The 561,382-nt window shown below is 39.8% G+C and overlaps 25 protein-coding genes and 2 long non-coding RNA genes across 59 annotated transcripts; 15 read left to right on the forward strand and 12 right to left on the reverse strand.

Moving 5' to 3' along the window:
- Positions 1–44,537: 44,537 nt before the first annotated feature.
- sema6a (sema domain, transmembrane domain (TM), and cytoplasmic domain, (semaphorin) 6A) lies at positions 44,538–145,832 on the reverse strand. 3 transcript variants are annotated; one of them, XM_058635650.1, is made up of 19 exons: positions 145,388–145,832; positions 102,283–102,457; positions 99,739–99,856; positions 88,361–88,421; positions 86,841–86,903; positions 86,204–86,305; positions 79,380–79,470; positions 78,028–78,147; positions 77,422–77,510; positions 75,056–75,273; positions 73,280–73,411; positions 71,359–71,514; positions 69,196–69,369; positions 67,469–67,609; positions 67,268–67,342; positions 63,050–63,108; positions 62,209–62,229; positions 58,820–58,999; positions 44,538–48,752 (listed from the first exon to the last, which is right to left on the reverse strand). In XM_058635650.1, exons 2-19 carry the CDS (start codon positions 102,380–102,382, stop codon positions 47,593–47,595), a joined length of 3,060 nt encoding a protein of 1,019 aa, XP_058491633.1. In that variant the 5' UTR covers positions 102,383–102,457; positions 145,388–145,832; the 3' UTR covers positions 44,538–47,592. The 3 variants fall into 3 exon arrangements, with proteins under 3 accessions (XP_058491633.1, XP_058491634.1, XP_058491635.1); XM_058635651.1 differs by lacking the exon at positions 58,820–58,999; XM_058635652.1 differs by lacking the exons at positions 58,820–58,999; positions 62,209–62,229.
- On the forward strand, positions 101,107–153,722 carry LOC131463729 (uncharacterized). The gene is made up of 3 exons (XR_009241109.1): positions 101,107–101,159; positions 112,120–112,254; positions 153,534–153,722. It is a non-coding gene; the product is annotated as an uncharacterized LOC131463729 (long non-coding RNA).
- A 5,534-nt stretch (positions 153,723–159,256) lies between these two features.
- LOC131463503 (dmX-like protein 1) lies at positions 159,257–204,896 on the forward strand. 3 transcript variants are annotated; one of them, XM_058635245.1, is made up of 51 exons: positions 159,257–159,632; positions 161,486–161,725; positions 163,023–163,148; positions 165,921–165,998; positions 166,440–166,518; positions 166,660–166,801; positions 167,178–167,244; positions 167,472–167,656; positions 168,210–168,414; positions 169,016–169,196; positions 169,759–169,935; positions 170,031–170,272; positions 170,850–171,555; positions 172,106–172,227; positions 172,556–172,645; positions 173,221–173,323; positions 173,436–173,555; positions 173,780–173,974; positions 174,100–175,340; positions 175,508–175,766; positions 176,351–176,484; positions 176,677–176,863; positions 176,969–177,079; positions 177,302–177,471; positions 177,667–177,764; positions 177,911–178,076; positions 179,981–180,109; positions 180,277–180,415; positions 181,207–182,003; positions 182,348–182,449; positions 182,965–183,132; positions 183,960–184,151; positions 184,526–184,602; positions 186,535–186,656; positions 187,208–187,465; positions 187,872–188,074; positions 188,372–188,520; positions 188,646–188,731; positions 188,850–189,051; positions 189,529–189,646; positions 190,031–190,093; positions 191,894–191,980; positions 193,164–193,282; positions 193,782–193,929; positions 197,856–197,916; positions 198,108–198,235; positions 198,740–198,817; positions 198,952–199,043; positions 199,193–199,245; positions 199,838–200,055; positions 203,299–204,896. In XM_058635245.1, exons 2-51 carry the CDS (start codon positions 161,639–161,641, stop codon positions 203,530–203,532), a joined length of 9,294 nt encoding a protein of 3,097 aa, XP_058491228.1. In that variant the 5' UTR covers positions 159,257–159,632; positions 161,486–161,638; the 3' UTR covers positions 203,533–204,896. The 3 variants fall into 3 exon arrangements, with proteins under 3 accessions (XP_058491228.1, XP_058491229.1, XP_058491230.1); XM_058635246.1 differs by having other exon boundaries at positions 161,497–161,725; XM_058635247.1 differs by lacking the exon at positions 190,031–190,093.
- Positions 204,897–207,874: 2,978 nt separating this feature from the next.
- Positions 207,875–245,293, reverse strand: hsd17b4 (hydroxysteroid (17-beta) dehydrogenase 4). 2 transcript variants are annotated; one of them, XM_058636799.1, is made up of 25 exons: positions 245,130–245,291; positions 243,909–243,962; positions 242,697–242,804; positions 242,132–242,191; positions 242,007–242,028; positions 241,800–241,846; positions 241,391–241,475; positions 239,433–239,620; positions 237,255–237,346; positions 236,398–236,422; positions 236,180–236,308; positions 234,970–235,076; positions 233,409–233,521; positions 232,390–232,507; positions 232,172–232,223; positions 231,197–231,268; positions 229,925–230,028; positions 229,757–229,822; positions 229,391–229,460; positions 229,187–229,293; positions 227,941–228,027; positions 227,753–227,839; positions 227,518–227,656; positions 210,320–210,447; positions 207,876–208,441 (listed from the first exon to the last, which is right to left on the reverse strand). In XM_058636799.1, exons 1-25 carry the CDS (start codon positions 245,179–245,181, stop codon positions 208,352–208,354), a joined length of 2,202 nt encoding a protein of 733 aa, XP_058492782.1. In that variant the 5' UTR covers positions 245,182–245,291; the 3' UTR covers positions 207,876–208,351. The 2 variants fall into 2 exon arrangements, with proteins under 2 accessions (XP_058492781.1, XP_058492782.1); XM_058636798.1 differs by having other exon boundaries at positions 207,875–208,441; positions 227,518–227,839; positions 245,130–245,293.
- Positions 245,294–246,895: 1,602 nt separating this feature from the next.
- On the forward strand, positions 246,896–262,369 carry prr16 (proline rich 16). Its single transcript, XM_058635485.1, has 3 exons — positions 246,896–247,594; positions 253,982–255,068; positions 259,867–262,369. The coding sequence occupies exons 1-2, from the start codon at positions 247,460–247,462 to the stop codon at positions 254,849–254,851; spliced, it is 1,005 nt and encodes a 334-aa protein (XP_058491468.1). The 5' UTR covers positions 246,896–247,459; the 3' UTR covers positions 254,852–255,068; positions 259,867–262,369.
- A 1,732-nt stretch (positions 262,370–264,101) lies between these two features.
- pheta1 (PH domain containing endocytic trafficking adaptor 1) lies at positions 264,102–269,402 on the forward strand. 2 transcript variants are annotated; one of them, XM_058635486.1, is made up of 3 exons: positions 264,102–264,234; positions 264,638–264,772; positions 265,998–269,402. In XM_058635486.1, exon 3 carries the CDS (start codon positions 266,039–266,041, stop codon positions 266,924–266,926), a length of 888 nt encoding a protein of 295 aa, XP_058491469.1. In that variant the 5' UTR covers positions 264,102–264,234; positions 264,638–264,772; positions 265,998–266,038; the 3' UTR covers positions 266,927–269,402. The 2 variants fall into 2 exon arrangements, with proteins under 2 accessions (XP_058491469.1, XP_058491470.1); XM_058635487.1 differs by having other exon boundaries at positions 264,115–264,772.
- Positions 269,403–271,553: 2,151 nt separating this feature from the next.
- On the forward strand, positions 271,554–322,472 carry sh2b3 (SH2B adaptor protein 3). The gene is made up of 8 exons (XM_058635484.1): positions 271,554–271,846; positions 286,276–287,502; positions 311,081–311,182; positions 311,335–311,423; positions 316,282–316,373; positions 316,904–317,118; positions 317,858–318,035; positions 318,264–322,472. The coding sequence occupies exons 2-8, from the start codon at positions 286,303–286,305 to the stop codon at positions 318,653–318,655; spliced, it is 2,268 nt and encodes a 755-aa protein (XP_058491467.1). The 5' UTR covers positions 271,554–271,846; positions 286,276–286,302; the 3' UTR covers positions 318,656–322,472.
- LOC131463647 (uncharacterized) lies at positions 317,012–317,921 on the reverse strand. The gene is made up of 3 exons (XR_009241077.1): positions 317,837–317,921; positions 317,305–317,378; positions 317,012–317,099 (listed from the first exon to the last, which is right to left on the reverse strand). It is a non-coding gene; the product is annotated as an uncharacterized LOC131463647 (long non-coding RNA).
- Positions 322,473–325,752: 3,280 nt separating the features above from the next.
- atxn2 (ataxin 2) lies at positions 325,753–346,966 on the reverse strand. 16 transcript variants are annotated; one of them, XM_058637295.1, is made up of 27 exons: positions 346,317–346,963; positions 344,829–344,859; positions 344,480–344,539; positions 344,001–344,072; positions 342,691–342,841; positions 342,068–342,082; positions 340,079–340,203; positions 339,593–339,708; positions 339,233–339,421; positions 338,654–338,826; positions 338,056–338,304; positions 336,403–336,588; positions 335,406–335,582; positions 335,117–335,224; positions 334,830–334,900; positions 334,332–334,699; positions 333,286–333,349; positions 333,044–333,190; positions 332,405–332,422; positions 331,718–331,781; positions 330,768–330,961; positions 329,823–329,949; positions 329,505–329,696; positions 329,268–329,312; positions 328,718–328,929; positions 327,538–327,715; positions 325,753–326,641 (listed from the first exon to the last, which is right to left on the reverse strand). In XM_058637295.1, exons 1-27 carry the CDS (start codon positions 346,424–346,426, stop codon positions 326,613–326,615), a joined length of 3,471 nt encoding a protein of 1,156 aa, XP_058493278.1. In that variant the 5' UTR covers positions 346,427–346,963; the 3' UTR covers positions 325,753–326,612. The 16 variants fall into 16 exon arrangements, with proteins under 16 accessions (XP_058493278.1, XP_058493277.1, XP_058493276.1 ...); XM_058637294.1 differs by having other exon boundaries at positions 328,718–328,926; positions 331,712–331,781; positions 346,317–346,961; XM_058637293.1 differs by having other exon boundaries at positions 331,712–331,781; positions 346,317–346,960.
- Positions 346,967–348,519: 1,553 nt separating this feature from the next.
- Positions 348,520–360,073, forward strand: mapkapk5 (MAPK activated protein kinase 5). Its single transcript, XM_058637310.1, has 14 exons — positions 348,520–349,620; positions 350,654–350,727; positions 353,193–353,268; positions 355,291–355,388; positions 355,478–355,586; positions 355,839–355,928; positions 356,235–356,330; positions 356,438–356,518; positions 356,609–356,796; positions 356,965–357,085; positions 357,832–357,962; positions 358,099–358,214; positions 358,755–358,859; positions 359,265–360,073. Exons 1-14 carry the CDS (start codon positions 349,585–349,587, stop codon positions 359,357–359,359), a joined length of 1,416 nt encoding a protein of 471 aa, XP_058493293.1. The 5' UTR covers positions 348,520–349,584; the 3' UTR covers positions 359,360–360,073.
- Positions 360,074–363,371: 3,298 nt separating this feature from the next.
- ostf1 (osteoclast stimulating factor 1) lies at positions 363,372–376,060 on the reverse strand. The gene is made up of 10 exons (XM_058636931.1): positions 375,905–376,060; positions 369,680–369,726; positions 368,979–369,029; positions 368,564–368,627; positions 368,337–368,390; positions 368,074–368,181; positions 367,738–367,787; positions 366,064–366,142; positions 365,783–365,881; positions 363,372–364,409 (listed from the first exon to the last, which is right to left on the reverse strand). The coding sequence occupies exons 1-10, from the start codon at positions 375,936–375,938 to the stop codon at positions 364,351–364,353; spliced, it is 645 nt and encodes a 214-aa protein (XP_058492914.1). The 5' UTR covers positions 375,939–376,060; the 3' UTR covers positions 363,372–364,350.
- Positions 376,061–376,765: 705 nt separating this feature from the next.
- On the forward strand, positions 376,766–383,826 carry nmrk1 (nicotinamide riboside kinase 1). Of its 3 annotated transcripts, XR_009241046.1 has the most exons (10): positions 376,766–376,806; positions 376,900–376,958; positions 379,329–379,419; positions 379,494–379,542; positions 380,015–380,180; positions 381,684–381,755; positions 381,841–381,947; positions 382,054–382,137; positions 383,216–383,316; positions 383,579–383,826. XR_009241046.1 is itself a non-coding variant. In XM_058635171.1 (9 exons), the coding sequence occupies exons 1-9, from the start codon at positions 376,774–376,776 to the stop codon at positions 383,224–383,226; spliced, it is 672 nt and encodes a 223-aa protein (XP_058491154.1). In that variant the 5' UTR covers positions 376,766–376,773; the 3' UTR covers positions 383,227–383,826. The 3 variants fall into 3 exon arrangements, 2 of the variants coding, with proteins under 2 accessions (XP_058491154.1, XP_058491155.1); XM_058635171.1 differs by having other exon boundaries at positions 383,216–383,826; XM_058635172.1 differs by lacking the exon at positions 376,766–376,806 and having other exon boundaries at positions 376,902–376,966; positions 383,216–383,826.
- A 1,398-nt stretch (positions 383,827–385,224) lies between these two features.
- Positions 385,225–389,141, forward strand: LOC131464106 (gamma-glutamyl hydrolase). Its single transcript, XM_058636404.1, has 9 exons — positions 385,225–385,480; positions 385,575–385,689; positions 386,506–386,556; positions 386,639–386,723; positions 387,049–387,187; positions 387,328–387,434; positions 388,089–388,182; positions 388,295–388,432; positions 388,749–389,141. The coding sequence occupies exons 1-9, from the start codon at positions 385,363–385,365 to the stop codon at positions 388,865–388,867; spliced, it is 966 nt and encodes a 321-aa protein (XP_058492387.1). The 5' UTR covers positions 385,225–385,362; the 3' UTR covers positions 388,868–389,141.
- An 813-nt stretch (positions 389,142–389,954) lies between these two features.
- Positions 389,955–407,003, forward strand: rnf122 (ring finger protein 122). Of its 2 annotated transcripts, none has more exons than XM_058637253.1 (6): positions 389,955–390,394; positions 395,200–395,356; positions 403,369–403,414; positions 403,507–403,548; positions 403,662–403,741; positions 405,246–407,003. In XM_058637253.1, the coding sequence occupies exons 1-6, from the start codon at positions 390,370–390,372 to the stop codon at positions 405,358–405,360; spliced, it is 465 nt and encodes a 154-aa protein (XP_058493236.1). In that variant the 5' UTR covers positions 389,955–390,369; the 3' UTR covers positions 405,361–407,003. The 2 variants fall into 2 exon arrangements, with proteins under 2 accessions (XP_058493236.1, XP_058493235.1); XM_058637252.1 differs by having other exon boundaries at positions 389,957–390,394; positions 403,659–403,741.
- Positions 407,004–408,568: 1,565 nt separating this feature from the next.
- LOC131464158 (chondroitin sulfate N-acetylgalactosaminyltransferase 1-like) lies at positions 408,569–416,589 on the forward strand. The gene is made up of 11 exons (XM_058636506.1): positions 408,569–408,790; positions 409,479–409,541; positions 410,560–411,132; positions 411,242–411,342; positions 412,615–412,793; positions 413,357–413,573; positions 413,768–413,869; positions 414,361–414,542; positions 415,704–415,798; positions 415,885–415,966; positions 416,075–416,589. Exons 3-11 carry the CDS (start codon positions 410,770–410,772, stop codon positions 416,347–416,349), a joined length of 1,596 nt encoding a protein of 531 aa, XP_058492489.1. The 5' UTR covers positions 408,569–408,790; positions 409,479–409,541; positions 410,560–410,769; the 3' UTR covers positions 416,350–416,589.
- Positions 416,590–419,727: 3,138 nt separating this feature from the next.
- LOC131464243 (lymphocyte antigen 6S-like) lies at positions 419,728–420,820 on the forward strand. Its single transcript, XM_058636631.1, has 3 exons — positions 419,728–419,887; positions 420,361–420,468; positions 420,574–420,820. Exons 1-3 carry the CDS (start codon positions 419,839–419,841, stop codon positions 420,726–420,728), a joined length of 312 nt encoding a protein of 103 aa, XP_058492614.1. The 5' UTR covers positions 419,728–419,838; the 3' UTR covers positions 420,729–420,820.
- Positions 420,821–424,508: 3,688 nt separating this feature from the next.
- LOC131464544 (phospholipid phosphatase 1-like) lies at positions 424,509–434,127 on the forward strand. Of its 2 annotated transcripts, none has more exons than XM_058637070.1 (6): positions 424,509–424,599; positions 430,635–430,786; positions 430,877–431,157; positions 431,798–431,855; positions 432,049–432,225; positions 433,216–434,127. In XM_058637070.1, exons 1-6 carry the CDS (start codon positions 424,512–424,514, stop codon positions 433,339–433,341), a joined length of 882 nt encoding a protein of 293 aa, XP_058493053.1. In that variant the 5' UTR covers positions 424,509–424,511; the 3' UTR covers positions 433,342–434,127. The 2 variants fall into 2 exon arrangements, with proteins under 2 accessions (XP_058493053.1, XP_058493054.1); XM_058637071.1 differs by lacking the exon at positions 424,509–424,599 and adding an exon at positions 426,445–428,240.
- A 2,459-nt stretch (positions 434,128–436,586) lies between these two features.
- LOC131464614 (ATP synthase subunit alpha, mitochondrial-like) lies at positions 436,587–441,185 on the reverse strand. Its single transcript, XM_058637193.1, has 11 exons — positions 441,027–441,185; positions 440,464–440,539; positions 439,434–439,603; positions 439,154–439,327; positions 438,682–438,848; positions 438,269–438,569; positions 437,931–438,155; positions 437,736–437,843; positions 437,505–437,649; positions 437,264–437,414; positions 436,587–437,176 (listed from the first exon to the last, which is right to left on the reverse strand). The coding sequence occupies exons 1-11, from the start codon at positions 441,084–441,086 to the stop codon at positions 437,098–437,100; spliced, it is 1,656 nt and encodes a 551-aa protein (XP_058493176.1). The 5' UTR covers positions 441,087–441,185; the 3' UTR covers positions 436,587–437,097.
- Positions 441,186–442,429: 1,244 nt separating this feature from the next.
- On the forward strand, positions 442,430–451,854 carry ark2cb (arkadia (RNF111) C-terminal like ring finger ubiquitin ligase 2Cb). 6 transcript variants are annotated; one of them, XM_058635561.1, is made up of 9 exons: positions 442,431–442,658; positions 443,572–446,889; positions 447,031–447,358; positions 447,481–447,612; positions 448,249–448,378; positions 448,557–448,661; positions 449,040–449,135; positions 449,586–449,689; positions 451,537–451,854. In XM_058635561.1, exons 3-9 carry the CDS (start codon positions 447,126–447,128, stop codon positions 451,652–451,654), a joined length of 918 nt encoding a protein of 305 aa, XP_058491544.1. In that variant the 5' UTR covers positions 442,431–442,658; positions 443,572–446,889; positions 447,031–447,125; the 3' UTR covers positions 451,655–451,854. The 6 variants fall into 6 exon arrangements, with proteins under 6 accessions (XP_058491541.1, XP_058491542.1, XP_058491543.1 ...); XM_058635562.1 differs by having other exon boundaries at positions 443,572–445,437; XM_058635558.1 differs by having other exon boundaries at positions 442,430–442,658; positions 443,572–447,358; positions 447,484–447,612.
- Positions 451,855–456,590: 4,736 nt separating this feature from the next.
- loxhd1b (lipoxygenase homology PLAT domains 1b) lies at positions 456,591–486,326 on the reverse strand. The gene is made up of 42 exons (XM_058637135.1): positions 483,874–486,326; positions 482,299–482,413; positions 481,871–481,951; positions 481,493–481,677; positions 481,238–481,336; positions 480,357–480,505; positions 477,112–477,235; positions 476,820–476,929; positions 475,841–475,981; positions 475,606–475,741; positions 475,144–475,304; positions 474,939–475,025; positions 474,544–474,679; positions 473,827–473,981; positions 473,297–473,457; positions 473,112–473,188; positions 472,580–472,776; positions 471,954–472,146; positions 471,548–471,708; positions 471,139–471,457; positions 469,642–469,793; positions 467,867–468,000; positions 467,641–467,783; positions 467,356–467,460; positions 466,492–466,620; positions 466,244–466,408; positions 465,283–465,464; positions 465,086–465,202; positions 464,751–464,913; positions 463,491–463,645; positions 463,198–463,407; positions 462,417–462,543; positions 461,379–461,593; positions 460,961–461,146; positions 460,580–460,707; positions 459,924–460,041; positions 459,265–459,442; positions 458,775–458,960; positions 458,178–458,348; positions 457,946–458,069; positions 457,544–457,699; positions 456,591–457,453 (listed from the first exon to the last, which is right to left on the reverse strand). Exons 1-42 carry the CDS (start codon positions 484,502–484,504, stop codon positions 456,973–456,975), a joined length of 7,143 nt encoding a protein of 2,380 aa, XP_058493118.1. The 5' UTR covers positions 484,505–486,326; the 3' UTR covers positions 456,591–456,972.
- Positions 486,327–501,814: 15,488 nt separating this feature from the next.
- On the reverse strand, positions 501,815–504,824 carry ptger4a (prostaglandin E receptor 4 (subtype EP4) a). Its single transcript, XM_058636318.1, has 2 exons — positions 503,741–504,824; positions 501,815–503,257 (listed from the first exon to the last, which is right to left on the reverse strand). The coding sequence occupies exons 1-2, from the start codon at positions 504,521–504,523 to the stop codon at positions 502,703–502,705; spliced, it is 1,338 nt and encodes a 445-aa protein (XP_058492301.1). The 5' UTR covers positions 504,524–504,824; the 3' UTR covers positions 501,815–502,702.
- Positions 504,825–516,955: 12,131 nt separating this feature from the next.
- Positions 516,956–526,735, reverse strand: mrps27 (mitochondrial ribosomal protein S27). The gene is made up of 11 exons (XM_058635085.1): positions 526,626–526,735; positions 526,379–526,456; positions 522,685–522,755; positions 522,546–522,604; positions 521,849–521,963; positions 521,214–521,292; positions 520,053–520,168; positions 519,773–519,875; positions 519,535–519,680; positions 518,135–518,299; positions 516,956–517,381 (listed from the first exon to the last, which is right to left on the reverse strand). Exons 1-11 carry the CDS (start codon positions 526,696–526,698, stop codon positions 517,133–517,135), a joined length of 1,254 nt encoding a protein of 417 aa, XP_058491068.1. The 5' UTR covers positions 526,699–526,735; the 3' UTR covers positions 516,956–517,132.
- Positions 526,736–530,660: 3,925 nt separating this feature from the next.
- Positions 530,661–538,857, reverse strand: znf366 (zinc finger protein 366). The gene is made up of 7 exons (XM_058635259.1): positions 538,673–538,857; positions 535,546–536,571; positions 535,285–535,452; positions 534,096–534,246; positions 533,354–533,545; positions 532,008–532,182; positions 530,661–531,927 (listed from the first exon to the last, which is right to left on the reverse strand). Exons 2-7 carry the CDS (start codon positions 536,562–536,564, stop codon positions 531,242–531,244), a joined length of 2,391 nt encoding a protein of 796 aa, XP_058491242.1. The 5' UTR covers positions 536,565–536,571; positions 538,673–538,857; the 3' UTR covers positions 530,661–531,241.
- A 1,476-nt stretch (positions 538,858–540,333) lies between these two features.
- Positions 540,334–542,612, forward strand: LOC131464099 (isotocin-neurophysin IT 1-like). The gene is made up of 4 exons (XM_058636393.1): positions 540,334–540,434; positions 540,515–540,647; positions 541,404–541,608; positions 542,257–542,612. Exons 2-4 carry the CDS (start codon positions 540,528–540,530, stop codon positions 542,382–542,384), a joined length of 453 nt encoding a protein of 150 aa, XP_058492376.1. The 5' UTR covers positions 540,334–540,434; positions 540,515–540,527; the 3' UTR covers positions 542,385–542,612.
- Positions 542,613–543,935: 1,323 nt separating this feature from the next.
- On the forward strand, positions 543,936–544,785 carry LOC131464224 (fatty acid-binding protein, liver-type-like). Its single transcript, XM_058636597.1, has 4 exons — positions 543,936–544,083; positions 544,211–544,383; positions 544,522–544,614; positions 544,698–544,785. The coding sequence occupies exons 1-4, from the start codon at positions 544,017–544,019 to the stop codon at positions 544,746–544,748; spliced, it is 384 nt and encodes a 127-aa protein (XP_058492580.1). The 5' UTR covers positions 543,936–544,016; the 3' UTR covers positions 544,749–544,785.
- Positions 544,786–546,876: 2,091 nt separating this feature from the next.
- On the reverse strand, positions 546,877–554,639 carry smyd1b (SET and MYND domain containing 1b). Of its 3 annotated transcripts, XM_058635078.1 has the most exons (11): positions 554,490–554,639; positions 554,291–554,457; positions 552,050–552,226; positions 551,345–551,558; positions 550,644–550,774; positions 550,495–550,533; positions 549,050–549,245; positions 547,908–548,000; positions 547,642–547,805; positions 547,341–547,509; positions 546,877–547,259 (listed from the first exon to the last, which is right to left on the reverse strand). In XM_058635078.1, the coding sequence occupies exons 1-11, from the start codon at positions 554,634–554,636 to the stop codon at positions 547,095–547,097; spliced, it is 1,662 nt and encodes a 553-aa protein (XP_058491061.1). In that variant the 5' UTR covers positions 554,637–554,639; the 3' UTR covers positions 546,877–547,094. The 3 variants fall into 3 exon arrangements, with proteins under 3 accessions (XP_058491061.1, XP_058491059.1, XP_058491060.1); XM_058635076.1 differs by having other exon boundaries at positions 554,291–554,497; XM_058635077.1 differs by lacking the exon at positions 550,495–550,533 and having other exon boundaries at positions 554,291–554,497.
- A 1,538-nt stretch (positions 554,640–556,177) lies between these two features.
- Positions 556,178–558,868, reverse strand: sprb (sepiapterin reductase b). Its single transcript, XM_058636521.1, has 4 exons — positions 558,693–558,868; positions 558,368–558,596; positions 556,754–557,041; positions 556,178–556,394 (listed from the first exon to the last, which is right to left on the reverse strand). Exons 1-4 carry the CDS (start codon positions 558,765–558,767, stop codon positions 556,240–556,242), a joined length of 747 nt encoding a protein of 248 aa, XP_058492504.1. The 5' UTR covers positions 558,768–558,868; the 3' UTR covers positions 556,178–556,239.
- Positions 558,869–561,382: the final 2,514 nt, after the last annotated feature.

Genomic DNA, 561,382 nt, shown 5'->3' on the forward strand with positions numbered 1-561,382 from the left:
AAAAGAGGAGAACTTCTAACCGACAAAGAAAAAGATTGTTTCGTTCCGTTTCCATGTGGATAGGTCCTGAGGCAACACAATGTAGCCAGGTTTTCATTAAAATGTATACCACGTTTTAAAGATTCTGTAAAAGAAAAAGAGCTATTTGTTTGCTTCCATCAATATTGGATGTTAGTTCACTGCAGTAGGTGGCACAAAAGTCAGTGATGCTACAGGTAAGGATAAGATGGCACAACTTGATGTAATTAAAGAGCGCCAACTACACTTTATTGTTGGAGTAATATTGGCTTCAGGAGGAATGTGGCGTTTCCTCATCGCGTCGACACACATACCTGTTTTTCTGGCACAGTGAAATGTTGACGAGACGACGAGACTCCTGCACCTGCTCTGAGCCTCTTTTACAGCCCCAGGGTTATCTGGCCTGTGGAGGGAGACTTTGACCAATCACACAGCAGTTTGCAGAAAGAGGGCACTTTTATTAGCTCATCTACTCAAAAGCCAGACGTCCACGTCCCTTCACTGGAAAGGTTATTACTCCAGTAATGCATAACAACTCAAAGAGGTTTGAACAATCATAGGTTTTGAAGGTTCCGCATATTGGAACAGTCCTTCGTTGGGGTCCGATGACGTAACCGCCTTTAAATTCCGCCATCTGTGCATCTTTCTTTGACTTTCCAAGGCATTCTCGGAGTGCTTGTCCTTGCTTAATTGATAGGAAGAGTTCTGGATGGAGAAATGCCATTCAAATATGTTGTTCTAGAAAAGTAAGATGGAGATGGAGATGAAATGAGTTAAGTTTTTGACGGAATTAAGGCTTTTTGCCTTCCCTGCACTGCCGGTGTACTGAATACACACAAAGTTCTGCAGTGCAATAGTTGTTCATTCAATGAAGTCAGCTCAGCTGACAGCTGTGTGGTTAAAGACTGATTTATACATGTTGTAAACGCCTCAAGATGGAATTGTTTTGGTGTTTCAGAGTAAACGGTGAACTCGTCAGGCAAACAAATATTTTAAACATAACCACCTCGGTGTGTGTCTGTTTTCAGTTACCAGTTATGTGTCCTCTGTTTTCTCTTTGTCTGAAACTGTGCTCGTCTCATTTCAGAGAAAACGTTTCAGACAGCGACACAATCGCGAGTATCTTTTTTAATAAAAGCCAAACAACAGATAAGAGTCGTAACAATAATATTAAAGCCGCACAGATAACATCAGTTTGCCTTTTATGAGCAACAACTCTTCACAAATGTCAAGCATGAAACAAGCAGCTAATAAAAAGTGAAAAAAGGCACTCAGGATTAATCTGTGTTGTGTCAAGAGCAATCTGTTTTGCACGCCATTGTCTGTCGGGCTATGTTGCTCGTAAAAATATTTAATACCGCTCTCTCCATGTTGGGGCGCTAAATGAATGCAAATGTGACCCGTGTCTCTTTCCTGGTGTTGTCAGATGCAGTGTTTTCCTATCCTGCATGTTTTAGATCACACTTCATTCAAATGAATGGATTCGTTATCAGGTTTCTACAGAGCTTGATCATGTTGGAGCAGGGACAATCTAAAACATGCAGGGCAGGTGTCCACGAGGACCAGGATTATTAGTATATTATTATATTATAATATATCATTATTATTATTATTATCATTATTATTGTTCTTGTTATTAATAATAATCACTTTTCATGAGTGCTTGAAGTTGGCCAGCACCGTCCAGTTGGCAGTACTGATACTTCTCAGTGTTACTATTTGGAGTACTGGCTTTTTCTCACAATATGCCAGTACTCCGTTTAGGATTTGTCCAATTAATTCATTATTATTGCCCAGAATCATCATTTCCCTAGTGCTTGTTACTGTCTCGTGTCTAGAGATTTTTATTTTTACCTCTATTTGTGTGCGGGTGGACAACATAATAACAGGACACCAAATATATGAACTGTGTGCTTGAAGTTTAAATCATTGTTACAGATAATGTAAATATACACTTTAGTCCAGTTTTTAGTTGTGTTAATATGGACTACATATTTAAATAAGTAGACGTGAACGTCACTGACATCTTCTGGTATCTTTTGTTTATTGAAAAATAATAATTTACTGTTTCATCGATTTAGTAATACTGACATACGCGCACCCCTCATATGGACAAGGGAGACTTGAAGGTTAAGACTTGTGACTTGAAGGTTAAAGCTTGAGACTTGAACTGTGGCTAGTTTGTCCATTTGGGCTACTGTAGAAACATGGCAGTGCCAGATGGTAAATGGTAAATGAAGGACTTTGCCTAAATGACATATACAGTAAAAGGCATATTCATATTTATTATTATTATTATTATTATTATTATTATTGTTGTTGTTGTTATTATTATTTAACCCCACGGAGTGTAGTATTGTGGCTCTGTTTTTCTGTTTGTTTGTTTGTGCTTCCACACTTGCACTTGCCAACATGACCAACAGAGGCCGCCAGAGGCTTGTTGCGTGAATGGGGGGGGGAAGTCTGCCATCTTTGATTGCCTTGTTTTTTTAAAGAAGTTATAAAGTTATACAAACATAGTCACAGCACTTGAACTTCTGACAGTGAGCGCTACTAAAAAAATATCCGGAACTTACCTTTGCAAACACACACACGTAATGATTCATGTCCAAACTTTAACTCCCTCTCTCTGAATGTTGCCACATTGGGATCAGACCCCCCCTTTGTTCCCATGAGCGGATGAGTGACTGTGTTACAGCTGATATGTGCTGTTCTTTCAGGCTTGTCGAGGCTTGACGTAGCAAAGTGCGAAAGTGTCCGTGAGAAACTTTATCTGCCGCTGACGTGTAACGGCACTTCTCTCTGATGCACATTAAGAGTGCACTCATTTCTCTAATCTCACTGAGCCTCAAACCAAACAGCCTCCTTTCAACATCCCGAGATACTCCCCCCATTCAGATTGCCAATCACTTTTTCCCCTTCTGTGACAAACGTCTTCAGCAGCGTGATGAAAACGAAGAGCATCCCAAATAGAACAGGAAGCAGCTCAGACATGATGAGAGGCAGATGTGTCTTTCCATTTGTCTCCCATTGTATTCAAGCACAGCCATCAGCATCAGTGCTTTGTCCCCGACAATAGGGCAAAATGTTCACTTAATGAATAAGAAAAGACGACGAATATGAGTTGTCTTGTGAGACTGTAATGAACAGACGACTCCTCTGCTGCTGCAGCTGCAAAAAAACCAAACTGTTTTTATTTTAAAGTGATTATAAACTTATACAAACATACTCATGGGTAATTTATTCAACTGCTGCCAGTAAACCCTGCTAAATTGTACACACTGGACCTTTTAAAGTATTGAAACACTGAGTGGCTTTGGATACAGCCTTAATTCTTTAAGGAACGCCAAGGCTCATTTAAAATGGCTTGACAATGCAGTGGCTGCTGTTGGAGATGGAGATGGAGATATCCTCTCTGAAATAATGCAGTAATAATGTTGTTATGGTGCATTTCATGGGTCAGACTGACTCATAGCTCAGTATGTTACTCTCTACGATGCAAACATGTAAACCAGTAGTTCAAAGAGGACGTATATAATATGCTTTTACTATAGTCACATTGTCACATTGTCACATATCCAGATTGAATGTGGCCTTTTATTTGTTTTTGTCTTGCAGTTCTTTTTTTATCATTTCCTCCCCGTCTATTTTGTGGACTTGACTTTCTGTTTTATTTTATATCCATCATTTTTTCATTTATATCCATTCTTTTTCATTTAAGTTACCTTGATTTTACCATCGTAAAAGTAGTGGCAGCACATGGAGTAGTGACCATTAATATTTTGGTGAAAATAGCTTGTAGCTTAACCGATAAGACCCTTGCATACAAGTTTGTACCACTGAGACCTTCGATGGGTTTCCATCTAACCCAGAGAATAAAGTTCACAGTGATGAGTCACAGCTTTACAAAGGGAGTCACGGTGTACAGAATCTAGCATATACAAGACATCTCCATAGGCCGGTACAGGCAGAAATGTGGCAGTGACAAGTCTGTTTCAGGCCTTAAAAGAGAAACATAACTTGTTTGTGTGATTTCATTTATCTGTACGGATTACGTACTCTCCTGTCACTCTCTGCCAGACTGTTCTCCTTGTCATTTTTTGGGTCTTTGGATCACGTGTTGTTGGATTATCTTGCCTGTGACTGCCCTTTGTTTCCTGAACCTGCCTTATACCGTTACATTTGCATTTGTACCTTCACTATCCAGTGAGTTGGTTCAATAACATTGCAAAAGTTGCTGCTTGTTTTAGGCCCCTGTTGTTCAGCCAAACAGACACAATTGGGCATTATAAAAGAGGTTTTTAAGAAGGACTGACCAAATCATGTATGCATCAGTCAGAGGCTCAGCTAAAAGTGAGACTAACTGTAATTTGCTTCTCCAGTGGAGTCCTGGAATAAAAATACAGCGTTGGAAGTTAAAAAACTTGCTGCCGTTTCAAATCAGACTTTGACTTTCATTCTCACCGTGCAGTTCTATCGGGGGCCAGGTATCTATCTTAGAGCTCATTAGATTAGACATTATTGATCCCACACTGGGGAAATTTACTTGCCACAACACTCGACAAGTAGACAAGTGTGAATAGAATGAGCAATGAAAAAGAATATAAATTAAGATGCTGGTATAAATTAAAAACAAGAAGATAGAATATAATAAGATATCACAATCACAATATTAGGATATTTACAGTAAGTACAACTGTTATGTCCCTACACTATGGAAGGAGGCATGAAAAAATACACGTGCACACATGTATTAAGAATAAAACCACTGTTATATAACATGTGTGGTGTTTTTGTGGCTGTAAATCTCCTTCACTGTCACTTCTAGCTTTCATCCTCCTACCCCAGTGTTCATTTCCAGCATAGCCACATCAAATATTTAGCACTCCTTTCTATTTGTTTTCCCAACAAAATGACTCTGCTACTTTTAGCCCCCAATAACCCTCCCGTGGTCAGTCCCCACACAAGCAAATGTTTTGGAAATGATCAGCGTTGCCCTGGTTTTTATAACTGTGTTCTGTACGTATCACTTCCATGTGTAAAACTCCTCGTAGAGTTAGAGTCTTGCTGCAGGGCACAGACAGAAAACAACTTCTAACCCCAGTGACCTTCCTGCCTGGTTATAAGGTTGTTGCTCACTTGAACTGAATTTCCTTTCATTTTTATGGAATTTGAACTGAGACCTCCAGCTTCTCCATAAACTTGTCTTGTGTTCTCACGGCGTATAATGCTGCTAACTCTCTCGCACAACTATACACGATTCACGATCCTCTCCACACAGCCACGAGCCCCACTTGACCCAGCAGCCTCTGGTTCCTGCTGCGATAGAAACAGTCGCAGCTCCCTAAATTCTCCTTTCTCTGCACTTTCAGGACTAAAGTGTTCATTTGGAGACGGGCTTTTATAACTCAGACTCTGTCCTCTCCGACCACACGGTCCCTTCTTTCTACTGACACTTAACACTGCAGTCACTGGAGCCAGAGCCGACTCAAAAAGATTCAAGACTCACAAATGTTGTCTCATTTGTTTGACTTTATCGAACCAAGAGTTTAATCTGTGTGGAATCTGCTGTTATTCCTACTCTACATTTGTCATTATCTCATTAGAGGCAGAAGCTTTTGTCCTGCGATGTGTCTAAAATGAGTTTTCTCTCCATGTGCAGATCAACAGCAGCCTCTGAGCTCCAGCATATGCAGGAGTGTGATGAATGAATGCTATAAAACTAGAGCTGATGAATTGATGGCACCGTGTTGTTTATGCAACATCATAGAGTTCATTAGCTGTGAGGTGATTTTATTTAGTTGTTTTAAGTTACTGCCCTCATCAACAAACGTGGGTTGGTTTAGTTTTTTGTTTTTTTTTATAGATACTGGAAACATAAGATAGAGCTTCGATAAGACAGCAGGCGCCGCTCCTTCATGGTGATGTTGTTTTCCTGCACATTCTGCCTTATTATATTTGTGAGGCTGTAAGTCCTGCACTGTTTTGTAATTCTTTCAAGAGGTGAAACTTGGGAGACAGAAATGAGCAGAAATGAACATCGTGGAAAAAAACAATACATGGATCTGAGAAGATGTTGTTTTAAAAAAGCTCAAAACTCAGTGCTTCTGTGAACAAGCAAATCTCGGCCGTGGTTAAATCAATCTTTTTCCAACTGAGGCTCATCGCCAAGGTGAAGGCCTGTCTCCCTCACAATGTCTTACAGACACTAATCCATGCGTTGATTATTGTAATTCTCTGTATGTTGGTTCAGACCAGTCATCTGTCCAGAACTCTGCCGCTCGCCTTTTAACAGGAAAAAAGAAGAGAGACCACATCACACCACTGGCTTCCTGTTTGTTTTAGGGATGGATTTTGATCGGGCCTTTTCTGTAGCTGCCCCTAGTTACCCATGGAAATGAAATCTGCCCCCACCATTGAACTTTTTAAATCGCTTTTAAAGACCCACTTCTTCTCCTTTAGTTTTTTACCATTTTACTATTCTATTATGTCACTATTTTACTGATTTACTTCTATTTTTAATTGATTCTGTGTGTTATACCTTTTATGCTATTCTGCCTTTAAATCTGTAAAGCACTTTGGTCAACCTTGATTGTTGTTTGTTTTTTTTAAATGTGCTCTAGAAATCAAGTTGACTTGACTTGACTAAAATGTATGACCATGCACTACTATACTGAAAATACACCTATCATGCCAGCAGCAGTTGGTTTCAATTTAGTCCCCCGTAGTCACCGGCAACCATAACTCACATCATATGTGTCATACATGGTCGTGTTATACATGTTTTGTGTCTGCGGGCACAAAATCTCATCGATAGAAATCTCTCCCTAATCCTAACCATGTGTTGCGATTCGCCTAAGCATAACTATATATATATATATATATATATATATAAAAACAGTTTAAGTGGATACAGAAAATAATAATCTGCGGACATTTGACTGTATTTCCAAATACTTTAGTAACAATATTCATTACCTTATAACTCATACAAAATAATTGGTGCTGACCTTTATAACATGTTGTAGATTAGTCATATATGTATATGTATATATATATATATATATATATATATATATATATATATATATACGATTTCTAGGAGACGGCGTTGACAATACTGTTTTCACAGTTTCACTCACAACTCAGGAGCTCGACTCCGGCAGTTCATAGCAGCGCACCTACCTTCCTTCCCCTGAGAATGTGCTTTGAAGTGTTCAACAGTAATGTACAGCATACAGAGTTGTGTGGTTAATGGGCTAAAGTTTGCAGAACTATTTGTGTAATACTTAAAATTGTGAAAGTTTTCCAACTAAGAGGCATAGTTCACGCCGCCGCCGCAGCAGCACCACATGCAGTCTTATTCATTCAAAGGTCATATCACAGCTTCTTTGTTGCCATCCCTATTGTTGAATAGAAAAATTCTTTCAAACCAAACTTTTCACTCTTCTCCATCCAGCCTTTCATTTTCTCGTCCATGCTCCTGCAAACCCTTTCCGCCCATGACCGTGATGTCTTCCTTAAACCCTGTGTCTCTGTCTGGCTGCACAGTTGCCAAAATGAATAGGCATATTTATTCAGCTAGTGTCTCTCTTTTGGTCTCCTGCCCTAGATAGCCGTGCCGGGCACTCAGCCTAGTCTGGTTTCCACTGCAGAGCCAATCGGGACCTGCCAGCCCTTACTCATGATTCACATTGTTTGCTTTCTCTGCATTCACTGGCATTATTTCTGTGAGTCATCTTCTCATCGTCATGCCGGCCAAGATGCTTTGCCAGATGGGCAGATTTTACAATTACCAAGTAGCAGTTATGATCGTGTGTTGTTGATATTATGGGGTTGACCTTGGCTCAGGCAAAATGTACATATCCAAAATGAGGGAAGTTTTCTACTATTGCATAAGGAATGTTTTCCCTCTTCTATTTTGTCTCTGATGTATTATAAACACTGTTGGGAGAGGTTAGTCTGACATACCCTACATCAGCCATTGATATAGGAACCTTGATATAATGACATAATGGAAATGTATATTTAGTTCCAGCTTCTGTGTAGACACAGATACTGTCCTGTTCTGTGTTGTCTTTATTTAAATTGTGAAAATACCTTTTTGCAGTGAGTCCTCAAAATACAATGTGATGTATAATATTTAATTATGATGATTCAGTGATGGTTCTCTTTAACCTTTAAGTTTAGTTGAAGTTAAAGCTGCAGTGTGTACCTTCTGTCCCCAGAACACTGCTAGCAGTGCTTGCTTTACCAAGTCTAGTTGACTATTAGGTGTGAAGATGACCTTAGATGTTTCCCTGCTCCCACATGCCTGATTCAAATATATCGGTCGTTACCAGGATTTTGCAGAGCTTGTTGATGAGATGACCAGGTGTTTGAATCAGGTGTGTTGGAGCAGGAAAACATCTGAAACATGCAGGGCAGTGAGTAATCTGCACTGTGGCATCCATCTTCTACCGCTGTATCCTCCACATGGGGGTCGCGGTGGGGGGCTGGTGCCGATCCCAGCTGACACTGGGGGCGAAAGGCGAGGTACACTCTGGACAGGAACGCCAGTCCATCGCAGGGCCAACATAGAGACAAACAACCAGTCACTCTCCAGTGTCCAATTGCATGTTTTTGGACTGAGACATCCCTGCACGTATTTTTGCTCCAGAATAAATATAATTCCATTTCAGAGTTTATCAGTGCTGCAAACCCTGAGTTAACGGTGGGCCTTGTTACGTTGGTCGGTATCAAGCTGTCGAGCCACAGCACCAGGAGATAAACATTCAAACACTGTCAGTGCTCTCACTACATCCCCACGCACAACACATGAACGAAATCCAAATCTTCACCGGCCTGTGCCTCATGGTTATGATTGCAACGATTGCTTCATATCAAGTTGGTTGAAGACAGTTGGTTTGCATCTGTAAAATGCTTTATCTCTCCGCACCATGCACCTCTCCGTGGTTGTTTGGTCAGTCATGTTCTGACCGGTCAGTGTCTGCTGCAGATATCTCCAGCGTCTAACTGGCACCACCGAGACACAATAGCACTGTCAACACAAACTAGCCTCTCTCTGTCTCCCCGCTGGTTCTTTAATGCCCCGTCTTTTATGCCACTTGTTCTGCCCCTTTGTCTCACGCCTTCCTCACAATCCTCCTCGCCTTCTCTCTGGATGACAACGCTTGTGTTGTCTGTTCTTTCTGTCTTGCTCTTTCTTTTCACTGGCTTGCGTCTCTCTGTGCTCGCTGTGTCGCTGCTAGATACTCTGGTGGCTGTTGTAGTCCTTTGTTTGCTGTTCAGATCAATTTGAATTTATGATGATTGGTGTTTGCGTGTGACTCTGGGCCTGATGACAGAGAACAGTTTATGGCTGTCATTGCTGTTTAGGGTCGTGTTGTGTTGCAGGGGGAACAAGTGGTGGCAGTAAAATGCTGCCATCATGTTTCTTTTTTCTTTTTTCTTTTTTTTTTTGTCCCCCGCTCACTTCTGTCCAATTGGATTTTTGGCTCAGTTGTTGTAATTATAACCAAGTTTTTCCATTATTCATTACTAGTTGTATGTATGCACACTCATCTGCGACTTTATTAGGTACAGAGGACACATAATGAAGTGATAGCCGGTGTGGTCTTCTGCTGCTGTGGTCCATCTGCTTCAAGGTTCTACATGTTGGGCATACAGAAATGTTGTTATGCACTGGTTATAACCAGTGGTTATTGAGTTATTGTTGCTTTTCTATCGTTTTAACCAGTCTGGCCTTCCTCCTCTGGGAATAAGAGGACATTTTCACCTGGCAAACTGCTCCTCACTGGATGTTTATTTTATTTTTTTGTACCCTTTGATTGCGTGTGAAAATCCCAATAGGTTAGCAGTTTGTGAAATACTCAGACAACAATGCCATGTTCAAAGTCCTTGAAGGTGACATAGACCGGAAGCTCCAATTAACGCTGCGTTTTTGTGTGTATCTGCGTCATTACCTCGTTTATGAAACCCTAAAGTTTCAGAACAAACAGTTCAGCCACTGCTGAGAAAATAGTATTGTATTGTTTTCCTGGGCTCTGCGAAGCGGATCGACACTTCCTTAATTTGATGTCGTCATCAGAAATCCTCACCACCGTAGCGCCTCCCGGTGCGGGCACTAGTCCGGGCACATCCGGTTGCGTACATTCAACCGCAGAAGAAGAAGAAGAACTAGTCTCGTTGTAGCTGCTGAGATGCAGAGCATCCACCGTGCCAGAGGGGGAGCTGTGTATCTGAGCGCTGGCCTATCTATTACGTCACTTCCAGGTACCTGGCCAATCACAGGACAGCTGTAAAGCTCTCGTTGGCTGGCCAATCACAGCAACTGTTTGGTCTGAAACAGCGCGGCTGACGAGAGCGTCAGCGAGGAGATATTTTGATCGGCTCGTTTGCAGCGATTAGGAGGTTTTTAATCATGAAAACAAGTTAATATATGTAAGTAGACCTCCATAACTAACATATATGTGTGATACATGTTGCCTTTAAATCACCTTTAACCAGCACCTTTTCTATCACATTGTAATGTCTTTTCATGCCAACCAAAAAAGGCCACAAACTTGTAGATTCATGGCAACAGTGTGATTGTTGGTTTGATGTGTCACAACTGAACAATGACAGTCTGCCTCATGTCTGTTGATATTCTGAAGTCACGTTAAAACATGACTTTCAGGTGAGCTCATTTGATGACATGAGTTCCAACTGTGAGGTCCTGCGTCAGGACTGGATCGTCTAGTCTGTGTTTTCTCAGGATTAAAACGTTGAAAAAGTTTGTTGTGTCTGTGGTCTCCCACATTTTTTAAAATCAGGTCAGACTTGAAACTCGTCTAGTGTTGGGCAGACTTCACCCACAGAAACATCAGCGTGTAGACGAGTGGAGACTAGCCGAGATGAACTGTTGAAAGACGACCACTGATAACCCTGTGTATGTATTCATGTAGGGATGTACTGTATGTATCCTGAGCCTGTGAACCTGTGTCAGACTTTGTTCTGCTGCTTTGTGGTCTGTTAATTGTTGTTTTCATTGTTGTCAGATGAGTGTGGCGCATGGCGGTTCCCTCTGACTTTGTTTTTGCTGTCGTCACATAACTACATAGCTGCCGTTGCTGTATGAAGTGAGACATGCCATCGCCCTGACCTGTGATGTCCTGGTCAAGGTGTCACTGGGCATGTGTGGACAGGACGTCCACAGCAGTGGAGTGTTGCTTGTCGTCTCAACACAGATGGTGCAGCAAACTCCGTGGCACGCTCACAGCCCAGGGAGCTCATCCTTCTCTTCTCTTCTATTCCTCCTTCACACTCTTTTTCATGTCTGTCAACGTCTGTCCCTCTCTCTGTTTCCCCCTGTCTTCCTCACCTGCTGGTATTGTCTCTGTTTGTCCACCTTGCTGTTTGTGTCTGTCTTTTGTAACCATATGTGCAAAACGTAATTAGAATTAGGAAAAGCAGCTGCAATGCTGCCTCTTTTATGCAAAAAATAAGTGCACACAAAACACTGCTATTGTAGTAAATATTCAACTTTTCAAAACTGAAACTCAATTATCCGCCCTAGTTATAAACATGTTCTTAAAACCTTGTACTTCATTTATTCATTTTAACTCTCTCTTAAATTTTGGATTTTATAATATTTTATCCGCTGACATCTGTTGTGTTTAAATAATTGTCTACCTTCTTTTTCGTTTCATTTCTGAAGGGAAGCAAACATAACAAATCAAATTTCCCCTCTTTAATTAATAAAGTGTTCTGACTCTTATTCGAGGGTCTGAGGACAGGATGTGTTACAATGCTTTAAACTGTTAACTGTGAATTTATGACATCAATCTATGAAAGTGCATTTAGACATGTCCAACATAATAAAAATGTAATATACTGTTTGATGCAACAATGACGGCCGCAGCCGCTGAGACTCATTCACCTTTCATTGGCCATAATGAAGTGAAGTATACAAACGTAAAGTTCAAAAAACAAAACTGTGTAAAAGTGAAACATTTCAGAAGAAAATAATTGAACTGAAACGCATGAATGAACAAAGTTGTGCAGAATATGTAGTTACCAGTTTTACACTTTGCAAAACAAGCACTGCCTTTGTTGGTTTTCTTGCTCTTTTTCTTCCTTTGGTTTGTTTGGCGACGGAAATAAGAAATTGGAACTGTGGGCTTCTTAGAATTTGTTTTCCTTTATATGCTTTTTAAGGGGGAGGGGGGTTCCTTTACATATGTCATTTCAAGTAATGTAATTCAAACACTGTGCGTATAACTTGGAGTGGAATGTTATGTGTAACTGAATAAATGTCTCTCCTATCCGGAATGAACTGACATTTTTCTAAAGCCAATGATCCAAGTCAGCCGGAATGACTTTCAATCTTCCATTAGATTTTCCCAGATACATCCAGAAAGTGGTGATTTTTATTTTTTGATCGATGGCACTTTAAAGCAATCAGACGAGTGCTGCTATATCCACGCTATGATGGAGGAGTGAAATGGAGGGATGCTGTAAGAGGGTAGCACGATATAAGGAGAGGAGGAGGAGGAGGAGGAGGAGGAGGAGGAGGAGGATGAAAAGCCAGAAAGTAGGACAGAGAGATCACGGACTGTTGCAGCCTTGCGGGTAGTTGTGGAGCTGCTCTCGCTTTGGACCTGACAGGGAAATTCTGCTCCTCAGATCACTGAACAAAGTGTGCTACAAAACCAATTCGGCCGATTCAGCACAGGTGACCTGGAGTTGTGGATGCAGGGAAATACATTTTCTCTCAAGAGATGACTTCTCTCTCTCTCAGCTCAACTTGCCAAGTTCTGCTGGAAGATGCTGTCAAGATGAGTCTTTCATGTTTGTGTTTGCTCTTCACTTACAAGACCATATGGATAGATGCGGAATTTGTCAGCTGAGAAAATAGCAAATCATACTTCCTCAACTTTCTCTCAAGTTTGTTTTTTGAACTGGTTTAGACTGTTGGTGATACAATATATATATATAAAGAGGTTAGATATTAGTGGCTGCTCTACCATTTTGCCCCCACAAAACCGAAACAAATATATGACAACAACAACAACTTTCAGAAACTGCTAATCTACCGGGATTTTTCACATGCAATCAAATGGTCCAAAATCGTATTAATCCCAGTGGAGGAAGGCCAGACTGGTTACAACGATAGAAAGGCAACAATAACTCACAGAGTAGTAACTCAATAACCACAAAAATGATCCTTCCCGGTGGTTTGATCTCCTCACGTCCTGCATGAGTAGCATCATTTAAATGATTAGTATTCAAAGGACTTAAGATTTGTTTGTGATTTATTTGACTGTGCTATTTTGATGTCCTTTACACAAACTCAGAAAAAATACAAAGCACCAAATAAATAATTAAAATAATTTTTGGTTTTCTCCCATCACCCACTTCTTTGAAAGCTTTCTCCTTAATTTTCTCCTCAATTAACTGAACAATATTTAAATATATACTAAATATTTACATGCGAGAGAGTTTCTTTACCATCTTCTTAGTGATCTTGTTAACTTATTGCAGAGAGGGCGTCCATATTTTGTCATAGACTGTATAAAGTTTCCTATTGATGTCTTTAACAAAACATAATAATGTATATCCGATGTAATTAATGTGCACAATTTTCTTGGTCATGGTCATCTTTGACAAAGATTTTCTCTCTTTTTTGGTCCATATGTTTTTTTATGTTTCTTTTGTTCTTTAAAACTTTCATGTCTACCCACTGAGTGGATAATGTTATTGCATATGCACAACATAGGCTCAGTGGTAAAGTGAGTCGTCTTTCAATGTGTGGGTTTGATTCCTGGGTAGTCGCCATGCCAACGCGTCCTAGGGCGGGATACTTAACCCCTCATGGCTCCTGACGGCTGTGACGGCAGCGTGTGAAAGGGTTTCGAAAGATGAGGGATAGGAAATGCGCTGCACGTAGATGCGCTGTGTGTGAAGTGCGAGTGAATGGGTGAATGGCAAAACTGTAGGGTAAAGCATCTTTGAGTGGTCATCAAGACTAGGAAAGCACTATAGAAGTACCAAACTATTTACCATAACAATACGCTGAATGTTCTTTGATAGCAGTCGGCATGGCGAGTTGGCACAGAAAAACCTGTTAGTGTGTGAGGGATAAAGACTCGAATCGTGTGTGTGTGTGTGTGTGTGTGTGTGTGTGAGGCAGGTGGGACACAGGACGTAGTGTCAGAAAATGAAGACGACAGGAAGTAGCGGGAATATCTCAACAAACGATGGCGATGAAACTGCCGCTCTTGTAGACAAGGTCACTCTTGTGAGAGGTTGATGCATTAAGTCTTCAGTTGGTTTGACAAATCATGTAGTCTGGGATCCCTCGTCATTAAAGGTGACATCGAATGCTTGTATCGCACATATATGTTAGTTATGGAGGTCTACTTACATATATTAACTTGTTTTCATGGTTAAAAACCTCCCAGTCGCTGCAAACGAGCCGATCAAAATATCTCCTCACTGACGCTCTCGTCAGCCGCGCTGTTTCAGACCAAAACCACACCCCCAGAACGTGGACTGTGTTGTGATTGGCCAGCCAACGAGAGCAGTTATTTTTCTTCTGCGGTTGAATGTACGCAACCGGATGTGCCCGGACTAGTGCCCGCACCGGGAGGCGCTACGGTGGTGAGAGGAGTGGTGAGGATTTCTGATGACGACATCAACAAGGTCCATGAAATTAAAGTAGAATTTTCATGCATGATGAAAAGAACAGCTGCCTTGTGCATCAGTCATTTGACAACACTATATTTCTCGGCTGCTCTAAGGTTGTGCCGAGACTCATGAAGGCAACATACCGTAGCAATGAGATGACAGATGATCAGAGGTCAGGACTGTCAGGAACAACAAGGGAATTATTCACTTGCTCACCTCTCACTGCAGACCACCAGGACGGTGGTGAATCCCTGCAGTAATTCAGGTCCTAATTTCCACTGTCTTCTTCCAGCAGTGATGTTAAAGAAGCACTAATGAGAACAGAGGTAGAGTGGATCTGGGGACAAAACATTGTTTGTCCCTATTAATTGAGTTTTGTTAAACGTATGCTTGCATTTGTTGGTGTACAGGTTTACGGAGATGAAAAACCTCTAATTATCAGGTTAGACTAAAGGTTGGTGCGTTCTTTGGTGTATTAGACATTTACAATAACTCTTCCTTAAGACGATGCACTGTGGAAGTGATTTGGCATTTAGATTAAAAATATGGAAATATATAATGTAACCTGTCAACGAGTTTAACTCATACGACACGTGTGTATGCAACGCTCAAGCATGTCTTGAAATAAACCTGGCTCAATAGAAGTATTTCACGATATGAAATCGTACGACACAAACAGGTTTTTACTGTAACAGTGACATTAATTACGCTTCCACTCCAGCTTTAAGAGAGTCGGGGTCACGCTGTTGTTCAAGTGTAAGAGTAGATCACACTAAATACTTCACACTTTAACCTGTAAAAGCTTTTTCTTCTCTGAAATAATGTGTTATCCTGAAACTGTGTACATGTTTCTCGTATTTTCTGGAGGTGACGGGTCGTTGTTTAGTCAAGTGATGTATTCAGAATGTCCAGTGTTGTTCAAGTGTCTCTGCAGTAAAAGTGCATCTTATCAGTAAAGGATTCAATCATGTCTCTAATTGAGTAGAAGTGCTCTTCAAATCAAAGAGGCGCAGCATGATGACAATGTATTTGTGGACTTTTTGGATTGATGGGTAAATTTAGGTGCATCATCTCCGCTCTCAGTTGCGGCCGTGGCTGTAGCTCTGTTGAGCTTCTAGTCCGCTTACTATTCTATCTTTTTATAATCGCATCCTTGTCTTCGATGAGCTTCTTTAGTGCAGTCACCTCTCCCACCACGTCAAGTAGCTTCGCTTGTTGCGTGGCCAGTTTGCTGATCTTCCCCCGACATTAAGTTGAGGGATTTCCTAATTTTCCTCCAATTCCTCTTCCAGAGCGTTGCTTAGTTTCTTAGGTGGCGTTCTTGGTTTTGCTTTATTGCTTCTTACTCAATCATTGTGGGTATTTTTCCATATGTTTTCACATATTTAGTTATGATATGTTAAGTTAAGGCATGTGTGTGGGGGTTCCTCTGTGCTAATGGGTTCTTTCGTGGCATTCTGACTTCCTCCTACATTCCAGAGACATGCACATTTGGGTTAGGAGAACTTTACATTGGTGTGAATGTGAGATGAATGTTTGTTTCTCTCACTATTGGCTCTGGTTTTCTGTCTCTATTGGCCCCTGTGATGGACTGGCAGCTAATTCTCAATCCCTAACAGTATAAGCAAATAAATTGATCAAAGAACAATCAATGCAAAATAACTCAAGGACAGATGTTGTCATATTCACTGATTCCAACATTTCCTGAATGTGTCTCATTAGTACATGAATAAAAGCTACAGTTGTTCATACTTGGCTGAAAATGTGACTTCCAAAAACAAATATATAGTGACATAAGAACAAGGGCATACTTTATGTGAGAACTGGCTCTCAGTCCATTCTCACAGACAGACTCGCATTGGGAAAACCCCTTCATATCTACAGTCAATACTCAATATTCATAACACAACTTCATTAATCTCCTCATCCCCAAGGCCTGTGCCTCCTTTAGTCGCTCTTCTTTTCAGTGACTAGAATCATCTGCAACAGACCCTAAAGCTCAGCTCATTCATTCCATTCTCCGCTTGTGAAAATCCATTACAAACAATAGTCCGAGAGCGTTCACTTTTTAATATATAGTATGTCTCTGTATTTATTGTACACACTGATTTTCTTGGCGTGTGATACGGTGTAAAATTGTTTTTCTTTGCTGTCGTTCTTGTTCTTGTATCCGCCTCTTATGCTGCCTCTTGGCTCCGGTCATTGCAAATGAGAGTTATTTCTCGATTGACTCATGGTTAAAGAAGTAAAAATAAAAATTGCAGTAAACCCTCACCCCAGTGAGGTCATTGTGAACACCTGCAAAACCAACCACCATTTTTTCATCTTTCATTCAGCCCTAAAATGAGGAAGAATCCAAAACTTCAAACTTGAAGAGAACAAGAGGAGAATAACATGTTACACTTGGGACCTTCCTAATCCCATGGCCTGTTCTCTCTCATCACCCCCCCTCCCGTCCACACACAAAAACACACACGGACACCACACCACATGGGCAGCCTCTCCTGAGCATCACATCCACAGCAGCAGCTAATCCTGTCTCCCAAATCCCAGTGCCTTGGACTCCACTGAGAAAATCTTATTGGTGCTGCACAGTTCTTTCTATTCTTCAGCACATAGAAATCCACTGTCCTCCAGACTGCTTTTGTCTCCTCCCAGCCTGCTTCATCTTGTAATCCCTGCACCCAATCCACACACAAAAAAATGTCTCCTGTTGGTAAACTTCGTGTATCGTTGTTGAGAATATCTCAGACAGACACAAGAACACAGACAAAGGAATAAAACACCGCCATCTTTCCTTGTCCACCTTCTCACCTCCCAGTCTGTTGTTGTGCACTAACTAACCCAGTGGTTTATTTATTGCTCCGTTTGTTTATTGATGGCCTTTAAGTTAAAAATTCATGCGGCTGTATTCTTTGCTCAGACACCCGAGCGTTTGTGACGAAGAGAAATGAGAGGATTCAATCTGTACGCTTTACTTCATAATTAATTGTGCTCATGACACGAGTGTCTGTTGTGACCGTACGTGGATGGACGACAGCCTTTCCTCAGCAGCCACATGATGTCTTCTACTCTGTGTGTAAGAGGCCAGCTGCTCCCAGACGCTGCCAACGCCACGGATTAAGCTGAGAGTGTGCAAGCGCGAGGGTGTGTGATGGATGCTCGCCGTGCTTATCTGAATACCTGTAAGTGCTTTCGTAGCACTGAGGGATTTCAGGGAGGTTGCTTGTTTTGTAAGTGCAGTGCTTACAATTAACCATCTGTGTATCTCTGCTTGCTATTGTCGAGGTACTCAGAGATTCTATAAGCCAGACGCACACGCGCGCATGTACACGTGAACATCAGGCTTACCTCGCTGCGTCACATAGTTTGTATTGTTTGTGGTTTCCGTGCATGTGTTGGCTTGTGTTTTTTTTTTTACTTCTTTAGGACCTTTTCTGGCATAAGTACTGACCTTTTCAAGACCAGTAGTCCTCATGGAGACCAAAATCTGGCACAATCTAATTTCTGAGGAACTGACTGAGTTTAGGGCTGAGATATGAATTGTGTTTTAGGTTAAGGTTTGGTTTAGGGATCAACTGGTTGCTTTGCTTAGGCCAGGGGTGAAAACTCAAATGACCTCAACAAGGAGGCCGGTCTATAGAGGAAAAGTGGGGAAAAAACAACTACTAAGTAGCAAATGGGCAATATGATCTTAAAATTCTAACGGAATGTTCCATCATAATATCGCAATAAAGATATTCATGATGATATTTCACAGAATTTCAAAGTAAAAGTGTTTTGATATGGAATGACGGAAGTAAAGTAAATCTATTAAGATCAAAAACAGACAGAAATAAATTTAAAAAGAACTGAAATTAAAGCACTAAATATATACTGTATATGATGTAATGTAATACATTTAATAATGTGATCACTTCAGCCGTATGTCTTATCACTACTTTTATGTCTGTGTTTTATGTCTGTATACTATCACCTCTCTAGTAGCTGTGCCTCGGACACCATGCCATGTTTAAATATAGATAGAGTTTTATGTAACTCGGGCCGCAAGTTTGACACCTCTGGTTTCGGTTGTGGACATGAATGGAAGTGTCCTAAAAAATAGCTGCACAAACTTCTGTGTGTGTGTGTGTGTGTGTGTGTCTGTTCACCTTATCATGTGCACCAGCTGCTTTGTCCAGTAACAGGTGAATGCTCAGTCGTCATTATTATATTATTAAGTCATCATTTCATAATTACATGAGTTATTATCGATGAACTATTATATCAGCGCACCGTAATCATTTCAATATTATGTGCTCTGTCGTTAATACTGCTTTATTTCTAAGTTCTTTGTCGTCATTATAGTGTGTGAAAACGTGTGCCGTGACCGCAGTAATAAATGTCATTTGAAGTCAATCGATTTGTATTTATATGAGCACTTTTAAACATGGACCAATGAAAATCGAACTACATAAAAACACAAACGAAAGTGATATGAAAGCAAACAGCCAAGATGACAACAGTTATAGAATAAACAATTAGAAAGTAACAGTAAATGTCTCAACTCGTTTTATGAGTTAAAGAGAAGAAGCAGATGTTGATGTTAAAGTGGTCCTGTTGTGGAGGGGCAGGCTGTTCCACTATTCAGGGGCAACAACTGTAAACGTCACATCTCCTCTTCACATGAGCAGTCATGGACAACCAGATTTACAACAAGTCACATAGGAATAAACAATAAATACAAATATTATAGACTATAAACTATAACATAAAGCACAGGGCCATGCGGTTTATCAGTTAATTAAAGCAACTGCAGCGCAGAGATATGACTTTATTTATGCTATGTTTATAAAAATCCATTTAAAAGGAGACGGGGAGGGGGTGAGTTCAAGTTTGGGTCAAGAGTGATCAAGGGTCAAGATGACACCCATTTTAACTGTTTCCTTCAGACAGACAGACAGACAGACAGACAGACAGTTGTAAGGATTAGTGTTATAAACAACAGCATCACTGATAAAATAAATTGAAGATCAATGACCAGATATGTCTTTGCATTTGGTTGTTACCGAGTTATCACATATAAAAAAAGATGGTCCATTGGTTAGAATTGTGTGTGTTTTGGTGTGTGTGTGTGTGTGTGTCTGTGTGTGTATGTGTGTTAATCAAATCATGAAAAATGAATCAAGAAAACTCTCGCCCCGTCCGTCTCTCAGCGCTACTGTGCTGTTCACTTAACAGACTTGTCACAATATTGAAATGATCATGGGCGACGTCAGAGGTGATCAAAGCTGCTTCGCGCTGGTTGTGAATGAACTTGTCTCTGTGAAGTAAACAGAACTGAGTCGCACTCTAATTTGTGAGTGAGTGAGTGAATGTGTGTATGAAAAGTGTTTTTCTAATGGAGCCATTTGTTCTCTCAGGCTTAGCAGATGTGTGTGTGGTGTGCAAGCAACACCGGGTTCATGATGCTGAAAACACTTCGTACGTACATGCGTGATTAGCGTCCATTCACCCATGTGCGAGTGACTGGAATTGTGTGATTGACGACTAATGCACAGCATGTGCAGGAGCTGTGTGTGTGAGACGTGTAGGTAAACTTCTGCAAACCCTCTCAGCTGGTTATCACACAGAGGAGCTTCTCGCTCTGATCACTGTGTTCACACACACACACACACACTATATCCAGCAGCATGTGTTTTATCATTAATTATTGAAAACATTTACAAATGTATTCTCTTTTATTCACAGCATCGTTTCTACACTGGCAGCTACGCTGTCTGGGGTCCAAACAAGATCGTGTGGACATTTGACAACTCAAAACTTCAAATGTCCCTATTTCTCACTTTAGATATCTTCTCCACTCTGTTGGTCCAAGATTCTGTGATTTGTGTTCACAATAAACAAAAAAAAAAAACAGTAAATCATGGCCAGAAGTGCTGGTTTTGTTTTGGTATCACAGACTGTCTATCTTGATAAAGACAAAAGTAAACAATATTTTATATTTTTTTTCTTGTTTTCACAGCAGAGACCACATGGTTTCTGTGTTCAACATAAAGATGCACTGCGGGGTTGATTCCAGCTCACATTTCTATTTGCCCAGCTTTACCTATCACTCTCCTCCATCCTGTGATATCAAAGTAGAGACGTCTCAAACTAGTCTGTCCAATGAAATCCATCCGGTTCATCTGCTGCATGCAAATAATCACATTTCTCTTTTATGTGTAGACTCTGGTGCTGGAGAGGGGAAGGAAAATGTCAACATGTATGGGGTCAAATAGGAATCACAGCCCTATGTTTAATTCATTGTTGTTGTGCTGTGTGTTTTTACTTAAATTGCTGTTGTTTTTCCGAGAACAGTGGAGAAACTAGTCACTGCCAATCAGACCCCAGCTCTTTCACCATCTGCCGGTTTGGTGATTGGAGTATAGTCACATGGTCCCCCGGGAGCAGGGGCCCTCTCAGAGCTGCAGGCTCTACCCTAAGCAGACAGAAGCATCAGACAGCCTCCTCAGGCTACTGCATGACCTGTTAACACACACCATAGACCACTCAGGCCTCATCACTGATAATAATCATTTTACACACACACACACACACAGTCTTGAAATGTTTCTAAAAGTGGTGTTCACATTGACTTTTTTTCCAGTTATGGCATGAGCTTAAGTTTTGTATGAAGTATAATTGAGTATGTTTTGTTTCAGAAGTCAAAACTTTAATGCCTAATGTCCATATAGATAACAAAAAAGCACTTTTTATTATTACTACTTACATCACATCTTTTTAAGAAGACCAGTTGCAATCTTCGGTTTTCTCCCACAGCCCAAAAAACATGCAGATTTGGGGATTAGGGAAATAGGACACTCTAAATTGAGAGTGAGAGTGAATGGTTGTTTGTCTCTATGTGTCCCTGTGATGCACTGGAGACATGTCCAGGGTGTAACCCCACCTTTCGCCCTATGTCAGCTGGGATTGGCACCAGCAACCCCCACGACCCTCATGTGGAGGATAAAGTGGTTGAAGATGAATGGATGGATGGATTCTTATTGTGGAAACATTTGAATCCAATATCATTATAAAAAGAGGAACTCATGAGAAATGAGGCCGTGGACATATTTGTGATGAGATGTGGCAGTAACTGTTTTTCCCATCTTTTGGGAGTTTAAGGATGATTAGTGAAATAATTGTGATAAAGATATTTCTTATGGGCCTTTATGATTTGCGTTGCTCTCTGAACTCCGTTAAAGGGGACAAAGAAGGGGACAATAATAAGTAAAAAAAAAATAACACAAAAGTTAAACTGAAAATTGTCCCATCTTTGATGCAAATTTGTTCTCAGCTTTTTATTTGCATTTGTCTGTGAGTAGCAAAACTCAAAAAGTAAAGGACACATTTGATTGAAGTACTATCCAGGGACAGTTTTTGTCCGATAATAAATAATTCATTTTGGCGGTGATTCAGGTTCAGGATAAAAAAAATCCTTTGTTAGCCCTGTGAAATACTGGAGTGCATTGACACTGGGAGGAACAGAGCAGCCTTGGTGGAGGTTTGCACTCTCTGAGTGTCTTCTCTAGTTGTGCCGTGTAAACCTCTTTATTGTGACCATATTAATTTCTTCTATTGATGTATAATAAAATAGATGATTGTTGGATTTGCCCTTTTACTGCAAAGAAAACTGTGAGAGTCCTTCATTGTCATGGTTACCAAATGGACATGCAGTGTGTACCCATAGACCTTCATCTGCATGGTGATATTTATAGACACACACACAGCTACACATGTGTAAGGGTGCTTTCAAACAGGAAACAAAAGGCAGCTTCACTTGTGTTTGATCCGTTTTATCCACATCAATGTCACTCAACACCTGACTTCCTCTTTTGCTTCCATCATAATTAGAAAAGCTGCTAAAATCACCCACCAGTAACTCATAACTATGGGTTATAATAAGCTGCAGGAACTGTCATTTAAAATGTGTTTTTTAAAAATAGAAAACAGCTGTAATAAGTGGGCCACGCGATCTGCTGAGGGAACAGACGTCAACATAAGACCTCTGTGTAGTAATTATGAGATGCAAACATTATTATGATGAGTGACATATTATGTTATGAGGGATATTTTGGCATCCCATAACTTCAAAGTGCATGATTCATTTTTAGCCAGCTGCAGTGAAGCAGGAGCCGCAGAGGAGAAGTGTTCAGTGAAGGAGAAAATACTTTGTTAGTGTGAATGTTATTTATGCAATCTGACGTAGAACTCTAATTCAACTACTTACTTTGATTGTTTTGCAAGACATTAAGGCAACAATACTCAGAGAGAATCGACTTAAAAAAATGAACCTGGCTCTACAGAAGTGCAAGGGCACCAAAGTAAGATTTCACATTAGACCTTTGCTCTCGTCTCCTATAAATTGATCAATTTTAATTAACTTCAGCTCGATTTAGTTTGACTTTTTGAACTAGGTGAGTCTGTTCCTCTTCTCCTTAACCCAGGTTCCATATTACATTAACAAGTGGATTTTTGCTAAGGATTTTTAAAAGGGACTAAGTGTGAAAGACCTTCTTTCTCATAGGACACTTGGAGCAGTTTTATGACGTGTGTATTTTATTTTTTATTTCTAATTTAAGTAATAAAACATGTTCCATTTCCGTTAACCCAATAATAAATCCAGTAAAGATGAATTTAATGCCACACATAAAGTCACATTGTGCCATGATTACCCACAAAGAGTGCATGAGTGTCATATTTGATCAATTGAGACACTTTATGTAAATTCATTAAGTGAGGTGAGATATACGGCCTGTGCTGTTATATTAGAGTATGTGATTACTGCTGGGTGACCAGTGAGGTCTAGGATGATGTGATGTGTCTGTGTTAATGTGTGTGTGTCGTTTCCATTATGGCGCCCTCATGGTCTCATGGTAAATCAGCTTTTCTCTTCCATATCTATCTTGTTTCTTCTTCTTAATATCTCCATCAGCCAGGGAGAGACAGAACACCTGGAGAGAGACCCAGGAGTGCTGTGATAAAAGCCTCCGAGGGGAGTGACCTGGAGATGGAGGCAGAGCATTTTTTTTTATTTGTCTTCTTTTATTTTACTCTGTGTTTCTAGTCTTAATTCTTTTTTTTTTGTTTTCATTGGAAATACTTTTGTGCTTGAGCTGGAAAAGTGCTACATACACTATATATAAAACACCTATTTTTATCATAAGGTTTAAACCTTGTATGTGTGTGCAGGAGCAAGCCACTTACAAAGTGAAAGGCATTGTGTGTGTTCATACGTGTGTGGGGGAGGGCGAATTTTTTTGGACCACGACACAGAGATATAGAGATACACAGGAGGAGGGTAAATGAAAGGGAGGTGAAAAAGGAAAAAAAAAATAAAAAGATACGCATCTTGCTATGAGTGGTTTGCTGCAAGTGAACTGGTAACCCCCATCGTCATCAGCACATTAAATGGACGAGGGCCAGCAGCCATGGAAAGGGGTGGGCAAGATGAAAGGCACTGGATAGGAGGGTGAAATGATAGAAGGAGAAGGAGAGAGGAGAAGGAGAGGAGAACAGGAGACAGCCAAGAACAGCTGGAGAAAATAGGAGGGATGAAGAGAGAGGAGGTGACCCCCGGGGAGCCTCATCTCCCACATCAATTATGGAAGAAGTGTGTGTGTGTGTGCGCGTGCATGTGCGTGCCTGTTGGAGGGAGAGGGCAAGAAAACACGCTTAATACTGGAGAACAGCTCCGTTGGCATGAATAGAGGTAGTTTGCATCTACTTCTATTCATGCCAACGGACACTGATCTACCTAAAAAAAAGTAAGATATTTGCTATTGTGGGAGATGATTCATTCAGATTATTTACATGAAGTTCCAGTGTGAAAGAATTAGTGGTGAAAGGATTTTGTGTCAACAAGCGCATTTATTTTTGCATCATGTGTGATGAGGTTTCCATGGTTTTAGCCAGGTCCGTCAGTTGAGAACCAATTCTCATGTACAGTGACGACCTGGGCAAGAGGCAGCACAACAAGGGGGCACATAAACGGCACAAAAAAAAACAGGGCACACAAACAACAAGAAGACAAATGTCAACAACAAACAGTATTAAACAATTCACAACAGTCACGTGTTGAATAAAAATGGTTAAAAGCAGGTGCAACAGTGCCCTCACTAAATTTTTAAAAGAAGAAAGTGGAATGAGCAAACTGATTGTAGTGTCCGTTGCAGATAAGTCCAGTCATATGCAGCAGAAAAAACGCTTTAAAGTTTTAAAGTATTTTGTTTATAAAATTGAGTCATGAAAGATAGGAACTTTGATTATGTGTGTGGTGCAGTTTTTCCTTTGTTTGCCTAGGAAGATTGTGCTTCTAAATTTAAAATACATGTTCTCTCACAACATTAACCTAGCACTCTTTATATTATTGTGATTATACACTTCCTGTACACACTCACTTATGCATAGTATATATAGCTGAAACTAAAAAGTACTGAAATTTGGTTTATTTAATCTAATTAACCAAAGACACAAATATGTGTAGAATATATAATGAGCAAATGACGTCAATCTTGTATTCTAATCTAATATTGTCTAATTTCTATTCAATGGCATAGATGTTGTATGATAAGAACAATATTTGGCACCTACTCACATTCTTTCATGCAAATATTTTAATGTTTCGCAAAATATTACACACATGTATGGATTAACATTGTTTCTTCTAACAACATTTGTACGGGGTTGAGGCTGATTTAAATTTAAGCAGGGTAAAGTGTTGCACTGAATCACTCTGGAATAAATATTATTTACCAAGAAATGCTTGCCATGTCTTCAAGAAAATAGAGACTTGTCATAAAAGAGTCAAGAATGAATGCACATTTCCGGAGTGCAGGCCAATTTCACAGACTGAAATCAATTACATGGCATGTTGCCAAGTGATGGTTTTCATTTGCGTCGCCGGCTTTTAGCATAAATATCAAGCAGTGATGTCATCACTCATGTGGCTCCAATTAATTCGCCCTGACCTGTCAGTGGGAACAGAGCTGCACAGCAGTGAACAAGCCTTAATGGTGGTTGCCATTCATGTCTTAAGCCTGCAATCAGTGCCTGAACTAAAAAGCTTTAAAGTGTGTGTGTGTGTGTGTGTGTTTTAAACATGACTCTTTATTTGTGTGTCTGTGTTTCCATTGGTTACACCTTGGCTGATGGAGTGTCAGCAGCTCCCTCATCCTCACAGCCGCGGCAGCGCGCACTCTCTGCAGAGGTCAATGCGAAATGCCAAGTGTGACGGATGCTCCCTTCACACAATGTGTGACCCTTGACCACAAATGTAACAAGGCCAAGTCGAGATGGAAAGCAAATAACATTAAAAGTCCATCCAGTGAGGCTGTAAATGCTTCTCATTACAGAACAATTGGTTTCTTGGTCCAATAATCACAAATGGAGATCAGAACATGGGTTCGCTCAATTCATCAAGTCCTCTGCTCTCATGCATACGAAGGCAGGAGCTGATGGAGGCTACAGCTCCATTCATATTCATGTGCGCTAAGATTGAGGAGTACTGAGCGGCTGGTCATTTGAATTTCAATTACACGTCAGACATTTTAAATTTGAGAATTCAAATTCTAGATGAACTCTCCCTTTAACCTCGTTTGACAGTTCATTCAGGTCCAGGAGAATACATTTCCGCCCCCGTCCACTGAGACCATCAGTGACCTGTCACATACGCGGCGAGATCCCTCACCTTTTAACCGGCAACTTTGGAATCATCCATCAGTTTGAGGATGATTTAGTGTGTGTGTGTGTGTGTGTGTGTGTGTGTGTGTGTGTGAGACAGATAGAGAGGGGAAGGGACAGAGACGGTGCAATCTGGTGTACAGTATGAATTCCCATCTGGAGTGACAGGAAATCAATATGGAAGTGCAGCAGTTTGTGCTCCAAACCTGGATGCAGCTGAAGTATAATCACCTCACCACTGACCTTCGGGGCTTTGAAGAATTCACACAAACACACAAACACACAAACACACAAACACACACACACAACATGTACAGGCTCACAAACGTGCACAGCTGGTACATGTGCTGTAGCAACACATATGTTGGCCTGACACAAAGGTGAAGGTAAACAGACTAACTCCCTCTCTTCGCTCCACACACACAAGTTCATACATTACACTCCACCGGGCCACTGCATTGACATGATAGTGGAGGAAGTGGCTTGAACTAGGGGTTCATACTATATGTGTGCATATACTTTATTAATATGTAAATGTCCTTGTCTCGTATTCTTTCTCGTATGCCTATTATTTATTCATCACTTTCTGTCTCTTTATCCATATCTCGTTATCATGACCCACGTACACTCTTCTCACTTTCACCAATATCCTGAATCTCACAATGTCACACATTTATGTGATATTTGTTGTGCAAATTTTTTTAAATCTACTCTAAATTGACCATAGTTGTGAGTGTGAGTGGGCTTTTGTGTCTCTATATGTGGCCCTGTGATGGACCTGCCGGGTGTACCCCACCTTTGGGGTACACCCCATGTCAGCTGAGATTGGCACAGTGCCCCCCGCGACCATGTGGAGGAAAAAGCGGTAGAAGATGAATGGATGGATGGATGGATGAAGTGTGTCTCTAACCCTTATTGTTATGAATACAATGAAGAGCCAGGCTGGTGAGAACAGTGGCTCATTTACCAGGAATATTAGACTTGTGGTCCAAGGTGGCCAGAAAACTTTGTCTGCTTGTGTTGCAGTGAGAAAAGTGTTCACTAACAATTCAACTTGATTAAAAATGTATTTTTGAGTCAAGTGAATGAAAAATAATGATTGTGTAATGATAATGTAGGAGCAGCAGCTCAGTAAATCTCCAGTCCTCAGTCCAGATTAGCGGTGGTTGTGATGGTAGTTGATAATTTGGAGGATTGAAAGGGGTTGGATCTGTTTATTCAAACAGCAACTGAGAGTGTGTGTGTGTGTGTGTGTGCATGCATGAAAGAGAGGAGAAAAAAGACGTGTGGGTGGAACATCTGTATTTCAGCCTGACTGAAATTATGCATACAGCTCTTATTCGAAGGTCTAATGATACTTAGGAATTAATCGATGATGAAAATATCTACTCCAGGCTCTTCCAGTAGTTGCACTTTAAAAACCGTAGTTTTGCTCAGCTTTAATCCATGTTTTAATTATAATACACACACAAAACTGTGAATTTCTCAGTCATGTCAGTGAAGTAAAATGTTCTTACATGTAGCAGAGAAAGCAGAGCATGATAAATGCACTGTTACCTGCCTCAGACTCTTCTCTGAGGCAGACAGGCGAAATATTATATCTGATGAGGGACGAATTATTATCATGGATTGTTTTTGAAGTCATTATTTTTTGTTAAAGACTCGGCTTGGCGTTGTCCCTGCTGCTGTTTTAGTTCACACTGAATGCAGCTGCGGTGGAAACAAATGAGGAACACCAGTTTTGTCCATGATTAGACACGCTGCCCCCAATCAACTGGTATAAATTTAAAATCCATCCCCAAATGCTCAGGAACACACGATAGAAAAAACAGCCTCTCAATCCTCTGGAGGACTGACTGATCTCTGCAGCCCTCAGAGAGAAGATGGCCAGAACAGCAGCTGAGACCCCACTGATTATAGTCGAGAGGCAGCAGGGGACAAATGTGTGTGTGTGCGTGTGTGCGTGTGTGTGTGTGTGTGCATGTGTGTGTGTGTGTGTGTGCGTGCGCTTGCACTTATGTATATGTATGCATAGGTTCCTGATATCTTCAAGCTGTGTCCCACAGTTGTGGTTTAAGTGACAGGCCAGTGGCTGAGCGGATACGCAGGAGGAAGAAGGAGGAGGAGAGCGATGGATGGACTTAAAAAGCAGGGTGGAAGAAGGGCGTGGAGAGAAGAAGGGATGTGGGATGATGCAACACTGGTGGGGGGAAGGTGAGGTAGAAACAATGAATACAGATACAGTGAGAGGGTGAAGGGCAGGAAAAAAAGGTTGTGAATGTGTTTTCTCGCTCCATGAATGTTCATGGTGCTGCATATATATGTGTAATAACTATTTGTGTGAACATATGTATATATGTATATGTATATATATATGTATGTATGTATATATATGTATATATATATATATATATAAAAATTTCAATATCTGGCAGTTATTTACAGTTAGAGTGTATTAACAAATTAAAATGAAGAAAAACTGAAAGTTTTATTTAAAAAAAAAACCACCAGATTGTTAAATTTGTGTTCAATTTTAAATTTGAACAATATAAAACAACAAAATTTGAGTCTTTGTCTCAATGTCCAAAAACATGCCAAAAAATTTAAACTACGTAGAGGCGTTTTTACAACTCTTTTCCTCTCTGGTGACAAATACGCTGATTCGCCGGCTTCGCATGAAAGTACCATAATATCCACATATTAGTTTTCATATAGTTTTTAGTCGTGCAACTTCTCAGCTTTCAGAAAACGTTGGAATTTTTCCGATAGCACAAACCGTTGTGGAATTGCATTCAAGCAAAATGTGTTTGCTCAAATGTGTCGTCTGCGATCCGCTCGGTGTTAAAGGGTTAAATACAGAATGTGTGCTGAATCAGCCCCGCCCAGTCAGACCATATGGCCTCTACCTTCCCCTCATCACACGTCAAGTGAACATGGCTGTCACTAATCCGTGCATTTGTTATCAACAGTTGTGTGCTTCAAATTAAATATAGAAGCATAGTGTCACGGCAGCAACAGCAGGTCTGGTGTGTGTGTGTGCGTGTGTGTGTGTGTGTGTGTGTGTGTGTGTGTGTGTGGAACTTCCACACAGGCTGTGACAGAGCTGAACCATGTGGTGGAAAACAGTGCTTTGTTATATTTTTGGAGTATGCATTATTATGCGTTAAACTCTCACAACGGAGATTCTAGCAAAACAACGGGTGTTCACAGAGGAAAATAAGTGACAAAGGTGAGCACGACGTCTTTGCAAGAAACCTGTGAAAGTATTATCAAACCAAATGACATAAAGTTTAAGTAGTGAATCAGTCATGTGGGCCGATTAGGTGGTTGTTTCATCTATTTCTCTTTTATCCCCTTGTATAGATAATATATATAAAAAAATAAAGATCAAAATATGGGCCGTGATATGAATGTTAATACAAAATGATAACAACAGTACACATCTTTAAATTGGCTACACTTGAAAATATGATGCTGGAGTCTCTGATACTCTCGCTCCAAACTACCCTGGAACATATTGGGGTTTATTTTCGATAATTGTTTGTGGACCTTTGGTGTCCCACTAGAAGAAAGTCTCTCTCCAGATGGCTGCTCCTCCTCTGGTTTTGGCTTTTACCTTTGCTCTGTCTGCTCTGCAGCAGACTGTGATTGATCTGACAGAGGCTGCAGCAATCAGCCAACCTCTTCACAAAGCCTCAGCTGCAAAGAAGTCAATTAATTGGACAGATATAATGACAAGGAATCAATTTGTTCAGCTCAGGGGCATCTTCAAACTGTTTCATGCCACTAAGGGAATAAGAATGAGTCTATATCTCCAACTTTTTATACCAAATGCCACCTGAGGAAGCTTGCACACCACAGTTTGAGAACCATGGGTCTATGCAATTGAGACTGCTTGATCTTCAGTTGTGCATCCTCAACATTTACTTAGATAAAAGTTTAAAAAGTGTCTTTATATTTGGTGAGATGATGAATACCATTTTTATGAAATGGTTTATAAATGGCTTTATAACACCGGTTTTATCAATACCATTAATTAGGGTTTCACTTCAGGTTTCAGAGAGTTGCGGCCACACTAAATACTTGACATTTTAGCGTGTACATGTACACATTTTCTGTATTTTCTGGTTGTAGTCAAACAAAGACATTGAGAAATAATTATATATGCATACTATCGCATGTTAAAACAACAAATCTATCTGAAATGTGCCCCAGACTCACTCATTCTTGTTAATGTCAAATCTTCAGTATTCAGTGTCCTCTGAAACAGTGTCAGTGGAAGTATAAGTTAGCGTAAAATGGTAATATTAATACTTTACACCACTGTCAGAACCGATCAAAAAGTGTGCAGCGTGCTTGTTTCAACTTTTCCACAGCTATTTTTACACCGTGTTCAAAAACGTGGAGGAGAACGACAGCAAGTTTGGGGGGAAGAAGTGGCACATTAACTACATTTAAACCCCATGATCTCATAATATTATGGAGCATATCTCAGCATGCCAGCAGGACAGCTCAGTGGTGTGTCCCTTCAAGCCAAATTTGAATAATTTAATTTCTTAATTGAATGAAGGGAAGGAGCTGCGAGATGTGGGGTTATCTTTGCCACATCAGAAATCCCTCATAAGCAGTTATAACACATATTGTATATGCAGTATGTGTGTGTGCGTGCGTGCGTGCGTGCGTGCGTGCGTGTGCGTGTGTGTGTGTGTGTGTGAGAGAGAGAGAGAGACACGACCTTGACCGGCCAACAGGCAGTAAGTCACAGCTGTGAGCTGAGTGATTGAACAGCTATTCCACCCAGCTGATACGAGAACAGACACCGAGGAGACAGCAGCTCAGACACTGTGGCAAACACACACAATCGCACACACGCACACACGCACACACGTAATAAATATGACACAGTATAACATATGAAATGTTCTACACACACATTGTACTGTGAACAAGTAACATTTCTCTTAATCCACTCAAAGACACAGAGTCCATTTCACAGTGGGAAAGCAATCTTCAGACTCCTCTTATGTAAAAGTACAATTTCATCCACAGTATAGCTGTAGCTAAAGTATGAAAACGCCTAAAATCTATTAACAAAACATTAAAAAACCCAGATGGCCTTAAAGCTTTAAATTAACTTTTTTTTTAATACAGGGAAATACTCCTGGTGTTCATTAGCTCTTTAAGGGTAATTCTAAATTGTTAAAGGTATAAATTAATATACATTATTTGGCTCAAATAGGTAACTTTGGTTATTTGAGTCATGAGTTCATTCTTTGATGTGAAGCAGGCAGAAACAAAAGCTGCTTGTGTTCATCGTAAATATTTAGATTTAATTTCTAAGTATGAGGGAGTAGTAAAACACATACATACATACATATGTATATACATATATATATATTTATATTCTTCTCTTTCCTCTCTTTGTAAATACGATGTCTTGTCTGCTGAACTTTTTTCTGTACATGTGACACCTACTGCACGTCTGAGTTTTTCCTCACTCGATGTGAGGGTCTAAGGACAGAGACGGTCACTTCCTGCTGAACAGACTGTTGAGTCCTTCGAGGCAAATTGTGTTTGTAGTGTTGGGCTGTATAAATAAAATTGAATTGAATTGAAAGTATATCATATATAATCCTTTGTGTATCAACCGTCTTTGTCATCATATTCATGCAGGTTCACTCAATTTTTTGCTTCTGCTAACCTCGAGTTTCTTGGAGCAAAATAAAAGCCAAACACCTTCTCCTTACAATAAAGTGAGTGTGATCTTGTGGACATGTTTCAGAAAAGCCTTGGTCTGAGGCTGACTCTAGCCGACTGTGTCAGAACTAATAAAAGTTGCACAAGCATCTTTTCTTCCCAAGTTCTGTAAGGTTTATTTTCACTCATACTGCTGTTTTAACCAGCTGGGAAACTGATCCTTCTGACAACCGTGGATGTCTTCCGATTTTAGGCTGATTTGAACAGATTATCTGGCCAAATGATCCTGTACTGTGAGGGATTAACAGACAGCTATTTTAAAATCATCGTAGGCATCGGAGTCTCAAATCTTAAGTATTGAACATGTTGGATGTTTACGACTGACAGAATGAGAGCGAGTTGACCAGGAAAAGGATGGTGTCTACTTTTGTAGAGAACCGTGACTTGTTGATTCCGTCTGCTCAGTTTTTTTTGCGTTTCTCAGCACAAAACATCGCACACACGACAGCGATGAACGCCGTCTGTCCGCCTCCGTGTCCGTCTACATTCTGTGAATTAGCGTTAAATCACGTGACTTTATGTGAGATCCCAAATGCCCAAAACGTGTGTGATTAAAGTGCGCGGCCCTGCGTCTGGACTGGATTTCCCAACCCTGATCCTCGTGGGAACACTGCCCTGCATGTTTTAGACTCCATGATGATATTTCACAGAATTTCAAAGTAAAATGTTTGTTTTAAATATGGAATGACGCATACTTCACACTAACCATATATTTATGACGCTAAATGAACATCAAAAACAGATAATTCATCTAAAATGAAGTAAATCATAATGTGGACAACTGTAATTATAACACCTAACATGCTTAGAAATATGCAATTTAATGTTGAATGTAATACATTTAATAATGCAGTAAAAATATTACTAGCAAATGTATTTAGTATTATATTCTGTCTATATTCTATAAAACTTTCACAATTGGTTACAAAGTGCATTAGTGTCTGTGTCATGTGGGCGTGTCTCCTCAATCCTGCCCCCTGGTGGATCTCCACACCTGCACTCAATCACTTCATCACTGAACTGCATAAGATGTTGGTCTCTCCTGCCACCGGTTGCCAGATAGTTCTGTTTCAGTGTGTTGTAACAAGCTCGGATGGCCACTAATCTCTTTCTATTAGATTCCGTTGTGTGTTTTCCTGGTGAAAGTTTTCCCTCTGCATTATCTCCACCAGCCACACCATCTGCCTGCTGTCAAAACCCTCTTTATAACAACATCTCAATAATCTTTGACCACAAACCATCTTCTGCCTTCAGTGTTCCGCAGTGAATCTGGCACCAAACAAAGCTGCTGTTGGTTGTTGTGAAATCTATCTATGACTGAGGACACTTTTGTATTTTTTACACAAAACCGATGCTCATTGAAAGATAGTGTTAATAAAAGATGCTTGGCCTTGTTTTTCATTAGGCTTGGCAAACAAACAATAACATGCTCACGATCCATGTCTGTGTCAAGGCCGACATTTTCAAGCTGCAACTCGAACAGACAAGTGAAAGGCTTGTTGAGATTATTGAGACCGAAATCTTTCACTTTTACATTTGATCCCAACTAATGTGGCAAAGCAGACTCTTTCTCTCTCTTTTTAATCTTGTAAACATTTGATATGATCTGATCTAGCTGCATTCATTTATTTTCCCTGGTCAAACGTGTTCTCAGGCAATGGCTGCTGAAATAGAGACACAGTTACATTTAACCCATTACATTTGTGTTTGATAAGCCCAAGCAATCTCTGAGCTGCTATCAGACATCATTTATTTACAGTTAGGTTAAATATGTTGTTGTTTTTTTATGATAACCACTGGAATTTATGCATTGCTTTAGTTAATAGCAGCAAAATGATCAGCATTCTCACCACAGCCTTAGCCGTGATTGTTGTGCTATGAGCTAATTAGTAAATCCTTGAATGCAAATAAAAATCAAATGCAGTTGTAGCTCCATGGTTTCCTTTACCGATACTCAAAATAACCCGGGAAATGGAAAAGAAAACCAATTTATCAGTCCAACTTTAACTTTCAGCTCCAGTGTGGAACCTCTGAGTAATTACCACAAAACTGCGGGTCTGATTTAACCTAGTTTTCCTCCCTCATCCTTCCTCAGTCCCACACTCACACAAAATGAGAGTGTCAGAAACAGAGCTGTCTCAAATTTCAACTTTCTACCGCACTATTACTTCAGCACGTTATGTATTGTTTATCTGTCTTTTACTGCAGCTGCAGACGCGGGCAGATTAACACATGGAGGCACGTAGACGCTGAACATGCAGGTCTATTTTTAACAGTAGAATCCACCTCTGATACTTTTTGTTTGGTGTTTTCAGCCATAGTCTAACAGTATGAAGCCACCTCACGGTCTGCCTCCTCCGTCTTGCCCTTGCTCAGTCATGACGTTAAATGTGTCACTCGGTGCAGTACAGACATCTGTTTATATTAAACGTTTCAACTATAGCAGACCTGGGCATTTTACGGCTGCGTCTGTCTGCATAGTGACAGGTGACGCTAGCCAGTTACCCCTGGCCCCCTAAAAATGTCGACTCACGTTAAAAAAAGAAAAGTTAATTCCGAATGGTGCATTTTCCGAACGGTGCATTTTCAACAAGACACTGACTGCTAAATATTTCTTTACTGGCGTCAAAGGTAACGCCGTGTACTTAGTTTGTGGTACACAAGTTGCTGTGTTTAAGGATTACTATCTGAATCACTACTACGTGACCAAACACGAAGAGAAATATAAGAACTTATCTGATGACGAGCGTGCAAAGGAGTCAGAGGCAGCCTATAGAGAAGACGACGTTAAGAACGAGGTCCGTGGTACTTTTCTTCTACAAGTGTCTCGGTTTAAGTTCAGGAGTTATCATGATCTCCCTCCCTGTTCATTATCTAACCAGCGAAGCACCGTCACTCGTATGTAAACTCATCCGGTGTGATTGCAGCATTAGTGTGTGTAAGCGTGCAGGTGCTCTGTGTGTGTGTTTAATTAATTTAATTAAAATGTTGAATTCATTTTAATGTAATTAAAATGAATTCAAATTTGGCTCAGCCCTCAACGATATTTTTTGTTTCTCATGTGGCCCCTTGTGGAAAACAATTGCCCACCCCTGAACTATAGGGATGGGAAGCTGTATCAGTCAGAATCACTGGATTGGACATAAAAATTTGAAATCTGATACAATCCAAAATCCTATATATCACATGCCTCACTATGCACAGACTGTAAAAATGGAAATACAAATCAGCAAAAGCGTTTTAGCTGAGTCATGTTTGGGCTGTTTATTTCTTCTTTTTGGGAGAAGAATGTTTGTTACACAGTTGGAGAATTATGTCTCAGCACAAATGTGTTGTGAACAGCTTCATAGTTCATAAAAGGCTGTATCGGACTAATATCGGTATCGGAAGATACTCAAGTTTGTGATATCGGACACAAAAAAGTGGTATCCTTCCATCCCCGGTTAAAAGCGACAGCTTTAAATTTTGTAACTCATTGGTTTTTTACTCTTCCGTCTTCTGAATGACTGAAATTTGCTAAACGCTCAAAAGAATACACTCGCGAATCTCTTTGAATCTGCATTGTTCATTGATTTGCCACGCTAATAGCATCTGCCGATCCAAAGATTATTTTGTGACCTTTGACCCACCCAGGGAAGAAAAGAGCAGGACAAAGGCTTGCCATGAAAAACAACACAATGAAATGTGAAATGGAGTGTAACATGAAACGACGGAGCTGAAATAAACCACCGAGCAGGGACCACCGAGCTTTGTTGTGGACTAATCTGTCACAGAAAACAAAACAATATGACAAAGTCGATTCCTTCATTTATCATTCATAGACGAACCCCCGGCAGCAAATTAACAAGTATGTGGAAGCTTTCACACAAGCATGTTTTCACTCCTGTCCTTGTCACACTGGCCTAAGAGGGCGAGAGGGAGGTGAGACTTTCAACAGGATTTATTTTATTTTTTTTTTAACCTCCTTTTCTCACACGTAGGATGAGTACAGGAACACTAGAGACTGCACTGACACATAACCTGAAAACTCCAATAATAAAGACACACAAAGAGTTCAGATATCAGTGAACGTCCTCCATCAATGCATCACGAGGCACCCACATAACATTTGAAATAAGATGATAAGAAATAATTTTAGGAAAATACAATCAAGTAAAAACTGTCTCTAGAAAAAGAATCAATTAAAATCAAAGCTGCTCATTTTAAATCGTAAATATTATTTTATTACCATTTTATTTAAGAGTATGAGCTCAGGGAGCGATTCATTCTGATTAAATCTGCCACTGAGCTCAAAAGAACCATATGTGTACACAAAAGAATTAGTAGACGTTTTAATGGCCCACTTTTGAAAGTACAACCGGGTAAAATTGATCATTTTGGACCAAATTTAGACCAATAAAGGCATCTATAGTATATTGGCTTAAAAAGTCCTTACTTTCTTACCTGTGCACACACAGGAAGTGGGTGTGAATGTGGGATTGTAGGTTTCAGCAAACATGCAAAAATTGTTGAACGCAGCCGCAGGTGTGGTGAGAGCATGTTTCAGACACTGGACACCTGTCCCACAAGCACTTCAGGGAAAAGACACTGTATGTACACCTTCAGACAGGTTTAACGTATGAATTAACAGGAAATTAATCTGGCCAGAATCTTCATGTGGCTACTCACACTGGAGATGTTGGTTCTCTTGCTTCATGCATGATTGAATCCAGCAAAACATTCCTTTTCAGACGCAACTCACCACTTACTGTTTTTCATATCATATGGACGACTTTCTGATTGGGCTAATCGTATAGGTCTGAACTTGTGGGAGAATAGCAGACATGTTTAAAGAGAACGTTACCCTGGAAGAAAAAGATAATTGGGTGAAACTGTGTCGTTTTTTATATCCATAGATCCGCCCATCAAAGACACTGAAAGCGTTAAGAAACCAAGTCACACATGAATATGGTAGAAGTTTGATTGACATCTTCTCACAGCGTTTGAAGGAGTGTTTTCCCCTGGCTGATGAAAGTTTACATTCTCCACACAAACACAGTTTCACAGGATTATCCCCGGACTCCTGGCAATATCAGCCAGTTAGAGCTAATGGTGTGTGCGTGTGTTTGTGTGTGTACCTCTTTAGGACATGCTCTGGCGTAAACACTGACTTTGTCAGGACCGGTAGTCTTCATGGACACCAAAACCTTTGTCCTAATGAGGGAGACCCATATTATTGAGGAGCTGGTTAAGTTTAGGGCTAAGCTTTGTGTAGGCTGTGCAAATGAAAGGAAGCCAGTGCACTGTTCTGTGAAGATAATTTTAGACTCGCTGAATGTGTGTGTGTGTGTGTGTGTGTGAGAGCATATGACTGGTGGATGAAGAGCAGACTTTCATCCCAAGCCCCTGATCTCCCCTCCAACGTCACCCATGGACTTCATTTTGATCCTCTCTCATGGATACATGCACAATGCCCCCTTGAGCCTTTGTGCTCCAAATGTGCACCACATTGCCCTTATTCCCACTGCCAATTTCTTCCTCACTTGTTTGCCGGCGTATGTTAGTGCAGTGCTGCGCCTGTAACAGCAGAGAAAGGCTTGGCTCTTCTTCCCTGCTCACTTTTCCATCAGACGTCTCAGAAGTATACTCCTCTTGGTGTTTCTTCGCAGCCCAAGGCCTTTTTCTTTTTTTTTTTGTTCTTAGAGTGAGAGACAGTAACACTTGCTCAGGTTGTGAATCCTCCCTGAGAATCTTCGGCTGGATTCCTCTGGGATTCTGAGAGGTTTGAGCTGAATGGTGCATGCTTCACTACTTTATGCTGGAAATCATGCAAGAATAGGCTGCTATCAGCACGATACTGTTTGACGTGCTACCGATCCCACTTTCTCAGTGAGTCATCATATCATGTGATCCTTTCAAGGAACCGTAAGTGGATTCCTGGTTAAAGTTCATGGAGAAATGCACGTTTGTTGCTAATGGGAAACTAGAAATGACAAACGTTGAATACTGTGGATATTGTTTTTTGACTTGTGAAGGTACATTAACATAATCTGAGGGTTGTGCACTATTTTGTTTAAAGGGGGCGTAGTAATAACTACATTTTGAAAAATGTCATAGTTAAAATCTTGTGCTATTATAATCTCTTTTGGTTTCACATATGTCTTTGCTGGCGGCCAGGCATCATGACTCTAAGGTACATTTAGTGCAGCAGAAGTGCTGGAGATGTGCTAATGTGTTTCCTACAAGGCTAAAAAGTCTCTGGTGTGCTTTTATGTATTCGACAAGGCGGTAATGTCTGCTCTGCTCTAATTTTGGCCTACGTCCAGATTAGTGCCTAATGCCTAATCAGCTTAATATGAAGTAGAGCAGATATTGTTCAGTGCACAAGATGGAAGGTACAGCATGAAAGATTGTTGCTGGCCAGTAAACCACAGAGATCTGCAGTGCTGTCATGCTTAATGTCAGCTGAAATTCTATTCAGTATTAAGCATCAAGAACACAACAAAGTTTTGATATTGTATACCATTATAATATTTAACAAAAGCGCAGATATGGGAACTCTAGTAAAAACTAATCCACAGTTTTTGTTATGTTCTAATTTACTGTGAAAAGCAGACTGCTGGGACTGGTTTACAATAGAGAAGCAATAAGCCCCGCATCTCCTTTAGAAGATTGTTTTTCCTCAGAGTTCAGGATTAGAGACATTTATAGAGAAAACTGCTGCATATGCACACACACACACACACACACACACACACACACACTGAGAGGAAAAACCTCACAGGTATTCAGACAAAGAGATAAACACACTGAAAAAAAGCCAAGACTTCAAAACATTTAGACACAGAGGTCATAAGTCCATGTTCCCCATAGGCTCTTTACCTCAGAACGTACTCCCAGGCTTCTACCCTGTGGTTACTATATTGCATCTGTTACTTTAGTATCTCTTTAAATCAAGCATTTAAATGATCCAATTAATGAAAAAAGAAAACTGTAAAACTATCCAATGTTTTAAAAAAGTAAGGATCACTGCAAACACAAAATATTAAAGGCTATGCTTTTGAAAATGGATGAAAAATAAGGTCGATGAAGAAGAAATGAGCGTGTTTAACTCGGTCTTACTTTCCCACTTCACTTGTCTGACCAGCCAGGTGTGCCTTTGGCTTTTTCCATCACTCAGCTTGTCTGAGTTGTGGCATGTGGAACCCTTCACCCTTCAAATCTATCATCCACTGCAACTAGGACCACCTCCAGCCGTCTTGACTATGTCTTATCACTGGTGACATACGGGGCTGGTCGAGAGAGTGAGGTCGATGTGCAAATCTCCCTCATTTGATCTAGGTGTGAATGCTTATTTAACGCATTCCGACTGGTGAAAAACCTATTTAAACCTGGGAATAGAAATAATTATACTGAATTATCACTATATCTTCTGTAGTTAGTTGTAGGCAACTGGACTTTTCTTCTCTCACCCAACACGCTTAAGTGCTGTAATGTGTAATGTCAGTTGACTTAAAAACTCAAGAACACAACAATGGTTTGCTATTGTATTTCTCAATCCTGGTCAATCAGGTGTGTTGGGGCAGGGCAACATCTAAAGGCCCTGGTATACTTCCGCGCAGTACATTGCCGACCCTGGTATACCTGCGCGTCAGGGTCCTGTAGTGTTCCGCTTCACCATCGGGTGCGCATGCGCTGTCCACGTGCACACGTGTGCAGCCTGTGCATTGCGCGTTGATGACGCAATTGACGTCATGTACACCAGGGCCTTAAAACATGCAGGGCAGCTGTCCCCGGGGCCCAGGATTGGAAAACACTGTTGTATATAATGATAATATTTAACAAAAGTTCTTCAGGTGAAGATGACTATGACCTGGATGAACCTTCACAGACAATGGTCATTATAGCTTTGCTAAATCAACAAACCTAATGGTGACCAAAGACTTTTACACAATACCCTAGGAAACAACTGTTTCCAGTGTTGGGGTCGCGACCTTTCCACCACAGAGACCTGATTGCAGTTGTAAGAAAACAGTCGAATGAATCTGTCTGTGATCTTTGTAAAGATAACCATCGCTGGACAGATTGTGCAAATGAGAGCCTAGAAGAGGTGCAAAAGTTTAGTTATCTCGCTTAGATAACTTGATTATTATGCTGAACAGTTAGTATGGAATTATTGGCTATAAATGACAAAAAAAAAAATCCTACGTACTAAACCTTTAACACTTGAAAGAAGAGCAGAGCTCCAGTCTGGGACTCTTAAAGGATCCACAGTGTTAATAAACAAGGGTTTATCGAAATACATTCATAATGTTCACATGAATTAGTCAGTGTTGTGCTTCATGGCCTTATGTTCGGTGTTCAGTGGAGTTGTAACTCGCTAGAGTTGTAAGTTTTACCCGTGTATTTTTTGTTTTGTTTGTTAGGGCTTTAAAAAGCCGCCACCCTCCAAACTCATTAAAGGAATGCTGGAGAGAAAGAAACCTCCTGTGCTCCAGTTACTGAGTGATGATTGGACAGTGAGGATCATGCAGCCTACAGCAGGAAATCCATGTTTGCACTCAGTACAGTACGTAAACACATATTTTCCATCAATGTAAGATCAAAGATTACATTATTTGAAGGCCTGTCTTCAAACTCCTAAACAAACTGGCAATGAAATTTGAATCGACTAAAACACTGGAATGATCTCACAAAGGATCTACTAAGTTTAAATGTTTAATGGTTGTTTGCAAAGTCTCCCCGGGTTTCTCAGACCACAGCGTTCGTACAAATATTACAGAGGAAATAGTCTCAGTGTCCTCAGTCGTTTCTGATGCAGCACAACGCACTAACTTAACAACACAGACACACAGACTCCACTATGATCACATGTAGTTGTTTAATGATAATAACGATAAACCAGCCAACATGGAGAATGGTCAATAAGGGGCCTATTGACCCCCATTAGTGACTCATAAAAAAAAACCCAATAATTCACAGGGGACACATTATTTTAGTGTGTGTGTGTGTGTGTGCGTGCACTTGTATTTGTTACCTCTTTAGGACCTTTTCTAGCATAAACACTAACCTTGTCAGGACCAGTAGTCCTCATGGAAACTGGTCCTAATGAGGCAGAACCTAATTTCTGAGGAACTGGTTAAGTTTAGGGCTAAGATTTGAATGGGTGGTTAAGTTAAGTTAAGGTTAGGTTAGGCATTAATTGGTCACGATTAAGATGAGATTAGGGATAACACTTTGTTTAGGCTGTTCAAATTTGTGGAAAACAATGTAGTGTCCTGAATAGATGCACACATCTGTGTGTGTGTGTCTGAACATTTATTGCTGTCTGTCGTGCTGTCTACTCTATCTTTATTTAAATATATGCAGGCGTTGCTTTTCATTTGGCAGATATTTATCCCTTCTATTTGCCTCTTTCCTCCAGCCTTTGTGTCACTTTCCTCTTTGTGTATGTGTGTCATTTAAAAATACAGAAAAAGCCAGGATGTGTGCCATTAAGAGCAACAGTGAGGGAGGGGGGGGATAGTGATAGCTGGACGGGAAGGAGCGGAGGATTAACACAAGGCTAAGCTTGTTGTGACCACAGAATGCGAGGGTCTTGAAATGAGCACTGCCAGGCTGTGGCCGTGCAGGGTGGATTAGAGCTGTGGACAGGGCAGGTGGGGCTCAGAGGCTGGATGGCAGCATGAACGTGGTGATGGTTTCGATGGCTGGTTTATTGTTGAGGTTGCTGACAGCCTGGCAGTCTGCCTGATGAACCTGTCGCTGGCAGGGAAAAGAGCCACTGAGCTCTTGGATCGACGACTCGTAATGTCAGCTTCTGAGACGATTTACGCTGGAAAGATTTGCAGCACTCTGTATTTCCTCCGGGACTGACTGCTAATCAAAGAGCAATTCATATTTACTTGTAGATTACAAGATGCATTACGGTATTAGTGTGTGAAACCACAAATCCATTGCAATGCCACAGCTGACTCTCTTGATTTCTTTCCTGGAATTTGCAGTGACTGTGGCAAGGACTGCTTACATCATTCCCACACTATAAGTTATGTGCAATTAGTCTCTATTTTAATTAAATGTAAATATTTAAGGTGCTGGCAAATTTTATCTGCAGGATGTGTTTTGTGATGTTTTTTTTGTTGAAATACTTTAAAAATAATTTAATTAAGCTCTATATTACCATCCCAGAGACCATTTTGACATGAGATCTGTGCACTGGCTGAATAAAAGAATTCAATTACATTAGTTGTAGTTTGACATTATATTACACTGGGATTGCCACAGATTTAGTGGATTATTTGCACATGTTAAACATAGTCTAGTATTTGCCCTGTCCTTAGTGTGACTTCATATTGCTGTCAGCGTATTGTAAATGTGCATGAGTGTTCATACAAAGGCACAGTCTTCACCTACTTAAATACCAACCTTTGAGGTCATCAAGCCACACTCTGACTAACAGCGCACTAATACCATTCACACTAACAAACACTGGATATGACTGTGCTCCTGTCATGCTGGAAAAGATTTCGTGGTGAATATCTGAATCTTGATCTGTGAGCAGTACAACAACACACGGGTGCCTGAATGGAGACTGCACAATGCGGCATTGTGGAGGCAGCGACAGGCCTCATTAGCCGCACCGCATCCTGGTTATCTGATCTCCACGTTTGGTCTGACTTGTACCAACGCCTGTAACGTATGACTCACCTCGAGATCAAAGGCTGGAGTGTCAAACTACCTGCCAAAGCCACATTTCTTGACAAATAATACCAAGGATGTTCTCACATGAAACCGGAGACTGGGATTTGGTTTCAGGGCTGCTCGGGTCAGAGTTAGTCAACAGTGATTCACTGGAAGTGAGAAGATTTGGTTTCATGACCTCCTGTAAAACTAAGGATACAAATTTAATAAAGTAATACTATAGGTCATACAGCGGTTAAGAAGGTATTAAGGCAATTTATCGAATAAATATTAGTATATGTCCTTTGTATTTTGATAGTTTCCCCATGTCCTCAGTTTACATACAACCTTCAGGTCTGTTCCATGGCTTAATTCACTGTTATTGGAATTGAAGAGCACAGATAAAAACTATAACAATGCATGTAATACACCTCTATAACTATTCTGTTAAGTGACACTGTTAGTTTTGTGTGTTTTGTGTGAATTTGTGCCCCTGGGGGCAACCGTAGACCATATATAAGAACACTTGATGTGCGGTTTTCTCCTGAAGCCAACCAGGAGACCATAGTATAATGAATAAACACTAGGGTGCTTTTTATCCTGAGGAGTTAATGGTCTCATTTGCTTGTTTCAGGTCTTTGAACAATAGAACATGAAGTCATATTTTGTGAATTATATTCCCGTTTAGAGGAAAATAACATGGCACTTATGGGTGGACAACACTGTGACTGACAATAGGTGCCTGGTGGCAGGCAATGCCATTTTCAAAACTTCAAAAAATGTCAATTTTGTGGCTTCAGAACAGGTTCACAAGTCAACTATGTGAATAATATATAAATCACATGTAGATCTCTGTCTGAATACACACTGCATTTTCAAAATGAAAAAGAGGCATTTACAGGAGTCAATAATCTACTAAATGAAGTCCATTAGTGACTTGACCTTTAGTTTGGTCTCCACTAACTCCTGAGATATGAAGTAAATAAATTCTATTATGATTGCTGTGTTGTAACCAGTTTTATAAGTTATTCAGTCAAATTTCTTTCTTTTTGTTAGTATTCCTGAATATCACCCTTTCTCTATGACCTTGAGGAAGATATTCATGCGAGTTGTTACAAAGCATTTCATTTTCTGCAGTCTTTTTCCAAATGCAGCTGCGATGCTTTTAAAATGAAATAACTGCCTTGAGAATATATTTTAAGAGTGTATTGATTTCCTATATGAGACTAAATGGATTATCCCAAACCTGCACTACACTTATAAACTCTCAAATGCTCTCTGGACAATTATGTATCATAAAGGTTGAGTGCAGTATAGGCTCATCTGCCAAAAACGAAACCTACCATCTTCATTTCCCCTTTTGCTGATAAACTTCACTTTATTGTATTTATCACATATGAAGTTAAGGGGAATCAACTCAGATTAAAGTGCAGTTTCATCCACTCCGATTCACGTTGTATCCCATGGGATTGGTGGTGGATTAACAAGGAAAAAGAAGACTAGTTTACTTGAGGACACAGGAGTACAGTACTTTTCTTTTATAAAGCAGATTTTCTCTTAAAATGAACCTTCAAATCCTGTGCACAACCCAGGCTTGGTTTTCCTCAAACAGTGGTGCACAAATGGACTAATCTGAATACAAATACAAAGTAAAAAAAAGGAAACCACCGTAGGCTGACGGACATTTAAAAAAAAAGAAAAGAAGAAGAAGTCAAGGACATATTGCAGTCTTCATGACAAGAATTTTATTTTCCTTTTTTTTTTAAATTGCATTTTGCATTAAATTAAAGGTTTTTGTTTTTTTTTTCTTTACAACGTACATTAAGCTGTGAATCAGATGTTAAGGAAGTGGAGAGAGTAGGGCAAAAAACTTTGTGACATCACAATATCTTACAAGCTTACAAAGGTCAAAAGGTTGACAAGTTGAGAGGAGAGTCGATTTGCATCTAACAGCAGTGTATTATAACAAGGGTGAAAGACAAAAAAAAGGCACACACCAAAGAACCTCACTGTCCACAGCAGCCTTCACAGTCAAACCTCATCCACACTTTACTCCCATGCCCTGAAATGCACCCTTAGCGGCATTTTTTTTCACCCTTGATCTTGTTGTTCACATTTTGTGTAGAGGACTTATCTACAAGGTGAGAAGAACAAAACAACTCAGTATTTTTAGACGGTAAGTATCAGCATTATTTCAGGCCAAGTTGCCAGTTCATGCACACTTTAATACACTGCAGGGTGTAAATAGGGTCTCGACGTGTCCAGTTACCAGTTTATAATGCAGTGGCAACTATCTCAGGTCATTTGCACTCATATTATTACAGCTTTATGCTATTATGACAAGAATCATTGTTACGTTTGTGACTCTACTTGTGTCTAATCATGTTAGTTAGGTCACATGTCCAATCTGTCCTTCTCATGTTAGCTGTGGATTGAGATGGAGTTGGCTTTTCTCCATTGAGAAACGGAACATTTGTTTAATATCAAGAAAACGCTTAACCTATCTACGCATACGACACTAAAAGAGTGCTCTGTTGATTAAAGTGTTGGGGATGACCAATAAAAATATTGAAGTCAATGAAGTGAACGAAATAGAAAGACCAGATTAGTCCAGACTCTCCGCCGTTTTAGGGTCTTTTCATGGGAAGTTAGTGAAGCAAAAAGAAAACATCTAAACGGTGTTTTCTTTGAAAGACTGGGATTTTTTTTTAAAAAAAGGTACAATTTCAATAGTTATTGTTTTAAAATGTCAACTTTCTTCGCAGGAGCCAGCCTGCGTATGCAACTGCCTAACAAACAAAGTGTTCCAAAGTACACAAAAGGTCCAAATCTGTGTTAGTACACTGGGTGTCTGTGTATACCTGTCATTGCATTATTGCCGCAGTGCACCAGAAAGATGTACACATGATGTACGCCTTCCCAACTAACACGTGTTATTGTTCAGTTAATCCGTCAGTTAACCATCAGTCCAAACAAAGAGACAGCAGGAAAGAAAAAGAAAAACAAATACGAGGACTTCTTAAACTGTATAAAATAGAAAATCAAAAAACACTCACAACGTCTTCATCAACACTGCCAGTACAACATAAAGGTTTTTTTTTTTTTAAGCGCATTAATGGCACAATTCAGAAATGAACCACAAAAATGAGTGTGTGTTTGCGTGTGTATTTGCATGTGCATGTGTCTGTGTGTGTCAGGGAGAGAGAGTGAAGAAGACGACGCTTCTTCCTCTGTTCCCTCTGAACTGTAAGTGTGTAATGTCTAAGGACCAGAATTACAACAATAACACCTACATTCTTTAATTGCAATTTTTATCAAACCAGGGAAATATGACGTAAGAAAAAAAAAGAAATACTACAAGGAGACAAGTTACCAGCTATGAAAGAAAACATTGTCACTACTTTAGGGTGTAAGGCACAAATTTACATGTGGAAAAAGAGGCAGGCAATACAGATGTTTTTATACTTTTCCTCGTCGCCCGCTCAAATGTGTAACACCTGCAGAAAAGACGATAACGTTCAAAGATGGAGGCATCACTCCCTCCACTTGCAGCATCACTTACGACTTCTTTGTGTGTATTGTGTGAACGCAGATTCCCATATTGTTGCTGCAGCCGATTTTCTTACATTTGCAACATGCAACAGTGAGCTTTGATGGCAAAAAATCACTGAGTACAAATGTAACCGAGTCACACGAAACCACAGTGCTGATTTTTTTTTTTTTTTTTTTCTCGGGGTAGGTGGAGGAGTGAAATGGTGAGAATCTGATTTTTTTTTTTTTTTTTTTTCTTTAATGATTGATCTGAAACAATGGAAATTGAAAAATGGAGTTAAATGTCCCTGTCTGGCACAGTTAAAATAAATATCTCCTCCTCTTCACATAATGTCTCCAGCTTCAGGTCCCACTGTTACTCAGTAAGACCTAGTGGACCTTTAGTCGTCAAGAAAGTTCTACTGGCTCCAGTTTAATGACTTTAAATAACTTTCTCACATGTGATTAATTATTATTAAAAGATCTCTTCTCTGTCCTCTTTCTCTCTCTCTCTCTCTTTCTGTCCAAGCCTAAAAAGTCAGTCTTGTTTTTTCAAAAGCACTTAATAAAAATAAATACAACAAGCTATTAGTATTAACAGTCATGTGTTATTCAGTAACCAGTACAGTAGAGGATCCTCCTGGCCCAGGCTTTCACTCAAACCCAGGCAGGACTTGATTGCTGTAACACTGAGAGGCGTTTCACAGTTTCCAACAGAACTCAGAACTATGTCCTTCCAGTCTGAGCTCAGTCTCTCTGAGTGCCCACGAACTCCACTTCCCCCAGTATTCAAGGTACTGTACAACGATTATTCTCCAGACCCCCGTGCTGTCTTCCGATCTGCTTTTACCAGCATGATGAAGTATTGAGTCCAGTCCTGATGGCCAAAGACACCACAAACAAGAGAACCACAGTCTCGGATGCTACAGGGTGCCATTGGATGAAATATTCAGGACTTGTGTCATCTTCTGTTTCAATAGCACATGTCCCCGTGTGTGCTCACAGAGGAGATGGGAGCCAGCTAGAGCATGAAGACGGCAACAAACGTCGAGAGCCATTTGTTTAATATTTACATATTTATATAAAAAGAAAGTCTTTCTTAAAAAAACTGTGTTGCATGTTCCACTGTACACCCAAAAAACAAACAAAAACACAAAAAGGAGATGCAAGTTGTACAGTATTCCCTGTTTTTCTCTCTCTGTCTCTGAAAAATCTACTGTCTGTTCACATTAGACTAACCGGCTAACAAGCTGACTATGTGCAGGAGTCACTGGACTTGACTTTTGTTGAGAGAGACACTACAGAGGGTTTGGGCGGGACATCAGGCTTGAGATGTTTGATGCCCGTTCGAGGCAGTGAACCGTAGGAGCTCATTCCAGGTTGCCGTGACAGAGACAAGCCCTGTGCTGTCATTTGTATGGAGTCCACCCTCTGAGGTGCAGGTGGTGGAGTCTCCATGTGGTTGAAGCTGTGATGTCTTGCCAAATGGGAGGAGTTAGATGAGTTGGTGTTGTGCTTCTTGAGGGCGGAGGATCCAGAGGCGGCGGATGCCGATCCTTTCCGGAGTCCGTAGACTGAGGAGTGGACCTCTAGACGTTTGCCCATCTGTGGGACGGCAGGAGGGATGGTGAGAGAAGCCTCTCGTTGGGGCACACGAGGTGGCAGCACCCCATCTGGATCCACCATGTTAAGGTTGTGACATGGGTTCTTTACCGTCTTGTACTCGAGCGTGGCCCCCTGGTCATCCATGACGCCGTGGCCCATGCTCAGGTCGCTATGGTGAGGCTGCTCCACATATTCATGCTGGTAGCTAAGTTGGTGTGGCTGCAGATGAGGCTGGAGCTGGTGCTGATGCTGTGGCAGAGGCAGGACCACCACGCTGGGTATGTGACCTGGTGAGGCCCTCAGAGGAAGGTCGGATATAACTGGGGAGCCCATAGGTGGCATGTCCTTGGTGCATGCATTGATCAGGTTCTGGTTTCTCTCCCATTCACGGCTTCCCCGGCTGGGCTTGCGACGTGGCTGCATTGGTGTGGATTCAGGCGTCGGCAGAGCAGTGAGGTCCAGGTGGTGCTGGTCTGCTTTTATCAGCATCTTCGTGTTTGGTGTCATTCTCCCATTGTGCATCAAAGGGGTGAGGATTGCCTCAGGACGACCGTCTTTGGACTGCGTCTCAAACAAACCCGTCAGCTTCGTCACACTGTTCATTGATCCTCGGCGGGAGTGGAGGTGATGGCTTTCCTTTTCCTTGTGGCCTGTCAGGTCTATGTCTCGCCGCCGGTGGTCGCAGACACAGTAGACAATGATGCCAGAGAAGATGGCGCCCATTGCAAATGCGAGGATGACAGCGATGGCCAATAAGGTCACGGGAACCAGCTGATCGCGACCCTTCTGGTAGCTCTCTCGGATCACACCTGCAGAGAAACGGTGAGATGATATTCAGACTAGCGGACTGAAAAAAGGACGGATGGCACTGCCGCTGCTGCTGGTGTGCGCTAAGAGACACCTGACTCTTTGACAACCAGGCCTGTTAAGAAAGATGCGTATAAGCAGAGAAACAAAAAATGTAATCACAAGAATTAAAGCACTTCCAGGACAAAAAGATTAGAGATTGAAATACTTCCATGAAAATCATGCAAATGAAGATCCCAACATCACAAAATACCTATTTAGAACTGGCACACATGCAAGCTTGAGGGAGCAACATTCAGTATTACCCATAATACAACGTAAGACTGAAAATATGTTTAGGATGAGTAATTATGATTCACATTTTAAATCCCAGATGAAATGAAAAAAGGATATGAGCGTAGATAAAGGAGCCTGAAATATCCAAACCCTTTCTCCTCATTGATGCAAATGGGAGACTTTTCATAAAGCGCGGATCCAATCTCGCTCACAGAGAATACATTAAAAAGCCTCTGATTAGGTGCTGAATTCAATGAGCTCTGTCACAGAGCCACTTCTAAAGAGTGGCAAAGACATGCTACGACGGCCAAATAAAAGGTAATTCAATAAAAGCAGCTATGAGGCATTCTAGCAGTGGTGGAGCGGGAGCAGTGGGTTTGGTGTAATAAAATGGGGTCAACAATAATCTGCACGCACGTCTAGATGGACACACGCCTCCCACACACACACACACACACACTCCAGCCTGGTGATGAATTCTAGACATCTAATCCAACACTTTGTTCCTTGGGTTAAACACACCGGTCCACAGCAGCGTGATTTATATTGCGTTCACACATGACCTATGGCCACCACAGATCCGTTAACACTGAGGATGAGACAGGTGGGTTCTGTCACATAAAAAGCTGGCTCAGTGCGGGGATGGTCTTAATAAGGGGACACACACACAAAAACCTGCAAACAAACTGTATATCACAAAAGTCTTCTAATCCATTACACCAGTGTGTGTCCGTTGTAGAGAGGTGTGTTATGTAGAGAAGCACAGAGCGGGTGAAATGATTAAAAAACAGGAATCAGGAATTTCAGTAGGACTTGTAATAATTGCTTAAGGGGCTATGAGGGCCTTGTGTTGACTTGTCTTCATTTTCACTGACATCATTTTAAAGCCTGTCGTTCTTGTCGTTTTGTAAAGTTTTCACAAAAATATGGGACAGTCAGGAAAGTTCAATTTGGCACTATATTAAATGTTAAACATAGAAAGAGAAAAAAAACAACCCTGATGCAAGTTTTCTGTTTCCACTCATCACTTCACTATTCATGTCATTTTCCAAGAGGATAATGCTACAAGGTGACGTGTTCGCTGCAATACCTCTGTCGGGTCGGGCAATCGTGCTAAGGTTTTCAGCTTAGCTGTACAACCAATTATATACCTGGAGAATATCTTCCATCTCCTCCTTAGTGAGACATGACACAGTCAAAGGAACAGCATGGTAATCACTTCTCATTTAACCAAACTCTAGACTCTCTTCAATTAATATCCATAATCCTCAAGGGCTGCAGTCATACTTCATTTGTCCAAAAACACGACTTAACGACTTTAAAGTTTGAGCTTCACCAGGATTAAAAATACAAGGCATTAGTTACTTCTGGCTCTGATCATTGCTCATCTGTAGTATAAACAAAACGCCACTTAATAGAGTGCTGAAAACATGCAACTCGGCCATATCTCATTTAAAGTTAAACAAAAGGCTTAAAAAACGTCTCTGGCCAAGATCACTTCCTATCAAGGACGTGTCCGGGCTGTGCAGATGGTGCTCGCTGAGTGTATCTGCAGTAAGCATTAATATCTGACAAGTGTTAAGCTGTGGACTCCGGTGACCGAGTGGCTCACCTGTCTGACGGAAACATCTGCTTCACATCTCATACAGTAACAACGGAGAATGAAAGAGACACTACACTCTCGTTGCCATCTCACTTTGTTGCTCTTTCGCCTGTCCTCACTCCGATCTTTTTCCACACGCTTCTACTTCTCCTCTTAGCACAAACAATGAATCACTTTTACTGACGTCTCATCTAGTCGTGTTCTGGCTTTCCATATGCTACGTGTTGTTGACAGTGGGAACTGTTGTAATTATAACCTCCATGCACTCTGGGAGTCATCCTCCTGTAGCGGGAATGACAACGGTGACAGGTGTTGCTTGAGACGTGTTGGGTGAAACACTTTTTTAGATTCTGGAGACCTGAAAATCTGCAAAAAAAAAGAGCTGTTATGGATTTTCATTTATTGTTGTTAAAGGTTAGCTTTATTTGGCCCAGGTATTCAGTGGGTTTCACACATGTAAAACAAAGCTGCAGGGCAGCGCAGCAAAATGGGTTATCCATTCTGGTGAAGGAGCTGGATCTTTGTCCTCTATTCCCGCCGATGGAGTCGAGGTTAAAGCCTATTTAACCTGCTCTGCTTGGCTCTTCCTGTCTGTGTGCTTTTTCTTTTAATGCTTTCATTTCTTTTTCTCCCCCACTTCCTCTACCCTTACATCCATCACTCATGTCTCTTGCACTCGCAAACTTCACAGGGTACTTAGCCCGAGGCCTTGGTTAAAACACAAAAAGAAAAAGAGGGGAACTTTGAAGACTTCCATCTTTCATGTGAAGATTGTTTCTCATCCTAACATCAAAGGAATCAAAGTAGCCAGAGAGGACACCGATGCTCGCAGGACGTCAGGGTTTTTGAATCAAGGTGGCTGTACACGGCTTATTCCCGGTTCACCCGGTTTGTGATCCTCGCTGAACTTTTCCAAAAGTATCGAAGCGTTGCACAAACTCTAAGATTTTCTGCTAATAGTTTCATGTTGGTGGAGTTCTGACGATACAGTGACTTATAATCTTCTGGTCTCAACCTCTTACCTCGCCCCCAGAATGCATCACAAGGCATTCTGTATTTCGACACTTCTCTCAGTGCTTGAATTGATTTGAATTTCACACCGCCCCGGGCCTCAACATTTAGATATTAAACACATATCTCACATACTCAGATATCGCTCGCTGTCAAAACAGGCCTGGGTCGGCAACACTTACTTGTAAATCAGACACATCGTAATCTGCTGTGACTGACTCACGAATGCGCCCTGCGCTCGCTATCTCTCTCTCTTCTGTCTCTGTCTCGTACATAGACACTCACACACTTGTTTAATCTCTTCAGAACCACAAGATGACTTAAGCCCACAGAGCTTGTCTTTGTGTTGGTAAGACTTCAAAGGCTGTTAAACATCACAGAGAGGTTAGGGAGAGGGCCCTAACCTCTGACTACAGCCGCACACAAAAGGCGTTGTCTGCAAAAAGTAATCTTTCTGCGAACTGCACTCACTCACTCACTTGGCACTTGTTGAAAGATACAGGAGTCCTTGACAAGAGAAGAAGTCATGGATAAGGAGAAAAGATGTTGGAGCAGAAACGGCGAACGTGCTTGATGTCATCTTTTATGAAGGACGTGGTTGTTGTTGTTGTTGTTTGGATGATTGCAGTAATTCGATAGCTAATTTTTAATCCATAGTTAGAATATTATCCCGTTTAGTCTTGTGTATGTTTGTATTCGGAGGCGTTAATGTTAGTGTTGTTCAATATTAAAGCATCAAACAAGCGTTAGTTAAGGCACCGCATGCTGATGAGGTTTAAGATATAATTAAACCCACGTAATTATATCATTCAGCCCGTCAGGTATTAATACCAGTGTCATACCTGAGCCGCGTCCCTGCATACACACTGTAGTATTTAACACTCGGAGGGAATCAACCTAAATTAAATGTCCATGGGAACATTTATCATCAGCTATCTAAAGCCTTAAATTAACACAAAAACGCTTTGCGTAATGGGCGATGACACCGTCTGGTATGAACGACTCAGCTAAGTCAATTTATCTAATTACTTCAGAGTGTTGCTGCTATTACATGTTGGCTTATTGAAGACACAATGTTTCCTGACACAGCAAGTTCAGCATTGGTATCATAAATCACAGGGGGTTTTTTTTTTGGGGGGGGGGGGGTTGTAAGGATAATTTTTCCTGACGAAAACCTGTAGTTTGAACTACAACATTGATCTGTTTATTAAAATGAAATATTGATGAGTTTTACAGCTGAAAACGTATGGTAATCGCATCCCTCTGACTTGTAGGGATGACTACTTTGGTTTACTAATAAGAGTTGTAACTGTGTAATGTTATAAATGCAGGCATTGATAATCACAAGGCAGCGTGGTTGCATATACAGGCCTTTTGTAGTGCCACCAGGGACAAAGACTTTGCTTGTATCTACGTGATGAGTGGCTCACTTTTGGATGCTGTGAGTGCTGTGAGTGTGATTGGCTAAGTTCAGTTGAAAGTAGTATAATGACGGCTGCAAATGGCTGAGACGAACTTCAAAAAGCACAGAAAGGCAAAGGGCGGCTGTGATGATGTGAGATTGCGTCTCGAACGGCCACGCGAGGCAAAGCAAAGCTTGTAAGAACCAGCGGCAGCAGAGACGTCGCACTGAAAAGGCATGACCAAAACAAACCGAGAGCAACAAATCGAAAAAGTAAATGTGCGTGTAAAAAAAAAAAAAAGAGGTCTGAGAGAACAATAAGCTAATCAGTGGAGGAAATTATGGCTTATGGCTTGACGTCAGTGAGGGAAGTGCGTAATGCCCGGGAAATCATCCAGTCCATTGTTTATATAAAGATTCACAATGAGCTGCAAATAATGTATCTGCCTCACAAAGGCCAATCAAAATCAATCTGAACCAGAAAAAAAACTTAAACCTTGAAGTTAATGTGATGATAAGTGAAGGTGTTGAGATGATTCAAATCATCATTTGATTACTTACTGTGCAGTCTTTCAACTTCCAACCTATAAAACCCAGTTTAGAACAGTTGACCTATTATGAGTCTATTGCAAGGACATATAAAAACTACTAGTACCATTAAAGATAATGCATTTTCCTATACTGACTGCACTAGCAGAGATGTTATTACCTCACGTCTTGTCAGCTCTCCTTTGGGACATTTCTGGAACATTTTTGGGGACTATACACATTTCTGTAAAATGACAGAAATAGTATGTAGAAATGCTCCCTTGCTCTATTTGGTAGGAGTTGTTTGTCTTGTCTTGGTTCCGTATGCAATGCTAATGTGGTTAAACACTCCCTCCCAAACTACACAAGTTCGACTTGTGTTTTTAAACAGTACAAGCACAACTGTGTTTGCAAATTACAAAGCCACAGTTGTGTCCTTTAATCAAGGGGCATGCAGCTGGATGGACCCAAGGTGATGGATGCTAAATTCAATAAAAAAAAAAAAAAAGTTGAAACTGGAACTCACTGTAAACAAGAAAGCACACATCTTCTGCTTGTATTGGATTTGTTTGACTGTATTTCCCCCCATAATTACATGTAACACTCAAGACTGACAGGACATGCCCAGTAATGATGGTGAAATATTTCCAGAGAGTCAAATAAAGTGCTCAGCCTATCAAGAATTTTGACAGTTAAAAAAAAGAGAGCGAAATAAAGAAATGTGTGGGTTGGGTCTTATTCTTCCTCATCTCACCTTGGCACACAGGTGTCAGCGAGCTGCCTCCTGCTGAAAATAACCTGTAGCTATCAGACAGTTTGGTTTTATACTGTAGAATCCTGACATGGAGGGAAATGGTATCTATCACTATACGACAGCTGCTCATGTGGAATAGATACGAAAATGCCTAGTTTTTCTGGGCTGAAGTCTCCATCCACAAATTCCATTTGTAATTCCAAAATCAAATTGAAAACATTGCATCTTCTTCCGTTCATTTTCTAATGTGACATAAACACATACAACAGTGGTCAGCAATTGGTGGCCCGTGGGCCAACACGGGTCCGCCAGCATCAGTATCTGGCCTGGCAGACGATTTAACAAACCTGATCTTAAAGGATTTGCTTATCTTCAAATCGAGTTCAGAGCTTTTATTCTGAAAGAATATGAACTGAATATGTTTTGGCCCAATATTCATTCTATTGCTTACAAAATGTTTTACTTCCTGCTATACAACATGTCTATGCATTGTAATCCTCCATCATATCGGATTCATTTATTCTGTGTGTTACTAGATGGCGCACTAATGTTGCATGATAAGTCCTTGGTAAAATAAAATCTGATTAACTGATTGCCTGATTGAATAACCTGCTGCTGGCGACTTATTCAGTATTTTAACCATCTCTTGATGCAAATGTAATTACTACAACACAGGATTTCACCAAATGCACTTGTACATTTTTGTTATTCAGCCCAAAACCATTTCAGCCAGGATTAGTTTAGTTGGCAGAGTAAACATAAAATACAGTCAGCCGTTGAGTTTAGAAACTGGTGCCCAGTGTGAACAGGAATGACTGAGGGGGATAAAGAGAAACACTGTCGTCGACTCTGTTCAGCTGCAACCTTTTCTTTTTTTCTTCTTTTTTTTCAAATCCTCTCTGTCTCTCTGTCTTTCATTTGTTCAGCTCCATCTTTCAGCCAGTCTGTCTACCTCCTCGCTTTCAGCTTGCCGCCTTATAACCTTCCCCACTATATTATGGTCTTGTTCTGTTTAATAAATGTCTTTGTTTTCCTTTCTCAGTCGCCATTCTCCACCTCCTCATTTCCCATGTCTCTTCCCCTGCTGTCTCTCTTATCCCTCTTTCATTCCACCTCTCCCCTTTCCTCCTCCTCTGGATAGCTGCTGTAACGAACCCATAAATTGGAGCAAGACAGCGGTGGCTACAGGTTGGGGGGTTGGGGGAGGGACAGGGAGAGAAGGACGAGAGAGAGGGATAAGGAGAGAGAGAGAGGGGTGGAGAGAGTGAAAAGCAGGAGCAGGGTAAGGATTAAATCCTGCAGACATGGGATGAGATATGACTGTTGTTGGAGAGGAGACAGACTGCAGGGAGAGAGATGGAGGAGGGGGTGGAAGAGACAGAGAGATACAGGGGAGGGGCATGGGGGGCGGAGGGGGGGGGACGAGGCTCCATAAAGTGGTACAGGAATTAATTTGGACTACGTAAGGTATAGCCTTGGAACATGGCACCCCAGTCAGATGAGAGGTCCTGTGGAAGGGAGACTGATCACAATGGCAGCAGATGATGGAGAGACGTAGGGTCGGTGGTTGCAGGCGGGCAGGGTGAGCAGTGGGTGGCAGAGGGAGAGGTGTTTGGTAGAGTGACAGGAGCAGTAGGAAATATGACACGGATGGATGAGGCCGAGGCAGAAAGACAGACAGACGGAAAAACACCATTCTCAAGTGTACTGTGAAACTGAAGCAGCCACCTGGCAACTGCGATGGCCCCACTGGAACGCCTGATAATGATGCTGCTGGGTGCTAAATATCGTCAGTGTGTGAATGCGCATCTCTTTGCAGCATTTCTAATTACTCTGGGGACATTGGACTAATACATATTGGCAGCACTACAATATTAATTAGCAAACAAGATTCCACAATGTCTCAACTGCAAATTGAAAAAGTTTTAATTGCCATTTATTTTAAATCGAACACGCTGGCAAATAACTTTGGGTAGGAGCTAATGCAGTGTCACTCATGCATTTTTGCTCACTTTGGGCGCTTTTCCATGGTACAGTACTAGTATCACTCAGCTCTACTCGACTCTAGTCGCTGTAAAGCTCATGGTGGTTTTTAAAAATGGTGAGTTTGATTCTTGAGTCAGACATTTTCAGCATTTAACATTGACTCAGCTTGCTTGGAACCTTCAGTAAAGCAATGGTTCCATCAAATGTTTATTCCCTTTTTCATATTTCTCCAGAATGGTGTTTGTACTTAATCTCTGACGCTTTGATCATTTCTCATACGCCGATTCCCTTTCATGGATGGAGTTTGCAAAGTTTTCACAGTACAGTTGACACCTGAAGCCAATAACACTGTGGGCGACAGGAAGGAAGAGGAAGCAGGATGGGTGGAGCAGGAAATGAATCCTGTTGACTGCAGAGCTCAATTTGCCATGCTGAAAAAGCATAAAGCGGCATGGAGGCAAATCTGTGCGCAATAGCATCAAAGCAAACAAGGCAGGAAACGGCAAATATATATAAACAACAACAACAACAAAAAAATGAATAGTCAGACCAAGCCATGCAAAATATCAACAACTGCTCACAAGAAAATCTTAGGAATCTCATGACTTTCAGAGGAAAGGAAAAACAAAAAAGACGATAGACCTGAAATTGAAACAGGACAGATAAATACTGAAAGAAGCTCCAATGGTGCGTAAATAATAACAACAGTAATAATAATAATAATCATAATAAACAGAAAAAAACAGCAGGAAGCATTGTTTTGAAATGTGAAGCCTTGTTGCAGTTACCTGAGCATGAGCATGCACAATTCTCTCCAGATGAAAAAAAAATTGACATTTAAAATTGCAAGGAGAAGAAGAAGAAGGAGAGCTTTTAGCTTTTGTACTGTGCAAATATAACACATTGTAGAAAGCTTAACACATTCTATAAGGAGTATCACACTCCCCACCTGAGAAATGTCAAGCCTGCTCAGGTAAAGGCAACAAGGGGAGTGACAGCATGTTGAGATGCTGGCTGTAGGCATGCTGTCTGAAGTCTCTGCCACCATTGTGTTTGGATCTACCCACCGGTGCCTTAGTGATTCCAGCTGACATGATGCAGTCACTGCTGTGCCGCTCTTCATCCCGTAAACACTAGCAGACACAACTAGCGTTAACTCCTTATTTTAGTGTTAGTAGAGAGTGGTTTATTTCCGATAGCTGCAGTTTGTGCCTTTTATGTATTAACAACAACATTGGAGCAACATCCTCTCGCCCCTGGGCCTTGACCCCTGGGTTTCTCCTGCTGCTTTGATTTATTTGGTTTTGTTGTGGTGTTTGTTGAACTTCCGTCCTTTTCCATTCTGCTGTTTTCATTAACTTTAGATTTGAGTACTTTATCTTTGCTTATTTCATGTTTTCTGTTTTCCTTGAGTCTTGTTTTCATTGTTTTGTTTTGTTTTCCGCTATTTTTGTTCCTGCCTTAACCTTCCCATCCTGTCTTTGGTTTGTTTTAGTCACTTTTTTTGTTATTTTTATTTTTTATTAAAAACTCTGTTTGTTTATAACCAGCATTGGGTTTTGCCTGAACCTTGACATCCCCAGGTATTTGGATAGTATAAAAGCTTACTAACACTAATCCTTTTTCTTGCAGCTCTCTAGTCAGTTCACCATCTTGGTTTAGATGAATAAAATACTGAATATGGCTAAAGAACCTAGCTCATGTTGCATTACCATTATTAATAATCAATATCTCAAGGCTGCTGTAATACTGCCTTCAATAACATGAGCTTGGTAATGTGGCTGGGACATGTTGCATGTTGTTTTAATGGGATGTGCAATAGGTCTGTCTCTTTCATTAAAGGACAAAACATGGATGAGCAGCACTACGGTGACCTTTTTTCTCCTCCCCCTCTTCCATGTGTGCCGTCCCTCTCGTCTCCCTCCCGTCCCTTCTTTAGTCTCTGTCTCATTTATCCGGCGAGCTGTCCTTGAGGTGGTACAGTATTAGGCAGGTTGTTAACACGAGAGGGGAGGGCGTTCAATGTCATGTCACTGTGTCGCAAACGCTTGACAGCCCCGGCGCCTGGGCCGTCTTCTCAAGGAAATAAATACATCGCCATCTTGCTTTTTCAGAGTGTAATGGTCTGAAAATGACATCTCCTGTGGGACATTATAGTCCACGGACAATGAATCCATCCTAGTGTGCGGATGTGAGTGTTAGCGTGTGTGTGTGTGTGGGTATCCAAATGTGCACAGAATGTGTATGTACACGTGTTTGCATATGTATCCTGATGATTGCATGCATGTCTGTTAGGGGCGTGGGCACATGCGACGTGTGAAACAATTTGCCCTCTAGAGGGAAAGTGATCCAGTATCTCTACACCTTGTCAGCTGGAAGCAGCCAGGCAGCCGTAAATCTCAATTAAGCAAACCCCCTCCCTTCCCCTGTCCCCCACCACTCCCTCCCTCCCTTACCACAGGTGACAATGGACCAAATTGACTGCTCACTGTTGCGTTCCAAGGCTTACCATTAGCTTCGGGCTGAGTCTGAGAGGGTACGGCCACATATGGGTCCTCCCCTTTGTCTGAGCTCATTGGGGGTTCCTTTCGCTCCACCATGCGGCCCCGCCCCAGTGGGCCCTCGGCCGCCTCGGGTAGGGCCGTGGTGGGGAGTGAGAGGGTGTGGTGATGGTGGTGGTGATGGTGGCCTGCCGGACACAACACAGGTTAATATTGCTCGTGGCAGACAGGGAGAGGCTTCATGTGCAGGGGCGCACACTCACTCACACTCATCTAATTCTCCACACACACAAAGACAGCTGGCTGTGTGAGCCAGAAAATTGTTTCTCCCACGGTGACCCTGAGCAACTCATTAGCAAAAGTATGTGTGTGTGTGTGTGTGTGTGTGTGTATGTGTGTTTCTCAGGATAGACATGTCCCCCCCCCCCCCATCATTCTGCTTCCTTTGTCTCACTGTCTCTCGCTCACTCTTTCCTCCTGTTCTGACTGACAAATCAAAGCTATGCTGGGCCTGTCAGAGCAGAGCAGAGCACGATCACATTTCTCTACAGTCACCATGGCGTGTCTTACTTTCAGACTGGAGACAAAGTTTCTTTCCGTTGTTTCACTTAAGTGTGTGCCTGTAACGTTTTGTGTGTTGTGGTCTGTTCATGCTCCGTCACGGCAACTCTCCTCCAGCTTTCTTTTACTTTAAAATCAGCATTTGAATAAATGAATCACGGCGCTCCATTCATTTTAATGTGCGGAACTGACTTTGTTTGTAAAGCTAAATCAAATGAATTATCTGAACTGCCGACTTTATATAACTTTATATCAGCGGCACATATTCACTTCTCCTCTTTCCTCTCCAACTGTTTCCCTCCTTTCTTTATTTTTAAAGTGATGGTCAGAGAAATATTTAGTGTTTCGCTCAGCTGGCAATCTTTATTCAGGAAGGCCCACGGCAACATGGCAAAGTCAATGATCAAAAATATGCCATTAAGATTTAATGGATTTTCTATGTTCCAACTTCCCCTGTAATTAAGTCCCTAACGGCGAAATGAACTACTGGCCAACAATTAAAAAGTGATGCCATAACACAGCTAGGAAGTCGCACTGACGAGACTGTGAAAGAAGCACCCACGTTGTAAATGAATGCGCCGTAAATGCTCTTACACCTGAAGGTCTGACACTATCTTACAAATACTGGGAAGCACACAGGTATCTGTGGATTAAATCTCTCCGTCTATCGCTGCATGTCTTTCACACGATCTCGGTAATTTCCTGCTCTCACCTACCTCAATTTTCTCATTAGGAACGTGTGCATGACTTTTGTCTGATTATTTTTAACCGTGCTTACCACATTACAGTCTCAAATGCCGACAGTAAAGCCACCCAACAGAATTTGGCACAAGATCAATATTGTAGTTTGTGTATTGTGTACGTAAGCAACACGTTAAAGAAATAGTACACTTTTTTTCAATTCCCTCTATGGAGCTGGGTGTGTGTTCATGCTTGTGTTTGATGAAGAGACATACATTGACTAATATTGATGCTGCAACTACTACGCACACACCCACACACAACACCACCACCCAGAGCCTTCTCTTCCTCCTCCGTCTCCTCTTCCTCTGTGTGGCGTGGCAATCATTAAAATGATTTATTTAACTATTGGCCCAGGGCTGAGAGATTAGTGTGACAGGCCTATTTTATAATTCATTCCACCACTGCCAGGGGAAGTGCAATTCAGGCAGATGACACACATAGAGAAAGAGAGAGCTTTGAGCCTCATAGCTTCTCCACAGATCAAAAACAAAAAAACAAACAAAAAAAAAACTAAACCCTAAACTGGAGATGGATGCACAACCCTCTCTTTCTGCAGATTAAAAGGGGGGTAAGGTTGTCTAGTCTGGAGTAGAGAAGCGGAGAATGGAGAAGGGGAATTAATTTATCTTCAAATCCATATCAACCATGGACAGATAGATGGAGAGGCTCTGGGCCAGTAGCCGAGACTTTGGGGGGTTGTAAAGTGGGTGTTATCTCTGTGTGTTTGTAGTTTTATAGTGTGTGTTGCTTGTATTTGTAGCTTTGTGAGGACCAACAATCACATACACGGGAAAGTGAGGACATCTTTAAAGGGTTTTTTTGTGGGTTAGGACCTGGTTTTAGGTTAGGATTAGGCGTTATGTCTCTTATGTCCTCACTTTGAATGCTGTGCAAACCTGTGTGTGTGTGAGAGAACACAGAGTGTGGAAGTACATACAGTACATATACAACACTAGGGTGCACACCAGCACAGATGCTGTTTCTGTGACCCTGGATCTCTAAAAGAGGGAGAATCACAGTGGGGGCACAGCCACAGGGGAGAGAGAAAGGGAAAGAATGAGCTGGGCTCTCTGGAACAACTTCAAAATATCTATTCTTGTCTTTCTGTGTGGATCTGACTGTTTTGATCTGGCAGCTGCAAGGTGTGTTTGTGTTAGTGTGTGTGTGTGTGTATGTGTGAATGTGCATGTGTGTGAGAGAAAGAAGGAGAGTAATAATAAGATGGACGTCAGCGTAGGTGTGGGCGCTGTGCGTAACAGAGACTTTGCCGCAGGCCAGTCACATCTGTTTATCACTCCTAAAAAGACACGAGTGAGGAGGACAATGGTATTAATCAGCCATCAGTGAAGTGTGATTATATTATTATGCTGTGTGATTAAGAGGCCAGCAGTAAAAATGTGTGTGCATGTACTGTACTTCTGTGTTTGTTTATATTCGCTTTTTTTTATTATTATTATTTAGCATCTTTGACTGTGCAAAGAAATCTCTGCCAACTGCATATACTTGGTGGAAGATACTTCACGGCAGTTGGCAGGAATGTGTCTGATCTATGCGGATTCCAAGCAGGCCAGTTTAGTCTCTGTTGACTCGTCCCATTTAATGTGCTTTTCTTTAACATCAAGGCATTAAACTACCAACCAGCCAGATCCATCCAATTAGCAAAGCAAAGGTCAGCGCTAATCAATGCAACTGCACAGGATATGATGAGGAGGGGGGGGGGGGAAGGAGAGACGGCCTAATCAGCAGGTTTCTAATTCTCCTTTTTTCTCAAAATCAAAGAGGCTTTATGACAAAGTACTACAAGGAGGGAAATTTACCAACTCCACTTAAATGTTTCATTACCTTCATAACTGGAAGGAAAGTCTATCAAAGGAAAAAAAGGGAATGAAATTAATTCAGTTAAAACCCCTCAGCCATTAATAACCCCACTTTATACAGGTGGGAGGAGTTTTCATTCACTTTAGAGGAAAAGATTCATTGAATAGATGAAGAGGTGTGTCTCAAGTTAAAGAGTCTGGGTAGATGAAATGCAGCTGCTGCCATTTTTTATCCCTTAATCGTCACTACACTCTACTGTATGTGGGATACTTACCATTTAGCGCCACAAAGGTATCTGGAAGAAGAAGCAAAGAAATGAGGAGTGATGTGTTATTGCATGTCGTAAAAGTTAGGTTACGCTTTAACATAATCAGACGCCATGACTTTTAAAGTAATTCTCAATCGACCGGCCGTTCAATACTCCCCTAACTTTTAATCAGCGGTGATCTATAAAGGTCGAAACACCATAGGTTTCTTTCACTCATCATACTAAATCACTGCCTTCATTTACTCTGTGTAAATATTTGACATTGAGATGAAATGAACGCAAATGTCAAACTGTTTTGAAGATTATCTTACAAACAGAGCAGCACATCAGAATATTTGATAAATCCAAACAGGTATTTTAGACTATAGTAGATTTAATATCCATCCACCTTATGTGCATCCACTGTGTAACAGATAAAAAGAAACCTTTCAAAGCTTTTGAGAATGAGTCGAGAGCCCTGTCTTGTTTTGTGCTTCTAAACGATCTCAGTGATGACTCACAAGTAAAATCCTGTGTGATGGTGAATGTTTGGGTTTTGATAGCGATGTACAAGAAGGAACTCAGTCTATGCTTAGTGGGACACAACACTCTATTGACCAGGGGACCAGAGAAACAGCGGGAGGAGGACAGAGGAGGCTGAGAGCCGAAAGGCACAGATGGAGGGAAGAGGCTGAAAGGGAGGATTGTGAGGGCGGAACAGACGGGGGGAGAAAGAGGTGACAACAGTGCAGAAAGACACGAAGGGCCGAGTGATGAGTGAGACTAAGTTAACAGAGAACAGAGGAATGGTAGGGGGTGGGAGTATGGAAGAGAGGAGGAAAGATAAGAGTGAAGAGGGCCTGCTTACTTTGGCAGTCTCCCAGGCCATCTGTGTTACCATGTTCCACGTCCTGCTCAAAGGCTGATCTGCGGGGAACAGAGACATCATGGTCAACAGTGGAAAACACGCCAGGCTGTGCAGGCTCACCACACCTAATACAGCACCAGCGCTTTAGAGAAGCTACTCCATAACCAGCTTCACTCACAGTATACCCTGTGCTCTCAAAATATGTCTGGTGCAGAGATGCAGCCCGAGACTGGAACAAAATCAAAGCACACCTATCAGTCGCCTTGGAGGCTTAAAATCAGTGGTTATGAAAAACATTGAAAGGCTTGGAAAGTTCAGCTCACTGCCAATAGTGTGGATGCAAATAGATGTGTCTACTATTCACTCTGCTGTGGTTTGACTTTCTTGGCATTTATTTGCTTTATTGCCGAGGTTTAGATTGAAATAAGTCCTTATACGAAGAGAGTGAAGAGGAATCAGTTGAAAAGTAACACCTACCAGCACCTCTTAAGCAATTTGAAAGCTCCAGGGCTGCATTTTAGTCTGATGAGGCAGAAACTGAGGTGTTTGAAAACGGCGACCCGTATTTACTTCCACGATTGGTTGTCTCAACTATTAGCTCTGAGCGACAAGCCGCTAACGCTTGCTCACACTTTGGCTTTCACCGTGCCACTGATCTTGTTCTTAATTCTTCTCATAAGAAGTGCTTTCTGGCACTAAGCAAACAACTCCAGAGGAGACAATCAGCTTCCTGAGTGGCCATGTAAGATATGTTTTCAGCTGTTATTTGGACGCAGATTACATCTTCTTCTTCTTCTTCTTCTTCCATGTCTGAAAGCAGAACACTTTCATGTGAAAATGTTGTTTTCAAAGTATAGATGCAGCCTAAGCTTTAAGTCGTGGCAACAGTGTTATGTAACTCTTGGAAAAGAAGCATAGCATTTCCCAGAAGTATTCCTTTAGAGGGGGGGGAAAAAAATATACAAAAACATTATGATTTTCTTCTTTATCAGAGCATCACTTCTTCTTTACCAGCTGACATGATCTAAGTTTAGCAGAGATATGAGGCTGTAGACAGAGCAGTGAGGGGTAACCATGCTTGAGGGCCATCATATGACACAGAGGGAGGCAATTTCAGAGACACTACTCTCTCGTGCAACCTGCATCGCGACCTGTTTTCTTCCCGAAAGACCACCATGCAGACAGTAAGGAGATCTGTGAAACAGAGCGGACTAACTGTCAACCAGGATCAGAGTCACGCATGACAGCTTTTCACAGTCCTCCTCGGCTCCTCTCTCACTGCCACTCCTCCTCCTCCTGTCTGTCCACCCGCCTCTCATCTTCCTCACCCTTCACTGGTCACAATTATACCATGAAAAAAGAGTAACTTTCCAAAAACAGCATCAACCCCCCCCCCCCCTCAGCCTTTATCCCCTGTTCGGAGTTGAAAGTGTGAACCTGACAGTAAGGACAAGTACAGGAGACTTTAGGAAGAAGAAAACAGTCTGCACTGTTTCATGTTCGTTTACTGATCATCTTTGCCTTTAGAACCTTAATTGGAACAACGATTGTATATTTTACCCTCTTGATAACCATTTCCCTTCAAAAGCAACAACAATAACAACCGCACAAAACTCCAGTGACATGATCCCCCTATCCTTTCTGTGGGTACATTCAATCTGCTTATCAGATTTGCTTATCATACATAGACACCATCACAAAGCATAATTAGACCAGTGGAAGCACAAACACTGTCCCCACCTCGTCCCGCCCTGTCATTAGCACACATTGGCAACCTTGAGGTCGTGGCGTACGAACTGTGTTGTGACACGTTTTGATCTCATTGGTCCCAATGACCAGACACACTACAGACTGCAGTGTCTGGCCTTTACGTGGCACATGTGGAAGTGAACGTTCTCTCACTTCCTGTGCCGTAGCGGCTGCATGTGTTTTAATGTACTACTACAGACAGTATTTCTGCACAGGGGCAAGAGACCACCGCAAGCACATGATGCATATTTAACTCGGATTCAAACTGTACATAACTGGAGACATCCTGTGCAAAACATTTTATATAATCTTGTATCAAGTGTGATTATTATGTGGCACGCGCGGTTGCACAGAGAGTACTCGATTGCTGAGATACAGGGCAGGCCTAATACACTTAATTATTCATATCTGAAGTGAATGGGCAACCTGGGACTTAATACACTGTGCATACTGTGTAACTTAAAGTGGGCTTGCTTAACATTTCCTCAAAGTCATTTTGATTCATGCCTTTGATTTACAAAGGTATACCTGCAGTAAACTTTAATAAACAGAGGCTGACTGGGTCATAAATCTGTAGATTTTTTTAAGACCTGGCTGTAACATTGGATTACTAAATACAAAATAAAAAATACTGTGAATGTGATCGGCTGTCGTCACTGAAACGCAGCCATGTACCAACAACAGAATAATCCACAATCATTTTCATGAACAGGGGGCGAATGGAGATCATATTGCAGGAGAGCAGAGTGCAAGCTGTTTATAGACAGTAGGTATAAGAGGCATAACTCCACATGGGAAAGCTGGCACGCTAACACTGGGGCCAGATGGAAGAAGAAAGGAAGGGGTGGCATGGCATGAAAGAGCGAGATAATATGTTTGAGGAAAGAAAGAAAAAAAAAGAAACACGGACAAAAATAGACAGACAGGGACTATATGCAACGAAGAAGATAGACAGGGAGCTGCTTAGACAGACATATAAACAAGGACAGACAAGGAATCCTTGCTTCATTAAGTAAAAAAACCTTTTCCAGGGCTACTTCTGGAGCACTGGAAAATTGTTTTGACTGACAGACAAGGGCTCCTTAAAGAAGGCTTTGTCTTAATATGCAAGAGAAAATAATGGGGGGGGGGGGGTGTATTGAAAGAGACATTTTTCCTGTGCGGGGACGTGTTTTTCCTGCATGAACCACTTTTTTTTATGTAACACCCAATTGGCTCTGAGTCTCCCCTCCCTCGTTTCATCCCTCCGTCTGTTCAGCCTGGCAAATGCCTTGAATCACTCACCACAGACCGATAGATTCAACAAGGCCTAATCCCCACCCCCACCCCTCACTTAATATAAAAAAAATATTGCACAGTGAAGTTATCTGTCCCCTTTAATAGCTCAGTCCCAAATTGGACAGTCCACTGCTTCAGATTTGCGGAGTAATAACGGGTTGGACCACATGTTTGTTTTTATTATGCATGCTGCATATGGGTATATCTGTTCCTTGTTATGCCAAACCAACCATTTTGCAGCAAAGGGGATCAAATGTATTCATCATCAAACAGCCACTGCGGCACTCGTCCTTTTGTCATGACTTCATCGGTCAAATGTTTTTTTCCCCACCACAGAACTCCATATGCTGTTTGTTCAGAAAGCATAATCTGGCTCTGTGTCGTAACTACAGCCACAAATTATAGTTACCGAGACCACTGAGCTTTACCCAGCTCTGTTTCCCTAACCCCGAGCATGGGGCTAACAACACTTTCCTTCCATTCATCCTTCCAATAGCCCTTTTCAGCTGAGGGAAATTGCACTTACTCACCATAAAATTAGAAACATCACAGACACGATAATTTGAGAAAGGACTGCCACCAGGCAAGGAAAAAAGGTGAGATACCGTTCTATAGAGCTTGCACTCTTGCAAACCACATGTGTCACAGGGTTTTGATATTGCACTATTATAATGACTATTCACATCTAACCTGCACAATGTTTCACATTGTTGTGCTGTAGCTGTAATGGAAGTGCCTTCATTATTAATGCAGATCTCACATTAAATGCAACTCAATGCAAAGATACAGTTAAAAAGACTATTAACTTCATGGCTGCCATTGCATTGGTGAAACCAGAGCTGTAGAAATGTCCCCAAAACTTTTTTTTTTTTCATTTGGAAACCTAAATGTTTTTAGAATTCATCCAAAAATGAATCCATGGTCCAGAAGTGATCTTACCTGCTGAATGCTTTCTGCTTTCAATGAAGCATAACCTTTAGCTTTCCACTGCACTGAACAGCAATTTAAGCATTTTTACATCAAACTGCTCCTTCGTATTTCTTTTATCAAAAAATATTACCCTCCAAGCCCATCCAGGCACTGAAAACTCATGTTCACTTAATCTTGTCTATGCATAAAATGAGCAGAACATTTTTTTTCACCTTTCATTTCAAGGTTACGACAGAATGTTTCCTCTTTGGGTGTACTTACTTTGTGCCGACCACCTGACTGCAGGCTCCTTGTGACACCCAACCACAGTATGGGTCTCTGGAGGCTATGCAGGACCTGGAAAGAGGAGCACACACCCTCAGCCATCATCATAGTACTAGTCCCCCTCTCTCAGAGGGGATCAGACTTGTTTGCCAGTCTCAGTGGAAATATTTTTCTTTGTAACACAGGCATCAAACATACTTCTTGCATCTTCCGTGTCTTTCGCAGCGAGACAGAGGCACTTTAACCACACAGGAGGTGAAAGCAACCCACAGAGCGTGACTTTTGCTGTCGATCTGCATGCCAAGGATGCGTTTGTCCTCCACACCATCTATACTGCATCTAAGGGAGCAAGAGAGGAAGGCAGAGAAGAGATTTATCCATCGTTCTTTTAACAGTTGTGTTGTCCACAGACTGTGTCTACTGAGTAGTCACAAAATGAGGGGGAAAGAAAAGGCAGAGAATAACATTAAGATGGGGCAGTTAGATACTGTAGGGTCAAAGAAAACAGAGATAATACAGGACTTGAGGACATAGGGTCAGGAAGAGTGGGGGGGAAAAGAAGAGATAAAGGAAGGGGTGATATCGTCACAACAGATAAACAGACATATGGGCACTGTGAGCAGTCAGCAATAACACTGCGCTTAACTGTAAAACCCACGAACACAAACTCATCCCCCACCATTCTTCCATTCCTCCATCCCTGCTAGTTGTCTCTGTCTCCTCGCCCCACAGGAGTGCACGCTAATCCCTTTGGGCGTGTCAAGCATCTCTCTATCCCTTCTCTCCATCCAGTCATCTCTCCATTCCACCATTCTGCTCCTGGGACTTAAGCTGCCCTTTGCAGTGCTCTGGTCCCGCATTAATGCTCTCAATTAGGGCTTAGAGTCCATCTATACTGGTAAATGCACGGCACTCGGGCCTGTGCTGATCCTGCCAGCCGGGGCAGAAAGGCAGGCAAAATCACTTACTGTACAGGACACAACTAAAGCCAGATGGCCAGTAGCCGACGAATGCTCAGCCTCAGCCATGCACAGAGAAGGAGCAAGAGAGACAGGGAATGAGCAGGGCCTGCCCTTTAACCCCTTCATATGTCTCATCACATGGCTGCAGCATGTTGGATAACAAACAGTAACCTCCTGTCAAGTCCTCGCTCTCCTTCCCTTCTTCTTGGTTGTCCGCCACAATAATATATTCTCCTTGCTGCCTCTTTCCATCTCTCCTCTCTGGTCATGTCCTCTCGTCTGTTTGTACTGCTACTTGTTCCTCCTCGTCCATTACCGCTCAACTAAATATTTGCTTGAACAGGGCCACAATGTGGCAGATTTTCCCCGATCCTCTACTTTTCCGAATACATGGCAATTCTCTACCGACTCTCTTCAGCCCCCGCCATGTCCGGCTCGCACACATGCCCGTGTATCAACGCACGCTCCGTACATGCGCCGACAGCCATGCTGTGCATTAGGGAAAGATCACAGGCTGGCTCTGCGACAATCACAGACCTCTGTGTGTGAGTCTGTGTGTGTTTTTCCTTTAATCATCCAATGATTCTGGAGGAGCTGGTCTCCACTGTGGTCGGGAACCACAGCACTGCTCTATCCAGAGCTTTAAGGTCTGTGTCTTTAATTTAGTGGCTGTGGTTGGACAAAGTGTAACCTGATAAAACGCTTTTAAATGATAGAGTAGCCATCTGGTTGGCTGGCTTCACTATATAGCTTGGGTCAGGGGAACTGACTGGTATTGATGGGGCTGGTGGGTTGGTGGGTCGGTGGGTTGGCCGAGTTGGGGAGATGGTTGGAAACATGCAAAAATCACTCACTCACATATGCGCACATGCAACGACTGAGTTTGTAGCAACTGTAACCATGTGTTTTTCTCTTTCCCTCCATCTCTTTCACACATGCACATGTACACCCACAGCTACATACTTGTCAGGGTTGTAGACGTTGAGCTCCTCCAGGAACAGGCTGTCATTGAGGAAGCCGTTGTTAATCGTGGCCAAGAACTTGAGGATGATGCCTTTCTCAGATCCAAGGAAGACCACTGTGTAATTCTTGTGGGGCCCTGCCTCGTTGTCCACTACGATTCGTGTCAGACGATATCTGCATGCAACAAAAACAGACTCAAGTAAAATGAAGCCACCAATCAATCATACAAGTCAGCAGAGGAAAAATGTTACCAGAGCAGAGAACACCAGCAAGGTTTGCTGTAAACTGTTTTGATCCCAGTTGACAACTCTTTCTACTAAACCATATCTGCATTTCCAAAGAAGTTTGAGACTTAGACTCCTACCAGTCAGTGAGCTTTATACCTATAAGTCAGGTGTTGGAAGGAAAATCCAGATCTATCAATAAACAAGGACACATTTTTAAGAAATTCCCTTTAAGGTTTACAAGGTTTACTTCAACCAAGTGATTTCATTGCATCACATCTATTCCTCAATCAGATCCAGGGCCTAAAAGCTACAGTAATCAAAATGTTACGGGCTCATTGATGTGTACTGCAACAATTTTATTCAATATTTTTTTATGATTCTTTATTTTAGATGGTGTTATTTAAAATTTAAGGCTGAGAGTCCACTTTCAGATTTGTTTTCGGTGTATAAATGAGGACAATAGTGAATATTACTCTCGGTGAAGGTGATTCAAAAACCCACAAGGTCACACACTCTTACCATATCTGCCTTCTGTTTTCTTTAAATATATTTCACCAAAGCTCTCATGGCTTTATCCAATCAACAGTGACAGTCTGAAGGTCAAATGTGGTTTTGATCCATTCGAGCATAACACAAGCTCTAAGCACTGTGTCAAAGTAATTTGATCTGAGAGAAATAACACAATGTGAAGGACCAAGACATCCACTGTCTTTCATATTCAGTTTAATTTAAAAAAAAAAAAAAAATAAAAAATCTCAAGAGGAGGATTCTTCACAGAATCTCTCTCTTTCATTTCACTCACTGTGCACAGCCAGCTGAGGACCTTGCCACAGCACAGCAAATCGCAGGACAGGATAACTGTTTCAATTTTGCTGGAAAGGCTCTTTTTGGATATTGGCGAGTCCTCTGCAGGGAGTTATGAGCTTTAAATCCTATTACTGCCTTTGTTTTCCACATGATTTTACCTCAGGAATAGCATTTTGCATCAAGATTCACCCGGCGTTTTTTGAGCTTATGTAATGCTTTTAAAGACTCCTTCTGAATAAAATAAAACAAAATAGGTGATTATGGAAAGACAAGAACCATTTATAATATGATAAATGATATAGAGCACTAATGAAGAGAGAGAGAGAGAGTGGAGGAGCAGAAATAACCTTGATGGAAGTTGTTCATATTCTGACTAAGCCTGTGCAGTATCTAGGTCAAACCTCAGCAAAGTGGAAGGAAGATATGATACGACGCAAATAATTTGTAAGGCTTTGGAAGAATTCTCTATGTTTCTTATCTTTAAAGGGGTATTACCACCACTGGGGCTTGCAAACAGTATGGCCAGGGCCCCTAAACTTAAATCATAAGCAACTCAAATGTACATACTTTTCACAAAATGCTCTGTCAGCTAGTTTTGCCCCGCCCATGGGATTGTGCTGTCGCATTCCCTGAGAGCCTCGCTCTCAGTGTCTGAGCGTAGTGCAGCTAAAGGCCAGGCAGACCTTTATGATCAAACGATATCAACCACAGTGCGGTGGCTTTTGGGGAATTGGTTCACCTCCAGATAATCAAAAGAAAAGGCAACCGCAGAACAAAAAAAAACATTTTACTCCAATTTTCTGTCATTAAAATATCATCAGGGGCATTTAAACAAGCAATTACCAGCCAAGAAACCATCATTGTCATAATAAAAGCTTAAAAGACGGCATTTCAAATAGTTAACAATACTATATATACTGTATATATATATATATATATATGTGTGTATATATATGGTTACTATAGTATAGTATGGTAGTGTATATCAATGATTCTTCTACTACAATAAAAATAGGTCATCGGCTTGCTTGTGGTGGAGAACTCTTGTGTTTTAATGAGCAGCATTTCATGGTGGTGCTGAAGAGCCTCATAGACCCTAATGATGACCTTTGGAATGTGTAATATTTACCGAACCATGGTCTTGAGGAACCAAGGCCTGTTAGCGATGGAGGGCACGGCCTCGTCCATCAGAGGATGCATCTTGATAAAGTTGAGCGTGTCGTCTGGGAACTCATTGGATACCTTGAACCTCTCCATGGATGGAGAACCAGCACAGTTGCCAGGTCTGCAAATATGGAGGAGGAGCAAGAAGGTGATGAGGAGGGATGATGGAAGAGAGGGGGAGAGAGAGAGAGAGAAAAGACTATGATTAGAAGCAGAAAAGAAGCCCAACAGAAAAACTGCTGCATTGACTGCGGTGTGGTAATGAGCAATTTGTCACAACAAGAGCTGCAATAAAATACAGAAAGTTTTACTTCCCTAAAATCAATGAGACTGTAGCTTTAAATTACTAAACTCTCATGACAAGGGGCTTTGGTTCAGAGCCGAGAACATAAGATGCCTTCTTTTCTCAGGACCTGGGGTAAAGCACTGAGACGTTCTCTCTATCTGATCCTTTTACAGGGAGTTGTTGAGCGGCTTGTAAAAAAAAGAAGCCGCTTTTGATAGCATATCCTCTTTGCAGGCATGTCACCTCTGAGAGCTTGTAAAACCCCTTTACCTCGCAGTGATACATCGTCACACCACATAATCCACGGCAGGTCCTAGAAATATTAGCTAGCTGGCAGTAAGAAAATCTGAAATAAATGTATTTGACCTCTCCACCTTATCTGAAATAAAAATTTGGAGAGTTTAACTCGGCTTCTGCGATCTATAAAAACACAAAAGAGGAAAGACAGAAACTGTCGGTGGTAAAAAAAATATACTTTCTATTAGCTGTCGCTGCATTTGTGTCTGTGGCCATATGGGGAGCAGAGCGGAAACAGACATCTCTTCAACATGAAAATCTGTATATGACGCCGCATGAGCGTGTAACACATGGAGGAACAGTCTGCTGCAGGGCTAGACCTGGGTGGCTTTGTTACAACTCTCCGTCTGTTTGCCTGCAGATAAAAGGTCTGAACACACCAGAGGACGCAAATGAAATCAGTCGCATCAATCACTGCAGAAACACTGCCACGTTCAACTGTTACATTCAACGGCTGAACTTGTTGAACATAAACAAGTAATTACATGGTAATTGAGGGAAGCATCCACTGTCACACATGCGGTACAGGCTCGTTTCACACAGTGCATGAAGAGGAGTCTCTGGTGGCGAGACCCCACTTCCTCAGCCTTATGGTTACGCACACACACACACACACACACAGACACACACACATAGACAAGGACAAGAGAGAAGCACTCGGTGCACTAATTATCAAATGATAGATGGGAGATTGATCAGGCTGGTGCATTTGTGGAATTAGCCAGCCATCTGTAAAATGATGTCATGCTTCATTTGTTGCTATTGAGCCCTTGACACGGGCGCGTGTGGAGGAGAGGTGAGGTAAAAGGTTGGTGTTATGACTGTGAAGAAAAGAAGGTGGTATATGCGTGATGTGTGTCAAACAGTATGTGGGTGACACAGTCGTTTACTTGAAAAAAGGGAAAATGTTGCAAATTCACCAAGTCTTAATGAGGGCTGTGGTTCCCAAACTGGGGGGGGGGGGGGGGCCTGACAGATGACATATGCAAATGACGCATGGACACATTTTGTGAAAGAGGTGGCAGGTGAGGCAATTTTTGTCTTTGTTACCCTGCCTCCTCAAAAAGGAAACTGAATAATTGACCTGACAAGTGCAATTAAGAGCTCGCACAAATAGGCTCTTAAATTCAATTCATTCAGTCCGTCCGTTCTGACTCGTCTCACTCTCTAACACACACACACACACACACTCAACATAAACAAGATAGTGCTGTCTCTGTGAACGGAAAAGGTTTACTTTGGTGTGTGTCTGTCTGCCTGTCTATGTGGGTGTTGTGTGTGTGTGTGTGTGTGTTTGTTGTACCTTGGCTTGGGAACCTTGTCATCAGGAAAAGGTGTCCAGGTGGAGTCTGAGGATTTCTGCTCTTTGAAACGTCCTGTGAACGTGTTGGCCACCTCAGCCATGTCGTAGGCACACACAGCTGAACCTGGAATACTGTCACACAAAAAAAAAAGCCTTACATGAACAATCCCCTCGATGGAACATATTAAAGAAACACCTTGCCGGTTCTGGACTATCACCAAAATACACCAAACACCTACTGGATGATACCAGCTTTCAATCACACTGGTGCCCACTCATATGTGCCATGCTCTGTTTATTGTCTTATGGGAACATAATTAACATTGTCCTATTGAAGAAGACCTGAAACCATTACCACTTCAGGAAAATGTTTACTGACATTATAAATCCCACTGACTTCTATTCAAACTGAATTCTTTTTTGCAACTGACAGATTTTCCCACCCGGAGGCTGACTGCTACTTCCATTACACTTCATGATGTTCACTTTTCAAATCAGAATACTACATCCACTTCTAGATACAGCCTATGGGTTAAATCGTTCAACAATGGCTTGTTTTAGCTTTTCCACTCAGGCTTGCCGTATAATATCAAGTATTGTAATTCCTGTAATGGCTACTGTACTTGAGCCTGTCAAACCTCATGAGGACACACATCTCTCTGACGCTCCATGGGTTTCCCCAAATGCTTCAAGGCATCAAAGTTCACTGTTAGGCAAGAAATATGGAAAACAGATTTTTTTATTAGTGCTATTCGGGGGGGAAAACACCCCGTTGCGATAGCAGTGGCTTCTTTCTGTCAATGCATAGCACATTACTGAGTCACTTTTCTATTTCTTTCTGCATGGGATCTCAGAAATGAAAACTCTGAATTGTTTATTCTCTTACAGACTTTCTTTGAAAGAGAAATGTGTGTTTCCCTCTCTCAGCTGTCTGGATTTTCGGACTGTTGCATCATGGGTTAAACTCATCATGTAGACAATGTGGAGGCCGCTTACACAAGGGCAGTATTATAAAGTACAAGGTCAGGGAGTTGTTAATTCTTGGCTTAGCCACTAAATTACATGACGTTGGACAATCATATGTCTGTTTATAGCGGGCCGCTAACAAGGCAGATACATGCTGATGGTGAGTGAGTGGCCTAGTTAACAGAAGACTGTGCCAGGCAGGAGCCTAGAGGAACAAGTGAACGACACAAACCCTGAGTGCTGCCTACAGCCTGAATGTGCTCCCGCTAATTTCACCCCCTGCCTATGAAATGGAAAATGAAGACCAAGATCAAAACCAGCGCTTATAGAAATTTTCAGTGGCACTGCTTCATTGGGCTTAAATGTCCATTAACCATGCTCAATTGCACTGTCACAAGCAATTGTCTTATCTGCTAAAAAGCAGCCATAAAAATGGAAAGTTACAATATGTGTGCGCTATCAGCCAGGCTCTATGACTTTGTGGTAATTTTCAATTTAGATAAAAACTCCCATAGCGTATGCATATGAAAGCAGTCCTGGAGTATGAATTGAAATAAAATGCAACACCTGCATGCCAAGGGGCCAAAAACAAGCTGTTAAGACAGAATATGTAAATACTGACCCAGTAGTCTCAGGAATTACATCAGTGGCATGTGCTACTATCAACGTTTAGATATCATCATCATCCTCATCATATTAAGTCATCATTTTGATGAAATAATAATAAGGGAATGAGCAAAAATTGTTGAGATAAATGCACTCATATGTACTCGAGATGCCCACATTTAGTTCTCTCTACTGTCGGTGTACCTGTTGTAAGGTGTGGAGAAAGTTGCCATGACAACATCCCTTCCATGGATGTGGATGACATCTGTCACAGCCTGCAGGATGTTGAAGTAGAAGTGGGAGTCACCGGGGATGGAGCAATTGAGACGAGACTTGATGAACGAGGTCCACTGCTTCTCCAAGACGCGGGGCGAGCCGCCTCGGTCGTTCTTACAAACTCTGGCAACCCGAGGAAACACCACCTGAGCGAGAGACACACACTTACAATGACTTTTAACATCCACAGTGACTTGCATTACACATCCCATCTGCCGTCTCACAGGCAGATGTACATGCATTTGTAAACTTGTGTGACTTCGGATGAGTTAAGCTTGTGACTTATGGCATAATTAGTGCACAACACTGCCTTCTAACCATAGTGTGTGGGCAGTAGAAGACGTTTATCCGCCCTTTACCCAAATTACAGAAAGTCCTTGTTCTCTCAGCACGTTACCTTTTCTCTCCACAAGTTTCCCATATGCAATCAAACATGCATTTTTCGACTCCATTCGTTGTTACCAAATATACAGCAGTCCATCATAAGGTGACATTTGATCAAAACTCTAAATAATAAGTTCAAAACTGATGCTGCAGAACCGCAGATAGAATATGTTTGATGCAATTAACTTTCTTGTTAAAAATCTGAGCATCTTGAACACCCATGACAAATTCAATCTCATTCCCTGAGGTTCTCACTTACAAAAATCCACCACAGAGTCCTAATCCAATGTTTTATCACTAGATAGAAAATTAAAGACACAGAGAAGTAAATTGATGTGCCTGATATGTCGTTAAAGAGTCAGCACCTGGCAACAAAAAATATAGGGCCTCCAGCTTCAAAAAGGAGCCGGTGCCGTAATTACAACTGTGCTGTAAGCTCATGTCGGCAGTGTTGTAATTAGTTGTTGTCACACTATACTTAACAGCAATAAATCTAACCCTGACCTGAAATTGCAACCCAGAGTAAACAGTGTGAATGGGAGCTAACATGCATTTAAACCAGCTTTCCATACACACGCCCACAGACAGCCACACACACACACCCTCACCCATGCATACACTATGAACCTCCACCTTCCTGGTCGCACACACGCGTTTGCGCAGCTATTCTTGTTAGGACACTACGTTAACTTCGCCGGTTAATTGCTTACCCTAACCTTAACTAACAATTCAAATCTTACCTCTAAAATTAAGGACCAGGTTTTGGTCTCCATTATGGCTTCTGGTCCTAACAAGGTCAGTGTTTATACCAGAAAAGATCCATCTAAGACATTCTGGCTTGAGCCTGTTCAACTGAGAGATTGTGAAGCAGTGCGAGTCTTGTAAAGGTATTATACTGAGTGGGTGAGACTGTCACATTGACTGTGGAATTATGTTAGCTCTACATATTACAGCTCAGTGTATCATTTCCTGCTGGCTGCAGATAACTGCGAGGTTTATCTAAATAAATGGGGCAAATGCACACACGCATTCGTCACTAAAAATGACTCACAATGAAATATGTAATGTTTGTAAAGGCATTTGTGTGATTAAATCTAGCAATTTGCATTTTAAAAAACATAACCAATGTAGCAAAACCACCATCCAACCTAAAGCAAGCACATCCAGCATAGATAACTATTTACAGAGTAGTGGAAGGCCATTTGAGGGTATTATAATAATAGAGACATCATTCTCTAAATGTTAAATTGCTCTCTGTTCTCTGCTCCCTCCGTTCTACCACTACGTGTATAATTATACTGACATTGCTTTCAAAATATTCTGACTGAGAGGCCGATCTGCATTCATGCTCTGTGTAACACGTGTGTCACTTCGGGTAGCAAACCCATTATTTCCCTGTCTTATTATTACCTCCTCTCTATTCTCATCTTTTTTTTTTGTCCTTTCTTTTTTTATATTGAGATATTCTTTTCGACCGTTAATGTCCTTCTACCTGGCTAAATGAAGGGATTAATAGAAAAAGAAAATATGTCTCGGTCTCATTCATTTCTCAGAGACACTCAGGAATTCCTCTTGGGAAACATTGAGACGACTGCTCAAAGAGGAGCGTTGCCAAATGGATGCGGACGTGCTATTCAATTTATATATTTAGACATAAAAAAATGAGATCTCCAGACACCCACAGGTTTTTTCGCTTTTCAAATCTATTTTAGGATCTGCATCCTGTCCAATGTTTATCTGTTACTGAAAAATGGTTTGGCTACTTTACAGCCCCTGAAAGTCTCCATCCAGTTATGTGATACACCCACATCCTGTTAGTTTCCCCAGGCACTTCCTGATTTTCTTTGTAAATAGGAAGTCACCTCTGATTAGAGTTCAAACAATAGCAGGAGAATTGAGCCGACGCTTACCTTTCCCATTGTGTTGTACTCCATAGCAATTTCCCGAAAGAAGAAGTAGATAAAGTCACCATAATCAACTGCCTGGACAAAGTAAGGCTCTGCACGGGAGGAGAAATGGAATAAAATGTGAGTCAAAACGACGCTTTGTCTTGACAAAACAGTTTTGACGCCATATTTCACTCTAAACAGCCACAATATCTGTCATATTATGCAGGAACGCACTGCCTGTGAGCCTCGAGTGTCTCTATACATCATCCATCTTATGTGCAAAACAATTTGAATGCAAGAAAAGAGGGATCTCTCTATTGAGTTTTGACAGGCTGGACTTGTTGTGCTTGTTTTTCCCTGGGGCAGAGCAATTTCCTGGCTACATCAACTGTATCAGGACAGGTTGGCAAAATGACTGTGTCAAACAGAGCGTGTAGCATTAGCATAAGTGCTCTGGCTCCTCATACCTAGATTCATACACCGAGGTGTGAGAACACATAGCGCATAAATTAAGAACAACACACATATATGGTCAGACGTGCACATTTCAAAACCTGGCTTGTTTTCCAACTCGACAGTCAGCTTTGCGGTTTCCAACAACAGGGACTTTGTGTGTCCCACGCTCACCTTTCAGCCATTTGGAGTCGTGTTTGACAGTGCGCAGAGTCGGGCTGTCGCCTAGGCTACGATAGATGACCGAATCGATCGCTAGGAAGTCTGTTACAGTGGCCGAGTACAGCTTGCCATCTGGAAATGGGAACACAGAGATGGAAAGAGCAATAAAGGGGGGCACAGTGGCGATGAAGAGGAGAGGAGAAGAATGAAGACAGAGCCATAAATGAAGAGAGAAAAATGAAGAGAGTGGAGTTAAGTCACGGGAGAAACACATAAAGCCACTCAGAGCTTCTTGCAATCTGTGGCTACATAAACTAAACGTGTTTTAAATTGCTTGTACCTGGAGAATGAGAGAAGAGCTTCTCTGATGGACAACAAACAGGCTGTACACACTCAAACACGTCACACGTGTGTAATTGCTCACTCTCAAAAAACCCTCCTCACCGTGGCTCTGCACTCACGCTGTGTCTTAGAGAACCACAGAAACCCACGGTCACACACGTAATGTGTACGTACACGCACACATGCTTCACGAACACAATCCACCACCAGCGTGACCTCAGCCTGCCTCGGCTAAAAACCACAGTGGAAACTCAAACTACATAATTGAAAGGACAGCAGTCAGAGGAACCCTCTTGATTACTCAGTGCCTCCAGCTCCGTCCAGGCAGCTCTGCTACACATTTACTGGTCAAGCTCTGTGTTTCCGTTCAGGGACAGCTCATCAATACCGCCATGAATCGCTTCACAGCGGTACGAAATGGAAGTGAAACGTCTTTAGCAGCCTGTGGCGGCCTCGCACGGGAGGAGTCTCACCCCGCCATTGCACCGCTGACTCATTACGGTCCCATCCGTTTGTGACTTGTGTTTGATCTCGCGAAAATGAACGAGAGATAAAGCGAATGACAGAAAACTACATAAAAAGCAAGAAAGAGACGATGGCTGGGTTTTTTTTTTTTTCTGTTACCGCAAGTGCTTTCATAAGCAGTAAATTCTTAAACCCAGAGCAAACACGGCTCAGATTTTTATAATCTGCTCCGTTGCATGTAACACAGACTGTCTTTGTTTCTGACATGTTGTCGGAGCACCGCCATTAAAATAAACCACAGGGTATTAAGGACAATATTAAATGCAACTCAAAAAGACAAATTCAAACTTGTTCCAACATTTAATAAGTGCACATCAGAGACAATTAGGATTAATGTTTTGGTCTCGTGGCAGTCAGTGAGTAAGAGTATCGCACATTAAATATTTTAAAGAGGGGCTTTACTATAACTAAGACAGGAAGTAGTAAAGTATCATGATGACAAATGTAATCATAAAAATAATTGCCAGTTTGACATGCATCAGTGTGTTAAGTCTTACCAGCAAAGAGGGCAACATTGGCATGCTTAGCATCATATGGACAGCGCGCCATTCCGCTGATCTCCTCTCCGAGAGCCTCCAAGGTGTCCATCTAGGGTCACAAAGGAGGGGAGCAGGTCAACAGACAGTCAAGATAAAATCATGTGCTTGGAAAGAAATGTTCCCGGTTGGAGGTAAAGATCTCGGAGAGGTTAATGAGAAATGTTCTCATATGTCAAAACAGTGCATTCGGAGGCCACTGCTAAAAGAGGGGTAATACATGGTGTGAGTCAAAATCAATAGCCACAGCAAGTTGTGACACGCTGCTAAGTAGCGTGTCCGTCTAACGCTGACCTAAACATTTTCCACAGCAACATGTATCACAGTATGAGTGGATGTGGTTTTGCGTTTCCCTTGCCATCCTTTATCCTCTAACTGCGCTGGTGTTAAAGAAGATTTTTTAACAACCCTCAGGACAGCTCTTTAACCCATTTAGTGTGGAGCTTTCCTGTGCCCTGATTTTTGAAGTCTGTACTTTGGCTGTGAAAGGGAAATAAATGGGCGGAGGAGGGAAAAAAAAGGGGTGAGTGCATGGCCCTAAGCAGGGAACGTAAGAAGTTTTTACTCAAGCATTGAAGCTTTTAAATGGTGGATCATACATTAGTCATTATTTTATACTTTGCAGCCTCAACTTTGGAGCTGTTCCTTGAGAGAGACTTGTTCTTTGATTTTATTTAGTTCTGGAAAGATCCTACATTTCACCAAAGTTTATTTTATTTAAACTTTGACATTGAGTGGATTACTGGACCCATTTCCATGAGCTATTTTAAGGCTTTATCCACTGTTTATGACCTCTTTAAATTCAGTTTTGCTTGTTTCAATGATCACTATGGCCATGAGTAGCCTTGTTTTCCCCAGGATGCTACAGGATGTTGTCTTACAGTGTCTGCACACAAAATCAAGAGAAGTACAAGTCTGCACTGGCCAGAGACTGAGGTCAGGAAAGATTACTGAACACACTGTTGGCCTGTGGAGTTCACAATACATAGTAATTTTTCTTGTTTATCTCTGTTTCTATCTTCCACCAAATCTCCTTCCTCACTTTCTCCTTCTCTCTTGACAAAGATGGGCACAGCTTGCCAAGGCTGCAAACTGCTTATGCCGCCCTTTCTGGTCTCTAAACAGGTCATTTTGTTTTCTATTCCTGTCTCGGCGGAAACGGTTATCATCTGCCCACTAAAAAGGTCACACACACTGCGGCGCAATGCTGGAAAAGCCTGCCAGAGAAATTGTTGAGGCTGATTTGGCAGAGAAAATTACATGTGACCTTTCACAACAAACACGGAACCACCGACAGCAGCACATTTCTTGATTTCACATTCCCTCTGTTTCTGTTGCTTCAAAAATGATAGCTGGATAATGTACAGAGGTAAGCAGGTTGGCAAATATATATTGTTATCAGACAGGGGAGACTGTAATTATAGATTAGGCTAAGTTAATAATAGAGGATGTGAGGAGCTGAAGGTCAGGTGCATCCACTGAATCACGGCGTTTGGGTGCACAGAGCAACGGGGGCGAATCAGTTAAGCTTGAGACGTCAGCAATAGCAGCTTCTAAAGTACGTCAGCTCCCCAGCACAAACACTCCCTCCTCTGACAAATCAAAAAACACTCTCATATCTCTCGCCACAGCAGTTACATTCACTCCTTCATTTGATTTCACTCAGGCAGTGGCCTCTGTCGACTGGGCCGGGCTGACTGTTAGTGATCTATTCCTGCCGTTTGAACAGAGGAAGACACTCCCAGTCCCACGGCAGATATACAGTCCAATTATCATGTGTCGAGAAACACCAGCGCTCGATTGCTTGTTGTTATCCTTGTCTATAGCAATATTCAGTTCACTTTAGAAGGCGGCAAAAGCAATTCATAAAACTGCCTAAATGAATCACTTTTCTTTTTTTTTGTTAATTACCACGAAGAAATTTGATGTTTAAACAGCCAGATGGATTTGTTTACCTTGTTACCAGGCAAACCACATCACGCTGTCACCTCCACTAGCTGCACAAAAACAAAGACATGCTTCAGCTCTGGAGAAACGCAATTTAGGGAAATGAGGAAGGACCAGTGGTGCTGACGGCACTGTTCACTGTGGATCCACTATAGTAAATGTACAGTAACCTTGGCTCAGGGTGCAGTGTATCGAGATGAATTAATTACTTCAGCACCTCGCCTCTGTTTTCCACGGGCTATATGCTAATTAATTAGACAAACACAATGTAGATCCACAACGTGCCCACCAGGATGTTATAATTGGTTAACTGTGAGCTTCACTGCCGAGGGTGAGGGACACATTCTACCTGTGTGTCTTCTTATGAGGACACATTTATGGGCTTTACTCATCATTTCTGACGGAGTTATGAAAATGACTGAGGACAAACTGAATAAACTGAGCCAGCAACCAGACTCAATAATCTAAACAATCTGTCAGAACACGGCGCTAAAGATCATGAAGATCACAGAGGAGGGGGAAAAAAATGCACCTTTCTTTTAATCATCGTTGGATTCTAAGCTATAGATATTTAGCAGACGAGTTAAGTCTCTTCAAAGTTCTTTCTATTTCCACCTGCAGGACCAGTTTCATCTATAAAGGTCAAGAGCACAAGTTCACACCTGGGCAAGAGATGGTTGTGTAAACCAAACAAACCAAACAAGGACAGATCTCTGTGGGAGATTAATAGCCACGGCCCATTTCTCTGCAACCTGTTTCGGAGCCCTCGGAGGATGAACTCTCTCCCCGACCACCTTTTAGACACTAGAAACAAGACTCTTTGCAGCTGTTGACAGAAACCGAGGAGGGGTGCAAGGATCTCATTCATCTGAACCTTCAGTTCCCGAAATGACTGATCTTTTGTCTTGAACATTGTGAGCAAACTTTTCGCCGTGAACTGAATCAAACATGTATATATATATAAAAAAAAGAAGACATAAACATTGATGAAAGTAAATCCACATTCATGTTTGAAATTCATACACTTGGCACGTATAACATTTCCCAGAACACCTTTGTCCATCCAAATCGAGGGCACATCACCTGGGACCGACTCCCCACTGACTCCCCCCACATCGCCCCGGCAACAGGCGATGAAACTGACTCCAGTCATATATCAGCCTGGCTGGATGGGGTGTTTATTATTACAGCACAGCAAGGGACTGACAAAGGGAGAAAGCAACAGAGGGAAAGATGGCTGTGCAATGGAGGGGAGAGGAATGGAGGCTGGCAGGAGAGGAGGAGAGAAGGAGAGCGGATAAAGAGAAGAGTTGAGTGCTGTGACATGGCTGCCAAGGTGCCTCTCCTCTTTGCATGCACGCGTATGCATGTATCTGTGTGCATGGGTACATGTATACCAAGTATGGACACAAGTAACAAATGTGAAGGAAGGACAACGAGGAGCTAACGACGACAGGGGGGTGTCAGGGAAGAAAAGTGGGGTTCTGCTGGCTTGAGCAGGTGCCCTCCCTGCCTCCCCGCTCTCTCTCTACTCCCCCCCCTCCCCCTGTGCACCCACCAACTTGCCCTCACAGCGCTGTTGATTAATGTGGGATGAGGCTGGCCCCAAAACAGAGGCTCTTTTCTCTGCTGTCGCACTGGGGAGATGGAGAGACAAACTGTGGCCAAGGTGGATTTAACTACAAACACATACGCAAACACACACACACACACACACACACACACAGATACACTTTTGACCAAGCAGAGTGGAAGAGCCCAGCACACCATCAAAGGCCTGGTTTCAGCCCAGAGAGTCTGCCAGCCTGCTGGCAACACAGTGTGTCTGTGTCTGTGTGTGTGTTTGTGTGTGTGTGTAATGACTTTGTAAAATGTGTGTGTTGCATGTCAGTATGTTTGCACAGTTGTCAGTGTTTGTATGGGTTCATGCACACTTCTGTTCCCTACATGTGTCAGGGCATTTAATGTGAATTTGCATATTAATGTCCAAGTGATTAGTGATACTTTATTTTGAAGGGGGGAAAAAAACAACACATTTACAAAGGTTTCAATGTGTTCCTCTTTGGTCAGGCTTTCTAATCAGAATATATTAATGGTAAATTGATTTGATAATTCCCATTTTAAAAGTCTGTTTTAGGTGACACTGTTGTTTTTAACTAGACAGGGCAAATTTTATCCACCAAAAAATATTTTAGTAAAAACATATAGTTTTGCTCTTAACGATTTTTTCCCCCATGTTTCTGTGTACATGTAGCCAAGCGACTCTGTGTTTTTACAAGGCTTCCCTTTACTTGCCCTTAACTCTACCAATATCGGCGCAGGAACCTTGAAACCATAACCGGAGCAGCTATAAAAGCTACCCACGCCTGATAAATGCGGAGACATAAATTCCACTTTCCCTGCAGGAAGAGTGTGTGAATTGAAAGACATCCACTCTGCAAGCTTAGCATGCTGAATGACAAGGGCAACAGAGCGTGGATGTCTTGTTTTTCCTGGTAAACAGGTCCAGTGAACCACAGCAGAAGGGGGTTTCCCTGCAGGCCCCGAGATAACATCTGTGTGTGCTGTGACCATCACATCACAGCCCAGCAACCCAAACAACAACCTCCTTCAGGACAGCTGAACCTCTTTCAAGTCCTTCTCTTTATTCTCCTGCCTTTCTATGCAGACTGTCTGTTGTTGTTTTTTTTTTTTATATCTGATTTCTCTAAAAGAGAGCTCCATCATGATCGCAAACGCGATTATGTGTTTTTTTTCTTTCTCTCTCTGTCTCTTTTTGGGGGAGTGGCTACACCTGGGGACTGGTCTGCTGAAGAACACACCTGGAAGCAATCACTCAATCACCTTTCCTGCATTTAAGCCTGGGAGTTTTTCCAATCCAGTGTCAGAGTTGTTTGCATTCACTACGGTGTTATGCGAGACCGTTTTATTCTCGGTGAGTGTTGCTTGGCTTCTCACTCCTTTCACGAGACTCTTCCTCTCCATCAGTTAAGCCAGCTATTATCATCTTGCCAACAACTAATTTCTCACTGGTTGCAATTAACCTTTTGAACTTGATGTCTGGTCCACGTCTGCATTTGGGTCCCATACTATGTTAAAGTTCATTCTTATGCAACAATATCTCTACAACTCCTGACTCTTGGAACGAAAAGCTTCCAAATGCGCCCGTCAGTGTGCCCATGGGTGTGTTGGTCTAAAAATGAGGTGTGGCCAGGCACACTGCTATCTTGAGGCAGCAGAAAGCCACAGTGACCAACGAAATCCTGGTCTTATGTCAATGACACAGTATTTTCATGGTTATTTAAACGGCGCATTAGACGTTCCCACATAGGTGAGTTCACAGTGCATGCACACTCCGCTTGTTACACACACACACAGATGCACTCCTCCGCCGCCTCCTCTTCCTCATCAGTTAAATGTAGGTTGAATGTCAGTACAATTCCTTATCCTGTGCAGTCTAATGGAGTTGGATCAGTGAGGATCAGTTGACGGTGGAGGCAGAGGGTTTACGAAGAAAGAGTGGGGACATTCTGAGCAGCACTTTTTTATATTTGTTCATCTGCTTCCGTTTCTGTTTTTCCTGAAGGAATCTCATCGCCGTTACGGACTTTCCCCCGCATGCATACTGCCGTACAGGCAGGCATCAATTTACAGGGGAATTTCAGGACAGAGCCTTTACTTGCATTTCAGTGAATGAGTGAGTATGAATGACGGCAGATAGTTAGGTTCCTCTGCCTCCAAATCAAGCGTGTCAAAGTACACCTGGAGATTAAGACATCGGAGGAGGGCCTGCTGAGTTGTGAAAGTCATCCATGTATGTCCATCACTACATAGCTCACCTCCCTACACTCCCACATAACTGTTGTGGATAAATACCACTGTGCCTACGAGAGTGTATGTTTGAGTGACATTAGAAAAAAAAAGTAATTATTGTATTAGTCTGAGTAAAATTAGACTTTTAAAATATATTAATAACATTTAAAATATATATAAACTGTATATTACTAACAAGATAAAAGAGGGCATATCGCCAAGTAGCGTAGTAACGGTGGACACACTTTATTCAATAATTCAATTACCCACAAGTGCTTGTATACTGGGACAAAGGCAGCAAAAGGTCCTGCCAACATCAATCTACAAGGAGTAGGGGTTGAAATCTTTAATTTACAATGGGACACTACCTGCATCATATTCTAGAAAGCAAGGCCGCTCAGTCTCCCACAGTTTCAATTCACCCCCCTGTTTTGCAAGACTAACCCTCTTTAAAAAAAACAACAACAAAATCCTTAATGTAATTTAACAATTTCTTCCATGGGCCATAAACTACCCCCGCTTAAAATCTGCCCTTTACCTTTTCAATTATGCTGTTTACAAACAAACAGACAAATGCAGCAAAAAAATAATAACCTCCTACACGAAGCGGAGGCAAAAATCAAATAAGGGCATTATCTGAGATTACATTTGAAGTGCAAAGGACAAAACACGGGAGTCAGGCCAACTGGATGAGGATCACAGAGGCGGGATTGAGTTTCAACTGTTTGTATGTGCATCATACGTTTGCTGAATGGTCAATCACCAAGCTCACAGGAGCACAGAACCATTAGTATAGGTACGTGTGTAGAACACTGTACGTTTACATCATAGGACATTGAAACATAGGATAAAAAAGAATGAATACACATTATAGAAGGCAGTGTGCAGGTGGTTATAGGTTGTAAACTTCTTTAAACACATGAGTTTTGAGTTGTGGAGGTCCGGTGGCACTGAGTTCCAGAGCCGGGGAGCCGAGCAGCTGAAAGCCCTGCTCCCCATGGTGGCGTATGTGTATGTGTCCTTACCTTGTAGGTTCGGCAAGACGGGTTGAAAGCATTCGTTCCACAAACAAACAAGGTGTCATCATTTTGCTGCAGGAGGACTTTGATGAAATTGTGGCACTCGTCCTTCAGGGAACACAAGCCAGAGGAGGAAGACAGGAGAAAAAGACAACAGTGAGTTCATGCTGACATTTTTGTTGTTTATAATTGATGGTGGGTTTTTTTACACTAAAAACCACATTCTTTCTTTTATAGCACAGCATTAATTGCTGTGAGACATATGCATAAAAACATCATGTACAATGTATAATTTCTTGATGTTCATAACAGATTCAGGGTCTTCATAGAACTGTAATATTCTCTCTTAGAATTGCTCAATAAATCCAGAGAAAATGTAATTCCAGTATATTGTCATTGATAGCAGAGGGAGTGTGTTATTGCACCTACAGAGTCTCCCGTCGATAAATGTGTTTATGCATGAGCGTGTGCAAGAGACAGAGGCATCGTGTAAAATTACATTTGTTACAGCTTGACTGTAATGTATAATGTGTGATTTGCTAAAGTGGTGTTTTGCGAAGAGTAAGGTGATATTTGTTCACTACAAGTGAATTTAAGGCGTGAGCGCAGAAGATGCTGTGTCTACTGTTTGTGTTTCATCTACCTTATGTTTCCCTTTCATTCTGCAAGTGTCCACGTCTCCTTGTCTGGACTTCCATGTCAGTTTCTGGGTGGGACGAAAAAGTAGATGGACGTTGGAGAAGAGAATGAGAGCAAGAGAAGAGGACACACCGGAGCGCAAATAAGGTAAACATAGACTCAACGAAACAAAACACAGGAGACACAAGAATCAATGCTGGGATCAATAATCGTCACCTGAAATGCTCCATCACTGATTCCCCATAATGAGGCACCTGCTCTGAGGTGAACTGTATTCCAGGAGTTGATCAGAGATCAGTTTACCTCCTTGAACTTTTAAAACTGTCCCAATGAGGAGGAAATACAACACTGACCACAGATCAGAACAAAGTCTCTCCAAGGACAGATCCAGCCCAGAGCTCAAAGACATGTTTTGGCATTTTTTTTCTTACGGTAATAGGGGATAGGAGACTATTTAAAACATGAAAAAAAAAGAAACCAATTGCCGATTAATCAGCACGGTTGTATACATTCTCACACACTGCCTTGGCCTATGAGTCAATGCTACCAGTAACTCTCAATCAACTATACACACACAAAAGTACTTATCATCATTCACTGTTAAGTTATACCTAGTATCCATTCAGACACACACACACACACACACACACACCTAAACATACTCAAACACACCCGTCACTCTGCCCTGTGTGGCCTGAGGGTCAGTGCTGAGCCGCTGGTTCAGACCGCCATGGTCCTCGCCATTGTTGTACAACATGTTTGGAGCTAAGCCACTGATTAAAGACCCTCAGGTCAGATCAATCAATCTGCAGGTCTTCCACCGGCCTTTCATCTGCAGCCCGCTCTCATTAAGACCCACTCGTCGGGCGATGACATTGAAGTGGATGAGGTGGAGGGATGGCGGGTCGCTCTATACGCGAGTAGGGCGCTGTTTGAATTCTGTTTGCATGCATTATGTTGAGGGCAAGTGATGCCAGTGATGAGTGGCTGGAATGAAATGGAAAGTGGGAAATAACAGCTGAGGGCCTATGTAAATTTGAAATCCTTTTTGGATATTCTCGAAATGTACAATGGTGTCTTTTTTTTCTCCCGCTGCTGATTGTCTTCTATCCATGAATCCTCCTCCTCATCCGCCTACTTCCTAAACTCACTTCCTCTGTTGTCCTCATAGCTTGTGTTGCGCACCAGTCACACTCTTACACTGATGAGCGTGGATGACGCAGGCGTTTCACTAGCTGATTGATTGAATAATCTTCTTAACAGGGTCACCATGGCGAGCACACCAAGCTCACATTGTTGAGCAGCTGAGTAAGAGCGCTGTTAGGTCATTTATACATACATATATTCATATATATATATATATATATATATATATATATATATATATATATATATATATATATACATGCATATGTTTATAAATAAATATATGCATGTGCACAGATAAGCACACAGCAGAACTCGGAGGCCGGTTACCGTATACCGAGAACAACACGTCCTCAAAGGGACAGACGTCTCACTCACCTTACTGAAAAAGACCTCGTCACTGTTGGCAGTGTCCGTGTCCACTGTGTATATATGATCCCTGCATGCATTCAAGAGAGGGTGAGAGAGAGAGAGAGACGGGTAGGGAGAGATTGAAGGGGAGAGAGACAAGAAAATAAGAGGTCAGACAGCAGCAGACAGTCAAAAATCCAACAAACAATAAAGCCATTTCTTTTCTTAACTCTGGCTGTCGTTGTGTTCCCCCCCCCCCCCCCACCCCTGCAGGCAACAAACAACGTCAAAAAATGGATCTTTGTGTAAACTTTGTTCAAACTTCAAGGAATGACAATAAACAAAAGGAAGCCAGAGCTATTTGCTCTGTCAGACAGAAACAGTCAACAAAGGTTTAGAGAGCTGTGGCACAGGCCCGAGGACAAAAGCCTCTTTGTCCCAGAGAAAGGTCTTGGGGGAGGTGAGGGAGGAGGAGAAGGTTGAGACGGGAGGTGCCAAGTCACTCAGAGCTGTTCAGGTCAATTAAGCCTAGTGTTTGAGCCACAGGAAATCTATACTAACACTCATTAATGCTCCGACAAGAAGACTTATGTGTGCTGGCCTGGAAACATACAGGCTTCTCTTTTATTACAAAGTCCTGCCATATAGGACTCAGCAGGGCATATGGAAGACATAAAAGCCACACGGGTTAACTACATCTTAGAAAGACAGACTGGCTGGTTGACCAGTCGTGTCGCTACACCTACTTACCGTGGAAAATCAGGGTGCAGACAGGGACAGGAAGGGTGCAGCGGGGGTAGACGAGGTGGTTGTGTAAACAGAAGCGACAGAAATAAAAGAGGGATTTACCTCATTCAGTGCTAGAACCAAAGGTGACCATGCCAAACACTGTAACTACTTTAATTTGTTGGAGATTAGACACTGAACGTGTTTTTAATCAAAGTGTGTAACAGTGGCATCATCAGACTCACGGCTTAATTACGTTCCAGCTCCCCAACCTGCGCTCAGCCAGCCAGCCAGCACGCCTTGCTCTCTCATTAACTAAATCTAATAAAGTCTTTAGAGGAACAGACTCCTTGAAATGAATCTACATCGTTTTCCTGGGGACCAGCACCGGCTCCTTCAGGATAAAAGCCAGTCTACTGTACCTTATCAGCCACTGCATTTAAATTAAATAATTAATCTTGGAGAGCAGTTGAAAGGAACACAACCGTGGTGCTTTCTTGGGAGAAGAGAACACAACTCCAGTGAGGCCGTATGTGCAGAATCTGTCAGTGGATTTGTTTTCTTTCCATGTCTGCACTGAAAGTAAGGTCTGTCAAAAGTACAACACACTCTGTCCAAACACCATTATTCTGAAAAATATGAAAAAAAAAGGATGTTTGCAGGATGAAAAACATTGTCAGATAATTCAAGATTAAGATTTGATAAAACAGAAAACTATGAACACTTGACAAACATTCATTGACAAACATTTAATAGCAATTACGTGTTGTGTCTCAATGTGTGTTTGCACAGCGCGTAAACATGATATCAGTATACTGAGCCTTTGCTCTATTGATATTGAAGAAAACTATATTGCTGCAAATTATATATGAATTGAAGTATTGCCCGGCCCTTACAGATCACGATACGTGTTAGCACGAATATCATTTCTTAAACTTCAACATCCTTTTGAAATCAACTGAGATTAAAATGATTTTTTTGTGCGTAAGGAGGAAAGAAAATGAAGTCAGTATTACGTCACCGAGAAGCTTCCGATGCCCTTTCAAGACTCGAGTTCACGTGCATTAGCAAATGCCAGATGCTGCCTGTCACTGTGCAGTCTGCCATGACTAAAAATTCAGTATTTCCAGCCAAAACCACAAACTCCACTGTAAAATGTTTTTCATTACGGCTCTCTGGTACCCTTGCAGTTCTCTAGCTAATTGATCTGGATCAAATTTCCAGGACTCCTCAATGACTCTTCTTTCCCTCCGTGCTTCTTTCACCTTGGTTCCACTGGAACATAACATGGGGCTGATGTAAACTTGATTATTAAAAATGGTCACTGTCAAACCATAAGAAAAAAAGGGAAGCCTGAGAAGAAAAGGAAAGTAATACTCTATGTATGATAACAGTGAGGGATGATATAGTATTAATTTTCCACTGTCATCAAAGGTTCAGCAAATTCTTAATTTATATCTTTATATTAAACTCCAGACTTTGTATTAAAAAGACAACGCTAAATCAAAAGCAATTAAATCAAAGGATTACTTGATGGATTTTAGTGTAATCCCATGGGTTATTTTACTGCCTGCACATTTTGAAAGAGTGTATGAGTAATGTGTAATTCACTGCTCTATTATTTTCCAATAGTAACCTTCATGGCTATAGTCCCTGTCTCTCTTGTCCTGGTGCCTACAGCGTCCTCAAGGGCCGAGGCTTTCCAGCCACTGGGTTTTCAGTTCCAGCAGAGATTAGAGGGATCCAAGCCATGAGGCGTCCCCCAAACATCCTGACTGGAGATGGAATGAGACAATGGAGAGGCTGTGTCTGTGTCAACACCAGCTCTCCAAACACACACATGTGCAAAGACACCGCAACCCCCCCTCCTCTACTGCAACATGCTCACAAAAAAACACAGGCCTATGCACCCTTTGCCCTCTTGGGCCCTGCACCTGAACACATATTTCAACATAACTTCCCTCTGCTGCCTAAGTCACATCTAACTTCTCTGCGAACGCGACGGAATGGAAAGCAGAGGCAGCAGCTACACTGGTGGTATTGTATGTTGTAGACCATTAATTACAATTCTAATGTTACGGCCGACCCATTTTCCAAAGCAAAGTTGTTGTTTTTTTAATAACCTATGAAAATCAACTACAGGTGAGTTCAAATACATGATCCATCACAGGCCAAACTTTTATTGCTTTTCCTGCAAAAATCACAGTATTGTCACATGACACAATCAGATCTTAAAAAGTCTTTACCATAAAGCTTTGCATTCACACACTGTTGTCATTACGGTTGACCGCTCAGTATATTTTATTATAATTTTCTTCAATAAAGTAGTCCATATTTCTTGCTATGAGTCTTTAAAACCTAAAAAGATATTCCTATCCGAAGGTCTGATGTCCAGACGAGTCTTGTTCGCTGTGGCTGAGAGTATCGCACAGCATTTTATTCAACATTCCTTTCAAATTTGCATTGAGCAGTTGACAGTGAATCTACTGTCTATTGCTCCATACATTTGAATCTATTTACATTAACATACTGTAGAACACTTTCACATTTTACTTATGGCTGGGGAAAATGTGTTACTAGGTGAACTACTCCAGGCATTTTCAAATCCCTGCAATATTGGAATAACTAAGAAATATTATTATTATAATAATAATAATAATAATAATAAAAAATTGATTATATATATATCATAATATATATAATACATTAATGTATGTAGAACACAATATATTATAATACAGCTATGATACTTATTATTATTTCTTATTATCTAAAAGTCATTCCAGCCAGTCAGTTTAATGAGTTTCACTGGCCCTATAGCTGGATTAATGGATTATGGATTCTTGGGAAATGGATTTTTATTTTTAGTTCAGTTCAATATTTTATAATCTGCTCAAACTAGTTCCCACGTTTGCTCCAACTTCAACTCTTGTTTTTGGTGACTTTATCAATGTACCAAAGCAGCTGTTAGAAGTTCCTATTTGTAATGTAGCAATGGATGTACAGAGAAATGTTAGGTCACGCCCACACTACAAGTAGGAGCAGTGAGTCAGTGTGACTCGGAGAAGTTGACATTTTGAGAAACTGCAGCAGTTTAGCACTAAGTGTTTCAAAGAGCCTGCATTTCCTCCATGATTGTGAAATCAGTAGGTGTGAGATATAACACAATGTCCCGTCATAGCGACTGGATTCTGATTGATTTGGCTCTCTGACTGCTACACTTTCAAATGGCATAATGGTGGTAGAACAATGCTCCCCCATTCCATGTTCCTTCTTTTTTCATACAGAGTAAAGGCACAATATTCCCAGCCTGTGAAAAAGGAGCGTCTGTCACGTCTCACCCTACACACTGTCTTACTTCTCCGACACTCTTCAGGGGAGCCACAGCTCAAAGATCAAAGACTTATGCAAACCACATGGGCCCAAATGAGATCAAATCCAGTCCAGAATCGAACATGGAAGTGGGCTCTGACAGACCATTTACTAAAAATCGATTTCCAATTATTTTCTATCTCTCACCTGTAGGCTACGATTCAAGCCTCACATGGACTTGGGACAGTCATGTTACACAAAACATAATGGTCTACAGGAGCTGTGGTGTTGATAAAACATTGTAATGGCGTGTTTCCACTAGCACGACTCGGCATGGTTCTTCTTTTTTTTCCCATTAACGATAGTACCTGGTGCCTGGTACTTGACTGTGTCAGGCGGAGTCTGTGCTCCGGTCATGCAGGAAGTACTGAACGAATCTTTTTAATGCACTGATTCTAATGATTCAGTACATCAACAACCACTGTCGAGCCGAGGTGGTACTACTGTATATAGTGGAAAAACGCCATAAGAGGCCATTGATAACTGGGTGCACAACATTTGCTGTCAATGTGAATCACTTGGTGTGAGCTTCTTATTTCCCGAAATTCCGTGACAAAAATGCGTGAGTACGATGGAAGGTATGCAAATATCCTCTTAGACACAAATATGGAGGCACTGTTAAAGGACGGGTACAGACAGTGACAAAGAGTTGAAAGATCAAGGCCAGACAGTAGACCAACTGAGCTGAGGCAAGAGTGTGAGACTGAGTGCAACAGAGTGACATAGAGGGTCTCCGTCGGACATGTAACCATGCATGGCCGCGAGAACACAGCGGCTTTGTGTGGAAGAATGTCGTTTTCATAACAGCGCATTTCTTTTGGGGTGACCGCGAGCCTGCTTGGCCCATCTGCTTGGTCTTTGTCAAACTATCTTACATTCCAGTAGCAGAAAAGAGGGGAATGTGATTAGCATGCACCCCGCACCTTTTGCCACCGCCCCTCTCGCTACAAACTAAATGCCTCTGCGTCCAGCCTTCCCTCCACCTCCCACCCTTTCTCTCTCGTCACCCTCTTCACCCATATTCCTCTCTCTTGATAACTGGATCATGGGTGGCGGAGGAGGGCCCATTGTAGGTTGTTTTGGCTTTCACTGCTTCAAATCCTCTTCACAGAGTGTGAGAGAGAGGCAACTGGGGAAGCCAGCAGGCACCTTGGGGCTGTGGAGGGAGTGTTGAAGCTGTGAATGGGCTGGAGCATTAAGAGGTCCTCGGTGATGTGGTGGCATGAAATACAACAAGTCAGAGTTCAGTCACCCCCAAGCTCAGGCAGGTTGTTCTTTTTGAAGGTTGAAGTTCTCATTAGGGTTTCCCTACATTCACTCCACATTTCCCTTTGTGCGATTGTATGTGAGTGTAAGTGTGTTTTTGTCTGTGGCCGGGTCAGTGGGGTAAGGGACATAGTTTGAGCTCTCATACTTGAAACATTTAAGCAGTGATGCATTAAAAAGATGTCATTTTCTTGATATCAGTGGATTCAGATTCATTAAAATATCTAAAAATGACAACACTTATTCCATATCTATATATTTAGTAGAGTATGTATAGTAGCCAAAGTTAATCCATAGGAATCCGTATTTATTTTCAAGGTAATGGACCGTTTCACTTGTCAGCTTTTAATGACGTCATCAGCTTTACGAAGCTGCTGCTATGTTTTTGGTAAATAAATGATAATAATTGTGCTTAAGATGCTCTAAATCCTACTCTTTATTCATACGGGAATATATCTTACAATAAAGTCTTGTTGGGGAAAAAAAAAATTGAACCATAGTGCTTTTACTTTGAAATGAGTACTGGTCGTGTTGTGTTTGTGAAAGATAGAGGAGATAAAGACATTGACAGCTGCTCAGCCACACTGAGATTCAGCAGCGGTGAGGCGTCTAATCATGCTTGTCAGTAGTGAGCGGAGAGAGAGAGAGAGAGGGAGCCTGTTTAAAAAAAGTTATGTAGTGTATGCCACTTTAAAAATGTAAAGAGCATACAGCGACTTCAGAAAACAGATTGAGAGGATGAATCACTGATAATATATGAATACCAGCGTCACATGACTTCACACACCATGCTTTAACTTTGTATTTTTGACTGTATCCATGTGACAATGTGCGTCTGAAAGCAGCACAACTGTACAGTAATGCAGAGACAACATGCACGTACAAATGTTCATCTACTACGAAGGGAAAATGTCAGACAGTGAGTTCCGCATATAGGTACCCCATTATCACAACGCTCTTCAATGTGTCATGTTGAATAAAAATCCTATTCCTAAAAATGCTATAAACCTGAGAATGTCAGAAACTATTTTCCTATTTTTAACTGTAAACTTGTTTGAAACGTAGAACTATTGGAGCTGCATGCTTTGTTTCAGTGTGTGGACGTGGCTGGATGTTGCATGGCGCTGTGAGGGGAGCAAGAGTAGGCAACCGTGTAATCCCCATCATTAGTGGGTTTTAACAGGATTTGGCGCAACTATAATAATGGAGACTCCAGTGGCCTCCACTGCGAGGCCCAAAAAGACGCGACAGGGAAGAACAGCAGCCACAATGGCACGACTGTTCCACAGGTCTCAACTTATGGAAGGTAATCTGGATTTTGACTGTGTTCGTGCATGTTTTTCTTTGTGAGAGCTAATGACAACCATCAATTTTGGTCTGTGCACCTTTACACTTGATGGCTCACTATGTGACTTTCTCTCACTCTGTCCCCACACACACACACATTCTATCTCTGGTTCCCATGCTTCCCAGATTCAAAGAGTGGTGTAAACAGAGTGCAGTTGGTGTTACCATGGTAAAGGGCGACTGAGGACTAGGAATGGCGACTATGCCCTGCATGTGGAGAGATCCAGGGCATGCACACTAGCACGGTATGGAGTTGCACACTCACACACACACATGCATGCGAGCGCACACGCACACACATACACGTGCACAATTATGTATGGACAGTCTGTCTAGTTCTCCTCTAGGGTGTCTAGGGTGATTTTGCAACATTTTAGCCACCATTTAATTAATAATATGTGTTTTTGGTATGGTATGTGTTTTTCCTGATATCATTGAAACATTGCAAAAAAAATAAAATACACTCTCTCTTGTCTAACATGAGAGGAAAACAAAAGAAAAAGGTAGGATCGATACCAAAACTGTTCATTTCAAATAGAGGTTGACCGATTGATTGGTTGGGCAAATGAATCAATAATTTCAAACATTTACATTCTGACTTACGGCCCAACTTTACACTTATAGCTCAACTTTACTCATACACATTTTCTCAAAATAAAGCAGTTTTGATTGTAGAAAAACTGTTTTCTTCTTTGACTGTTTCATTCTTGTCTTGTCAAAAAATGTTGCATTGGCAGAGTGTGGGTACAAATTGATTACAAAAAGAAATCTTTTTTTCTCTTTCTTTTTCACAAAAATCACAGTATTCACAAACATTCTGTGTTGGCAGCAATGAGCAATATGCCCAAGACAAAACAAAGTCTGACTTTTGGAATTGTTCGGATAGAACTTTCTGATGATAAGTGGCACAATGCTGTAATCTTATCAGTGGATTAAACAAACATAAACACTTAAGATAAGCCACTCATGCATGGCCGGGCCGTTCTCATTCCAAGAGCGCCATATACTGCTGCTCTGTCACGTCCCTCGGCGTCGCCTTACAGACACACAAGGTACCCCTCGGTGTCTGAAAGAGACGCAGCGGGCGGCACATTTCGATGTTCAGAGCAGCTGCCCTGAGTGCCCATCCACACTTTAACATTGCTGTGAGCATCAAGCCAGTACTAAGCAGTCACTGACAGGGAAAAGATATCCTCTATTATTTATAATTATTGGTCATGGAAATGCAGATGGTATTAATAAAATAAAAGTCTGTCTGAATGGGAGCCAACAGTGAATATCCACTAAGCCTAGCCGGGATATTTATCCTAACCCTGACCTCAGCCCTTTTCTTGGCCTGAACCTTAACCTCAGTTCTATCCTGGTAAGAAAGCAGTCAGGTGACGTAGTATAGAAGTCTGCACACTTACCATTTCAAACCAACAGTCAGTGATGTTACCTTTACTGGACATTTAACAAATTAAATTATTAAAGTTCTTCTAACCTTTAGAGCATTTAACCTAAACCAAAAGCTTAACACAATAACTACATGTGGTTGTTTTTGTGCCCAGACTTAACCAAAAGAAAACTGTTCTATTAGCTCTTGTTATTATTGTGACCAACGGTGATGATTGTCCTGTTTAGCTGCTTTTGAAGGGCCGCTATTTAAGAACTTGTTCCCAGACCTGGACTTATTCTGAGGGACAAACGACCGATATGGTTGTTCAGGTTCCAGCTGCACATGCACAGATAGCCTAAACATGCACATTGACTTTATTTATTTATTTTTTTGTACAGAGAATGATAAATCTCCCACTGCTCTATAATGAATTCCCTCTGAAAGAAGTGCATAGTGGATAGTGTTCCCTGACACATGAAATATGGGTCACTATAGAATCCTGCTTCATCCGTCTCTAAATGTATCAAGAACTCTTTTATTGCTTTTACTGATCACAACTCTGCTGCTGAACACCTAAAACATACATGACAGCCGACATACATAAACCACAGAGCTTGTACATGGAGTATTTTAATGAAGTGCATGTTCTACACGCTGTTTCAGCACACCTATCATGGATAAAACAAAAACACTGACATTGCTATGATTCATGAACATTGTTTCATCCATAGAGGGATTCAAAACAAACAGTGGAATAAAGATATAGACATCACTTCTAAATAAATAAATAGACAAACACAGACTGCTAAGTTATCATTATAAGACCTGATGAAAACTGAGTCAGGAAATATGATTCCGAATATTAAGAAACTAAAGTTGTCATGTACTGAATACATAATCAACATTCAGAGTAAGTCTGGGCAGTCCAACGATTTTGAAGCATATTGAAAAGCCATGACCTCATCAACAGAGGCCATTTTGTTCAATCTTCCCCACATATAATGGCTAAAACAGAGCTGAGGAGGAGCAGCTGATTCCACCGAAATCAATACAGTACATTTCATTCACAGCTCAGAACTTCGGATGAATTATCAATCACTGCATCTGTTGCTGAGTTCTTCCATTGCCAATGATTCAATGCTTCCCCCTCTATATGGATTAAGCCACTTTTGTCTATTTACAATTTCATCAGTTACTATGTCTGTATGCATCTCACAGTTTAAAAAAAAACCTTGTCATTTTACTGCCAGTGCCAAAACGGCAGCCAAAGGGATTTAATACACTGAAGAGCCATTCAAAAACAGCCTGAAACTGTGTTGGGCTTTTTGGACCACTTTCACAATGACCATCTGCAAGCTGCTGCACAACAAGAACTGGGGCTCATTGGTCTGCAAGCACGATGGCAACGCTGCATGATGCTGGCCCCAGAATAAACAAGTTATTTGACTGGACAACCCTCATAAAAGCCACTTAGTTTCTCCTCTACAGTGTTGTTCGTTGTTTCTTAACAAAATTCTTCCTGCGCTGGCTCACTTTCACATTGATTTGAGAATCGGTGATTGTCCCCACTGTTTGCCTCAAACTGCTTGTTGATCAACTGTAACATGTCATTATCGATATGCTGTTAGGGAAAATGGATCTCACTGCACAGGGCATCATTTAGTTTCCATGATATTGACTCCGACGTTCTTCTCTGTGTCAGGATCAATGCTAGACTTCCAGCTCGGTCTAATCTGAGGCGGCCATCCCAGATATGCAGGGGTCACGTGCCCTGGCCATGTGTCAGAATTCCTGCAAGTCTGGAACTTACACACCAGGTGTAAATGCTCTCACACACACATACACACACACACACACACACATACACATACACAAACAAATGTATAACTCAGTGCAGACACGATCCTGGGCTGTAGCAACCACGCCCATAGGCGCACCAACACATGTTCGCTACCGCATATGTACATCAATGCACACACGCATACCACACTCAAGTAATTACTTTTAAATCCCTGTGACAACTGGTCTGCATATTAAACTGAGCAACACACACACACACACATGTGTTTTCTATTCCACTTTGTTTCCTTCCTCCCCACACACCTTGTCTCAATGACCTCAGATAAGTTACAAAGCGGTGCCGCTTAAAGCAGCAGCCTCCTTCAGCCATTAAATTTGACATGCTTGGGTGGAAAACAAAGAAAGGGCCCTATTGTGGCTTTCAACGCTATCCAATCAAGCCCACTACTCAATTAGCCAGACAGCAAATGGCAACGCAAGGATCTTTTTTTTAACTAAGCCTTTTTCAGTGCTGCCTTGACTTTGAACTGCACAATCAAGGCTCCACGGAAGTTAAATCTGCTCAGCCTGTTCATGCCTTGGTCAGGAACCTCCCTGTTCTCACGCTGCTGTGAGGTGGACATTTCTAACACACTGATGATAAGAGAGAATACAAAATCTGTGTGTGTTTTCTCTACAGCCTCCGGTGTAATTGAACTATACCGTCTAAGAAAGAGTCACAGGTGAAAAACAGACTGACAGTTAGACAGAAAGCAATAAAGGCAAGTGACAGAGGAGGGGGGGAAAGCAGACAAAGAAACAAAGAGATATAAAGATCAATTTGTGAGAGCAACTACTAGGCTACCAGCAAATCAAGTATCAACACTTCTCTATTCCTTTATTCCTGTGATTTATGTGCACTGAGGTCTTCAGAATAGTACATTAAGACCATAAGTAGAAACACATTTCTTATTATTATAGTGTTTCATTCATGTGTGTGGGTTCCTGTATTTGCTTGATATTTGTACTGTATGCCCACCTGGATGTTGAAAAAGCAGGGCATAAGGCTTCAGGGACATTGTTGGCAGATGGTAAGATAAAAATAGAATCCAACAATGAGGCAATGAAAGAAAAGTCAATGAGAAAAACAAATCCAGTCGTAAGATTTTGCTGTGAATTAGTCCCTCCTGAATCCCAAAACTTGAAATGCAGCAGCACAGGGCTACAGAGGTCAGCTGGATAGACTGACTGCTGTGATTCTCACAGCCCAGAAAAAAAAAATTGCACATGTTAACAATCCCCAACTGGCAACAGTTGATGAGAATCATCAGCCAGCCTCTGTAACATGAGAAGGGCTGATGAAGCATTCAATAATCCTGGTAGAAACATGGCTCAGTTTAATCACATTTTTACTCCACAAAGCAACTTGACGTAATTTAAAATGACTTCATGAATTTGTCTGACACAGCAACAGCATTTCAGGATTTCCTTGATGGAAAGACAGCACATGATTAAAAAAAAAACTATTATCACCCACCTGGCAGCAATATATAATGTCCTGTTCATAATCATGATGAGCTGGATGTCCAGTCTGTGCCGCTGTGTGTTGTTCCTGCCAGGTTTGTGGCCTACAAATGCTGGATACTGCTTTGTGTCTGCAAGGAGAGGACAAAAGAGATTCATTCCTCCTATAACGGCTGGACAACATGGCCAAAAAGGTTACTTTGACAATATCATTTTTAACCGTTAAAAATGGCTAATCATCACAATAAATGTCAAATGATTAAACACTGATTTTTCCTCTTGAGTGAAAGTGTAAGGGCCAGTCCACACAGAAACAGATGTCGGAGAACACAAACACTTTTCACGTTTTTGTCTAGACAGCAAATACACTACACTGATGTCATTAGTCCCACCACTGTCTTGTGCTGGCATTCACTGTCTATATCACTGTCAATGAAAAGTAACTAAAGTCAGCCCTAATGTCACGTCTTTAGCGATTTCACACACAGGGTTGAGGGAAAAAAAGTGTTGAAGATTAACAGTGAAATGAAATCATAAAATAAAGGGGGAGAAAACAAAACGGATTTTCACAGACACTATTTTGCCTTGAATGAACACATGGGTGATTGTTCCACACACGGTCAGCTGTACTGCACATCGTTCTTGTCTGTGACTCTGTGTTGTCTGTGTGGTCACAGTGTTTCTCTGTCTCTGTGTCTACAGTCAGACCAACTCGCTGCACGCAGTAAATACAGCTAGATGAATCTCAGTTGTGTGGCAGAATGATTTCCTTCTGATAAAGTAGTTAGGATTATGTCAGAAAGTCAAATAAATATAGTGATCATTTCACTAAATTGTCAACACTGTTGTTTGGTCTGTTCACGTTATAATAATTTTTATTTTCTTTATTTATTTCGTATTCGTCCCCCTGGCTCAGTTCATTCTATCTGTGTTTCTGTTTATTATATCTATAATGTGCATAACGTCTTCTTCTCTGCTTTTGGTGTAGCGTTATAGCGCCTCTTACAGGCCTGGCATATATACTACGGTGTTTTGAGTCATTTTTTAGGGGGTTCCGTGTTGATGAAGAAGAAGATGAAGACATTTCCTGAAACGATGGCGATGTTGCGTATCGTTTTCCCTGTGTTTGTGTCCTAAGAAACAAGTTCATTCTTATGGACAAAACAAAAACAAAAAAACTTGATAAGTGTGTACCCTTGTGAAACAACCACCAAATTGTATTTATTAGCTTAACAGTCTTTAGGGACCCAACACTTAATAACATAGGTGAGTGTAAGATTATTTTATTTTTAATGTATAATTAAAAGAAAATGATAAAAGCACGCAAGTGGAACTGTTGGCACGGGAACAGTTGCGCCCAGGGTTGTATAAGGGGTACACTTCCGCCCGCACCCCAGGATGACGAACTCTGCCGCTGAACGCTGTATTTTACAGGTTAGTAGTTTGTAAGAATGATCAACATCGCTTCCTAAAGCCTCACGTAAGTTTGGCGATTATTATTATGACTTCTGGATGTTGTTTTGAGCATTTCTGTCGAACTTTACCGCTACTCTCTAATCGGCAGGTACTGCCGCAGCAGCGGTGTGTGTGTCTGTGTGTGTCCATGTGTTATTGTTGCCCTGCGCGTAGTCTTGCAGGTCGGTCGCTAACACCGGCGTATCGCTGTGTTTATTTTGCCCTGCCTTTAGTCTCGCAGGCAGGTGCTAGTATTTTAAGTGTATTTATTTTGGGGCTCCTACACAGTAGCCTAAGTTAGTTAGAATATGTTGCTGTGCATTTAGAATAATTGATCTTTTATGCACTTTACTTTAGAGCTGCAACTAACGATTATTTTCATAATTGATTAATCTGTCAATTATTTTTTCGATAAATCGTTGGTCCATAAAATATCAGAAAACCTTAAAAAATGTCAAACCTGGAAATGATGATGTTTCCAATGATGATCGATGAACTGTTTCAGCTCTACTTTAGTTCAAATATGGACTGAACCAGGAACTGACACTTGGGAGGAAACGTTTTGTGTCGAGAATTTGACATTGTAAATTAAAGAACGCGCTGTGTCTTCATCGCTATCTCTATGTTACAGATTTATCTTTTGTTGCTGTGGTACCAACCCTGGAAGTTGTAACACTTGCATAAACATTATATTGATATATTTTGTTTATGCCCTGCCACTCCCAGTAAGGGGTTGTGTTACAATGATAACACAATCAAACACTTTACAATTCCAATAGAAGAAAAGCTGATTTTCCTTTGAAGGGGGGTGAGCACTGTTTCAAATGATGCTTCAAGTCCTTCATTTTAGTGTGTAAAGGGCCTAAGCTTGGACACCAAATTACACTCAGTGTCTTCAAAATGCATTCAGTGCAAGAAGAGGCTAGCAGAGGAACCAAGGGTCCAGAATGAACAAGAGGAGTAGATGGAACAAGTGACAAAGATACCAAGGGAGATTTGTGAAGTGGCCAAATAAAGATGAGAGTGAAAGGAGTCCAGGAAAAGAGCGAAGAATTACTTATTCCAAGAGAGGGGGGAAAGAAAAAAAGAAAAGTTTACTTACAGTTGCCGTGTGAGATGCTAATTGGTTCGCTGTCCTCGGGGAAGCCTGCCCCGGCTATTTGCACTAGCGTGAAGTAGAGTAACAAGGCCTCTGACCTCATGGTCGCACCAACGCTGCTGCTGCTGCTGCTGCTGCTGCTGCTGCTGTTGGTCCTCTGCTACAGATTTTCCTCAGCCTGTACAAAAGAGACAGAAGCCATTTAGACAAGGAGGAGATGGAGGATAGGACAAAGATAAAAATAATGGGGAAGACAAAAAAAGGAAGAAGCAGTTTGTCAAATAAATCAGCTTTCACGTGACTGCCTCCTCTGTAATCGTCCCACCTCAGTTTCTACATAGCTTATGTAAAACAAAGAAATGCCGAAGTGAAGTGAGGGGGAAAGAAAAAGGAAGGAGGCTGGCAAAACAAATTCAAGTTCACCCGAATGGCTGTTTGTGCATTTTGTGGATTGCACAGCCCATTGGAATCTGGCAGCAATATATTTACATGCATTTTTGATGACTCAAGTAAGCTGTGTTGCAAGCAAAATTAGAATTAATTGGATTAGGTTGGTATTATGTATCATAGATCGAAGTCAGACAGAGATGTCCCTCTCTGTTTGTCCTGCTCCCTCTCTCTCCAACTGACATGGTCTTAGTGAAATGGAATGATTCTTGTTCAGATGAACCTACTGTGAATTAGAATCAAAACCTGCATGGATATGGCAAGTAACTTGGCCTATGTGTTTGGTTGATTATCTTTTTTTTTTGCTCCATGTGATGAAATATTACAGTATATTTATGACAAACGATGCACAAATGTGCTGAACTTTGCTGACCATGAAGACCTGACATCATCTCTCCAATCTGCATTTTAATAATAAAACAATTGTGAAATCTACCTTTGGAAGAAAAATAAAGTTTGAGTGCAATTATCATGTTCCTGGGGGAAAAAAAAAAAAAAAAGCACAAACTTACATAAAATAAGTAATACTCAGGAGATTAGTTCATTAATAATCATTTAAAAAGCACATTTTCAGTATTAAGATACAATAATGGCATCTTTTCCCAACGTTGCCATTATGTCCCACTAGAACTGTGCTGGACTCGGACTGCAAGAGTGAGCGCAACCTTGCAATAGGTTTTAATACACAAATTAACCAACCAAAGCATCTCAGGCAGGTTTTGACACTGACAGGAATACCAATCCAAGGATGACACAAGATTAATTCATTTTTCCTTACTCTGACAGCAAGCTAAATTGAGTTCTTTTTTTTTTCCATTTTGCACCTTGTGCCATAGACTTAACATGCAATACTGTGCTTAGAAAATGAAAAGAAGATTATGAGTGGCCAACTAAGCATTTATTATGGACCTCTACTAGTGCAGGTGGCAGTGCATATCTTAACTTTCAAAATACTGTTGTGTAATATATATGTGTGTATATATATATATATATATATATATATATATGTATATATGTATGTATGTGTATATGTATATACAGTATATATATATGTATGTGTATATGTATATACAGTATATATATATATATATATATATATATATATATATATATTGTAATATAACATTTTGTTCTCTACCAGTAGCCTAAGTGGGATGTTTGACCCTGGATTGTTTACTTTTAATCGGGGGGGAACAATGTCTTCAATGAAAGTAATTTTCTAAATGTAAAGTTTTCTCACCGAAGTGTATTTTACAGCAGATACACTAAAATGTGTTGATGTAATGTTTTCATTGGACAAACCATGGCAACTGAGCTTTTCCTACTGCAGTTTGGAGCAACAAATTACTCCCATAAATCATGCATGACAATTATTGCGTCTGTAATCTAATCAAGAATGAAGCATTTAATTTACATAAAACACCTTCTTTTTTTTCCCATTTAGCTGAAAGCTTTCGTGGTGTAATGTTGCCGGGCAGATAGAGAAGGGAATAGTTGAATAAAATAGTCTATTTCATTTTCTCCAGTCCAATAAAAGTTGTTTATCCCACGCTGTATTTTCATTCACTATTGTATGTCCGGGGTGGAACAAGCAGGGGGGAGGAATGGACGGAGAAAGAGAGAGAGAAAGGGGATTATTTTCTCTTTTCTTTGTCATGTCTCTCTCTCACTCCCTCTCCCTCTCTCCATGCTCCCGTGAATCTCATTCAGTAGAGGAATGAAAACACTATTCACTAGGAGAATCACTTTAACACTGAGGAGAATACCAATACTAAAGCCTGGATACGACCTTGATCTCACAAGCCGCTCCATTTCCCTGTCTCCTTCCCCGACTCTTTGGCCGATTCCTCTATGACGTTTGAAAAGAAAACTACTAAAATGGGTTTTCCTCCACCCTCACCTTTGTCATACAGTAAAGGTTGATTGAGTTGCACTTGCACTGTGCATTCCAACGGGGTCCAAATTGTAAATACAATTTCATTTCTGCTCTTCATACAGTACAGCACACCACTGTGCACGGCTGAAATGAATTTTTCTGCTGAACTTTGACCCGGAAGTTCTCCTGTGACTGACTGACTGATGAGCAGGAAAGTGGCGTGCAGTAGAGGTTAGGCTCAAGGGAACTACATGTCAGATTGAGGTTGTACTTAAAGTAAAGCAAGATATGATTTCCTTCATTCTAGAGTCGAAACATGTAAATAAGTCTGAAAATGACAGATTCAGGCCAGATTAAAGGGTGTTAAAATCAAATGATAAACTGCAGTAGCTCAGTACTCTGTGTGCATGTAGAGTTAGTGTTTGATGAAAGTAATCTCAGGAGATTCTTAATCACATTCTAAACATTTATCTTGCATGAGTAGCCATGGGAGATGACATATCAGTGAGTTTATGCTCAAAACTGTTACACGAGCCATCACCTCACTACCTCTTGTGATGCACAAAATAAATTGAGCACAAAATAAATTAAGTGAAACCCTTAAACCTTCTAGTGGCCCTTTCATTAGAAGCTGCCACACATGAGTAACAGGAGGGAGAGAGACAGTCTGTCTTAAACAAATTACTCTTTTTTTGGAAGAGCAAATTGCTTCCTTGTGTAGTGTGTGTTTGTCTGTGTGTGTGTGTGTGTGTGTCAGCATATGTGTGTGTTATAGACATCTGTTGCACACACTCAAACTCAGAACATGAGAATACAGGTAGCAAGGCTTTAATGTGTGGTAAAACTCCAGCAATAAATTACCTACTACTAAAAACCACACTTAAACAGGAGGAAGCATGTGGATTTCCACTCTCATAATAGCCCCACTTGAAAAACAACCAAAGAGAAGACATAAAGAGTAACAGTCGAGCCCTGTGCCTCCTCCACAGCCTTTTAATAGATAATAACTTTTTGAGAACCTTTGCTGCTATTTCCCCAACACACTTTTAGTGATAAAGTAGGTGGTTTTACACACGTGTGTATACCGTGCATGTGTGTGTGTGTGTGTGTGTGTATTAAGCATAGAGGGGGTGTGTATTGAGCACAAAGGGGAAGGAGTGGAGAGTTAATCAAGCTAGATGCTGGCAGGGGGCCACCAGCAGGTAATAAAAACACACAAACCCCCCAGAATCTCTCTACATATCCTGCCATCTTATGAAGGACTAACACACAAACATGTTCAGTCTCACTCAGTCACTCTCAGCTTGAAGCACCAAAACATAAGCTCAAACTATACAATAAACGACTGTTTGGGCCACCATTAGATTGGTTTGTTTGCACAATACAATTATGATCAAATGGTGTAATTATATTTCAATCACTTTATTGGAAAACACCCAGAAAATACAGGAAACATGTATGCAGTTTTAAAATAGCCCATTGTTTTCAGAACTACCCTTACACATGAACAATAACACGACCGTGGCTCTGGAAACCTACTTAATGCTACTGGTGAAAGTGGTGTAAGATCTACTGTTATACTGATGTGAAAGAGGTATATTACACCATGGGTATTCAAGACATGTCAATGAGTTAAGGTCATAGACAGTTTGCTAATATATAAGGCCAACTTGCAGGGTAACAAATCATTCCAAGATATAAAAATAACAAAGCTGGTGGTGCCCTGAGACATTTGCACAGTACTGTATACAACTCAAATCAGACAAACAATCACTTACACAAACACACAATTCTACTTTCCTAACAAGACTTCGTAGCCCTGAGGGGGCAGCTAACCCAAACTGCATTAGCTTTAAATAATAAACATATTATCAGGCCTAATGATGTTATTTCTTAGCTGTGGGTGCTCGCAACTCAAATACACACACATTTATGAGAGCAACAAGGTCAGCCACATGGCCTTTAGCTGGGGGAAAAAGGGAAGGGAAGTGTTAGTTGTACGTTTGGCCTGTACGCACAAACAAACCCCAGTTTGCACACATGATGCTTATTGGCTGATTTGGCTGACAGATTTTGCACAGATGCACACACGTACACACACACACACTTTAAAACTCTTAAACGCTCCCACTGTGCCAGCCACCATGCTGTGCACTAAAGTGCAAGACTTTAATTAAATAAGAACAAACCTGTTGATGTTAAAAAAAAAAACTTAACAGAATTAGTTTTTCAGTAAATGCCAAAAAAAACTAAAGTCAGACTTTTTTATGTGAGACATCTGTTCATTTTACCTTTCCTATTCCTACCCACAGATAATTGTGATGCTTGTTATGTATGTAACCACAGAGACAATGGCCCTTACTTTGATACTAATATTAACCCAAACTGACATTTTCCTTAACCTGTTCCTGTTTTTAAACATAAACCAAAATGAGCCTCAACGATAGCACTGTAAATTCAGGTTTACATCAGTCTTTATTTCAGGCATATTTCTTAAACCTGTTGTTTTGTAGGCTATATAAGTAGCCCTGATGGTTAAGGTCACAAATTTGGTCTTATAGTCTGTTTTCTGAAATTGCTCTGCTGCCTCATCAGACATTGCAGCAGTGAATATGATGTATTCAAACATGTCATCGGGAGAAACTGCGTAGACGTGGGTGTTTTGATCATTGATTAGTCAGGAGGATGTGGCAGCGATTGCAGATGCTGTCTAACAGCTCTGATAAAAGTGCAGCTTCCCTGTGTTTACATGTGGCAGTCTGGGTAATGTCCACAGATTGGTGCTGAAGGTTTAACAGATGGCAGGAATTCCAAAGAGTAAGGAGTAGCATGCTGAGAAATGTGCACTTACATCTCTATGTGATAGCCACCACATTTGGAGGAGGTGCTTTCTTCTTTGTGTAATAAATTGTAAATATAATGGAGGATGCTGATTTACTACATGTATGATGAAACATATTTTTATAAATGACAGCCACCACCAACCTCTATATACCCAAGGACAATTTCTTCAAATAGTCAGTCCAAAAACTGTTCACCATATTCTGTGGAACTTTCCAAAAGTAGTTTTTGTAAATTTGTCATCAAACTGAGTCACCTGCATTGTGTTCGGTGCAATTCAAATTCATCCAATCAAAAATAATGCCTCACTGTTTGCAGAGATAAACGGAGCCTTTTTATATGAATAAAAGTAGTTGAAATGTCGGAGCGAGAAAAAATATTTTTTGCTTTTCATTTGCATTTCATGTTTTTACTAGAAGTAAATAGAAGCCACAGTGATTTTTACAAGGATGTGACGGCAGGGTAGTTCCAGCAACTTCAGAAGTTTCTGTTGTACGACAACCTCACAGCATCACCGAGCAGAAACAGACCTTACACACGAGTGTGAACACAGCATCCCCACCACCGGGCTGTAATAAAACAAACGAAAATCCTTTTATAGCAACACATAAATGCCATATTGCTGAACCTAACAGAGCTGCAGACCACACCTGTTCACCTAATGCCAGAGGAAATGATTTTTGGGCTGAGGTGTGAAAGTAGAAGAGAAGACAAACCAAACCCAGAAGGTTGGACAGACAGGCAGGTGAGAATAATTCATTGAGGCACCATATGGGAATAAAAAAAATGGAACACGTCCAACCACCTAGGGCTCCCAAATGGGGAGGTTACCTTGGCAGGTGTTTACACTTGTCATCTCTGGCCTGATAAATCAGCAAGAAGAGACAGCAGGAACTCTCTGACTGAACCCAGGAGGCAATGATAAGAGTAGAGAATGGAGAGGGAGTGAGAGGGAGGAGCCTGTCTGTCCTTCTGAGAACAAGAGCCAAACTAGCATCCAATTTAAGTACACACACTCATGCACACTTAGTACCGCGAAAAGCCCCTGCACCATAAAAAGCATGCTGGTGCGATCCCTTTCCTCCCCTGTTTTTCATCCTTTATGCTGTTTTCAAATGAATATCTGTGTGGAGGCAATCCATCATGGTTTGATTATTAAAAAACAATAAAGTGGACATGAATGAGGCACCCTGTCGCTGTAGGCCCTTTATTGAAACAGAAGCCCAAATGTAAGAATGTCTTCCTATAAAGAAGTGACGGATTGACTCTGGGAGCCGGCCAAAGACAACTCAAAGATGACAAGAGGGAAAAAGACACAGAGGAACAGCCGGGAAACGGGAGCAAGGCGCCAACTTGGAATAACGGCAACATAACAAAGACATTCGGTGACTGGAGATAAGCTGCTATCTTTATAACTTTGCTGCTGTGATCTAAAAGCCATTCTGCCTGGATAAGCCTTTGTGCTTCATGATCATTACAAACAATTATCTGTTGTAAAGCAATGGATGTCCCCTTTCTGAATGCTTTGAGGTCACTCTTTGTAGAAAATTAGAGGAATAAAAGGTATAACAAGAAGAAGAGGAGCGGAAAAGTGAAGATAACAAAACAATGAGTGGAAGAGGGAGGCATTTTAATGAGTGTCTGAGGATGATCCAACGAAAAGTAACGTCATGCAAGCCACCAGCTGAAGTTAACAAAGGAGGAAGATGAGAGGAAATAACTACAGTTCACTGCAGTGTTTTCAGAAGTAGGTCAAGAACTTGTTTTGCAGCTGGAGATGATATTTGGTCTGGGGAAAAAAGGTTTAGCAAAATTTGTTAGATGGACTTAACCTTCGGATGTCAATAAAAGAAAGTGTGGGTATTTAAGACATACATAGAAAAAAAACAAAGAACCTACAACTTGTTCTGCTTCATGCTGAAGGTATCTCACCCTCTGCTTTTATTCAGGCTAGGGCTTTGGACTATTAGCAACTGGCAATCCTTCCTAACTACAGGATGGATTGCCATGGAATTTAGGACAGATATCCGTGGTGCCTGAAGGACGACTCCTATGGACTTTGATGATCCGCCATCCGCCATGAACCAGCCGACTGCTGAATGCATTACCATAAAATTTGATTCAGACATTTGTGTTACCCGTGGGATGAATTATAATTTTGGCAAACCCCGAACTTTCCTTTAGGACCATAAACAAGAAAACATTCCACTTTGTACAAAACTTTATTTTTGTTTTTAATGGCCAAATACCTGCACAACTGCACTAACCTTTGCAGGTTTGTGCACTCATGAAGAAATCAGGATTGCTGACACCGTGCATGTGTGCGAGAACCTCATTTTGCTAAAAAACAGGACAGGATGGAGAATAAAATGCAGAATTTAAAAAAAAATTCTGAGATGGAAAAGCTGTGTTTAAAACAGAAAAGTTTAAAGAACTTTTGACATTTCCAAACCCAATTAAGTAGGCTTGCTTCTTACAGGTATTCATAGCCTGGTTTGAGCTAAGGTCCACTACCAGTCCCTGGCCAAATGTGAGGGAACTGTCAGCTCCTTTGCTTTATGTGGAAAGCAATTTTTGAATCAGACCAAACCCTCAACAATGTGACACATATTTAACATAAAGCCTGATATCAGAACCTTTTGAAGGCCTGTCAATCATCGCTGCCAATGATTCAAGCAGGGGAGCGTAATCACTTTGGCCACTGATACAGAGATGTGTGGAGAAGGCAGATAAAACTGCTTCTAATAAGCAAGTGTTCGGTAGCACATTGTCTTCTCTTTTGAGATCCAATTATCTTTTCTTTTCTTTTTTTTTTTACTCTTGATTGTAACAAACCACCATACCTTTGTTCATGCGTTCAGCAGGTTTGAGTAAAGAACACTCATCTCTATTGTTGAGTTTGACCCCAGTCAAAATAGCAAAGGCAGATCAGAGAAATGAGCTGTGACTGTGTTTCTCCTGAGGTGCAGCAAGGAAGAAAATGCAGGAAAAAAAAAAAACCTATGCATGTCATTGAGCTAAATGCCACATTAACTCCATAGAGGGAGAGATGCTGGGATATCTGAAGCTCAGTGCCCCGTGGAGCAGCAGTAGGGGTGTTCAAACTGTCACACAGCATAATGCGCATTTTTCTTGGAAACCCACTTTTTGAAAGCCGACTGTGGGATGCCTTCGGGTACTGCTGTACCATGCTATGCTCAGCCGCGATAGAGACCTGACTACCTGCCTGTTTGGTTGGTGAGTCAAGTGATGCTTTAAACTAGGCTGCCTGGGGTTGAGATCATGTAAGAATATGTTCAGAAATGCATGTCCAGTGCAGGAGGAACTAAATGCAGGAGCAAATACGACTTCGACGAAGGGGTTAAGCACATACTCGCAGGCTCTCGTCCTCTATAAACACAAGTTAGGCCATCAGCTGAACAAAAGCAAAGCAGATGAATCATTTTCTCTGGGTCTTTGGTTAAATATTCCCGAATCCAAAATGCATGAGCCGAAAATGATTTAGATGCAATTTCTTGGAAAGAAAAAATGTTTTCCCCAGCAGGAGAAAGGGAGAGCTTGATAGACTTGCAGCGATTCATACTCTCTTTGAGTCACAGCAGAAATTATATTTGGGTATTTAGAGAAGTATGGAAGAAGCTAAGGGCCTCTGTGTTCCTGGGAAACACAAATAAAAGAGGTTGAGCAATCAATAAAACAATAGGCTCAGTAGCAAGATAGTGATGAAGCTTTTTCCTCAAAAGGCCTGGGCCATAAATAAGAAAAGTCTCAAAGTCAATATTCAACTGCAGCTCACTAAGTGGTTTTACTATGGATATAATCTCCTCAGGGAGATTTGGGGAGGGAAAGAAATTAGACTTTTTATAATCAGTTCTATATGTATTATATGGAAATCTATGCATAAATATCTGCAACCAATTTAACCGCTGTTCTTCAACAGAGTCCGAGACCTTGAATTTGAACAAAAATAGTGCACAACACCATTGCATATAAAGACACAGTGTGTGTGTGTGTGTGTGTGTGTACATATATTTTCCCTTCTAAGTGAAGCACATGCTTTAACACACTAATGCGACTGCCTTTTGTCGGGTTCTTTTCCTCTCCTTGTAACTGAACTGGAAAAGCAGACACAGGATATAAGCGAATGGCCCGCAGGGATGGAATAGGAGGTGTGATGGTTTTCTGTTGTTCTATCCATCTGGTGCAGTTTTCACATCTCACTGTCGCCTGCCTCTCCACAATAGGTGTGCTTCGGAGTTTTACAAGGTGTGATCCCACCACTGTTTGTACCTCATCCTGTACTTAATGCACTCTCCTCTCTGCTGCCGTCTACCCAAGCTCTGCAGCACGTTTAGCTCCGCTACTTTTGACAATCCATCAATTGTGCATTTTTAGTAACATCGTCACACGCGCTGCTGAAAATAGTGAGAAGCACACTGGAGACATTACATCACCAGTTGAGTGTCCTTGTAACCAATGAAACAATTAAAAACCCATAAAAAAAAAAAAATGTGACATTGTAAATAATTGTTTTTGGTAACACAAGAGAACATTTGCATCCGTTTCAGCCATAAAGTCTGCAAATATAGCATGGTTTCCTTTGTTGTTGTCGTTGTTTTATTATCACAGAAAATAATTCCCTCCCTGTTAATAGTATTTTCTTCTTGATCTCCCAGCTCAATTGATGCCGGTTCCATTATGCTAAGTGATTGAGGCGACGTCCACGCTTCTCATTGGTCAGCTGACCTTCCGTTCCACAGAAACAAGACAACATCAGATCTGACCCAAGTATGATGCTAATCTCCATTAAGGTAATGTGCTCGCTATGGATCGGGGAGGGCAGAGCACTTTCTTCTCTATCTTGTCTTATTCACTCAGTAGAAAAACTACCTTGTATGGTGAGTCTGTACATTACACTTCCTAATCCTCTTTGTCTTCCTGTTCTTTACGTTCACTTTCTGGGTTCCTTGTCGGCCCTGCAACTGAACACCGCATACATCTTCAGAATACAATAATGCCTCGTACCACAGACTCTGTTTCTCTCCATTTGCCTCTATGACAGGAAACATACTGTATATATTTATGGTGGTGGATGGCCTAAACTAAACGTAATTACATTCTGTGTTAGCCCGTGATATTGTGATAGCGATAACAGAGTATCTTGTTTTCCGTTAGTGCATCATATCCAATGGCATTATGAATCATCTCTGATAATCCAGGACATTCAATCCAACCGCTGCATAAGGGCCACAGTCAGTGACTGACAACACAACATACCACAGTAGTCTTTGCCAACGGACAAAATGAATCTGTCTGAATGTCGTTATCTCGTCAGACCATATTGAAGCCGAGATGCAGCTCACATCCAGCTCTAAACTAATGAAAAAGATGACAATGCTCAGGCAGGCCGATCATGGAAATGCCCTGCCGGTGTGCAAAATAAAAAGTATGAAAGAAAATGTGTCACACAGTGTGGAAAACCACGTTGCCAATAAATGTTTGTCTGCAGCAGAGATTGTCATTACCGTTACTCTTCTGACACAAGATGCAGTGACACGACTTTTAAAGAATATTTATTGATTGCGATGTTGGCCAACACTAAACTATAGTGCAGGAGCATTAAATATATTAAAGGTATGAAAAAAGAAGATAATAAAACAGAATTGATATGACTATGTAGTCCTACAGGAAACCAGTGTCTCTGTCTCTAAATCAGATTAGAGCCAAGCCAATCAGTGCAATTAGAGCACGCTATAAGCTACAATGGGAATAAGACGAGCGACTATGAAGGCAAGCTCCCGTTCAGTAACCTGCTAATGGCCAAAAGTCTATCCCTAAACCGAAAATCTGTCCATCTTTAACATGGCCCTGACCCCGTGTTATGATCAAAAAATGTGTAAACAAAACTTGAAAATGAATATCCATGAAATCCTGATGCAACATGCTGTATCCACTGTCTACAAAGGCTACTTCTAGTTTAGCCCAGTTATCCTTTAACATTTAGCAAACAAACATAACCCCTTTAGGTTTATACGGGCGTGGGGATGAGTAACTCAATATACGTTTATGGCTGCTTTAGAGCTCAGCTGACGAGAACGAGCAAGCAACAGGTTGAAATTAGGACGTGTCACTTTTTTTAAGTTGTAAAAACTGAAACTTGCATGACAATCACAGAGGTCTAAGTTCATAAAGACCGAATGCCTGAGCGGTATGAATACTTGTGCCCCAAGAGAGGAGCATTCTTTATAATGAGACCACAAAATCAATAGTGAGAAGCTGCTCCGCTGCGCCACAAGTTCATTTATGCAGCAGTGTAAGAGACAGCCCCGGGACAAAAGTCGGCAAGTTAAAAATGAAACAAGATCAGTATGGGGAAAGGAAACACGACTCTCCCAAATCCATCTTGTTGTAGCCTACTCTGAGAGATGTATTGGTAATGCAAGTGCCCACAGCAGTTTAAACACTTGGCTGGCTGGGCCGTAAATTCTAATTGTGAATGTAACAGCATGTGACAACTTAAAAACATGCGGGTTTCATAAGGGAAGCCACTTTTAAATGGACATATTCATATGTTGCAGCGTCATTTTGGGTCTCAGACGGACAGATGACACGTGTTCTAAGAAAGAGAATCTGAACCGCAGTATTGTATAGTGCATGGTTTATGAATTCCCATAAACAAATTAGAACGTTTGAAAATGCAGAACCAATGTGACATTTGTGATGAATTCAAGAATCCATTGAGCGTCTACCTTCCTCTGCTCTGCTCTACCAGAACAATGGACATGTTGGTGTCTCGGTTTCTGCCTCCCACCACACATTTTGGCGAAGCACACCGATGACGTTTCAGCAATTAGTCATTTTCCACGCTGTGTCACAGCGTCTTTGTGATCGCTAACTTCTTATATCAGCTGTGTCATGCAATCTATCTAATGGAAATGTTGCATCCATTCAGTGGCTAAGGTTATACATCATGGCTTTAATTTTCCCCTGTGGGGAGTTCTTCTCATTGACATGTCATAGCTGGTTTGGACCTAAATTGAGAGCATGTTGGGCAAATTCTCTTTTATATTTGTATAAAAAAAAAAAAAAAAAGATTCTTATTTAATTTGAATTTTGAATTTTTATGCCCATCAAAAATCTCTATTCATTTAGTCACCATTTAGTAACGTCATCTGCTTTACCCATCTCTGCAGACCCTGAATTAAACACTAGAGTAAAGTAGGAAATATTCAGTACCACTGAATAGCCAGTGTGCTGTCTTTTGTTTGTTTTATAGTTTCAAATCAGTGGTAATGAAAACACAGTTTGAGCTGCTTTGTTTCTTTTTTGTGATTAAATGAAAGCATTTCATCCAACAACAATGAAAAATGTGTGCGGTCAAGACAGTGCTTGCATGCTAACCCTGTTCAAAATAGTCAAACAATAAAAAACAGCAGTATGTTTTCCAGGATTAAAGAGAGAGTAGTGTAGTGGAATAAAAACATGTTTACAGTTGAGGATAACACTGCCAAATTAGTGAAAACTTTCAGTCTGTAAAAAAGGAACATTATTCTGTCTTATCTTCTTTTTTTTTCACACCATAACTTACCAAGTGCCGTTCCTCTCAAGTGATAAAAGCTTTAACAGCAACCCATTTCACACTTACAAATTTCATTTTTAACTGCTCTTAATTCAGCCCGTTTCAACGAATATCACAATACACCACATGTAAAGCTTTTAGGGAAAGAAAAGACTTCACTGCTTACTCCGGCTTTCATCTCGAACCTTCTAACCTCCTCTACTGTGATCGGGCAACATCTTAAGATCTGCATTTATGACTTCCTGTCAGCTTAAGGACAGAGGAAAAAGAGAATAAAAGCAAATGGTGCCAGGCTGAAGGTGGTGAGAGCCTCAAATGAGAGACTGTAGTGACGTGGCTGTTGATTCATCGTGTGGCTTCGCTCTTGCCGGTGTTGTGTTACAGTCAGTCGGTCAGGTAGGGGGGCATGTGCCCACCTGCACGTCGTACACTGCGGAGACACGGGGGAAACCTGAGCCCGTCAAGCCCCACTCATCGTGATGTTAAACTAATGCCAAGATTAGCGCTTCCTTTCAATCCAAACCAAAAAAAACCAGTCCCTGTCTTCTTGTCTTTGTCTGTCTCCTGCTCTGTCTGCCTCGTGGAATGCCAGACAACAAACCTACAGTGCATCAGGTATAAAATGATTGAAACCGGCTTCCCATAATTATAGGCTCTCACTGTCCATGGGAAGATCTGAGGAGAAAGTTTAAAGGGAAGGTGAGCAATGATTGCTGAAGTGTGCTACATATAGAGAAAAGGATGCTCAATATGTTGTAATCGCCTTTTATGGTTATGCATACACATCTATTATAGCTGCTCATTCAACGGATGACAAGTTATCATGTCAGCCACTTCTCAGCAGAGTTTGATGAATTGTGTAGAGGAAGACCCCCTTTTTGTGTCAAACACTTTGATATTTAATGGAGACAAAGGCACTGCAAGTCTTTATCAAGCCAAAACGATTGAGGGCGTGAAGACACTGATTCATCACCACAGCTGTGTATTTCTTAATGCTTTACTTTCTTTTACACATGACTGATGAGTCGGATTTCTCACAAAAAAAAAACATGTCCACGTGGAAACTAGCGGCTCTGCTCGTCTGCAGGAACAGCAGCTGTAGCTGTTAACACCTGCACGCTCTAATGCTCACACGCAGTGACAATGCAAACATGATGGTGTGATATTTGCCATGCTCTTCTTAGTTTAGTTAGTTAGCACAGAGCATTTGCTAGGTAACACAAAGCACAGTTGAGGCCATATGTAACGGCATTTAGTTCCGTTTTCAATCAAAGGCCCTTGTATTAACACTCCGAAAACAAACAGTCAGTGCGCTTACATGCATGTTAAAAGTCCGATTTTAGTCGGACTAAGACAATCATTCAGTTTTAAAACTCGTGCTCTACACTGGCTCCCCGTTACAGTTTAGAATTCAATTTAAAATCCTCCTCCTCGCGTACAAAGCACTTAATGGTCAGGCCCCTTCATACCTGAAAGACCTAGACTTACCTTATCACCCTAACAGACCACTTAGGTTGTGCTATAATTAAAAGTCGATATTAGTATAATTTTTATCAACACTCTCTGTTGCTGCTTTATAAATTGCAGTGTATTGCTATAAACATGTAATCATTGACTGTATAAACTTGTAACTGGATACAGTTGTTTACAGTGTGTCTGCTCCTGGTCTCTCTCTCTCTTCTGTCTATACCTCATCTCCCTCTTGTCCTTTCTCTCCCCCCCTTTCTGTCCCCCACCTCTCCGCTGTCCCCCATTTACCTTTCACCCCAACCGGTCGAGGCAGATGACCGCACATCTCTGAGCCTGGTTCTGTCAGAGATTTCTTTCCTGTTAAGAGGGAGTTTTCTCTCTCCACTGAACCCCAACAGTTCACAGTTGTGTGAACTGTTGGGGTTCTCTGCTCTCCTTGATGTTATCCATGTACAGGGCCTTGAAAATAATATATGTTATGATTTGGCGCCATACAACTTGAATTGAATTGATTCAGTATCTTATAGAGAGCTACAGCGCCACCTACGGAGGTTGAACGAGACATACAACACGTAATAAATAGGCTTTCTCCTCCGCATGTACACTCGGCAGATTGCCTGTCTTAGTCAGACTACGGCCTTAGCTCGATTAGTGTCCTGACATACACACGCCTACTTGTAAAATGAGCAGCACCATTTCATGCATTTAATCCCTCACTGTGGCGATATACTGTATGTATTCTTGGACAAACAGCCAAAACGGCGTGTATTTTCTTGGTGATTTGTTGCATGACTGTTTATCTGGGTAAGCATGTGTGCATTCATGTGTTTCTGCCTCTGAGTGAAGGTGCTTGTGTGCTCTAACACACCATCTCATTTCCCCATAGGGGACCTTAGTCTGGCTGCGACTGCATCCACTGACACACTCGCATTAACATTTCATCCTGATTGTCTCTGTCAAAGTAATCCATCATCATTGACTGAACGACTGTGGCTGGAGCCTCCCCTGACTCCACATCTCGCTCTTTCTCTGTCTCTCGTTCTCTCTATTTCCATTTCTGTCCTCTCTCTTTACCTCTCACGTCGTTTCTCTGTGTTTCTCGTTCTCTCTCGCCTCCATCTGGCTCCTGAGATAAACACAAGTCTGGCTTTCCTCATGCAGAGGAAATATCTATAAAGGTGAACATAATCACGGTGAACTGCACTCGTGGCTGTGTTGTCCTATAGCCAACCTCCAGCTGAACATAATCCATCTGTCCACCTAATTTTTCTTTACCCTCACTCTGCCCCCTTTTTTTTTTTCCTCTGTCCTCCCCTCACACCCGCCAGGGTTCAGATTGACAAGCAGATTATATCCCAGGGAAAATGTGATTAATGAGTTTGTCTGAATAATGTAAATCAAACTAATGGTACTGAAGACACAAAATGAAGCCGAGCGAAGCAGGAGGAAAGCAGAGATAGAGGAGGGGAGGGTTGCTCAGGGTTCAAATATCCACTCAGCTAAAAGGCAGCAACAGTAAGCAGACCTCAGCTGCTGTCACAGTGGCCTTGGAGAGATAAAAAGCGGACTGGCAACGTTCTCCCTTTTTTTTTTCTTTCTTTCTTCTTCTTCTTCCCCCTCATCCTGTCCTGTTTTGATGAGTCCCTGGGGTAACCTGCCCTTCTCCTCCATCCATCCCTCAATCCAATCCTTTCATCCACCCAGTTGTTATCCAGCCCAAACCGCTACCACCAGCACAGCCACCATCGCTAATCCAAGGACAGAGGCTGTAGCGTCACAAAAAAAAGCACAGGCACCTTCACATGCACGCAGTCACAGAGAAAGCCTACAAGACAGCACTTTACAGTCTGCTTACTGCAACAATGAAATCCGTGCTTTACTGACAGAGTTAGGGCGCCTAAAGACATAAGAGGATCAAGTTGCTCATCCGGTAACTTAAACCATTTAACTATATGTGCATTCAATTCCAATGACGTGCAATTTTAAAACAGAAAACAATGGTTGTTTTTTTGTCCGACAATGGTGAGGCTTAATACCCTGATCACGCTTGCTTAATAAAAATGGTCCTGCAGAATTTAGGAGACTATTTATGTGCAAGGGAGTTTAACCAACTTAGTCATCATAAAGCTGCAGGGTTTTTCTGTTTTTTGTTTTTTTCAAAATGTGTTTTTTCTGGGGGGTTTTTAAAGGACTTTTAAAGCTGCTTATTTTCACCAACACCAAAAACCTTGAGTTATGTAGTTGCCTTTCAAGTTTAGAGGCAGCAGCACAAATTGGAATCAAGTCAAGATACCTATACCGTAAAACTCAATGGTCATCAGATAATTAGCGAGCAGCCCATGGTCTTTTTAGACATGATTTTACAAACCACAGCTTTTGTTTCTGTGGATATTATGTATTATTTATCCTTTTTAACAGACGAGCTCACTGACATCTTATCCAACAAGTCTGCATGTGCAATCCTGCAAAATGTGTGTGGTGACGTCTGTACCACCCAAACAGACCTAGTGTTTTTGGGGTTTTTTTTTTATTGTTAAAGAAACAAATGTCATTTTAACCACAATCATAAAACTGTAGTATGCAAGTCATCACACAACACTGGGAACACGACTGTGGTGGCTGCAGCACGGGTATATGACACAGCCAGGTTCAACACATCTACCCACCAACTCTGTTTTTACAAGCTGCCTGAAATACACCTGCACTGTCCCAGCAGATGAGAACCTCAACTACAATAGACGATTCGTTAACAAATGTAGAACACTCAAAGTACTAATCATTGTCTTCGACTTTTTCTCAGCTTTGTTTTCTTTAATGGGCGACAGTTCACTTCTACAGTTTGTAAAGGAGCCAATTCAATGCAGCAATACAGAGGACTTAATTGTTCATTATCATTTTGCAAAGATAAGCCATCTGTGAAGTGATTCACTCTCTTGAGGCATATTTATGCAGTGAATTAAAATCATGCAATGACAGGTTGGGAGACAATTACTTGGTGATTTAGTGAAGGTATTTGTGTAGATTTAGTAGAGAGGTCAGGCTGCATGCCTGCAAGTCGAAACATCTTTAATCAGCAAGGAATACAAGTAAGACGTAGAGCTGTGCAGTGATCAGGCATGAGTCCTGTTCAAAGGAGATCCTCTCCTTGGAGTAGAAAGACAATCATGTATAAAGGCACAGGCAGCATATTTGATGTCAGTTGTGTTTAAGGCCACACAGGTATGTTTTTATCATTTCCAGAAACATGCAGACCTCTTCCTCGCCCTTTGACACAATTTCTACATCTGTAGAAAGACCGTAACTGACAGATAAAGAGATGTCAACACTACCTACCTGGGTGGAGTGGCTCAGTGGTTAAGACCCTACCCTGTGTGCGAAAGACATCATGGTCACAAGTTCGATCCCACCCCTGGCTGATTGTAATCAATTCCATTGTAAGTCGCTTTGGATAAAAGCGTCTGCTAAATGACATGTAATGTAATGTAATGTACCTAAAGTAAATAAAAAAAATATCCCTTCAGATTTATTCAACTACAACTCCACTGCGCCTTCCTTGGTGTCAGGTGATAGGGCTGATGAGACGGGTTAATGGGCAAGACAAAGCCAACAGGCAAACAGCAGCAGATTATCCCCTTGTGTCATCAGAGCAGAGCACATGCCACACGAAAACACGGCTGAATCACTGTGGAGTAGGTTCAGATGAGATGAGAGAGGTCAAAGACAGGTTTCACAGACAAAGGCTGTCACTGTGGATGAGCATCACATTCATTTAAGATGGAAAAACATTTGACCTCTTCCATCACTACAAAGAAATCAAATATGCATCCACAGAAACATTTTATTCGCACTGAACTAGACATTTAAGTAGTGTGTCTTCCTTACTACTAGGGCGGGGCAATATGGCAGAAAACATTATCACGATTAAGTTCAAATCAGTTGACAATTACCACTTAAATGCTCTATCGTTGAGAATTGAGTTTCGCTCCTGGGTGAAAGTCGTTTTAAACTTCTTTATAAACAGCAAACAAACCATTGTTAGACAGAGAAACATTTCACACAATCTGAGGCAAAACATCCATAAAATGTATGCGCTCTGTCTCGAAATATGCTGGCACAGTGCATAACATTATACTGCTATATGCTGAACCTTTATTATATTGGTATTATATGAAATTATATCGAGACCTATACTGTTAATGATTTATTGCCCAGCCCTATTCACAACTAAAATGGCAATGTCCCTGTAAGGAAACACAATTCTGGCAGCAATTACCCATCACAAATGAAAAAAGAAAACAAATTAGTAGTAAACTGACATCATTTTAAGTGGCAAGGTTTGTTGAGGGCCATTTGAAGACAACATTTAGTTGCTCTATTTGTACTTGCCAATATTATAGAGGCTCCATTCAGACCTGGTTTTAACATCCATCCTGAGACATCTGACCACAAGTGGACAGAGCAAAATACAACTTGCACAACTGGCTTTAAAATGTATAGTTCTGGATTTGTCTCTTGACTCCCGAGAGGGTGAGTGAAACAAAGTACTGCTTTGATTTTCCTGCCAACAGGAAATAGGATTTGAACCATAAAAAAAAAAAAAATTCAATCAAGTCATGTGTTGATACTGTGCTGTGGCCACCAATAAAACAGCATATGGGCCCTTATTAGTGTTGTAAATACAGTGGGGCAGAGGATGTCACCTGACAAGATGGACTTTAATGTGTGCTGGGGGTGCATTGCTTTACATACTTTTGAGAAATCCTCAAACCACCCCTGAATGTACAGTATGTGTTTTTGTCTTTTTTTATTTATCATATCTAAAGACACATTCAGGACGGTGTTGTCCATTTACATCAGGATTTATGTTAGTATCAGGTCTGAATAGGGTCTAAATCGTATTGTGTAAATGGGCAGAATTCCCAGGGCACTAAGGGTTATGTTGATTATGTCCTATTTTCCACTGCTATTATCTCGAATGATAATTGAGCACAATACAATATATTGTATGGCGCTGCAAAATCATATGACTCAAAATTCAAGCAACAGTATCATTCATACATTTGACAATAAAATAAAATGTAAAATGACTCTCCATAATGGGGCTGAAATACAGTCCGTGGGAAATGACATAAAAATTGCAGCTAGAGAAAATCTCTGAAAGAGCACCAAATCATTTTTTGTAATAGACTGACAGCCTTGATTGCTTTTTTATGAACATACACATATAATGAACTCGCAACAAAGAATTACATCCACGTAACCTCCGAATTCTGTTGTTTTTCAACAGCAATATTGTGTTGCTTTTTCCTCAAGCAAATAACAAAGAGCAAGTAAAAGCAATACATGTTTGCACAACACCAAACATACAAACCCTCCGATTACAAAATGACCACCACTCCTCCCTCCTCTACAGATAAACTGCTGCATTTGCATCTAGAGCTGGTATAGAGCCGAACCAATGCAACACCAACACAAGCTAATCCAAGAAATGTGCCTCAGAGGGTTTTACCTCAGGGGGAGGGACTTGGAAGAGAGAGAGGGACTTATAGTAGTGCATGTCCTCAAGGAGCAGATTAACTATTTTGAAAGCAAAGGTGACATCCATTGCTGGCTTGGCATACAGGCCAGCCAGAGCTCTCTAACTCTGCGTGAGATGCCGTTTCTCTTTCTGTCTGTCTCTCTCATTCTACAGTTCAAATATATCTCTCCGACTCATTTGTTCTTTGCTTCTAATCAAGTAAAAGAACAGCAGAGGCTCAGTGAGAGTGACTCCGGCAACAATCGGAGTCGCCTGAGTACGGAGTGGAGCCAAGGCCATAATGAAACACTGGCAGCACAGGGAGGACTGTCGGTTAAAAGTTATTATGCTGCCGCACTGGCAGTGCCAATGACTGAATGGGAGATGTGGGACCTTGGGGGCTCTATCCACGGGGAGCGCCACAAATGTGTGTCGAAAACGAGAAAAGACATAATCATGGGATACCGAGGAACGAGGGTGATGACATTATACTCAAAAACAGAGAGGTGAGGGAAGAGCATGAGGGAACGACAAGTGGGATGTAATTATGAGGGCTTCTCGTGGCTGTGTGGGAGCAAGGGAGGAGTGGTGAGAGCGAGGCACCACAAATAATCTACCCGAGGGACTAATGAGATAAGTGGCAGCGAGGGAGGAGGAGTTAGGGATAGTGAAGGTAGGGGTAGGAGAGTGCACTATACACTGGAAACACTCATGTTTACTTAAAGGACAACAAAGACGAAGTGGCACAGAACAACATTGCATGGTAATGCAAATACATCCCCCCCATTGCCACCAAAGTGTTTTGATTAACTCTTAGAAGCAGCATGAAAGATTGAGGGAGGCAGGGGAGAAGGGAAAAAAAACAAAAAAACAACCCCAATCCAATCATCACATTTCGTTTGCCTTTTCTGTCTGACTAAGTAAGAATGTGTAAACAACAATATGGCGGGTGACTGCTATAATAACTCACCATGGAGTCATACTCTCCTCACACAGCAAACTTGTTTTCTTGTGTGACCTGCATTATGCATGAATTCTCTCTATAGACTGTCAAGGGAAAACTTGGACAAAGCACTCGCAATAGAAAGCACGAAAAACTTTATGTATATGGTATATACACATATGTATATATGCATAATGTGTATCCCTAATGAATTGTTACATAAGCCCCTCAGTGCTTTCCTAGAAACTGTGTGAGTCCTCTTCCCTCGCAGTATGAAGACATCCTACCTTAAGTGTTCACTGGGAAGAAACATCCTGTTGAGATACTAGCACACTCTCCGGCACATAGGAATACCCTGGGAGTGAGGCCGCACACACACACACACACACGCACACACACGCACGTGCACACACTGAATGAACATGCCACACATGAATGCACATGAAGGTCTTTATTTTATTGTATCTATTAGTGTCTCTCTCTCTTGAATTGTCTCTCTCCTTCTCTTACTCAAACACACACACACACACACACACACACACATCCATACCAACACAATTCAGCGCCGTCATAATGAGGCCATCATGATGGGTGCAACACAGAGTTAACAGACAGTCGTTTGTACCACGCAGCCAAGGAGTCTCCTCATGTCTCTATCTGGCACTAGACCCCTTGTGTGTGTGTGTGTGTGGCTGCCAGGCAGGGTGGGCCCCAGTGGAGAGGACTACATGGCATGACCCCAACGAGAGACTTCCCTCCTGCAGGCACTAGCACTCTGCTCCTGGCAGCACCAGTCAAACCATGAAGCTGTTCCTATACACGTTGTTCACACTGTCTGTCGGCATTTCTTGGTGGGCCAAAAGAAGCGTATAATACTGTACAATAGAACCTCATTGTCCAGTTGCAATGATTCTAGCCTCCAGGGCATCGGTGGGAAATTGTGTTTTATGCAGCAGAAGAGAGCTGTAAAATGATTCAACAGCAGGAAAACATGCTATGCCAGTTTAAATAATTGTTCAACATCAGTCCTATCTTATAGTAGCACAGTAGCAAGAGCACTGGGCTTTTGGAGATGCCAGTGTTGTTGTCAGTGAAGTAGACATGGTCAATTGAGAATTGAGATCTTCTGTGGGCCAAGTCATATTTGCCACATCTGTGGGATGAATATTTTGTCATCAGTTAAGTTCCCGTTTGATTCTGTATACTAACTGAAGGTGCTCCCCCTAGGATATCACTTGGTAGTCCAGTTGGTGGCATGCTCTTGTTTTGGTGAGGGTAGCAATATCTAATATCTGCACCCAAGATTTGCTTCTGAACCATGCTGCTGTAAAATTAATGTTACTATAGATCTAGATCTGAGCAACCTGTATACGTGAAAATAAATAAAATATTTGGTTAATGCCAGTATAAAACTTTTTAGGGGAGACAAACAGGTCTTATTTTGTATATATCCTGGTTTTGTGTTTCTTGGAAGAGCCACACTCGGACAGGAGAACATCCTATCCTAAGTACAAGACCAGACTTCAGGTCCAAAACTCGATACACTCAATATCAAGTAAAATTTCTGGTTTGAATCAAAGTTGAATGAGATGACTGCATGCTCAGTGATGGCAAAATGCACAGAATATTCAGATGAGAAAAGCATGTGCTGAGATAAATTGTTGGGTTGTCTCACTATCGAAAAGAATGAATTATGGATAGTCTGCATCACTCCACCCAACTCTGTACCACTCCCTCTCTTTCGCTCTTTGTCTGTCAAAATGTGATGAGCTAAGAAACTCAAGATGCAGCTTTGGGTGTGAAACTATATCCTCTCTGGGGGTTTCAGCCATTTTGTTGAATTTGCATCTTAACAACCTTTCTGAGTAATTGAAAAAGTGGTATGAGAGCCCAGAGTCTTGATCTCTGATATGGTAATTACCTTCCATTTATGCCACAGACTTTCAGGGAGTCTGAAGATCCAGAGGCAGCAGCTGTCTTTGAGGAAAAGGCATAATGACCTGCATATGTCTCCTTCTTCTTGGGAACTACCAAGAAGCATTTGGCTGCACATTTTCATCTGTGGTTGACATCTCTGATTATAAGATCTTGTGAAGTTGTCTAATCTTCTAATGGCAGCAGAGGGAAAGCAGCAAGAATTTTAAAAAGATGGAGTAATGGGGTATGGGCGGAAGGATAGGGGCAGACCTTTCATGTGGCTTTACCCTACTTTAAAATGGGTTCCAGAAGAGAGTGTGCTGCCTTCACAGAGCGCTTAAGTCAAAGCTTTTGATGACATGCTACTGGTTCAACATAGTGTGTGTGCAGAACACACACACACACACAGCGTCACAACCATGAAATCCTTTGTTTAAAAAAAAAAAGTCAAGTTGGGAGGTAAGCTGTGTAAAAGTAGGAAAAAGAGCTGAGAATAAAATGAAGACTGTAATGGAACAACATAAAAGTGCTCACCACTGACTGAAGCACACAAAGGCATGCAAATTGTTTCTTATATTAACATACATTATTTCATGTAGCAAGCAGTTAACTGCAACAAAGCCGTGAAAATGGCACACCGTTTACAGATGCCATCTAACATTATTTACTGTCTGTATGCGAGCAGGTTTTTGATCTTCCTTTTTTTTTTTTTTATCAATATCATTGGACACCAATGCTGCAAAGATGCATGGATTTGTCTGTCTTGGATAATATACACATCCTCATTCGGTGTTGGCAAGTGTGCATGTATATATGGCGAGAACCTTACGTAGACAAGCGCGGAGGTAAAGCGGTGTAATATCAGGTGAGCAAACGTGCAAAAACAGCAACACCTGTGTATGTGCATACGTAACACTTTCTCTCACTTATCAACACCACAGTCCCTTAATTAGGTGAGGTCATTTGTCAATTGAACTCCTCTCTTTTAAGAGTCAGGCCAACCACTAATCACTGTCAAGGGAAGAGGAAGACATAGTGCAAGTCAAGGATGATCCATGACACATGTCATAGCCCCCATTCAAGGATTTATCCTTTTTATGACTTTTCAATAAAGTATTAATAGTACCTTCATGGCTCACTTTTCATCAAATACAATACCTGAATACTAGAAAAGGGCAAAAAAAAAAAATATGAAGCTCATAGAAAAAGGCTGGGGAAAGAAATTAAGCGTTTCCTTATCTAAAAGAAAAATGTGATCTTACAGTGACTGATGGCTTCCTGCAGACATGATGTCCTGTACAATGTCACTGTTTGAGCTTTCCGTGTAATGGTGCTAATTACATACAGGACATTATCCCTTGGTATACATGTAAGTCCTCCTCTAAGTCCCAATCAATACAGAGTTTGTTAAAGAGCCACTAATGTCCATGGCTCCATGCTTCGCAGACACTAACGACCACGCTCTGGATCCAGCTACGACAGCTGAAGACACCCAGTACACACTGCGATCAATACTTTCTCATACTGGCTGAGCTAAGCCCTGACTGCTCACTGTCCGTCTCACCATCTGTCTCATTGCCTGTCTCTTCCTATCTCTCATTCCTATCTGACACTCTAACTTCACCTCTGTCATCCCAGTTCCTTATCGCCGCTGTGCTGCTGAAGATGCACTATCGCTTACTACAAACAGTTTCTATCTCTCCATCTATACCTCCCATCCATTCTCTCCCCCACTCACTTATTCACTGTCCATCACAATATTTCTCTCTCTCTGTCTGTCTGTCTGTCTGTCTCTCTCCCTCTCTCTCTCTCTCTCTCTCTCTCTCTCTCTCTCTCCGTCTATCCAACAGCTCCATTGTCCTTGGGTCAGGGTGAACAATGTTCACCCACATGGGGCCCCAGTGCAGTCTCAGCCGAGAAGGCAGGGTGCTCAGGAGAACACCCATAACTCAGTGTTTCAACTGGACTGTGGGATAAAGGGAAGCCTCACACATGGCTGACTATGTGGGTCAGCCTTGGATCATTTGTAGAAGAGGCCAGCAACTGGCACCAGAATCCCCTACTGCGGGTGTGAGAGAGAGGGAGAGACAGTGAATGAGTGTGTCGTGTCCCCTTGCAACCCAGTGGCATGGGCCCCCTCCTGTTCATCCCAGCCAACTATTCTATGGGAAACCTGCTCTATCTCTCCATCCCTGCTGCTGCCTTCCTTCACCCCCATCCTATGTGCAAACGCACCCTGATGCCTTTGTGAGCAAAAGGGGACAAAACAGGGTTTTTTTGGGGGCCACCAATTAGTCCTCCCCCATGGGGTGACATGGCCGATGAATAGAGGGACCCCCAAACCGTCCACGCATATAATCCAGCCTTCTTTTTGGAGGCTACACTGTCATAGCCACACAGATTCATCCTTGTTTACAGAAAGGTCCTTTTCTTGATTTAAAGGCATGGCCTGCTAGAACACCCCCCCCCCCCCAAAAAAAAAGCGAGCATCCGGATGCCAGAGAGTCACTTTGTCTGGAGAATAGGATGGAGCTTGTTCTTCTCGCTGTGTGTTCATCGTGGAGGGACGGTTTTTCATGGGGCAAAAGACGGGTCGGTTAAGAGAAGGTGAATTTTTCCCATCAATCACCATGTGACATAAGCAACAATAGCAACTTGGAATCCATTACCAAAACAAACAAAGACATAGCAGGAGAGTCTGCAGCAGGGACCTCAGGCCAAAGAACATGCTATGTAAACGAATGTGGTGATTGAGTAGGCACAGGAGGGGATTATGAATGGCCAATCTCTGGTAGTCAAAAGCACAGTGACGAGATGTCTCAATAGTTGCATTATCATCGAAGCAAGCTCCTCCCCCACAACGTGTTGATGCTGGGTTAGATGAAGAGAAAAGAAAGGGCGTTTGAAAGTCGTCTGATAATATTCATTTTCATAGCAAAATTTGCAGAAGAATAAAATGTTAGTCTTAGCCTGTAGTTGATTGCTTCTATGAGTCATTATGTCTGGACTCTGCCTTAAGAGAATTTTAATATTAATTACTTAGTCTACACACTTCAAGTACTCATTCACACATGTTTAAATTCTCCTTGTCTCTTTGAAGAACATTTAGATTCTCGTTTTCTCACAAAGCACACTGACACTCGCCTAGCTATCCTTTTCACTGACTTCCATTCATTTGGACAGCCAAACCAAGGCCTTATCCCTAACTTTAACACTAACCAGTTAAGGCCTGTCCCTAAACTTAACCTAACCGCCATTCCACTCTAAGCCCTAAACTTAACGAATTCCTCAGAAATGAGGTTCTGCCTAATTAGGACCGGTTTTTGGTCTCTATGAGGACTACTGGTCCCGACAAGGTCAGTATTCATGCCAGAAAATGTGCTATAGAGGGAACAAATACAACACACACATACCCAAGGATTAAATGTGCTATTTTCTCCTCTTACCCTTCTTCACTGGCCATCAGCAGAGAGCTTAGAGAATGTAATGCAGGAGAAGACAAACAGAAACAGAGAGTGACTGGGGTCAAATGGAAAGACAAGATGAATGTGGGATATTTGTGGACACAAGTTTTCTCCTGCAGCCCCCTCTTTTACTGTGTAGTCAAATGTCACTGAGTCCTGACAAGTTGGAGCAGGAGAAGTTTGTGCAGTGACCTTATTCTTCACAGATCCAGCAAATAACCCAGGCAAGCCAGGCAATATTGTGACATTTAAAAAAAAAAACATTTTAAATTCAGAATTATTCATTACTGTAGATGTAGTAGCTGATTAAAATAACATGTTAACTTATCCACTTAAAATAGTAATTACATTAAAAAAAAAGAAAAGGCAAAACCTCCTCTCTGAGTAGCAACAAACCAGCAAAACAGAAACAAAAACATCTACTCACACATTTAAGAGGCAAATGGACTTTGTGTCACGCTCAGCTAAGCTATTTGATTCTCTGCCAGAGAGTCAGGCAGCATTTTGTCTTTGTTTCTCTTCCCATACCTGAGGAATACTTTTCCATTCCCAAACGCTGCACAGAGCAAAGGTCTTAACTCAAGGTTTATAATGTATGAACTGTAATTCATAGCCTGTGTGGACCAAAAAAACTAAGCAGGAACTGTTTTGAAAAGGTTCAGGTTGCGATGTGAGGTGTCACTGAGAGCATATTCAGGTGGTTTGCTTTCACACTGATATTTTATTTACACACAGCATCACTGGTATGCCATCTGAAGGTGAAAGCTGCAGGGAAGCTCTGCTTTATGGCTTTTCACTGAGTGGAGGGAGGGCGGGGGGGTGCAGGAGGGCTGCTAGGCAATAGATCAATGACTCGGTGTTCCCACTGAGAGATATAGGAAGTACAGGGCAAGCAGCAGCCAGCTACTTAAAATAGCTCCGCTGATTGCAGCTCAGCTTTAACCCAAATAATGGGGAGTGTGACCAAGGTCTGCAGAGGTCTGTACAATTTTGATTAGCTCGTGGCCTCTGGGTTGAGAGGAAACAGAGGAGGGATTTCATTCTGAGGAGATAAAAAAAAAGACTTGAGTGACTATCTGACAGGTTCTTTCAGTGGTTTTTTCTTTTCTTTTTCTTTTTAAATTGAGTAAATATAAGGCGGCAAGGTAGTAATGAAGTTCACTCGCAGGTGTGTGTGTGTGTGTGTGTGTGTGTGTGTGTGTGTGTACATGCATGTGTGTGTGTGTGGGGGGGGAGATAGGGTCTTTAGAGCTCTGTGTCATCATCCATCACGTTTGCCAGATTAGACCTACCTGCAGGTAATGGCTTCAGGGGAATGTCAGACAGGCAAACACACACACCCACACCCACTCACACCCACAAAATAGTATATCCACTGTGCACTTTGTGGAAAGAAACAACCTGACATTGAATACCAAGACTTGGATAAACACGGTACTATCGAGGCCTCCTCTTCTGAAGGGACACATCCTGACGCTGCAGAGCCTGAGTACACATTAAGATAAGATTAAAGTACTTTTATGGTCTCAGTAGTTACATTATTAAGACAAAAAAAAAAAATGGAATGACTCAAAAATCACAAAAGCTGTCAGATGGGATTGGCTCCAGCCCCATGTGACCCCCCTAAGCTTTATAGCTAACGGTTATCACTGAGGTTTTGACCATAAATTGTTGTTTAGGGCGAGGAAGATAATATGAGGAGACCATTTGTGGCCAAAGTGTTGTCAACCGTGGGATGTCTTTTTGTCCTTTTGTCCATCACAATATTTCCTGGTACTGGCTACTTCAGGCTGCTTTCTCTGAATGGTGACAACGACAGCACTGTTGGGTACTTGTTTATCTTTTGGCACAGTATTTATTTGCACTTATTATTAAAGGCCTCTCTGCTGCTATGTACAAACATGCATGGTTCCACGTAGAGGAAGAAAACCTTATTTTGCATTTCTTTGACGATGGTGTTAATGCAGTTCGATGAGGAAAAAAAAAACGAGATTCAGCGGCTTCTCCCTGACCCAGAATATAAAAGATAAGATTAGCAGGCAAAAATAAAAAAGAATAATGAAACCATAAATAAAAAAGAAATGTATAATTATAATGATGATGATTCTGGACAAGTTGCCTCATTAGTGGTTGAGACTTCAGAGGAATCCACTCATTGTGCAGTTCTCTCACCAAGAAGACTTTTCCTGTTGACTAAACAGATTGCAGTGGAGAGCCACTTCTGCCATAATGAACCATCCTCTCTTTTCTTTCTAGCCCTCTGTCCCTATACTATCTATTTCTCCATTTTTGCACCGCACTGCTGTGTCCAAGTCTCTCACCCTCCCTCGGTCTCCTTCTCTAACTCCCTCTGCAGTAACCCTCCACCTCCTCTTCCTCCTCCTCCCTCCAGCTTTGCTCGGCTTTCTCAGGGTCAATTAAGCTACAGTAACTAAACAGCAGTTCACCCTGTCACATTCCATCCAGTCCTCCTCATTGAGTGACTACAACTTTCACTAAAACAAACGGGCTTTGAAGGGACCCGCTCCAGCAGCTATTACCATATGAACAAGTCACTTCCTACCACACAATGAACTACCTTGACAGACCTTCTGTGGCCCGAGGCTGCCCTTCGTGGAACTCTGTTATTAATGGGGTATAAAGAAGGGTCTGTGTGCAGGTTGTCTGCCCTTTTTTTGCCTCTGCTGCTCTGGACTGCTTGGCCTGGCTCTGCTTTCCCAGTGCTCCAATATTTACTCCATAGGGGGTCGACAGAGCAGCAAAGACGGTCACTCGCGCACACCTAAGTACACACAAGCTCGCCGCGGGGAGGGAATAAAGTAAAGGGAAAATACATGAAACAAAAACTTTGATGTACACACACTCGCACACTTGTTCACACAAAAATATGCCTGCACTTCAAGGGCACCACACTGTGCACTTGAGAGGCCCGACTCCAACAAAAGACAACGCTCACCTCCTCCTCACAGATGTACTCACGATCTGCAGTAATATTCCAGTATATTAACCCTTGAAATCTTTAAGAAGGAATAATACAGGGGCTTCTATTCTAGAATTTTACCAAAATGCTCGTACAACTCCGATCCAGCTTCGCCCTGTTTGTTACAAGATCCAGATCAACGTGTTTGTGCAGAGAAAATAGCAATAGCACTGAGTCAGTGGCAGAAATAGAGGGAAAGTGGGTGCAATGTTCCATTCAAACAGCAGAGCATTGACTACTCCGGTCAAAACATCTGAACGTGCATTTAGATTTCCTTTGAGACAAACTGGAATTCACTCTGCCTTGTGACACAAGGCTTTTTCACTGCATTGATTATGTGCATTAAAGGTCGAAAGAAGGGGGACATATCATATGGTTAGGTCAGTCACCCAACACAAGACTGTTTGCGTTATCTATACATTTGATCTGTTTGGGGAAGGAAGTCAGGAGAAAGGCTCTTTGTGATCGACAACTATAGCTTACATCCTCATCCTGCAGGGTGGGTGGGCAGAAACACAATCAGATCACTTCAATTGAATAGTCAGTGATGCTCAGTTGAACCTTGTTCGTCCACGTTTGAACATGAAACATCAGATCCATATAGTGCGTTTGACACGTGAAACAGAATATATCCGCGCGAGTATCAGATCTACCAGCACTAATTATGTATGTTGTGTATGTGTAGTAATTATGGCAGTGATCATAACAGTGGTCACACTCTTGGATTCAAATGCAGCAACAAAGTCTAACTACAAGAACAAGCAGATGGAGAAGCTTTATATGATGTAGCAAAATTGTAATGCACCTTGTTATCATATTCCCAGTTGAGATGTAGGAAACAATGGTTTCCAAAGTCATCAAGCTCGAGAAATCTGCAGTTTGTGCTTAACGTTTGATGTTATGCATCGCTCTGTGAGGGGAATTATTAGAATGATGCAGTTTTAGACACCACTGTTGCACCTTTGGAGTCTCTAAATGTATTCAGGAAAAGGCTTTATTAATCTAAATGAGGAGAGTAAAAGAGCTCACTTAGTTCATGCATTTTCTAATGCATATCCTTCCGGGTTTTGTCCATACTAGGGCTGAAAGTAATGAGTTCATTAGCAATATATCCGCAGATAGTTTTTCAATACGAAAACATTTTGTCTATGGACTAATAGAGTGATTGAAATTGTCCACTACATTTTTTGATGTTTAACCCTCTTATGACCATCATAGTATTCAGGTCGCCTGGATTCATTTTGATTTTAGGGCTGTAGAATTGTCAAATTTTTTTTTACATTTTTCCAAGATAACTTTTGATATCTGGCAGTTTAGAAATGACTGTACTGAGAAGCTGACGTCACCAACCCGTGTGACTTGCCGGAGAATCTTGTCTGTGATTGGATGGTCGTAACGTGGAAGTCCTGAGGGCTACCGTAATGACAAGTATATGGGTGCAACGCTCTATTTCTCTGCTTTCTGGAATCCATCCATCCATTCATCTTCTACCGCTTTATCCTCCACATGAGGGTCGCGCGGGTTGCTGTGCCAATCTCAGCTGGCATAGGGTGAAAGGCGGGGTCGCACCCTGGACAGATGTTTGAATTTTCTAGATATCACAAACGGTCTAGGAGTTATGGTAATGTGGAGTACGCATGCCATTAAACTTTTAATGCATTACGTAAAGGTTGTTTTAACGGCGCAATAAATATTTGGTTCATCATAAATGACCAGGAGAAGTAAAGTGTTTGGTGACTGCCTAATTGATTAATCCATCAGCTGTGTCATTTCTCATCCTCACTGACCACTTTAATTGAAACAGCATGCATCTGACGCCAGCGCAACAAAGAAAACCTGACTCAAAGAATCAAGCTTCTCACGGATCAGATCGTCATCTGACCACAGCGTCACTTGACTCCCCGCACATGTCCAGCCTGCGGACACTTGATACACAGAACCCTGCCCAAAACAACGATAGCAGATACCAGAGCGGGACACATACGTAGCTCGGGCTCACAGCATAGCATTTCGTCACCCTGAGGCAAAGGGCGTCGCTGAATAGGTGTATATGTTTGTATGTCACAGAGAAGCTATACTCGGGATACTCTATAAGTTTTTTTTGTGTGCACATGATTGTGTGTGTACTTTTGCGTCATCTAGAATTTCCGTCTGTCTGTCACACTGTCATAAAAGCTTGTCGACGGCTTATCTCAAATTTGTTCATCAAACTCCCACATATAAGTCCGTCCTCAGAGGTGGATAATGTTCCACCATCCATCAGGTAATTAAATACACTATTTGTCCTTTTATACAAATAGCTGTGATGCAGGTGCGCTCCTCTCTGTCCATTTGAGAGATAGCTATCAGTAAAATGAGTAACTAAAGCCTCTACATTTGTTGGGCCCCCCCCATTCTCTGCATGTGGCTCCTCATTATTGCATCTCACTGTGAATAATATCTCCTTTTAGCTTTGCTTACTTAAGGCATATGGCAGGCCTAGCAGTTTGCAAGCTGTTTCTATGTCGAACCTTATGGTTTCATTACTGCACTTTTATGACCATGGCATTTGCACCCATTTAACTCATAATTGATGTATTTATTTTTAATTTTCCCTTATTTTTCCAGAAAATGAATAACCTTTTAACAAGGGAGATGTGCCCAAGATAGCAGCCATCAAACTCATGATATGAGTGGTTTTGTCATAGAAGCGGTTTGTGAGGAAAAGAAAGGCAAGCAGGGCAAAAACAGCCTTTGTGCCTCTATCGATTACAATCTTACCATCCCCTCCTACACCCTCCCGCGATGTAATACAATGCATCCCAGGGAAAGACTAACCATCGGTAATGGCTATAAAAAGCTCATGAGAATCGGCCAACGTTCTAGCCACGAAAATCGATATCTCCCACAACCACAATCTTTATTTAATCTCAATACATTGGCACAAGGAATTAAGGATGGAAATGGATGAGAAATTGCTCAGAACAGTACTGGTCGTATTGGATTAAGCCACTGTCACTACATTCTTCTACTCCAGTTCTGACTGCTTCATCCAGACTAAAAGCCCACGCAGGTGCTATCTGGTCACATGCTTTGGATAAAAATAGTGCCACTCTTCCTGTGTTATGTCAGACGTAGTCCTATCGTTTGCAAAAGGAAGTCCAAATAGCAATCCATTAATTAAATGCATCTCCCCTGTGCTCACCCCTTCCATTCAGTTGATGCTATAGTCACAACTGAGGCAGTATTTACTATAGTAATTAGCCTAGTGTTACAAGCATGGAAATCACCGTGATTAAGGGGTAACTATCAGCCTCCAGGGTCGGACAGGCAATGAGTTCACTCAAATAGAAAGTCACGCCTTATTATGCAAGTGGTGAAGGTAGGAAATACAGCCTCCCCAGGTAATTAGGGCCATGTGGGCTCTTTCTGTGGCAGACAAGAATGAGACGCTATTGAAACGTGGAAATGAAAATAGCTGAAACCCTGCAGTGGTCTTTGTACCTGCTCATCTCATGTCCACAGTAATATATGAATAAGTGTCTAAGTGGGTGCACTATAGGTGAATGCTGTGGCTCAGTGAAATTTCAACATGGTACTGTATAGCAGGGCTGGGACAAAATGCTTTTGTCACTGTTTAATTGCGTCATGATACTTGGGTGCCAATATAATTTGTAAAGAGATTTTCTTTTCCTCCTTCAACTAAAACTGAATTGAACATTTCTTAACAATGAGCCAAAGTCATATTTCCAAGCTCAATGGACGTCGGTCAGTCAATCTGACTTTTTTTTCTAAATTGTCGCAGGGGTGCTGGTGCCAATCCCAACTGCTATAGGGCGAAAGGCGGGGTACACCCTGGACAGGTCACTAGTCCATCACAGGGCGGTACATAACATGTACAACATAATGTTTTTTTAAGTAAACTTCTACATGTAATTGTCCCTGCTAATAATAACATAAACATAATCAGGCCAAGTCAAAAATAAAGTGTTTTTTTTCTTAGATTTTCCTATTCAGTGTTTACTGAGCTTGTGCTGTAAGAAAATAGAATGCTGGGCCAAAATAAATAGGGCTTCTCAAATATGAGAAATGTCTTTTCAAAAACCCTGATATAACACACATCACAATATATCACAATTTCTTTTTTTCCACCACCTCTATGTAATAGCAGTGTTTCTTTTCCTCTTTTTTACAACTGAGGGTCTATGGACAGAGAATGTCACTATGTGTACAGACTGTAAATTTGGGCTTTACAGATAAAACTGATTTGATTTGATATTCTCTCTTGAGTTCCGCGCAACTTCCCCACATTGCACAAATCTACGGTCAGTATTTACCACGAGAAGCACTAAAGATCATGGTAGCCACAAACGGCAAACTCCCAGTAACGTACTAACCTAGCTTTATTATTTTCTACAATATCACGTCTCGCAAACCTGACCTATTTCAACCCTGTCAATTTTTAATTGCTCAGCTGTGACAGATTTATTGGTCTGCTTTATTGAGTTCACATGTTTATGTCTGTGCTGGAGTGTGTGTGTGCATGTGAGGGCATGCGTTTGTGTTCTTGTGTAGCTATTTGCGTTTCACACAAAAACAATATAATTATTGGTAACCACATCCTCATATTTAACAGGGTTGTAATGGCATCAAACATCTCGGTTTGAGTAATCTCTGTGACTCATTCACTGGAGTCTGGGTCAGGCTGTTTGACAAACACAAAAAGCACACACGTAGAGAGAGATGGGTGGTGGTGGGGGGAGGGGGGGGGCAAACACACTAAGTCCTTCACCTGTTAATGTGTGAAACAAATGACTGCAGCAGTGGCGCCAGTGTGAACACACCACCATGCACCCATCTTATCAGATGGGTGCATGAAAACCTGTTTGTACTAGATAGAGTCTACAACAATCCACCAGTCAGCCAGGGGGAAATTCAGCTGGCCCTGGATGGCTGCACATCACAGGGTAGAACAGGGACTCAAACCCACCACAGCACAGGGGGAGGATGAAGATCAAAGTCAGGTACCGGCTGAACGACAACAATAGGTCTACACCCCAGGATCAGCTCTGCACTCCATACTCCCCAAACTAATCTAGGTCAGAGCTGCAACTCCTCTTGGAGACTCTTCTGATTTCTTTGTTGTAATGTGTGGTGATGTAACGCAGTGTAACTTCACAGTGTGAGGTCAAGATAGCAACCAGGTAACGAGAGCACTGTTTCAAACATTAGGACAGCAACTCACTGAGTATAATACTAAGAAAGCTTCTTGTTTTACAACGCTATATGTGATTAACACTGACCAACACATTTCAAAACAGGACGGTATGGTTGGGAATCATAAAAATGACTATTACCATTACATATTATTTTATTTAAATTTTATTGCAACATTATGGACCCCGATTGTGGTTAGACACCAAAGACAATGAATTTAAAGTAAAATAGAAGACTACAATTGGTTGTTTCACAATGTAAAAAGAGCCAGCGACTCTGTGTAAATGATTAACAGATAGTGGGTCTAGATAGTCTTACCTGCCATCCTGTGTTCCTATCTAGTTACCAGGCTAGTATTACTAGATTAGCTAGCATTACTAGATGTACTGAGTCTTAACTCGCATTCATTCTAACACAAATGAGGAAAAAGAAAGAGGAAATGAGAGACTTTGCTCTCTTTAAGCACTTGCTTTAAGTCTTTAGGCAAATAGGACTTGATACTGAGAAAGTAAATATTCTAATAATATCTTTTCCCAAAAGTGCGTTGCTATGTCACTCCAAACTTGGTTCAATAATCATGGGTTCAATTGCTGTATATTATTGTCATCAATCAGGAGACAATTTGTTTGGTTATTTGTATGGAATTAACCCTATTATTAAAGCAAATACAGAGATTTTATCAGCGGAACAGACAAGTCAGTCCCAGAGAGGCTAAAGACGGGAGAAGATAAAAAAAAACTGTTTCAGTATGCAGCTTCTGCACTGGCCAATCAAACCACACGACCCAAGAGACTAAAATAGGTCTCTTTGCAGAATTCTCAGTCTCAATGCATACCGATCTATGCAGAAGAGCATATACATCGACCCTACAGCTCCAACTCATGCACACAACCTCGCACGTCTTCACAAACCTAGCAGCAATCATCTTATGAATAATCCAGTCAACACACACAAATCAAGCCTTAACAGGTTTAGAAAAGCAAAGAGGCTTTTTAACAAATAACGTAAAAAGGCCCTCAGTTGACTGATGAATGAATCAAGCCAAGCATGCTGTGAACATTATCAGAGCAGGGAGTGAATGAATACATTATCATGCAAGGCACATCTTTTCTTTTCCTGCCTCACAGCTTGTCTTCCAGCATATCAACCTGCTTGCTTGATTACCTGCCCACATACAGAGCATCCTTTGTCCAGATTAAAGGGGCATGAATGGGGGCATGGCGAAATGTTATTTCTTTTCATGTGAATTCATTTGAAAAAGAGGTCCTGAGGGTTGGTTTTTTTTCACCATATGCCTTGATACACATTGCCTGCCACCTTTTCTAACTGTCCAGCCCTCTTTCTATCTCCTCTTATTCTGCACGTCCACTTGAATATCCCAGTTACTGCTGCGAAAGGAATTCAAATCCCTTGATCCTTGTGAAGAGTATATGCTTACCTTGGACGTCTACCCCGCACCTTTCTTTGTTGGTCATTTGCTATGCCCGTCTCTCTCGTGCTTCAAATTAATTTCCAACTTATTTCCCTAGCATATCTTTAAAAAAAAAACATATATAACAGCAAATTGGAAACAAGGGACACAGCTGGTAACCAAATGGCTTGGTTGCGTAGCTGAGCGAGCAGTGCTTAGTTCCTCACGTAACTCTTAAAGTACTTGGTCATGGCTAAAAGCATAGCAAACCACAAATTCGCATCAGCAATATATGATCTACTGAACGCTGCTTTATCTCAAAAGTCCTGTTCTTTGTCCAAAAGTCACCTTCAACAGTTTCCCGTAGTATCTGTGCAGAAAGAAGGACGCTGTCGCACGTGATTGTCAGTGAATGTAATTCAGACAACAATTACATTTCTTCGGTGAGGCATCTGGCAAAGCAAATAAAATGTACTTATTCGTTTCATTAGCGATAGGGTTGCCTGCCTATCCTATTACCTTCTTCATCTCAGTGTCAGCTCAGGCTGACACTCGGAGACCATACATCCAATCAATCCAGCATCCAATATGTGTGTGTGTGTGTGTGTGCGATGTGAGTGGGCCTTTGTGAGGCCTCCACTCAGCAGAGTGATGATAAGTACTCCCAGCCCAGCGCTCCGCATGAGCTGATAGGCAGACAGGCCAAGAACACTGGGAGCCTTGTGGTTGGATGTGTGTGCGTACGTATGTGTGTGTTGTGGTGAAGTTGGGGGGGGGGGGGTAAGACGGTGGCTGTGTGCTTGGTGTTTGAGCCCGTGTGTGTCTTTCTTTCTTTCTTTTTTTCACCAGCCATGCCACCAGGCCGTGCCACATGGCTGCAATTTGTTCATTAGGATTATAAAAAATGTACGCACATACAGAGGTAATATTGTTCTGGGTCCTGCTGATTGGATTGTGAAACATAGGACCCCCGGGGGAATCACTTGAAGACTGCCAGCCACTGTGACTGGAAGAGGACTGGTTTCTCAACACTGTCTGAAGGAAGCACATGGAACTTGTATTTATCTATTTCCCATAAGAATGATTGAATCAAAAAAGGGCTGTTAGTAGGTGGATGGTATCGTAGATGTTTTTTTATTCCTTTCATATGGCTGAATGTAAAAACTGTGTTAAAGTGTTACAATAACTAAAGGTCATTTTATAGATTTACCAGTCACCTGGAAATGATTAATATTCACCCAGGGCCAGGTGCAGCAATCTATCATCGCCATCAGTGTGTCAGATGAGCCAGCGATGGTTGTTACAAATGACCTGCTGTCTAGGATATCAGGCCATGCTTGTTGGAGCTGAACTAATCTCAGTGAGGTTTAGGGGGCCAGCTAATAATTGTTTGCGTCACAAGATGAGAAAGTAATAGTAAATGATGTGAAACTATATCAGTGCGGAGGGATGATTTGCAGAGGAGCGTGGCAAATCCAGAAACATTTACAATCAACTCAATGTCTCCGGCCTCATTTGGCGCACACTAGTGAAAAGCAGCAGTGGGGCACTGGAAGAGGAAGAAGATGCTTGGTCCACATTCAGTGAAGCTTAGAGCCTCTGGGAGTATGACGGCTGCTCTGCCATGAGCATACAGATCACCTTACACAGTGGCTTTCCTCTGCTTTGATGACTGATGCACACACACACAAAGCCATGCATGCCGTTTTTTTCGGACACTCACAAGCACTGACACACCGGATCTGCACACCCACACACACACACACACCTTTACCCCATCCCCCACCTGGTTAAATTCACCTGCTGCACCTGAGAATGCCATCGCCCCAGTGTCACCTGCTATCTCATCACTTCAAACACAAAGAGCAAACGCACGGTTTCACTTCCTTAAAGGGCCACTTCACCCAGAAAGTATATAAATTTTTTTTTTACTAATTTTCGGAGACAAATGTTTCATGTGATCATCAGACTGGATCTGAGATACATGTCTCATTCCCAAAACAACAGAGAAAGTTGGGATTGAAAAAAAGTACATAAAATTGACCAAAAAAAAACCATGTCAAATGTCAAAGTCACTCCCTTCAAAGAAAAAAAAACCATTACACTTAAGAAATTGTAAAAAAAAAAAGAAAATGGTCAAATTTAATCCAACTCTGTAATAGAATGTGAATTAAACAAACACAGCAGCATCATAAGCATTTAACTTTATTCTTCACTTGATCAAGTGGAAAAAAATGGTCACTCGCTTCTGGAAAGTCCGTGCATGGGGAAGGAAAGAAAATCATTACAGTGTACTCTACAATCAGGTATTCTTGGGTTAATGCCCAGCGGCACTCATTGTGTGCACCACTGAAACAATGTCAAGCCTTCTTTAATCCTCTTCCCTTTTACAAAACAACTGCCCTTGTGTGTGAAAATGTGTGTACTGAGATGGTTTTTTTTGTGTTTAATTGTGTGCACGCATTTGAGTGAAAGGTGGTTGTGTGTTCCGAAACAAAACTCCTATGATAACAGTGTTGCCGGGTTGCTACTGTAGCTTACTCTCCAAAGGCTCCCAATGGAAATGCTCACAAGCAGGGTATGATGTGATGAGACAAGGCGATAATACAACCACCACATTAGTGCATGGTTAGCCATTAAAAGGCCCAAATGAGATTATGAGGTCATAAGGGAGACACAAAGCCTACAGCCAAAACGCAAACTGCTTCTCTGAATGTAACAGTGCATGTTCAGTGCTCCTTCTACACACACGGAGAAGAAAATCGAAATGTAGTGGACGGTTAGCAGAGAGAAAACAGGCCCAGGAAACAAGGAAAAGGACACAAAGAGATTGATAACAACAAAGAGACAGTGAAACAGAGTCAGGGCTTGATAGCGTGTGGTATTTTCTGTCTTGGAAATTACCATACTGTTCCATTTCTTCAGTAATCCATCTTTGAATAACACATGAATTCAGCACGATTTACCATCAAAACACGCAGCTGAGCATGAAACAGGAGGCCCTGGCCCATCTTCTACCTCAGCTCGCTGGTAGGATTTTCCATTGTACAGCAATGTGAAATAACAGCTGTTCAACGTACTGTAATATACTGGAGATGCACCAGCCCCATGACCGCACTATTCACAAGATAATGCCTACTGTGAAAATATTCTTCTGCTCCCTTTCTGAGGAAGGAGCGAGAGAGCAAAGGGACAGACCTATGTGGATGAGAGAGACTGAAAGATGTGTGCACAGACAGGGTTCACAGCTGAAATAAAAATGGAATCCATTTTGGCTCTTGAAGAAGACCCATACACCACGGTGTGAGAACCTGCGTGCTGTGTTGCCCTGCCATTGCTCTTTCAATCACTTCCGCTCTTTCTTCCTCTGCTCTATTACAATTGTTCCACCTTCCCTGCAGTGTTAAAATAATTTCCTCCAGAATCACACCTCTTTCCTTTCCTTTCCTTTCCTTTCCTTTCCTTTCCTATGCTCTATTTGCTCTAGGCAGCCAGACACCCCAACAGTGTCTCAGGTCCTGATACTATGGCAACCGAATGAGAGAGAAAGCGCTCTCTATGATTAATAGATGAGAGATGCAGCGCCAATCGCTGCGGCCTGGGGAGGAGGGACAGATACACTGCACGCAAGCAACATACACGCATACTTACAGGGAATACATATACTGAGTGAGTACACACTAGGGCCCACTCTGGGTTTTTTTGTTGTTGTTGTTGGGGTTTTTTTTGTACGCACCTCGCAGAGACTCACAAACACTGTTAGAATAGATGGCAGGGTTTTCCAGATGAAATAACCACAGGAACAGACACGATCCTAATGAAATTTAACAGACTGAGGCAGTGACCATGACTCACAGCAGGCTGCTTTCACCTGTAAAAGCACAACAGCAGGACGGGATCTGGGACAGCACATTTCTGTGCTGTGGACGATAATTCACGTCATCTGATCTGTAGTGCAAGACTTTTCCAGGCCAGTCATTCGTCCATCTCCCAGGCGATCACGCTAAGTCCCGCTGCTTTTTAGATTATCCCCGCAAATGCCTTTCCTCTCCATTCCATTTGAGTAATAACAGACAAACAAAGTCCACTGCGACAAAGGCATTACCACTAGTTAATGTCGCTCATACATAAGCATTTAGAATGCAATCTTTCCGCGTACAGAAGGCTGATGTTTGTAAGCTGATTTGAATGTTTCTGCACTTTCGTTTGGCACACAAATGACTAAGTTTGGCACTTCAACATTCTTCTCCTTGATGGACTTGCTATCACTTTCTAATTCACTTAATTTCTAACAACAAAGCTTTGCCAAGGATCAACAGCCAAAATACCAACAGATCCTCGGCAGCCAATTCTGTCGCTGACTTGCGGCGTCCAGCCCAAAATAAGTCTTTTTGATTGGTCCTTCATGCCTCCGGGTTTCTTGGCACATGAAAAACACTCAATCAATTATGCTAATGTAATGAGTATGAAGGCTGCTTAACACATGGACGGGTAATTCAGCGAATGCACTGTAGAGTTTTTTTTTATACTGCAGGGAACTGGAAGGGTTAAGGCTGAGTGGGAGAAAGCAATAAGCTATAACAACAACATAGAAACTTGGAAACGGGAAGATCATTCATCCTTGCACGTGTGTGTGTGTGTGTGTGTGTGTGTGTGTGTCAGACACAGGGAGAACATAGACCAACATGCTCAAGCAAGTGATTAGCGAAAGATTAAAATTTTCAATGAGCCATGCTGTGAATAGAGCACACTCGCCCATACTGCATGGTGAGATATAATAGGTCTCTATAGTATGGAGAATATCATTTATTATCACATATAAATAGAGGGCGATATGTTGTAACTTAACTACAGAATATGGGGGAAGTAAAAAAGATTAAATACTGTTATCATGGGGTTTTTTTCTCTGATTAAATAAAAGACATTGGTCAAATAATGAATTAAACTTTAGTGGCTATTAGAAATCCTAATACATAAAAGGATAGAACATCGGAGAAAAAAAAAATGAGAAGAAAACTGTTTATTCAAATGAGGAGTTGTGTAATTTGTTATCGCAGGTTCCTGTTTTCCCAGCCAACTTGTGTAAATTTAGCCAACGCGCCACGCAACATCTGCGATACACAGTTCCATCACTTCACAAGTGTCTTTGATTATACGCTGGACTGTGTTCCTAAAACAAAATGAACCAAAACGGATACTCAAGCTCATGATTATGTGTTTCTAATGTTTCCACCACTAGAGCAGATTTAGCGTTAAGGCAGTGTAATTGAGGCAACGGCAATTTAGAGAGATGTGAAAACTGGAAAATGGGTTAAGCATCAATAAATCACATGTGTGATGAGTGGGGGGGGGGGATATGGTGCTTTTTTTTTTAACACTCTAATTAAAAAATACAGCCCACACACTAAGGACGTGCATCAATAAAACAGGGATTTTATAAAATATGCATCACACATGAAGACACATATACTGAATGCTGGGTATTGACACTGTCTGGATGTGAATGTGTGGCCAACAGCAGCTGATATTCCTCTGTTTATAATAGAGGGGGCAATTCTTTTAAACAGGAACAAAGCCATTTATCAATTATTCACACTAACTACATTCAGGCTGCAACTGCATAAGTAGTAGCAAAGGTAAATACTAACTCTCTCTCTTCCACTCTCTCCCTGTCTCTCTCTCTCTCTCTCTCTCTCTCGCACACACACTTACAGTGTGACAAATTCACATCAGTCACACACAATGGCATCACCATCACTATTGTTGGGGGATCGGCAGATCAAATACAACTAACAACTCTGACTGCTCTGCTCTGCTTCCACCTCAGAACCAGCGGGCGTCTGTCAAGAAAAAGGTAACTCGTGCAGTAATGCATGTCTCAGCATCACAGTATGTGTCAGAAGTGTACAATGTCTTAAAAATCGGGATTAACTGTGATTGGTGTAGGTGTTGTAGCCTTTATGAAACAGTGGGGTGGGAATTTTCAGCCCGTGCAAAATTTCAAATATGCCTCCAGGACATTTGAACGCCCCAAGGCCAATGTTGGTAGGAGGAGGAGCTGTGGTAACATGTTAAAACATTCTGCTATTTCAAGTTCAACATCAGCAAAGAAACACAAAGTGGTAAAGCAAAACATACAACACAGGAGGAAAACACATCTTTACACTCAGAGCTGGTGTGATATTGATTCTTTTTTTTCTTTTTTTGGTATACAATTCATGTTTCCAAAACAGTAGCTGAATCCTGTTATCATGCCATTTTTATCACCATCATTACATATGCTTGCTACACTTTAACCTACATGAAGAGCTGTGGAATCGTTTTTCTATAGCTCTTAAGTGTCTAAGTCGGGGTGTATTCCATAATGGGAGAGGAGAGGAGAGGAGAGAGGAGAGGAGAGGGTGCTGGGTGTTGGCAGTGAGGCTGCTGGACGCAGTTTGTGAGGCCTCTATCTCTTCTCCCCCTCATTAAAAAAGCAGCACTCGATTTAATGGCAAATTCATTTGCGAGACTGATGCAATTTAGTCTCCTGTTCGGATTTAAAAAAATAAATAAATAAATTGAGAGATCCACTGGATCACAGATTGACCACATTGTCTCCTGGCCGCTTGAAACCCCTGAACACACCCTTGAACCAGTGTGAGTGTGTGTGTGAGAGAGAGAGAGAGACAATGAAATACCCACTAGTGACATTGTTGATCCATTGATTTCAAATTGCTTTAAATCTGACTTGAGTTGTATAACGTAAGAAGGATTGTAAACACAAACTGGATCATTAGTCACTCTGTGTGTGTTGCTGCTCTGATTGTGAATTTCCAGCAGTGACAATAAATGGAAATCTCCCCATGGTCTGTAGGAGAGCACTTACAGCATGTGTTTCATTACAAATGATCCACAAATGTGCTCACACTATGCTCACACGTGTTATATGGTCATAAGGCTCAGAACACCTGCACTTTTATATATATACATCTTACATTTAGTAAGTGCCACTTTTGTTGCTGTGAAGATTTACAACATACTCCAGGTTGGAGAAAAAAAACAGCACATTTAGAGGGAGAACAAGTTCCCTCAACAAGAACATTTCTTATTTTCTTGTTAATAAACCTGCTTCCCGTTATGATTCTGATATTGTCTCTGGCTTAGTGTGGTCTACAAAATACGAGCCTGACACTTCTTTAACCCATGTGGATAAACAGCGCAAGAGGGATTACGCACGGAACTGTGTGCTCTGTTTATACCGCTACTATGTGCTTGTTTTCTATAAAAAGCGTCGTATTTCTAATTCGAACTGACAATTTTTTTTAGTAACTTTCAAAATGCTTAATAAAACCGCCCTCAGTTGGTTGATGAAGTAATGGTGCGAAGCGTGTGCACTTGTCGTACAGCAAACAAGCCTCCGGGGCTGCACAGAGAGACGGGCGATGAACGCACCTAAAGTTTGAGATAAACAAAGAAAATCCTACCTTCAGCTCATGAATGGAAATGCCTCTGAGTGGTCACACAGCTCTGCCTTTTAGTAATCCATGAGATGTGGCTCCCAAAGCAGTTCAAACGGTGCCCGTTCTCAGAATAACGAGCGCTACTTTTCTCTCATGCGTCTCTTTTTGTTACATGCCGCGCTCAAATCACACCTCTTCAAATCGGAATATCCATCGGAAATCCACACTTGAGAGGAGAGGGGGAAAAAAAACCACAAAAACACGACGTGTGGGCTTTTGAGCTGCCCTCCAGGTGAGCTGGACGCGTGGAATCACACGACTGTCCCAGAACTGTAGCGACGGAGCTGAGCGCAGTACCTTCCACAAAAGCCCACGGTCATCCTATTTGGAGATGAAGCCTCTTACCAGACTGGAGCGGAGCGCAGCGACTGAGCCCAGCTGTCACCCACCCGCTACACACACACTCACAAACACAGGGAGGAGCTACGTCTGTGGAACTGGAGCTATTGTGTCAATGGGTTCCAGTTATGGACAACTGTATTTCTATTTTTACGCAGCGGCATTTGCTGTGGCAAAGGAGAAAGCCTGCGCGCTATTAATAATGTCTGTGAGGGGGGGGAAGGAAACATGTAAAGAGGTTTGTTAAAGGTTCAAATAAGATTTGTGTGTATGCAGCCACACAGTATGGACTGTTTGGCTGTGTAATGCAAACTGTCAGTGGCAATTTCTGAAGACACAATAAAGGCGCAGCAGGTGCCACCCGCATAAACCTCACTTTGTTTTTCTTTTTTTACCGTCTCCCATTTTTCCCCCCCTTTTTTCTTTTGTGGGTGAGTTCAGGTTTAAAGCCTCTCCTGTCTCCTGTCTCTTGTCTCGGGACCGCCCTTCCTTCCCTGCATGGTGGTCTCCCTGGTCACAGGCTGGCACACGCGTATAATGTGCGCACACAAAAACACATGCTTTACAGTCCAAATGGGCCGTCACTTTATTTTGGCCCAGATATCATCAGACCAGACCTGCCGTAAGGTATGGTCCGAAAAACAAAAGGAAAGTTGTTCAAAATTGATGGTACATTTAGGCTGCAATCAGATTCCAGGCGCGGGGTCCACATGCTCCCTCTTAAACCAGTTCAAACTCATCAGCATCTATTTGGCAGATTACAAACTGCAAGCCTGCCACAAAACACAAACTATTTGCACATGCGCTTACATACCAACACACATTACAGTTTATTACAGTGCACAAACACCAGTGTGTAGACATATAGATATACAGTAGAGTATAAGTTCTACAGGAGCATGCCTGTGGCTTTGGACACGTATCTGTGTGTGTGGTGCCCCTGAGTAAAAAGGCCTGTCAGGGTCTATTGCCCTCTTGTTACTGTCACAGCTCACTACAGTGCTGCCTCTACTGCAGGCCCGATGCCAAATACCATACACTGTTATTTAATGTGAAGTAATGCACTCCTACGTGCCAACTCTTTTCTCATTTGTCATCATTTGATTGGCTTTAAGAACAAAACTCATTTCCCATAATGCAACTAAGCTGTGTACAGAGAGAAAACATAATAACTCAGCAAAATAATATGTGTTTTTTCTTCATTCTGTGGAGCAAATGTTTGTTTAAGAATACTTTTTAAGGAACTGAGTGGAGTTAAAAGTTGCGTATAATGCGTTCATTACAATTCTGTGTGCGTGTGTTAGGCTGTAAGTTTAGTGTGTTGACATCAGCAATCATTATTTTACACATTTACATTATACGTAATATGTGTGTCTCTCACACAAAGTGGGTGTGTGAGCTCAGTGGCGTTAAATACACAGCAGTTCGTTTGAACTGAGGAAATGTGCCTGTGTTGGGAGTTTATCTCACTTATCGTGCTAACCAAGCTCCCTACACCTGCCTGGCTCCGCGCCAATCCTTGAAACTTAAACTGTTATTTTTCTTCTGCTGGTTTTGTGAATTTTTAATGTCCTCCAGCTTCTTTGTTACTCCACAAACTGTGCCCACCTTCCTCAACAAAGAGTGACATCATTGCAACATGCAACACTTTCCTGTAACACTTAATCTTCATCACACTTATGGAAAACCTGTCATGCTGCACAAATGGTGGGAAAGTGGTTCCGAGCCCTTGTGAAAGCACTGATATGTTAATGTAAGAATACTCCATTACAAGTAAATATACCTGGATTTAAAATCACACTTAAAAGTAAAAGTCGATTACCAACAAATGTTCCTCATGTACCAAAAGTGAAAATGTCATATATCATATAAACTATCTTATTGATACATTGACAATATTGACAATCAATGAGTACGTTGAAAAACTGCTTCTTTAAATACAGAGAGTGGACATCCAGTGATCCTGTGTGTCCTGCTACAAGGGGTCGCATACTAAATGTCTGCAGACATTGCACAGCTGCAGCTGCGTAATTGACATTACTAAATGACTGAGTATTGAAAGTTTTAGTTGCATATTTGTTTTACTTTTCTCTCGTGTTTGCCTTCTCTGTTCAACATTGATTTTGCTGAAACTAATATTGAGCAGCTGATACTGCGACCACGTCTGTAACAGAACTGCTATTATAGGCACTGCTTGGTTTCCAAAAAGTAAAAGAAAAACATAGACTCTGCAAACCAATGGTTTAATCTTTAATAATGCATTGGGTTTTTATATATATATATAAAACCATACTATCTAAGGCAAAACTAAGTAGTCAAATTAATGAAGAATATGATTAGATTGGAATTTAGCTACACAAGTATTGTGCAAGTACTCTGAATGATGGGTAAATGTACTTAAATGTTACTTTTTACAACTGCAGCACAATCAAATGTTTTGAATACTGTGAAGCTTCACAAAAAAACAAGCTGTATCACATATAGTGACATCTTGAGGTTTTTGCAACCGGAAGTATCAGTGGTGTCGCCTGCTGGAAGATACCAGCTGACAATAACACTGGTGTCCACATTATGTGCAATGCTTTATCGTCCAATTTCCTCTAAACAGAAACATCCATTCGTCCATCTTATACTGCTTTATTGTCCACATGAGGGTCACAGCGGGTTCTGGTCCCAATCCCAGCTGAAAGGCAGGGTTCACCCAGGACAGGTCGCTCGTCCATCACAGGGCCTAAATGGAGACATAGTTACAAAAATAACATCATGTGCTATTGAAGAAGACCTAATACTATTGATTGAGACCATGAACTCCTTAGGAAAATGTTCACTGACATTGTAAATCAAGTGAGAATGATGCTCCTTTTCCCATAGACTTCCATTCAAACTGGCTACTTTTTACAACCAGCAAAGTCGCCCCCTGGAGGCTATTCTACATATTCTTACTTCTCTGTAGGCCTCAACTAGAAAACCAGAACACTACATAGATTCATGTATACAGTCTACGTTTCAAACCGCTGGAAATGTTCTCATACCATTCTGTGTAAAACCTCAGAGATGGTTCTGCTCTGTGTCTGATACTGGGTTTGAACTTAAACCTGAATACCTTAATGTATTGAGATGCTGCCATGTGATTATCTGGTTAGATATTTGTCTACAAGCAGTTGTAGGTGTACAGATGTACCTAATAAAGTGAGTGTATATCTGACTTGTGGGACTTGTTTGGCCTCTGCAGCAGCTGCTGGAATCCTAATGGATGCAGCTCACCTGTGGACCATAGCAACACTTGCCCATTTACAGTAGTAACTGCCATTGTACTGTTGCAGGCCAATCAATGAATCTGTCTCTGACCTCCCCTCTGGGCACTGTTGCCTGTGCATTATCCCCAAAAGGAGTAAAGTGGAATAACATATTATTTACTGCTAAGCCCTTGCATGTGTGACTTCTGGGAGTGCAACAGCTGTACATGCATTCGTAACACAGACCACCTTCTGCTGTTTCTCTCATCTCTTAATTGACATTCATTAACGTATCAGGCAGAAAACAGACAGAAAAGTAACCATAACAAGGATGTAGTTTGTAAAACAGCTATAGGCTTGAAAGCAATAGTGTGTTTTTTTTCCTTTTTTTGTTATAAAAACATTGCTCAGACTCTGTAATATGAGTTTGCAGCTTGTCCAGCAGCAGGAGAGCGACCAAAACACTGTCACAGCAAAGTTTGTGTTCCTTTGCTTGATGTTTAATTTCAAACGGATACAGCAATATAAAAAAAAATATCAACCACTAAATGTTTGGAGTAACTTGTTCAAAATGTCCTCAGATTAATTTGACTGAAAGAAGGAGACAGCGAAATGGTTTTATTATCAACTGGATGAATTTCAAACAGTTAGACTAAGGATGGGAGTTGCAGTGTAACTCATGATACCATACAACATGATATGTGATGAATTTGCCACAATAACCAATTTTACATAAATAATGGTGCAAAGTGTACACATATAAATATGGTTAGCCCTCTTGCCTTTGCAGCAAGAAGACCATGGGCTCAAGACCCAGTCGGAACAAGAGGCTTTCTGCATGGAGTTTGCATGTTCTCCCTGTGTGTGCATTTCACAGTCCAAAAACATGCAGATTTGGGGATTAGGTGTAGGTGTGAGTGTGAGAGTGGATGGTTGTTTGTCTCTATGTGTCCCTGTGATGGACTGGAGACATGTCCAGGATGTACTCTGCCTATCGTCCTATGTCAACTTTGATTGGCACAGCACCCCCTACAACCCTCATGTGGAGGATAAAGTGGCAGAAAATGGATGGACGGTCAGACTCAGCCTTATTTCAAACATTAGGTTTGATAAAGGTTAATTATTTAGCTGGTGTCACTGTATTTTTTTTATATTTTTCACTCCTAAACCCATCAATGCATCAAATAATATCGAATCAAATATATACACTGATGTTCAGAAATATTAAAATATGAATGTTTCAACAGCAAAAGAAAAAGTAATCGTATTTCAAATGCAAGTGCATTTTCAGCACTTCAGGGTTACAATTATAACCACACAATTATAACAACATATCACTTGAGCCAAAGCTAAATCTAAATTGATAGACATTGGTGAATGTGTCTGAAAATAGGAGACACAAAGTGTCACAGTCTGAGCATTGACAATTTTAACACTATCCAGCAGCCAAGTCACACTTGTTTTTAATTGGTCTATGAAAGAAAAAAAAAAGAAAAACAATCAACAGCACTACCTGTTAACGCAACACTGTTGTGATGTGAAGGGGTTTGGAGTCAATGGGTTTGTATTCATATATCTTCAGTTTCTTTTTTTTCGTCAGTCATTTTTCTCACCGATATAAATTGACAACAAAAGGCATGAATAATATTTTGAGGTGTGTGTGTGGATGTCTAAATGTTCATTTAATATTATTATTATAATTTTTTTTTTTAATTATTGTACCTGTTACATTGTTGCTAATTTATTTAGTCAGATTTATTTTGCTTGCCATTTCTAAACAGAGCTCCGCTTGTCTGTAATCTGTGCTCCACGTCAAGATCCTCATGTTCTGTTACCATTTAAAAGTGTTTTTTTAGGGTTAAGACCTGGTTTTAGGTTAGGGTTAGACATTTAGTTGCAATGGTTAAGGTTAAGGTAAGAGACTAGGGAATACATTATGTCTATGAGTGTCCTCGTTACGAATGCTGCACAAACGTGTGTGTGTGTGCCAGTGATGGCAAAATGATGTAGAGCATTGCTAAGTAAAGCACAGTGAGCAAAATAACTATAGTGAAGACCATGCACACACACACACACACACACACACACACGCACACGCACACTAGCCTGTTGGATCTCGACCCAGCCAGCTCCAGTTTCCTCTGTGCATTCAGGTTTGCATGAAAGCTATGAATAAGTCATAATTTCTGCATGATAGGTCTGTAACTAGGAGTGACAGTTAGAGAGCACAGTCTTTACAATCTCAGAAGGGAGTCAGACTGTGTGTGTGTGTGTGTGTGTGCTGCTGATGAGGTCTGAAAGAGGGAAAGAAAGGTTGATGACGTCATTTGGAAATGGAGCAGTTATTTGGAGCTGAACTGAGGGTCCAGGAGAACAAAATGCATCCTCACACAACAGAAAAATAATATTACTGCCCGTTTTATTTCCGTTATGAATAAGATGCTCTGTGTTATCCATAGAACACAATGAAGTTCACTTGTTAAATTTCATTCAGAAACATATGACATCACATCACTTAATGTCTCATCACATCACTTAATTGGCCTCTTCTTTGTGTATTGTGACCTACCTGGTGTGATTTTCTGCCGCTGTCGCCCACCTGCTTCTAGGTTCTACATGAATGGAGTTAAAGCGAGTGTCAAGAGTGGAACCATTCTCCTCTGGCATCAACAAAGCATTTTCACCCAGAGAACTACCACTTGCTGGATATGTTCTCTTTTTAATGGCCTTTCTCTATGAACCTGTTTCTGAAATTCTCAGACTGGCCCGTCTGCCACCAGCAACCATGCCACATTTAAATCACCTCTATTCCCCACTCTGATGCTTGATTTGAACTTCAGCAGGTTGTCCTTGTCCGTGTCTAAATGCACTGAGTTGCTGCCATGCAACTGGCTAAATAAATATTTTCATTAATTTGTCGTCAAACGGGTGTTTAGAAATGACAGACTCTTAAAGATATTTGTGGCCCAAGTATATCTTCCCACATCTGCTCTCTGCCCACATGCAAGTTCTTATCCCTTTATCACTGAACTATTTGTCAGTAGACGTGCAACTTAAGGTGACAACGGTTCCACTTGTACCAGTTTTACTACACAACAATGGCTTCATAAAAAAAAAATCCTGTTGTCGTTGGAAGAATGACTTTTGGCCTCTGTCTACATGAGCAACAGAGGTATTTGCTTACAGACCGAGCACCGAGGTCTTGCACCGATGAAGGCACATCAGGTGTTGAGCCAAATTGATTTGCTGATTAAATTATGCCGTAGAGCAGAGTGTTGAGCAGAGGAACTCCAACGACACACAAAGTGGAAGCAGATGTTCTCCTTACATTGCCTAGTTAGTAATCCCCATCATCAACACAGCCTCATTGATCCACACACAAATCCAGATCTAGATTGGTCTCCAGTGTCTCATATCTTTCCGTGGGCCACAGCTTTGTCCTCACCTGTGCGGCTGGATGTGCATATAGCAGACGATTTAATGACATGTACATGGTCCCTATTGAATAAGTCATCCAGGCTCGGCTTAAACACCCATAGTGCTCATGTATTTTTCAGCGAAGAACCATTTCTCTGTCTTTCCGTCTAAGCCCCACTCTGTCTGCCTGTCTGTTTGCCTCTGTCTTTGTGTGTAAATATTACTTATTTTATTTAAACTCATATCATCACCGTTAGTGTCATTCTTGTGCTGCTGCTGTTTCTCACAAGTTGGTGGGGTCCATGTTATAACCGCAGTGCTGGTTGAATTCCCTCACTGACCATGAAAAGCAGGATGATTCCACTGAAAATGAACGTGAAAACGTACACTTCTTGTATATTGTCTCTTCATGTGTTGTCATTTGTATTCCGCTTTATCCACAGTGTCACAGTGAAAGCACATTCATATTAACTGGCACGTTTTGAACCCAGCCATTGGAGAATTAATGCCATTTTGATCAAGCCCTTTTGCATTCCTCCACTGGCTTTGAACTGCTAAATGATTGATGGGTGAGATGAAAATGAATGTAGGTCACTGCGGGTGGGGGTTTGACAGAAGCAGCATAAATCAGATAACGTATTGAGGATAATGACCCAGCTAGAGCATTACAGGTGTATTCAGTAGCTTAACCGCTCTGCCTTATCCACCAAATTCTGAATTGCACATTTTACTACCCAACTGCAATGTGATGTTATCAAAAACATCACATCACATAACATACAACAGTCACCTGTAGGTCATTAAGACGAGGAGGACGTAAACTGCATGGCTCTGTCATTAACTAGTGACTAGTTCAGGGAAGATGTATAAATAGGTGGATGGACAGTCATGGATTGACAGATGGATACAAACTAAAGTTCATGACCATAATTATTTTCATATGCTCTGAATGTGGGCGTCATTTTGAGTGGAGTCTCTTGGGAGAGGAAAATACTCTTGTGGTAAGTGTCTCTGTGCTCTATTGGATTTGTTGTCAAATGTGTGAGGTTTGAGAAATGTGTTCCGGACGTCGTTCTCTGTTTAAATCATGCAAAAATATTCTTGTCTCCTCATTAAAGAAGTTCACTCCACATTCTCTCGGACGGGATGATGCAGCCAGACATAGCATGAGACCATCTACAGTTACAGACCTGAGCTCAAAGACGGTCGGAAAGGAATCCAGAAAAATAATATGCATGGACGACTGAGCATCTGGGTAACTAAAACAGTATTAAATCTACAGTCCACAGACTACATGTGCACATCTTAGTCAAACTGATATGCAGGATATAAATAGTTTAGGGTTTTGATACTTAAAGATTAAAATGTTGGACCATGATAAAATGTTAAAATGTGATTTGAAGAAGTAATTAAATTAAGTTTGGGAGTACAGCTGAATTATTTCACTTTGACTTTGCACAAGGAATATAAAGATTGAGTCAGATTATCGCTTTAATACCCAAACCCAGCCATTATTCCAGTGGAGTACATTGTTGTGTTTAGTAAAATATTTATCATGATATAACATCTATATTGCATTACCACTTGCCCCAGATTTCAGCTGTATTTTTTGACACACACAGTAGACTGTGCTCTCAGTCTGTCAGAACAAAGCTCGTCCTTCTCTCTCTTGCTGAAAACTCACCAGAGATGCTCTTCTAAAAGAGTTTGGTTCAAGCTCCCATCTGTCTGTGAGAGCTGTATCTGTGTTGCAATCTAGAGATGAGCTGCAGACGCAACAAAAGGTCTAAAAAAGGAGGGACCCCTGAGTTCTCTGTATCTGGGTGAGAAAATGACAGAGGGAAATTGAAAGTGATGCAGGGCTATCAAAGGAGGAAAAAAAGAGATGAATAAAAGGCTTAGAAAGGGACTGGGGAACAGATGGAGAGGGGAAAAAAAGGTGAAAATCATAAAGGCAGTGTCAGAAAAGTAGAAAAAGAAAAGGGGTGAGGGCCATAAGGAGTTAAAGCTGGTGTCAAGAGTGGAGAGAAAAGAAAGTTCTGTTGTCAGCACTGAGAAGGCAGCAGGTGATGGACGGATAATGACGGAGGGAGGCGCCTCTTTGACCTGTCCTGACCTCTTGCTAGATGTGGCTGCTGGGAAGAGACGCAGGAAGTGGGCGCAGCAGCAGCAGCAGCAGCAGCAGCAGTCCTAATGTGATGGGATATCCTGCCGCCTGCCTGCTAACCCGTCTTCCTCTGTTGGTAAATGTCTGTTCCCATCCTTTCGCAATCACCTCTGCAGGATGAAGTTGTGCTGCTTAATAGTGAGAAAAACACAGTCAGAGACACATCATGTTATGATGCATTGCATGCTCACGTACACGCGCACAGATGGATATATGCCCTGTTGTACGTGGGCCTTACCACATGACACATGACAACCGCACACACACACTTACACACACACACACACACACACCTCCAGTTGACTCAACAACATTCACAGCCAAGGACGCTGTCACTCGGGTCACCAAATTACGCACGGATGAAGGTCAGTGTTGAAAATGTTGCACAGAAAGGAAGAGCTGGTGGATGGAACACACAGAAAGTCTGCCAGAGATGGCACTAACAAAAACAATATTATCATGCAGTGCAATGCAGCTGGTTTGATTTACTGAGTGCAAACACGGACTATTATCCATCTCGGTGCAGTTTTACATATAAACACCGAAATGAAAGCCGTGTTTAAAGGGCTCCACATAATTACCCTGCAATTACACTATTTATCATTCTGTGATCACTAAAGCCAAATGCTAAATGGCTCGTCTCTACAAAAGAACAGTTGTTTTATTTGACATTATACTTCATTATGGTTAGGTACTCATGTCACTGTCAGTCAGACAAAGTTCAGCGACTTGTGTGTATTTTCTCCAATGGAAAAGCCGCCTTTCCTCGCATCCCCCCACCCACTTATGGAACATCAAAGCACGGCCACACTGCAAATTTCAAGCCCATGTTGGCATTGCCCTCCTACCTCCAGATCCAGTAATTACAGCTCATACAAGACATCAACATTATTACTCGTCAAACCATGGTATAATAATACCACAAAGCACTTCAAAGGGACAACTCACATTTCAAGGGAAAAATACAAACTCATGGATTATGCATCAGGAAAGACTGATTCAACCTTTCGACGCAGCTGGGGCTCAGTTCATGTGATATAGAGTAAGAACTAAACATGATTATCAAATGTTATGTAGGTGTAATTTGAAAGCATGTTATATGTGATTGTTCAAACCACTCCTGCTTGTGGTGCCAACTGTTTTGACCAGTGTGTACGTTACATTTGCAGCGTCTCTCTCACACAGGATTACAGCGGCCGAGAGCGAGTTTAGAGGGAAAAGTTAAATTGCAGCGCTTGGATGTTAAGATGAGCTGCCATGCTACCAAAGATTTTTTTTATGCCTCAATACTGCCCTCTTGTGCCTCATGTGTTAACATGTTTTGTGTTTTGTTTTTTTAAATGTTCCTTCCATATATATTTTCTTCTCAAAGTCAGATGAAGAAAAACAAGTTTATATTCTTCCTTTTTAAAGACATCAAAGAAGATCAACTTCATCCACATTCTTTTTTGCAATATTTTATTGTTCATTTTCCATTTTAAGACACAACACAGAGAATATACACAAACACCAACCCACCTGCATACGAACTAAGAGAGACCAAAGTCATAAGAAGCAGGTAATACTGAAGAAAAAAATGAAATGAATAAATAATAATAAAAAAGAAATCATCAATTCATCCACCTCATTCTTCATCTAAACTTCATTTATTACAGATATATATATATACATATTTTTATATATATATATGTATACATATATATATATATCTATCTATATATATATATGTATACATATATATATATATATATATATATATATATATATATATATATATATATATATATAAAAAAAATTAGATCTAAAAATTTAAATAAGAGCTTAAACGAGGGGTCTCAAACGCAAATGACCCGGGGGCCTCGTATAGTTTGGTCAGTAGGGGGCCGGCCAAGTGGGCAAAAAAAATCTAACTTTTTGAGAAAAAGACGTTGAAATAGTAATATTTATGATGATATTTCACCTAATTTCAAAATAAAAGTGTTTGTTTTGTTATAGTTCACAATATAAACATATTTATGATGCAAAAGGAATATATTAATAAAACAGAAACATACAGGAATAACTCATTATAACTTAATATTAATTGACAGGCCACATGGAATTGATAGCATATCATGAGTTTTGGGACCTCTGGCTTGATTTTCACTGTCACTGAAATGTCTTCAAACAAGACAACGATGTTATTCAGTTATTCCACATCTGCCTTTATGACACAGGATGTTTATTACACATAACTAACTAAACATTATCATGACTATTTTCAGTTTCATAAAAGATCATGTGAATAGCTAAGGGTGTGTTTCTCTTTCTTGTTAGGTGCCTGCACTGAAAGCATAAACACTGCTGGATGAGCTTAGAATTCACTCTTACTTTGAACAGTAATATCTATACCCCCAATTACTGAATTTTGTCAATGAAAAGTCTTTGATTTCAATTATGAATGTGGTTCACGTCAAACCAACATGGCAAAACTTGAAATGCAAGAATATTATTTAATTGTTGTTACATCTAGTCAACGTACAGCACATTTAACCAGTAGTAATCTGGTAAGGTTGTGCCTTTGTTGTATGTCAACACTGACAAGCAATGTATTATTTATCGCAGTTAAATTATGAAGTAACATCTTAACGATGCTGTGACCTACTTTCTGACTGGAAAGTCAACACTTTCATCATCACCACCTTCCAACTGCCATGACAATACATGTCACTGACCTTCCCTGATGTCACTAATATGTCAGATATTTTTTATTATTCACTTAGAGGTGCATGTTCCATTTATTTCAACATGCTTTGCTTGAGTATGAAGCCTCCAAATCCCCGTCCTCATTCAGGAACCTCCTTCAGCAGTGTTTTGTTTTTTTAACCTTGTGGAGCTGGGAGGATGTGTGGAAATGGAGTAAAGGAAATAAAGAAATCAGGTGACCTCTGAAAATATTCCACCAGTCTCAGAACACCTGCTGCTTTCCAGCTGCTGTTCAAATTTACATAATTCAATGTGTTATAATTTAATTGGAGGCCTGGAGGATAGATAGAATATTCCATTTAAACACATTTTAGTCTAAATGATGATTTGCAAACTCAACCTGTGCAAATTCACCATGACACTGTTGCCGAAATGTTCAACATTCATTATCTTGCTGCAAAATGAACCCCCTGGCCAACAAGTGTGTCTTGCTTTGTTACTTGTCTTTTTCTCACATTTTTGACAACAGTAAAAGGGAACTCCTCCTGCAGTTCAGCATTCATTGTCCTCATTAGTGTTTTACTGCCATTTTATAAAGACTTGGGCATTTGAAAATAAATAAAAGTACCACCAGTTCTGCAGGAAAATTGTAAGATAACAAAACTGTTCTGTTTCAGGTTGGATTAAAGCTGCAACATGTTCAGGAATACGCAGTAGTATAACCCAGGTTGTTGGGATACAGTGCCACCCTGTGGTTATTTAGACTCCCTCCCACCTCACATATGGCCATAATCCAAGATTTTGATTACATTTAAATTAAACAAAATGACACAAAAAAGACAGGGCAAATTCAAACGAAACAGAACATTTCTGTATTTACTGTATTCTGATCATTTGAACATTTGATAATGGATGGTCAGTTGAAAGACGTCCTCGCTTACTGGGGAAGTGTTCACTGCAAGCAGAGGTCTCAAATGCACGGCCCGCAGGCCTCATGCGCCCCACCACTTAATATCGAGTTATAATGAGTTATTTCTATATGTTTTTGTTTTATTAATAATAAAAAAATTGTGAGCTATTTATCGTTCCATATCAAAACAAACACTTTTATTTTGAAATTACGTGAAATATCATCATAATAATTATTATTACGATATCTTTTTTCTCAAAAAGTTTGACTTTTTTTTCACTTTTTCACAGGCCTCCTACTGAACCAAACCAGACACTGAGTGGCCCCCCAGGTCATTTGAGTTTGAGATCCCTGATGGAAAGAGAAAATGGCACTGAAAAACCAATAAAAAAATGATGTGAAAGTAATGACATTCTTCATTACTTCCCATGACAGTAAAGAGTAATTTACCCATTTTCTGTCTAGTCCACTTTCTTATGAGAAAAGTTTATCTCATGCATAGTTAATTTGTAAGTTGTGTCTAAATCATAAAAGAGATGTCACTTCAGTTTGATAGATTATTGCTTCACTAATCAATTAATGTCCATGTTTGTTTGTTTTTTTTCTCGATTTTGTGTGTTTTACTTTTGGTTCTTCTTTTGCAAGGCAAAAGGACTTCAAGTACATCCGAAACATCAACTCTCTCGCTCTGTTCAAATCATATGCATACTATGCTATGCTATGGTACACCCTGGACAGTTCTGCAGTCAATCAAAGGGCCACATATAGAGACCAACAACCATCCACTCTCACACCTATGGTCAATTCAGATTCAGGTCACTATGTAACCACTATTTACAACATTGTTAGGCAGAGGACCTTTGCAAAACACATAGAACCTTGAAGCAGATGCATCTGCATGTGGACTAATGAGAGTATAATCTGGATCAAATGGTAACATCTGTTTTATACGCATTATGCATTGTGTTGCTTGTGTGTGTGTGTGTTTTAAAAAAATATTATTATTATTATTTTGTGCGATGTACTCAGCTTGTCAAACGCAACTACAAAGACCATCATGCATTGCAACGAAACAGCAATTCTCATGACACATCTCTCTACCACAAGTAAAAGCTTCCTCTTTTGGAAGCATCCACTGTGCTCACCTTTGGTTAGTGGTTGGCTCCCTTGCCTTAAGGTTGTCATTTTGACACGTAAACCAATAATCGTATCGACAGGTAGAGGCCGCCGGGCACTAAATATGTGCCGTCAGTGAGCCGCTGGTGCAGCTAGCGCTCTAGCTCAGAAGCTTGCTAAAACAGCCACAGAAGCTAGTGTGCGCTAATGGCAGCTAACTGAGGTGACCGCACTCGTCAACTCTAATGTTTGGGAGCTACGTTCACCACGAAGGAGCAGCTGACAGAAGAAAACGTTGACACTGTTTCTGCGGGATACTTGACGTGGAAGCAGAACTCGGTGAGTAGCGCAATCGTTTATGTGACACTGCGTCTTCTGTAGACTGTACAGCTGACTAGCTAAACTTGACGGCTAAGTTAGCGTCATGACACGAAAACAGGTCAGTCATGTATATGAGGTGTCTCTATTAATGTGGAGACACATATTTATGCAAACCAATGACACAACTGTGATGTTTTACTTTGTTGTCACCCTTTAATACGTTGTCGTATGAACATTTTGTCACGTGAGTTGCCACAGTTCAGAGATGATGAGGCTTATTTTTCTCCCCGTTTATGAAGTAAGATCGTGATTTTATCACTGCCCTATTTATGGGTCATGTTTCTAAACTACCTTTGAAAGTACAGGGCCTGTTTTCACTCAAAACACAACCATTGTGACTTCATTGACCGTACAAAAACAACTTCATTGTTTATCACCTTATATGTCTATGCAACTGTTTTTATATAGCACGCCTAAGGATATACTTTCAGAGAATATAAATATGCGATCAGACCGCAGAATGAAGACAGTCACACTGCTTGACAGAAGTGGAATATTACAGGAATGAGCAATTCTTGAGAATACAATTGTCTTTAATTTGTAAAGACCAGGACTGAATTATTTGGGGAAAGTATCTAATTGCAATGAAAGTTTCTCTTTCATTGCATTCACATTGTAGTAGATTTAAAACGGATGCCATCTAAATATTAACTACTCTTTCATCCATCCATCTATCCATTATCTACCTCTTTATTCTAACATAATTCCCATTACTGTAACTTTAACAGTTAAGTATAAAAACACAAGTGGATATTCATGCATAACATGTTAATTGCTGCCTTGCTATTTATTTTGTTCATTGTGGAAATTAAATTAGGAGATTGATGAAAATAGTGAACTGATATACCAGTATTTTATAATCTTGATTTTTTTGTTTGTTTACTTTTTACTTGGACATGGCTCCTATAATATTATCATCACTTATATTCACTGATTTATTTATATTCAACAAGACAAAGCACATCACAATGTGAATTAACTGGTTACAGGTGATAATCCAGACACACCCACTCTGCACCCCTTTTAACAATGGCATGTCATCTATTGACATTATACATTTGATTGATCTGACGTTACCCCCCATGAAAGCTCAACCTGCTTCTATTACTTTTGGACCTCTCGGACCTCTCGAGTTTCTGCCCACAGTCCCTTGTTCCAGTTCCTAATCTATACTAACAGTGTTGTCATTGATCTTGCTGATTTTTAAGTGAAAAAGCCCATAGTGTTAATCTTTAAAATGTTGATATTTGAAATGGTGGGAATTTTAATAGTGTCCCATTGTGGGATTAATTTCATGCAGTTTTGGACTGCTGTAAAAGTTAAGGAACACTTTGACATCAGCTGCAAAATTCTACAAAAAGAGTGCCTTCCCCTGTCTTCTGACTCGCTGCAGTTTCAGTTGGATGTAGGATTTTTATACAATATAAATCGTGCTTTGATTCACTCAGCCCTTCTTTTGGTCTCTCTTTCTCTCAAACTGTCACTCATAGAGACTCAAACACAACCACACAAGTGCAAAACCCCTGACAAGAAATGCATCAGTATAGGCAGGCTGGGGAAACAATATAATTTGGTCTTTTGGAACAGAAATACCATGTAAACATAACATAGTGTGAGGGGAGTGAGATCTGATTATATGTGATCTCAGAGAATGCACCCATGAAACATTTTAATGCCAGGTGTGCACCAGTTACTAGGTCTAAACCAGGGAGGGCTAATGTGCAGGGGTCAGTAGTTGTGCTTGCCTTAGCAAAATAAGTTTCTGCTTACCTGTCTCTGTTTTTGTCTCTTCTTTCCTCTCTTCCAAACAGCATGTCTGTAGAGTCCCTAATGTGAATTTACAGGCTTCAGACCAAGATGAACTCAAATTTCCCATGGTTCCCCATGAACCTCACCTGGAGTGGGTGGGTGTTTTGAGAAAGGACAGAGGAGGAACGCACACATCGGGTCTATAATCAAAAGTCATGAATCTCCATCAGGTCCTCACAGGGGCTGTCAACCCGGGAGACAATTGTTTCTCTGTAGGGAGCATCAACAATGTGCCATTTACGGTAAGATATGTCAAGCTCTGGAAATATTTTCCTCCCTGACATGTAGGAGCTCTGTATCTTGAGGTGTGGGTAAACCGATTGGTCACTAAGACAATACACCCATTTTAGACCCTGCACTTGGTATTGCTGAATAAAAAGGATACCAGTCATATAAAATGATGCCAATGCTGTTGCAACCTGTGTTGTCTGGTGACACTCAAAATAGAAGTTTATAAGGACAGTAGCCTTCCTTATGTTCCTTTGTCACACCAGACATTATGATGTGTCATTGTAGGAAGTACCAAATGAATCACATCAATGAATTTTGGTCATCATGCATTTTTATTTATACATGTTCTCTTTTTCTGTCCCATTTCAGATAGTATTCAGTAAAAGATGTCATACAAGTGGTACCGCACAATACAGGACAATTTCTTTAAAAATACCTAGTTGCACAAGAGTTTGAGCAGTTGTTCTGTCTATGTAACAAGGAGCAGCTTTTCTGTTTGAAGGACTTTTTTCAGCAATAACAAACAAACTCCTCATTAGCTGTGTTTACCCTGGTTTAAACAAAAATAATTTACAGGGCTGAATTATTAATCTTCTTTTCTGTGTAGCTCATCTCTCTAGACCAAAATCATGTTTTTTTTGTCTGTATTATAATGCAAAAGTATTGTGTTTGTGTTGGTCAAAGGTTCCTTTACCTGCTTCGTCACAACACCCACACTGTTTTTCTCTCAAAGACAGTCATTGAGAGAAATAACAACTTCGGCCAGGTTTAAACAAAAATACTTGTAATTTTTTAAATTGACCAGTTTAAAAAAACAACTGACTGGCTAGATAGCAATGATACAATGAGGTTGCTCAAGCATTGCCTAATGGAATTAAGAATGAATGATTGTTTTGTCATATTAACTGTATAAATGAAGTGATTAACAACAGCATGAAAGCACTCTTTGTTTAAGATTAAGACTTTATTTCATGTCTTGAATTCAGAAAGGCAGTACCTCTGATAGCATTTGTCACAAGGACCTGAGCTATTCAGTGACTGGATCAATAGCAGAACTATGTCCTTCTGTCTGTCCTCTTGTAAAAGAGTCACAGTCACAGTGCATCATAGCTCATGTGAAGAGCTCCATCTGAGCGCTATGGAAATAGAGTGTATAATTTAAATCTTGCTGCTTTCTCTTCAGAGGTGTCACATGGTGGCAGAGCAAAAATGCAATTCAAGTGTGACCCTTCATGCAATTCTCTCTGGATGGAGCAGAGTGTCATCTTAATCTATTCTCTCTACTCTTTTCTTTGTCCTCTGACATAGGCCTATGCGTCAGGTTGCGACGTGGTTATTTTGGGAAGTGACTTTGAGCGACTGCAGATCATCCCAGGGGCCAAGCATGGCAATATCCAGGTTGGCTGTGTCGACTGCTCACTGCAGGGTGGACAGGTAAGAGCCCATAAGGTCAATCTGGTATGTTGCTGAAATGTCACGGTTTTATTGAATACAGACACCATTGTATTACAGTTTAAATAAATATTTATTTCATGTTAAACAAATTAGATTATTGGTGCATTGAATTTACTTTGGAAGTTGGAATTGGGAGTGATGTCACCCCTGAGTTGACTGTGTTCCAGTTGAGCAATCAGAAAAAAAACATGGATACTCGCAGGACTATAGACAACTTATAAACAAATATATACACTCCACCTGGAGCACACTTAAGAGTATTATGCATACAACTGACTTAATGGGAAACAAATAAGACAAAAGTACAATAAAGAGTAACAGTGTTTGCTTACTGTTGGGTTTTCTAAGTTTGCTGTGACTTACCGACTTGGAAATCTTACCTGAGGGGAGTTTTCATTTCAAACCTCTGACACACCATTATTCATTATGTATAAGTAATCACATGTAATGTAAACTGAATCACAATTATTATTCTATGAGTCAATAGAAGATAAAGCTCTTGATGCAAGACAGTCTTGTGCTATGTAATTGTATTTCAGAATTTAAGCAATATAATGCAACATTATTACACTGTACAGTCATCATGAAAAACAAACCAGTATGACCCAAATTACAAAAAAAGTGCGGGGCATAAAAGTTTGTTTTTGTACCGTGAAGCACAATTACATGTTTACATGGCTACATGTGTGGCAGAAGAACTTTATTCAGGGGTTTGCCGATATCATGCTCATCTTTAGAATCCTATACACGTTTTCTTTCTTTGTTTTTTTTAACACTTTTAAGTTAACTGTGACTGGTGTGCAAAGTACAAGCTCTGCATTGCTCTTATTAAATGTTGGCAGCTTAATGTTTTCAGAAAAGCATTTGTTGGCAACGTCAAAGGCACTGTAAAAAACTTGAGCTTCCAGTCATCAACTCTAAGTGAAGGAAACATTAACAAGTAAAGCATGTAGTGATACACAAGAAGATAACTCTTTTATGAGCTCTGGTTTTGAGTATTGGCACAAATACCAGATCTGGTGTGATATGTTTTAATGTGCATTTGAAGCAGATTTCTAGGAGAAAATGGATTTGTGAAATGATTTAGTTATTTATAATTTCCCATTCCATCTGTGTGACAGAGATAATGACAAGTTGCCCTCTTTGTACGGCTTCCGTTTCATGTTTAATTTCTTTTATTATTTATGTTTTGGCAGGACAGCAAATTGCTGTTTAAAATTGAAGCTTTGAAATATTTTGGATGGTATTTGGTATGGAAAGGTTGATAATTGCCATTCATAACTTTTTCAATTCAATTCAATCTTATCTGTGGCAAGGATCACAAGGAAAAATCATTCAGAAATTAGAAGAATTATGTATAAATAAAGACCCTAAATCCCAACTGCACTACAGTTAATGTTAAGTCTCCAAACCGGGGAGTCTGGTAGTCTGCAGTTTGTTTTTACCTTTTTATTTTTTTTTTCTCACTGGAAGCTAAAGCAATCCATGGTATTAATGAGTCCGCTCCGCTCAGCTACTCATCTTCTGCATTTGATTTTACAATTGTTATAGAGTTGCTGCTACATTTACATACACTTGAAAGTCCTTCATAAAGATATTACCATGAGAAGTCATTATTTCCAGATCCAGAAAAAAACAGACAGGGCTGATTTCATTCAGAGAGGGGTGTTTATATTCACCCAATCCCTTGCCACTCCCCTCATGTGATATTTAATCCAATTGAGCTGGGCCACAACTAATCTCACATGACTCTAGCATGGTTTAGCATCTCTTAAAATGTGCTCAGCTGGTATTCTTGCCCTTCTCCACACTGTGAACTTTACAGTGCTATTAGTTTACAAGGTATTGTTGAGCTCATAATGTAAGTGCTGTACAACTTTGGCTGCACTGTGTATATACTGTGTAATAACCACCTACTGTCCTTTATTTTGAAATTTCACCTACAGACAAAAAGTTTCAATGAAATAAGTTTTTTGTAATATTTATTTATTACTTATTTATGCAAATGGCAGATTTGTAGAAGCATAGCAACATGCAGCAGCAGGCTTTTATGTCTTCCATCTGGTTGGACACGACTGTTATTTGCCTTGCTTAATGCCATGAACAGAAGTTTATTTTTTAGAGCACAGTAAAAATAATGGCATATTTAGATTACCTCAGAATTTGTGATTATCAGTTGCTGTAGTAAGCAAATCAAAACAAACCTATGTAGTGCAGCATTGCACCTTTTACACATGAGTATGTGGCTCACTTATTCAAAGAATTCACTCGCGGACACTCGGCATATTCTTTACCTCACAAAAGACACAGCTGCTCTTATCCAAGACCTAGACCTAGGGTTGTTATTTGTCTAAATTGCCATCGTAATCCATCCATTCCCACACTAACATTGTGACTGTGGCTGCCATAGAGAGCATTCAAGCATCTTATCAGTAGTCAGTGCATAGAGATGTACATACAGTCGACAAGGCAACAACACTGGGTTGATACAGGCTATATATTTTTGATTTGTTGTTTATTGAGGGACTATGCTCATTAATTGTTGAGCGATGCCATGGTTGTATTCACCAGTGTGGCTTCCATTTATTAAATTCAATAACTGCAATGTTTTATATCTGTGTGTGTTATTTAAAGCAGTGAATTTTAAATCTTTTTCCATTTCAAGAAATATATGTGTAATGATGCATGGTTTCACAGTGAATCAGAAAGTATTTCTTGATGTGTAATCTGATGCCTTTTCTCTGTTGACAGATTGCAGCTTCCTATGGAAGCACTGTGTGCATCTTTGAGCCTGTTCAGCACCCAGGTCAAAAGGATGCATCATCGACTGTAAGTAACCTATGTTCTATTTTAATTACAGTCTGTTCACGAAGTTATTCAAACAAGACATTTCTCTTTCAGGCAATGCACTCGTAGTTAGTTAAAAGAGATCGGAATATTTTCCCTCTAATCCTATTAGTTTTACCAGGGAAGAACAAATGTTTGAAATACACACACATATTCTAACTGGATTTTTCTATCTAGTCATGAAGTCAGTATTTTTTTAGCTCTCTGTCAGAGAATAGGATACAGTGAAATTAAATTATTTTTACACAATGAACAATGCTCAGTACCTCTTTCATAGTAGAAGTCTCCTGCCATCACACTTGCAGTCCATGTGGCCTGATCACAAGTTGCTCACATGGGAGCAGCTTCACTGGCAGCTCACTCTTGTAAATAATGGTGGTATTGAGTAAAGTAAATGATGTTTTGCTTTTTCTTTCTTGACAGAAGTTTCACTGCCAGTGGCAGAAGACTGGTCAGTTTGTATTGCATTCAATAGTACGCAACCTGGCATGGCACCCCACAGGTACTTTGATATATAATTAGTTTCTTAATGTCACATATCTTACCAAAAGTAACTCAAAAGCATTAATAGTAAGTTATTATTATTTTTTTAATTTTATGACTCACAATAATACTGTAAGAGTGAATGTGTTTGTGTGTCTAGGCAGCACTCTCTTAACAGGCTCTAGTAGCCTTCAGTTGTGGGCTAATGCTGATGGACTTACAGAGGAAACTGAAGGAGGAAAGCAGCCCGAAATGACCATGATAGATTCTAATTGTGCCTGGAGGTGCATCTGGCAGAGCAAGTAAGAACTGATGAAGACTTTAACATGGAGATTTGAAAAAGGAAGGAACTTTATTTATTCAAAACGTCTACTGTACCTGACTTACCTGACGTTATCAAAAGTTTTTTTGTTTTTTACTAAATAGAACATTTATAAACCAGCTAGTTCCATTGGTGATACATTTAACTTAACTTTTAAGCCTTCTTATTTACTTTTCTGAGATGAACAATTATGTTTTAGCAAGCATTGGTAACATGCAGATAAACAGTCCATGTGGAGAGCAGGAAATGTGGAAAAATGAAACAATGACAGAAATTCATCAGCTATCAGCTTTTTAATTGATCTGAAGTCATATTTTTGTAAAGGCTACTGTATTTTTTTCCTTTTTTATCTTAAGGACAGCCTCTCCAGTCAGTTTGATGAAGTTTTCACCTGATGGGGATTTCTTTGCTACTGCTGGACAGGTAAGCATCTTTTACCTGGGGTGGCTAAACCTGTTCAGATTTGGATACAAACTACCCTGTAGACTACCCTGTTTTCTTTGTTTATTTACAATGACAGAGCATGTGGCAATGACATAATTATAACTGTCAAGTAACTAAACAATACTGTCTTGCCCTTTTCTCCAACCTAATGGCTATAACTCTACACTATGCCATCAATTATATGCCTATTTGTGTCTCTTGTACAGGATGACTGCTTAGTAAAGGTCTGGTACTGCACCAGCAAGTGGAAGTCGGGTGTTTCGAGACTTTTTATTCCTCCAGATCCCAGTGTCAGTGTCCAGGGAAAGCTGGCCTTCTCCTTTGTCTACCTGGCCCACCCTCGTTCTGTTACCGGCTTCTCTTGGAGGAAAACCAGCACATATATGCCACGGTATATAAACTGTCAGAGCAAAATTTCACAGTCCCACTTTTGCAGCCACAATACATTTGTTTTCTTAAGTAGCTCAGTTCAGCCTAAGCTAGCACAGCTGATGGCCACAATAAGAAAACCTCAAGTTGAGTTGCTCGCTGTGATTTTACTTTAGTCTTAAGAGGGATATACAACAGCAATTGTCAAATTTTCCCAAAGTGAAGTATGATTGGTCCTTCTAAATTGCAAACACTCAGATAGGAACCATATCAATACATATGCCATTACTTTTTAGATGATCAGGGATATTGATAGGTGTGTGTCCTCTGTCTGACACATTCAAATCTATGGCTGATGGGGGGTTTGGGGGGCAGAATACTCACTACAGAATACAACACTACCCTTACAAATGGTTCCTGGGACTCACTACATTGAAAATCTATCAACATCACTGGATGATAAATGGTCAATATTAGATAATTAACAAAATTATGGTTTTTTTCAGCCCCTCGGTGGACTTCATACTAAATCATTTGCCATTATTTTTCCTCTTCCCTTTTATTCTTCCAAAAAGAGGTGCGGTGTGTAATGTTCTGCTCACCTGCTGTAAGGACAGTGTGTGTCGGCTCTGGGCAGAGACGCTGTTGCCGGGTGACGGCCTCATGTCTGGGCTCCTCAACAACAATGCATCTGGCCAGCACAATGACGCACCTAGATGTGCTGCTCCTACTAGAAAACACACCTGCAACGGGAAGGTGCAAGGAAATACAACACATGAAGTAAGGAACTTTAAGGAACTTTATTGTACGTTTTATAGTTGCCAGTTTATCTTTTCTAATATTTGTTCTGATATTATTAAAGCTTTGTGGAAGGCTTTAGATGATATCAGTAAATAAGTCTCCTTATTGTTTGGCCACTGTGGGCCACTTTTCTACTGTATATGCATTTAAAAGTCAATGTATAAATAGGCCTCACTGTCAAATAACAGAGCCCAGGGCTCAAGAGTAGATAGGTAAATAGATTTGTAAATGTCTCTTATCTGCCTTAAGAAAAGCCTGTAAAAGGTAGATGTGTGGAATTATTAAGTATCACAGATGAGAAGTGCCTTTGCTGCCAGTGGATCATCCTGGCAGTCTAATAAGTCACTTCACCTAAAGAGAAACGCTTATTTGTCAGTAGATACAAGTTGATTAATTTACAGTTTTTCCACAGTTTAAAAATGATTAATGGTGAACAATGTGTTTTCTCTATTATGTGTACAAAGAACAAGAAAGCATGTTGATTGACCCAAGCCAACATTCTTACAGAATTAGAGGGAAACAATTATATAATTGTCTGATTTCAATAATGTACGTTTTCATTGTGTTTTATTTTTGACAGTTTAATTTTCAAGAACCATGGCACTTCTCTATAAATCAGGATGTGCCCAAGCTTTCCCAGACTGAGTGCCTGCCTCAGCATCAGAGCCGCCACTACCATCACAAAAAATGTAGCAGCAACACACCTCTTGCCAACGCCCTCTGCCACTTCCACATAGCTGCCAGCATCAACCCAGCTACAGGTTAGACTTAAAAACATAACTTTCTTAATCTAGTTGTTGATCGTTGAAACAGATTTGATTACATTTAGTGATCTATTTAAGCTGCACTTCTTAAAGAAAAAGATATTAGTTATTCCTAGTCCATAGAGGCTGCATAGAGAGAGTGGCATATAATCAGTTGTTGGTCATCAGTTGGTCACAGGGCTTGAACTTTTTTATTTTTTTTCAGCAAACATTCTGCAGATTTTATACGTCACCCTTGGTTCGTTCAAGTCCCAGTGACCTTTTTACCTCACTAAAAGTTGTTCTCAGTAAATTTTCATTTTGTTTATCTGTTTTTTTGTGGGGTAGCTTCAGCTTAAGTTTGACCTGAACCAGGACAGAAAGTCCTACAGCTACTACTGAAGGGTCATATTTGTACGCTTCAATTAAATTTTAGCATATTTCAACCCACACTGCTCCAGCAGTTTTCTGGTTATCCAGCATGCCCCTAGTCTAATGTTATGTACATTTCTGTTATTCTCAACCATCTTTGTTAAATGTTGTAATGCCTTATCACTTATTTATATTGTGTGTTCCTCAGACATTCCTCTGCTGCCCTCAATCTCCTCTCTGACTGCATCAGATGATGAGGAACCTGGAGGTCCTTTTACTGTCCACTGGCTCAACAACAAAGAGCTTCATTTCACTTTGGCTATGGAAGTCTTTCTGCAGCAGCTCCGAGGCAGCTTGGAGCAACACAGTGAATGCTCCAATGGAGGTATAGGAAAACATTTGGATCAGATTTTTATTTAAAAGGGTGTGTATGTGAAAAACAAGAATTCACATCAAGGCACTTTATGAATTCTCTTTCAGAGCCTGAGGATGAGGAGTACTCTGATGAAGAGGATCATGGTAGCAGGCCAAGTGATCCCCAAGGACCAGAGGGTGTGGAGCTTCCAGTTGCAGCAGTGGAGCATGAGGTGGATGTGCTGCTAGAGGAGTGGAATAAAGGGGCAGACATGTTGTTCAGCATCCATCCCATGGACGGCTCTCTGTTGGTCTGGAATGTTGACTGGTTGGATGAATACCAGCCGGGAATGTTCAGACAAGCTCAGGTACATTCATATTTATGTAAAACAATGTATTAATGGCTACTTAATTTATGATTAAGTTAAATTAACAAGCATAACCCCTTATAGTAATGTATTTTTCATTCATTTTTATGGATTGTCATATGCCATAACACTTCTGCGTCTCTGCATTTCTTGGTCAAACAATTGTCAGTTATATTTTCATTTTATTATTTAATTATCAGTGTAAACTAAATAGACTTTTCGGTTCACTCTTTTGAATGACTTGCAGCCACATATTTTAGTATATTTTAAGTATTTTGGGGGGGATCTTTGTCAGTGTCAAAACGTCACTTGCTGCTCAGCTTCAGAATGTAAAGGAACAGAATTTCAGCCCTTTATTTTGAGTCAAACTTAAAAAAAAAAAAAATAAATAAATAATAAAATGGGTTCATGATTGTCATTGCCATCTATGTTTTTGGTACAATATCACTGGCAATTGTGCAGTTTCATAATGATTTAATTAACCCTTTTATTTGAGTCCCACTAATCTAGAGCTCTAGTTTTATTTATTATTTGTTTGTTTTACATTTTACTACTCTAATGTCTCTCTTCCTCTCAGGTGTCTTTTGTGTCCCGTATACCTGTGGCATTTCCTGCAGGCGATGCAATCTCCTTGAGCCACAGTGTTGTTTTGTATGCCTGCAACAAGAATGTGGATCTAGCTATCCAACATGGCAGACAACGACCACCTGGGACCACATTGCCTCAAACTAAATCTGCTTTAATAAGCTACAGAGACCAAGGAAAAGCTACACCCAGCAGTAGTCTTCGACTAAGCATTTTCACCCCAAACGTGCTTATGATCTCCAAACACGCCGATGGTTCTCTGAACCAGTGGGCAGTCAGTTTTGCAGAGGACTCTGCTTTCTCCACTGTCCTCAGCGTCTCTCATAAGTCACGGTACTGTGGCCACCGCTTCCACCTCAATGACCTGGCCTGTCACTCATTACTTCCTCTCCTCCTCACCACGTCACACCACAATGCTTTAAGGACACCAGAGGTAGACAACATTCTTGCTCCCCCAGAGGCCTGCTCTTCTGGTTTCTCTCTGCCCCGGAGTTCACGAGCCAGCCGGGCATCCCTAGGTGTGGTTTCCCAAGATCCTAATGCAATCTACAGTGAGCTGATTCTATGGAGAGTGGACCCTGTTGGCCCTCTGTCTTTGTCAGGCGGGGTCTCGGAGCTAGCCAGGATCAATTCTCTCCACGCGTCAGCATTTGCTAATGTAGCCTGGTTGCCCACACTCATTCCCAGCAGCTGTTTAGGTGAGAAAAAAATAATTATATTTTGTATGGGAGGTTTCTCATTACCTCCCTGTGTGTGCATGGGTTTTCTCCGGGTTCTCCGGCTTCCTCCCACAGTCCAAAAACACGGGAATTGGACACTCTAAATTGACTGTAGGTGTGAGTGAGAGATTAGATGGTTGTCTATATGTGTGGCCCTGCAATGGACTGGCGACCTGTCCAGGGTGAACCCCACCTATCGCCCTATGTCAGCTGAGATCGGCACAGTTCCTCCCCCGTGACCTTTGTGGGGGATAAAGTAGTAGAAAATGGATGGAAGGATGGATTTCTCATTACTTCATTATCGCTCTTTATTTTCACATTTACTTTTCTTTATCAAACTGTTATTCTGCTTTAGTATTATAGAGGAAATTCATTTTTTTCTGAATAACCAACTATGACCAAATTAATCAGCTATACAAGTAAACAGTCTGAAATATTCTAGTACTAATCCTTGCTGGACTTTAAATAGTCTGCACTGCATATCTTTTATAATTACATGATCCCTTTTTTTTTTCCTTGCCATCTTTAGGTGCATACTGTTACTCCCCAAGCGCCTGCTTCGTGGCAAGTGATGGCCACTCACTCAGGCTCTATCAGGCTGTTATAGAAGCTAAGAAACTATTGAGTGAACTCTCCAACCCCGAGATATCGGTAAGTTCTCAAATGGGATTCTCATACAGGATACAGTCACCATTGCAGTGATTGATTCCCTATATGCACTTACAGAATTGAACAAGGAATATTTAGATGATTGGAATGGCAGTGACCTCTCTAACCCAGAGTTGAATCCAGCAAGAAATTACCAATATTAGGTTTTAACTCACAATTTGTCTTTTCTTTTTTTTTTTTTCATTAAAAAGTTCTTCGTCTCATTGAAAGTGCTTTTAAGTTTTTAGACAATGTCAAATGTATTGGCATCAGAATACATTTGACACTCTGTTTAAGCTGATACTAACATGAAATGTCTTTTTCTCCTTAGAAATATGTTGGGGAGGTATTCAACATGATCAGTCAGCAATCCACTGCAAAACCAGGGTGTATTATTGAGCTGGATGCCATAACTGACTTTGTAAGTGGAGCTTAATGAGCATATCCCTAATAATTATAATTTAAACTTGCTGTCTCTCTAAGAACAAGGCTTTTATTTTCTCTATTTTTCTTTTTTATTAAAACGAAAGAAATATATGTATAAAAATCGATCTATAGACCTTGTTTTTAATGCCTAAGTAACTATTTTTGTGCGGCACATTTGGTAATTGTTTCTGTAATGGACAACATGAGGATTACTTTAAGGATTATTTAAGGTTAAGGTTAACAGGCATAAGTGTTTCCTTGTTTCTCAGAGGAGGAAACATCCACATTCTGTGGCCAATATGTGTTTGTTTTTCTAGAAGCCATGATATATTTATAAGCTGTTGCTTCAAAAAAAAGTTTTGCACAAAAAGACCTTATTTTTCTGCCGAAAATAAGGTCTATATATGAAATATTATGACTGTGAAAGGTAAAAACTAGTTCACAGCAAAACATCTCTCTTCCCCTCAGACACCATCTATGTTTGTTTGTCTAACATTGTCACAACTTGTGTCTGTGCCAGTGTGTTTGCATCTGATGTAGTTTGATTGTAGCTTCCGTTGTTCTCTACAGCAGGGGAAGGAGACCCAGCTCCTACATGTCTTTGAGGAAGATCTGATCCTTGGCAGTCAGAGAACAGAGAGCACACAGGACCCTCCTGATCTTCATCATGATTGTATACATTTGTTTTTCAAATATTCTCTTTTAAAGTTTGATTTGCATCTCATTCAAACTCTCATTTCATTAATATCTAATCTCTGTGTATCTCTGTTTTTGTTTCTTTGTAGCCTCAAGTGAGGCAACCTTCTCGGCTCGATTTTTCCTGGTAGTGGTGGAAGTAACATCGAAAGGGCGCTCACTCCTCCACATGTGGCATCTCCATCTTGCTGCTCAACCCATTATTATGGGTAAGCCCTTTAAGCAAAAGTATTTTCACAGGAATTTGTTTATCATGACTTGAGCACAAGTTCATTTTTATCCATTGTCTTGTTTCATACCTAAGCAAAATGATGAATGGCAGACAATTTTACTCAAATTATGTCTGTCACAGTGTAATGTGTATATATAAATAATAATATTTGATCTTCGCATACTCTAAACAATATTTCCCTCTTCCTGTTTATGTCCTCAGAGGAGACCAAGACAGAAACTCCTATGAACAGCTCTCACTTTGACACATTCAGTTCTCCAGTCACTCAGAGGAGTAAAACCTGCACTTCCAATTTGCAGAGTGCTTGTCGCCTCAACCTCACTACACACACACTATACAGCCAAGAGATGGTCCTGCCAGAAGGGGTAGAAATTATCAGTGTTACACCCTCAGCAGGTAAGAGAAAATGAGAGCATACAGTTAAATAGAAAATCTACAGGTTTAAGTTTACGTTCACTAAGCTTAGTACATGTGGGATGGAAGATTCTGTGCTTAATTGTGTATTGCCATTCCACTCCTAGGTCACCTGAGTGCATCATGTTCTCTGCCAGCTGGCCGTGTGCCTTATCTCCTTGCTACTTCCTGTTCCGATGGAAAGGTGCGCTTCTGGAGGTGTAATGTTGTGGCGACAGAGCCTTTCAGTATAGATAGTTTGTCATACCAGTGGGAGGAGTGGCCACTCCTGGTCGAGGAAAGGCTTCCCAGCAGCAGTGAAATAAGTGTGCCAGGTCGCCCCATTGAGGTCAGCTGCTGTCACACTGGAAGGTTTGCTGTTGCCTATAGGCAGACACCAAATGCACATCTGAAATCCACACCTCATTTGAACTATCGGGGAGTGTTGATTTCTTCTCCTGCACAAGCATCCTCGCCCTATAACACTCACCTGGCCCCAAGCTTGACTCTACCACAGAGCCTAAATTCCACTCTAAGCCCCAACCAAGCAAACAGTAGAGAGCCCATGGTTTACATTGGCATTTTCCAGTGCGAGTCCACAGGTGGTTCACAGTGGATTTTAGAGCAGACTATAGTCCTCGACAGTACAGATTCCACGGCTAGTTATGGCGTTAGCAGCAGCACAAGTGGAAGTGCCAGTAGTCCAAGTAACATGGACTTTTCTTTACCTAATGAGAACTGCTCAGGTTCCACCAGTAGGAGCCTGGTTCATTTGGACTGGGTGTCTCAAGAGGATGGGTCACATGTTCTGACTGTCAGTATTGGGACAAAGATTTATATGTATGGGCGCCTTGCTGGAAAGCCTCCAGACCTGTGTCTGTCATCTGATGCAAGTAGAGAACAGAGCTTGTCTCACCTAGTTTTGCTTCGTTCGGTCGATCTGGTCTCTTCTGTTGAAGGTTCATTACCCATCCCAGTCTCTCTTTCCTGGGTACGAGATGGCATCCTGGTCGTCGGGATGGACTGTGAGATGCACGTTTACTCCCAGTGGCAACCTCCAACACCACCTAAACCCAGTGCTGCCATCGCCCAAGACACAGACATTGGCAGCAGTGTCTCCTCCATAGTCTCAGCTGTCAGACAGAGTCAGGAGGATGGGCTCAATCCTGGGGCTTCACTAGCTCCTCCCAAAAAGGCATTTTCAAGGTCGATGATGAGTCTGGCTCAGAAACTCCGCGGGAAGAGAACAGCTTATGACCCGCCTGTAGAGATGGAAGATTCTGGACTTTTTGAAGCAGCACACAAACTCTTTCCCACTCTTCCCCAGTATCATCCTGTACAGTTACTGGAGCTCATGGATTTAGGGAAGGTATGTTAAAGAAATGCTCAACTACTGTATTTACATACTGTGTATTTTATGTTTATGTTTTGATTTTATATTATGATTAGATCCTTGTCCAGATAAAATAATAACTTTGCCAGAAAACTGACATTTGTTGTGGTTGCTGATGTGTAACATAAATTGTCTTTACTAAGGTTCACCGTGCCAAAGCCATTCTCTCTCACCTCGTGAAATGCATTGCTGGGGAAATAGTACCACTTAAAGACAGTAACACCAATCCAGAAAGGCGCGTGCGCTCTCGAACCATTGGTGCTGGAGGCAGCACAGCCAGGGATCCGAAAATGTTCAGCATTGCTGAGAGCTCCACCCCTGGCTACACTGAGATAAGTTCCATCCCTCCCCTGCCTCTTTATGCTCTTCTGGCAGCTGATGAAGATACATCAACAAAACACGGTCGGTATAAAAATGAATAAAACAATAGAACACTATTTCAGTTGTAACTAGCATGGGCAAGAACTGAAAATGTATAAAAGATCTCTGGTTTTGATAAAGTTTAAAAACACTTTTTTATGCAAGATAATTTGAATATGTTTGCTTAAGACACATAAATACAAAAAGTACAAACTTGAAATGAATATACCCTTCACTATTTAACAATTTGAATGTAGGTGTCTCGGTATCTCAGAAATTAGTGGAGCTATTAGTTCTAGTAGCCATGTTTTGAGATTGTGAATCACTATACTAACCTTTACAGAGATTAAACATGTGGATGAGATAAATATAATAAGGAGAGCGTTGAGCTGAAAGGGGTGAAAACCGAAGAGTGTACGTCATTTTGGCTTTCGTCGAACATGTGCTTTTTATTGGGTACACGAAGAAAAACAGAATTAGTACTCAGCAGAAAAGCAACCATTAGTCAGCACAATCTTTCCTCAAGGTGTGAGAGACTTAGAACATGCTAATATTTGTTCCTAATTATTTAATTTTATGAAATGCATGTCTTGTGTAATTTAGTTCTACCATGTGTTTCCTTACAGATAAAGTGGGCAGTGTAAGTGGGGACAGTGGACATGGTTCCAGCCAAGCAGATGCTTATGACGAGCTCTTTCATACACCCAGCATAGCGGATCTGGATCCTCTCAACAATAATCAGGAGGAAACGGGCAACAAAGTAGGTTTCTGTGTGTTTTTGCTTGGTTTAATACATGAGACTTCAAAGCAACATTTTCAACATGTATAACACATATATTAAGCCTTCTTTTAGATTTTATTTTTGTTTTTAAATAATTCACAATTCAGAACTCATGATGTCCCTAGCTATACCGTACATTTACTATTATTCTGTCTTGTTCCTTGTCTGTAGGTTATTGACTTGTCTCAGTACAGTCCCACATACTTTGGTCCAGAACATGCACAGGTTCTGTCCAGCCACCTCCTTCACTCGAGTTTGCCAGGACTAACTCGTCTGGAGCAGATGTCTCTCATGGCGTTGGCTGACACCATTGCTACAACAAGCACAGACCTCAATGACAGCCAGGACAAGAGCAAAGGTCCTTTGGGGGAAAAGAATGCATAAGCTCTTCAAATTGATAGAAAACATTAGGCAGTTACATAATGTAAAATTTAAAAAACGTTGTATATCATTCATTTCCCAGGTGGCGAGACACTGGATGAGTGTGGTCTGAAGTTCTTACTGGCCGTCAGACTGCATACCTTCCTCTCTACCTCCCTGCCACCAGCACACCGAGCACAGCTGCTCCGGCAAGGTAGTATGCTCAGGTTTTCAAATTGTTTTCATTGGGGTCATTTAGTAGCTGTCACAAAGACTGTAATTCACAGATATCCCTTAAAAATTTTGTTTTCTTAAAATGCTTTAGCACTTTAGCTTAAAATGCTTAAAATGCTTTAGCACTTTAGCTTTAGCAAGACTTAATCTGTGCTGACTGTGACATGTTCTCTTTTCCTCATGTCCTTCTTTTTGTCTATAGGCCTGTCGACATGTCACTATGCCTGGGCCTTTCACTCTGAGGCTGAGGAGGAGCTGTTGAATATGCTCCCTGCCCTACAGAAGGGAGAGCCCACCTGGCCTGAGCTGCGCTCCATGGGTGTGGGCTGGTGGCTGCGCAGCAACAACAAGCTACGCAGGTGTATTGAGAAGGTGAGGTGGTCAGTCATTAGGGTTTTTTTTAAGCTTAATCTGTGCCTTATGTATGTGGTATTTCTATTTCATGGAAAAAGTTATTAATGAGTAAAGATAATTCATTCTAAAAACTTTGATGGGAAGATTTACTGCTTTTTATATACTGAGTATATACTGAGTTGATGCATGTATATTTTTCGCCTCTATTGTTAGGTTGCCAAGGCTTCTTTTCAAAGAAGCAATGATCCTCTGGATGCAGCTATATTCTACCTTGCGCTGAAAAAGAAAGCAGTGATCTGGGGATTGTACAGGTAGGCATCAGAACTGTCATGACTTTGCATATGAAATACAACTTCACATCGTCATCACAAAATTTACCCCTGCCTAAAAAGAAGCGTATAAAATAATGTGTCAAATCATCAAAGGCCTCTGACAACAGTTCTGTTATTCTCTCCAGGTCCCAGAAGAATGCCAAAATGACTGACTTCTTCCACAACAACTTCAGTGAGGACAGGTGGAGGAAAGCAGCATTGAAAAATGCTTTTTCACTTTTGGGAAAGCAGCGGTTCTTACATTCTGCAGCCTTCTTTCTTCTTGCCGGGTCCTTAAAGGATGCTGTTGAGGCAAGTAAAAAAATTACACAATGTTTCCAAGAAACCCGTGTACCTTCAGCTGCAATTGGCACTCGGCAGAACTCTATATAGAGATCTTGCTGTCAGTACAAGTTGTACTCATTTTCATGTAGTATGAAACCCACAATCACTAATTGGTGTGTGTGCAAAAATAAAGGGATGTGTTTGATATAGTAAGGTAAGTTAGTTACATTAACACAACAACCTACGCTCACCAAAGTGTTGTACAAACAATACAGATACAAATATAAACCACAATTAAATTTGGAATAAAATATCTGTTAAGATAAACAACTAAAATTTCCAATGAAGTAAATTTAAAAAAGCTAAAAAGCCCAAGTATCATTCTCAACCAGAGTTGGAAGCCAGCAATAAGAAATAAGTCTTCTAGGCTGGGGGGAGTTTGCAGTAAACTTACTAGAGAGAGCTCCCCAGTATGCAAGCATAAAAAACATATTCAAAAGAACATATCTTATGACCAGTTAAAATCATTGTGTAGCGTCCTTTGTATTATTAAAATACCTTAACATAAAACAAAGCTGTTGCCCTCAGAATTGTGCACAATCATGTAGATTATGACCCAAGGATGACGTTCTTTCTTTTGTGGTAATTCCAACAAACAAAAAAAATAGGTCATGCATAACTTGTGTTATGGGCAGAGTGTTAACACTAGGGGAAAACTGAGCATTTTGCACTATTTTCTATTTGCTTGCCCGGTGCAACCGATGTACGATTGATGCCCTTGTTACACGATGGCTGCACTGAGACGACAATGAGTGTACAGATGTGCTCTTCCCAGAGCCTCATTTACACCCTCAGATGTCACAATGAGCATCTCAGAGATTTGCACACTCCTGGATGCAGGAAGTGTGTTTGTCAGGAGGCTTTAGCACAATTCACTGAAGGATGAATTGTAAATCCTCTGTTCTTATAAAATTCTTCTTAATTACTTCCATTCATAAATCAGCACTCTCTGTTTTTTTTTTGTTTTTTTAAGGAATCACAAGTCAAAACACTTAACTTAACAACCTTTATATCATAAAAATGTATTTTGTTAAACATCGTGTGTTACAAATATATACAGCTCTCTCTCTACTCACTTATCAAATGGACAGCTTCTGGGTGTCTTCTTTACTTAACCACTTTGTCAAGGTTATTTTGGTTGAGAAAAATCCCTGAAGCAGTGGGTCACATTATTTCATCAGCATGAGTAACTGGAGCTTCTCGCTGCATTTTATGGAAATGAGCATCACCCAGGCAAGGGGCTATCATTGACTTTGTTTAGTCTCTGTGACTGTGAGGCAGTCTCATTTAAATTCTTCTCACAACTTACTTTACTCCAACTATATTCAGTAAAGCACAGGCTTTTATTTTTAAATGTTTTTAAACAAATTTACAAATAAGAAACTACTAACTTGATAAGATTGTTATGTTATATCTAGGACTTAAGAATTTATTGTTTTCAAATCAAAAATGCTATTTGAAACATTGCAGTTATAATAAATTCCTTTAATTTTGCAAGATAGAACATAGTGGCATGTGGTAATCACATTTTAAATCTATACACAGTGAATATTGAACTGAACGTCAACTCAAAAAAGTGATATAGCAAATAAAATGGCTTTTGCAATATGTGTCTGAAAATTGCAATTTTACCCAATATCATTCTGGCCGAGTTCTGTCTCATTATATTGTATTCAGAATGTTTGGGGTTCTCATGTCTATTAATTAGAGAGGGACCGCGCACAATAGAACATTACCCTTTTTCGAGATGCGTTGTACCAGATTTGAGCAAAATTGCTATTTCTGCTGTTTGTCTCACCTCATTCTGCCCTGTGAAGAGCTCAGAGACTTCTTTTTCAAACAATAACTGACTTAATTCCCTTCTCCCTCAGGTGTGTTTAGAGAAACTGCATGACCTGCAGCTGGCTCTGGTCATCTCCAGATTATACGAGTCTGAATTTGAGACGGGATCCACCTACAAAAAGATCCTTCAGAGACACATTCTGGGTCAAGACAAACAGGTACATAAGATATTGTGCAGTATATGTCACAGCATCCATGAACTACTGTTTTTATTTTGTTAGATACACTATTTCTCCAAGTTGCTAACTGCTGTGGACTCAGGGATTTGATGAATAATGAACTGCAGAAACCAGAATGATTAATTAAAATTCTCTGTATATTTTAGATTCAAGCCCACCAGGACTCGTTCTTGCGCAGCATGGCTTACTGGGTCCTGGAGGACTACAGTAAAGCATTGGACACTCTTCTTGAGCATGGCACCAACAAAAACAGCTCTGGGACCACTGAGAGCAAATGTGAAGCTGGTAAATCTGCAGTGATACTTTTATTTATCTACCAATGTGCAAAATGAAAATAGGACTCCTTGTGTACAGTACTTTATTTGGTTTACTGTCTCACAATTTTAGTCAAGGCCGCACACCCTATTGTTACACATTCAAATTGGCATAATATGAAGCCAGTAATCAAAAACAAGTGATCATTTTAGTCAAAATTCACTATTTTGTAACTGCTACTGTTTAAAATGTATTTAAATAAGTCAAGTATTGATCATATCTACATACTCTGACTTCTTGTTTTTATTGATATTTCATCTTTTTAGGAAATGTTTTAATTTATAACCTTTTGTGTTCCTTGAGTTTCCTCAGACTGTAATTTGTTGTTGCAAAGGTTTAATCCTCTGCTCTTACAAAAATGGCTCAGCTGTGCAACTATTTTTGGTCTTTTAAGTATATGAAATTGCACAAGGTATTGCATATTTTCCTAAATTAGCTGGTCTTCTGTGTCCAGTAAGACTTGCCTTAAGAGTAACTAAAGATTAACTGAACATAAAACAAACTTTATTAAATGAAGAGCAGTAGCAGTCCCAGGTCGACATGCCTGTGCTGTGTGTGTTTCGTAAATTATGCTTTCAAAAGCAAGTATATTATATCAACAGAAAAAGTAAATGCTGACTCAAGTGTTTCTATGATAGATTATGTGCTGGTGTTATTAGTAATTTGACATTGTTTATACCTGGATTCTTTGGGCATATAACACAACCTATTACCTTTTTGTCCATCAGCTCTTATTTATGTTTTTTTTTTCTCATGGACAGGTTCCTCTTTTGTGTCTACAAGTAACCCAGAAGTTTTCAACTTTTACATCTACCTCCGTACCCACCCACTTCTCCTTCGCCGCCATTTTTGCTCTTCCGACAACGCTAAAGTTAGTTTGACTGCTGAGGGTCGAAGGGCTGACTCCATTAGCCTGGAGGAGAGGAGACTGTTTTTCACAGCTGCATATGCCCACCTACAAGCTGGCTGCCCCATGCTAGCACTTGAAATCCTCTCCAAAATGCCCAAAGTTCATAGGCATTCACAACTCCAGAATCAGGAGGATACAGGAATCTCTGCTGAACTCAGTGTTGGGAGTAAGGAAGGACAAACCTCAGACCCAGACTGGTCTCAGCCATCTCTGAACGGCTACGAGTCCGATGGGAACAGCTTGTCAATCAGTAAATCCGATTCGTTGTTAAGTTTCGACTGGAGCCAGCCTTCACTGACAATTCCGGATGAGACCCTAGAGCTGAAGTGGGACAGTGACAAAGACGAAGACGAGGAGGAGAGCGAAGAAGAAATTAAAAATGAGACTAAGACTGGTATAATTGCAGACAGCAGCAGCGTGTTCCAAGACACACAGGATGCCATGTCACCACTAATGGAGACAGTGATGGAAGATGACAGCGAGAACAGCAACGACTTCATTGCACCGTCTGATGACGTCTTGGTGGCCCAGCTGAAGTTTACTGCCTGCTTGAAGATTATGACCAATGAGCTGCGGACACTGTCAACAGGGTACGAAGTCGATGGGGGGAAGCTGCGTTACCAGCTCTACCAGTGGTTAGAAAGAGAGGTAATTTAAATACACAATTATAGACTTGCAGAACGAAAGGGCAAATTCATAACAAAAGTTTTATTTTTTAATAGCATGTTATCACTTATGTTGTGAAGCAATATTCAGGCTGCACCCTAAGGTTTACTCAGTAAAACTTTCATAGCTTGCATCACTCCCACACATCACCATCTCTGTGTGTCTGTATGTCAGCAAATATAAACCTCATAATGTTGATACCTCCAGTGACTTTTTCTTTTCAAGTAGTTTGCTTTGTCTTGTGGAAACAGTTTGACATTTTTCGGCACGGATGATAAATTCCTTCTTGAAAAATTGATTTTAAGTTAAAGTTGTGTTTTCTCTAGGTGGTCGCTCTCCAGCGTTGCTGCAGCTACAAGCCCTGCCTGTCAGATCTGTCTGTCCTGGGTGATGCCTCTGTTTTTGGGTTGGTGGAGGAGGAGGAACAGGTAGTTGCAGATAGCTGATTGCATCTCAAACTGTCAGATGTTCATGAGGGAAAATCAATGCAACACTTGCTACAATAAAAATTTAAAAACAATAGCACAGTGTGGAATGACATAGTTTGAAAAAAATGTTTTATTGAAGAGTTTGTTGCACCAGTCTTACTTGGATCTTTGATGGACAGACCTGTTTTTGTTGCTGGGGGTTCAAAAACCCTCCCAACTCATGCTGCTGTGAATTATACTTTCTCTTTCTTTACTATTGATTCATTTTCAGAAGCAGACCTAATTATATGGGCCTATCCTGTTACAGTGTATGTAATGTGTTTTCACAAATTACAGACACATTTTAAAGCTGCACTTATTTATTGTTGACAGAATAGATTAGTGTGCGGTTGTTTTCTCAGCACACCATTGTGGAGCTTTTATTTGAACACTAGCCAGCTGAAGAACATTGGCTCATTTACAGGGAATTTTATTGACTTGTCAATAAAACTAATAAACTAAAAATGGTTTTGCAGCTGGGTAGCCCTCGTAGTGACAGCCAAAGGAGCAGGAGACACTGGCTGCAGAGTAACCAGCCTTTGCTCAGGATGTTCCTCAGCTACTGCAGCTTGCATGGCTCCCACGGTGGAGGACTGGCTTCTGTTCGCATGGAGCTCATACTATTGATTCAGGAATCTCACCAGGTAATTAAAACATGCACTGACAAACACTAAAGGTCACTGATAAATTACAGTTTAACTTACTCTAGTTCAGTTTGTTGTCTCAAAAGGTTATTAAATTATATTTGATGGATAAGTAAAATGATTTGTTTGTGCTGCTGTTTGTTTTATTATATCTCTGTTCATTTCTAGTGAATTAAATGACCTGCAGTTTGTAAATTGGACAGATTTGATATTTGGTTATATTACGCATTGCAGTATTTTACAAATTATAACATTACACACATTTGCTGATTAGTCTATAGGTGCTTTGTTTAATGTCCTTTTTTTATTTTTGTCTGTCTTTAATGTTTTGCTCTGCTAGAAATATTTCAGCTGGTTTTAAAAAAGTTCATTACAAAAAAGTGATTAAAACTTATTTTGTATGTAACATTAAAAACCAGTTACTGGTTTTATTTGTGTTTTATCGGTGTATTGTTGTTTTTTTAGGGAGAGGATCAGTTCTTGCCAAACTAAGCAAGCATTATTCAAATATTATATGGTGTGGTGTTGGTACATGTTTTGGAATCAAGCAGATATACATAAAACCAGTCATTCATCGACTACTAACACACTCCCCTGTTCTGTCTTATATATAAGATCATAAATTACACTATTAAGTTTAATATGGTGTGATATTATAGTAAACAATATTTTCCAGTGTGCAGGTGTCACAGTTTTATTGTACACTATTTACACTTTCTTTATGCATCAGCACATGTATTCATTGTGGCAACTGTTTTTTTTTAATGTACCTACAGACATGTACTCCAATGATTTGACTTGTTTTTCCCTCTAATGTTTGTCCACAGGATGACTCTATCCAATCTGTGGTGACATCCAGTTCCCAGCCTAACGCTATCCCTCTTCTCATGGCGTGCACAGCCAATGTAAAGACCGTGGTGGCCAATCCCATGGTGTACCTGACCAACCTGACTCATGACATTTTGCAGACCATCATTGCACTCGATTCTCCTCCACACCCTGATGTTGTTAACAATGAGGTGAGGCAGTTTCTGCTCACATTTATCTGTCTATACGACAAAAACAAAATCAATAATATAGTCAATAAACTCAATTCACAAGAGAGAGCCAAATTTGTGAGATGGTTGGCGGTGAAATGAGACACTGAAAGAGAGTGAAGGACAATGAAAGATGGAGTTTGTCACCACAAGGGACATATTTTATGTATTTCTTTTCAGAAACAAACCACCATTCCCTCTCACACTCATGCCTACTGTCAATTTAAAGTGTCAAATTAACCTAATCTGCATGGTTTTGGACTGTGTGTTGTAAACTTGAATTAAAGGAATTGCACCAATGCTAAATAATTAACTAATTAATTTGTGTTTTTTCTTTGTTTATCCTGTATTTCCAGATTTATGTGATGCACACCTTGGCTGCTTCCCTATCTGCCTGTATATATCAGTGTCTGTGTGACAGACACACCTACAGGTAAGTGACTAAACACTTTTTTTTGTTTTTGAAATAAGCTTTTATGCAGTCTGACTCATAAAGGTTTGAGTTCACAAAGGATCTTAAGAGAAGCATCTCTCTGAGCTAGAATTCTGAATTCTTTATACGTATTAAAGCTATGCTTTGCTTTGATACCACTTTGTTATGTTCCCTCAAATTTCCTTTGACACGACTCCATTAACTGCACTAGCTGCCACTGGATTATTTATCTGTCAAGAGTGATACTCCCCTCCCCCCCACCCCCAATCTTAGCACCAGCATTTTTAACGGAAACAAAGCTGAAAAATAACATTAATTTGCTTTGTCTGCTTACATTTGTGTGTGTATGTTAGAAGATTTTAGGCTTATTGGAGCAGAATAACAAGAAATAAGGAGATGGGACATGGCTGCTGGTAACCAAGCATATTTTATAATGAGAGAGTAGTGTGCATACACACACGGATCAAGTTAAACACCACATGACATGTATATCAAAGTGGATAAAATAAGGTTTTGTTCTTGAAATTCATCTGAGGACATATTTTAGACTGGTTCATTTACAGTGATGTGATTTAAGGCATGGAAAAATAAAAACATGTTGGACGTTTGCTAATTAAACATGTGATAATCTATGAAAGCTGCACTGCTGTAGTTTATGATTTTCATCGTGAATACTTGATATGGTTTTGGTCTTTGGTTTTGAAAGATAGAAGGAACATTTTTATTTTATTTTTTTAAATAAACCATCTGGCGTCATGTAGCTGTAATGAGTTCCTAACACAGTTCTGCCAAATCACTTGATGTTATATGTAATTATTTTAATTAACGCCTGACCAGATTGGTACTTTTAAGCCACAGTATTGTGGCACTAGAGAGAGCAAGAGTGCACAGTATGTGCCAGTTAAAGTAAGTGTCAAAAAGGAGAATTCATTCATTTTCAGAGCAAACTCTGATCATACTGTAGTATTTCAAACCTCACACGACTACACACAACCTCGCTCATGCTACTGTTAGGATGAATTAGCAAAGTAGTTTCTTCTCTACGGTAATTCTTTTATAATTCTCCTGGTGTGTGGCTGCAGATGTTTGATGAAATTGTGCGTTTGTTTTTTGTGACAAGTGTGACAATGAGAGAGCAATTCATTTCATGCTGTAGGATTTGGAAGTTGCCAAATCTGCCAATTTGAGAATATTTTGATGTATTTTGTTTTTTTTCCCCTTCTCTGTTCAAAGTTGATTAAAATTTGGTTTACTTGACTTTTGATTGAATAAGTAGGTGGTTTAGTTATATGAAGTAGGGATGCACAATATCGGTATCAGCAGATATTGGCTTTAAAATGTATTAGCGTAGTATAGTATATTATAATATATTTAACGGATATCAGCAAACACACTAAGATCTGCCGATATAACTAATGACAACAACAGTAGGATAAATAGGCTGTTACCTCCTAGACTTCTATGCTGGCGACCTCTACAACAATTATTTTTCTTTTACGTTTATTTATTTTGCTCAATGAAGTAAATTTATGTCTACATCTGCTATGTTAGTAGGCAAAATATTATGATAATTTCCCTACAGAAAAGACTAAATGACCTCTGCAGTTGGGTGCAGGGAAAAACTGTCGTCATCATCATAATACACATCTTCTTACCCAACAGCATACATTTGGATCCCAGTCGCATCTCATTAGCATTTTATCTTAAATTCCACACTTAAGTTACTTGGGTAAATGTGTTATTTGCCCAGAATTCAGATCAAAATGGAACATTTAGAATAAAACATTTGGGCATTCATTATTTATACCATCTTACCTAATTTTTCAACTTCATTTTCTCAGGACAGCTTTTCAAGTTGAACATAACTGTCTGTCCTGTGACTTCATACTGACTCTAAGAGGTCTGTTTCTTTTGTCTTGTCATCTCCCACAGCCATGTGAACCATTTCACGGGCATTGTTTATCAGAGTGTTTTGCTGACTCAGAAGCAGCCAGTCAGAGCTGTCAGCGTGGATGAGTCTGTTCTGCCAAACACTTCTCCTGCACAGTGGCCAGGTATATTAACCTATAAGTCTTTTTTTTCCTTTGTAGTTTACAGAGCCTTTGTATTGTTATCTGTTACTTTGTTATTTTATGCTCTGTTACTTAATCAGGTTTTAACAAAACAGACATGAATATGAGTTAACGTATTTGCTGCGGACTGTTTTTCAACTCTAGTAAATATACACACTTTAGGCTGTAGGATGATTGCGTTGAGATAAAATTACAGTGCTAATGTTCATAATGAACATGGGTACTATGGTTCCTAGATGTGTTTTAACTAGTTTTCTGAAGACAAGTCTATAACATGTGACCATTATAGAATGTCATGTTATAAAAATGTTCTAGCATAGAAAATAGAATCAGCTCATTGTAGTTTGGGTTTCTTTTTGGGTGTGTTGCTAAGATTTCTTTATATTATTTCACAATATGGTGATGTATAGTGGACTTAATTTCCATAGTGGTTTTTGTTCCTCAAACACTTGCAGTGCTTTTACAGATGCTGCCATTTTTCTCTCTCCTGTCTTTTTTTCCCCATGCTTTTCTCAACCCATCCCTCTCTCTAGGGATCGCTTCTCTGGTTCGCCTGTTGAGCTCAGCAGGCGAGGAGAGTCAGCCAGGCTTGACTGTGCTGCTCTGTGAGATCCTAACGGCTGTTTTCCTCAGCTTGTTTGTTCACGGCATGGCCACTCACTCCAGCCAAGAGCTGTTTCGCGTCATGGCCCACCCTCTCAACAGCAAGCTATGGGTGACAGTGTTTGGAGGAGGAGCACGGACTCCCGTCATAGAGAAACTCAACAGCCCAACAAGGACACCCCCACCAGGTGATTGTATCTTTGCCCTTCTTTCTGAAGGTCCACCTTAGTGGCACTCAGTCTGTGTGGGGTTTTTCCTTTCATTGGTGACCCACTCCTGAAATCAAATTAGTCCTACTAAATTAATTAGCCTCCCGTCTGTAGGTCATAGTGAAATCCATCAACCTATTACTGAGGGAGCTGTTTCCATCACACACTCTCTGCAGCTCTCTCTAATGGTTGGCGGATTAAATCTAATGTAATGTAAAGTGTGACTCATATTTCTGAAACATTTTTGTGTTTTTTTGTTTGTTTTCTGGATGATATTTCAAAGTATATCTAGATAGGCCTGTGTATTTTATAAGATGTGAACATGCATATAAAAAGTATATATATGTAATAATACTGTGACAAACAATTTCTTGTAACATCACAGCCTCTCCTAGTGCCTCTGACAAAAAGTCCAGACGATTCAGGCTTCTGTCGTCGCGCAGTGGATCCAAAGAGGAGTCTGGGATAGAGCGGGAGGGACCATCCAGTCCTAAACATGTCCCTGTAGTGGAACAAGAAGCTCCCTCCATCTTTAAGGAACGATTTGTTCCTCCAGAGCTCAGCATTTGGGATTACTTTATTGCCAAGGTATAAAAAAGTGTTACATTTATGGCCATTTTAGTTCTTTTGCATTTATCTTGAGAAACTTAAATTGGCTTAGGATTTATTAATTATTGATATATTCGTGTTAAATAGCACATTTAAATTTGGTCATAGGACTGTAATTTTTTTTTGGAATTACACTTGTAATTTGTAGTAATTCTGGTGAGATCATCTGCTACAGTGATCAGCATGTACAGTACTTGAATAAAATAAAAGCAAAGATGGTGTATTTTTTTTTACCAAACATAGTTTACGTGTCCTCTTCATTGTTGTGTCCTTTAGCCTTTGCTGCCACCATCGGAAAACAGAATTAGGTACGACTCTGAGGAGAGCCAGGGCAGCCAAGATGAAGACGACGATGATGATGACTATGAAGATGTGTTTGACTCCAACTCTCCAAAACGAGAGCATTCAAACCACAATTCATACAGGTAATAACAACTGAGACGTTATTACAGCGAAGAGAGTCTAGTGTTTGCAGTCAGCTTTTGAACAATCGACAGTGTTTGTTTTTAAAGCCGTGATCTGATCTGTCATGGCTTTTTCTCCCACCTAGCTGGTGTTTAATGCGTTTGGCAATGGTGCAGCTGGTGTTGGTCAACCTGAAGTCCTTTTACCCAATGGCAGGATATGATCTATTGGGTAAATACACCACACACTCTTATGACATACTAACATCCAGCACTTTGATAAGTGTTGCCCAATTTCCTACTTCCTTCCTAAGCTAATTGTTTTGATTTTTTTGCTTTTGTTAAAACAGACCTGCCAGTGGGCTCTCCTCTGTGTCATGCTGTCCTGAGGACTCTTCAAAGATGGGAACAGGTGTTGCAGAAAAGGCTGGAGATCTTTGGGGGGCCACCTTCCAGATACATCCCCACACATCTCCAGGATGAAACAGCCACACCTGGCCCTGCCTTGCTGAGACACAAAGCCCTGTTTGAGCCATCCAACACACCGTTCAGGTACCACAATAAATATCTAAATACTCTTGCAGAGTTAACCATGTTTAACTCTTACAGAGTTAAACATGGTTAAAACAGATAAGCATGTTTTAAAAAAAAAAAAAAAAAAGAGTGTATCAAATTAATTAATCAGTGGACGTGCATAAAATTCAGAGGGCAGCTTAAGGCAAGGATTTCACTGAGTTCATTAACCTCACAGCCTCAGGGAAGAAACTACACCTCAGCTTTGTCTGAGTTCTGAGGATGAAGGGAGGGAGTGAACAGTGGCTGGGGTCCATCATGATGTTTAATGGTCTGCTTCTGCACCTGGTGATGTAAATATCCTCCAAGGAAGGGAGGATGCTGCAAGTTATTTTTGTAGCAGATTTAACTACGCTGCAAAGAAAAATTACCAGCATAGTTGTGCCTCAGTGAACAGATGAGAGAGATTTAATCAGTGTTATTGTTAATATACGGGAGCTTTTCTATTCTTTCCAGGACATCCCACCATTCAGCGCTGCCAGTGAATCGCTTATGGCAGTTTCTGGTAAAGCAGGAAGAAGTGCAGGAGACCTTCATCAGAAATATCTTTACCAGGAAACAGAACCCAAATGAGGTACATCATATTAATGCCATGACAACCTGTTACACCATTTGTGTTGCACAGCTAGCACCTTGTATTATTAACAGTGAATAACGCATACACTCGCATTGTGATTAAAATCAATAGCACATCCCTCCCAAGGCAAACTACATCCCTATTTCTTTGACAAATCTGTTAGCTCATTTGTGTGTTTTCTTTTGATCTGCATGCCAACCACCTGTGTTATTAGTCCCTCCAGCATGTTGATGCTTTTAATTGTATTCAAGTAATTACACACTGTTTGATTAACATAACAATAATTAATTTTCTTTGTATGTTTGCATGGTTCATCACCTTTTGTTGTGTGTTGTGTGTGTGAATGTGTCTGCTCAATGCTGTTTCCCCAAAACATTAAAGTTGGTTGTGGACCAGAGTGACAATATGAAATATTCAGGGATGGACGTGACAGGAAACAATCAGGTATTGTGTCTTAAATGAATTATTAATTATGGTATTGGAGTGGGCTTATCTTGATATAAACCTCAGTACCTTTTGCATTACTTCTCATTTGAAACTGACTAACTGACTTGTTTTTTTTGTCTGTTTTTTTTCAATAACGTTGACTTATACTATGAACGTATAATGGCTAAATTCAGCAAACATTTTATAGTAATTTGAATTACATATTTACATTGCACAGATGAGAATAAAAGTATTGCATTGGCACTGATGTACTTAGTCCCATTGGGTGAAGCAAACATTTTCATGGTAAATAAAGGTATTATAATAATAATAATAACCCTAGCAATTAAATATATGACAAGTAAAACCATGCCATATGCATCTTATCACAAAAAATATATACATATATATATACACACCTTTCATCTTAAATGTAAGGTAACATAAAAACCCTTCCATGAATTTGGTACAGTTGAAATCACTGGTTTCAAAACTAGATCTTTAGCCACACACTGTGATGCACCAGAACATCAGCTACACAAGAATATCATGCTAAGTCTAAGTGGTAAAGATGAAAGAATTTGTATCATAGAGTATATTCACCACCCTATTCTACAATATGGCATTGTTTTATCTGAGAGTGTTTGTTGCATGTGAAAAAAATATATACAGTACTTCTGACTTGACAAGACCATTGGGTATACACTGCATTGGATGTTAAATGTTAAACTTCACATATTAAAGTGTGGGTGGTACAAAGTGTGCAGATGAATAGAAATGGAAACATTGTCATCATCATCATCATCATGTACCTTTTTATTTAGAGGAATAGAAAACATGACCTGTCACATATAATCATAGAAATATTAAATGTATGATCTTGACAGAAATACACTATGAGTGTTTTAAAGGCCATGAACTTTGAATGTTCATGTCAGGATTTGATATTAATGTTGCTTTTAGCAATTCTAAATATTTATGTGAACGTGAATCGTAAATTGAACCGTACACAGATGCTTCATAGATGTTTTCTAATATACCTCATGCTGTGCAAGCTGCCATTTTATAGTTATTCCCGTATGGTTCTATGTTAATTAATCCACTCTCTCAGTGGACAAGCTATGATGCTGAATAGCTTCTGATTAATGGGCCCAGCAATGTCACAGTGAATCTTAGTCCCAGTAGGATTATGTTCTCTGTGAAAATGGCAAACCACCATATTTTGATTTTTGTTCGTCAAGTTTTACTTAATAACATCTGACAGAAAAAAACATGGACTTTTCCCCTTGAATTAATCCAGTAAAGACTTAATTCAGTCCCATGTTTAAAAGGATGTCTATATCTCTTTTGACTCTGCCTTCATAGTGAATCATCAGCCCAGAGCTATTGCACAGTACAGTATACTTTGCTACCATATCCCTTAGGACCTATATGGTACAGTGTGTGCTTGTGCACATTGCTTAGGGGTTGTGCTCATACTGTTAAATGGCACAACACAGTTACTCTTCGCTGGCTGCTGCTCGGGTTAACTGTGTGGCCTAATATGTCCTATCTTATAAAGGCAAGACAAATAAGTAAGCAAAACAAAGTAGGCCCAGCTAGAGTCTTTGTTCTTTCTTCTCGTCAGCTCTGTTATCTTCCACACTTACTTTTATCAGCCCTTCTCATGGATCTTGTCAGGTCAGTGGTTCTGTAGCATGAAGTGAAATGTATCTGAAAACATTTGTCTGCAGGGAAAATCTTACTAATGTTCCAGCTGCAATAATTTAATCTGCATGGTTGTGATTTATTGTTGTGTGTGTTTGCTTCTCTGCACAGACTGAGTCAGATCTGGACAGCCCTGGAGGAAAGGCACGCATCATACACAAGGAATCGGACATCATCACAGCCTTTGCCATCAACAAGGTATTGCTCTTTTACACCAATGCTGCTGAACAACACTATGTACAGCGGAAAAACACAGGGTTCATTATTTAAAAAAAAACAACTATCTGACCTCAAGTATTCTCTCTAGCTCAGAAGATGTTAATTACGCAAACATATATGGACTATTCTTTTTTTCTTTTTCTTTTTTAAATTGTCAATGGGAGTCTTACGTTTTCTAATTTTCTCATTAAATCAGAAGGTTGCCCATAAAGTCAGACCATACTGACGGGTTATTTTGTAACCATTCACAATGCAAAAACATAATTTAACACACCTAATTAAACCGTAATGTATTGCTTGGTGGAAACAGGCTAAAGCATATTATTTAGCAGCTAAAGAGCCAGATATTTCCCACAGGATTTGGTGGAGACCAATAAATCAATTACTACTGCTCTATGTGGTTTTGACGCAGCTGAGTGTAGAAGCAGTCATTTTTTGTTTGGTAAACGTCTTAAACCACTTACATAATAATTTGTATTCAGAATCTGGTTTTAACCGATAGTGGATTCTCACAGAATTTATAACACATTGGAACTCCTGGCACAACTCCTTCACCATATACTAGCCCTTTTTTTGTCTGGCACATCAAGAGTTTTTTGTTGAATACAGCCATTTATTTAAGGGGGAAATGGTTGACTTCTCAACACCTCACTGACAGCTGCACTTTTGCCGCACATGCTGTGTTCACAAGAAAGATGAGGTCGCAGGACCATGTTTTCATAACTTGATATCAAGTGGCAGGACTCATGTGGCCTGCGGTCTATGAGTTTGAGAGTTTGAGACCTCTGGTCTAGCATGTTTGATTGTGATTTTTGTCTTCTATGATGTGTTCTGTCACATCAGTAACATTGACCAATACTTGAAATAATAAAATGTACTGTATATACAAACATAATGGTGAAGTAAAAGAGGAGCAAACAAGTGACCTTAAGTTCTCTTTGAAGGATTAACAGTCCATAATTACCTCTTGTTATGACTCACTTGCGTCACTGCACACATTTATGGCTCTGTTGTTGTCTGACCTGGTGCTGTGACCATCGTAACAGACAAAAAGATTGTGTAATTTGACCTTGGCATCACCCTCAACTTGTTCTCCCTACCTCTGTCCTCTTCATCAGCCATCTATTTCTTTTAGCACATCATGTCTCTGTTTGTTTCCTAGGCAAATCGTAATTGTTTAGTCATGGCCTCCACCCATGACATTCAGGAGCTGGACGTGTCTTCCATTTTGGCCACACAGATCTTGACATGGATAGATGACGATGACGCTGAAGCCAAAGGGTAATAGAAGAATTTGTGTGTGTGTGTCTGTACATGTGCATACTGTACTTGATGAAGTCACCAGCTGTGAGTTCAACCAAGGAAACATCAACTCACCTTTTGACCTTCATACCAGCAGAATGTGGGCATGGCACAATGTGTAGGTGGTGTGCATGCATCAGTATTGTTTGTCTGTATGACTGCAGCATAATCTTTCTGTATTTATGAGGCTGCTTCTTTGTTGATGGATAGATATAGACTGAATCTCATAAAATCTCAGAATAAGGGCACTTTCGGTGTCTGTTCTTGTTGCTGTTCCTGTCTCAATAGCTTACTCAATGCACAAGAAAATATTGTTGTAGATACTATTTAATAATGGCTGAATATAGCTTCTTTTTTTTTTACACTTTGAAATCGTCATCAAACACATCTTTTTCTACAACAGCTTTAAATCTGTCTGTGATATGAACTGTACTCATGTCATTATAAAACATATTTCTAAATATAATTCTATCCGTAGTGTTGGAAGCGATGACTTCCTGGTGATCCATACACGTGATGACTTTGCTGCCCTTCATGGCACCACACCGTACACCCACAGTAGCCCTGGTACACCCATCAACATGCCATGGCTGGGAGGTCTGCAGACAGGAAGGGGTGCAGCCATGGTGAGCTCTAAACCTGTTTTTTTTTTTGTTTGTTTTTTACCGGAATCAGTATGAGCTGTTCAGTGAATGTATACTGATGACTGAAAACAGGTCAATGACGTACAGTAGATTTGATAGAAGCTGAACAATGTTTTGAGTGCACTCGGTGCTTAGTGTGCAGCTGCCTCCTTCAGTTTGTGTTAATACTCACCCCACCCCCCCTTTTCCTTGCTGCATTCTGTTATTTTCTATGTTTTCAGATATTAACTTCAAACTGTTTCTACACTTCACACTACTGTAGGAGAGCTAAGGCGTCATTGGATATAGCTGGTAATACAGAATATTGGCATAGGCAGTAGGTTGTGGATAATGAGGGACATTTTGGTACATTGTCCTTTTATTTATTTATTTATTTATTTATTTATTTATTTATTTATTTATTTATTTAACAAAAAATAATTCTGCAGTTAAATGGTCTGTCAATCTTTTTTTTTTGGTGGAAAAATGCCAAACGTTACCCTCTTCCATCTTCGTTGACGTGTTACTTTCCTTTTTCTTTTACTTGGAGACAGTACTTTAAATTTAACATCTTTGTGATTTGCACTGTGTGACAAAATCAAATCAAATACATTTCTTACTATTTTTGTATTAATTATCAAAATGAATTTGCCACATTGCTGTGCTATCCGTGCGAAAATTCTGATGTAGGAGATTTAAATTGAAAGAATGAAAAAACAAACAAAAATAACTCAAGCTGATAATTTGTCTTTGTTTTGGCTGAAAGCATCATAACAAGTTTCATGAGCTTCCCTCATTGATTTACAAAGTCATTAAATGTCCAATGCTGCAGCTTGTGAACACAGTTCTCTTTTTATCTTCTTTTTTACATTTTGATGGCAGTCGGCATCCATTATGTTGCATTATAGGCCTCCTTCTTCTTCCTTATTTCTTCCTTGTCACCATATTGAAGTGATTTGGTGTCAAAAAAACAGAATGTTGTTTTATGGAATCATCTCTAAAAGCTGTTTTTTAAAGCAGAGAAACTTGGCAGGAGCAGTGGGGAGGGAGATCGATTTTGGTTCTGGTGGTTGCAGTGTTTTTAAGTGGAGCAGTAGTGAGTCATGTTTGTTGATTTGTACCAGTTTGTTCACTGCTCTTGTTATGCAGTCTGGACACTAAGAGCGACTTTGCATTTATTTATTTTACAGGCTGTTTGCTCAGGGTTGGAGCAGAATACAATTTACCTCACTACAATTTTACTTGTTTTACACAAATCATCCATGATTTCAAGGTACTTTCCAGACTAAAGTTAAACAAACTTTACGATTAAAAAGACCCAACGGTTCTTACAGTACACAAAGACAAGGGGACACTTTAAAAAGAATAATTTCTTATTACGGGAAGAAATCTCTCAATGTGAGCAACCATTGTCTTTGATTTAGAAAAATTGGAGATAAAAAGAGAAGAGAAGAGAAGAGAGGAGAAAGGAATGCGAGACTGGAGCATAGAAAGGGACATTTCAGGGCCAGGAACAGTTGTGTAATTGTTGTTTTTAAAGTCAAACTGGGTGTCATGAGTACAATAATAATGTAAATACTTGAGATAATACAAAATAGTAGTATTAGTGGCAGATTTGGATTCTGTCGCTCTGTAATGAGAGATTCAGTACTTGTAGAACAACGATAGAGACAAATCAAGATGTTAAGGATACGCTATCGTATAGAGAGAGAGTGGATTGTTGGCAAATATTGCTGTGAATGTCTGCTTCTCTTGGCCACCACTCATAATACAAGGCAGATAATAGTGACTGAACTACTGATGTCCTCTAATGGAGATGCATAGAAGGCGAGATGTCTCACTCTGATGAAAAAAAGAATGTAGTTCAGGTCCATAGTGTAAAAAAAAAGTGACGTGATGATTTAACCGACAATTATCGATAATTAAATTAGTCTGCGACTGATTTTACTAATGATTTTTGTCTACAATGTTGACTAATTGTTGCAGCCCTACTTGTTAATGCAATCCAACAGCAGTTTTACCAGATCAGACCTAGTAACATTTGAGGTTCTTACAGGCTCCTACCTGAATTTACTGCAGTTGCATCAATGTGAAGGCTGTAGCACAGGATTAACTTGGCCCAGAGTGACAGGTGCAGGAGCAGGTGCTCAGAGAGGGCGCACCTCCACCAAGGTTAAGACCCTGTCTCAACATTTTAAAGAAAGTAAATCTGAACCACTCCAAAATCGAATAGGTTCTTCCTTGCATCATGCACCACCTTTCAAAAAACTCATGAAGAAGGGCTCAGTAGTTTTTGAGTAATCCCGCTGACTGACTGACAGACAGATGAAGATCAATAAAATCTTGTTGGCCTTGAGAGCAAGGTAATAAATCTTTTTTACAAAGAATGTAAAATCAGTAAAATGTCCACTAACCCTAGAACATTAAGTAGGGACGGATCTTACCGCTTTTTATCGGATACAAATGTCACCACCATGATCTACCGATACTGATATCAGTCTGATGCAGTGGTCTTTAAACCAACATATTTACAAACTAGCCATAACCGGCCATTTCAAACACACAGTTTTCCAACTTTATAACAAATATTCTGCTCCTTTTGGGGAGAAATCAGATGCCCACATTTTCAGTAGGTGCTTAGTGAAGCATTTATGTGAAATCTATTGGATTTTACAATTTTCCAAGCAGGTGATTTTGACTTTTGTCTGCTTGATACTAATGTTGACTATTGTATCAGCTCATCCCTAAACACAAGACAGTCGAGCCCTCCTTTAAGACATTAACAGGCAGCAAGAGGTTGCTGTAGTGCGGAGGTTAAAACACCTCACTGGATTAGCCTCAATGCCACACTTCTGTCAATCAGTTTAAACCGTTTGATTAGCATCTCAAGGGTAATATACACAGACTGCAAATTAAAGGCCGTGTCTGTAGGACAATGAAATATTACCATATCAGAATCAGAATCGGAATACTTTTATTATCCCGAAGGAAATTGTTTTGTTACAGTTGCTCCATATCAGACTCAGTAAGTACCAGTTGAATACACACAGCCTACAGTATACATATACAGCACAAAGGATAAAAACTATGTCATATTTATAAAATATCAATCAACATGGAGCTTACTATCCATTGTAGTTTATTCATAAATAAAATACCTTCAAAGTCCTCAATTAGACCCATAACACACTCAAACTGATTAATGGTTGGCAATCAAGTTAGTAGTCGATTTATTACAAACCAACCACGAAATAATCACACAGTAATGTGTCGAAGAAGCATTTATCTCTGCAACACTTAATCATAACTACACCCCACACAAACAGTTGTACAGGAAACTGGATTAGATAGTACACATCAGTTTACTGTGACAAGTGTGTGTGGACAACAAAAACACTTTACATAAAACATGGAAGAAAAATAGGAATTAGAATCTAATCTGATTGTCTTGTCTCCAAATGTCATCTTGTGCGTTGACACAGACAGAACCATTCAATAAATAATGTCGCTGATGGTAAAATAAATTAATGATGTGCTGTGATCAAGACTTAAGCAACAAATTAAACTTTAAAGTCCATCTCAAATGCAGCCTGCAAGAGAAGCCTTCATATTGTTTCCGTCTTACTGTCTGCTCCCTTTTAACTCATTACAAAAAAAGGAAAGTGAAATATCAAGTCAAATATTGTGTTTGCATTGAGTCTCTTTCCACAGTGACCCTGAATAAACCCACAAATGACAAAATGCCAAATGCCAGATAAATAAGTCAGCAACATTGACTGTTTCCTTGTGTGTTACAGGCTGAAGAGCTGCAGTTTATATAACTCTGTATTATTATACAGCAGTAATACTTACAGCATCCATATTTACCATGTTGAATTTGTGCTAATGTTGGCTAAGCATCTTCTTCTCCTCCTCTTCACTTTTCCCAGATGATTAAGAGAAACATCAATAATGTGAGAAGAATGACCTCGCATCCCACACTACCTTACTGTGAGTAGATTCTTAATGTCTGTTAGTTCATTAGAAGATAGCTCCCTAAAATGTGTTAGACATCATTTATTAAAGGCCAAAAGAAGAGCTTTTTTTTCATGATCTTGAGAAAATTTAACAAATGCCAAAACATCATGTTGGAACCAGAACACATTTTGTTTTTTTTTGTTTTTATTTCTTCTGTTTCATAGACCTGACAGGAGCTCAGGATGGTAGCGTCAGGATGTTCGAGTGGGGTCACTCCCAGCAGATTATCTGCTTCAGAAGTCCAGGAAACTCCAGAGTCACCAGGATACGATTCAACCACCAAGGAAACAAGGTTATAAACCTTAGCATGGCCAGGAATAGTCCGGCACCACCCCTGATGTCACAAGTATTTTTAGCCTTGTAGTCTGCATTGTGATGTGTGCCTGTCAGATTCAGCAACACTTTCACACTTCCTCTTACAACTTCACCATCCAGACACAAACCACAGTGGGGAGTTTGGCTTTAGCACACATTGTTCTGCAGCTGAGTGATTCAGCCGCTCTGAACTCGGGCCCTCGCCTCTAGCTAATAATATTCTCAGATGGTGTCTCAGTACTATCTGCTCTGACCAGGAGTTAAATATGCTTAAAAACTGGAAAGACAGAAATTGTAAGTCTCTTGACTTCAGTTATGTAAGAGGTGCACGGACACAACACACTGTTAAAACGTTATCGCACAATGCAATTCACCAAAAAGGAATGATGGATCTCAGGGCGGCTTTCTGATGTAAATGAAAGGACAATTTCGCCTGCGTCACAGCAAAGTCTCATATCTGCTCTGTGAATGTTTTGTGCAGTTTGGTATCGTCGATGCTGACGGTGGTTTGAGTCTGTGGCAGACTAACACCAGTGGGAATGCCCCCAAACCGTTCTTGGTAAGAAACATCTAAAGCCAAAGGATTTCCAAACCTTTCTTTTATTTTCAGATTTTTTTTATGAGCAACAATCCTGCTTCTCTAGACTATGACTGTCATTAATACTAACCATCTCATTTGTTTCTCTCTGCCAGACGTTGCAGTGTCACAACAAGACAGCTCATGACTTTGTCTTTGTGGGCTCCTCCTCCCTCATTGCCACTGCAGGTCTTTCCACAGACAACAGGTATTGAATTTTCTGCCTTGAAATTCTTATTAGATGCTGAATCTTTTGTCAAATTAAATTTCTCCGTGCTGTGCCCGACAAGGACGAAGGTGTCCTTTGGTTGAACTGTGAAGACCGGATAATGATTTGGGTTATTTTTGTCTCCACAGGAACGTGTGTTTGTGGGACACTCTGGTGACTCCTGCTAACAGCCTCGTACATGGTAAGACTGGGCACAGAAAAACAGTGAAGCCTCTTTCAGGAATCAGGAATCAATGGTGTCCTCTCATACATGTCTTGCTTAAATATTTATTTTCCTCTAAATGGGAACATAATTTACAAATTTGACCACATATTCTATCAAATAAGACCTAAATCTAACGATTGAGACCGTTAATTCCTCAAGAAAATATGTACTGACGTTACAAGTAGGGTAAAGTTATTTTTGCAACCAGCCAGAAGGCTACGTCTATTTCTTATATCGTCTATGGTTAACAGTAAATTAACCTGCCACACTTTTAATTATTGATTGTTGATGTTAGAGTTTAGCTTAATGAACTATGTTTACTTCCTCTCAAATGTAAAGACATGCTGGTTTTCTTATTCTTCCACAATATTAAACAGAAAATAACAAGATTTTCAGCAGATAAACCATATTTCAGCACCCTGCTTGGTCTATGATTTGCATTTTTGTGTTCCCTCATTTAATTTATCCACCACACATTTTTAATTTGCTTTTCCTGTCGATGCATCCCTGTTTCTCCGTAAGTGTTTTTGCCCTCCATCTCATTCTCCGTGTTTCTGTGTCTCCGTAGCTTTCTGCTGCCATGAGTCGGGTGCTACTGTCTTGGCGACGGCCCCCAGGCAGCAGCTGCTTATCACAGGTGGGAGGAAAGGTTGGATCAGTGTCCTGGAGCTTCCCCACAGGCACCAGCGGCAGAGCTTCCAGGCCCATGACTCACCGGTCAAAGCACTGGCTGTCGATGTAATTGAGGACTTCTTTATCAGCGGATCAGCAGAGGGCAACATCAAGGTAAATCTGACTTAACTCTCTTTTCTGATTAATTCATTTCAAAACACAACAAGCTAGAAATGTTGCATAAAGGTTTTTTTTTGGTGGCTCTCAATGAGTGCGTTTACATGCATGTTAGAAGTCCAATTTTAAGTATTTTCATGTATACTTGGACTAGACAAGTTGTCCGATTGCCTGTCTTAGTCGGACTTCGGCCTAAGCTCGATTAAACTGTGCACGTAAACGTACTGACTGTCTGTTAGAAATAAAAATCCGAGAATCCCTGTGGCTCCATGTGACACATTTGAACACGACAAGCTGAGCCGAGCCGACCCCCTCCTGTCACATCAGTAAAAGTTCATCACTTTACCTGTAGCTAAATTAAACTACGTTTCATGCATCGTTCCCCCGTGTCACCTTTCACATGTGTTTGTGACGTGACTTCTGGTGAAAGATGACTCTGAAAATCATTTTGTGTGATCTTTACTTTAGAGAAAACTTTGGTTAAGTTCTGTGACTTTTTCAAGAGAAAATTATGAATTTTGTAAGAGAGCTCCAGTGGGAAAAATGGTTCAAAAAACCAACATTTGCATCACAAAGAGTCTTTGTAGCAGCCAGGTGTGAATCTGTCATCTGCCCTGCATGATGACAGATTCCATAGTGACAGAGAACCCAATCAAAGTGTCACTTTAGATCATAATTATCTTACTTAATCACAAGTATGATGGACTTCCTACTCATAACAATAGTATAAGTCCAATCCATTCAAATGGCGGCCCGTGGGCCACATGCAGCCCATAATCAACCACATAGTGGCCCAGCCTGTGATTTCACCAGAAATAAGTAGAGAAACATTTTTCTAAAGATTCCCACATCAAATCCTCCAGTCGTCTGACAGATTTGATAGCAGTGTTAGTTCTTTTTTTATTCTTTTGAAGGCACTTTGTGATGTCTGTGGGTCGTATATGACCATCTTTTTTGCTTATTTCAAAGAGAAACAAATGCTAATATTGTGCACCTTTTGGATTTCATGCACCTGAAATGACAAACTAAAAATTTAAAATAGTTACAGCTAATACTGTGTACTTTATTTGTGCACTTTGAGGTGCGGGAAGGACCGGTAAGACAAAAATAATTGTATTGTAATTATTATTATTTTTTTTTAAATTGACTTTTTTATGTATGTTTTAAAATTGTCATCACCTGCAGCAGAACATGTTTGGCCCGGCTAAATTTCTCGGTTTGAAAATGTGGCCCAACTGAGTTTGTAATTGGATATTTCCGGTATAAGTGATGGTTACCGGAGTCTGTGGTGTGAAAAAGTGTGTGAATGAGTGAGTCTTTAGTTAATCAACTTCAACTGCGAGTAAATAGCGAAAATAGCATGTGTTGTCACAGATCACACAGCCCTCACTCAAAGGATGAAGCTGCTGCATCACCACGATGTACGAGCACTGACGCAGTGCACGTCTGCTCGAAATTCAAATGACTTTTATTCTGGATGATTGCTCACACACACACACACACACACACACACACACACACACACACACACACACACACACACACACACACACACACACACACACACAAACCCCTCTGCAAAGCTCTGTGCGATGTTACTCATCTGAGGTTGTTAATTGTATAACAGCCAAATTAAAAATGCAATATGGCTTTGCTGCAAAAGTATAAGCTTTCAAAGAGTGTGGTGAGAGTCCACGGCCCTGAAAGATTAACCAAGTATACAGATTAAGTCTAGAAATACCTTATCAAATAATAAAGCTCCCAGGCTGGGAATATGAACCCAAACTATGCAAGTTACTCAGAGAAAATCATGGCTCTCGCTGGAAGCTCTTCATGTGTACACAGTTTCTGCTCTGACAGTTTAAAGAGAGAATTAACTTAAAACATTGCAGAGCTCATTTTCTTTTTTTCTGACTGTCAACAAATCTTGTGAGAATGAGACCAACGGTGGTAATATAGTCTGTCTCTCTGTCAGGCCAGAAAATCTGTTTCTGTTGAAGATTCCAAAAAAATCAAAACGGACCATAAAGTTGTTTATTTTTCTATGAATTTATTTGTAACTGTTTGACACGAAAGTCATGATGTTACTGTTATTTATAGCTATAATCTGTAATTGGTTTCTAAAACATTCTTTTATCGTATTTGTTCGGGATGTCCTGATCCTGATCTGTAGATTTAACTCGCGGTAAGTCAAGTTCAATGGCACTCAACAGTGTTTGCGCTCTCTGTTCTTTCTTTCTTAACTCTAAGTATGAAATATTTATTTTGCTAAGCTTAACCTTTCTTTTTTTTTTGAATGGTGTGCTTTGGTAACAGAAAATACTCAAAAGTAACAAGATTGGCCAAACAAATTGACAAAGATCCTGATCATTATTATTATTTGTTGAAATGTTTTTCACGTCTGCAAAACCTATGAATAAATTGTCTGGGGAAAAAAACACGGTGTAGGGAGAGTCTAGAAAAGCTTACAATAACGGGTTTTAAGGGCAGACAAGTGCTTCTTGAAGCCAAGGTGAGGAGAGAGCACTGTGAGGACAGCTTCATAGACACTGAATGCACCATGTCTCAATCACCTAAAACACCAAATATAATCCAATTATAAAGAGTAAACCATCATAGAACCCGGGATGCAAACCAGCAACCTTCTTCCCGTGAGGCAAGGGTGCTGATATAGAAAGTGTTTTCTATACCAGATGCAGACTGCAGTTTTACTCTGTGATCTGATCACGTGCAGACAGCACTAAGAAAGACTGTTCACACCTGACACTAAACTGTGTCCTGTGACCACATGGGAATGGAATGGACTGAGAGCATCCAGACCTGGGCTCTGCCTGTGATCAGATCACTGAAGATGGATGTTAATACCAGGTCTTAACGGGGTCGTGGTGACACTAGAGGAACAATAAGAGGAGAGCTGAATGATTATAATTCATCCTGAAGGAGACGTGCACGTCTGCTCAAATTTAAGTGGCAATCCATCCAGTAGTTGATGAGATATTTCCGAAGGTATGTTTTTACTGCATTTGCACAAGTGGGAATTTATTGCAGCAAGATAATCTATGTGTCATCATCTTAAAATTAACTGCAGTGCCCATTTTGTAATCTCTGAGGGATGAGCTGCATCAGAGGGAGCAGCAGCAGGATCACTTTGGGATTGAATCTCTTTCATATGCCGCGTCTTCACTTCATGAAAAAGCTTCTAACGAGTGAAGTTGTTTTTTCTCTGTCTCTTCCCTCCAGGTTTGGAGTCTGGCCACACAGTGTGTCCTCTTCTCCTTCCCAAACGAACACGCTCGCCAGTCCCTGTTCAGGAACCTCGGCACCGGTGTGATGCAGATAGAGGTGGGACCGGCCAATCACATTTTCTCCTGCGGCGCGGACGGAACGATGAAGATGAGGGTCCTGCCGAACCGCTTCAGCGTTGTCAACAACAACCACGGCAACCTCAAGAACGATGTAAAATTCTTCATATAGACATAAAAAGTGTGGACTGTTGAGTTGAATAATGTGTAGTGCAGAGGGTTTCTTTTTTGGCACTGTTGTGGGAAAAGTACCTTCATACAGTTGGTTCCTCTTAGGGTAACATCACCATGACAACGCAATGTCATGTCACGTGTTGCCAAACGTTTCCAATGAAGAAATATTGACAGGATTTACAGACTTTCACAGAGTGGGAGCGCGTCGTCTAGACGTGACAGTGACCATGCAGCGAAGTGACCACACCTGACCAAACACACACATACACAAACACAAGCCTCTATGAGAGTTTGGAACCATTGTGGACGTTTAAACACAGTGGACACAGGGTAAAGACTGAGGGCACATGTTGTTGTATCCGAGGCCCAGAAAGAGATTCTCCAAAAGCAAACCTCCATCTCAGCGTCTGCTGAAGAGCACACGGAGGAGGAGGAGGAGGAAAGCTGCTGTTTTTGCACAGGAAGCCCTAGAAGGAGCAGGACCGGTGAGGAGGACGAGTCTTAAAGCAGCGGAGCTCTTCTACTTTTTTAGTTCACGTTCGCGAAAGCAGTCATGAAAGCGGAAGCTCTGCTCAGGCGTTCAGGGGATAAAACGTGACCGTGTGACATCACTGCCGAATCAGAACCTCCGCACAACCGCAGTCACAGGGGTGGACGACAAAATCCACCACAAGCACATTTAATCTAATCACCCTTGTTCATTTTTTAAACACAAAAATAACGCCCTCGCAGTGTGACGAGCAGAAGCAGCAGGTGTCGAGAATGAACCACTATAGGGAAAAATACAGGATTTCAGTTTCATGTCACACTCACTTTTTTTTTATGTTTTTGTTTTTTTTGCAGCCTGATTTGAAATGAACAGACTTTAAACAAACAAAAAAAACAAACGCATCATATCTCCACATTTTAGAGAATGTGGTTGTTCTCTGTCTGTAGATGAGAGGGTGAATGTCACACATGTATGTTGTTTACTGCAGATTAGCATAAAGACTAGAAACAGGAGGAAGCAGCTAAACTTGCTCCGTCCTGTCGTAATAAAATCATACATTTTGTTTAATTAATCAAACCTTTGCTGCTTTACGTCTGAATATACATATATATATATACACACACACACACGATGAATATTTTATAGCTTTGCGGTTGTCATTCCACTTTTTTGTCTTTTTTTCTTTTTTTTTCCAAGGTGACGCTGCTTTCAATGTGACTATCAGTTACAGGAACATTGTGTTCTGTAAACATTTAGTATAAAGTTGCAATGGTGTTAAGCAATTTTTTTTTTCTTTCTTTTTTGTTTTGTTTTTTACATTTTTAAAAATTAAACGTACGCCAGGTTTGCTAGCAGGCGTTCCTGTTTGCTTACTGATGACTATATTTCACTTCCTTTTAATAATTAAGATACTTTAAAAACGTGATAATTCTCAGGCAAGTTTTTTATGTCATCGTTTAGGTTTAACCATTATAATACAGCAATTAAAAGAACAATGTACAAGAGCATCATTCAAATTTTGGAGCTAATTTTCCAAAAACAAGTAATTTAATCCAGTTTGTTCAGAGTTTTGACTTTAATCTACAAGTTTGCTGCCGCCCAGTGTTCTTCTTCCTTTTCCATTTGCACATAAAAGCGTTAAGCTAAATTATATGTATTCCAACCTTTAGTCATACAGTAATATACAGATAATATGATAACATGAAATGATGTGTTGATCCTTTAATTAAAGTGTCCTTAATCTTTGAGAACTACTTCCACCATGCTGGCACAGAACTCCAACTCTGGAGCCTGATTATATTGATAACTGATACTAAGTTGCACAAATAAGCTTTGTTTTGGCGCTTTATTGGTGTGGGACGTCACAAAAAAAGAAATCTGTGGCTGCTTTTTTTGTTGGTTTTTTACACACTATTAAGCTGAAAGAACATGAAACGTTACTCTTGATGGGAAGACAAACATTGTAATGGAAATATCATGTTGTATTTTGCTCTTCCCTCTCCTCACATACACACTTTAAATGTCCACCATGGACCACAATTGAAAGTTGCCTTGAAACAACATCGTCCAGTTCCATCATAACAATTGCAGTGGTTACCTCATCATTCTTTGTTTTTTTTTAATCATCCAGATGCAGCTCACTGCCTCCAGCAAACAAACAATAATCTAACTGCGAATTGAAGTGTGTGGGATTAAATAATCCATGAAGCTAAACTGACCCACACAGATTGTGGCTGTGCTGCTGTAAAGGAAAACATATGTACAGTGAAGACAAACATTTAAGATGATGTAGATATATTGCAGTCATGTGTTGTGGTGTACATATATATATATATATATATATATATATATATATATATATATATACATACATATATATTTATTTATATATATATATATATATAAATACATAAAGTAGGCTTCTCGTAAAAACTGCATAGTCGTAGAGATTAGTCGTAGATAAACGGCAGGTAACAGCAAAAGCCACTTTATAAAGAGTAGAAGTCTATATGGTTAAAGGTCTATTTATGAAATGTGTGCATATTTAGGATCATAGACTCGATCATAAAGCAGATATAATCTTATTCTGTGCTCTTTGTTTGTTTTTAATTTTGGGAGCTTGAACAACCATGTGAGAAACAATGACATAAACTCCAGCAGCAACTGGAGAATAGAATACATTTTACTATAATCTTTTCTTTCTTTTTTTTGTCTGCTTATTTTCACCCATTCAACTAAATTAATAAGAACCAAATCAACTCGACTTCTTCTTTCTCTCCCTCTTCAATCTTGCAAATGTGAATTTGATCAGATAATTCTAATTTTATAATAAAGACTGTGTAAGATAATGTAATATTTACAGAAAATGTATTAATGTAATAATAAACAAAAACGTGGTAACACAGAAATTAGTTTTCTCTTTGAAGTCACACTCCACACACTCTTTATATGTTCACCAGTACATTTTCTATGAGAAATCTTCTTCTTTTACAGTAAATGATGGAAAACAAGGTCACGTTTATTGAATTGTTTCAATTTTAAAGAGAATCGAAATTTCCCTTTAAGAGCAGATGCTGTCTGCGTTAGGTTTTTTCCTCTCCATAAGTGCTCATTATGGAGGAAAAAAACGTAAACGTAGCTTTATGTATGAGTCTGTCTCTAACAAACAAAGATCCACAGATACATACCATAATATTGGGGTTTCCATTTGATGTTATCGAGGTGAAAGTGGACGTGCCTGGAGATGTCCATGTCACGTGATTTGGTGATTATCGATCGCTGTTTTGCTACATGAAGCTAGGTGTTAGCTAAGCTAAGTGTTTAGAACGTCCCTAATAAGGTATAATTGGTTAAAGTTGGCTAGATTTTCACTTCTAAGTAACGACATTTGTAGATATAAAGTGTGTTTATTGTCAGGTACGTTTTATTGACACCTTTTTTCAACGGCATGGAACAAGAAGGGGAGAGAAGTAAAAGAAAATGTCCGACTTTTTTTTTTTTCACCAGAGCAGGACGTGAAGGTGAAGGAACAAAATGAGGGAATATTCTGGAGTTCGATTAAGTGAAAACCCGCTTGGCTTTAGTTTGGAAGAAACACAAGAAGCAGATAAGTACATTTTTCTCGAAATGTTCATTTTTAATTGTGTTTTGGTTTGTTGAATTTGATATAATGATTTTTTTTTTAGTTTGTTGGTTGGTCTATAATTCAATTGTTGTTTGAATAGATAAGCCAAAATTAACTGCCTTCATTTTGTCCTGTTCTTGTAGGCTAATGAGTCACCAATTTATAAATTATGAATATGTGAATTTGTAAAAATAGATCTAAATCTGGCGCTCAACATTACAACAGTACTTCAGAGGCTTCTACTCTTTAACACAGAAAACCACCCTAACAACATGACCTCAGTCTTTACCTTAGTCATTACAATGCAAACTGTTTATTGACATTCATGTCTTCATTTCTGCAAAACACTCAAGCAGTTGTTTTTACAGAATATAGTGGCATATGAATGTGACTGTCGTCAGCATAAAGAGAAAACAAACAAAGTTCTTCAAAAAAATTCAGTTCAGCCGATGGTCAATGTTTGATGTTTTTGGCCGATAAGTTAGGTTCAAATACATGAATCAGGTCATCAAGTAAACTTTGGGATGAAAAATAAAGAGTTAAAAAGACGTGTAAAAGCATTTACCAAGTCTTTGGTAAATTACTTTTCGTTTTATTTATTTGTTATTTTAGGGTTCAGAAATAAGTTCTGATGTACAACAAACGTAAATCAACACCTTAAAAGAGAGTAATTATCACTCCAATGAAACAAAGAGGAAAAAAATTGGTTCTGAATTTGTTTATTTTCATAGAAGAGCAAATAGCAATTCATTCATTTTCATGACTTTCGTTACAGATTATATGAACATGATTTTATCAACAGGTTTTAGTTTTATTATCACTTCACCCACTACATTTACTTAATATATGTAAGTGATGTTTAGTACTGACACACCAGAACATCATGTTTTGACTGATGTTGATTACAGTGAATTATGAAAACAGACAGAGATATATATTAATTTAAAGGCACGAGGGATTCAAGTCCAATGGAATGACAATGAGTTCTTCATTCTTGTGATTTGAGAAAAAAAAAATTCTCAGAACAAACAACCATATGATACAGTTTATTATTATTTGACACATTGCTTCATGATTATTATTTCAGAGCTCCAACTCTGTTTAATTAGTGTGTTTCTCTTCAGAAACGCCTCGTGTGAGTGGACAGACGGAGGCTGCGAGGCTCGTTCGGTTTAAAGTCATGTGGCTGCTCTGCCGAGGAGCTCACAGCTTGGCGTAGTCCTTCAGGATGACATCCAGTTTCTGACTCAGCATGATGTTCCCTTTAACCTTCAGTTTGCCAGAGAAGAATGCCTGGAAATAACAAACAACACAAAAAAAAACACTTCATTAAGCAGTTTTCAAGTACAGGGAGGGGGTCAGGCGGGGGTCATCCGGGTGCATCAACCTGCACTTGAGCACAATTTCACGTTTCCTTTGGGGGCAGAACAGTAAATATATATGTATATTTATATAGAAAAAGTCGCTTAATTGATGAGCTGAACTATCGAGGATGTGCCGTGCGTTCCTCGGCTAGAAAATCAATCAGGGGAGTGGTTATGACGACAACCCTCGCTGTGTCCCTTTCAACTCCACCAAGTGATCTTTTCTCCTGCTGCTTTCATCGGCAGAGCAGCTGCAGAAAGACCCTGCACGAGGGACCTTCAGCAGCAGCACCACACACACACACACACACACACACACACACACACACACACACACACACACACAGATCAATATCACTGCTCCAGGAAGCATATAAATTGTGTTGTGCGATGGCCACTCAGTGACGGATGAGATAGTACTGACATAATAAGTAACGTCTATTGATTAGCCATTCAGAGTGCTTTCTGAACTTGGTCTGATGGGTCGCTGCCTTCCATTGTTTAATCTAAGTGATGAGATCAAGGGAGAAGTCTTCACAGATCAAAAGACACTTTAATCAAAATAAACGTTTTAAAAATACAATATGAAACATTTGTGTTTTCAGACATCTAAAAACAATGAGGCTAATGTTGTATATTTTGTTGAACAAAAATCGATGGGGACAAAACCGGGACAAAATCTGGACTTGTAGTTAGCCAGTGTGTTCTGTGTCTCTTGTTTTTTCCATTTTCATGCACATTTGCTGCATCGTTCTGTTTCTCATTCTCATTGTGCTTTCTCCCTAAAGAGCAAACGCACAGAGGAATCAAACGAGACAAGGCCCATTGATCCCACGCCGTTTTCTTGATGTCGCCAAACTAGGTATGTTGTTATTGTTTTGACTGAGAAATCCTAAAATCTTGTGTGTGTGATGATGAGAAGTGGTTAAGTTTTAGTTCCTGTACCCGGTATTTATACCAACGTATTATTGTGAAATATTTGCAGGACTGACTGATATGCAGTCCTGACATTTAATTGAGTATGGAGGAGTAATTACTCGATTATTAATCGTCAACTATTTTGATAATCGATTAATTGGTTTGAAGCTTTTTTCATGACTAAAACAAGATTTCTGATAGTTTCAGCTTCTTAAATGTGAATATTTTCTTTGTCTTTGCTCCAGATAACATAGAAATAAAAGTGAATCATTTTGGTTTGTGGGCAAAACAAGACATTTGATAAACTCATTAGTTCTAGGTTTGACAAACTGATCAACATTCTTTTAAGGTTTTCTGACATTTTATGAACGAAACGATTACTCGATTCGAGTAAATAATCATTAATAGTCATGAGCAAGACATCCGACACAAGTATCAGACTGAACAATGCCGAACTGTAGATCAGTTAAAAAGACTTTAAAATCCTGAAAACATGGGTTAATCTCCATATTTAACATGGAAATATCTAAAATCTCAATATTTATCTGATGAGTCTGCTGTATTTAGTGACAGACGGAGTCTTTGCTACGGTCATGGAGGGAGTACTGAACAAACTAACTTTTTAATTAACTGATTCTAATGATTCAGTACATCGAAAACAACTGCTTTACAAGTCACTAGTTAGTGTGTGTCGCATATAAAACGAAGTCACGGCAGTTTCCCGCCCACGATGTGGAAGTACTATTGTAATGGAAAACCAACCAAACCGTGTAGAGCCCAGCCAAGGTGAGGCGTGCCAGGACCATGTAGTGGAAAAGCGGCATTTGTTAATGCAGGTCACATCAAACTAGAGCCACAGTAACTGAGTGAAGTCTCCTGGATACTTTACCTTCTGAGGGTTGAGTTTCCCCTGCACCACGTCCATGAAGTCTTCATCAGACACCGTCAAGGTCACATCTGCTTTCCCACCGTCAGGACCTTTATGCAGCGAGCCACTGCCGTTCTTCAGATCGATGGCTACAGAAAGACGGTGAGAGGGAGAGTGACATTTATGAAATGTATCTCAAATTTTGCACGACATACTACACTACGAAATTTTTGGCACATTTTAGACGACATACTATACTATGACTTTTTTGTCTCATTTTGGACGACATACTATACTACGACTTTTTTGAGTGATTTTGGATGACATAGTATGACTATTTTGTCTCATTTTGGACGACATACTATAGTATGACTTTTTAGAGTGATTTTGGACGACATACTATTTTATCACTTTTTAGAGTGATCTTGGACAAGATACTATACTATCACTTTTTTGTCTCATTTTGGACGACATACTATACTATGACTTTTTTGAGTGATTTTGGACGACATACTATAGTATGAAGGGCCACACGGTGGTGTAGTGGTTAGCACTCTCGCCTTGCAGGCCCTTGTTCCCGGTTGGAACAAGAGCCTTTCTGCATGGAGTTTGCATGTTCTCCCCGTGTGTGCGTGGGTTCTCTCCGGGTTCTCCGGCTTCCTCCCACAGTCCAAAAACATGCAATGTGGGGATAGGTAAATTGAACTCTCTAAATTGACCAAAGGAGTGAGTGTGAGAGTGAATGGTTGTTTGTCTCTATCTAAGTGTGGCCCTGCGATGGACTGGGGAACTGTCCAGGGTGTACCCCGCCTATCGCCCGATGTAGCTGAGATTGGCACAGCACCCCCCGTGACCCTCTGGTTGAGGATAAAGCGGTAGATGATGACTTTGACTATGACTTTTTTGAGTGATTTTGGACGACATACTATAGTACGACTTTTTTGACTGATTTTGAACGACATACTATATAGTATGACTTTTTTGACTGATTTTGGAGGACATACTGTAGTAAGACTTTTTTGAGTGATTTTGGATGACGTACTGTACTACGACTTTTTAGAGTGATTTTGGACGACATACTATAGTATGACTTTTTTGTCTGATTTTGGACGACATACTATGACTTTTTAGAGTGATTTTGGACGACATACTATAGTATGACTTTTTTGTCTGATTTTGGACGACATACTATAGTATGACTTTTTTGTCTGATTTTGGACGACATACTATAGTATGACTTTTTAGAGTGATTTTGGACGACATACTATACTATGACTTTTTTGAGTGATTTTGGACGACATACTATAGTATGACTTTTTTGTGTGATTTTGGACGACATACTATTGTATGCCTTTTTATAGTGATTTTGGACGACATACTATAGTATGACTTTTTGAGTGATTTTGGACGACATACTATACTATGACTTTTTTGTCTGATTTTGGACGACATACAAAAGAATGACTTTTTTGTCTCATTTTGGACGACATACTATACTATGACTTTTAAGAGTGATTTTGGACGACATACTATACTATGACTTTTTTGGCTCATTTTGGACGACATACTATAGTATGACTTTTTTGTCTCATTTTGGACGACATACTATACTATGACATTTAAGAGTGATTTTGGACGACATACTATACTATGACTTTTTTGTCTGATTTTGGACGACATACTGTAGTATGACTTTTTTGTCTGATTTTGGACGACATACTATACTATGACTTTTTTTGAGTGATTTTGGACGACATACTATAGTATGACTTTTTTGTCTCATTTTGGACGACATACTATAGCATGCCTTTTTATAGTGATTTTGGACGACATACTATACTATGACTTTTTTGTCTGATTTTGGACGACATACTATAGTATGACTTTTTTGAGTGATTTTGGACGACATACTATACTATGACTTGTTTGTCTGATTTTGGACGACATACTATGACTTTTTAGAGTGATTTTGGACGACATACTATAGTATGACTTTTTTGTCTGATTTTGAACGACATACTATAGTATGACTTTTTTGTCTGATTTTGGACGACATACTATAGTATGACTTTTTAGAGTGATTTTGGACGACATACTATACTATGACTTTTTTGAGTGATTTTGGACGACATACTATAGTATGACTTTTTTGTGTGATTTTGGACGACATACTATTGTATGCCTTTTTATAGTGATTTTGGACGACATACTATAGTATGGCTTTTTGAGTGATTTTGGACGACATACTATACTATGACTTTTTTGTCTGATTTTGGACGACATACAAAAGTATGACTTTTTTGTCTCATTTTGGACGACATACTATACTATGACTTTTAAGAGTGATTTTGGACGACATACTATACTATGACTTTTTTGTCTCATTTTGGACGACATACTATAGTTTGACTTTTTAAAGTGATTTTGGACGACAAACTATAGTATGACTTTTTTGTGTGATTTTGGACAACATAGTATAGTATGACTTTTTTGAGTGATTTTGGACGACATACTATAGAATGACTTTTTTGTCTGATTTTGGACGACATACTATAGTATGACTTTTTTGTCTGATTTTAAACGACTTAATATACTATGACATTTTTGAGTGATTTTGGACAATGTAGTATAGTATGTCGTCCAAAATGAGACAAAAAAGTGATAGTATAGTATCTTGTCCAAAATCACTCTAAAAAGTCATAAAATAGTATGTCATCCAAAATTACTCAAAAAAGTCGTACTATAGTACGTCATCCAAAATCACTCAAAAAAGTCTTACTATAGTATGTCGTCCAAAATGAGACAAAAAATTCATAGTATAATATATCGTCCAAAATGAGACAAAAAAGTCATACTATATAGTATGTCGTCCAAAATGAGCCAAAAAAGTCATACTATAATATGTCCTCCAAAATCAGACAAAAAAGTCATAGTATAGTATGTCGTCCAAAATCACTCTAAAAAGTCATGCTATAGTATGTCGTCCAAAATCACTCTAAAAAGTCATAGTATAGTATGTCGTCCAAAATCACTCTAAAAAGTCATGCTATAGTATGTCGTCCAAAATCACTCTAAAAAGTCATAGTATAGTATGTCGTCCAAAATGAGCCAAAAAAGTCATAGTATAGTATGTCGTCCAAAATGAGACAAAAAAGTCATACAATACTATGTTGTCCAAAATCAGACAAAAAAGTCATACAATACTATGTTGTCCAAAATCACTCAAAAAAGTCATACTATAGTATGTCGTCCAAAATGAGAGAAAAAAGTCATACTTTAGTATGTCGTCCAAAATGAGACAAAAAAGTCATACAATACTATGTTGTCCAAAATCACTCAAAAAAGTCATACTATAGTATGTTGTCCAAAATCACTCAAAAAAGTCATACTATAGTATGTCGTCCAAAATCAGACAAAAAAGTCATACTATAGTATGTCGTCCAAAATGAGACAAAAAGTCATACAATACTATGTTGTCCAAAATCACACAAAAAAGTCATACAATACTATGTCCAAAATCACTCAAAAAAGTCATACAATACTATGTCCAAAATCACTCAAAAAAGTCATACTATAGTATGTCGTCCAAAATCAGACAAAAAAGTCATAGTATAGTATGTCGTCCAAAATCACTCAAAAAAAGTCATAGTATAGTATGTCGTCCAAAATGAGACAAAAAAGTCATACTATAGTATGTCGTCCATAATCACACAAAAAAGTCATACTATACTATGTCGTCCGAAATCATTCAAAAAAGTCGTACTACAGTTTGTCGTCCAAAATCACTTTAAAAAGTCATACTATTGTATGTCGTCCAAAATGAGACAAAAAAGTCATACAATAGTATGTCGTCAAAAATCACTCAAAAAAAGTCATACTATAGTATGTCGTCCAAAATGAGCCAAAAAAGTCATTCTATAGTATGTCGTCCAAAATCTGACAAAAAGTCATACTATAGTATGTCGTTCAAAATCACTCAAAAAAGTCATACTATAGTATGTCGTCCAAAATCTGACAAAAAGTCATACTATAGTATGTCGTCCAAAAAGTCATACAATACTATGTTGTCCAAAATCACACAAAAAAGTCATACAATACTATGTTGTCCAAAATCACTCAAAAAAGTCATACTATAGTATGTCGTCCAAAATTAGCCAAAAAAGTCATACTATAGTATGTCGTCCAAAATCAGACAAAAAAGTCATAGTATAGTATGTCGTCCAAAATCACTCAAAAAAAGTCATAGTATAGTATGTCGTCCAAAATCACTCAAAAAAGTCATAGTATAGTATGTCGTCCAAAATCACTCAAAAAAGTCATACTATAGTATGTCGTCCAAAATCAGACAAAAAAGTCATACTATAGTATGTCGTCCAAAATGAGACAAAAAGTCATACAATACTATGTTGTCCAAAATCACACAAAAAAGTCATACAATACTATGTTGTCCAAAATCACTCAAAAAAGTAATAGTATAGTATGTCGTCCAAAATCACTCTAAAAAGTCATAGTATAGTATGTCGTCCAAAATCAGACAAAAAGTCATACTATAGTATGTCGTCCAAAATCAGACAAAAAAGTCATAGTATAGTATGTCGTCCAAAATCACTCAAAAAAGTCATACTATAGTATGTCGTCCAAATCAGACAAAAAAGTCATACTATAGTATGTCGTCCAAATCAGACAAAAAAGTCATACTATAGTATGTCGTCCAAAAAGTCATACAATACTATGTTGTCCAAAATCACACAATAAAGTCATACAATACTATGTTGTCCAAAATCACTCAAAAAAGTCATACTATAGTATGTCGTCCAAAATTAGCCAAAAAAGTCATACTATAGTATGTCGTCCAAAATCACTCAAAAAAAGTCATAGTATAGTATGTCGTCCAAAATCACTCAAAAAAAGTCATAGTATAGTATGTCGTCCAAAATCACTCAAAAAAGTCATACTATAGTATGTCGTCCAAAATGAGACAAAAAGTCATACTATAGTATGTCGTCCAAAATCAGACAAAAAAGTCATAGTATAGTATGTCGTCCAAAATCACTCAAAAAAGTCATACTATAGTATGTCGTCCAAAATCAGACAAAAAAGTCATACTATAGTATGTCGTCCAAAATGAGACAAAAAGTCATACAATACTATGTTGTCCAAAATCACACAAAAAAGTCATACAATACTATGTTGTCCAAAATCACTCAAAAAAGTAATAGTATAGTATGTCGTCCAAAATCACTCTAAAAAGTCATAGTATAGTATGTCGTCCAAAATCAGACAAAAAAGTCATAGTATAGTATGTCGTCCAAAATCACTCTAAAAAGTCATGCTATAGTATGTTGTCCAAAATCACTCTAAAAAGTCATAGTATAGTATGTCGTCCAAAATGAGCCAAAAAAGTCATAGTATAGTATGTCGTCCAAAATCAGACAAAAAAGTCATACTATAGTATGTTGTCCAAAATGAGACAAAAAGTCATACAATACTATGTTGTCCAAAATCACACAAAAAAGTCATACAATACTATGTTGTCCAAAATCACTCAAAAAAGTAATAGTATAGTATGTCGTCCAAAATCACTCTAAAAAGTCATAGTATAGTATGTAGTCCAAAATCAGACAAAAAGTCATACTATAGTATGTCGTCCAAAATCAGACAAAAAAGTCATAGTATAGTATGTCATCCAAAATCACTCAAAAAAGTCATACTATAGTATGTCGTCCAAATCAGACAAAAAAGTCATACTATAGTCAGTCAGTCAGTCATCATCTACCGCTTTATCCTCCACCAGAGGGTCGCGGGGGGTGCTGTGCCAATCTCAGCTACATCGGGCGATAGGCGGGGTACACCCTGGACAGTTCGCCAGTCCATCGCAGGGCCACACACAGATAGAGACAAACAACCATTCACTCTCACACTCACTCCTATGGTCAATTCAGAGTGTCCAATTCACCTATCCCCACATTGCATGTTTTTGGACTGTGGGAGGAAGCCGGAGAACCCGGAGAGAACCCACGCACACACGGGGAGAACATGCAAACTCCATGCAGAAAGGCCCTTGTTCCAACCGGGGCTCGAACCCGGGTCTTCTCGCTGCAAGGCGAGAGTGCTAACCACTACACCACCGTGTGGCCCTCATAGTTTAGTATGTTGTCCAAAATTTGACAAAAATGTCATCGTTTAGTATGTCGTCCAAAAGTGACCAAAATTTCATAGTTTGGTACATTGTCCAGAATTTGTCCAGAAAGTCATACTATAGTATGTCGTCCAAAATCACTATAAAAACGCATACTATAGTATGTCGTACAAAATCAGACAAAAAAGTCATAGTATAGTATGTCGTCCAAAATCACTCAAAAAGTCATACTATAGTATGTCGTCCAAAATGAGACAAAAAAGTCATACTATAGTATGTCGTCCAAAATCACACAAAAAAGTCATACTATAGTATGTCGTCCAAAATCACTCAAAAAAGTCATACTATAGTATGTCGTCCAAAAATACTCAAAAGTCATACTATAGTATGTCGTCCAAAATCAGACAAAAAAGTCATACTATAGTATGTCGTCCAAAATCAGACAAAAAAGTCATACTATAGTATGTCGTCCAAAATCACTATAAAAAGGCATACTATAGTATGTCGTCCGAAATGAGACAAAAAAGTCATAGTATAGTATGTCTTTCAAAATGAGACAAAAAAGTCATACTATAGTATGTCGTCCAAAATCACTCAAAAGTCATACAATACTATGTTGTCCAAAATCACACAATAAAGTCATACAATACTATGTTGTCCAAAATCACACAAAAAAGTCATACAATACTATGTTGTCCAAAATCACTCTAAAAAGTCATGCTATAGTATGTTGTCCAAAATCACTCAAAAAAAGTCATACTATAGTATGTCGTCCAAAATGAGCCAAAAAAGTCATAGTATAGTATGTCGTCCAAAATCAGACAAAAAAGTCATAGTATATAGTTTGTCGTCCAAAATCACTCAAAAAAGTCATACTATAGTATGTCGTCCAAAATGAGACGAAAAAGTCATACAATACTATGTTGTCCAAAATCACACAAAAAAGTCATACAATACTATGTTGTCCAAAATCACTCAAAAAAGTCATAGTATAGTATGTCGTCCAAAATCACTTTAAAAAGTCATACAATAGTATGTCGTCCAAAATCACTCAAAAAAAGTCATACTATAGCATGTCGTCCAAAATGAGCCAAAAAAGTCATAGTATAGTATGTCGTCCAAAATCAGACAAAAAAGTCATACTATAGTATGTCGTCCAAAATCACTATAAAAAGGCATACTATAGTATGTCGTCCAAAATGAGAGAAAAAAGTCATACTTTAGTATGTCGTCCAAAATGAGACAAAAAAGTCACACAATACTATGTTGTCCAAAATCACTCAAAAAAGTCATACTATAGTATGTTGTCCAAAATCACTATAAAAAGGCATACTATAGTATGTCGTCCAAAATGAGACAAAAAAGTCATAGTATAGTATGTCGTCCAAAATCACTTTAAAAAGTCATACTATAGTATGTCGTCCAAAATGAGACAAAAAAGTCATTCTATAGTATGTCGTCCAAAATCTGACAAAAAAGTCATACTATAGTATGTCATCCAAAATCACTATAAAAAGGCATATAATAGTATGTCTTCCAAAATCACACAAAAAAGTCATACTATAGTATGTCGTCCAAAATCACTCAAAGAGTCATACTATTGTATGTCGTCCAAAATGAGACAAAAAAGTCATACAATAGTATGTCGTCCAAAATCACTCAAAAAAAGTCATACTATAGTATGTCGTCCAAAATGAGCCAAAAAAGTCATAGTATAGTATGTCGTCCAAAATCACTATAAAAAGGCATACTATAGTATGTCGTCCAAAATGAGACAAAAAAGTCATAGTATAGTATGTCGTCCAAAATCCCTCAAAAAAAGTCATGCTATAGTATGTCGTCCAAAATGAGAGAAAAAAGTCATACTTTAGTATGTCGTCCAAAATGAGACAAAAAAGTCATACAATACTATGTTGTCCAAAATCACTCAAAAAAGTCATACTATAGTATGTTGTCCAAAATCACTATAAAAAGGCATACTATAGTATGTCGTCCAAAATGAGACAAAAAAGTCATAGTATAGTATGTCGTCCAAAATCACTTTAAAAAGTCATACTATAGTATGTCGTCCAAAATGAGACAAAAAAGTCATTCTATAGTATGTCGTCCAAAATCTGACAAAAAAGTCATACTATAGTATGTCGTCCAAAATCACTATAAAAAGGCATACAATAGTATGTCTTCCAAAATCACACAAAAAAGTCATACTATAGTATGTCGTCCAAAATCACTCAAAAAAGTCATAGTATAGTATGTCGTCCAAAATCACTCTAAAAAGTTATAGTATAGTATGTCATCCAAAATGAGACAAAAAAGTCATACTATAGTATGTCGTCCAAAATCTGACAAAAAAGTCATAGTATAGTATGTCGTCCAAAATCACTCTAAAGTCATACTATAGTATGTCCTCCAAAATGAGACAAAAAAGTCATACTATAGTATGTCGTCCAAAATCACTATAAAAACGCATACTATAGTATGTCGTACAAAATCAGACAAAAAAGTCATAGTATAGTATGTCGTCCAAAATCACTCAAAAAGTCATACTATAGTATGTCGTCCAAAATGAGACAAAAAAGTCATACTAAAGTATGTCGTCCAAAATCTGACAAAAAAGTCATACTATAGTATGTCGTCCAAAATCACTATAAAAAGGCATACAATAGTATGTCTTCCAAAATCACACAAAAAAGTCATACTATAGTATGTCGTCCAAAATCACTCAAAAAAGTCATACTATAGTATGTCGTCCAAAAATACTCAAAAGTCATACTATAGTATGTCGTCCAAAATCACACAAAAAAGTCATACTATACTATGTCGTCCAAAATCACTCAAAAAAGTCATACTATAGTTTGTCGTCCAAAATCACTCAAAAAAGTCATACTATAGTTTGTCGTCCAAAATCACTTTAAAAAGTCATACTATAGTATGTCGTCCAAAATGAGACAAAAAAGTCATACAATAGTATGTCGTCCAAAATCACTCAAAAAGTCATACTATAGTATGTCGTCCAAAATCAGACAAAAAAGTCATAGTATAGTATGTTGTCCAAAATCACTCAAAAAAAGTCATAGTATAGTATGTCGTCCAAAATCACTATAAAAAGGCATGCAATAGTATGTCGTCCAAAATGAGACAAAAAAGTCATACTATAGTATGTCGTCCAAAATGAGACAAAAAAGTCATACAATACTATGTCGTCCAAAATCACTCAAAAGTCATACTATAGTATGTCGTCCAAAATCACTCAAAAAAAGTCATAGTATAGTATGTCGTCCAAAATCATTAAAAAAGTCATACTATAGTATGTCGTCCAAAATCACTATAAAAAGGCATGCTATATTATGTTGTCCAAAATGAGACAAAAAAGTCATACTAAAGTATGTCGTCCAAAATCACTCAAAAAAAGTCATAGTATAGTATGTCGTCCAAAATCATTAAAAAAGTCATACTATAGTATGTCATAGTAAATCACTCAAAAAAAGTCATAGTATAGAATATCGTCCAAAATGAGACAAAAAAGTCATACTATAGTATGTCGTCCAAAATCACTCAAAAAGTCATACTATAGTATGTCGTCCAAAATCACTCAAAAAAAGTCATACTATAAATGTCGTCCAAAATCACTCTTAAAAGTCATAGTATAGTATGTCGTCCAAAATGAGACAAAAAAGTCATACTACTTTTTATGACTATGTCGTCCAAAATGAGACAAAAAAGTCATACAATACTATGTTGTCCAAAATCACACAAAAAAGTCATACAATACTATGTTGTCCAAAATCACTCCAAAAAGTCATACTATAGTATGTCGTCCAAAATTAGCCAAAAAAGTCATACTATAGTATGTCGTCCAAAATCAGACAAAAAAGTCATAGTATAGTATGTCGTCCAAAATCACTCAAAAAAAGTCATGCTATAGTATGTCGTCCAAAATGAGACAAAAAAGTCATAGTATAGTATGTCTTTCAAAATGAGACAAAAAAGTCACACTATAGTATGTCGTCCAAAATCACTCAAAAGTCATACTATAGTATGTCGTCCAAAATCACACAAAAAAGTCATACTATACTATGTCGTCCAAAATCACTCAAAAAAGTCATACTATAGTTTGTCGTCCAAAATCACTTTAAAAAGTCATACTATAGTATGTTGTCCAAAATCACTCTTAAAAGTCATAGTATAGTATGTCGTCCAAAATGAGACAAAAAAGTCATACTACTTTTTATGACTATGTCGTCCAAAATGAGACAAAAAAGTCATACAATACTATGTTGTCCAAAATCACACAAAAAAGTCATACAATACTATGTTGTCCAAAATCACTCCAAAAAGTCATACTATAGTATGTCGTCCAAAATGAGCCAAAAAAGTCATACTATAGTATGTCGTCCAAAATCAGACAAAAAAGTCATAGTATAGTATGTCGTCCAAAATCACTCAAAAAAAGTCATGCTATAGTATGTCGTCCAAAATGAGACAAATAAGTCATACTATAGTATGTCGTCCAAAATGAGACAAAAAAGTCATACAATACTATGTTGTCCAAAATCACTCAAAAAAGTCATACTATAGTATGTTGTCCAAAATCACTCTAAAAAGTCATACTATAGTATGTCGTCCAAAATCAGACAAAAAAGTCATACTATAGTATGTTGTCCAAAATCACTCTAAAAAGTCATACTATAGTATGTCGTCCAAAATCACTCAAAAAAAGTCATGCTATAGTATGTCGTCCAAAATGACACAAATAAGTCATACTATAGTATGTCGTCCAAAATGAGACAAAAAAGTCATACAATACTATGTTGTCCAAAATCACACAAAAAAGTCATACTATACTATGTCGTCCAAAATCACTCAAAAAAGTCATACTATAGTTTGTCGTCCAAAATCACTTTAAAAAGTCATACTATAGTATGTCGTCCAAAATGAGACAAAAAAGTCATACTATAGTATGTTGTCCAAAATCACTCTAAAAAGTCATACTATAGTATGGCGTCCAAAATCAGACAAAAAAGTCATACTATAATTTGTCGTCCAAAATCACTATAAAAAGGCATACTATAGTATGTCGTCCAAAATGAGACAAAAAAGTCATAGTATAGTATGTCTTTCAAAATGAGACAAAAAAGTCATACTATAGTATGTCGTCCAAAATCACTCAAAAGTCATACTATAGTATGTCGTCCAAAATGAGCCAAAAAAGTCATAGTATAGTATGTCGTCCAAAATCACTTTAAAAAGTCATACTATTGTATGTCGTCCAAAATGAGACAAAAAAGTCATACAATAGTATGTCGTCCAAAATCACTCAAAAAAAGTCATACTATAGTATGTCGTCCAAAATGAGCCAAAAAAGTCATAGTATAGTATGTCGTCCAAAATCACTATAAAAAGGCATGCTATAGTATGTCGTCCAAAATGAGACAAAAAAGTCATACAATACTATGTCGTCCAAAATCACTCCAAAAAGTCATAGTATAGTATGTCGTCCAAAATCATTAAAAAAGTCATACTATAGTATGTCATAGTAAATCACTCAAAAAAAGTCATAGTATAGAATATCGTCCAAAATGAGACAAAAAAGTCATACTATAGTATGTCGTCCAAAATCACTCAAAAAGTCATGCTATAGTATGTCGTCCAAAATCACTCAAAAAAGTCATACTATAGTTTGTCGTCCAAAATCACTTTAAAAAAGTCATACTATAGTTTGTCGTCCAAAATCACTTTAAAAAGTCATACTAGGGTATGTCGTCCAAAATGAGACAAAAAAGTCATACAATAGTATGTCGTCCAAAATCACTCAAAAAAGTCATACTATAGTATGTTGTCCAAAATCACTCTTAAAAGTCATAGTATAGTATGTCGTCCAAAATGAGACAAAAAAGTCATACTACTTTTTATGACTATGTCGTCCAAAATGAGACAAAAAAGTCATACAATACTATGTTGTCCAAAATCACACAAAAAAGTCATACAATACTATGTTGTCCAAAATCACTCCAAAAAGTCATACTATAGTATGTCGTCCAAAATTAGCCAAAAAAGTCATACTATAGTATGTCGTCCAAAATCAGACAAAAAAGTCATAGTATAGTATGTCGTCCAAAATCACTCAAAAAAAGTCATGCTATAGTATGTCGTCCAAAATGAGACAAATAAGTCATACTATAGTATGTCGTCCAAAATGAGACAAAAAAGTCATACTATAGTATGTTGTCCAAAATCACTCTAAAAAGTCATACTATAGTATGTCGTCCAAAATCAGACAAAAAAGTCATACTATAGTTTGTCGTCCAAAATCACTTTAAAAAGTCATACTATAGTATGTCGTCCAAAATGAGACAAAAAAGTCATACTATAGTATGTTGTCCAAAATCACTCTAAAAAGTCATACTATAGTATGGCGTCCAAAATCAGACAAAAAAGTCATACTATAATTTGTCGTCCAAAATCACTATAAAAAGGCATACTATAGTATGTCGTCCAAAATGAGACAAAAAAGTCATAGTATAGTATGTCTTTCAAAATGAGACAAAAAAGTCATACTATAGTATGTCGTCCAAAATCACTCAAAAGTCATACTATAGTATGTCGTCCAAAATCACACAAAAAAGTCATACTATCCTATGTCGTCCAAAATCACTCAAAAAAGTCATACTATAGTTTGTCGTCCAAAATCACTTTAAAAAGTCATACTATAGTATGTCGTCCAAAATGAGACAAAAAAGTCATACAATAGTATGTCGTCCAAAATCACTCAAAAAAAGTCATACTATAGTATGTCGTCCAAAATGAGCCAAAAAAGTCATAGTATAGTATGTCGTCCAAAATCACTTTAAAAAGTCATACTATTGTATGTCGTCCAAAATGAGACAAAAAAGTCATACAATAGTATGTCGTCCAAAATCACTTAAAAAAAGTCATACTATAGTATGTCGTCCAAAATGAGCCAAAAAAGTCATAGTATAGTATGTCGTCCAAAATCACTATAAAAAGGCATGCTATAGTATGTCGTCCAAAATGAGACAAAAAAGTCATACAATACTATGTTGTCCAAAATCACTCCAAAAAGTCATACTATAGTATGTCGTCCAAAATTAGCCAAAAAAGTCATACTATAGTATGTCGTCCAAAATCAGACAAAAAAGTCATAGTATAGTATGTCGTCCAAAATCACTCAAAAAAAGTCACGCTATAGTATGTCGTCCAAAATGAGACAAAAAAGTCATACTATAGTATGTCGTCCAAATTGAGACAAAAAAGTCATACAATACTATGTTGTCCAAAATCACTCAAAAAAGTCATACTATAGTATGTTGTCCAAAATCACTCTAAAAAGTCATACTATAGTATGTCGTCCAAAATCAGACAAAAAAGTCATACTATAGTATGTCGTCCAAAATCACTATAAAAAGGCATACTATAGTATGTCGTCCGAAATGAGACAAAAAAGTCATAGTATAGTATGTCTTTCAAAATGAGACAAAAAAGTCATACTATAGTATGTCGTCCAAAATCACTCAAAAGTCATACTATAGTATGTCGTCCAAAATCACACAAAAAAGTCATACTATACTATGTCGTCCAAAATCACTCAAAAAAGTCATACTATAGTTTGTCGTCCAAAATCACTCAAAAAAGTCATACTATAGTATGTCGTCCAAAATGAGACAAAAAAGTCATACGATAGTATGTCGTCCAAAATCAGACAAAAAAGTCATAGTATAGTATGTCGTCCAAAATCACTCAAAAAAAGTCATGCTATAGTATGTCGTCCAAAATGAGACAAAAAAGTCATACTATAGTATGTCGTCCAAAATGAGACAAAAAAGTCATACAATACTATGTTGTCCAAAATCACTCAAAAAAGTCATACTATAGTATGTTGTCCAAAATCACTCTAAAAAGTCATACTATAGTATGTCGTCCAAAATCAGACAAAAAAGTCATACTATAGTATGTCGTCCAAAATCACTATAAAAAGGCATACTATAGTATGTCGTCCAAAATGAGACAAAAAAGTCATAGTATAGTATGTCTTTCAAAATGAGACAAAAAAGTCATACTAAAGTATGTCGTCCAAAATCACTATAAAAAGGCATACTATAGTTTGTCGTCCAAAATCACACAAAAAAGTCATACTATAGTATGTCGTCCAAAATGAGCAAAAAAGTCATAGTATAGTATGTTGTCCAAAATCACTCTAAAAAGTCATGCTATAGTATGTCCTCCAAAATGAGACAAAAAGTCATACTATAGTATGTCGTCCAAAATCACTCAAAAATGTCATAGTATAGTATGTTGTCCAAAATCACTCAAAAATGTCATAGTATAGTAAGTCGTTCAAAATCACTCAAAGAAGTCATACTATAGTATGTCGTCCAAAATGAGACAAAAAAGTCATACTATAGTATGTCGTCCAAAATCACTCAAAAGTCATACTATAGTATGTCGTCCAAAATCACACAAAAAAGTCATACTATACTATGTCGTCCAAAATCACTCAAAAAAGTCATACTATAGTTTGTCGTCCAAAATCACTCAAAAAAGTCATACTATAGTATGTCGTCAAAAAAGTCATACTATACTAAGCTATGACTTCTTTGTCACATTTTGGACGACATACTACACCATGATTTTTTTGTCACATTTTTGACCACATACTATACTATGACTTTTTTGTCAAAATTTGGACGACATTCTATACTATGACTTTTTTGTCAAAATTTCGACGACATACTATACTAGGACTTTTTTGTCAAAATTAGGACGACATTCTATACTATGACTTTTTTGTCAAAATTTGGACGACATTCTATACTATGACTTTTTTGTCAAAATTTGGACGACATAATTTGGCCCTCATACTAAACTATGAGGGCCACACGGTGGTGTAGTGGTTAGCACTCTCGCCTTGCAGCGAGAAGACCCGGGTTCGAGCCCCGGTTGGAACAAGGGCCTTTCTGCATGGAGTTTGCATGTTCTCCCCGTGTGTGCGTGGGTTCTCTCCGGGTTCTCCGGCTTCCTCCCACAGTCCAAAAACATGCAATGTGGGGATTAGGTAAATTGGACACACCAAATTGACCATAGGAGTGAGTGTGAGAGTGAATGGTTGTTTGTCTCTATCTGTGTGTGGCCCTGCGATGGACTGGCGAACTAGACAAAGTGGTATTTTGGTGGAATCCACCATTAGAACTTGGAGTTTTCTAACACCAGTTTCTAATACCTGTATTAAAAATCAGCAAATGTCCAAAAAAGTATAACACTTAAACTGTGATTGTTCAAAAACCTTAATATGTTTCAAAAATTTCAGTTAGGTGAGAAAAGTCCGACGTCTTGTGATCCGTTTCAAGTTCAAACCATGTCTCTACGTTAAAGTATGACGACATTGTGAGGCTCCAAACTGGGCTGGATTGTGATAATTTCTTGGGCCATTTACCATTCATGTGTATGTGGAAATTATTTGTAGTTTTTTGTGTTTTTTGTCGCCATGGTTGATCGAAATACTTAGAGAAGTAATAGCACACCATTCCCATTCCTGATGAAACGGCACGTTCTCATATAGGATGTGTTGGGGTTTTTAAAAAATGTGGGACTAGATACGTGCCAAAATATGGGAGGAAGAGGAAAAAGCAGTAACGGAATAAACAGTGCAATGCATTCTAGTGGGAACTCGCTAGAGTTCTCACTAATATGCCTTGCAGCAGCAGGCACTAATAAACACGGAAGAATAACAAGAGATGCTTGCGCTGCAATGCATTCTTGCAGCAGAAGGCACTAATTAAATCAAACACATCACTGTACACCACCTCCACAGCTCAATTGTTCTTGGAGTTATGGATTGGTCACGATCGGCTCATCTTTTGTCCTGGTTTACGTGGTTTATTCACCAGGTTGTTGGCAGGTTTTCAATGTGCGTCAAAGACTCTGTGGACCAGTGTCAGAGCAAATCGTGTTTTCTGAATGATGAGGAGGGAAACTAATGTCTGCCTGTTTGATTTATTTAGGCCTGGTTGTGGACTGGATTTTAGCAGCTGCTACAAATCCAGATTATGTAATTCTCCATGTATTTTATCTGTCCTAATATACAATACACAACCTAAAAACAAATGTGTAAAGTGGTATAGTGGAGGTATTCTTAACTGGCAACTGGTCACCCAGAGCAATGTGAACTCCTACTTTTAAGCCAAGAGATTCACGATTTGGTCAGTGCCATGTTGAATGTATTTCTTTGTAGGAACAAACTGATACAATAGTCCGTATCGATCTGATAATGGTTTAAAATCAATGGATCTGATAAAAACGTAAAATCCGATATATTGCATGCTTCACTATACACAGAGTGTAAAAAATTTTAAATAAAAATCAGCAACAGCATTTTAGCTCAGTCATGTTGTGGGCTTTTTATTTCCCCTTTTTTGATGGGAGGAGAATATTTGTTGCACAGCTGAAGAATTATGTTTGAAATGACTGTATGAGTATCAGCACATACTCTAGTTTGTGATATCGGTATTGCACATGAAAAAGTGGTATCGTGCCATCCCTACTTCTTTGCCCATTTTCCTCTAAACTGGAACATAACAGCACAAAATTGACATCATATTTTATTGGAGAAGACCTGAAACTAACAATTGAAACACTCTTTTTTCCTCAGAAAAATGTTTTAAATCGAGTGAGAGGCAGACTCGTTTTTCCATAGTCTTCAAGTCAAAACAGACTTCACTTTTCAAACCATTGGAGTCGCCCCCTGGTGGCTACTCAGTAAATTTTTATTCTTAAAAACTATGTCTATTTTATGGGCTTTGATTGTAGACAAATGCTGACAAATGGAAGTTTGTTTACATTGTTGCTTCTGTCCTCATTTCACATTGCGTTTTCCTTCCCATTTTAAGTGTTTTATATGCATTATAAGTCTGGTTATTGCCAGATGTAGCAGAGGTAAGTGGTCAGGTTTAAGCTCCAGTCTAACAGGAAACACATGCCAATTGTGGGGACATTAATGACCTAAAATGATATAAATTGAATTCCTGTTGTGTTTCATGTACTGTACAGTAGTCCGTGCACTTACTCCACTGTGCCGTGATCTTGCCATCTTTGGTAATCTCCCAGCCAAACACGGCGTTCACCTTCTTAACCAACTCTGAGCCCGAGTCCTTTATACGACGGCCGATCTCTGCAAACACCAGCTCGCTCTGAAGACCTCCAACCTGCACAATGGTAGGCACCAAGAAACAAGAAGCTTCTGAGCTACTGTGCATGGAAGAATGTGAATTTGAATGCTGAGTATTCTCAGCTGAACATACTTGAGTGAGACTTTCGGGAGAAGCATCTGGGGCATCGTGTAAATCCATGTAGGCCCCTGACAGTAAAATTACATCAGTATCATTCACCTGAAGGGAAGAGATGAGTGATGATCAGGTAAAGGACACGTTAGACTCCTCAATCCCCCCCCACATATGTTTTAATGACTGTAATTCACACTGAAACCCACTTTGCACTGGAAGTGAATCCTGTTGCCTTCTTTCCACATCTCAGTCTTCAGTGACTGACCAGGCACCAACGTCTTAGCAAAGCGAACCTGAGAAAGAGAGACATGATTTTTCTTTTTTTTTTTTGAAAATTCACTCTAGTCTGTAGTTCATAAAGCATTTTAACATCAGCCTTTGGGTTTAAAAACGATTAATCTTGTCTTAACGACACAGTTTTGAACCTGATGAGTGCCTCGACAGATGGACGGGATTCGCCTGCATTATGTGCCGGGCATAATGAAAAATTATGAAAATAAACTGGAAATGAGAACATGACGTAAATAAGAAGCACATACACAATATACCAGGCGTGTCTGTTTGCTTTGGACATAAACATCCTTTTATGACAAACTGGTCGATGTAATTATGATTATATTCTAAATGTATATACACTATAGGTTGCTTTCCTGAATAATAATATTTCACACAATGAGTGCAAACACTGTGTGGGAGATTTGTACAGTGATGATGCAACAAAGGACGTTAACTGAGACTTGCACAAAAACCCGGAGGCAGCTGGTGCCAAAAATAGATCATGAAATCCATATAATTTTTTTTTTTTTTTTTTAAAAACCCTCAACTTTGCAAGTCTGTATAATTGTAAAAAAAAAAAAAAAAGGAGTGTAAGGATTAATGCAGATTCCAAAAAAGGAGGACGACCTCTCCCTTTCCCCAAGCGTGTCAGGGATCTATGGTGGTCTTCCCATACCAGAAAGTATGTAAACACTCTGTCTTATTGTTTTATGCATTAGTTTATGTGGTTGGATCTGTTCTCCTTTGTTTGTGCAGCAGAGAACGACAGTGGCCTGAGCAGACCCAAGAGAGAATGTCATTCTTCTTCATTTGTGCAATAAGCTTCTGCTTCAAAATATATGTACCCGGATGCTGCCCAAACACGATCACGGAAGATGGCAGTCTCTGTTAAACAAGTGCAGTACGTATTAAAGTCTTATTCTAATGCTACAAAAAACTAAACAATGTTATCCAGTAGTACATTTAATTTCTGCCAATAAACTAAATGTATCACACAGGAGCCTTAACACAAAACAAATTCAGACAAGAATTGTTCTCCCTTCAGAGAAAGAAAGATTATCTGTACATGAATGTACTTGTGTGTGTCAAAATATCTCAAATCACTCAAAAGTGGTTCTTGCCTGAGACCTAAAACCTCATCATTAGAGGCTTTGCCTCAACCAGTGCTTTACTCACCTTGATAGCCTTGAATCTGGAGGGGTCGTTGTTGGCAAACTGCTTGAGGACATTTCTCGCAGCAAAGCCAAATGAGCACAGGCCATGCAGGATGGGAGCCTTGAATCCTGACCAAAGAGCACGCAAGATCAAAACACAACATTTGGCCAAGACAAACTTTTACAGATTTAATGAAAAAGACTAAATAGATGTCCAGGCTCTCACCTCCCATGGCAGCAAAGCTGGGGTCTATATGAAGAGGATTCCAGTCTCCACTCAAACGATACAAGGCTGCCTGAGGCCGCAGAGGAAACAGACAGTAATCTAGATCTAACTCATAAACAACTGAACCTTTCAAACGCAAATGTGGGATGAAATTAAAACATAATGACAGCAACAGAAGAGACACCTAAAATAAGAAGCACTTTGAAGTGATACAGTTGCAGTCCTTTAAAAAGCTCAAGGGGTTTAGTTTTATACATTTTTTTTTTAAATATTTTCTGCTGCAAACACAGTCAGCGATATTTTTTTTGCCGTGTCTTTAACATTTTGTCTCAAACTTTTTTGTAAGTTACAATTATCGACACTCACTTGGTCTCTTGTGGTAAAATCAGTCACCACAGCATCTGGTGGTCGTTGAGGTGGTGGCACAGTAGCCTGAAGAAAATAACACAGTAGTAAAAACAAATAGGTGAGGCAACATTTACTTTTTTTGTGCCTTATTTTGTCCTAATTTTGGGTGAATTAATAGTCATCTACTTTCGCTTTATTGGAGTTTCTCTTCCCTCCAAAGCCTCCAGCTCCGGTCACAAACAAAGAAAACTGGTTGAAGCAGAGCAGCTCGTCGCCACAGTAGGTGTTCACTGCAAAACGGCACAAATCTGAAGTTTAAACTACAAAAATATTAGTACTAGTTAATACCAGTCTATTACACATATTTAACAATCCGCAAGAAGAAAAAAAGACTAATATTAACAATGGTATCCAGTATTATTATTTATCATACTTTTTTACTGCAGCATAAATGTGTGAGCAGCAGAATATCGGCATCACGACAAGCTGAGGGGAATCTTCTTTGGGGCAATTATTTTACTAAATTAATCTTTTACATGCCAAACCTCCACGTTACAATATTTTTTAGCTGCACGCCCCTGATTCAATTTTGTCAAAGATCAGTGAGGGTAAGGAAGAAAAAGAAGAAGAATGGTACAAAATGAAAATACCCAGCTCATGCCTAAATACTGTATGTTAAGGTATCTGTACTTGCAGTAGATCAAATTGTAGTGTAACTTTTTTTTCTTTAGTGTAACGTTTTCAGTATGCTGCATACTGAAAACACTGCCTCAGTCAGGTCTGACAGTAGAATAATGACATCATCAACACAGACACTTATAGTTATGTACTACAGCTCGAAATTAGGACCCACCACTGACTATTTTACTTGCATTAGTTAAAACATTAGCTGCTTTTTCCTCTCTTAAGATCTTTTTCAGCATTCAGTACACAACAGCTTGTGCCACATATTGTAATATCAATATGTACATGTACATCTACAACAACACCCGCCGCCTCTCCTGCATTTCTTAACTACAGCACAATTTCAGTGAAATAAGAGAGCAGGAGGAAAGCAATACAGACAAACAGGGCTGCTTCTGTGTGACGTCCCAGAGATGACTTTACTCCAGGAAGCCGACAGCAGGATAGTTTGTATTAAGAAAATTACAAAACTTTTACTTTAGTGAATCCTTAGGGGGAAAATCAGGTCTACGTCATTTGTTTTAAGATGGATTCATTGCATAGCAAAGTGGTTCTAATAACATCCATCTCTTTGGTAACATCACACAGAAATATGAGCCATTCCTAGTCCATTATTTCAATCCCTGCAGACACAGACTGTAAATTAATTTTCATTCATTCAGCCTTAGAGGCGACTTTCAGGGAGAGACATATTAAAGTGATGAAAACAAATGAATCTGAAATACACACGCAGCACGATACAAGTTGTGCAACATGAGAGGCGAAGAAACTCACCGTCCAAGATGATGACGGCTCCAGAGCCTTTGTCCAAAACATCTGCTATGGTGGACTGAGAAGTTAGTGGACCTGAAAATGTGTTGAAAACATTTACTCTCTGGAATAGGGTTATGTAATGTAAACACTAGTTCATTTAAATTTTGTACTGGAATTATTTTCATAATGATGTTTTCTGTGGTAAACACATTTGTTATTTGGATTAGGAAACAGAAGTTGTCAGCAGTAATTGCCTTTTCAGTTATAGAAGTATCTAAATATATGTATTGTAAAAACATAAAAAAAAATAATATTAATATCGTTCCCATGAATTATCTTGAGAGCTGCTTAAGCAAAAAGGGGAGCAAGAGGGCTGAAGCTGCATGATGGACAGAGATGGTGTGATTTGAGTTTTATTTTAGGTTGGGAATGAGTTACAAAAAAAGCCTGGCATAACGGAGAATCATTATTATGGAATCATTATTACCAGATTAATATTTCATGAGCACATTTTACCTATTTCATGGGCACAAATTAGTATTTAGTTTTTCCCCCTGTGTCATCCCTGGGGCTCCATATAATGGAAATAATGAGAGATTTGTCTTTCTTTGGTTAGTGTCTGCACCAGCCAATCACTGTCTGGGTTTTTACTTTTTGTGTATTTATCGCAAATATTTTCCAGATATTGCCTGAGTTCCAAGAGTGACCTTCAAGAATTCGTCTTATAATTGTAATAGTGTATATGAGAGGCAAATAAAAATTGAACTAGTCTGGCATGTGCTTCCCCTACAGTGAATCATAGCTTCAAAAATAAATGTCCAAATCAGAATTCATAATATTGAAGGCATCTGGCATCATAAATGCTAGATTCTAAGTCTAATTAAACTGGTTACATAATATGTAATAATAGGTGATATGAATCCAGCTAAAATACTAAATATGAAGTACTTAAACACAATCAAGAGTGTGAGCTTCAACAAGCAAGGGAGAGAATACCTGAAGTTGGTAGAGGCTTGTAAAGCTCCAGATACTGCTCTCCGTGCAAAAGCTGACAAAAAAAAACCACCAGAACAGCTGTGATATATAATCAGTAGCATGAGATACGTGCATCTACTGTATTATGATTTTTTTTTCCTGTGTGAAATATAACATGGTTAAAAACTATGCATCTTTTTGCTTTAGAAAGTGTCTAATAAGCATGCGTGTTCTCTAACCTTTGTCAAATCAAAGTTGATTCCAGGGACAGAGGTGAGTTCCATCATTGCCGCCTGAGCAGGAATGACTCCGAAGGTGGGGAGGCAGCCAAAATCTTGATGGCCTTCGTACAGGAACCTATATGAAATCGTTAGGTTATAAAAACACTGCAGGCAAATCTGCTTTTATTGCAATACAATTTTCTTATACTGATATAACAAAGGTAAAAGACACAACACATTAAATGTTTATGTTCAGATTTGTGAAATGTGTCTCTGTTAGACAAAAGTTTAGCATTTTCTTCCCAGTTTTACCCTCATAAAGATGTTTATAAATGTGTTTAACTGGTTTCTTCAACTTTCATTCAGGAGCTAAAAATGAGCCTTTAACCATCTGATATTTTAACACTAATTATCAATAGAAAATTATTTGAAACTTTGTTATTGTAATAAGGTTTTTGGCCATACAGCTCAGCTCAGCTCTAATCACACCTCTTCAGGCAGAATATACACACTGGTATTAGCAAATGATCTAATCAGAATTCAGAGAGTCCAAAAATTATCAACCAATCTGCATGAGTTGCTTTGGTGACGACGTAACCACCTTTGCAAAGCTGCTTTCAAACACAGACGCAGGAAAAAACGCAGGTGTATTTTTCAACCAATGTAGTCACAGTGCAGAACTCCACTGCCCAATAGAAAACTCTGCAGTGAGGTATACATCAGTGGTTGGACTGCAGTCCAACCACTGATGTTGGGCTGCAGAGTTGGGCTGCAGTCTAAACAAAGGCCAAACAGTCTCCAAATCAGAATTCAATTTGGATATGCAGAAAAAATCTAAATCTTTTCTGGCAGTTTGAAAAAGGTCCCACAGCTACTGAACTGTAAGAAAATCATACTTTCATAGGAATAATTTATGAAGCTACCAAGTGTTTCTTTCTCCCGACAGATCGGTGTAAATGTAAATTGATCAGTACATGACCTGTCAGACCTCTTAAAGCAGTTACAGCCATTAGCCTCCAGCATATTCTGATACACACCTAAGATGGTCAGGTTCTTTGGTGGACATGCCGACCCCCAATGCATAGAGGATACACTGTGCGTGATTGTAGTTAAATGTGTTTGGTGGTAGTTTATGTCCCACTGCCTCCGCCTAAGAAGAGAGGAGAGGAGAAGATTTAAGAGAGGACATAGAAAAATTAAACATGAACTTGGACAAAAAACAAATGACTGCTTCAAAGCTCAACCCAAGCATTATAACCACAGTCAGAAGGGAACTAGCCAGGGAAAATCCCACAGGGGTGGACCATAAAATAAAAAAGAAATATTTTCTTTTTGTAGAGCAACAACATCTGATTTCAGCTCGAGGTAATAAGTTAATTACTGCCTGATACTTGTATAATGAGTACACGCTGCATCACTTTCCACGCTGCACTAAATGAAGCATTCGTTCTGATTAAGCCATCATTGTTTAGACTGTAATGACTGAGGCGGCTGTTCAGAGTAACATTCCCTAATATTACAGAACTGGTAGAAGAACATATAGTGCACAGGAATCCCACTAAATATTTGGGGTATTAAACACAATGGAGAAAGGGGGGAGTGGTATTACAAACACAGATGAGTCCCTGCATAAAACAATGGCGGGCTGTGGATAACTGTGCCTGTTTGTTTGGATAATTATCTGCTGTTATATAATTATAGTCGTGTGAGCTGTAATGAGTTCACTTTCTGCGATTCAGAAACAATGAACACAATGAACCCAGGGAGCTGTTGTTGCTGTAATGTGTAGCACTTTAAAAGCTAATCGGAGTTGGCACTTGTCTGGTACCTCACTATTTCATATTTACAGGAAAAATCAAGTACTTATGAATGTTGTGGAGGGGGGGAGGAGGGTTGTCGGGGACGTAATTGTCTCTGGCAGCGTGGTGGTATTAAAGAGTCATGAGCTGCCATGTTTGTAACAGTCAGAGGTTACAGCTTCATACAAGACATTACCAACCAACCATTGCAAACACTCGCACAGCTTTTGTGGTGGAAACGATGACAGAAGCGAGAGGAGATGGTAAAGGTACAACACTGAGGCACCAGTTGGGAAAATAAGATGAATAGAGAACAAAATGATTAAGAAAAGATAACAGGGACAGAGGGATTATTCACTTTAAGGTTTCTGCACTGTCAGCCAAGGCAAAATTAAGGCTAAAAGGCATTTAAAGTATCTTTTACAATCAGACGCCTTATTAAATACTGCAAATTATATTATATTTACGTGACTGAAACCATGCACAGGCAAACTGCCTCATAATTAGAAGTACTAGTGATGATTTTGTGATGGTGGTGCAGGTGTGTAGGAGACTGTGTTATTGTTGCGGCAAAACAAATTAAGTATCATCGATGATATATCGTATAATATTATAGCTACTGAGGCTAGCAGCAAAATTGGTGTTTCACGCTGTGCTGACCCAAAACTTGAAAACATAAACTAATATGATATATGACAGTATGTAAGTCTATTACTAAGGTCAATGAATAATGTTCCTTATGTATTTTAAGGCTCTTTGACAAATGATTTTTTAAGACCAGCAATGGCCATGTACTTACAGGACTCATCCCTGAACTGGAGACTGAAGCAGCAGCTGTTGGATTTGCACCAACCTCTCCCTCTGACTCCACTTGAGACAGCGTGCTCACAATTAACTGGAGAGACTCTACACAAAAAGTAAGAGGTAACAAATGAGTGAAATCACATGAGAACAGGATGTGATGATGAGGGGACGGATAAAGGACTGCTCTGAATTTGAATCTCTACTGCCAGAGAGAATGAAGACATAACGCAGACTTACTGATGAACCATCCAACAGCTCACCGTGGCTAGATTTATACTGCTAAAATGATCAAGTGTCATTCCTCAGAAACAAGTGGGAGAGTTTTTGTCATCCAAGACAACTGCGCACTTTCATTTCAAAATAAAGGTGAGTGATGATTTAAAACCATAATTAGCTCTTTTAGATATTTTTGGGCAGCACTCATCTTCGCTCTGAGTCACCAAACACTCAGAACATTTGTCATTATTATTAATCCATTTATTGCAACAAATGGAAATATGGTTAGATTTGGCTAAATATTTGACTTAGCGGCATGCTAAGCACAAGTAATAGACTACAGTGGGCTGATTTCAGCTGGGGCGTATGACTATCGTGTCCTGCATGAATTAACACAAAGCTTCATAAAACAAACAGATGACAGTACAGCTGTCTGTATAAAGACTCATTTGTGTCAAATTTAATTTATTGCTTGTAGTTTCATAAGTTTCTCACTCTTTGTAAAGGCTCAGTAAATGTGAGACTACATGACAATAAACTGACCTTCTTCCCTACATTTTTAATCAATTTATTTAGAAAAGATCAAGTTTGAGATGTCTGGAGATGAGCCTTTGCTCTCTCTCTCAGCAATAGTACATCTCATTGCTTTTCAAAAAGTAATTATTCATGAAGTGTGTCACTTTAATGTACCACTACACAGAAGCAGACGTTCTAAGAACCATGGTTACTTTGGCATTTGAACATGATGATACACAGTGAACTTCAACATGAATCATTCTGACACAACACAGAGTGAGTCAAACACACAAAGTTATGAGGAGGAAAGAGGAACAATTCAAAATAAAACATTTTGTTGTTTTCATAAGATGCGTGTTAAAGTGTGAATACAAATGCAAGCGTACATTTGCATGTAGAGTAAGTACATGATCAACACATGATTGTCAGTTAGTGAATAGATGTGAGAGCACCATCTCCTTAGTATGACTGACCTTGTATATTAGACGGTGTGCTGGAGTCTGTAAAATCACAGATTTTGTCCCACTGGTCCCTGACAGCCTCAGCTGTTATGGGTTGGTTCTTGCTCCTCGCAATGTGTCCCTGAGCACGCTCCCAGCGCACTGTGCATGCAAAGTACAAGGTTGTTCACACAGATACCTACTGATGAAGCAGGGACTAATGAATGGAGAAAAATACACGCAGTACTCACATTTACCAATCCAGCCTGCCCCAGTCTGAAACACGAAATGAAACATGAGCAAATGACACTCAAAAACAAAACAAATATTGGTTCTTCGTTTACATGTACAACTACAGGCGGTGCAGCCTATAGGCAGTACCTGGATTTAAAATGTATGCTGTGCTACAAAGTTTGTGTTCCACCCTTCTATAAAAAGCCATGGGTGAACGGAGTGAGAGATTGAATGGCACTGGTCAAAGAAACTCCATGAGTCCTCTCAGTTACATGTTGGGGCCTGTGTGGTGTATGAACAGTGGAAACTCCACGGCACCATTGATGTGCAGCTGGAGAAGAATGTGTCAAATCTGTGCTCTTTTGGAGACAAATGCTGGAGTGCATTTGTGAGTCAATGAGACACTAACACTGGCTACTTGCAACCTATCCTTTTGGGGACACAGGGAAACATTGGGACTCTAAACAGTGGATCATTTCTTGCAGTTATCGAGCTGCTGGCAAGCTGTGACCCTGTGCTGCAAAAGCTGATCAAGTGGCGCGAGGAGTCTGTTAAATACCTCAGCCCCGCCATCCAAAACAGGCTGATACACATTTTGTCACAGTGTGTTTAGCACGGCTGATATTACCCAAACCACTGCTTTCAGTGATTATGGATTATATTGGTGGGCTGCTGTGCCTCATGTGACATGTTATACTTTTCAAGTCACTGCCGAGTGCATAACTTGTTGTCTTATGTTGTTCAAACAAGTTGGTTGTGTGCGTGTGACCTATGTATGGCAAAACATGGTTACAACATAAGACATTGGTCATGGGCGTAAGACATTGGTCGTCCTACTGAAGTTAAACAAAAGAATATGCATCTTTTCATATACCTCAAATAGTCCTCCATTTTCTTGACACTGATCATGACAGAGCCAGAGGACCAGGGGAGCCACATACTCAGGCTTCAGAGTTGCCAAAAGATCTGATTAAAAACAAAATAAAATGTATAAATATCCAATTCAGTGGTGTTTCCTTTTATTGCATATCCGTCTTACAGCAACAGGTCCTACAGGAGTGTGGCTGGTTTCTTTGCTTGGTACTGTATTATTAAAATATCCAATTTTAGCTTGTTCAATTTTCAAACTTAACATACTTTGGCTACAGAATTGAGAGTAGGGTTATTAGTCACTATATATTTCAAACCGTGTTCCAAAGAAGAAATAAAAATAGAATGAAGAAAACATTCATAATTTTATTTTTGTACCGATCAGGTCAAATATTAATATGTGTACTGCTTTGTAAAGCAGAAAAAATAAGATTTAAAAAAAAACAACAACAGACTGCTACAGATTACTGAAATAAATATGAATTACCATAATTTAAAAATAGGGTCCTAAGCAATAACTTTTAATCCCACACATCATTTAGTATGTGAGGTGTAGAGCTGAAACGATTAATCGATGAATTGATTATTAATCGATTACTAAATTAATTGACAACTATTTTGATAAGCGATTAATCGGTTTGAAGCTTTTTCATGATTAAAACAAGATTTCTGATTGTTTAAGCTTCTTAAATATGAATATTTTCTTAATTTCTTTGCTCTGGATAACAAATTAATCATTAAAAGTCAATCATTTTGGTTTGTGGACAAAACAAGACATTTGAGAACATCATCATTTCCAGGTTTGACGAACACCGATCAACATTTTTTATGGTTTTCTGATATTTTATGGACCAAACGATTCATCGATTAATCGAGAAAATAATCGACAGATTAATCGATTATGAAAATAATCGTTAGTTGCAGCTCTAGTGAGGTGTTTAAAAATAATTTAAAAAGGTCTGAGTCAGTGAAATATGGAGCCAAGTCATTTCCAAAGGTGAGGCCACACTGTGACAGTTGGTACAGCACAGTGTGACAGATGCTCGTCTGCCAGCACTGCAGGGCAGCAAAACCACTCCTTCAATTTGTCACCTAATCTCCTGTCAGCAGAGCTACATCACAGGGCATGCACACTGTGCCCGGGATGTATAGATACACTCTTTATAGACAATGGGGTTTAGTGCATCTTAAATGAATGCAATCATTTTCAGAACACAGCAGACAAATCTGAAAATCACCTCCTTCTAATGTGCTTTTTTTTGCTTGATTAAAATGCTTAACATACAGCTTACACAGTTCACAAATAAGCAACCCAATGCCACATTAAGTTTGGTCCTTGCAAAATATAACATTTATGAAATATATAAATGTTTCATTATTATACTATACTATACTAGCACAGCTAGATAGTAAAATAAGGAGGCCAGATCTGCCTGTTTAAATCAGGAAGTCTTCTTCTTCTTCTTTCTGCTCTTCCCTTTAGGGGTCGCCACAGCGAATCATCTGTCTCCATCTTGTTCTATCCCTTGTGCCCTCTTCTGTTACACCAACTGTCCTCATGTCATCCTTAACAACATCCATGAACCTTCTCTGTGGTCTTCCTCTTCTCCTCCTGCCCGGCAACTCCATCTCCATCATCCTTTGTCTAATACAACCACTATCCCTCATCTGCACGAGACAAAACCATCTCAACCTTGACTCTTATAGTTCCAAACCGCTCAACTTGTTGAGATGTCCCTCAGAATATGCTCACATCTAATGTTGTCCATCCTGGTCACTCCCGCTGAAAATCTCAGCTTCTTTATCCTTTTCTAGCTCCTGTCTTTTAGACTACGGTTGAATCAGAGAGTGATGCAGCAAAACTTTTAAAGCACTTGTAGGAGCATGATTTCATCATGACTGTTGAAATAGGTGGAAAAAAAGAAACCACAGCTCTTGAATATTAGATGACAAATTTGCATGTCAAAGAGGAATGCTGTTGCCTGAAGTTTTGTAAACCAACATTACATTATGCAGCTGCTCAAAAAAAAAACCTGTGGCTAAACCCATTTGCCTATTTTCTGTCCAAGAATATATGTGAATTTAAGAGCTTGACTGCAGCCAAATACCAGGCTGCTCACCACAGTTTGCACAATATAACACAGACCAACTTGCATATATGTTCTTTAATCACTTTGCTCACCAGGGGGCATGACGGTCTCTGTGAGGCGAGAGCCTGCAACCGGAGCAATAGTGTTGCAGTGGATGTTGTATTTGCGTCCCTCAATGGCCAAGGTGTTAGACAGACCCAGCAGACCCAGCTTGGCAGCGCTGTAGTTGGCCTGACCAAAGTTACCATAGATGCCTGCAGCTGAAGCCGTCATGATGATTCTGGCAAAAGACAAGTCACCAAAATATATGGTCATAACTTCTTGGTCTGTGTGAGTGTGATCGTAAGTACAACACTAAACACACGGCTTCAATTCCAACTCCAAAACAAATTTTATTTTACAAAACCTTGACATTAATTTTAGCTGGCCCACTTGTCTTGTTGCAGAGATATTGGCCAGAGCAAATATGTGTTTTCATTTTTAAATCGGTTCATTTTAGGTCTCGACATCCCTCAATTCATTAATTTGAGATTAAATGTCACAAAGGAAGTTCGATACCCACTCGATATCATAAAAGTAGTAAAGTATGAAACCCTGCATTTTGCATTAACCCTTACATATATGTATAGACTGATTAATTAATCACTCATTTACTATTGGCTATTTATCCATTCCAAATCCACATGCAGCTCAAAATTCAGTACAGATGCTCAATAACTGGGTCACATATTGTCACATTTGAAGCAACTGTAACAGTTTGTAAGGGTTGACAGCTGCAAGCAGAGGTTCCATATCCATAACTAAATGCATGTATACACAGTAGACAGATCTATTTCAGATACTCTCAGAGTCACACTTGATTTGTGATGTTACACACTTGGTTTGGCACAAATCCTGCAGTAACAATAATAACAGGTGAAATCCTGTGTCACAGTGGCCACACTCTTATACTTTATAATACAATAACACCAGCAGAAGATTGGCCATGGTAGATTACTTCATGTGTCGTCTATGAGTCAGTTACTCTGGGGGCCTCTAAGAGCGTTCCAAAAAAAAAAAAAAAAACTTCCAATTTCTACGCATAATGTTACATTAGGGACCTGATGCGTATATTATCCTCCATGCTACAGAGTTATATTTATTTTTTCCAAAGCTGTCCCAAAATGAACCATAAAATTACCCGTTAAGAAACACAAGATCTTAGACTTGCCTCTGAGCATTGTGAATGGTTATTCATACAAAAAAATGATTATTTAGTTTGTGTGCCTACATAAAAAAAAAAAACTTGCATTATTTTCAACCGTTTCCAACACACTCATACGCCAATCTAGAGCTCATTTATTTTTTTACAAAACATCTCAACAGCTGTTACTTGGACTAAAACGGGGACCAAAACTGGTCTGGTGACCTTTTCAAGCTAATTAAAATTCAACACATGCAAAACCTCAACAATTCTTTTTCACGGCTCAAATTTTTTACTTGTGACATAAGAAAACTCATAGGTGTAAAAATTAAAATTAACCGATTTTTTTCATTTTGTGTTATAAGATGCCTTCAAATTTAATTAGTCTTATAATAATCCTGTCATTTCTCATTCTTTTGTGGAGTCATCAGTTTAATTAGTGGTGACATTTTTCAGAGATAAACCAACAGTGCTGCCTAACATTAACAGATTTCTGGTTCTTTCTTTCCTGATTTCCATATTCAAATTACATTTGCTGTCCTGGTTTTTACTAGTATGCACATTTTTTTTCATTTTATGTGATGAAATCAATAGAGCCAGATAGATTAAAAAGGTATCCAGTGGGGAAAGTCAGAGTCCAAACGTGTGTGTAATACTCATTAACTCATATGCACACTCTGAAGGACCTACTTAAAATGCAGTACATAAAAATGGTTCATACCTTAGCTGATATTTGAATCAAACTTGACCACACAGAACTACACCATACTGTGTTGTATTGATTACAATCCAGCAATGAGTGGTGTGCAGAGAAAAGATACCACACAATATGAAGATGACAAAGCGTTTATCCATGCCAATAGTTACCTTCCATATTTCTGTTTTTTCATGTGGCTCCAGGCCGCTCGAGTCACCTGGAAGGAGCCCCTCAAGTGAATTCTTTGAATCAGATCTGGCAAAAGGAGAGTACGGGGATCAACTCGGTAAACACAGTATCATATGCATCTAGTATTTCTCATTAGAATCCCGTGGATCAGATCCAGCTGACAGTAGGTTTTTAAACTCCCACACAGACAATCTGTGTTTGAAGAGAATGCACTTGGAGTTTAAATAAATCAAAAAAACAGAAAACAAATGCAGTCTTCTACTTACAACACACTGTTTGACTAAAAGGTGAGCCAAATGAAATGCAATAACATGATGATGATGTGAGAGAATCCCACAGACAGCACAGTAAATGACAGTGAATGGAATGTATCAGAAATAATTTAATTACCCCAGTCCAGATCACTGGTCGAGGCAAACGATCGGTCACGAAGTATCCTTGGCAAAGAAAGGCAGGAAAGTGTTTTCAGTCTCTGCGCCAAACGAATGGTTTCTTTTAAATCATGACGTGGCCAATGTGTCCATTAATATGGCAACTGCTATTAAATGGCCATTCTAAACGCAGATTATGTGTGATAACTACTATAAAAGATCTTACCCAGCATTGTTTACAACAACATCTGAAAGAAAACACACATTACAATATCTGGTTAATTATAAAGTAACAATGCAGCTGAGCATCAACTCAGGTGGACATTTTTGCCTGGGAATATTAATACACACCGATTCTTCCAAATGCATCTAGTGCTGCCTGGATCAGTTTTTCTCCATCTTCTACAGAATCTGTTTGGGCACAACAGGAAAATAAAATTGATGAGTGAATAATTATTGACTCATCGCTGAAGTTTGTGACAAAGATGTTTTATATGGGAGAGAAATTCCAGCAGCCTCTTCTGCTTACTTTGATAAGTAATGATGTGTAAAAAAACATTTTTGATACCTATCATTATTAATATGACTGCTGTTATTGATTTATTGAGAATTAATGATTGCAGGATGTCACCATTTGTTATTCACTGGATAGAAATATGTCTGGATAGTATGTCATTTTCTCAGGTAACAATAATAGCCACACATTTATCAGAGTCTTGTTCTTGATCATTAAAAACAGTTTATGTGAGCGACCAAATAAGAAAATAAATCTGTCTAAACAGCTTCATCAGGGAGTTGAAAAATCAATGGTGTTTTAGTGCGTCTTGCATAACCTACTGTAAATACAACACAATACACAATAAAGAAAAAGCAGATAGAGAAAAGGATGCATCAGGGAAGACTAATCCAAACTCACCATAGTTTGCGACGGCCTTGCCTCCCTTTGCTCTTATCTCTTCCACCACCTTATCAGCAGCTGCAGAACTCTTTCCAACCCCTTTAGTGTCAACCCCAAGGTCATTCACTTTATTGCAGCAAGAAAAAAAAAGAGATTAGCAATAATGGTGTGAGTTCTGCAATTCTCTACAAGTGATTAGGTTAGGAAAAGTACAGCTAAGCTGATTCCTCGTCAGAGTTCAAGGGCAAGTTGGGTCCAGGGAAATTAATTACTTTAGAAAAGGCAAATGTTTTTCTCATCATCACCATCTGGTTATTGTATCCTCAAGGTGTACATACAGGAGACTGGACTTGCAAGCAAGACCAGTTCCCTATATCTAAACCATTCAGGATATGTCAACATCTGCAAATATATCATTTGGATAGACAAATCAGCTGTGTGGGGCAGGGAGATGAACAAAAGGAACAATATGATATGTCAGTGTTGATGTTGCCACATATTGACCATGTGGGAAACTCTGGAAATGTTAAGCGAATGTCATAGTCTAGAACTCAGTTATTAACATTTATTTTCTAATTTCTAATTAACCTCACATGGGCCAGTCAGGGCCGCATCATGCCCAGGTCTAGTCTAGGATAATATCTCCAAAAAAACAAAACAATAAAACAATTCCCTTCCAAAACCAATTTTTGACATTTCAGCTGGGGAATATCTGCACATAAAATGAGCACCAATTTGTCTCAGAAGCTCCTGTCACTGGAGGAAGAAACTGTTTATTTCATGACATGGTATTTACTTTAGAACTCATCCACATTAATTATCACTGCTGATATCACATCGTAATAAGACCGGAACATGTTTACATACTAATCCAGTCAAAGGCATCTTTTAACCCAGGAAAGCTCAAAAGCCAAGAACACACACACTGCTCCGTCTGCGGTGTTGGCAACAACAGTAGCCTTGCCTTTGGTTTTAAGGCCAATTCAGCACATTGAATCAGTAACTTTTGGTGAGAAAGATCAATGTGATTGGCAGTTTAGCTCCAGCCAATCAAAAGATGAGAATGTAGACAAAAATGACAAAGTAAGCAAACGATTTGCATGCAAGAAGGCACACACCACGAGCTTGTGTGAACAGTTTTCTATAACTTCTTTATTTACTTAAATTGAACAAAATAAATAGCATTAACCCAAGTAAAGTCACCAAACTACTTAAAACCATTATATTTACCTATAACTGAGGCGCCTCTTTCAGCAAAAGCCAGGGCATATTCTCTGCCAAGTCCTGTAAAGGGAAAGCGATGATGAGTCTACCACATAATATAATAATAATAATAATATATACACGTTTTTGCTGTTTATTACACAGGGCTAATGCAAAAACGTCTGGGTCCTTGTGTTACTGTGAATATGTTCACATTTCTATGATCCTCTATGACAGTTGATTATCAAACAAAACAAAATATTTGTACGTCACTATCTAGGTCAGGGGTCTGCAACCTGCGTCTCTAGTGTGTGTGGCTCCTTGTAGCTTTGATTTTTTTTCCAACACCTCTTTTTAAGAGATAAAGGGGATAAATACAAATGTTTTAATATGTTGTGTGTCACATCCAATATTAAAAAGCCTTGACAAAAGATGTGCGTGGAATATGGGAAGCCATTCCCAAAACTTAAATGAGGTAATGTGTACTTGTACACATTTGGAGTCCTGTCCATCTTTGGACCCACATACTTATACCAGGCAGGTTTTCTCAAGCATGAACTACATACAATCCAAATATTTATTTATTTAAAATGGATTACTTTTAATTTCATTGATTTGCAACAAACAAGACTAAAAGGCTGGGTATAAACAGCAATGGAATGTCATGTGAAATGTTTTCTTTTGGTAGTTCTTAAATATACTATCGTTCTTTTATACATATAGCATAGCTGTATAAAAACCTTTATACATGTTATTACCTTCATTTTATGGGTCAAACAGGTTTTGAAGCTACAATTACTTTTATTTGGGTGAGAGGGGGCAAAATGACCCCTGATCCAGGTTTTTAGAAAACACAGATAGACATTTTAAACATCTGTAGTATGTAATAACTCAATCAAATAACCAATTAACCGTAATGATCATTGACTGATTGATCAAATGATTAAACAATCATAAGTTGAAGCTGTAAAGGCCAGTGCTGTTGTGAATGTGCCCTTTCACATACTTGCAGTGTCAAACAGCGTCAATGCACTTTGCTCTACAAAATGCGACTCCAGATAGCGAGATTAACCGCTGGGCAACTAATGCAAGGAATAAAAGGGGGGAAACATTGTGTCCAAACTGTTATCATTTGTCCTACATGGTTATAAAATATCTGCAACTCGCAGCTTAGCATTAGGAGCTAACGTTGCAAACCCTATTTCGCCTGGAAGCTGACGCTTGGTTGTGTTAGCATGGCGAGTTTACCTCCTCCGGCTCCAGTGACAAGCACGACTCTTCCCTCGAAAGATAAGGACATTATTCCTGTGAGTGAGTTGTCTCTAATATTCCTATGTCGTCCTCTCTAAGCTCCTCAGTTCCACTGCTGTCCTGCTATTGAAACGGCAGGTTGAAGTTCTACAAATTCCACTTCCGCTATTAAGAGGGGCGGTCCCAGTACTAACCAATCAGAAGCCAGGGCTGTGTTTACCATCGTTTCATTCAAGCTAGAATTAAAAAATAATAATTTAGGGGGAGGGATTATTGTTAATTTAAACTAATTGTTCATCTATTTTCAAATATCTAATTTGCAACAGTCTTATGTGCCCTAATGCTCCTTAGCAATGTTATAAATTATAAATTAAAAAAAATACACAGATCCCTCCCCTGTTTCAAAAGGAGGTTGTTTCTGTCTCACGTGTAACTTTGTATTGGAATAACTTTGTTAATGACCTCAACTGGAAGAAAATCTGGATGATCCCTCACAAATACATAATTGTCGATAAGGTAAAGGTAGTGTCCTTCAGTCCTGCCAATCAATATGTGGTCAAATTAAAAAAAGACATTAACGTAAACTGTTCATTTTGTGACAACCATCCAAAACAATCCTGGCAAGACTTCAGCAGATTCATGGTTGTCCATATGTTCGTGTATTGAAATACTTTGCACTCCTGTAGGAAAAATGTGGTGTTCTATTTTTTTTAGAAATCAGAGAAAAAAAGAAATGCTTCTTTATTATAACTATTGATTTATTGGCAAAACATTTTATGCAGACATTGAACACTGCATACAAACCATATACAAATCAAAAGGCTTTGAAGATAGTTGATATCTTTTCTTATTTTCTTATTTTAATATAACCCATGCATTTCTGTTCTTTTTCCTTTTTGTTATATTTATATACTATATATGTTCAGCTGCCTCTGATTGTCTACCTTTTTAAATAAAAAAACTTCTCAAAATCCCAATCACTAATAAATCCACCTGATTAACACTCACTGGCCACTTTATTAGGTACACATTAGGTTTGACATGTAGTACTTTGAAAGATGGTCTTCTGTCCGGTGTAACAAGTGGTTATTTGAGTTACTGTTTTATATTGGTGTTTCCTCTCTATCATTTCGAGTTGCTGTCTACTATGGCTCACTAGATATTTTCTCTTTTTCAACTATGTCTATGAGTTACAGACATGGTTGTACATGAAAATCCCAACAGATCAGCAGTTTCTGAAATATTCAGTCTGGCAGCAACAACCCCTGCCTCATTCAAAGTAAATAAAATCACTTTTCTTTGGTTTTTTGATGCTTGTTGATTGAGTTAAACTTACTGAGAGTTTCCTAATATATAAAAATTTGTATTGGGCTTCACATTATGAATGGCAGCCAGTAGGGCACTTCCTCAAGTTTTACTGCTCTGGAGGACACTTTACCCGTCCCCCACCGCCCCTGTGCAGACCACTGTGAGTTGGCCCCTCATTCGATTCATCCTGATGCCAGGCCTGGAGACCTCTTCAAATGCGCCCCATGTTATGAAATGGGAACAGACTGAAGGAGAGGGAGGGAGGGAGAGAGAGTGTGTGAGAGAGAGAAAGAGAGAGAGAGAGAGAGAGCATCCTCTGCTCCTGGACGTTGGAAGCGCTCACTCTCTGAGGCGGCAGGGAGGATGGAGGCAGCAGCAGCAGCAGGATGAAAGTGACGGGGTATTTTCGGAGGAGACTGCCTCCTGGCTGTGAGTATCTAGCAGCCTCTGGAGGTCCAGCATCTGTAATCCGGAGAGAGGGTGTCACAGTTTTGTCGAGACCTGAGGATTATTATTATTATTATGGACCAGTGCAGTAACGGCTCGAAGAATAGACCTGGACTCTTCGTTCGTGCTCTTATTATCTTTATTTACTACAGCTAACACACACTATGTCACTGTTGGACGTCTTACTATGAAATGTTGAATGCAGCGCTCTTTGGACGCAAAGGATACAATTCGTGGCGCGTCGTTTTGTTGCTGTTGTACACAAACGTGTGAGGCGAACAGCCCTGCGTGTGTGGGTAGTTTCTCAGACAGTTTGATGATGAGACAATATTTGACCATCACCGTTATTTGTCGCGCTATACGCTCCATTGCGCATGCCTGGTGGCGGATACGCAAAGCTGGCCGACGCCACTTTAGCTGTGTCCTGGCAGTGATGATGTAGGAGCAAAGAAAAGTACACGGGAGCGGAGGACTGAGCAGAGACATGCGTCGGCAAAGTGACAGCGCGCCGAGCCAAGGATTCGATCCCCCGAGATCCTTCATGAAATAAAGACTGTGCCATCGAATGAAGGATGTCAGGGACAGCTAATGCAGAGGCTGAAGGAGTAGTCTCCAAAGTGCAAGTGAAAAGGGAGATCAAGACAATCGTGGAGAACCTGGAGACCATCCTGGGAGACCTCAAAGATGTAGCCAAAGAGCTCAAAGAGGTAAAGAGAAAAAAAATGGACAGGGGACACCATAAAGACACCAGGCATATACATTCACCAAAATCAGCACCTGAGTTTAGACTGTGTCTGTAGGCTTGCATGGTTGGTGGACGATCCTTCTAAACATTTCTGTCTGAGAGGACATGATAGGGGCTGATGTCTTCACACACACACACACACACACACACACACATTTGTGGTGCTGTTCTTAGAAATCTGCATTGACTTCCATGGGAACAAACCTCTCACCACAACCTGGGCCTGGGAAATTAGGTTCTGTCCATCCACTGTAAACATGGACACAGTCTTCCAGTTTGAAAAGTAGAACCCAGGAAGTTTGACAGAAGTTGCAGTTAGCCACCAGGGGGCGACTCCACTGGTTGCAAAAAAAAGAACTTGGTTTGAAAGGAATTCTATGGAGGTATTAGACAAATTGGACACTGTAATTGATCGTAGGTGTGAGTGTGAGAGTGGACGATTGTTTGTCTCTATGTGGACCTTTCACCAGTACCCCCCGCGACCCTCGTGTGTAGGATAAAGCGGTAGAGGATGAATGAATGATTTATAACATCAGTAAACATTTTCTGAAAGGAGTTAATAGTCTAATTGCTCATATCAATTTTGTAAATGATGTTCCCATTCAGAGGAAGATAGGCTTGGCTCATGTAAGTGGACACAAGTCAGTATGTTTCCATGCAGAGTCCAGCTACAGTAGTAGCTAAAATACACTGTTACATTTAAACTACTGTCCTTGTCCCAAGCACTAGCAGGGAATCAATTGAGCGTGTCCACCCACACCACACCAGGTGGCAATACGCCCGCTTTCACCATGTTAGTTTTAGGCGGTTTCTGTTTTAGCTGGCCCTCAAGCCAGCATGTCTTTTATGTATATATATGTATTTATGTATATATATACATACATGTATATACATATATATATGTATATATATACATATATATATATACATATATATATATATAATATATAATTCACTTTCCAATCGCATGATCTGAGTGTATTAGCCCAACTTTTAGAAATTGGATTTATTATCACGGACTTGCTAAAATGTCCTCACAACGTCAAAATGTCCTTACAATAATGGGTTTGAACCAAAGATTTGTCCTCACATTCTAATAATGACATGTATATACACACACACACACACACACACACACTCCCTCCAGGAGCCACTAATGCATGTGATCATTATCTCTAATATGAAAGGCATGTGGCACAGGAGGCACTTTGGGTGCGAAATGACAGGACGGTGTCTTCGCTCTGACTCACATGGCTCTGATGAAAGTGAGAAAAAAACATGTAACCACAGTTAATATTTAATGGACAAGTTGGTTCAAAAAGGAAGACAGTTTTGCGTTGCATTTCATCATCTTAATGCTGAGTGTTGTTTGCTGTGAATACATCCTGCCAAATAATGGAGCAGTTGTCTTCTCTTTTCAATTCTCTTCTCTGGTGGTGGTTTCTTCGCTTGGCTTTCTTTGTCATTTGTTATCTTTCGCCACGTCTGTGTTTATCGCAGCCTCTCATCTTCATCCTCTGTTTATCTCTTGTTGTCTGCTTTCTTTCCCCTTCCTCTCCCTGCAGAGTCCTTGTTAGAAAATCAAAACTCTCAGCCGTCCATTCGTCTATCCACATCTCAATGATGCAGGGAATGTGATGCTGAATGGCAGTTTGGGGGGGGGCGGGTTCTCTAAAGGATTCACGGGACATTACGCAAGGATATTTAACAAGTTGTTCCCAGAGTCAAAAATACCTGCACAGCGACACACGTAGAGCTTTCCTCAATAAGTGTTTGCACTAATATCCATCACTGAATCCTTTCCTGCTGCCTCAGCTTTAATAACCTGCTCTCTTACCTGATTTTATGTTTACATTACTCTGCCTCCCACATCTCACCCTATACTACTAGAGTGGAACAATTAATAATTGTAATTTGAAGCAATGGAATCAGCAAAGGCTTTTTACTGTTCATAGTCTAAGGGTTTGATCTGTGAGGTCACTCAGGATGTAAGAATACAGTATACTGAATAGCCAGAGCCTACTTTTTACTTGATTTATAACATCAGTAAACATGTTTCCTGAGGAATTCATGATCTTAAATGCTAGTTTCAGCTCTTCTTCAACAGCACACGATGTCAATTGTGTAAATTATGCTCCCATTTAGAGGAAATTAGACACACATAGGCACATATGAGTGGACACCAGTGTAACTGACAGCTGGTTGTTGTCCAATAAGAGTCTGGTTGCAGGTGACAACATGGGCCATGACTCTCGAGGCTTCAAAGCAGGAGTTCAGCTATTTATGGGTTTAAAATCAAATGCAAAATGCAACTCATACATTTAGGGAACAGTTCATATCTTAAAGTTTATGTATTGATAGTGACATGTGGTAATGCCCCATCACATGTAAAATTTCACAGGGAATAGTTCACTAAACTTCAACTGAAAAAAAAATGATTGCTAATTAAAATTGCCAGAGAAATCGCAATTATATATTTTTCCAAAATTGTCCTCCCTACCATGACAGGTTGTCATTATAATAAAACATTATTGCACACAGCGTCTCATCCCTACACTACATAATGGATGGGTAGTCGACACAGCATCTGTCTCCTTCTGCCTCTCGGCTCCCCTCACTCTCGGCTTTTCTAACTGTAGCTGTATTTGACCTCCTTGTTTGTTTGGTTTTTTTTCCAGTGGCTTACAGTGTCTCACAGCAGGCATCAGAGATAAATGAGGAGAAGAAAGCATGGTAATCTATTCTGATCTATCTGTGATGTGGCCTCTTTCTTTCTTTTTTTCCCTTTTTCTTTTTTGCCGACAGGAAATCATGTGGCGGATCATTGTGACACCAGCAAACACACTAATGACATGTCTAGGGGCTGCCTCTACCAAATCCTGTATTTCTGGTTATAATCCATTTGAAATACAGTTATTTGTTATAAGTCCCAGAGCAGGAGCTGAGTCTGGCACTGATGAGGTTCTCTGTCCAGATGCTTGGCACAACCACTGAAGTTGTGTGGCCTACAGCAGGACCTGCACACTGGGATACTGGTTTTACCTCCTGTATGTGTCCCAGCAACTTATCCATTTGAAGGCTGCATGGAGAATTTAGCTCCATTGCCTTCTCTGCCATAGCTTTCTGTCCTTCTATTCATCCCTCGCTCTTAGTCGGTCCTGCTCTCTGTTTCTCTCCTCTTCACTCACTCTTCATTTCTCTCTCAGCCTCCTCTTAAGCCACTGTTTGGACATGCATTTCAAACCCCTAGATGATAGCAATGGTGTTTCACAGTGGGCTAATGCACTGGGTACTCTGAGATAAGCATTACTAATCCAGAAAATTAACATAAGCATATTGTTACAGCCTTGTTCTTTATGAACACAGCATAGTATGCCGAGTGTGCTGTTTTCCTGACAGGTTATTTAACAACTTTTAACTGACTGATGGATCGTCATTCATCACCCAGCCATGAATTACAGGGTCCAAGATCCATCCATCCATCCATTTTCTACTGCTTTATCCTCCACATGTGGGTGGTGGGGGGTGCTGTGCCAATCTCAGCTGACATAGGGTGAAAGACGGGGTTCACCCTGGACAGTTCGCTAGTCCGTCACAGGGCCACATAGAGACAAACAACCATCCACACTCACACTCACGGTTCATTTAGAGTGTCCAATTTACCTAATTCCCATATTGCATGTTTTTAGACTGTGGAGGAAACTGGAAAACCCGGAGAAAACCCACGCACACATGCACCGGAGAAATACCGGGAAATACCAATATCTTGAACGTCAGGCTTCGTGCTGCTAAGGCAAGAGTGACCCAGGTCCAAGATCACACTCAATCTTTTGACATTGACCGTTGCTGATGCCCCCAATAAGAATCTGAACTCCAGTTTTGAAATTTCCAGAATCAGTGCCATTTTGAAGTTCACTTGATACCAAACTCTTATTGGAGGATACCCGCTGTCATTCAAACTGGTGTCCACTCACATGTCCTGTACTGTGAATGGGACCAAAAGTCACACAATTGACATCATGTTCTACTGAAGAAAACGTGAAGCGATTGAGACCAAAACCTCATCATGCAAATGTTGACTGACATTTACTGTATATATCAACTGAGAAGTAGACTCCCATTCACATGGACTTCCATGGAGCAGACGAGTCGCCCCCTGGTGGCTATTCAGTGTATTTGTTTTAGTGAGGAATTTAGAGGACCACATCCATTTTTTATGGATCATCTATGACAGCGGTTAACAAACCTTTCACAGACCCGTACCACTTCAGACATTTCACCTCCATCTTTTTAAAATGTAGCAGCACACTCAGGTCATACCACTATGACATTGTCAAAATTAGGGCTAATACTTTTAGCTTCTTCAATGTGAATTTTCGGGTTCCTCTGCTTCTCCTTGACATCTGTCATCACCACTTTCTGAACCAAACATTTCATCAACAGAGAAAATAATTGACAAATGAATCAATCGTGAAAACAGAAGAACTAACTAAAGATTCTTCTCTGACGGCAATATTTGTCTTGACTTGCACATATTGTTGAACATTTGTTGTTCATTCACAGCAAAGTTTCACAATATGTGTTTTATGTTAATCTCTTGTGAAATTGTTTCCATGGAGAACATCCGTCCCCTCCAGCTTTCAGTTATTGTCTCAGTGAGGAATACATATTCTATTGGAGTGTAATTTGGATAAGATCACAGTGCAAGTGTTTGCTATATGTGTGTGTGTAAAATGCCACTTAGTAGCCTGTGCCTATGATTTTGCATTTTAGTTATGTAACTGCAAGGGCTGAATGACTTGGATAAAATATAAAATTGCTCTTTTTCAAACATGTATTGTGATTTTAAGATTTTAAAACAAGGTGGTGCCTTACCACATAAAATACCATAAACACAATTTAAACCACTATACACCAATACAAGAATGAGGACTTAAAAAGATATGAATTGTTTCTTAAAATATGTTTTTCTTTTTTTTTTTCTTTTTAAAGGGCAGCTTTCAATATTTGTGTATTGTTTCAAATTGTAGTTTTGATTCGAAAATGATTAATAATTAATTGTCCAGTCCTGGTAATTAGGCCTTTGTCTTTTAGAGTTATGACAATTAAATTAAGTTCAGTGACGTACCTCAGTAGCATGTCTTAGACAATTACATGACTTGCAATTGAAACCTGTGCTGCTGCCTCCTCACAGTGTTTTCCAGCCCTTCAGTGTTTCAGGGCCAGCAAACCAAATTCCTGCTGCAGCATTTGTTTAATATTTGTTTGAGAAAACATCAAATATTTCGCTGTGAAAACACATTTCCTCTAAGGAAGTATCTTCACATCCAGGTATCTCATTTTTATCTATCTATCCATGCTGGGTCATGAAGAAAACTAAAACATATATATGAAACTCTGCTGCACTGAGCAAAGTTTTTTTTTTCCCCATTATTACAACTCTGTAACTCTTGTTTCTCCACTAACAAATATACATTGTATGTCATATTTCCTTTTCTTCACACTGTTGCACACCTGTAAGTGACAGAGCTCTTCCTGTCTGTTTCTCTTTCGCACCCAGGTTCCATGCTTGGAATTAATTCATGCTTCTGTGGTGTGTGAGTTTTTACTGTGCTGTTGCTGAGAAATGTGATACAATTGTGAGAAGAATCGGATCTTCCTCCTCCTCATAGCATGTATTTATTTAATCTCACCTTGGCTGAGTTGTGATTGTTTTTTACCCACAGGGTTGTAGAAGTTCTTATCATCCTGCCTATTTTATCACTGTCACATACCAATTACAAGCAGTTGTGCTAATGTTTGTCTGTTGATATTTCCGATCTGTACACATTTCTGTTATATCCTTGTGTTTGTCCTCTGTGCTCCTTTGTTGTATGCGGACAATGTCTTTTTCAGAACACTACTTTGTATTCTACATGTGAGTCTGTGTTTCTGTTTTGGTTTACAGGACATGGTCGGCATTGTTACTTCTCTGTGCTGATGGCACACGGGACTGTTGTCATGTATCATTTGAGCCAGTGTCTGGCAGGTTCATGGCTGTTCCCATAAATTTTCTTTTCTCTCAAGTGTTGTTGTCATAGTGATATTTTAATCTGTTTTCACCTCATAAATCTAAATGTGTAAATGTAGTATAATATTATGTGCATGTTTTCTAAATTAATTAATTAGGATTTGAGAAGAACATTATTTTTTTACTTGCCCGTAAAGTTCCTGTTTAGCTTCTAATTATTTTCCCAGGAAACAGCGACATTTTTAATTGATTGTTGTGAGTGATACGTCCTCCTCTCATGCCACATTGTTTATTATTCCTGACTTCAGCTGTCGGAATGACATTTCTTCTTGTCACCAGGTTGTCCATGAGATTGACAACCTGACTGGTGACCTGCAACTGGAGGAGGATGGACTGACAGACAGCTCCAAGACGGACACACTCAACTCCAGCTCGAGCGCCACCTCCACCACGACCACCGCGTCCAGCCTGGAGAAGATGAAGCTCTTCCCGGATGACTGCATCTTTAAAACACCTACGTCCATCATCCCGCTCCCTGTCAACCCTTCTGCAGTACTGACTGTCCTCAAGAAATCCCACCCGCCCTTACCACCACCAAGACTTCCCCCGCCAAGAGCCGAGGAGCACAACATTAAGAATCTGCCTCATCCAACATTAGTGTTATCAGGGAACATATCCAAGGCTAACGGGTCTCTGTTGAGGAATGGCGGGGTTTTCCCATTGAAAGTAAACAGGGATTTATTCTCCACGATGCCGTGTTTCATTTCTGGTGACAGTGGGGTCTCCGAGTCTGGGTTGGTTCCCACATTGCCCAGGCCCATGCCCCTACTCCGTCATGAAAAGAACAAATGTCCTAAGGCTCCTGGTCGGGAGCCTCGAGAGAGGGAGCGTGTCCGTTTCAGCGAGAAGGTCCAGTTTCACGGCTACTGCCCAGACTGTGACCTCCAGTATGATGTCGACGACACAGAGCTACACCTGCAGGCCGAACTGAATGACTTGAGGCTCAGCCCAGTACATTGCTGCTCTTCCTCCTCCCCTCCTCCACCACATACTCTTCCTCATGATCTCATGTTGGAAAATGGCAGCCTCTCACTCAGCCATAGTTTCCCCCCGACAGCAAACACTCCTCCGCCTTGTGTGCCTCCTCACCCGCCTTCCCTCAAGCCCCAGAAAACAATCCTACGCAAATCAACCACGACCACAGTTTGACACTGAGTCCCTTCTTCTGTCTCCCTTAAACATTCTTGAATCATTCATAGTGTTTTCTACTTAAAGAGTGCTTTCTACTCCAGTTGAACTTTGGATTATCCAAACAGAAGGAAAGGTCGGTAAATAGGGAAATAAATGGATGGATAAAGCGAGTGGAATAGAGGAAAAGGCGCTGTCACGGGCGCTGAGACGTACACAGAGAGATTGGGAAGAAGAGGTGAGTGTTTGCTTGTGTATTATTGTTTTTGTCACGTAGAGAAAAAGAGTTAAGTTAAAAAAAGACAACAAAACAACATGAATTCATGAATCTATACATGTGAGCGGGGGCCTGTGAGGCAAATGTGTGTCGAGTGTGAATTTTGTAGGCAGCAAACACTGACTGAGAAATGGAAAAAAAATCACCAAAGAGTGCTGACATCACCAAAGTTAAATTGTATTTGTGTCTCATGCAAGGAACACGTCTCAGGAAGTTCTTCCAAAGAGCGCCTCTGATTAATTCATGTCCTTCTGGATGAAACAAGAAAACCCGCTTCCCTCAGATTTTTATCAGAAGCCCTCGAGCTCCTCTCATACACCCAAATATCCCTTAACCGCCCAGAGACACAGTAAAGCAGAGCGCACAAATATGCGCAGTATGTGTCACTACAGACTGGTAGCATCATCTATCACCCTCGCACACGTCGATCAGATGAACAGGCCGTTCATTCTTCCTCTCCCCTCAAGGCCTCATATTCTGCTGATGTTTCAGACTTGTACAGTATAGGTGTGAGAAAAAGGGGGAGGAAATGAAAATAGATTGACATGACTGGGGAAAAAGCAGAGAGGCATAAAATGACAAAACTGCCTTTTAATGGCTTGATGGTAAATCCTAATTAAAACATCATGTATTTCATGTTAATCGGCTTAAATTGAATTTGTGCAGACCCCAATTATCGCCGCCTGTGGTTCCTATTTGAGATTTATGAACAATCAATTCCGCTCCTTAGGGGAGATCAGTCAGGCAGAAGCATACAAGACTTTATTTCCTTAAGGGAATATAAATCAGTGGGAATTATATGATGCCATCTCAGTCTATTGGTAGGTATTACCTTGTGTCAAGAAGCCTATTTAATAACGCATGTGCTCTGTGTGTGTGCACATGTGTGCATGTCGTTGAATTTTAAATTGATCTGACTTTACTCTCAAATGAAGCGTCAAAGAATCTTCTCACTGCAGCGTGCATGCGTGTGTGTGTGTGTGTGTGTGTGTGTGTGTGCACATGCTCGTACTTGTAAAAGCACAGGTCAGTGTGGCAGACAAAGGAGAAAGGAGGCTTTACCCTGGAGTTGAATGTGAATAGTAACACCAGTTCCTCTCAGCAATGCCCTTAATTAGCTGGATGAGACTACAGCAGATGAAGCCGTGCAACAGACAAGCCTGTGCACCAACATTAGCCTTGACAAAACTGCTGCACCACATATCATTACGTGATAAACGGAGTGAGCAAGCTAACTAAGCACGGAAGGGCACGGGGAAGGACAGGAAGGTAAATGAAATGTGTGTGGGGTGTCAGGTTTTGGGCAGGAGGATATTATATAAAACTATACACACACGCACACACACACACACACACGTCTGTTTAGTGTTGTGGGGGTGGAAGTGTGGAGGGTAAAGCTGAGAAAATTGAGGTATAAAATAGCACTCACTGATGCCTAAATCCAGTGCAATGGCTTCTCTGGCCCTTACAATCTGGATTAGGGGGGTCAGTGGATGTCCAGCCATGAGAAAAACAGGAGGAGAGGGGGGGGGGGAAGAAAGTGTGTGACACAGAGAAAGAGGGAGAGATGAGAGGAGGATGTGTGATAGAATGAGGATGATGAAAGAGAGAAACACTAATGAAATCCAGGATGATGCTCTCTTTGGCTTTTACTGTGTGGAAGCATATGTGTCCTCGCGATTATTGCTCTCAATGTATAACATATTCTCTATATTTACCTTGAATAAATGAACCGTAATGAGTCTGGCACATGCAGCGCGCTCTCACACACACACACACACACACACACACACACATACACGCGTGCTAGTGTGCTACCAAATGGAATACTGCCAGTCTCATCAGTCGGTCCAAGTCACAAGAGTTGTTGCTGCTGTAGCACTGCCTCACTGCACAATTTAATGAACCAAGCACTTGATATTGTGTGATTACAGTTTTGGTTTTTTTTCAGTCGCTAACATAGGTGATCAGAACTGAAGTCACACTTTCACTCAACTCTTCACGCGTTCGCTCGGTACAACAGAAGAACACAACTGTGATTTGTTTTTAATTGATTTCACATTAAATGGTTTAATGACTACATTTTTTTCCCCCTCATTCATACTCCCCCACCTGCAAAACACTGTACAAGGATGAATTCTTTCTTTTTTCCTATGTCTCCATGTATGTATACAGTATGTATACAGTCGTTTAGTAATTTACTTGATTGAAACAGCGATAATAATTCTCAGTAAAATAAATATATAAAACAAGTTAAGTACATGACCTGTAACTGTATAGTTCATTCATCGCTGCAGGATGTTCTGTCCCAAAATTAGAACTGTTGATACAACTGATGAACCGTGCAGACTTTGGTTGCACCCTCATCAACCTGCCATCTGTGATCCATGCTTCCAGACAAACCTTTTTTCTTTTTTTTTTGAGAACTGGATTTTAGTGTATGTAAAAAACACCGAAGCAAATGGCTGCATTTCTGACTCACACTGATGCATAACGACAGTAAACAGGCTACAACTCAGAGAGGAAATGTGGATATTTGCTCTTTGACAGCGTCTCTCTCTCTGTCTCTCTCTCTCTTTTCCAACTCTTTTCACAAGGACTGGATATTATTTCTCCTTGTACCAATACAGTATTAAATCAGTGCTGGATGCTTGGTACCATGGAGTCACTGGTGTAGACGGGCACTGAGGTGTGATACAGTCTGACTGCACATATATTAAAGATATCAAGTCATACACCCGATGACTAAGCATTGAAAAAAAATACATTCTAAATTATGATTTGAGGTCATTGTATTACACAAATCAGTTAATTTAGTCATGTTTGTGGATGAGATGGATTGATGGAAGTGGCAAACACAGCAGGGAGTGGGAGGAACTGTCTTGACACTTACTGACTGGGTTACCAGTCCTGCTTAGAAAGAATGGGCCCCTGGTGTTTGATTCAGTGACTTATCTATTATCTGATTGTTCCTTTAACACAGGAAGCACTGCTCCTCTGACGAAGGGTGTAGGTGTTTTTGAAATGGCTATCTGAGCTTCAGTGCTCCTGGCCTGAGGATGAAGTTGTAACAGGCAAAGAGGAGGTGGATCTTCTCCGCCTCCATTGTGAGTCAGGACTGACTCACTGACCCACTCCCTCCAGCTCTCAGCACACAGGTCTAGCTCATAACCCACCTCTCCCCCTCTCTCTCTCTGCCTCCCCTTCTTCTCCTCCACTTGTATCTCTCCCTGGCGTATTCTCTTTTACTTTTTTCCCATTTCTTTCTTCTTTTTCTTCTCTTGGATGATGCTTCTCTCCTCCTCCTCCTCCTCCATTAGCAGCTGCATGCATAACAATACCCCCTCTGTGTACATGTACTGTATCTCGATATACTGTACATGTGGGTGAGCTTTGTAACTATTATTAAATCATATCTGACAGTTAGAACAGAAAACACTGACAGCCTTTCCAGTTGTGTGCGTGTTGTGTATATGTTTAATCAAGTAGTTCAGACGTTTTTCTTTTCTGAGCTGCAGCAGCTTCTGCATCTCAGACTCCCTTCTTTTGGAGTTCACATGGCCTTCTAAGGTTTAAATGCTCCATGAAACAGTTGTGTGCTTTTGATTTCTGCTGACATCACTGGTGTGACACCTCAGTGAATCAAGTAGCCGAGTCAATGTGTGCTGCTCCCATAATTAATTTAAAATCTCATTGAGCTAATAGGTTAGATTACAACTCCAAATGTAAAGCTGTTTTGTCTGATTTAGTTATGTGAGCTTTTAGTGAATTTAATAACTGCACTGTCCTAATCCCATTTTCCTACCTGGCAAGTGCACAGTGAGCAATAAACCTGATAAATGTGTCAGAGTGAGGCACATTTTGCCAGTGAATATTAAATAGCTGTTGTTCCTCTGTCTGATTGTTGCAGGTGATCGTCTGCCAAGAGACACAGTTGTCCGCTTGCTCGTCCCGCATCATTTATTCTCATCCTCATGATCGTTAGAAAAATAAAATGTCATGTGAAAAGCTATGAACAAAATGAAAGCTAAATAGTTTTGTCGTAATGAAGAAAAGGCATGACCTACATTTCCAAGAAGGCGGGGATACGTTATCTGCGGCTCAGACAATGTTATCATGAACGTGAGTGGGTTTGTGTGTTTGTCCTTGTCAAAAAAAACAACGACCGACTGACACGATTACATGTCCGAGGCACGCATGTTTTTTAAATGTGTATGAGAGAGAAAAAAAGCAGAAAAAAGGGACGCATGAGTGCGTGCAGACGTGTGTGTGTGTGAGAAAAGAATGGAAGGGCATGAGATGGCTCTGCGCAGCTCCGAAAGCTTAGGTGGTGAAGCAAACTTAATCGGAGGATTTCACACTCCCATGGAGATTGGTATAAGTTTGAAGCGTCAGCTGCATCTTCCTCTGAGAAGGTAAACAACGGGATCAGATTTGTGAGTTGCCACAATGACCCAGATGGGATCGTCTGCTCACTGAGCCACTCCAGACATGACAAAGAGAAACCCAAAAAGAAGGGCAGCAATTTAAAGAGAGACATGAGGTCTTTCTCCTTTCTCCGAAAGGAAGACTTTTGAATCCATACACAAAAATTGTGACAGCAGATTCTGTCTGAGTGGTTGAGTGTACGCTGTTATCGTATCTTGGTTATATTTTCATTTTGCCCTGTGACAAGTGGCTATTGGTGCTGTGACCACTCAAGAAGCTCTCATCTGTAGATTTTCACACTAATGCGTTTCCTCCCCTTTTCCACCTACAGGGCCCATTAAAGGAGTGGAAGGAATGCATGTTTTATACACTGATCAACCACGGTGGATCAGGGAGGAAGGAGCCGCAGCTGAGGCCAAGCGTCAACCTTCGGTTACAGAAACAGCTCACAGGATCAACAGGGGACAAGATCTACTGGACAAATTCCTACTTTTTGAGCACTCAACATCCTACAGGCTCATGTGCCTGTGATGGCAGACTCACACGTACGTGTCACTTTAATGCTTGACGTTGGGGCGGCCAAGGTTAGCAGAGCAGTGTCTGTCACGGCCAACTACGTATCGCGAGAGTGTGGCGATGTGATGTCTGCCATGTCGGCCTTTGTTGGGCGCAATTTGTCTGACAAAAAAACCCGTCAGCAACGGGGGGAGAACAACCTTGTCCAAGAGCTCCTTTGAGCCGTGAAATGTTTGAGCTAAACGCGTTTAAGTGATTTGATTATCTAATGCCAGTGCTTGTATATTTCCGCAGCGTGTTCAGATTGGGTGATGCTTGCACTGAGACTTGGAAAGTCAAGACTATTCACCTGCAACCTGTAGCACTCACGATGCGCCCCTTGTGACAGATAGGGTTAGGGGAAGGATTAACGGGTTTGTGTGCCGTGAGTGCTACAGGCTGCAGCCTGACCCTTCTCCGGAAAGATACATTAATAATAAGTAAATTAGTCCTTTATCAGTCCCACAGGGGAAATTCCTTCTCTGCATTTAACCCACATTCCTAGAATTAGGAGAAGCGGGCAGCCACTGAGCAGCACCCGGGGAGCAATGGGGGTTGGGTACCTTGCTCAGGGGTACTCCAGCCCTTTTTTTGACCTGGTGGGGACTCGAACCGATAACAAACCAAGTTCCCTTTCCACTTGGCCATGGGCTGCCCAAAAGATGAACATTTCTCTTCTGCCACACGCAATGCAAGCTAAGTGAAGCAATGGACCCGCAAAGCAGTTCAGCAGCACCTGATGCTGCTCCATTCAATGTGAATGACAAGCATTTCAGGTGACACCTCCACTGCGTACGTGTGAGTCATCCTTTAAAGTGAAGAAACAGAGGGGGCATTCACTCTATGTAGATGTATACGGACAGGTATACAGGTATTTTTTATCACGTAACACGTGAATTAGAGATTAGGATGCTGCCGAAGCCCCCCCCCCCCCCCCCGTCATCAAAAGTAAGGATTTGAGTTCCGATGAAGAGATACAAGATGGGGGTGAAATGATGTCAGCCAGTATGTGATTGATGTCTTCACAGACTTTTTCCTCTGCGCGTACTCGGATGGTAATCAATAGCTCCAGTCAAGCGATGGAATTTGCCTATTAAAACTAGTAATTATTTGTGTCTGTAGAGCTTGACGGGTCCGTCTGTGAATACAACACTGCTCTGCAGGACTGCAGATGAGGAGAAAATAATCATTTGTCAGTATGTGCCATACGCTCGATCACTGTGGATATGGGGAAGACTTATGGTGTAAAATGAATGATTACGTGGTCACCGATCTGTGTCCGGACATTATGTTCATTACATCCAAAATCTTAAGTGCTATGTTGGTGCCGTCCACGCTATGTTTTTAACATACTAACATGCAGAAATACAGTGCGGTGTGGCAAAGGTACAGCTTTAAAGGTTCCTTAAATAAGTAATAATTTGCATCAAATTTTCTTTGTATACAAATATACATGGACATGTTTGATATCTATATATTTCAGGCACTTTTCTACAGAGACTTTAACGTTTAAAGAGATGATATTTTTGATATTGTGTTGACTTTGACTGAGAGGAACTTTGACAGAAAGCTTACGAATTCCTCAAGGGCACAGCGAGATGAGTAATTTATGCAGTATATGACAATGGGATAGTGCTCGTATGGATGACAAACACATGTTTCAGTATGATTACTTCAAGAAACTTAGCGGAATGGCTGCATTTGGAGACAGCAAATGTACGCTGGGGAAGAAAAATGACATAAACCAAATACCTAGTTGTGCTTTTTCAGACAGGAGGCATGAAACATGAATGAATGCATGACTGACTCTTCACTTTGTACTGCCATCACTGTGTTTTTCTATGCATTCCTGTGAAGAGGCTGTCTGTTGGTGGCTCCATCATGCAGGGGGGCTTTGCTCTCCATAGCAAAGAGTTAAGCTCCCCCAGTCTCCTTATATGATGTTCATCAGGTTACTTCTGTCGTGAAACCTGATTCTTATGTATTTTCCATGCTGCTTAGGCCAATGAAGAATTTACAATCAAATAATTAACACCACACTTGTTCCACGTCTTTGTTCTCACTGGACACAGAGACTGAAATCATGACCAAATTTCTTATCAATTTGAGTGTCTGTTATTAAAAACAATTAGAAAATAAGAAATGATTGAGATGTCCCAGAAAGCTGATATTTTGTTGTATGTCCACAAACTGTTGGGAAAAATAAACACGAGAAGTTAACAGTTTGCACTTAACGTCAAAGTGTCTGTGTATGTTTTATGGACAAGTACAGAGCGCGTCACGTGTTTCCTATCATAAACTGAGCTCTTGCAAATGAATCTTTCACGAAGTCAAACCTTGGGAGTGAATTAGCAGAAATGAATCGGACTGCACATTTTATCAAAGTTTCCAAAAAGCATTGCGAGCAAACCTTTCAGACAGAGAAATGCAGTGAATGTATCGGGCGCCACAAGAATTCACTGAAGATTAGTGAGATGAGATGGCAGATTGGTGGTGTTAAGGCTGCACCTGTCTCTACAATATATTCTAATGAATTTGTAGAAGCTTGTCAGGGCCACACATGCTCAGGCATATGCCCTAACCAGCAGTTCAGATGAAGGATGTGGTTACAGGAACATTTACACAGGAATACAGAGACATTCTTGAGAGTAGAACATTTCTTTCCATGAACTGACAAAATCAGCTAGATGTTGTACAATATATAGCAGGCACTTTGATCTGAAGCACACAATTCTGTAATCTCTTGAGTCCAATTCACTTGGTGTCAGTAAAATATTCTAAATCACGTTTTGCAAATACAAAAATTGCAAAACTCACAATCATGTGTCAGACTATGAGGCATCGTGTGACTTAAATATTTATTCTGTTACCTTTTGTACCTCTGTGCTCTGATTTTCTTATTGTACTTACATAATTGACGTTTCGCTGCACATTTTATACATTTGTGTTGCATTTACATGTAAATTAGGGCTCAACAAATTCGGGGGAAATGTCTAATTGTGAGTTTTCTCACATATATAATAACATTGATATAACAGATGCTATTTTATTTGTGGTATAATTTTCAAACTCCTGTAAAATGGGAAAAAGCATTCACTATTAAAATATGAGCTGTCTGTCTGATGATAGACAGTGACGTGTATGTGATAGTTATGTGTCTTGTTTGGGTAGAAAGAATCATGTTTGAGCAGAGAACGTGGTTTGAGGGTTGTGTTTCATTGTGCAAGAGATTTGTGGAATTCTGACAAAGTTATACCTCTTTCAGTTTGTGTCATTTGGGGTTTCTTTTTAGACTCCTGACATGTGACTGCAGTGTTCTTAATAAGATGTTGCGTAAGATGAGTGAGACTCATTTGTATTCAGAATGTTGCCTCTTGAAGGAACTAAATGTTAAACAAATTTATTTTCAACAAAAAAGGTCATTAAGAATATGAAGGTAAAGTGCCTAAAAGGCCTTTAAGCGCTTCAAAATTGGCATTTTCCTAGTTCAGTTTCACCATGTATTTGAAAAGTAGACAAATTAAACACACAAACAGAAAAGACACAAGTCAATTCGGTCACAAGGCACAGTCTCACTAAAACAACCTGTATTACAATAGAAAATCACTTATTGTTCTGTTAAAATAAAAGAGCTCTTTAAAACTGAGAAGATATATTAAAAATAAAATGTATTCATAGGTTCAAGGTTTTTATTTGCCATTTGTGCTTAAACAGACAGTCCAGGCACATTGGAAATCTGTCAAATCTTGTCATAGATTTATAAACTGTGATTTAGGGTAACATTTTATTGTTTATCAGTCAGTGTTTTATCTTTTCAGAATTGTGAACATACAAATATCTATAACCCTGGCATCTTGGTGCATCCATGCAGGCGTAGCCGTGGTCGGGGTGCGCTTGTTTTATGTCACCGCTCACCCGGTCAACATTTCAGCATGAGCGCTGTGATCAAGGCACACATGGCCCCGCCCATTTGAGCTTGCCGCGTGCAACACAACGTGCGCGCACTTTCCCTGCTCGTCCTGTGACGTGGAAGGAAGAAAAAAGAAAGAGGAAAAGGAGGAAGGAGGAGAAGTAAATGGTGAAAACAAAGGAATAAATAATAACGGGGACGCTGTCAGACCATAGCAGGCGTCCTCATCGGCAGGTAATTATTTGTAGCACATGTAACGGCCGGGTTTGTAACACTAAGTGTAGTAAACACTGGTGTTTTTAACTCACCGTCAGTGCACAGCTGTCTGTGTTCATTTAAAACGTTTTCACATTAGTATTCAACAAAGTGGCTAAACGCGGCCATTTAGCTCACACAGCTGACACAGCACCCACCGAGCGTCTGTCGCTTTTATTTGTGTCCGTGTTAACCGGAACTGTCGTTCATTATGACAGGACTTTTATAGCCCGACATCCAGTACATTCACACACAAAGTGCTGATGTGTCAAAAGCGTGTGACTACAGCCCCGACGCTGAGTCAGTAACACGATCAGCTCGCAGAACTGGAAAAAATACAAACACCTCATCTGTGACTTGTCTTATCATCGTTTCCTCTCAGAAGGACCACAGCCTTGATGCTCAGCGTCAGTGTGTAAAAACTTTGAGCGGAGAGGACAAAGACACAAAGAATATGGAGACAGAATGAGTTTGGATGTCCAGGTGTGATGGAGAGGACAGCACACATCATGGACACGTAAGTACAACATATACCCTTCTATATAAAAGCCAAACAAGTTGTGTTAAACGAGGTGATTGTTATTTTTACTTTGTCTTCAATGTTCTTACCAGATTAAAGCTGGATTAGCTGTTGTTTGCACAGAGAGGCCTGAGACCTAGTTTTATAGCTAAGCATGTGACTATAGCACAGAGAATATATAACCCAACAATTTATTCCCTTTGAATGACTCAGTCTATACTGTTCTATACTGTGCTGCTGAAGTATTACTTTGGCAATGCTAAGTATGATAAAAAATAAAATGTAAGCAAAATAAAATGAAAGTAAGAGCAGGGCACGTGTTGCTCTCACTTTCATTTTACCTGGCCTTTCATTTTACCTGGTCTCTCATTTTCCCTGGGGGAGACCATGTATGTTGAATATACTAAATTAAAGGTATACTCTCAATAAACTGAAATTATACTTGTCCATTAATTAAAAGTTTGCATCATGCCAATAAACCAAAGCATATCAGTAGATTAAAGGTATACAGTATATAATCTCAACTCAATGCCCATCACTTAATATCAAGTTATTTCTGTATGTTTTTGTATTAATAGAATCATTTTGCCTCATAAATACATTCATATTGTGAACTATTTATCATTCCATATCAAAACAAACCCTTTTTATTTTGCAATTATGTGAAATGTCATCATAAATATTTGACCGGCCTCCTACTGTCAAACTAGACACTCAGTGGCCCCCAGGTCATATGAGTTAGAGATCCCTGTTATACATCATGTCCATTAATTAAAGGTTTGCAGGTCAATAAACTAAAGTATATATAATGTCATTAATCCAAAATATACATGATTAAAGGTATATATAATCTCAATAAACCTAAAATTACAAGTTTGCCTTATGTCAATAAACTAAAATATAATGTTAGTAAAGTAAACATCACGTCAGGAGATTAAAAGTATACATAATCTAAAACTAAAATGACACATCATGTCAGAATATTAATGTATATTCAAATGAAACATCATGTCAATAAACTACAAGTAATCACGGCAGTAAATTAAAGTAATTATGATGAAGCGCTGAGAATGAGTCTGTTTTCTTTCAGCAGTCACTGATTAGTGCCACTAAAAATAGAGAGAACTCAGCATTATCAGAACTTGGTGTTACTGGAAATGAAAGGAGCAGACTAATATTGCTGACACCAGAGGATGACCTTTTTCTTCTTCATTTCCTTCAGGTAAATAAAGAATCATCTTGGGTTAAAGAGAAGGTGAGAAGATGAAGCTGAATGAACGCAGCGTGGCACACTATGCCACCTGTGACTCGCCGCCAGACAAGACGGGCTTCCTTTTTAAGAAGGGTGAGCGCAACACAGCTTATCACCGCCGCTGGTTCATTCTGAAGGGAAACATGCTCTTCTACTTTGAGGAGCGCGACAGCCGAGAGCCCATTGGTGTCATTGTCCTCGAAGGGTGCACTGTGGAACTGTGCGAGTCGGCTGAGGAGTTCGCCTTTGCCATCAAGTTTGACTGCCCCAAAGCACGGGTGTATAAGATGGCTGCTGACAGCCAAGCAGCCATGGAGTCGTGGGTGAAAGCGTTGTCTCGGGCCAGCTTCGACTACATGAGGCTGGTGGTGAAGGAGCTGGAGAGGCAGCTGGAAGAGATCCAGGAGGCAGGAGGAGGTAGCTGTGGTGGGGCTGGAGTTGGAAGTTTGCAGGGTAGGCCTAAGGTGTCCAGACGAAACCATGTTGCACGGTCCAGGTCCGGAGCATCCTCTTCGTCTTCATCTTCATCCTCTTTATCATCGTCGTCGTCATCAGGTGCCCTTGCTATGTCGGGATCTGCTCAAAAGGGCGTCCAGGATGAGGTACAGCTTCCCTCTGGGTGCTCCAAAGAGAATGGGGTTACATGGAGTAAACAACCAGCGGCCTTGACTAACGGTGTAGTTGAGGGAGGGGCTTCCTCTGTGGCCTGGGATGGCTGTGCAGACCCTGCGACTGGTTATGGAGGTGATGGGGCCAGGGCTCCACCAGTGCCACCAAGGCGAACAGGAGCATCTCTGGAAAGCCCCGTCTGCCCTGGCACCGGCTGCTTCTCCAAACTCCATGACTGGTACGGAAAAGAGGTGGAGGACTTGCGAACGGAGTGGCTGCAGAGCCAGTAAATGAATGGAAATGAATAATTCCCATATTTTATTAACATCATTCCTTAAAATGCAACACTCAAATCACTAATCAAAAAAAAGGAAGAGATTGTTTCCAGATCTTGTCTGGCACAAGGGAAATAATCAACACTATCTATTTTCAATCCAAGAAACATTAAAATACAAAATGTGCTCCTTTTTTTTTTTTCAACGCCGTTGCTCACGGTCATTTGCTGAGGTTAGTTAAAGCTGTAGGGTATAACTTTGGTGATTTGTGTCTTATTATTCCTGTCTCTGTTAGGTCTTCATGAACAGAAATGATGTAGCATTGTTTGTACGCCGTGTCCTTCATCTGAAAATAGCTCTGTAAAACAGTACTATCAGACCTGACTTTGGGAGTGTTTGTGTATACAGCGGCAGCACAGTGGTGGGCAGGGACAAGAAGTGTTTATCCCTTCAAACTGTTTGAATGGCAGTCTGTTTGGTGCACACTTCTTTGTCTTTTCAGTCATACTTCAATCTATTTGCCGGCTTTATTGCTTTACCAGCACAACATTGTTGTTGCTTCTGTCGTCTCGACATAAAACAAAACATTTCCTGGGTGCGGTGGGTGAATGCTGAGAAACACAGAGAGAATAGGATAGAGCTAAAAAGCTTAATCACCATTGTATGAACTCATTTCCTGATGGTTTGAATGTAATGGACGTTTGTTTAACTTTAAATGTTCATACTGCAGTTCTAAGTGTACAGTTATGAAAAACACCACTTTCCCCATACAGTAGATAAAACTAAATTGTAATTCTGTTATGATCAAGATTTCTTCTGCCGATCAAGTTTCCACATGTACTTGTGAGATTGTCTCAGAGTCGGTTTTCTTCAAGGCTGTTGAAACGCAATCTAAAATAAAGTTTTAGTAAGTTACACCTACAAGCAATTACACTGAAAACTATATGAAAAATCCCACAGCAAAAAGCTGCTAAGATCACAGCTCTTCTTCTTGATATAAGAGAAAATTAAGTCCCTGGTGACACCCAGGTTTAAACTGGTGAAGATGAAATGGTTCGATTGCTTTGAGGAACGCGCTTAAATCAGTACGTATGATAAAGTTAAAAGAAACCGCAGGAAAACGTTTGAACAGTCGGTGATATTTTTACACTCCAATGGCTTGGGCTGTGTTAGCATCTATATTCTTGATTTTCAGCTTCCTGTAACTTTTACACACACTTCAAAGTGGATCTTTTTAACATGTCAATTTGTAGAGAAAGGAGGATTCTCTTGGGATTATTGTTTTTGGGGGAAACAGTGGCCCAGTTTCCCCTCCTTACTCCCACAGGGGCATATCTCACCTCAGAGACCTTGTGGTTTTTAATGTCAGAGCATCCTCTCCACAGTCACTGGGGACTGTAGTGGGGGCTGGATGCCTCGCTCAGAGCAACTCATCCCGGTATTTTTAGCCCTTGTTTGCCAGCAGCAAGATGAGGCTGTGTCATAAGAGTGCTTGTCACTTAATTCTCTTTTGACACTTGTATTTCTTAAAACTCTGATTGTTACTCCTTGAATGTGTGCGACTTAGCACTTGTCTTTATAAGTGTCTGTTACTTTCATGATATACATGCAGATCATTGGGGGTTTTTTTTCTTGTGATAATGTTTTAATCTGTATGGTACTGAATGAGTGTAAAAAAAAATAATGGAGACATACTGTATTCTCTATCTATGCGACCATCTAACCTTGTGGTTTGTTTATATTCCATGTTGGAAATTAACAGTAATATGCAAAAATGAACCTTTTTAAAATGTTGCTCATATGACATTCTATATTTAATCACATAGCCATTTCACTTTTTTGTTTTATACATGCCTTCTGTTGTCTTTATACTCCTGTAATTGCACTTTTAACCGTTATCATAGGACTGCAGCGATAGGGGGCTCGACTTTTCCCTCTTTTTGATGCTGCTTCCATTATTCATCCTTTCTTGCCAAAGGCTCATCACAGTGCAATCACATTTTGACAATGGCTCAGTTCCTTCAGTCTGCATCAATGCACACCACTGTCGTTTGCTTGTACAGAGATGACAGTGTGGGAAAAGAAGGTACTGTTGTTTGTAATTTTATTTAAACTGGCATGAGGATCCTTTCAGACAAAAATCATGCTTGAGTTACTGCCAATTTTTATGCTCTTCAGAAATGGTATCACTGTAGTTACAGTCAGCATCAGTCTGCTCCCACCATAATACTGAAAGTAATTTGTGAATGTGTCAAATCGATCTCTTGAATGAATCCTGAATATTTTCAATCGTTTCGTTTTGTGCCAAGTTTGTTGGTTCCACTAACTTTTATGATTCCTGTCACATTTGTCAGCATTAAAGTGAACACTATGAATAATAATATATGGGATAATCAATAATAATCTGTTGTCTCTTACATGTTATCCTGAAAATATTTTTGTTAATGAAACATTTGCTGTAAAACAGTCAATAAACTTTATTATCATATTATTGATATGTGGCGGCCATTTCATTCACTGAGATTGCTACGTATTGAATCTATTTTTTTCTTTCTTTATAATAATGCAACCTATAGTATATCGTTTTATTCTGCATGCAGCATGTGTGCCTGGACTGGCATTAAAGAAAAAATTAACCTCACATTCACCTTTGCTGTTGAGTCTGTTTTTCACTAGGTGTCACTGTGCAACAATTTTAAGTCATCTTTAGCCCCTTGACTTCAGGGTCATCAGTATCTGGTTTACATCTGATACATTTAATTTAATCCTCATTTAGTTAGGTTAGTCGCATTGAGCAATTATAAAACAAACAACAGAAAATACAAAGACATAATACATGGAATAGATAAGAAGATTCTCTGTCATTTAGGTCATTGTATCTTCAGGTGTTAAGCTATAGGCAACTACCTAAAGCAAGTTATTAGGAAGAAAAAACAGTAACAAACCATTTATATGCCATTTAAATGTACTGGAAACCGATTCAGTGAACCTAAGTACACACACGGGGGATGTCCAAGGTTAAGTAATTACTTCATCATTCATTCATTCATTCATACATTCTCTATACTGCTTTATCCTCCACATGAGGGTTGCAAGGAGCTGGAGACAATCCCAGCTGACACAGGGTGAAAGGCAGGCACACAATCTACAGAAACCAGATTTGAATGATATTATTGTTCTGAGAGTTTGGTCATTTCAGATTTATGGCTTTACAAGTGAATAGCATGAGATGTATATTCCCTCTCAACTCTCAACCCAACCTTGTGATATAGAGAACACTCTGTTATGTTATGTACTTTAGAGATGATCTAATACCTTTCAAGCCCTAATTTTTCTTGTCCTTATACTATATATGCCATGTTATCGCTCCATACGGATTATAATCATTACATTAATATATCAAATTGTACACTATAATTTTTTCATGCTATGATAGAATATTAGACTTTATCTCACATTAATCTTGCATTATAGTAATATACAGACAGCAGTTAGGTAATGTTCTTTGCTCTTGTTCTGTAGCTACTTCTGTGTGTATACTTAAGATTTTAAAATATATATATATCTACTGTGTATCGGGTCATCTTGTGCTGAACATGAATGTTTCTGAGGACTTTATCTTAAATGTAGTAAGCATACAATCTAAGGTAAGATCTGAAATAGACAACAAAGGTCAGCGTTGTGCACAGTCACACTGAAAGCAACATCTGAATTTGAAGTTCATAGAATTCCTCTTTTTAAATCGCATACACACTGTTGTATTTCAGTCAGCTTTAAGGAGTTATTGCAACATTATTTAAGGTTATGTGACTAATGCAGGATGTGAAACTCTGCAAGAAACTGTTAATGCACCAACAGATACAGTATTTCTGAACATATCTGAATACAGAATATGGCTATGGACATTTTTGCAAATGTATTCAATTCCCCTGTCAAATATTTCCCTTGGAAATATTTGACAGTAAATTATTGGATTGGTTATACTGTGAATAATTTTAACCTAACCTTCTCTTCCAGAAAATCAACCACATCCACACTCAACTGAACCAGGACTTTGTACAAAATGTATATCAGTTATTCTCTTGGTTGTTCTGGACACTGTAGTAGTATCTGTAGTTCTGGGCTCTGTAGTAGTGTAGTTAATACAAGGGGTTTTTTTTTAAGTAGAATGCCAAAACACAATTTATCCAATGTTATTATAGTTGCATAACACGTGTATTTCAGGACAGTTGTGTTGAATCTATTTAGACTGTGCAGTTTTATCTAATAAAGTGGCCATTATAGATTGAGGACAGGTTTCATAGACACAGTTAATATGTCAAGAAAATGAGACCTAATCGTTTTATGGTTATTTGTGTACAATACAAAGCCTTTTGTGTAATTGGGTTTACACAACAGTGACATATTACCCATGGTAATATATTAGATTAGACACACAAATATCTATGAAATCAAACGAAAACTAGGGTAAATAAATTGGCCATGAAATCAAAATGAGTCATAGAGGAGTAATAAAAAAAAAAAACAAGCCCGCGTAGTTTTGATACAGGTGTCTTATTTTGAAAATCAGAACAGGAAAAGCAATATTGCATCCTCTCTTGCTTGACGCGGCGGGACCGCGGCACTTTTTTTTGACAGCGGAAATGAGGAGTCGCCACTTTTTTTCCGCGTCAAGTTCGTGGCTGAAAGTTTTCTTTCCTCCTCTTTTTTCTCGTCTGTGTGCGGACGAACCGTCGCACGCACCGACAATGAGAGAGAAAGCCGTGGGTTCCGTCTGCGCGCTGCCCCTCCGCTGATGCCCAGCGTCCGTTGCTCCTCGACGGCGTCGTGTTCGCGTTACTTTAGATGCTTCTCGACACATTTCCGTTATGCGAAGTCCAACTTGTTGGTTAGTTGTCGTGCTGCGGAGGGTGCCCATCCGAGATAACGGAGAACGTGAGTACACTGTGAGCTCCTGTCAGCTCTCATCAGACTCTGCTCCTGCTGCTGCTGCTTCTGCTGCTGTTTCCAAGTGCTTTTAACATCACTCACCACGTTTAATGGGGATTATCCCAAAATGATTCATCTTAAATCATCCGTCAAACTATACTTTGTTTTCCTTTTCCTCTGCTTTAAAACATAACGTGCTTATGTGAAATTTAAAGGGCTTCTCTCTTAGCTCCTCCTGCACTTTCTGAAAAATAAAACCTTTCTTTGTATTACTTTATATACAATTTAATGAATCCAGAATTATTTAGAAATGTACACCATACAAACAGAATGTAACAATATAGGACCTATGTTGCATTGTCATTAGGCTGAGTTATTGACACTTTAACAATCAGAAGTGGTCGATTATTGTTTATTAATTGTCTGATTATTACTTACTTGTGTTGCTTTACACTTTTTCGTTATCATGTAATTGATAAAAATGTAATTTGTTTAATCCAAAAGTTAAGTTGACCAAGTTGTTGTTGTTATTACCACGGCTTTTAGTAGATGCCCTTTTCTTCGTCCACATCAGGTACAAACAACAAAACATGTGACTGATTTTAATGTTGTGGCTGTGTGTTTTGTGACTTAGTAAATAAGTTTTAAATGACAAAGGGATCTTTTTAAAAACAGACATATTCTGCTCTGCTGTACTGGTACCAGTTTCATTATTGTTGTGGTGTGCGAGTGCACTGCTGTGCAACCTGACACAAAATGCAGATTAATGGAGATCATAAGTAAGGTCCTAAACTGTTTACATTTTAAAAAATTACTCAACCGAAATCTTATCAGTGGTCACCATGGCGATGGACATGAAATAATAAACAGTTGTGAGTTATTCATCGTATGTCAATATGCCTCACTTTTACATCAATAACCAGAAATAATGGAGAAGAGTAACTGGTGGGGAACAGACACTCATTTTCATGACCCAATGATGTTTGGCAGTAAATCAAAACAGTAATTTTGTTGTGTGTGTGCGTGTGTGTGTGACACACAGATTGTCTTATCATTGTGTTGTCATTTTACCACCTTTTTAAAAAAAAATGTGTCATCGAAGACACATGTGAGTGTACGTACAGGCTGATAACGGTGTCCTTAGTTGTTTGTTTTTTAGATGAGGCAGTCATCATCATCATCATCACCATCACACCCGGACTTATTTAAGTGACAGAAAAACAGAAACATGCCGCCAGCGTGGGGAAGTAACACCAGCTAAACTGTATATAAGGGTTTATAGTGCAAGACAAATAGTGCAGAATGGACAATTAATCAAAATCGCAATAAAGCCTAGAAATAGCAGGAGGCGCAATATTTGTCAAAACCAAAATCTGTAAACTGTAATTACTGTCCTGATCTATACACATCTTATTCTACAGACTGAAGGGAACATCTTTGTTTCTCACAGATCTGCACAAATATCATACAGTAATCATTTTTAAATATGTTCTTTGAATTAAAACATATTTGATGAAATTACCATTCTCTCCGATATCGCGAATCATTTTGCAATTCCTGTCAAAACAATCGCAATTAGATATTTATTAAAAAATCGTTCAGCCCTAGAATGTAGTTTCTAATTTAAAGTTTAGGTTCAGTTCCTTGTGCTTAATTGGTTGGTATATACCCGCCAGTGTTTCGCATGAAATTCAGAAGTGCTTTTACTTCCCCATAGACTTTCTTGGGTTCTGACATTTGAATATTTCAGAGCTGTCTTCACTTCTGTTTTGCACTGTGTGGTATAGACAACAGGACTTCAGTTCTGCCTACATGTATACATGCAACCCGAACATGAATACAGTAAAAAGCTAAAAATAGATAAATAAATGAATATTCTACTGCGGCCATGTGAATCTTGTGGCCCCTAGTAGTATTTCTACATCACATATTCAATACTAGAAACTGCGCTCTGCCCAGAAAATGAGCTGACACTTGATAAGGATAATTATAATGCAATTTTCCCCCCAACATAACTTGATTACTTATTTGGGGATTTTATCTGCCACAACACAGGACTGGTTGTCTAAGACATTTTTCATTGTAAGAAAGGACTTCTGCTTCTTGGAATTCAGAAAACTACAGAGCAAATCTTTCCAAAAAAATGCACATTGCACATTATGTATGTGTTTTTACAGAAATAAAAGACTTAAGAGCGGAAAAAAGGCAGAGGATTCTGCAGCCTCAGATATCAGCAATGCATCAGATAATGTCATGGTTCCATGTTTTTAACTGAGATGTTATCGGACGCCAGCTCTTCCGCTTCCCTCAGGGGTTCTAAGAAATCCACTGATGAGACCACGAGAGAGGTCTGACCCACAACCGCCCTCTGGGGGGAGGGAAGAAAAAAAGGCAAGAGTAGGAGAGGAAAAAAAGGGAGGAAGAGAGGAGCCATCAGATATGACTTGGCAGGCAGAAAGGAGTAGGGATCTAAAAAGAAGGACAGAAGAGGACAAAAAAACATGGGGGGATGGGGGGGAGAAAAGCTTGGTTCTGGTGACAATGAGGGACCCTCTACAGTGTAACACACATTATCGAGCAGTTATATGTGATGTATGTGCGTGACATGCATGGCACTTGGCCACCCAAACAGCCAAGCCGAAAAACCTTCAGACCATCAACACAATGTGGGAACTGTTGTAAGCCCTGTGTGAGCAGGCGTTTGAGGGGCACACATGCGTGCCTCTGTGTTATTTTCCAAAGCAGCAAAAATTTTAGAGAGTGTGTGCATATTTGCATGTGTTTGCCCCCAAAATGTGCCTCTTGCTCTTGTTGGTGGAAGAATGTTGATTATAGTTAACATGGCGATGTTGCTTCAGACGTGTGTGCTTGCAGGTTCTGTACTGAGTTACAGTGCATTCGACAGATCTGTGCCTGTGTGGTTATGGTGTAGAGGACCGTCTCTTTGCAGAGTTTTGGCTCCTGATTGGATAAAGTATTGTGGGAATGCATTTTTTTTTATTTCCAGTCAGATTCCAGAAACAGAAGCTGTTTTCAGACATGAACACCAGGTAAAGTCTGGAGATTTGGGACAGATGTTCCTTCAGAGTCTGCTGTTGACACATGATGAACATAGTGGCACTTTGTCCAGTTGTGCTGCATTTACAATAGCAGGAGAATCTGTGGAAGAGCCATGTGAGAGGGTGGAGCTTGGCTTGTCCACCTAAGAGTGATGACACTCTTACTTTTGATCTTCTGCAGTTTCTCCTGCTGGATTCACCCAGACAGTAATCAGAGATTAGAATCTATGGGGAGAATTTACACTCTAAAGACTTGAGATCTGTGACAGGTGTTACAATACAGTGCTATTTAACATGTATTTAAACAAGCCTAAATTTATTGTCTGGATTGTGAGGATCCTTTTTTTTAGTCAAGTAATTAGTCTGTTGGATAAATTGTGAATGCCAAACAGTTGGAGAAATATCGGCAGATGAATTATTAATGAAAATATTTGTTAGTGAGGGGCCACACCGTTTGTGTAGTGCTTAGCACTCTTGCCTTTGCAGCAAGAAGACCCTGGTCAGAACAAGGGCTTTTCTGTAGGTTCTCCAGTTTCCTCTCACAGTCCAAAAACATGCAGAACTATGGATTAGGCAAATTGGACACTCTAAATTGACTGTAGTTGTGCGAGTGGATGGCTGTTTGTGGTGCATCTGTCCAGGGTGTACCCCTGCCTGTTGCCCTATGTCAGCTTGGATTGGCACCAGCACCCTCCCCACCCTCATGTGGAGGATAAAGTGGTAGAAGATGGATGGATGGATTTGTTAGTGAGACACGCACACACAGGTTTGTTCAGCTATTATTTTAAGGACGGCCTGAACAGAAGGTTATCTTTCACCTGAATCAGTTAATGACCTTAACCAGTTCTTCAGAAATGAGGGTCTGTCTTTTCATGACCAGGTTTTGGTCACCCTGGAAAACTACTGGTTCTGACAAGAACAGTGTTCTTGCCAGAAGAGTTCCAAAAGATGTAACAAGTAGAAGTATAGTTTGGATGTGTTTGTTCCTCAAATCGTGTTAAGCTGAAACACGAGTCACGTCAGAGGTGAAGTGAAAGCAGGAACACATTGTCACGCAAAACACTAAATTTTCCTGCTGAAACAGATAGTTTCCCACACAATCTAGAGCAGGCTTGGGTGATGCTGGAGGGTCAGAAAGTGTTGTTGTGTAAGTGCTAACACTGAAACTCTCTTGGCTCCTGATGAGTCCCAATGTGGAAAATGTTATAACTCCTGAATTAGCCTTCCAGGAAGTCAGATGCCTGCAGATGATTCACAGCCAATCACAGTTACTGAAGGATTCAATTATCTTTCCCTGTCCTCCCACCACCACCCCCAACCCCCAACCCTACCCAGACGACCTTACAAATGATTACACACACACACACACACACTCATAATATACAATATCACACATCTTAAATACTACCATGCGTCCTACAATTCACAATAAACCTGAAACACATCATGAGTGAGCATGACTCATTCTTGAAGTGCTTGCATAGCTCAGACACAGATGTCTGCTAAATTCTCCCAGACTGTTACTTTTCGGTGTTGAATGTGTGAATTAATGGAGTCACTGTTTATTTTGCCTTAATATATGTGTGTGTTTGTGTACAGGAAAAAGTTTGTGTGCAAGTGTTGACAAGTGCACAGACACACAGTGTACACAGTGTGTTGAGCCATGAAAGTAGTGCAGCTGTGCAATAGATAGATAAAACTGATAGATTCACAGATAAGAAATCTATTTTTTTTTTTTTTTAAATGGCATATGCCTTTGAATATTAATGAAGATAATAAGGATCTTTCTCTTGTTGGATATTTTTTCTTTCAACATTTTATAAACCAAAGAATATTCCAGGCAACAATTCTCATGTCATCTTTTTTTTTCATAATTAGAGATCTTTAAACATGATTTTCTTTCTACTACTTCTACTATTCACTCCTGACTTATTCCCTCTTAGTTTCTACTGCTCACACATCACATCCATGCAGCCACAGACAAAACTTCTCCTTCATTTCTTTGTGTCTGTCATTATGTGCTAGACCTGTGTTTTAGGATTTCGTGACATGCTAGGATTTGTCTTTGCAGGATAATGACAGACAGCAGACTGTGTAGAAGAGGTTCTGTGTAAGTTGTTGGCAGGATGCTCGACAGCTGGAAGGATACTTGTTAGTAGGAATTTTACCAGGTTATCAGGACTTGCAAGATGAACAGGATGGTTTCCGCAGGATTTTGTGTCTTATTATAGCCTATAATCCAATAATCCCTGCTATATCATCAGCCTTTTAGGTTTTCGGCTTTCCCAACCTGCCCACCTCTCTGTTCCCAGACAACAGGAAATGACCAGAAAGCGGCAGGGCTTTACTTGTGTCTTAATAATAGCAGCATTGTGTTGTGCTGGAGCCTGCATTGTTGTTGGGAATGAAGGGCTAAGCTGGAGATTACTCCAACTGAAACAAATACCCTACATTATGCACTCTATAGTATGTTGTTTAGCAAAAAAGCCCACATGTAATGTCACAGATAAAAAGTTGAACTTGGAGCAGTTTACTGATTCATCTTTTCTTTTCTTTTCTTGTAATTAGTTGCGACTTCAAGATGCAAAACATTTTCTAAATAAGAGCAGCAGTTGTGCTAAATGTCAAACATGGAGGAGTAAAGGTTGTTTTTTTTGTTTGTGTTGGTATATGTGTGTGTGGGTATATGTGTGTATATAGACAGTATATATATATATATATATATATTTACACACACACACATATATATATATTCTTTTTACATAAAATACTAAGTACTTCTTGCTAATTCTCCCGATTAAGCAAAAATATGAAGCTTTCTGAACAAGAATAAATCAAGAACAAACATTTAATTCTTCACCGATGGTGGATGTTTGTGTACCCGACTGGATCAGCTGATGCTTTCTTCAGTCTGTGGGAAGTTAAAGCTGAGTTTATCTCATATTTCAGCCCCACTTCCTCCTTTACAATATGTTCTTGAATTATGTAAGCCATGTGCGCCTTGCTTTCTGCTCTGTTTATCATCAAAGCTCCTTCACATCTCACTTCACAAAAACAGGAACACCGAGGCTCGGGTCAAACATAACCCTGCTACTGCAGATGTTTTTATTGCATCTGATCAGTAAGGCAGCAATTTTATTTTATTTTTTTACACTTGTAGCCTTATGCAGCTGTTGTCAGGTAATGCCAGTTTTTCATGATTTGAAGCAGCCTGTTGCACTTGAACATGAAGGGAAAGAGATCGAAAAAAGGTGACACTGTGTCGGGTCGTGTTCACTGGGGTTGTGGGTTAGCAGTGGAGTCACACACTGTATTTGTATGGCACATTTCATCCACTCAATGTGCATTACTATAACAAACAAACCAGAAAAAATTGGATATATTAAAACACACAATTTTAGTACAGAAAAGTACAGAAAAAAGAGCTTATAAATGTGATGATGCAGCAAAAAACAATAATTTACTTTAAAATGATTCAATATGTCTACAGTGCAGGTGAAATATTAAAATTGAAGGATATAAATGTTTTTATCATGGATTTGAAAATATTCACATGGTGCTGATTTAAGTTTTATTGGTCGCTTGGTCCAGTTGCATGAAGCTTAACGCCGCTTCAACTCTGGGCTCGACTATCTGACCTGAGTCAATAGATACTAAAGGCCCGACTTGGTTTATATTGTTTTAATATGTCATTAATGTATTCTGGCTCAAAACCATTTAGTGATTCATAGACCAGCAGCAGAACTTTAAAGTTTATTTTATAGTTGACTGAGAGCTAGTTTGAAGACGTTAGAACTGGAGTAATGTGCTCTGATCTTTTTTTTTGGGGGGGGGGCAAAACTCAAGCTGCAGCTGTTTGATGCTGTTTTTGGGAGTTGGGTTAGAAGATCGTTAGTCAAGTCTACTGGAGATGACACCATGGATGAGCTTCTCATGGTTTGTTTGGGACATAAAACCCTTTCACTTGGGATGTATTTCTAACCAGATAGAAGGTTGTTTTGGTTATTGATTATTTGATAGTTTGGCATACTTGAAGCACTTACTTCTAGTTCTTGTTTGTACCCAAATGTTATAATGCACTTATTGTAAGTCCCTTTAGATAAAAGTGTCTGCTAAATGACATATAATGTAATGTAATGTAATATTAATACTTGTTCGAGACAGTGACAAAGGATCTATTGGACTAGTCATCTGGGGTCAAAGTGATCTTTAGTAGGTCGTAGGAGAAGAACTGGGCTTGCTTGAGTTAAGTATAAGACATTTCATGTATCATCCCAGAGACTTCTTAACTTCTCACTAACTGGTGGAAAAAACCCAGGTCTGAGTGGAGTGGGCCTGATCCATACAGAAACAGAAATTTCCCTATACAGCACTGCCACAGAATATACCAAAAATGGCACTGAGCATGTGCATAAAACTTGAGCTGTGTAAAAACTGTTTTTTCAAATAATGCTTTACTTGAACACAAGTACACAATACTCTGTATACAGTCACATAAACAGAGACAAAATGAACAATGCCAGGGGGACTAAGGGTAAAAAGGGTCAAAGTTAACATAAATGAAATGGAACTAACAAACTCACAACACAAGAGGAAGATAATGACAATAACTAAGTTACTGTGACAGTGAATGCAAGAGCAAGAGAGAGGTTGGGCTATGAGTTGCGTATTGGTTGTATACATGAAAGAGCAAGGGTGGTGTTTTGAGATTTTTTTTTCACTCTGGGAACCACTTTTCAAAACTAGCATTTGAGGGCTCCCAAAATGGCAGTTCCGTGTGGTTTTCAAACCCTGAAATGATACAAAATATTTGCGGAGATTCTCCTAAACTCTTTCTCATGTGTTGGTTCCCTGGTGCAGGTCATTCACCCCTCTGACCCAGTTTCAGGTTGTTGTGTCTCTCAGGGTCACAAATTGTGTGAGTGCTGGAGTTCACTTTGTTGTTCTGTGTGTGAGTGTTGATGCTTTCTGGAGGGAGAGCTTAGGACAACATTGTAGGTGACTGGGAGTTGGTGATTTAGACCACCTCCTCTGTTGAGGACATAGCTTCTTTCACTCCTTCAGATGTACTGTAAGTGGACAGCCGAGTCCCGTGGTGTGCCATGCGTTTATGCAGTTAGTGGTTGTTTGGTTTCCCCCGGCGTAAAGTTCGGGAAAATCCTCATCACATTGCAGTGTATAAACCACATTGCTCTGTTTTTGCAATGTGGTTTCTGTCTTCAAATATTGCAGGGTTTGAAGTGTACAGGGCTGTGGTGTTGAAAAATCTACTAAGTTTCTCAGAGACTCCAGTAATATATGGAGTGAAATTCTGTTATTCTCTTCACCACCAAGACGAGAGAGTCTTCATGGAAACAGTGTTAACAGTGTTAATACCAAAACAATAATAACAATATCTACAACCTGGTATCAGCTCTTTTTCACACTTGAGTGCTTATTATGACACAAAATATCAGCTCTAAAAGCCTCTTTAAGGCACGTTTTTATCTCCCAACTTAACTTGCTCAAGTATTGTGTACAGCTGTAACTTAGTTAATCAATTAGTTAGTCAATCAGTCGGAAATTCATTTGCAACTAATTAGCCAAGGATGTGAAACATTAAGCTTTTCCAGCTTTTCACACATTAGATTTAATGGTTTTCTTCGTCATACACGGAAGTAAATTGGAAATCTTTGACTTGACACAAAACGGTGTACGACATTTTTAGTTGTTTTTTTTAAATGATAAATTGAACTAAAACCTAAGTCACAACTCAAAAGTAAGTACAATAAAGTGTTTTTGTTTTCCAACATGTAAAACTACTTGTTTGAACCTTGATTATGTGATAGCCAGAAAGAGGATGAGGAACATGGACAGGACTTCCTGTCTTGCTTTCCCTGTATTTCCTGGCTTTTATAAGTGTCCCTGTCCAACGAAGACATCATATTACTAAAAAACTAATATTTAGTTTACAATATAGTCCTAGAAAGTAGAAAGTCCTGTTTATGTGAAGTTGTAACTTGAACACAGTCATGTTACGGGCTTCTGAAAAATCTTAATCAAGATTAATCATCTTAATTAATATTTATTATTTTCATCAATTTAGTCATGTGAATATCCCATTTTAAAGCTGTATTGAGCACTTTTAAGCAAATTTCCATTGCATTTAAATCATTGTTACATGATTGAGCCTCTCAGTTCCACAGGACTCTGCCTGTCTTTGTTACTCAAGTACAGCGGTGTTTGGAGCGTGTGTCGCCTGGTGACAAGAAGTGATCAGTTTCATGTTACAGACAGATGGGGACAACGGCAACGTCACACTAGTAAAGTGAGACAGCTGCAAACATGTTGGACTATCAGTAAAAGTAAATAAAGAAGTGCCCAAGAATAGTTTCAGAAGTGAATTCTAGCACTCAGAAAACCCGGCTGTGCGGCTCTTTGCCTCCACCCACTACTGCACTGCTGATGTATACACAAAAATGCTCCCTAAGCCCGTTTTCAGATGAAGGATGCAGCATATAAAACCAGAAGCTTTCAGCTCAAACGCACTCATGGCGTACATTATTTTAAGCTATAGCTCTTGTACTTGAGCTAAATATTGTCTTTCCTCTTTTGATGTAATATATATATATATATATGTTAATATATATTTCATTGTTTGCTCTCTGTTCTTCTGCCACCTGGACTTTCACCCACGATCCCGGGACACCCTCCCTCATCTCTTGCCTTTCTCTCTCTTTTTCCTTTGTTCCCTGCCTGCCCTCCCATTATCCCCCCTCATCTATCTTTTCTTCTGTCCTCCTCCTCCTCCTGTTCCTTTTTTTTTTGATTTTTGATTTCTCACTCTTCCCTGCCTCTTTCTCTGTGCCACCCCCACCTCCCTGTAACTCTCTCCCTGGTTTGTAAATGTATCTCGCACTCTGTGATTCAGTCTAATTCAGGGAATTAAAAAAGAAAAAATCAAAGCTGGTAACAAAATCTGTTTTTCATCCCAGACCATGGGATGCATATGTTTCCACATTTTTTTTATTTAATTCATTTACTTTTTCCACTCCAGATTTTATGGGAAATACTGGAATGTTTGATGTCTCCAACTGCCTTGATGCCATGTAGACTAATTGAGTCGTAACTAAGCAGTAGATTGGATCCGGCTGATCTCAGTAATAAGGCCAGGGCTATATAAAGGTCAGAAGGATGTGGCTTGCTCTAAATTACATTTTATACTGTATTATGCGTATGTTGATTAGGAGAACATCCTGTTTCTATAGTAATGACCAACACGGAGGAGTACATGTGCAAATGTTTCCTGACAAGTTGCTCACACACATCTGTCCTTTGTGATGGAACAAAAACTGAAGCCAACTTTTCGCTGTCACTGTGAAGTGAAGTTAGTTTAGGTCTGTGGCAGTGTGTCGACAGATTATAATCATTAGTTGCAGCCCTACTGAACACACTAAAAGCCTTTGGAGTCCTGGCTATGTGTGTTTGCTAATTTAAATATTTTTCCTCTCGTATTGTCAACAACATGTATTCTGATATGTTAGGCCTGTAAAACATAAAAGCAGCAACAGTTGTTAGTTAGTTAGTACAGGTGTGAAAAGGTTTTAACTTATATTTTTCTATAATTTCTTTTTTTCTCTTCACACAGTGGCCAAAGTTTTCATGTGTTATGAATACATGACCTGAAAGCTCAGGCTATTCTCACTCTGTGTGTGTGCGTGTGTGTGCATATGTTGCATAGAACCCAAGCTTTTTTCAAATGGGGACAACACGTAATGGTGTGTGAGAGCTGATACCAGGCTGTTCAGATATAAATAGGACCTCCCTGCAACAAGGCTTCCAGCGGCAACACTGATAATTCTCTGCTGTTTGTCACCGCTTCCTATAGTGTCTGCTCCAAGGCCCACTGGTGGTCCTTGGAGGTATTGCAGCCTTGCCAGTGACTGTCCAGTAAACTTTTGCCCATTTACTAAAATTTGTTGCAAACATTATTGTTTGTGCTGGAAGAAAAATCTATATTAACCATAACACTGCATTTTTCAGTTGACATTTTATTGATACTGTATAAAGTAGTTTGTAAACACAACATACAATGTTCAAATGTGTAAAACAACTTTTTGGATTAATATTGTGATCATAATAATCTTTTTTATCATTATTCAGTTCAGTAATAGAAACACCTTTATGTAGTGAATTTGACCCGTAACCCGTTTGTTTCTATACAGTATGTTTACCCTGCAATGGACTGGTGACCTATCCAGTGTGTATCCTAACTTTCGCCCTATGTCAGCTGGGTTTGGCTCCAGTGGTGCCTTTTTTTTCCAGCACCTGCCTGACAGGAGTGTTGCAGTGATGTGGCTGACTCAATGACTGCTGTTTTAAACAGTGGTCGAGCTGCAGCAGTAGTCACGTTACATTCATAGGTGAGACAAACCAGCTGCATTTGTTTGGTCTAACTTGTGTGAGTGCCTTTTTGTATGCGTGTCCGTGTGTCGGGGGGGGGTTTGTGTGTGTCAGTGGAGAATGAAGGCTTTGTAAAAGAACGAGGAGGAGGCGGGAGTGATGAGCAAGTGAGGAAGAAAGAAGCGATTGCAGGAACTTTGACTCTATTGTACAGGACTGGTTTCCATTCCCCGCTGATGAATGATGATGTGCAACAAAACAATAGCACAAAAACACAGCGTTAAGTTGAGAGAAAGAAGAGACACCAAACTGTGTTTGCCTGTCAACCTCAGTCAGTCTTGTGTTAGGTCTTCAGTTATGCTAAAAGTAAAGTAAGCGTGTTACCAAACACATCTGGAGATCCTTGTATTAGGTCAGAGAGGATGAAAAGAGGGACAAAACCATGGGAACAGAGATGACCAAGCCCCTAGAGGGATACATCAAGAGGAAGTGTGTGTGTGTATGTCTGTGTGTGTGTGTGTGTGTGTTCTGTAGTCAGTCATTGCTGAGTCATCCCTGGGCTGGCCAGGGAGATAGAAACAGACTTCTGGGGGGGCCAGCTGCGGGGGCGCAAGGGGGCACGCACTGAGCATGCTCTGCAAAGTACAGGAAGGGAATGAGTTGTTGTGACAGGACACATCCAGGAACTTTAGTGACGCAACATTTCGCGATGCCAAGTTTTGGCTCCTTCATTGACGTATGTGTCCCCTGGTATGTTTTATGATACTAATGAAACACCTCGATGCGTGACACAAGTATTTACACCTTTTCTTCTCTGTAAACGTGTTGGTTTAGGACACAGAAAGGAAGGGAGATCTGAACTGACCGATAACGTGGCATGTTGCTCCATGTTTGGCTCAACCACAGCAAGCCCCCTCCCTCATTTCTTGTGGTTTTCTGTGATCTGTTGTACCACAGACTGACTCCCCCCACACCAACCCACACACCCCTGTATGCGCACACATGTATACACAGACACACACACACACACTTTCTTACTTCCTGTATTTAGAACAGACCCTTCTCTTCTGCACTGGAGGTAAATGGTATGTATTGCAGCCACATGTTGTAGTTTGTGAATGATATACCCGTATTTATACGACTGTAGCTGAAGTGTTTTATGGGAAGCATGTGGACAGCAGCATGTAGTTGTTGTATTATGCCTGTGCGTATGTTTAAAAACATCTCTGTATTTTGTAGACCTCAATGGTTTCTCCTCAGAGTAGTCAACCTTTGTTGTCATGTGCAACAAATGTACTTTTTAGTCATATAATTCTACAGTATATAATTAACCAATATTAATGTGTATCCTTAAATCTCTGGAGAGGCATGTGTTAAAGTAATTGTTTGTGTAGCAAAACACAATACATTACACACAATGTAATGTAAATGAAGTGTGACGATCTAACCACTCTGCTGCTCATTATACAACACTGTATCATCCATGGGCTGTGTGCATAACCCCATTGTTGCATCAGCTAAGGCCTGTTGCGGTTCTTTCAATTATGTGTCCTTCCTTCTACTAATCTGCTGTAATTTCGGGTTGACTGTGCTGGTGGGTCGGCAGTGTAAATATGGAGAAAAACAAAAGGTTGCAGAGAAGATGAAGAACTGAGTTGGGCTCATATTGAAAATCTATGAATGTATCATGTTTCCTCTTTTATGTTGACCTATGTGGTTAGCTCTGAAACCACTCATTCATTTCTATTTAATTACAAAAGTAGCATCATGGAGAAGTGCTACACTACTGATGATGATGCATCTCTGTGGCCAGTGAGAACATTCTTACAAAGAAAGAAAAGCTCACTCAGATAAAACTAACCAGAATGCATTGCTTAAGTAATTGTTGCATTACTTATTGCATTAGTAAGTGTTCCACGATGGATCACTTACCACCAGCTCATTGTATGCAGGGTGAACTAATCTTAAGTAGTATGACCTTACTGCCAGTTACCACACTGACAAATGCTCAACAAAGGCCTCCACTGTGATGGGCACAATTTTGCAAATAATTCTGAGGTGAATATTACACATTAAGCACAATGGGATTAAGCAAATAAATGTTAAGGACCAAAAGAAACAACACAAATTCTAAATGGGTAGATGTGTGAACATGTGAACATGTAAACACAAAAATGTACCTTAGTCTTAGTAAAAAAAATTAAGCCGCAATATAAATTCTATCGCTGATGTGAAAGCATTGACTGGATCCGTTTCCTAAATTGCATTAAAATTTGGTATTAACTTTTAAAAACACATAATCAGTTAAAGAAGGTAAAGAAGCCTGTATTATCATACTGGAGGAGACAAGTTGGTGGATTGAGCAGGGGAGAGGGCCCTTGTAATAACATAATGAAGTCTTCACCTTTTTTGTTTTTTATTTTAATTTTTTAAAGCAGAAGGAACATTGAAACAAGTCACATGTAAACACACCATCACACAGATGGCTCAGCAGGAAGTGTGGTTGACTGAGAAATTTCCAATTGTACTTCCTCATTGAGGATCTCATTCAGTGTCTGCCTGAATGATTGACTGTTGTTTTCATTAATTTCAGATTTGTTGTCTTTACTAACTCTACCTTTCCTACTTGCTTTGCTGTTTTTATTTCTTTCTTTAACTGAGGCTTCCTTATCTGTTAAGATATTCTCTGACTGGTTGATTGTCAGATTCTTTGCAGGCCCATGTAATCTGATTTGTGGCTTTTCTTTCTGAATGATTGAACCCTTTCAAACTTTCAAATTTAAATGCTGTCTGTTTTCCCTGTTCCATCTTTAGTGTTCTAGTTCTTCCAACTCTATTATTTATTATTTATCTCTCCTCTCCTCCTTCAATCATCCTACTTTTCTCCATCCTTCCCACCTCTCTTGTCTTCAAATTGACTTACTCTTTTACCCCAAACTTCTCTCTAACCTTCTTTTTCTTTTCTTGTCTCTTCAATCTTCAATCTCACTGCAGTGATTCTCAGCCGGTCTGGTTACTGCAATGAATGGTAACACTATCCATCCAGCCAACACCACCACAACAGCAGGAGGAGGCCCCGGCATTCCAGCGCCCCCGAGAGGCTGGAGGGAGTTCTGCGAACTGCATGCCATCGCCACAGCCCGACAGCTGGCCGGACACTACCGGAGCTTTGCCAGAGAGTGGCCACAACATGACGTGCTCCCACCAGAGACTTTTTCCAAGCAGTTCACCGACCTCTTCCAGAAGCACTTCTGCTGTGAGGTTGACAAAGATGGCATGCCGCTCAGCCCTAGCCGAAGCTCTACCTCTACAGGTAGTGCTTCCTCCACATCTTCAGTGGCCCGTCCCCTTCCGTCACAGCCTGTGACTGGTTGTTCACGGATTACATCTTTGTCTGAGGTGCAAGACTATCGGGAAGCGGGCCGTCAAAGCGGAGGAGCTGCTCTATTCACTTTTGTGCCCCCAAAAGTGGAGCCAGTGGTGGTAAGCCAGGAACAGGAGCAGCCACTGCAATGTGCTGCGGGGACCTCTTTGTTGGGGAACCCTGTGGTGCTTAGAGGGTCAACTCGTAGTGTTGGCAGTGGGTCACTGCTAATGCATGGCAATGGCAATGAGGAGATCTCTGGCACCAGTCATCATCAGGTCTCTGAACGGTACTCGTCTGACTCTTTAATCTCCAACCCTGGACATGCTGACGTCACGCACTTCTCTGTCAGTCAGATTCAACAGACCGTAAGAAGACTTTTCAAGAAACGGCCCCTTCCCAGTCCCCCATCAACCCAGGACCTGTCCTCTAGCAATCCAAACCCCAGCAACAACAATAATCCACCAAATAATATTGAGAGAATGGGTGGGATCCACTCCCCAAATGAGAATGTGTCATCATCCTCCTCTTCTTCCCACTCTTCGTCTTGTTTGAACTCTGAAGTCCCTCCACCTGGCACTTCACATTGGTCCATGGCTGGAGTAGCCTCTCACTTCCTTGATCGTTTACGTTGGTTACACAACAGGAGCATGAGGCAGCGGAGGTCAGAGGTGAGCGGCTGCTGTAAAGAGGGCCAGCTGAGGTACTTACTTGTGGATGACACTATCTCAGACTCTCAACCCCGATGGCAACGCTGCCGTCTGCTGGTCAGGAGGATCAGGGATGCTCAAGGAGGAGGTGGCGGCGGAAGAGGCGGAGGGGAGCGGTACCAGTTGGAGCTTTATGATCCTCCAAAGGTAAGACACACATGCTCATATACACAGCCACATGATCTTTTAAACTCTGATAATAATTTTTTGGGTATTTATTTATTTATTTAAATTAAAAGGTGTGTGTTTTACAGTGTGTTTCATGGTTTTGAGTCTTTGGAGCACAGTGCTGCATGACTTCTCCATGAGTGGCTGCAGGATTTTACCAAATTATTCAATGTTGAAATCAGGTAAAAGGGTTGACGCTAGTTCCATTTACATTTGAGGTTCTGATGTACCTTTATATTTTATGATTTTTATCTTGCAAGGCAACAGCAGTGCTGCACTTGTGCTGCGTAGTCAGAATGTGGCCAGATTTTCTGTTACTGTTTTTCTCAGTAGCGCACATGACTTCTTTTACATGATAGTGTTTCAGTAGTATGTGTGTGCAGTTCTTGCAAATGTGTGTTGTGCTTCTTCTGGGAACTGCACAGCACTGAGGCATGTAACAGCTGGTAGGTTCCTCAGTTTGTGATTTGTGTCTGTGCAAGATTCAGTAGATCTCTTTGTTCATCAGTGAAACCTGATGACCCAGACACCTTTTAAGGGGTTGGAAGTTTGCCAGGCTGCATTATTGCTCAAAAATGTTAATGTATCACTGAAATGTTAAATAATTAGTAATGTATTATTTGCATTACATACAGCCTTCACCAAAGATGTAGAACAATGAAGCTAATTGACAATAAAGAAAAATTAAACTGCAATTCATTAGTAAGGCAATAACCTCCATTTAAAAAAAAAAAAAAATATTACGTACATGTGACTTTTAGAGTCTTTTTTGCCATTTTGCAGTTTCAGGCTTTCAAATTTCAGGCTTTTTGCTGCTGAGGTTTTGTTGCTCCATGGGTTTTCTAACTGATTTAAGTCAGAGCACATAGTATGTGGCCTGGTCATAGTTTTATTTAATTTTTTTCCTACACAGACTGCCTGACATGTGGTTTTTGCTGTGTATTTGGCATCATTGTCATGTTGGACATTTCTTCTCCAGCCAAACGCCTTGAGACTAATGCTGGGATCATACTACACGATATTATTCTCTTTCACGATGCTCACCATGTGAGATTATCAATCACAGTGGCATGGATTATTGCCTTTTCTTCAGGGGACTGGGAACACTGCAAGTATGACCCTGACCAATCATTGTTCATGACACTGCCCAAGTTCATAGGTCAAGGCGGGGCAAGGAGTTGTTAAAGTGCCTCCGTCATTTCTTGCAAACATTTTTGTTTTTTTAACTTTGTCATGGTAGTCCCTTGAGGAGACGTCAAAGATGAAAAATGAAAGTCAAAAAATCATCAAAGATGAAGTCACAGGTCTACTGTTGCCAAAAGTTTTTTGTGGTTAGTATTCCACCTAAGAGCAGTAGCAGCATCCCTCTTCGCCACGTTTATGTCTGTATGTTACACTGCGTCAGAGCACTCTATTATCCCATCAACATCCACGTCATAGGAGATGTTGGACTAGGCAGGAAAATAGAACAAATTCTAACATGCTAGACTTCTCGTCGGAGTGTCGCAGAGCATCCCAGACACCAAATCTCTGTTCTTCAGTTATGTTCCACTACACGTCCAATTGTGCCACACAATTATTCCTGTCATATTTCTTTGTAATATGGTAATTTTCATGCATCAGCATTTATCCAGTGTGACATTTCTGTGTTGAATTAGCTCAAAGAATCTGCAACTTTATGTGTTCTTTTACTTTTGGGTGAGTAGCTGTGCCTCATGCACCATTTCCTGTTTGTTTGGGGTTTGCTTCAGCTAGTCATAACTTTTAATCATGCTACTTCTTAATAAAAACATCACTTTAAAAGTCACAAAAAATGAAATGGTCACAGTTAAAAGTAATTCTTATTTTTTGGAGATCCACTCACTGTCCCCCGACTTTGCATGACAGCTTCTCACAGCACTGCAGGATCTCTTTTTGTCCCCCCTCTCTCTAATGTGTATGCTTGGCTCCTCACACGAGATCTCATGACATAAAACCATGCAATGTTTCCAGATGGGGGCAGCTGCACATGTGCGTGCACACCCAGTCCCCTAAGATCCCCCAAAACCACTAATCAGAGCGGCTCAGTTGACTGCTGTCTTACTGGCCAGCCATCATCATCTATAAGGTCACTGAAAGCAGAGTTCAGTCTCTTTAGGGTGTGTGCAAGTGTGTATTCTGGCACAAATAGAGGTCAATGAGAAAAGTGTGTGTGGCTGTGAGTCTGCATGTGTGCTCGCAGTGTTTTAAATTTAGCAGCCCACAACTCTTCAGCCAGCTGCAGCCCTAACTATGTGCGTGAAGCAATTCAGTTGATGACAGAGCCAGAACTGTGCGTGTGTTTGTGTGAGTACACATGTGCATGCGTTTTTGTTCAGAATGGGAATGCATTGGCAGGATCCTCTTGGCTGATTGCAGTGTTGCTTAAGTTAGCCAATTGCATTGCTGCTTGAAGTTTTCTCCCTCTCTTTCTGTTTGTATGTGCGTGAATTTGTTAACTTTTCTGACATAAACACTGACCTTGGCAGAACCAGTATTCCTCATTGAGCTCTGGTCCTAATGAGGTAGAACCTAATTTCTGAGGAACTGCTGAAGTTTAGGACTGCATTTTGAATTGTGGTTAAGTTAAGTTAAGTTAAGTTAAGGTTAGGGTTAGGCTGTAACTGGTTATGGTTCAGGTTTGTGATAATGCTTTAGGCTGTCCAAATGAACTGAACTTAAAACAGTTTCCTAGGAAAAATAGCTGTGCAAACCTGTGTGTGTGTGTGTGTGAGTGTGTGTAATCTTGGCAGGCCCTGAGAATGACCTTAAAAGGAAAAAGAGCTGTGGACTAGCATGTACATATTTTAATATAGACAAGAACGAGTAAGTGCGTTCAGAGGAAGTCATTAAAACAAACAAGGTGGAAATATGCTTAGGTTGATGACTTGCTTTCTAATAGATCTGTGTTTTTTTTAGAGTATATATTTTATGGGTTTCCCAACATCTCTGGGGGCTTTGTACGCAAGTTTGTGTATGTGTGAGTGTGCATGCCTTTATGCTGCACCCAATGAATCAGCTGTAACATCAGTGATGTAATTTAGCACAGGAGATGAAGCTGCATGGAAGCTGATAATGTAAAGCTCTGGTCAAGTCGCCATTTCATGAAATAAACCTTTAAGATTTTATACAACATATCACATTGTCATTGAGATTTTAAATACTTAAAAAGAGAAGTAACCAGGGTTTTATCTGTGAGAGATGCCTCCCTCAAGCCCAAATCCCTACAAATGTGTGCTTTGTTCTGTAATTGGAGTACCCGTAAAAGGGTAGTTTCACTTCTTTACAATCTTAAGTGTTTGGCAACATTCACACTGAAAATAGAACGTTTTTAAAACCCCAGAGGGTGTTTAAATGCTATCGGTAGGGTGTGAAGATGAAATAAGTCTCAGGAAGTTCAGTTTTTTAGTGAGTGATCCTTTGTTTTATCAGATGCCAGCAGAAATGTAGAACTCTCTTGTTTCAAGGTAAGGTTGAAAGAAAGAAATTACGATAAAAGTGATAAAAGTGATCAGCATAAAATAGTCACGTAGAAATGCGCATAGAAATATTCAGTATGTTGATGTGCTGAGGAAATAACAATACAGGGATATGTAACTTGTTGTATTGCAGAAGTGAATCTTGCAGTGTCAGCTGAAACAGAAGTCTCCACAATGTCCGCAGTGTTGTCCAAGACTTTGACCTTAAGTTCTTTATCTGGTCTCTGTGTCTAACTTTGGCCTTGAGCATCGCCATGAGGCCAGACTGACATGGTGATCATTGGATTTGATACTTACAGTGATAGTTGTTTTTCTAATTGTATTTGTACAGTTTTCTTCAAGTCACGACATAACCTTACTCCGTTATGACTTTGTCTCTCCTGAGTTAGTGGTCTTGAAAGCAGCAAGCTCTGCTTTTCCTTTCATGTGACGTTCAGTAGTCAAGGTTACAGACGAGGTTTGCATCTTGCCAGGAAAATTGTGGTATTCAGTCGTTCCCACAGACTGCTGCAGTCTGATGGCGGACATGTTTCCTCAGACCTCCTGTAGACATCATCTTAATCATACCCCTCTCAACTCATCTCATCTATGTGTGTGTGTGTTTGTTCCTCCAGCCTTAATCTTTCCCACATGGTCTCATTTCATGCTGGTGTCTGCATTTGCCTACACTATGTATCATGTTGCTCATGAAGTTCTGTTTTCCCCTCAGTGTTTGTACGTGTTTGTGCACTCTGTGCATTCTCTCACGTAGTTTTATATACGTTGGCAGATATGGTGAAAGCTTTGTCTTCCTCTTTCCATCCTCTCATGTGAGGACCGATTTCAAGCCTTGGTTTGAAAAAAAACATTTATTTTACAGTTATACAGTTATAAGCCTTCTTAGGAATATTCATTTGTAACCTTACAGTATTGGTTTGCATTTGAAGTCAAAATGCATTTAAATGTGTCTTTCTGTCATTGCACAGTCTGTTTTTTCTTACTGACACTAAATGAGAAGTTTGCAACATCAGTGGAAAATACTTTTCCAGCAACCATTCTCTTGTGTCCATCTGTTCTCGGTTACTTGTTTTGCTTCAGTTTCTCATATGGCAACATGCAGCGTTAATTTGGCTCCTGTCACATACCACTACTAAACCTCTGAACACATGTGCGCCAGTGAGCTGAACCAGAAACCTAGTGAAGCCAATCAAGAGAGACACTGCAACGCTACAGCACGAGTCATTAGAAAGGCGCATTCAAAGTGAGGAAGATGTGTCATCAAAGACGAGGACAGACAGCGTGAGATCAGTCTGTCCTGTTTCAACTTGAGGTCGACTAAAACATCTTGAGAGTCAATTTTCTTTAAATGTTTCCAAGTCACACTGTTTTAGCTTTTTCAGGTTGAAATTTTAGACTTCAAATCAAACGTGTCACAATATGTGTTATTCATGTGAAACCATTGACAAATAGCATTTAAAACTACAGCCCAGATCTTAAGGAAACTATACAGAGGACGTCAACGTGCAGTTCTCTCAAGAACTGAAAACCAAGTTAGGATGAAGCAGTAATCAATGAAAGGATGAAAACCAAGTTGTAGTTCATAATGTTATACATAATGTTATATGTTGGTTAGAATACAAAAAACTACCTAACTATTAATCTTTAGTCCTTGTCACTTCTGTCCAGAAAATGCTGCGCACACACTAATGTTTTCTTTTTCTTCTTGGACTGAATACCAGACATTTAAAAAAAAAGCAATGTTGTTTCTTTGTTCATGTGGGAAATTGATTTGTCCCTGACACTTTATAAACCAATTAGCTATGATAAAAAATCTTTAGTCAAATCTAATATCTTGGTCTTTACTGATGCTTTTGTGGATGCAGGTGAGATGGACAGCCCATGCTTAGTCTGGAAGTTTAGCTACCAGTTGTTGAATCCTGCAGACCTTTCAGCGCAGCGTGTCAGCCTTTGTTTGCACCCGTGTTTCAAGCCGAGATGAGATTTTGTTTCAGTTTATGTCACATACGTCTTTCTATCTCACCCACAATATCAAAGTGTTTCATCTTTTCAGGGATTTAGTTTCAGGAAACCTAGAAATTATTTCTTGAAGTGACTGACTGAGTCATGTAATGAATACAGATGTGTGTGTATGTGTGTGTGTGTGTGGGGGGGTTGTGTACTTGTAAAATGAATAAATGTATGCTCACCATATGTGTATATAGTGTGAAAATCATTTAACCAGTCCATGTGTTTTAAGCAGACACATGGTAAAGTTTTAATAAATGGCAAAATGTGAGAGTAGATGTTGTTTGTCTGTGGTTTATTAGACAGGATTACTGCTGATTTCTGTTTTTTGTTTCTTTTTGCTGAGTTAGGGTTAGTTTCAAAATGTAAATATCAGGGTTTTGTTTCTGTGCATAAATAGTGGGGTCGTTATGTGCTGAGGCAGATTATGGGATGTAACCATTTAAGAAAATGTTCAAAATCTTCATTTCATTGTCCACCCGAGATTTGATGAACAGTATCACTCACTTTTATTGCAGCTATTTTCATAATTTGCAAGTTGGTACATTGTTAGGTTTCCGTCTGCAGACCGCATAGTTGATGGACACAAGCAAATTTATTTTTATCCCATGAAAATTATCCTGGCAAAACAATCTTGCCTTGGATAGTTGCAAACTTGCAACAGTTTTACTATTAAAAATGTTGCTTTTGGTGCCTTTATAGCCCCAAAGACAATAGAAGCAGCCAAATACAATTACGTTGTATTATGATGTATGTTGTATGTTATATGTAAATAAAGCATGAAATACATTCGAACAATATGTGTTTTTAAGCAATCTGTTGGATACACTGGTCGCTGTCCAAAGGGAATCCAGCTGTATTCAGTCTTTTGCATAGAATACAGAATTTTGCACATTTTACTAATGTTACTATTTAGTGTAGTTAACAAATGACTCGGCTTCACGACCTAGTTTGAACAAAGGCCTTTCTGCATAGAGTTTGCATGGGTGAGAGTGAATGGTTGTTTGTCTCTATATGTTTGCTCTGCAATTGACTGCCGACCTGTCCAAGGTGTACCACACCTTTTGGGGATAAAGTGGTAGACAATGAGCGAGTGAGTTATGTCTTGACCAGAGAGTGACCAAGCTCCTGTGTTGGTAGCTGTTGCATTTGAACACCTGTCTGAACTGCCAGAGCCTGTATTTACATTTGATGTGGCTTTGGTCTGACGTGCTGATACTCATTTTAAAACTTTGCACCTTTAAGTCCCTGTACACCACACTTACATAAAACTGGGTTTGAGGGATTCAGAAGAAAACTGTCTTAAATCATCGTCAGCAGTACTGAGCAGTACAGTGAGTCATAGAGAGATTCTACAATGTTAGAAACCCACACATTTAAAAAGAAAAACACTTGAAAAGGCTGCGAAGAACCACAACCTCTCACATGTTGTCTACAATCACTAGATAAAATGTGCTTTTTCTCAAAAGCACAATAGGTAGACGATGCAAAGATATTCCTCACCCTTTTTTCTTTAATGCCTCTGGTTTCTGGTTTTGCTTGTTGGTGTTGTGGCCAGTCATAAAATGCATGACATATGATATGATTCATGTACAGATTTGTTTTTGAAAAGCTCATGCATGCTGGGGGCAAAATCCACAAATTTATAGCCCAGATCCATCCTGGTGATGAATATGTTTACATAAACCACACCGCCTGAACTGCTGTTAGCTGTTACATGACCACATGTTTTTCTTTCCTTTTCTTTGTTTTTGTAGTACAATCTGCTGTCTAACCCAAATCGTATGTATTCCCAATTTGCTGGAATTAATTGATACAATTTTCATTAATGCACCAATACTTTTAGGAACAGTCTTTGTTTTGCGCTCTTGTAAAATGCACCTTATTTGTTTCTGGGACTTTTAACAGAGGCAACGTGGTGGTTAAGTGGTTAGTAGTTTTACCTCAATCTGACAAACTTTCTAGTGTACACCCTGCCTTTGCTAAGACACATCATATGGGTCTACAATAGGGCTGAACAATTTTCTATAAATATCTCATCGCGATTATTTTTTTTACTGAAATTGCAATTGCAGTATGAGAGGGAATGGTAATCATAGGAAGCCCCAGCGTAGTCTAAATCAAGAGGAGCAAAGGTAAGATTGTTTGTGTAGTGGGTCAGTGGCTCTGCTGTTTTGTCTAGTGAGGATGCTTGAAGGTTCATGTGTATCTGATTTGCTTTAAACTAGAAAGAGCTTGTGGACCTTGTGGTTGGTTTCCCTCCTTGTGTCATCAAGTGTGCTGTGTCTGTGCTCTCTTCTACAAGTCACTCAACTTCTCTATGTTTCTGCTTTGTCTGAGCAGTGGAGGATATAGAATTTGGTGAATGATGTTGGGTTTTTTTCCAGCTTAAATGGATTGTGAAAGGATGTGGAGATAAGAGACAGTGCTATCAAGTCTGAGCCCATGATAATGAATTCTGCCAGAGTGGCCTCCTTTTAAAAAATCAAGTTCATGTTGCTGCTGCCCCAAGTGAGCCTGTTTAAATGTCTTGGGTCTTGTTTGTGAGTAAGGAGTAGGAAACTGACAAGCACACACATGCAGCTGCAGGTTTAAATTGCAGAAATGAGCTTCCTTTGCAGGGTGATGTTGCTGGGAAGAAAGTGTCAGGGCTAACAAGCACAATAACATATACATACTATATGGATTAAATACGTGGCAAAATACTTGCCAGTATAAAGAAGAAATGTACTATTACTTTTACATTGTTTGTTGCTTCAATTTTAGTTGGTTTGGTCTCAAGAAAACTTTGTTCTGTCTGAGAGTGGAAAATGTTGTGTTGCAAATGAGGTGTGTGTGTGTGTGTATGAGTGTAAGTGATAAAAAAAAAATCAAGAGAAACATCTAAAGGAAGTGGAGTGGTTAGAGTCATGTGGTCAAGATGTTTGTCAGATCTCTTGTTCTACCTCTACCTCTAGCTTTGTGCCTTTTCTGCAGGAGTTGTCATGCTGTGTGTGTGTGCGTGTGTGTCTGCCTATATGCTGTGGGTGTAGATCAATAATCTGGAATGTGTGTTTTCACCATCATAACCTCTTTGTTGAATCTGTCTCTCTCTACACATATACATATATATATATATATATATATGTATATATATATATATATATATATATACACGTGTGTGTTTGTGTATACCTGGTGTTGTAGTGTAGATGTTGTAGAGACCTAACTCTGTTTACACAGCATTATGGGGACTCTTCTTCCTTATGGGTAAAAAAAATCAAGTCCACATAGCGTAAATTACTACATTTTAAGGTAAAGCTTTAAAGTCTTTAAAGTTAGGCTAAGGTTAGTGTTAGGTTAAAGGCAGGGTGGGAGATCCTGGCTAAATTTTGGATTCAAACCCCCAAGCCCCTGAAATTTAGTCAATGCAATGTCCTCTGAAATCATGGAAACCGGTGTGTGTGTGTGTGCATGTATGTGTGGATGACCTATGACCACAGTGCCAGTGCACATGACCTTGCTAGGTTGAATGTGGAAAGCCCCCAAAGCAAAGCTGTGCAACAGCGTCACCCACACTTGGCCTGTGTGTTTTATTATTCATTAGTGGCCTGTGCACACCGAGACAAACACACACACCTGCAAACACTGTTACATCACCTATCACTGGTATGTGATAGAGTGAGCGGGCATAGGGATGGACTAGTATCACAGTATTTCAGAGGTATTTGCAATAACAATATTCATGGAATCATTTTAAAAAGGTATTAATGCAAAAAATTAGCTGCATTTTTCCACCTGTGCTTTTCCAATGATTCGATGACTACCTTACTATTAGTGGCACTCTTACCACAAGGGGGCAGCAGCAGCATTTGTGGGCTTGTGTTCAGTCGTTTAGTTAGTGGAGTGTGTTTTTGCGGACGTGATAACATTTACAGGATTGGTTTAAAGATCCCACAGCCCGGAAGTGCCAATTAACCCTGCACTTTTGTGTGTATCTGCATCATTACCTCGTTTATGAAGCCCTAAAAGTCCATAACAATCAGTTCAGCCACTGCTGAGAGCGCAGTGTTTGATTGTTTTCCTGAGCTCTACGAAGCGGAACGACACTTCCGTTGACTAGTTACGTCACTGGCAAATTTCACCACTCCTCTAAACAGCAGCGCCTCCTAGTCCGGGCACATCCGGTGACGTACCTTCAACCGTAGAAGAAGAAGAACTACTCTTGTTGTAGCTGCTGAGCTCCGTACAACCGATATGCTCAGCAGCTACAACAAGAGTAGTTCGTGATGAGACATTCACATTGGCTCGTTTGTAAGGACTAGGACGTTTTTTACCATAAAAACAACTTCATGTTTGTAAGTACACCTCCATATCTCACATATAAGTGAGATAGGACCATGCTATGGCCGCATTAATGCATCTCGTAGGTGTCCCTTAAACCTTTCCCATACAAAATGTATTTGTTACCCTGCTAAACAAAGCTGTTATTTCCTTTTCCTTCAGGGTCAGACAATTCAGTGTCGGCACTACAGTATGTTTGTCAATGGCCAATTTATTTCATCATAAGACAGCCTTTTCTTACAGCAAACTGAGGTTTATGTCAGTCACTCAAACCCAAAACCAGAGTCCTTAGAGAAACCAGTGACTTTAACTTGAGGTTACATGGGAGTTGTGGTTCCACTGCTGCCTCGATTTGCAAGTTATTTTGTGACTTTGGCTTTTGAAATGCTTCATTTCAGATTTCTGAACTGCGTTTGCTGTTAAGGTTTGACTCTCTTGCTTAAGTTTATTTTAAGTGCTCTGACCAATCAGACATTTATTGCTGCAAGCTAAACCTTGAAGGATCATGTACTGTCCCAAATTACTACATTACACGACCCAGTACTTCCATTTAGTTTCTGCTTCCTGTGGGGGAAACACACATAGCTTCTGGTAAAGTTCCGGGTAGTAGTTCCAGTGGAAACACAACTCCACTGTTCCCCATTAATTACCAAGACTGTGGTGGTGGGCTAATTTGTCCTGCCGTTCATATTTAAACGTTGGTGGTGATTTCTCACCAGGCATATTTTCTATGTTCTTGTATTGTTTTGAGCAATTGGTTGTACATGTGTTGGTACTGGTGGACTTATTTGCGTAATCTCGGTTTCCATGGTTACCCTTTTCTTTATTGTCTCTTTTGACCAAATTCAGAGATTGTGACCAACTGGATTGTGAAGTGTTGTGATACAGAAAGCATGCACTGTCAGTGTATGTGTTGAACATTATGTCAAAAACAGGTGGACAAACTAAATACAAGGAGATATAACTACTTGTATAGGTATTTTTATTTCAGTATGAACATGTACACCAGTGTGAACGGGACATTGTTTTACCCAGTGGAAAACAAATAAGTGGCAGAATCAACTGATAATGTAAATAATTGATAGTTACAGCCCTCATTGGTGTTTTTGTCCTTACTGGTTTTCCTATTACTGTACTATAACTGTGGAAAAGGTATTACATATACAGCATGTGTTATTATAATGTGTGTACATGTGTTTATCCTCTTACTTTTCACTCCTCTCAATTCTATTCAGCTGTATTTGAGGCACATCTCCAACCCTGCTGAACCCCAACTCCCTCGATTCTCTCTATGCAAGTCGTAAGCCTGGTTTCCATTACGCGGCCAAACGGCTAGAATTTACTCATTATCTCAGCCTCTCAGTTTCCCTTTTAAAAAAAGGAATGACCAAAATGATTTGTCGGATGAATTTTAGCTTCTCACTGAGCCTTTTGATCCTGTTTTCTAAACATTTACAGTTTGCTCTGGCCCTGGTGAGTCCCACTTGGCTTTGAGACTTGTGTGGAAAATGTTATCTTGATAAGATCTGACAAGATGGCCTTCCCTGTGTAAACCTGGTTCTGGCTCAATGGTACCAGGAACTGTAGTCATGAGGGGCAAAACTGCACAATCAGGGTTATTTGGACACAATGGTGTGGCGCAGGAAAAGGAAGGGCAAGAGAAAGTTTTTCTTTCCCATTTTATGGGCTTGTCTCTGTTTCAGAAATGGGTTATTACGGTCACAGCAGCCCAGAGCTGCAGCTAATGATTCTTTTCATTATTTGTTTCTGTGACTCTATATTTTACACACACATACAGACACACACAGGAGTGACATCTCCAGAAGAATTTTTGTTATACTTTTTGATACCCTCGATTATTGCATTTTGTAGTTTTTTTCATTGACTTAAACATCTTCTGTTCAAAATGTCATTTTAACATAAATTGTGAGGAATGAGAAAGACGAATCACAATAAAGGCAAAAGAGCTCTGACTCGGCGGTTTTTCATGCAGAAGAAAAACAAAATGACTGGTCTTTTCCACATGTGCAGTTACTGGACACACAGCGGACCCTTAACTCACCATCGCACATACACACACACCCATAACTGACACATGCCAGCAGAGTTGCACATGTGTGTCAACATCCTCTGCATACTTAAACACACACACACATGCAAGCGATTTTTCCTCCCATTTTATGTTCATTTTGTGCAAAAAATTAAAGATTAAAGCCAAATATCTTATTTAATATGTGTACTTTTCAAATGATTTATTTCAATAATTGCATTTCCAAAATGATGCAGCACTGATTTCTTGACAGACAAAAACTATTCAAAACATTTGTAACAAGATTATGATACACTTCAAAAAAAAAGAGGGGGAAAAAAAGAAAAGAAAGAAGCTTAAAATACTTGGAAACTTAACTGTAAGTATGCGTACACATGCATGTTGTTGACACCACTACGCAATGTCACACGATCAGTTTTCTGTTTCTCAGAATTAACTGATCTGTTTCCTCAGTTGTTTTCTATGATATTGCACCTCCACCTTGATGAGCCTCGTTTAGGTAGCATGAAATGTTTACACACATCCAAGGTTTGTCTTACCTGGGATATTTTATCTTTAATAGATATGTTATGCAGAATAACAATACACATAGATTAATAAATGCTTTTCAAGAGTCACACTCGAACTGTAGTCAGAATTAGGAATATTATTTTGTGGCAGGATCCTCTATTATGACCGACATGCCCTGGAAATTGTGTCAAACATGGATAAAGTCATCTTCACTCTGATACAGTGGAGGGAACACATTGTTGTACGCGGTGCTTAAAACGTGCATTTTATTTCCAAATGTCTTAAAAAGTTACTACATGTAATTTACGGAGCGTGTCAGTTTTCATTGGAACATTTTTTTTTCAGTCCCCATAATCACATATTCAGTAGAAAATAGATCCTGTGACAGCTGTTCACCATCAGGTCCGTGGACTTTCTCAAATAATCTTTTTTTTAACTGAAAAGAATGTTCCAGACTTATTATTTTATACATGACTCATATTTTTATGTCTGTGATGTTTCACTGACGTTTCTGTCGTTAATACCTTGGATTAAGGGCCATAATATTACAATATTATTATAATATTGCACAGTGTATAATATTTTGCATAAAATGAAAAGAGATATCTTCTTGAGCAGGATCAGCATACTGACATACATAAAGCCTTTTTACACAACTATGCATCCTTTACAGTGTCTAAATGTGTAAATAATATCTCTATGTAATAATTACTAGTAGAACTATATATTTATGTATATAACTTCCTTTTGTTTTTTCTGCTCCGCTATATGAGTTTTTTTTCGGCATTTCAATTTATTTTTACAGCTTGTCGTTTCCCACTTCAAATGGGTTATCAGTATTGTTCTGTGTTAATAATGCAGTAATAAATGATAAATATGACTTTTATTCTATGTAATTCTACCGTCACATTGGTTGTTATCATCACCGGCTTAATGTTTTTTCAAACTGAAAGATGTTAGGACTTTCTCCCTCTGTCAGTTTTGCTAATTGGTCTTGTCTTAAGGTGTAAAGCCGCAGCTAATTCATCTACGAGGAAGTGCACTGGGTTCTGTGAATCTTGAGTGGGCTGTGTCAACTTCTTCACATACAGTATATCAGTATTTCTGAGAAGTATGCAAGGACAGCAGTGCAGTGAACTGACACATTTATTCATTACTGACAGCTACGTCTCTGACAGCTTGTGACAGGTTTCCAAGAACACACTCATCTCTATCTGTGTTGGTAACCCTACAACTAGTGCTCTGCATGTGGGTTTGTGTGGTGCACGTACGCGCATACGTGTGTGTGTGTGTTGTCCACATCCTCCGTGATGCCACAGATAGAGCTGATTGTGAATGTGATCACTTCTAGTGATCTCTGCTTTTGCACTTTTACCAGAGATGAGTGTGAACAGAGGTGACTGTAAGGTTTTCTCAACGGAGGCAAGATTTCAAAATGTTTATGAAAAAAAAAAAAAAAATAATCACTTTGCAACCAGAAACATAAACATGAGGTGCTGACTCCTAGTTTATTTGATAGCTAGTGCTAATCACGTACAGTACTTTGCAAAGATCTCAGGGCAACAGCAGTTTGTTGTTGTCAAATGTTGTGTGTAATTTGGATTGGAATGATGTGACTGAAACAACCACAGGTTTTACCAGTAACACTGATCAGGGATCCACTCCAGGTTTAATCCTTTAACACCATTTGTGCAAGTTTTTTTTTTCCTTGCATTACTTACATGACAGTTTGTGCCATCAGAAAAATTCCAACTGTTCTGAAAGCTGAGAAGTTGCACATTAAAACCACCATGTGGTTATTAAGGTAATGTCACCTGCGCTGTTGCAGGAAGCCGCAGAATCAACGTCTTTGTCACCAGAGAGGAGAGATTTGGGAAAAACGCCTGTGCATAGTTTGCATTTTTTGGCCTGTTTTTGAGACAAAGAGTCAAAAGAAATTACTGTATGTTTTATACTGTTCAAAATAGTAATATAACATTACTATTTTAACATGTTTTTCGTATACAATTGCAGTATTTTTTCTAAATATAACCGTTTTTCTTCATTTTAAATTGTTAATACACTATTCTAACATGCAGTTAACTATACATAACTGCCACATATTGGAACTTATTCTGGAAAAATGGGCAGAAGCACTCATTTACAGGACATTTTTCTGCCAGTTTTATGGTTAAACTAAGCAAAACCCAGGGTTGTGCTGGATTGTTTAAGTGTAAGGGTAGGTCACACTAAAAACTTTAAAATTGCATACATTTTTCCCGCATTTTCCAGATGAGGTAAATAAAATAAAACAATAAAAGTAAAAAGAAAGAGTTGGGGGACCATAAGAAGTTATTGCACGGGATTGTAAAGTCTTAGATGATATTGCGCGATTGTGTTGCATGATGCTCATGGCCACGTTTGCACAAGCAGCTATGTGTAGATATTATTGCACTGAATTAGCACACAGGTGTATTATGTTCATGTTATTGCACTAAGTTAACACACATAAATGTACTTATATATGCTCAGTTATAAAAATTACAAGTGATGCCCTAACAATAAGCCCCCATAGACAGACATACAAATTTAAACAAGGTTGTGATGACAGTACAACCAGGTAAGTCACTTTAGATCTAATTCTCATTTACAATGACAACCTGTCCAAGAGGCAGCATAAAAACAGGGCTCACAAAAAGCAACAAGGGATACATCAACAACAAGCAATATTAAATCATTCGTAACAGTTGCTTGTATGAAGTAAAAAAGGCTAAAAGCAAGTGCAACAGTTGCCCTCACCAAGTTTTTAAGAGAAGAAAGTGGAATGTGAGAGTCTGTAGTTCACTTATTGGGCCTGGTATTAAATTCCAGGATTGAGATGCATGAAAGGAGAACGCAGCTTGACCAAAAGTACTTTTTTCTAAGGGGTACAAAACAGTCACCTCTGCTCTAGTCGATCTATTTGAGGTTTTCTTAACACATTATTGTAGTGGAGGTGGAGCTTGACCATGGAAGATATCCAGACAAGTATAGAAGCAGTATATCTTATTTTGAAATAAAAGGAATTCAAGGCAATTTAATAACTGATTATTTGTAAGTAAAGGTAGCAACTTAAACAAAGTAATTTGGAAACTATATGTTAAGGGTTTTCAGTCTGCAAAGTTGCAGATTTTGACTCAGATTTTAGAAGATGTTTACAAGTAATGATCACCACTAACTTGACTGTAGGACTTACTAACTGCTGCAAACAGGAAGAGAAGTTTAGTTACCCTGTTATAGAGGAAACTGGGGGTGTGCTGGGATCAGAGAATCTATTTCTGAAGACCTCAGGAGTGTTCATCTGTGTTAGACAAGCAACAGGTGGTGGAGTCTGGCACAAGTGTAGAGGGGTGAAAACAATGCCAGCTGCTCCAGATCACCATAGTGTTGGCTGCAGCTGGAGCTATTGTATAAACACATCACAAAAGAAACCCTTTTTTTTCTTCTTCTTTCTTCAACACATATGGGGAATGTGGGCACGGCACAACAGCCCCCCAATCCAGGCATGTCATAAAAACCCTCCTGCTGCAACACAAGCTGGTGTGTAAAAGTTAAATTTGACCAGATTGCATAGATTTTGTCAATTATTATGATGCAAAGATCATAAACACAGCAGTGTGTCAGTTCCAGCCAGCTCGTTTGTTTGTCCCCACTGAAGACGTGAATCTCCACAAATGGGTCACAGTTATATTTACTTTGACATATAACAGCTAGACACTGTTGTTTTTAGCAAGAATTAGGGAAACTGGAGTAAATGTGAGAGTATATATAGCAGCAGTTCTGCAGTCTCTTTCCATGTGTTTTATGCGCAATTACTTTTTTGATAAAATAACCCTGGTAGTATTTGAAAGATAAATTTTACTCAGAACTTACCAAACTTACAACTAAATAGAATGTAATTTGAATAGGGGCGATGTTGCGATGAAGTTTAATGTAGTTCAAGCACAAAGAGTTTATAGATACTATGCACATCAATATAAATGATCAACATACTAAAACTACAATACACAATACAGTACCATAAAATACATATAGATACTCAGCACAATAAGGTTTAAAACATGCTAAAGCTACATTCAGTGTCCACGAGGATGCCACGATGGTGCAGCCCATTTTCTTTTAGATTTATTTTTTTCTTTTGTATCTTATTGTGCAGCTTATGATACTTATGAGTGGCACATGATATTAATGATCATGTAAAATGTAGGTAGTAGCGGTGGTGCTCCGCTGCTGAATGAATGGAAACAGATATCGGCCCCAAGTTTTATGTTTCTGACGGCAATAAACATGAGGCCTGTTAGTGCTGGTGAAGCAGTTTTAAATAATTTGTAATTTGGTAAACGGAAAGGCATATTGTTTATGTTAATCTTTTATTTATATTATTTTTCTTTTTGCCCATTACACAAAGGCTGTGTGTGTTTGTGTGTAGGATAAATGTGCATAAACACTTTCCAGAGTGTCCACAGAGAGTGGTTTGGTGACCCTGCTGAGTCTGAGGTCAGTCCAGCAGCTCTCTCTCTCTCTCTCTCTCTCTCTCTCTCTCTCTCACACACATATACATACACACACACACAGGTTTGTGCTGCTATCCTTTTAAGGACCCTGCCTTGACTTCCATTCATTTGGACAGCCTAAACAAAGCGTTATCCCTTACCTTAATTGTAACCAGGTTATCCCTAACACTAACCTTAACCTAACCACCATTCAATTATTAGCCCTAAACATAATCACTTCCTCAGAAATGAGGCTCTGCCTCATTCGGACCAGGTTTTGGTCTCCATGAGGTTTACTGGGCCTGACGAGGTCAGTGTTTATGCCAGAAAAGGTCCGAAAGAGATAACAAATATAAGTACACTCACACACACACACACACACACACACCCTGGACAGCACTGGCCGCGGTGACCCTCTGAGGGACAGAGGAATGTTGAGTGTCAAGTCAGTTGCTGTAGTTACGGCCTTGAGACAGGGATCCTGGGAAGATAGTTTTGGACTCCAAACATCCTGTGTGTCACCCCCGTGTGTGTGTGTGGGTGAGAGTTTGCATGGTTGCATCTGTCGTAGCGTCCCTTTTTTTGTTTGTGAGCTATTTTCATCAACTGTTCAAAGTCGGGTATGTGAGTGTGTGTGGAGTCACTACAGGCAGTGTGTGGCAGGTGGTTTGTCGTGTTTATGAAAGTTTTAGTTTGTTGCAGTTTTCACAAAAAAAAACAACATATTTCCTTAAAACTTGTTGATAGAGTTTGATATTGCCAAGAAATAACTTAGGTGTATGGTGTATGGTAAGGTGTATGCCACAGCTGCCCTAAATGAAAAGCACTGGTAATTATCAAAATGTTTTATGTTTCTGTAATGGCGAATACACCAGTTTGTAGAAGCTCTTTAATCAGAATAATATTTTTTATGCTAAAATATAATTAATTTTCAAATGTACTGTTTTATAAAAAAAAAATAGTAATGGACATTATTATTTCTTGATTAAGATGTCAAATTATAGTTATTTACAACATTTGGGTATAAAAAAGGTGGATTAGGTTTGTTATTTTACCAAATAAATAACAATAACACTTTTCGTTTTAAACAAGTTTGTAAAAGATCACATGCTCCCGTTACGATCAGACGTTTCGATATGTGTATCATTTGCGTTTTAAAATGACAGTAGCCTACTGAGCTAGCTCATAACAATGTAGCCACGTTCTGAAAACGTTCTGAAACGCACAGTGGATTATTTAAAAAACGTTTTTTAATCCCTGTATGTGACTTCAAATGCACACTAACGTAATGTAGATTAACGACGTTAATGAAAACTCACCCCACACGAGCCTTCATTGCCTCCGATCAGATACGAGGTTCGGGGGCGCTTTCTTTTCATCACGGGCTTCTTGGTGGATGTCGTCATCTCAGAAGTAACCACTTATTCTCATGTGCTGCCAATGTCTTTCTCCTTTGGCCAATCCACCGGTTTGTTGTTCATAAACTCCGGAGAAAGTTTGCAATGATTAAGTCCACTAGCTTAAATGCTAACGAGTTAGCGAAATACGTCCGCTAGCTTAAATGCTAACATATTAGCTATAAAGTCGGCACAAGCATATGTCTTGGTTAATAAGTACAGCCATGATTTTGTTCTTCTGCAATGTGTTTTTACTTGTCCATCTTCATTCAACGGTGAAAACACACGCAGCTTCTCCAAGCAGCAGTAACAGCAAGGAGCCTCCGCAGCAGCAGCTGCATATTAAGTAGCCATGTGTTTCCTCTGTGACGGCAGAAAAACAACAAAAGCACTGGAATGTGAAATCACCACACCCTAACTAGGAATCGATTCACAGCGATCAAACAACCCTAAGTTTATTGTTTCAAGTCCCACAATACTGTGACTTGAAGCATTGAGTGGCTTCTTGAAAAAATGAAAATCCCTGTGCTAGTGCCTAGCACAAACAAAATGAGGGATTTTCATTTTTCATTTTTTTGTTTGTGCTAGTGCCTAGCACAAACAAAATGAGGATTTTCATTTTTTGTGTTAAGCACTATATTTTTATCTGATCAGTATAATTATTATTTATCAAAAAGAACAAAGGTTAGTGTATCTGAAATACATTATTGAGGAAAGTTCATTTGGCAAGTATTCATAAATATCTAATATAGAAATTTGCTTTACAATTGTATCATATACTAATATAACTTTTAACACAATGAGTTATGTTGAAATTAAATATCCTAGAATCCACAGATCTTCGTCTTACGTGATGTGAAACAGAGAAATGCTACACATCCTCACTGTTGCAATACTGTGCAGCCAAATATCACTAAAACTTGCACATTTATATTGAGTAATAGTGGATTAAAAATTGTCATTAAGAAATTGGGAAAGATATAGTGTAGTCAAGTGTAGTTCACATCCACAAATGAGTCTTTCCACTGTATAGGTCAGTGAAGGTCAGTGCTAAATAATAAGTAACGGAAAAAAAACACACAACAACGGACAAAAATATTGGAGGATTAGATTGAGGACCCATTTTCAATAGATAATGGTTCATGTAATTTGAAAAGAGAAAAGAGAAACATAGACCAAAGTGTGACTGTTTCTGTATCATATTCCTGATATCAGTGTCTCTGTGTGTGTGTGTGTGTGTGTGATGTTGATAGAGAGTAGTGAACGATGACTCAATCTGAAATGAACAAGTGAAAACTGAAAAGTTGGTTCTGGGTCATAATGATATTACTGTGACGCGTCGTCATCAGATTGATCATTTAAATCCAGTTGTTGAGTTATTTTGTTTTTGTTTTTGCCATCTTTACAGTGACGTGAATGCAGTTTAAAAATATCTATTATAAGACTTATGTGCATTATGAATTGTTTGTTGTTTACTTTTTGAATAAGTAATCATATAAAATGTCGACACAGTGTCACTCATGGAACAAACAAGAACATGGAGTTGCTGTGTGAGATAAAACCATAAATCCTATCTGTACACAGGCCAACAGAGCAGCCTGTATTTGTATCTGAACTGCTTTGTACTTTTACATTGCAATTATTAGTTGTAATCTGATTATTTGTTTGTACTCTTTGGTCTCTTTGACTTGTCCTCGAGTGTGTGAGCCTCAGACATAAACTCCACTGAACAAACTGAGAAACATGAAGATGCTTCCAAGTCAATCTAACAAGGTTTTAGATGATTTCTATGGAGCCCGGGATTGACACAGTGTTAAATATTATTAGAGCGACCTTTTGCTTACCCTTTGCAATCGTTTTCGGGAGTGTAGGAAAAATATTGCAAGGGAATGCAAAAAGTATTGCGCGCAACACAAAAGTTCTAGATTTGATACATAGAATGGTAAAAACTGTCCAAAGATATTTCTTACTTACTAAGACTAAAATATGTAACTTCTGCCTAAACAGCTTATATCTGTGTCCTGAGTGTTTCTGATATTCAAAGAGGCAAGCTCAAGTCTTTAATCCTCTGTCATGTTGTGGGTAACTGAGTGTAGATTGGTTGGGAAAATGTCATTTTCTTCTCCTTAAACTTGGGCTCTGAATACTATAAAAAGCCACTGTGCCACCTAATGACATTTACCTGATTTCCTTTTGCTTTTTTTAAGCATGAACACACACAGTTTTCCTACATTGCTGATTGGTGGTGTTGTTTAAGGACATCATCTTGATGAGATCTTACAAAATACAGGAAGAAAAGGGGCAAAGGCAAATGTGTGTGTGTGTGTGTGTGTCTGTACTTGTATTTATATCTTTGTGAGGTCCAAAAAACACTAAAAAAACACATGGGGACACTTTGAGCTTGTGGGGACGTTTTGTCTGAGTCCTACAACATTAAAGGGCCTTTTTAGGCTTAAGACCTGGTTTTAGGGTTAGGGATTGGCACTAAGTTATGATGGTTAAGGTTAGGGTTAGAATTGGCTTAAGGTTAGGGTTAAGGTAAGGGTTAGGCATTTAGTTGTAATGGTTAAGCTTAGATTAAGAGGCTAGGAGATGCATTATGTCTATGAGGGTTCTCATCATGAATGAAGCAACAAACGTGTGTGTGTGTGTGTGTGTCGCAGTAATCGAAAATATGCTGTGAGCTTGAACTTGCTCCCCTGTTGAAGCTGATTCACAGAAATCAGGCCTGTTAAGTTGTTGCTCAACCAGTCAGACATCTGCTGTATGGTTTTCTTTTTTTCCTGCACAGACACATATGGTTCCTCAAAGATCCTCTGAGTCAGAAACTCATTCACATTCTCACAATACATTCCTCTCAATGAGTCACACTGGGCCCGCATGCTCACAGACACACGACCACAAACACACACAAACACACACATGCACAAAGTGCCACATCTTATAGCATCAGCAAGTAACAACAGACAAACTGTGGTGAACATACTACACCATAAACAGCTGAAGAGACAGATTTTCCAACCAGGTGTTTGGAGATCCACCCCAATTTTTTGTATCTTGATTAATACCAAGCAGTTTTTTCCCTCACACCTGTATGTGTCTACATTTTTCCTCACAGATTCAGCAGATTTACACAGGTCACTTACAAGAAAACAAATTTTGCTCAAACATCCGGGACAAAAATTCAGCTGTGACAGCAATTTGGCACAAGTTCACTTTTAGTCACTTCCTCATTTACTGACTCAGATTGCACACATTGAGTCATATCCCTTTCAACTGTGTGTCACAGAGTATTTTTATTGATAATACGAGACACTGTGAAACCGTGAGTGTTTGGAGTTATGGAGTTCATTCACGACACTGTCAAGCTGAGGAAATTGGGCAGTGGGGGTGGTTGATCTATTCTTTTGATGTCGGTGTGCTCCTGTCCTGTTTTTATGTGTGTGTAGGATTAACATAGACATTCCTCAGGCTCACTCACTGTCACATAGACTCAAACTCATCCGGTGCACAAAGCTCTGGATTCTGTCCTGCTCTCTCATCCCTCTCCCCTCTCCTACCCAGAAAACCTCACACTGAGTCTGTCGCTGTCTCTTCATCTTCTTTTTCTTGTGTGTTGCTTCTGCTACCTTCTGTCCTTGTTGTGCTTGGTCGCATTATGTTCGTCCCATTACGATAATCCATCTGTTGCTGTTGTTTGTTGTTTGTTTGGAAGCAATTCACATTTTAATTGGTGGCAGTTCAGGGCACTGCCTAATAGGCCAGGTAATACAAGTCCAAAATGGAGGGAGAGCCCACAAACTACTCTCTTGCCACAAAAAAAACTTAATTAGAGGATACAGCATTTCACTCCACATCATGTGGATGGAAACATTCTTATGGCTGACGTCCCAACCTGGTGCCACTTGGTCCTGATTTTGGCGACATCTTCAGTCTTTGTACACTATAGCACATACTGTGTGTATGATTTTATTTTTTTACCTCGCTTTCAAAGTAGCTGACTCTCTTCCCTGCTTTTGTTTTTCACAGACTTAATTTTGGCCCAGCATACCACAGTTCTGTCCACACGGCTGACCATGTGTGTTTGGGGCTTTGTGGGGACAAAAAATTGTTTAAAACATACAGAGTGAGGACATTTTGGCTGATCCTCACATCTGTAAAGGGCTTTTTGTGGGTTAAGACCTGGTTTAAGGGTTAGGGTTAGGCACATAGTTGTGATGGTTAAGGTAAGGGTAAGGGAAAATGCATTATGTCTATGATGTGTCCTCATTATGAATAAACCACAAATGTGTGTGTGTGTGTTTTTATCCAGTGACATTGTTGGTGCTTGTTTTCATCTTGGGGTTTAGAGACATATGATTATTTGGAGTCCATCATTGTGCATTCATACACTATTGTTCCTCTGTCCAGCTGGATTTCGGAGTTTAAAAAGACAACCTTACTCCTAAAACTAATCCCGTATTGTATTCTCAATGTGTGTGTGTGTGTGTGTGTGTGTGTGTGTGTGTGTTATTAGTGTATATTATAAGTCAAAAGTCAGTGGTTTTGTTGGTGGTTTAGAGTACAAACTGAAAAGGTCACAGTACTGGGAGTTCACGCTGAGTGCCTTTGGTCAAAGAGACACCAGGAAGTCCATCCCTTTTCTTTAATTTAATACAGTTTGTCCTGGTGGTGTCTACCTTGGAGCTCTGCCATTGCAGCTCCCATCATGCACTTCTTCCTACATTTCTCTACATTTCTGTCACTCGGGATGTTTCAAACTCAGGCATTCATACACATATGGACAGTTTTAAAGCTGAAAGGAGTGCATAGACTTTTGACAGAGAAGGAAATATCTTTGACTAATTTGAACCATTGATTTAGTTATAATGTCAGCAAAAATCCCCAGTTTACAAACTCATTGAGTAATAATAAATACATGTCAGTCCCAGGCCTAGAGACATGTTATTTACACACCTGAACGCAGCATTACTCACAAGTTACAAGCTTAAATTAGGCTGTTTACTATGAAATACTTGTAGATTTGAATTGTAGCATCATGAGAATCACATGTTTAGTGATAACTGTATGTTGCAAAATGCTTTACTTTCTGAGATTATGCACTATTTCTCAATGCGACATCCTCTTTCACTCCAGATTAACAGAAATTCTCGTTTATATTCAGTTTAAATATTTGAGTCTTAATGTCTTATTAAACATTACCTAAAACGATGTCATTATATTTTCTTTTGTGTGGCACTGATTATGTTTTACTGTGTTTTTCAGGCTTCCAGTCCTAAGCTGACGACTCAGTGCTCCGATATCCAAGAGGTTCGTCGTTGCAACCGATTGGAGATGCCCGACAACATTAACACTTTTGTTTTAAAGGTATAAATATTAAATTGAATGTGTGTGTCAACAGCACTGAGAACACTGCCATTTTGTTTTGAACAGTTTTAGAAATGGGTTTCAGTTTCGTACGTGTACATTCGTTCAGTGTTTTGTCCACGGTGTATTTGAATGCTTCCGTGTCTCTGCAGGTTAACCGAGGTAGCCTGTTATTTGAGACAGACAACGACCAGCAGGTCAGCTCCTGGACCACAGAGCTTAAAGAATGTATCAGCAACAGGTGAGAATCCTTGCAAATGCCATGACTACATTAGTGTTTGAGTTTACTCTGTTTTAAACACTGTGTATTCGTTTGCCTGGTATTGTTTTCCTCCTGTGAGTTGCAAAGTCAAAAATAGGGACGGGACAATTTGTGAGTCCATGCAGTGAATTTCCATTATCAGGAGGATCATTAAATTAGGAATAACTATTAATATTTCTACGGCTTTATCCTCCACATGAGGGTCACAGGGGGTCACTGGTGCCAATCCCAGCTAACATAGGGTGAAAGGCGGGGAACACCCTGGACAGGTCGCCAGTCCATCACAGGGTCCACATAGAGACAAACAACCATGGACTCTCAAGCTACGGTCAATTTAGAGTGTCCAATTTACATAATCCCCAAACCTGCATTTTTTTGTACTGTGGGAGGAAACCGGAGAACCGGGGAAAACCCCCCCTGCACACGGGGAGAACATGTAAACTCCATGCACAAAGGCCCTTGTTCCCACTGGGGTCACGAACCTGGGTGTGCACACCTAACCTGCACACCTAGTGATTTATTGTAAAGTGTTAAGTTATTACAATAATATTGTGATTTGCCATTACTTGCGTCAGGATGATTGTGACATAACATATATAAAAAGGGGGGACAATATATCTCTGTACTATTTCTTTGAAGTGCAATATTGTTATGTAAAGGTGCGCCGGTCATTCTCATATGAGCGTCTTCTTTATTCACGCATGCATACATACTACACCAGGATATTGGTGTTCCATGTATTCTTTGAATGTTGCGTTGTACATGAGCTGAACTAAGTTGGCGGACTTCCTCACATAACCTCAAACAAGTTTCCATGGTTGCCGTCTTCTTTGTTGTCTCTGTGGACCAAAACAAGAGTGCCTCCAACTGGACTGGAAAGTGTGCTACAGGGCACATGAGCAGTCTGTGCAGACTCACACTGGAGGAGAGCGCAGCGCAGATATTGGCAGATGACATGAGATGCATTGGTTTTAATATTCTCTTTATCATAATAATAATAATAATAATAATAATAATACTGTAAAACATGCACTTTTACTTTGGTTACCAGAAGTGTGGCAGATGCACAAGTCAGGATTGTGAGTAGAAATATTTACCACTTGGACTTTGGCTGTTCTGAGTGTCTGTGGGTGTGCTGGATGTTTACTCGTGCTGGGGAATGTATTTGCGAATGCAAGTATAATTTGAAGTGTGTGAACAAACATTTGTCTGTAGAATGTTGCTTTACAGTATTTCCGCTTCTTACGCCTATTTGTCGTAGGGCTGAAACAAATAGAGCAGGTCTGAGATGTGCTGTGTTTTGGAAAGTAACTGGGGGGGAAATGATCTAACAAACTCACCAGTCAGGCTGAAATGATCACTCACTTTGTGAGGAATAATCACATTTCTGACGTAAACTTGAAGGATTTGGGTATATAACTTAAACATATTTTAATACAAAAAAAATGCACATTATTAAGTCAATATTTAACTACGGAGATCTTAATAAGGCTAATGTCCCTATGATAGTATTAATTAAACATTACCATACTTAAATCACAACTTGACTGGTTGCAGAACTTAGTGGCATGTCATTTCCTGTCAGTGTTGAATTGTTGTGTGTTGGGTTGTTGTTGTTTTTTTCAATCTTTTCATGACAAACAGAGTCCATGTGAGCATTTGTGCTGTTTGTGAGCACTTGTGTGTGTTGCTCTGGGAAAGGAAGTATGTGGGAGGTCTCAGACTCAGGAGAATCTCAGGACCTCTCTCTCATGTTCTGCAGATGTCTGGAATGCACACACACACACACCACAGCAGTACAGCAAACAGTCAACAAGGTCCATTCATACAACAATATGATATATTATGTGTAGGCATCAAAATAAAAGTGTGTGTGAGCTCAACGAATAAACCTGATGTCAAAATTAAAAATCTGTATGATTATAAAGATATAATATGTAACATTTCTGCATAAAAATATCTAAAACAAAAAACACTGAGACTAATGAAAAATATTTTGTTGAGTAGTGTAATTAAATTAGCCAAAACATGAGTTAACATTAAGTAGCCAACGGCCTTTTACATCTATTCAGAATTAAATAATATAATATGATAATAATTCAGTCATTATATTGCTTTACCTGTCACTGATGCAAAATGAGACGACAAGACAACGATTCCCATGATCCCACGCTGCTTCCCAATGTCATTAAACCTGTTCTTTTCTTATTGTTTTGATTATAAAAGAGACCCCGAGTGACCCCTACACAGAAATGACATACTGTGATTAAGACATCAGGTACAAACAGTCATAATAACTATACTAACTAACTATAACTATACATATATATATATATATTTTTTTATATAAAAGAAATGATAAAACTGTTAACTTAAAAAAAAAGAGCTTTTTGGACTTAGCATGTCCCCTCTAATGCTGCTCCCCAACAACAATCAGACATTTATGACATCGTAATACTTTTTAAGGCAAGTTCTTTTTTTTAAATCCATAGAACATAGAACAGAAAACATTGTAATGTGTCATGTCAGGAATGGCACATGTGTACATAAAAAATGATCCGTAAAATGATGGATGGCCGTGTGTTCAGGATCAGGGTGGTGGGGTTTGTTGTGTGTGCTGGCTCACTGTGACACTGTCATGGCTTACTTGGATATTTGAATGGAACAGAGCCATCGCTGGTGTTATTGGTTACACCTATGCTTTTCCTGCTCTGACATGTCAAAATATCTGCCGGGTAAAAAAAAAAAAAAAAAAAAGAGCTATTGTCTGAAAGTGTTTTGCGACTACCCACGTTGGTCTGTGTGATTCCTCCTGCTGAGACTCCATAAATCTGTCAGAGAGATCGGGGAGGCAGAGAGAGTGGAGGAAGCTGTGCTGGCAGCCGTTTAAACGTGCTGCCCTTTAGATGTGGTGGAATGAGGTAGCTGTCTTTTGTTTCACCAAAACACTGCCCCTTTATCTCTAATCCTTGAATTTGAAACAATGCTGACTGGTAAGAAATGTCAGTGATTGTCACAAAAATAGAAGAAGAGAAGCACACACTTTCACACAGAGAGAGAGGAGTCTTCCTGTTATTCAGACCGCTGCAAACTCAAGTCACTGTCGCAGGATTTTCTCTGGCTTCCCTTTATTTTCTGCACATGCACACACACACACACGTAGTCTGTAGATCTGGGTTTTTGTGTGCACAGGCATTTGTTAGTGCGTGCAGGTGTTTTTGTGTGTGTGGGCAGTGAAACAGAAACACTTTGGTTCACATCTGAACTGATGATTTGAACTCACTTCCTGTCTGTGCTTGGTGTCTTTGTGTTGCTTTAAACTGCTGTTTCCTCCACTTTCACCAGACTTGCATACACATACACACAAACTGGTCGCACATTATTTGTGTGGACTCTCAATGACATACCCTAACCCTAACCCAATGCATTCCCCCTTACCCTAACCGTAATCATCACAACTAAATGCCTAACCTTTAACCTAAACCTAATTCTAACCTAAGTTGTGTGGACCAGCTAAAATGTCCTCTCAAGGTCAAAATGTCCTCACAAAGATAGATTTGTTTGACAGTTCAGTCCACACAGCTTATTTAAGAAATGTACACACACACAGACACACAGAGGTTGGCACTGCTAGTCTTCTTAGGACACTGCATTGACTTCCATTCATTTGCACAGCCTTAAACAAAGCATTGTTCCTAACCATAGCCACAGCCATTTAATGCCTAACCTTACACAGACCTCGTCAAATCTTAGTCCTAAACCTATCCTGTTCCTCAGAAATGACGTTCACTTTTTATGCCAGAAAAACAATTATTCATGCAAAACTGCAAAACAGTTATTGGTGCCGACCTCACAGTGGTGCATTTTTGATGATTTTATTAATTGTTAATATTTTTTTTAAATCCAGTGTATACGGATTAGACATCTAATGGCGAGACGGGAGGTTGTAAGAGACTTCTCTGCTCTGCAGGGAACTACGGTGGCCTTCACACACCAGAAAGGATGGTGCTTGTGCAAGATGGCAGTCTCCCTTGCATACATAAATACACATAAAAGGCAACGAAAATCAAACAGTTTTGTTTACCCATGCATTTGGGTAGTAGATCCATTGTCTGCCAGTAAACGCACTTGACCTTGAACAACGATTATTCGATTATTAATAATTTATTAAATGAATTAAATAATCTATTTTGATCATCAGTTAATTGTTGGAGTGTTTTGTCATGCTGCCGTCATAAGCGCAGGGAATTCAACATTGTGTGTTTTATCGCCTATACTTACACTAAGGGGGACCACGAAAAAATGACTGAGTATTCTTTTTCCACACTTTGGCGACTGGAAGGGCCTCCAGAGTCCCAAATATAAGTATTGAAATGGTTAAAAAGTTGATTTTGCATAATATGTCCCCTTTAAATGAAATCAATAAACCTGATTCAGTTTGGTTTGTGAATAAAACATGACATTTAAAGTTTGGAAAAAACACTGATTAACATTTTCTGACATTTTACAGACCAAACAAGTACTCAATTAACCAATAAAATGAAAATAATCTGTATATTATTTATATATAGTTATATAAATGTGTGTGATCACTGACCTGGGCCTCCTCAAATCTTACCTTTTAATACGCAGTAGTGTGGTGACACTTTTTATATTACTTTGTATTTTTTATGCTCTGGTCTATGTTTATGAAATATTTTTTTTTTTTAACACTGTGTGTCTTGAAGGCTGCTATAATGTTGATATTTTGTAAAGCACTTTGGTCACCTGTGGGCTATAAAATATAAAGTAGATTACGTGACGTTTTCTTTCTCTGTGCGTGTGTCTTGTCGTTCAGGTCAGGCAGCGTTGATCTGGAGCCGCTCCCTTCCCCAGCTGACAACTCTGCTCCAGCCAATCGCAGAGGAAGCTCAGCATCAGCGAGTCACAGTGAGTGCAGAGACCAGAGACGAGGGGGACTAATCAGACACGACCTCTGACAGTCAGGGCGTAGTTGTTGCACTCTGTCTCTTCTGGGAAAACAATCAGAAGATCAGACATGTTCTTCAACAACCAAGCTCATTCCTCGATCATTTAAGTGAAGACATACAGTAAATGACACTTACATTCAGCACAGTTTTACAAACCAACCTCTTTAAAACCTTCTTGTACTTCATTTTGCACAGTTTGAAAGTTGTTTACAGCTGAATAATAATACCGTTCCCAGATGAACAACTGTTCGTAATAACACTGTCAATGATGAGAGTAAGGCTCTTGTTATGTGCTTCAATTAAAGCGTACAATGCTTTATTCTCATCTTGGCCACATGGGGGCAGCAGAATATAAAGACAGCGCCACCTTTTGCCAGGCAATAATACAATGAGTGTGTTTGCAGATTTAAACATCACCTTTCACATTGCACTTTAGCTTTATGATTTAGAAGAATTAAAGCATTTTGTTTGTCTTTTTTTTCCTTCAAGGCCCCCTCACCTTCGCCTTACCGGAGCAGATCATCCAGAAGACAGACCACTTCCTCTTCTCCTACCCATGGTTCCATGGGCCCATCTCTCGCCTCAAGGCAGCCCACCTGGTTCAGAGCTCTGGACCAGAGGGACATGGAGTGTTTCTGGTCCGACAGAGCGAGACACGCAGGGGAGACTACGTCCTCACGTTTAACTACCAGGGAAAAGCAAAGGTTTGTCTCATTATGTCTGACACTGAGGTCACACCGACTTAAATATGTCATCCACATAATGTTTAGTGCAATAAATGCTGACCACGAGAAGGACATGGTCGAGCTCTTGCTTTGACTCATACTAAGTGAAACGCTTCTGTGTGCAAAGGTCATTGATTCAGTAGCTACTGGACGTGTATATTTCACCTGGACACAGACGTCCTCCTGTAGTGAAGGATGGGGGTGTGTACATCTGTATCCTGAAAAGAGTGTCTTTTCTCCTGTAGATGTAGATAGACTCACTGGAGTTAGAGAAAGCACTGCTCACATTTTACAGAGGTTCAGTTTCTGGGTTTTACCACAAACTTTCAGATGTGAAGAAGCCTCTTGGATGAGAGGCAAAACAAAACGTCATCAAGAAATCAAGAAATCAAGTTTAACTGCTACTGATTTAATGACTTTTGTATAATTATGATGACGTGAAGGGCAAGTTAAGCCCTAAAATTGTATTTGCATGTGAACAACCAATACGAGGCTTTTGGAAAACGACGGTTTTCCAAAAACCCCACTAGACATCTTTTTTTTTATTCTCTTGTGTTTGAGTTTGTACACAGGAAAGTTTTATGGTCATGCTCCACATCTTCTTCGTTTGGTTTATTTCTGTGGCTTAAGACTCAACACAACCTCGCTAAGACTCGCTAAATCTCGTCCTCATGTCTCTCTCGTCTTTCGACTCAACTCTTCGCCTTGTCTCTTGCAGCATCTGCGACTCTCTCTGACAGAATGGGGTCAGTGCAGGGTGCAGCACCTACGCTTCCCCTCGGTCATGGACATGCTCAGTCACTTCCGCCTCTTCCCCATCCCGCTGGAGTGTGGAGCCGCAGGTGCCGTCACGCTGTCCAGCTTCGTCGTGGCGGGAGTCAGCCCTCCGTCGCAGGGTGAGACGCTACCACCTACTTCTCATTCAAAGCATTTTGTGTTATAGTAAATGTTATAGTAAAAGAAAGAAAAACACTGTTGAGTGAGAAACAGGTTGACAATAATGGATTATGCAAAGGAATTTGATATTGGATCTTGTTTTTGTTGTTTTCACCATGAAAAATCCTTTTGCACATTATATGCATTAATAACATGTACAACTCTCATCTCTTTCTCCCTTTTACCAGGTCAGCTCTCCGGCGCTCTCCTGGTCCCTTTCTCCCTCCACCGTTGGAGCTCAGAGCCCAGCCTGGCTCACTGTAGTTTGGCCCGCAGCTCCAGTCAGCCCCCATCCTCCTCCTCCTGCTTCACCACAGGCAACACTTCCAATCCCAGCTCCGCGTCCCAGCCGGGGAACCGCCCGCCCGGTCGCACCAACCCCGTCCCCGTCCCTCCTGCTCCTGCTCCTCCTCCAGCAGCCCCTGCCCTCCTGCGTCGCAGCGAGTCAGTAGGGAGGAGGCCACTGCTTCGCCACCACGCCACCCACACTCCCATCGTCCCCCAGCGGGACTCGGACTACGAGCTGGAGCCTGAGCGAGGCCGCAAGCGGGCAATAGACAACCAGTACATGTTGCTATGACCTCGGAAACACAGGAGTCACCAGTGAAGCCAGCACACACGCACACACACACACACACACATCCTCCTCCTTTATTAAGGGTGTGAGACATGATTTCAGCAGACTCAAGAATTTGGGACAACAAGTCTTGGTCTGATGAATGCAGAGCTTTGTGAACACACACACACACACACACACACACACACACACACACCCTCCCCCTCCCTCTGAGTGTCCACAGTGAATGTATTTTTGGGAGTTTTATTACAGTGTTAATAATGATGATTATTCTTGTTTAATTGATGTTGAGGGTCTTTGTGCGTGTGTGTGTGTGTGTATAAGCGAGACAGAGGGAGAGTGTGAGAGCGCCATCTTGAGCTGTCCTCCAGACCAGACAAAAAAAAAATATATACATATAGATATTTTTAAATATTTCTATCCTGGTCGATTCTACGAGCTGCGCATTATTTAACTTCTTACGGCACTTAACCTGAGCTGCCTGCAGACCAGGACAAATCAAGTGCTCTGCCTTTAAAGTATTTAAGGAACATTTACTCTTCACACAAAGTTCCCAGTGTGGAGCAAACTCCCACCTTCTTTTTTTTTTTTTTTTTTTTTAAATAAACACCAACATAAAGCACTCTATTTTTGTAGGAGTGTCCTTACACTCTCGTAGATAGGTCTCCTCCTTATGCATTATTACTTATTTAAGTGCACTTCACTTTCAGTGCACTGTGGAAACAATGTGTATTTTTTTCTATACACAGATTTTTGTTTTTGTAAAAAAAAAATGTAATAATATCAATAATAATGAAAAAAAAAATAAAAAAGTAAAAAATAAAAAAAGAAGAGGAAATTTGGTTAAAATCAGTTGAACATATTGAGGCGCCGTTTCCACTCGTTCAAAAACCTTGGCTGAAGTCATGACAGAGAAACCACAGGAAGTGTGTGTGGTGGCGTTTGTCATGTTTTTGTTGATCTCAGTGTGGTACAGTATTTACCTAAGTACGCGTGTGAATTTGTGTCACAGTAGTCGCTGCTGGACGTTTTCTGAAAATCAGCATCGGGGTCATTTCTGACACAAGATGAGAGAAAATAATGGAATGACAAAGCACTTGTGGTTCAGTATGAGTCGATTCTTTGTGTATGTATTTATAAGTCACGAAATGCGTTTTGTGGCTCTAAATTACAGGGGGAACACGATATTTTATTACATATTTTATTAAAGGTTCTGTGTTAGTGACATCTAATGGTGAGACTGCAGATTGTAACAAAGTCCTCCCCTCATTCCTCCCCTTTTTCTGTGCACAAGGAACTACAGTGGCCTTCACATAGCAGATAGGATGTTGTTCTTCCTTGTTTTGCGTAGAAAACTTACACTTCAAAATGCCAAAGGCACTTTGTGGTTGTGGTGGCCTCCTGGAAGCCTAAAGTACAAAATAAAAGGCTTATTCTAAGGCTATGAAAACCAAAATGATTATTGTTATTATTATTATTTTAAAGCAATTATACAAACATAGCAATGGTTAGCATTTCCAGTATCTGCCAATAAACCCTCTTACATGTTACACACTGGACCTTTAAATAAATAAATTCTGTTAAATATACATATGTATTGATTAAAACAAAGTCATCTAGTAGCACAAAATGCACAGTAACTGCCCAATTTGATTGAGTTGGAACATTTAGTTTAGGAGTATGAGGTTGGTGTAGTCAGTGGTTAGCACTCTTGCCGGAAGACCCGGGGGTCACGACCTGGTTGGAACAAAGACGAGTTTGCATGTTCTCCCCGTGTGTGCATGGGTTTTCTCTGGGTTCTCCGGTTTCCTCCCACAGACATTGGACACTCTAAATTGAACGTAAGAGTGGATGGTTTTTTTGTCTCGTATGTGTCCCTGTGATGGACGGGTGACCTGTCCAGGGTCGTCCCCCTGCCTTTCACCCAACGTCAGCTGGGATCGGCACCGGCGCGACCCTCATGTGGAGGATAAAGCCGTAAGAAGATGAATGAAGCGTCACCAAATTAAGTTTTTAACACAAAGGAAAGAAATTGGAGGTCCAACAACTAACCTGACAAAACCTGACGAAAAGGCACTTGATGTTCAGACCGAAAAGATCAAATGCAGGTCACAAATGTTTTATTTCATTGTCAGTGAAGCTCAAATCACTGGAAACTTCTTCAAATGTCTCTCAGATCACTTGTTTTTGAAAAGTGGCTGGTGATGGAAAAACAGAGTGAAATTAAAAAGCACACGTGTGTCTCTGTGGATCCTAATTTGCTAGTCGCATCGTTAGCGTCTCCAACTCTACTCTTTTTTTTTTTTTACACCCGTAGCATTAATTATTAATATTCTGTACAGTTTTCACCAACAATGAACGTCATGTTTTGACTGCGGCACGTTCACATCATCAGAAGAGTTTTACTGAGGAAGCTTCAGTGGATAAATCTCCGCTGATGATGAGGAGAGTCTCCTCTGCACTTAACTCAGATCTGACGACCGGTCAATCATTACAGGTGCCTTTTCGGGCATGTCGTCGTTTTAAAGCTGCACTGACTATAATCACTCAACTCAGGTGGGATTTTTTTTTTTTTTTTTTTACAACATATACAGAAAAAAAAAAGAGAAAAGAAAATCAGCTTTTTTTGTAGTTTAATCCATCTTTGTGCAAATGCAGAGCATCCCCTGAATATTCACCACTAAAACCAAATGTTCTGTCATTTTGTTCTGTTTTAATATCTGAAGCCTTTGGGAAATGTGTTTGTGTTTAGCTAAGATTCTGTCTTCTAACCTCGCTTTAACACTAACTTCCTTCCTTCGATTAAAACTCGTGCCTAACACACTCTCGTCTCTCCCTCTGCTCTCGTCGTCGTTGTTGTAGAAATCGGAGGTAAACTATAAATGCAATTGAATTTCCTCATGACCATGATGTGATTAGTCCTCTTGTTAAGTTAGTTACCAAATGAACTTTTTCTTTTTTCTTTTTTTTTTTTAACAATGGTTGTGTCCTCTTTAACGTATCGTCACAATTGAGACTGACATGTTTGAAATAGTTTATAAAGGGGAACAAAAACAAGGATGTTTTTGGCAAAAGTACGGTTAATCTTCCTGCATTTATGTGCCCGAGTCTAAGCAAAAAACTCTCACTCCCGTCTTCTTTCTCTAAAAGGAGAATTACTGTGCCTTTGCCAGAAAGCTGCTGTTGCTTTTCCCCTTCCCCCCCCCCCCCCCCCCGAAAACTTGGGGTGTGACATGGTGCAGAACTTGTGTAGTGCAATAACTTGAGAGTTGCCCCAGTGCTTCACACCTGTGTGTTTGTGTGTGTGCGCGGAGTGAGCAAAGGCTTTTAGTTGGATTCATTCATTGTGTGTGTGTGTGTGAGAGAGAGAGAGAGAGATATTTGCAACTGCTCAGAGACTGAAGAAATGTCAAAGTTCCCAGAAAACATGCTGCCACGTTTTCCTGCTGCTTCCCCCCCACTTCTCATCGTTTTTATGATTCAGAGTCGAGTTATTGCCAGAGAAGAGTCCCCGTGTACCTCAGGTGTATTTCATCCTCAACATCCACCCCAGCGAAACACCTTTAACTCCAGCCGTACCCCTCCATTTGATGATTGTGTTCTCAATACTGTTCATTGTGTTTGTTAACGTTAGCACTGTAAACATTCCAGTTTGATCCGACTACCCCCTTGACAGCCAGTGAAAAAACCACATCAGCTTTGAAATCGGTCATTGTGTTTGAAACCCTTTCAGTTATAAGCATCTAAATTATATTATATTATATTATATATATATCAACTGTATATTTGACTTTTTGTAAAATAAACCTAACCAAAAATGTGTTTGTGTGTGCGTTGTGTTTAATGTTCAATGTATTGCTGCACAAAATACTAATACTCTTCTCACTAAGTGTGGGTCAAAATGCAGTACGATCATCGATACGCCAGTGTAAATATCGATATTTAAACAACTGGAAGAAGAAGAGGGAGTTTACAGCGGGATAATGGTGGACAAAGTTACATTAAAAGAAGCCCTGTCCACGTTCAATACATAGACTTTAAGCACTTTGTTCTCTATGTAGTGAATAAATAGAGAAATCCTGCACTTTTAACATGAACGTTTTTTTTTTTGACAGACAGATATCGCGATGTACCATTATATGATTGTCGCGCAATATATTGATCATCATGACACGATTCTTGATCATCACAGAATCGTATCATGACATTATCGGTACCATGGACCATGTATCGCATATCGTATCGTGGACCAAGTATTATATCGTGAGGACTAATACAAGGAAACATTTATTTGTAATTAAAATGTACAGTAGGCAGGATTTTTGTATTATCGATCAATACAAAAATCCTTGGAGACAATTCTACACCTGCTCTGTGCTTACTTTACAGCCCAGGTTAAAGGGCTTAGGTGAATATGTAAAAATACTATTTTATATCAGCTTTTTATCAATTTGGAACTGGAGTTTTGGGAGCCCCAAAAACCTATTTTTAGAAAATTGGTCTAAAAATAAAAACTTAAAACGCCTCTCTTGCTATTTCGCATATACAACCAACATGCAACTTTGGGTGAACGATAATGTCATAGCCCCATCTAACCTAACCTAACCTAACCGTGTGTATTAAGACATGGTTTATGCAGACATAATCAGCCATTAACTTTATATTTCATTCTTTCCGTGTATGGCAAACCCTTTAAAAGAAGAAAAGTTCAAACAAAGTGGATAGGCAAACCCTTTCAAAAAGAAAAAGTGTATAGGGAAAGTTCTGTTTCCATGTGGATAAGACCTAAATCTGTCATGTGACTGGAGGAGTTGCATCAGAAGGAGAGTTTCTGTTTGCTGCTCCACTTTACTCACTCTGCATTCAGGTCCTTCCTGTTGCTGCAGCACCAACAACCTTCTACACTGCAGAGAGTCAAAAAAAAAAGAAAAAGAAAAAAGAGAAAGAGTTGGACAATAAATGATAAACAACAGAAGAGCGTTTCAGAGACGGAGAGATTGTCTGGAGATGTTTGTCATGTATGAAACTAGTGTGTCTGGGGGCAACAGATAGCTCAGAGGGTAACATGCCTGTCGTGACCCAGGTCCAATTCTACCCACAGTCCTTTGCTGCCGTTTAACACTTCACTGTCCTGTCATTACAGGCAAAAAAAAACAAGAGGAGCTTATGACAATACATTATTATCTTAATAACTGGCAGATGTACAGTAAGTGGTTTGTATTTATATAGTTCTTTTCTCGTCTTGATGACCAGTCAAAGCTGCTGAGTGTAAGTGTCTTTACCAAGGACACATCGGCATTTATAGACTAGTATAGCCAGGAATTTAACCCACAACCTGTGAGGTGAAAGACGACTCGCTCTACCGCTGAGCTACCGTCACCAACGATCAACCATCTCTCCAGTGATTTTGCCGACTGCAGTTACTATGGTTACATCAAGCAAAGGTGAGAAGAGTTGTGTTGCCACACTGCTGAAAATCCTCCAACATTACTGTTTTGAAATTAAAAGTTCAAGGCTGTAGCAAAATGGTTGCCGTTAAGGTTATCCAATTATCTGGTTATTATCTCAGTTATGTGTTGAGTTAAAAACGTCCACCTGTTTCCCACTGTGTGAAGTCTTCAGAGTCCATAACCAACAGATTTTTCAGTGTTGTTAATAATCCAGTGACACAATCTAAACCAGAGATTATTCAATCGACGCTTAACTCAAAATACTTAAATCAGAGAGGAGAAGAAAACCATGACACCATGATAATCTCCTAATTGTTTTCTGACTCCCCTGCTTATGTGACTAATTCCCTCTGAAGAAGCAGCTGTAAAAGAGAGTCATGATTTTGTATTCAACTAATATGTGATGATGATGATGAAGAGCGGACGTGCTGGAAATGACCTCAAATGAAACGCGAGGAAGACGCCACCAAAGGTGAAACATGCTACAGAGGAAGGAATCAAGGAAATCACTGATATCACAAATAAAAACTTTCAAAAGAAATCAAAGATTTGGAGAGGATTGAAGAGTTGGAACAAACACCAGTCTTCATCATGTGCTGTGTCAGACGCAGACAAAGGAGAGGATGTCTCTGTGCAGGAGTTACAAACTCTAGAGAAACAGCTCATTCATAGCAGAATTATCAGCAGCAGCATCTCAGCCCGTCACAAACGCCCAGCATCATGACAACAGGTGGAACAGTTTCTCATCTCTATCCCGCTTTGTTGTTTTTACGTCTGTCAAATCTTGTATTTGTACTGTACGCGTGTATTTAATGCTCAAGCATGTCTTGAATAAACCGGATATTTGTCTACATGTAATAGGACAAACACAGATTTTTACATGAATAAAGCTTCCACTCCAATTTAAAGAGAGTCAGGGTCGTGCTATTGTTCAAGTGTGAGTAGATCACACGGAGTACTTGACACTTTAACCTTTTTTCTCCCCTAAAAATAAATGTATTTTAAGACAGCAAACATGTGTCCTGCATGTATTTTCTGGATGTGTTCCAATAAAGTGATAATCTTGTTAACAAAACTAAAATTGAAAAAAATAAACAAACCAATAACTGAAACTGAATTGTGTGTTTAAGTTGTAGTGAAAATGTGCTTCGTTTTCATCTTTGTAAATTTATTTAATACATAATCTTTTGGGTTCATATAAAGTGTGTTTATTTTCTCTCTGCCGGCTTTTTTGTTTGTTTTTGTTTATGTTATGTTCATCCGTGGCTATTTGATTTTTACCTGACAGTAACTTAAAATTAGTTTTAATTATACTCACTATGACTCCATATTATGAAAAAATAAAAACTAGCAAACCTGCTTCAAAAACTAATCAAGACTTATTTTAAAAACAAAAGGTCAAAACTAAATACAAACTACTATAACCTTGCAGTATGGTGATTATAGCACTGCTAAAACAACACATCTAAAGACCTTTTTGTACGGTATAATTAAGGTATTTCATTTGTGAAAGAAAAACAATTAAGTTTAAGGACTTATTTTCCAGATGTGGATAAATACATGTATAATATACGTGTGTGTGTGTGTGAGAGATAGAATGAAGATGTATCCAGGCGAAGCGGACAGACGGGTGAATAACTCAATAAGCCGTTTCAGTTTTTAAAACTTTTTTATTGTTTTTAAATTTTTTTGCTCATTTTTTAAATTATTTATATTATCTACAAAGTAAAAGTTTTAACTTAAAAGTTACATAAGGGTCAGGTGAGAAGTGGGATCTGATCACTTCAGTTATTATAATTTCATAAATAACGCTTCTCCCGTCCTGTTGGCTGCCAAAACGTGTCGCACGTTTCACAGGAAGCTTCTCGTCCTGTTTCGTTGTTGTTGTTGTTTTTTTTTTTAGTTTGGTTAGAAACCGGTCATGTTACTCTGGAGACAAACGCAGCACAAAGCAGCAGCAATAAACAGTAAGATTAATACTGTCTAAAAGTTGGAAGATTTTTTTTTTTTTCCCCATAACAAGGTGCAGACAAAATAAAAGTTCCAGTTGAATTTTCTTCATCACTCTCACTGATTAGTTACTCTCTTACTCTTTTTACTTACTTGGCAAGCTGACTCAAGTTGCAATTTGGGACCCCGGAAACTGTGTGTGTTTATGTTTGTGTGTGTGTTTGTTTGTTTGTGTGTGTGTGTCTGCGTGTGAACAGGGGGCTGAATATGGAGGAGTCTTGTCTGTTAAAACTCTAGCTTGTTAAAACATGTCACTGCATCAACCTGTTAACATTCTCTTATTGCCTAGTCTGGAGGGAGGGAGGAAGAGACAAGCTGATGTGAAGCATGTTTGGTAGTGGTGGTGGGGGGGGGGGGGGGGGGGGGCGAGGGCAGAGACGAGAGGAAGGGCTCTCGTACTCTTCCTCGCCCTGGTTATGAAGGCTCTGGTGGAGAAGTGTGACGACGCAGAGCGGTGGTGGGGGGGGGTCGGGGTCCCTCAGCTCACTGGCGCCCTCTGTCTACAGCTGCTGCTGATGATGAGGCTGCACTGCAGAGGTGAGAAACGGGCAGATGTAGGATTAATAGTCAAAATCATAGGTTCATTTCAAACAACACATCAGCTACTGTACATCATCTCACTCCCTCCTTCACTCCTTTCAATTCCTGTCATCAGGCAGATGCTAGAAGATCCCACTGGGCCGTAAAAACACTTACAAAAATCCTCCTACATAGTTTCACATTTACCAAATACAGTCTAGTTATCCCCAAATCGTTGTTCTTTTAACCGTGTCTCACTGGCACTGACCTCAACTCAAAAGTCTGCCCCACACCAGTGGATTCTCAAATCTGACACAACAAACTTTGTAACCGATTTTCAATGTTGTAATCCTGAGAAAGCGCAGACTAGGGCGATCCAGACGTTTAATCAAACCATTTTACGGAGGAGATTCCAGAAATTTGGGATCTTACAGGTCACTCGTGTGATCGAACGTGACTTCAGAACGTAAACAGACGTGGAGGCAGACTGTCTGCATCTTCAGTTAATAGCTGTTGTTTTGTGAGGATGAAGTCATGGCTGAGAAGACGACAGATGATGTAAAAATCACGTCTGTTAATCCCTCACACTGTAGGATGATTTGGCCAAATAATCACCCATGATTGTCACACGGTCCAGATTGGGACCTTAATCTGGACAATTATCCCCACACCCACCAGTGCACCTGAATGTGTTATGAATGTGATATACATTTTCAGGTGCACTAAAAAATTTTAGTATCGACAATTGTCGGTTACGTCATCACATTATCTGAAAATGCCATTTTCAAATGAAACGACTTCCATAGATGCACCCGAAACAAACGCATGACTATAAACAGTTATCTCCATTCAACATATTACTGAATCCAGCCCACAGACGTGAGATAGTTCATAAAACAGAAATACCTTGTGGATGTGCCAGGTAGGAGAAATGTGTGGTAGAGGAAACAGGGATGGGGTTGAGGGCGGTCTGAGGCATCTGTTGCTGCGGACCACCAGGAGGAGCCTGAGTCGCCATCAGCATCATCTGAGGGTGGGTGGCTCCTGGGTGGTGAGACGGTACCATACCAGACTGCATATGGGCCTAAGTGTGAGGCAAAGAGGGTGTGAGAGAGACAAAAGTGTGTGACAAAGAGAAGAACAAGGGACAAGATAATTAAAAATGAACTGAACAGACATTTGAGCCACAACATCCTCAGCTACTGTCAGTTACACACGGACAGGTACAACATGAATAAAAAAAACAAGTGTCTGTACTGCTGACAAGCACAAATGATTAATCATCTCTCTTTAAACCAACTGCAGCTCAAACAATGACCTCTTCTTCACGCCTGTAAACAACCTAAAAGCAACTTTCCAATCATTCTACTCATTTCATCCACAGGGGAATATAAATATAAATTCTTCAGGAGTGATTTCTGCTAAAAGGCTAAAAGAACAGAACAATAAAAGAAAGATTTCCTATATTTTGTGTTGCATCTTTGGCTAGAGGCACTGGTCAGTTTCCCACTGTTTCAACACACCCCCTGAATCTGGACCCATATCAAAACCAAAATTGAATCATTTTGGATCTACATCGGCAGAATTTATTCATTCATTCATTCATTAATCTTCTTCCACTTTATCCTCCACATGAGGGTTGCGGGGGGTGCTGGTGCCAACCCGGAGAAAACCACGCACACACGGGGAGAACAAGCAAATATTTCAATTCATCATTTTGTTTTTGGTGTATACTGCTCAAAATGAGACAAATGCAACCTCCTTGGCCAGAGGTAATAACTATTTATGACTGACTATTCCTATAAAGACAGAGCTTCAATTTTGCTATATGGAAATATGATGGTTGACGGTTTGTTTTCCCTCTGTATCCTTTACCCACGCATTTGGGAAAGTGAGATAAACATTATGATGTAAACTTGCTCACAGTGCCAAACAAATCTCCACAGTGCCCATTCATGAACACCTGCTGGAAACTCTCCCAGATTTCTCCTCTCACACATTTAAAATCCCGTAAAGGAAAGTCGGTGCCAATCTGATTTACTTTACTGGATGTTGTCCAGGCGGCCGAGAGCTGGGTGGGACGTACCTGCTGCACGTGGGCCATGTGGTTGGGGTTGTAGCCATGCTGCACCTGCTGAGGGTGTATATAGACAGTCTGCTGGGCAGTAGGGAAAGATGCCTGTGGAGACTGAGGATTGGGCCCCGGGGTCATGGAGGGGGGCGTGGGGGCCAAGGCTGAGTACATCTGCTGCTGTTGAGGCTGGTTAGCCAGGTGGAGGGCCTGGGCTGCTGCTGCTGCTACAACACACAAACAAACAAACAAACACAAACACAGTATCTGACTTGAGTGTTTCTTTTGTAAATAACACACCTTACAAATAGAAAACAGGTTGCGTTTTCAGACGTGAACTCCGGGGTTACGGGTCCACACATTCTGGATTCGGGATTTTGGCGTGCACATAAGACAAAGTCATTGTCTGGGTAACGCCAGGTCGACGCTGTGTGCGTGTGCAAGTGTGTGACGCAGCTCTGCTCGTCACACGCGGAGCTTCTGCTATGTTTTACATGAGGTTGCTTTTTTTTTTATTTTTTGAAAAATCAGAAAGAATATACTCCAAATACTTCTCTGTACTCACCTACATGCAAAAACATTTTAGTATGAAGCCGAACATCTGTAAGTCCTGCAAATAATTCACAATAGAAGCCTTGTTGAAAAAAAATATGAATTCAGGGAACTGAAAAGCTACAGTGCTTTTACTGTGAAATGGGAATGGGACATGTGACATATGCAACAGATATGCAGTAGACGTTGCTACTTTACTGTCTACATAACTTGTGGAGTTTTGATGCATGTGTGAAGCAGCTGTACTCACCTGCTGCTGCCTGCGGGTGCTGCGGGTGCTGGACTGGGCTCGCAGCTGGATGGTTCGGAGGACCTCCGTGCTGTTGGGGACCACCCTGCTGGCCTTGGCCTGTAGGCGTGGCAGAGGGCTGTGGGTGCTGTGGGTGATGGTGCAAGGTGGCGGTGGGGTGGGGGTACTGCTGAGGCATTGGCCCTGGAGACACTGCGAGACAGGAAATCGGTTTGAATAAAACATACATGTTTTTAAAGCGGGGCCTGTAACACAGCACAGTCTCACCTGTTGCACATTCCTATAAACATACAGAGGTACAGCACTGGTCAGACATACCATACATGGTGTGTGTCTGCTCTGGGTACTGTGTAGTCGAGGAAGAGACGAGGCCGGGTTGGCCATGTGTGGGAGGCGCCATCATTCGAGCACTTCCCTGCATGACTGGACTGAACACATGCTGCGCCTGCAGGTCACAGAAGAACAGACATGAGACGAATGGCATCTACAATACAGGCTTTTTGTATTTGGTAATAACAATGCAGCATTAACCATTATATTTCAAACAAAGCTGGAAAAAAAAGAACACCCTTTCTCTGTATATCCAATGAGAAATGTGCCATCAGTGTTAAGATACAGGAGCATGCAGTGAGCAGAGCAGAGGTAATGAAACACTGGTTTACATGCTGCCTCCACATAAAATTGCTGGACCACAGATGGAGGAAAGAATCAAGTCTGCCACATCATGCTTACAGAATAGCTGTAGTTGTACATATGAACCTCAAATTCCTTTTCAAAAATCCCACTAACACCTGGTTTTACTCTGCAATGGAAATGAAAACAATCAGTATTTACTACGGTTTCAAACAACTGCAAGACGCAGGTTGTGGTCGGATACGCCTCTGATCCTCATTAATGCTAACGTGAAGCTGTTTATTTTGATATGATTCACAATGTCAGAGGGAATGGGTCATTTTTACATAATTATTCTCATTAGAAAAACATATTTACAATGATTCCTGTGTGATATTTGTGCAAACAAAGATGTTTTCTTCAGTCTGTAAAATAAGATTTGTATACATCAAGACGATACTAAATCTAAAAGGATATTTTGACACACATTTGGGCTTTAAGAAATATTGTGCCTCCTGTGATTTGAAAATTGCAGTAGGCTGTATTGCAATTTCGATAAAAGCCCTATTTATGACATGCAATCGTCTCAATGTTTTTTTTTGGTAGTCCAGTTAAAGTTTGAGTGGAGGAAGGTTGGAGAATAAATCTCACCTGTGACTGGTAATGAGTCATCTGCTGGACCAGCGGCTGACTGGTGAACTGCTGTGGACTGCACGTGAAGTACTGGGCAGAGTAGGCGGGGCTTTGTGCTACAATAGGTGGTCCTGCTGCTGTTGCCGGGTGCATCATAGTGGGTGTTCCTGGTGGGTGGTGCTGGTCTGACCTCTGCTGGGGCATGTTGGGAACTAGAGATTCACATTTTTAAGAAAGTAAATCAGCTAAAATCTAAACTAAAACATGATCATGAGGAATGAGAAAAAGTCAAAGTAGTTCTAAATCAGGGGTCTAAAGCCCAAACGTCCTTGGGGCCACCAAGCATCTAGTCTGGTCAGGAGGGGGCCAGTCAAGAAAAAAACAAGTTAGACTCTTTGTTTGGTAGGGTTGGGCATGTGAGATTAAAACTCTCTCACAGTATTCCATCATGATATCACAATAAAAAAAATTGTGATATCGATTGATATCTCACAGAATTTCAAAATAAAAGTATCTGTGATGCAATGGAATGATACATAGTTCACAATAAAAACAAATTCATGATCCAAACTTAATCTACAGGATTCCCACATGCGGCCAGTATGTTTGAGACCTCTGTTCTAAATATTTTTTTTCCCCCTAGTATAGGACTGAATTATAAACTAGCTCTCTTTTACTGCAATATTCAATGTCAACGTATTTCCAAAGTCTGTTATCTGCCGAGACTATGAAACATTATCCAGCAGTACATTCAAATGACTCGTATATGGACAGAGAGCTGTGTGAAAATTAGGCATAACTCCTGACTGCTCCGAGTAAAGACATCAGAGGACGATTTCTTGAACTTCATTGTCATGGTGACAAATCTTTAGTCTTTATAAAAAAAAGGGGGGGGGGGGGGGGGGGAAAGGGGGAAAAAAGTGCCCCGCGTGGAAGGAAGAGAGAGCAGCGGTTATTCTCACCTTTACCTGGTCTGTAAGGTTTAGACTGGCTGACCATATGAGGCATCTGGACCTGGTACATGGCTGGAGACTGGAGGGAGGGACAGCAGGTGAAGAAAACAAGTCAATACTCAAACCTCTCAGGCAAATTTTAGCATAATGTGTGCAATAATGAAAAGCAGCCCTCAACTACAAACAGGTGAATTTGTTTATGTTTAACTCTCACAACTTGTCTGTGTGGTGGAACATCAGCTATTTCACTATACATGTTTGCTGCTTTAGTAGCCAGCACATAAAACATTGTATTTTTAAAACAAAAGTGCATGTGAGGTTATGAAAATTATCTTATTACCTGGAGACACATGCATTTTCTAAAGCTGTCTAATATGATTGGGTGCTTAACACTTAGCGACCCAAATATTGTTCTTCATCCTCTAATCATCAGCTAATGTCATTAGCAGCTAATGATATGCATTTATTTTTCAATAGTACTGCAGCAAAAAAACAAGGGGACTTGACCTCCAATTAGCTTAAAGCTACTCATTTAGTCATGAAGCTAGTAAGATGAAGCCATCTGTGATGACCGTGTAAAACGAAGTGCAATAAATAGTTGGAAAACCAACATCTGATGACATTATTTCAACAAGCAAGCAAAACATCTCAGTACTGATTGGGCTTTAAAATAAAGATTAAAAAGTAGAAATCTTCACAAACCTTCCATATTATGCTTTTCTAATGGAGCGGGAGAGAGAGGATGAGGGGGAGAAAAGGAAAAAAAAGAACCACTCTTTAGTTGTTCACCAAGGTATGTTAACTTTTACAGGTGTCTGATGTTGGATCACCAAGTTTTTCTTAAAGCAACACAGGTAAAAAAAAACAGAGTTATGACAAAAAACGTTCATCACAAATTTGCCAAAAATCTTAAATCTTATTTTGACAACATTACATTTTATATACTTCCTCCTATCTTTAAACATTGGTAAGCTTTTTTCTTTTCTTTTTTTTTTTTAAATTCAGACAAATATGAGAGACGGGAAGATGATAAAGAAGGAAGAAGGATGCACATGCTCTGCATGTTGGTGTACAAAAAAAAAAAAATGCCAGATGTGTCCTGATGAAAACATGAAAAAGGGGAAGAAAATGACAACTACATGCTTTAGAGATGGACCAAAAACGGGGAAATAAAAAACAAATGATAACCAACAGAAGCAGACATGTTAGTAGATCTTAAGTTGAAGGTTATTGGTTAGAGATTCAGTGATGCCAGTCAGCATCAATGTGTTGTTCCACAGCGAACCGAAGCAAATACATTGGTTCATATTGCACATTTTGATATGCAGCCGTGTGACTCACCTGCACTCCGGGGCTGACTGGTGTGAGCGGATACATTTGGGGGAAGCAGACAGTCTGGCCATAGACCGCCTGGGGCTGCTGGACAACAATGGAGGGGCTGGGCTGGCCCTGAGGCCGTGGGGGTGTTGGGGTGTTGGCTGGTTTGGGCTGACGACATAAATGAGACGGAGATATTGAAAAATTGACAATCTCGCTTTGTGGAATGTGAATTGCGTGGCTTTGTAGCAGCACAACATACTGACCTGTGTGTTGAACCTGGGTTTGAACTCATTGGCATTTGGGTTCAGGGTTGACTTTCTTACTTGACTGCAGGAGAAGAATCAACAGTGCACAAGTTTAAGGACTCAAATATACAAATGTTACTTGATTTAAACAGAAGTAAATGGTGCATTTGTTGGAGACCAACTTCAATGTGGAATAATGGGCCTTATTCACAGGAGCCATTTTGAAATGTCACAGGAGGAAAAGCACAAAAGGAAATGGCCGAGTTCCATTTAGCTTCCTCAGGGCTATATTTGTGAGCTGAATGATGGCTAATATACAAGTAGTTGCAATAACAAAATATATGTTATTAATTATAGTATAGCATAGTATAGTAATTATGTCGATTTTTTAAGAGGAGTTGGTTGATCGATCAACGGCACAGGATGAACACGTCATCTATTGCAAAGGTGTAGTTTCTCCAACTACGATGGAGCTGTGGTGCCATGGAAGAATCCTAGCATCAACAGACCCTAAGGTCCAATGTGTCACATTTACTAGGGTTTACTGGCTGAATAAGCATACACTGCCTATCAGTATGTTTGTATAAATATATAATTGCTTTAAAATAATTGAAGGTTTTCATAGCCTTAGAACAAGCCTTGTATGTATATAGTGCTTTGTTGCAGGTGTTGCTTTACAAAGGCCGCCAGCTGGCACCAACATTTTTCTACACAAGCTCAAACAGTCATGCGTTTCTCGTCTTGAAACAGAAGCTTAATGTAAAATCGAGGAAATGTGGCTCTGCCCACATTTGTCTGTAAAAAAAAAAAAAAAAATCGCATTATGTTTGACAGGCTTCAAACTTGGCAGGTGACTTACTAAGAGCACCACTGTGTGCAGTGCCAACATTGACCTTGTTTGGATAAGAAATGCAAGGGAACTGGTAATGCACTAGAAAACCTGATGCATAAACCAATCAAGGAGGAAACAGCAGAGAGAGTGGGAGTTTGGACGACTGTGAACACATACAACCTTTTACAATTACTACAGCTCCTCTCTTAACTATACTGTCTCTTCCACTCACTCTTGTACGGCCTCCTTTTTCTCCTCCTTCTCTTCATGCTTGGGTCCACTGAATGTGGACGTGGCTGTTGTCTGAACTCCCTGCGATGTCACATCCAGCCCTGCCCTCTTTTGGTCCGGGGCTGAGGGAGATGGGGACAGTGCAGCAGGGCTGCCAGGTTTACTGGTGTTTGTGATGGTGGTGTTGGATGGAACAGGGGCGCCACCAGGGGCGCCAGCAGCAATCACGACAACAGCCTCCTCAGTGCTATCCCGCCCGACTGTGGACACTTTGTCCAGAGGAAGGTCTTTAGGCTTCTCTGCTGGATCTCTGGGTGGCTTGGTCATCATCTGGTCAAAGGTAGGATCTGGATTTGAACTAGACTGCAACTGATGGAGCAAAAACAATGAACATGAAGAGTAAGAGAATGTGTAGACATGCTCTACTGCAGTCGAATTAACAAAGGTTTCAAAGAATTTTAGCATTTTTATACCACATACCAATGAAAATGATACTCACCCTAAAATCAACACTAAATTTCTTTAAATTATCTATTTGTTTTCTGTGATCTGGTGCCATAGAAGGTGGTCCTACAGGGTGAGAAGAGAGACAAAGATAGGATTACGGGGGCTCAGCTCTAACAAAACTGATTCAGGCACCACAAAAAGGAAAATTGAATTTCAATGACAGCTAAATAAACAAAAACAGGTGTCTCATTAGATGATCTCAATATCAAAATATTGGCGATAAAGATGTACTGTACACAGATGACTTAAACAAAGGTGGCTGTGTAATGTGTACTGTACCTTTACAGACTGGTCTGGTGATACTAGGTGAGCTGTCTAAGGGCTTAATGTTCTCCTTGTTTGCTGTGGGGGATGTTTGTCTTCCCTCCTGAACCCGACACTCTTTTGCTATACAGAAGAGAAAAACGGTTTATCCTGACCCAATATAAAAGTAAAGTAAATGTTTATGAACAGTGCTTCTGATTGAAGCAACACTTAAATGTCTAATGCAAAGAAAATTCCAAGTATTTAATGTCACCCTTGGCTATCCTTTTCCCCTCAAAAATTGGTCAGTTAACTTTAAGCTTACCATCCCCTGATGAAGACGCGACCATATTGGGAGCAGAGCTAGCAGCAGTAGAAGAAGCTGATATTGGTGTAGCAACAGTTTCCATGGGAGCGGTTCCCGTCTGAGGAGAAGGAAGAGAGGAGGAGCCAGTGGAGGCTCCACCCATGTTGTTCTGTCGAGGGGAGCGAGGTCTGTGAGCTGAGGATGTGAAACAAGACATTTAGTGATCACAGAAAGCAACCTCATTTTTTACACATTATCCTTCTTCATTTACAGGCCAACAGAAATATATATATATATAATATGTAATATTTCTGCATTAAAATATCTTAAAACAATGGGACAAATGTTATATATTTTGTATTGTACATGTTCTTGTATTAGTCACATTTCTGACACTCTATTAATCCATATTAATTTCCATTCACAGTAATAAACCTTTTCATTTTGGTCACCTTTTAATTACGTCATTGTTTTTATAGTGAATATTCGGTAGTACTAGTTAGTCATTATGTCCCTAATAAATCACAACTAAACACTGCAGGTTGCTACACATTCTGCTGCTGAAGATCTCCTTGTAAAGAGCAAACAAATGCACAGAGGAATCAAAGGAGACAACATTTCCCATGATCCCATGCTCCTTCCAAATTAGGTCTTTTGTGATGGTTTTGACTGAGAGGGTTAGGGTTAGGAACCCCTTGGCAGCAGTAATGGCATTTGTGTGTTTTTGGTATTACTCGTATTGGCTCGTATTTTAATAAAATATTGATGTGGAAAATGAAGACAAATTAAGTGAAATGTTTTTTCACATGGATCTACAAGACAGGTCAATTTATGATTCCCACCTTCCTATAAACATTATGAATAGCAATCAATAGTAATAATAACAATAATGAATATGACTGTAAGGTGTATCTGTGTTATCCTTGTGTTTAAGTGTTATCACAACAAAAACCACACACAGTATTCATCACAAAATAAGTTACGAATAAATAAAAAAAGGAAATAACTGTTTTACCTCCGCTCACAACTGAAGACCATGTCCCTCCAGAAGAGTTGCTCCTAGTTGGTGCAGTCACTGGAATCTCTCCAGGAGCATTGTGGGAAATTAAGTCCACTCCTGGAGGAATACCAGTGGTCCGGGAAGGTGGCACTCTGTGAGTACGAGGTGTCCGCTGGGATTTTGGAGACATCCTCGGTGGACCTGTGGATAAAGACAGGACAAAATTCCATCACTAGACAGACAAACCGTCTGTGTTTCAACTATCCACATGTGGTTTCTCTCTGAACTCATCCTCAGATGTTAGCTGTAGGCAACTGGACTCACTGACTCAAGCGAGTCCAGTTGCCTACAGCTTACTTCGGAGGATGACTATGACCTGGACAGCTGAGAACCTTCACAGACACGTTTCTGTTTGAAGCTCATCTGTGACTCAGAGGTTTTTACATACCCAAAGATGTGCACTGATTATATCTTCACCTCGTGTTTACATGTCATGTCATATGGTGATGTTATTAAAAGGACATGCACGTTAGTGCAGAAACAGCTGAAAAATCTATTGAGTGATCAAGCGACACATCAAACTTCAAACCACAACCAAGGGAAGTATGAGATTAGGAACAAGGAAACAGATGAGAAGTAGTGAGTTGAAATCCCATAATTCAAGAATTTACTGCTCAGCAGAGTTTGTGCAGTTACACAAACAGTGACTGTCTTCCAGGAAACTACCCAGAGCAAAGTATTTTGCTATACACTATGTGAATATCTACCTCTGCCAGGGTTAGGTTTTAACTGCGTCTGTCTTTAAGCAGCATTAATCAAATATAAAAGGGCAGCTTTTCACTAAACTATCTTGGTATTTAGGTTATAGGCCCAGAAAGAACTCTGGATACAGATTTTTAAACAATTATTAAACTTATGAGATGTGGAGTGTATTGACACGAGGGGAAACTGAGCAACCTTGGTCATTTTAATGTATAAACATTAGAAAAAGGTAGCTATAATTTCTGCTCAGGACACCACTGAATTTAACATAAACATAATGCAAATACAAAGGTAAACTCCTGTCCCCAAATTTAAGCTCAAACTTTGTGTTGTAATCTTTAACAATGTTCATTAATATGTTTCAATTCGAATATGCTTGACAAAGAGATTGCTTTAGCATATTTTACTATGCTTCATTCCAATCTTTGCATAGGTTTAGGGTTATTCAATTCATATTTTTGTTGAGAAAATAAGCTTTCAATTCCTTTCCTGTGCTCTGTTCGTGGATTTTCTTTTATTAACTGCTCTGTTGGAAAGTAAAATAAAAAAAATGAAATCTTCTTCTTGCCAGTTTAACTATTAGTAGAAAGTAAGCACAGCACACACCGTGAAGCACCCACATGCCAAGGTGAAAATGCCAGACACATTGACAGAGGATCAGTTTTGTGACTTGACATGATAACAATATCAATAACAAATCTGATCCCAAATCAATCTGTCGATGCAACATCACCTATTCCTGATGTTCCACACTAGACCTGGGCAAATTTATTTTTGAAAGTTTAACTTGAAAGACATTTTCAAAAAGCTTTCAAATTTAATGGGAGATCAGCTTCATATTAAGCTCAATCTGTCCACCTTCACCTCATGCCTTTGCCCAGGTCTACTCCACACTGATGTGGGTACCTTCTGAAGACATGCGTTTGGGCAGAGTGGAGGCTGGCGAGGTGGGCCCATGGTGGGGAAAGGAGGATGAGGAGGAGGGATAGGAGGGGTGGGATGAATGAGAGGGAGGCCTGGAAGGACGAGAAGGGGGTCTGGAGGGTGGCCGGGTGGGCGTGGTTGCCCGAGGAGGCAGGGAGGAGGGGCCAGACTGGTAACGAGAGGGGGGGCGGGAGGAAGGAGATGGACAGGGTGAGGGCCAATGGGATGAACCTAAAAGAGGGAAGGTAAAATGATCAAGGATGCACATGATAAACAGCTAAAGTGAGGAAACAAAAGGTCGAGCAGAAACAGAAGGAAGAGGATCATTAAATATGAGAAAGCATGTCATGGTAGGATTATAATGATTTAACTGATATAAGTTCAATACCAAAAAAGGACAACAACAATAGATATGAATGTCCATGAGACTATTGAACAAAGTCACTGCTTTGCATAAAATAACATTTCAGTCACAGCTGGTTCACCACGTGGAAAAACACACTCATCAACCAATACTTTTCTGTACGTACAAAAAAAACAAAACACTGTAGCTTTGTATTTGTGATGTACTAAAACATACCTCCATTAACAACCCTCTGGTCAGCCCCGGAGTTGGGACTGTAGTCATGAGGCCCGGGTCGAGGAGCCGAGGGCCCAGCGGAGCTCTGAGACAGGCGAGGTGAATTCTGACGGCCAGGTCCCCATGACATTGCTTCCCTGTTCCTTTGACCTGGAGGAATGTACTTGTTCTCTCTACACACATATACAAGAACAGAGAGAACCAGACAGGTGATTTAGTCAAATATTTACAAAACAATAGTCAAGACAACAGATGAGGAATTCAAAGATATGTTCATCAGTCAAATTGAGCATGTCATGAACAAACAGATTTTTTTTCCATTAACATTAGACCTTATTGATAATAATGTACGTCATAATTATTCCCTGAGGCCTGTTTAGTACCAGGATTTGGTACTCATTTCTACCTACAGGCGAGGGAGTTTGCAAAAGTTTAAAATAACAACTAATAATTTTAATTTGCTAAATTTAAAAAGAACTCGTATTGTAGCACAAATCAAGTGCCAATTACCAACAGGGTAAAACTGAGAATATCGAAGAAGCATGTTGTACTACAAGTATGTACTGATCCTGGACGAACCTGCTATTGAGTGTGTGAGTCTCCCGTTCCCGCACCACAGCAGTGTATTTCTCCTCCTCGGACCGTTCATCATTCTCTAGGGCAACACGTGCCTTATACGCAGCACTGGCCTCAATCTCATCTGCCAGCTGGGCAGCACGCGCCTCCCTCTTGAGGAACTCCTCGGAGTTGTCCCGCTCCAGTGGGACCCTGGGGATAAAAGCTCAGGTTAGGCGAGGCAGCATCAGGGTAATAACTGGACTGAGTGACTAGAGAAGAACAGATTTCTAGTTTGTGAAATACAGCGATACACGATGTAGGTTAATGACCAGAAATATTCAAAACAAACAGGGAGAGAATCACATTAACAGAGGAACTTACGTATATGTGGACAAGCTGCTGTCATATGTAGACAACACTCCATACTTCTCCTCATTGTACTTGAACATGTCATTTGGGTCCCAACCATTTGACTGATGGAAACAGAGAGGGAGCATCTGTGAACAAATTGTCAATGCAGTGGACCAGATTCGTCAAATTTACTAGTTATTAGGAACACACAACTTTTTGCCAATATCCGATTTGTCAATTTATCAGGAGTGCTTGGGCCGATAACCAATACCAATATATATACACGTTTTTCCCTGCGCTCAACCGCAGAGGTCATTAGTCATATTGGCAGATCTTGGTGTGCTGACATCAGATAATACATTTAAGCCAATATCTGCCGATACCGATATCATGCAGATAATATCGTGCATCCATACTAGTCATCATAGTGTATGGGGTCTGTGTGGTTCTTATTCCAATACTCACATGTGCAGCATCAAGTGTGAGTGTGTATGCACGCATGAGTTTTTTTCTTACCACATCCGTGTCCAGAGACTCAAGGCTGTCTGAGTTGTGGGTCTCTCCTCCATCCCACGGCTCCAGATCTTTTTCTTTATGCTCGCCATTGATCTTACCACTCACTGCTGTGTCGGTAAAATTGTCTGTGATGCACACAAAGAATACATATTTATATTTATTAACACACACAAAAAGAAGAGCTGAAGATGTTATGCCATCACATAGCTGCACTAGCTGCAGGAAGCGCTCATGCCTCAAAAACGTCTGCCACAAGCTTTTACAGCAAAAGGTTTTTATTACAGGAGGCTTTGGAGATTCACCAGGCGCACCCACTCACAACCAAACATGTGTCCTGCTGGATTGCGGAACAATCCTTTCGAAAGCATTTGAGCTATTGCTCTATCTGGCCTTGGTAAAGCTAAGAAAGATGAATGGTTCTGGCAGTGTATAAACACGGCCTCGTCAAGATTATCACTGTCTTGGTACTTTTCCCCCCATCTCCATCTTGGACCAGTCTTGTAATATTAAATCTTGGGTTATAAAAAAATAAAAATAAATTAAGCACGGTGCATCTTCTCTTTTTCATTTGTTATGCATCACTATGGCACCCACCTAAAAGACAACATTCACATCCACTTTGGGCTAATAATGGTCCATACAGTGAGGAGCAGTCATAATATTTGACTTAACTGGCAGAATAATTTGGTTGGATCAAGTTAAAGCAGGGACAGACATGCTAATAGAAAGAATAGAAAGCTCTCAATTATATTTGAAGGGAAGTCTAATCTCATGTCAGCCCAAGTTTGCTCTTACACTCAGAGCTGGCACAATGGACAATGTACAAAAAGCATATCAGCCACCTGGAGCTGCATAACTCAGCCATCCAAATCATCTCATAAAACAAAGAGGATTAGTATTTTGAGCATTGCATGGGTTCATAAATGCTAGATTGGCATCATACACACAGTTGGGCTAACAGGGCTGAATTACACTAGTAGAGGTGGTTGGTATGCTCACTGTCCATCATGGGAATAGTAGAGTAAAAGAAGGAAGAGTTACAAATCAAATGTGTGCATAGTGAGGGATAAGCCAACATGCATCAAGACTGCAGTCATTTGTTCATTCTTAGAGCAAGACCAAACCAAAACAAACATCACAATAAAGCTAGATTTTCTATACAATATGTAGAAAGCAAATTGAGTTACATGATATTTCAAGCTGCTGCTTTCATTGTAATCACAGTCAGTGTTTATTACTTCCCCAATGCCTTCTAGTGCTGATCTGACTAAAGTCCTGATCTCTTAGGGTTTAAGTGCTGTAGCAGAATCACATGCTTAATAAAAAGTATAAAATAATCTGGAAAAAAGTAAAGAAATAAAATAATATCTTTCCTCTCTGTTTTTCTGGCTGGCTATGCTATGTACAGGCTTCAACTGTGCTCTGATATAAACCATGAAATAATTAAAATATCAATACATTTAAATAGCAGCCCAAAGCAAAAACTCCTACATGTATATGAAACACAGCCTGGATTAAAGCATTAGTGCTCACAATATTAAATATTTACCACATACAATATCATATTTCTTATAGATCCATAGATTCATCATAGGTAAGCATGAGGCCATTAAACACATATGATGTGCAGGTCCAAAGAAGGCTTCTACATTGAGCCTGACCTAACCTCTAATTAAAAGCTTAGTCAGGGCACATGGAAAGTTTACCACTCACTGAAAGCAACATCCTGTCTAAAGGTTAAAGAAAAAAAGATTTGGCGAAAGATGGAGCAAGGCTGACATAGATCAGATAATGAAATCTTATTGTGACTTTACATAAAAGCAGTGATCTTTAAATTCAATCACTGAAATTGGATTTGAAAAGGCAGTAAGTGATCAGGCCCAAGCCTAAAAGATTCACAATTTAGAGTGCAACTTAAGATCAACAGTGAGCTTATTCCATCTGAGTGCATATAGAAATGTGTTAAAGGAGAAAACAGTCATATATTACCTGTATCAGTGGAGACTAGACCATTGGAGAGGAGAGACAGACAAATGACAAAGTCAGAAGATGGAATGACTGACAAAATGACTGGAGACCACACCAGCAGTTCACCTCTATTCTACAACTTCTGGATGTAAATCAACCAGGGTCAATAAGAACAATTAAAATTGGGTTTTACAGTTTTGGTTTAAGTGTAGCATGTTCATTTGGTTAAAAAGGACAATTACATGCACCTTCTAAAAATATGACTACTGATGTGCGACTATAGCAGAAATAATATATTTTAAAAGCACTTAGATTAAATGCCTTGTTCATGTAGTAATGTAATTGCAAAATTTACCATGGCAAATTTTGATTTAGACAATTTAGCAGGAGAACTGTATGGGTCAAGGACAGGACAACCTTCAAACCAATCTACAGATCATATTAGCCTCCATTGAATGAGCAAACAGCAAGACACTCACAGCATATTTTAACTCTGTGACAAGGTGGAGAACACAAAATGAAAAAGATAAATGTTTTGTGTGTATGCACTGATGGCTATTCATACTGGCATGCGTTCATAATTGTTTGTATGCAATGGATACAAAAGGGACAAACTCATTTAAGTACAATGTTTTATGAGTTACCTTTCTTGGCGAAACTCAGGTCCACATCTTTGAAGGTCACAACTACCACGTCTGAGGCCTTGAATATGATGCTCTCCACAATATCCTCTTTCCTGGGGCCTATGCCCAGCTCTGGGCTTTTTCTGTGGGCTGCATCCAACACCAGGTCACACTGAAGGAGAACGTTTTGGCACTTTAAATATAACCAAAAATATAATGCATCTACAAATGACAAAGCATGGAGAACCAAGAGGCCATGTAATGTTTTATTCCAACCCTGCAACAAAGTAACAAGGTAAACATAAAATATACCAACATTATTCATCAATCTATAAAGTGAAAATGTGTACCAGTCTACTGAGTAAATTCATGAAGTTCAATTCAAGTCATGACATTCAATACATTAAAGTAAAAAGCAATGTATCAAAATTTTGATTAAGAACAATTAAATGAACACAAATAAGCCAAAAACAGCCTACGGTAATCTATTTATCCAGCGTTTTTTTTAGGCAATGAAAACATGCAATCTGGGCAAGAAATAATTTGCGATCTTTGGTTTAAAGTATATGAAATAGTCCTCTTTCTTCTTTTCTTCCTTAAATTATGCTTGTCATTACACACCATACATGCCAGATAGGAGATTATGTTGCTGTAACAGAAAATATGAGCCCAAATTTCCTCAAAACAAGTTGCAATCGTACAACCATTATATTATATTATTGCATAAAATTGAAAACACAAGTGCTGCAACCAAATACATTTCTTTAACCAAGAAACAGTGTACAAGGGAGCGTGATTACAGCTATGTGAATATTTCAGCATATTTGACTGCGCAGCTTGCGCACACTGTGATAATAGAAGCCAAATGTGATGCTTAGTTTTGGTCTCAACACAGAGGAATGTTTGCCTGCGCAAGCACATCAAATTCAATTTCTTCTGGAATATCAGGCCAACCATATAATCCTATAACAGGCAGGGGATAACAAAATTAAGTAATACCACTCCTATTTTATATAAAAACATGGAAAGTCATAGCATCAAAAACTGAAGTTAAAGCAACTAAACTCAACAGAAACATCTATCCTCCCTCAGGTTAAGCTTTTCACTGGAAGCAATGCCAAATTTTTATCCGATGTGTAAGACTGAGGAATACTTCAGAAGATGAAGGGCCATGTTTTTCTTTGTTTGACCGACCTCAGTAATGAAGTTGCAATAACTGCAAGCAGGACACCAGCACAGTTAACCTTAATCATTAGCACCGCTATTGAGGTACTTACAAATCTACCTACATATTAGCCCCTATTACGACTAAAACACTGTGTGATCCTTACCTCTGGACCGTATGTTTTGAATACTCCTTCAAAGACTGCACCATTTTTCACTTTCAGCTCACACTTGGTCCCCTAAAAATAAATAGGCATTTGTCACTATAGACTGTAAGCCATTCAACAAAGTAACAATACCAGTTTAGACATTCTGAAAACAAGTTCAAAAATCCATCTGCTGTAAAATGGACAAGAAACTGATCAATCTCTGCTTTGTTTATTCAAACAGATGTCTCTACAAACTGCACAGACTTTGTTTATTGCAGCGCAGACATTTTGAAGAAACAGCACATGGTGAAAGACAGACTGCAGCACAACTGCTGTTACTAACTAATTTACATTAAACATGATTCACATAGCTGTTCCAGAAAAGGTCTATTGGAACCATGTTTATTATTGTTCTTCATCGTTAGTAAAAAGTCTGGACATATTAGTTATATCTGGAACATCGTCTCAAAAACAAGACAGAAATGCAGCAAACATACCACCACTGAAGTCAAAACATGGACCATCCTCATATTTGCATATACACCGTTGAAAATTACCTATAGAAAAAAATAAGTTAGTTTTTCATATTCCTCATTTGCAAAGAAACCTGTTAAGTATGTCCCCACTGCTCTGTGAAACCGATTGGATGTTTGTTTCATTCATAATAATGCATCACACTGTACAAGTCACTCTGCACCAAATTAACAAAAATAACCATCATTAACCTGCATGGATTTTCAAAAAGCAACTTCCTTTCATTCATTATCCAAATACACCAATGATGGTACAAACTTATGAGCGAGAATGGTGTTTGCTTCTAAATAATTAGTAGGCTACAGTACTTACTGCTGTGGGACCTTTACCACTGTGTCTTCCCCTGAAAGGAAGAAAAAACACCACTGTCAGACTAAGCGTGATCATTAACACTGATTTCTGTGCTTGCACATTGTCTCATGAGATTGATTTGAAGCTCTTTGGTTCAAGGAAATTATTAAAGACACGACACAACTGTTTCTGCATATGTTTAAGAGAAAGCCCAAGCATTAACTAAAAAAACTATTATACAGCTTAATCTACACTAAAATATATTATAAGTGTATATAAGTATATAATCAGTGCAATGCAAACACACCCCACATATGAGATTTTGTTGTGCACGGAGCTGCCAGACAAATGCTCTGAAGCCTACATTTTCTTTCCCCCCAAAACATGTCCTAAAATGCATCTTGTTCAGCAGCTGGCACACGGCCAAGCATTCACACTGAAGTCACTGTTGCAACGACTACTTTCCCCACATTGTCACCGTTGTACATGAAGAAAAAAGCCCAACTTGAACACAACCAGGTCCTCGGTGTTGCAAAGAAAACAAGCGCTTCAGTAGGAAATTGATTGATTAGGATGCATGAGACCAAATGGTCCATTCTTACTTACACAATATCTTCGCACGATTCTAATACATAAAATCTACGCAATGAATGGACACGCTGTCCTAGTGACCGGTGAGGAGAATCCTGGCCAAATGTAAAATCACACGACTCGCAATATGCATCTCATGCACTGACATTATGTGTTAGCTACATCTCGGGACGACATGTAGAGAAATGTCATGTTTCAAGGACATAATTCCACACGAACACACACGACAACGTAGGTCTACAATCCCCCTTCTCCTCCTCCTCCTCCTCAGCCCCGTCTCTCCATCCGCCCCTTCCACACGCTTGTATGCCAATATCTTGGCAAACCCATTGCAGCAATGTTGCGGTAACGCACCCAACTACACACCAAATGTTAAATTAAATCGCACACGATTCTTTCATTGGGCTGGAAAAGAGGCCAAGCTATGTCATGTTGTGAGGCAAGTGCACTGCATAACAAGCATGGGCTGTCAAACGGCTAATTAATGTTAGCCACACTTGACTCTCGGCTCGTATTGAACTTGTATCAGCAACCTGACAAGCAGCTTCAGAGCTGCACACATGGACGAAAAAAATATTCGTCCAACCCAAACGGCTCTGAATATCAGAGACTATATGGTGCATTATAGTTGACGTGCAAGAGAAGGTGGACACGGTGCGACGAAGTTGCAACATTATTGGAGAAGGCAAAGGCCTCGCTAGCCAAAACTGCATAACGTTACAGTGGGTGACCATCACGTCGCAAGGCCCACTTCACATCCATAAACGCGTACTGGTTTTTGGAACGTTCAATGGGGGTGTCATCTCTCAAATCCGTCACGAATGGAAGCGACTGTATTTTAGCACTAAAAAGTCACCCCACAACCCACCGGCTGCTGCGTGTTTATTCCGCTACGTGAACGTTTTGTAATTGACAGACCTGCCCAGATTCGGTCTTCCCCCGCCGCTTCCTCCGGCACCAGAGGCAGGGGCACCAGCGGCGCTGCCACCGCCGGGCTTACTGCGATTTCCACCGGCCTTCATTGACATGGTGATCCCATAAAAGACGACGTCTTAAAATGATCAGCTTCACGCCGGAATTTCTTGACGATAAGACGGTGTGGGATTGTGTGACAGCTCGCTAACGTTGGCGATCCTAAGATCTGTCTGGTTAGTTGGCAGGCTAATGTCAACGTGCCTCCTAAAGGAGGATGCTATGCTAGATGCTAAGAAGCTAGCTGCTGTTAGCTAAATTAGCAATATGTACAATTGCTATTAAAACAAAATAATAATAATATTTTAAAAAGACAACGCGTGCCAATCACTCTTCTTAAACAAACATAGGTGCTAGACCACGTGTCAGTATGTTATGTAGTTCTAACAAAAAACTAGATTATCTCAAAATAGGGTTTACTGCTATCTCGGGTTCTTTCCGTTGCTAACAGCAAATAGACCAAAACAGTCTGAAAGGGGACAAAAAAATAGCGGAGGGATATATGAAAGGCGTAGCGGCTCATACTCTCGCTTCACCAAACCCAATTTCCACACGGCGTTAACTGACAACCCTAACTGACACCATAAAATAGAAATTGGGTTCTTTTTTAATTTAAATCGCCAGAAGTGGCATCCGGATACTCGTGTGTTTAAAGAAGTCCACATAAAACATGGAACTATTTTCAGGAAGTCCGTGAAACCTCAATGGATGTTTTGTGGCACCCACGTGAGCCGGTGAACACACACCACACGCACGCACATACTCAGACACGGTATTTACATACTGATTGTAAATGCATGTTGATAAAAACTAAATTAACACATAGTAGCATGGCTGCTAACACGGTGATAGTGTTGATACCCATCTTAGAATATCTCCATCTTGCAAATTGCAGACCTCGATAATCTATTACGAGGAGGATTAGGGCCACCTATATGATTTTTTTTTGGAAACAAAATCTAAAAAATGAAAAAGCCAGAATTGAAAAAAGTCAGAAAATATATATATGTTTTCCAAAATATCTGGGCCTAATCCTGGGCCTAATCCTCTTCCATAATAAATGGACAAGAAACTCAAGAGAGAAAAAAGTATATGGAAAATTACAAGCAAATGGAAAATCATCAAAAAGAAAAGCACAAAAGCGACACTTTACCCCACTTTTTTAAGATAGAAAGACAAACTGAGTCTTTTCCACTCTTATTTTATTGGGAATAAATCTGTCCCCTGTGAAAAGTCTGTAGCTGACTTTGTTTGTCCTATTTACACCACTTTATTTTAACAGTGGTAATAATGTGTTACATTGAGAGCTCCATATTTTCCCAGGTGGCACTTAAAATAAAAATAAATATAATAAATATCTTGCCAGATATACTCATATTCAAAAAAGGATTTACTTTTGTTTTTTTTGGATGCAGATTTTTTTGTGACGCTCCTATACAATCCATCCATACATCCGACCATCTTCTACAACGTTATCCTCCACATGAGGGTCACGGGGCAATATAATGTTATATCATTTATATAAAATAACCATTTAGATTTGATTATCATTTCATAATTTTTGCCACTTTGATGCACATTTAAAATACTTGCCATAATGGCCTCAGTTTTTTGCCAATTGGTCAAATGAAGAAAGCTGTTAACACTTTAAAAAAAACTATTTTCCACCGAAAAATATGCTTCATTCAATTTGGTTATTTTATTTATACTGTTTTGGGGTTATAGGCTGATACACAATTGAATCTGTAAAATTTTGTAGATTCACATAAGATTTATAGTTAGGCCATGGAATAAATAAGTAGATAATGTAAGAGCTTACTGCAAGTATTTGCACAATTACAGTTGACAAAATATAATTAGATACATTTCACTACTGTTAATTTCAGTGACTCATAAAATCCACAAAGAAATGTGACTGGTTTTTATTTATACATTTAGGATATCCCTGAGTGTTTCATTTATGTGTTCTTCATTCGTGGATGTATGTTAACCATTTAATCCATGGATGTATTATAAAATTACATGTTAATAAATGTGTTATCATACAACCATGCTCAAAATCTAAAATTACGGGAAAAAGGGGGGGCTTTAATGGACCCATCAGAGTCTGTCCTTTCTAAACTCATGTCATCAAAAGCATGTACTGATCAGATTATAAATGCACAGACCGATTTTTTTGTACTAATTGGGTGTGATAAATTTGGTATTAAATAAATTATTTGGTAGGGAAAAATAACAGACATCAAGTGTCCTGTATTTAATAAGAGCGTGAATGTTATTTATCAGGCGTTATGCACAGGCAGCTATTGCGTAATGCCGACTTGTGTATTGGTGTATCTCCACTGACAAGAAGCTGTGGGATTAATAAAATAGTCCACGGTGCGTGTTTTCTCGTGGCTATTTCGAAACATTCTTTACTCATCGTTTCTGTCGCGGACGTGTTTGTTTGCGACGATTTAAACTTTATTATGACAGAATGTTAACATTCGCAGCTTTGAGCAGAGCTCGGAAACTAACTTGCCAGCTGAGCTAGCTCGGTTGCGCATTACCAGGCTCGGGTAGACTACATGATACGTTGCTGTTTCGGGAAGACGTTGCCACTCATTGTGTTATCGATGTAGCTTTCGATGGGCTATTATCAGATGCTACCGCTGCCCCAGCTCATCGTCCCTCGAGATTGCCTCTGTTGTGTAACCAGTCTGCCCCGGTCGGGCCAACAGCTCAGTCGCTAGCAACTTAGCCGGTCCCGTGTGTGTGTTGGCAGAGCACTGCTCTCATCGCGCTGGCTAAAAATACACTTCTTGTTCCACGCTCAATGCCCGTCCAAAAGTGGTGGGCTTGTCCACGTCGGACTTGTCCTCCTTTTTTCTAGTGTCATCGCTCGGAGTTATGCGCTCTACATGGTCACTTCAGTGAATCTAAGACGGCTGGAAGAGCGAACCGGACCCCGAGGCTGTGAGCCGAGCTGGCCTGATCTGACGTTACAACAAACCGGCTGGCGGACAGACCTGTGGCCGATCGGCGGCCAGACATAATTTCGCCTTAATGGCCTTGTCCTGTCATCCGTAGTAATATAATAAGCTTAGGTCCAGCTTTGTGTTGCTAGACAAAAACTCTGTAAAGGTCAGGAAGAAAAAAAAAATCCTTGCTTTGTTTTCACTGTGAATTGTCTGAGATCGGCGAGGCAGACTTCATCTGTCCAGAGCAGGACAACATGTCGGAGGATAACAACGCAGACAAGTTCATTAAGGTATGTTTGAACAAAATGAATGTGATTCTTCATGTATATACGCATTTTAGTTGTTTTTGCTGACCACCGGGAAACCTTTATCATAAGTTTGAACTAAATAATTGAAAATACATTGTCTGTATATGCATTTTATTACCTACTATCGACTACACTTACTACTAAAATACTCCTGCACACCTCTAAGTTAACCTCTTTACCATTGCAACTTGTGTATTTAGTTTTGTAGCAGCAGCAACTGGATAAAGTTTCTTGCATATGCGCATACATATCTTTCAGTTGGGACTGTGATAAGAGATACTTGCAAAGTCAGATGTGTCCGAGATGTGATATTTTGATTGAAGTTATTTCTTTCATCTGTACCTAATGCTCTAACAACCCCTGGCCTTTTTGTATTGCATACAAAAGGTAGAAATGTGAATCATTAAGCTTGCGTCATGACAAACACTTCTGTGGTTCATGTTCATTATCTGGCAACATTTCTATTTACCCTGGTTCTTGGATTTGTTCCTGGCCTTGTTTCTGCCTCTGGCTCTGCCAGGGCAACTCTCAGTCTGTAGTAATATGTGATTTCAGGTGGCCCCGACTTTCACAGGTGGGGGTAAACGGCTGCTTAGAAACTGCTGGAACTACTGGAACTGTGTCTATTATCATGATCAGTGGTGCAGCTAGTTAACTATGAACTTAACCTAGTCTCTGGTGGCAAGACCTTTCCACAGTATTATAGTATAGTAGATTACTATGTAATAGTAATATACAGTACACAACTAGGGCTGGGCAATAAATCAGTAATGAATGAATTTAAGAAGTTTGTTTTTTCCTGTCTTTTAAGAATTTTAAAACCACAATTAATTTCTTTCATCAACATTCACTCTGAGCAAAAGACTCAGACATATTTTTTTTTTGTCATGATAATTTTTTTTGCCATATCGCCCAACCCTGTGCAAGGTTAAACCTAGTTAAATGTTGCTTTTGCACAAATGTTTGCCTCTCTTCTTTTTCTTTGAAACATATCATTTATTTTTGTCCCCAAAAGGAATCATCGATTCTGGATGAGTACCACATAAACTGGACACAGAAGTTGGGAGCTGGGATCAGTGGACCTGTCAGGTGAGTTTCTACATTTAATTGTGTTTGTGTTGAATCAGAGTGGCATGAAACTGTTGCCACCATATTGCATAGACAGAACTTGAGATAAAATGTTCATTAAACTAGAACCAGAACAAGCAGCATTGCATCATCCTCATCATCTTGGGATCTGCTTTGTGATTTCGAAATCAACTTTAAACAGAACAATCCTATATGAGCTGTACATTGTAGACTGTTATTGTTTAGGATAGCAGATTGAGAGTTTGGTTGTGAGAGATGAACCAGGGTCACCCAAATTGTTGTTTTCTTTTAAGATGTGTAAAACTCTGCATCATGACCTAGCATATTTTGAAATCCCATATCTGGACTAAAGAGACCTGTACTATACTGAATGCTGTATATTGCCCAGTCCTTGTAGTGCATGATTAAAGCACTGTTGTGAAGGTTTCGGCCACACTTTTGTCACACCAACTGCAGAATGTGCATCTGGTTTCAAATCAGATTTGGATAATTTGTCTACTGGGCTGGCAAATAAACAAACTGTGTATGGCCAAAAAACTACTACTTGTTTCTGATGTTTGTTGTTTATTACTCCTCCTGACTGGTTTTATTGTAGTGTTGTTGACTGTGGCGCTAATTCCCCAGTTTGACCTTACACTTGAGTAACTGACACACATTAAGATGGTTAATTGACTGGGATATAAAGAACTGATCCAACTACTGTGGGTGGCTGAGTCGGCGGGTCCACAATTCTTTTAAAATATAAAAGCAGCTTATTATATAGGTTATATAACAACCATTTTTTTGAGAAGCTGCACTCAGATTAAATAGCAGCTGCCTGTGAATATACGTGAGGTTTGTTGCCCCCGATAAATCTCAGACCTTTTCTTTCTCTGCATTCTCCTCTGTAATCATTTCCACTCAAAGACGCTGTGAGTAATACACCACAGGAAGGCACAAATTACGAAGAACTAACAATAGACAATGATTTGAGCCTTTTTACATAAACTTTTATGTACTCAATGAAGTCATCTGTTGAATCTGGTCATCCTCAAACTGGAAAACTGCATTGTTATGAATCACAACCTGCTAACGTGGAAATAATGTCACTCAAATGATCTCTTCATCTAAAGAACTTTTACATGTCCTGAGTTTTATGCAGGAATTGCACAATGTTATGTGAGTCACAGTGTTTGCTTTAACTGCTTTCTGAGTCAACCCGTGTGTCTGACTGCCCTGCTGATTCCAGCTGTAATGTATCAGAGTCTGCACTTTAAAGCTATTCAGTAGAGAACAACCTGTTATTTCTTCACGTGTCAAGTGTTTGCCTCAAGTGACTGAGAATCTGACTCATCAGCTCTTCATTTGAAATTACTCAGATAATCTGTCATTTTTTTTCCAGTAACTCCTGCTCACTCTGTCTCATTATTTTAGTGACTATGCATCTGCATTTCACTTCATTTCATTACGACCTTTGTCTAAGTCTATGAATGACTCTCTTATTCAACCTCATGCTCACGTCTTCCTGTCTCATAACACATTCATGTCTTTCACTGTACCAGCCCCCCTGCACCTCTGTCTAACTGTGATTCATTAGGTAGATATTGCTTTCCAGTGAAGTGAACTTTGGCTGAACCAGAATGTTTCCCGCAGTGAGGCTTTAATAGTGTAATCTGAGTTTAAGGGCTAAAGGTTGCTGCTTAAACGTGGATGTTTCAGCCATTGCTGCTCAGATGAAGGGAGAAAGGAGATAAAGAGCTTTTCAAAAAGTAGAAATTGATGATCAGATATACTTATATTTATAGATCACTACCTCAATAGTTCTGTTCAGTCAGTGTGTATTGTACTCACAATTCTAAAGTGTTAGAAACCATCATACAGAGACAAACATCCATTCACCCTCACATCCACACCTATGGACAGTTCAGGGTCTAACCAGAATCTGCAATTCCTCATAAGCATGGGAAAGAAGAAGCCAGAGCAGCTGGAAAAAACCCCCAGACACACACAGGGAGAACTCCTCCCATAAAGGCTCCGGTCAAACCAGGATTTAAACTGACAGTCTTCTTGCTGCGAGGCACCAACCATGCTGCCACCCCTTATTTTATTACAAAACACCCATAGAGGATTCCCTTCGGTTCTACTCTTGTTACAAAGATGCAGGCACAATTTATATACCCAATAACAAACTCTGATGCTTAAAAATACCCTTTTCAACATCACACTATCAGCCGCCTTCTCTGTGCTCATTCAGTGTTGACTAAATTTACAAAACATGTATCCCATAGGGTGTTTGCCAGCCCTGTGTTACAAAGACAAGCTTATTTGACTTGATGTCAATCAATCTTCTTTATCGTACAGATAAAAATGCCAGCGAAATGTCTCTGGCTGTGTATTTTATAAACGGACTGCAGAAAACCTTTCAGGTTATCATAGGTCATCATTCTTGGTGTGTTTGCTTGACTCTTGCTTTCTCTCCTGTGTAGAGTTTGTGTGAAGAAGTCAACTCAGGAACGCCTGGCCCTGAAGATCCTCATTGATCGTCCCAAGGCCAGAAATGAGGTTAGAGGAAACCCCTGTGATGCGGTTATGATTGTTTGTTGTCTGGTGTCCTAAAGCATTTTAAATATGCTTTGCTCCGTCTGCCTGCCTGTTATCTGTCTTTATTCATTCCCGTTTTTCTTTCCTTGTCAATCTGTCTCCTGTGCTTCTTCTGTGTTTGTTTGGGCTTCTCTCTCTCTCTCTCGCTGTCTGTCTGTCTGTCTCTCTCTCTTTGACACTGTAGCGAACAGTTTGTCTCACAGCCTCTCCACGTCATTAGCAGCCTTCTGTTTTGATCAAGCATCTTAAATAACAGATAAACAGAGAGACATGCAGTCAAAACAAGCAACACAGGCTTGTGCTACTGAACTGCTAAAGCTGTCACTGACAAGCACACAGAATCACTGATTCTCTTGACACATGTTTAGAAGCACGCATTGGCTTAAGTTTCTGCGTTTGTGATGAAGAACCAAAAATAAAATATAGCCAAAAACATAGCCAGTGGCGATTTTGGTCTGGAAATTCTGGTGGGGCCATGCAGGAAAATCTTATAATGCAATCCAGAAATACCACATATTACTCTCATACCCTCACAACAAAACCACAGTAGCATCATTGTAGCTGAATAATGCCATCACACAAGCAATGGCAATCTGATGACATATATTATCATATCAATAGCACCACCAAATGGCAGTGTTCAAAACCTCACAATATCAAATACTCAAGATCGAAACAACAACGTGACAACAATAACAACCATGCACGACTCATGGCATGAACGGCACACACCCCATATGCAAAGCCACCACACACGTATCGCCAGTTACGCATTACAGAAATTCCACTGTAATTCAAACAATATGTAAACTACATTATCAAGTACAAGTTAGAATAAAAATAAATTAGTCTGAGCGCTCACTTCTTGAAGAGGAATGACGCTCTGCGGTCCTTCATGTGCACAAACCAGTGCCGCCCTTGCTTCAAATCAACTAATGAGAAGCACTCTAGGTCCCTGAACTTCTGGCCCCACTGCTGAAACTGAAGCGTGCACTGTACACAACACTGTACACAACACTGTACACAACACTGCAGGTGCTGGGAGGATATCTCAGAGGAAACAGAGGACGCGCATCATCCGGCACAACCAACTATTCACATACAACTACACGATGTGTCTACAGTGGAAATTGCGTTCATCAAATGAAAACTGCGGACATTTCATTGGGGACAATGTTGAATTTATTATTAACTTGTGCTCCACGACACTTTTGACACAGGAAAACATAAAAGCTTATAATCCTCCCCTGCACAGCAGTGTCCTCTGGTGGGGCATGGCCCCACGGCCCTTAACGCAATGATGCCCCTGAACATAGCCAACATTTGTGGTTTAAAAAAGCGAGTAAATTGTGTCTAAAATACATGAGGCTTAGGAAGACATGTCTTCCTCACTGCAGTGTCTCTCTCTCTCTGCAGAAGCTGTCTTTAGAATAGAATAGAATGACTTTATTGTCATTGCACTGAGAACAATACGACGGAATTTAAAGTGTAGAAAGAAACCAGGGAATTTTTTTCCATTATTTACACTGTGTATCCTGTGAGGGATGCATGGGGAGCTGAAGCCAACCCAACCTGCCATTGAATGGGAGGCAGGGAACATCTTCACAGATCTCCAGCCTATGACAGGACCAACATCTATTCACCCTCACATCCACACCTATGGACTGTTCAGGGTCTAATGAGAAAAAAACCTTGGAAATTCAGTCTGCATTCATTTTTTGTTTTTTTACATCTGCACCTGTCCTGTTGTGACATGTCAAAATATCTTAAAGTTTTAAAAGACCCATAAAGCTCACACCCAATTTCTTTCTTCTGATGGAATTGGTTGATGAAAACTAAGAGACAGCTCCACAACACTTAATTCTTTGTTATCTTTTTGTCTTTTTAATAGCTCAATTATGACTTTTATGACTTTCGCATGCATGAATTTAATCTAGAGACAAAACATAAAGTAAATGACTTTATATATATATGTCCATGCAGGTGCGTCTCCATATGATGTGTGCCAACCACCCAAACATAGTGCAAATCCTGGAGGTTTACGCTAATAGTGTCCAGTTCCCTCATGAGTCTAGTCCAAGGTAAAGTGGTTTTAGTACTTGTTTAAAAATCCATCTCTCTTCTACTGTTTCCTCTGAGCATCTTTAACTCCTTGCTTGTTCATTCACAGAGCGAGGCTTTTGATAGTTATGGAGATGATGGAGGGCGGTGAGCTTTTCCACAGAATCAGTCAGCACAGGCACTTTACTGAAAAAATGGCCAGCCAAGTCACTAAACAGGTAGGTGGAGACACGCATATATACACAAGAGTCCAGATTGCTTTTCTTTTTAATTGTTATACTGTAACATTGTCTAGCAAGTCTTTAATTCTGCCCAGTCAGTCTTTTTCCATGGGTGGGTTGCACTAAATTTTTTGTGTCCAATATTCTTCCTGTGGGTATCGACGTGTTTCCTGTCTGAGACCAAGCAGTCCGTGCATCAGTGGTCAAAGGAAACAACGCACATTGGCTAAAAACCCTCTTCTCCTATAGATCAGTCAAGCCTTGGAACACTGTCACTCCCTAAATCTTGCACATCGTGACCTGAAGCCAGAGAACCTGCTCTTCAAGGATAACTCATTGGTTAGTAGCTGGAAACTAATGGCACAAAGAAAAATGCTGCAATTTCAAAGATGCATCATCGGTTTCGGTCGAAATCAAAAACTTTGCTGAACTTTAAATTTACAGCCCGTGCTTAACTTTTCAGTCGGTGCAGGAAGGAAATTTGTCTTGGCCAAATATGGCAAATTAAATAATGTTACATATTTGGTATTGTGTTTTGGCAGTATCATGTACTACATATACAAAACTCTTAAGTGCTGATTACTAAGATATAATCAGACACGTGTCTCTGTGCTTGTACTGACTCTGTGATTCTCTGTTTCACAGGATGCACCTGTCAAGTTATGCGACTTTGGCTTTGCCAAAATTGATCAAGGAGACCTGATGACTCCTCAGTTCACTCCTTACTATGTAGCACCTCAGGTGAAAAAAACAAACACACAGCACATCAGTCATGCTTGTGTCTCGATGGCTTCCATAAACAGTTAATTACTTAAATCAAATCAAATCGTCTTGTTGTTCCTCTTCAGGTACTTGAGGCTCAAAGAAGACACCAGAAGGAAAAGTCTGGAATAATACCTACCTCACCCACTCCCTATACATATAACAAGGTGAAACCCATATGTGGAACTAAATACTAATCCTTACGCTCTCACTGGTCATGAGGTTTTTAACTGTGCAGGGTTTTTTTTGTTCCGCAGAGCTGTGACTTGTGGTCTCTTGGCGTAATTATCTACGTAATGTTGTGTGGCTACCCTCCGTTCTACTCCAAGCACCACAGCCGCACCATCCCAAAGGACATGAGGAAGAAGATTATGACGGGAAGCTTTGACTTCCCTGAAGATGAGTGGAGCCAGATCTCAGAAATGGCCAAGGACATTGTACGCAAGTGAGTCTTTCTCCTTTTCACCTGGCTGTTGAAACGGGTGAATCAAGCATGGTACTGTTATTTGAACAGTACCCTCCTTCTCTCCTGCTTCCTTATTTTCATTCATCCCACCCCTCTTTACCTCATTTGTCATTACTCTTTTCAATAATTTACCCTCCCTTCCTCCAGGCTGCTGAAGGTAAAGCCAGAGGAGAGGTTGACTATTGAGGGAGTCCTGGCTCACCCTTGGCTCAACTGCACTGAGGCCCTCGACAATGTGCTGCCGTCCGCACAGATGATGATGGACAAGGTAAGTGGGAACTTAGTGGTGCAGAAAACTTGCATGGCACCAAACATGAAATCTGGAAAATGTCCAGGAAATTGCAGTTTCACCGTCACATATGAGAATTGGAGCAGATTTTCTGTGCCACACACGTTCACAGCAGCAGGGAAAGTACAGAGTATTGAGGTGAGGAGTGGCGCCGTGTTGAGCATGCAGAAGGCAAGACACTCGCTTACAGAATTTTCCAGTTCTTTCTCAGAAAGGTTACTAAGGAGCTGGCATGAACAATTTACAGTAGGGCTGGGCAGTGTATGGAGTTTTAAAATGATATCAAACAGTATAGGATTACACAAGAAAGCATCTCGTTGTAGGGGAGAGCAGAGTCTCCTCTATCGGGGCATGTGAGCGTGTGGAGTGAACATTTTGACCGGATTGTGGCACCTTATCTCTCGCTCTGTCTCACACCAGCATCTGACACATGGGTGAGGAAGTGGAGGATGAGGGCGCATCTGGGCTCGCAGAGCTCCAAGTAGAAGTGGCGTCCTAAACAGCACCCATTCTCTAATTTATTTTTGACACTGCTACATCATTAAAACTGTTAAAAAGTGTTTTAATACCGCGATATACAAGTACAGTATACGACCATTCAGCCAAAATATACCGCAATCCCAGCGACATCTGTGCTTCAGTACTTGTCTGTAAACAGATTAGATTGTTTTACTACTTACTATCTTCTTACGTCGTTATTTGACTCTTCTGATTGTGTGTCACAGGCTGTCGTCGCAGGTATCCAGCAGGCCCACGCAGAGCAGCTGGCCAACATGAGAATTCAGGATCTGAACATCAGCCTGAAGCCCTTAAACTCCGTCAACAACCCAATCCTCAGGAAGCGCAAACTACTTGGGTATAATTACTTAATTTGTTTGATTTGCCTAATATGGTGCAAATGAGATAATTGTGCCCTTCTGGAGTAAAGACAATTGGATAAATGAAAGGCCAGAGACCGAGTCTGAAATGTGCTGCGGTGTCTTGTGTTGCAGCCCAAAGCCCAGCGATGGTTTCTTCATCCATGACCCAGAGAACGGAGGAGAAGACACCAATGTAGCACTGGAAAAATTACGAGATGTCATTGCACAGTGTATACTACCACAAGCTGGTGAGTAAAACAATAACTACAAACACACCGACAGTGACGCACATACTTTTTCTATTAACGTCATGTTACATAGAGTAAAGTGACACTGATTTGTTTTTCAGCTATTTCTACATATTACTTATTATGTTCCCAGTTGTAGATACAAAGCAAACATGAGAAACTGCCCGTGTGCCCAGGAGACGGATAAGCAAACTATTACTACTGTTTGTAGGATATTGATCAATAACAGTTTAGCATGTCTGCTGCTGTAATGAATTGATGAATGAATGATTAAAGAAGCACAAGGAATCAAATGAAATCATAAATGTCCTGCAATCCGACATTTAAAATGTCTGTTTGCAACTCTGGCCTGGTCAGAAATGGACGACCTAATCTGCTGCAGTACTCCTGGGACATTTGCTGTGTGTTTCTCATCTATCATGAGTCATGACTGCTTAAGGAGCTGCTTAATGTGCCTCATGACATATGTATAGAAAAACAACTCAAACAGCATCTGAGGTAATTATGTTCTATATATATATATATATTTGTTTTGTCCAGGAGAGAATGAGGATGAGAAGCTGAACGAGGTGATGTATGACGCCTGGAGGTTCAACAGAGACTGTAAACTGCTGAGAGAAGGTCTCCAGGGGCTCAGCTGGGACGGTCAGTACCACCTCACTCTGTGACTTCTGCACTCTTATACCCCACAGAGCAGCCATGTTATCTTTTGAAAACAAAATCAATCACTTATGAAAATGACTTGCAAAATTCCACTTACTTTCCACATACCAGCGCCTTAAGGAGAAGAAACTAGGTCACTGAGGACCACAGTGTTTCTGTAATTCCTCAGAGGTCCACACGGGGGCGATAGAAGGTCCAGACTGGAGCTTTAAACCTTAATAGATAACAGAACAAATGAAAGATAACGTCTAATTAACAGCCTTACATTCATTTGCAACTAAAGGCCCCAACCATGACTTAGTCTTGAACACACCTATGACAACATCTCACTCCGCTGCTTATTTATCGTCACAGGTCATGAACCAGCTGCTTTTGTGTGTGTTGCAGGACGAGCCTTCTCCGATAAAGTTGACCGCTTGAAGTTGGCTGAAATAGTGAAACAGGCCATCGAAGAAAAGACAACCCTCCAAGAGTCTCATTAGTGGAAGCTGTTTTTGTATCTTCTTTTTTATATCGTTTAATATGAGCCTTTTTAACCCATATCTGTAAAGACGCCTTTTATGTAAGATAATTCGCTAAAATTTTGTTTTTCATGAACACACTTGCCTATTGTACAGCTGTTAATATATTTCAAAAAAAGGACTCATTGGTACTATAGTGCTTTTTTTAAATGGACATTTGCAGAGAACACAGTAAAAATAACCCCTATATTTTCACTTTTTGCAAAAAAAAAAAAGATGAGAAAAAAACAAAGAAAGAAAAAAAAAATGAAATTATTTTCTGGGAGGGATTTTTTTATCAGCGGATTCTCCGAGAAGTTTTGTTTTATCCCATTTGTTTCATTTTATTCCATTTTTTTATTTTTTTCCTTTTAACCATTCTAATAATTGCATTTATTTAAACAGAATTTCATACTTGTAGCCTGGCAGTGGACACTGAAGCTGTCGACCGTGTGACTCTGTTCTTCCGCACACTTTCTAAGTCTCAGACTGTGTTTATATAAAGAGAAAATGTGTTTTTGACAAGCAAATCTTAACTTAAGGTCCACCTTCACCATGGTCCACTTTGTTTTTGTGGACGTTTCGTCCTTGTTTTCAATCTGGAGACTGCTTTCTCACACTCAAATGGATTCAAATGCATGAATTCACGACATGAAGTTTGTGTCTGGCAAGTGAAGTAAATAATATGACATATTACTTATGACTTTCTCTCTCTCTCTTTACATATATATATATATATATATATATATATATATATATATATATATATATATAGTTAGAATGTGATATTGAAAGGTCCTTAATCCAGTGTTGTTAAATTGATGGTATTGGGCATAATAATCTGAGCCGCGTTTGATGCAGAGTTGTATCTAAAGGAATTCAGACCAGACTCACTTCAAATTTAAGGGTTCCTTATTTTTTGTAATGCTAGACAAGATGAGCATTCTTGAAAACTAAGTTGGGATGTGAGTGTCATGAAACTTGCTGTGCTGCTGAATGTGCAATAGAGCAGTGAGATGTCTTCATATTTTTGTAGTTAAATGTGTGTGTGTGTGTGTGTGTCAGGTATAATACATCAGTGTTGCTGTCTAATATAGTTCCACTCTACTTAATTTAAATGGTCTTAATACCAGCAAATGTTCCATCCGTTCCCTCATTCTCACTCTTTTTTTTTAGTTGTAATTAATATCATATCATTGATTAGCCAGAGTGAAATCTTCACTGCACTGCTTTCCTCTCAAACTCTGGTTTTATCTGATATTATTTATTCATGCTGAGGTCTTTTTCCTGTTGAATGAGCAGCAGATTGTTGGCTGAAAATGTGCATTCTCTGTTATTTACTACTATTATTAATATTACACCAAGTCCTATTTTTTTTTTTTTTTTTTTTTTAAATGAAGTTGCCCATTGATTTATCATTTCTGCAAACATACTTTCCACTTTATAATCTTTTTTTTTATTACTCATTCTAATGAAAATGTGTGTTTATTTTTGAGCAATTAGCCGACAGTGGGTGAACATTTTGTTACTTTCCAGGGAAAATATGCATCTCCAATTATGGATGAAGTGTTCCTTTCCAGATTTAGAAGAATTCCTGAAACATGTTGGTCAGTTTGCGTTTGAAAAGGCTTTTTTTTTTCTTTTTTTTTTTAAAGCTTGTGAAACATTTGTAACTGACATGAAGACAAAGTGCAAACCCTCCTTTTATATATCTGGTTTTCTTTCAGTACTAACATGATTCTGAAAGTTTATTTTGATTCCGTCGTGTCTCAGATAGACTACTTAATGGAAAAGCACAGCTTTACAGTAACAAGGCTAAATGTGTTATCCTTAACGTCCTCTTAGAAAGAAAACCCCTGCAGGATGAAGGGAAAACGCATTAAAACGTCTGTTTTTCATGTGAAGGTCTTTCACACAGGGAACTGAGGGGAAAAAAGCTACTTGAGAAAGACGAATGGTTCAATTTGTGATAAAAAATAATCCTTCATTTTACAACCAAGATGTTACATGAGTAAAAATGCATTTATTTGTGTCATGCTGACCTGTGAGTTGGAGAACCACAATTCACCGCTGTGGTTATGCGTTCTGCTGGTTGCCTTGGCAACAGTCAGGGGCTCAAAAGTAGTCCCTTACATGGCCCCTGCGGAGGAAAAAAAAGGTGAATTATCTCTCAAAAAACAACATGAAATGTGTTATTTAGTGAACAAATAGTAAATATTCTTATTTCCTCAACAAAGCTGAATCCTTTGACTGTCCAACAGATATCTGGAGACTTTAATAACCGTGCATTATGAGAAAACTGGGACGAAACAGTTCTTGCGATTCTATCGACAAATCCATTTACTGGAAGAAAAAGTTCACTATACAGAACTTTGATAATTTATATTTCAGGAGGCCACAAGTAACGCATCATAGCTTTACAGTAAAACAAAATGTCTATGGCAACACATGGTCCTGCTTGGACATCATTTGTTCTTGCTGCTCAGTCTGGCTCAGTGTCTCACTCTGACATTCAGGGGAAAAATAATGTTGACTGAGTCTAAAAAACATTTTTATATGCATTTAAAGAGTCTCTGCTCTCTATAAATACCAAGCGCTGCATTCATAAAGTTCACGTTGTCCTCTTCTGGCATGAAATGGGCGTAGAGGAGGAAGACGTGTGCGTTGCCATTCCTACTTCTGTTGAAAAGTCTGTTTTCTTTTCTCTTGTCTGGCAGTGATGTAGCATGTACCCCAAATCCCTCATGAAGGACTTGCTGTATTTTCTGTCATCACATCTATTTTTTTCTTCTTTTTTTTTTAAACCTTTCTGCCTTTGGAATGTCATCAACATGCTGACTTTGTAATAAAGGAGTTCTTTGACTTTCAAACTAATGTTTTGGTTTTGCTGTTATTTGAGGATGATGTGTATTGATTTAGCACTTTTCTAGTCTTGATGAACACTCAAAAGCTGCTTGTACACTTGGTGAGATGGCTTTGGTTTGTGTGAAGTTCAGAATAATTTAATGTATGCTCTTTATCCACACAATAGAATATAATAGAATTTAAAAAGGGACAATACAGTTAACATAGTTTCTATACAAATAATGCAACTGATTTGCTGTATGTAGAGTTTATAGCCATTGCGAGTTGGGCTCTTACATGATCAAACACATTAAAACTACTCTAAAACACTAGAACGACATGCTAAAATGACATAACACATTAAAATGTCAATGCATACACATCACAACTACATTATACACAATAACGATTGTCAAATGATGAATATAAAACATAATCAGTACAATAAAGTATGAAAAAATCTTGACAAAACTACACTTGATAGTAAACTTAAACACACTTACAAGTCAATCCATCCATCGTGTACTTTATCCTCCACATCAGGGTCGCGGGGGGTGCTGTGCCAATCTCAGACGACATAGGGCGATAGGCGGCGTCACACCCTGGACACTTCGCCAGTCCATCGCAGGACCACATAGAGACAAACAACCATTCACTCTCACACCTACGGTCAATTTAGACTGTCTAATTTACCTAATATCCATATTGCATGTTTTGGACAGTGGGATGAAGCCTTTAACCTTTGTTGTAAACAGTTGTATTTCTGATATTAATTTGATTTCGGTTTGGCAATGAGCTCCAGAGTTGACAGCCCTTAATGGAGAATGCGGATTGTCAAATGTGGTCTTACGATATGGTATTTTACAGTTAGGATTCACCTCAATCACTGGTTTACTATGGTACTTTTGTGATTTCGGATGGACTTGGAAAGAGGCTCTGCAGCGAGACTCTATAAAGTTCTACTTTTTCAGTAATGGGCAGCGCTGCGTCAATACTATTTATCTTTTCAGAGAAATTGGGAGCTGGAATAAACTGAAAATAAACCCATGCACACACACACAGTAACAGGACACAGAATGGTCGAACCAGGAATCAAAAAGACACAAATAGTATACAGGTGCACAACCCTGTACTCTGTTTGATGTGGCAGTTAAGTTAAAAATGGTTTATTGCAGATTGAAGACAAAGCAGATAGAAATCTAGAACAAAATCATCTTCAGAAATTCAAAATACATGTTCACATTCATACTTAGTTGAAGACACACTGTGTTACAGTTATTTAAGGCACTTTTTTATTTTTATTTTAATAAAATACGGAAAGCAGCAACAAAAACCAGAAAAAATGCTCCCAGAAGGGAAATTAAACCCCTAAAAAAAACACCTAACTGTGTAAAAACTGAACTAACAGACGTTATAACGCTGACCAAAACACATGCAGCACAAACAGGTGACGGGTGAGTTTTTCCTCACAAAAGTAAGGAAGTGGGAAGATACTTTTTTTCCCCTGCTAGGACCTTGCTTTTGCATAAGTGACATCCTAAAACTTGACCAAGCAAATAACTCAGGAAACTGTCTCAGAGTGTTATGCTGAGAGGAAACTATCAGTTATGCCTCAAACTGTAAAAGCCTGTGTCAACAGTTCCTTGTTGATGATTCTCTAGGTCGGCAATTTAAGTAGAGCGTGAAAACTTGAATAAACACAGACGTGATCCATCTTTTAATCTGCACTGGCACTTTAATTCCCAGTTGAAATGCCTTTAATTATAATCTCTATGCTTGGAATGTGCTTGTTAAAGCTTGGGTCCCTGTTCCACTGCTATGTACTGTGTATTCTTCCCGTCAGCCCACAGCATGCAATGGAAGTCTTTAGAAAATGCACTTGGCAAAAGCGGGCGAACTGGAAGACACGTAAATTCAATGCTTTTAAATTCACACAGATACTGTATGATGCATAGGGCCGAGGATCGAGGTGTTTGTATACATTAATAGAACTAAAATGGGATTACGTTTGAAAACAGAGCAGCAAATCCATTTTAGTCTGTAATAAAACTCTCCCAAGCTCCATGAACCTCCCCCCTTCAAAAAGAAAATCCCAAACCCAGTGGAAGACAGTGGCAACAATCAACAGCTTAGTCTGAGTCCTCGTCGTCCAAATACTCTTCAGCGTTGCTGTGTGTGCGCGTGATGCCTGATTGAGGAGAAATGAGCAGTTAACTTACTGCAGTGCACTCGTCATTAACACTTACAGTACATTAACGTACTGTAAGTGTCAGTGTGTGACAAATACACATGATACAATGAAAACATCAACACACTGACTAGAAATACTGAATATTTCCTGACTTTTCAGGAGGTTGCTTCATTCATTTCGATACTCCACTCATGTTTCAGCGAAATGGGGGTCCATTTTTTCACGTAAAGTTCTCTTTAGTATCTAACCATGGGACAGAGTTTGGGACACATACGATGGCGACACACCTCACTCATGTTTCAGAGAATCTGGGATTATTTCTTAACCAAAGGTATAGCAAAGGCAAGTGGATGATGTCATTACCTTGAACGCAAAATTTCTATGGATTTAAAGGGCAGTGGAAATGTTTTGGCAAGTACAGTACTTATATACAATATATAACATTAGTCTCATAATTCTTTAGGTATTTTAATGCAGAATTATTACATATTATATCTCTGATGTATTTTGCAAAATAGGATCCTAAGCATGTGCGGTTTACATAATAAACCCTGAATGAACAAGAGATAAGCAGCTGTGTGTAACAGTACATCAATGCCCTTTACTTGCACCTGCTTGCAAACGGAGACCTGACCCCCAAAAATATGTTAAAAAAAAGAGACTTATTTACACACAAAATTAACCATTTCATGCCATTTACACAATACCTAGGAACAAGAGTGTGTCAGCTGCTGCCACAATAAACCAAAGCTGTGATAGTTTCATGAGCTCTAGCTTTTGACTTGGATGATTATAATGTTAATCCAGAAATAATGATCACATTTTTCAGAGCAGAGACTTTCTCTTTACTGGACAACCGTCTCCCACTGACAAGTAAGAGCTCAGGGTGTTATGAGTGTGTGGCCCCACTACAGACTGTAGTTTCCACTCTACAGTTGTAGCACGGCTACTCGTACTTTTTTCGTACCTGCGACATCCGACACAGGAATCAAACTGAACAAAGCCGAATTGTAGATCAGTTAAAAAGACTTAAAAATCCAGAAAACTTGCATTAATCGCCAACATTTAACAAGGAAATGTCCAAAATCTCAACATTTAACAGAGGGGTCTGGTGTATTTAGAGACAGCACTGCCAAGAGCCTGCCAACGTGAACTCAAACCCTGCTCAGCTGTACTTTTTGCTAGTCACTAGTTTGTGTCGCATATAAAACAACCTCACAGCAGTATCTTGCAGCCGTGCTTATGACAGCTCCGCCCACATTGAGGAGGAAAACGAAATGCCAAGTAGAGTAGAGACTGTATAGTGGTAAAGCGCCAATAGTGTGTGTATGTGTGCTGTGAGGCTGCCCTCTATTGGCAGCTGTACTTACTGCTTCCCGTCTTCCTCTTGAGAAGTGAAGCACACTGGGCATTGGTGGACATCTCCAGAGCCAGCTTGTTTTCATTGTTCCTGACGTCTGTCCTCGCATCTGAAACAAAGAAATTGTCACTTAAATAAACAGAAAACAACCCTCAAAATGTGGTGATATGTTTCCACAATCTGGAATCACATGGTTGCAGAAGGTCTTTCTGTAACCCTCTCTGTGTTAATGTTCTTTATTTGGCTAAATATGAGGACCAAAATGACAACAGGCCAAAGTTTGACACTCACCCTTGTTCAACAACATTTCCACAATGTCAGAGTAACCCTTCCAGGCTGCAGCATGCAGAGCGGTGTCTCCAAGTTTATTCTGAAACACAAAACCTCATCTTCACTGACAAGCTTCGACTTTGCCAACATGCAACTAAGATGTGTGATCACGACCCAAGAAGCAAATCAAGTCTCTGCAAGTTCAAAACAACAGAATAGAACATAGACCCGTCCACAGCTTACACTAAAGAGTCTAGACTGCAGTCATGCCCTTGGCACATTTTTGTAAGCCAAGCATTTGTAGCATCACAAACTGTTTAATCACAAAATAATATGCATTCAAAAGGTTCTTTTGATTTTATTTGTTTATTATTTTAACTCATCACATGTCAGATGGTGTGTGGGTTGATACTACCTGTATGTTACTGGTATTATTAAAAATGTATTGAACAAAGTAAACATTATACATTATTTATAATCCAGAATTCAACACTAAAAATAACAGCAGGTGAGGTTTAGTTTTAGATCCTCCAAGTCTTGATGTTTTGACTGAGGTAGAGACAAAGAAGACCAAAGCATCATTTTCAGTCATCCCTATTCATTCAATTATACATTCAGTTTTGTCTTTAACACCCATCATGTGTGTCAAGCTCAGGAAACACCCTTTAGTGTAAGGTGGAATTCTGCTTGTTTAATGATGTTTCTTGGCTTCACCTGTTCAGTACAAGTAAATAAATAAAATAAAACATTTAATGCACTTCTCTCCATCAGTCAAGGGTGCTTTTCTGCTGAAGAGCACTCCTTAAATTTTAGTTGGACTAAGATAATAATTCTCTTTTCTTAATGACATGTAATGGCCTTTTCCACTATGGTCCTGCCTTGCCTCGCGTCAGCACGGTTTAGGTTGCATTTCCAGTACAAAATAAAAGTGGCTACTCAACGTAGGCGGAGTCATCACTGCACGGCTGCATGAAACTGCTGTGACTTTGTTCAGTTCTTCCTCCATGACCAGAGGACAGACTCTGTCCTCGGCACTGGAAATGCAACTTAACTGTGTTGAGCTGGTGGAAACACGCCATTAGTCCAACTAAAATCGAGCTAGTCTTAGTCTGACTAACATACCTGGATAATGCGATTCATAGTACGATTAGTCCTGCATATATACACTTAGTCGGACCGGAATCGGACTTAGACGTCCTGCGTATGCACCAAAATGTTCTCCATGGTCTTTGACCCGGAAATAGAAGGAGAAAAGAAAAGAAGAACAAACAAGGAAAAGAAAGGAAAGGAACAAACAATACGATGACGTCGGCAAGAGGAAAAGCTATGGCCAAGAGCCACTTTTGGACTGACGGAGACAAGATTAATGCTTTAGAACCACAGCACGGCCATCTCACTGTTTCAATATGCACTAGCTTATAGAGAGGAACAGCAACAGCTACTGAGGTGGAGTCAGAAATACATTTTCACAGACTCAGCAAGTTTTCCGCTTGGCTGTCTTAGTCAGACTGCGTCTATATCTTGCTTAAACTGTGCACGTACATTTACTTGAGTACTACCTGTAAGTGTTAAGGACTGATTCAGTAAAATGTTGTTGTTTCTTTCTTTTTTTTTTTTTTTTAATCAGGAGTGATCAGGGCCTTGAACTTCACCAGGGTTTTCACCTTTTCTTATTTTTTGTTAAATGCGTCTCACCTGCTGGTTGAGCTCCACATTGGACTGGCCTAGCAACAGCTCCACCACATCTGATACAGACAAAAAAAATAAATCATTGTTTCATTGTCAGACTAAAGACCTGAAGACTCTTTTCTCATAACAAACACACAGGAACAATGAAGGGGCACAGACACACTAGAACACCAGTTCCTGTTTTTTCGGAACTTCCGCTGTAACAACATATCTGCCTTCATGTCACAGTTTGGGATTTAAGTTGTTGCCACATCAGCATGCTTACAAATCACTGCCAACACTCTTGTGTTGATAGAAGAAGCTGTAAAAAAGTAGTGGGTATTTTCATACATCAATTATTACCTTTGTGTCCTCCATGACATCCCCAGTAGAGGGCAGTGTTTCCTGCTTTATCCAGCCCATTTATTCCAACCTTGTTTTCTACACATTCCCTCAGCCAGATCAAGTTTCCTGTTTGAGTAGAGAAATATGTGTGTATGAAAAAACAAAGAACAGAGTTTGATTGGAGGTGGTTACTTATATTACAGAGAGTGTAACGGCTCCTCAACAGAGAGAGAAACGACGAGGTCGAGGGAATTGAATAAATGCGAGGGAAGGTGACGCACCTCGTTTGGCTGCTTCGTGCATTGGATTGTCAATAGACTCTGCATGTTCACCAACTTAAAAAAAAACAAAAAAAATGAACATTATTGTCTAAAATCCACTGATAAAAATGAATTACAAGAGATAGGTCGGCCTAAAAAAAATACACATAATGTATATTGATTTGGCAAATACAAAAATACACATCACTGGAATGAAATGTAAATATGGTCTTGTGTTTTCTCCTCACCATAGTTGCTTGGAATTAGCCCCGTCCGTCCTCTGCATGTCCCCTTCCACCAGTTACTGTCACTCTGGGGATAACAGCAATTCAGAAATCTCTTCATGTATTTATATTTGTGATAAAAAAAAAAAAACAAGATAACATAGTCCTTTTTACAGTTACAAATGTAAAGTGTCACAGCAGCAAAGACAGTAAGGATAAAGGAAATAAATAATATACAAGTATTTTCCACATGCAGATTAGTCAACATAAAGAGGACAAAGTAGAACAGTCAAAAATGAAAATGAAGTCCAGGGGAAATGTGCAAATGGGGGAGAGAATGGAGAGAGATAAAATGCAAAGAGTGCAAAAGAAAGAGGAAGAAGTTTTCAAATCCACATCATAATAAAACAGGGCACAGGGACAAATCAGTTTTACACACTGTGTCAGAGATGTACAAGACGTCTCCTTCTTCAAAGTACAGCTCGTCTGGCTGAAAAAAAAATAAAGAAAAAAAGGCAAAGTCACTGCAGCTCAGGAAGTTTAGTGGTCTGACGCCATCACTGACCTTGGTGTTACATTTCACTCATATTCTCACCCACACATCATCCTCCTTTTCTCTCCAACAACTGAGACTAATGATTGTCTCACGTTCATGTGTAACTCTTAGTTTGTTGGGTGAGCAAACAAAACAACAGAAAACAAGTTACCGTCTCTCCCCATTATTGATTTTATTATTTTCCAGTCAAAAAAAGGCCTAATTCATTGGCTGTAACATCTCCAATGTCATGATTTATCCAGATTTTCCCACGGCACACAATATCACACTGAATATCACATTATTATCACCATCCCTTATACTATAACTGCTTCAAAGCTGGAGATGTATATTTTGTTGTGTTGTTTAATAATGCACATAATCTGACAGATTCCTTCATTCTGTTTTTAATACAGTGGCCCATGCCTCATCCCATTCAACAGTGGTTCTACAAGGCAATATATATATATATATATTTAATATAATTAAATCAACAATACACAAACATTAAAATACAATCAAAATAATCAAAACTTTATTCAATAGGTAAATATATTATATATAAGGAATCCCATTTTGTTCATCACTCAATAAAAAGCACTTACCGTTCTGGGTTCAAAGGAGAACAATGCTCGGAACACCTTGATTTGGCCTAGTAAAAAGAAAACAACAACAACAAATATTTAGTGAAAACAAAGCATATGACAAATGACAGTACTGAGCCCATGTCTTAGACATGCACATGGGAAGATGCTTCACATGCAAAAAGTATAGTACTGTGCAAAAGTTTTAGGGTTAGGCATCATTTGATTTGTTGTTTTACCAATGGCTTAATGAACATATTTACAGTATTTCTCTGTCACTTTTTAGGAACACATGCAGAAAATGTATTTTTAAAACCACATACATGTTTCTCATATTATAAAAAACCCAGCTTCTACAAGTTAAAGTGTCAAGTATTTAGTGCGAGTATCTTACACTTTAAACTGGAGTGGAACCTGGATTGGTAAAAGGTCATTACACTAGGTTTAGTCAAGACATGCGTCACAACATGTGACGCTCAAGCATGTTTATTGGTCCACAAAACCAAAAATACCACGATTTTGTGATAATAAATATATCATACAGCAATACACCACGATATCTGTCTGAGTTGACAAAACAAAACGTCCGTGCTAAGTTCTATTTATTCACAACACAGAAAACAAAGTGCATAAAGTCTATGTATTAAACGTGGATGGGGCATCACTTAACGTAGCTTTGGTCACTATTATCCCCCTGTAAACTCCCTCTTCTTTGGCCAGGTAACTTCTGCCCAAGTTTACCTCATTCATTTGAGCAGCGTTGCAGTGAGGAGACATGAAGTGACACCTGGCGAGTGAAGCAGGGACTGTTTACTTAAGAGCGCCTTAATTTGCTAATTCAAATATCCATATCTGGCCTGGCATATCGATTGTTGTAGTGCACGATGGAAGGACAACGATACATCACCAACTCAATATTTTGACCCACCCCTAATATATTGCACTAAAGTTTGCACTTGAGAATAGGCAGAGTTACGTGAAACCACACATGCCGTCACTTCACTGCCTGCAGGGGAATTCAAAACACAGCTTCATTTTGGTAAATATATATATATATATATATACACAATAAATCAGTGTAACACATCACTCATAAATTCATGCAAATGACAACTGCATCTAACATAGGACAAATCATTTTTGCATGCAGTGTAGTCATACTGGGGCAATAAAAAACCTCACTAGTTGTGTGTGTGTGTGAGCAGCTGCTCTCTCTCAGGCCTCTGATGATCACAGTGAAGCCTGGAATTGACTCTGCTGCTGGAATGTTACCAGAGTGGTTGTGGCCTAAGCTGAAGGCCGAACTAGTTCACAGAGAAATACTAAAATGACAAAATACTACTGCATAACTACAGTAGTCTGCAGGATGACGATATCTACATAACTGTGTCAGGTACAGATTGCTGCACTGTATGTTAATGACTCTCAATGTCTGCATCAATTCTCATCAAGCCTCTTTGATGAGAGGTGAAAACTTCTTCAAGAACTCTACAAGTCAAGTTGGTACTGGTTCACTGAGCTTTGGACAGATGGCACAAAGCTTTAGCTTGAAGTTAAAATGGTGGTGAATAACTTTTAAACATTCACAATTGTCTGTTCCATTCAAACCATTATCAAATGAGTTCACGTAATGTTGATTAAGCCTATTAGCTCCACACGACTCTCTGTGTTTAGCTCTGGTGTTGCCCAGCAACATTCCCATCCTGTACACAGGAAGTGATTGTTTTCTGTCAAGACAGACGGAGGCAACAGTGAGACGGCTGCAAACAGTTTTGAGTATCACTGAAAACACAAAAACACACCCACTAGGTTTCAGAAGTGAATTCTACGGCTCAAAAAACGCATTCAATTATTGTTATAAATGCACATATTGCATTTGTCAATAATGTCCTTTAAATCATATGGACATGTTACAAACAATTACAAACAGTTGTGTAGCGATGTGTTTTTATATCAAAAATATCAGTAGGCCGTTTCACCTGCAAATATCTAACCAGCCTGGCAAATGATAGCAACTCAATGCCTTCAGACATGTAGACGGGGTCAAGATGATCTGCTGAAGTTGATTTAAGTCACACATATGGTCTGAAAAATTGAAAATATCTAGTGTGTAGCAGTTCTCCAGTGTCAGAGGAGAATGACCAGACTGGTTTGAAAGGATTAAAAGGAAACAGTAACTCACAACACCCACATTTTAAGGGCTAAAAATATCAGAATAAATGTGATGATGTTGTAGAAACATGTAAAATGGGGAAATAGCTGGACTGTTAGTTAGTAATTTTCAAAAATGTGATGCATTCCATAACCTATTTATTACATCACTTGGCTCTGATTCCTTGTCTTCTGAGCTGAGCTCATTGTTATCAATCGAGTCAGAGCAGGCTCTGAATTCTTTTATATTACCCCAAGCATCTTTTTCTGCATGTGTTATTAAACAAAAAAGCATAAGGGAAAACATTTACCGGCCTCTGTGATAAACCAATATATCAATCTGGCTTCACTAAACACAAATATTATTTTGAAGCAATGATTTCTATCTTTGTTTTATTGGTGCTTATATTATTTTTAGTTATTAAAGGTGGTTAATAATCGCCACACTTAAACTGCATGATGTTTCACTGTATTGTGCAGCACCTTCGCAGAGCCCAGGAAAACAATACAACACTATTTTCTCAGCAGTGGCTGAACTGTTGTTCTGAAACTTTAGGGTTTCATAAACGAGGTAATGACGCAGATACACACACACAAACGCAGCGTTAATTGGAGCTTCCGGTCTATGTGGCCTTTAATGGATTGGTAAAATGATCAACAACTATTTTTTATTCGCCAACATTTTAAGTTCTCCAATTTCTCAGCTTCTTAAATGTATGTATTTTCTGGTTTTCTGATATTTAAACTGAATAGTTTTGGTTTGTGGACAAAACAAGACATTTGAGAACATCATTTTGAGGTTCATCAACATGTTCTAACATTTTATGGACCAAACGATTAATAAATGAATCGAGAAAATAATCATCGGATTACTCAGTTACCTACTGGTGATTCAAGAATCTTTTCTACCTCTGATTCATTTACAGTTAAATGTGTTTCAAATGTAAACGCTATAACTCCCCTCTGCCGTTACTCAAAGTTCCCATTTAGCTGAAACACATCCCCGTCTCAGTGACTCACACTGAAAGAGCCTGAGCTGCTGCACAGACACAGCTCTGTTTAACACAGAGAGCATGTCTCCTCTGCAGGCCCGGTCATGTCGCCGAAAACACACAAAAGCCTGTGCAGACTAGTCCAGGTTCTCTGTGTATTTATTTTAAAGCCCACCACTCTTTGGAAAAGGGTTTAGTCAGTCTAACATCATGAAACGAAGAAAAGTTCCAGTTTGAAAGTAAAACTTCATTAGAGCATTTTATTTGCTTGTGTATTTTTGACGATGAGTCCCATCTGTGTTATTTTATTGAACGAGTGATGCCAACAGCTCTAGTCTTGAAAAAACATGCCTGATCTGGGTGACTACTCAACTAAAAATTCTGACATTCAGGTACCCGACACCTTAATTCTGGGATGTTCTGTACTCTGGAGAGGTGTGTTTTTACATTCTACATGTCTGAATCCTGCATGTAAATTATTATTATACAGATAAAGCTGTATCAGCCGTATTGTTTAATACATCCGGCAGCCATCTGTCAGGACAAATGATCTCACCGCCTCACACTCCAGGAGACATCGTTGAGTCAACTCATGAATAAACATGCACTGAATGACATCACACAACACCAACAGCTTTTAGATAATGATAAAGGGTGATTCAGATTTCCCTTTTTTCACCAGTGACAGCCCCTAACACTTGTATGTGTCCTTAGAATTTCATTTGCCAGTTTAATAGGTACACCTCACAAAAACATATGTATAATACAACAAATGATACAACACCCTTGTCTTTATCCATTAAGGTTATAATGAGCTGTTCAGAAATATATTTAATTTGAACTTACTGGTCATTTGGAGACGTTGTCCATAGTTTGTGCATCCTATGAATTAGGATGCACAAACTATGGACGACGTTTTAACATTTTACATTAAACTGCATTTGTCTTGAAAGTTTTACATAATAAAATGCAGTCTCTGCCACCTGAGGGTTTACAACCCAACACACTTCCCTATTTTTTCATGAAAAAGTGTGACATTTTTAGACCACACTGACGTATTCTGTATTTTCCCTGAAGTAATGACTTTTTTAACTAATAGCGCTGAAACACTTGGTAGCTGCGTTCATATGACTATAGACTTTCACATTTAAGGATCTGTGACTTTTCTTTTTTTCATAAGTGATTATAAAGTGAAGATTATATTGAATTGGCTTTTTGGACAGATTTTAGTTACATTTTCTGGGGGATGTATGTTATGGCCACCAGGTTTTAATGGTGATCTAGACCTGGATTCAGGATTTTTTGTTTTAAATATGTGTTAATGTTGAGAGATAAGAGAGTATTGACACTGTGGGAGACTCTAGTTACTATGCATGTTTCGACCATGTTTGTTTGAGAGTAGCATAATTCCACAGTAAATTTGATTTGGATTAAATTCTCTGGGTGTATAGATTAAAACCCAGGAAAGATATTCATGTGTAGAATGTGTGGACACTGTTGGTTTGCAAGCTCAGGTCCATCTATTAATATTGACATTTTAATTAACAAATTAAGGCGCTCTAAAGTAAACAGTCCCTGCCAGTTTCACTCGCCAGGCGTCACTACTTGATGTCTCCTTGCGGTGGCGCTGTTGAAACGAATGAGGGAAAGTTGGGTGGAAGTAACCTGGCTGAAGAAGAGGGTTTACGGCAGGATAATGATGGAGAAAGCTGCGTTAAGAGAGGCTCCATCCTCGTTCAATACTTAGACTTAATGTACTTTGTTCTCAATGTTGTGAATAAATGGAGAAATCCTGCACTTTTCACGGACACGTTGTTTTCTTCAGTTAGACAGATATCGTGATGTATCGCTATATGTGTATATATATATATATATATATATATCATATCATACTGTGAGGTACTCCCTAGTGGGCAGAGTGGTCTTCTGATCATCTGCTTTGAGATTTGACGATAGGTTTTGCTTTTTAAGAGATGGTCTTCTGAATAGGATTAGGGTTAGGTAACCCTAACCTTTGGTTGTAAGGAAAGTGTATTTGGAGTGACAGTGGCCTGTCCACTCTGGCCATTTTCTTTTACCTCTTACATTAACTTGAGCTGGAGAGATTTTTTGCCCGATTTTACACACGATTCACAGTTGGGCAGAGTCTGCACCAGTCAGCACTAGTTGGGGGCAGTCAGCATGGCAGGTTGTGTGTGAGGATAGCAGAACTCGGTCTCATTCATTCAAACACGTATTTGAATTTTTTGAGCCGACTCTGGGCGCAGTCGGGTAGAGTGTGCCGATTACTAACCCAATTGCAATTTCTCGGAGCAAACAACCGTTTGTCGTCCATGTTTGTTTACTCTTCGCACAGTCACTCTCTTCCGAGAGTTTGCTGCTTTCAGTTGTTTTGACAAATCATGTAGTCAGTGATCCCTCATCAGCTGCAGTCGTTAAATGTGTGATCCTCAGTCTGCTGAAACAAGTCGGTTAGAGTGAACCCCCAGTCAGTAAAGACTGTGAAAGTTGTGTAGTGTGTCCCCAGCTATAGTCGCCAATCTCCTTTTTGATCCATTCTCTGTAAACCTTACAGATCAGTTTTTTGCATGAACATCCCAGTAGATAAATCGATTCTGAAATACACCTACAACCATGGTATGTTCAAAGTTTCAATTTAGTAATCAATTAATTGCGGCAGCACAGACTGAGAATGCAGGAAGTTAAAGGCCAGCCTCAGGGACCACACAGTCCTTCGACCTGAAGCCACTGAATGACAACCCTCTCCAGTGCACGAGTGAGTGAAATGAGGGAAGTGACCCTGCACAATCAGGCCTGTAGAGGAGAGGAGATCTGGATTTAGCCTGTCACTCAACACACACACACACACACACACACGCGCGCACGCGCTCCACTCCACAAGTTATAATGAACAATAACGACAATATTAATGAAAATTTCTTTCTACTGCGTGTTGAAAGTTTCACAGGCAAACGACAGAATTGTGCACAGACTGAGGCGCTCATCGCCGCACGCCCACGACGCTTCACAAGGTGTGTTGTCCTCGAACAAACGCCCACAGCACAATATTTAATCACGTTTCTTGATAACGTGGAAGTCTTACCTGGTTTGGCCGGCTTAGGAGGAGGTTTCGACATTTGTGAGGCTCGAAAATACAACAAAACCAAGCGCCCTGCGTGTTTCTGTGCGATATCTGGGGCACAAACGACTATCACTACCAATGAGGAAGTTGAGTGAGGCGGCGGAAAAGTTAGTCTGCGCATGCGCAAAGCACTCCAGGTAAAGACAGTTCTGTGGAGCATAAATCAATGTACAGTCATATGTATGTATATATAGATAGATAAATATATGTAGAGATAGGTAGTTTAACTCTTATTATTCATCAGTTACACACTCATGACTATTTTACATTTGTTTTTTCAAATCACTACATTCATTCAGAAAGTTATATAAAATACAGAAGTTATAAAAGCTAAAAATAAATAAATAAATAAAAATAAAAAAAATATTCACAATATTCCATCTTAATACTGCGATAACAACTTTTATCAAAATCGCAATATGGCCTATAGCAATTTTCAAATTGCAAGAGGCGCAATATTACTAAATGTGCCAGAATGTGTGTCAAATTACCTGTCCTGAACTGTTTGCATCATATTCTACAGACTGAAGATATATCACCATGTGATCATTTAAAAATTTAAACATTTAAACATGAAAACATGAAATTGCAAGTTTGACACCTCTGATATAACATATAATAAAGTATAGTAGTAAAAATAAATTAATAAATACAATGTATTTGTTATTTATTCTTATTTATTGATTCGCTCATTTAATTCATTGACTTTGTTTTTATGTGAACATTCATTCATATTCTCGTGTTAATCTTTTTGTCTTCAATGGGCGGGTCCTTGATGACGTAGCAGCTCAATGAGCCAATGAGGAGCGTTCAACAGCGGAAACGAGAGGATGAGAGAGTTGGAGAGGCGCACACACGAAACGATAGAGGATATCGCTGCATGCCAACTTGCAAAGGCTTTTCCCCTGAAGTAATCTGTTAAGTAATTGTGGTTTAATCACTTTAATGTGTCACATATTCTGCAGGGAGCGACACAACGAGGTGACATGAAGACACTGTTGGTGGGAGTGGGCGGGTAAGTCGGTACGACTGAACTTTAGTGGGTCACTTTGAATGTCTACGTCATAACCTAAAGTGACCATTTAGACTTTATTTTGTGCTTCTTGGTCGTTTAAGTGCGAAATGCAGGGAGACAAAAGAGGCACCAGAAAAGTACACTACAACTGTGTTGCATATTGGCAGTCTTGTATAAAGTACCTATAAAGGGATAGTATACTGTAAAGGGATACCTGAGTAAAGCAAAAAATGACTTTGGTAAAAGTTGAATTCAATGTTTTTTGTAATATTAGTTAAGTAAAATATATGACATTTACTGTATTTAAGTATCAAACGTTACTTCTGGTATAAAATATATTATAAAAAGTATTAAAATGGTAATTCAGTGGTAGGTCGAGTTGTCTTTCAACTGGAAGGTTGTGGGTTTAATTACTGGCTCTGTTAGTCTATATGTGACCTAGAACAAGACACAACCTAATGTTGTAGCGTGTGAATGGGTAAGAAAGATGGGTGAATGTCAAAACTGTAGCGTAAAGCAGTTCATCAAGACTAGAAAAGCTTTATATAAGTACCGACCATTACCAACTCTTCTTCTGATTTTATTTGGTAGTAACGAGTAATAAAGACAGTTACTGGAAATGTAGTGGAGTAAAAGTACATCATTTATTTAGGGAATGTAGTCAAAGTTGCTAGAACTATAAATAACAAAGTAAAGTACAGATACATTCATTTTGTACTTTTTTGTAAAGTATTTGTACGTTGTTACATTACAACACTGCCTATTGGCCAAAATGACATGCAGCAGGAACATTATCAGGTCACATGACAACCATGAGGCAACAGAACAGAGACTGATAAGAGTTGGTTTATCTAGAGAAAAAAGGTCACACAGAGTCCTCAGGGTCAAAATTATCTTACTGTAGATTCTTCGTCTTCTTTTAAAAAATCTTCCACATATGCCATATCCACAAAATGACTGATCATGTACTACAGACAAACATCAAAACATGGAGCCATTAATACAACTGCAACATTTAGTGTCAGTGTTCATTTATGTGTACCGCCCCCCTTTTTTTCCAAAATAAAATAAATAAAGGTTTGGGCACAAAGGTCTGGACCTTTTATCTTGATTTAGACCAAAATACATGTTCTACTACTATTGCTATTGCACAGTTGTTACTGTACAAGATATGTAATGTACTTTACTTTGTTATTTGTATTTCTAGAAACTTTTACTTTTACTCTGCTACATTTCCTAAATAAACTGTGTACTTCTACTCCACTACATTTGCACAAATTGTCTTTGCTACTCGTTCCTGCCAAATAAGTAGTGTTTTTCTAGTCTTGATGAGCTGCTTTACACTAAAACCATTCACACATCTTTAATAGTCATTCACATGCTGCAACATGGGGTTAAGTGTCTTGCTCAAGGACACATACTGTATAGAGCCAGGAATTGAACCCAACACCTTCCAGTTGAACAAATATTTGCCCTGCCACTGAGCTACCATGGCTCAACCCTAATATTTTTACTTTTACCTCTAAAACTAAAGTACATTTTATATCAGAAAATATTATACTTTAAGACTTTTAATATAATATGTAATATTATAAAAAGTGACTTCAACTTCTACCAAAGTCATGTTCAAGATACTTGTACTAGTATCCCTTTTATACAAGACTGGTTATTACTGAAAATGTCAAAAAAAACAAAACATAAAATCATATAACCATAACCTTGTTTTTGGATATAATAATAACTAACCAGTCTTTTATTAGATATATCATGACATGTGAGTATTTTGAAGTGTGTTGCTCTGTGGACCACACCCACCACCACTGGTGGTTCAGAGCAGTTGGGTGTTAGTTTCACCTCTGACCACATGTGTGATGTCACAATAAAAAAAGTAAACTGCAGCCGCAGTCCCAACTGATGCTTGATGAGGGGTGTGATGTATAACAGTCAGATTATAAAGACTTTATCAAAACTGGAAGCAATACTGGTTTATATTCTTTATGTTATGTTATTTTTTTACCTTTACTTAATTTTTTCAATGAAGAAAATTAATATCTGCATCTGCTGCAAGTATAAAAAATATACAGAAGAGACAAAATGACCGTGTATATATCAGTATCGGTCACTCCTTATATAGCAGATATCGGCACAAAGTCCAACATCATGCATCCCTAAAAAAAATAAGATATATTCAGACACATTAAGTTACTTCACATACAGTAAATGCAATAACTGAAGTACCTTAATCTGCATAAGGCCATGTCTAGTGCAGAATAAATCTTGATGGAGATATTTCAAAGTGTAACTATATTTCACCCGTTTTTTTTAAATGTATAAATGCAACAGAAGACATAAAGTGTTTTTCTTTTTCAGGATGACCAACGGTGGGAAGTCGACTCTTTCCAAGAGTCTCCACCAGCAGATACCCAACAGCTGCATCATTGCGCAGGATTCATATTTTAAGGTATGACACTATTGTTCAGATTGTATTATACTGCACATGCTGGAAATTATTTCTGTTTTGTCTTTTTTCTTCAGGATGATTCTGTCGTTCCAGAGGACGACAATGGGTTTAAACAATATGACAGTAAGAACACATCATCATCATTTTGTTTCCCTAGAGTTAAATTTAAAGTCACAAAAGCTTAAACAGGATTTGTAGACTGTCTACGATTCTGTGTAAAAGCCGCCTCGACCTTTCAGGAAGCAAATCCTCTCTAAACACACTGATCTTCTTTTCAAAGAAAATGCACACAGACAAGATCATATCGTGCCACGTTTACTGTAAGCAATTTGGTTCATCTCTTCACCTGTAAATGATGGACCGTTAGATGGATGATTAAATGGTGAATAATAATAATACTAATAAATGTATTCATTCATCAAAAGGTGGTGAACACCCTGCACAGGTAGTCAGTCCAGGGCCAACATAAAAAAAACAAATCGTTCACTCTCATTCACTAATTAACTCTCTTATAAATTGTTATTACTCACAAGTTATCCTTGATGCCCTAAGATTTTACAGTACAGTACAGTAGTGTCACTGTGTTGTGTGTCAGTGCTCGGTGCTCTCGACATGGATACGATGATGAGCGACATCGACTCGTGGCAAAAAGATCCTGAGAGGTTTATGAGGCAGCGAGACTTAAACCCAGAACTCACAACAGCGACAGATACAGATGTGTTTGTGCTCATCGTGGAGGGATTCCTCATTTTCAACTACAGGTACACACACTGAGTCCAAAATTAAAAATGTTCATTGGGGGGATAAACACAAGCAATGTCCAGATATTCACACATTTAAATCAGCGTATAAACACAAGAGGGAGCAATAATATTTATTTATTATTTTATGTTGTTGTTGTGGCAGAGAGGCAGTTGGCCCTGATGATATACATGTGGAGGTTTGGAAGTGTCTAGGAGAGGAGGCAGTAGAGTTTCCGGTTAGACTATTCAACAGGATCTTAGAGAGTGAGGGGATGCCTGAGGAATGGAGAAGTGATGGTGCCCATTTTTAAGAATAAGGGAAATGTTCAGAATTGCAGTAACTATAGAGGAATAAAGTTGATGAGCCATACAATGAAGTTATGGGAAAGAGTGGTGGAAACTAGACTGAGTGCAGAAGTCAGCATTTGTGAGCAACAGTATGGTTTCATGCCTAGAAAGAGTACTACAGATGCAGTATATGCTTTAAGAATGCTGGTAGAGAAATACAGAGAAGGTCAGAGGGAGCTGCATTGTGCCTTTGTAGATCTGGAAAAAGCCTATGACAGGGTGCCGAGAGAGGAACTATGGTACTGTATGAGGAAGTCTGTTAGACTGGTGCAGGACATGCATGCCAACTGTGAGACAGCGGTGAGGTGTGCTATAGGTGTGACAGAGAAGTTCAAGGTGGAGGTGGGACTACATCAGGGTTCAGCTCTGAGTCCCTTCTTGTTTGCGGTGGTGATGGACAGACTGACAGATGAGGATATGCTCCAGAAAGGAGAGGAATGAAGGTTAGTCGCAGCAAGAGAGAATGTATGTGTGTGAATGAGAGGAACCCAAGTGGAACCATGAGGCTACAGGGAGTGGCGATAAAGAAGCTGGAGGATTCTAAGTATTTAGGGTCAACAGTCCAGAGCGGTGGAGATTGTGGAAAGGAGGTGAAGAAACGTGTTCAAGCTGGTTGGAATGGGTGGAGAAAAGTGTCAGGGGTAATGCGTGATAAAAGAGTATCAGCCAGAATGAAAGGAAAGATATACAAGACAGTGGTGTGACCAGCGGTGCTGTATGGTCTAGAGACAGTGGCACTGAGGAAAAGACAGGAAGCAGAGCTGGAGGTAGCAGAGATGAAGATGTTGAGGTTCTCTTTGGGAGTGACGAAGATGGATAGGATCAGGAATGAGTCAATCAGAGGAACAGCACATGTTAGATGTTTTGGAGATATGGTCAGAGAGGCCAGAATGAGATGGTTTGGTCATGTACAGAGGAGGGATAGTGAGTATATTGGTAGAAGGATCCTGGGGTTGGAACTGCCAGGCAGGAGGTCTAGAGGAAGACCAAAGAGAAGGTTTATGGATGTAGTGAAAGAGGACATGAAGATAGTTGGTGTGAGAGAGGGGGATACCTCCATCCTTGGTTGATTCACTGTGGCGACCCCTGAAGGGAGCAGCCGAAAGGAAAAGTAAAAGAAGAAGTTGTTTGTCATGTATGCACAAAACGTGACACAGGTGTTTATGTCATCAGACCTCTGAACGAGCTGTTTGACAGAAGGTACTTCATGGAAATACCTTACGACGTCTGCAAAAGGAGGCGAAGGTAAATCGGAATGAATCAGAATAAATGTTTTCTCTACTTTTTAATTGTTTGTGAGTTTGACCCTCTGCTGCTCTTTAATTGACAGTGTGAGGGTGTACAAGCCTCCGGATCCTTCTGGTTACTTTGACGGATACGTGTGGCCAATGTATCTGAAAAACCGCCAGGAGATGGACATCACTGTGTCTGACATTGGTAAGCTTTTTATGTTGTCCAGACCATAAATAATGACAATTGTGTTCTAGTATTTAAAATAGAATTAATGACACTGATGATTTCTACACTTTTTTTAAAAATGCAGTCATTTTAGATGGACTAAAACCCAAGGAAGAGCTGCTGGCCGCAGTGTGTCATGATGTTTGTGAGGAAATAGAAAGACTCAGGGGTGAGTTGTTGTAAAAAAATAAATAAACATTGAAATTACACATTATTCCATGAGTCCAATCTACAGCACTCACAAGTTTTCTTGTGGGCAGTGTGAGCATATTATGCATATTTACAACCTAAATGAATGTAGTAATGGATGGATCATGTTTAGTTTGAGACAATCCAGACTCAGAACTTTCATACATCTGTGAAAACACACACCTGACTTTGTTATGGCCCAAGCACTCACACAGCGCTGTGAGGACCTATGGGAATTCCTGGAATTTATTTACTTTCTCTCCAAATTATCGCATTTTTGAGGCCCTAAACATTGCTGAAAATGGACAAAAATTGGCACGCAAATCAGAACTGGAGAAATATTTACAGTAAATACATAAAAGTGGTACAGAATGGCTCGGTAGCACCCCCAAAGGTGAAACCCGGTAGGACAAAGCAAACTTGGTGGAAACATGTCCCAGCCCAAGATGAAGAAAAAAGCATATAGGGACCATGGCCTCAACTCAATGGGAAGTTGTCCATTTTGAATTTGGCATTCATCTAGGCCGATTTGCACGTTTCGTAAATGAACCCAATCGTCTGAGCTTGTTAATCCTACCAATGTAAAATATTCACCAATTTGTACTAGACACTTCAAAAGGTCTTGCAGATTCAAAAAGGGTGTGGCCACGGTAAACATCAGAATTTTGGTGAATTCCGACCATTTGCCATAAAACAGGAGGTGGTCTGTAACTTTGCTGTATATTGACGAATCAGCTCTACACTCCACACGCAAGATAAGAAAACCAGTCAGGAAATGTAAGCACATGAAAACTGAGTCAAGGACATAGCACCACCTGCTGGCAGGGTGACGGCTGTGAGGGCCCACACAATGCTGCTTGCAGCTTTAATTTTCTTTATATTGAAGTCATAAGACCAAAAAAATTCAAGCGTGTGATTATGAATGAATTCATAGAGACAGAGAGGGAGACAAACTCATATTAGACAAACTCTAATATGCTGACCTAACTTACTCTCATAAGAGTATAACGTGCTTCATGTGGCAATTTAGTGATTTTTTTTTTTGTGCATTTCTGCAGAGAAAGACTGAAGAAGTTGGACTCTTGTGAAGATGGAGACAGTTGCTGCCATGAGTGTGGAGAAATGTGTCATTGAAAGAAGTACACAAAAAAGCGTAGAGGTAAACTAGTAAATGAGACTTAAGCGACATTGTAGTGGACAACTGAACAAAGGCTGTCAAAATCATGTCAGTGAAATTGATGTCTCTAAATCAGATGGTCAGTTTTGTAAAGTTAGAAAACCTAAAAATATATGTTTTATTGTTCTTTAATGAATTGGGTACTAAATGTAGAACTGTTTTTTATATCAGGACATGTCACCTCAGTGCATTCTATATTTTTGATTGTTGATCATGATTGTTGATATTTTTATATTTTTTTAAGCTGCCGTATCCAGCTTCACAAACACAATACACACATGTGGATGTTTGAAATATCAAGTGATTGTGGCCTGCTCTTGATAATTTGAAGAAAGAAGACTGAGGTGCTGGCTGAAATGTGTGATTGATGTCTGTTGTCGCCACCTGGTGGCTGAATGTGATGCACTGCAGACAAAGTAGTGACTGACTATTTACAATAATCCTACCACGCAGTGTTTATCTTTGATTGTGCATAAATAAAGACAAATCAGATCTTAGTGTCGTTATTTTCAAGTGTACTCACCGTTATAGAAATCTGTTTTAGTAATCTTGGAGCATTTACAAAATAATCAAATTAAATTATTCTTTTTATATGAATAACTCAAAGACCACTTTTAACTTTTACCTCACCGTCTGTTAATGTTTAAACTGTTATAAGACATTTAACTTCTTACTCTACTGTAGAGATGTCTTGATTACAATAAATGCACACTATAAAGTGTGTTGTCCTGTAAGAATACACACAGAATTCTGTATCACAAGGTCGGCAGCCGTACATACTATATAAAAAATAATAAAATAAGCACATTTCAGAATCATACTCCATAAAAACCCCATAAGTCTACAGACGGAAATGAAGCAGATTTCCATTAAACACACACACGCAGCATTATCACAAAAAGGTTTTGAAGTACTATATTGATTTGTAAAGGTTAAACGTTAAAAATGTGTTACAAAGTGGGGAAAATTGCAAGAAAATGTGAAAGGTAATTAATGGTAACCGTCGATTATAGATATCAGGAATTGTTGTTGTAATAATAATAATAATGTAATTACAAGTAATAAAATATGTATAATGTAAACAGTGATTAACCCAATATAAGTACAACGCGGGCGTATTATACACAGAGTAAACAGTGTGGGGGATTTCACTTGTAATACTTTTACCTTTACTTTATTTCAGACACATTAGAACACACAACAACAAAGAACTATAATAATAAACAACAACATTTGAAAACACAGTCAATATTAACTATCACTACTATGTCTGAAAATTATTAGGAAGAAGCTCATGCTCATTAGCTCCTACTTCCCACTCAATAATTGATTTCTCCAACAAACAAAGTGTTCATTATGCAAATGTATATCTTATTGCACGATAGTTTAGTATTTAGTAAGTACATGCTTACACTAGACAATAAACATGCACAATCATTAAAATTTTTCTTACCACCATCAATCTCGAACCCATATACATGAGTTATTATCAAGCACCATTTAATCATAATATCTGTACGGATATAATAACAGTAATAGTACTAATAATAAACCGGAGTTTGTGGTGTTTGCGCTCAGCATGTGCACACCTGTGCACTAACCTCCCTGTCACGTAAACCCTATTTACCCTAGACCTGTTCAACAGCACCGTTAATTGTGCAATGTGTCTCTTTAATGTCCTTAAGTATTGCATTTGTTTTCCACTGTTACACAACCCACCTCTCACCCACAGAGCCACCCAATCACTTCCTAAACAATAAAAATGTTTAAAATGTTTCCAAAAAGTCCACGGCGTCAGCAGAATATTTCTGATTGTCTCAGCAGGGAACTCGCCTGACCGGTATATTCAGTACAGATGTTGTCACATGTAAATCTTGGGTATTCCTTACTTCCCTGTGCCGACGACCTTGAGCCATATAAATGTTGCTGCAGTGCATGTTCATGAGCCACTGCTCTCTCACAGCCACACGCAGGGCTGATTTGTGAAAATTGAACCTTGCCTGGGTGGAAGAAGCTGAGGAGGAAAACATGTCCAGAATGGGACATTCATCACTTGTGGGTTTATTTTTTGTCAGTTATGTCTGCAGCAGCAGAGCAATGCCGGCGACAGTGAAACAGGAAGTAATGAATGACAGACCTGTGATCGGTAAGTACAGTACAGTGTGCTCTACACTGACTCTAAGTGCCTATAAGTGCCGATAAAAGTGAGCTCTAAGCGTTCTCGTGTTCTTGTGCTGCAGGGATTTTGACTCAGATAGTTTCCGACGACGTCATGAAACCTTTCGGCAAGACCTACATACCTGCCTCCTACGTCAAATACATTGAGTCTGGGGGTAGCAGAGTGATGCCTATCAGGTGGAAACCTCTATTTTTTTTGCTCTGCTGTCGTGTTTACAACACTGTTAGTTTGCCTGAAGCTCTGTAATGTCTGCAATGTACATTTTACTCTCAGTGAGCAGAAACCACTTTAGGGACTCTTTAATTAGTAATTTTTAGAATGATAATAATAGTTTATTTACAGATGCACATTGCCAGTCATAAAAACTCAAAAACGTGTTTAAGACTAACAATGTTATTGTTATTTATTTGGTAAATAACAAACTCAATTCACCTTTTTATACCCAGATTTCAGCCGATTCACTGGGCTTCTTCTCTGAGATTAATGAAATTAAATTAATCAAGCATAACAGCCAACCACTTAAACTAATGTCTCTGTTCAGGAATGCAAGCAAATAACTATCATTTGACATCTTAATCAGGAATTAATATTGTGCTTTCTGATTTTTTCCTGTTTTTTTGTTAAAAACAATTATACTTTAGCAGTAAAAATATCACAGAAGCTTCTACATACTGGTGTATTAACCATTACAGAGATTACATTTTTTTTTTTTAATCAATGCTGTGGTATAAACCTTACATTGTGTGCTGGTCTAATACATTTGTTAAGCACTGTACGTTTTACTTTTAGTGAGCAGATTCCACTGTCTCACCCAGGATGAAACAGTTAATAAGTAATATTAGAGTAATGTAGTTTATTTACAGATGGCTCCTTTTAGGAATAATGTTTGCATTGATTGCATAGACATATTTAATCCCTTACTAATTAGTTAGTGTCAAAAGAAGACAAGTTCTGTCTCTGTTATGTAAAACAATACACTTCTTTGTTTGCAGGTTGACCCATACTACTGCAGAATATGAAGAAATCTTCAAGAAAATTAATGGGTGAGCTGCAGTGATGCAACTACAAATGTTAGGATATTAAATGAATACAGTTACTACATTTGACTGCGTGATGTCTCTACAGCTTGATTTTCATCGGTGGCGCTGTAGATTTGGAGACATCAGACTTTGCCAGGGTGGCGAAGATTTTTTACCAGCTCGCTCTAAAGGTTTGCACTTATACCTGTCTAAACACATCTTTTAAATTATTATTAGTATTACTGGTATTAGGAGAGAAAGATTTACCCTGGTTTTGATCAGTTTGCTTGCACTGATGTTAAACCTGTCTAAATATTAGGCGATGGGACGATACCACCTTTTTGTGCCCGGTGATACCGATATCACAAAATCGACCGATAGCAGTCATTTCAGACCATTTATGAACGTATGAAGCTGTTAACAACACTTTTGTGCTGAGTCATTTCAAAGACACAATTCTTCACAAAAAGGTGAACACTCTCTGTGATTGTTTGTGTTTTGCGTTTTGTGTTTCAGGCCAACAATGCAGGAGACTACTTCCCGATATGGGGAACATGCATGGGCATGCAGCTTCTGACTGTGCTGGTGGCTGGAGAAAATCTGCTGGAAAAAACCACAGCTGAGAACATAGCCCTGCCCCTAAACCTGACCACAGGTGAGTTTAGACTCAAAGTGGAGCATTTCATTGTTTGGCAAACTTGTACACTGAAAAACTGCATGTACTGAATTTTACCACTTAGTGTCAGTAGAGTCAAGTTACTCATCAGGAGTTGTTTGGTCCTGATATACTTGCAGAAGCCTATTCCAGTCGGATGTTTACAGGTTTCTCTGATGAGTTTATGAAGATATTGACCCAAGAACCTCTGACTGGCAATTTTCACCACTATGGACTGACTGTGAAGGTAAAGACAAAGCACTGAACACTATATTTCACTCTACATGTTCTTTTTTTTCCCTTTACTGTGCTGAGAAAGTAAATCTGATCATTTAATCATCAAGAAATCTTTTTTGGGGGGGATTATTGCTGCTCTTTGTTTGCCAACACAAATGTAAATGTATACATATGAAGTTTGTAGATATTATATTTATTTAGCATAACTGTAAACGACATGGTTAGTCTACAACAGGGTTCTGAAACCTTTAGTATGAAAATTAGTATGAAGTATATTTAAAGGACACAATTTTGTTACATTTATGAAATCTAAGAACTACCAAAAGTTTGTCAAGGCTTTTTAATACCGCATGTGACATTAAACATTGGACGTGACCCACAAAATATTAAAACACTTTTATTTCTGACCTTGATCCCTAAAGAAGAGGTGTTTTTCAAAGCTATATGGAGCCACTGCAGAGGGGCTGAAGTGCCACATGAGACCCTAGAGCCGCATGTTGCAGACTCCTGGTCAAGGCTGATTTACTTAATCTACATCTGTTTGTGTACCCAAGATTTGACCCATAATTATGATCCCATGGCAACAAGAAATGTCACAATACATGCCTTAATAATAATTAATATATTAAATATTAAATATTCATTAAATTAAATGTTCCTACAGATTTTCCAGGAAAACAAAAAGCTGCAGAATTTCTTTACCATCTTGTCAACAAACATCGCCGAAAACAGAGCTCACTTTGTCTCAACCATAGAAGGTCAGAGCATCATTTTAATTTTTTTCTTTTTTTAACGCAGCAATTTAACTGTCCTCATGTTGTAATAAAACAATATGCATATTTTTTATTAATATTTTGCTCCCCATGACAGCAAAGAGATATCCATTCTATGGAGTGCAGTGGCACCCGGAGGTGAATCGATTCCAGTGGGACTCAAAGCTCAACTATCCTCACTCGCTCCATGCTATGCAGTTATCATCGCGATTGGCTGAGTTTTTTGTTAATCAAGGTAAAATGATGAACACATGTTATTAATCCTTTTTTATTTTAACATGTTGTACAATGCAGAACATGATGATAAATACCATGCAAATTAGTCACAGTATTGAATGCAATGAAAGAGCCATTCCTTATTTTATTATATATATATATATACACATATATATGTATATATATATACATATATGTATATACATATATATACATATACTTATAGATATATAGATATACTATAGAAAGAAAGAAAGAGCAAGCATGAGCTTTCCTTATAAAGATTCCTTGTAAAAAAAAAAACCTTACATGTTTCTCTCTCCTGCTTTGTTTAGGACGGAGAAGTTCACATCACTTTGATAATCCCATGGAAGAGGCCTCATCACTGATTTACAACTACACACCTGTTTATGCTGCAAACTTCACTGCATATGAGCAGATTTATTTCTTCTGAGATCCTCCAGAGGCTTATTTTGTTTATATATTGTATTGTATTTTATTGTATTGTTAAGTGCAACACATCAGTTAAACCCACACGCACACACACACACACACAGTCTGCTGGTTGTAATCAGTGCGTGGACTGAAATAAACAGACTTCAGAAATGTGTGGGCTGTTCAGAAAGGATAAGAGGACTGACCTTGCACTCGAGCGCTTTGCTTTTGCAACTGAAATGCAGGGATGTCAATCATTTTCATCAGAAAGCAAATTAAATATAATAACATTCCTCGTGTGCGTACTGTTTTTGTAGGTAATTGCGCTGGTGGTCTGGCAACCCATGCCGCTTTGAGTGCATGTGGCTTTTTTTATGTGACTGTGGGTGGAGTGGGCCGGGATTGACACCCTATATAGGCTGTAGCACTTCACTAGCACAGCACGCTTGGAAGCAAAGGAATCAAGGTGGAATGAAATGAAAGCAAGGGTAACTTGCAAATATATGGAAATACGAAAGTGCAATTTTCAAACAACACACTTTTAAGAACACTTTAGAAATTGAGCAAACAAAAATGAACCAGAAAATCAAAATACACAAATTGCAAATAAAATATGGATTTAATCGTTCAAAAATATTGTATTTTATTTGTTTGGAAATACACGTTTTGTTTGCAATGATCAGATTTTTGTTAGCTCCCTCCCTGATTTGTTCTTTGCGTTTGTTTTTCGTTTGCGATTCTGACCATGGGCGGGCCTTAGGAAGCTGCCTGCTGATTGGCCACTGAGTTTTCGGAGTGGCAGCTGGTTTTGATTTTGTGGTTCATTTTTGTTTGCTCAATTCAATTCAAAAGTGTTGTTTGCTTCCTGTAAAGTGTTGCTTGACAATATTGACACAAATCTGATTCCATCGGTGTCCTTTTTTTCCCCACCACTTGAGCCCCTGTCCCTAAAATGTCTGTACTCACCACTGATGAGGATTATAGCTTTGAGAAAAAACACGCAGTCTGTCACATCTCACACACACACACACACACACGGGATTGGTGTGGAATCACGTCACTAACGTCTGTGGGGAGGGAGAGGGAGAGAGAGAGAGAGAGAGAGAGAGAGAGTCCCTGCACCCCCACCCCTCTCCCTTCCTCCCTCACACACAGATGCTGCTGCTGGGTCAGAGTTCCATGCAGTCTATTAATAATAACAGAGTCAGAGCTGCTAGGACGAGGAGAAGAAGCAGCGTGGGGAGGAAATCCACACCAACAGCCTTTCATTCTGCTGCTGGCATGAACATTTCGCCTCTTTAAGAAAAAAATATTCGTCTTTTTCGACCGCACATATTATAGATATATATGTTCATATTTCCTGACGCCATTGTCCGCTGCTGACACACTGGCTCTACTTTATTACGCTGGTCCGTCTGCACACACTCCTGCTGCTACTGCTGCTACTGCTACTGCTGCTGTTTGTTGTTGTTGGTAAACACGGATCGGATCCCGGCGGTGAAGACTTCCTCTGGTGCATTGATGCACCCGTTTCAGTGGTGTAACGGTGAGCAGCCATTGTGTTTATTATTGAATTGATTGTGTTATGTGTGTGTTAGACTCAGGGCTCTGTGCTGAAGCATGCAGCCTGTTGTTACAGAGAGGGAGAGGAGAGGGGAAGAGACTGTGTAGATGAATGGTTTGTATGTCCACCATAAAGACTTGTGTATGAGGTGAAGGTATTTTTCTTTTTTATAAAGATATATGAGGATTTGATTCATTTATGACAATAACTTAGGAGAAAATATCTGTATAAGTAGTATTATTATTATGTGTATGTTTTAAATATAGCTCTCTTGTGCTTATAATTTAATTGAATTAATTAATTAATTTAATGGAAACAAAATATCATGAATTGAAGATTGATTCATAGTGTGATTTCGATATTTTTACACTGCTACAGGCATCACGGGCGGAAATTAGACTCAGGCTATATAATTATATGCATTCTCCCTTTCCTTAAATAAATAAATAAATAAATAAATACATAAATAAATAATAATAATTTACATGTATGTTACATACCGATCAGGGCTGCAACTAGTGGTTATTTCATCCATAAACTGTAGAAGATGGTGTAAAATGTTGATGTGCCTCCTCTTGATAACAATGTTTGTTTTTGTCCAGTTTACAGTCAAAGATGAGGAAAGAAACCACATTCACAGAGGTTTATTGCACAAAAAACTTGCTTAAAGTATTTCATAGACGATCAAAATAGTGACCAATTAACTGATTGATTGTTGCAGCCCTACTATATGGATAATCCAAGTGTGTGTGTGTGTGTGTGTTTATTTGTGCAATAAGAGACTCAACTGCTTAATTAATTGAACCCTTTATGTCCATGTTCCAGTGAAGAGCCACACAAGGCCAGTCATTGTGCTCGCCGTGACATTTGACACTCTGTTAATCTTATTTACATCGACTGACCCCCTCTCTCTTCTTAAGTCTCTCACTGTCACTCTTCTTTCTTGACCTCGCACGGTTATGTTCAAAAGTGCTCCCGGAGTCTGGTGGTGCATCTGTCGCGGTAAAACAAAGGGACTCCTTTCATCGCGATGAACCCGGTGGTGCGTCAGTGGTTCATTGTGATGGTGTGAGTCCTCATGATGATGATGGTGATGATGGTGATGATGGTGATGGATTTGTGGTGTTTTTCCCCTCTCCTGTGTTTGAGTGCAACAGCCACAGCAGCCTCCTCGGTGGACTGTTTGTGGTGTTAGGACAAGAACAATTACTCCCTTTGTGCTGCTATTCACTGGGGGAAATAGAATACACACACACACACACACAGAGAGGGAGAGAGAACACTGTGTAATTCTGTGCTAAAGATGAAGCAGTATCAGGCAGCCACAGTGTCTGCTCTCTGTGTCATTCACATGCATGACCATCATCATGTATGTGATTCTTTTTGGGGGGGTTCATGAAGATTCCTTCCGCCTGAAAACCAGCAGCAGCCATGCCATGCTGGCAGCCTCGAGTGTTTCCTCCCCTCATGTGAACTGCTGAATATTTAATGGGAAGTTCTGTCTTTAGTGGAAGCGTCAGCAGCGAAAGACGAGGAGGCAGCTTTGTGTGAGCGTGGCGTGTATATAGGCCAAAAAATCCCCACCAGGCGTCTCAGAGGAGATGTTGTGGGGAAGCTGCCATATTCGAGGTATTTTACAGCTCAAATCACAGAGGGGGGATTTTTCTGTCACCGTCCAGATTCGGGTATGAGCGATCCTCATTCTCGGCGTCCTCACAATAAGAACTTTCACTTGCTGGCTTTTGTCCCCTATTTTCTGCATCTGCAACCCGTGGTGCCATGGCAACGGGGCGCCTCCTGAGCGTGCCAATATATAGGTCAGTGTGAGGAGCTCCACCCAAAGCAGAGTACGACATATAGCCGTCTGCTGTACGTGCATATAAAGGTGGAGGAGAGAGAATAGCTACCGTGCATACAGTCATGAAACAATGTGATGATACTGATGAAGACTCGAATACCAATCGCCTTGATTTGGACAGTGAATGCAGCAGCCTCTCAGGTGATGAATGCCATTGGCAGTGCAGTGATACGAATACAGGAACAAACACAAATAAGGTTGTTTGTTTTCATTGTAACATCTCTTTTTGTCCAACTGCAATTGCACACACTGAGGCAGTGATATTCAGGGAGAATAAAGGATATCATTTCATGCAAAAGGTGTTTACATTTAACTGCACATGCTGCATGTGTTAGTGTTTTGACTGTAGACACTGTCCGTGTCTTATTTAGGGAGATTTGCCCAAGAATCATAACACTGTGTGCGAGTGGCAATCATTGCTACAGCTCGACCTGTCAGTTTGTGTTATGTTATCATGATCGTGGTGTTGATGGAGGTCCGGCAAACTGCTGCTGCTGCCGCCGCCGCTGTCTCTGATAACAGTCCCCGTCTTGCTGAAGCGAAGTTATTTAACGGTGGAACTGGAACACGTATAGCCATAAATGAAGAGCCTTGATTAATAGAACATCACTGTTTATTCGCAGAGAATGGAACTAAGAGAAGCGGGAAGTATTGATCCTCCCATGCTGCAATTTCCACTGAGCGCCAGAAAAGAATGTCAAGAACAAAAATCGATGTGTTACTTTGCAAAAAAAAAGAAAAGAAAAGAAACCTGCCCTAACAAACCAATACTCATCACCATCAAAATGGAATCAGTAAAGGTCTCTATCATCCATCCATCCACCTCAACACCCATGTTATCTCATGTGACCCATGGACTCCAAACTGAGAAATCAAATTGTTCTCACATAACACACATAAGACACACATATCTGTTCTTTAATTACATGTTTGTTTAATATTTATATTAAAATGATAAAATACCAATATTTTTTCCACAGCTTCCATGTTATGTGACCCACCGACTCTGAAACAATGCCAGATCATATTCCTGCCTTAGTCACATGACACACACACTTCTATTTATCAGATTTTACTGCTTCTTGTTGTGCATCCATCCATTCATCCATTAATCCATACATCCTCCCACAGCCATCATATGCATTTCCATCTGCCTGTCTCTCCACTTCACCTCACTGTACATGGACAACATTATAGAGAGCAGAGAAACCCAACTCTTCAAACAATGAGCAAAGCATTAGGCATCAGTGGAGAGAAAAAACTCTGTTTTAACCAGAGGAAATCCCTCAAAGATGTGCGGCCATCGGCCTGGACCGGTTGGGGTGAAAGGAAAAACGGGGGACAGAGGAGAGGAGGGTGACTGAAAGGTGAGGTAGACATAGAAGAGAGAGACCAGGAGCAGATATATAGCAATTGTATCAAGTTATAAGTTTGTCCATATCTAATCAATTTACAGTACTCTCACCAGTCACTTTATTAGGTACACAGGGACAGTGGCACATGGTGTGCTCTGCTGATGCTTCAAGATTTCATGTGTTGTGCTTTCAGAGGTCATCTTTTGCATATCTTGTTGTTGTGATGAGCGGTCATTTGAGTTAGTGTTGTTATGATTTTGAACCAGTCTGGTCATTCTCCTTTAACAACTGTCAACAAGTCATTTTCACCCAGATTACTGCCACAGACTTGATATTTTCTCTCTTTTTGTTGGACTTCTCTCTGTAAACACTAGAGGTGGCTGTGTAGGAAAATCAGTCAAATCAAAGTCCCATTTCTGTCCCATTCTGATGCATGGTTTGGGCTTCAGCAGGCTGTCTTGTGCACGTGTATGTGCCTGAATGCATTTAATTGCTGCCAAGATAAATGTATAAATGTAGCAGTTAAATAGGCGTTCCTGATAAAGTGGACAGCGTGTGTATTTCCATGTGCAGTACAATACTGTTTGCTTCTTCTACAGGAAGATCGGTTGCATCTGTGTGGCTTGGAAGACAGGAGTCTGGCGTGCCTTTTTTTTTATGATGAAACAATAAACTCGCCGGCTTGTCTCTGAGTGAATCACAGTGTATAACGGTGGTGTTCAAATTAAAATGAAAACCTACAGACTCTCCAGGTTTCCTCTGCGGTCCTCAGCCTCATGAGAGGTTTGTAACAGCAGGCGACCGTGAGTTCTACGTTATTCATGATCACTCTCTGGGTTAGCGTGACCCTGATCTCTCACTCACAGATACGAACTCCTCACACACACACACACAAAACACAATCACCTCCCGTATGTCTTGTTAGAGAGGACACAAATTGAATTCGTTTTATTCCTCACTTCATTCTTTTGCTGAGTTATTTGGCTACAGTATTTCTAGATAGAATTTTATGGTTTTTCATGATGAGGAACAAACACAATAAACCCAACATATTTTAAACGGCGCAAACTGCCCAGTGTCAGTGATAATGCATTTACTGGAAAAACAAGTAAAAAGAAGCGTTGAACAAAAGACAAGACATTGCAAAAATGATCCAGGTCAGGACACTAAAATATGAGGTCTTAAAACTGATTAACTGCATTTTCTCAGTATAGGAAAATGAAGGAGGCCGAAGGAAACACGTGCAGCTTTCTTGTGTGTCCACTTGAGGGCATTTAAAATTCACTGACCTTTTATCAGACAAAGACATGTGTGGATCTGCCACGTTGAAAGATACAGCCATGTTGCTTGGATACTGCATTAACAGCGTTTTATATGAACATCATTGAAAAGGGCTCATTTCCATCACAGGAGAGTGCAGAGTCTGTCTTTCTTTACCTCTCAATCTCATCCTTGTGTGACACAAAGCTACGATACTTGGAAACCCTCAAGTACAACGAATGAGTGTATGCGGTTGTATTTTATTCCGTAAATATGTCTTTTAAAGTTTGTCTTCTTGTCTCTTGTTTTTTTAGGGTGCTTATGTGGTCTGGGACTGGTTTATGCCAACAAATCGTGCACCATGCCGCCCATCACTTTCCAGGACCTTCCTCTGAACATCTACATGGTCATCTTTGGGACAGGCATCTTTGTCTTCATCCTGAGCCTCATCTTCTGCTGTTACTTCATCAGGTGAGAGGCAAGAAAACCCCAGAAATGTGATTCAAAACAGGAAACGGGAAAAGACAACTCAAACGCAGGAGAAAGTTCCCAGTGGAACAAGACGGCGAGGTGCAATCATTGTTGTTGTCTTGCTTATCTACAAACCACATGCAAGGTTCATCCGTCTCATCTAGTGCTCTATGCAGACAGGACAGGTCAGACTGAGGTCAAGTCATAGTAACTGCTCTACAGTTTGCGTGTGTGACCAAACCCAGATTACCCGCTCCAAATCTCTTTTAAAGACTCATTTCCTCTACTTCTACTTCAGGATAAAAATAGTCAACCCAGACACTTCTATGCGTTTTTACCATTTTACTATTCTATTATGTCACTATTTTACTTCTATTTTTATTGATTTTAGGTTTACCTTTTATAATGCTGTGCCTTTAACCCTTAGAACACAGCTGCTTTTTTCCGTTACTGTTAAAACATACAGTACACAGAGGCTATATGAATGTGCAATATAGAGTGTCTTATATCCTTGTTTTCAACGCAACCTAAGCAATCTGATGATAATTTTCACCAACTATATAAACATACCAGAGCAAAAAGTTCTCAAAATGTTTAAAATCTGAAATTTGGAAATACATCATAGTTCAAAGTTCACTTGGCTCGTTTTTATGAACAAAAAGAAAACAAAAACTGTCTATTTTATTTGCTCAATTATTGCTCCTTTGTATCACTACTAAAAAATCCTGTACAAAATGAGTCATAACATTGACCCAGCAACACATTTGTAAAGCCTGAATATGTGACCTATAAACAAACACCCTCAGGATGTCCATATTAGGAGTTGTGAACAGATCTGACACAGATCCACGCCGTGTGAGCACTAAGGGTTAAATCTGTAAATCACTTTGATCGACCTAGGTTGTTTTTTAAATGTGCTCTAGAAATGAAGTGTCCAAACTTTTTTTGAGTTTTGATAAAGACCTTTTTTTTTTTTTTTACCAGTAAAAGTTAACTGCAAATGCAGTGTTTTATAATAATTTTATTGTCCTTTTATCGTTTTCAAATGCCAATGTAACCAAGTCTAAGCCACGCAGGAGTGGACAAATGAAAAAATTCTACCTTACTTTCACATCTGGAGCTAATGGGGACGACATGGGCTGGGGCCCATTTTCTGTCCCAGCCCGTCCCTGTCCATAAATAATACATTATAAAACCGAAGCTGCAGGCCGTACAAAATCTGACCGAGGGCCGTGATTGGCCTGCGGGCCGGACTTTGGACATGCCTGCCATATGTGCATTTATTAAATCCTTTATAACACAGTATCATGTAGTAACTTAATAACTAAAGCAGATAGACTGATTTGTCCATGGGCACTATTTTCTAAAATTATTTAGGACTGCATCTATTATATATCTGCCTCCTCATGTAAGTGTTCGGTAACTGTTTATTGACAAATAACAAACTAGTGAAATCACTCAGCGAGCACAAACCTCCTCCAAGGCCACTCAGCTTCCCACACTATTGATCCACAGTTTCTTAAACCGTCGTAAGTATGACTGTTCACACCTGACATTTAAATGTGTCCTGGACGTGTCTCCTGATTGTATTTGGGCTTCCCTCACCCTTTATTCAAAAACACACTGATGATGTCATGACTGTGGGTTTAACGAGTGTGATTGCACAGTGTGTGTCCAGGTATTTGTGTGGATGTTGGTTTGTGTGTTTGTTTGTGAGGACATATTGACTGGTCCTCACAACTGTAAAGGACTTTTTCAGGGTTAAGACGAGGTCCCTGGATTTCCACTGGCCTTGGGAGCCAGCGGTATTCACGGAAGATCGCGCGATAATCTCGAACGGACGCGAGATCCCGCGATAGACTGTGTGTATAAAGGAAACAACAACAACACAGCTTCTTTCATTTCTCCACTTCCATAATCAGTCTCTCGTCGTCCATTGTCTCCGAGACCCTCGGATCAAATGACTGTTGACCTGGGAGCACCGGTTATGACGTAACGTTGAGGGGAAGCTGTGACCTGCGTATTGTGTTTTATTTTGAAAGGGGGGCGGAAGTGTTTTACTTTGATACTGTGTCGGACTTCCTGTCTTGTGCGATCTGCTTCGTTGAAATTTACGAGGTTCAGCAGCGGCAACGGAAAAAATAGAACTGATTCCTATCGATAGCGCTGCGGCGCGGCGAGCCGCTTCTGGGCCGCTGCTGATCCGCGCCGCAGCGCGGCCGGTGGGAATGCTCACATTGATTAGAATGGAAGCGATTTGCAACGGCTACCGCTCCGCGGCCGTTCCGCGGCCGTTCCGCGTCCAGTGGAAATCCAGGGTTAGGGTCAGGGTTGTGTTAAAATTTAGGGCTAGGCATTTGGTTGTGATTGTTGAGGCTAGGGTCAAAGCTCACATTGCTCGGGAAAAAAAAAAGGTTTTAACCATCAGAAACTAGAAATCATATGGCGAAGAAATAAACCATTACAGCCTTTATGTAGAGTTTTTAAAATGCTACGTAAGAATATAATATGTAGGATTTAGAGGTCAAGGACATTGTTTCCGTGTTCCGTTTTATAAAGGGACCAATTTTTCAAATTTGACAAACTATCATGACCCGATTCACAAGATAAATCTTGACAAAGAGTAAACTTGTTGAGTTTATTTTTACTGCCAGTTTTGTAAAATCTAATATCAATTAGATTAGATTAGATTAGAATAATTGTGTTAGATTTAAATGAATCACAACTTAATTTTCAAGGGTTATTTTAATGAATCTTCTACAAATTTATTAAGCAACCAAAAAAATATCTCCTTCAACCTGTCTGTGACACTGTCTCTGGGAATAAGTGATCCAGTGGATTTATGGCATCCGTCATAAAATCTACTGTACAAATGTGACAGACTCTGTGGAAGAGGAACAGCTCAATCATTTTAAAATTTAACTGTTCTTAATTTCTTAATAAATTACACATACTGTTTTCAGTTTCTGTTGATAAGACACAAACTGAGAAACACAGGTCGTGGTGTGGAGCTTAATCAGCATTGTGTTAACTAATTTGACTATGGTTTGAATCGGACATTTGTTTATATTTAAAAGATACGCACTACAGCTTTAAACATTCGCTAAAAAGTAAACTCGTGGACGTGTTTGCATGTAAACCCAAGTATAAGAGACAAAGTGACATTTGAACCATAATAAATACCATACAATCTAGTGGGGAGGCTGTAAATTTCATGACAAATTCCTCATGCAAAGGTTTTTGAGATATTTTGGACCCGAGTGGAGGACTGACAAACTGATGTTGCTGTAATTATGACCCTCCACATTAGGGAAACACAATAAGGGAGGTAAAGGAGATTAAAAAAAAGAAAGAACAGCATGACCTCTCCTTGCTGCTGAGTGTGGACTCCCTGATGAGCTTAGGGGACGATTGTGTCTAAAGACAGGATATGAGGCAACAGGAAACAGTCTGTCTGTCACAATGTGAGAGGACAGCAGTGAGGAAAACCACAGAGAGAAACAAATAGGGCCTGAATGGCAAACAGTGGGAGATCAGAAAATCATCACAGAGAACATTAATGCCGTATAAAATCTCATTGGAAAACATCATCACCTGCAGTGAGACTTGTATTTTGTGACCGCAGCTCTCCCTGCAAATAACCTGACAGCTATTTTCTTTCGTAATATCTGAATTACTTTTAAAAATTGCCTGTCATCAAACTGTCAAACAATTTAAAATAATTATGTGTTGCCCAGAGACATGTATGGCTCATTTATAACTGAATTTTAGTGAGTGAAATACAGATCGCAAGAATAAAAAAAATTGGAAAGTTGAACATCTATAACTCCATCCGACACAAGGGTTTGTGTATTACGCTGTATAGATTCTAATGTATGGAAAATCAGTCATTTCATTATTTGGGGTAGCCCTAGTAGATGTTTCTCTTAGTAAGTGCAATATAAACGTGATTGGATTCTGTTCTTTGTTGGCCAGAAGGCTTATTCTTTCTAGACAGAAAGATTCTCATCAGATACCTGGCAACCATACGTATCCTTCATTGAAAGTGTGGCAGCGATGAATTTAACTGAATACCTTGTTTTGTGCACAATAAATATGTGACCCCGTGAGATTGATTATAAGATACACGTTTGTGCAAATGTTTTCTGGCCAGGTCTCTTGTCTCATGTGTGAGGTTTCGGGCAGATCGGTCAATGTCCGGCAAAGTTGCTGACCACTTCCTGTTTCCTGGTAAAACCGCGGCTATATTAAAAATCTGCTTCTACAAGACCTTTTGATGAATGTCCATACTTGACGTGTCTCGTATAAAGTGACTCATATTTTATGTTGGTACGGTTAACATGCTCAGACGAGTTCATTCATTTAAGAAACAAATCGCCAATATGGACACCAAATTAAAAACGGCTGACTTCCTGTTGAGTTTAGGTCATTTTCCCAACAGACTTTTTTGGTCGTTGTGGTTTGTAACATGTTTCCACCATGTTATGTGAAATTCAGTGCATCTTATTTGAGGGCGTTACTGAGACATTTTGCACCACTTTCACACATTTCCCTGATTTTATCAAGTTTTTCCACCAGTTCTGATTGGTGTGTCAATTTTCGTCCATTTTCACTAACGTTTAGTGCCTCAAAAATGCCGTCATTTAGTGAGAAAATCAACAATAATTTCCAGCACCTCTGTGAGAGTGCTCAGGCTCTAATAAAAAAAAAACAGAACACACCACTGTATTTATTTTTCATTTCAGATTTGTTTATCTTATTACACATGTTCTGTTTGTCCTGAGCTCGCCAATTTAATTGACCATAAGCTCCATCAGAAAATCTTGGATCGCCCTTGCTTTCATTTAAAGCACTAAAGCCTGTGAATCATAAACAGTGAGTCACTTCCTTTCGGTCACATTAACATGCTGAAGGTTTGCCGGGTGGGAGTGAGATTCTGAATTAATTTATAGAGCAGGTGATTCATCGTATGCATACTGAGTGATACATGTCATTCTCTGCTGGGAGCAGGTTTCCTATTATCCCTCTCAGTCAGACTGTCTAAAGAAAAACCTGTGTGTTTGGAGATTATAGTTTTTATATTATATTATGGGGGGAAAGGGTTTCTGGGCAAATTGGCCACTTTAAATTGACCGTAGGTGTGAGTATGAGAAAGGATGGTTGTTTGTCTCTATAATATGTGTCCCTGTGATGGACATGGTGAAACTGTCCAGGGTGAACCCCGCCTTTAGCCCTATGTCTGCTGAGATTGGCCCCCCGCGACCCTCGTGTGGAGGATGAAGCGGTAGAAGACGGATGGATGTAAAGGTGTTTCTGTAGAGGTTCCGCCTGTCATTTTATGCGGGAATTATTATCAAATCCTGGAACATTGGATGTGTGCATGACGTACAAGGGTGACAAAGATATCACATCTTAAATGAACCTGCTGTAACAGCAGTCACAAGTGACCAGATGATACAGGGACGAGGTAGGAAGTGGGAACATGATCATATTGTATAGATATATACTTGATCACATTGTTCCATCCATCCATCTTCTACCATCTTCCTCCACGTGAGGGATGTGGGGAATCAGATAAAGTAAATATCTGTACTTATAAAGTGCTTTTCTAGTTTTGGTGACCATTCAAAGCTGCTTTACACTACAGATTTACCATTCACACTGATCTATGTGCAGTACATTTTCTATCACTGATCTTTCATAAATGGGGTTAAATGTCTTGCCCAAGGACGCTCTACCACTGAGCTACCTTCGCCCTATATAATGGTTTGTTACCGTGACTTTTTTACAGTGTAGAACACATTGCATAAGTAGAAAAGCATTAGTGTGGTTGAGGTAGTTACCGGAAAGTGGTGTTTCTAACTGTCTGTTTTCCTGATTTATTATTGTATGGTTTACTGAGCACCTGTGGGATTCACACAAAAACAGTGGTTCTATATGGGGATTTTCTTTTCTGGCAGACTGGGCACAATAGACCAACTAAAACACTGAATTCCCCGTCATGCTCTCATCCCCCCTTTCACCCACCTCACATCATTCTTCAAGCATGGGAAACCTCAGCACATGTTAAACGTGTATCCTCACATTGTTCCACAAGGAAGATTGTTAGCAGCAATCAGCGTAAACAATAAACCGAGTGACAAAAAAGTACCACATTCAAATGCCCGTCTCTTACTTTAAGCAGTGACCCGCTGATTTATTTACATCCATGTATATGTTTGGGTTGTTTTTTTTTCTATTCAGACATCAGATCGCAGATTTTCTTCTCAGACACTCTCACCGCATCTAGATTCAGGCTCAATTCACAAAGAGTGACAGATATTTGGGTCTATGTTTAGTCACATCAAAACAGGAGGCCAAAAATAACTGCCTGAACAAGAAACAGCTCGTGAAGTGATAAAGATCTCCTCTCCATTGTTGCTTTTTGGGGTGGTGCACGGATTCAAAGAGGCAACCTACTCATTATCTGCCTTTGTGTGAGCATGAGTGTGTGTGTGTGCATGTGAGCATGAGTGTGCGTCTGAGCATGCACATGCACTTTCATGATTAGGTGTGTGAACAATGTGCGTGTGTGCGTGTGTGCTCGCAGAATAACAAGTATTAGTACACAGACTTGTGGTAACTGCATCTGCTAGAAAACCTGCAATTACAACACTCTGGTTTCACAATACTGTTAAACACATTTTATCATCTCTGTTAACAAAAAAAAGAAGAAGTGGAAAGTGAGGGAATATAAGTTCAGTATTTAAGTCTATAGTCAAGACAATTGTATATATTTATATAGCCCAACATCACAAAACACAATTGGCCTCAAAGGGCTTTACAGTCTGTGAGGAAAAACCCTTGGACAGCGGAAAATGGGACAAACACCAGATAGAGCCACAGAGGAGGGATCTCTCGCACTCTCTCCCTCTCTCTCTCGCTCTCTCCCAGGACAGACAGACGTGCAGTAGGTGTCACGTGCAGAAACAAGTTCAGCAGATTACAGACAAAAGATCACATATACAAAGAGAGTAAAGAGGCAAACTTTGAAATATAATATCATCCAACGAGTTCACACAATACCGATTAAGTCTGTGAGCTCCACACGAATCTCTCTGTTTCTCTCAGTATAGCAGTGAATAGATCTCGTGTTGCCTGGTGACATTACTTCGCTGCACACAGGAAGTGATTTGTTGTCGTTTGTAAAGTTAGTAAAGCAAGACGGCTGCAAACAGGTTGGAGTATGGAGTATGACGCTATGCATTTTGGAGTCCTACACGAGAGTGGGATTCTGTAAATTTATTTTTTCTTCCTTTGTGGTTGTCTGGCCCCCACCTATATAGCCTATGCAAGGGGTCAGAGCCGCATGTGGCTCTTCAGGGCCTTCTGCAGTGGCTCCTTGTAGCTTTGAATAAAAAAGTTTGTTTTGATTTCATTTTCTTCTTTCAAAGTGAACACCTCTTATTTAGAGATCAAGGTTATAAATAAAAGTGTTTTAATATTTTGTGCATCACATCCAGTCTCTACATCAAGTGTGATACTGAAAACCAACCCAAACTCAACAGAACTTGTCCATCTTCAATCCAAATATTGCTTTATTTATTTCAAAGTGGGTTACTTATGATTTCCACAAACGGAAGCACTAGGTCTACATAATTCTGTTTTATTTTGAAGTAGTTTTGTTTTCTCTACCTAACAAAGGGTTGGCTATAAACATCAATGAAACGTCAACAGTTTTCCTTTTGTAGTTCTTAATGCAACAAACTATAAATATAAAAAAGCGGCTCCCAGATTCATTTCATGTAGGTGAAGAGGGGACAAAAATGGGTCCACTTGTCCACAAAAAGTCTCTGAAGTGACGTTACTGCTCAAAAAATACATAGACTTGTCCTTGCCCACATCTGCACTGCCGGTGTATACACAAAAAGGACTCGCTGTACTTATACTTTAGTGACAGATTTGAGCATGTTCATGAAGTATGGTTGAGCTGCAAAGATATTTATGAGTGTTTTTCTCTTATTCATCCACAGCAAACTACGACATCAAGCCCAGAGTGAGCGGTTTGGATACAGAGAGGTGAGTCGTGGATTAATACTTGGCACAATTCCTGGTCCAAATTAAACAAAACACTTTCTTACACACACACACACTCGTTGTTTCTGTTGCAGGTAGTTTTAAAAGGAGATCCAAAAAAGTTGAATCTTCATGGGGTAAGAACGTGATTTCTGTATTAAACACTACACCTGTCTTTATTTAGAGTACAAACAATAATGACCCGTCAAGTGAATGCATTCACTCTCTCTCTCTCTCATTCATGCAGCAGACATGTGCCGTGTGTTTGGAGGACTTCAAAGTGAAAGATGAGCTGGGAGTGTTGCCATGCCAACATGCTTTCCACAGGAGGTGAGAGCTCCTCTTTCCACATTTGCACCTGCCTGGTCTTCAAATATAAATGGCTCAATGGAAATTAAAAAAAAAGAGAAGAAGATAAAAATCGTATGTTTCGACGATGTAAAGTTGGACAGTTATTCATCCATTCATTCTTTCATTGCTAATCAGTGAGAGTCATGCTCAGTGTTGTAGAGGAAATGGATTTATGTATGAAAGTGTCGTAATGTTTTATTCTGGTGGGGTAAAAAGTTCAGAACAATTTGGGACAAATTTAGAGGAGACATGAGGGAGGAGTCAGGGAGGGACATATTCAATTGAGTCTGATTAAAGGGCCAGATCTTTCCCTGAGTTCGGCCATTCCCAAACTTAAGAGCCTGCTTTGAAATCTGAAAATCCTTAAATCATAATTCCCATTTACAGCATATTATCGTTTTCATGTGAATATGGTGATACGAAAATTCCGTGCAGATTAAAAATCAGTCCACTTCCCTCTATCTCTGAGTTTGCATATCCTTAACCACATGCATGTGGTTATTACAGCTGGGACCCACGTCATATTTGAGAGGTTTCGCTTCACAACAAAGGGTGTAATTATTCATCAACATAAACAGTTTAGGAATTTAAACCAACAAATTGTGAGTGCAAAGCTGAAATATTAGACCTGTATGCTAGTAAATGTGTGCTAGTTAAATAAGACAAATAGGTCTGATTATGATTGAAAACACAAGCAGTGCCCACAAAACCTTTCAGAAGTTATTTCTCCTGCTCATTCAGTAGTTTGAGGGGATAAAGACTTTCTTCTTCCTCCGTCAGGTCTCATTTTATTACTTGACAATACCTATTTTCAGATGAAGGACGCAGCATATAAATTAGGGGTGGAAATCACAGTGTACCTCACGATATGATACGAGATACATGGACCACGATACCAATAATATCACGATACAGTGATTCTAGGATAATAACACGTAGCAACACATCACGATATCTGAAGAAAACAAAACATCTGTGAAAAGTTAGAAATGCAGAATTTCTCTATTTATTCACAGCACAGAGAACAAAGTAAGTGTATGTATAGAATGCGGATGTGGCACCGTAGATTTCTCCACCATTATCTTCTTCGGCCAGGTAACTTCCGACCCAAGTTTCCCTCAATTATTTGAGCAGCGACCCCCTCAAGGAGACATGAAGTAGTGATGCCCAGTGAGGGAAACTGGAGGCAAGTGTTTACTTTAGAGAGCATTCAATTTTTTAAATTAAAATATCGATATTTGTCCTGGCGTATCGATTCCGGTATTGCACAATTCAATATTTTGACCCATCCCTAATATAAATATGGTTCTCATAGAGTAAACAGAGGTAGAATAATAGCATCAATGACAATAAATAAAACACCACCAAAGTCACGTACTGCAGCTTTAAATTAATTGCCTTGAGGCTTCTAAGTCCCAAATTGCTTTGGGTCTCAGTTTGGCTTCTGTTTTTAACGTCCCCCTGTCCATGTTCTTCTGCACAGGTGTCTGGTAAAGTGGTTGGAGGTTCGCTGCGTCTGTCCAATGTGTAACAAACCCATAGCCGGTCCTCCCGAGCAGCACCACAGCATAGGGACACTGCTGGATGAACTGGTGTAACAATCTCCACACACGCTGGCCAGGGCGGGACAAAGGAGTTCAGCCCAACCAGCTTATGGAATTCATGAGTGACCAAAGGGGAGGGGGAAATTGTTTTGCGGTTTAAAAAAAAACAACACAGCGAAACACCAACATGGTGATATTCTGGGTAACCTAGTTACCATCCATGGGAAGACTGAAGGATGCTGTTGCATAGCAACCATCTCCGAGATGGCAACACGGCACCTTGTGGCGTCTGAGAGATTCTCTCCAGCCACCCACACATCACTCCATCACTTTCCTTTCAACGTCCCCCTCTCTCGTCCCAATCCTTCACATCTTCTCCTGCGGCCTGGATCGAGGTTAATGGTACCAGTGAAGTGGAGGAGACACGGTTCCATTTTTTCACAGCGATGTGGACAAATCAGTGTTAAAGGATGAACGCGTGATGTGAGACACTGATATAATACGATGCCGGTATTGTCTGTATTCATGGAAATGATGTTCAGTTGTGTGCGAACAGAAGTCATACTGCTAACAAAACGCCTAATTCTTTATTAAAAAAAAAAAAAAATAAAATAAATAATAATAATGATTTAATCTAGGGGCCAGAGGAGAATAAACAATACTGTGAGGCTAGAGACAGTTAAACTGCTTCTAATTAAATTAAATGTGCTTTTTTTTAAAAAAACAAACACTAAATAATGGTGGAAAAAGGTGGATTCACACCTAACCATACCTAAATTATTCATATTCCCGTGAAGAACCAGCTCAAGCTGTAGCAAATGAAACCATTTTTCTGTCACAATGCAGCGGATAGAGCGTAAAATCCACGTGGGTGTCCACCTCTGCAGTAATACCATCTATTTTCTCTACACTGTACATGCTTCATTTGTTTTATTGGGTTTTTGTTTCGTTCTTCAATGCAGTGTTTTATGGTTCCGTCATGTTTTAATGTGTTAATATAAATGGAAGGAACTGACATATTGCATGTTAGTTTTCCTTAGTCATTTTTTTATTTATTTTTTTTAATTGCACTAGTTTAAGTCCACAAAAAAAGTTCCTTTGTTTCTGTCCACCTGAAATATTTTTGACTGCAGCCTGAAGGCACACAATTGTTTTTTTCGGGTGTGGTGAATATTTCATAAAAAAGCATAAGAGATGTTGAAAAGCTAAGGAGAAGCAGATGTACGGACCCTCAGTGCACTGCTGCGAATTCATCCGCTCTGGGAATCATCTAAATCTCACAATTTTTGAGGCATTTTTTTATGGTGACTCCGGTTTACATGCCTTGTTTGTAGTTTTTGCTATTTACAGTGATTCAGAAAGCAAGACACTGCCGAAATTGAGCACAAAATACACAGCGCACACTGTCCACTTGACACTTGCACTGTAATTAAAGGACATACACACACAAACACACACACACAGCAATTTGTTAAATTCACATTTGTGTGCCAACAAAAAAAAATCCTGTTTTTTGAAAATGCTCACTCTGATCGTGACCACATTCCACATTTTTGTAATCTAACAGATGTAAATAACTTGGAACAATAATAAATACGGTTGTCTGTTTTGTGCAGCATCACTTTGTTTCTTAAATTTCTACTCATGTATGTGGCGCCACCCACAGGTGAACAAATGTGAATAAAATATAGAAAGTAGGTATTTTCCAGTCTCCACTTTATTTGGCTCACAATGTGCAAAATTAAGCCTCAAGGCAAATATTTAACTGTTTTATATGATAATAAGTAATTATTATCAAGTGACTCTTTTTTCTACTTAAATATCATAAATATGAAATTAAATCGGACTGAGACAGAAAATAAATTCTGCTGCAACTACTCTGGTAACCATTTAAATTGATTTATTCTTGTTTATTTATTCTTCTTTACTTTTCTATATAATTAACTTCTTAAGAATATGTCAGTTTATGTCAAAGCAATGTAATGTTTTAACACTTTAAAAGAATGACTGGAAATCATTTATTTTTACTTTGTTTCCATAATATTACGATTTCATTCCCATAATATTACGACTTTATTCTCAGTGGGTAGCCCATGGCCAAGTGGAAAGGGAACTTGGCTTGTAACTGGAGGGTCGCCTGTTCAAGTCCCCACCAGGTCAAAAGGGCTGGGGTACCCTAAGCAAGGTACCCAACCCCCATTGCTCCTCGGGCGCAACTGAGTGTGTCTGCCCACTGCTCCTAATTTTAGGATGGGTCAAATGCAGAGAAATAATCTCCCTAAGGTGATTAATAAAGTATAACACTTAGATATAACAACTTTACTCTTGAAAGATTATGACTTTAGTCTCATAATATTACGATTTTAATGTCATATTACGACTTTATTGTCGAAAGATTACAACTTTATTTCCATAATATTAGGCCTTTATTCTCTTAATATTAAGACTTTATTGACGAAAGACTGACTTTATTCTCATATTACGACTTTATTCCGATAATATTACGATTTAATTCCCATATTACGACTTTATTCTCATATAACAACTTTACTCTTGAAAGATTAGGACTTTATTGTCAAATTACAACTTTATTCTCAAAAGACTATGACTTTAGTCTCATAATATTACGATTTCAATCTCATATTACGACTTTATTCTTGAAAGATTACGACTTTATTCTCATAATAGTACGACTTTGTTCTCAAAAGATAAAAAAAAAAAAAAAAAACAAGTGGCCCTAATAGTAGTATTCTTTCAATATTTTACTCAACATAAAAAAATGTGAAATACTTAATAATAAAGGGAAAGCATTCATTCATGTTTGATGCGTTCATACTGATTACACTGGATGCATCAAATCTCCTTTTCCAAAAAAAAAAACAAAAAAACTGCAGCTTAAACTTCATCATTCAGAACAGAAACAAGGAGCATCTGTCTGCTGCCTCATTAAATGTGCAAGACCCGGTGCCATTGGTGGGATCTGACTGGTACCTAGCTATTTCCCCTCAACTGATTGCAGGTGGCACACCATTGAAGTCTGAAGGGCATTCCTCACTGCAGTCGCCTTTTAATTTAGAGTTAGGGGTAGAACGGAGCCTCAGAGGTCCTGTGAGGGAATTCATGAAAGCAGATGGTGTGAGATACCGCAGGGAAAGGAAGGAGAAGACTGGGTCTGATGGTTGAAGTGAGAGGAGGGAGAGGTGCTGGGAAAGGTGGAGACTGAGTGGGGAAAGGAGGTCCTCAGCAGTCTAGTCCACTGCTGTAAGGTTCACTTCATTGCTCAGTTTTGACAAGCAGCAGAGCTGCTGCATCATATTTAGACAAATCAGCTTCTCACTTTCCAAACACTAACAAAAACACAGTGCTCTACCAGACCGGAAAAAGACACCTGTAAACATTGAGACACCGTTTTCTGACCTAAAACAGGGCATTTTTCACAATGACGGACAACTCATCGTGACTTCCCTGAGATTCACAGCAACTGGTGAGTATTGCTACATTTATATTTAAAGCTTTAAAGAGTGTCAAAATGTCCATTCTTGCATGATCCAGATTGTGATGATGATCTACTGTATGAGCACCTTGCTGCCTGTTGTAGTGCTCCACAGAGATGACGGCAATATGAAGGGTTTGCAGTCGTTTTAAAATTGATGAAAGGTCTTTATATGAGGCACGAGAGACGAGTGATTACGACCAAAGTTGAAATATTACAGCTGATGCTGTGAAAGGGATTTTTATGGCACCCAGAGTCCAAAAATAAGGGCGAGTGTTTTATTAAAAGTACCGATCCTATGGGTGGACTGCTATTAAATTGGTCTGCATGGTGCGAGTGCATGTGGATGCATACATGCAACCTACCATGTAACCAAGACACGTTTCCCTCACTCTCACATGAACACACACACACACAGCACTTGTGTGGACCTGGAAAACATAAGTAAGTCTTTCATGAGATCAGCCTCTACCTGAGCAATAAAGAGCCAACTGTGCTGTGAATAAACTGATGATGGCAACACACACACACTCACACACCCTCTCTCTCATACACACACACATGCATACAGACAGGGTGGAGAGATACACAGAGAAATGCTTGTTTCTGTGACCTTCAACGCCGTGGCACTCACAGTGAATACAACATCAGGTTATTTCTCTTTCTGTGCATTTTACAGCAGCTAAGTGAAACCTGGCCAACAGTCCAACAGCAAGGAGACACGGCCGAGAGCCATGGACTGGTAAATATGCTGCTCTCAAAAAAATAAATAAATAAAAAAGCGAGGCACATCAGGACAACGTTAACTCCTTGACTAACTGGGTTGGTTTCTCTGGGTTGTTACTGGTTTCCTGTGTCTCTTTGTAAAGCCTTTCTTGTGATTAAATGTGAACAAAGCTTAATTGTTGTAGCTATTATTTCCACATCGGCTTCATAGATTGACAATAGATCCGTCCTTGTGCTTTCAAAATTCTATGGTGACACCTAACTTCCATGAGAAGCCCCATGTTGTGTTTAAAAATAAAATGTGATTCAGAAAAAAAACTAAAACATTTACAAGAGACACCATATTTGATAAAGAATATATGTTTCAGTGAATTTAGTCAATAGGAGATATTTTATTACACAATCTAAGGCCCAAAACTGCAAAACTACACTTTGGAAAGACTGGATTAGATTATCCTTGGTACTGACTAGAATGGTGATCAACCTGAGGGGTCAAAGCAGAGATCTCAAACTCGCGGCCCGTGGGCCACATGCAGTCCCATAAATTCATAAATTTAGAGGCTAAATTCAATTCATGATGAGTTTTTTCTTTATGGTTTTTGTATCCTAAATACATTTATATTGTGAACTATTTATCGTTCCATATCAAAACACTTTTATTTTGAAATTATGTCAACTATCAAAACGTTGGTATCAAAACGAAGGTCTTTTAAGTTCGGGACCCACTGCCCAAAAGTGTCACAGATAAATCTGAATGGTCCCTCGATGTTTTTCCACAGACTTTCCTCCAACCTTTGCTTTTACTGCTCTGGTGATGCTAATAACGCTTGAAGTTGAAGTAAGATAAATGGAAACAAGAATTCATAGACAGGACCAAAACAGGATAATGTCCAAACAATAACTAAAAGGCTACATAAATCAAACACTGGAAATATACCAAGGGTCAAAACAGGACAGGATTATAGGTCAGGTCCAGGATTATATTTTAAATTGGCAAACACTGCTTTAAAATATATACATTTCTGTCATTGTAGGGACTTTCAACACACTGACTGGTGACGACTGAAATTAATAAATGTCCAGATGCCCTGTGAAGATGCGACCTGTGGAGGGGACGGATGCAAGCAACATGAGAAAACAAATGGACTTCTATGGGTTGCTGATCCTTTTCGTGGGTGCATCTCCACATGACAGAAGCACAGAAATCTCAAGCGTGTAAAAATTTGTTAAGAAAATAATCCACCATGTTCACACGCTGGCTGCTGGCCCTGGCGGCCCGTGTCTGCCTCATTGTGGTGGGCCTCTGCTGCTGTCTGTCTCTCTTCTACCTCCTGGCCTGTAAACCTGTGTCTCAGAGCAACAAGCAGACTTTGCTTTGGTCTGGAGAGGCCACCAGCAAGGAGGGATACATGGCTTTGTTGCAGGAGAGGGAGGACTCTCACAGACATTACATCAACAGCTTGACAAAGCAGATAGTCCAGCTGAAGGAGGCTTTAGAAGAGAGGACGCAGCAGCTCCAGGAGTCCCTGGATAAAGCAAAAACCAAAGGGATTCTGCCTCAGGGTCTGGAGAGTCTGCACAAAACCCCGACCCAGTCCGACTTGAAGGTATGGAAACAAAAAAAAAAAACCTGCATAGTCCTTGTTGATGGTTGAGAAATCAACCGTGGCTGAAGAAAGTTGGGTGAAGTAATAAATGTCACATCATGTCTATAAGGAATTCTTCCGCTCCCAGCTGAACCAGGCAGAAGTAAACTCAGGTGTGAAGCTGACCAGTGAATATGCAGTGATTCCTTTTGACACTTTAACTCTGCACAGGTGAGTGCGACAGATTTTTGACATTGGGAGTAAGCAGTTTTGTCTTTAAAAAAACACAATTACAGGGGAAGATATGGTAAGGCTAACACACAAATAGGACAAATATGTTTTGCATTTTCCAATTTCCCAAAAAATCCAAGCAACCACAAAAATGAAGTCTCGTGTTAGTGCATGCAGGACATGGTATTCATACGCTCCATCTCCAATGTATTGGTCACGCTCTAGTTGCCGGCAGTTTCTCACCAAAGCAGTCCATTTGAACAACATTCCAGCCTCATTCATTTCTTGCTACACTAATGCTGCCTTTAACAAAGTTTTGCTGCCGCCATCCCAGCCTCCAAACTTTTGTGGATAAGAGTCTAATGCTGCTTTTCCACTAAATGGTCCCGGCACGACTCGCCTTGGCACGGCTCACCTTGGCACGGATCGCCTTGGCACGGCTTTTCCATTAGCGATAGTACCTGGTACTTTTTCTAGCACCTGCTATGGAGAGGTTTCAAGTGAGCTGAGCCGATACCATGCGGACTGTCGGCCACTGATTGGTCAGAGTGTCTTCACAGGAGGAGGCGTGAGCAAACAAGATGTCATGCTCAAAATGTTATTAAATGTCATGCTTAGACTTGCACTTGTGTGTGGGCTTCCAGCATTCTTCCCTGCTTGGCCATTGCAGGGAGCATCTGAAGGGTGGTGCCATCATCGCCAAGTCTTACAATATTTCCTTTAGTTTCAATAAATGGTCTGATGATGACGACAGGAGTGTTCCTCATTGAAACAAAGTAAAAGACAAATACACAAACAAGCCCACCCATCCAGTTATGAGTCATGGTTTGGGAATATTTACGCTAACCTGCTTTTACTTTGAACTGCGTTAAATTGGATCTGTCAGACACAAGATGTTTTTACCCTCTCCAATGCCTCAGTCCACCAATCTTCATCCCCAGTTTGTCCTCCCATTTTGTTGTAATTGAGGAAAATGTATCAGCAGTGTGATTATCTCCTTTTGGGTTGGCTGTATTTCCAGCAGATTCTCCCAACATAACTTACATTATTAAGAGTAATGGATCTGTTTCAGAACAAAATGGTGCACCTGAAAATATCTGAAGAGATAAAAGGGTCTGGGTAGTGTTTCATACACAAAAAGCCAAAGCTAGGAAAGTTGAGCAACATCGTAAATGGCATAAATAACATATTTTTGACATAAAGTCTTCACTAATGCCTCGTCTGAGCGAGTTTTGTTGTTATTGTTTTTTGTTTTTTTTTTACATCTTTCAGGTTGTACCAGCTGGAGATGGGTCTGACCCGTCATCCTGAGGAGAGGCCTGTGAGGAAAGACCACAGGGACGAGCTGATCGGTACAGTGGAAACAGCACTGCATGTTCTGAATGGACCTCAGCAACACACAGACAACACCAGGCGGAAGCAAACATTCTCCCCATCAGACTTCATAGAGGGTGAGAAAACACCAATGTTCAAATCATGTTTAGTTTAGACTTGGATGACTGGGAAACAACTGGAAGTTTTTATGAGGACAAGTAGAGAGTCTACACAATCGTGTGTGGTTTTGGCTTTCTACATAATTTGCTTCCCTGAAATGATGATGGTCTAACTGGACGGTTGTTTTCATTGAGCATCATTATTATATCCCCTGAAGGAGAGTATGTTTTCACCTGTTTTTGTTTGTCTGTCTCTGAGCAGCATAATTCAAACAGTATTTTGATGACATTTTCTAGGAATGGTTGTGGCCTCAGGAAGAAATAATTATATTTTACTAGTGATCTAGATCCAGATTCAGTATAAAAAAAACATTGTTAACCTTGCAAAATAGGGGGAGCCTTGGCTAAGGTTTGAGCTTTCTCTAGTCCAGGCTGCTATTGTTTTGCTGCTATTGAGATTTTCTATTTGATATTATGTATATTATGCTAATGTTAACTTCCTTTGATGCAATATGGACAAACATTTCAAATGTTAATTTGTTGCCAAACAGCGTTTTACAAAGGATTACTCTCTGCCACAGGTTTAACTCGTACAGAGAGGGACAGAGGGACCATTTATGAGCTGATGTTTAAAGGCGACGGCCCACGGGACTTCACGCAGCTCGTGCTCTTCAGGCCTTTCGGCCCCGTGATGAAGGTGAAGAGCGAGAGTGTGGACACGCGCAAAATGCTCATCAATTTCATCGTGCCACTTTCCAAGAGGCTGGACACGTTCAAGCAGTTCATCAGTAATTTCAGGTATTAAGTGAATTAACACTGTCACACATTCACTGAACTGGTGACCTGTCTAGGGTGACCCTGCCTCTCACCTCATGCCACCTGGGATTGGCTCCAGCTCTCCGTGCACTCTCAAGTGGAGGATAAACAGAACAGTACAAAAGAAATGGATGAAATGGGTCTAACATTTACCTTGTCCCATGTTTTTGGTTCAGAGAAGTGTGCATCCAACAGGACGGCAGGGTTCATCTCACCATCGTCTACTTTGGGCGGGATCAGATAGACCAGGTGAAAGTTGTGCTGGACCAAACCACCAGGTAATGAAGTTCATTTACAGATCATAATGACATAACATGAAGTTACAACTGTTGTATCAGTTTAATTTAATCTCTTAAAAAAAACATGAAGAAAAAGTGTGTCATTACAACAATTATTATTACTATAATAAATCTAATTTTTCCCAGTATCGATACACGCCTGGATCACCTTTAAAATCTATTTACTTTTCTTTTTGGGCCCATAACCACTTCCCCCACTCCTAGACAGACAAATGAAACCCAAAGGAGGTTATAATTATGCAAACAACAAATACGTCCCTCTGTCGTGTAAGCCAGGACAATAAAATCTACATGAATGCAGAACTTGTTGGATACAAAACACTGTAGGAGCTATTCTTAACTATGTGATGCTGCAACACTCTGATGAGACTTATTGTCTATTTGTTTGTGTTTACTACTGTAACACCAGATCACCTGTTGAACTGCACGGTATTGATCATCCTATGTCATGTCTTTCTTCTCTCCCTCAGAGAGACTCACTTCAGGGGCTTCACACTGATTCAGCTGAACGAGGAGTTTTCTCGTGGTCGAGGCTTAGAAGTAGGCGCCAGAGCTTGGAGGCGCAGCCAGAACGTCCTGCTTTTCTTTTGTGATGTTGACATCCACTTCACAGCTGACTTCTTAACCTCCTGTCGTCTCAACGCAGAGCCCGGTGAGTGACACAGAGATAGCCTGAATAAAGTGAATGTTCATATTTCTAGTTTAAAATGGCATAACCAATGGCTCAGACAGGGGTGGAGTCAGTGACTGCATCATCAAGTGTGGATATATCAAATCAAACTGGTACATGACCACATAGACCAGATAAGAGCTCAGAAAGGACTTAAATGTGATCTGTGAGATATGTCCTTATGTTGACTGTAGGTGGACAGGCCGAAACATTGCAGTGTCATCACTACAACTGCACACAAGCAGCCTGTTCAGGCCCGTTATCAACAACGCACACAAAGTATTTATTAATTTCTTTTGTCAGACCTGATGGTTACTTTTGTTCATACTAACAACCAGTCCTTGCAACAGGATGAAGTCAAGTCAACCTTTTTCTAGAGCACACTAAAAAAAACAACGAAGGTTGACCAAGGTGCTTTACAGATTTAAAGGCACAGCAACATAAAATGTATAATAAAAAAAAATAGAATCAATGAAAAATAGATGTAAAACAGTAAAATAGAGACATAATAGAATAGTAAAATGGTAAAAATTAAATAGTAGTGTCCAGGTTGACTATTCTTATCCTGAGGTGAGGGTCAAGGAGAAGAGGTTGGTCTTTAAAAGCAATTTAAAATGTTCAATGGTAATGGCAGATTTAATTTCCATGGGTAAATCATTCCAAAGTTTAGAGGCAGCTACAGAAAAGGCCTGATCGCCTCGGGTTTTTGGCAAATCTAAAAGCAGCCTGTTATTAGACCTCCGTGAGGTAAGATGGTACCAAACAAATGAGCTTTAAAAACCAACAATAACATTTTAAAATCAATCCAAAAACAAATGGGAAGCCAGTGGTGTGATGTGGTCTCTCTTATTTTTTCCTGTTAAAAGGCTAGCAACAGCATTCTGGACCAGCTGGACAGACGACTGGTCTGAACCAACATACAGAGAATTACAATAATCCAGCCGAGATGTTATAAAAGCATGGATTAGTGTCTGTAAGACCTTGCGAGGGAGACAGGCCTTCACCTTGTCGATGAGCCTTAGTTGAAAAAAGCTTAACGATGGCCAAGAAGTGACTGATTGGGCTTTAAAAGATAGTGAGAGGGCAACAGACCTGTGAAGATGAAAATGAAAAACGCCTCGTTTTAACTGTGTTTATCTGCAGGTAAGAAAGTCTACTATCCTGTACTCTTCAGTCAGTACAACCCATCCATTATCTACAGTAACCAGACACAGCGTCCCTCTGTTCAACAGCAGCTGGTGGGTTAAAAATAAAAATCAGTAACATACAAACAACGGAATTAACTGTAGCATAAGAGGCTGATGTTCAGTTAACTCTTTTTTAGGTGATAAGAAAGGAAACTGGATTCTGGAGAGACTTTGGGTTCGGTATGACATGCCAGTACCGGTCTGATTTCATCAATATAGGTAATTAATTACCTTCTCATCAGTAATTTGCCCCATTTGATAATGTGAAGAGTTAATTGCAATTACATATTTCTATCTCACGCTACATGTCTGGATATTTCCTGGCAGGTGGTTTTGATCGTAGTATCAAAGGTTGGGGGTTGGAGGACGTGCACTTGTACAGGAAGTACCTTCACAGCAAATTGATGGTAATTCGCTGTCCATCTCGTGGCCTTTTCCACTTGTGGCATGAGAAGAAGTGTGGAGATGAGCTTCCTCCAGACAAGTACAAGATGTGCATGCAGACCAAAGCCATGAGCGAGGCCTCGCATGGCCAGCTGGGGGAGCTCTTCTTCAAACGAGAGCTTGAGGCTCATTTGAACTCAAAGAAAAGAGTGCTATGATGTTCTGGTTTTCATGATCATTTCGAGTGGAGGAAGAGAACAGTGCTTTACTGAAGTTGTTTTCAACAGTCAATAATTTGACACCAAAACATGTTTGTTTTATTAAAAAACATGAAGAATGTGATCTATAGCATATTTGTCTCTTATGAACTTTTTTCAATGAGTGGTTTAATTTAATGGAACTAGTATTAAAAAGAACTGAAGTATTTATGATCTGTAAATGTATTTGCTTTGGTGGTGTGAATAAAAAGAAATGAAAACAATGAACATTCCATTTTTCAAGCATGAAAACAAGGGCCTCATTTGCTGTTTTAACAGGCATTTAATTTGCTCCATGAGCCTCACCATTTTACATTTCTACTGTAACATTTATCTACATAAAAAATACATGTGGTGATTTAACACAAACGACTGTCATACGTCAAACTACAATGAAAATTCCCTTTAGATTCCAGGGGGACAGTCTGGCGCCCCCCCCCCCCCCCCCCCCCAATTCCCTGATCATGGTAGGTACTATTGTTTACCGCACTTCACCTCGCTTCAGCACGGTTTAGGTTGGTTTTCCACTACAAAAATGGTACCTTCTCAACGTGGGCGGAGCCATCACTGCATGGCTGCATGAAACTGCCGTGACTCCGTTTTACACGCGACACACACAAACTAGTGACTTGTAAAGCAGTTGTTTGCAGTGTACTGAATCATTAGACTCAGTTAATTAAAAATATCTGTTCAGTACTTCTTGCATGACTGGAGCACAGACTCCGTCTGGCACAATCACTGGACAGAAATACAGCGGCAGGGTTTGTGATGCGGCTTGCCAATCGCAATCAGCAGTGCTGTCGCTAAATACACCAGACTCCTCTGTTAAATAGATTTAAATTGATTTTCGACATTTCCCTGGTAATTGTTGGAGATTAAATTAAATGTTTTTTATGATTAAGTCTTTTTAACTGATCTACAGCTCGGCAATGTCATGCATAGTATCGCCTTAGCTCACTTGGAACCTTGCCAGAGCAGGTACTAAAAAAAGTACAGAGAGCCGAGCCGGTGGAAACACACAATTAGTGAAGTACAAATTAGAGGAAATTACGCTTCTCTTTTCTATGCTCTACCTTACAGGAGGTTGATTGTCGTGATGTTGAGATAGATTTCCACGGGTCATAAGTCATGTATGACATCTGTCTTTTTTCAGCAAACTTGTCTATAAACATTTAAAATGTAAAAAATAAAATTTCTTAATATAAAAGAGCCTATGAATCAGTCAGTGCTCAGGCCATAATTACCAAAAATGTCTTTACAATCTAATTGGGTAAATGTAATTAACCTTTCAGAAAAAAAACTTTTGTCATGCTTCAGTGATTGATCCAGTATAATTATAAAAGTATCATGGGGTTTAATTGTTTCTTTTTTTAAGTCAGCAGATCTTTATTTAGGGTATAGCTTTGACTGGACACTGAAGTGTTTTGCAAAAGTATTGTTTTGTCTCAACATTACAAGGCAATAGTATAAATCTTATGAGCTGTATCACTCAAGAATACAGTACTGTATCACTCAAGACACACACACACACACGCGTTTTTAGTTCCCTGTGAGGCCCACTGTCTGGGTGATTGCTGGTGGGACCCACCCTTTCTGAGTGGTCTAGAGACTTGGTTTTAACTGCTAAATTTTTTTTAAATTTCTGTGAGGATGAAAATGACTTAAAACATCAAACACTCTCACATAAATTTTAATCCTGAATTTTGGTTAATATGGGTCCCCATGGGGCTTCCAAACCCCAACCCCACCCATATTATCTCTATATTATGTCTGTAAGCCTCAAATAGGCAGAGAAAAGATGCTTCTGGCCTTCAATGATCAACACTGATACAACTAGAAAGAAATCAGACCCCTGGCTCGATGCGTTTATTAATTATTACAAAAAACTACACCTGAACGGCTGACCTTTGACCTTTACGAAGGGCGCACAAGTCCGAAACTCAGCACCCTGGATCAGCCGTAGTTCCTGATACGCATACTTAAAAATCAGACCCCTGGCTCAATGCCTTCAAGAATGATTACAAAAAACTGAGGGTGAAGGCCGAATAACACAGATCATCCCCAAACCGCTGACCTTTGACCTTTCTGAAGGTCGCACTGGTCTGAAACTCTGCACCCTGGACAAGCGTTTGTCCTTGATACACATACTGACATTTCAGACCCCTGGCTCGATGCGTTTATGAATTATTACAAAAAACTACACCCGAACGGCTGACCTTTGACCATTACGAAGAGCGCACAAGTCCGAAACTCGGCACCCTGGATCAGCCGTAGTTCCTGATACACATATTTAAAAATCAGACCCCTGGCTCAATGCCTTCATTAATTATTACACAAAAATGAGGGTGAAGGCCGAATAACACAGATCATCCCCAAACTGCTGACCTTTCTGAAGGTCGCACTGGTCTGAAACTCTGCGCCCTGGACAAGCGTTTGTCCTTGATACACATACTGACATTTCAGACCCCTGGCTCGATGCGTTTATGAATTATTACAAAAAACTACACCCGAACGGCTGACCTTTGACCTATACGAAGGGCGCACAAGTCTGAAACTCGGCACCCTGGATCAGCCTTAGTTCCTGATACACATACTGACATTTCAGATCCCTGGCTCGATGCGTTGATTAATTATTACAAAAAACTACACCCGAACAGGTGACCTTTGACCTTTACGAAGGGCGCACAAGTCCGAAACTCGGCACCCTGGATCAGCCGTAGTTCCTGATACACATATTTAAAAATCAGACCCCTGGCTCAATGCCTTCATTAATTATTACACAAAAATGAGGGTGAAGGCCGAATAACACAGATCATCCCCAAACCGCTGACCTTTGAACTTTACGAAGGGCGCACAAGTCCGAAACTCGGCACCCTGGATCAGCCGTAGTTCCTGATACACATACTGACATTTCACCTTTGAACTTTACGAAGGGCGCACAAGTCCGAAACTCGGCACCCTGGATCAGCCGTAGTTCCTGATACACATACTGACATTTCAGATCCCTGGCTCGATGCGTTGATTAATTATTACAAAAAATTACACCCGAACGGCTGACCTTCAGACCCCTGGCTCAATGCCTTCAAGAATGATTACAAAAAACTACACCCGAACGGCGCGCACACACACACACACACACACACACACACACACACACACACACACACACACACACACACACACACACACACACACACACACACACACACACACACACACACACACACACACACACACCCTGAAAGTCTTTATTTACAGAACATGGTTGGCACAGGGATAAGGAAGTCTCTTTAGGGCTGACGTTACTCGAGTCACATGGGGGAGGAGCTTTCTGCGGAAATGCAAATGGTCTTCCAAAGAAAGACTAGAAAGTGGGGCCAGGAGAGGAAGGTTTTCTTCCAGTTCTGTCTGGCTTCAGTGATTTACAACAACTCGTGTTAATCTACAGTCATGATGACACTGTGTGGAGCCCTGATCCTGTTTATGACTGTGTCTACAGGTAAGAACAGCTTAGCACTTGTTCTTTGACAATTTACCTTGGAGTGAGAAATTTGTAGAAGTAGCTCAAGGTCCGTCATCATGGTTGTCTCATGTCATGTCTGAAAGAGACAGCAAGACACTAAGCAAGAAAGTATACCTTGCGTGATTCTTAAAAAATGGTAAATGTAAAATTGTGAATTTAAAAAATGTGATTTATTCCACAACTGCAATATTTATTATTGCTAGAATGATGTCAAACTATTCCTTTAAACTCCATAGTGGAATGTAGCCAAGTACTGTTTAGTAAAACAAACAATGTAAATGTCAATGTAGACAAATAATGATGCATCCTCTGCAAGTTTTACTTCACTCTTTTCTAGTTCTCCTGCTGGTATTTCAAGTAAATGTAGTGACAAATGATCATGTAAAACACAGACAAACCAAAACCAAAATGGTGAGACTTAGGGTTGTATGTGTTCTGTTTCTGCACAGTGGGTGGATTAAGATGCTACACGTGCACAGCTGCTGACCCAAAATCCTGTACAGACACCAAATCGTGTCCCGTCATCTTCAACCGTTGTTTCTCTCTGAAGTTAGAGGGTAAGTTGTTCTGTCATTTCAAAAGTTTCAATTGCTAGGAATTCCAAACTCAACAAAAACAATCATGAAACAGCATTTCAAAAGTTTTCCCATTGTGATTTGCAGGTCTCGACATGATTACCAAGGGCTGCCAAACAAGTGTAGCATGTGGCGGTCCTATCGTTTGTTGTGAAGGAAACCTGTGCAACAAAACCATTGTGGCTGCTCCCAGTGTCATCCTTGTGCTGGTGTCCTCAGCCATCTTCACACTTTTTCTTTGAGGCCCTGGAAAAACGACAGCTGAGATTATTTCTATGCTGCACTTGTGCCTGCACTTTTGCCTTAACAATAAACAACTTTTCAATATCAACAACTATGGGTTAAGAAGTGGTATCCTGTTCCTGCAACAACTATGCTGGAATCACAGCAGATAATTTAACACCCTTAAGTGCATATCTGGTAACCCCAGTTTCAGAAAAGATGGACGCTTTATCAAAATAGAATAAAAACTAAAATTAGTAAAGTGTTAAATCACTTTATTCAACACAGTACAGCCTTCACAACCTTTAGAGTTCTCCATTTATTTAAGGACAAAAGTCAAAAGTTGAAGTCCAATCCTACAACCAGCTGATGTTAACAGTTCCACTGACGGAACAAAAACAGACTCCCTAGCAAATGCAGCCACTACATCGTTCCTGCTTTTAAAAATGATGCAATATCAGACAAAATAAAAAAATACTGGTAGTATCTAACCAAATGAAGTCTTTTACGATTTATATGCATACCAAACAAAACGTCTTTACACAAACCTAACGCAAGTACGTCTCTTCTTGGAGAGGCTACTGATGGTCGAGTTGTTCTGGTTTGAGCTTTCGGTGAGGATAGTTTCTTCACTGGCAACAGACCAGTGTCATTAGAGTCCAACTTTGCATTATGTGGTTTTGTGTAAGAGCAGAGTTCTTTAGAAGGGAGCATTTGAATTCACCTTTTGTTTTGAAGCTAAAGTTTAGCATTAGCTCATTTCCAATTTTCTTCTGGGATCCCCAGACATCTAAGATTTACTATTCTTCAAATGGTACACAGACTTAACATCTACCTTAAATGCCTTTAATGTTGTTTCACTGTAGACCACATGTGGTTCCTTTGTCTAACACTTAACTCATTGGCTGCCAGCCATTTTGAGAGCAGTGGTCAAATTGACGTCTATAGCAGTCAATGGAAGCAAATGCAAAGCACTCTAGCAGTTAACCTTATCTGTGATCATTCATCATTGTTTGGTTTGAATGCAAGCATTTACATTGCTCCTCAGGGTCAACACAACTTCCATCCTTAAAACTCTATCAAATTGGCATTCATCATTTGCTTCCAGAATGATTAACAAAGACCAGATTAACGTCCGACATAATCAGTCCACCCAAAAAAGTGGACAATGTCACTTCAACCAGCACCAAGCAGAACACAACCTGTGACTAATGTACAACCCTCAGCTATTTGACAGAGGGAAAAGAGGAGAAGAGAAAGAACGTGGCCATGTTCGACGTACAGACAGCATCAGCAAATTCAAGTGGACAATGCAGATGGAATAAATAGAAAGGAGGCACGGCAGCCAAGAAAAAGAGTGAGTGGGGACACAGCGGCCACCTAAAATTAAAATACATGACACCTACTGTTTGAAGATCTTCATGAAGAGCAACCTGAAAAATGAAAGAAAATGCTGTTGAGTCCATTCAAGCTCCTACCATCACACGTGTAAAACAACAAGTTCAGGTGTTATGGAACATGGTTGTATGAGGTACAGACATGGTTCAACCAGCCTGAGAAGTGAAAACATTGCTGCCAGCACAAATTGTATGTAATCTGTTCACTGCTTTATATCCATGTTTAACAGGCATTTAACAGGCTGCAGTTGTAAACTGCTCTCTCTGGTGTAAAAGACCACCAAACAGCGAAATACAGAATTAACATATAATCACAAGTTATTAAGAATAAAGCTGAGGAAGATTTGAGGAAAGCCTTTTGTTTTGTCAGTACACCATACAACCACACTTGTTTTAGACAACTTTTATATCTATCTGTACTGTGTGTGTGTGTGTGCGCGCATATATATATATATATAAAAAAATTAAAATTAAAGCCACATTGACATCACTTCAATAAATTGTTAACTAGCCCTAAAATCTTTATTGAGGTAGTGAGTTGTCTCTAAAAGGTGACACTCACCTTCTCTTTTTAACAGTTTCAGGTCTTTGAGAAGCTGGCAGAGGTTTGTTTCTTAAAAAAAAATGTGTGTTTTACATTAAATGGTTCAGATACATAGATAAGACTGTGTGCAACCCTGAATATGCCTTTAAACTTTAAAGATGCCATTTAAACCAAATAATTTTGGATCGGGAATATCATTTAGATGTTTGAGGAACAGCGAACAACATTTTTTGGATCAAACTTGAAAATAAATTACACATTAATCAAATTAAAGTAATAAGTTGCAGCCCTATTTAGACCTTTTCACCTACTGTGACCTCACAAAACGGCTGCCAATTCAGATAACAAAGAGCCACAATTAACCAAACATTAAGACATAATAATTTAGCCACTGTTTTTTTGGTGCAACAAATGGCCAACAATTTAGCCATATTTCAGCCAACAGTGCGACAATTCAAGGCTAATTTTGAGCAAAAAATTAACATTAAGCCATAATTAAGCTGACAGTGAAGCACAACACTGAGCTCAGCCTAATTAAGCCAACATTCCGACATAGTTCAGCCAACAGACCATTAAGTTAATGCGACAAATGTTACTCACCATCCTAGATGAGCCGTGAATCTCCGAGCTGTTTATATCCACGAGCTGCTGCACGCGACCAACTTTTTGGAGTCTGACGTCACGCCGCCGTAGTTCTTGTAGTTTATGTAGCTTTTGCGTGTTGTTTTTGGTTTGCGGCTCGTTTACGCGGCTTCTCTTCAAAGCAACAGCACTGAAGTGACGTTGACTGGGGAAAGAGGAGGAGGAGGAGGAAACCGCGGTCATCAGCTGATTGAAAACACCTGCGTGAAGATGGTCAGGTGTGTTGTGTGTCACCAATCAGTCATCTGCTATATCCACAGAATAATCACATTTCCCTCCTTTACCTCCATGTTTTCATTCATGTTTATATACATTATATACACACATTTGATGGTTAAATACATCACAAATGCCATTATACTTTAATTACTTTGTCATCTTCAGCAAGATAAAGAAGCAAGATAAGGAAGGAATTATTGTATGTTTTATTGTTTGTTCTTAGGTCTATTAGGTCACACGTTTTTGTATTTTATCTGTTTTATTTATTTATTTATCTTTGATGTACAGCACTTCAGCTGTTGTTGTTTTTAAAGTGTTTTATAAATAAAGATTGGATTGGATAAAGAGGAGAAAGACCCTTTATGCTTGCTTTTATTTTGATTATTAATATTATTGTTATAATATATCCCGTTTATTTTTAGCCATGACAATATCTTTGATTTTCTTTTCTCATTTATTTATTTATTTAAGACAATGACACATTGGTAGGTTTTTAAATATTGCATCCATATTGCATCCATGCATCATTGACCATCATTGTCATTCTTTTCTTACAGCCCTGGGAGAGACAGCACATTTCTCTGTTCTTGCCGTCCTTTAATGGAAAAAAACAAAACTCCGATGAACAATAAATGGAATGGATGCTTGATTTTAAAAGTATAACTTTTCCTGGAAATTATGAAAAAGAAGAAAAGGGAACACTTTACAATTGATATCTTATTTATTCAGCAATACATTATATGTATCTGTTATTTCAGAGAATTCAACAAAGGCCTGAAGATTTGTACAAGAAAGATTAATTTCTCATTTTTCTACTTTTTGCCAGCAACTCACCCAAATCCTAGTGTGTATGAATTCATGGTGTCATACAAACCTAGGCCAGGTGGGCAAAGCACAAAACTGTATGCCTCTGTGTCAGTGTACTTTTGTTTATTTGAGTCCAAGCCAACAAGAGGAGGAGCCTTTGAGGAAAAACACATTGCTGAGGGTCTGGGGGACACATGTTGAACACTAAAAGCCAAACGAATAAACATTATCTTCTTTTGTACTTCTCACACACAGTTCTCCTGTACTTGACTCTGTCCACAGGTAAGTACATTTTTTATTGTGTTATTGCTATTAACTGCACATTTTAACCTGAGGGTTTAGGAGTTGTATTTAATTCTGTCTGTGAAGACACTGTTGATCAGATAACCTCAAATAGGTCAACAAAACATCAAAAACGTAATGTTTCCTGGCATTACGCAATATGAACTTTGACCTAATTCTGCATTTCATGTGGATTAAAATGCTACCAATGTGTAATTGGCGTTAAATCCTGCACAAACATCAGGACCCTTGCCTCCCACACTGGATTGTTGTTTCTCCAGCGACCATGTGGGTGTGTATATTTTTCCGTTTGTTACTGAACATTTCATTATAACGAGTTGGGAACTGTTCGACATGTTGCTATACTAAAAGCATGGTGGCTTTCCATCATGTCTTGCAGGCATAGTCAAGGGCTGCCAAAGCAGTATTGCATGTGGAAATCTGAAAAATTGCTGTGACTGGGACCTGTGTAACAGTGCCACAGCCACTGGTCTGATATTCATTTTTTTTTTTCAATAAATAAATGATTGATTAAAATTGATAAAAGGTTTCTCTCTGGTCAAGATACAGCTTTGTGGTGTGCTATAGTCTGTTTATGATCCTTTCCAGAAGTCAGAACAGTGTATGTTTTATGTGCTTTTAGAATTCTGGTAGATTCTATTTGTGTATAGTAGCATATCCAAAAGGTTTCGGAAGTTGAAATTCTTTCCCATGTGAATGTTTGTATTTCTGGGGCCACGGCTGGCACCTGCTTTTCAGGGAACAGCTTTAAACCATTGGCAATTTGTGTAAGTACTATTTATTACAACACTGCCTCCTAGTGCCCATATTAACATACAGTTTACAGTCTTATCCTGTTATTTGCTGGGGCCTTCAAGAGAGAAAAAACAACAACAAAGACAAAATAACAATGAAAGTTTCATGAACAGGGACAAAGAAAGGGAAATCTACTTTGCAGTAAATGTTCACCGTTGTGTTCTTGGCCTAGAAACTATCAAGTTCTCTTCAGCCAGTAACCCATCTGTCATCCAGACACAGATCTCCTCTGTTCAACAGCAGGATGTGCGGCTTCTCTTTGTGACTAAAGATTATCAGGAAGGAAAAGTTGAGAAAAGTGTGACCGTATGAAGGAATAAATGCAATTTAATTGTATTTAATGTTTTCAAAAAAATTAAGTTAAATGAACTGTACAGTAAAATATGGTTATAGCACAGTAGTCATTTTATATAGGGAAGTAAGACTATCTTCTTTCTACAGTAAGTATGCCATGGTATACAATGGAAAAAGAGTGGGAGACACAAGGGTGGACCATTACACACACATAACTGCACCCCCTCATGATCAGACTAGACCCCCAGGTCATTTGAGTTTGAGACCCCAGCACTAGGCCATCACTCTTTACAAATGTAAATGCAAGATGTTTAATTGTGGTAAAATGTTTCTCCAATGTGATGCGACACATGCTTCTTCTCACTTCTTTTCGAATGTCATTAACTTTCTTTTTTTTCCTGTGTTTTACTATTTTTGCTTCCTCGATTTCATTTCTATATTATGTTGTGCAAAGAATTTGTTAAGTAATAATCAGGAAGTGCTGAACATTTATTTTTAATAAATACATGTACTGTAAGTAACAACGTGGCCCTTTTCTTTTAAATCAGTGGTTCTCAAACTTTGAAGAACCTTGAGAAAATATGGAGCTCTCAAAGTAACATCATTACCACCAACGTTAAAATACAGTGGTGTAAATAGGCCAAAGTCAGCTATACGGACTTTTCACAGGAGACAGATTTATTCACAATAAGGTAGCTTGCACTCTCATGATCCCGGTATAATGACACACGATTAAGATTGAACGAGAGATATGGTAATTCTTCTTATTATTATTTATTCATTTGTGTTATTTGTTTAATTTTCTACACACTCATGGCCAAAATTGCTCAGCTCCACTTGGACCACACATCCTGGTAAACACAGTAGACCAGTAGTTCAGTATCACCTGAAGAAGCTTGCCTACTACTGGTGGCACATGTACCACAGTTTGAGGTGGTGTGATGTGCTGCTTTGATGATGACAGAACATTCTCTCCTAACCACCCAGCAGAGTCAGACACAGACATATGAGTCACACTGACTGGGAGGAGGAGAAGCTCTGAATCAGCCCACAACTGTGCAGAGACATGCAAGAACATGATTGGCCCATGATTACCACTTCCTGCCTTGTGCTGCATTGATGGCGCCTCGAAAATTCGAAGCACAAGTTGTACAATCATTTCTTGTACTGTTTACTTAACAAAAAGCATGCAAGTGTAATTGATTAATAGGTCAACAATTTATTTTGGCCTATTAGACAAGAATAGTAGATATTGGACTTTTTACTGATATCCGATATGCTGATATATCGGGATAACCGATATCAATGTACAGTATACACATTTTTCCCTGCTCCCAACTGCAGAGGTAATTTAGACCTGTAGTGAAATTAACAATATTTTGCGCACTTATGTCGCAGCAGATGTAGATATACATTTTCTTCATTAGGTAAAATAAATAAACATAAAAAACAATAATATTGTGGAGGGTGCCAACATAGAAGTTAGTCCTGTGTAACTGTCACACCACCAGGGGTTCCAGGAAGAAATCATGTGTTGACTTGTAAGAGTTTCTTCAAATAAAGAAAAAACAGACTAACAAAAAGCAACTGAACTAATCAGTACTGCACACAACACATTTTAGAGTATGTCCATCAACAGTGTAATGATATTAGTATTATAATTACTATTGTGTTGTTGTTAACTGTACAGTAATATTTGCTTTGCTTACAGGTGACACCTTACTGCATTGGTATTTCCTTACAGTCATTGTGTGTGTGTGTGTATATAATACATTTATTAGTATATGATACGATGAGTATTTGTTCTCATACAGCCTTCATTCATCTTATTAATTAATTAGTCGATCGGTTGAACTATGAATTTACTACAGTAGTTCAAGTTAGGATATTTATTTCTAATCTAAGATAAGACGAGATAAAGATACGATATGGTGTACTTTATCTAATACATAAAGCTATTTCTTCCACTGCAGTTGCCTCCACTGCAGAGCTAATTTTTCCCAGCACCACGTGAAGGCAGCGTGAATCACAGCGGTTGTGTTCACACTACTGCGTGATGTCTCTTATCCCGGGTCAGGACGGTGTAGTGAGCGGATGAAATCCCGCAGTGTTATGATGCTTTGTGAGGAGTTAAAATGGTGAGAGGCTCGTAACGTGTGTGGTGGTGTTTAGACTAGGTTTAGCTTTTAGTCCGTGTTCTTGACTTAGTGTATAATCATTTACCTGTTTTTAAATAAAGAAAAAAAAGCTAACTGGTAGTTTGTAGCTCCTCGGACAGTCCACGGAGTTGGTGGTAGGACAATGACACTGGGGTTTTTAAATTTTGTGCTGGGTTAGGGTTAACCCTAAGACGTTTGCGGCACAAAGACTGCGTCTCGTTTTAAGACTAAAACTAGCCGGCGGTCACTCAACCCCAGCCGGGACAACCAGGACAGGACATTTCATACGGTCTCTTTGTAGAAGAAAACGCAACATGTTCGAAGCCTCAGGAATCCCTCTCATTCTGCTGGACATTACCTGCCTCATCCTCGGTATGTAAATCTAATCTCCTCACGAGCTAATCCGTCTAAATGCGTTGTACACTTTATTTAACACTCACATTATTCATACTAACGGCGACTGTTCCAATGATTCACGTCACTTTTATTCAATTTCTGTGATAGATATTTGCCCTGGCATATTGATTCTGGAAGGATGACAATATATCACCAAATCGATCCAATACCATAATACATAAACAAAAATAAAGCAAATTAAGATTTACACTATAAATACTATGACACAAAACACTTAACTCAACGTCCAAATTAAGTAGGGATATTGCATCATATACAATACAATATTTTCAATTTTACTCCTGTTGAATTGTGGTTCTCTGAAAGTCCGATCTGTGGGACAGATTACAAACTCAAGAGTGGGTAAACACAGGGAAACCTTGAGGTTAAGAGAACCAGGCAGGAAGAAGATGGAAAAAAGGGCAACTAAATAGTCCCACCCTGTGTGTGTGTGTGTGTGTGTGTTTTTTTTCCAAGCAAAATTGTATTTTTAGCTCACTGTTTGGAATGTAACCATAGCACAGATACAGATGCATTCTGCAGCGGGACTGTATGATAAATCCAACAGTGTAGCAGTGATACTGAAGTAAACATAATTCATCAAATCCCTAAACCACAGAAAATAAATCCCATCTTTGGTTGTCCACTGTATGCCAGTCTTCTCATATTGTTGTGGAGCTGGCGGCAACAGTCTACGCAGCATAATCTCTATTTACAGTCCTGTATCATCACTGTGTTCTGTAAAAACTGCTGTTTATGTGTTGCTGCTGCTGGTGTTGCTGCTGCTGGTGCTATCATGCTCACACACTTCTACATTTTCCTAAAGTAAAAGCAGAAACACCGCAATTACAAAATACTCACGTGTTGTAATGTAACAAAGGACAAATACTTTGTTACGGTACTTGAGTACAAAATTCCTGTGTCTGTACTTTACTTTGTTATTTATATTTATAGCAACTTTTACTTAAAGTAAAATACTTGAGATTGATATCTATGTAATATCTGCTGTAACGTTTATTTTGGAATTATAGGTTTCAATGGAATGTAGGATTTATATTACATAGTAGTAATAGACAATGTGGAGACAATTCAACATTAAGAGTCATGATGAAATACCTATTGAGTTTCTGATCTACAATGAACCTAAGGAAAGAAAGAATCCGTGAATAGTGTATCACTCCTCCACTCCTCGTGCCATAATTCCTGGGGTTTATCTCACGCTGACTCATCCAGTCAGTGTAATTTTGAAAGATTAACAGTTCAGTCGCATCAGCACAAACCACTGTTGTCACTCCAACATTAATTTTCAGTGTAATGTGGTCTTTGACAAAATGATAGTCTGTGAATATGCGTTCACTCATGTTGGCCCCAAAACACCGAAACCATGTCCAGCAATGCATTGTTTACATCAGTTTCTCATCTTCATAATAATCAAAAAAGCTGCGGATAAAAACATACAAGAAGTGTACAAGAATGTGTAACCAAAACAAGGTTTTATTGTGATTCCTATACAAATTAAGCTCCTCGGGAGATATTTCCCTATCTTAATACATGAGTATGAATACTGATTTCTCATGCTTATTGTTCTGTAGTAATTCAAGCCCTCAGGTGTTTAATTCAGTTGTGCAACTTTTCTGTTTTTGAACGCAGAGAATTTCCCTTGCAGCTAAATAAAACACACGAGAGCCACTTATGAAAATCTCAGGTTTTTGGGGGGGACAGGACATGTCCGTGCAATCTCAACATGCCACACTTCCTCATGTGTCTACGTCATAACATCAAGAGAATTGTGTAACAGTAGCAACTAGGAACGGCTCATTGGCAGAGGTGGAAAGTAATGTATTACATTTACTCGCGTTACTGTAACTGATTACAGGTTTTAAAGTAAAGTCATTTTTTTTATTTGTAATTTTACTTCAGTGTGTTTTTATTTTAAATCACATCTGTGACAGAGTAAAATAAAAAATAAATAAATAAGTGTAAGTAAGTGAAAACATTTGTGACCTTTGACCCATTTTGACTGATACATTCTGTGTTTACATATTTTATTTTGTCAGCACGTTAATTTGTAAAGGTTTTCCTTTAATTAAAAACAATTAATGTGAGATTTGTGTCCCCTTGTCCCTTTTGCGCTCCACAAGAAAGCTCATTTTAAACAAGCTACTTTTTTACTTTAACTAGAGTACTTTTTTAGACCAGTACTTTTACTTGTACTATCAAAAAAGTGGTACTTTCCACCTCTGCTCATTGGTCTGATTCACATGCTGCGTAACACGATGTGCATTTGCATGACGTGAGACCGCAGACAAGCTGAAATCTGTCCCTGTGGTAAAAGTTAGTCATTATCTGCCTCTTCTTTGCCTTTAACAGTTGGACTTCCATTTTTCATCCTCACCCCTCAACACAACCCTTTCAAACGGGGCTTCTACTGTAACGATGAGTCCATCAGATACCCTCTTAAAGAGGACACCATATCCTACCAGCTGCTGGGAGGAGTCATGATCCCCTTCACATTGATTATTGTAAGTCAACGACTTGAAAAAAGTTCAATGTCCTGTTTGTCATCCTGTAGAGAAGGTTACTTATTGTTTAAATGACATTCCCTGTTGCAGATCGTCTGTGGCGAGTGCCTTTCCGTTTACTTATCTCGCATCAAGAGACCGTCTTCAGGGACCAAGTATGTGGCGTGTGTCTACAAAGCTGTTGGGAGCTATGTTTTTGGAGCTGCTGCTAGTCAGTCTCTGACAGACGTAGCCAAGTACTCCATCGGTCGTCTGCGGCCAAACTTCCTGGCTGTATGCAAGCCAGTCTGGGATCGCATTAACTGCAAAAGTGGTGGATACGTCGAGAATTTCACCTGCACTGGAGATAATTTTCTGGTTGATGAAGCCAGGTAATGGTCCCTGACATGAATGACAAAGAAATGGTTTTATTTAATTGAATTTAAGATGCTTTAAAACATGGACTGAAGACCGGATATTTATCTGAAATTGTCTCTGTATAAGAGAAGGTGAATACCAGTGAATTGTGAACGTGTCTGACCCTGACAGTTTCTCGCTGTGTTTGCTGTGTTATCAAACTCTGGACTGGGCCGATCCATGTTTCCAGAGATTTGTCAGAGTTCAAACAGCAGAGTTACTCCCATAACTATGTTGTACATGAACAAAAAAATCATACCCGATACAGGAACTGAATTGCAGTCAAATCAGATCAACTTTACTGTTCTTAACCTGGGAAATTTGATGTCACACTATCAGAATGACTACAACACATAACTAACCATAAAGCTTTAAAGTGTAGAATGCTACGAAATACATCATAAATATTCATAAACATCACGCATAAGCTACAATAAGGAAAATGCACTCCTACTCCTACATTACCATATAAACTATCTATAATAATGATTAACTGTGTCATAGGGATTTCTTTGGACCCATATTTTGAAACTCAAAAATATGATTGTTTTGTGACATGTCTTGTTTAATAAGATTAATGACATTCTTCCTCATTTAATATCTTCTTTTTCATAGACTGTCCTTCTACTCTGGCCACTCATCATTCTCTATGTACTGCATGCTATTCCTTGTAGTAAGTACATTCGTTATTTCTTACAGTTACTATTTATCGCCCTAATGTCACTTACATTTAAGTAGAAAATGATCCATACACATTTACTGATAAAATATAATCAACATAAACTCCCAACACCCAAGTATTGGTTATTTACCACACAGTGTAATCTAATAATAATTCATTCCTTTTATCCCTTTGACTACCACAGCTTTACATTCAAGCCAGACTGAAGTCAGAATGGGCGAGGCTCTTTCGTCCCACCGTCCAGTTCTTCCTACTTGCCACCGCTGTGTATGTGGGTCTGTCCCGAGTGTCAGACTACAAGCATCACTGGAGCGATGTGTTCACTGGCCTCCTGCAAGGCGGCCTAGTGGCTATTTTCACAGTAAGTTTCACTGCAAGATCTCATTAGCTAATGGGAAAGAAAGACGTTTATGTATTTAAAGTCAAGGTTGCTACAAACAACTGGAACAAGGAAACGTGCCAATTATTTAAAACTAAAATACCATAATAGGGTTTTTATCTACAGTGTATATGTGCAAATGAAAATGGGCTATAACTCCGAGCAAATAACACACAACAAACCAGCTATTTTCTTCATTGACTTCCAGAGAAGCTCAGCTACCGTGGAAGTGACGTTTTTGCCAAACACCGTCGTGCTACCCGTCTGTGTCGTCCCATAGAGAACAACTGAAGCTGAGCTTCAAGTGGTTTTATTGCGGAGGCAGCTATGGGAATACGAATGCGCCATGTTCTAAACGTGTTCTAGCGCATGTTTAATATATTATATATATATAATATTTAATAATCTTACTGTTTCTCACTGTCTAACAATCACCACACGTTATACTTTTAAAAGAGATGAACAAACATGTTAATCAAACCACTACTGCAAGTATAAGTCCACATTTCCCAACCCTGTCTTTGACCTCAAAAAATGAGAAGTAGAAGAAGAAGAAGAAAAAGAAGAAGTAGAAGTAAACAACCGCAAGAAAAATATGGTGAAATCCAGACTGGTACATTTTTGGACTTACATGAGACCAAATGGATGCTCTGTCAGCTTAAAGAACATGAATATTTTGAAGTTAACGGATTTTAGAAAGACACAAAATGGTGCTTGACATGCTAACAATTTGCTGCCAGATAAAGTTGGCATCGTTTGTGACGTAAGAGGTCAACTGGGAAATGCCTAATGCAGGAAAGGGGGCCATCTAGTGAAATGGATTTGGACACATTTCATTCAATAAATCAATTCACGCTAGTGCTTGTATTACTGGGAAAAGGGCAGTAGTCCAATTACAAGGCTACAATAATAAGCTGATTTTAAATTGTGTATGAAACTATATAAACAAAGACAACTGCTGTTTTTCTGCAGGTGTTCTGTGTGTCCAACTTCTTTAAGCAGCCAGCCGACGTGGTGGTGTCACAGGAGGAAGAAGCCTCGCCCTCTGGTTTCCCTGAAAACCCTTCCAGTTTGAACCACTATGGCAGCACTGACTGAATCTAAGGCCTTTGAGTCCATGTACTATACAGTGTACAGAGTACAGCTTGAAATTGCCTGAGAGGGCCTGAACACACCAATTAGTATCTGCAAGTCTCTGACCACTGGCTGTTTCTGTGCATTTTATTTCATGGAGCCAGTGCTGTCGTCTGTTACCTTTGGTGTGGTCGGTAAGCTTAAAATGCTCGAACATAAGCGTTTATACATAAGACAGTAATTGCACTTTATTGAGATATAAAGACGCAGAGGATTTGGGCTGAATCCCATATAATACACGCATATTATGGATCGAAATGACAAAACACAGTGCAGCGTGTTGGTTAACCGTAGACAAAAATGGCTTTTTACAGTGCGCACTTGTTTGAAATGTGTTTTTTTTTAGTTTATATTGGTCTGATGTTGCCATCTTGAATGAATGAAATTCCTTTTGCCTGGAATATAATGAGAGTCTGTGTGTACTGCAAGCAGGCTTGTAGGGAGCCTAGCACCTGTGTGAATAAGAAAACCTGGACTGTCCTTAAACTTAAAATGGAGCAGGAACTCATAAATTACTTGTTTTTTATTTTAATTTTGCCTTAGTCAGAATGCTGCTACCTGCTGTTATTCCCCTCACCTGGTTTTATGTCATTGTATGAATGGATAATGCAGTGAATTAATTTTTTCTTTTACTATTTGTATTGGCTTTAATGTATTTTTGTCCACACAGAAGCTTTAAACACTATCAGTGCCAGGAGAGAAAAAATATTCGATGAATAAAGAGCTGCATTTTGCTGTTTTGATACAAAGGATTGTGTGTTTTGCTTAATAAAAAGATATAATGTGAGTGAATGTGGAAAGTGAAAGTTGTAGACTGAGTGGTGGTTAAATAGCTGATGTGTGAGAAGAGAAACCAAACTCCTCTCACAAATGCAGAACTGAAGGTTTTCTGTATTCTCAGGTAACATACTGTAGGTTCCCCTGAATCATTATTTGACCTTTATTTGACAATTGTGCAAATTTAGTGACACTTATTTTGACTTATCAGTAAAAAAACAAGCAAGGTTAGATACAAGAAGTATCTCAGAAAGGAACGGGGCAATAGGATGAGCCATTTTACCCATATTTTTTTCATCCCATAGTTTCTTGTGAAACTCAAGTTCCCCCATTACAAGAGTCATCATTCTCTGCACAGAACTAATGTCATACATAAGTTATTAAGCATGTAATTTCTAGGAATGTGTTGTGAGGAATTGGAAACTCCTCCATTTAAAGTTCCCATTGTCCTTCTCTTGACAAACCCTAGGTCGACCTATTAAGAAAATGTGACTTGGCAGCATGACAGAACTTTATTGTTCACATGTAAGACTTAGATTCAATGCACAGTGCTGCTGTCAAGTATAAATTACTTGTTTTATACTGTAGATAAGTTTACCAGCACCTTCTGTTTGTGTTTATGTTTGGTTTGGTGTTTCGATCTGTATACTGAACTATATGGAAGCTAAAAAAAAAAAAAAAAACTCACTACCCCTCTCAAAAACATCTCAACCAGAGGAGAAGAAGAAGCGTATGCAGTAGAGAAAAAAAACGAATAATAAAATATAGACAACTGAAAGCAGGGAGGAGATTAACAACAGACATACCAGTTTCAATACTTGTCTTAGAATAGGAAGCATCAACCAAAGTTAGGGAACACTTTCTGCTTCTCTGTCATTGTTTCTCCAATTCTCCACTGCCTCTCTAAAGCAGAAACACGTTCTCACTTATTGTTGAAACTCTACAATTTGACAATTTAATAGATTCAATCTATTGATAAATGCAAGGAATAATATCAGTTTGTCTGGTGACTCACTAAGAGACCACACAGTGTGTGCAGTGCCAAATTTGACGTTGTTTGGATACGAAATTCAAGAGATATCGGTAGAAATGCGACAGATATATTGCTAAAGGGACAGCTTGAGGATTTTACACAACCTGGCAACCCACAGGTTGCCAAGGGGCCAAAGTTGAAGAAACATGAACAAATATTTCTTGTGCAAATATTGTGATGAGTTTAGCCATTGCCTAATGTTTGGGTGAGTTTGGTTTTAACAGCTAATTGACTGGAGTGTTTCTTACATTATTTCCTGCTCTTTGCCACACTTCACATATGTCCTTGTGGTCCCTTTTTCATATAGTTTTTTTTTTTTTTTTTAAACAAAATACTCTGTTAAATCATTGAAGAAACTGCTCTTGTTGTGTCTGAAATGTGACCCATCATAACGTCTGCTGCTCCACACAAGCGCCCTCTTGTTGTCACGTTGACCTCGACAATAGTTCTAATTGAGAGCAGCACCATTCACTCTCTCGTCACATGCCTCACTTTGTCTGGCCAAGCAGTGATGCTGCCGGAGAAACAAGTGACTAGCGACTGTGTAGCATGCAGCGACAGCTTCGAGAGCAATTGTTTTGCTTTAGGCCATTATGTCTCACATTTCTCTTTGGACACTGGAATCTGTCAGGCTCCTGTAAAGCAGCACGAAATCATTGAAAAAAAAAAACGAGGTTCTATTACCAGACAAATGGTCTTAAACTCTACCCAGGAAAGAGTGAAGTAACATTGTTTTTAAACAGAAAAACCCAGAGAGCCACTTGACTTGAGAAATAGCGGTGTCTGTTTCATTATGTTCTTGTTTTTAGCACAATAAAAAGAGACTAACTGACCTCACAAAGTGAGAATGATAAATTTAGTATGCATTATATCCTCTGTGGAAAATTAAGAGGTGTTAGTACTCCAGATTCCTACTAGGTTGAGGTGAGTCATCTTTCAGAGCTCTCGGGGTCAGTGTATCAAATGTTATTATTACAAAGATATTAAGAGATCAGAGTACTAAAGATGAAACTTCATTCAGCAGAGCAGCTCAGTTGTCTTTGTGGGATCTATGGCCACCTACTGGAGGCTGCACAGAATACCTCCTTAACAGTTATATACTATCCAAGTGTCAGCTCACTCGCTCACAATAGACCATTGCTCTACTAATTCTGTTTTAGACGAATGTTCAATCATTCCAGTTGAATTGTTTTCAAATGAAAAACATCTATGGTTCCAGATTCTGAAACATGATTTTGACAACACAATTAACAATCTCATAACAAAACATCAGTTTTCTTGACATTAGAGCCAGATTATCAATCTGTTGCAAAGGTAAAGAGTACATCCATGTAGATATGAGGACATGCAGACCAGTACATACTTCCTCTCAGGTCTCAAACAAGACATAGGGACAGTGGATGGGTCACAGAATTTATTATAGTATCAAACATTTTACCACATCATTTCAACCATATGTGAGGAACCAGGCCCACACTTGACTCTTTACAATCTCTGTAACCAGTAATGAACAGTTACTTGTACATTTAATACCACTACTGTACCCTCCATAAACTCAACTCACTAAGCAGATGACTGTTGAATGTGTAATGTTATACATGTTAACATGGTATTTTTTATTTTTTTTACAATAAAAACACACATTTGATGTGTTTAAATAGAAGGTGTTGAATGTCCTACTCAAATGACTTGCTGATCTGCCACTGGTGAAATGTGCTCCGAGGGCACAAACCCAAACACTACACTTACTGCACGTAAGTGAACAACCAGGAGAATTTTACAGCACAGTAGGGTTGTAAAATTTTATTTGAAGAAATCTGTACATGGAGGTTTTGGCCTTCAGTGTGTTCACACATATAAGCATGGGGACAAAGACAGGGAGCTCACTGAAGAACAGGAAGTGCTATCCATTACTCAAAGCTGGACAGGAAGTTCAGTACAACCTGCTTCAGTTTAGTATCTGATGCCTCTGAGATCATGCCGTCAGCCCTGAAACATGTACAATGGGTTAAAAACTGTACACATCTAATATTTTTGTCCAAGGACAATCAAACATTACAGCAAAAAATGTCTTACCTGATTGCAGAAAGCAAGTCCTGTTGCTGGCTGAGGACATGCTGCAGGAAGGCCTTCTCGAACCTTGTGATCTTGCTAGGCTCCATCTTGTCCAGGTGACCTCTGACACCAGCATAGATGACCGTTACCTGTTCCTCAATGGCCATGGGACCTTGAAGGAAAGTCAGAGTTTAGTGGTCTAAATGTAGGACAATTTCAATTGTACAATTACTCATGGCACAAAAGCCCCCACAACACTCACAGTACTGTCCTTGCTTCAGGAGTTCAGTGAGCCTGACTCCCCTGTTCAGAAGCTGCTGGGTGGCAGCATCGAGGTCAGAACCGAACTGGGCGAAGGCAGCCACCTCACGGTACTGAGCCAGCTCAAGCTTCATGGTACCAGCCACCTATGTGGGGGGAAAGTTTTTTTTTTTTAAATTGTTGCCTGTAGCCCACAAAACACATTTTGCATGTTTTCAAAGCTAGAACTTACCTGCTTCATGGCTCTAGTCTGAGCAGCAGATCCTACTCTGGACACAGACAGACCAACGTTGATAGCTGGGCGGATTCCCTTATAGAACAGCTCAGTCTCCAAGAAAATCTGCAGATAGTAAGTTAAGATAGTAAAGAAAACCGTATAAAACAGAACAGTTGATAGACGAAGACCATGAGGGAAAACAAGACCAACCTGTCCGTCTGTGATAGAGATGACATTGGTGGGGATGTAAGCAGACACATCACCAGCTTGGGTCTCAATGACAGGGAGGGCAGTGAGGGAGCCGCCGCCAAAGTTGTCGTTCATCTTGGCAGCTCTCTCCAGCAGACGGGAGTGCAGGTAGAACACATCACCGGGGTAGGCTTCACGACCTGGGGGACGACGCAGCAGCAGGGACATCTGACGGTAGGCAACGGCCTGAGGAGGAGAAAAGGGACATTTACCAGGAATGCATGGGGGAATACCATCTAACTAAATTCTATAATTTCCATTACTGACATAGTTTTGACTGACAGTGGTCGGAGCCTCACCTGCTTGGACAGATCATCATAGATGATGAGGGCATGTTTGCCGTTGTCTCTGAAATATTCTCCCATGGAGCAGCCAGAGTATGGGGCCAGGTACTGCAGAGGGGCGGCATCAGAGGCAGTGGCAGAGACCACGATGGTGTACTTCATGGCATCGGCATCAGTCAGCCTCTTGACCAGCTGAGCAACAGTGGACCTCTTCTGTCCGATGGCGACGTAGATGCAGTACAGCTTCTTCTTCTCTTCAGTTCCTTCGTTGAAGCGCTTCTGGTTGATGATTGTATCAATGGCAATGGCAGTTTTGCTGGAGAGGGAAGTTGTTTAATCGTTTAAGCACATACTAAGGACTTAAGCTTTACAAGATGAGTATATTTTTAAACCATATAAACTCATTTCTCTAAATTTAGAGCTTTTACCCAGTCTGCCTGTCACCAATGATCAGCTCACGCTGGCCTCTACCAATGGGCACCAGACTGTCCACAGCTTTGATTCCAGTCTGCATAGGCTCCCTCACAGAAATACGGGGGATGATACCAGGGGCCTTCAGACCCACACGTCTACGGGTGTTGGAACCAAGAGGACCCTGAGAAAAATACCCACATGTATGTTAATGAGCCATGAAGTTCATCTACTTATTGTAACCATGTAGAGAAAACCAGTCATTTGTTAGTTGGAAAGCATGATTTCTTTTTTTTTTTCCAAGTCGACTGCAAAGCCCTGGTTCAATTTAATAATAGCTACCAAGTTTAACAGTTAATATCTGAGTGACAAAAAATAAAATAATACTTTTACAGCCATCAATCAGATGTCATCTTTTAAAGATTATAATTAAGTTTTTTTTTTTTTAAGATTTGCTGTTCATTAAGAAGAAAATAAATCTCAAATAACCTTTCCATCAATAGCGTTTCCCAGAGCATCAACCACACGGCCAAGCAGCTCCACGCCAACAGGAACGTCCACAATGGCACCAGTCCTCTTCACAATGTCACCCTCCTTGATCAGCTTGTCGTTACCGAATACAACAACACCAACGTTGTCAGGCTCCAAATTCAGAGACATACCCTGGAGAAATAACAAAAAACAACTTGTTAGCAAGTTAGAACTTAGCTAAACTCAAGATATGAGCAATTCAGGTATATGTTGTATTAAAACCTAACTTTAGCCCTACCTTCAGACCAGATGAGAATTCCACCATCTCTTCTGCCTGGACATTCCTCAGACCGTACACTCTGGCAATACCATCTCCAATGGACAGCACACGTCCTGTCTCCTCCAGGTCTGCAGATGTATCAGCCCCCATGATCTTTTCCTCCAAGATGGAGGACACCTCAGCTGTGCCTGTGGAATAGGACATTTAACTTAAAGAACACATTACAAATGAAAAAGAAATCACCCAAAACAAGTAGTAAAAAAACAAACAAAAAAACCCTCACTGTTGCCTATAGTCACAATCACATTTAAACAAAGTTTGCAGTGATTTGCTTGATGTCTGAAAAAAAAACTGAACCAGTTCCATGTCACTGAGGAGACGGAGCCATATTTAAGCAGACTATTCTGTGTGCTGTCATCTTGCTCGTCTAGGGTAACGGTAATGAGCAATTCATAAAAATAACATCCTACACCATGAATTCACATTAATCAATTAAACAGATTAATGGAGTAGCCCTAAAGTCAGATATTCTGTTAATTCTCGCAAGCAAATGTATAGGCTCAATTTGAACCAATGCAACCACATAAAAACTGGTATTTCATGAAAATATTTACTTGCAGGTCAGCTGTGGCAAATTGTCTTTTCCAACATGTAATTAAAAATGTATTGCTAGATTAATTAATCATTCCATAATAAGTAGCCTCTGTACCTCCTGTATCACCACATATTGAATCATCCTCTATGGGAGAAAAGCACACTGCTACCTCTGTCAAAACTAAATATGTTTTGCTCACAATTATCTGCATTATTTAAAATAATAATAATAATAATAATAATAATAATAGTTAAAAAAATGTATATATCCATGTTAGATCTTTTGAAGAATAAGTGCACTGTACTGATGGTTCCCAACGCACGACCAGAGAGTATTGTTATAGGGGTTGTGAAGAGCAGTGACTCTGGAAACGATAACCTCCGTCAGTGACATTCAGGAGCTGGACAGAGTTGAAGGATAGAGTGTGTGTCCTGGGGTTGTTGTCTGTCTCACCTGTCTTCTGCAGCCATGGTCTGTGTGTGTGGAGGTGGTTGACCCCAACACAAGCGGCCGGTACAGCCTTGGACACCTGCGTTCAACGTCAGATCAGTTTCATTAAAGAAATACTGCATGAAAAGACAGTTCAGTCATTACATCTGCAGCAACGGCTTCATACAATGTGCACTTTGAAAGCTGGATTGCTGAGAAAGAGGACATGCGCTGTCAGGCTTTCTGACCTTCAGCGCATGGCTGAATGAAGTGTTAGCAGAGAGCTACACTTACTAGCACGCGTGCTAAGTTTAACGTAGCTTGATGCAATGACGATGGCTGCCGATTTACAAGGGCAACTGAAACAAACACATTGACTTAAGAATTGAAGGATCAATAGCACCAGAATATCGACGATAAAGACTAGTGCCGTCAAAAAGCCGCATACGTCAATGGTTGCCGACTTAGCTAGCTAGCGGCCTGCAGCGTTAACGTTACCCTTCACGCCCACAAGGTTCACACCGACATTTTAATGGAATTGATGCATCCACGCAGTATGTGTGCTAGTGGTTTGAATAAATACTCACAAATCCGGCCCTTCTTGGCAGGGTCCTGACCAAAGCTGCAGCAACTCTCACGGATAGCATGTTGTCGGGTTGCTAATGACCTGTGTCCTCCACCACTGACTGCGAGTGAATGTAATGGCTGAATGAACTCTTCTTCTATTTATGTCACTCATGACACATTTCCTGCTTGGTGACTCAACCCTGCCACCTGTTGGCAGGAAGACGACACTGGTCGCCAGACATACATAATACCCATCGGCCAGTATTTTCTTTCTTTTTTAAAAAAAACATTTATTTTTAGGGCCTGAAAATATTCCTAAAAAAAAAAAAAAAAAGATAAAAGCGGAACTGGTAAACAATGTTTTATAAAATAAGGGAAATACAAAAAAGTGGTGCAAAATGGCTCACCAGCGCCCTCAAAGGTGAAACCCGATAGGACAAAGCAGAAACTAAGTTGTACCAAAACTGGAAACATGTCACGGGCCAAATCGAACAAAAAAGTCTAATGGGGTCTAATAAAGGGAGTCGTCCATTTGGAGTTTGGCATCCATCTTGCCGATTTGCATGTTTCGTAAATAGACAAGTTTGTCTAAGCATGTTAATTATAGCAACATAAAAAATGAGTCAATTGGTTGTGGACACTTCAAAGATGAAAAGTTATCAAAAGGTCTCACGGATTCAAAAGGGTGTGGCCATGGCAACCATCAGGATTTTGACCATTCGCCACGAAACAGGATGTACCCTGTAAATTGACTGATCGACTCGAAACTTTAGCTGTGACACAAGTGACCCGGAAAACACAAAACCCACAAACACAAGGGAGAACATGCAAAGGCATGATTGCTAACCACTACACCAACCGTGTGGCCCCAAAAAAAGACATGTTACTCTAAATATTTTGAATATGATATATTTAAAGCAGAGGGTCTACCTGGGGCCACTGAGTGTCTAATTTAATCAGGGCTAGTCAAATTAATAAAAGTCAAACTTTGAGAAAAAAGACATTGAAATAATATTTATGATATTTCACAAAATGAATCCAGTAATAAAAAAACTACACAGAAATAACTTAATATTAAGTCGCAGGCCGAATGAAATTGATAGGGGGAATGTGGCCCGCGGGAGACCTCTAGTAAACGTTTACAGAATTTTAATTCATCAGTCAGCTCATTACTGAAAACAGATCTATATTTCACACTGCTTCTCACTTTATATGTTTCAAAATCAAGATAAACAACTCTTTTAAATTGCACTTCATTCCCTTCACTTAATCGGAGCCGAATGCAATGATATGCTTTGTTTCCTAACTGGAAAAAGAAAGTATTTCCATTGTGTAAATGTCATTCAATGTCATTCAAACAGCTGGAGGTGACTAACGCTGCAACATCGCCCTCTTGTGTCCCGCACCTTAAACGACATGTCTGCTTTGGTCAACGGCAGCCAAGGCGAGTCAGACAGTCGATGCGTATGGTTCGCCCGTGGCGCTCGTAACCAGCCAGCAGCAACCAGCCGCCTGAATGTAGATCCGCATGGGCTACTACTATTCCATCTCTCCGAATAACCCAGCGGAATCATAAGATAAGGATCCCAGGATGGTGTTAGTGCATGTCGGATATCTGGTTCTTCCCGTATTCGGCTCAGTAAGAAACCGAGGTACTGTATTAATTCATATTCACGCCGATGTCCAGAAACATGTGCCCTGTTTATCTTAATTTTCACTGCAGCTGTTGGCTAGCTAGCTGGAGCTTAGCCGTTGGCTTAGCTCGCGCTAGCTAGCGTTAATAAAAACCATCCAACAACGGCCGAGTTACTCGCGAACGTGCCTCTTTAATAACGTTTCCATTTAGATGGAATTAATGTAAACCACCGGACTATGTAGTTTTCCGCGTGTAATTGCGTCTAATTAAAACACCGCCGCCGCTGTTGGAGATAAGCTAACTGACTGCTTGGCTCAGTCTATGTCTTGGAACGTGAACGTTCCTCACAAAGGATCGCACACAACGGGCGCGCGGTTAAATCCGCAACCCCCGCATAGACACTCGATATCGACCCGAGATACATTTTAGTCGTGCGATTTCCACCCAAGTCGCATTACGATGCATTGTTATTCACCCCCAACCCCCCTCCAGCCGCTATCCTGTGCACAAAATACCGCAAAATAGACGTAGCCTTTCCAGCCAGTCAGCTTATCTGAGCACGGATGATGTCATTTGAAGATCATCTGCTTCTGCTGTCGCTCGCCGTGTTTTCACTAATTATTATTGTTATCCGTGTCAATTGGGCCAGTGGGTTAATCGATACACCGCCGTTTGTCCCGGGAGAGCGTGCATTTCCGAGCCCATCAACGCATCACTCACTTTATTTTTCTCCTTTTCATTTTCTAATTGGCAATTCAGCAGCAGTTTTGTCTGAAGCTGGCGACTGAATTGCAAATAGAACCAAACAGAACTGTGTGCGGTCACAAGCTTAACAGTGATGAAGCTACAGTGTAACATTAATATCACAACAGTGGCATCAGTGATTTCATTGTGCTTTTATTTCTGTTCTTATTTCCCTGTTTTCATAGTATGGAGGCTGGCTCTACATTCTGCATTTATCAGATCTTTGTCGTCCCCCCCATTGTGTAGCTAATGATCATCTGCTGCTGTGTGGTGTGGCGTGGCCTCTGCCTGTTCTCTGCATTTAGCTGTATTGTGAATCCCTTCTTCATTTCCTCTTTCCATCAGAAGACGACATTGGTATTAAAAAAAGCACCCTCCCCCTTCCCAAGATGTATTCAGCCATAGACTTTTCCATGTCAAGCTAAAACAATAGCTAACACCTAGACCAGAGCACCTTTTTTGTCTTTTTCTGTCAATTGCTGTAGCAGTGAGTTAACATTTTAGCTCTTTTTTTTTTTAGATATCAGTTGAATGTCATTGTGTACCTCCCATCCAGTCGTGATAGACAACATGCTGTAAATTCCTGTAAAGTGGATACATTTTGCATGATCTCAAACACTGCACTGCATCATTGAACACCAGAATTCGGCTCATCCGCCTCCTCTTCACACAAGGTGCAATGTACGTGACTAAAATGACCTATGATTGTTGAAAAAAACTAAACAAACAAATAAGCAAGCATGCACATTGGAGCCACATGCATGGCATTTTGTATTGTTAAAGTCAGCATTGCAGCATACACTACCTGGCCAAAAAAAAGTCGCCACCTGGATTTAACCTAGCAAATAGGTAAGAGCCTCCTGTTGGGTAATTACTGCATGGGCAATAATCTTTCAGCTAGCTACAAGTTATTTAACCCTAACAGGTGCAATGAGTAGCTTCTTATTTCTTAAACAACCATGTCGATAGACACATCCCGTGGTGAAAAATCTTTTTAGATGGCGACTTTTTTTTGGCTAGGCAGTTTATGTTGTAATGTCATCTGTTAAAGTGAACTGAAGGTACACTGCACCTGCACACAACAACCTGCCATAACTGTCTTCATTTTTGTGTAATCCTTTTTGTTCCCTTTGCAAATTTCAAGCTTTGAATCACACTGAATTGTCAGGGCCATTTGCCGTTTAATGGGCAAATGAAACAAGTAATCAAAACATGCTCACTGGTGGTTCATCACTTCCCTATTTTTCCCCCACTAACATAAGGCCAAAATGCTATCCATTTCACAGGGATGCCTATTTTCCTGCACTGCTAAAAAGATCCTCTATTAGTAATAACGTCTTTTATTGTTTGGTTGTGGTCTCTCTTTACCTTTTGTTCTGGTAATAGTACTTTTCAATGCATGGTCACATTTATGATTCATAATTTTTTGTTTTTTTGTTTTTCTACATTGACTAGTGAAAAATCCAATGTAATCTTTCTGTAGTAAAGATGTACCCTGCTGTACTGGAATCATGTGCTGTAGCCAACACGTCTGCTCATTGGATGCCGCTTTTGTTCTTTTTAACCCTATATGGAGCATGGTGGGCCTTGCCTTCAGTCTATGTTGTTTATTTTTGTTGCATGAAATTATACTATGATTACAAACAAAACAGGGAAAAAAATACACAAATTTCACATATACTAATATTTTTCAATAAAGAATATAGTGTTTTTCCTAACCTTCAGTGTGCTTCTTGCTGATTTCCATTTATTGTCCTCCCTCTCCCTTGTCCCTACCTGCCCCCTCTCCACCCCCCACCCACCTCCTCTCCTGCTGTGACAAAGATAGACGATTTCCACGCTTCCTCCATCACAAGGCCTGAATGAGTCTATCTGCTGTCGTTCATGGTGAACGTTTTCACTGAGATGCTTGAAAACGCAGTGTGCTATTTAAAGTCTAAACTTGAGCCTTTGACCCATGGCAGCAAGGTCATCTGTTGTCTGCCCGGCTACACTGACGACCTCTTAAGATGAAAATACTGCTGGAAAGCCATACTGCTTATCTTTCGTGGGTGTGTTAAAAATCATACTGCCTTTCTCAAGCGTACTCCCAGTAAATGCAATGTAGACTTTGCCACATGATTTTTTTTTTAACAATTTCTGCTATTTACACCATAATTCGTCATGTATTTTGCTCTGTCAAAGCAAATCAAACTCAAGCCGTGCAGGAATTTTGCATCACCAGTAAGAACTGCACAACGTTAATGTCTAAACTAGCAGATTTCTCTTAAATTCTCTTGTTCATTTCCTGCCAAATGGACATAATGAAACACAGAACTCACTGCTTCACTGCAGGCTTGCAATGCCTTCCTTTAGCCCAGATCTCCTCAAAGGTCTCTAATCAAAGCTAAATTTGTCACTGTAGTGTCTCAGTCCTACAATCAAAAAGGTCTTTTCAGCCAAAGCACAGTATTAATACCATATTGCACCACAGCACAAGCTAGCCTGTCTTTCACTTAATTCTTGTCAGCAGTCTGTTCTGCACAGTTGCCAAATAGCTGTGGTTGGGGAGAGTAAAGCATTCAAGCTATTTCCTCTAAACTGAACGTTTAGACGGGAGGAAAAAACTTGTAGAGCTATAGTGTATATGTAAGAGTTAGATTAAGCACGTACACAATCTATGGCCACTTTATTAGGTACACGCAACACTACTTTGAGAAGCACCTGGTGTGGTTTTCTACTGTAACACATCTGCTTCAATGTTTAACATGCCCAGAGATGGTCTTTTGCATATCTTGGTTATAGCTGACCATTCTCGTCTGACCTCTGGCACCAGGTTGATAATAAATAAATTAGTCCTTTATCAGTCCTGCAGAGGAAATTCTTTCTCGTTATTTTCTCTTTTTCAGAGTATTCTCTGTAAAACCTAGAAATGGTTGTGTGTGAAAATCCCAGTAGATCAGCAGATTCTGAAAAAGTCAGACATGCTCATTTGGCACCAACAACCATGCTTCCTTCACCTTCTCCATTCCAATGCTTGATTTTACCTTCAGCAGGGTGTCTTGACCATGTTTACAAGCCCAATTTTATTCATTTGCTGCCATGTGGCTGGCTGACTAGATATTTTGTCACCAAGTGGTTCAATAGGTGTACCTAATAAAGTGGCCTGTGAGGGTATTTAGTGATATTTATTTATTCTCCTTTCATTTTGAAGGTTGAAGGAGTTGTATAGACAGACTTGGCACCCAGACAGTATATCTTTATCTCAGACAGCCTGGTACTTAGTGTTTACTTGCGTGAATGCACTGACCTGCTGTCAGCTGCGGCGTTTACAACAACCCAGTTGTGTTGAAGACCATACGCTCTGTGAATCAGAAGACCGGGAGTCAATCCAGAGTTCGGAAAAAGCAATAAAAGAAATGAAAGCTCATGCTTTGTATGCGGCACCGCAAATGGTTGTCATGTTCATGGTACTTGTGGTAACCATCATTTTCCCACCCCCACAGAAGTATTTTTCACCCTAGGTAAGAGGTAGGGCTTCATTAACATGCTATATCACTCACACACACACACACACACACACAGTGACATCACATTTCACCCACAATTAATTCCAACTACTCTCTCCCAACGAGTGCTTGACGACTTCTGCTTATCCTCCACAGGATCCCATTTCAACCGGCAACAGCAGCAACAGCAGCAGCACAGCCATGCTACCTCTTGCCGGCACTTCCAGTTAGGTCCTCAGGCCCCGCTGCCCATGGACTTCCCCATGCCCCACCCAGGGCAGCCACAGTCAGGCATTAACCCCCACCTGGCGCCTCCCGGCCACCAGCATGGCCCTCCGCTCCACCCAACCCTCAATCCTATACCTGCTCCCCAGTTCCAGGACATCCCTGCCCCTCCCTTCCTACCTCAGGCATTACACCAGCAATACCTCCTCCAGCAGCAGATCCTCGAGGCCCAGCACCGACACATCCTGCCACCCTCCAGGTATCAACACAGGTTTACTGTCAGTGTTGCAGTGTCTTTTAGCCTAAGGTCTTTGTTGTGGCATATGGGTCTATTTACAAATGTCCAGGATGTTTTTTTTAATGCCTGGTTATGTGTCTTAGTAGACGCACCCCAGAGAGAGTTCCTCACCAGCCCCACAGATTACGGCCTGGCTACGAGTTTGCTCCACCTCTCCATGTCCCACCTCAGCCTGTGGTGCAACAGCCCCGCTACCTGGCTGAGGGTACAGACTGGTAGGCAACATACCTCTAATCATACCAGTGCAACAGCATTTTTATCAATAGCACATTGTTCTGCAGGTCCGGATTTCCTACTAAGAGAACTTCCTATCTCTTATTAATTGGAAACAATTTATATACTGTATATTGTCATCATGCTTTGGTTTGACTACACTGTCACCTTATTAAATGGGTTTAATAATAAGTTGGAGAAGGGTTCAAAGCAAACCAACTCTTATTAGAAACTAAACTGGCAAAACTAACATAATTAGTTAATAACACTGGAGATAGACTGATATTGGTTTTGCTATGGTCATTGCCGATATCAATCTTAGAAATCAAAGGCCGAAATATGATGCTGATGTTATTTGGCCATTAAGTTTTCTTTTTCCTCCATCAAATAAAATATGACAGTTTATTAAGAACAAATGATACACAAAACTGCTTAACAAATACTAATAATGGGCTGATACCAATGGCAAACAAAAATGGTACAAATTTAGATTTCAGTGTATCTCAGAGCCTTTTCTGAAGTATCTCTTTTTGAGATACATGGCCTGGGTAAAACTGTGGCTTTAAAGGGACATTGTTGCTCTGACAAAAACACAGTAAAAGGTGACTTTTGTGCGTCCTTTTTCCGTTTCTGTCCAGGGATCTAAGTGTAGATGCTGGACTACCCCCTCACCAGTATCACATCCATCCACTGCCACAGCACTATCAGCACTACTTGTCCTCTCCTAGGATGCACCACTTCCCTCGAAACAATGCCTCAACACAAGTGGTGAGCCATGATCGTCTGAGTGAACTCTCAGTGATGCTCCCCTGGTTTTCTGAGATTAATCTCAGTGCCCAACCACCGGGGATGACCTGTGCTCCCATGCTTTCTTTCTTTTGTTTTTTTCTCCTCCTGATTACTGCTGCAGCGCTGACTCTAGCTTCTTTTATCTGTCATCTCCCAGGTTGTCCATGAGATCAGAAACTACCCATACCCCCAGCTGCATTTGCTAGCTCTGCAGAGTCTCAACCCCTCCCGCCACGCGTCTGCTGTGAGAGAGAGCTACGAGGTTAGTGGTGCCTCTTACCCTCTCTCCACTCTCCTTAGCAGACACACCAGTCTACACTAATTTATCACATTTTTCTTAGTGACCAAAGTGCAGGTCAGGCTTGAGTGTGTAAGTGATTGTCTTGCTTCCAGTAACTCTGGGTTCCAGATGCCTCAAATTGTCCAGCTGTCTTGGATCTCGTAACATTTGTTTTCATTTGATTAAGTTGTTTTCTAAGAGGCAGTTTCTGGTCCCTTGAACTATAGATTTTGTTACTGTATACCAATTTATTCTACATAGTCTATGTGGCATTTGGGCTATTTACAAACATGCACGTTGTCCTGTTTTTTTTTTTTAACCAGAAAGTCGAGACTTATTTTCCTGTTGTTTCCTCTGTAGGAGCTTCTGCAGCTTGAGGACAGACTAGGCAGCGTCAATCGAGGAGCGGTACAAACTACTATAGAGAGATTCACTTTCCCACATAAGTACAAAAAGGTAAGGTTGTTTCTTTAAAAGACAGTAATGTTGAAAGTTAGTGTTGGGTCAAGATGTCAAAAGCGAGTCAAAAATCAAAGATTTCCATGAGCATACATATTAGTTTGGTGGTTTTGAAGTGTGCACAATTTAATGGCGGAAGATGACTCATCCAGTTCTCTCTAGATATGTGTGGATGAATGGATTAAAACAGTCGACACTGAACATTACCCAAACACTCAGAAAGGAGCATCAAATCATCAAGTACATCGAGGGAGAGAAGAAGTTAATTGAGTCTTTTCCCTCTGATGCCTATCAGAGAAACATGATTGGGTCACTCCTTTCTCCTTTTTTTAATGTTCTGACTCACAGCCACCTATGGCATAAACAAAACGGTCAGCTGCTTGACACGCTGTAATAATAATAATAATAGTAATTTTAATTAAATCCTGTTTGCTCTTACCCCTGCAGAGAATACCCCAGGACCTGAAGATGTGTCTTGATGATGAGGAGCTGGACACAGATGAGAAGTGCACCATCTGTCTGTCAATGCTGGAGGATGGAGAGGATGTCAGGTACAACCATACATTTATAAAATAAGGATATAAACAATATACTGCAAGTATATCTTGTAAGTAACTATAATTATATATATATACTATAATAAGTATTTATATCGCATAGCCACCACCATGGCGACCCCCACAACAGGAGAAAATAAGTCTTATTTCCTTCTTTACATAAGGCAGCTTTCACAAAGCGGAACAGTGTAAATGGATCTATTTGGAGGAACATAATGTGTGATTGACAGATGGGCGCCTGGTCACAGAGGCGGCGTCTGTGAATTTACGTGTGCAAAGTGGCGCTGGCCCAATCGTGAATCTCAAGGCTTCAAACGAGTTCAGATGCTGGTTGCCATTTGTCTACATGCAGCTTTCCATCACTCTATCACTTTTCTATCGGCATTCACGGTCCCCAAAGTATAATAATAATGCTGCTGCCTTCATCCAGACTTTTCCATGTATATTTAAATATGAGTGAAACGTCCTAATCTACTGCATGGATCACCATGAAATTATGTTCTGATAGAGATACGTGTGGTTCCAAGACAAATAGACTTAAAGCACCATCAAGAGATTTGAATTTGTATAGATCTCCTGTCGATGCCATGACATTTTAGTGCTCAGTCAGTTGTAATCACTAGATTGTAGACTGCTTATACTCTCGTGCTGTGCGAATTTTACATTGGCCCGAAAATCCCTGATGTTACTCGTTTGCTCCGTTTGTGGCTCATCAATGGAGAGGACTCGGACACAGTGTTGTCGCTTAATGTACTTTTATGGCTGTTTGGGGGGAAAAGTCCACATACATACACACTGACACTGACTCCATGCAGGTTTTGCTTCAGGATGGCTCCACAGTCATATAGCCAAAGCACGTTTTCAAACCTAAATTGGTTCTGACACAGAAGTTCAAAGCTTCCCATCCCAATCCCATCACAGGATTTCTTCCAGCGCCTCATCTTGAAAATTCTGCCTGAAGGAAACATTAGCATTTCACAACTCTTATGATGTGTGTCCAACAACGCAAAGTCACTTATTTCAAGAATTTGGTTATTTTCAAAAGAGAATTTATCTATAATAATTACTCCAAGCTTGTTGAATAAGTCGTTTGTGCAGGGAATCTAAAGACCTGGGAATCTTTCTTATAGATTAATGAAAGAAAACATGAATCCTGTGACCTCCTAACAACCACAAACTGTGGCTATAGGTTTTCTGAAGGCCTTAATAAATAGCCGACACGATTCTTTTTTAAACTTCATTGTCAAATCCGAATGTGCATTTCTGGCAGCAGCCACAGTTTCCACACGGTTAAAATCAACTGTGAGCTCTGAAGCGTAACGTGATCACCAGAGGTCACCCGAGACGTCGGCCGGTGCCAAATGTAAACCACAGAACGACAACTGCATCTATTCTCGACACAATCTGGAAACTTGAAACGACAGGAGCCATGAATCACATGCACATCAATAATTCCGAGGCCTTCAGTTTGTTGTAACCAAGCAGTTGTTTCTGTATTTGCTCTCATGTTATTTTACTGTGCAGCACTTTGGTCAATGTTTGCTTTTCCTGTTTCACTTGTGATTATTACCAAGCTTTTTACCTAAAATCACAGCTTTAACATCATTTTAAATTGGTTATTGAATTGTAGGGAGAAAAGTGCCTCTCTTTTTGTTCCATTCTGCACATGAATATCTGTCCTTGCTTTATTGGTAGGTTTCTATGTGCATTTCTGATTTGCACATCAAACACCTGAATGCAAAAATATTGCATTATTTATAGGGGTACAGCTTGATAAGTTGGCATATTAGGAAAGTACATTTATTTAAAATACTGACCGTGTCCCCTCTGTGTGTCTGCAGGAGATTACCCTGCATGCACCTCTTCCACCAGGCGTGTGTGGACCAGTGGCTGGGCACCAGCAGGAAATGCCCCATCTGCAGAGTGGACATTGAGACTCAACTGACCCCCGACAGTTGATAGCTCCTGTCATTTCCTGCAGCTTTGGATCTGGGTCTTGTTATAATTCTCTATTGCCTCCCATCTGGGTGGGCAAGCTCTGCCAAACATCCCTCTTCCCTCCTCCACATCACTCAAAGAGCCTGCCTTCTGAGACAGCTGTGACAGAGGGATCAACCAAGCACACTCACCTACAACACAGCGAGGGACGCGGGGGGGCAGGGGGGGGCGGTTGGGGGGAGCTGATGCACAGATGAGTTGGCTGGACTGAAGGTTGGTTGAATGGACTTAACTGGATGTGAAGGTTAGCAGAGGACACGTGTGAACAGATGTGCTGAGGCGTCACATGTTTCTGTCAGATGTGTAGCCTGTGTACATTTCTCCATACAACCACACAGATAGATAGATAGACAGACAGGGACAGAGGACACTCTGACTACCAACCTCCCCAACGCCAAGTGTGGTGCATTTAGGCCATTTCTCTGCCACAACATCTAAAACCTCCCCCCCTCTCCCAGGCCTGTGAAAAATCCTTTAAGCTGCACTCTGCCCAAGCCCTCAGCACATCTGTACAGAACATTATCAAATGATTAGCATGAGGTTGTTTGGTGTGAACTCTTGTAGCTGAATGCTTGTGGTGTAATGGAGTATAGTACTGAATAAGTATTTACAGAGTAACAGTGTTGTGTAGCAAGCAAAAAGCCTTTTGAGAACTATGTTTGTGAAAAATAAACCTACAGAGAGGGTGAGTACAGCTCTGACAGTGACAATATTCAGTGTGTTAAATCATCATAGGCAACAAGAGAAAGAGCAAAAAAAAAAAAAACGACAACAACAAAAAAAGGGCCAAATCCCCCCCCCCTCCCTCTTTCTTGTCTAACACGGTTTTGGATTTACAGTTAGTAGATGCCATCAGAGTTTGATGCTGAACCCGCTAACTGCAGGCATGGCTTCCAGTGATTTGTGTAGTGTCGTAGTCGAGGCCTCTATTATCTAGAGCGGAGGCCTCGGATGTGCATGCTGTATGGCAGGCTTGGGCTGTGTCGTTAATATTGTGGAGCAGTAGAAACGGGGACTGTGTCTGTGCATGTGAAGCATATACTATGACTCTGGTGATTCCACTCATTCATAGAGGAGGACAAGAATGCACCCAATATCCACCTCCCTCCACCTCTCCCTCCCTCCAGAGTTGAACAAAAGTTGCCCTTAGACAGCGACCCCTCACAAACGTAGCATTTCTCTCACAGTATTTGTGACGAGGATACAAAGAGCTGCTCAGTGGCTCGTTGTCTAACAGCAACTCCTCTGTGTTGCCTCACTCATGATCATGACCGCGATCATGAAAGGGCCGGCATGGGCCGAAGGATGCAGTGCCTGCCTGAGTCTTGCCATCAGAGTTGAATAAGTAAAAATCTGACATTTTTGTCTCACCTATTACCAGAACCTTATTGCCTATCGAACAAGCACATGTGATTTCTATATACAGTGAATTGCCTCTGTTGTGTAATCAGCTCCTTTCATTTCAATCTAAGTTGCTCCCACTGTTTGATTAACAAAAAAAAAGAAAAAAAAAGACTGTCTGGTGTTACAGGGAGAATACAAACTAGTTTGCCTGTGATATGTGCTAGAATGTGTATGATTGTCCCTACAAACCCCCTCCTCTCTCCCCCCATGGTCGTAGTGTGTGGTATTGCTAGAACAACTGTGATGCGTTCAGTGATAGAAGCCGTTTTCTCAATATCATGCATGAACCATGTCGGTGTCGTTCACTTGAAGGAGGGTGAAAGGGAGAAAAAGCCATCCATTTGAAAAATACCAAACAATTGTTCTTAACATTTAGTTCTTATTTCAAGTGTCTTTCATTTCTGCCATCTCCTTTCTTTCTGTTTGTTACTTGTACTTTGTTGCTCACATGCCAATTGGGACATGGCACTAATATGCCGAGTCCATGTCCATTTTAACCATAGTGAAGAAAAAGCTGCAATGCTGCAAAAACATATTTATTGTTGTTATAATGTAGCTTGTGTTTTGTAAATGCACTATATGGAGTTGCCTGATTTTTTTTTTGGTTTGGTGGTGTGGGTTTTTTGTCCTAGATTTTGTGTTTCCTTTATCAGTTTCAAGTATTTCCATGCTTTCTTGTGTATAATTGGAGGGTAACTTGACTGTTTGTGTTGCTTTTTTTTTTCCTTTTTTCTTTTCGTATCCAAACCTCCATCCAAAAAACTAAAGATGGATGAAAATGGAGGTTTCGCTAGTTCACATAGAATGCTGTGATTTAAAGATGCCTTAAGTATTTAACAATCATTATTTATTACTAACTGTAGCTAGCTAGCTATTGTGGTGGAATATTTAATGTCTCTATCTCATAACTTTGCAATTTAATCAATATATTTATTTAAAATAACACAAAATATAAAAAAAAAAGAATACCTCATTATGCATTGGTCGGTGGGGATGCTTCTGCATGCCGTGTGTGTTTTTCTTTTTCAAAAAGGAGGAAAAAAAAATATTAAGGCAATTGTTGAAAAATTGACTGACATTTTCTAGCCAGCATGGTGCTGTTGATCTGGATTACATTCCATTCATGTCATCTCTTGCGTTCTTTACATAATTCTTCTCTTCTTATTGAAGAAATATCATCCCTGCTTTGATCCAAAAGCAGACGACGGGGGAGCAACTCCCTCTCGTCTCCGTTTAGTTTGCTTCTCTTGTACGTCAGTGCTTTGTCACCCCCATAATCAGCCACTGTGTTGACATTTCACCGCTTTATTTTGAACATGTTTGTGATATTCAATCATATCTGGATCTCAATTTAGTGCTTATTATTACTTTAGGATCCTCATTATTACAAGCTGTATTTTGTTTTTTCGGTCTTATGTATTGCTGGCAGTCGCTTTTGTGTGGGATTTTTCCGAAGTATGTAACATGCTAACTTGAGCCATTGATCTTATCGAGCAAACTTCTGGTGTACTGTGGTTATACAATAAATAGATAGCGTGTTTTACACCTGGGTATAATAAGCTAACTATGTTTTCGGTGTGCATTTTCTTATTAATACTCTACTAATCCTGCAAATTATTATAACATGTATTGGATTGGAATGAAGCTGGCTGGTCTTACTACTCTTCTTTGATTTCGTGCTCTCACTGGCCTTACCCACGCCCTCCACAGTGTACCCCATAACTCCAGAGCGAACTGGACAGTAGCCATAGTATTAACTCAAGCTGATGAACCGGAATGAACAGTAGAACTTAAAGCACAAGCTTTTTAATGCATGTCCTTCTCAGGTTTTCCTATGTGTATGTGGGAGTAGCTCTGTAGATGTGTTTAATATGATGCTGTACCTTCTTGAATATTTCAGATGTTTCTTTGCTGCTGAAAAAAAACAACAATGTCGATTATTATTATTATTATTATTAACCTGCCAGTGAAAAAGGGAAGTGGCCATCTTTGTACAACACACTGCTGTTTTGCTGTAACTGCGCAATGTTTTATGATCTTGAGTATTTTATAGAAAAGTAGAAGTATGTATCAATAATATGAAAGCAATAGCTAAATCATAATGAAGAATAACATGATCAGTGAATATTGTGGAAAATCTTTAGATTCACTCTGGGTGGATTTTGTACTGTATTTATTACTAATGATGATGCAAAAAGTTGCATAGCTTAACCCAAACTGTTCTGTCTCTTTTTTATTTATTGTCTTGTATATGATCTTTTTGTATGTGTTTTTCAAATAAACTGCCTAAAAATGCTGACAACTAACATAGTTTGTTGTTTTGTTTGCAGTTCTGTCCTGTAATCATTTAACCCTGACAAATTTGTCCCAAAGGGCAGAAAATGTCACCCAACCCAAAAACTGCTGTAAAAATATTATATATTAAAAGGAGAATTACGCTTTGTTGTAGTGGCTGTACTGTATGTCTCTACACATCTACTTTCCAGGCTCATAACAGAAACCCAGTGACCACTTAAATTGAAGCAACTATTAATAATACTGTTAAGAGAAATGAAGGATGTAGCACATGCTGAGTAAGAAAAGTGAGAAGAACAAAAATAATCTGGTTTATTTTACTCACTGTTTCTCAATCCTGGTCCTGGGAACCCACTGCCCTTCATGTTTCAGAAGTTTTCTTCGCTCCAACACACCTGATTCAAATAAATGGGTTAATTGTTTGCAGAGCTTAATGACGAGCCGTTCATTTGAATCAGGTGTGTTGGAGCAGGATAAACCCTGGTTTAGGTGTTTCAATACAGAGTGGGAGTGAAGTATTGTTTTTGGTGGCTGTGTCTGTCTGTGCACTATGAGGCTTGTTAGAATTTGTGATAGACACACACGTTGCCCAAGGATTTTGGCCCTGATGTGGATTTGAATACACTGCAGTCAGATGCTCTACAGAGTCTGTTATACATATAGGCCGACAGAGGCTTGTTGCGTGAATGGGGTGAAGTCTGCCGTCTCTGATTGCCTTGTTGTGCAGGTTTAAAGCTCACAGCTGATGGTTGGTTCCAGTTAGGTGCAGGGACCAATCACAAATGACTCCATTTCATTTAGCTTGAGACTCAACAGAACAAACTCCACTCTCTCTTTTTACCACTAATCTTAAATAAACAAACACAAGTCTTTAACAGATTACTCAAGAAACATCTCGCGCTGAAATCATTAAATCCATTTGGTGTCACAGTGTTAGTATTTCTCTCTGTGCCAGTTTTGATAAGATTATCATAGGCACATACACATAGGTGTCTATGTGAATGAATTTGTGATGCGAGCCGATTAAACCAGAGAAATGTTAGTATTTTGTCCTTGAATTTATTTTTATTTATTTATTTTTGACTTTTATTTTTCACTGTTGAAACGCAACCTCTGTCAAATTAGTCATTAATCACAATAATACCCAAGAATAGCTGTCACTTATTGACACTTGTAAATGGGTTTTAAGACTCTTTAATAAGGGCTTTTTTGACACTGCTTAAATAAATGCTTTGTTCGCCACTGCTGTAGGTGTCGAGTGACTACCAAAAAGATGCATGTAATTCAAAAACCAACAAAAAGAGCAAAGTAAGAAGAAATAGAGATGCAATATTTATTGTGATGTATTTTCTCTTTTGGTCAACAATCAAGTCTGTGTCATTTTGTCAGAAAAGGAAGCAAATGACTTTTTCTGATGTTGGAAGGAGTTGGCACAAGCTTAAAAAACACTGGTGTCCTTATTAAAAAGTTTAAAAGGTCCCTTCATTTTAATCTTCTTCTCCACAAAGCTAAAAAAATCATGAATGATCAAAATGTCTCAAAGAACATACCCTCTATTTGTCTCACATGTCCTCTTCCTCCTAATATCTTGGGTAGAGCACTCGCTGAATCTGGCCGTCTGCCTTGTTTTTGTCAAGCCACTTTCCACACAGGAAGATTGTTGTGACAGAGTTGGCTGTGTTGGTCACCTCCACACACTCTAAATACCACCCACTGCTGGAGCTGCTGTTGTCGTGCTCCACTTTGACCCTCAGCAGCTCCCCGAGATCCAGCATCTCCATGACAAAGCGGTCCGCATGCCCTCGCTCGAAAAGGTTGCGGAACTTCTGCTGCAGAGCGCGCTTGCCAGAGTCACCATTGACGCCATAGAGGGTGATAAAGACGTTGGCGTCTGTACCGGCGCCTTTGACGTCCCCGGTGATGACGATGATTTCATACTTGACGGGAACGAGGTTGCGGACTTTGCTTGCAAAGCTCTCAACGGTTTTGTAGCACTCAAATGTTAGGAATTTGTCCTTTTTGGCGGCCAGTGGGATTTGAGCATTACACTGGAAGAAATATCTAAACAGGGCATAGTTTTGGGATTACAACACTTCTAACAAGATTATTTTTGTACAATTGCAAACAAAACAAAAAAGTAGATCCACTTACTTGTTTCCCAGCTCCTTTTCCGTCACCACCACCTCCATCACATGCCAGAAGACTTCATTCTTCACCTTTTTGCCATCTTTCGTTATGTGACCAACGCAGATTCCAACGATTTCTCCCACGTGCTTGGATGAGAACTCAAACGTGTCAGTGGCACCGCTGCGAGGGGGCAAAACGAAAGTTTCATCAGCTCGTAGAGTGTAATAAAACAGTGTGCTGTTAAATTCACTGGTCTGTCAGACAACTTTTTCTTTGTTCGTCTCAAGGGTTTAGCTCTCCAGAGAGCAGAGGCTCGCAGAACAGAAAGTGAAGCAACAAGATAAAAGAGGCTAGAATAACAAAACCTAGGAAAGAGAGGAGATTATATAAGGCAGCATAACATAGAGATTCCCTTTGAGGATGTACCGTAAGAACTTCTTTTTCTTATTCTCCAGAACAAACTCCTTGGAACGAGCTTTTCTTCCTTCCAACACAATCCAGGCATTTTCTGTGGTGGAGACGTCGCCTGTGTTCGTGGCAATTTCATATTCTGTGGGATAACGGAGGCACATTTTTTGGAATTAGCAGCAACTCTATTTATTACTGATTAGTTTTATAGTTTATAATCATGCCCACAACAGATTCCATCATTACTGACTGGTTTTGTCACTGAGGTCTATAGAGTCGTTGTTGGCACAGGCCAGTTCCCTCATGATCTGCCCATCGTCTTCATTTTTCGCCAGCCAGCGGTCACAGGGGAACCGAAAAGTCATGTCCATAGCCTCGTCCCTCACGTCAATGTAGTCAAGGTGCCAACCAGCACAAGGGCCTATTTATGGCAGAGGCAAATAAGTCAACTGCGGTTTTAATAATTAACAAAAATATTTTCAAAGCAATCATCAGATTTTTTTTTTGTTTGACCTTTACACAATCAAACTGTTACTGTTTTATGGATATAATGGTAAAGTATGTTTTTTTTTTGACATTCCCATACTTACTGCATACTGCATTAGTGAATTTACTGACAATAGGAATTGCTTGAAGTTATCATGATTAGAGTTTTTCAATGCATTAAAAAGCTTAGAACAGAATTAATAAAACGACCTATTGATCTACTGCAGCTTATAATAGAGTAGATAGTGCCTAAAATTTGTTGGATATCACTGTTTAAAAAGAGTTTAAATGTGTGTAAAATGTACATCTCAAATGTAACATTAAATTTGAGAGTTGTTGTGCTGTTTGCTTTCCTCCTCACCTTTGTTATCGTGCCACACTCGGACCTTGGACAGTTCACCTAGACTGAGCATGTCAGGGAATCTGAATACATCCTTCATTTTACGCTCAAACTTGTTCCGGTTGGTGCTCTCCTTCAGAGGCAGCGTCCCAGTGTCTCCGTACTCCCCGAACAAAATCAGAAATACGTTGGCATCAGTGCCGGCGGCTGAAACAACAGAAGCATTTGGGTTTGTTTTCCGAATACTTTGACAGGGTAATTAATCAGCAATATAATAGTACAAGTACAAGTGCATCTTTAACACACAGTGTAGAAATATTGTGTCACATGTGGATATTGTTGTTACAGCCATATATCATCAATCAGATTTAAAATTAGTTTTTGTCCTCTTTAAAAACACAAACAAGCTAAGTGAAGACTTCACTAGTGCCAAACCTGGGTCGAAGGACCTGAAGGACACATGCAGCCGGTGACGAAGGCTTAAAAGTCACACGCCATTTATTTGATTTACCTCCGGCGTCACTCGTCTGGACGTTGATGGTGTAGGTTGTTTTCTCCACCATCTCCTCCTCGTCCACCACAGCTGCCAGCTCACACACCTTTATCCTTCTTGGCCCTTTGGTCTTTGACAGCCAGTTCTCATACGTGAACTCGTACACTTCCTCTGTGATCAAGTTCTGCATTACGATCTGAAAGCATTTATTAAGACGTGGTTTTCTTGAAGCTCAGGAGACATCACTTATTGTCCCTTAATACATTTTGGGAAATCGATTTGAAAATGTATATTGCTTCAAGTCTGAACATGAAAATAAATTTAACATCAAAATCAAATGTAGCCGTTTCTTTGAGTTTTGATACAGTTGCACAAATATTACTTGTTCAACCTTACACTTATTTGTGTTTATATAGAAATCAGAAGTTAAAGTGCATGTTTTTTTTTTTAATCACAACAGCCACTTTTGATGACAGCTGGCATAATTAAAAGTCATTCAACAGCTGTAGATAGTAAAACTTAAGCTGGAACCCAGTAATTGCACTGCTAAAGAAATCTGTACCCAGTGGTTACACTATACTCATATATACATGTATTTTTTTTTTTTACCAATAATGATATTGCACGTTTTCCTATATTTTGGTATATCTATCTGAAATTGTGTTTGTGTTACCCACACTGTCAAGAAACCAGTCAGGACGATTCCCGCTGCCATCAATCCGAACTCTGATCTTCTTCAGAGGTGCAATGTCATCAATCTCCAGGTTGAATGTGTCTGCTTGGCCTCTTTCAAACCTAAATGAGAACAAAACATAATATATGCATTTTGCATTTGTCAGCTTAGGATAGGAATAAAAAAGTTCTGGAAATGCTATTTGTTTTCTTGGCGAGAGTAAAAATAGACGATTGTCCACTCATCTGTTTGTTTGCCAGCATGTTGCCAGATTCACTTTAATTTAACACAAATGGAGGAACAAGACGGAAATAACTGTGGAGACTGTCTCCAAACTCTGTTGAGAGGTAATCAAATCCACCTACCAGCACAAAGATCTTGCAAATATTATGGAAGATTGTTGTTTTCACAACCAATGTGTTAAATAATAGGGTATAATGTTTTAATCCATGAGCTTTAGAGGTCAAGATGACGAGCTGATATGTGTTATTGGTTAACTGGCTGCAAGTTGTAGCTTCACACCACAGTTTCACAGTCTTCACATTTAGGTCTCTATAGAAAGCAAATAAGCTCATTTCCAAAAATGTTCGTCTATTTCCATCTGACAGGTCCCTTCTTGAAAAGAGATAAGTACAATTAAAAGGTCACTGGAGGACTGACCTGTCCCCATTTTTAGGCAGGAGCATTTCCTCTGTGCTCCCGTTGGCTCCAAACACAGTCAGGAAAATGTTGGTATCAGTCCCTGCATACTGAGTGTCACCTGTGACAACCGTGGCTGAATACATAACCTACAAATGCAGGAGATAATGCAGTTAGAGGAGACACAGATTCTGTTTATATATATATATATGTATATATGTATATATACACACACACATATATGTATATATATATATATACATACACACATATACATATATATATACATACACATACATACATATATGTATATATATATATATATATATATATATATATACACACACATACTGTATAAGGACATAACATCCTATCCTGTATTTAAGGTGCAGTGTGACTCACTTTGCGGATAATGTTGATGGTACTGGCATCCAGAACATTGAACAGTCTGGCAGTGAGACCATCTCCCCTGTCTTTAGCCAGCCAGCACTTGCACGGAAAGATGTACTTGATACCTTTCGTTGGCACGGCAACCGACAGCTCATCCACCAACCAGCAGCTCTCTGGCGTGACACCATTATGGCCGAGCTGAGCAAGAGAGGGAAGAGAAGGCAGAGGAGAGAGAGATGGAGGGGGAGGGTAGAAGTGGGAATTGTCATTTGCGTTTGTTTGATCTAGGCTCCAGAAGACACTTACAGACTTCATTATCCTGCATGAGAATGGCTTTATTTCAATTTTTTAACATCAGTGTGTCTGAGGAGGCAGCAAGAGAAGAGATGCATTCACAGATTTAGCAATGCAGACAGTCCCAGATTCTCACTTCCACTCTCTTGATCTCTCCTACGTCAGTTCCGTAGGACACAAAGTGCTCCATGGAGCCAGATGCAAAGAATTTCTTTCCCTCTGGTAGGTCCAACCAAAGTCGCTCTGTCTCTCTCCCTGTCTCAGTGGCGCCCATGATGATGACATAGGCCCTGGCTGTAGTGCTGGCATCATGTTCCAACCCCGTGGACAAAGTGAAGTGATAGGGAATGACTATGTGAAAGAGAAAAAAAAATGATATTTATTGTTTTCTTTTTAAATTAATTTAAAGTACGTTTTGCAGTATCTGTTGCTGCTGCAGCAAGCGTTACTTTCTTTTAACTGAACTTATTTTGAGTCACAGAGTTCATGTCTGAAAATGGCTTGAATGAGAGTCAGAGATTGTGCTCCTGACATTCTCTGTACTTTGCTTTTCACATACGACAAATGCAGTGGTAGATTGTTTGGGTAACATGTGTTTACAATAACAGGAGAATCTCTGAAGGATCTAGTTGAGGGAGAGGGAGCTGGATTGAGTGTTCTGTGCTCACTGAACAGCAACCAAAGATTACACAAGTGTATTATGCAGATATTACAGTGCAGTGTATTACAGCCAGATACAGTTCAGAACGTAGATACATAGATATGCAGCATAGCTGTGCACTGCATACAGTTCAATTCCTAATACCATTTGCAAGCCAGGTGCATTTGCCCCTGTGGATTACTATAGAAGGGCAGAGTTCACATGTAAGAGGAAATAATGCTTTTCTGAAGAGAAAACAATCACTCAGCACTATCTTACCTTAAAATAGGTGAGACTAACAAAATCCCAATATCAGGAGCTTTAAAACAGACTACTTTAACAAAAAATTCTGGTCTGCATAAATTCAGTTGATAGTTTTGTCATCCTATTTTTAGTAACAATAAGTAACGGCTAACTGGTTACCCAGTATTTTGGAACATTTTTTAACAGCTGCAATTTTTTAATATGAGTTATTCTCTTCTCCTGTTCTTATCTATTCCTTAAAAAACATGAAGAATAGTGTTGTTGCCTTACTTGGACCCTCTTCCTCCACAGCAGCTTTTTTCTTCTTTTTCTTCTTGTTGGCATTTCTGTCCAGCCCCATTTTGGCCTGAGCCATCTTGATTGCAAATGGATCAGTGCTTCTTTCACCTTCATAGCCCTAAACCAGACAAATAATGTGCTCATTTCCATTTCAGCTGCAGCAGCAGCAGTTACAGCTAGAATTTCAAAAAGCACATTTACATGACATGAGAATAGAGATTCACCAAGTGTAGAGTCGAGAGCGGAGAACAGAAAGAGGTAACTTATTTCAAAAATATATTTTTGGTACATATTTTTGGTTCTAGCAACACTCAAGAGCCAATTACACCATCTGTACCTGAGGCTGTACAATTAATCACAACATTATCAAAAACGCAATAAGAGCAAATGCAACATCAGAATAAAAACCTTCCTCTAGAGATGGAAAAAAAAACATTTTATGTATATTTTTCATGAAGAAGATAGAAAAAGATCATTCACAATTCACCAATTATGAAACATATTGTAACTGCAATATCTGTCAAAACACTAGCAATATTTTTTCCAAATCATGCAGCTCCATCTGTTGCCAGCAGAACTCAGAGAGAGACTGTCTGTGTGAGATCACATTCACTGGAAATATTCAGGAGATTCAGCAACACGTCAGCCTGCTCACTATGAATTCTCCATATAATGAATAGCTCTTTTTACATTACATAGATCGTTTACTAGTAGGCTGGCAGTGCAGTGGTGCCTGTGTGACAACAACTTAAATCTCTCTCTCTCCCCCCACCTTGACGAAGAAAGTCCTGTCTATGCACCCGTCCTCTTTCTTTTTCGACAGCCAGCGCTCACACAGGAACATGTACACCTCTTCTGTGTCCACATCCAGCACCTCCACCTGGTCCAGGTTCCAGTCAGGCCCCATCATGGAGTTGTCATGACGAATGTGAATCTTAAACACTTGGCCCAAATCCACAGCCTCGATGGAGAACTTGTCCACCTGAGGCACAAAGAATGTAAAAAAACCTCAACATTTAGAGCACAAAATAAAAGTGACAACGTGGCACACATTTCCGAACATACCGCTCCCCGCTCAAACTTGTTCTTGTTGCTCTCAGATTTGGCAAGTTTGCGCTCTCCTGTGTCCCCCAGGTCTCCGTAGATGGTGAGAAAAACATTGGCATCAGTTCCTGCTCCATACATATCTCCTGTCCGCACAGACACCTTGTATGAATGAGCTGCAGGAGAAGAAACAACTCAGTTATAGATCAAGAACCTGAATGCAAAATGTAATAAGTAAATAATGGGTTCATGGTGTTACAGACATTCCCTATAAAACTGCATCTGAACTGAATAACTTTCAGTCCAACAGTATTTGTATTTATACAGTGTAATGCATAGTTTTACAATTCCTGTGTCAGCTGTTGCTCCAACCCCAGAATATAAGGGTACAGACGTACAGTTAGTCAGTAAAAAACAATAGAATATTAATATACACATACAGTATAATATACAGTGAAATTGAAAGACAGACTTTTTCAAGGCCACTTTGATCAAACTAAAGACCTTAAATTCATGAAATGTCACCAGTTAGCAAGTCCTTAGTCGCAGAGCAATCAATACGTGTGTTTGTACAAAGAGGATTTCCAAACAGCAGATGAAAGTGCGAGCGACCAGTATGAGACATCTAAGCACAATTCATGTGTGCTCAATCACAACTTTAATAACATAATTAACAGTAACAGCTTTATTCTTCATGGGATTATTTCTTATCAGTTTGTCTTTTCCCCACTCTCGATTCCTTTTCCTAGGTTTATTAATATTCAGGGTGTGCTCTCATAATGAAGGCAGATAAATGGTGCCATAGTTCTGCTCATTCTGACCTCCATTTTACTAAAATACATATTTGCCAAAGACATTTTATTGTGTCTGTGGCATTTTTAAGACCTTTATATGCTGGATTTAAGGATTCATTGTAATTTTTAAGTATAATTAAGACATTTCTGTAAGACTGACAGATGTTTAAGGATATACAGACACCCACCAGTCTGTGTTTTCCTCACTTTTTATTTTCAGAGTATTATTAAGTGCATTTGTTCCTTGTGTTTGCTGTATATTGTTGTCTGTTCTTGCCAGCTCGCTGTCTGTTTATCCACCAGTCTGTTTTTCTTCATTAAATTTGACTTAAGTGTGTCTGCCTGCTCTTGTGCTCTTGTGCCTCCCTGTGTCCTCAGCTCCAGCTGTTGCACTTAACTGAGGACGAGTAGATGTATAGTCACATTAAAAAGGGACTTCATGAATGCTCTCAGTTGCATACCACCACTGAAATCAGAGTACACCTACTTTCCAAAGCGTCCTCCACCTCAGTTTCTGTCGTTTTCAGAGTCCCATCCCTAAGGAGTTTCTGTGTGATGATATCTGAGGGGACCAGCTCCCTCACAGTCTCACCATCATCTTCAGACTTGGCCAGCCACTGCTCGCATGGGAAAATGGTTGTCTCTGAACCCTGTGATCAAAAACATGCATATCCCCAAACTGCGCATGATTGCGTCTGTCTGACACTGACGGAAAGCACATCTGACTCAGAGAGATGCGTGTGAGCCAAAAGCTGTGAAATTATTGATCTGTATGGCAATGATTCATTTATTCACTCAGAAGTAATCTCAGTTGGTTACTACCTTTCCTTTCCTGAGTTGTCGCCTGATCTCCACTCTGTCCAGGTGCCATCCTGGGTTGGTGCCTCTGTTGTCATGTCCTATTCTGATCTTCTCTATAACATCCCCAACATCCTCTAACTGGAAAAAAAGTCAACACAGTCTCAACTCAGCTACAGCCACTGTCTTCAACGGTGTGTAGTTCAAATCTGCAGACTCACCTCTACAATAAACATATCCTCAGCTCCCCTCTCAAAGTACAGACGTCTCTCCCTCTTGTTGACACACAGGTGTTTCTGCTGTGTGCACACACCCTTATGTCCATACAAGGCTATAAACACATCAGCGTCTGTTCCTGCTGCAAACACGTCACTGGTGTATATCTTTATCTCATAGGGCACAACTGAAAAAAATCAGAGGGACAGATTAACATGTCTGAAGATGGAAGACATAAAAATACACTTAATAATCGGTCTCATACAGCTAAAAATGTAATATGAACTCAATGATCCCATGAAAAATTTTATCTTTACATACTGTGATAACATTTTGATACAATGTACATATTAAGAGGATTTTTTTTACACCTTTAAGGGTGTTTTAACAATCTCTATTCATGCTGTGTACATGAATAGTTTTTGATATTAAAAAAGGATTTTCTCAAGATGCTCATACATTTTTCTATGCCTAGTTGGCTGAAGGTGACCTGTTGTAGAGCGAAGTGGAGAGGCGAGACATGAGACCTAAGAACATTTTATTATAACTGTAGTGATTAAAAAACAGCATTATGGCTGCAGTGTTTGGGCGGCTCCATGTGTGTGCATTTTGGGATATGTTCTTATATTTAAATTATTTTATTTTTACATCCTTCCTTTTATTTCTAATATATTTATATATTGGATAGTTTGTTATGTGCCTGACACTGTGCTGCTAAAGGACATTGATGTCCCTGTTTAAAAGAAAGTCCTCCACATGGCACATTATGACACTTACAGTCTGCATGAAAGCACGAGTGCTGTGAAAAGCGTCCTCTTTAGACAGAGCACTTTAACACTCAGCGAATGCTTCCACATTAGCTGAGGAAAAGCAGCATAAAGCACTTTTACAGGCAGCTTTCTCAGTCAGTGCTTTGATATACGATCACGATTGTGCAGAGTAATTCTACCACACTCGTTCACTCACATGGCATGTAGAATTCAGTCTGTAGGTCAGCGGGATACAGGTCCCTCACTACCGCCCCGTCATCCTCGTCCTTACTCAACCAGCGGCCACATGGGAAGCGTAGTCTCTGACCCTGCGAGGGTGCGTCAATCTCAACCCAGTCCAAGAACCAACCCGGGGAGCCCCCTAATGGTGAACAACAATGTTATTATTCACTTTTATACAGTGTGGTGTTTGTTTTTGGTCTATGGAACTTTGCCTTTCCCCACCTGCGTTGTCGTGCCCAACTCGAAGCTTTACCAGATCACCCAAGTCCACGGCCTCCACAGTGAACTCATTGATCATCCCCTGTTCAAACTTGTTCTTATAGGTCTTGCAAGCCTTCAGATTGACGATCCCTGTGAGTGACATGAAAATTGGACTGGCGTAGGGACATTGCACATGCATGAACATCAACATGTAAATATGCCAGATAAATCCTTTAGCAGGTTAATGGGAAAAAGACAAAATACTCAAGCACATACACTGAAGGGTGAAAAAAGACAGAAAAATATAAACATGATAACAATATCAAGAACTATGGACAAGCAGCATAGGTTGTGTTCCAGTCAAAGGTACAGTGTGTAATTTCTGGCTGAAATGGTTTTCCTTTGTCAGAAACTGAAGCTAAAATACTAACTTTTCACAATTTTATTGCATACTTTTGGATATTTTTTGTGTTATTTTTCTTTCTTTATTTCAAAATTTGGGTGCCATTTTGCACCACTACATATTTACAACAGCCCACAATGGACAAACTAAACATCCTCTTTTGAGTTTTAATGCAACTGGTTACATAGATTATTCAACACACTTGGGAGTGAAGGGTGAGGTGAGGGATATTCAGATGCAACTTCCCTGATAAATATTACAATTTTACATATTGCACCTTTAAATAAGACATATTGGCAACCCCATAAACTTGTGATGTACCGAGGCAAAACAGGAGGTAGGGATTACGAGTTTCAAAGTGATTAAGGGGCCAATATGTAAAGCGGCTGGTGCTTAGGTCCTCATGCTAAGCAGCACATACATACGGTACAGATACTACACTACATTTTATATATATGTAAGTGCAGTATATAGCATCTCACCTGTGTCGTCATTTTCACCAAACAGGATGCAGTGTACGTTGGCATCGGTTCCAGCATACTTCTTTTCTGCGGTTTTTACTTTAACGGTATATGTGGTCGACATGGCTGTAAGATACATTTTAAGCCGTCAGTGCATTTGTCCTTTTCGTTTCCCCACTAACACATGGGTCCCTCTTTCCTCCAGTCTACATTTGCATGTTTCACCAGCACTTAGATTAATACTTGAACAAGGCTCCCTTTTATCTTCCCTTTACTAAAGACATGAACCAGCTTTGAAATTGTTACATTTCTGCTCCAGCCCAAGTGTGGCGGCCCCCTCCTCATCCTCATCCTGCCTCATGAAGGCCTCATCCACAGGAACCAGCTCTCGTGCAACCTGCCCATCGTCCTCATCCACAGCAAGCCAGCGGTTACAAGGGAAATAGTACCTGCAGACACAGGAAATGCTTCAAAAGCTCATGTACACATGCTTTTATATCACTAACATCAGTTGTATGACAGTTTCACCTACGTTGTATCATCCCTTGTGTCCACGATCTCAACACGATCCAGGTACCAGGAGGAATGAGATTTGCTGTTGTCATGACGGATCCGTAGCTTCTTGAGAGGACCCAGTTCAATAGCCATCACTATGAAAACATCCTCCTGCAAAAATACGACAGGCATACCTTTCAAAGCTTCATTTGGTAATGCAAAGTACAGACAGACTGGACATGTCGGAGGAGGAGAAAGAAAGGTGGTGAAATAAGCAAAGCAGAAATAACGCAAGTCTATATTATTTTTTAATTTTTAAATGCATATTTTAATTATCAATCATGACCACATCAATAGCCACACACTATAGTCAATTGCTACATCCCTGCAATGTTTTTGTTGAAAATATGTACAATTAATTACATTGTTATTTTTTAGATTATATTTAGATGACCTCAGTATTAAAACATATGAATTAACACACCTCTTTGATAGTGTTGACGAAAACACTATATACAATATCAAAAGCATAATAAAAGTAGAATTTATGGCCAAACACTAGACTGTAACTAATAATGTGGAGTCTCTGGGCATGTTAGTATGAAGAATCTTGATCTGCAAAGTAATTGCAACTGTCGCTGATATAGAAGAGTATAATAATCATCTCAGAGATACAGCTAGTTATGGAAGAGTGGAAATTCTAAAGAGAAAGTGAAGTTACTTCCTACCACTGAATGCACCAAATACAGCTGGGGATCATGCAATGACATGCTAAGCATCAACCATTAATTAATGTGGGCACTCTAAAGTTCTTACAATATGGATTTTTCTATAGCTGACACCAATCATTAGTAATCAGTGTAGTCAATGGCCAATATATGATGCCATAGATTATGTTTTTCTAGGTAAATGTTTTAGTTTTTGCTGATAAAAAAGTTAAATAATAATAAATGTGACACAGAATTGCTTAACTTGAATAAAACACTAATTTGCATTTTGCAGCATACATCAAGTTAATGAAATCAGTAAGTAATAATGGATCATTAAACAACAATCAGTTGATTTCATGTTATGTATTGTGATATTTACTCAGCAGTTGGAGTTTTTTGTCTCCAAGATCAAAAATGACCCTTCAATCTTTAGTCCTAAATCTTTTAAAATTCAATTTTAACCTGAATTTTATTCATACTTTTGTATGTGTGATTGTTTCTTTTTTCTTTTCTTTTTTTCCTCCAGGATTCTTATCACTGAATGACAAGAGGTCATTGCGGCTTTTAATCTGTGGGAAGAAATTAACCTCATTCTTAATGGACAAATGGTAGCTATAATGCACAGATGAATAATTTACTGGTTTGGATGAAGTAATGAGTAAAAGTAGGACAGGTTCAATGACACGTAAGCCGCCTCAAACAAGTACCTCTCATTCACAGCTGCAGGGAAGCTTGTAATCCTACCAGAATAAAATCCCACCCACACCCCACACTGTAAGGCTCATGTTGCGGGGAAGTGCTCAAGTCTTTGACTAACTGCTGGATCATTTACCGCAGGATATTGTTCTAAGAAAGTGGGTAAAATGGTTCAGTGCCAAGAAATTTAGTTTTTATATTCCAATTTCACACTCAATAAAACATTTCTACTCTACCACTGTCAACTTGTGTTTTAAAATTCTGTATTATGAATCTAAGTTAATGTCAGAATAAATGGTGTAGTTTGAATATTGTCTCCCTCCTTCACACCGGATTCCTTCCTTTTATCTCTAGCTGATTTAAAAAAAAAAAAAAAAAAAATAAAAATTAAAGAAAATAATCCTACCTGCCCCCGCTCAAATTTGTTGAGGTTGTCAGAGTTCTTCAGATATCGCTCTCCGGTGTCTCCATTTTCTCCATAAATATTGATGAAGACGTTTGCATCAGTCCCTGCTCCAAGCATGTCGCCAGTGAAGACACACACTTCATAGGTGTTAACTGTAAGACAATACAAGGGATGAATTACCAACAACTCTTTAACGTGTCACATGGTGAATGTCGGTCGGAAAACTGTGTCAGATCAAATCATGCATGTCCACAACAACACAACATCAAAACATGGGAAATCATTCAAACTCCTCACTGGCAAACTGAGATTTAAATGGAAAATTGACAGGGTTTACATGGTTAAAAATGTGTGTCAATTTTAGAAAGTAGAGCACATCATGTCAGTTTTAAAGTTTTAAAATTCTTAAGATTTCAGTTTTTTTTATCATGATGGCATGAAGTTATTGATGTTAATATGGACACTATATTAATAAAATGTTTGAGTGTTTAAAACCTGGAATAATCTGTATTCAAGGACCTTGACTGTGATTTTAATTGTTACAATAAAAAGAAAAATAATGTTAACGAACAAATTATGGGCAACGTGCCAACTTTTGTCTCCTTATTTGTGTTCACTGAATATCTTCTAAATATCTGTGGCTTGTTATAATCAGTGTAGAAATGGTGCCAATTAAAAAAAAATATTAAACAAATAAATTAAACGTAACCAAAGAATTAAACATAATTTAATGACAAAAAGCCAGTATTCCAAGTATTCTATGCCAAGTATTCTAAATGTACAGTGAGTGCAGCTGTCATTAACTTGTGATTTCCTTCACTGTTTGAAGTAGGTATCCAGCAGTTTTTACACAATTAATACTTTTAAGAGTTACGATGAACAAAGTTATTCTTCCCTCCTGAATTACCAGTGGATAAATAGCAGCTCCAGTGAGCTGTGGGTGGTGTTTTATCTATTTTGGGTTTAGCAACATCTGGCCTATCCTAATGCCAAACTTACAATTTTAGTCAATGTGAGAATGTTCTGGTAATTACCACAGAACCAAAATGCCTGCTCGACTGCAGTTATGTGGAGGTTTTTAAGAGCTCATAAGGACACACAGAGAACATGATGTGATCCCTGCACACACAGATACACTACAGGTCGTCAGTAGTAGCTGCATCCAGACTATGATGCACTTTGGTTCTGCAGCTGTCTGACGTCTTGGGTCAGTCATAAACATCACCTAAAGTTCAGTGTGGAATAAAGTTGGTGGCAGAGGTCAACTGACACCAAGTGAACATTTCAAACACCCCTTGCTGACATATAGTCATAATTCAAAATAAAGGCAATATACCTCGTATTGAGGCATCTGTATTGTAATACGTATAGTGAGACTGTAGGAAATACTTAGCCCTACTGTTGACTGTGATGCATAAACACATATAAAAACTGAATGATACAAGTTTAAGTATGAGGACAGGAGGCAGCAGAAGATACACTTTATACAACTTGTACCTTCCAGGTCTTCTGCATCCTCGGGCAGAAGCTCCACAACCAGCTCGCCATCCTCCTCTCCTCCAGCCAGCCAGCGTGAACAGGGGAAATGATACGTGAGGACCACTTCCCTCATCTCCTCTCCTTCGTCTTCTTCATCGTCCTCATCTTTTTTCTTTTTCTTCTTCTTTTTCTTGTCCTCCTTTTTCTTCTCTTTGGGCACCATGGCCATGATTAGGTGTTTGACATCCACAGACTCAAGGAACCAGCCGGCACCAACCCCTGAGCCATCATGACCAATGCGGATCTTGAAGATCTTCCCCACATCTTTAGCATTTATCTGGGAAATATTTGCAATGTTTTGGCATAACTAGCCTTTTACTTTGGGACTGCGATGAATTCTGGTGAAATTAAATGTTATTTCTGATACCTTAAATATTTCTGTCGTGTCCCGCTCATAGTTGTTGGATCTGCTTTCAAGCCTGATCACCTCTGTTTTCCCCTTGTCTCCGTAGATCTGGATGTACACTCTGGCATTAGTGCCAGAAAACATGACATCTCCAGTCACAACTGTTACCTCGTAGTTTATTACTGGAAAATACAAATTGACAAAAGTAAAATGACACACACATCATTGAACACATTACATACAAACAGTTACACCCAGTATTTGAGTGAGTTTGTCTCAGGACATGCATACATATAGAAGAATAAAAAAATGATTAAGATGCAGAACCAGTCACCCTGTTGTGGGTTAACACTTAAATTAGCAGAAACCCATAAATGTGGGTTTCTGCTAATTTAAGTGTGTGTGTGTGCGTGCGAATGTTGCCTACATTGTTCCATCTCCACGGTCTCACTTGGATAAATCTCCACCTCTGTCTTGCCGTCAGCCTCATCCTTGCAAAGCCAGCGGTGACTGGGAAACATGTAATGCTCCCCATGTGTTGGAACCATGAGCTGGACACTGTCCAAAAACCAGCCAGCACGCATGCCTACATTGGTGTGGCCAATCATCAGACGGTTGATCTGAAATAAAAATAAATGAAATTTCACAACTTAACTTTCATTTGAATATATTTTTACAGTAAAGATGAGCGGTGGGAATTTGAGTTTAACTCAGAACATGATGCTTCATAAATGGCCAATATTATATAGTGATTATACAATATAGAATTTTCCACCATTATCACACTTTACAGTGGTGGAACATTAATTTTCTGTGATACGCAGCACCATGAGAAGTCATGAAATATTGAACAGAGAAATCTGTTTAGAACACCATTTGTTTAAAATGAAAAAAAATATATCAATATTTAGTTCTAGTGCAGTCAGAAAAACTATAAATTGCCATACTGACATTTTGTCTCACACTACAGTAAATAATGTTAGCACAGAGTATAGGAATGAGCTGTACTCATTACTAAACCTCAAAGACATGTTTGTGCCACCTCTGCATCACCTGTCCAATATCAAAGGTTTCAACTGTGAAGACATCAATGCGTCCCGTCTCAAAATAGTTCCCCAGGTTGTTGTCGGAGACCAACAGCATCATCTTACTGGTGTCACCTTTCTCTCCATACAGCTTGACAAACACATTAGAGTCTGAACTGCCACCGGGGATGTCGCCCGTCTTCACTGCGATGCGATAGTCAATGTCTGACACACAAAGACAAAAATATATAGTTCAGTTTCTGGGGTCATATATTATACAATCTGCAGAAAAGGTTGGGAAACATCTTTCTCAAAATGCAACCAAAAACAAAAATCTGTAATTTGTTGAATCGCTTAATTTAACAGATAAAAGTACAATGAAAAGGATTCTAACTGTATTTTGGTTGGCACAGTTTGTAAGATTACAAAGGTTACATAGTGTAAGTAACACTATTCTTAATTCTTAAAATTAAAGATGTTAGATTCTATTGCATTTTAAAATGTGTCCCAACCTTTGTGGAAATGGGGTCTGCATAAAATTTTGAAGTAGTACGACTTACTGTAAAGACGCTGTCCATCAGACAATGGCACCAACTCTCTAACAATCTGTCCATCATCCTCATTACGATCCAGCCACCTGCACAAAACATTCAATAATCAATTTTTCATTTTGTCAATTGAATGTGGTTTTAACGAAAGTTGATAACAAATGCTTAATTTTGTATTCACACTGTGACTGAAGCACCTGTTGCAGGGGAACTCTACAGCCTGGAACTCTGCCTGACCCTCTTCTCTTACTATCACTTTGTCAAGGAACCAGCCGCAGCCGCCACCTTTTCCATCATGTCCGATTCTCACCCTCCGAACCCGCCCAATGTTTACTGCCTCAATTATGAACTCATCCAACTAAAGAACAACAACAACAAAAAAAAACCTTAATGGAACATTCAATTCTGATGCCATGTTATACGTCACACAGAAGAAAACATGGTGAGGAACAAGTGGCAAATATCATGATGCATAACCGATGCACTGTGACAAATAGGATGCAGTATTCCATACAAAATTGATTACAATTACATTTTATACTGTGTCATCACTGACAGAATGCAGAACCCCATAATTGAGTTCATTAAAATCATACTGATCAGAGAGCAGTGTATAAGATTATAAAAAAATGTGTCTTTGATTTTCAAACCAAAAACATAAAAGGCCAGAGAATTGAGATTTCTGTCTGACTGTCTGTCTGACACTGAATGCACAGAATAAACTCACGTTTCCTTTCTCAAACTTGTTGACGTTGTTCTTGCAGATGATCAGCTCTCTGTCTCCAGTATCTCCCAGGTCGCCGATCAGATTGAGAAAAACAGATGCATCTGTGCCACTCCCGCCTACAGTCCCTGTGCAAACTGTCACTCTGTATTTCACCACTGTAGAAAAGAAAATTGGCCAGTCAGGTTTTATGTTCAGTAACACTTTATATTACATTTCACAGTTAATAACATGGTAATATAATTATATGGTGACAAGAGGGTAATATTATGGTACAAGCAACTTATTGCTAATACAATTTCCAGGTAACAGCATGGTAATGGCAATTACGATATCAGTGAAATACTTAACATGAAAATTCTCATGGGAAACAAAATAACCATGTTATATGGTTGACATTTTTCCTCCCTTACTGTATGTCCCACACTATATTACATTTAGTTTTAAGGTAAAACTGTTCATGTTTAGAGCAGGGACCAATAATCAGGAATTGAGGTTAAATACTTTAATGCTCATCAATCTATATCTGTTTAGTTTTATCACACTATTACATTATTATTACCAAGCTATTACCTGAATATCACATTGAAAATAGTATGGTGCTACCATAATAATGCATTACTAATACCATAGTATTTCTACATAGTTATTACTGAACTGTAGCATCAAGTGTTATTTTATAATCCTAGACTCTAGGTGAATACACATGCATGCACATACATGACAGTGGCTCATCGATCAGATCTCCAGTGGCAGGTAGTTCCCTCACAACCTCGTTATCATCTTCATTAGTGTCCAGCCACCGCTCGCATGGAAATTTGTACTTTTCTTTTGTTAATGACTTCATCAAAGATGCCTAATGAAAGCGCCGTAAATCATAGTTTAAAACAAAAAAAATAGACCTAAATGAACAAGTTTAATATATGCAGAATCCAAATCTGTCTGTTATGTTCTCATGATAAACTCCCTAATATCCTAATTTTCATGTTAATTAGCATGCCTGCAAATGTGATTACACAGAATTTAAAAGAGTTATACACATAAAGTGTAAGCAGAAATGTCAAAAATTGAGGTAATGTATGAAAAAAGGCCCAATGGATTAACTGTTTCCTCACCTTGCTAAGATGCCATCCTGCAAATTGATTTCTTTTTTCGTGCCAGATTCGCAATTTCATCAATTTTCCCAAATCTGGCAGCTCAACCTATGAGTTCACATCAAGATCAAAGCAGTTTATAGAAAAAACTTCAGTATCCAGTATCCAGTATCCGACATGTTGACACTAATGTGTGCAGTACTGAATTATAGAATAGGCTACATACCATAAACTTGTCCACCTGTCCCTGTTCAAAATTGTCAGTTTCGTTGTCGAGCCTCATCTCATCTGACTTTCCCTTCTCTCCGTACACCTGGAAAGAGATAGCTGCGTCGCTCCCCGCGTTGGGTATATCTGACGTCCAGATCCACAAGGACCAGGGAAACTCTAAGGAGCACCAATTTAATCATTGTCTTTAAATCAGAAGCAATATCATTGCAATATGTAAGCAAATGGAGAATAATTCAATTTAAGAAAATATAGAGAAAATCACTCACTTAATAAGGAATATGACAGATTTCTTTTGACTTTCCTAGGCTGATTTATTTAGATTTGTTTTTTTCATTTTACCTCATATTATTGGAAATATTGGACTTTTCACAAAAACTATGAAGTATATGATTATTAAGTAAATGATTATTTACTAATGCTGCTGTGTGTCTATTATTATTATCAACATTCAACTCACTTTTCTGTCTCCTTTGCCTGAGAGACACCATCTCATACAGTTCTCTCTCGATCAGCCCATCTCCTTCCTTGTCATCCAGCCATTTACTGCATGGGAAAGTCTGCTCAATCCCCGTGAATGGACAATAAACTACCACCTATGCAATAACGTGATTCAAGCTCAATTATTTCACAGAAAATGACCAGACTGTATGATTAGCGTGTACAGTATGTAGATACGCATATGTTTAAGGTACCTTCTCGCAGTACCACCCAGCACTGACTCCATCGTTGTCATGTCCGATGGTGACTCTGCTGATGGGACTGAGGAGAGCAGCAATCTCAACATTAAAGATGTCGGTCAAGCTCCGCTCAAACTTGCCTCCCTCTAAAAACACCTGGTGAAATACAGCACACAAAAAAAACAAAACGTAAAAGACGGGATCATCCTTCGTAAGACAGATACCGTGTTGTTTGTGGTGATGCATCATCCTACAGCCCCAACACTGAGAAATGTGTAGTCTGATATTCATCACCCCAATAAAACTATTTGATGTAGAGTAAATTGACAACCACAGTCTTTAAATCATATTTTAAAGACTGAGTGGTATAAATGAATCAAATTGATTTAATCCCAATTTTAAACAGCAGCAACTTAATGCTCCTCTTGACTGTAGTGAACAAATACTTAAAACTGTAGCGCATAACTTTTAAATATATAATATATAAGTATCTGTTACATTCACATTGTCAAATGAGTTCACACAATTTTGATCTTTATTTTAATTTTAAGATCTTGTGTCACCTGGTGACATTCCCACGCTGCACACAGGAAGTTATTGTTTTTACATCAAGACAGAAGGAAGCTACAGCAACATTGAGCTAGTAAAGTGAGATGATGTAAAATTAAAACGGAAAACGCAAAGAAGCACCCACAAAAAATTTCAGAAAGTAAATACTACAGTTTAAAAAACACGGTCATTCAGCAGTTTGACGGAATCAAAACTACTAAGCTGCCAGTGTTTACACACAAATGTTCCCTAAGGTTGGATTGTACTTTTGACAGGTTTCAGATTAAGGAGGTAGCATATAAATAATGTTAGAGGCAGAATAATAATAACAACAACAACAACAAAAGTTACCCACTGCAGCTTTAAGTAAAATAATTGAAGACACAGTTAAGTGGAAGCCGTAAGTCTGAGGTGTAAGTTGTTTGGTCAGATATTTTCTTATTACCTTTCCACTGTTCCTAGCGCCTTTCGAGCCATGCATAACAATGTGGATTTTAGAGTTGGTCCCAGCACCTCGGATGTTTCCTGTCACGATCTGAACGTTGTACACTATACCTGGTGGGTACAGTTACATCAAGCTATCAGTGGCTCTGTCAGTGGTTCACAACACTCGAACTCGCTGAGCTACTGAGCAGGATTTACTCAGCCAGAGCATTGATCATGAAGACCGATTACATTCCATTTCCAAAAACGAATAGTATGTAAAATTAGATTTTTTTCCCAAATGTTATGCTCACCCGTGGGCTGGCCACCCCCAACCAAAACATCCCTCTGGATCTTTCCATCATCCTCATCGATGGCAAACCAGCGGCCAATTGGAAATTCATACACCATTTTGTTTCCCAGATCATCCAAAACCACCTGCATAAAAAGGAAAATAAAAAACATAAAAAACAAACATATGAAGGAGACCTGAGGGGTATTCCAGAAAGCAGGTTCAACACACTCTGAGTCTATCCCTGAACTCTGAGTTGACTTACTCTAGGTCGGGAAACTCTGAGTATCCGGTTCCAGAACAGCTGATCTGAGTTAGTTCAATCAACTCTGAGTATGTTAACCTCGAGGTACGCGCGTGCACGACCACTGAAAAAAGCCATCATCAATGGAGCCCCGATACCACGAGTCACCATGACAACCGAGAAAAAAAAAGATCAACATATTTCAGTGCGAAGGAGTTGGAGATCCTTATGCTGGGCTACGGAGAATATGAGCACATATTTCGCCGCGAATGCAACACAGCTGCAGCAGCGAAGGATAGAGAGACCGCATGGGAGAAAATTGCTGCCCGAGTCAACGCGTAAGTTTGAATGTACTATTCCATTGACGTAACATTTAACCGTAAGATCGTAGAATATAAGTAGGAATGAAATCTGAGTTTTTCATTTAGGTGCAATCCAACAGGAGAAAGGAGGACTTGGAAGCAGCTCAAAATTAAACATAAAAACATCATTCAAAAAGGTAAGGCATATTTTGCTAGGCTATGATTGCACCTCACTTTGATTTATTTTTTTATTTTTAATTGACTTAGGCTATTAAACGTAACGTAAATATTAATTCAGATTGCAAACATTGAGTTCTGCTCAGCCAACAGAAAGAAGGCAGAGGCCCGAAAAACGGGTGGAGGGCCACCTCCACCACCTCTGACAGAGGCTGAGGAGCTGGCTCTCAGTCAATACAGGGGTCGCCCTGTGGCTGAAGGCATCCCCGGGGGAGGCTCATCTGAGCCTGTCACCCCCCAGGACACAAGTGCCTACATCAGATGCAAGTATACACTTATGTCTTTTTTTTAAATAAAACTTTTTTATATATATATATATATATATACACATGCAATCTGAATTATATAGAGGAGGAGGAGACGCTGTCTGCTGCCACAGGGAGAGATCCGGAGGGGCCTACTGAAGTGTGTCTTAATATTATGTATAGCTCCTGCCACTGCTCTACCCATTCATATTCATTTACATTCTTGAGTGGAATTTGGAGTTTGACATGTACACTGAAGTGATGAGCATAGATAATGGACAAACTAGCACATTCTTGTCCTTCAACAGAACATGGCTGGGCATCACCAAGAGGAGGGTCCATCAACTTCTAGAGCACAGCTTGACACAGTGAGATTTTCGGTCAATACCATGTTAAATCTGTATGTAGAACTGCAGGAATTAAATTAAACGTCCATATGTTTCCGAGTTGCCGGTAAAAGAGTTGTACAGGGTGCACCTAATGAAAACCATTCAAAAAGCCGAGAAAGAAATGGTGTACCTGGACCAGCAAATCAGAAAAACAGACTTGTAAATTCTATTACTTGAACGCCAGTTGAGGTGGGTGCATTGTCATGGTGAAACAGGTGAATATGTGAAATATGTTAATAGTTGGAACTATATTACAAATCCTGACTGTTGCTTTTGTACATTTAGAGAATAAAGAAGAACCAAATCACATGTGAATTTGTCTTTTATTTTTAATCAAAACGTCTAATCTGGGTCGGAAGATTCTCGCACGACGTAATGCATTTCTGATCAATACGGCTTCGATGTCGATTGGATTTCTAATTAATGGGCAATCCATGTCTAACTGCTTTCTTCGTGTGGGAGAAGACAGGTCGAAACTCTGGGTTTCTTATAGTAAACCTGCCAGCGAGCAGGTTATGTTCACAGAGTAAGTTACCGCAGTAACAGACCCAGAGTTTAAGTTACCTCTCTTTCTGGAACGGATAACTCAGAGGTTCCCTCATCTCAGGGTTAACAAACTCAGAGTTCTCACATAACCCGCTTTCTGGAATACCCCTCTGCTGTATATCATGTTCTCGAAAGCAGCAGTTCTTATATTTGCACAGGTGGACAACTAAAATGACAAAACCTGTTGAGTAGTTTGTTTTATTCCACGTTTACGTATCGTTAATTTAAATAAAGACATACACAATATAAATAAATATCACAGTCTTTGATTTTTGGTGTGATTGTGGTTCAGCTAGTGGATGTTACTAGAGCTGCAACTAACTATTATTTTCATAATCGATTAATCTGTCGATTATTTTCTCAATTAATCGTTTGGTCCACAAAATATCAGAAAACTTTAAAAAATGTTGATCTGTGTTCTTCAAACCTGGAAATAATGATGTTCTCAAATGTCTTGTTTTGTCCACAAACCAAAATGATTAACTTTTGATGATTTCTTTATTATCCAGAGCAAAGAAATGAAGAAAATATTCACATTTAAGACGCTTAAACAATTAGAAATCTTATTTTAATCATGAAAAAAGCTTCAAACCGATTAGTCGATTATCAAAATAGTTGTTGATTAATTGAGTAATCGATTAGTAATCGATTAATAATCGATTAATCGTTTCAGCTCTAGATGTTACATTATTTTGTGGTTAAAGAATTCTGCAATTTATATCAGCAAAGATAGTTTGAGCTATATACAGTATAATACAGTTTTATAAGGTAACTCTGGAATTTATTGAGTGCAAAAAGTTATTTAAGTGTAAACAAGACTAAACAGATTTCAGTAATGACAAATGAAAAAATGTGAGTTCAAATTATTTTGGTAACAAATCATGAGTGTAAACACATCTATGTTTACGGTCACTGTGATCTTCAGTCTGTGATACAGGAAATCTACTGACTCGTCTGTTTGCTGTAAGGTAATCCCTTAACGTGGGCACGGTTTCCCTTTACACAACGGGTAGAATGACGACATGTGTATCCTGTGTGTGTGTGTTTGAGCTTGTGCGTGTATGAGTCTGTTTGATTGATCTCATCACTTTGATGAACATGTTGTTTGTGTCAGAGTTGCAGTGACACAGAGGAAGAACCGAGCAGAATGAGGCACAAAAAGAATCTAAAGATGAAGGCTTTGCTCACAAGTTTAGCTCCTAAAACCTCTCATACTACACATAATACAAAATGATGTAACAAAATAAAAGTCATTCCTTACCTGACTTATATTAAGTGAGTTATTTGTTTCGTCTGGGATTTACCTTGTCAGCAAACCATCCTGCTGAGGAGCCTTTGTTGTTGTGACCAATGGTGATTTTCCTTACTTTGCCCAAGTTTGGTGCCTCAATTGTGAACTTGTCTTCTGTACCTTTTTCAAAGTTATCCTTGTCATTGTCCAGTCGCCTCTCCCCTAAAATAAAAAATGTACAGTATCAGCTATCACAGTGAAAATGTGATGAGACCAAAGGTTTTCACTTTAATAAAAAAGGTGACCATATGTCTGATTCAAGTAAACCCGCCAACCCGAATACTCTGGTCTGAAATGACTCATTTGGAAAGAAATTGAATCTCAATCGCGAGGGTTGGTTTAGCCAGTTCGTCATTCTGATCGGTGTTCATGTCACAGTTGTTCTGATAATGGTGGCCTGGTTTGGGTTATCGCGTATTCCCTATGTAAACCTGACGTAGTTCCATTGCTGGAAATGGATCTACATTAGGGACGTCAAAGGACTCTGGATTGTAGGGCAGTAAATTAAATATGCTTGGTTTGAAAGTCCTGCTTATTTATTTCTTCTACTATTTTTGAAACAAAAAATACTCTTCACATGTCAAAATGGTTCAACCTGATAAAACTCTTAATTCAAAATTTGCAATCAGAATGATTTTAATAGAATTGAAGGAAAATTGCACATGTAAACATAGCTACCAATATAACGATTATTTATGATGATTACCCATGGATGGGAAAAAAATGTTAATGATATCAGTTTACATCTATATTGTGCAACGTACTTGCTAACATCCAAATCTGAGCATGGGCCTCTCATGGTTTGATACATTTTTAGTGGCCTAAGGCCTCTGAAGTTGGGGAAGCGCTGAATGAGATAAGTGATAGAATGATAACTTAATATACTGTATTTACCCGTGTCTCCAAACTCCCCAAAGATATTGAGGAAGACATCTGCATCTGTTCCGCTGCCTTTCACATCTGCAGTAAATACGCTCACTACATACTTATTATCTGGAAAGATAAAAACATTTTAGAAAACACACTTTACACAAAGTATACACAAGAGTATGTAAACCACATGCAACCACTTTAGTGGGTAATATCTTTATATTCCTCTTTATGCTCTTCATAGTCACTGGAGGCTCATATCTGACTCTGTATACGCACATTTGGGCATGTCCATGGGGTCCATGGTGCCGAGCAGGTCTCTGACATAAACGCCATCGCCCTCACTCTTACTTAGCCAGTTGTTACAAGGAAAGTAGAACCTCAGATGAGGCCTAATCACATCCGTCACTATCACTCTGTCCAGGAACCAGCTGGCACTAAGGCCAGTGTTGTCATGCTCAATCCTGGAACAACATAATAGCGACATCTCAGAAAATTCATTGAGTTTTTCCTTCGTGGATCAAGACACGAAATAATCCAAATATAGAATATAGAATATAGAATATATATGTAGAAATGTGACCTGTGCTGGCATAGCATACTAAACATTTTCAAATATGTAAATAAAGAAAAACAGGATTAAAGATTAAAATGTACCTTATCTTTTTCAGTGATCCTACATTGTGAGTTCTGATTCTGAACACATCAGTTTTGGCCCTTTCGAAGGCTGTGCGACTCCTAAAATCATAAAAAAATACAAAACATTTCAGAAAGCAATTGAAATTGCAAAATGTATGGTAACAAAATATTCCACATTCACCTCAAATCTTGTAAATGTATCATGCAGAAACTCACAGCACTGCAAACTAACGCTGCAGAGATTTTTACACAAAAAACACAGCATAGTATGCAATCACATTAAAAAATAAAATACCTCTTTTCTGTACTGTTGAAGTGGAGGAAAAAAAACAAGATTATTTCAAGTGCAAGAGTCTTTTCTTTTAAACAAAGTTGTACATTCATCCCAACAAATAAAGATGAATTCATATTTAAATTTAAATTTAAACATTTAAATGAACACTCACTTGCTGGCCAGGTGAACTTTGGGAGTGATGCCATATTCTCCAAAGAGGGTGACAAACACGTTGGCATCGGTTCCGGCTCCTCTCTCATCACCAGTGATGGTCACAACCTCATACACTGGAGGGTCATACCATCAGAAAAAGGAAAGCAGGATGCAGTGCATTAGTACAAGGATGGTGAGGTACAGTAGCAAACATGGGTGTAATAATCCAAATTCTTACATTACACACCTCAACTGAAAACTGCAGAAATGTGTCATTTACCATGTTGCAAAAAAACTGCAAACACAACAGCCAGCAGCTAGATCAAGAATAAAATCAGACATTTTAAAAGGAACTCTCCACTTTCTGTTTCTATCTGGTTGCATTGGATATCAATGTTTTGCTATAAAAGCAGCTAATTATCATCATCATTATGTTGTGTGACTCCAAGGTTAGCATTCAAACTAACTGAAAACACTTGGTGACTCAATAAATAAGGATTGTTTTATACATTACGGGTAGATAAAGGCAAGGAGAAATTCAAGTTTTTTTTTTTAATAGTTTATATGAGGGCCAGTTTAACTAAATTAAACAACACTTCATTTAAAAAATAATTTGATAGTTTCATTTTTCTATAACATTTTTTCTTACTCAAATGACAAACACTGCGACAAAAATGCACATTGTCCAGTTTATGTCAGGTGGATTTTTTTCAATTGGAAAATAAGGCAGAACACACATTTTAAGCAACAGAATGCTAACAATTGTACAGAACCCGAGCGCAACCATGTTCGCTATATTTTTTTTTATCCTGAGAGCATGGGATAATGGTCGGTTATTTTGTGATGACAAGATAAATGAATGCATTATCTTGGGATAATAAAACTCATGATGATGAGATAACTTATTTGGTTATCTTACGATGAGTGTTATACCTTGACTAAAGCATAGACTGATGCCCTGATCAGTCGATTAATCCGTTTTAAGACATTTTCAGCTCCTGGCATTTGTCAGAACTTACATGCTGCTGCCGATGGGACTCATCTCTGATAAAAATTAGTTATTAGAGGAATAAGCTTTTATTTATTGTTATCCTGTGATAACAGATGATGACGATAAAGATGTTTTTCCTTGATCTTGCATGCATTCATCCTGATCTTTTTCAACAAAATAAAAAAATATAGTAGCAACCACAGTCTTCCCCAGCTTCCATAAACATTTTACAGTTAACAATGAGGGCCAGAATTTAACTTCAGAGAACTGTGACTGTAACCACCTTGTGTAAAATTTGGTGAGTGACAGGTGTCATATAGCTGTAGGTTGAGGACAACATACTGATGACACTTGGATACCACTTCACCCAGTGTAACGTTACCATGACCATTAAACTAAAGCAAGGGCACAGTAGCAGTGGCACGTATATCTACAAGCAAGGATTCACATCTGCTCTGGGAGTCAGGTGTCTTCTCTCTAACAGAACTTGCATGAAATGTCATTCTCTCAATTAAGGGTATTTTGTATCACATTCACATCACTCTAGTTGGAGCCACATGATAAAAGGATACTGCATGGCAATATGGCAATTTAAAAAAATACCTTTCTTTTTGTGATACTCATCCTCGTAGTTCTCATCTTTGTCTGGCTCGTAGTTTCGCAGCTCCTTCTCATAGATTTCAACATAATTTTCAATTTTCTTCTTCTTGCCTTTGGTTTTCTTGGTGTCTTCATCACTGTCCCCCTTATCCTTCTTCTTCTTGTCTTTCTTTTTCTTCTTCCCCTCCTCTTCCCCAGCTGAGTCCTCTTTCTCAGAGTCCTTCTTGGATTTTTTGTTCTTTTTGTCCTTGGAGCCCATTCTCGCTTTGACTGAGGACTTCTCTGAGCCTTTCCTGGTGGTCTCAATCACATCAGGAAGTTTCTCACCGCTCTTTTCACTCTTGCAGACATTATTGTTATTCTTATTATCTGTATTCTGTGACTCACTGCTCAACTCACCCCCACTCTCTTCTTTGGCTTTCTTCCTCTTCTTCTTGACCTTTACTTGATTGTGTCCCTTATTTCTGGTGCTCCTCACATCAAGTCCTGATGAGTCAGAATTGTATCCTTCTTCATTGCTGTCTTTTGACTTCTTCTGCTTACTCTTCTTCTTAGGCTTTGGTTCCTGATCTTCCGAGTCCTCGTCATCTACATCTTTGGTTTCCTTCTCTGTTTTTTTCTTTTTTGTGGGCATCTTTAATTTATTTACTACCTTGTAACTGTAACCGATTCCCGTTTGTTCCGGTGAAACTTGATTAAACTGACCCGTGGCTGTGCAGGATTGACCAGGTCTGAGTCAGAGCTCACAGACATCTGTTTGACAGGCAGCCAGGGGACGCCCCAGCTCTCTGCTGCTGGTTGTCCTGACCAACAACTGCGGATCATCTGACCTGATAACCTAACTGCTTCTTGTCACATGACCAGAGGAGGGAATCCTTTTAGGGGATGGAGAGCTGCTAGAAAATTCCACAGGTAGGGATCACTTTGGTCTGCGATTTTGGTTATACACATATAAAATAATTTTTTCTTTTTTAATTTTCTTTTTATTTAGGAGGTGGTGTTTTGTATATGTTTTTTATAAATATAATTTATTAAAATCAGATGTTGTCATGGAGTCCAATTTTCTTTCTTTATACAATGCCTGAAATTATGTGAGCTGAATTTGCCATTAGGGGTCCATGTTTAATGTGCAGCATTGAGATGAAGAGTTGAAGGAAAGAAGTAGCAAGATTACAAATAGTCCTGGTTGGAGAGAGTTTGATTGGAAGGTTAAGATTAGGTATTTTAGAACACCTTATCTTTTGTCCAGGTTTGCTGGAGGGGTTTTGGAATGATTGTTGATCATACAAATATTTATTATGATTGTCCAAAAACACAACAATTTGGGGAGATAATTCAAGGCAAATAAAAGGGAAAGGGAAATAAAAGTAATTTGAAATGTTGAGTTGCCTGTAAACCCACAGTATTATATATTGGACATTGTCTCATTATTCTTCATGACACCCCCTGTCCACTTCTTATCCCATTCTTCTTCACTTGATTTCATTTTGACCTATTTGAATAACTTAGAAGGTCGGATAAAATCAACCGTCAAGGAATGTTCGATATGTATTGCTTGTGTACTGTTTTGACACTAAATGAAGCAAGTTAATAAATAACACGCAGCATTTGGATGACAAATCACTTTGATAATAAATAACGTTTTCAAGAGTTTAAAGCAGACTCGGTCTTTTTCTCCAGGTTCCAATGCGAGTCCAAGCTTTAAATACAAGTCAAGTCATATGAATATAGAAGATGAAGATGATTTCCTAGATATTCCACCTTTAAATATGCTTTAAAAACACACAGAGTTATTTTTAACTGTTAGTTGTATCTATAACAGGAACATTGTATAACACTAATACAATGTAAGGACTGGTGGTGGACATAGTCCCATACAAGTGAATTGTTTAAAAGAAGAAGATATAATTAACACCAATACAATTAAAATAAACTACAGAGCCTGAAATGTAAAGAATAGTGACATTAGACCTACAATAAACTAAATGAATTCCACATTTTAGCCTAATTTCGCAAACTAATCATAACCAGCTTTTGACCCACTATGACGTTAACTAGCGTTAGCTTAAAATAGCAACCAACTGACTTCCTGTCTTACCTTTATTTGTGGGATTTGAAGTGACGAATTAAATGTTATGTCCAAGTTTGTACGCAAGGAGTTACCGTTACAAAAACAAATTGTTTATTTGAGAACATGTAAATATTACATGAGTCAAGTTATTTCGAGTCACTTTACTCAAGTCTAAGTCGAGTCCAGCAAGTCTCAGGTCCTCAAATTAGCGACTTAAATCAGACTCGAGTCGAGTCCCTCCCCCACCTGTGGATGGAGGTAATAATACCAGATGTGCAAGTAATTCTGTACACAACATGTGTGTGCTGAGATTTGTGTAAAGACATACCTTCTCAGTGATGCTAAATCAGCCAAACTGCAGATGCTGACCAGCTGTTGTTTACAGAGGAACATATCTTTCAGTCCTACACAAAAATCTGGACCGTGACAAGTTCACGCCCACGATGTTTAACACTTAAAGACACAAGGTAATTGTGGCTAACATGGAGATAATCTGCAGGGAGGGAAAAATGATGAAATGATTTGATTTTTCAGGTGAAGTATGATCCCTTTCAGTGAGGAAGTTAACTGTGCCGAGTTACACCTGTGCTTTTTCTACTGTAACCTGTCAAAATGTCTGCCATGAATAATGCATTCAGACTACTGCAGAGGGCAGTATATAACAGAAATAAATAAATAAAAGGGAGGACTAAAGTGATTTAAAAGATAAAGAGAAACATATGATCCACAGTAGACGTATACATTATGTTAACTTAATTTGCAGATATTTCTCAGATAAAATTGAGAAATGACATAAAGTTTTCCCTCTGATTGTAACATTTAATGTAGGCTGGGTAAAGACTGTGTCAAACTTCACAATGCATTTAATTAAAATCTGTATTTTAAATATGAATAACCCATTAGGTCAAAGGCTGGTTTCTAGTTTGTACACAGCATAAAAGTCACTCTGTATCAAATGTTCTTTTTATCACCGTCGAGTGAAAATTTCAAATGAAATGTCTCCCCCTGCAGGCAGCCAGCAGAGGGAGACATTTCATTTGTATTTGAGTTAAAAGTGAACTACTTTGCATCTGAGAATGAGGATTGGTTTGCATCATTCAGATTTTGGCAGGCTTATACAAACACACACACACACACACACACGTTTACCTTTACATAATGTGAGGGAGATCTTCTACTAGACTTGAAACTGAAAACCAGGGGGAAATTACTTCTGTCCATAATGAAACATGTTCATTCTATGCAAGCATAATACATAAATAAAATGTGAACAATTACATTTCTGTATTTTTATTTCAGCATGCAAAGGAAGTAGTCCTTATATACAGAAGCAGAAAAAAACACCAATACAATGTTCTAAATAAAATATGTATCATTGTTTAATGTACAACACACAATGACAACAATAATTAATAAACAAGAAATCCTTATCCTCATCTTTTTCTCCATTCTCTCTCTCCCTCTCTCTCTCTCTCTCTCTCTCTCTCTCTCTCTCTCTCTTGCTCAGCGGAGATTAATCCAAACTTGGAGCCCTCACTCCAAACACTCTTACTTAGTGGGAATGTTTGCATTTCCAAGTGTTCAATTTAGTGTTTTTATTCCAGGAATTATGGTATGACTTACGATTACAGTCTGATTCACAACCCAGACGTGTTTAAGTGCTTTTGCAGAATTCTGTGGACTAAGCCTATAAATCCCCATTAGTAGTTGCTTTTCCATTATGCAGTCACAATGCACACAAGAAAGTGATCCTCTAACAGATTTTACAGAGGGTTTGGACTCCAAACAGTAGTTTTTAAACGGATTACCAAATCAATTTAACGAAACGGCGGTTACATAATCTGACAAAAAACCGTTGAACTAAGCAAAGACACAAGTCTCAAATCATTTTGGGAGAGACTTTTTAAAGACGGGGACAGCTGATATCTGTAGCCATGCCCTGTGACCTTTCTTTGCAGATGGTTGACTGACAGCTTTAGGTAAGGGCATTAACATGTTTGTGAGATGCACATCAGCAAAACGCACACTGAAAAACAACTTCCATCAAGTCATTCAAAATATTTGTTCCGACAAACTAAACAAGCTGCCTCTTTTAAATCAGCTGTTTCAAGTTGTTTGAGAAACAGCAGAGGAAGCATTTTCAGACAGAGGCTCAGATAGGAGCATATCGACTGTATACATGACTGTAGGGATACCAGATACTGGACTTCAGACACAGCATTTATCTGCAGCTTCTTTGAACATATTGTAGTACACTGTAGAAGGCCCAAAGGACATGAGTCCCAAAGTTCATATCGTTGGTCAAACTCATTATCTTTGCTGAGTTGTTTATTGCAGCAAACTGTAAAGGCTGCAGATAACCACTCAAATTATTATGTCCTGTCATTGTTGTTTAAACAGAAGTATTTAAAACGTATAACTGTAAATAATATCAAAGATTCTGTCTCATTATGTGGCTACATATGTGCTTATATCTTCTTTTTTTAAAAAAAAAACGCTTATCATTTTCTTTTCTGATTCAAGCTAAATCCAATCAGCACTGACTGGACTAAATGTTTGTTAAAGCTCACACACACACACACACACACACACACACAGATAAAACATAACAATCATTTGTGATAATTTACAACTTTACACATGTTTCTGGAAAGTTTCTCAGTTTTCATGGACTATGGTACAAATTGCAGAAAAAAGGTCTGGGCTTTATTTAGTTTAGTTTTAGATTATTATTGGCACACATTTACATGAAATTCTTTCTTTAATTTATTTCACAACTAGCGCCTTTCTGCATGGAGTTTGCACGTTTGCCCCGTGTGTGCATGGCTTTTTTCTGGGTTCTCCGGTTTCCTCCCACAGTCCAAAAACATGCAGATTTGGGGATTAGGGAAATTTGACCATCTAAATTGACCGTAAATGTGAGTGTGAGAGTGAATGGTTGTTTGTCTCTATGTGTCCCTGTGATGGACTGGTGATCTGTCCAGGGTGTACCCCACCTTTCACCCTATGTCAGCTGAGATTGACACCAGCAACCCCCATGGCCCTCATGTGGAGGATAAAGCGGTAGAAGATGGATGGCTGGATTTATTATTGAAAACTTTGTGATTACGATGCTGAATGTTGTCTTTTGTTTGTAGACTAAAGCTTTTGCATTCAGAATCTACATCTCTCTCATTCTTGTAAAGGAAACATTTATAGTTTTGATAATTTACACCATACAATAGATCTAACAAGTCTGGTTTTTGACCTAAAACTCCAAATAGTATGTGCTGAAAAACATACTATATACCAAAATTATTTTTGCAAGGAAAATAATTGCAATTCCTGCACCAACCATACACACACCAAACTGTATCCATGTCCCATCCCTCAAAGTTTGGTGCTTGTAATTAATCAACATTTAAGGACATTTACCCAAATACCTGAGCCAGACACCCTGGAAATCCTTAAAATATCATCATAATTTCATTTACAATAGTTTAGCTAATTCTAATTTGTTTGACTTCTGTCCTCAATTAATTTCAAGATGTTTACCATTTGTTTATTTATTTATTTTAGAGCCGTGAACGCCAAGGAGTTTGCCAGTGGGAATCTGAAATGTCTCCTGTATGGGATTCTTACTTCAGATCCTCTCATAGTCTTTGGTTTCAAAGGTTAATTGGTTTCTGTTTATTTTCTATCAAAGACATTTTCTAGAAAGAACTTTGTGGTATCATAGCCACGGCTCTGAAAACAAACACGGTGGAGGGTCTGACAGTTCTTGTAGGATTCCCAGAGGGAAATGAAGAAGGAAATAGGATGTCATACAGGATACGTGATGAACTTGCAGCAACTGTCATGCTGCTTGACCAACAGAGTCCGTGATTGTCGACAAATCGTGAAACCTAAACACAAATTATTTGAAGAGGGGGTTTTTTCAATTCTCACAGTAAATTATGGTGATTACACAGAAAGAGATGGTCAATAATCCACTGAAATCAATGCAGATTGATGCACATCATTGTTAATAAGTAGCTAAAATACTAAACTAAGTGCATAATGATGGGACATAGTCAAATAATACACATTTTATATTACTAAGTTTACTTAAATACTGACTAATAGGCAACATGCAAGTTTTCACAGGCATTGGTCGGCACTGACAATTCTCCTCCATGCACACAGTCATGGAGTTCATCCAGGATTTGTTAGAACATGTCATTTTCATCTTATATATACTTCCATATACGTATACTGTACAGTACATATGCTTTATTTAGAAAATATAATGATGAAGTGCGACATGAATTTCCATTGTTATATATATATATATATATATATATATACTATATACTTATAGTATATATTATATATATATTGATGAAGTCATACCGAAGTAATCAGGTAGGAGAATGTCCCAAGGGGCAATATGATTAAGCAGGAGAAGGTCAGGGAATAAAACAAACAGAAAATCTTAAAAAAAAATAATAAAAAAAAAAACTGGATACGTACTATAGTCAGATTACCAGTCTTAATTGACTCATATTTGATTTTTCCATTGATGTGACACAGATCAGATTTTTTTTTTTCACATACTGTATAGGGCTGTGTAGATATGGAAATGTGAACGGAAGTTTTTTAATCAGATTTGTGTGACTTCAGTTCAGATAAAATGCAGCCACGTGAGAACGGTCATATCAGACTCCATGCAGCCTGTATGCATGCACCGAGTGTTGTCGTCTTCAATCTGCACAAGCAGCAGGGCAAAATTAGACTGAATGATGGTAATCTGAGTGCAGCCAAAAAAGAACGGGGAGCACAGAGGTTAAAAGAGGCAGGGATAATTGACTATATGCACAGAACATCAGCTAAAATATGAACCAGCCCCCTTAACTTGTGGTCAATGTAAGGGGAAACTTGGACTTTGTAAGATAATGTTAGTAATTGCAAAAGTTTACATTGTCTTTCAGTAGTTGATGTTGTCATAGTAAGCCCTGAGAGATTTAACGTAGCCTAAAATGAAATAGAATTATCCTTCGTTAATACTCTTAGTAGCTTCTGCAGACACCAACTGTTGATCATCTCTGCATCTTTGACTGACAGTTGACCGGAAATAGTCGGGCTGGCTTATTGAAAACCAGGAAGTGACTGTGCATATAGTCAAATGAACACAGGTGAAACACGACAGGGTGTGGCAGACAACCACAAAGGAGGGGAACCAGAAAATGGCAGGAGGTAGAACAACACAATTGGTACACACTAGGAAGAAAGTAAACAAAATACAGCCAGGAACAAAGAACTGAATGCCAAGAGCAACAAAAACTTGAAACCATAACCCACTAAATTCAACACTACAAAAAGTATAGAAAGCAAATATCTCATCTAAATCTCCTATTACAGTATTACATGACAGTCAAGGCATCGGAGGTCACGGCATTCTAGGAAAACCTGGTCCAAAATACACGAGGAAAACATCATCTGATACTACTGATGGTATTATCTCGGCTTTAAGTTCCATTGTCAGAAAAATTCCACTTAAAACAATAGGGCAGCCTTCAACTCAAAATATGGTCTCGATGGGAATGCTGAAAAACTGTTACACATTTGTTTCCCCGAGCCTGGACTACTGTAAATTGCTGTTATCAGGATTTCTCATTAAGTGAGTGAAAATCCACTCGTTCCAAAATACTGCAGCATGAGTTCTGACAGGAGCTTAAAAAGAGAAGAAATCATATTTCTGCCGTATTATCTTGTCTGCATTGGCTCCCAATGAAATCCAGAAAAGAAGTGATAATGATAATGTACCGTGAGTTGTAATTCGGTGTTATATAACTAAAAAAAATGGAATTGAATTACCCTCCAATTGTGTGATTTGAATGTTACTGTTGGGTTGTTGACATTTCTGGTTTATTTCAAACTGGTGCATTTTCCATGAATGTGTTTTTTTGACGATCTGTGAGCTGCGCATACTTGGCACAATGTTCTGGGTAACAAAACATCTGGCACAAAACAAGGTATATCAGTGACAGGCAATGCAGGATTTAATAATAAACCTGTTTTCGTGTGTGTGTGTGGGTGTACGTGTGACTGTCGCCTCCTTCGACTCCGACTGAAAGTAAACATAAAAAGTATCCAGCTGGAACAGCAATTAGTAAACACTTTCTGAGTGCACTTTTAGTTAGACTCAGAGTCAAGTACTTGAAATAATTCATGTCAAGTCCCAAGAACTCAAACAACACACAGTGAAATCAGGTTATTTAAATTTTTGCTTTAACAATTTGGGCACCTACGGCAGGTTACTTTATTTATTTATTTATTTATTTTTAAAGCAAAGGTTGCTGGTTTTCACGGAAGCACATGTGACAGTCACCCAAAGTGATGTTGAAGTGATTCAATAAGTTGGAGGATGTAAAATGTGAGACTTGACCATCATGAAATGCAATTTCCTTTCAGTTAACAGTCATTTTCACAATGAATAATCAGATTGACTGATCAGACCACCTGATCTGTTTTTGGTCTTTCCAAGTCCAGACTATGTGGGTCACTCTGTGGCCGTTAACTGGCTTTCTTTTACAGATTTTACGATAATTGTTTATCTATTCTATTTTTAATTTTTCACCTGTTGCCAGTGTCCGGCACACTACACGAATCGACAATGTTTTTAATGCTTTAAAGGAGTGTCTTTGTTGTCGTCTTGTTTTTTTTAGGTTGCCTGCTGCAGATCAAATTTCTTTCAGGATAATAATAATAAAGTTGGAGGTGACAAAGAAGGTAAAGTGTACCTTGCCAAGCCTGTTTCAGCTTGTGTACAACAAACTGTGATATATTGTACAAGTCTCAAAAAAAGACTGCAGTCCATTTTGGACTCAGGAGAGCCATCGAGTTGAGGTTCTATTTCCCCTGAAGGGAAATTGTTTGGAAATATACTGTACAGTAGTCAGGATGCTGGTGGGTGTGACTGAAACACATCAACACATGAATATATATACCTTCAACATCTGCACTCCTTCATGTCACGTCTTTTTTGCCCGTTGAGTGCACTCAACACTCAAGAGGCGACATCTGATACTGTGTGTGCAAGTAAGCCACTTGTTGTCTGTTTCCAGTCGCTGGTAAAATACTTTCACATTCATGTTGATCCACACCAACGACGATTACTGGCTCTGGTCCGACTTTATAGGATGGCGCCTCTCATTGCCTCTGGTAGGAACTCAACTCAAGAATCACAAGTGGATGAAAGCTGAGCTGTACACACACACACACACACACACACGCACAGACACGGTGTACTGTATCCATAATGATTAATAGCACGCATAATAGTCACTGTTTTGAGAGTAGTTTGTTCAGAGACATACTTTTCCCACTAATTTTGTGGCCTTTGAAGTCAGCGACCTGTTAAGTTTCACATGCAGCAGCTAATCGACAGTTAGTTTGCTGCTGTTTCCTCTTTGTGGCCACAAAGACACGGTATACTGCGCCGAGCCTTTGCCTCAGAGACACAAGATAGAGGCTACTTTCAAATATCTGATGTAAAGATTATCTTTGCACAGGGAGCATTAGACATGCTGAAAGTGTGTTTGCACCAACGCAAGCAATGTGTCAGCTTACGCTCCAGTCTGTGAGAAGAAAAGGACCAAAGTTTTTATTTTTGACCTAGTGTTCATTTTATTTGTTTTATTGCTGAGTTATTTGACCACAATATGGCATGGCCGTCTTTTCCTTCATAGGTTTCCAATGTTAAATAAACATTGTGTTACAATAAAATTGTGATAGCTTTAATGTTTGGATCTGTTGCATCTGACACTGGGTTTAAATATCCATAGTTTATTTTCGTCAAAACTAAAACTAAAACCGCACAACATCTAATTACTTCAGGGTAACAGAACACTGTGTCCATGCATCATTGATCCTAATTGACCCGTTGGTTATATTTATATTTATACTATAGTTTAGTATATGCTTTCAAAGATTATTTTCATACTCTATGCAGTATGCGATTTATGAATATGTTTGACACATAAGTCAGAGACAAAGTTGACACTTTTGCAATTTGAGTTGTGAAGCGCTGAAATCTTAAAATAATTCCGGATGTAAGCAGCACTTAAGCCTCAGACCACCAGTTTTCAGAAAACCTCAGCGTTAGACACAGTAATCTGATCTCTAAGCAGACGAGGACCTCAGCCTTCAGTATGTGGAGGAGCTCTCTGTGGTCAAATTAACCTGTTTTGAAATAATGATTAATGGCACGGATAAGTGAAGGGAAAATCTACTATGTAATGGATGAGAGGAGGGGATAATGATTATTTGACAATTGAAGGAGAGAGACAGGACCAGGCAGCTGTATGAAAAACATGCAGAGAGCTAAAACAAAGTACTGAGGAGCGGAGTTGGCAGAGGCGGCAGAGAATGTGGGCAAACACTGCTGGTTTCCAGTGTGTGTGGACACGTAATGAGCTGACACTGGTGTGGTGCAAGTGTTTACCATCACTGTGCACTTAAGTCAGATTAAAAAGGGATTTTTGTCATGTGATTAATGTATTTTGGGGTGGATCAGTGGTAGAGCGTGTTGTCTTTCAACTTGAAGGTTGTGGGTTTGATTCACATGCCGATGTGTCCTTGGGCAAGACACTCAACCCGTTGCTCCGGACGGCTTTGATGGCAGCGTGTGAATGAGTATGATAGATGAGTGATAGATGATGTGCTATATGAATGTGTGTGACTGGGTGAATGGCAACACTGCAGCTTTAGCAGGGTATAAGCACAGTAGAAATAATGAAAAATATAATATGTTATATTTTTACAAACTGACAGACAAACCACATCCTTTATGGTATTTGTAGCCCTGATGCCCTTGGTCAAGGGAAGGGTGAATGGTGGGGTGCTCTATTTTTAATTTCTCACCAATAGATGTCAGTAATTCTTTCACAATAGACCTACATAGATTTAATGTCTACTCAATCATACCAACAGTAAAACACCCCAATGCTTTTCAGCCAGTTAGGCCCTTTGAGTAGTTGTTTCACACGCAGTGGTCATATGGCCAGATTAGCAGTCACATGATCAGTGCAGACAAGTCATATGACAAAAAAACAACACAAAATGACAATTAATCAATAAATGCACACTGTCTTAGAACATCTGGATGTCAAGATAACCAATCATAAAAACAGTAGAAAATTAAATATAATGATTGGATGGCTAAATAAACAATTACAGAAAGGGAGCGATATCAACAGTACAAGCTTTAAACAGGATGTATAACAGGTCATGACTCCTAGACATACTATGAAGAAACTGTAGCCGCAGATTTTTTTTTAGAAATACTGATCTTATGGTCCATTTAATGTCCAACAAACCAACAGCCAAAGCCTACAGGGACCTGTACTTCAATGGATGTTATTTGCTTTTCTTGTCTGTGATTCTCCACTTGATAGTGTAAAGAATCCTAAACCAAGTCTAAAATATGCTGGCATCTGCCAATAAAAATCCCACCATGTTTACTTACTAATACTTGTACTTATTAAAACTATATAAACTTCCAGAAAGAAAGAAAAAAAGACCCTTAAAGGACTGTTTAATAGTTACATACAATATTTATGGAGCAGAGGTAGTACTGTTTGTTTAAGAACACAGTAAAGTTTTGGCTGCTGTTTCTATGGCGGCAAGTACATTACTGTAAGAAAATGACACAGCAGATGCACAAACATCTAGCTCAGTAGTAGGGAATTAAGCGATAATAGGTTGTCGTGACAATAAATAAAGTAGGTGAATGAACACACACAGTTTGTGTTTTGAATGATCATGTTCGCTTACTTTTGTCGAGCAAATGCAGGCTGCGATTAAATTCATTCAAACAAATTCATTCAAACAAAAGCATGGTTGAGGTTCCATTGTAATGTTGCAGTGTGTTGCTACCAAGTGGTACCAGATGTACTTCTTTTATTTAGCTTCAGAAACTGTTTTCTTTACAAATTGAAGAGACCGATGTGCTGCTAGTCATTAAAAAGTCTTCAAGTGCTTGGACACTTAGAACATCCAGGCACTGGTGGTGAAAATGGTTGATCTAATGAGAACGATGAAGGACACACACACACACACACACACACACACAGGACAGCAGAGCAAAAAACTGGTTTATGAGGCAGATGTGTTGGGACAGCACTGGGGTTCACACATTTAACGACTGCACCTGACGAGGGATCACAGACTACATGATTTGTCAAACCAACCGAAGCCAGAACGCATCAAACTCTCTGCGAGAGCGACAGTAGACAGAGGGTAAATAAACATCGCCATTCTCGTTTTGATTTTACCGCTACTTCCTGTCGTTTTCTGACACTATTTCCTGTGTCCCACCTACTCTTTTTCATCAGCTGTTGGCAAAACGTGTTTGCAGTTGGGTCAGTGGGCTCAGGAAATTCAAACGTTTCATTGACCACGACTGAGGTCGGGTCTTTTACCCTCACACACTTGCCGATTCAAGCCTTTAGTTGGCAGATTTTTGTGCCAACTAACCATGCCGACTGTCCCCAAGTAGGTGCAGACTTTGTCCAACTGTGAATCATGGGTAAAAATCTTGTGGCGTGTCCCCAGCTTAACAAACCTCATTCTTTTGAGTATTTGTGGGATTTTGTTTGGTACTCATTAATGTCATTCTAAAATATAGAAAGAAGACACCCATGACGTCCTGAGACAAACTACAGCTCATGAGAGCAAGTGAAAGTAATGCACAGCATGTTCAGCCAGACCCAGAGATTGAATGTGGCATGGTCTGAGAATTGCAGTAAGTGCTGATCGACTGGGATTTTAATGTGCAACTATCTCGAGGGTTCACAGAGAAAACATCCAGTAAGCAGCATTTTTCTGGGTGAAAATACCTTGTTGATGCCAGAGGTCAGAAGAGAATAGTTATAAATGAGGGAACAGTAACTCACACGACCACAGCCGAGGTATGCAGAAGACCATCTCGAGAAGCACAACACGTCAAATCATGATACCATTTAGAAATCTATGGATATCAATCACTCAGAAACCCACTGAAACAACCCCACTTTACTGTATGGAAGATACTTGTGACCCATGTGAATACACCCACATATAGTGTATTGTATTCTGTAACACTTTCTCCAATCACTTCTTACTCCTCCCATCAAAAATGTTAATTATCGAAGTCTTTCCTTTCACTCAAAACCAAAACCAAAAAAAGAGACAAAGACTAAAAAGGATGTAAAAAAAATAAATAAATCCTTTGTGAAAAAGTCTGCATTTCTGTGCCTGATAGTCTTGTTGATAGGTCACGTCATGTGGTTAAGTTTTTCCTGTTTGCGAGAATATTATATAACGATGACGATCAAAGTGACTAATTAGCTGCTGATTTCATGGGAACTTGCTGGTGTATGACATTCTGCTTTAAAGCTTTGAAATAAAGCCCTACATGCTGTATATTTGTGTGGGATTTAACAGAGGCGAGGGGCTGACCCGTTCCTACCCCGGAGCTCTTCATTTACTGCCAGACTGAACACAATGGCTGTATTTACTAACATATGATACCATAGATTTGACCAAAAAAGGGAAGAAATGTACATTCCTTTATTAGCGTTGTCATCTGGTTTTGGTATTGTGTGTTATGACCCTAGGGTCATGCTTTCCTTGTGCCTTTGTTTGTCTCACGGTTTGTGTGCGTGATGGGCTGCAGGTGTGCGTGATTGGTCGACTGATGCGTGTGTGTGTGTTTAAGTGGATTCTGTGAGCTGATTGGTCCTGCACAGGGGGGTTCAAGTTTTAGACGCCGGATTCTCACCACTGCAGTGGACTTCCCTTGAACCATTCACAGCCAGACTGCCAGCAGACATCTCATTTGTTTTTAATATTCAAATGTTTTTTTGTGTGTGTGTGGCTTGAGTTTTGTTGAGAGCCGGGAAAACTGGGGGATCTGAATGTCCATGAAGTTACCTGTTACACCTGGCATTAAAATGCTTTTACTGTGATCTGATAGCAAACAGATAGCACCTGACCTCATGTAAACACAGGTGTAAATATATACCCAAGGACGAATTGTTATCCGATCTGCCAAACCACTTCGATTGGACGCATTGTGACCACATTGAAGTGTGGCGAAATCTGTGCTCGGATAGAAATCCGATCTTGATGTGGACACATGTTAATATCAAGTGTAAATGCATGTGGTGAAGCGCTATCTGATCGCTATCTGATCACAGAAAACGTGTCCTAATGCCAGGTGTAAAGGCGGCCTATACTGTATGTTTTAAACCCTGCAACCATCTCTGTTGCTGACAGACAATACCATGGCCTGTAGACTTCTACAAGTTGGAGTTGATTGGATTCTCCATGTAAATGCTTCTGTATGCCTCGGGGAAATACATTAAATAGCAAGTTGTAGTTTGTGTGGGAATGGAGATTGCTAAGATCAACAAACTGCAGGCTCATAGCACAACACTCACTCCAACAGAAACCCCACAAAAGCATAAAAAGGAAAAAGAAAGGAACAGGAACTGAAAACAAGTGAAGGCCACAGCATTGCTTTACTCACCGCATTAGTGTACATCTTGTCCATAAGTAAAATATTGTGGTGTTCTCTGTCATTGTTTTGACGGGAGCCCTGAACGCTCACACATGGTTGTTGAGACTGCTGAGAGTTTGTGCGAACAATAAGGCTGCAGTTCAGTTACAGCCACACATGTCGCTATAGATGTCTTTCAATTCGCCAGTCATCTATTTTCAGCGAATTAGTTGTTGTCTGATAAGTTCAGTTCAAGTAACTTATTTTACTCGTTTTCATTCTTCTCATTAACATACTTCATATCATTTCCCCAGCACATGACATACAAAATGTAATTTTTTAGAGAATTTACACACAGTTCTGTTAATCTGTTAAAATGGAACAAATGGTGTGTAGGATGTACAGTATATCTACCATCAATTATTAGTCAGCCACCAGGCAGGTTACACAGGTTACTGTGCTTTTTTTTAATCTTTAATTTTGGTGGTAATCCTGAATGGGGGCACGGTTGACTACAACAGATCTCTGGTGATGAGTTCAGCATCAAGGTCGAACCTTTGAACATTTCTTCAAATATTGAAGAAGGGGGGATATTTTCACTTTTCAGTGGGAGATGTAACAAACCCAGAGATGTACTTTCGTGATACCTGTGTTTGTCTCGCTGCAGGTGTGTGTGATTGACTGAATGATGTGTGTGTGTGTGTGTGTGTTCAGGTAGATCTTGGTGGAGGTGGAGCTGGTTGGTCCTGTACTGGAGGTTCCACTACAACATGCCGTATTACCTCAGCTGCAGTGGACTTCCCGTGAACTACTCACAGCCAGAGCATCTCACATCTCAATTTTTTTCTTTTTTAAATCATCCTTTCAACATAGTTTGCTTCGTGTGTTGCTGGTGGTTTCTTGGGAGTGAGAAAGGGGAGTCTGTTTTCTTCATGTCACACGCAGGTTGCAACATGTGTAACAGATTTTGTCGAAAAGGTTTCTGGATGGAAGCATAATTTAAGCAGAAAAAACATACTGTAAATAAAATACTGTATATGAAATAATAAGATGTATAGTGAGACATATTTTAACTGGAGGGATATGGAAATTAATTTGTTTTGTGGTGCACACAGCATTAAAAAATAATAAAGTGCACTGAAATGTGCATCATATGCAACATCTCTCTCCTGGAATCGCACTGAACAGTTTTCTGGGAATGACTTGAGAGATTCCATTAAAACAAATATCATCCTTATGTTTTTATCTATTCATGACGCTCTACTCTGAGTATATGTTGGCCCTAATATGTCTCACATGAAATAAAGATGCTCTCCACCTGGGTCATATTTTCTCTCTAAATTACACTTCATTCCAATTTCGCCCCCGCCCCTCACTTGTAAGAAGAAGAATGGGATCTTATATCACTCATTCATCAGTTCCTGCACGGCTCTGGCTAGACTTTCTAGGCTGGGATTGTTTTTTGTCCAATTCAATCGAGGGTGACAGCAGACACTTCTGCTTTTCTGCTGTTTATCAATGTGCACAGAGTTGACAGATCACAGAAGGAGGCTGATGATGGAAAGCAGCTCCGTGGGTTTGTACTGTAGCAGGACTTGTGTCAAATTGTGGATCACTTTTCCTCTGAGGGTGTTTTCCAAGTATCACCACTTCCACCTCCAATAAATCCAGGGAAAATACTATCCCCGCTCAATGTGAGTAAGAGTAAGGAAATACGAGTAGATGTTTAAACCTGTCTGAGGTCAGTGAGGCTCTTCTATGTAACTCATTTGTGTGGGACATGAATGTACACCTGTTCACACACTGATGGCACATATCAACCTCTTTAAATCTCCATTTAAACATTTCATTTGGTGACAGGGACACTGGCGAAGGCAGAGAGGATTGAGTTGCTGGGAGGTGAGCGTCTCGCTGCTTTATAATCAAATTTTTCACCGTTTAATTCAATTCTCAGAGTCTGGAGGCTGCTCTGACACTGTGTTTTAGGCGTCTCCGCAGAGTGTTTGCCTTAGCCACTGCATTGCTGGTTTAAGCTTAATTGCAATGAACTGGAGCCTTAGATTGTGTTTATTATTTCAGGAGAGAAGGTCTCTCGGCCATGTCTACTTCCTGAGATCCCTCTTTTTTTCCATTAGACTAACACGCTCTCTGATTCCTTTCACTTCTCAGTGTATGTAGCGTTAGCTCTTTGACTCATTACCAGCATCCCCAGGATTTTATTTTTAATCTTGTAAAGAAATCTTAATTTTGAGGGTTATGGTTTTGTTTGTTTGTCTTTACATCTTGTCCATTGCTCTGAGCTAATAAGAGTCATGAGATGATCTCGTCAAATCTTCTCAGGGGATACAAGAAACTTGGTGGTCATGAAGCTCCACTTTATGCTGACAACATATGATGATATTTCAAAGGCTATGGCTATTACAGTGTTTAAATTATACCCATTTGTGTTCCTGGACACAATGAAGTTATATGTCATTTCTGCTTAGTTTTGACAAACACCATGACTTGTTTAAAGATATGAAAAACGATACAACGGAATTTTTTTTTTTTTTAAAAAACACCCTGAACTACCATATATGAATGTCCACGAATCTCATTCTAAGTTACAACATAAATAAATACACATCTGCATTATAGGCCACTTTGATGTTGAACTCTGCCTTTCACCAAAATATCATTAGAGCATTAAATCCTGAGGGGCGTGTTTCTCAGCATTTGTACAAATGAAAAATGTGTAAAATGAACCACAACATTAGAGGCACGAAAGGCAGAATGTAATCCATGACATAAAACTACAATCTGGTGTTGATTTAGTAAGAGGGAGACCGAGGCATCCAGTGTGCTTCAAAGCTGTTGAAACTAAAGACGTAAAGCTCATTTGAGTGGAAAAACTCAAACGCTGCTCGAAGCTTGAGGAGTTGAAAAGTTCAGCCTGTAATATGGCAATGACACGGAAGCAGACGGTGTCAATTGACTGACATTGTTGTACATTAAAAAAAAGAAAAGAAATTTCTGCTTAACACAGAATGGGCTCATAATACAACTCTTCTGAGGATGATACTTGATTGACAGACTAAAAAGTCCTCTTGCAACCGGAATAACTTAATGGAATTTTGTGAAACATTATCAAAGTTTTGGTCGGTTTCTAAGCAAAATACCAAACATGTGCTGGTACCAGAGTTATTTTTCATTTCTCTGTTGACTGGTTAAACAATAACTGTTGATTGCAGCCATGACTGATACATAACATATGAATGAAGTTCTCTAATTACTTCAATTCAGGATTTTCTGGACAAAATGGATATATACATCTTTAGAGTTGGGATTTATTAACATGAACCTTCTCCTAGAGAAGAATAATTTTATTACAAACAACATTTTACACAACATCGATCATAAGGAACATTTTCTTTCCCTCATGCCAACAGCTGTGTTGACATACCTCACATTAAAACTCTACACCAAGCAACATCTGTCCACTGATTTGCACCATATTTTCTGTAGCTGTGGAAAAATTGTTCAACATTCCCAGTCAGATTTAAATAGTTTGGTGTTAATAACAGTGGCACAGAAATCTTTGTACCCTCTGGAAAAAAAAGTTTTTATAATTTGGGATGACATATTTGTGTGTATTCCAGGCCTGAGTAAGGAAAACATTGGTGTTCGCCACATAATAATACAGCACTGGACATTAGTCATAAAACTAACACAATATGTCCTTCAAAAAGCACTGTACAATGGAGTTTAATAAACAAACTGACCCTCACAATGGCAGCGCATGTGCCAGTGATTACTCATAAGGATCACATTCAGGACTGTTTTCATTAACCACAAGCTTGTGACTCAATTACTCTAAATTATTGGCCACATCTACTTCACTGTATGGGCTTCCACGATGATCAAACGAAGAGGCTAAAATAAGACATGATCGCTTTTCCATCACTAATACTCTGGTCATGAAGAAGTGGGTCATCTCTATTTCAGGTGAAATGACAAAAACGGGATCGCACAGTCACAAATAGTCACCACTGAGGTAGATGGACGCTGAAACAAGGAACCCAAAATCATTAACTCACATTTTTCCATGATTCTGTTTCTTCCTCTCATGCTGCATGTGTCCAGCTTCACATGTACAGAGTTAATTATTAATTATGTGCCTAACCCATTCTCGTGGGTTTAAAAAATCCATTTGTGTGGAAGTAATTCAGTCGATAATGTACTTCAGGATGATTTGAGAACTTTTACTTGATTCATTTAGTTCAGATGCATTTCTCCTCTACTGTCTCAGTGCTCAGTGACATCTGAATTGCTGGATCTTTTGGGCACGGTAAAGCCGAAAGGTCCCTCATTACATCAATCCCTTCTCTAGCTGGAGCTTCAACACTGTCACTGTCCTGTCCAGATGAATATGAAGCTTGTGAATTTCTGACAGAGGAAGGCTGTGAACCAGATTGTATGTCTGCTTTATGACAGCTTCCACTGTACACATCACTTCCCTCTGGCAAGTAGAGGAAGGTCTGGGAGGTGTTGGTGACCTCTCTCAGAGAGTCCTGGTTGGAAATGACCGACGAGAGCTGATGACCATCAATACAGTGGAAGTTTCCATGTCTCTGTTGCCCCCTCGCTCCCATTTTACAAAACAGACACTTGATTTTTTCAATGAGCTTGAGGAAAACAGCTTTGCGCAGCAGGATGTAGATCCAGGGGTCCAGAATAGGGTTGAAGGAGGCAAAGCGAATTGCTCTTAGATCCGGGTTTTTGTCCAACTGCAGCTCGACTGGAGTCTTGTAAAGCTGGTTCAAAAACACCTGAGCCTGGAAAGAATAAATGGATAAATATGTTCAATTCCGTTCAAGCGGGTTGCTCTGGAAATGAATGTGTGTATCTTTAAAGGAAGAGTGAAAAAGCAAAAGAGAAGCCAAGACCAAGAGTGGCCAAGCATGAGGGCAGGGTGGGGGAAATTCAATACAAATAGAAATTAGATTGAACTTTCCTGACTTATTATTGCATTGAATTTGGATGAAACTGCATGAACTGATTGTTCCAAGTTAAAAAAAACCCACAACCCTACTAAAGGTGCGTGCGTAAAAATGCGCGAAATGGTTAGAGGGAGATAAGAAGAGAGTTGTGGCTTCATATGGGGAAGAGAAACTTACAAAGTAGCAAATAAATATGATTTAGCATTAGTTTCAAATCACCCACCCCATGTGTCATACATGTGTGTGTCACAGAACGCTGCGTAAAACGTGCGTAAATGTTGGATTTAATACACAGGCAGCGGAGAAGAGAGAACTTACCACAAGTGGGATGGAGCAGATGAGCACCACTGCCGACGTGCCTATGAGCAGAATGACCATCTGAATCTCTGCGCCGGCCAGACGCCCGAAGCTGCGTCCTCTCCTCTGCGGGTCCACGTTGCGCCCCAGATCTGTTCCCAACGACATTTTGCGCACGAAGCGCCGATGCATCCGGATCAAAGCTACGCAAACCAGCACGTTACAGATAACAGTGGCGAGAATAAGAAGCGAGCTGAGACCTGCATACATGTATGTGTACACTGCATCGCTGGTCGTGTTGCTCCTCCACTCTAAAAAGCACCAGGTTTGCGGGTATTGTTTCGTCACCTGTCCAAAGCCCATAGTCGGCATGGCGCAGAAAAGAACGTTGGAGATGTAGATCGCTACGAGCGTAAAACCTGCCAGTTTCTGGTCCACATAGTCATTGTAGAAATAGGCATGGTTTATAGCGATGTATCTCTCCACTGACATGGCACAGATGATGCTGAGCCCCGCCAGAGAGAAGAAAAGCATGGTGAATCCAAAGTACTGGCACAGAGGGTCGTCACCGGGCCACGAACCTTTCACGTAAATGGCGATGGTGACCGGACTGGCCAGCATTGTGCCCAGGAGGTCGGTGACTGCCAGTCCACAAACCAGCGTGTAGAACGTGGTTTCCTTCTGTTCTTTGCGAGATTTACAAAGAACCACGATGGCGATGACATTCCCGACCACCCCGAAAATAAACATAATAGACGGAATGGTCGGGACCATGGTCCTCCCTGTCATCGACTGGTTATTCATTGTTTTGCCCTTAATACGCAGTTAAAGACGAGTGAATCAACTTTGTTGAGACCAGTATTTCCAGTACAAAGCAAAGAAGTTATTTGCACTTGACAAACTCCTGAGCAACATTGTGCAAAATCATAAAAAAAAAACCTCAACACGAGTCTTAAAAATCTGCCAGTCCCTTCAGAGCATCATCAGTCTGTTGTTGTTCAGTGGTCAGAGGCAAATTTCACTCACCAGGGCAGAGAGATGAAAGCAGGCAACAGCCACCAGTGACTTCATTGAAAAGAGACTCAGCCCTCAGCTTCCTGCAGGACTCAGTCCCTCCCATTCAATTCATTTCACAAACCCTCATCAGCTGTTCAGCCTGGTGCATGAAAGGCCTTGGATTGTGTAACACCGTCACACAGAGGTTAATCTAAACTCACACAAGTGAAACCTCAAAAACCTCATGTACTTTTGAAGTGATTTATTATTGTTGTTGCTGCTGCTGCTGCTGCTAACCTGCTGCAGTCAGGTTCATTCATGCACAGTTCCACTGTGGTTGGTTTGAGAAAGAGCAAATTCAAATGAAACAAAAGAAAAAATGTAAGTTGATTTAGTTGTGAGATACATTTTTTCTTTTCATTTTAAGGAAATTAAAAGGACTTTAAATCAACTTAAGACAACCAAGAGTCACCCGACATTTCTCCGTCTTCACCGAGTGATATATAGTGCTGTGCCTATATAACAACAAAAGTTAGTTTTAATGAAGAAGAAATGCTAAATATAATGTATGTAATCTAAATATCAAAGGCACTGCTGCTAAACAGGTTTGTGAACCTGTCAACAATAAAAGATTCTAGCCTTACTTATTAATCATCATAATTAAAAATGTGTCCATCATTTATAGTGTACAAATAAACACTCCTGCTTGAAGATTGTAGTGACACTGGCAGATTTCCTAACCATCCATCTACCGCTTTATCCTCCACATGAGGTTCACTGGTGCCGATCCCAGCTGACATAGGGTGAAAGGTGTGAGTACAACAAGTCACAAACAAACAACCATTCAGTCTCACACTCATACCTACAGCCAATTTAGAGTGTCCGATTTGCCTAATCCCCAAACCTGCATGTTTTTGGACTGTGGGAGGAAACCGGAGAACCCGGAAAAGATTTCATGACTGAAACTGCAAAACAAAACGTGTACTTATCCATTTAATAAAATCCTGGAATCAGGTTTTACAATGTCTTTGTGTAGGAGCTGACGCCTACACCAGAGCAGGAAAGAAGCCTCATCAACAAATACCTTTTTACCAACACCTTATTTGGTTTATTATGCATCTATTGCACAGATAAAGAGAGTTGGACTTTGATGTGTCTCCAGTTGCAGTAAATCCTCCAACCACAAGTGGCTGCAGCAACCTGCGCTGCAGAACTTCAAGGAAGAAAACAAACATGGAAGAAATCCTACACCACCTGGGATTTTGCACACTACATATAACTTAATATACACATTTGTGAGTTTCCTAGATATAGTCTTAAGGGTTTTGAATGGATTACTGTGATGAGATCAGATTTTATTCTTTTATTTATTTAGTTTTACATAACGCACAGCTTAACTAAAGACATTATCACTCAATACCTAAGAAACAAGCTGCCCCATGTTCACCACCGCACTGCAGTGGATGAGGTTAAGGTTGTGCTGTGCTGATGATGTCAGCAGTGGCCTGGAGCAGTCTGTCTATCTATCAGCTGCGTCATGTGTGGGAACTCACAGGATAATAGTCTATGTTTGAATAGTGTGAAAAAGAACAGCGGCATGAGTAAAAACCTGCAAACACACAGTTTCCTCCCCTCAGCTGTTTGAACTCTCAGAACGCTGAGTCCTGCCGCCTCACGTTATATCGCTACACTGACGCCGTGTTCTTGAAAAACACACGTGTTGTTTTCTTTTTTTGCCAAGCCCTGTCACTTATTCAAACACCAAACACGAAGGGAATTCACCGACAATGTGTTTTTGCATCATATCGCCTCGAAAAAAAATCACTTACTTTAACTATGCCATTTGTACATAGTACATTATATATAACATAACTGACCTTAACATGTCAGACCTTTGATAAACAGAGCGGTCCTACAGTATGCTGTGAGTGTTTGTGAGTGTATGCCACCCAGTGTGTGCACAGAGTCGGATAAAATATGATTTCAGCCTCTTGTTGTTTATTCCTCTGTGTGTGGTCCAGGTTTAACTAATGTTGTGGGGACCTAAAGCAAGTCGCCAAAATGTTAATTACTACATTTTAAGGTGAAGACGTGTTTTAAAGTTAGGCTGAGGTTAAGTTAAGGTCAGAGTCAGGGTTAGGATTAGCCCAGTAGTAATTATGGCTGAGCTCAGAATAAGTCTCCAAGAAATGAGTGCAAGTCAATGCAATGTCCTCTGAGAACCAGACTCTGTGTGTGTGTCTGTGTGTGCGCATGTGTGTATTTATATCTTTGAGGGGTCCAAATATGTACAGTAAACACCTGGTTTTCGGGTTCAGGGTTAGAGCTGGGTTTAGGTTAAGATTAAGGTAAGGGGCTATTATGCATTATGTCTATGATGTGTGTGTGAGTGAGTGAGTGTGTTCTTGTGTCTGTTTCCTCTTCAGGACCTTTTCTGGCATAAACACCGACCTTGTCAAGACCAATAGCCATCATGGAGACAGAAACCTGGTCTTAATGAATCAGAACCTGATTTGTGTTGAACTGGTGATGTTTAGGATTAAAATTTGAATTGTGGTTAGGGTTTGGCATTCCCTGGTTATGGTTAAGGTTTGGGAATAACACTTTGTTTAGGCTATTCAAATGAATGGAAATCACAGTCTGGTCCTAAGAAGAAGAATGTACTGTAAGTAGATTTGAAAGATTAAGCCTCTCATGAATGTGCTTTTCCTGGATTTGTTTGTTGTAGTCCGATAACCTGCAAGCGTGATTGTACTGTAAACTCAGAGTAATGACCACCAGCACCGCCGGGAGAATCAATTTTCCTGTAAGAACGACTCAAGCTTATGTTCCGTAGATGGACAATAGCGCTGGCAGAGCGACTCTCATTTTTGTGTTTGTTTGCTTTGCTGCACAAAGAGAAATCTTTCCAAACTATTTTAATTCATGGAATTACTACATTGTGTCATGGAAAGGTTTCGTTGGCTCCGTCGACTCCATACAACCTCAAAGTACAGTTAATTGGTGCAAAACACTCTTTACTTTTTCTTCTGTGGTAGCTGGCAGGGGTTTAACTTTGAAGAATGAGAAACAAGAGGGGAAATTAAACTAAGGGACACAAACTAGAAGTACATGAACAGAAGTGTGGCCTTCACACGTCCACGAGTACATGAATTGTCACCGCAGTTAGAGAATACCTCTGGAGGATTTTCCCTTGCAACACTCCATCTGTGTTTTGGTTTAACTCAGGGTTTGAGTGTATGATATGTCGACTAAGTAAAGTTAGGTTTGCCATGAGCAGCTCCCCGTAAGGCTCTTTCTCTGACAGGTACAGACACATTTGCTTGTTTGTGGGATGGGTCAAAGAGAGCCATCTTCATTCCAGATGGAGGTCTGCAGAATGTGTGCAGATGATGAGCTGCTTACACACCCACACTGTTTACAATTTACATTTTTGTCAATGAAATATCTTGAATACATTCAGATGTTAAACTTTGATGAGAATTAAAGATGCGATCGGGTCTTTTGTAACCACACGATGCTATGTCAAGATAATGTCACATCGCCATTTGCATTATTTTTCCTGAGCTCTTTAAACACGGATCAGTATTTTGGTAAATGCTTATATTCCCTTTCTTCATGAAAACAATGTATGTATATGGAACTTTACGGAGCGGCAGCTCAGCACAGAGACTGGGAAACACAGGGAAGCGTAGCCTGGCTTTGTCCAAAGGTAATCAAATCCATCTACCAGCACCTCCAAACATCCTTAATGTTAAACATGTCATATCTTGTTTGTGGCCTGTACTAAAAATCAAATCTTGCATGGGAGTGGAAACTTTAGAAAGATGTTGGCTCTGGCTGCACCTTTACAAAAAGTATTATGAACAACTTAACAACTAACAGCATGTTCTATAAAGGTTGTATAAGAGTAACGTTCTGGGAACCTTCAGAGAATGTTCTCTCAAGGTTGTGACAAAAGTGGTTCCAGGAATATTCTTTGAATCTTTACAGAACGCTCTCTAAAGGTTATGACAAAGTAACGTTCTGGGAATGTTCTGGGAACCAATTGTGCAACCAAAAACGTTACGGGAACGTTAGGAAAACTTTCTGTGTCAACCATAGGAGAACCTAGGGGGAAATCTTCAGGGAACGTTCCCGCAACCAAAAGATAACGTTGCCAAAGCGATCTGGGAACCAAGAATTGTTAACTGGGCTATTGCTCAGGGCAAAAATGGAAATGGATCCCAAAAGGTTGAAGCTGGCTACATAGGGTGTAAAAAAAATTACAAAAGAATTTTGGAATGTTACAGAAAGTCGTCAGCTCTACAGTAAAACATAGTAATAAATGGCTTCAGAAAAGTGTTGATTTTCGACCCAGATTTAAAAACAAAATCACTATTTTAAAATTCAAACTTGTGTTTTCAAATAGAGCCTTACTGAGTCATGTCTGCCGACTTCCCAGCATCCCAGAGATCTAGTCCATGTGGACGGGTTGTTGCCCTTGAGGACACTCAGCCTGCAGCTTGTTTTTAAAAGTAAAGTTTAGGAGAGAGTTTGAATGTGTTTATTCTGCTGTCTGCTAGATTTGTAGATAACATCCGTATGCAATTTGGCTCAACATAACAAAGCCGCAGCACCAGGAATCAGATGTAAACTGTTTAACTGGCACTGAGATTGACATGTGACGCCAGCATGGAAACAGAAACATCTCGTCTTCTCTTTGAGATGATTTGCGGCCAGTGTCTGATCAAACTGTGTCATTAATGTGTTTGGACACTTGATTAAGTCGTCATATTTAATCATATCTCGCCAACTCCTCAAAAATATAGACCTGCTGTAAACAGCCACTGTAAATACCCCGGGGGGATCGGAGCAGAAAACATACATCTAATGTCAACATCTCTCTTTAGACAATTATTGACAATCTTCATCTGGCACACATCAAATCCAGACAGGACAGTTTATGCTCGAGGCTGTGAGACGGCAACGTTTGCAACAACACAAACGTTGGCTTAAGTTCACTGAAGTCAAGATAACAAAACAACATTCTTATGCACTATAGCTACTCCTAACATCAACCTTACACAAGACCGGCTCATCATTTAGCCGGACAGTTTATCCATAAAGAGGGAGTGTCATCACATCACGGCAGAATACAAAGAGCAACTTGATGGGAGGTCCAAATATATACAAACAATTCAGATTCCTTCCTCTACAAGGGTATACCAGACGTTATGGTGGTAATTATTAACAGGGAGGAAAAACTCAAAGCTATATTAGGGACGTTTTGTGCTAATCTTTACTTGACCAGACAGCCGTCATTGCCCATTAGAGCACAGTGGGAAAAAAACACACGCAGGGGTGTTGTACTGCTGATTACGCATAAATTAAAGACGGAGGTGATACAGCCGCTGTTACGGGAGACAGAAGAGAACAAATGAATAAACACGAGCCACAGTACACCTTATTTAATCAGCTCATTTATATGCATCCACTCGTGAACTGGACAGACTGTTTGTGACGTTATACTGTGGACTGTAGCTGGACGGGGACATTCAGTTACAGCAGTGAACTTCACACGTAGGAACAACATCCATTTGCACACCTTTTCCAAGAACAGTCTTGTATAAAGTATCTTAAAGGGATACTTGAGTAAAAGTACAAGTATCTGACCAGAAAATGTCTTTAGAAGACGTTAAAGTCACTTATTTAATAATAATATTACTTAAGTAAAAGTCTTAAAGTATATTACATTTACTGTACTTAAGTATCAAACGTAACTTTCTGATATAAAATGTGCTTAAATTTAAGTTAGGATTGAGCCATGGTTGCTCAGAGGTAGGGCAAGCTGACGTTCAACTGGAAGGTCTTGGGTTCAATTCCTTGCTCTGCTAGTCTATTTGTGTCCTTGGGCAAGACACTTAACCCCATGTTGAAGTGTGTGAATGGCAAAACTATAGTGTAAAGCAGCTCATCAAGACTACAAAAGCTCTATTACCAACGCTTGCTCTTTTAATTTTATTTGTAACGAGTAAGACAGTTAGAGGAAATTTAGAGGAATAAAAGTTGCTAAAAATATAAATAAAGTAAAGTACAGATATGTGAATTTTGTACTCAAGTATAGCAACAAAGTATTAGTACTTTGTTACATTACAACACTGCACGAGAATGTCCAGAAGGAATGGATTTCTATGAAGCTGTCGCTGCAAAACAGATTGCCCGACCTGTCGCAATCAGTCATAAACGTCAAGTCTTTGGCTAAAACTCGTCATTAAAATGTTTATAAACTGACTGCACAGTGTACTGGCCACACGATCGACATTTATATGGGTCATTTAAATTCTCTTTGTACCTGGGACACAGTGTTTATGTAAAAATGACAAATCACAGCACAAAGGAATTGTGTTACTCTCTATCCAAATCATATTCAACAAGGAACTGAATAAAGTTCAATCAGAATTTTTCTACAGTCAGGTGAGAAAAATGTTTTTATTTTACTTTAGCCATTTATCTCGACTCACTGCTCTCTAGATCCAGTGCAGCGCAGGATGTCAGTGCAGTATTTTTACAGATGGTGTATCTATAAAACACAGGGGAACAAATGATTCTACATGAGTGGAGTTCAGTTGCTGTCATGTGATTGGCTGATTAGATATTTGGGTCAAAGACAAGACTCATCCATTGTTGTTTTTGTATGAAAATAAAATTACAAAAGTTTGTTTTTGTTTTGTTTTTTCAGAAAATAAATCTATCTACTCAAAATATTTATCAAAATGAGTAAAAGTACAAGTATCTTATCCAGAAAATAACTTAAGTAGAAGTTAAATTCACTTTTTATATAATATTACTTCAATAAAATTCTATGACATTTACTGTACTGAAATATCAAAAGCACAGTATTTGGTTGGTTGGTTTGTTTTCTTGAAATATGACACATTTTAGTCCTGGCAGTATAATATTAAAATGACAAATATTGACTATTGAAATAAATAGTTTTGTTATTACCCAGAAACACAGTTTACTTTACTGTGTTTCTGATTTAGAGTGTGTGAGTCCTCTAAATCCGTGTATCTCAATCCTGGTCATGGCGACCCACTGCCCTGTGTGTTTTAGATGCTTCCCTGATCCAACACACCTGATTCAAATGTTTGAGCAGAAACCTGATAACGACCCATTTATTTGAATCAGGTGTGCTGGAGCAGGGACACATCTAAAACACACAGGGCAGTGGGTCATGACGACCAGCACTGTGAGACACTGCTTTTTAACTGCTAGTTAAAAATGTACGGTAGCAAGTTCATTTGGTCTGAAAAAACTAAATTGTATTAAAGTTAAATGTGCAGGAAAAAAAGGTTTTTTCTGACACTTAAAATATTTTTTTGTCTTTGACAAAAAAAACAACACATACACTTCAACAGGTGTACTTAATAAAGTGGCTGATCCGTGTATTCTCTTCTCTTATCAGTGCCATGCCTGGAGCTGCGGCGTCACGTCAGACGGACACCTGCGATTCATCTTGGCAGAAAGTTAAATCATCACTAAATACACGTGTTTTAACGACATCACCTCGGCGTCGAGGCAAAACTCTGTGTAATCGCTCTTTAGGATCCACAGATAAAGCGCTGCAGCGTTGAGTGGTCAGATGTCGAGAGAGATACTGGAAACGCTTATCACTAATAGAGCATCAGGTTTGTACAAGAGCCATCTGTCATGAAACGCACCGCCCTGTGGAGCTTTCACACTTTGTACAGGAAGGAGAGCTTTTGGACCAAATCACCACATAATATTTACACCACTGGGTGAAATCAGATAAAAAGTCACCTGTAATGTGTCAAATGCAGATGCTCATTATGTGAAACGTTCCCTTTTACATTTTTCCACGCGTGGTCTACGTTACTGAACATTGCAAGTGTTTTGTCAAGTGGTTGAACAGACACCTTTTCATCACCAGTGTCAGGGGCCTGTATCCCACAGTCTGAGCCTGAGGTCACAAGCTCTCCTTCTAAAGTGTTCAAAGTGCTCAAAGACAACTATTTATTATCTATTACTGCACCTTCATTTAACTAGGATAGGACTCACTGAGATTAAGAATCTCTTTTACAAGAGTGCCCTGGCCAAGAGACACAGGCAGCTTTGCTTTGAAAAGCAAAGAACACCACTTCAGAGCAGCAAATGATTCATGTTTACAAGTTTACAAGTGACAGACAGTAAATAATTAAGATAAAAAAAGTAAAAGTGCTCAACAAGTGTAGGCTTAGTGGCAATAAAACCAGTGAAAGTTTGTTAAAAAAATCCCCAAACACATCTACAGTCATATGTTTATGCCTCCATGTCTTACAGTAGACCAGCTCCTTCAGTTTTAGGTCATTTTACAGAGCGTTGCAGTCATAATGAGCAGTACACTTAAAAGCCTGTTTTACCACGTTCAGTTCTGACTAATGGAGCCAAGAATAGAATCCAATCCTGTGACCTGAGACCATACAATCTTGAATAAAAACGTGTAGATATGGTGGGAGCAGACCTAAAATACACTCATGATGGTTACATCTGCGCCACGACAAGTCAGACCGACCGTGTTTTGAAGTTCGTAATGAACCTTAGCGCACCGTGATAACCAGAATCAAGCAGATAGACTAAGCGATTCCTATAAATATCATCTCCATAGTAGAGTACAGCCATGAAGGTGGAGGCAACGAGTGTCTTTTTAGCCTGAAAAGAAAGGCAAGACTTCGAGTTCAGCTTGTGCAGCCGGGGTTTTTGAACAGATATGATAACAATATAAGAGGCCGTGTGTGTTTGCTGTAACACAACAAATTACACAATGAAAAATATGCTAAGAGGAAAACACCTGAAGTCACCTGACAAACATTTGGCAACAAAACTATCGCAGACTGAGAGGCGATTTAAGATTGTTTAATGAACGCGGCAAAGTGTGCAATTACAGACTTCTTAGGGCACCAGTTTCGTGAGTTCTTGCGTTCAATGTTTTCCTATGTCGGTTCGATAGACAGTATAGACAACGGATAAATGCTTCCATGTGTGTCTGCATTTCAACAGTTTGAGAATATTTCACATTCGTCACGTCACGATGACAATACACCAGGAAAATTAATCAGACGGCAAATAAATCAAATTTGTAATTGGCTGAGCACATCTGTCTAATTTATTACGGGTTTATTGCGAGAACAGCACACTGATGTCTGAACCCAAAGACCACGCATGTCCTCAAAACAAACAGACGGACAAATTAAAGGTTATTAGCTTTCACTTATCCCTTTAAAATATTAGATATGAAGCGTCTGACCTTGATGAGTAAAGAAAGATTAATAAACTTGTTCCTCGGAAGACTGGCTGTGGGCAGGCGGGCCAAGAGCAACACATGCAGCAGCATTTCATCCTGTAATCTGCCTCACAGCGCACGACACACAGACTCTGTGGTCTGCCGTCGCTGATATAAATCACACTCACAAATGGCAACCAAATCCTGTTGACTTAAGTTGAAAAGGGGATAGAGGGAGGAAAGGAAGAAAAAAAAAACACAACATAGTTTGCAAGACAAGGGAAAACCGTAGCCACATGGGAAAGTCAAATCTCTGCTTCAAGTGGTTAAAAAAAAAAGAAATCACCTTTGAAGAACACAATGTTCAAGTGATAGAACACAAATGAAGAGCGTGTACCGGCTTTGTTATGAGTTCTCCCACCAGGCCAAGTATTCAGTCTACAAATAAGGTTTGGTGGTAGAGATAAATTGTTTATACAGTAGCAGGTGTTTTGTTCCCAGGCTCAGCACTGATAATGTCTAATGTGTCCACTTTTCTTTTTTTTTTCAGATTCAACACACACACACACAGTATCTAAAAAAAAAAAAAAAAAAGCCGTTTCCTCCTCCCGTCCATGAAAACAAACAGGTCTATTAAAACACTTCAACGTCCCTGGGCATCAGACGACCAGTGACGTGGATGTCAAACTTCCTGACTTCTTGCCCTCGTTATGCTTCACCTGTCGACCCAGAAAGACGAGGAGAACGTCGTCAGAAAACTGACCTTTTGCTTTCAAAACACAACCTGTTATACCCTATTGATATTGACCATATTATCAGAGAATTTCAGAGAATGAACTATTGCTCCACAATAATTAAATACATATGCATGTTCTCGGTGTCTAAGGACATCTGGGGACTTCAGAGATTGATAACCAGTGATAGAAATACTGTGTGTTACTATACCTGAGTAAACCAAAAGGAGAAAAGGGAAATTTCTATCCTCGCCTGTTTTCGTTGTTGTTTGACAGATAACACCATGCTAACGATGATTCCATGTACACAGATTCCATTGATCCCCTTCAGCAAATCCTTGACTACACATACTGTACACCAAATGGGATGATGATTCAGTAGCTTGTCCCCTTTCAAAGGACTATAAAAATGGATTTACGATGATATAAATGATTGTTTTCCTCCAGTCCAACATTCGAAAATGAGCCCAAGAAAGATTAAAAGCCATTTCTAAACATTCATTTTTGCACTTAAATACACATTTAGGACTTGCTTTGCGAGTATTACGGTCTTAACAGGGCCAATCGGGGTTAAAGGGTTCAATTGAGATTGAGAAAAAGACACTGAAGAGCAGTGAATGGCCCTCTTTATTGCAGATTAGAGGTGAGTCTAGAGTGAGAAAGCTTGGGCGTTTTGCAGCCTGTGGAGTGAAGCTGCAGACACTGAAAATGCAATGGTCGTTTCATTTTCTGGCAAACACACTTTGTCAGTGCATTTGTTCTCAACTCTCCACTCAACTGTCACTAATGCATCAACAAGAAGAGCTATTGCAACATTCATCCTCGTGCTAAAAGCACCACTGACAAAGGAAAGAAATGGGGGGGAAAATCAAATAATCAATATCTTCTATCGCTGCCATAAAATGATAAACAGTGAAGGCACAAGGCTGATTCTCTTCTGCATTTTTCTTTTTGTCAACAGAGCCCATAAAAGCACCAAAACAAACACTGATCTGACTGAAAAGCCTTTTATTTTTCTGTGCAAATAGAGCTAAAAAAAAGAAAAAGAAAAAGAAAAACACTCTTACAAACCACAAGGTTGCTTTGGGATACTCAGAAGAGCACTTTGATCAATCCATGGCTGTATATACACAACTTGATTATCGTTCCTAAAAGAGTTAACAGTAATATTTAGCCGTTTTTAATATTTAAAAGCATATTTATCTTCAGTAGAGGAATAAAATTATCTTAGAGCTGTTTTCATTCAAGGGAAGACGGAGTAACACAGTTTTGTTTTGGGTTAAATGGGATGTGACCTGCGCCTGACAATGAGACATTTACGCAGGATGACATCATGACGAGTTGATGATCAACTATGACAGTGGTATTATACTTCAGTGGACCGTTCCAGTGACTCACAGAAGGAAACTCACAGGAGTAATTGATAACATTAAAGCCAGCTGCTGCTGTGCACGCTGGCTCACTCACACGCTTTACTGGGACGCTTAATGAAAGAATGAAATAAACGCGGAGGCATTTTCTACTAAACTTATTTTCACTTTTTACTGCAAGGACAAGCCAGTTTAAAAAAAAAAGAAAAGAAAAAAGTCATAGTAATGAGGAAACTTTGGTTATTCAAGCCAGTCACAACGGAGCCTCAGGTTCACAATGGTTCTTGTTTTAGTATTTTGCGTCGCTCATTCATACTGAACTGCATACCACACTGTTTTCCCAAGATCATGCTCTGAATACTGAATAGCTGCCACATAATGTGGACTGAAAGCATTATGTGCGCTACCACAACGGCATTTTTCCCCCCTCTCCAAAGATCCATTATCTTATCTCTCTGCAGAGCATAAACAATGTAGGGTTTTGTCCATTTGCATGTTCACGTGTGCCATTTATTTGTTTGGCTCGTGCTGCGTTCACACGCTGGTGTTTTGGGGCATTTCAGTATATCCTGGATCTACAATGCATGTTTTCCTCTGTGAACAGAGATGTCTCTGCCATCGCTGCACTGAACTGGGTTATCTCTATATGGGCAACCAGAAAAGTCACCCCTGTGAGAAAACACACACTCACTGCAAAGAGGAAAAGGAGTGGGAGGATGTGGACGTGACGGTAAGAGCTTTTCCCAGTTTCTCCTTCTTTTTGCTTACATGAGGTCACTGAAGCACCAGGCTTTACAATTGATGTGAGCATGCCTGCCACTCCAATAATGATGATGTCATCCCACAGGCCACAATAAATGAGAGCGAGAGAGCATTTCTGACCCAAATGAAAATGGAACTTTATTTTATTGTGACAATACACTGGCATATAATGATTATTACTGACAAAATTAGATGACATGGTTGGTATTTCACAGTTTTACAAAAACAAAACTCTTTATCTTATAAGTATACACGTTTTAAACGTACATACTCAGTGATCTCAGTGTCTTTATGCCTGCTGAGCCGCAGCCCTGGCAGCTAACCTTTCCTGTTTCTCCTGTTCAGCAATGGCCTTCAACTCCTTTTCTCTTTGGCTCAGCTGCGTCCTCTCAGCCTCCCAGACCTGCAGCCGTTCCTCGTACTCCTCCAAGTCCACTTTCTCTGCAGCGGCCAGGTTCTGCTGGGCAAAATCGGTCACTATATCCTTGAAGGAGGCAGATTCCACTTTACCCTGAGACTCCAGCAGGCTGTTTAGTTCCTGGAGAGTCAAGGAAACAAGGAACAAGAGTGACCTCACTTCTTCCTTTAAAGGACTTACAGTAAGTAACACAATTAAATACAAATTTGAAGCTTCTCTGAAAAAAAGAAGTATTTCAAGCCGTTTCATTGAATCACTGATTGTCAAAAAATAATTCTTAATTTGTGGAAAAGTATTGATTCATTCATTCATTGATACAGCTCTTGTTGAGCACCTCTATCCACCGTCACCAGTTGAATGCCTTGGTTTACTGCTTGAAAATAGAGGTTCATGTTATGAAAGGCCAACGTGATGTCTTGATATTTGCTGACTCAAATCTAATCTAATCTGTTTGTCTGCAAGTCCAGGTCAGACTCACGATTTCCCTTATGGTATTCCTAACATATCACAAACACAATGCTTCTTTTTTTTAGATATAAGTGACCTTCTCCAAGTGAGAATTAGGGCCACATTTGAAGGATTGCATTTTCAAGAAGATAAACACCCCAAAAATACAATACCAGCATCTGTCATCACCTGCTGTAGATGCTACTGCTTATTAAGTGTTGGCTGTTCTCCAGATATTAAGAGATGTGATAGACCGTGACTGTCACATGAAACTATTTACATAAACTAAACTGCTGTGAAAATAATGATAACATTAGATGCACTTTGGTTGTGACAGGAAATCCTGTCCATTACTCGTTTACTGACTCGTCTCCGAGTAGGAAAAAAAAATTGTAAACACAGCTGCAGTGAGAAACAAACACCCACCTTGAATCTGCTGATATACTGAGGGAGCTGAGCCCGCTCAGCCTCATCCTCTTCATCCACTGCGTCTTCTGTCTTCTTGTCCTCCTCACCTTCGGACTCCTCTCCAGAGGATTCAGAGTCTGAGGTGGAGGACAGTTCCTGCAGCACGTCGTTCACGTAGTCCAGCTGAAAATTAATTGAAATGAATGTAACAAATTCGGAATGATATTTCTCCTTTCTTATGTCTGCAAAGTCCTCTGCAATATAGCCGGAGTCTTTGGGTGTTATTAAATTACCTGAGCGACAGTTTAATATTGAATATCAATCATAACACAATTGCAGAACAGCCATGTGATGATGAAAGAGGCTGATAATCTTACATGACAACTCACTTCTTCATCGTAGGAAGAGGTGGGATTAACGGCGACCTGAGGCAGTGACCAGCACACCTTAATGCGAGATGTAATATTTCCTCTCTGTCCTGTGGTGTTATCTCTTCCGTCTACATTATTGCCGCGCCGCCGTCTCACTGGCCGTTTCATTCATGTTGCAGTAATTCTGACAGACATGTTCGGAGCTACAGGCTCTTCAAAATCTCATTAGACGTGAACGAGATCTTACCTATTGAACTGGACAGCGCAGGCCACATTAGAGGCGCTGCAGGTCGGCTGTGTGTGTGTCATGCATATATGTAAAAATAACAATATGACAGCATGTGTGCTCCATCTCAGATGATGGACCACACGTCTGTGTCCTGGAGAGTAACAAGGGCCTGTCTCTCCTGTTTGTGTGGTTGAGACAATGCAGTATTTCTTTTTTTAAACACAAGAAAAAGCTCTCACAATAATAATCTAACGCTTCAGGAAATTAGTTAGTTTGAAGTGAAACCCACAGTCGCAGCAGATCTATGACAGAATTTTAAATGAGTGCAGGGAGAAATGCAGTGTGACAGGGTGTACTTTTTTTTAGCTGTATTCTTCTTTTCCGTCTGTATGCTGTCACTGATTTTAAGTCATGTTTGTTGTATGTCCAAAATGGGATTTGTCTTACTGCTCAGAAAGAACTCTTTTTCTTGCATTTGAATAGACATAAACAAAAGGATAAAGGAGGAAACTGCTAATATAATATTGTAGCATTCTTTCATCCTATGAGTCCTGGTTCTGATGCCTCAATTAAGGACATGTATATAATATACAAAAGGGATAACATGCTGTGTGAAACCCCACAGATGAGTGTGATATTACAAACTGAATCGGCTGTGACTTAATCAAGCAGACTGTAGAAAACACTGTTTTGTAGGCCAATACTAGTCACATCCAAGTTATATTTTTCCTTTTGTGTGGTGCCCATACCTGGCACCACACTACGAGGACAGCATTTTTTGCATTTTACAACAGACCTTTGAATGCCCATGTCCTTACTGTGTCTTTGGACAGCTTGATGTCACCAGAAGCAGCAGCAGATACTTTCTCCATGACAGCCAGTGCTCGGCCCAGATATCCCCGACCCCAGAAGAGAGGCATACCTCTGAACACAGCATGTATGCCCTTTAAAAACTCTACTTTGCCTATGGTGGAAAAGCAGAGGAAAATAAATAAGACAAAGTAGCATAATTAGAGCAATTTAATCACAGTATGGGAAAAAAACAAACCTACACACCTAAGAGAGTGTTTCCAAGTAGCTGAGCATTGAGGCCGACTGTGTTTTCTTGATTTAGTCCACAGATGAGCAGTGATGCTCCCAGTGCTCGCTGCTGTGACACCTGCAAGGTCCGCATTTCAATTTATTTGGATTCAAAATTAAACGACAGTAAACCGTGGTTTTGACTAGAGCTTTCAGACTTTACTCAGAGAGAACTTGAGTTAATCGGTGACTGCATTTACAAGACTAAGAATATTCGAAACACCATCCATGTTTCTACGGTTGTGGTTTTACTCACAGTGAGCTGTGGTCTGGTGGAGAGGAACGTGCCCAGAGTGTACAGAGAGAGAATCTGTGTGGAGGGAAGGTCAAAGGCCTCCTGAAGCATCACCTCTTCAACCACAGAGCACGCGTCTGTACAACAAACACAACACGTCACAAGTATATAATCATTTTGGCAGCTGTACCAAATGCTTGTTCAGATACTCGAATGTAAAATAACATTTTTAAAAAAGGTGAGAGCGGTGGAAAAGCTTTTCCTCCATCTTAGAAAAAAAGACCAAAGGGTATATGTGAATGGATTTAAGGTTTCATGTGCTTTCTTTGTCTAGATCTGCCTCCTATCACCCCCAAAATAATAGCACAGTTAATAATTAATAATAAATGTTTGAGTTGTAGAAAAAGAAGTAAATCACATAGAAAAAAAGAGGGAGAGAGGGGAGCAGGGAGTTTATTCTCCATACCCAAACCACATGTATGGATTGCAGTGACAACAAAATGAACAATTATATTTTTCCCACGTTCATCTGCCTGATTTTGTTTATTTGTTTCCATAATTTCTTCATGGATTTGATCAACTATAGTTTGAAAGTATTTCTTTTATGTATTCAAATGTGTGGGACTTCACATTGACAACAGGGGCCAACAAATCACTACAAATGTGTGAAGATGTCCAAAAAAAAAAATGTATTTGTTGATTTGTTCATACACTACTCTTATGTGAACCTGAGATGGTAAAAATTATGTTGTAATGTGGAATGTGTCTGAGCACCGTCAAAAAAGAGAGTCAGTGAATCCAACCATTGAAGCAACAAGAATGTGTCAACACTGTAAAGTCATTACTCTGAAGAATATGGTTTTTGGTACAAGGGTCAATTCAGTGCTGGTTTTGATTTTTAATGCGATTTTGAAAAATAAATAAATTGCCAGATTAACGATTTACTGTATACAGCTATTACAGAAATATACCCCCTTCTACAAACAATGTAATGCTTCCAAAATGATTTGATTGACTTGACATTTATTTCCACTCCTGGCAACAATCAAAAAAACAAGAATGTGTTTGGAAATCTGCAAGACCTTGTACTTTATTTCACTTATTTTGCTGAGCCTTGTTTTTCCTAAATCTGTCATTGGGAGACAGTTTTTTTGGTTGTTTTTTTTTAAGACAAGGGCTTACTTTGAAAGTCTCCATCCTTAATGTAAGAATCTATGAGCAGATTGAAGGTGAAGTCATCTGGGAATATTCCAAACTGGACCTACACACACACGCACACACACACTCACACACTTAGTTTGAACAGTCACATCATATGCATAACAATAAGATTTTTCCACATTGTTTATCTGTGCTCTGTTTACTCTACATGATTATATATGAAGTGATATATGTAATAAATATCTCACAACAATAACAACTGTGGATACCTATTGCATTACTGACACCAATCTAAACAACTGCAGAGGTGGCCATACAGGCAGCGTATACCCTGCTGTATCCTCAATGTAAACACATCATCGCCTGGTTGAGGCCTCTGCTTTTTAAAATAACGCAGCGTATACCAGATACTACGGCACATTCAAGAACAATACGCACGTTTGTACTGAAACTGTCAAACATGTTTGATGTTATTTGTTCTGCTCGCATCAGTTTAAAAAGGCATCTGTGTTGTTCAGATGGGGATCTATAATCGCTCACACTGGCAGATAAGTGGAGCCGTCAGCCCCAATCAGGAGACTGGGATTAGATTTCCCCCTCTCGTTTCGATGATGAGCCTCATCTGCATACCAGAGAGAGTAGAACATGTTGTGCACCTTGTTTTTAATCGTGTACAAGGCCTTCTCCCTGGCTCCGTACTTCAGACACTGCCTGACCCAGCTGTGAGTGGTCCAGTCTCGAAGATACCAACAATTTGGACTGTGACGGAACCTGGGGGGGAGGGGAAGACATCATTTTTCAAAAATCTGCTGTCAAATATTTAGCAGCAAAATCTACACAACAACTAAAATGCAAGAGACATCAAAATCACTTGAATATGTTAAAGCTGGAGGATCTAATCTTCGCTCTTGATGTTTTTATTCTGCCTCTGTGTGGTCTTTGTGGAAAAACAAAATGATGTACCATTATTTTATGATGCCTTCTTCTATTCTTCTATTTCTATTAACATTTGTACAGTCTGCACATAGTGAAGCACGATATATAGGACTTTTGGATACCACTGTTACCGATTCCTAGTTTTGACAATAATTATTCCAACATTCTTAAAGTAAAAGATTCTTTGTGTGCAATTGGGGGAAAAACACTAAAGTGTAGACTCCAGAGAAAGGAGTAAACAGGAAAGGTCTGGAGTTGCCCTGAACAAAGACAAGCATGTGACTGAACATAAACAACATAAAAAAAAGCAAACAATTCATTCCAAGAAAAGCACAGAAGTTGGTACCAAGGTTGAAAAGTAAGGCAACAGGAGAGATATCTGATACACTAATGCAGACGCAGCCAGTTTCTTCTTACTTGTAAAGGTAATATTCTGCCGTATCAACTTCCTCCTGAGACGATATGTTGTCAACAAACTGAAACACAAGCAGAGAAAAAAATAAATAACAAACTATACAAATGACATATATTCCATTTAAAAATGGATTCAGCTTACCCGCGACACAGTTAGAGAGCTGACTGGGAGTTTCCTCTCATATATTCTGTCCATAGTGGCAGCCAGTTCAGCTGAAAGATGAAGAAAATATATATGTTTTATCATGTGACAAACAAACTAAATCAAAATAACTTGTGTCACAACATGCCCAAGGCGAAAAAAGCAAAATCTATTTGTGTCATATATTCAAATGCTTTATCATCCCTGCTAATCAATTACATTTTTAAAACATCTGTGTCAGCAATGACGATAATTAAATAAATAAATAATGAGCTATGATACTCTGTGTGTAATAATTATCCCTTCACTACTGAACAGTCACCAAATCAAGGAGGCTGCAGCGTTACACTGCCATCGTGTGTTGATCAAATGCATACACATGAACAGCTGATACTGAGCACTGAAGTTATTCATGCATCTAAAAAGGACGTCTGTTTTATACAAAACTAAACACACAAAAAGCAGAACAAGTATAATATCAAGGAGTATCTACTTAAATAAAAAACAGAAAATATTCACATTTAAGAAGCTGAAAAATCAGGGGAAAAAAACCCTCAAACCAATTAATTTAGTAATACATTAATTGTTCCAGCCCTACTTCACTTGTCTTCTATTATGCATACACTGAAAACAGATTAGGTGGCTGCTGTGTTACTAACTGAAGGAGCCTCATGGATGAGAGGTGATACGTCTTCAAAGAACCTTCAAGTCCAGTTGCTATTGATTCAGTGACCCTTGGATAACTACAGTATTTCCTGGATGAATGAGAATCTACACTGACATCTAGGTGACGGTACACACCAAACACTTCAAAACCAGTTTATGTGATTGGTCAATAGGCCAATCATGTGATAGATGTCTCAGGTGCAGGTCAGACACCTCAATTAGTTCCACAGTCACATCAAACTGTGGAATCTCAGTGACTTTAACTGTGGTTAGACAAGATGTTAAAGTAGTTCTCTCACGGTTAATCAGTTGGGATTTTCATACACTTGTCCCGTGATGTCATCTAGACAAAACACAATGTTGACGCCACTGCTATAAGTTTTTTCTAACTAATTAATGTATTTAATGTATTTTTTTTGGCATACAAATGTTTAAAGGTTTACGATTTGCCCGATATCCTTTGCGATTTAATAATTGTTTTGTTCCAATTTGGTCATGATAATTACTGGGATAAAGTGGTATAAATAACTCAAAATCACAATTCAAAATAATTTAATTATTTCCGATTATTGGGCTACACGGTGATGTAGTGGTTAGCACTCTCGCCTTGCAGTGAGAAGACCCGGGTTTGAGCCCCGGTTGGAACAAGGGCCTTTCTGCATGGAGTTTGCATGTTCTCCCCGTGCGTGCGTGGGTTCTCTCCGGGTTCTCCGGCTTCCTCCCACAGTCCAAAAACATGCAATGTGGGGATTAGGTAAATTGGACACTCTAAATTGACCATAGGAGTGAGTGTGAGAGTGAATGGTTGTTTGTCTCTATCTGTGTCTGGCCCTGCGATGGACTGGCGAACTGTCCAGGGTGTACCCCGCCTATCGCCCGATGTAGCTGAGATTGGCACAGCACCCCCGCTACCCTCTGGTGGAGGATAAAGCGGTAGATGATGACTGACTATCTCCGATTATTCCATCTTTTATGCAAATTAGAAAATGCAACTCATAGCTTTATGTTCTTATCCTTGCAGTAGAATAAAGTAGTTACTGTTTTGATTGTGATGTGTGGCAATACAGGCTACACAGTAAATATTGAACTGAATTTTGAGTTAAAAAGATATTTTTTTAGATATATTTAGAAAATTATTTATTTGAGGTAAAACATTCAAAGCTGTTATACACTCACCTGCCACTTCTTACAAACACATAATACCTAACCTGTTGTGTGTTTAGAAATGTTCTTTGCATTCCTTGTTTGTAACCTTGTTTATTTACTGTTGCCCTCCTCTCATTTAGCACCAGTCTGGCCACACTTCTCTGGCATCAACAAGGCATTTATGCTGAGACAACTGCTGATTCCTGTAAATTATCTCTTTTCAGGCCATTTCTCTCTAACCCGAAGAGGTGCTTGTGTATGAAAATCCCTGATCAACTGCTCAGTAGTTTCTGAAATACTTAGATCAGAGCTTCTGGCATCAACAACCCTGTAATGTTTCATGAATCACCTATTTTCCTCATTACTTATTTTCCAGGTCATTTTCACCATGTCTACATGCCTGAATCCATGGAGTTGCTGGCTAAGATATTTGCCTCAACGAGCAACTGAACATGTGCATTAACAGAAGTTTTGTATTATATCTCAAGAAGGGTTTGTGTAATCATATAGTCATGGAATGATTTTAAAGCTTTATGTCAAGTTTATCCTGAGCAAAATAATTTTGATTAACAATATTATTGCGATGACTGAAAATGTTTTTGTTTATTTTTTTAGATTCTTAAACAGGTCCAGCCTTCTGTCTGCACTTACGGTGGCCAGAGACATTGCAGATAGGATACATATTTTTTTAGTGAAAAATAAATTAATGGATCATAGATGATGAATGAATGAATAAATAAATTAATAAGTCATGAGGAAAGATTCAGCTCTTCAGAGGCACATTAATAGATCACAAGCATTGTATGCTGGTGAGACAGAATTTTCCAAGTCAAACATGTGAATTATTGATGTTTTTCTTCATTCACAATTAACACGATAATATAAATTCACCAGGATTAACTTATTGCAAGTGCTTTTAATAATATCGTATTATTGTCACACCACTAAATGCTAAAACACTATATCAATATTCCGTATATTGAATCTCTTTTTATTGTTAATGAAGAAAATGACGTAATGACGAATTGGAATTGACTTGCCCAGCCCAATTGTTGTCAATCACAAGCTCAATGTCTTTCCGTGGCCTCCTCAGTCTCTAAGGCTGTGTATTGGCAAGATTATGGTAATATGATACACATCCTGACACCTGGGTGACAAGCACATCCATCCATCTCATACCGCTTCGTCAGAAGAGGCGCTGGTGCCAATCCCAGATGACGGCGGGCGAAAGGCGGGGTACACCCTGGATTGGACGCCGGCCCATCACAGGGCCACACAGAGACATACAACCATCTACTCTCACACCTACGGTCAATTTAAAGTGTCCAATTTGCCTAATCCCCAAATCTACATGTTACCTGAATGCAGGAAACCGGAGAACCCTGAGCACACACACTTTCCAATACATTGGAGGTACCGTGAGCAAGGTGATTTCAACCCAATTTTTTTTCTAATTTTCTAATTTAAGAAAAACTCTCATAGTAAAACCTACCCAGTTTTATGATGAGACAATACACAGTTTCCTTGTCTATTAAAGAGTGCAAAAGCGGGTTGAAAACTTGCTACCTGTGGTGGTCGGAGGATTAAATACAACACATAGAGTATAGAGTATCATGACCATGACATGTCACACAATCTGTCTCCACACCTACAATTTAGTGATGTGGTATTCTGGTACAACAGGAGATTGACATCACTATGGACCACAATCTCACAGACAAGAGTCAATGAGCCAAACCATGCTGGGTTGTCCTGACATTTGCCAAACCAGGCAGTAGTAAGGGCCAAATGTAAGCTCAGCCCATCATGGTGTACCTAATCAACTGCTAATGTCTGGTGGTGTGGTGTGGTGATAGGGAACATAACATGTTATAGAACTTACCCAGCGAGTGAGGATGTTTGTCCCTCGCCTCCCACACTGTGTTGTCGCTGTAAGCTGCTGACAACAACCATCTTCTGGCTGCAAAACACAAAACTCAGTCCATCAGGTCAAATGGAGGAAGTCACACTGACACTGACACACTCACACGTCGTGTACGAGCAGGACAAAATATACACGCTTCACAAACTCCAAACGACATAATAACTGTGTTTTAACACCTCAGGGTGTCAATGAGCCGTGAATTTACCTGAAAAAGACGGAGAAAAACGTTTAACTTTGACAACTGCAGTCACACATCGCTTCAACACGGAGGTCGCCATCTTTGGACGATACCATTGTGGAGCTGCGAGCGGGGGGGTAGTAACACGATTGCGCTGCATGTCTCCTTGAGTTCGAGATTTCTGACGTAGAGGGTCATACCAAAAGCGAGAATCGATGGGTAATATCACGTCGCTTGGTAATGATGTATTTTTAATAATTTTTTAATAGTTTTTTTCGTCAAAATATTAAATATCTTTATGTATAAATAAATAAATAAACGTTTTTAGTTTAGCACTCATTTTCTTTAGCACGTGAGCCCCAGTGACGTCAACATTTTGGCACCTGAAGCACATGAACCATAACTGCCTCGCTGAATTGCACTTTGTTTGCCTTTTAAACTGGAATACAATGTAAGCTGTTATTACTTTTCTTTTTCTCCCCGTGGTACATGCTGTCTATAATTTGTCATGTGTAAAAGTTCATGTTTATTAATGTTCAAAGTTACAAGGCCCTATTTATATAAACGCGGAATGTACACTTATTAAGGTTATTCAAAAATGTTTTAATCAAATTTGACCAGTCCTCTTGGGTTTTCGTTCTCCTTATCTAGTCAATCCAAATTCAATATATAGAAAATATTTGCCCGCAAATCACAAGGTTTCATCACAACATTTCACTTCAGTTTAGAATAAAAACCTTAGTAAATGTAAAATATGGTTAAAGTGAGTAATATTTCTGTCTGAATTACAAAAACATTCCGACAAACTCTTTTGACATAAAACCTAAAATGCTATACAACTCTAAACACACTGGCATGAGTAAAACATACATTTATTGTCACATCTATGATGAATGGGGGCTAAACTGGTGGATACCAGGAAGAGCATTTAAGCTGGAGCAATTTTGTGACAATTAATTGTTGAATAATTTTAAAGTGATTATATGTATTTGGCTGATAAATTACAGCAGACAATAGAGGGTGCTGTTTATTTAGAGAAGGAGACCGATAAATAGACAGAAGTGGAAGTGCAGGAAATCCACTTTAGCCTGAAGCAGTAGATAGCAATGAAAAGTCCCAGAAGTTAGTAATTTGGCATCATGAACAAGGTTTCCTGAAGATTGTCCGGAAATTAGATTTGTCCAGTCGTGTTTAAAACTTTAGGAACACTCCATCCAAAACGCACTCTAAGAATAAAGTAGATCTATAACCGCATGATAAAAATATGCTGAGCTTTGTCAATATTGACTCAAAATGTGTATTTGGGTAGCAGAGCCATTGACCTGTAATGTGTTCTCTGTAACCTCTTTGTCAGGGAGCCAGTGTTTTTGTTCCCCACACAGGAGGACAGTCATCAGCTGTGATTACAGTAATCTCCCTGGCTGTGGGTCAAAGGGGACAACAGGTTAAATCTGGGGTGGGACACTTTTGTTGAACAAAACGAGGAAGAATTTTAGCCCCATCTTGTTTTCTCTCTGACCAGCAAAACAGGAAGCTGGCCGATTACCTGCACTGAGAGTGTGAAGCCATTATTTAAAACATACTGCTCTCTTAAGAATAAAGCCCAGTTCAAGAGTCTCTATTTTATCTTTTAAGTTAATGTTGCAAGAGTATGTGCTTTTAATTGAAACCAATCTCAAACATGCTTCTTCTCTTTAACTCATCTACAGTGGTGTACGTGGTGCGGACTTCCCTATAATCTAAAATCAATTGTGTTATATAGGACAACAACACGAAGACTGTGCTGTAAAAGGTTATATACAACTATATAAGTCAGTTTAGTGTGTGGGTATTCAGCAAAACTTGCATACAACTGCCTATAAATGTATACAGGGTTTTGTTATGAGCAATTGTGTTTTTTTTTGTGACGTTTTGAGCTATTCTTTACTCAAGATTCAAGATTGTATTTGCCATTCGTACATGCATTGTTAAAGTAAGATAAGATAGTTCTTTATTCGTCCTGCATTGGGGAAATTTACATGGTCACAGCATAAACATGCATTTCCACATAATGGCAAAGCACAATATAGAAAGATTTTAACAGAACGACTATAAAAAGTTAAAAAGAATGACCAGAATATATACAGTATGGGCTTGATATTTACGGCATAAACAAGGATCGAACATGAGATATTGTATATCAAGTGCCGAGGAATCTTTGTGCAGGTTTCTTGAGTCAGCAGTATTAAAAAAAAGTGGTATAAACAGAATTAATGAGGGAACAAAATCTGTACACATTAAAAAACACAATTAAATACTAGAACTTACTGTAAAATACAATAAATTAAAGTACCCTAATATGCACTGCAGCATTTATGAGAGTATCTTGCACATTTTATTCCAGTTAATTGATAATTAATTGCATTTGGTCAAGGTTGTTTCCCATTATATGCCTATTTTTAAAATGGCATATGTAAAGATCTGAGTAAATTATATCAGGATTACCCTGTAATATGTCATTTTGTTCAGCCAATAAAGCAGCACTATGACTTATTGGACTATTATTAAGTGCAGATTATTTTTAATTTTTAATACTAGATGAAATATGGTGTTTCATAATGTTTTCAATCATAGAAATTCTGTTAACAAATATTTCTTCCACAATTGCTCTGTTGTGTTTATTTTAAAGCAATATGTTCTGTGTTCCACCGTTAACAGAAGACCTGCAGGTTTAGGACAGTTGCTTAGACATAATAAGACACAAGTCTTTGACTCCAATAAAGTGATTAACTCTTCTCACCCCTTTTTCGTAATAATTATCTCATAATCAAAAAGTAATGAGTGGATTAAATGATAATGCGCTGAGAATTAATTTGTCACATCGCCATGTTGATGTGTCACTAATTATTGTAGAGCACATCGTGTCATTTTCCCATTGCTGTGTCTATGTGTTCTCAGTGTCTCTAAAGTTTCACTTCATGCCAAAAACACACAAAATTGATCAAACCGCTGTTTCTCACACTCATCATCCCTGCGTGTGCACTGATCACTTGAGCGAGCGGTTGGGATTGAAACACGACGGTGAGGAGAGGAGAGGAAAGGAGAGGAGGATGTGAGAACTTCCTCAAACTGTTTGTAGTTTCGCCCTTTAGGACACGGTGGTCGTCACTGGCAGAAATGGAGAAGCTGCTGTTCTGCATTTCATCTGACAAGAAATGACTCATTTACCTGAGCTGTCACGGTTTACAAAGTTATAACACGTAATACCATATAGACCAAGCATGTCAACCGTATTGGTGAAAATCTCGCATTATGATTAGATCACAATACTATATTTTTCAATTCCAGATACCTGTGATTAAATATTTCATGCATTTGGAGATCCCCTGTGATCTGTAAGTTCTAATGCACAAACTAAGGCATAATATTCTTGAAATTGCACTTATCTTTCTCAAGAAGTTTCAGGTTTTGTTCATAATAGGTTTTGTGAAAAGACACCTCATTAAATGTAAAACAAAGGGAAACAATTGGAGTTCTTGTTTATAGGTTATGATGCTATTATTTTAGTGGTACAGCCCACTTGAGATGTGGCCCCCTTAACTAAAATGAGTTTGACACCCCTGATATAGACTAATATAATGTGGACTGAATCACAGTGATAAAGACATATGAGATAAATCATGATGCACTGTATGATAGTGTGTGGGGTTTTTCTCTACACTATAAAAACTATCCTTTCATTCCACTTGTTTTTGCAGTGGAGCTTCTGCACCGAGCGGAAACAATGCTTTTTTTCTGACTCACACAGACATATGAAGCCTTTGTCTGAGACACCTACTGTGTCTGTCACTGCTGTTTGATCACAACGTAAAAGAGGGAAGGGGAGAGGTGTTTTCTCTTCCTCTTCCTCTGCTTTGAAAGAGAAGCAGGAGGAAAACAAACATGCTTTTCTGAAACCTGCAGCAATCATGTCTGCTTTAAAATATCTGTCAGACAGTGAGGATTTAATAGATTTAATATCTAGGCTTATATTCTTCTTTTTTTTAATTTATGTATTTATGATGCAAACACACGGTCCATAAATTCAAAGTTTTATTTGTGTTTAATTTTGCAAAATCATATTTAGCTGACCATCATTACACTGTCATACAATAAAAAAAACAGTAGTTGCCTAAAATTTCCAAATCATGTATTAAAAAAATCTAAACGAACACAATTAAAATAAAATCACAGTTTATTTCTTCAAGCTTTTGTCATATCTGCATTTAAATGTTTCCCACAAATAAACTGATATAATTCACAATTGTTTTGAGAAAATATACATTATCTTTAGCACTATACACTTACATATAACAACTGTTAAAGCAAAGCTCCATATTTGAGTTAAAACAGCAAAATGATTTGTAAAAATAAAAAAAATCTTAATTTTATTTACTAAAAAGCTACAAAATCCTATATTTTCATTTCATTCTCATTGATATGTACATGCAGTATGCTTCACAGCTTTGTATTCCAGTATTTATATTATTTGCTGCATTAACAAACAGGATATGTTTATCTTTCCCTTTAGGCTAAGCTACTCCACCACTACCTCCATCATCAGAGAGTTCCACACCTTCCTCTCTCCTCAGGGAAGTCTTCCTCTCACTATCTCACTACTTTTCTCATTCTTTGCCGTCTTCGTCATCCTGTGTGTCTATAAATTCACTTGTCTGGGAGCGAGACACCATTTCACCTGTTTCCAATCTACTCTGGTTCCCTTCTGCCCAATCGGTCCCTGTCTCATAAAAGCCATCCAACTGCCGTTTACTTTGCTCATTTGGCTCCTGGTGATGATCTTCTAGCTCTGAGTCAGAGTTATAATCATATGACGCTCTGGAGCCTGCTTCGTGGTGGTACATCTGCTCAGCTAGTTCTAAATCAGATTCATAAGAAGCTTCTGTACGCGAGAGGTGAACCTGATCACCTTGGGGATCGTCAGAGTGTCCTTCTTCTTCTGCTGCTTCCGTGTCATCATCTAAACTTCGCTGGTACGCCTGCTTGTGTTGCTTGTCTGGCCTCAGTTCATCAGGAGCTACTTGTACTCGCTCCTCTGGCTTCGAGTTGTATTGGGCATTGCCTGCAGGCTCATGTTGGTCCTCCTCAGGGCTGTACTGGCTCCTCCTGTACAAACTGTCTTCATCCTCCTCCTGACATGAGCTCCCAGGGACGCTTTCCCCATCAGACTGGGCGAGACAGAGGCTGGGCAGGCCTGGAGTCTTCTGTGAAAGATCAAATGGCTCCTCTTGGCCGAAGCGTGTGAGGAGGCCCATTGGGGTATTCAGGCAGAATCTCCCTCTCCGCCTAAACACTGAAACAAGTGAAGAAAAGCAATGACATCAGGCCAATTTTAAACACGAATGCACATACTTTTAACGGAAGGATCCCTACATCTTTCGTCCAGCCCCCTGTCCATGACGCCGTGTTTGACCTTCATGTGTCTGGTGAGGTTACCCTTCAGCGTGAACTTGCTCGGGCAGTAGAGGCATTTGAAGGGTTTGCTGTCTGAGTGGAGATGCATGTGGCCCATTAAATTATGCATTCTGTTGAACTCCTTCCCGCAGAGCTGAAAGACAAGTAGTCGTTATTTTTAATGACTTTCACGGAAATGCAAAAAGATAGTTCTATGCATACTGTATGTAAAATGTCGGCCAATTATGACACCAGAAAGTACATAAGCATGTTTTCTGTAAATATGTGAGCTAGTTCAGAGTAAAAGGAAGAATCATGTCAATTATTGAATTTCCATAAATTATTAACATATTATAAACATAAGCTCAATTTACAACACCAACTTAGTGAGTTACTTACCCAGTTACCCTATAATCAAACAATAAGCATACATACTGTATATCTTTTTATTTTTCCACGTCCCTTTTCTCAGAATAGACGTAATCATGAATGAATGTGAAAGGCATTCAGATATACATAGACACACGCATACCCTCCCTCTCTCTTTGTTTTCCTCTTTTCCTCTTTGTCTACCCCCCCACCCCCCTTTCTCTCTCTCTCTCACTCCCTCTCATACAAGTAGCACAGAAGGAGAGAGAGAGAGAGAGGGAGAGAGGAAGCAACATGGAGACAGAGCAAGGAGGAGAACAGGGAAGGGCAACTCCTGTGCTGTCCTTCCTCTGCATTCTTTTTTATTAGGGTGGTCCTTTCCTTCAGGAGGAGAGAGGGACTGTAAACTGTCCAAGAGGACCGTGAGAAAACAGGAAGCTCCCCCCCCCCCCCCAACAGCAGAGAAAGCGAGATGAAATCTATTTGCGGGCCCAGTTCTCTAGAGAGGCTGGGGGACCATTGTTAGAGAGGCAGTTTGTGCGGCGATATCCTTCCTATGGACAAGGAGGCTCCCACTGCCAAAAGCCTCTCTGCTATCTGGTCATCATCTCAGTCCTCAAACCAAACTCCAAGGTCAAAACAAACTCTCTAGAAAAGTGGTGGAATCCTTTAATAGCAGCAGTTACAACTAAATATTTCCTAACTGTGATTGGAAATACAATTTGCTTAATGATAATAGTGATGGCAACACACATGAAACACATTACGATATGCATGTATCGATATCTGACCAATCCTTCCACCTTCATTTCCTCCCTATGATGACTTTCTTGCCTTATACATTAATTGTTCTCTACGCAGTCTTGAACTATTCCTTGAATCAGTGTGGGGGGGGGGGAGAAACTGAAAGCTGCACAAAGAAAAGAGCCACATCTGCCATGTTGCATTCCACTAACCTTGCATTTATAGGGCTTGATGTCTGAGTGGACAATCATATGAGCCTTGAGCGTCTGTTTCTGGACAAAGCTTTTGAAGCACATGTGACACTGGTAGGCCCGTATGTTGGTGTGGATGAGGACGTGGCGCTTCATGTTGGCTAACAGAGTGAACTCACGACCGCAGATGCGACACTTGTGCTCTTTCACACCCTGAAAAACAAGAGAATGTGGAGGTTTAGGCACGGGTAATACTGTGTGGCCTTGCCTGACCTCTTAATTGTACAGCGATCTTCATTTTTAAGGTCTGTATCTTTTAATCCTATTAAGTTTTTTCCCCCAGAAATTAAATATGTCTGGCCTGTAATTGTCCACAGTTTATTGGAGCGTATCCATCCAATGCTAGGCTTTTGTTGATACAGTAACGACATGGGACACATTAATATATCAACCAGGTATTTTTCTCGACCCATAAAGATTCTAGAGGGGAAATAAAGGAATGTCAAGGTGTTGTTAAGGGGTTAAAATAGCAAGGATTTAAGGGGAAATTGCTTTAAAACAGCTGCCAAAACAACCTGTTAGACTGGCGCCCAAACTCTCTCAGCCAACTTTACAATCGAAAAAAGTAAACAAGAAATAATGAGCTTGTCTTAACGTGACAGCTAAATTGATGCCAAAGTCCATGCTTTTGCTTCCAGTCCCTGTCAAACAGCATAGTAAAAAATGTTGTGTCTTTTGTCTTCGGTCTCCTAATTAAACCTACTTTGTGAGTTAGCGTGTGCTGTTTCAGGTGGTGCGACTGGATGAACTCCATCCCGCACTCACTGCAGATGTATGGTCTGATGTCTTTGTGTTTCATCATGTGGTTCTGAAGCTGACTCGGGTACTGGAAAGTCTTCTGGCACTCCGCACACCTGTAGGAACAAGAGGTATAACCTTCCTCTGCAACCAAACAGCAAACTGACATTTTTTTTTTAAAGCAATAGTTTAAAATTTTGGCCGCTGCATTTCCTCTCGTTTTAATTTTTAAATTCCAGTAACCAGTTGAAGTTTTACATTGTTTTGTAGATTAAACTCATATATATTTAAACTTTCATCAGATGGAAATTCATCTTTTCAAGCTGGGAGACATTACATGTGTAACTTGTAGCTTCACAGTTTAAACACTTTGGACTTTGACTGGTGTTGTTAGGCAGATTTTGTTACTGTTGGACTGAAACCAGGCGACATGTTTTCCAGTTTTTGTGCTAAGCCAAGTTAAACGAGGTGCTGGCTCCGGCATCACAATATGACAGTAGCATCTTTTCATCTAATTCTTCTCAAGAAAATAAATGATTTCAAATTATTTAATCAACTCAGTCTCCAGGATCACATGTTATCATTATGTATTTTGCAAACCACGGATGCATGTGAGCTCTCGCCTATTATGTGTCTCGAGAATGTGAGGGTGTCGGTGGAAATGAAGATTGGAGGGTGATAATAATATTTTCCTGGTTTTGAATGTGGATATGTTCAAGGACTTAAATCACCTTTTTTGGTCTAGGCCAGAAATCTCAAACTCACAGCCTGCGGGCCACATGTGGCCCCTCTATCCATATCTATCCACTTATTATCACGTTATTTCTGTAGTTTATTATTACTGGATTACTTTTGCATCATAGCTATTTACCGTTCCATATTGGAAAAAAACACTTTTATTTTGAGATTATGTGAAATATCATCATAAATATTATTTCATTGTCTTTTTTTGAAAAAGTTTGAGCTTTTTTTCCACTTGACCGACCTCTACCTAACAAACTAGACACTCAGTGGCCCCCAGTTCATCTGAGTTTGAGTCACATGCAAACATTGTATTCTGTACATGAGGTACACATTTTCTGCAAAAAAAGTTGTAACACTAAAATTTGTATATATACAGTATATATAATGGAAAGGGCCGTTTTTCTGCTCACCTGTACAGCGTGGGACCACGATGGGCAGTCAGGTGCCTTTTCAGCTGCGCGAGTGTGGGAAAGTCCAGACCACACTCCACACACACATTCTCCTGGCCTTTTTCATGCTTCAGCTCATGGGCCCTGAGCTCACTGGGGTAAGCAAAGCCTCGACCACACACACCACAGCTGGAGGCGCAAAAAAAAACCGAGTTTGAACGAGATGGAAACAAACAAAGCACTGATGATAAAGAGCACACCACACCTGCTGTGGTCATTCACCTGTATGGCTTCACATCACTGTGCTGCATCATGTGCCTCTTGAGGTGGCTGGTCTGGGTGAAAGCCTTGTGGCAAACCTGGCACTTGTGGGGTCTCATGCCCTGGTGAGTGAGCAGGTGCGTGTGCAGGTGACTCAGCTGCTTGAAAAGTTTGCCACACAGGTGGCATCCATGTGGCTTGATGCCATTGTGGCCCAGGATGTGCGTGACCAGGTTGTACTTGGAAGTGTAGGACTTGTCACACATGCGACACTTCCACCGCTTCTGGTCACCTCCGACATCAACATAATAGCTGTCATCTACGTGAACGTCAAGCCCAAGCTTCTCAGCATTGCTTGTCCCACCACGGGGAGCTCCGTCACGCATACGGTGAACAGGCCGGAGGTCCTCTCTGGGGTAGAAAGCACCAGGGGTGAGTTGCATGACAGGCCCGGGGAAGAAGAAGGGGTATGGGAGAAGACTGTGGTGGAAAGGGGAGAAGAAAGGAGGGTGGAGAAGGAGAGAAGAGGGAGGCCAAATAGGGGAGGGACTGAGAGGCTCCTGCTTCACTTGCACAGGTAGATTCATAGATCTCTGATGGAGCTGCAGTCTGTTGAGCTCAATCATTCCAGGATGAGGTTTTTGGGATGGGGAAGGAATGGGGTGAAGTGGGAGGGTCAAGGGGATGTGGGAGAGGTCGACCGTCTTCTTAGTGCTGCTTTCATCTGCCTCCTCTGCTCCTCTCTCAGGAGATTCACATCCTTGGGCATCCATCTTGAAAGGCGGTCTTTTGCGTTTTTGGGATCCCTCCTTTTGGGTGAAATCAGGGCTAAGCAATGGAAAGAAATGAGGGGAGCTAAACATGGTGTAGTTTTCCCCAGTGGGTGATATGCTGGGGTATCCGGGAGGGGAGAACTTAGGGGGCTTTATATGAAGGGGAGGTGGACTTAGGTAGAAACTGTGCTGCTCAGATGTTTGTCTCAGATCATCTCTGAGAGAGGAACCCCTTCCTGGAGAGAAATTTTTTCCGTCTGTTTCCATGGTCTCCCTACATTAGAGAAAGTACACAAATGTGTTAACAGTTATGGTGAAATAAATATTTAGGTCCTGTGCATCGAGTGGATCTCCACAGATTTCACATAGTCTGTTTACTAGTGTGATTAGTTTTCCTCAAATGATGCTTACCTTAAGAAGAAAGAAAGAATAACACAGACATATCATCAGAATAAAGAACTTAAAGAACTGAATTTTCCATTAAAATTGCTCCATAACTGATGCATCACTATACCTGTGCCTTCAAAGAAAAATGTTAGTGGTTTGGTGATGAGATGAGATGAATATACATATTATTTGTACTGTATGTGTGTATTTGTTGTTAATCTTGGCATTGACTCATCATATGTCTCTATGTAAAATACTAATGTATGGAGTTATAGCTGCAAAACAAGTGTAGCAGGGTAAACATTTCCACCTGAAAATAGCAGGTTGAAAAAGAAAGCAGCTTAAAATAGAAGTAGCTGAACATCATATGACTTCCTGGACAACTTTTTTTAACCACCAACAGACACAGAATTGACAAAAGTACATGCATTGTGTCTGTAACTGGTCTCTATTCATCATATGAAACTGTCCCAGTGAAGGTTCCTTTGGAACAAATCATAACCGGACGCACATACAGTCGAATGATGTCGACACCCACACCTTTCAGTGGTCAACCTGAAACCTTTCACTTCCCCCTTTCTCACAGGTCTCCTTCTCTCCTGAAATTAGGAAGTTACCTGCTCGCCTCTACCTACCGCATATGTTTTGGGGTTTTTTTGCTTCTCCATCTCTTTTTTTATTCTGTGCTCTGTTCATCTTTTGCTGTTCATCATTCTGCACTGAGAGCACAGAGGAACTTCTCCATTTCTCCTCCACTGATGATGTGATGTGATGTGATAGTGTATACTGTGATGGATTCCTGATGTGTGCAGTCTGAGTCTGACTAAATTGCCAATAAGCACAACAAGAACTGTGATGTCTAGATGTCGCAGAGCAATTATTAGAATCTCTGCAGATTGTATATATAGTATGTGTGTGTCCTTATGAGTGGCACAGATGAAAAGATGGTTATACTCAGAAGGGAACTGTTTTACTTCTGCATCATATTTATTTAGTGCAGTTGCGCCTACTTTCTATTCCTGTAAATAAAGCTTCTTATCAGGGAGAAACGGATGTCTGCTTCTCTATGTAATGATACATGTATGATACACATATTTTCATATCTGCAATTGATGAACACGATAGATTTTCCTTTACTTTCATTTCATACCATATACATCAAATTGTATATATATAGAGAGAGCAAAGTATGACTGAAGTGATGGATGACAGGGTTTTAGAAGTATTGTTGTGCTGAAATAAAAACCCTTTTGCTCAAAAAATGTACATATTTTATCAATCTTTTGCATATCAGAGACAGCAATCTGTCTTTCCCTGCATGTGCATAAAAAGTGTAGATGCAAAAGAGAACATCAACAATACAAGCATGTCTCCTTCAGACAGGACGTAAAGGAAACACAGAAATACAAAGGGACATAATATGTAGTGCAGTAGAAGCACAAGGAAAGGAGCTTATGAAAAACAAATAATCATACAGGGGAGCCTTTCAGGGCAGAGGTGCTGATGTAGTGAAACAAGCCCACGCGATGTAGAAGAGTAAAATTTGTATGAAAAACAAATGAATTCACATTTATGTAATTCACACGAGTCATTCGTGTCTTTGGGGCCAATTTGCAGAGACACATTTTGAAAACGTGCTCACAGCAAATCTCTAGGTATCAATAAGTGATTAGAAAAACACACATGGGGACACGAGTTCAATATTTGCATGTGGATTTGTTATTGCTAACACACATAAAAACATAGCCACATGCGGAAGCAAGTGCAAATATGTATCACTTTGCATATTTCCAGTGCTTTCCAGCTTGTTTTAAAGAAATCCTTCCCCCTCTCCCTCCGATGATGCACTGTGCAGAGACCCCAGCCCATGTTTGCCACACCGTGCATTCCAAACAATCCATTAAAACCGAAGCCCCTCCTCACCCCAAATGCCAGTCAGTGCCACAAAAGTGCTGGAGGTGTCTGTGAAGTCTGTGTGTGGAACTTACCAGTGTGTGTGTTTTCTGTGATGCTGTGGTGGTGGTGGTGGTGGTGGTGCTCATGCAGCTGCTGCTGTTGTACCTGTACCAGCGTACTCTTCCCTGCTGCTCGCACTGCAACTCTCCTGACAATGAGCCGCCCGTCCACGGATAGCATTTGAAGTGACTTAAGAAAGAGAACAGGAACAATCACTTTGTTCTCATTTTTCAGATGAGTACCTTCGGAGAGAAGGAAGGAAGGGAGGGGAGAGGAAGTCAACAAGCCTAGTGCCTTCCTGAAGAAAAATAAGGAAACACAGATAGACATCTCCATTTCTCCATGAAATGGGGATTTGTGCAGCCTTTGGAAGAACATAGTGCAGGAGAAATCTGTGTTCTTTTTTCATTGATTTTTATTGACTGAATGTGAGGAATTTATGCTCTTGGAGAGCTCAGGAAACTTTTAGGTTAAATATATTATGTCAGGCATTTCAAACAAGATTTGGGGATTGTGCACTTTAGTTGTGCTTATTTCACTTCAAGCATTCGTGTATAGTATAATTACATTTCACAGAAACGTGCTGCAACAAGTAAAACTTCTGGGAAGCCCCCACTGTTCAGTTTGTGATTTATTTCACACTACAGTGAAAAGTGTCATGGTTGTACTTCATTATCACTCATACATGTCTTTTTTTTAATGATTGATGTTAAAAAAAACCTGTTGTGTTGTGTTATGGCTACGTATTTTATGTTATTTTATGAACTCCTGACAGATAATGAAAACTGGACGCATGAACAGATGAAATGTGACACAAAAATCCACTAGATGGCACAAGCACCCCCTGTCTTGGAGACACTTGAGTCTCCAAGACACTTTAAATCTACTGGTCACTTGGAGATATGTTTCATAATCTATGGATGCTCCTCCTCTTTGACACAGAAGTTAGTGAACACTGACAATGTTATCAGCTTGTTTATTATTGAGATGAGGTGGCAGTTGGCGGCTACAGTAATTGAGCTCATATCATTGAATCTGGGAAGCAGTCGTTTATGAGTTGTGGAAAATCATTAGCTGCGTTAATTAGCTCATACATCCAATTAACCTTGGACCCAGACAATGTGGGCATCAATTCCTGTGAGGAATTAAGGACTTTATTAAAACATGGGGAAAACACAGTGGGGTGTGTGTGTGTTTGTGTGTCTGCATCGCGATTAGGCTTGTTTACACTTATTCAATCTGCTACAAATTCTGTGTGCAGCAATGTTTTGAGCCAACATGGCCGCCAAGTAGGCCACAGATCAGAGAAAGACTTCTCATGACCTTTGAAACCTGGTATTTTTTTTTTATTTGCCCATCTTTTTTTTGGAAAAGGATTTTTCACTTTCACTTAATGTGAATCCTGTTTTGAATATGTCAAAGTTTTACCCCATTATATTTAATTTCACTGTATTCTTCTTGACTTTTCTGACTCTCTGTTATCATGATGAACATGCATGGTCATGCAGCACTGAGCCTTTCTCTAATGATGCATGAATAGAAAAATGCAAACCATGCCACACCACTGCCTGGCCTTTTGACCCGACCTGCCCAGTGGTCAGCCTCATCTATCTCCGGAGGTGACAGTAACGGAAAAAACTAACTCATTAAGGATCTCTAAGTGGCTTTTGGGTTTCTGTGTCACTCTCAAAAGAAGCTCTGGAAGTATATAAGACATGCCGTTGGCACCAGGAAACATACGAGAATCATTCAGGAGCATCTGAAACAAGAACTTGAAGTCTTCACTGATTTAAAGTGAGTACATTTTGTTCACAGAGCGTTCATTTTGTTGTCAGTCACAGAAACGAATTAATTTCTCCTGTTTTTTCTTTCAGTCTCTCCGCAGAAATGACTGGAGCCGCTGTATCCGTGTGCCTTCTTTTTCTTGTGTCTCTATGTTCGGCGTGTTACATCTCAAACTGTCCCATTGGTGGGAAGAGGTCCATCATGGATGCACCCCTTCGCAAGGTGAGCTGCTTTCATGGATCGCTAAGATTTAACAATAGTAATTCAATAGTAATGGTAAATGGTCTGTACTTAAATGTCACTTTTCCACCTTTTCACTACAGTTCTGCTATTCGCCCATTCACTCACACATTCATACAGCCTAATTATGTGCAGCATCTGTCCTTTCACATAGCTTATCATATCATTTCACACACTGTAGGCACAGCCATTAGGAGCAATTTGGGCTCATGTTTCTTGCTCAGTGATCCACTGGTATGTAGACCAGCAGATCCTGGGATGGGACCATGACTCGCTCTACTACTGATCCATGTCATGTAGTGGAAAAATAGCAGGAAATGTTTGTTAGAGCAACAGAGGAGAGACATTTTATTACATTCAAGACATAAAAGAGTCTGAATCATCAGGGGTTGGTAAATGTGTGGCTAATTTTAAGCAGTAGAACTATTATGTTATAGCTAAATTCATGATAATATATGACTACACGTCGTATTAAAATGTTGTTGCTTTATGTTTTATAAAAAAATAAATCTTCAAAGTAACATAAATTGTTTATAGGCATCGATGGAGCGCTCTTGATTTGTGTTAGTGCCAGTAATTATACCGTTAAATCAATGTATGGTTGAGTAACTCATAACTGAAGTTGAACAAACAGCCGTAGAAAGCTCATTTCCCATGTGAGCTTGTGATATAATAAACCAAAACAAAAAAAAAATGTGATGCCTTCATGCATTTAACTGGGGCGGTTTCCTTCCCCAGTGCATGTCCTGTGGCCCAGGAGACAGGGGCCGCTGCTTCGGCCCCGGTATCTGCTGCGGTGAGGGCCTGGGCTGCCTGCTGGGCTCCCCAGAAACAGCTCACTGTGTGGAGGAGAACTACCTGCTGACCCCCTGCCAGGCAGGAGGGAGACCATGTGGATCTGAGGGAGGACGTTGTGCAGCTGCAGGTCTCTGCTGTGATGCAGGTCAGCAAATCTTGTTTTATAGTTGTATGGTGCAGTGTTTATCAATCCTGGTCCTCGGGGACCCGTGCACTGCATGCTTTGTTAAGCTTTTCATTTTTATTAAAAACCTTTTTAGTTATCGTTACCAGTCAGATGTTAGACAGGGATCAGGGCAAATTCGCTTGAGGATAACACACAAAATGTCTGTGGAAGTAGGCCTTTGGTTTAATTGCCAGGACTAAATAATAATGCATGTGAATTTCTCTGTGAGATGAATAAAGTATCTATCTATCTATCTATCATCTATCTATCTAATTTTGAACTCTTTTTATTGGCCTTTGATATTTGAATGGGGTGAAAAGAAGAATATTTTCCCTCAGACATATAAAAACGTAGAATAACGTTAAAATACTCCATACAGTATCAGGATTGTCAGGATTTTACTCATTCCTGCAGAGTATTTGAGTGAATGCTCAGCACATTAGATTACTTTGATTAAGCTAAATCTGTCACATCATCACATCATAAGAATATCATATCTGAGCTTTACTTCAGTTACAAAGTTATTTTTTTACTGGCAATTGATTCTAATTTCAGTCACAGTGAACTGACATTTGCAACATGTTGTAAACTAATAACCGCTCCTTGTCTTTAACCCTTTAACCACAGAGGGTTGTGCCACCGACCAGTCCTGTGACGAGGAAGGAGATGATTTCGAAGGTACTGACTCCAGTGACATCATCCTAAGGCTGCTGCACCTGGCCGGTCACGCCTCTCCTCATCAAATCCACAAGTGAGCTGTTTCTGACGCAGGCCCCAGGAAACTATCCCAGATGTTGAGCTGAAATTGGACTAGTTGTAGTTCAAATCTTTGTATTTCTATGTTTGTCATCATCACTCTGAATTTGCTCTATCTGTATTTCTGTAGAGTGCCTTTGTCAATATATTTTTCTGTATGAAAATGGGATGAATATGGACAGCGGTCATCCAGATATCTGCATGTTGAAATAAAGTTTTGAGAGAGTATAAAATCGTGTGTTTTTTATTTTAGAGCATAAAAACCTTTCAAATCCTCCTAAATCCTTTTCCCTTCACCGTGTTTACTACTGTCACTCAGTGTCCAAACACCTTCAGGCGACGTTATCTTTCAGATGTCACCCCACAGTTGCACAATTGCGTAGCTGATTGCTACACAAATGCAACAGATCCACAAATGAGTGTGACTCAGCATCACTGTTGAAAGTTGAAGTTGTCATGTGTGCCGGTAACCTTTGATTCATTTTAGTTTCATGATGCTGATTAAACAGCAACAGCATGATTAAAGAGCAACTTCAACAAAAGAAAATGTTCAAAACAGCCTGAAGTTATCACAGCAAGTCTGAAGACACAGATAGAATATTGACACTGTGCTGTGGACTGAATGATTTCATCATCCTGTATCTCGGTCTGGCTGCTCTTTGAAAGGAGGCTTATCTGAAAATGTCACATCACCAAAGTAAAGTGATAAAATAAAGGCTATAGTTCACACTGTTGAAGTGATAGAATGAACTGTGAGGGTTTTTCTGTGTTACTGCAAACTGCATACATTTATTTATATTTTTTTTGGAATAAAATTCATTAATAATACAAAAAAAAGCTACTTAAAATGCATTTCAAATATGCTTTCATGGATGGTGCACTGTAATCTGTGAAACTTCAGTTCATTTTTTGTGATTAGAGAGATGTAGATTTGTTCAAATGCCTAAGGCAAATACATATATATATATTTCATCTTTTAGACATTCAGCTCTCTGGGATCTTTGAAACATCTTTGAAACTCCTGCTCTTTTTACAACCCTTGCTTACATATTCTTTTCACATGCAAAAGGAAAAAAAAAAAGGGCCTAAAAATGTGCATACAACATAAACACAGAAAGGAAGCGGCGGGATTTGTCAAAGGGAAGGAAAACAGTGGAGAGAAACTGGATAGAAAAGAAGAAATTTAAATCAAACAGGCAAAATTTAAGGGTGGAGGGAAAACAGTGGGGGATGAACTAAAACTGGAGCGCAACATTATGCACTCCAAGCACTCACTGGGGTGCTCGGAGTACAGGATTCATGCAAAGTCATTGACACTGAAAAGAGCAGTGTGTGCGTACTGTGCAGATGTCCAAAAAATGTACTTTCAAGCACAGTTTTACTGTTCCCCCTCTGCACTGAGGGTTACCTAACTTCAGTCTGGTCACTGTACTACTTTGTTATCTCTCCCACTCTGCCCTTATCAGTGCATGCTGCTCATCTGTGAGCAGTCTGTGCAGCGTGAAATGGGCTGGATCTGCCTTGATTTGAGACACCTGTGGTTAATGATTGCCGCGCTGCAGCAGTTTGAGAGTATAAAACAGGCAAATGCCACTTTGGTCTTTACCTTCGCTGTCTGCCAGACTGCCACCATGTCATTCTCTGGAAAGTACCAGCTTGAGTCTCAGGAGAACTTTGAGCCATTCATGAAGGCAATTGGTGAGATATATGGCTTGTGTGCTTCATTTATTTATTGTGGTTGAATAGAAAATGCTGTAATATTTCTCACCGTAAACACTTGCAACTCATTCTTGCATTAAAGTTAAAATGTCCCTGTGTTCGTTAGGTCTCCCTGATGAGCTCATCCAGAAAGGCAAAGATATCAAGAGCATCTCGGAGATTGAGGAGACCGGTGACCACTTCAAGGTGACCGTCACAACTGGCACTAAGGTCCTGGTTAACTCTTTCACCATTGGACAGGAAGCTGATCTGGAGACTCTCACCGGAGAGAAGGTCAAGGTAGGCCAACTTTAGTGATGCGAGACGCCAGGCATGTGATCACAATCTTAAAATAAACGGCACAAATCCCTCGCACACTGAACCAGAACTGCCTGAGATGAACCCTGATTTTGAATTCTAATTTTTGTGTGTGTGCAGTCGGTGGTACATCGTGAGGGCAACAAGCTGAAGGTCTCCCTGAAGGGAATTGACTCTGTCACAGAACTGATAGATGGACACACAATTGTTAATGTGAGTAGACAAACTGAGAGATTTGATTCTGTGGTTTGTCATGACCAGTTTATAACTTAAATTTCTTTTTATTTTCTCTCCAGACGATGACTCTTGGTAACATTGTATACAAGAGGACGAGCAAACGACTGTAAAGATCTGCCCTGGGGATAATAAAAAAAGTTAAAAGCATCTGTCTTTGGGTTTTCTTGACTAAATTGATTGACTCTAGTTGAGGCTGGAAAAGCAATTTTTTTTTTTAATTCATTTTTCCCCTACTGCCTTTTTGTGTGTTATGTGTCTCTAATGTCTTACAGAAGCAGGAATGGCAACTGACCTTGCTGATTAGGTAGACGGCCAGCATGCCATGGTATAAAGTCTCAGAACAGTTTATCTAAAATGCACTTCTGCCATGAGAAGTCTTGGGATGAAAGGGTGCAGCCTTTAGAAAGTGAGAAACTACTTCCAACTGCTTCATAAATTGCCAATAGTAATGGCCACGCGACTCTAAAATCACACTCTGCTTTTTGTACTTTGGAGTTTGAACTAGGCACATTCTAGAGATGGAATGACTGATACTGGTGTTTATGGCTAATGACCGCTGTTTCTACACAAAATGCTACCTGTGCGGAGTAAACGAGAGGTTTTTAAATGTTAAAATGACTCCTGGATACAGCTTTGCTTTGGCAGGAGCTCTGCCGAGTGGCATTTGTCTTAGGCTTTGAGTTTTAAAATTCTTTCTAGTCATTAAATGGGCTGGCAACTCCCCAATATCTGCCTGAACTGCTGCACCTACACAGTCCAGTCGGCGCGCTTGGGTCGGCTAACCAGCTGCGTTTTAGAAGTCCTAAAGACCAGAGGCTGATGGAGCCTTTGCCATGGCAGCTCCTCGGCTCTGGAAGTGCCCTGCCCATGCACATTAGATGAGCCCAGACTGAGCATTTAAAAACCTATTACTCCATGGCATTGTAACAACAAGCGGAGCTGCACTCCCTTAGTTTTGCTTTTCTTTTTTTTTAATATGTTCTGTATCTTTCTATTTTTGACTTCCTTCTGTACAGTCAACCTCGGTTGTTTAATGTGCTCTACAAATGAATTCGAGTTGAGGCATTTAATGTCCAGGACTAATGAGCTGCAGTGAAGCATCTTGATGGAGCCAGAGATTTATAACCTGAGGAAACAAAGAGGCCTTTTACCAGAATAGGTCATTTTTAAACACTTTCAGCATTATTATTTTTTCTCTCCCTGGGTGCAGATAAAGATGGGTTAAATGCAAAGGTCAAATTCTCTATCACTAATTAGTTTGTGCAAATAAAAGGTTCTATTATAGGCCATTCCTGTGCATTTTCTGAAATCATTTATTTAGCACTTGGTGACAGAATGCACATTAGTATTGCTTGAATCCAACTATACAAACACAGGTAAAGATCCACTTGGTGGTTGTTTATTCTGAATGACTGTATCAGACACACATCCTCTTTTTCTTTTGGCTTCTCCCTTTAAGGGTCACAACAACACATAATATGCCCCCATCCTTTCCTCTCCCTTGTGTCCTCCTTCACAACATCCATGAACCTTCTTTCACCTCCGTCTTCAACATCCTTTGTCAAATATATTCACAATCCCTCCTCTGCACGTGACCAAACCATCTCAACCTTGCCTCACTTACTTTATTTACAAACTGTTCAACCTCAAGATTTAAGATTCATTTAACCTGCCAGATGTGGCCCTACTGAAACAGTCTGCCTGAGAAGCCTTGTGTAAAAAGCTTATTGGCGCTTTCCTCTGTGAATTGTTTTTGGTATAACTGTGTGTGTGTGTGTGTGTGTGTGTGTGTGTTTGTTGCCTCATATTTGATTCTCCTGCTGATGATTTTCTCTCAGCTGACTCTAATGTCTGAGTTTGATCAGTCAGTATTTTTTCCTGTAGCATATAATTACATCCTGATTTCCCAGACAGTACAATAAAAATGTACTCTCTCCAACTACAGCTTTTTAATCGATCTTATCTTGATTCACATGAGGCTACAGCAGCACAATGTGTTTCCTTCTTAAAAAAAATAAAATAAAAATGTGCTCTTCTTCACCCATGATGCGCAGGGCTGCTAACTCAATAGTCTAATTGTTTAGTGGGTTTGTATATTGAAATGGTTCATTGACTTAATGTATAATTTGAGGATGTGTTTGAAGTGAAAGATTAAGATCTTTATACAGTATACATGCAAATGTTGTGCAATCACGTATCCAACAATCAAAACAACAAGCAACCTGATTCAAAAAATACTGCCATTGTGGATATTGTTTTTTTATTCTGTACCATTATCATGAATTTCTTTAGTTCTGCTGTGTTTGGAGTCTGCAAAACTGGCTTTTTTTCAAATGTAAAGTGTAACTAAAAAAAAGGGGACAGTGAAAAATCATCATGTGACTAATTGTAAAGACTCTCTCACACCATCATTCAAAACAGTAAATGGGATGGATTTATTGACTGACATCCGTTGATTACTTCCTCCGGTGGAAGAGATTCTTGATTCCCTCTTCCACTGACTTGGGCTCATGCAACATGGTCATGGGTTTGTTCTTCAGTGCTGCCTCTCTCATACTGTGGTAAACATATTCGTTCTCCTTGAACATCCTCAGCTCCATCTCTGTCTGGATTCGCATTGACTGTGGAGACATAACAGCTCAGTTAAAAAAAAAGAAAAAGACGATGAACTTCTTATTGAATGCTGATTTTGAGGTGTTTACCTCCAGGTCCTTGGTGATGGGATGTGTAGGGCCATGGGTGACCATGAGAATGGCATAGGCCTTGCAGACCATCCCGTGTCCGACTTCTATCAGCCCGGCTTGCCAGTGGTTTACTCCTGCACGCATGGCAGCCATACCGAGAGCGGCATTGTTTGGGTGGTACAGCTTTCTGTGAGAGGAAGGTTTTTTTTTTTTGACTTATTTGTCCATTCATCCACCTCTGTCTTTCTCATCAATACAAAGTAGAAAATGACATAAAAAAGAAGCACGCAGTGAATTGTACAGTGTCTTTTGTACTCACATGTATCCTTCCACCATTTTACGGGCATAATCTGCGGACTCTTCAAAGTACTGCAGGTAAGCTTGCACCTCACTGTACGTGCTCCACACCCTCAACAGGTAGATGTGAGTGTCAGCCAGAACTGGCTCTGTCTTATCAATGCAATCCTTGCAGATCTTTACTACCTGAAGTGGAAGAAGTTTCGAATAAAGCAACAGTCTTTGTAAGATATAGGGGAAAAGCAATGCTTGAATTTTTATTTTTGAGTTCATGGTTTGATACAATACCTCATGATAGTCACCATTTAACCGAGCCTTTTCTATCTTCTCCAGCATTTCATAGCAGTAGTCTGTTGCCTCTTTTACCTGCTCCTCTGAAGGCTAGAGGGTTGGGGATAGGAGAGATGTTATTATTGGCTTTACAGCACTGGTGCAACTGTTGCACTGCTTCAAGCACTTTTAGCGTGTTTCCACTAGCGCGTCTCAACTCGCCTAAGCACGATGCGACGCGGTTATTTTGCTTTTGCATTAGCGATAGCACCTGGAGTGCCGTCACAGGAAGAGGCACAAGAACAATGCTGAACTGTAGATCAGTCAAAAAGACGTAACAATCCTGAAAACGTTGGTTCATCCCCAACAATTAGCAAGGAAAATGTCTAAAATGTCATCATTTGACAGAGGAGTCTGGTGTATTTAGCGACAGCACTGCTGAAAGCCTTCAGTTCAGTGACTGTGTCAGACGGAGTCTGTGCTCCGGTCATGGAGGAAGTACTGAACTCATCTTTTAATTAACTGCTTTACCAGTCATTAGTTATTAGTTTGTTTGTGTCGCATATAAAACAAAGTCACAACAGTTTCATGCAGCCGCCCTGTGTGAGGTACTATATTCTAATGGAAAACCAACCAAACCATATAGAGTCGAGCCGAGCCAAAGTGAGGCGGTACTATGTAGTGGAAAAAACAAACTACATGTACTCCTGAAGTTATAATCACAATCTAGCATATTGTCATACTTTTGGTTAAAATGGCTGTGGATCAATTTAGTGTGTTCAATTATCAATAAACAATGTGCAATGCGTTGCTCAGGGGAACCCCGGCCCTTGACCGAGTAAGCATTCTGGTTACAAGCCCAATGCCCCTTTGCTTAGCTATGGGCTGCATCTGATACCAGTTCCTGATACTACTATTTTTAAATGGTAACACACACGCAGAGATGGAGGGAGAGAATAATAGCTGAAAGAATTTGGAGATTATCTTTGCTTTAAATAGCCAGTGGGGCTCTGCTTCTCGTGTTTCTCGTCTGTCGTCATCATCTATGTCAACACTAAAAGTGGCAACGACGTTTGGCCTTATCTTGAGTGGTGTAATAATAAAAGACATTGTTTCAGATCGATGGTAAAACCAACACAAGCATACAGACAGACTCAAACCTTGACTCCTTCCACTTCCCTTCCCCCCATCTTCAAGTCGTCTTTGATGCGGTTGTTGCAGTGCTCACATGTGCAGTCGAAGAAATACTGTGTTTTCAGCAGTCGTTTTCGCTCCTCGGACAAATTCAAGTAGTCCACATATGAGACTGTCAACTCTTCGCCCTCTGCGATCTTACCCAAAGAACGCAGCTCAATCCTGAGGAGGAAGAACACAGTTACACACATATCATAATCATAAACCATGATATGAATTAGAAAATATTTATATTTAATGGGATTTCCATAGGGTTAAATCATTAAGACTTTCAATTACAGTCCTTAAATCATAAAGAAACCCAGTTCCGTTGTGATAGACTAGACTAAAATGACATTAAACATTTACATGTACTTACATGGACAGCCTGCTTGATACCTCTGGATCATATTTAGATCATTTATTGTTTATTTATTATACATTTGACCTGTTTGATTTGTTCATAAATAATCACAAAGCAAAGAGTTAAATGAAACGTAAATAGGGAACAATTATGAACACTGACACTATCAAGATTTGCATGGACAGTTTGATAGTGTTACATGTGTTAGAGGTGAATGAGTACAATGATTTAACTGTGTCGGTTCTAGAGAGGCACACGGTGCGGTCACACATGGTCACACACTGTAGTATAAGTGAAGATGAAAATGTGGGATTTCCCATTCTCTGAGATAGCCAAGAAAATCCAGTGACCCTCATGTGGAGGATAAAGCGTTAAGACGATTAATGAATCAGTGAAGGAATTGGAAACACTGACTACCATCTACACACACAAACACACACACATAAATAATGCTATGTGTGAACAGACATGCTGTACCTATACTGCACGTGTTAATGCCAGGATGAAAACATCCAAATCTACAAAATACTATTAAGGCACGAATGACAAAAGATGAAATTGGAGTTATATGAAATGATACTAACTCACCGGCCACTTTATTAGGTACACATGTTCATCTGCTTATGAACACAACTATGTAATGAGCCAATCACATGGCAGCAACTCAAAGCATGTAGGCATGTAGGCGTGGTCGAGAAGACAAGCTGCTGACGTTCAAACTGAGCATCAGAATGAGGACAAAAGGTGATTTGTGTGACTTTAAATGTGCCATGGTTGTTGGTACCAGACAGAAAGGTCTAATATTTCCAGAACTGCTGATCTATAGAGAATGGTCCACATGGTTCTCTGTGCAAAAATGCTGTTTTCAGTCTACCACTTGATCGATAACCAAGGTATCCAGAATCTCTGATCGCACAACACGTCGAACCTCCAAGGAGGCGGCCACACCGGTGCCTTTACTGACACTTACACGTGTCCTGTGTATCTAATAAAGTGGCCACTGTGTGTACTGGTGAAGCAGTGAAGTCTAAATAAAACTTCAAAAATGCTTTGGTTGAGGTAACGCACCTCTGTTGAGAATGAAATATAGTATTCACAGCTGATCGACTGAAAGACAAACAGGAAGCAGTTTTACACCAAAGGCCAAAATCTGACAAACAACCATTCACACGCTACATACTACAGTGTGCGTTTTTGTTTCGTTTTTTTTTACATACTTGCCATGATTGAGGATTACGGTGCAGTTTGGCCAGCAGTCGTGATTCACAAGACACAAATTTGGGAAAAGGCCGACTCCTACTGCCTGAAGGCCTCTCTGGTCACTCACTGTAAATCCATTGCAATTGACCTGGATGAAAAAGAGATATACATGTGCATGAACATGCTGAATTGCAGTTTTCTAGGGCACTTATGAATATTTCCTCCATATTATTTCTTGTGTGGCAACAAGTGATAGTGGTGCTTAAACTGGGGAGAGGAATATTTAGCCAAACCTCAGAGAGAAGCTGTGAAATTATACCTAAGCTGAAAAATGTCTGTTTGCTTTTTTTTTTTACTGTAGTTAATTGGTTGAATTGTTCACACTTGGCATTTCCAGTAGATTTCAAACTGAATAACCCCTGGTGCTTTAATTTCTTGGTAACTAATGTTCCACATGTGACGATTTGCTCATCATTCACATGAGCTGCGCTGGTGAATAACTTATTTTGTTTGTCCTTTGTTGTTATTATTAACAACATGGACCTGTTGTCAAGTACAAGGTGTTCAGCCATAAAATCATTTACAAAGTGTCTTTAGGGGAGCAGCGACAAGCTCAGTTCCACTGTCCTCTTTTGCTGCGTCACTGAAAGACGCCGTGATTTGGGGACACAAAGCATCTACAGAATAAAGCAATGTGCTGTTACAGCAAAAGACGCACCACTCCAAATAAATGTGAGATTTCGTCAACTGTGTGTTGTTTGCTGCTTCGGGGCCAGTAGTCAAGGAAGTTGTGGATGTCCACTTTGAACTCCTTCAACTCCTCCTCTTCCATGTCAGCAACATGATCCTCCAGCTCCTCCAGTGTCGTCAGCTGCATGTCAGACACCACACTGCCTTCCTTGTCGAGTCGCCACAGGATGCGGGCCACCAAACTAGCCGAAAAACAACAGTTATAATTAATAGAAAATATGCAGCTTCTGAAACTACTGCAAAGATACAAAGGAAAAGTGTCATTATATAACGTGTCCTAAATCAATGTCACACTAAACAAGTCTCTTTTTTTACTTTGGAAAAAGTGTTATGTAAAAACCTAAGTTAACTAAATGAACAAGGCTCTGACTCTCAGTTTATGACTGAATTCAAGTTTCTACATGAGCACACTGCACTTCAGCCTGAATGTAGGTTATTGACTAAATATTATTATAAAGATATTTCATTTATTTGAAATGTGCCCCCCTGCAACCCTCATGTGGAAAGATAAAGCAGTAGCAGATGGATGAATATTTCATTTATTATAATCTAAACTTTTTATTTATACTGTCTATTCATGGTTGCTTATCTACATATTCTATAAATATATATATACAGTGTAAAGTTTCAGAGTGATTGAAAACAGTACCACGTAAATCTTTATTTCACTCACCGGATGTTTTCATTTGGTGCCTTGCCAAACGCCTTGGTGGCACCGCATTCTTGCTTGTGCTCAGCCCAGCCAGCTCTTTGGCAGGTTCGGTCACAATAGTGAGCAAATTTGCACTGGCCACACCTTTGGAGCTTGTCTTGTCTGCGGAAGCAGCTGTGGCAAATACGCTCGGATAAACTGCAGAAAAAGAGAAGAAGCCGTATGGACACAATGATTAATGTGTAAGGGTTTTACCTCCTTCATGGAACATGTTGCAAATATTTTACATGAGAATGAAAACCTGTCTACATTAACTGTGAAACCATCTTTCAGTTTCAATGTCATCTAAACTTTCAACTTTAAACAAGTTGAATCTATAAAAGAATGCTGCAAGGAATTTTGAGTAAATTATAATTCTATTATATATTATGATAAATGATGATGTAAATAAACTATACTCCACAACATTTCCCCAAACTGTCTTCATTACTCGTTACAACCAAATAAAATCAGAAGAAGGAAGAGTTGGTAATGGTCTGTATTTATATAGAGCTTTTCTAGTCTTGATGACTTTTACTTCTGAAAACCTAATGTCACGAAACGTCTAGTCTGTTAGTGTTTTTGTTCTGCTTAGTTTAGTTATTGTGTTAGTTTAGGTTTAAAGTCATGTTTAGTTCATGTCACTTTTGGTGTGGGTTTGATTTTCACTTCCCCTTTTATTTTGGTAAATGTCATGGCTTCCTGTTGCGTGGTTTCTTCAGTTGTTTTGACACATCTCCCCTAATTCCCTCATGCACGTCACCTGGTGATCCTTAAGTAATCACTCGCACCTGCCCTTGATTCCCTCTCCCCTATATAGTGTCCCCAGTTCCCTTGTCTGTTATCAGTGTGTCGTTTATGCCTTCGAGAGAACACGTCAGAGTCCAAGCCTGTTTCCCCTTTTGATAGTAATCTCGAGGGGCCAAGTCAAGTCTGGTTTAGTTTCTCCTTCTGTGAAGAAGTGATTTTGATTTTGCCTGCTTTTTCAAGAGGAAAGTAAAGACTCTGGAAATCATTCATCGTGCCTCCTGTCTCGTGCATTTGGGTCCAAGCAGTGTATTCACCGTTCCTAACACCTAAGTACATTTTATGTCAGGAAATTACATTTGATACTTAAGAACAGTAAATGTCATAGACTTTAAGACTTTTACTTAAGCAATGTTATAAAAAAGTGACTTCAACTTCTACGAAAGTCATTTTCTGGTAAAGATACTCAAGTATCCCTTTAAGGTACTTTACACAGGACTGGTCCTTACTAAGATATAAAAACACATTATATGATGTAGGTCATCTCCAACATACAAAAGACATTTCCATTAAAATTCATATAATACTAGTGGAAAATAAAACAACTCGATGCTGAATGTCACAATTTTAAAGACATAGTCTGTCTATTTCAAAAGGTATCACAGACAATGGCAATGCTGGGTGAATGGGGTGACATCATACAGGTCATTGTTTCCATTGCGAGTGAGCGCAAAGTTCTATCCTGCAGATAAGCTGTCTCCACTGAAGACACAGTCATCTACAGTATCTGACATTACACCCACTAGATCAGGGTTCTGCGGCCTTTACAATAAAAAAGAATTACATGTATGAAGGGTTTTATACAGATATACAGTAAATAAGAACGATAAAGTGTTGCATTTCTTGAAATTTAAGAAGTACAAAAAGAAAACTGTTGACATTTAATTGCTGTTTATACCCAAACTCTTGTGGAGAAAAAATACAACAATAAAACACAGAATTATACAGACCTAGTTCTTCTATTGTGTGTGGCAAATTAATTAAATTAAAAGTAACCCACTTTGGAATAAATAAAGCAATATTTGGATTGGATTGTAGTTCTTGCTTGACTAAACCTGCCTGGGATTAATCATGTGGACCCCAAAATGGACATGACTCCAAATGTGTACTTATTCATGTACACATGACTTCATTTAAGTCATTTACCTCCCATATTTCAAACACAGGTTTTTCAAGGCTTTTTAACATTGCATTTGACGTAGACATTGGATGTGACACACAGATATTGACACTTTTATCACCTTGATCGCTAAAAAAGGAGGTGTTCACTTGAAATCAAATCTTTTTGCTTCTTTTTTTTTCTTTACAGTAAGCCACTGCAGAGGTACTGAAGAGCCACATGTGGCCCTAGGGCCGCAGGTTGCAGAAAGGATGACAGAAAACATGTCGATACACTATTCTACTCCATCACTGTACCTGTCAAACACAACAGCTGCAACGCTGGGTTCCGAAAAAATGACATCTCCGGCCCAAAACTCCTTGGTTGTCTTCAGGCCCCGCCCCTTTCCAGGTGAGTCAAATATCGCCACGTTGTCCATGGTAGCTGCACAGGTTTCCTGAGACGCTGGCGTGCGGAAGCTGAGCTGAGTGTGGATCAGAGAGGAGGCTAAAACACAGCGACAGGGTAGTTGAGGGACGTGTGGACCAATCTGTGCCCTCTGTGTCCGTCAATGACAACAGCGCATTCCTCAGCCAAGGTACTAAAATAGCCGCCTAACTCTTGAACTGTACCAAGAAAGACAGATAATGGGTTTGTGGTCATTTGTGTTATCCCTTCATTGGGGAGTTTGATGTCTTTACTGAGCAGAGTAGTGAATTACAGTAGCCGAGTGATACGACTTGAATTATTGTTCGAGATTTTTCTTGATTCGTTTAAATATTTGGTCTCACTTTCAGTTTGTGATGCTGGTAACTGACCCCAGGCTGTGACTTGGTAGGGTCCTGGTCACTGAGGGTTATTTTTGTCCCTCAGTTGGTGCTGTCTGTCAGGAGTGTGTGGTGATGTTGGACAGCTGCGAGGCATTTGACAGAAACAGGAGCTGATGGGTGTCCCTGCCTCTCGTGTGTTCTAGTGACTTCTCTAACTTACTCTCTCACTGTCTTACTCACATCCGCAATCCAACAAGTACTTACTGGTGTACCTGTATTTATATCTTTGTGAGGTCCAAAAACTGTAAAAACCATCTTAATGAGGGACATTTTTTCTGGGCCCCATAACATTAAAGGGCTTTTTAAGGGTTAAGACCTGGTTTGAGGGTTACGATTAGAATTGGATTTAGGTTAGGGTTGGGTTAAGGGTTAAGGTTAGGCAGTTAGCTGTGATGCTTAAGGTTAGGGTTACGGTTAGGTAATGTAATGTAACAAAGTACAAATACTTTTTTACTGTACTGTACGTATCTGTACTTTGTTATTTATATTTCTAGCAACCTTTACTTTTACTCCACTACATTTCCCCAAACTGTCTTTGTTACTCATTACTAACAAATAAAATTAGAAGAAGAAGAGTTGGTAAATGGTGAGTATATTTATTTAGTTCGTCTACACATATAGACAAGCAGAGCCAGGAATTTAACACACAGCCTTCCAGTCAAAAGACAACTCACCCTACCACTGAGCCACCATGGCTCAATCGTGACTCCTCACATTTTTAATACTTTTACTTCTAAAACTTCAGAGAATTATCTTTGATACTTAAGTCCTGTAAATGTCATATACTTTGAGACTAACTATAGTAATATTATAAAAAAGTGACAAAAACCATGACAGTATGGTGTTAAAGGGCTACTACAAGCTTTAAAAATACACTGACAGCTGGTCTGGTAAGCATCATACACACACACACACACACACACACACACACACACACGTTTGCACAGCTATTCTTCTGAGGACAGTATATTGACTTCCAGTCTTTAGGACACCCTGAACAAAGCACACACCCTAACCTTAACCCTAACCAGTTATTGCCTAACCATAACCACCTAACCACAATTCAAATCCTTACCTTACCAGTTTGTCAGAAATGAGGTTCCAGATTTTTGTCTCCATGAAGACTACTGGTCCTGAGAAGGTCAGTGTTTATGCCCAAAGGGCCAAGGACAGTCTGCATTATTCTTACACTGAAAAAAAGTTAACGAACTTTAAGAAAATATTTCAATAGCACTAACTTGATTACTTTTGATCAAACTAAAGATGGAAAGTTGAATGGCAAGTTTGTCAGCCATTTTCTTTTTTATTCAGCCACCGCTTGTCACTAGCGACCTGCTTAAAGCTGGTACAAAGTGGAATAGCACACATTAAAGGCCCAGAGTTTTTAACTTTATTAAAAAGAATGACATTATATGATAATTAGTTATCCGTTGACGTCACACTTCAAAGAAGTCAAGGTGCTTCCCTGAGGGGAAGTCATTGTCGAGAATCAACTTCATCAGTTTGGCTGCAGACACGTGGCAGGGAAACAGACTGTAAGCGATGCCTGACTGCCTCTGAATATCCTCCTGCATCTCCGTGTCCATGGGACCTGAAGGAAAAGTGAGCAATGGAAGACTTAGGAACATAAAACGTTTGCACCTTTGTCCTCTATCATGTCACATCCACACAGTTTCATGTTCATATTTCTTTAAAGAACCACTCAATTGGTAGGTGCTGTATTTCAGCGAGAACCAACATGTTCCCAGTTTAGATAAATGCTTTCTTAAAATATTTCCTGCTTAAAAATAACAATGAGAGGTAAAAGTACTGTAAATGTTGAACATTTGCAGTACAAATCTTGGAAGAATCAAAGCAAAGGTCGTCTGCTACAGCTAAAGTTTAAACGGTCAACTGCCTCTGTCATCACAGAGCATGGCTTTACTTAAGCAGTTAATAGTCAGGTGCTACCTGGAGAATAGCTGAGGACTTTGATATTTGGCTCCTCCTCGGCCAGCACGCTGAACATCATCATCCTGGCTGCTTTAGCAGTGCAGTACAGCACCCACGAAGGCAAGGCCTTCAGCGCAAATATTGACGAGATGTTCACCACACTCCACCGCAGGTCAGCCCTGCACGGGAACACCTGCAGGAGTCCAGCCGTCAGTGCCAGAGCTGAGCTCACGTTGAACGTGAGATAGGAATTCACTTTTTCGATATCAGTGAAACTCCCAAAGCTGGAAATGTTACCCAAAGAGCCTAGAAGTGGAAAGAGAGAGAAACAAAGAGTGTGAGGTATGTGGGTAAAAAAAAATAAACTTGAGTATGGAACTTCTATCGCCCCCTGTGGACTTCTGACGAATTACCAAAACATTGCAACCTCTATGACCTACTTTTATCTCTCCCACCCCTCCTTACTCTCTCTCTCTCACACACACACACACACATGAGAAGGGGGCCACACGGTGGTGTAGTGGTTAGCACTCTCGCCTTGCAGCGAGAAGCCCCGGGTTCGAGCCCCGGTTGGAACAAGGGCCTTTCTGCATGGAGCTTGCATGTTCTCCCCGTGTGTGCGTGGGTTCTCTCCGGGTTCTCCGGCTTCCTCCCACAGTCCAAAAACATGCAATGTGGGGATAGGTAAATTGGACACTCTAAATTGACCATAGGAGTGAGTGTGAGAGTGAATGGTTGTTTGTCTCTATCTGTGTGTGGCCCTGCGATGGACTGGCGAACTGTCCAGGGTGTACCCCGCCTATCGCCCGATGTAGCTGAGATTGGCACAGCACCCCCCGCGACCCTCTGGTGGAGGATAAAGCGGTAGATGATGACTGACTGACTGACGTTAATGAGAAGCCAAAATCAAGATTAAAATACGAGTATGCAGCCTGATTTATTTTTAGCAGAGGAGTCCACAGCCATCGTTCAACTGTATACAGCCGCCTCGCTTTACTAGCACCATGTTGCTTCGCCCTGCCCCCATCAGTCACAACGGAACATGTGTCTCTGTGTCAGAGCGTGACACGCACAAAACATTGCTGTACTAGGAAACACAGAGAGAGAGTCGCATGGAGCTGATACTCCTGATGAGCTGATAAGCACCGTGTGAATTCATTTCACAAAGGTTTGAATTTAGCATAGAATTGTTTATATTTCAAAATTACACACACGAACCAGCTCCATGTAACTGTATCTGAATGTTTCGCTACAGCTGTGCTTTGTTGTCAGTGTTTGAATATCCACCATCCCCTGCACTATGCATAGACATTGATTTGTTTTGTCATGGCTGATGGAGACAAAGTGAAAACACATCATCGTGAAAGACAGCAGCAAAACCTGGTCATCACGGAGTAAATGCAGATCAAAAACATGCAGATCTGGGGATTAGGTCAACTGGACGCTCTAAATTGACCATAGGTGAGAGAGTGTGAGTGGATTGCAGTTTGTCTACATGTGGCCCTGTGATGGACTGGGTGTACTCTGCCTATTGCCCTATGTCAACTGAGATTGGAACAGCACCACCCGCAACCCTCATGTGGAGGATACAGTGGTATACAATAGATGGGTGTTCTCCTTAGAAGGACTTACCAGCGTTGTTAATTAAGAGCACATGATCCAGTTCATTGACCGCTTCCTGCTTTGCCAACCTCACTGTTTCAGTCACTCCTTCCCGTGTGCTCAGATCAGCTGTGACACAGTGAACCGCCAGCTGCTGTTTGTCAGTGAAGCTGTAGATCTCTTCCTTCAACTCCTCCAGCAAAGACCCAGAGCGAGCCACCAGCAGGAGGACGGAGCCTGGCTCCAGCAAGTGGGACACCTGAAAGGACACAAGTCTTTACTTCTTTCCTTCTTTCCTTCCTTCCTTCTTTTTTCTTTCTTTCTTTCTTTCTTTCTTTCTTTCTTTCTTACTTACCTCATGTGCCAGTGAACGACCAAACCCCTTCGACGCTCCGGTGATGATACAGAATCCTCTGCCCAAAGTCAACATTTCCACAAATTGCTGTTTTGGCCAAAATTGAACTTGGGGGTAAATAGAACTGATTAAAGTGAGAGGACAGGAGTCTTCCCAGCTTCTGACATGGACTGCGGCACTGAGCTGCTTTTATAAGCCATCATGAGCAGAACTAATGTGTTTCATGTGTTACAGCATTCTTAGAAATCACAGTGACGTTGAGTACCTGCAGATTTAAACACTTTAAGGAACCAATTTTTTTACAGGTGTTTGAAAATCATTCATGCTTTAACAGGCTTTATTTTTATTTTATTTGAAATCTAATTACAGGTACATGTTTGTGGGTAGCTTATTTTAAAAGAGCTGAGATATGTAAAAACTACTAGTGCGTAAAATGGGTGCTTCCATACTGGAGGTTTCCCATTTGGGTTTTACTTCAATTTGCTTTTTTAATGACTGATTCCGTGTGCTGTGTTTTGTCTGCATTAAGAGTCAAGACACGAGAAGCGGCGCGTCACAAGACTGGCGAGCCAGTAGCACTAAAGCTACATGGACACACTCCATTTATGCTTTATTATCTTGTGTGTTTTATGTGACATTGTAAAAAATAGCTGTTATGGTAAAAGGGACACAATTCTAGACATTGTCTAACAATAAAAGTATTTATACACACTGCGTGGTATATGTATATAATCAATTATGAATAGGTTATTCATCAGAACCAGTCTCAATGCTTGGATAGGATGAAGCAGCATTTCATAATGATGACTAGACTATGACTAAAGTCCTATTTACTGATAAATGGCAGTTTCATATTAACAGAAGTAAGTACATGAACAGGATATACATTGTTGCCATAGTAATTTATCAAACCAACAGTGAAACATGGTCATGTGATATGTGATTTAGGTAATTCCTCAATTGTTTTAGCAGTATATGTGGAATAGAGTTCACACTGAAGAATAAAAAGCACAAATTCATTTCGTTTATCTTTTTGGTAATTACTAGATGGGTCAGGACCCGTTCGGGGGGAGGGGGCCCAGTTGTCATGCTGGAAAATCAAACGATGTCACAAGAGGTTCCAGACATGCTGTGTGATCACAAGAGGCTCTTTGTAACATTGTCAAATCACGCTGGCATTAAAGAGATCGTTAGAGTTGCCTTGCCTGTGCACACTGTTATCAAAGTCCAAATGTTATGCATCACATTTTAACTATACTTTGCTGTTAAAAGAAACAGTCCACAACAGTAAGTCATTTGTTTGAGTTAAATATAATGTCCTCTACTTACATACACTATGGGTCATTATGTTATATCATATTATATTGTATTATATTATATCATATCATATCATATCATATCATATTATATTATATTATATTGTAGTATGTGAAAGCATATCTCTCAACTCTCAATGTTCATACAAGCATGTCATTAGGGTTAGGGTTAGGATTAGTGTTGTTTAGGGTTAGGGTTACATGACTGCTGTTCATATTTCATTAGTTGTCTTGTGTTTTAATTGTATAATGTCCCCATATTTTACTGACTCTTTGAAAACAAAAAAAACCTATGGAGGCAGAACAAAAAGTGCTGGAGGATTGTTGGGTTTTGTTTTGTTTTTAAGCACCCCCTTGTGGCCAGTTTGGGGATCACAGAGACTACTGTCGTTCCTGCCCACTGCTGCCCTCTCATGGACAGACACGTACATTTCATAGAGACGTCCAGGAGCTTCACATTAGGTTACATTAGAAGTTATTTGTGCATCAATATCCCACCCTTTTCTTATGAAATCTGGAAGTGGGAGTAAATCTTGGTTAATGTCCTGGATGCATAAAGTACCTAAAAGGCTAAAAGTACAAGTATCTTACCAGAAAATTATTCTGGTAGAAGTTGAAGTCACTTTTTACAATATTACTTCAGTAAAAGCCTTAAAGGTGACATAGACCGGAAGCTCCAATTAACGCTGCGTTTGTGTGTGTATCTGCGTCATTACCTCGTTTATGAAACCCTAAAGTTTCAGAACAAACAGTTCAGCCACTGCTGAGAAAATAGTGTTGTATTGTTTTCCTGGGCTCTGCGAAGCGGATCGACACTTCCTTAATTTGATGTCGTCATCAGAAATCCTCACCACCGTAGCGCCTCCCGGTGCGGGCACTAGTCCGGGCACATCCGGTTGCGTACATTCAACCGCAGAAGAAGAAGAACTCCCCTCTTTGTAGCTGCTGAGATGCAGAGCATCCACCGTGCCAGAGGGGGAGCTGTGTATCTGAGAGCTGGCCTATCTATTACGTCACTTCCAGGTACCTGGCCAATCACAGGACAGTTGTAAAGCTCTCGTTGGCTGGCCAATCACAGCAACTGTTTGGTCTGAAACAGCGCGGCTGACGAGAGCGTCAGTGAGGAGATATTTTGATCGGCTCGTTTGCAGCGATTAGGAGGTTTTTAATCATGAAAACATGTTAATATATGTAAGTAGACCTCCATAACTAACATATATGTGTGATACAAGCATTCGATGTCACCTTTAAAGTATAATATTTACTGTACTTACGTATCTAAAGTAAATTTCTTTAAGCTTTAGAAAAAAGAATTAGAGTTAGGATTGAGCCATGGCTGTCATGCTCCGCATTCATCTCCACCTATGTCTCCTC

Source organism: Solea solea, chromosome 8 (assembly GCF_958295425.1).
Source record: "Solea solea chromosome 8, fSolSol10.1, whole genome shotgun sequence".
NCBI lineage: Eukaryota > Metazoa > Chordata > Actinopteri > Pleuronectiformes > Soleidae > Solea > Solea solea.

Coding starts and splice junctions, on each gene's coding strand:
- smyd1b (XM_058635078.1), bottom strand. CDS start 554,636: ATGACCACAAACCCATTATCTGTCTTTCTTGGTACAGTTCAAGAGTTA. Junction 549,246..550,494: donor ATATTTCATTCTCAACAGAG/GTGCGTTACCTC, acceptor CTTCCTCCTCAG/GATTGAGCTGCGTTCTTTGG. Junction 547,260..547,340: donor CCATCACCAAGGACCTGGAG/GTAAACACCTCA, acceptor ATGTCTCCACAG/TCAATGCGAATCCAGACAGA.
- sprb (XM_058636521.1), bottom strand. CDS start 558,767: ATGTTGACTTTGGGCAGAGGATTCTGTATCATCACCGGAGCGTCGAAG. Junction 558,597..558,692: donor GTCGTTCACTGGCACATGAG/GTAAGTAAGAAA, acceptor GTGTCCTTTCAG/GTGTCCCACTTGCTGGAGCC. Junction 557,042..558,367: donor GCTCTTAATTAACAACGCTG/GTAAGTCCTTCT, acceptor TTCCACTTCTAG/GCTCTTTGGGTAACATTTCC.
- LOC131464544 (XM_058637070.1), top strand. CDS start 424,512: ATGTTGAACACTAAAAGCCAAACGAATAAACATTATCTTCTTTTGTAC. Junction 424,600..430,634: donor GTACTTGACTCTGTCCACAG/GTAAGTACATTT, acceptor TGCCTTTAACAG/TTGGACTTCCATTTTTCATC. Junction 430,787..430,876: donor TCCCCTTCACATTGATTATT/GTAAGTCAACGA, acceptor TCCCTGTTGCAG/ATCGTCTGTGGCGAGTGCCT.
- mapkapk5 (XM_058637310.1), top strand. CDS start 349,585: ATGTCGGAGGATAACAACGCAGACAAGTTCATTAAG. Junction 349,621..350,653: donor ACGCAGACAAGTTCATTAAG/GTATGTTTGAAC, acceptor TGTCCCCAAAAG/GAATCATCGATTCTGGATGA. Junction 355,929..356,234: donor TCTTCAAGGATAACTCATTG/GTTAGTAGCTGG, acceptor TCTGTTTCACAG/GATGCACCTGTCAAGTTATG.
- mrps27 (XM_058635085.1), bottom strand. CDS start 526,698: ATGGCGACCTCCGTGTTGAAGCGATGTGTGACTGCAGTTGTCAAAGTT. Junction 522,756..526,378: donor CAAACATCCTCACTCGCTGG/GTAAGTTCTATA, acceptor TTCATCTTTCAG/CTGAACTGGCTGCCACTATG. Junction 521,964..522,545: donor GCAGAATATTACCTTTACAA/GTAAGAAGAAAC, acceptor CCTCCCCCCCAG/GTTCCGTCACAGTCCAAATT.
- LOC131463503 (XM_058635245.1), top strand. CDS start 161,639: ATGAATCTCCATCAGGTCCTCACAGGGGCTGTCAACCCGGGAGACAAT. Junction 172,228..172,555: donor TCTCCAACCCCGAGATATCG/GTAAGTTCTCAA, acceptor TTTTCTCCTTAG/AAATATGTTGGGGAGGTATT. Junction 187,466..187,871: donor AACAAGGACACCCCCACCAG/GTGATTGTATCT, acceptor GTAACATCACAG/CCTCTCCTAGTGCCTCTGAC.
- nmrk1 (XM_058635171.1), top strand. CDS start 376,774: ATGAGAGAGTTGGAGAGGCGCACACACGAAACG. Junction 376,959..379,328: donor CTGTTGGTGGGAGTGGGCGG/GTAAGTCGGTAC, acceptor TTTCTTTTTCAG/GATGACCAACGGTGGGAAGT. Junction 381,948..382,053: donor CATCACTGTGTCTGACATTG/GTAAGCTTTTTA, acceptor TTAAAAATGCAG/TCATTTTAGATGGACTAAAA.
- LOC131464099 (XM_058636393.1), top strand. CDS start 540,528: ATGACTGGAGCCGCTGTATCCGTGTGCCTTCTTTTTCTTGTGTCTCTA. Junction 540,648..541,403: donor TGGATGCACCCCTTCGCAAG/GTGAGCTGCTTT, acceptor TTCCTTCCCCAG/TGCATGTCCTGTGGCCCAGG. Junction 541,609..542,256: donor AGGTCTCTGCTGTGATGCAG/GTCAGCAAATCT, acceptor CTTTAACCACAG/AGGGTTGTGCCACCGACCAG.
- prr16 (XM_058635485.1), top strand. CDS start 247,460: ATGTCAGGGACAGCTAATGCAGAGGCTGAAGGAGTAGTCTCCAAAGTG. Junction 247,595..253,981: donor TAGCCAAAGAGCTCAAAGAG/GTAAAGAGAAAA, acceptor TCTTGTCACCAG/GTTGTCCATGAGATTGACAA.
- LOC131464243 (XM_058636631.1), top strand. CDS start 419,839: ATGATGACACTGTGTGGAGCCCTGATCCTGTTTATGACTGTGTCTACA. Junction 419,888..420,360: donor GTTTATGACTGTGTCTACAG/GTAAGAACAGCT, acceptor GTTTCTGCACAG/TGGGTGGATTAAGATGCTAC. Junction 420,469..420,573: donor TTTCTCTCTGAAGTTAGAGG/GTAAGTTGTTCT, acceptor TGTGATTTGCAG/GTCTCGACATGATTACCAAG.
- hsd17b4 (XM_058636798.1), bottom strand. CDS start 245,181: ATGTCCTTATCTTTCGAGGGAAGAGTCGTGCTTGTCACTGGAGCCGGA. Junction 232,224..232,389: donor TCAACTTTGATTTGACAAAG/GTTAGAGAACAC, acceptor TTTTTTTGTCAG/CTTTTGCACGGAGAGCAGTA. Junction 227,840..227,940: donor GGATTCACTTCCAGTGCAAA/GTGGGTTTCAGT, acceptor TCTTCCCTTCAG/GTGAATGATACTGATGTAAT.
- pheta1 (XM_058635486.1), top strand. CDS start 266,039: ATGAAGCTGAATGAACGCAGCGTGGCACACTATGCCACCTGTGACTCG.
- LOC131464224 (XM_058636597.1), top strand. CDS start 544,017: ATGTCATTCTCTGGAAAGTACCAGCTTGAGTCTCAGGAGAACTTTGAG. Junction 544,084..544,210: donor GCCATTCATGAAGGCAATTG/GTGAGATATATG, acceptor TGTGTTCGTTAG/GTCTCCCTGATGAGCTCATC. Junction 544,384..544,521: donor TCACCGGAGAGAAGGTCAAG/GTAGGCCAACTT, acceptor GTGTGTGTGCAG/TCGGTGGTACATCGTGAGGG.
- znf366 (XM_058635259.1), bottom strand. CDS start 536,564: ATGGAAACAGACGGAAAAAATTTCTCTCCAGGAAGGGGTTCCTCTCTC. Junction 535,453..535,545: donor AGTGATGTGAAGCCATACAG/GTGAATGACCAC, acceptor TTGCGCCTCCAG/CTGTGGTGTGTGTGGTCGAG. Junction 533,546..534,095: donor AGCACACGCTAACTCACAAA/GTAGGTTTAATT, acceptor CTTGTTTTTCAG/GGTGTGAAAGAGCACAAGTG.
- sh2b3 (XM_058635484.1), top strand. CDS start 286,303: ATGAATGGTAACACTATCCATCCAGCCAACACCACCACAACAGCAGGA. Junction 287,503..311,080: donor AGCTTTATGATCCTCCAAAG/GTAAGACACACA, acceptor TGTGTTTTTCAG/GCTTCCAGTCCTAAGCTGAC. Junction 311,183..311,334: donor TTAACACTTTTGTTTTAAAG/GTATAAATATTA, acceptor GTGTCTCTGCAG/GTTAACCGAGGTAGCCTGTT.
- rnf122 (XM_058637252.1), top strand. CDS start 390,370: ATGCACCCGTTTCAGTGGTGTAACG. Junction 403,549..403,658: donor AAAAGTTGAATCTTCATGGG/GTAAGAACGTGA, acceptor TCATTCATGCAG/CAGACATGTGCCGTGTGTTT. Junction 403,742..405,245: donor CAACATGCTTTCCACAGGAG/GTGAGAGCTCCT, acceptor TCTTCTGCACAG/GTGTCTGGTAAAGTGGTTGG.
- ark2cb (XM_058635557.1), top strand. CDS start 446,913: ATGCTATATCACTCACACACACACACACACACACACAGTGACATCACA. Junction 447,613..448,248: donor CTGGCTGAGGGTACAGACTG/GTAGGCAACATA, acceptor GTTTCTGTCCAG/GGATCTAAGTGTAGATGCTG. Junction 449,136..449,585: donor TCCCACATAAGTACAAAAAG/GTAAGGTTGTTT, acceptor TTACCCCTGCAG/AGAATACCCCAGGACCTGAA.
- atxn2 (XM_058637293.1), bottom strand. CDS start 346,426: ATGTCAATGAAGGCCGGTGGAAATCGCAGTAAGCCCGGCGGTGGCAGC. Junction 344,860..346,316: donor GGAAGACCGAATCTGGGCAG/GTCTGTCAATTA, acceptor TCTTCCTTTCAG/GGGAAGACACAGTGGTAAAG. Junction 333,191..333,285: donor AACCCAGGTTCAACACACAG/GTCAGTATGTTG, acceptor TTATGTCGTCAG/CCCAAACCAGCCAACACCCC.
- loxhd1b (XM_058637135.1), bottom strand. CDS start 484,504: ATGCCCACAAAAAAGAAAAAAACAGAGAAGGAAACCAAAGATGTAGAT. Junction 475,742..475,840: donor CTGGGTGGTACTGCGAGAAG/GTACCTTAAACA, acceptor GTTATTGCATAG/GTGGTAGTTTATTGTCCATT. Junction 459,443..459,923: donor CTGACTGGTTTCTTGACAGT/GTGGGTAACACA, acceptor AAATGCTTTCAG/ATCGTAATGCAGAACTTGAT.
- LOC131464614 (XM_058637193.1), bottom strand. CDS start 441,086: ATGCTATCCGTGAGAGTTGCTGCAGCTTTGGTCAGGACCCTGCCAAGA. Junction 440,540..441,026: donor TGCCAAGAAGGGCCGGATTT/GTGAGTATTTAT, acceptor CGTTGAACGCAG/GTGTCCAAGGCTGTACCGGC. Junction 437,844..437,930: donor TCTCTATCACAGACGGACAG/GTTGGTCTTGTT, acceptor TACTATCTGCAG/ATTTTCTTGGAGACTGAGCT.
- LOC131464158 (XM_058636506.1), top strand. CDS start 410,770: ATGTTCACACGCTGGCTGCTGGCCCTGGCGGCCCGTGTCTGCCTCATT. Junction 412,794..413,356: donor CCCATCAGACTTCATAGAGG/GTGAGAAAACAC, acceptor TCTCTGCCACAG/GTTTAACTCGTACAGAGAGG. Junction 413,870..414,360: donor GTGCTGGACCAAACCACCAG/GTAATGAAGTTC, acceptor TCTCTCCCTCAG/AGAGACTCACTTCAGGGGCT.
- LOC131464106 (XM_058636404.1), top strand. CDS start 385,363: ATGTCCAGAATGGGACATTCATCACTTGTGGGTTTATTTTTTGTCAGT. Junction 385,481..385,574: donor GAATGACAGACCTGTGATCG/GTAAGTACAGTA, acceptor CTTGTGCTGCAG/GGATTTTGACTCAGATAGTT. Junction 387,188..387,327: donor GCCCCTAAACCTGACCACAG/GTGAGTTTAGAC, acceptor ATATACTTGCAG/AAGCCTATTCCAGTCGGATG.
- ptger4a (XM_058636318.1), bottom strand. CDS start 504,523: ATGAATAACCAGTCGATGACAGGGAGGACCATGGTCCCGACCATTCCG. Junction 503,258..503,740: donor TCTGCTCCATCCCACTTGTG/GTAAGTTCTCTC, acceptor TATTCTTTCCAG/GCTCAGGTGTTTTTGAACCA.
- sema6a (XM_058635650.1), bottom strand. CDS start 102,382: ATGAGGTCAGAGGCCTTGTTACTCTACTTCACGCTAGTGCAAATAGCC. Junction 69,370..71,358: donor TTCCTCAAGACCATGGTTCG/GTAAATATTACA, acceptor TGTTGCATGCAG/ATATCGTCTGACACGAATCG. Junction 48,753..58,819: donor GACTCAGCCCGAAGCTAATG/GTAAGCCTTGGA, acceptor GTTTCTCTGCAG/GTGTGATCCGAGAGAGCTAC.
- ostf1 (XM_058636931.1), bottom strand. CDS start 375,938: ATGTCGAAACCTCCTCCTAAGCCGGCCAAACCAG. Junction 369,030..369,679: donor TCTCCTTTGAACCCAGAACG/GTAAGTGCTTTT, acceptor TTTTTTTTTCAG/CCAGACGAGCTGTACTTTGA. Junction 368,182..368,336: donor GCACGAAGCAGCCAAACGAG/GTGCGTCACCTT, acceptor CTACTCAAACAG/GAAACTTGATCTGGCTGAGG.